Below are 576,716 nucleotides of genomic sequence, written 5' to 3' on the forward strand. Positions count from 1 at the left end.
AGGCGTGGGACAGCTATGGGGGCAAAGTTTGCCCCCTCTTATGCCAACCTGTATATGGGTTGGTGGGAGCTGTCCCACGTCTATGGAGATAGAAATCCCTACAAAGAATATATCCATTATTACGGTCGTTATATCGACGATATATTGATAGTCTGGAGGGGACCAATACATTTGATTGAACAATTTTCAGAATATCTACAGAACAACTTGATGAATTTGAAATTTACAGTAGAATTTAACAGAGACTCCATGCCATTTTTGGATATTAGACTGGTGTCTAATGTAATAAATAAATCAATAGATGTTGAATTATTTCGCAAAGCAATTGCAGGAAATACTATTCTCAATGCACAGTCTTGCCATCCAAAACATACAATTCATTCTATCCCAAAAAGCCAATATATCAGAATCAAACGTAATTGTACGAATGAACAAAGCTATCAATCACACTCTGCATAATTGACGAATAGACTTATACACAGAGGGTATTGTAGAGAGGAAATAGAGTCTATTAAAAAGGAAGTTGATGGTATGGATAGGTCTACTTTACTTGAGAAAAAGAAAGTGGAAAGAGATGAAAGATTTCGTCAGCCTAAGTTTATCACTACGTATAGTGAAGAATATGCCCAAATTTGTGGCATTATTCGTAAAGCATTGCCTATCCTAGAAACAGATGACAAATTATGTGACATAGTCAAAGATGGAATAGTATTTGTGTCACGTAAAGCAAAAACACTAAGAGGGATTTTGTCTCCCTCTATGTTGCCTAAAATTTCTAGCCACAATTGGTTGTCTATAAAACCAGGTTTTTACAAATGTGGTAGTAGGAGGTGCAAATCTTGCACTTATGCTACCTTTGGTCAAAACTTTGTGTCTACTGCTAATGAAAAACAATTCAAGATACAGGAACATATAACATGTAATTCTTGCTATGTTATATACTTACTGACCTGTAGGGGGTGCTATAGGCAGTATGTCGGTCAAACGACACGGGCTCTAAAAGATCGTTTTTTGGAACACTTGCGTTCCATAGAAGATCCTGAGTCCACTACACCTGTCTCCCTACATTTCAGAAAAGAACACGACTCTGACAGTTCCCTGCTGACATTCCAGGGTATCCAGCTGATTGCCAGACATCCAAGAGGAGGAAACAGATGTAATACTCTCAGTAAAAGAGAGGTTTTCTGGATCTTTCAGCTGGATACCAGAATGCCAGTAGGGCTAAATTCTGAATGGGATGTTAAATTATTTGTGGATACCTAAAACAGTTAAATTAGGTTTTTTTATTTTATAATTTTTTACAATTTTTTTTGAATCAGATTTATTTCCTTTTCTGAAAGTTTATATGTGAGTTAAGAAATGATATTCTTGGGTATAATATTTTGTTTATTGTTTGTATAAACAAAGAAATGTATTTTGCTGTCACTTAACACAGTATTCGTAGTATACATAATGCAACACTTTTTGAAGTTTGACTGGTTCAACTAAGGAGGGAGTGTGTTTGTTTTCCCTTTAAATAGTGCTGCATTATGGGCAATAGTACATGATGGTCACTGAAGAAGTTTAATATATATGAAACGCGTTTGACCTGCTGTATTGCCTGTTGTAACCGCTTTTGCCAAATTAAGTTACTGAATACAAGACTTTTTATTTCACCAGTTTGGAGCCTTTGTCCTTTATTTCCGTTACATGGTTTTGTTTGTCAATTGCCGTGTGCAGTGGATGTTGCTATCTCATTCCAGACAGGCCTGGAAACCTGACCAGTCCTGGAACAAGGGCAAGCAGGCCAGAAAGCCTGCTGCTGTGCCCCCAAGACAGCATGAAGGAACGGCCCCCTATCCGGAAACGGATCTAGTGGGGGGCAGACTTTCTCTCTTCGCCCAGGCGTGGGCAAGAGATGTTCAGGATCCCTGGGCGTTGGAGATCATATCTCAGGGATATCTTCTGGACTTCAAAGCTTCTCCTCCACAAGGGAGATTTCATCTTTCAAGGTTATCAGCAAACCAGATAAAGAAAGAGGCATTCCTAAGCTGTGTGCAAGACCTCCTAGTAATGGGAGTGATCCATCCAGTTCCGCGGACGGAACAAGGACAGGGATTTTATTCAAATCTGTTGGTGGTTCCCAAGAAAGAGGGAACTTTCAGACCAATCTTGGATCTAAAGATCTTAAACAAATTCCTCAGAGTTCCATCATTCAAAATGGAAACTATTCGGACCATCCTACCCATGATCCAAGAGGGTCAGTACATGACCACAGTGGACTTAAAGGATGCCTACCTTCACATACCGATTCACAAAGATCATCATCGGTTCCTAAGGTTTGCCTTTCTAGACAGGCATTACCAATTTGCAATTTGTAGCTCTTCCCTTCGGGTCGGCCACTGCCCCGAGAATTTTTACAAAGGTTCTGGGCTCACTTCTGGCGGTTCTAAGACCGCGAGGCATAGCGGTGGCTCCGTATCTAGACGACATCCTGATACAGGCGTCAAGCTTTCAAATTGCCAAGTCTCATACAGAGATAGTTCTGGCTTTTCTGAGGTCGCATGGGTGGAAAGTGAACGTGGAAAAGAGTTCTCTATCACCACTCACAAGAGTCTCCTTCCTAGGGACTCTTATAGATTCTGTAGAGATGAAAATTTACCTGACAGAGTCCAGGTTATCAAAACTTCGAAATGCTTGCCGTGTCCTTCATTCCATTCCATGCCCGTCAGTGGCTCAGTGCATGGAAGTAATCGGCTTAATGGTAGCGGCGATGGACATAGTGCCATTTGCGCGCCTGCATCTCAGACCGCTGCAATTATGCATGCTAAGTCAGTGGAATGGGGATTACTCAGATTTGTCCCCTCTACTAAATCTGGATCAAGAGACCAGAGATTCTCTTCTCTGGTGGCTTTCTCTGGTCCATCTGTCCAAGGGTATGACCTTTCGCAGGCCAGATTGGACTATTGTAACAACAGATGCCAGCCTTCTAGGTTGGGGCGCAGTCTGGAACTCCCTGAAGGCTCAGGGATCGTGGACTCAGGAGGAGAAACTCCTCCCAATAAATATTCTGGAGTTAAGAGCAATATTCAATGCTCTTCTAGCTTGGCCTCAGTTAGCAACACTGAGGTTCATCAGATTTCAGTCGGACAACATCACTGTGGCTTACATCAACCATCAAGGGGGAACCAGGAGTTCCCTAGCGATGTTAGAAGTCTCAAAGATAATTCGCTGGGCAGAGTCTCACTCTTGCCACCTGTCAGCGATCCACATCCCAGGCGTAGAGAACTGGGAGGCGGATTTTCTAAGTCGTCAGACTTTTCATCCGGGGGAGTGGGAACTCCATCCGGAGGTGTTTGCTCAACTGGTCCATTGTTGGGGCAAACCAGAACTGGATCTCATGGCGTCTCGCCAGAACGCCAAGCTTCCGTGTTACGGATCCAGGTCCAGGTTGCTCAACTGGTCCATCGTTGGGGCAAACCAGAACTGGATCTCATGGCGTCTCGCCAGAACACCAAGCTTCCTTGTTACGGATCCAGGGACCCGGGAGCAACGCTGATAGATGCTCTAGCAGCTCCTTGGTTCTTCAACCTGGCCTATGTGTTTCCACCGTTTCCTCTGCTCCCTCGGCTGATTGCCAAAATCAAACAGGAGAGAGCATCAGTGATTCTGATAGCGCCTGCGTGGCCACGCAGGACCTGGTATGCAGACCTAGTGGACATGTCATCTCTTCCACCATGGACTCTGCCTCTGAGGCAGGACCTTCTAATACAAGGTCCTTTCAATCATCCAAATCTAATTTCTCTGAGACTGATTGCATGGAGATTGAGCGCTTGATTCTATCAAGGCGTGGCTTCTCCGAGTCAGTCATTGATACCTTAATACAGGCTTGGAAGCCTGTCACCAGGAAAATCTACCATAAGATATGGCGTAAATATCTTTATTGGTGTGAATCCAAGAGTTACTCATGGAGTAAGGTTAGGATTCCTAGGATATTGTCCTTTCTCCAAGAGGGTTTGGACAAAGGCTTATCAGCTAGTTCTTTAAAAGGACAGATCTCTGCTCTGTCTATTCTTTTGCACAAGCGTCTGGCAGAAGTTCCAGACGTCCAGGCATTTTGTCAGGCTTTGGTTAGGATTAAGCCTGTGTTTAAAACTGTTGCTCCCCCATGGAGCTTAAACTTGGTTCTTAAAGTTCTTCAGGGAGTTCCGTTTGAACCCCTTCATTCCATTGATATTAAACTTTTATCTTGGAAAGTTCTGTTTTTGATGGCTATTTCCTCGGCTCGAAGAGTCTCTGAGTTATCTGCCTTACATTGTGATTCTCCTTATCTGATTTTTCATTCAGACAAGGTGGTTCTGCGTACCAAACCTGGGTTTTTACCTAAGGTGGTTTCTAACAGGAATATCAATCAAGAGATTGTTGTTCCATCATTGTGTCCTAATCCTTCTTCAAAGAAGGAACGTCTTTTGCATAATCTGGACGTAGTCCGTGCCTTGAAGTATTACTTACAGGCTACTAAAGATTTTCGTCAAACATCTGCCCTGTTTGTCGTTTACTCTGGACAGAGGAGAGGTCAAAAAGCTTCGGCAACCTCTCTCTCCTTTTGGCTTCGGAGCATAATACGCTTAGCCTATGAGACTGCTGGACAGCAGCCCCCTGAAAGGATTACAGCTCATTCTACTAGAGCTGTGGCTTCCACCTGGGCCTTTAAAAATGAGGCCTCTGTTGAACAGATTTGCAAGGCTGCGACTTGGTCTTCGCTTCACACCTTTTCAAAATTTTACAAATTTGACACTTTTGCTTCTTCGGAGGCTGTTTTTGGGAGAAAGGTTCTACAGGCAGTGGTTCCTTCCGTTTAAGTTCCTGCCTTGTCCCTCCCATCATCCGTGTACTTTAGCTTTGGTATTGGTATCCCACAAGTAATGGATGATCCGTGGACTGGATACACTTAACAAGAGAAAACATAATTTATGCTTACCTGATAAATTTATTTCTCTTGTAGTGTATCCAGTCCACGGCCCGCCCTGTCCTTTTAAGGCAGGTCTAAATTTTAATTAAACTACAGTCACCACTGCACCCTATGGTTTCTCCTTTCTCGTCTTGTTTCGGTCGAATGACTGGATATGGCAGTGAGGGGAGGAGCTATATAGCAGCTCTGCTGTGGGTGATCCTCTTGCAACTTCCTGTTGGGAAGGAGAATATCCCACAAGTAATGGAAGATCCGTGGACTGGATACACTACAAGAGAAATAAATTTATCAGGTAAGCATAAATTATGTTTTTTAGCTAGGGAGATGTGCAGCTTCATGGCAATTCCATCTAGCTGCAGCATCAACACGCAGCACCTGCCTCATCACTTTCTTCTTTTTCTTTGCTTCACATCCTTGCACACAATACTGACAGATGCAGCATACCACTCATGGGTGACCTGGCCCTAGGATATCTGAAGGTTAATGACAGTCAAAGGGTTTAATCACTATTGTGTATCATACTTGCAGCAGAAATTGAACCCTTCATTTAGCCATGTTTGTTCCAGACAATTAAAAGGAGGAAACCACTGCTTATTTAGGTTGCTAGCAATTTAAGAATTAAACCATTGTTTCTTTCCTAAGATATGGAGAGTCCACAACGTCATTCAATTACTAGTGAGAATATAACTCCTGGCCAGCAGAATGAGGCAAAGAGCACCACAGCAAAGATGTCAAGTGTCACTCCCCTACCCATAATCCCCAGTCATTCTCTTTGCCTCTGTCAATGGAGGAGGTGAAGTTTGGTATCTGAAGAAAAATTTGATTTCTTTTCTCTACAAGCAAGTTTTTGGGTCTAGCCGTAGTCCACGTCAATCTCTTCAGTAGGGTAGTGGTGGCTTTAAAGCAGTTAGAAAGTTGTGAGGTAGTCCTTGCTTGATTTTCTAACATGTTACTGCCCATGGTATAGAAAGCCAAAGTTGGTGACTCTGTTCTTTCTTTTTCTACAGGTCTCTGTAAGGAGTATGTGTCCTTTCACACCTTACAAAACAGAAAGGAAAGGGTGCGCTAAAAAAAGCTGCTAAGAGAGATCAAATACGGTATAATAGGATATAGAAATACTAAGGGATGTGCAAAAACTCTGATATGTTCTAATGTATTTATTTATAAACACATAAAAATCAGTAGACAAAGAAATAACCACCGGTGGTGCTAAAAATATATATATAATAATAAACAAATAAAAATATGATAAAATATTGTCTGAATCAATAAAGGATAATCTCTAAAATGTCCATCTGATAGATGTCCATGCAACAAAAATGTAATTATTTGGACTTGATGGAGCAAGGTTAAAGAGGAAAGTTGAAGATTTGTAATCTTTAGCTTGTTAACTGTTATTTGGGAAGGAGGGGGATGTATTTTCCGTGAATGTGAGGCAAGATGGTGGTTAACAGTCAGAATTTGCTGGAAGACAAAACTTTGTGCCAATTCTTAAGGCAGTAAGGACTCACCCAGAATTCGAAACCTTTTGGTATACTGTTTCTCCGTATCCTCTGTGGCTCCTGTTGACTTCTCGTGCTGTTTGGAAACCTCTGGCAAAGCGTTGCAGCGTGTACTCCGTCGGTATGTACAGGGTCACGTGACAAGTCTCTGGCCAATCAGGAAACTGGATTACCGGGTAGTTGTAACGTCCATCACTTGGGATATGAGATACAAGTCTGATGGATTTTCTGTAACAATGTTGCAGCACTGACTTGAAAACCACTTTGAAGTAATAGCTCCAAAAAGAAACGGTAGTACAGAGCGCTTTGTATAGTGGTAAATTCTTAGGAGCAAATCATCCTGGAACACAGTTAATCAAATCAACGCATTTCAGGTGACACAGCCTTACTCAAGATGAGTTAGGATTGCTCTCACATCACCTTTTATTGGGAAAGTTTTTGGTTGTCGCTCCAATTGAGCACTAGATGAAAACAATGTATTAAAGGGACAGTCTAGGCCAAAATAAACGTTCATGATTCAGATAGAGCATGTAATTTTAAACACTTTTCCAATGTACTTTTATCACCAATTTTGCTTTGTTCTCTTGATATTCTTAGTTGAAAGCTTAACCTAGGAGGTTCATATGCTAATTTCTTAGACCTTGAAGGCCACCTCTTTTCAGAATGCATTTTAAGAGTTTTTCACCACTAGAGGGTGTTAGTTCATGTATTTCATATAGATAACACTGTGCTCGTGCACGTGAAGTTATCTGGGAGCAGGCACTGATTGGCTAAACTGCAAGTCTGTAAAAAGAACTGAAATAAAGGGGCAGTTTGCAGAGGCTTAGATACAAGTTAATCACGGAGGTTACAAAGTATATTATTATAACTGTGTTGGTTATTCAAAACTGGGGAATGGGTAATAAAGGGATTATCTATCTTTTAAAACAATAAAAATTCTGGTGTAGACTGTCCCTTTAATCATGAAATAAAATGTTGACCTATAATAAACTAATAAACATTCTATTCAAATGAATAAATAAATAATGTGGGTTTCATAACAATATCTAAACTAAAATGTTATGAATGGTAAAGAACAAACTTTTATAATTTATTTGGAAAAAATGAAGTCTTACATTTAGATGTTTATCATCTGAGACATTGTAACCATATTAAGTGAAAAAATAAAAATAATAAAGAGTAAAATAATAAAAAAATATTTGTGTATTATTATTTGTGTAAAATAATAAACAGTTAGATTACTAGTTATGCACGCGATAGGGAAATTAACGAATGCAAGAAAAGTTGCGTTATTTAACCCCCTATAGTGCAGCCATTACAAGTTTTCAAACAGCCGGCTTGTGCGTGCGATATGGTGCTTTTAAGCTCCATACTGCACACAATTCACGCGCTGTTTTGACGTGCTCGTGCATGCTTTCCCCATAGACATCAATGGGGAGAGTTGGTCAGAAAAAAGCCTAAAACCTGCGATCGCGGAAAGAAAAGCTCTGTAACACAGCCCCATTGATGTCTATGGGGAAAAAAAACTAACATTTAAACCTAACATAAACCCCACGTCTAAACACCCCTAATCTGCCCGCCACCTACCTACAGTTATTAACTTCTAATCTGCCGCCCGATATCGCTGCAACCTAAATAAAACTATTAACCCCTAATCTGCCGCTCCCGATATCGCCGCCACTATACTAAAGTTATTAACCCCTATTCCCCTGCACTCCAACATCGCCCACACTCTAATAAACATATTAACCTTTTTTCCGCTGCTCCCCGACATCGCTGCATCACTACCACTAAATAAACCTATTAACCCCTAATCCGCCAGCCCCCCACATCGCAACAACCTAAATTAAATTATATTAACCCCTAAACCTAACCCTAATGTAACCCTAAGCCTAACGTAACCCTAACCCCCCCTAACTTTAACATGATTAAAATATAGCTAAATCAAACTTACAATTATTAACTAAATAGTTATATTGTAGCTAGCTTAGGTTTTATTTTTATTTCACAGGTAAGTTTGTATGTATTTTAACTAGGTAGACTAGTTAGTAAATAGTTATTAACTATTTACTAACTACCTAGTTAAAATAAATACAAACTTACCTGTGAAATAAAACCTAAGCTGCCTTACACTAAAACCTAACATTACAAAAATAAAAAACACTAAAATTACAAAAAATTCATAAACCTACCATTACAAAAAAAAAAAAAAATATCCAAAACAATAAAAAATATTCATATTCTAATACCCTTAAAAAAAAAAAAACACCCCAAAATAAAATAAACCTTAATCTAAAATAAACTACCCAAGGGCCTTTTGGGGGCCTCTAAAAGGGCCTTTTGTAGGGCATTGCCCTAAAGTTAACAGCTCTTTTGCTACAAAACAAAAGAAACACCCCCTAACACTATACAAACCCCCACCCCCCAAACCCACAAAATAAAAATAAAGCAAAACCTAATCTACCCATTGCCGTGAAAAGGGCATTTGTATGGGCATTTCCATAATCTAAAAATTCAAACCCACCCCAAAACGAAAAAATACATTACACAAAATAACAAACAAATTATCGAAAATAATAAAAATTATTCCTATTCTAATACCCATTTAAAAAAAAAAACACCCCAAAATAAAAAACCTAATCTAGAATAAACTACCAATAGCTCTGAAAAAGGGCCTTTTGTAGGGCATTGCCTTAAATCTTTAACCTGAAAAAAATAAGGCTAAATAGGGCATTTTAGCTCTCTTGCTGCCCAAACCCTAATCTAAAAAACAAAACAAAAAAACATTTTAAAAAACCTAACACTAGCCCCCGACAATCCACTATCCTTAGTAGTGGATTTTTTCAGGCAGTGGGCAGGCACATTATGTATGTGGACTAGAGATTTAGGGGTTAATCTCCTTTATGGGAAGGAAGGAGTTAACCCTATATTGGTGGCTCATGTGTTTATTTTATTTATTCAACAGTTCACTGTGGCTTATTTTATTTTTTAGCTCTGTGAGTGGCTAACAAACACCTAGATTACGAGTTTTGTCGGTAAGGCTGTGCGGTGCTAACGCACAGTTTTGTCTCACCGCTCACCACAGACAACGTTGGTATTACGGGTTTTTAGAAACCCGGCGTTAGCCGCAAAATTTAGCTCCACATCTCACCTCAATACCAGCGCTGCCTACGTTAGCGGTAAGCAGGTAAAACATGCTCGTACATGATTTCCCCGTAGGAATCAATGGGGGAGAGCCAGCTGAAAATAAACCTAACACCTTCAAAAAAGCAGCGTAAAGCTCCTAACTGAGCCCCATTGATTCCTATTTTATGTCTACACCTAACACCCTAACATGAACCCCGAGTCTAAACACCCCTAATCTTACACTTATTAACCCCTAATCTGCCGTCCCTGACATCGCCAACACCTGCATAACATTATTAACCCCTAATCTGCCGCTCCGGACACCGCCACTACCTACATTATAGTTATGAACCCCTAATCTGCTGCCCCCAACATCTCCGAACCCTACATTATATTTATTAACCCCTAATCTGACACCCCCAATGTCGCCGCAACCTACCTACACTTATTAACCCCTAATCTGCCGCCCACAAAGTCGCTGCCACTATATTAAAGTTATTAACCCCTAAACCTAAGTCTAACCCTAACACCCCCCTAACTTAAATATAATTTAAATAAATCTAAATAAAATTACTATCATTAACTACATTATTCCTATCTAAAACTAAATACTTACCTATAAAATAAACCCTAAGCTAGCTACAATATAACTAATATTTACATTGTAGCTAGCTTAGTATTTTTTTGTATTTATTTTAACTAGGTACAATAGTTATTAAATAGTTAGTAACTATTTAATAGCTACATAGTTAAAATAAATTCAAATTTACCTGTAAAATAAATCCTAACCTAAGTTACAATTACACCTAACACTACACTATAATTAAATTAATTACCTAAAACTAAATTCAATTAAATACAATTAAAATTTTTTTATCTAAAGTACGGAACCCCCCCCCCCACACACTAAATTACAGAAAATAATAAAATAATTACAAGTTTTTTAAACTAATTACACCTAATCTAATCACCCTAATAACATAAAAAAAGCCCCCCAAAATAATAAAAGTCCCTACCCTATACTAAATTACAAATAGCCCTTAAAAGGGCCTTTTGCGGGGCATTGCCCCAAAGTAATCAGCTCTATTACCTGTAAAAAAAAATGTGCAATACCCCCCCAACATTAAAACCCACCACCCACACACCCAACCCTACTCTAAAACCCACCCAATTCCCCCTTAATAAAACCTAACACTAACCCCTTGAAGATCACCCTACCTTGAGAAGTCTTAACCCAACTGGGCCGAAGTCCTCAACGAAGCCGGGCAAAGTGGTCCTCCAGACGGGCAGAAGTCTTCATCGAAGCCGGCCAGAAGAGGTACTCCAGACGGGCAGAAGTCTTCATCCAGGCGGCATCTTCTATCTTCATCCATCCGGTGCGGAGCGGCTCCATCTTCAAGACATCCAACGTGGAGCATCCTCTTCCAACGAAGTCCAACTGAAGAATGAAGGTTCCTTTAAATGACGTCATCCAAGATTGCGTCCCTTGAATTCCGATTGGCTGATAGAATTCTATCAGCCAATCGGAATTAAGGTAGAAAAAAATCCTATTGGCTGATCCAATCAGCCAATAGAATGCCAGCTGGATCCATGTTACAGAATAGACTACTTGTAGTTTAGGAAGGCTGGATGTGGTTAAAGAGATAACCACAGAAAAGAGTACACTTGTAGCACTCGAGAGCTTGTAATGATATGATTTTATTAATCACAGGGCTCAAAGTGGTGCAATGTTAGTAAAGACAACACTTGTTTCCAAATATACTAAACCTAACTAAATTTTAAAACTTAACGTTTATTAATTCACAGTGCTAAAATTTGCGGAAAACAAAAAATGAATTAAAAACACTTAACCAAAATGTGTGCTAAGTAAGATTATGTAAAGTAATAGAGTAGGCTAATAATACCAGGGTAAGAGTCTCTATATATATTAGTCTCTGAATGGGGGGTCGTGTAGTATAGGTACAACCAACAGGGGGTTAAATATACTTATAAACGGAGTCCAGATCAGTATTTAGTGTTTAATACGTATAGTACCCCTATATTGTGTGTCAGTACTGACTACAGCTTACTGGAGATTTCTAGATATAAACTGCCTTGGGATTCAATATCCCTTCTTTCAAATTAGAACCGTTAGAGTAGTATTATAACTGTGAAATGGTTACTAGAGGTGGTATTAAGCAAAATTGACTCCGGAGAGTTGGGGTTAACACTTTAGTGTGTTCACTCAGAGCTAGTCTGATGGATACCATATATAGTGGTGCTAGATTGAATAAGGTAGATCATAAATCCTATACTGTGAGTCTACTCATGTATTATGCCACCTATAGGTGCAGTATATCATTAGGTGTTGATACCAGAGTTAGTGTGTGTATTATATTACTGACCTGCTTATTCAAACAGGGCTTACAAGATAACACGTAATTAGTTACATTGGCTATATAACAGTATTGGTTGTCAGAATCTCACAGACTGCGATTCTGAATTAATGTCACCCAGTAAAGTAGTTTTATACCTATAATTGGTTGTGGCTATATGAGCTATATAGCAATATTAGTTGTCAGGATCTCACAAACTGCGATTCTAAATTAATGTCACCAGGTAACAGTAGTTTCAAACATATAATTGGTTGTGACTGGGATTTTAATTGTGTAGTGTGATTAATAAAGTTATTTCTGTAGAGTTCAGTTGAATGATATAGCTTATTGGTTATAGATATTTAGTTCCAAGTTCAATTGATGCAGTAATATGTATTACATATTTTATTACATTGTATCATTTTCGAATGTGCTCATGTAAATATAATTCAATTACTGAAGGAACTACCTGCAACTTTTCAGTTAAAGTTGTATGGTTTGTTAACATGCAATAGACCACTCCTAGTGTCCTCTATTGTTTATATTATGTTAGCTGTATCTTAGCTCTGAGAGAAATATCTTAAACTTTATTATTGATATGCGTGTGAAAGTCACAGTGTTGGTATCCTTAGAAAACAACACACACTGGTACTCTGTTAGTACACGGTATCTAGATTTTGAATGATTGAGATTCGATAGTATTTATACATTTTCATGTCACAGTGTTACTCTCCTGTGAAATAACTCCCACCGCTACTTTGTTGGTAAGCGTTATTGTTATAACGATATAAAGTCAGTTTTATTATTTTCAAATATCTCCCACCACTTTTGTGTTAGTAAGCATTGTTGTTATAACGGTATAAAGCCAGTTTTTTACTGTAAAATATCTCCCACCGGTGCGGTGTTAGTAAGCGTTATTGTAGTAATGGTATGAAGCCGTTTTTTTTACTGGTTGTAGGCTGACACGTAAAACCCAATATCAATCTTATCTACTTTTGGCGCTTTCGTGTTTAAATTATCTGACCGTTAGTGCAATCTCGCACACAAGCGGTAGCTATAATTCAGAAAGTAGCCAGTACCATATTGACCCCATGCCAGTCTTCAATACCACTGACCTCCCTTATTTTCGTATCAATTTAATAAAGACTCAAGTATATAGCCTCAATTAAATAACTAATTTACATTTAGCACTAATAATGGTTAGCTTCTAAAAATACAGGAGCTCGCAATGACTCCTCACCATTTCCCTAAATCCCTAACATGTTTCGCCGTCTAACACTACTATACTTGTAGTTTAGAGCAGATTCCTATGTCCAATTGAAACACGTGTATGAAAATACATGTGTGGGATGAGTCTGACGTTCCAAATGAAATAGGATTGTGAATGTTCCACATCCACATAAGGAACATTCACAATCCTATTTCATTTGGAATGACAGTCTGCGTTCAGGACCTTTCCTCCCTGGGAGTGATTGTTCCAGTTCCAGTAAGGGAACAGGGTCTAGGATTCTATTCAAATCTGTTCGTGGTGCCCAAAAAAGAGGGAACTTTTCGACCCATTTTAGACCTAAAGTGCCTCAACAAGTTTCTCAGAGTACCGTCCTTCAAAATGGAAACCATTCGTTCCAGTTTCCTTTGGTCCAAGAGGGTTAGTTCATGACGACCATAGACCTGAAGGACGCATATCTTCATGTTCCCATCCACAGGGATCATCACAAATCTCTGAGATTCGCCTTTCTAGACAAGCACTTTCAGTTTGTGGCTTTTCCGTTTAGCCTTGCCACAGCTCCCAGAATTTTCTCAGAAGTTCTGGGGGCTCTCTTGGCAGTGATCAGGTCTCGGGGAATTGCAGTGGTGCCCTACCTGGACGACATATTGGTTCAGGCACCATTTTTTCAACAAGCAAACTCTCATACAGAGATCTTGTTGTCTTTTCTACGTGGTGGCTTTCTCAGGACCTTCTGTCTCAGGGCACATGCTTCCGGTGACCCTCCTGGGTGATTGTGACCACAGTCGCCAGCCTGCTAGGCTGGGGAGCAGTCTGGGACCGATTAAAGGCGCAGGGACTATGGACTCGGGAGGAGTCTGCTCTTCCCATAAACATCTTGTTCTCCCTCCCTGTTCATTCTGTGTCCTCTAGCTTGAGTAATTGAATGACATTGTGGACTCTCCATATCTTAGGAAAGAAAACAAAATTTATGCTTACCTGAATTTCTTTCTTTCCGGATATGGAGAGTTCACGATCCCACCCTTTATTAAGACAGTTATTTTTGACTAAACCTCAGGCACCTTTACCTTTGTGTTATTCTTTTTCCATTTCCCTTTGGTCGAATGACTGGGGATTATGGGTAGGGGAGTGACATTTAACAGTTTTGCTGTGGTGCTCTTTGCCTCCTCCTGCTGGCCAGGAGTGATATTCCCACTAGTAACTGAATGACGTTGTGGACTCTCCATATCCGGAAAGAAAGAAATTTATCAGGTAAGCATAAATGTTGTTATTGCACATGCATTGCTAACAACCAAGAGGTATAACTTATACATTTGAGACTTCTTCGAGATCTTAGCTAAGGTTCACTAGCCCCAATTCCAATCTGTTACAGCAGGTATGCCCAAAAGGTAGATCACAAGACTGTTGTGCAATTTTCCTCTCAGCCAGTAGTGACAGTATGGGATCAAGTTAAAGCAAATGTAAAAATGTGTAATTTAAACCAATTTAAAAGGCAGTGTTTTTAATGACTGACGCAGAAACAAACTGCACAAAGGAGATGCAACTGATAATTGATTCATTATCGATGATGACAGTCTAATACTGTATATCTGCAGAATTTAAAAATATATTTTCATAACAATTTGCCTAATTTTATAATTGCAAAGCAATTGAATTCGATTTTAATTTTAATGACCTTCTTCTTAGAGATAAAAATACATATTTTCCTTCTTGTCTTGGTTTTTAACTCTTATTGTTGTTTGACATAGCTACAGCCCTGAATTGCTGAACACCTCTCTTTAGCTTGTGTAAAAAAATTAGAAAATGAGAAGTTATCTGGTATCATGAGATTTTACTTTAGTTAAAAATGTGTGAAATAAAACTTAAAGGGCCAAATTACAAGTGGATCCCAAAAATACTAGCACTATCGTACGCTAACATTGCTTAAAGGGGCAGTCTAGTCAAAATAAAACTTTCATGATTCAGATAGGGAATGCAATTTTAAACAACTTTCTCTTTTATTTTTTCTTCTTAACTCTTTGAATGCTAACGACGGCTCTGAGCCGTCGCAGAGTTTCCCACTGAGGTGCTAATGACAGCTCAGAACCGTCGCTAGCATTCTCCCAACTTGAGGGACACAATTTACGCGGTGACGTCACGTGCAATGACGTGATGACATCACCGCGCAACTTTATTTAAAAAATACAATGCCAAGTATAGGGAAAGGGGGCATGCTGCTTAGAAGCAGCCACAGACCCCCAAGACCCACCGTTGGAAAGGTAATCGCCTAACCTTTCCAACGATTTAAGTCTTAGGGATCTGGGGGGGGGGGGGGAGTAAAAGAAAAAAATATTTAAAAAATTAAAAATGATAAAACCCTCCAATCAACTTAGCACCCAGATGGGAAAGGGATTAGCACTCAAAGGGTTAAACGGGGAGAGTCCGCAGCTGCATTCATTACTTTTGAGAGTTCAGAACCTGGCCACCGGGAGGAGGCAAAGACACCCCAGCCAAAGGGTTAAATACCTCCCCCACTTCCCTCATCCCCCAGTCATTCTTTGCCTTTCATCACAGGAGGTTGGCAGAGAAGTGTCAGAAGATTAAAGATAGTCTCTTATGGAGGGTAGTACTCTTCGAGATGGGACTGGAGTTTTAACTAGTCCTGTCAGCCTCTCAGTGAGAGCATGGATGAAAGTTAGAGTCTGGAGATGCAGGGAGAGTCTTTCTGCAAAACTATCCCGACTCATATTAACAGCTCCTTAGCAATCAGCGTTGACGAGTTTCGCTGCCTGCTTTGTTCACTCAAGTCCATATCAGAAGCGAGGCTACTATCTGTCACACTTGAAGGGCCGTGTTCCTGTTCCACAGCGTAGATTCCGGTAAGATTGTTTCATTTTGCTTAATATACGAAATGTAATGTAAACGAAGAGTCAGCGTCTCAGTGGGACTCCTTTATCTTGGAATCAAGGGTTAATATCTCCTGAGGGGGGTTATTGAACAGGGGGGGCTTTAATCATATTTGTTATGTGATTCTATCTGCTAATGTGTGGTGATACTTGGGCTCGTGGCTATATCAGAACATAACAGCCTTTTTAGTCAGGCTGTGCGGCCCTTGTGGCTTTGGCGCACTTTTATTTGGCCTGCACTGTGTACCTTGTGACCAGGTGTGGTCACATTTCTACTCTCCCACTTCCTTATTCCTGACCGCATGGCGACGAAGAGAGTCTGTTTCGATAGTTGTCTGGGTCATAGGAGGTGGTGAGTGCCCCAGCCATTGGAGGTGTAAGGTGCCGTTTTTATTTTTTCTATCCATAATTTCTATCCTAGTTATGGAGGATTCAGACTTTTTGGAGACGGATGTCTCTGATTCAGATTGTACTTCTTGCAAAGAGTTTGAAATAGCCCGGGTAATCCATGCCCATCAGTTATGTTCCGCATGCCGCTTTAGATTGCTCTTTTCTCCCGAAATAGGGAACTTAGAGTCCGCCGAGCCATCCGCCCCTGGGGACCCCATATCCCGGGAGGCGAGTTCCCTAGATGCTTCTTTGACTACGCAAGCAGGTGTCCCTAATGCCGTTACCCCTTCTCCAGAAGGGGGCTTGTTTCCTCCAGAGGTTATGGCACGGTTCCGCGTGGCCATATCTATAGGATCGGCGCATTTACATCTTCCAGGAAGGGAGATGCTGATGAGATACTGTCCGTGTTCCGTCAACCAGGGCTCATCAGGCAAGGGATTGTCTGGGTCGGATCAGCCTTCTGGGGAAGCGGTTTCATCTGAGGATTCAGGGGTCCAATCGTCGGGGTCGTCAGTTCCCCCGGCGGAGATAAGTCTTCGTTATAGACTGGCGCACCTTCGTTTCCTACTGCGGCATGTTTTGGCAGTGCTGGAGGATCCCAATCCTGATGGGTTGAAGGGTCCTCAGTCTTCCGTGCCGGACGGCAAGCTGGGTTAGACATGGGGGGATGATGTTAATCTCCTTGTCGTCTCCTTTTTTCCTTTTTCTTTGGGGTATCTTATTCCAGTTCTGAGCTTTGGGAGAATGGGGTCTCTGATTGGCTGGTCCTGTTAGTGTACCCATTTTTCTTGGGCGTTCACCTACGAGTGCTGCCCTCTTTTTTTGTTGATCCGTTTAGGATGTATTTGTTTTGTTTTTGGAAGCTCATGTTTGTTATAGTTTCCCTGTTGGGAAACATCTCTTCTCTGGAATTTGATACAATCGATTTTGTGGTCACTTGGACACTTCTGCGGAAGTTGCATGTTAAGGTGTTAGATACATAGCTCTATAGATTCTTTGTCGATCCCTACTGGGGTTTCGATTTTTCTGTGACTGGGTTCAGTTCAGGAGTGCCCTCTATAGCAGGCTGGTTCTGGTCGGGCGCTGGTTTCTGGAGTTTAGCGTAGTTTTTTACTCATCATGGAGCTGTTCTCTGCTGGGTTTTGGATACTTTCCCTCTTTTTGCCTGGGAGGGAGCGGGTTCCTGCACTCTTGGAAGGTTCCCTCTGTAGGAGTTCCTATTGCAGTTCCTAGCCTGATAGGCTAGTTGCGTGACTGGTGTCTACTAGACTTGTGTCGCAGTGTTGGAGCCGGGAGCTTCATCTGGAGCATGATAAGTTCTTATGGTGCTAAGTTTAGTCAGTTCTGGGTGACTCTTTTTTTCCTCAATCGCTCTTTCATGAGTGCGGACTGTGCTCTGTGTGAGGTATGGGAGCTGCCTTGTCTCTCTGGGTTTTCATAGGGACATTTCATGGTCCTTTGGACTTCCATTCAGATAGGGGGGGGTTCATTCTCTATGCATTTTTTTGTCTTGTTGCAACCTTGGGTTGCGCTTGACTTTTGCTGGGGTTCCTTTTTACCCTTGTTGCTGAGTTTTTAGATCTCTTGTTGAGTCTTTCCCTTTCTTATTCCCTTCTGGGAATATGTGGAATGTACAGGCTTGGAGCTTGCGGGACTTGCCTCTTTGGGGGTTTTTGTGCTCAGTGGAATCAATCAATTTTGAGCGGTTTTTATCTGTGCCTTGCTGGATTTAACTGATGGGCAGTTACTTAGTCCTTAGTCAGTTTTTGTCCTTCTGTTCTGTACAGCTATTTCTCCTGTTAAGTGTAGTCAGTCCACGGGTCATCCATTACTTATGGGATTATAACTCCTCCCTAACAGGAAGTGCAAGAGGATCACCCAAGCAGAGCTGCTATATAGCTCCTCCCCTCTACGTCATATCCAGTCATTCTCTTGCACCTAACTAAAGATAGGACGTGTGAGAGGACTGTGGTGTGTTAAACTTAGTTTTTATTTCTTCAATCAAAAGTTTGTTATTTTAAACGGCACCGGAGTGTGTTGTTTGTTCTCAGGCAGCATTAGAAGAAGAATCTGCCTGAGTTTTCTATGATCTTAGCGGTCGTAACTAAGATCCACTTGCTGTTCTCGGCCATTCTGAGGAGTGAGGTAACTTCAGAACAGGGGATAGCATGCAGGGCCCACCTGCAAGGAGGTATGTGCAGTAAATTATTTTCTAAGGAATGGAATTGACTGAGAAATTACTGCTAATACCGATGTAATGTAAGTGCAGCCTTAAATGCAGTAGTAGCGACTGGTATCAGGCTGATATGTATGTATGTATACTCTGAGGTATTTCTGGGGAATGGAATTTCACTAAGAAAATACTGTCAATATTAAAGTAATATTTGAGCCTGCACTGCAGTGAAAGCGACTAGCAGCAGGCTTATTAATAACATTTCATAATTTTCAATTTTAAAAACGTTTACTGTCATGTTAATCGTTTTTTCTGAGGTACTTGGTGATAAAACTTTATGGGGATGATTTTTACCACATGGCTGTCGTTTTTTTCTGCATGAAAACAGTTTACTGAGCTTCCCCACTGTTGTAATATGAGTGGGAGGGGCCTATTTTAGCGCTTTATTGCGCAGTAAAAATTTAGTCACAGTCTTCCTATTTCTTCCTCCATGATCCAGGACGTCTCTACAGAGCCCAGGGGTCTCCAAAACTAGTTTTGAGGGAGGTAATCAGTCACAGCAGACCTGTGACAGTGTGTTTGACTGTGATAAAAACGTTTATTATTTCAACTGTTATCCGTTTTGGGTATTAAGGGGTTAATCATCCTTTTGCTGGTGGGTGCAATCCTCTGCTAACGTTATACATTTTCTGTTAAAATTTGGTTGTTTTAACATATTTGGTTCATTGTTAATTCAACTGTGTCACATTTTTATGTTTCTTAAAGGCGCAGTAGCGTTTTTTATATAGCTTGTAAATTTATTTAAAAGTTTTTTCCAAGCTTGCTAGTGTTATTGCTAGTCTGTTTAAACATGTCTGACACAGATGAATCTGTTTGTTCACTATGTTTAAAGGCCAATGTGGAGCCCAATAGAAATTTGTGCACTCAATGTATAGATGTTACTTTGAATAAAAGTCAAACTTTATATGTTAAAAGAATATCACCAGACAACGAGGGGGAAGTTATGCCGACTAACTCTCCTCACGTGTCAGTACCTTCGCCTCCCGCTCAGGAGGTGCGTGATATTGTGGCGCCAAGTACATCAGGGCGGCCCATACAAATCACTTTGCAAGACATGGCTAATGTTATGACTGAAGTACTATCTAAATTGCCAGAATTAAGAGGTAAACGCGATCACTCTGGGGTAAGAACAGAGTGCGCTGATAATAGTAGAGCCATGTCTGATACTGCGTCACAATTTGCAGAACATGAGGACGGAGAGCTTCATTCTGTGGGTGACGGATCTGATCCAAGTAAACTGGATTCAGAGATTTCAAATTTTAAATCTAAGCTTGAGAACCTCCGTGTATTACTAGGGGAGGTATTAGCGGCTCTGAATGATTGTAACACGGTTGCAATTCCAGAGAAAGTATGTAGGCTGGATAAATATTTTGCGGTACCGGCGTGTACTGACGTTTTTCCTATACCTAAAAGGCTTACAGAAATTGTTAACAAGGAGTGGGATAGACCCGGTGTGCCCTTTTCACCCCCTCCTATATTTAGAAAAATGTTTCCAATAGACGCCACCACACGGGACCTATGGCAGACGGTCCCTAAGGTGGAGGGAGCAGTTTCTACTCTGGCTAAGCGCACCACTATCCCGGTGGAGGATAGCTGTGCTTTTTCAGATCCAATGGATAAAAAGTTAGAGGGTTACCTTAAGAAAATGTTTGTTCAACAAGGTTTTATATTACAACCCCTTGCATGCATCGCGCCTGTCACTGCTGCGGCGGCATTTGGTTTGAGTCTCTGGAAGAGACCCTTAGCACAGCTCCATTGGATTAGATTATGAACAAGCTTAAAGCCCTTAAGCTAGCTAATTCATTTATTTCTGATGCCGTAGTACACTTAACCAAACTTACGGCTAAGAACTCCGGATTCGCCATTCAAGCGCGCAGAGCGCTGTGGCTTAAATCCTGGTCAGCTGATGTGACTTCTAAATCTAAATTGCTTAATATTCCTTTCAAAGGGCAGACATTATTCGGGCCCGGCTTGAAAGAAATTATCGCTGACATTTCTGGAGGTAAGGGCCATGCCCTGCCTCAAGACAGGGCCAAACCAAAGGCTAAACAGTCTAATTTTCGTGCCTTTCGTAACTTCAAGGCAGGAGCAGCATCAACTTCCTCCGCTCCAAGACAGGAAGGAACTGTTGCTCGCTACAGACAGGGCTGGAAACCTAACCAGTCCTGGAACAAGGGCAAGCAGGCCAGAAAACCTGCTGCTGCCCCTAAGACAGCATGAAGTGAGGGCCCCCGATCCGGAAACGGATATAGTGGGGGGCAGACTTTCTCTCTTTGCCCAGGCTTGGGCAAGAGATGTCCAGGATCCCTGGGCGTTGGAAATCATATCTCAGGGATATCTTCTGGACTTCAAAGCTTCTCCTCCACAAGGGAGATTTCATCTTTCAAGGTTATCAGCAAACCAGATAAAGAAAGAGGCGTTTCTACGCTGTGTACAAGACCTCTTACTAATGGGAGTGATCCACCCAGTTCCGCGGTCGGAACACGGGCAAGGATTCTATTCAAATCTGTTTATGGTTCCCAAAAAAGAGGGAACCTTCAGACCAATCTCGGACTTAAAGATCCTAAACAAATTCCTAAGAGTTCCATTGTTCAAAATGGAAACTATTCGAACCATCTCACCCATGATCCAAGAGGGTCAGTACATGACCACAGTGGATTTAAAGGATGCCTACCTTCACATACCGATTCACAAGGATCATTACCGGTATCTAAGATTTGCCTTCCTAAACAGGCATTACCAGTTTGTAGCTCTTCCCTTCGGGTTAGCTACGGCTCCAAGAATCTTTACAAAGGTTCTGGGCTCTCTTCTGGCGGTACTAAGACCGCGAGGCATAGCGGTAGCTCCGTACCTAGACGACATTCTGATACAAGCGTCAAGTTTCCAAACTGCCAAGTCTCATGCAGAGTTAGTGCTGGCATTTCTAAGGTCGCATGGGTGGAAGGTGAACGTAGAAAAGAGTTCTCTATTGCCACTCACAAGAGTTCCCTTTCTAGGGACTCTTATAGATTCTGTAGAAATGAAAATTTACCTGACGGAGGACAGGTTATCAAAACTTCTAAATGCTTGCCGTGTCCTTCATTCCATTCAACACCCGTCAGTGGCTCAGTGCATGGAGGTAATCGGCTTAATGGTAGCGGCAATGGACATAGTACCATTTGCGCGCCTGCATCTCAGACCGCTGCAATTGTGCATGCTAAGTCAGTGGAATGGGGATTACTCAGATTTGTCCCCTCTGCTAAATCTGGATCAAGAGACCAGAGATTCTCTTCTATGGTGGCTTTCTCGGCCACATCTGTCCAAGGGGATGCCCTTCCGCAGGCCAGATTGGACGATTGTAACAACAGACACCAGCCTTCTAGGTTGGGGCGCAGTCTGGAATTCCCTGAAGGCTCAGGGATCATGGACTCAGGAGGAGAGACTCCTTCCAATAAACATTCTGGAATTAAGAGCAATTTTCAATGCTCTTCTGGCTTGGCCTCAGTTAGCAACTCTGAGGTTCATCAGGTTTCAGTCGGACAACATCACGACTGTGGCTTACATCAACCATCAAGGAGGAACAAGGAGTTCCCTAGCGATGATGGAAGTCTCAAAGATAATTCGCTGGGCAGAGTCTCACTCTTGCCACCTGTCAGCGATCCACATCCCAGGCGTGGAGAACTGGGAGGCGGATTTTCTAAGTCGCCAGACCTTTCATCCGGGGGAGTGGGAACTTCATCCGGAGGTGTTTGCCCAACTGCTTCATCATTGGGGCAAACCAGATCTGGATCTCATGGCGTCTCGCCAAAACGCCAAGCTTCCTTGTTACGGATCCAGGTCCAGGGACCCGGGAGCGGTGCTGATAGATGTTCTGACAGCACCTTGGGTCTTCAACATGGCTTATGTGTTTCCACCTTTCCCGATGCTTCCTCGATTGATTGCCAGGATCAAACAGGAGAGAGCATCTGTGATTCTAATAGCGCCTGCGTGGCCACGCAGGACCTGGTATGTAGATCTAGTGGACATGTCGTCCTGTCCATCATGGTCTCTGCCTCTGAGACAGGACCTTCTGATTCAGGGTCCTTTCAAACATCCAAATCTAATTTCTCTGAGGCTGACTGCATGGAGATTGAACGCTTGATTCTATCAAAGCGTGGATTCTCGGAGTCAGTGATTGATACCTTAATACAGGCTAGGAAACCTGTTACCAGGAAAATTTACCATAAAATATGGCGTAAATACTTATATTGGTGCGAATCCAAGAGTTACTCATGGAGTAAGGTTAGGATTCCTAGGATATTGTCTTTTCTACAAGAGGGTTTAGAAAAGGGTTTATCTGCTAGTTCATTAAAGGGACAGATTTCAGCTCTCTCTATCCTTTTACACAAACGTCTGGCAGAAGTTCCAGACGTTCAGGCTTTTTGTCAGGCTTTGGCTAGGATTAAGCCTGTGTTTAAGACTGTTGCTCCGCCGTGGAACTTAAACTTAGTTCTTAACGTTCTGCAAGGTGTTCCGTTTGAACCCCTTCATTCCATCGATATCAAGCTGTTATCTTGGAAAGTTCTGTTTTTAATGGCTATTTCCTCGGCTCGAAGAGTCTCTGAGTTATCGGCCTTACATTGTGATTCTCCTTATCTGATTTTTCATTCAGACAAGGTAGTTCTGCTTACTAAACCTGGGTTCTTACCTAAGGTAGTCACTAACAAGAATATCAATCAAGAGATTGTTGTTCCATCATTGTGCCCTAACCCTTCTTCAAAGAAGGAACGACTTTTGCACAATCTGGACGTCGTCCGTGCCCTGAAATTTTATTTGCAGGCAACTAAAGATTTTCGTCAAACTTCTTCCCTGTTTGTCGTTTATTCTGGACAGAGGAGAGGTCAAAAAGCTTCGGCTACCTCTCTCTCTTTTTGGCTTCGTAGTATAATACGTTTAGCCTATGAGACTGCTGGACAGCAGCCTCCTGAAAGGATTACAGCTCATTCTACTAGAGCTGTGGCTTCCACTTGGGCCTTTAAGAATGAGGCCTCTGTTGAACAGATTTGCAAGGCTGCAACTTGGTCTTCACTTCACACTTTTTCAAAATTTTACAAATTTGACACTTTTGCTTCTTCGGAGGCTGTTTTTGGGAGAAAGGTTCTACAGGCAGTGGTTCCTTCCGTGTAAAGATCCTGCCTGTCCCTCCCGTCATCCGTGTACTTTTAGCTTTGGTATTGGTATCCCATAAGTAATGGATGACCCGTGGACTGACTACACTTAACAGGAGAAAATATAATTTATGCTTACCTGATAAATTCATTTCTCCTGTAGTGTAGTCAGTCCACGGCCCGCCCTGTTTTTACGGCAGGTCTAAATTGTAATTAAACTCCAGTCACCACTGCACCCTATAGTTTCTCCTTTCTCGTATGGTTTCGGTCGAATGACTGGATATGACGTAGAGGGGAGGAGCTATATAGCAGCTCTGCTTGGGTGATCCTCTTGCACTTCCTGTTAGGGAGGAGTTATAATCCCATAAGTAATGGATGACCCGTGGACTGACTACACTACAGGAGAAATTAATTTATCAGGTAAGCATAAATTATATTTTTTTTGTCTGGTTGGGTAATTTCAGGCTGTGGTACCCTTCGAATGGGCCGCCTCGTCTACCCGCCCTTTTTTGCATTCAGTGTCCTCTATAGCTTGGGTATTATTTTCCCAAAAGTAATGAATGCAGCTTTAGACTCTCCCCGTTTAAGAAGAAAAACATAAATTATGCTTACCTGATAATTTTCTTTACTTCTGACGGGGAGAGTCCGCAGCTCCCCGCCCACGTTTTTATGTGGGGCGGCCGTGTTTTCGTTTTTTATTCTTCTGGCACCTTTTTTTCACCTGATATTTCTCCTACTGTTCCTTGTTCCCTCGGCAGAATGACTGGGGGATGAGGGAAGTGGGGGAGGTATTTAAGCCTTTGGCTGGGGTGTCTTTGCCTCCTCCTGGTGGCCAGGTTCTAAACTCCCAAAAGTAATAAGCATAATTTATGTTTTATTATAAAATGTCCTATTGTTCTCTTGGTATTCTTTGTTGAAAGCTAAGCCTAGGTAGGCTCATATGCTAATTCTAAGCCCTTGAAGGCCACCTCTTATTTCAGTAAATTTTGACCGTTTTTTACAGTTAGACACTGCTAATTCATGTGTGCCATATAGATAACATTGTGCTCACTCCCGTGGAGTTACCTAGGAGTCAGCACTGATTGGCTAAAATGCAAGTTTTTTAGAAGAATTTAAATAAGGGGGCAGTCTGCAGAGGCTTAGATTCAAAATAATCGTAGAGGTAAAAAGTATATTAATATAACCATGTTGGTTATGCAAAACTGGAGAATGGGTAATAAAGGGATTATCTAGCATTTTAAAGTGCCATAAAACATTTTGAGTTATGTGCATATTATAAAAAGGTCAACTGAGGTAAAACAGTGTGTGAAAAAAGTTTAGTAGTCAAAAATCTGCAAAATTACTTACACTTTATTGTTGCCAAGTATGGCTTGCTCCACCCCCCCTTATCAGTGTCCTAGTCCAAACATTTTGCTATATATTACAAAGTGTGCACGTGAAGATAATTACTTATGCAACATAGATACTGCTATTGTTTGTTGCCAAGAGGCTTGCTCGTTTCCATGGGGATAATATCACATGCTTTGTGAAAGCTTCAGCATTATACTGTGCCTGCTTTAGTCAGGTGCCATGTGACTCTGCCCCCCTACCGTACATGTGCACAAGTGCCTTATGAAGAAGCTATGGCCAGGATAGCACCTTCCATACATGGAAATGTCCAGGGAGAACTTGCTGCAACAAAACTATGCCTGAATTAAAGGGGTTAAAATAGAAACCTTTCTGCAGGTAAACTTTGGCTGCATTATATATTTAGAAACATATGTTAGTTCATACTGTTTTATGTCCCTTTTAAGCAAAACAAATTGTAAATTGACATTGCATGCATACATACTTACATATGTACAGGGAGTGCAGAATTATTAGGCAAATTAGTATTTTGACCACATCATCCTCTTTATGCATGTTGTCTTACTCCAAGCTGTATAGGCTCGAAAGCCTACTACCAATAAAGCATATTAGGTGATGTGCATCTCTGTAATGAGAAGGGGTGTGGTCTAATGACATCAACACCCTATATCAGGTGTGCATAATTATTAGGCAACTTCCTTTCCTTTGGCAAAATGGGTCAAATGAAGGACTTGACAGGCTCAGAAAAGTCAAAAATAGTGAGATATCTTGCAGAGGGATGCAGCACTCTTAAAATTGCAAAGCTTCTGAAGCGTGATCATCGAACAATCAAGCGTTTCATTCAAAATAGTCAACAGGGTCGCAAGAAGCGTGTGGAAAAACCAAGGCGCAAAATAACTGCCCATGAACTGAGAAAAGTCAAGCGTGCAGCTGCCAAGATGCCACTTGCCACCAGTTTGGCCATATTTCAGAGCTGCAACATCACTGGAGTGCCCAAAAGCACAAGGTGTGCAATACTCAGAGACATGGCCAAGGTAAGAAAGGCTGAAAGACGACCACCACTGAACAAGACACACAAGCTGAAACGTCAAGACTTGGCCAAGAAATATCTCAAGACTGATTTTTCTAAGGTTTTATGGACTGATGAAATGAGAGTGAGTCTTGATGGGCCAGATGGATGGGCCCGTGGCTGGATTGGTAAAGGGCAGAGAGCTCCAGTCCGACTCAGACGCCAGCAAGGTGGAGGTGGAGTACTGGTTTGGGCTGGTATCATCAAAGATGAGCTTGTGGGGCCTTTTCGGGTTGAGGATGGAGTCAAGCTCAACTCCCAGTCCTACTGCCAGTTTCTGGAAGACACCTTCTTCAAGCAGTGGTACAGGAAGAAGTCTGCATCCTTCAAGAAAAACATGATTTTCATGCAGGACAATGCTCCATCACACGCATCCAAGTACTCCACAGCGTGGCTGGCAAGAAAGGGTATAAAAGAAGAAAATCTAATGACATGGCCTCCTTGTTCACCTGATCTGAACCCCATTGAGAACCTGTGGTCCATCATCAAATGTGAGATTTACAAGGAGGGAAAACAGTACACCTCTCTGAACAGTGTCTGGGAGGCTGTGGTTGCTGCTGCACGCAATGTTGATGGTGAACAGATCAAAACACTGACAGAGTCCATGGATGGCAGGCCTTTGAGTGTCCTTGCAAAGAAAGGTGGCTATATTGGTCACTGATTTGTTTTTGTTTTGTTTTTGAATGTCAGAAATGTATATTTGTGAATGTTGAGATGTTATATTGGTTTCACTGGTAAAAATAAATAATTGAAATGGGTATATATTTGTTTTTTGTTAAGTTGCCTAATAATTATGCACAGTAATAGTCACCTGCACACACAGATATCCCCCTAAAATAGCTAAAACTAAAAACAAACTAAAAACTACTTCCAAAACTATTCAGCTTTGATATTAATGAGTTTTTTGGGTTCATTGAGAACATGGTTGTTGTTCAATAATAAAATTAATCCTCAAAAATACAACTTGCCTAATAATTCTGCACTCCCTGTATATACATACACACATACAAACCTTAAGCTAATCATTTTTACCATCCACTTGTAATACTAGATGGTGTGCTATTCTTTTTTTTTTTTTTTTTGAACGCAAGTTAGTGCACCTTGTGCAATTGATCACACTTCCGTTTTAATATAGTCCATGGTGTACTAGTTAATAATGCTGTATTTGTGTTCCATAAATATTGCTGATATTGTCCTTTTATGCTTTTATCATTTAACTAAGAACCAAATTGGTAGAAACATTTCTGAATGAAGGGAACATTTGTCCAAGATAAAATATATATATATTTTTTTTCTAGGTCCGCTATTTACAACAAGCTAAAAAGAAGCGGAAACCTTTAGAAAACCATATGCGTAGGGTTCATAGGACAAGTTCCAGAAGGTCTGGATATGCATTTGCTCATCAAGAAGGATACGGGGAACTTATTACTTCTGGGAAAAACATGCGCTTGAACAATCCTCATTCCTCCTCAGGCTTAGCAAAGACAATGCTGAGCAGTACAAGTTGGATAGAAAATTTACGAAAGAAGACTGCAGAAAATTTTAATAGTTTTAGCAGTGACAAATCTTCAAAATTGTGACATTACTTGTTTTTTTTCCCCTTAAGCTGTGGCCATATCCTTGCACTGTGTTCCTCATTTTATGAGGGTGAAGCTCTTTATCTTCTGACAACAAATAACATACAGCATAAAAGAGAATCTTAGAGTTTCCTACGTTCTGAATGTGGAATTTAACAGCTTTCTGAGAAGGAAAAAACATTTCCATGGACAACAAAGATATGTGATATTTTATCAAGAATATTTACAGAACTCATGTACTGTGAAAGACAACTAGGTCTTTGAACATTAACACAGCACTGTAGTTTTTTTTTCTTTATGACCAACAACTGTTTAAAAAGATAACTGAATGTCTGGATCATTGATATGTAACTGTTGATAATCAACAAGATATTTCCATGTTTGGCAGTAGTTTGGGAGTAGTACTTTTACATAGATAGCTAGGAAAAAAATAATTTTATGACAAGAATATAGCGTGAAACCTTTATTTAAGTAGAAAGATAGTACAAAAATTCACAACTGCTCCGCCTCTCAGTCATTGATATTGACATTCGATTTTTGGAGTTTTGCACTGTATTTATAGTTCACTAACTAAAGGTATCACCTTAAAACACTTTTGTTATTTTCTTAAAAGAAAAATATTTTTTCCAAAAAAGGTTCAACAAAATTGTGATTGACATTGCTCTATTAGTAATGCTAAGGTTGTACTGGTATATATTTTTACATCAGTTTACAACAAAATCTTCAAGGCTAGCGCATCTTTATTTTTCATGTTCGCTACATATTTTCTTTTAATGCCTTGGGATCTGTGGGATTCATATATTCACGCTAATGCTGCTACTTTTTCTTTCAGAACTAACTTGGAGCTGCTGAGCTTTTTATTGCTAAGCGTGTTTGCTCTTACTCTTGGCTTCTTTGAATGTTCGTTCTTCAGTTTACACCATGTAGTGGGCTTTTAACCTTCCTGTGACTTATTTTAACTGCTTCCATCTTATTTTGTGTAATAGATCTTAGAATAGGAAGCAGAATATACAAATGTATGGCCAGTATATTCATTTTCAATTACATTTGGAACCTTTTTCATATAATATTTTTTTTATTCTTATTGGATTCCAAACATATACAGGGTGATACTTAATACATTCCTAGTAATATAGAATGAATGTCTTTATTCTGTCATTCTTTTTAGCACTTTGAATGTAATACTGTGTGCCACAAACAGATCAGCATTTAGTTACTGTTGGCTCAGATTGAGCTATTTATTGGTGTATACAACATCCTAAATTTCATAAAAGCTGGTTGACAAAATACAGAAAAAGAAATACAGAACCATAAAATGCCTTAATGGCTACCATTTCATTTGTTGTCATATTTAGATATCTCATTCACCAGTATAGATTATTAACCTGTTGAAGGTGTATTAGCTGTTTTTTATTTATTTACTGTGTTTAACAGGAAACTTGTGAACTCAGGAGATACCAAATTATATGTATTCTTCATTGCTGTGAGATTGTAACTCATCTTGGTCCCTTTCTCAATATGTTGGTAGCGCATCATAAGACTCGCAATACGCTAAAATAGCAGGATTAGTAAGCTCTCTAACCAATTAATGGCTATATCGCAAAACAGGCTGTAACTTTATAAAAACGTATTAGCTGGATATAGTTTCAGGGCTAATTAAATACTGTGACAATCTTTTTGTATTCAATTACATAACCTGAATATGTTTCTATTTGTCCAGCATGTCAAAAATGTGACTCTGAGAGGTCCAATAGTCATGCTAACTACAGAAAGGGAAAGTTGGCTGCCTGATATGAACATAAACCAGTTACTGTACAATCTTAATCTGGTTTATTCATATATGTGCATAAGATTCTGCTCCCATTCCTTCAAGTGTTTTTATGTGTACAATAAAGTAAATTTTATCTTTGGAATTTACTATTCAGTACAGACAAAGAATGTATTTCTTCTGTTATGTGTGATCAGTCCACGGGTCATCATTACTTCTGGGATATTATCTGCTCCCCTACAGGAAGTGCAAGAGGATTCACCCAGCAGAGTTGCTATATAGCTCCTCCCCTCTACGTCACCCCCAGTCATTCTCTTGCACCCAAAGACTAGATAGGAGGTGTGAGAGGACTATGGTGATTATACTTAGTTTTTATAACTTCAATCAAAAGTTTGTTATTTTACAATAGCACCGGAGCGTGTTATTACTTCTCTGGCAGAGTTTGAAGAAGAATCTACCAGAGTTTTTTCTTATGATTTTAACCGGAGTAGTTAAGATCATATTGCTGTTTCTCGGCCATCTGAGGGAGGTAAAAGCTTCAGATCAGGGGACAGCGGGCAGTTGAATCTGCATTGAGGTATGTAGCAGTTTTTATTTTCTGAATGGAATTGATGAGAAAATCCTGCCATACCGTTATAATGACATGTATGTATACTCTACACTTCAGTATTCTGGGGATGGTATTTCACCGGAATTACTCTGTAAAAGTACATTAAACCTTTTAATAGGTATTTAATTCATGTTAAACGTTTTTGCTGGAATGTAGAATCGTTTGCATTTCTGAGGTACTGAGTGAATAAATATTTGGGCATTATTTTTCCACTTGGCAGTTTGCTTGTTTTGATTATGACAGTTTCGTTTCTCTCTCACTGCTGTGTGTGAGGGGGAGGGGCCGTTTTTGGCGCTCTTTGCTACGCATCAAAAATTTCCAGTCAGTTACTCTTGTATTTTCTGCATGATCCGGTTCATCTCTAACAGAACTCAGGGGTCTTCAAACTTCTTTTGAAGGGAGGTAGATTCTCTCAGCAGAGCTGTGAGACTTATGTAGTGACTGTGTTTTAAAACGTTGCTCTGTGATTTTTATGTTTAAAATTTAATTAGTGTTACTTTACTAATGGGAACAAACCTTTGCTAACAAGTTGTGTTGTTTTTAAAGAGTGATGCTATAACTGTTTTTCAGTTCATTATTTCAACTGTCATTTAATCGTTTAGTGCTTCTTTGAGGCACAGTACGTTTTTGTTAAATAAGATTGTAACCAAGTTGCATGTTTATTGCTAGTGTGTTAAACATGTCTGATTCAGAGGAAGATACCTGTGTCATTTGTTCCAATGCCAAGGTGGAGCCCAATAGAAATTTATGTACTAACTGTATTGATGCTACTTTAAATAAAAGCCAATCTGTACAAATTGAACAAATTTCACCAAACAGCGAGGGGAGAGTTATGCCGTCTAACTCGCCTCACGTGTCAGTACCTGCGTCTCCCGCCCGGGAGGTGCGTGATATTATGGCGCCTAGTACATCTGGGCAGCCATTTCAGATAACATTACAAGATATGGCTACTGTTATGACTGAAGTTTTGGCTAAGTTACCAGAACTAAGAGGCAAGCGTGATCACTCTGGGGTGAGAACAGAGTGCGCTGATAATTCTAGGGCCATGTCTGATACTGCGTCACAGCTTGCAGAGCATGAGGACGGAGAGCTTCATTCTGTAGGTGACGGTTCTGATCCAAGCAGATTGGATTCAGATATTTCAAATTTTAAATTTAAATTGGAAAACCTCCGTGTATTACTAGGGGAGGTCTTAGCGGCTCTTAACGATTGTAACACTGTTGCAATACCAGAGAAAATGTGTAGGTTGGATAAATACTTTGCGGTACCGGCGAGTACTGACGTTTTTCCTATACCTAAGAGATTAACTGAAATTGTTACTAAGGAGTGGGATAGACCCGGTGTGCCGTTCTCACCCCCTCCTATATTTAGAAAGATGTTTCCAATAGACGCCACCACACGGGACTTATGGCAAACGGTCCCTAAGGTGGAGGGAGCAGTTTCTACTTTAGCTAAGCGCACCACTATCCCGGTGGAGGATAGCTGTGCTTTTTCCGATCCTATGGATAAAAAATTAGAGGGTTACCTTAAGAAAATGTTTGTTCAACAAGGTTTTATATTGCAACCCCTTGCATGCATCGCGCCGATTACGGCTGCGGCAGCATTTTGGATTGAGTCTCTGGAAGAGAACCTTAGTTCCGCTACGCTGGACGACATTACGGACAGGCTTAGAGTCCTTAAACTAGCTAATTCATTCATTTCGGAGGCCGTAGTACATTTAACCAAACTTACGGCTAAGAATTCAGGATTCGCCATTCAGGCACGTAGGGCGCTGTGGCTGAAATCCTGGTCGGCTGATGTAACTTCTAAGTCCAAATTACTTAATATACCTTTCAAGGGGCAAACTTTATTTGGGCCCGGTTTGAAAGAAATTATCGCTGACATTACAGGAGGTAAGGGCCACGCTCTACCTCAAGACAAAGCCAAAGCTAAGGCTAGACAGTCTAATTTTCGTCCCTTTCGGAATTTCAAAGCAGGTGCAGCATCAACTTCCACTGCACCAAAACAGGAAGGAGCTGTTGCTCGTTACAGACAAGGCTGGAAACCTAACCAGTCCTGGAATAAGGGCAAGCAGGCCAGAAAACCTGCTGCTGCCCCTAAGACAGCATGAACCGAGGGCCCCCGATCCGGGACCGGATCTAGTGGGGGGCAGACTCTCTCTCTTCGCCCAGGCTTGGGCAAGAGATGTCCAGGATCCCTGGGCGCTAGAGATCATATCTCAGGGATACCTTCTAGACTTCAGATTATCTCCCCCAAGAGGGAGATTTCATCTGTCAAGGTTGTCAACAAACCAAATAAAGAAAGACGCGTTTCTACGCTGTGTACAAGATCTATTATTAATGGGAGTGATCCATCCGGTTCCGCGGTCGGAACAGGGACAAGGGTTTTACTCAAACCTGTTTGTGGTTCCCAAAAAAGAGGGAACTTTCAGGCCAATCTTGGATTTAAAGATCCTAAACAAATTCCTAAGAGTTCCATCGTTCAAAATGGAAACTATTCGGACAATCTTACCCATGATCCAAAAGGGTCAGTACATGACCACAGTGGATTTAAAGGATGCTTACCTTCACATACCGATTCACAAAGATCATTACCGGTATCTAAGGTTTGCCTTCTTAGACAGGCATTACCAGTTTGTAGCCCTTCCATTCGGATTGGCTACGGCTCCAAGAATCTTCACAAAGGTTCTGGGTGCCCTTCTAGCGGTTCTGAGACCGCGAGGAATTTCGGTAGCTCCGTACCTAGACGACATTCTGATACAAGCTTCAAGCTTTCAAACTGCCAAGTCTCATACAGAGTTAGTTCTGGCATTTCTAAGGTCGCATGGATGGAAAGTGAACGAAAAGAAGAGTTCTCTCTTGCCTCTCACAAGAGTTCCATTCTTGGGGACTCTTATAGATTCTGTAGAAATGAAGATTTATCTGACAGAAGACAGATTAACAAAGCTTCTAAATGCATGCCGTGTCCTTCATTCCATTCAACTCCCGTCAGTAGCTCAATGCATGGAGGTGATCGGCTTAATGGTAGCAGCAATGGACATAGTACCCTTTGCACGCCTACATCTCAGACCGCTGCAATTGTGCATGCTGAGTCAGTGGAATGGGGATTATTCAGATTTGTCCCCCACTCTGAATCTGGATCAAGAGACCAGAAACTCTCTTCTATGGTGGCTTTCTCGGCCACATCTGTCCAGGGGGATGCCGTTCAGCAGGCCGGACTGGACAATTGTAACAACAGACGCCAGCCTTCTAGGTTGGGGCGCTGTCTGGAATTCTCTGAAGGCTCAGGGACAATGGAGTCAGGAGGAAAGTCTCCTGCCAATAAACATTCTGGAATTGAGAGCAGTTCTCAATGCCCTTCTAGCTTGGCCCCAGTTAAAGACTCGGGGGTTCATCAGATTTCAGTCGGACAACATCACGACTGTAGCTTACATCAACCATCAGGGAGGGACAAGAAGCTCCCTAGCAATGATAGAAGTATCAAAGATAATTCGCTGGGCAGAGTCTCACTCTTGCCACCTGTCAGCAATCCACATCCCGGGAGTGGAGAACTGGGAGGCGGATTTCTTGAGTCGCCAGACTCTTCATCCGGGGGAGTGGGAACTTCATCCGGAGGTCTTTGCCCAAATACTTCGACGTTGGGGCAAACCAGAGATAGATCTCATGGCGTCTCGCCAGAACGCCAAACTTCCTCGCTACGGATCCAGATCCAGGGATCCGGGAGCGGTTCTGATAGATGCTTTGACAGCACCTTGGAACTTCAGGATGGCTTATGTGTTTCCACCCTTCCCGCTGCTTCCTCGATTGATTGCCAAGATCAAACAGGAGAGAGCATCAGTGATTCTAATAGCGCCTGCATGGCCGCGCAGGACTTGGTATGCAGATCTAGTGGACATGTCATCCTGTCCGCCTTGGTCTCTACCTCTAAGACAGGACCTTCTGATTCAGGGTCCATTCAAACATCAAAGTCTAACTTCTCTGAAGCTGACTGCTTGGAAATTGAACGCTTGATTTTATCAAAACGTGGTTTTTCTGAGTCGGTTATTGATACCCTGATACAGGCTAGGAAGCCTGTTACCAGAAAGATTTACCATAAAATATGGCGTAAATACCTATACTGGTGTGAATCCAAAGATTACTCCTGGAGTAAGGTTAGGATTCCTAGGATATTGTCTTTTCTACAAGAAGGTTTAGAAAAGGGTTTATCGGCTAGCTCATTAAAGGGACAGATCTCAGCTCTGTCCATCTTGTTACACAGGCGTCTGTCAGAAAATTCAGACATCCAGGCCTTTTGTCAGGCTTTAGCTAGGATCAAGCCTGTGTTTAAAACTGTTGCTCCGCCATGGAGTTTAAACTTAGTTCTTAACGTTTTACAGGGTGTTCCGTTTGAACCTCTTCTTTCCATTGATATAAAATTGTTATCTTGGAAAGTTCTATTTTTAATGGCTATTTCCTCGGCTCGAAGAGTCTCTGAGTTATCAGCCCTACATTGTGATTCTCCTTATCTGATCTTTCACTCAGACAAGGTAGTTCTGCGTACTAAACCTGGTTTCTTACCTAAGGTTGTCTCTAACAGGAATATCAATCAAGAGATTGTTGTTCCATCCTTGTGTCCTAATCCTTCTTCAAAGAAGGAACGTCTTCTACACAATCTGGATGTAGTTCGTGCCCTCAAGTTCTACTTGCAGGCAACTAAAGATTTTCGCCAAACTTCTTCCCTGTTTGTCGTTTATTCTGGACAGAGGAGAGGTCAAAAAGCTTCTGCTACCTCTCTCTCTTTTTGGCTTCGTAGCATAATACGTTTAGCCTATGAGACTGCTGGACAGCAGCCTCCTGAAAGAATTACAGCTCATTCCACTAGAGCTGTGGCTTCCACTTGGGCCTTTAAGAATGAGGCCTCTGTTGAACAGATTTGCAAGGCTGCAACTTGGTCTTCGCTTCATACTTTTTCCAAATTTTACAAATTTGACACTTTTGCTTCTTCGGAGGCTATTTTTGGGAGAAAGGTTCTTCAGGCAGTGGTTCCTTCTGTATAATGAGCCTGCCTATCCCTCCCGTCATCCGTGTACTTTTGCTTTGGTATTGGTATCCCAGAAGTAATGATGACCCGTGGACTGATCACACATAACAGAAGAAAACATAATTTATGCTTACCTGATAAATTCCTTTCTTCTGTTGTGTGATCAGTCCACGGCCCGCCCTGTTTTTTAAGGCAGGTAAATATTTTTTAAATTATAATTCAGTCACCACTACACCCTTGGCTTCTCCTTTCTCGTTGGTCTTTGGTCGAATGACTGGAGGTGACGTAGAGGGGAGGAGCTATATAGCAACTCTGCTGGGTGAATCCTCTTGCACTTCCTGTAGGGGAGCAGATAATATCCCAGAAGTAATGATGACCCGTGGACTGATCACACAACAGAAGAAAGGAATTTATCAGGTAAGCATAAATTATGTTTTTTTAGTCCTGCAACCCTAAAGAGTTTACAGAAACATTAGTCATGCTTGCTTTTCACATTCTACCTGTCATTGTAACATCTGCTCTGTATTGCTGATTTTGAACCACACTAATTCATGTTTCCAAACAACACAGTCCGAATCAGGGGTTTCTGATTTCCATCAATGAGAGCCACACACAGGCCAGGATGTAAGGATCATTTTTCTAGGCTACTGGTTAACTATTCCAGTTCAGTCTTATATCATATTGAGCAGATCTCTTAAGGCGTCCTGGTCTCTTTTCAGCTCTCTTAGGCTGGAATTGGACCTCATTTTGGGCCAAAATAACATATTTTTTCTCTTCACTGTTAAATCTCTCTGTCAGTCTCTGTCACTGTCAGTCTCTCATGCAAGCAACAGTGAAGAGATTACATTTAGAGGTTAAACATTGGTAAAAAGCATTTTACCCTGGTAATGAATGTGTTTTATAAACACATTTGTAAAGCCTTGTGACAGTATCTGACTAAGCATAGATACAACAACTTACTGATAGTTTGTGCTGCAAGACAGCAGAGTTAATATACTACTAAATGTGTGAAACTAACACATTTGTGGTCATTATAATTCATTTGCAGATAAGCATGAAGATTTTTTTTCAACTCAAAAATTCTGTATGGCCCAATAAATATTAAAGTGACATTCTAGTATAAAAATTAAATGCTCAAATTCATTAGAGAATTTTAATAAAAACACCTAGGTTGAACACCTAGTAAAAATTTTTTACCCTGGCTCAGTGCATTGCAGCCCTAGATAAAGATGCATCTAGTAAACCAATCAGGAATATCATATGTACATATCACTCAGTTATTGGCTGTTTCCTAATCTTCAATGACACAGTAGCATACCAAGTACACAAGGGTGAAATACGTAATGAAGAAATTGGTTTTATTTAAAAAAAAAAAAAAACTTTCAAATGAAATAGAGCATTTTATTTTTAATTGAGTATGTCCCTTTCATTTGAAAGTAATTGAACATTCTTATATTGCACCATCTGAACATTTAGTTTCTCGGAGACTTGCAATATTTTGTTATGATTATTATTAAACTGTTAAAGATAACTGATCTTTTGCTGGGAATACAAAGCTTTATTATACCCAAGTTTTGTACTGTTGATGTTTTTGTTTGCTTGTCATCTGTTTCCTGTTTAAGTTTATTGTAATCCATTTATATGTTTAACATTTCGGAAAGCAAAAATATTTGTGTGTGTATATATATATATATATATATATGTACATGTTAAAAGTTATATACTGTATATATATATTATATATTATTATTTTAGTAATCAAAATAGTGTATTTCAGGTACTTGTATAGATTAGTATACAGTTATATAAAAAGTCTGGCTTTTGTTTTGTGCAATAGAAAATTACAAATTTGTGCGCATGTTTTCATACCAAAGAGTTTCAGCTCTTTTGTAATATAATAAGGTTTACATACAGTATGTACATAATGTTCCATAATTTATTTAAATCATTTATATACAAAATATTTTCTACAAATATACTGTTTATAAATAATAATGTCGTGTTTTGTGATTTTTATTACTTTGAGAATGAATAACACACAACAATATTTGGGTTGATGCCCACCAGGGATGCACTCTGTTTGTTCTACAGAGAAAATTGGGCTGTCTAATCTCATTTAGAAGGCCAATCAAGACCCCAAAAGCACAAGCTTTTATCTGAAAAGAAAGATATAAACAGATTTTGGATTTGATTAGTTAATAGCTGTAAAATAAAGATGAATCATTTTAGAAAATAGATGGATTTGGTATCTTACTTAGCATACCATATTTTTGTAGACACATTTTAAAGAGTTATTTGCGTAAAGAGTTTAAATGTGTAAAGTAATTGTTACTTACAACTGAAATCAAGCAAGATCTAATAAATATCATAAGATTTTGATGCTAATTTTGCAGTATATCTCTGTTTCTCCCCAAAAGACCATCAAGCCCCAATGCAACACATTTCTTTTTTCTTTACAAGAGAAATGGCCAATATATGGATACATGCAGGGTCTCATCAGTGAGGTAAGTGGATCATTCCCAGTATTCTTTGAATAATAGATACATACTAATATTTGACAAAATTCTCTTCCATGTAGGCCATAATGTAAACACAATGCAGCGGAGCAAGGTGCCTCTCATGTTAAACAGCTGGTAAAAACTGAAAAACAGTCTTAAATCCTATTCATTTAAAGGAAGGCACCCTGTCAGGTTCTTGCCCATTGATCTGAGGGGGACAGTATGAGTCAGCAACCTTTTTAATAAAAGAGAATATAAGGGAAGCGCTAAAGGAAAGCCAAAGGTATCAAACACTTAAATTAAATAAACATTTATTAAAACATTTATTAAAACATGTAAATCTAACATAAAAGGGACGTCTCCCCAAATAGCACTGTTAAAATATTATAAAATCAGTTCCTAAATCGGGTAAAAAGCTAGCTGGTATATTATATACACTATGTGCACTTATATACGGCTCTATGAACAACAATAGGTACAGTGTATATACACTAATAAAAAAGCAGTCCAAAAGAAAAAAGTTTCAGCCACCAAGCTGCCAATCAAAAAATGAAGTAGGACTGTCAGACAGAGTACTCTGAAAAATCCACAATTCTTTAAGCGAGATTGATAACCATCAATATCAGTAGTATTATACGTTAGATTCTAGGCAGTTTACTTTACCCACGATCTCCTGATCGTATAAGGTTCACCTTCCTTATTCGGTATCCTCCTCGAGTGGATCCGACTACAGTTTCTCGGCATCTGACGTCACTGAATAGAGTTCCTGTAAAAGGAAAACAGCCTGATCTTTGCGCTTCTTGTACACTTCACAGGTACGATTCCTTCACATCCACCCTGCACTTAGTGCTTGATGCACGCAAGGGTATAGACAAGATAGTAGAACGGTGGGCACTAGAGTGAATATTGAAAGTTCATTCAAACCACATGCCGTGACATAGATACTCCAACTAGGAAAACAAAGTCCCAATACTATAACCCGGGTTATGATTATGAATTCCAAAGTTGTTGTATAATTGCATATAGATGCCAAAATGTAGTCCTGCCAACACAGCCGACGCGTTTCGCCCACTTATGGGCTTTATCAAGATCTTGATAAAGCCCATAAGTGGGCGAAACGCGTCGGCTGTGTTGGCAGGACTACATTTTGGCATCTATATGCAATTATACAACACCTTTGGAATTCATAATCATAACCCGGGTTATAGTATTGGGACTTTGTTTTCCTAGTTGGAGTATCTATGTCACGGCATGTGGTTTGAATGAACTTTCAATATTCACTCTAGTGCCCACCGTTCTACTATCTTGTCTATACCCTTGCGTGCATCAAGCACTAAGTGCAGGGTGGATGTGAAGGAATCGTACCTGTGAAGTGTACAAGAAACGCAAAGATCCGGCTGTTTTCCTTTTACCGGAACTCTATTCAGTGACGTCAGACGCCGAGAAACTGTAGTCGGATCCATTCGAGGAGGATACCGAATAAAGAAGGTGAACCTTATACGATCAGGAGATCGTGGGTAAAGTAAACTGCCTAGAATCTAACGTATAATACTACTGATATTGATGGTAATCAATCTCGCTTAAAGAATTGTGGATTTTTCAGAGTACTCTGTCTGACAGTCCTACTTCATTTTTTGATTGGCAGCTTGGTGGCTGAAACTTTTTTCTTTTGGACTGCTTTTTTATTAGTGTATATACACTGTACCTATTGTTGTTCATAGAGCCGTATATAAGTGCACATAGTGTATATAATATACAGGCTAGCTTTTTACCCGATTTAGGAACTGATTTTATAATATTTTAACAGTGCTATTTGGGGAGACGTCCCTTTTATGTTAGATTTACATGTTTTAATAAATGTTTATTTAATTTAAGTGTTTGATACCTTTGGCTTTCCTTTAGCGCTTCCCTTATATTCTCTTTTATTATCTTATATCCACTTGTGACATTTTTAGGGATATGGTCATTTAGGGGGAGTCTGGTATCTATGTCCTAGCGCACCCTATATATATCTTTAGCTGCCTCAGCAACCTTTTTACCTGTTCCTCGTCTGGGCTGTTACCACAGGGATTGAGAGCTAAATAAAACAGCACTTGTTTGCCTCATGCCTTTCATCTGCAGCTACTTTTTATTATATTAACTGCTGTTGTACCACTATCCATTTTACTTGTTTTACTTGATGCTCTCTTGTATCATGCTTTGTGTATTTATGGGTTGGTTTCAGTTACAAAAATAAGGGTTTACAGCTCACAGTCAGACCTGTATATACCTGCTTTCAACATACTTGTTCATTTCAGTACTTGTGTATATTTTATTATTATTATTAAAATAATTTATTTGTATAGCACTGCAAAATTCTTTAGTGCTGCGTATATTGACTTATAGACATACGTGTTTTTAATGACCTTTTGTGCTTTCTAGTTTGCAGTCACGTCTTTATATTTTCAGACCTACTTATATCAGACCTGTGCATCCTTTCTCTTGTTCAAAGCCAGTTGCATTCCAGTTATTATTGACACATGTTTGTAGTCAGGCTAATGCTTTCCAGATCTTGTGTCTTCCTGTTTGCAGTCAGATCTCTGAATACCTGCTCTCAAATTGGTACATTGAAGCTCCATGCTAGACCTGTGCAATCTGGCTTTGTGTTTATTGGCTCAGCACTTGTACGGCCTATTCCTTGAACCAGCCAGAAAATGCACCTGTCAAATACAAAAGCCTGTATTAGGTTTTACTACTCTTTTACCCTATACTCCTATTGTCTGTTCTGTAAGCCTTTTTCCAACCTACCCACATTTACAACTTGTTTGCAGCTTATCTCAGTGCCAGAGGTATTTGTAGATACTGTCTGTACTTATCCCACCTCTGCTCTGTTTGTCAGTTAATTGTAATATCCTACCCTATATTATTTGTATGTCATGTGGTGAGAATTTCCCTATGAAAACACTTATCACCTACTACTGAATGATCGCAAGGGATACATTTAAACCCATATGGGTAAGTATATTATGATATTTAAAAGATGAGTTTTTATAATTCTTAACATATGTCTGCGTAGTCAGAAGAGGACAGCACTTCCCAATGGCAGAATTATTTAGACTCCCACAAAGTCACCTAAGAAAAATAAGCCTTTCTTCAAGCTATAGTCTATAGATAAGCAACCAGGACAAGAAGTACAAAATTGTCAAGTGCTTTCACTTCTAAAATTTATTTCAGCAAGAACACTTAGATAATATTGGTTGCTAGACCATAACTAAAGCCTAATAATGTGTCAATAATTTACTGAAATTCACTTGCTGAAAACAAGGGAACCTGTATGTATTCTAGACAGATCTATTACTTCACTGTGGAGAAGATGCCTTATTTAAGTGTAGGTTCATGTTTATACATATTTTAATTTCTAAAACATTCATCATTGTGAAGGTCTAGAATAGTAGGAGAACTTAGAGGGGGCACATTCTTTCACACAGATGGTACAGGACATTAATGCCAGCATCGTATAATCCTAATTCAAGTAGGGAGCAATGAACTAACTTGTATATTATCATTGTCCCAAAGCAATGTAGAACTTTTCACCTTGGTTCAAAAGAATTCCCTGTTACAAGATATAAATGTATGTGTGAACCATATGCCAAGTTGTAATAAGAACAATTACTATATAATAAATGTGAGGAATGCATAGTTTCATATTTCTGTCCACCCAGTGTATTTTCAATGTTTGCATTCTTGAATTAAAAAGACCAGATAGTTGCTTATTTAAAACTAAACTATATAGTGCTAGTAATAGATAGTCATGTACTGATCAGCATTTCAGTTATACAAAAGAATAGGTGAACATTGGAGTTCTGTCTCCCTAATGGTGGATCGGACAGCTCAATGTGGACCCTTTATTCAACTCTGCCCAAAGGTGCAAGCTAAACTACAATGGAAAAAGTCATAAACACAGGCAATACAAATTTCTTATTTAGAAGATAATTGTGTAGTATTTTAGGGCTGAGCTGTTCTGTTGAAATGAACCAGACGTTGACATGAACCAGACTGATACACTTCAGGAAAGTTCTTCTCTTTGATAGGCAACAAGTGGGATTAAAAAAACAACCTATAAACAAACTGTTAAGCTATATGCCTCCATAGTAGACCATTGCTTTCCTTTTTTATTAAGCATCCTAGTTATGAGACATAAGGGCATAGGCACATACCATCTAATTCCTGTCCCTCCTCATGACACAACATGAATAAATGTTCAACCAAGACGAGACTGGACACCAATAATTTTGATAATCTCTTTCTGGGATTTTACTGATTCCTATTTTATTTAGGTTATCTCTCACCACATCATCATTTTAACAAACCCCAATCTGTGAGAATCTTTAACTTTGTGCTATGCAGCCTTCAATGTCCATCCTTTTCTCTGCTGTAGATGATGTACTGAGTTAATAGAAACATCAATGAAAAGACTGCCATATCCACTTTTGTCATAAACTATAGAACAGTAAGATGTCCTATTTTATATGTTAAATATTATCTGGGCTTTGATGCACTATGTATTGTACACTGAACCATCTCCTTCCCTGGACATTCAAAAAGAAAACTAAAAGCATTCAGTAAAGTAATTGGAGTAAATTGTAGACATGTGCAACGCAAATATTTTTGTTTAGTTTCGTTTTCATTATTTAAATAAATAATTTTCGGCTAGATTACGAGTTTTGCATTATGAGTAAAAAAGCAGCGTTATTGGTTATAACGCTGCTTTTTCACTACCGCTGCTTTTATGAGTCTTGTAGGTACAGCTGTACCGCAAATTTTTTGGCCTTAACGCAAATTAACTTACACAATTTGCGTAAAGTCTTTTTTCAATGGGACTTCCATAGCGCCGATATTACAAGCTTTTTCTGGGAGGCCAAAAAGTGAGTGGTACAGCCTATCCTGCAAGATTCGTAACACATTCTAAAGTCAGTAGTTATGAGTTTTACACTACAAAGCTGTAGCACAAAACTCATAACTAAAGTGTTAAAAAGTACACTAACACCCATAAACTACCTATTAACCCCTAAACCGAGGCCCTCCCGCATCGCAAACACTATAATAAAATTATTAACCCCTAATCTGCCGCTCCGGATATCGCCGCCACTATAATAAACATATTAACCCCTAAACCGCTGCACTCCCGCATCAAAAACACTAGTTAAATATTATTAACCCCTAATCTGCCACCCCTAACATCGCCGCAACCTACATTACAGTTATTAACCCCTAATCTGCCGCCCCCAACGTCGCCACCACTATACTAAAGTTATTAACCCCTAAACCTAAGTCTAACCCTAACACCCCCTAACTTAAATAAATTAAAATAAATCTAAATAAAACCTACTATTAATAACTAAATAACTCATATTTAAAACTAAATACCTGTAAAATAAACTCTAAGCTAGCTACAATATAACTAATAGCTACATTGTATCTAGCTTAGGGTTTATTTTTATTTTACAGCTAAGTTTGTATTTATTTTAACTAGGTAGAATAGTTACTAAATAGTTATTAACTATTTACTAACTACCTAGCTAAAATAAATACAAATTTATCTGTAAAATAAAACCTAACCTGAGTTACACTAACACCTAACCTTACACTACAATTAAATAAATTACCTAAATTAAATACAATTACCTAAATTGCAAAAAAACAACAACACTAAATTACACAAAATAAAAAAAGAATAATTAAACTAATTACTCCTAATCTAATAGCCCTATCAAAATAAAAAAGCCCCCCAAAATAAAAAAACCCTAGCCTACAATAAACTACCAATAGCCCTTAAAAGGCCCTTTTGCGGGGCATTGCCCCAAAGAAATCAGCTCTTTTACCTGTACAAAAAATACTTAAATGGGCATTAAGCTCTTTTTCAATTGCCCAAAACCTATTCAAAAAACTAAAACCCACCCAAAACCCTTAAAAAAAACACTAACCCCTGAAGATCCACTTACAGTTTTGAAGAGCCGACATCCATCCTCATCGAAGCCGGGAGAAGTCCTCAGCGAAGCAGCAAGAAGTCCTCAACGAAGCCGGGAGAAGTCTTCATCCAAGCGGACAGAAGTGGTCCTCCAGACGGGCAGAAGTCTTCATCCAGACGGCATCTAATATCTTCATCCATCCGGCGCGGAGCGGGTCCATCTTCAAGACATTCGACATGGAGCATCCTCTTCAAACGAAGTCTTCCCGAATGAAGGTTCCTTTAAGTGACGTCATCCAAGATGGCGTCCCTTGAATTCCGATTGGCTGATAGAATTCTATCAATAAAAATAAACCCTAAGCTAGATACAATGTAACTATTAGTTATATTGTAGCTAGCTTAGGGTTTATTTTACAGGTATTTAGTTTTAAATAGGAATTATTTAGTTGTTAATAGTAGGTTTTATTTAGATTTCTTTTAATTATATTTAAGTTGGGGGTGTTAGGGTTAGACTTGGGTTTAGGAGTTTATAACTTTAGTATTGTGGCGGTGACATTGGGGGCGGCAGATTAGGGGTTAATAAATATAGGTAGGTGGCGGCAATGTTAGGGGCTGCAGATTAGGGGTTAATAATATTTAACTAGTGTTTGCGATGCGGGAGTGCGGCGGTTTAAGGGTTAATATGTTTATTATAGTGGCGGTGATGTCGAGCGGCAGATTAGGGGTTAATAAGTGTAGGTAGGTTGCGTCGACATTGGGTGCGGGAGATTAGGGGTTAATAAGTATAATGTAGGTGTCGGCGATGTTGGGGGCAGCAGATTAGGGTTAATAAGTGTAAGATTAGGGGTGTTTAGACTCGGGGTTCATGTTAGGGTGTTAGGTGTAAACATACGTTTAGTTTCCTCATAGGAATCAATGGGGCTGCGTTACGGAGCTTTACGCTGCTTTATTGCAGGTGTTAGGCTTTTTTCAGCCGGCTCTCCCCATAGATCTCTATGGGAAAATTGTGCACGAGCACGTAAAACCAGCTCACTGCTGACTTAAGCAGCGCTGGTATTGGAGTGCGGTTTGGAGCACAATTTTGTTCTATGCTCACTTCTTGCCTAATAACGCCGGGTTTCTGAAAACCTGTAATATCAGCGCTGTAGGGAAGTGAGCGGTGACAATAACGTGCAAGTTAGCACCGCACCCCTCATAACTCAAAACTCGTAATCTAGCAGTTAGTTTCTGCAAATTAGTTTAGTTAGGTTTTAAAAAAAAAATTGTTTCGGCAAATTAGTTATGTTAAATCGTTTTTTCGGATCTGTTAATTTTTTCAGATCCATTCTTTATTCATATGCATTATTCTATTCTGAAGTTTAGAATAGAATAATGCGTATGAATAAAGAATGGATCCGAAAAAAACGATTTAACTTAACAAAACTAATATGCAGACGATTGTCGAAAAACAAAATTATCGAAAACCGCTGCCACCACCGACATCGCTGACACTAAATAAAGCTATTAACCCCTAAATAGCCGTCCCCCCACATTGCCAACACTACCTAAACCGCCGCCCCTCCACATCACCGACACTAATTAACCTATTAACCCTTAACCGCCGTTCCCCGACATCGCCAACACTAACTAAAACTATTCACCCCTAAACCGCAGTTCCCTGACACTAACTAAAACACTAAATAAACATATTAACCCCTAAACAGCCATTCACAAACAACGTCAACACTAACTAAACCTACTAACCCCTAAACCGCAGTTCCCCAACATCGCTGACACTAACTAAACCTATTAACCCCTACACCGCCGTACTCCCACATCGCCAACACTAACTAAACCTATTAACCCCTAAACCACCGCGCCCCTAACTTTAGCATAATTAAAAAAGACCTACATTTGTTACAATTATTAACTAACTACCTATTTAAAAATAAATACAAACTTAAATGTAAAATAAAAATAAAACCTAAGCTCGCTACAATATAACTATTTACTAACTACCTAGTTAAAATAAATACAAACTTACCTGTGCAATAAAAATAAAACCTAAGATTACACTAATAAAACGTAACATTACTAAAAATAAAAAATCTAACATTACTAAAAACAAAAAACCTAAGATTACAAAAATTAAAACTACAATTACAAAAAATAATAAACACTAAAATTACAAAAAAATGAAAAGGAGGCGGAGCCAACTGCTGAACTGAGCAGACGTGTTTGCACGGAGCTCCGTGCAGATTTTAGCATTAAACCATCTACTACAAGCATTTGGAGGCAGACTACAGCTGGGAGCTGACCTCACATAGCAGGACGACTGTCAGATCTCCAGCGGAGGCTATCTGAAGATAATTCCCATCAGGTTGGCCAGCTTCAGCATTCCGAAGCGCGGCCTACGTTAAAAGTGACCAGACCTCTGAAGCCTGCAGACAGCAGCCGCTAAGGCCCTACACCGCCAGTCCTCAAACTCCTAAATAGGGATTTGTGACCCAGCTCCGGAGGGTCGAGGGTCCGCTCCGGAGCTTGTACCAGCCTGTACACATCAGTTACGATTCTGGATGCCAAGATCCTACGACAGACACCCACGCGGCCAAACAGCCTTTTCTTTCTCTCCACCACCTCGACCCCTCCGGATTGACGGGGCTCCGCTTCAGAGGCATCAACAGAGGTTTGATTGTAGGCTCTCCGTGGAGGCCTGAGTCTTCATTGCTACATCACGTGGTAAGCCTTATCCGCTATGCTAGGCCCAAATACGCAGGTGCCTTCACAGGGCACAACCGTCTTACACCAATACCTGGACAACAGCACCAGGTAAGGCAACGGGCAAACTGGGGAATACAGACATACAAAGAGAGTACACAGCCCCCTATATAATTTTCAGCACGACCTACTAGTAACGTATCAGGGAGCCCACGTCTTTTTTTCCAGAGACCTAGAGGCTAAAACTACCTCACATCCAAAGCCCATAGATAAGTGCCTTACAACAGATATCTACAAAAGCTTCCTGCTAGATTGCTGAAATTGTTGAGGTATACGTTCTGGACTGTCCTACCCAACTAATTCCTCCTACACACAATTTAAGGAACTTTGTCCCGCAAACCTGAAAATACCAGGCCTATTACAGACCCTGTTCCTTTTTGGCGGGAAGTACTCTGAGGTTAACTGGCCACTTCAGGAAGACTCTTAGGTCACTGCATGTATTGCCTGCATGCTACATATTGCAACAATATAGGCCTTGTTTAATGTTATACCTAATTATTCATCTAGACTACTATTGTTAAAGGGACACTAAACCCAAATTTTTCCTATTTCCACCTTACCCTATGGATACATTACCCAGACCTAAGAACTTGACTGATCTCCCACCCTTTTCTCCCATCTCCGTCTACCCAAAACGTTATACTCAATACGACTATACCTTGAATCCCGCGATCCCTCCTAGAGCTCTATAATAAGATCCAAAAATGAATCAACTTAGAATCCTCACTCATAATACTAGGGGCCTCAATTCACCTTTTAAATGTAGCTTACTAGCTTGCACTCTTAAATTCCATAATACAGACGTAGTGTTCCTCCAGGAGACCCATTGGCAGTTAGATACTCCCCATAGATTCCATTCACATACATACACGATAATAGAATACTCTCCTTTTGCTAAGAAGGCTAGAGGAACAGCCATCCATATACATAACAGGCTAGCATATGAACAAATCCAGGTGATCAGGGACTCTCAGGCCAGGTTCACATTTTTAGTTTGCAAACTTGACCTTGTACTACATACACTAGTATCAATCTATCTGCCTAACTCGCACCAACCCTCATGTCTTAGAATAATCCTACAATTGGTAGACCGACACAGGCAGGGCAGAGTTATCCTGGCAGGAGACTTTAATATGACTTGGGATAATAAAACGGACCCCAAAACACTGACCCCAAATAGAAACATGTCCCAATATAGATACTTTGACATCTGGAGATCCCTTCATCTGAAAGACAGAGATTATACTCATTACTCTCATTCGCACAAAACATATTCCAGACTAGATCACATATTCTGCCCAGCTGAAACCCTAGATTCAGACATCTTCCTTTGCTCTTGGTCAGACCACAATCTAGTTCTAGCGGACTTATACTCTGCAGATAGCCCTCCATTCAAGACTACCTGGAGCTTACCCCATCACATTCTATCGGACATCCCCTTTAGAGAGGAACTGAGACGCGCCATTGATGAACTTATCCACTAAAATGATAATGCACAGGTCACAGACGACATCCTTTGGGGGGCCGTTAAAGCGGTCGTCAGAGGATACATTATCCATAAGCAGGCTCGACTAAAGAGGCTTGCTGGACTTACCCTGGCCCAGGCACATAATAAGCTCAGATTACTAGAGACCACCATCCGCATCACCATCATAGAAGAAACATCTGCACAAATCTCTGCCATTTGAGCCCATATTAGTCAATTAGAATAACGACGAACCCAACATAATCTTACAAAACTCAAACAAATATTCTACCATAAGGGCTGACACTATGTTTGCTAACAAACTTCGCCATTGGAATAGAATCTCTTGCATACATCAAATCTAACATAACAAAAAACACTTAGACTGCCTTCACTGATTGGGGACTGCTTTGCACACTATTATTTGAAACTGTATAACATTGAGAGAGAGGGGAGAATAGCCACCCCACTTCGCCGCACAACATCCGACAATTTCTTAACTCATTGAACCTCACGACCGAACAACAAGACACACTACCCCCTTCACTCTACTGGAACTTAAACAAACAATCAAAATTCTGAAACCCTTTAGGGCCCCTGGGACGGATGGATTCCCTGCCCAATTCTATAAGACATACACACAGGAATTGTCCCCCCTACTCCTTAGATTCTTCAGCCTTGCAAGAGAGGAGGGTAGTTTCAGAAAATAATTCTTGGAAGCTACCATTGTCACGATCCCTAAGCCAAACAAAGACCCCACCGTTTGTTCCAATTACAGACCCATTTCCTTAATCAATGTGGATGTTAAAATCTACTCTAAACTCTTGGCGAATCGTATTTGTAAGCTCTTACCTAGTTTAATTAATCCTGATCAGGTGAGATTCATCCACAATCGAGAAGGACCTGACAATACCAGGCATCTTATTAATGTAATTTGTGAATCGACCAGAATGAATATGCCTTTCTCGGTTATCTCTTTAAATGCTGAGAAGCCTTTCGACTGTGTCCAATGGACCTATCTTTGGGAAACTCTTAAAGCCGTTAAGTTCCCTCCTGCAATTAGTCTCACTATTAAAGCCCTTTACTCTATGCTGACAACCACAGTCAGGGGTCTGGGATTTCAATCCCTGTCATTTTCGATCTCCATTGGCACCAGACAGGGATGCCCCCTGTCCCCCCTACTGTTTGCCCTGGCAGTTGAACCCCTGGTGGAGCAAATACACTCAGATCAGGGATTGGAGGGGATCACACTATATCTCCCACTTTTAGCAGAACTAAGAACCCTGTAGCATAAGTGGGACTATAAGTCCATCTCTTGGATGGGACGAATTACTTCCCTTAAAATGTCTTTCCTCCCAAAGCTCACCTACGTTTTTAGATACCTCCCGATTAGGGTACCCACACACCTTCTATTGCAATTACAAAGCAAATTCACTAAGTTTATCTGGCAGGATAAACCTCCCAGAATTGCCCACAGAACCCTGCAATACCCTGTTCACCTTGGCGGTCTGGCCTCCCCATCTATCGTAAAGTATTATGAGGGAGCAATTCTCACGCATATACCCCAATGGGGTGGGGGGTACTTCAGTCACTTGATAAATGGAGAGACATTGAACAGGCCTCGCTCCCCCCAAGATATTCCTTTAGAGATCTGATTTGGTCCCCAGCCCATAGTCGTAGAACTCTCGAAATGACTAACTCCATAATCATTGAATGTCTTTCTATCTGGGACAAGATTTGTCACCGTCAACTAATAGCGCCTCACCCCTCTCCCATTACTTCTGTTGCTGTCCTCCTTACGGGATTAGCAGAAACCCACCCCAACACCTGGGCTCTCTTAGGCATTACACAAGTATCAGACTTTTGGTCTACGGCCCATTAAGATAGATTCATTGCGCTAGATCAACTAGAAAACCACACTGGTATTGCACCCTTCCTCCACTTCGAACTCACTAGGATTAAAAGTTTCCTTACAAGCTGGGGATTTGTCCCCAACTCTTCTCGTCCTCTTACCCCATGGGAGTCCATCTGGCGCAGGGGTCATAGGTTGTTCAAACCATTGTCAACGCATTACAATTTATTAGAAGGTACCATACCTCCTGAACTAGCAACTCACCTGCTTAGATGGGAAGCCCTCCTACACATCCACATCCCAGCAGACACTTGGCAGAGATCCCTCACACTGACTAAGAAAACATTGCACTGCATAACAATGTTCGAGACATACTACAAAGTTATATCTCACAGGTACCTTGTTCCTATAAGACTATCCAGGATGTTTCCCGGGAACTTCCCCTATCTGTTGGCGGAAGTGTGGCCTCAGGGAGATATGCTCCACACATGGTGGGAATGCCCAAAAATCAAACCCTTATGGAATTTGTGTTTCTCTACCCTCTCCAGATTGGAGATTCGGATACCTAAAACTCCAGCCACAGCCCTCCTCCATTAAGACTTACATACACTTCCTAAGCACTATAGTCTACTATGCATATTCCTCCTGTCCTCCATCAAAACTAATATTGCTAGGTCCTGAAAAAAGGAATCTCCACCAAAATGGGCTGAAATTCTGAACACAATAGCATTTCTGTACACCATGGAAAAAGACATACACCACTCACTTAATAAATCTGACTTGTTTGAATTGGCCTGGGCTGACTGGAAGGATAAGTTTAGCACTCTTTGGCAGCCATCTGCCATAGCACAGGATGCCCTACCTAATAATTAACCAACTGACTATACTCCTACTCCTATTATGTTCTCCATCAGAAAGGTTAGATGAGGCCTGTACCTCCCCCCTTTTCCCCAGATACTTGAGACTTCACTGTAATGTATCGATTTTATTTCTACTTCTATGTTGTAAATGTTCACTCAAAGTTTCCTTCCAATATTAAGGAAGGGTTACCTATAGTATCGTCACTGCGAGGTGCCGCAACCAGGAAACGATTAATACGTCTATGGAGGCCTATCCAGGCTAGACTACATGCCCCAGACTGCAGTGCGATGCATCTGGTGGACGGAGGAAGCCAATCCACCGATAGACAATAGAAAGACAGGAAACCTGAGCACTCAATGGGGTAAAAATTTAAGTCTTTAATGTAACAAAGTTAAAAGTCGCATAGGGTATGCGATGAACATACAGGGGTTCAGGTTAATGACACTCCTGACGCTTTACGCGCCCCTGTCGGCAATTAATCATAGGATGATTCACTCACAATCTAGCTCTCACCTTTAAGGAGGGAACAGCCAATCAGGCACCAGATCCGGTTAACCGATCGACAACCCCCCTCAAAGGGAAAGGTGGTATTGGGAGTTAAACAACTTAAAAACATTAATAGTAATACAAACTGTTAGATCAAAAATCCTAGAATAATTGTTCAACTGAATATGACGGCCTGGAGAGGATATACAAAAAGGATTGCAGCAGCATTTAAGTATATATATATTAATCACAGATATTTGTGCATAATATAGTACTGGAAAGATGGGGCACTATACTAGCAAAATATTGCTTCTAGTTGCAAAAAAGATTCTTTGCACAAGAAGGTAACTACTAGTTCTAAAAATAAATATAAACTGAAGAGAAATAATAAACTAATTTGTGAAATAAGAAATATCCCACTAGGTTCATACCTTTGGGATATCTGGTATCTAATTTAAGGATCCAGAATAGTTCTCTCTTAGTTAAAAATGTATGTCTGTCTCCCCCCCTATGGTGTCTTTTGACTATCTCTATGATTTGAGCCCCAAAGTTAGGAACACTTGTAAGGTGCAGACCATTGAAGTGTTTGGCTAAAACAGAGTCCTTATTGAAATTTTTAACATCCTTGATGTGTTCCCTGACCCTGTCCTGGAATTCACGAGAGGTTTGGCCAACATACTGTATATGACAGTGGTTGCATGTAATGAGATATATGACCCATCTGGATCTACATGTTGCTTTAAAATTAATGTCAAACAATTTGTTAGTAACTGAGGATTTGAAATTAGTGCCCAATATTACAGTTTGACAAGCTATACAATTCAAATTGTTACACTTAAAGTTTCATTTTTTATGTAACCAAGTCCTAGTATTTGTATTCTTTTTAGTAACAACCATACTTGGTGATAGTTTTGAACCTAAGGTTTCAGGTTTATGTGAAACAAATCTACATTTGTTAACAAACGGAGCCAGAGAACTATCACTATTCAGAAATTTCAGATGCTTCCTTAAAATGGCAATTACCTTGTTATAGTGTAATGAATATGGAGTACTGAAAACAATTGAACCTTCTGTGAATGATTTGTTTTGATTTTTGTATTTTTGACCATCTCTCGCTTCTTTCTGGCCAGAGTCAAGCAGGGATCTATTATAACCTTGTTGAAGGAGTCTAGACTTAAGTTCCTCAGATTGATCACAATACACACTATCACTAGTACAGAAATACAAAAAACATAGAGATGCGCTTGGGTGTATCAATAGTAGAATGGTGTGGGATAATTGCAGGGTACTCACATTTCCCAGGTTTGGCCAACATACTGTATATGACAGTGGTTGCATGTAATGAGATATATGACCCATCTGGATCTACATGTTGCTTTAAAATTAATGTCAAACAATTTGTTAGTAACTGAGGATTTGAAATTAGTGCCCAATATTACAGTTTGACAAGCTATACAATTGAAATTGTTTGTATTCTTTTTAGTAACAACCATACTTAGTGATAGTTTTGAACCTAAGATTTCAGGTTTACGTGAAACAAATCTACATTTGTTAACAAACGAAGCCAGAGAACGAAGCCAGAGAACTATCACTATTTGTTATAGTGTAATGAATATGGAGTACTGAAAACAATTGAACCTTCTGTGAATGATATGTTTTGATTTTTATTTTTGTATTTTTGACCGTCTCACGCTTCTTTCTGGGCAGAGTCAAGCAGGGATCTATTATAACCTCGTTGAAGGAGTCTGGACTTAAGTTCCTCAGATTGATCACAATACACACTATCACTAGTTGTGTTTCTTCTCAATTTGAGGAATTGGCTCTTGGGGATAGATTTTAAGAGATGATTGAGCATGCAATATGGTGTTACCGGCTGTCGGTTTTCAATAAGTACTAGAAATTATTGTGCCAGTATCAATTACACCAAGAAGAGTAAGGTCCAGAAAGTTTACCTTTTCTTGGTCAATTTCTCCAGTAAATCGTAACTCTGTGATATTATCATTGAGAAAGTTCAAAAATGTGGCAATAGTAAAACTTTCACAATTAACAGTATCAATGATAAATATCATATCGTCGATGAAACGATTATAAAAAATTGTACTGGTAGAAAAAAGATTACTGTCTGAATAAATGTAGTGGAGTTCCCACAAATAAATTGGCATACGAGGGGGCAAATTTTTGCCCCCATTGCCGTGCCACAAAGTTGGAGATAGAAAATAATTGTGGGTCAGTAGGAACTCCAAACATTCGCAAAGGAACAACTTTTCTTCCTGGGAATACAAAGTGTTCCTGTCTAAGAACAACCTGACTGCCCTAATACCCAAATGATGAGGAATACTTGAGTAAAGGGACTCAATGTCTACAACAACCCAACGATAAGAATTTTTCCACTTTATGTGCTTTAAATTCTCCAAGAGATGACCAGAATCCTTAAGATAACTGTATAAGCTGGTGACCAATGGCTGGAGAATAGAGTCTATCCACTCGGACACAGATTCCAAAAGGGCCTACCTGGAGGGGATGTCATTCTTTAGGGCACGAAACGCATCAGGATTGTCATTATCCTAGACCCCTGTATGTTCATTGCATACCCTATGCGACTTTTAACTTTGTTACATTAAAGACTTAAATTTTTACCCCAGCGAGTGCTCAGGTTTCCTGTCTTTCTATTGCCTATTGCCTATCGGTGGATTGGCTTCCTCCGTCCACCTGATGCACCGCACTGCAGTCTTGGGCATGTAGTCTAGCCTGGATAGGCCTCCATAGATGGACTGTTCGTTTCCTGGTTGCGGCACCTCACGTCACACGCCAGAGCCATTTCTCCTGTGCCTGCACAGGCCGGACCTTACCCGCCCTCACATCAGTAAACTGGATAACCTACAGCAGAGTCCTATTAGTGAACGGAATCTCAGAACCAGTATTTACCCTATGGACTCTGAGATTTAAAGGTACAGTGTTTAAAGTATTCCTTTTTGTGCTTTGCTAAATTTACCCTAGCACTGACTGAAGCATCACACAACTGTGAATTGAAGAGTTATACACTACACACGCTGTTGCATTTATTGCTATCCAATTATCTTTGAACTAACACGCCTATCATAAGACTACATCACGTAATAAGGACATATGTTTTGTTTTGTCCTCTAATATAAGTTTATTGCTCCCAGTACTGCAGTGTAATTCAGGGGTTGGAACATATGAGCAACTGTTTTTAAGCTAATTTTCCTTTTTTTCTGATACGGTTATTTACCTTATTAAACCAATCTATTAAACAAACACGTACACATCATTAAACCATACAGGACAAACCCACTTGTTCAACTGGCTCCTATTTCGACCTGGAGAATAGGAAAGTTTTTTTCAACACTATTTTCAATCAGAGCAATGATCCAGATCAACCTGCAGACATTAAAAACAAGTTTACTGTTTTAGAAAAAATGTTGACTACGGATCTCAGGCTTATGTGGGATATAGTGACTTTTTGAACATTACTTAGAATCTAATAGAATCCCTAGGGGATTAAGATTGCGTAAATTTCCCACCTATCAACTAGAAGACCAGGACTTAGTGGATGAATGGAATGATGCACTATCCAATTGTTCCATTACACTTAAGAATATACTGGTCAAGGATAAACAATGGCGGAAAAAAATAAAAAGTCAAATCTATGTTGATAAATAATCATTAAAATCTCTGAAGGGTAATGATGCATATGCCACTCTGAAGGAACAAATGAAGGAACACATTAAGAAATTAGATACAGAATTGACAGAGTTCAAGAAAAACAAATTCTACAGGGATAGAAAGGACTATGAGAATAATAGAATTTATCTCTGGCCCCAGTATGGGAATAGGAGATACAGGCGCTTTAATGGCTCAGGTAAAGAAAACAAGCAAAATCCTAAGTCAATTTTAAAGAACCAAAAGGCTCAAAAAAACAAGAAAGTTTCCTTTTCCTCCACTGATGTTGAGTCCTCTGAACCTGAAGCCACCTCACAAATGTCTTCGGACATTGAGAGTGGTTCTGCAGCACAGTCTTCTGCAGAGGATTCAAGAGCAAAACGAGCCACTACTATTACTATGTCTAAGCAGAGTGTCCCTTTAGGTGCCGGACGAGAAGGTCCAAAAGGGGAAAAAAGAAATTACAGGAGGACCAAGAAATAATGGAAAACAGTTTGAGCATTGTTAATCTTTCTGATTACAACATAACCAAGGAAGAGATCTCACTCCTATCAAGAGGTTTAGGTTTTGCTCCTTCCAACAAGTTCTCTGTCTTTGAAACCATTATAGATGTAAACAAATTTGTCCGCAAGCTCACACTGAAGAAGTTATTTGATTCGGACCCAACATCTATCCCCTATCTACAATCAATTGAAGCTACTAATCGCACAGAGACTGATCAAGTAGTCGCCGAGGAGAACCTTAGAGACTTAAAGGACTTTTATGCTTTCGAGGTGATGAGTGACCTTTCAAGTAGTGGGGACCCACACAATGGTCTCGGAACTCAAACCAAAACTAAAATAAAGAATAAGGATTTTTACCCAATTCAAGTTAGGGGGGCTTATATTAATGCCTTTCAGAGCAGTGTTGAGAGGGATTTAATAAAATTAGCAGCGGAAATAGAACAAAAAAACCCACATTTTCAAACAAAGAGTAATTTATCCCATAAGGAGTTGTCTGCATTAACTCAATTGAAAGTAAATGACAATCTTGTCATAAGAAATGCAGACAAAGGAGGCTCTATTGTACTCCTTAATAAGGCAGATTATGTTGCAGAAGCAAATAGGCAATTATCAGACAACACCACTTACCGTACCCTACCCTTTGATCCTACAACTAAGTTTAGGGACAATTTGGCTAACCTGTTGGAAGATGGAATAGCATTAGGCATTTTTAACAAAAGGGATGCAGAATTATTGACTCCCATATCTCTAGTCATTCCCATCTTCCACCATGTTCCCAAAATCCACAAAAGTATGACATCCCCTCCAGGTAGGCCCATCGTCTTGGGCATAGGCTCCCTTTTGGAGCCTGTGTCTGAGTGGATGGATTTTATTCTCCAGCCATTGGTCACCAGCTTATACAGTTATCTTAAGGATTCTGGTCATCTCTTGGAGAATTTAAAGCACATAAAGTTGAAAAATTCTTATAGTTGGCTTGTTGTAGACATTGAGTCCCTTTACTCAAGTATTCCTCATCATTTGGGTATTAGGGCAGTCAGGTGGTTCTTAGACAGGGATACTTTGTATTCCCAGGAAGAAAAGTTGTTCCTTTGCAAATGTTTGGAGTTACTACTGACCCATAATTATTTTTTATTTGATCAAATTTTCTGTCTCGAAAACCGACAGCCGGTAACACCATATTGCATGCTCAATCAGCTCATCCACCACATCCCCTAAAATCTATCCCCAAGAGCCAATTCCTCAGATTGATAAGAAACACAACTAGTGATAGTGTGTTGCACAGAAGAAATCAATAAAATCTCTAGAGAGGGCGCTAATCAAAAGAGAAAAAAAATAATATATATATATATAAGGAATGAATAGAATATCAATACAATAACTCAATATAGATATATAAAAATATAAACAATTGTCAAATTATTCAGTTGGTAATGAGTGTATATAAAATTAGTTTGAATGATAAAACGTCTGTAAAAAGGAAATAAACTTTCCAATCAATAGGTAAACACCCACTTATTGAATTTATACAAACCTCATAAATATAAACAGCATAGTCCCAACATATATAATGTCTGAAGTATCCAAGGGTTATTTCAAACTTCTCTTCCAATTGGAGGATACCTCTGAGAATCCAAACACTCTCTTTTCACCTTGGTGACAGATAATCTAGTACAGAAATACAAAAAAACATAGTGAGGTGCATGTGTGTATCAATAGTAGAATGGGGATCTATTATAACCTCGTTGAAGGAGTTCCTCAGATTGATCACAATACACACTATAACTAGTACAGAAATACAAAAAACATAGAGAGGCGCATGGGTGTATCAATAGTAGAATGGTGTGGGATAATTGCATATAAACCCCTGTGTCAGGGTACTCACATTTCCCAGGAGCACTCAGACAGTGTTGCTGTCTGAGTGCTCCTGGGAAATGTGAGTACCCTGCAATTATCCCACACCATTGTACTATTGATACACCCAAGCGCCTCTCTATGTTTTTTGTATTTCTGTACTAGTGATAGTGTGTATTGTGATCAATCTGAGGAACTTAAGTCTAGACTCCTTCAACGAGGTTATAATAGATCCCTGCTTGACTCTGGCCAGAAATAAGCGAGAGATGGTCAAAAATACAAAAATCAAAACAAATCATTCACAGAAGGTTCAATTGTTTTCAGTACTCCATATTCATTACACTATAACAAGGTAATTGCCATTTTAAGGAAGCATCTGAAATTTCTGAATAGTGATAGTTCTCTGGCTCCGTTTGTTAACAAATGTAGATTTGTTTCACATAAACCTGAAACCTTAGGTTCAAAACTATCACCAAGTATGGTTGTTACTAAAAAGAATACAAATACTAGGACTTGGTTACATAAAAAATGAAACTTTAAGTGTAACAATTTGAATTGTATAGCTTGTCAAACTGTAATATTGGGCACTAATTTCAAATCCTCAGTTACTAACAAATTGTTTGACATTCATTTTCATGCAACATGTATATCCAAATGGGTCATATATCTCATTACATGCAACCACTGTCATATACATATGTTGGCCAAACCTCTCGTGAATTCCGGGGCAGGGTCAGGGAACACATCAGGGATGTTAAAAATTTCAATAAGGACTCTGCTTTAGCCAAACACTTCAATGGTCTGCACCTTACAAGTGTTCCTAAAATTGGGGGTCCAATTATAGAGATAGTCAAAAGACACCCTAGGGGGGGGAGACAGACATACATTTTTAACTAAGAGAGAACTATTCTGGATCCTTAAATTAGATACCAGACATCCCAAAGGTATGAACCTAGAGTGGGATATTCTTATTTCACAAATTAATTTATTATTTCTCTTCAGTTTGTTTATGTTTATTTTTAGAACTAGTAATTACCTTCTTGTGCAAAGAATCTTTTTTGCAACTAGAAGCAATATTTTGCTAGTATAGTGTCCCATCGTTCCAGTACTATATTATGAACAAATATCTGTGATTAATATATATATACTTAAATGCTGCTGCAATCCTTTTTGTATATCCTCTCCAGGCCGTCATATTCAGTTGAATAATTATTCTAGGATTTTTGATCTAACAGTTTGTATTACTATTAATGTTTTTAAGTTGTTTAACTCCCAATACCACCTTTCCCTTTGAGGGGGGTTGTCGATCGGTTAACCGGATCTGGTGCCTGATTGGCTGTTCCCTCCTTAAAGGTGAGAGCTAGATGTTGAGTGAATCATCCTATGATTAAGCACCGATAGGGGCACGAAATGCGTCAGGATTGTCATTATCCTAGACCCCTGTATGTTCATCGCATACCCTATGCAACTTTTAACTTTGTTACATTAAAGACTTAAATTTTTACCCCATCGAGTGCTCAGGTTTCCTGTCTTTCTATTACCTATAGTATCAATGTTTTGATAACATCTAGAACTGGACCTGTGTGTCCATACCTCTTTTTTGTGCCTATTGGTTTTGTTTTGGTCTCAAAACTCCAATAAAAATTAAAAAATAAATAAAAACTACCATTACAAAAAATTACCAAAAAAATAAAAATCATTCCTATTCTAACACCCCATAATAAAAAAAAACCTAATCTAAAATAAACTACCAAGGGCCCTTAAAAGGGCCTTTTGTAGGGCATTGCCCTAAAGTTAATAGCTCTTTAGCTAAAAAATAAAAACAAACACCCCATAACATTACAATCCCCCACCTCCCAAACCCACCACAAAATACAAAAAAACTAACTAAAAAAACCTAATCTACCCATTGCCCTGAAAAGGGCATTTGTATGGGCATTGCCCTCTTTTGGCCCATTAAAATAAAAAGAGCCCTAATCTAAAAAAAAACACCCCCAAAAAAATGAACTAACACCCCAAAATCGGTACTCACAGTTCATCCTAGCGACGAAGCATCTTCATCCAGACGGCTCCATCTTCATCCATCTTGGGACCGGAATTTTCTTCATCCCTGCAGAGGCGGAGCGGTCGATGCGCAGAGGTGGAGGTCCAATGTGTAGGTCCTCTTCATGCTATCGTCTGCCGCACACTGAGAATTCAATGTAAGGTACCCCTTTTATATTGGGGTACTGTTGCATTCCTATTGGTTGAAAAATTCAAATTAGCCAATAGAAATTAGAGCTGCTTAAATCCTATTGGCTGATTTGAACAGCATATATATATATATATATATATATATATATATATATATATATATATATATATATATTTGAACAGATATAAATGGGATATGAAATATTGGCAATCCAATACATTTTAAGGCACTAAAATACACCAGCTATAATATAATAAACGACTTCTAGAGCATATGCAAAGGAAATCTAGGATCTCTATATATATATATATATATATATATATATATATATATATATATATATATATATATATATATATATATATATAGTGTTTACAGTAGACTAATATCTAAAACAGCTGACATTTATACACGTTGTCTAGAAAGGCGCCTTAAACCTGTATGCAAGAACCTATAATATAGGGACCTCATTTTACTTTATTGAATAGGATAGGGACTATCAATTGACTCTATAGTAAAGTGAACATATAGATACTGTGGGGAGATAGATCATAAGTGGGATACATTTTCCCTAGTTTAGCCAGTAAACTATGGGGGGAAACAGAGTCAGCTGCAATGTAAGGGGTTCACTACTCTATAACGTAATACTATTTCTCAAAGGGAAGTATCTTCATCATGCATTGCAGAATCAGCAAATGGAGGAAGCAAATATAGACATGTCTGTATCATAACTGTACAAGATGTGTATACAAAGGTGCATAAAACATACAGGGTGCAGCTATAGTAACCGTAACCATAAGGGCTCACTAGGCACGGATTAACAAGCGCCCAGAGAACCGAAAACACCTCTAGTGTTAAATATCAACTAGTTAAACTAGCCACTCACATAACTTATATCTAGACTTGTCAGCAAAACATAGAATATATATGGCTCATAGGACTCCAGTATTTTTTGTAGAAGATCTGCCTATATGTATGAGTATATACATTCCTGTATGGTCGTATATGACTGCTCCAGCCACAAGCAGTCTAACAAAATAGGCAGAAGTATAATGTTATATCCTTGTGTAAAAGCCACTCCCTTCTAGATATTGAGCTTTCTGAAGCATAGGATTAGGTTAGTAAAATCAGTGAGCTTATCTTTATAGCTGATCTAGGAGCACCTATTGAACCTAGAACTAAAACCGTCTGACTTAGGTCAATTTAAACATATTAACCTGCTAAATATGAAACAAACATAACATGGCATAATAGTATAAACAGGGTAATATCAACAAGAATAGCTCCTCCTTTAGATTATGGCTTTTCCATAGCATATAATGTATATAGATTAGTAAATATTGAACAATACCAACAGTCCTATGAATATTTTCATGAAACATTAAGATTATATGCTATAAGCTAGAGCTATACATCTTACATTAATAATATAACCAGGGTAAATGATTCCTTAAGATGTAAGACTATGGAAACATATATTAAATATTTTGTTAGCTATAAGCAAGTATTTTTCAACCCAGCAGAGTAATTACAAGATGACTGCATAATATCCTCAAGTCCATAGACCATCATGTATTGATCAGTAAGTCAAGATAGCAGTGCTTAAATTGTAAGAAAAAAAAGTATGGTTAGTTGTAGTATTGTCAGCATAGTCAATGCCCTTCATACTTAGCTGCACTTGCGTGGGTAGTAGAGAATAAATCACCCACTCCGAGTTTGTGAGTAGCTTAAGAAAGGGAGTTGAGGCTTGCAGTGTTTACAGAGCAGGGTCTTTCAGCATTCAGGAGCCAAAACGCTTCCCAAGGTCCAAAGAGTGCCGTTAAGATCTGTAGCAGTCCTAGGGTCTTTAAATTGTGGAGCCAAGATGTACTATCGTCCCCTGCTGTGAGACTAGGAAAAGTTCCTAGCATCATGTTAAGTATACCGATGTACGGATAAGAGTTCCCAGTAGGTACTAGCGCGGGTATACTTGCCATATCGCTCTGATGCTGTGTAATAACTTTAGTCATGTAGAAGAGGCAGCCTCCGAGGATAGTAGGTACTGAAGGAAGTGAAGATCCGCAATACGTTGCGGTCGACCATCCGACCGAGGTAAACACACCGGCTGTGTAGTTTAGGGAATCAAGTGTAGCTCACGCATTGCCGATATCAACCACTACTCCACCATGTGATAGGTTGCGGTCTGTTACTTTTGGGTGTTCTACGATGTGTTCTAAATTTATAGCTGCACATACCTCAAGTAGCCATCATTCTAAGTTGTTAAGGCGATCCCTCAGAGGCTGCAGCACTTCTAATAGCAATCTGTCTGTGCCCATCTTGTTTCTAATCTTCTTAAACTTGTCCTGTTGGTAGGTTTCTATCATGAGATCTGTTAATTATGTTATAGCCTCGGTATTAAGGAAGAAGCTGCTCTCAACTTTCTAGTGGGCTTACGTTTCACAAATCTTAAAGGGACAGTCAAGTCCAAAAAAACTTTCATGATTTAAATAGGGCATGCAATTTTAAACAGCTTCCCAATTTACTTTCATCACCAATTTTGCTTTGTTCTCTCTGATTTATTGGTTCAAAGCTAAACCTAGGAGGTTCATATGCTAATTTACTAGACCTTGAAGACTCCCTCTAATCTGAATGCATTTTGACCACTAGAGGGCATTAGTTTATGTGTTTCATATAGATGACATTGAGCTCATGCACGTTAAGGGACCTAGAAGTGAGCAGTTATTGGCTAAAATGCAAGTCTGTCAAAAGAAATGAAATAAGGGGGCAGTCAGCAGAAGCTTAGATACAAGGTAATCACAGAGGTAAAAAAGTGTATTATTATAACTGTGTTGGTTATGCAAAACTGAGGAATGCGTAATAAAGGGATTATCTATCTTTTAATTTAAAATACATTTTTATTGAGATTTTTCTTGTTACACAAAAGTAAATCCGGTACAAAAACTCTGAAAAAGTTATACAGTGTAACGGTGATATTAACAGATTAAAGCTCATCCAAAAATAAATCAACAAGTAATAAGAGAACAAAACACAAAGAAGAAAGAAGAGAAAAAAGAAAAAAAAACACAAAAAAAAAAAAAAAAACTTGAGTTATAAGAAGGAGTGACAATGCAACATACACTCAAGCAGCAGTATCCACAGAATTGTGCCAGGGGCCATTTCGTAGTTAGCCTCCTGATACATATAGAATTAAAATACTTGGGTTCCTTTCAATCTATTGCCCAAATCAGTTTTAACTCCTTGTCACTCTAGTCAAGATATGAAATAAAAGGATAGTGAGAAAATAGTTATAGTAAGAAAGGGTTGGGGAGGGGGTGGGGTAGGACTTATACAGAGCATCTCCTCCACACCATATGTGGATTAATTTATTTTCTAACTGGGCCTAGATAGCCCTGCAATGCAAGTTTAGGCGAGTCGGTATGTGGTGACCCCATTACGTATTATCTATTCTGGTTTTTGGTGTATCATGCATAATCCAGTAGTACCAAACTTTTTGAAAAGTTTCTTGGGTATCTAGTAGAGTAGCTGCCTGAGCTGACATATTATAGTAGTGCCTAATCTTGCCTATAACTTCCTCCCATGTTGGAGCTTTCTCTTTCCAGTAGCGAGCAATGCACACCCTGGTGGCTGTGCAGGAAATCTTAATAAATTGATTTATGTGTTTATTAAATTCTTTAGATCTAGTATGTAATAAAGCTTGCTCCATTGAGAGTGTAATGTGGCACTCCAGGAGGGAGCTTAGAAAGTGTGATAGTTTGTTCCACATTCTACGTGAGTGGGGGCAATCCCACCACATGTGTTTGTAAGAGCCCTCTACTTCACAGCCTCTGTAGCAGAGTTTGGAACCTTGTTTCGTGGAGTGTGATGTAATTACCGGGGTGAGATACCAACGAAAGTTAGTTTTGATAGAGTTTTCGAGCATGTCTGCTCCCAGCAATCCCCGTCCCGCACTATATAATATTGCATTCCAGGTATGTACTTCAAATTCTTTATCAAGGTCTGTTTCCCATCTAATCTGTAAAGGGGTTTTGGAGAGTCCTATGGCCTCCTGGATTGCTTGGTAGATTCGGGTTATTGCTTTCTTTGGTCTTATTGGCGAACTACATATGGATTCTAACGTGGTAGGAGTATGGCTCATGCCCTCAGATGTTAGGTGATGTATAATAGAGGAGATTTGTAGATATAAGAACCAGTGTAGTTTGGAGGGATGGAGTTTTTCTTGTAACTGTGTGTAAGTGATCATTTTACCTCTCTCTAGTACAGTGGTTCTCAACTAAAGTGACCTCAAGGCCCGGTAAATTTTAGCTAGACATGTCCAGGGCCCGGTAGCTTTTATCTCTCTCTTTATCTCTCTCTTTATCTCTCTATCTCTCTCTTTATCTCTCTCTTTATCTCTCTCTCTCTCTCTCTTTATCTCTCTTTATCTCTCTTTATCTCTATCTCTCTTTATCTCTCTCTCTCTTTATCTCTCTCTCTCTTTATCTCTCTCTCTCTCTCTTTATCTCTCTCTCTCTCTCTCTCTCTCTTTATCTCTCTCTCTCTCTCTCTTTATCTCTCTCTCTCTTTATCTCTCTCTCTCTTTATCTCTCTCTCTCTCTCTCTCTCTCTTTATCTCTCTCTCTCTCTTTATCTCTCTCTCTCTTTATCTCTCTCTCTCTTTATCTCTCTCTCTCTTTATCTCTCTCTCTCTTTATCTCTCTCTCTTTATCTCTCTCTCTCTTTATCTCTCTCTCTATCTCTCTCTCTCTTTATCTCTCTCTCTCTTTATCTCTCTCTCTCTTTATCTCTCTCTTTATCTCTCTCTCTCTCTTTATCTCTCTCTCTCTCTTTATATCTCTCTCTCTCTCTTTATCTCTCTCTCTCTCTTTATCTCTCTCTCTCTCTCTCTCTCTCTCCCTCTCTCTCTTTCTCTCTCTCTTTATCTCTCTCTCTCTCTTTATCTCTCTCTCTCTGTCTTTATCTCTCTCTCTCTTTATCTCTCTCTCTCTCTTTATCTCTCTCTCTCTTTATCTCTCTCTCTCTTTATCTCTCTCTTTATCTCTCTCTCTCTTTATCTCTCTCTCTCTTTATCTCTCTCTTTATATCTCTTTATCTCTCTCTTTATATATCTCTCTCTCTTTATATCTCTCTCTCTCTCTCTTAATCTCTCTCTCTCTTTATATATCTCTCTCTCTCTCTCTTTATCTCTCTCTCTCTCTTTATATATCTCTCTCTCTCTCTTTATCTCTCTCTCTCTCTTTATATCTCTCTCTCTCTCTTTATCTCTCTCTCTCTCTCTCTCTCTTTATATCTATATCTCTCTCTCTCTTTATATCTCTCTCTCTCTCTCTCTCTTTATCTCTCTCTCTCTCTCTCTTTATATCTATCTCTCTCTCTCTCTCTCTCTTTATCTCTCTCTCTCTCTCTTTATATATCTCTCTCTCTCTTTATATCTCTCTCTCTCTCAAATAGGACCTGGGCCGAGGGACCAGCAAGTAGGGGGGCTCTCTCTCTCTCTCTCTCTCTTTATCTCTCTCTCTCTCTCTTTATATATATCTATCTCTCTCTTTATCTCTCTCTCTCTCTCTTTATATCTCTCTCTCTCTCTTTATCTCTCTCTCTCTCTCTCTTTATATCTATATCTCTCTCTCTCTTTATATCTCTCTCTCTCTCTCTTTATATCTCTCTCTTTATCTCTCTCTCTCTCTCTCTCTCTCTTTATATATCTCTCTCTCTCAAATAGGACCTGGGCCGAGGGACCAGCAAGTAGGGGGGCCCACAAATGGCATCTCCACGGATCCTGGTGCATTCCTTAAGCTAGAGTTTTCAGTTGCCCTATCAGTAACAAAGCAAAAAAAGTGTGGATTTAGTGGGGGCCCTGGTGGGGGTCTGTTGCTGTGAGGGCCATGGAGTGTGGGGTCTGGTCCTGGAGGTTGGGTGCCCTTTCTCTGGACCTTAATGTTGGGGGTCCTGGCTCTGTTAGGGGCAGGGCAGGGAGGCTACCATGTTCATTTGCATAAAATTGAATACATTTTGGTCAGTGTGAGACAGTGTTCCTGGGGCCTTGATTGCTATCAGTCTGCCCCTGGTGTGCAGTGGGGTAAGAGTGTGCAGTGGGGGCATGACAGGTCGGGGCCCACCAGCAGGGCTATCACGGCCCGGTACTGGGCCACGGCCCGGCTGTTGAGAAACCAGGCTCTAGTAGATCCGCTATCCTGTACAGCCCCCTGTTTTCCCACTTTTTGATGATTGGAGTGTGTTCTGATTTAACTATGCATCCTATTGGTGTTTTAACAGACTTGTGTGGTAGGAGTTTAAGGGTAGTTGTAAGTTTGGACCACTGTCTAATCATGAAATCTGAAATTGGAAAAGTGTTACGGTTTCTACTAAGGCAACTTTTCGGGTCCCATAGCACCCTCGTTCTTGGCTCAATATCTATAATGTCTGCCTCTATCTTTGTCCATAAGATGCTCTCCTCTGGTTCATTTAGGAGGGCTGTTTGTGATAACCTGGCCGCTTGATAGTAATGTTTAAAATTTGGGGCCCCGATACCTCCCAATTTTCTATGTCTATTGAGTGTGTTGGTTGAAATTCTAGCTTTTTTATTACTTCTTATGAAATTGTTAGTGTGTTTTTGAAGTTCGTCTAAATCTTGTTTTGATATGTTTATAGGTAGGGTGCGGAACAGATATAAAATCTGCGGGAGCACTGTCATTTTGACTGCAGACAATCTACCATACCAGGAGAATCTCAATTTACTCCAATTTCTTAGGTCCTGTCTAATAGATTTATATAATGGGGGGAAGTTTGCTTGATATAATTCAGATGAGTTTTTGGTTAGATTAATCCCTAAGTATCGAATATACTGTTTTGTCCATTTTAGTTCGAAATTTAAGTCTATTAACTTTTTGGTGAGCTCAGGGAGAGCTATAGGCATAGCCTCGCATTTCTCTAGATTGACCTTGTATCCGGAAATTTTGGAGAATACGTCGATAGCGTTATAAAGATTTGGGAGTCAGATCAACGGCTTGGACAAAAACAATAGGATGTCGTCCGCAAACAGAGTGAACTTATACTCCCTCTGTTTGACCATTATGCCCGATATGTCTGGGGAGTTTCTAATGTGCTGGGCCAGGGGTTCTATACATAATGCGAACAGTAAGGGGGAAAGAGGGCACCCTTGTCTGGTACCATTAAGAACAGCGAATTTATCAGATTGGTGACCCATGGCCCTGACTCGCACGGTGGGAGTGGAGTATAGTCTCCTAATTGCGTCTTGAAATGGGCTTCTGATCCCTACCTTCTCCAGCACTGCCAGCATAAAGTCCCAATCAACTCTATCAAACGCCTTCTCTGCGTCCAATGAGAGCAACAGAGAAGGCACTTTTGTTTCCTGGGCATAATCTATTAGGGCAATCATGCTTCTAATATTGTTAGTTGTAGTAGGTGGCGCAAAACAAGTTGCTATTCCCAATGTGTCTTACTGTAAATATGTGTGATAATATGTGGGCTCAATATATGTTAGTGTTTTGATGAGTCCTAATTTTATATTCTCTTTTGGAAAAAATGGATGTCGAAACTTTCTACTTATGCCAACAACCACATTTCAGCACCCAGATCGGTCACTGACTGACATCTAAGAAACCTGGGAACAACAGACCGGAAAGGCACGCAAAAATTCCACATCAGGAGGTTATCCAACAACCATACCATAGTGATCGGTCACTGACCGACAGACAAGCCACAGAATAGAAAAACCGGAGATACTTAAAAAACATCAGCAAACGGTTAACACTTAAACGCAACGAAGATCCCACCAAGAAACCCTTAAGAGCGCGATCGGTCACTGACCGACAAAGGATAAGGTAACTGAGCGGCCACGACAACTACCCAAACACTTATATAAAAGTGAATTTTCTCGCAGCAAACAGATAAGCCCACCTAATAAGAGGAAACCAAAGCAGCATTTATTTAACCGCCAGCAGCTCATATAGAACTGCCACCAGCTTGATCTTGAAACTTAATCAAAACACTGGCATAGCGGCGTTTATTTAACCGCAATTATCTCACAAAAGTGATATCAAACAGATACACTTCAAGGTACTAATTTGTATACTTATATTATAGTGTGATAAAAATCGCACCAACATACCTCTACATTTGATATATAGTTGCCTAAGATAAGATCTCAATTGCATAGCTGAACTTGAAACAAAGTATCCTATATGAACTATACAGCAACTATTGTTTTATCCACTATAAAATTGTATCTACAAACATTCTGTTAGAAATTACAACTTGTGATAAACCCAAAACTGTATAAATTATAAGATTTCAACGTTATTATTTTAATTTAATTTATTTTTTATATATTATGTACATTTTTATACATAGAGACACCGGTGTCATTTTTTAAACTTTGAAGGAATTGTAATAATTTTTGTTTAACTGTACTTTTAGCATCACTACTATTGGGTAAATTTACCATAATCAAATAATGGATCATATTTATTTCTTAAATAGTTTCGACATCCATTTTTTCCAAAAGAGAATATAAAATTAGGACTCATCAAAACACTAACATATATTGAGCCCACATATTATCACACATATTTACAGTAAGACACATTGGGAATAGCAACTTATTTTGCGCCACCTACTACAACTAACTATAACTCTTTAAACTTTGGGATAAAGTTTACTTCAGGTGTGCTAGATTCCCCACCAGCTAGACAGTCTAAACCTACCAAACATGCTTCTAATATTATCTGGGGCTTCTCTATTCTTTTTTTTTTATATTTCTTTATTGAATGAGACACATTTATGATAATACAATCATGATTCAGAGACTTGGTCATTTTAAGGCATACATTGGGGGGTAGTTATCAAGCCGTCTACTTTTCTGGCTTCGCCGGCCCAATACGTCCGCCTAAGCTCGCCTATCTTCGCCGCCGCGGACCTTGAATACGTTCGCCTAAGTTATCAAATAAAGCTGTCAAAAAGCCGCGGGGCGATGAGCAGCGGACTGTGACAGTTATCACTCATCCGATCTCGCTGCCCTTCGGCTTTTTCCCAGCTTTATTGCTAGCCTGTCACTAAGCACTCACACTAAACTGCACTGTTATACCCCCTATACCGGCGCCCCCGGAGGCCCCCGCAACTAAATAAAGTTACTAACCCCTAAACCACCGCTCCTAGACCCTGCCGCAACTCTTATAAATGTATTAACCCCTAAACCGCCGCTCCTAGACCCTGCCGCAACTCTTATAAATGTATTAACCCCTAAACCGCCGCTCCCGGACACCGCTGCCACCTACATTATACCTAGTAACCCCTATCCTGCCCCCCCTATACCGTCGCCCTCTATTATAAAATTATTAACCCCTATCCTGCTGATCCCGCACCTCTCCGCAACTAAATAAATAGTTTAACCCCTAAACCGCCGCTCCATGAACCCGCCGCAACCTATAATAAATTTATTAACCCCTATCCTGCCCCCCACTATGCCGCCGCCACTGTAATAAAATGATTAACCCCTAAACCTAAGTCTAACCCTAACCATAACGCCCCCCTAACTTAAATATTAATTAAATACATCTAAATAAATTAACTCTTATTAACTAAATGAATCCTATTTAAAACTAAATACTTACTTATAAAATAAACCCTAATATAGCTACAATATAAATAATAATTATATTCTAGCTATCTTAGGATTTATATTTATTTTACAGGTACCTTTCAATTTATTTTAACCATGTACAATAACTATTAAATAGTTATTAACTATTTAATAGCTTACCTAGCTAAAATAAAGAGAAATTTACCTGTGAAATAAATCCTAACCTAAGTTACAATTACACCTAACACTACACTATACTTTAATAAATTATTCCTATTTAAAAATAAATACTTACCTGTAAAATAAACCCTAAGATAGCTACAATGTAATTAATACTTATATTATAGCTATCTTAGGATTTATATTTAGTTTACAGGTAACTTTGTATTTATTTTAGCTAGTTAGAATAGTTATTAAATAGTTATTAACTATTTAATAACTACCTAGCTAAAAGAAATACAAAATTACCTGTAAAATAAATTCTAACTTAAGTTACAATTAAACCTAATACTACACTATCATTAAATTAACTAAATAAACTACCTACAAATAACTACAATGAAATACAATTACATAAACTAACCAAAGTACAAAAAATAAAAAAAGCTAAGTTACAAAAAATAAAAAATTAAGTTACAAACATGTTAAAAATATTACAACAATTTAAAGCTACTTACACCTAATCTAAGCCCCCTAATAAAATAACAAACCCCCCCAAAATAAAAAAAATCCCTACCCTATTCTAAATTACATAAATTTCAAAGCTCTTTTACCTTACCAGCCCTTAAAAGGGCCATTTGTGGGGGCATGCCCCAAAAAGTTCAGCTCTTTTGCCTGTAAAAGAAAAATACAACCCCCCCCAACATTAAAACCCACCACCCACATACCCCTAATCTAACCCAAACCCCCCTTACAAAAACCTAACACTAATCCCCTGAAGATCATCCTACCTTGAGTCGTCTTCACTCAGCCGAGCCACCGATGGAACTGAAGAGGACATCCGGAGCGGAAGAAGTTAATCCTCCAAGCGGCGCTGAAGAAATCTTCCATCCGATGAAGTCATCATCCAGGCGGCGCTGAAGAAGTCTTCGATCCGGCCGATGTCATCTTCAAAGAGGCGCTGAAGAGGTCTTCTATCCGGGCGAAGTCATCTTCCAAGCCGGGTCATGAATCTTCCTTCTGCCGACGCGGAACCACCTTCTTCACCGACGGACTACGACGAATGACGGCTCCTTTAAGGGACGTCATCCAAGATGGCGTCCCCTCAATTCCGATTGGCTGATAGGATTCTATCAGCCAATCGGAATTAAGGTAGGAAAATCTGATTGGCTGATGGAATCAGCCAATCAGATTCAAGTTCAATCCGATTGGCTGATCCAATCAGCCAATCAGATTGAGCTCGCATTCTATTGGCTGATCGGAACAGCCAATAGAATGCGAGCTCAATCTGATTGGCTGATTCCATCAGCCAATCAGATTTTTCCTACCTTAATTCCGATTGGCTGATAGAATCCTATCAGCCAATCGGAATTGAGGGGACGCCATCTTGGATGACGTCCCTTAAAGGAGCCGTCATTCGTCGTAGTCCGTCGGTGAAGAAGGTGGTTCCGCGTCGGCGGAAGGAAGATTCAAGACCCGGCTTGGAAGATGACTTCGCCCGGATAGAAGACCTCTTCAGCGCCTCTTTGAAGATGACATCGGCCGGATCGAAGACTTCTTCAGCGCCGCCTGGATGATGACTTCATCGGATGGAAGATTTCTTCCGCGCCGCTTGGAGGATTAACTTCTTCCGCTCCGGACGTCCTCTTCAGTTCCATCGCTGGCTCGGCTGAGTGAAGACGACTCAAGGTAGGATGATCTTCAGGGGATTAGTGTTAGGTTTTTGTAAGGGGGGTTTGGGTTAGATTAGGGGTATGTGGGTGGTGGGTTTTAATGTTGGGGGGGGTTGTATTTTTCTTTTACAGGCAAAAGAGCTGAACTTTTTGGGGCATGCCCCCACAAATGGCCCTTTTAAGGGCTGGTAAGGTAAAAGAGCTTTGAAATTTATGTAATTTAGAATAGGGTAGGGATTTTTTTTATTTTGGGGGGGTTTGTTATTTTATTAGGGGGCTTAGATTAGGTGTAAGTAGCTTAAAATTGTTGTAATATTTTTAACATGTTTGTAACTTAATTTTTTATTTTTTGTAACTTAGCTTTTTTTATTTTTTGTACTTTAGTTAGTTTATGTAATTGTATTTCATTGTAGTTATTTGTAGGTAGTTTATTTAGTTAATTTAATGATAGTGTAGTATTAGGTTTAATTGTAACTTAAGTTAGGATTTATTTTACAGGTAATTTTGTATTTCTTTTAGCTAGGTAGTTATTAAATAGTTAATAACTATTTAATAACTATTCTAACTAGCTAAAATAAATACAAAGTTACCTGTAAACTAAATATAAATCCTAAGATAGCTATAATATAAGTATTAATTACATTGTAGCTATCTTAGGGTTTATTTTACAGGTAAGTATTTATTTTTAAATAGGAATAATTTATTAAAGTATAGTGTAGTGTTAGGTGTAATTGTAACTTAGGTTAGGATTTATTTCACAGGTACATTTCTCTTTATTTTAGCTAGGTAAGCTATTAAATAGTTAATAACTATTTAATAGTTATTGTACATGGTTAAAATAAATTGAAAGGTACCTGTAAAATAAAAATAAATCCTAAGATAGCTAGAATATAATTATTATTTATATTGTAGCTATATTAGGGTTTATTTTAAAGGTAAGTATTTAGTTTTAAATAGGATTCATTTAGTTAATAAGAGTTAATTTATTTAGATTTATTTAATTAATATTTAAGTTAGGGGGCGTTAGGGTTAGGGTTAGACTTAGGTTTAGGGGTTAATAATTTTATTACAGTGGCGGCGGCGTAGTGGGGGGCAGGATAGGGGTTAATAAATTTATTATAGGTGGCGACGGTGTAGGGGGGGCAGGATAGGGGTTAATACATTTAATATAGGTTGCGGCGGGTTCAGGGAGCGGCGATTTAGGGGTTAATACATTTATTATAGTTGCGGTGGGCTCCGGGAGCGGCGGTTTAGGGGTTAATATGTATAGAGTAGCTTGCGGTGGGCTCCGGGAGCGGCGGTTTAGGGGGTAATAACTTTATTTAGTTGCGGCGGTGTAGGGGGGGTCAGATTAGCGGTGTTTAGACTCGGGTACATGTTAGGGTGTTAGGTGTAGACAGCTCCCATAGAAATCAATGGGATGTCTGTCAGCAGCGAACTTGTACTTTCGCTATGGTCAGACTCCCATTGATTCCTATGGGATCCGCCGCCTCCAGGGGTGGCGGATTGAAAACCAGGTACGCTGGGCCGTAAAAGTGCCGAGCGTACCTGCTAGTTTTTTGATAGCTAGCAAAAGTAGTGAGAATGTGCCGCACTTGTGTGCGGAACATCTGGAGTGACGTAAGAATCGATCTGTGTCGGACTGAGTCCGGCGGATCGAAGCTTACGTCACAAAATTCTACTTTTGCCGGTCTCGAGCCTTTGATAACTAAGGCGAATCAGCTTCGCCACAAATACGCTGCGGAATTCCAGCGTATTTGAGGTTGACGGCTTGATAACTACCCCCCCATTGCCTTTTGTTTTCGATTAGGACACAACATATATAAACATCCAAAGAAAATTAAACATCATTTTGTTTTCAAGTTTGTCTCACATTTTTCCTATATTTTTTTTTCTGTTAACCCAAATGTGTTCCTCAAATTTTCATTTATATAAAACAAAATCGACACAGAAAGGAGAAAAAGAAAAGAGAAAGAGAAAAATAAAGAAAAAAAAGAACCCCCCCCTTCATCCCTTCGTCCAGATCTATCCACTCTTATGATCTTAACTGAAATAAAACTCACCTGCCAAGAGTCTCCAGAAAAAGACCACTACTATCCCTAATATTTCAAAAATCCCTATCTTACTAGTACTTCGTGACTTGGGGAGTTAAACTTCTCTACTCGAAGAATACCAATTCACTGGAAATATGTCTGACATAACTAGTTCTGCAAATGTCTCAGAACTTAAAAAAGGATACAAAATTTGTTTCTGAATCTGTAATGTATATGTTTTAATTATAGGTAACCATCCTAATATAAATCTTTTTATTTTATGTTCCTTAACGTTCTTCATGTGAAATGATTCAAATACAATATGATTTTGAATTTCCTTAATTATCCTGGCCAATGAGGGTGCAACTGTAGATTTCCAGCTTTTTACGACCAGATGTCTTATCAGCAGTATAAGTGTATTTAAAGTTTTGACTTGTAATCCTATGTCCGATGTATACCTTTTTAAAAAAATAACTGTTTCCATGTCTATAAATATATTGGAATTATAAAGTTTATTTATCCAATAAACTAACTTCTCCCACACTTGCTTCATTTTAGGACAGAGGTAAAACATATGACATATGCCTGCTTTCGAAAAATTACAACGCGGACAGTGAGCAATTTGTGCTGGGTACATTTTCGTCAATCGGGCTGGGGTTAAATAAAAATTATTAATACGTTTATAATGGGATTCTTTCCAGCTCATAGGTATAGCTAACTTCCTTGTAGTCAAAAGACTTGTATTCATTGTTGATAACTCTAAATTAGGAAAATTATATTTCCAGTTATCATATATTTTATTCAAGGAAATAAGGCTTTGCTTAGCAAGTAGAATATCATATAACAAAGAGATAGATGTAAAGCCTACTATATATTGATGTATATATACTTTAATCTCCGTCCATTCCTTAAATTGATTCCTATCCCTTCTCATATCTTCTATAAAATGTCTAACTTGCAAATAACCAAAAAAACTAGTTCTAGGTCATTCAAATTGTGATACTAGGGTTTCGAAAAAGGCAACACACCAGTCATTCGTTAATACCTGACTAATATACTTCAATCCTTTGTCTGCCCATTTTCTAAAGATATCTTGATTAATTCCTGGTGTAAAACTGGGATTTCCCCTTATAGGAAGAAAATCTGAATAATATGGATCAATATCTAGTATGCAACACAATTTATACCAAGCTATGATGATATTCTTAATGGATATTAAGCAATCTACATTCCTCGGGAGTACTTTCAAAGGACAATATAAAATCGCTTTCAAAGAAAAAGGATATACAAAAAAACTCTCGATATCATTTGATGAGACCATATTTATATCTATCATCCACTCAACTGCTATTTTAGCTAAAAAGGCAATATTATAGAGGTGAATATCTGGTAAGGCAAGACCTGCCATTCTATAGGGTTGCGTCATCTTTTTTAACGCTATTCTTGGTTTCTTGTCTTTCCATATAAAATTAGAAAAGGCAGAGTTAATTCTCCGTCGGTCATAAGTCTTAATAAAAAGAGGTAAATTTTGGAGTAAATATAATAGTCTAGGGAAGACAATGGTTTTAATTAGATTTACTCGGGCTGAAATTGACAGGGGCAAAGATACCCATAACTTTAAATCCTTAATAATTTTTTGAATCAAAGGACAAAAAATTTCTGTATACCACTTATTAGGATTGGCGCTGAGTTTAATGCCTAAATAATTAAGGGTTTCAGTGGTTCTAAACGGGATCTGTTGCAGACTAATATTAGTTTTATTTAACCACATAATTTCACTCTTGTTACAATTGATATTATACCCGGAAAATTATGCAAAAAACTGTAAAGTGTCTAGTATTAATGGAATTGACTGTGTAGTATTCTGAAGAAAAATCAATAAATCATCAGCATACAGTAATATTTTTAACTTACTCATACGGGGCTTCTCTATTCTTAATTAAACCTACCTGATCGGGGTGAATTAATTTAGGGAGAATGTGTTTAAGGCGGTTTGCTAAGATCTTCGTGAAGATTTTTAAATCCTGATTTATCAGGGAAATAGGTCTGTAGTTGTGGCAAAACGTTTTATCTTTGTCTGGTTTGGGGATTACAATAATTTTGGCATCTAGGAGTTCAGAGGGGATAGCATGGCCCTGAACAATATTATTACTAAATTTAACTAAATGGGAGATAAGAGATGTTTTAAATACTTTGTAGTAGTTGCCTGGGAAGCCATCCGGGCCGGCTGCTTTCCCGGGTTTTAAATCTTGTAAAACTGTAAGTACCTCTTGGGGTGTGATGTCTGCATTTAGGGTATCTAAATCTTGTTGGGTGATTGACTGTAATTTAGCCCCCTCTAGGAAATTGTCTAGTAGATTTTGGGTTTGTGGAGATTTGTTAACTTTTTGCCCGTCGTATAGAGATCCATAATATGCTGCAAATTTGTTAACTATATCAATTGGATTTGAGGTTAGTTCTCCCCCTGATTTGTGGAGTGTGGGAATGGTGATGTCTCTGGTTTTGTTTCTAATTTTGTTGGCGAGGAACTTGTCCGGCCTGTCTCTTACTTTGTAATATTTTATATATGTTGTTAGAGCCAGTAAATTTATGCCGCCTCTCCAGGCCTGTTATTTCCTTCTGTAGTGTGGTGACTGTTGCTTTAGCTTTACGTTTGTGTTGTGATTTAAGTTGGATTAAAAGTCCTCTTAGAACCGTTTTATGAGCCGCCCAAACCAGGATGGGGTTATCTACTGAGTTAGAGTTAATATTCCAGTATTCTGCCAAATGCTTTAGTATAGTCTCTTTCTGTATTGGGTCTTTCAGAAAAGTGGGATCGTATGTCCAGTTCTTCATAGAACTGGGTGGGAGAAGCCCTTCTACTTTGATTGATATCATGGCATGGTCCGACCATACACATGGAGAAATGGAAGAGGAGGTAAGGTTTGTTAGCATTATTTGGCTCAAAAAGATATAATACAACCTAAAGTATTTGCGGTGTGCCGAGGAAAAAAAGGTGTGATCTGAGGTTTCCCCGTATAGGGCCTTCCAGGTGTCTAATAAGTTGTGTCCCTCCAGTGTTTAATATTGATTTAGCTTTGCCTACATGTCTGTTGTGTCGGTAGAAATGTTGCGCTTGTATGTTGGGGTCTTTCTTATATAAGGATACAATAAAGTCCCCAGCAAGGAATATTCTAGTCGCATTCCAGCTGGATAGAAGTGATGACAGCCCAATGAAAAATTGTTCCTGCCGTTCATTTGGGGCATAAATGTTACAGAAGATCACTTCTACCTCATTAAGTATGCCTCTTATTATTAGGTATCTGCCTTCTTTATCGGATATGGTGTTGGTCGGGTTAAAATTTAATGAGGAGTGTAGTAGGATAGATGCACCTTTTTTTTTTCCTATCCATGGTGGAATGGAAATGTAACGGGAATTGTCGGTCCCAGTATTTTGGGATCTGGCCCGATGTGAAGTGGGTCTCCTGCATAAAGATTACATTAGCCCCTATATGTTTGTATTGGGCTAGAGCTTTTCTCCTTTTAATATCTGAGTTGAGGCCTCTCACGTTGTGAGAGACTAGGGTAATGTAAGAGGTAGACATGTATGAATTTAAAGTTCATAGTGTGTCTTTGTATGACTTGTAAACCTTTAGGCCTTGTGTGTAATATATGCGTCTTACCCCAACTTATGGTTCTACCTGTCCCAATGTAGTTACTTGACCTTTGTCCGTATAGAGAAGAGCTCTGCAGTCCTTGAGGGGAAGGGGAGGAAGGGGGGACAGAAGAGGTGAAAGAGTAGAAAGTCTGAAAAAGAGAAAAAGTCAGGTTAATTTCAATGAATACACCATACATGGTCCTTAACATTAAACCTGAAATAGAAAATAAATCTACAGAATTGTCTATCTGAGATATCCTTTTTAATTCTAGGGGGTAATAGGAACTAGGGAGGAGTCATCTATCATCCATTATAATAATAATGTGCTGTCTAACTTTATCGCTTTGGTAACTTCGAGTAGAACTAATAACTTCTCTGTACTTTTAAACTCCCAAATCAATGTTCATATCGAAAAAACTAACTCGCTAAGCCTAAGTGAAATATTAACTATGTAAAGATTAAACTAAACTGACCATTGCATGGCTTCAAAACATAGAACCCACTTCAAAACAATCTCGTGGTTATTAATTTACATAACCCTCTCTTGTAGCATCTCTCTTGCCTTTGTGACCTGTAAAAGAATAAAGACAGTTATCTGAACTCTGCATGTAAAGTCCTTCATCTGTTCTTATGCCTCTTTTGAGGGGCTTTTGACCATTGAGACTTCTGGGATTTCAAGGGTATTCTTGATTGCTGAGGCGGCTCTGTTGTCTGCGAGGGTTCTGGGATGGTCGGGGTTTCAAGGCCGAGGGCCTCGCAGATATCAGGGATCCCTACTGCATCTCTGATTGTTAGGGTTTTATTGTCCTTAGTGATGTATGGGGCGAACGGAAAGCCCCATCTGTGTTGGATTTGTTTTTTTCTTAGGAGGGTAGTTAAGGGCCATAGGGAACCTCTCCTTTGCAGTGTTCTAGTACTCAGGTCCTGGTAGAAATGGATGACATTGCCTCTAAACTTGAATGTCGGCTGTTTGACGGCTTCTCTGAGAATCTTGTCTTTCTCTGGATATCTTAAAAATGCAACAATGACATCTCTAGGAGGAAGGTCAGGTTTGGGTCTGGGCCTTAAGGCTCTGTGGGCTCTTTCTATTTCTATCTCTGTGGAGGGGTCCATCCCAGTAATTGTGCAGAACAGTTGGTGGAGATAAGCGGGGAGGTCCTCATTTTTGATAGATTCTGGGATGCCCTTTAGCCTGATATTACTTCTCCTGCCCCTGTTCTCCATATCCTCAATCTTGTCTAGTAGATCCTCAATCACTTGCTGCTGTTGTGAGACCTGTTGGACCGTCATCTCTACATCCTCAACTAGATTGTCCCCATTGTTTTCCAAGGTTTCCACTCTGGAGCCAAGATCAGAGATATCTTTTTTTATATCACTAAGGCTTTCACTCATAAATGTGTGCATAGTGTCCATTTTTGCCCATAATTTGTCAAAGCTGGTTGTTATGTCTTGTTTGGAGACAAGCAGGCATAAATCCGCTCTAGTTAAAGGTGTATCATCCCCTATGTGGCTAGGGGAAGCTTGAGTAGATGATCTATCTTCCGCCATGTCTTTGTTTGTCTCTTGAGAAATGTCCCCTTGTGCTGGCCTAAAGTAGGAGGTGACAGGTGTGGTCTTGTTTGATTTCTCCAGCTTGCTTAGTCTCTTAGAGGCCATTCCAGCTTCCTCTCACCTTAGTGCGTGAGGGTATTGTAAAACTTAATCCCTTCTTGGCTAGGGCGTACTGTTTCTGTGACCCCTTTTCACCTAATCTAGATTGCTGTAGAAAAAAAAGAAAATGATCTTTCTGGCCGCAGTCTAACTTTTGGTCACAAGGTGGCAGACTTGTTGCATAAATGCTTAGAGTTTATATGTGGGAAAAAAAAGATGCAAGGTTTCAGCAGTTAGGCCAAATATAATGTAGGCCCAGATCTTAGCCTCCTCATATAGAGATTGGTTATCTTCCCCAACTGATTTATAAATGAAAGTCCCAAAAGAGTGGATTGCTTAGGGTTTCACATCTGGTCTCAGCTTGTTTTTAATGAGGGGGCCAATAGATCCCTTGTTACTGGGGCAAACCCTCCATTTACAGATTTAGTGATCCTTACTTATACCAGTCACATGGTTGGCTTATATCCTCAGTGTCTGTATATAATAATAAGCTGTGGTGTGGGATTAACTGTCATCCTGGAGTTTTGATGATAAACACTGTGGGCCTTTGAATGTCCGGTCGGTATTTGGGCTATTTTTAATTGATCAGGGCAGCCCTCTCTTTCAATTACATGCCCCATGTGTGCCTGGCCTTAGATATGTTTTGCCCCTGTATTATGTGCTGGTGCGTTGCGGTATTCCACACTCTACTCACTGTGGGAGGATCAGCGTCTCTGTTGTGGGCTGTGCAACCTTGCAGGGATCCGGGATGGATGTGACAGCAGTGTTGGCGGGTGTTCAGCGTTTGCTCTGCTGCTTAGTCTCACCCACTGTTTGGTTGCTTTCTTGCCGGGAGGAGAGGGGAGGGAAAAGATGGCGGCTCCTCAGGTACAAACTCCCCTCCGTGTGTCGTTGCCTCTAACTGCTGACACCATTACCAGCTCTGTGAGATCCGGAGTTGATGGGGCGTTTTAATATCCCCCAAAGAGTGCTCTAACATGAGTTTTTAAGGCTCCAACCCTATCCCATACACGGAGCTCTAACTGAAAACCTACATCTTGGAACTCCGCTAGGCTCCGCCCTCGATTATCTATCTTTTAAACAGCAAAAATTCTGATGTTGACTGTCCCTTTAAGGTCTGATAGGTATGTCCAATAAACAGCTGTGGCCTTATTTTGTAGTGCGTCATATCAGCATTCTTGTGGTTTTCTTAAAGATCGTAGATTGCAAATTATGTCTGAGCCGTTATTTCAAAGTTGGCCCAAGCATTCTCAGATAAGGTTTCTTGCTGAGATTCTCAATGTAAGTTGACATTTTTTATGGCATATTTACAAAAAATGTAGGACTATTTGAGGAGCTCCTGCAACACACGTCTTGTCGCTCTGGCGGCTGGCTCCGACCCCCTTTAGGTTTTATTTTTATTTCACAGGTAAGTTTGTATTTATTTTAACTAGGTAGTTAGTAAATAGTTATATTGTAGCTAGCTTAGGTTTTATTGCACAGGTAATTTTGTATTTATTTTAACTAGGTAGTTAGTAAATAGTTATATTGTAGCTAGCTTAGGTTTTATTTTTATTTCACAGGTAAGTTTGTATTTATTTTTAAATAGTTAGTTAGTAATTGTAACTTTAATTTAGGTCTATTTTAGTTATGTTTAAGTTAGGGGCTGTTAGGTTTAGGGGTTAATAGTTTAATTTAGTTTGTTGCGATGTGGGGGCCGGCAGTTTAGGGGTAAATAGGTTTATTTAGTGTTGGCGATGTTTGGAAATGGCGGTTTAGGGGTTAATAGGTTGTTAGTCTTGGCGATTATTCGTAACAGCAGTTTAGGGGTTAATAGGGTTAGTTAGTGTCGGCAATGTTGGGGAACTGCGGTTTAGGGGTTAATAGGTTTAGTTTGTGTTGGCGATGTCGGGGAACTGCTTGTGCAATACCGCCCCCTGCAGATTGGCCGCAATCAGGGGGTGTCAATCAGCCCGATCGTATAGGATGGGGCGGATTGCTGTACACAGCCTCAGAGGTGGCGTATGAGTTAAGGAGTAGCGGTCTATAGACCACTGCTTCTTAACTCCTGTTTCTGGCGAGCATAAAGGCTGAGTGAATTGGCCCAATTCGGCCAATAATAAATTGACCCCAAGATGTTCTCAAAGTTTTATTAGTTTGCATCATTTCCTCCCTTATTTGTTAAAAAAGACTGGTGTGTAAGTTTAATAAACATATTTCTTTTGTGATATGCTTGTTTGACAAATTCCGTTTCTCACCATATTACTCATATATTACTACCATGTGCTGTCACAGTGGGTGGGGGGGAAACACTTTTTCTTTACAATCAAAGGGACATTCCAGCTAAAAATTGGAATCCACATGGATGCATTGTAGTTTTGAATAGAAGCATTTTTGTAATATACAAGTATTAGCAAAACTGCTTCTAATAAAACCTAGTGCTGTTTTAAAAGTGTATTTTAGTATGCACCCTGCACTAGCATTTTAAACACAGAATTTGCTCAGAGAATTTGTACCATCTGGTAATGACAATTTGTTAATTGCTGACATGATACAATGTCATGTTTCACTGTGACTTTAAGTATATCATACACGCCTTTTCAGCCCTTCCCTATAAAGCTGTGAGTGCTTCACCTGTTAGGTACTTGATTATTAGAATCTGATAGCTGTTGTTCAAAACATCGTTATTATTATTGATTCCTCTATCAAGCCCTTAAACCCTGCAAGAATTCTTAGCACCTATCTGAAGAAATAACTAAAGGATACCTTCAACCTACTCTTTCTTCACGGAACTTACTCTCTTCAACAAACCCTGCTACCAGAGTACACGGATTCCCTGACGTCATCCACTGCCGAAATTCAGCTGCTGTGTTCCGCACTTACCGCCGGACACTGTAAGGTAAACAGCTCTCCCTCCGTTTCAGCACTTTGTCACGAGATGAACCTCAACTCCCATTTCAGCGGACTTCACTGACACTCGCCATCCGAACTCAGGATCTAGTAAGTCGCAAGTGTGAACACTTGCTTGAACTCTGTTGTCGAACTTAACATATGTTGCAGATGCAATCTGACTTAATTGTTTTCTGAGTTTGCTCTCTCATAACGCAACGTGGGATATTAAGCATTGCCTAATTAATCTTTTTCTATCTGCTACATAATACCTCTCACCTCCATTTGAGCAAGTTTAATCCATAAGTGTCATTCTCAAGTAAAACTTGTTTGTTAAAAGTCTGTGCACTCTAAAGAATATTCACATTGGTATTGCTACATTTATATCAAGTGAATTAAACAGACTTCATGCTCTCAGTATTTTTTATGAACTGCTATTCATCTTCTGTTTCCTCTCATTAACTCCATATGAGCTGGAACCTAAAGAATAGCCACACATCCTATATTTTTTAACAGAGCTGCTAACAAATTGCATCTACTATTAAACAGCATATGATATACAAGCCCCTCTGGCACTCTGAACAGCTGCACTATTTAAAATGCTGGTGCCCTGAGAATATCTAGCTATGCTTTACGTGCACGTGCAGAGAAAAATGTTAACACTAAAACAGTGATTACTTTTACTAGAGGCATTTTTGACATTACATGTACTGTATATTGCAAATATGTTTCTATTCAAAGATGTAATTCCTCCATGTCCATTTCAATTTGACTGGAATGTCTCTTTAAGCCATTAATTGAACTTTGTGTATTTTTTATCATTTACTTTTTTTTATTTTTCCTATCTCTTTTTGTTTAACTATATATGTACATGGAGCATGATTGGAGTGATACTGTGGAAGGAAATAAGTTGTTCTATTCAGTATCAAAGGTAAGGACAAAACAAATCAGAAAAATATGAAATATGGGCACTATTTGCTACTCAAATTCAAGGGTTACAAAATAAAAAAATAAAAACATGTTTATTTTTTCAGGAATCAGTGTGACCCCAGGAGCTAGATCGTCTAGAATTGCTTGATAGAGAACTTGTAAGCAAATGCAGAAAGAGTATCTGCATTCTTCCCCCCACAATAACAAATTACTAATAACTGTAGCTTTAAATGGTTTCATATATTTATATATACAAATTTACTGCATTGCTTTTAGTATCGTCTTTTAATAAAATCTGGATTTTACTTTATCACTCTTCTCTACACCAATCTAAATGACCTATATGAAGACTTTAATGTCTAAAAAATATGTGCCCAATCATAAGGGGAATCTTGTTGAATCGGGTTATCTTATTGTATCAATGCTGCCCCTCAAAATGTTCACAAGTTAAATGCCAATCATATATGGTTAACTGTGATATTTTATTATGCACTGTTAAGAAAATGAATTCAATTGTTTCTAATGTCCATTAATTTAAAAAAAAAACGTTTACTAGGATGTATAGTGTGCGTTTTAAATGCTATTTAAAAACCTATGAATTACAGGTAAAACAATACTGGTTAACAGGATTTGTGTGCAACACAACTATGGCCACTTTTTTTTCATATACTAGATATTTAGCAATGGGTACATTTGTCTTGCTAAAATGCAACAAAATTAAAATGTGGTATTTATATAAGGACTTACATGAAGCATTAAGTAAAATTGGTCCATTATGTGGTAAATGAAAGTGGCACAAGTAGTTTTACAGCATGACTCTGAAAGCTTATTCCTGGAGTCTTACACTGTCTGCCAATTTGTGATGCTATCTTATCACATGGCTCCTATTTATAGATGATTCAATACGTAGGCCTCTCTCACTTATTAAAGATTCAGCTTGAAGGTCACCATCTGAGGCTTTAACAAATGTTTTTCTTTTTCTTGGATTTAAAAAAAAATAATTAAATCCCAGGTTAGTATACCACCAAGCTACGCAGGGGGATAGGTTTATGTGACGTCAAAACAGGTCACTTTATTATCAGAACAGATACATTCATAATTATGTATACTTTTTTTTTTTTCTCAAAATGATGCCGGCAATTTTTGTTAAAAGTAGCAGCTAATTTCATTCTAGAAATAGAGCAAAATGAGGATAAAGTTTGCATAACAAAGTTGCAGATCTTTACATAAAAATAGTTGATCCTTCAACACTCTTAGAGGGCAATTCGATCATGGAAAAAGCAGAGTGATCAATTTATTAGAAGTTGAACTTAATCAACTATTTTCTATAAAAGCTCAGTGTTACACAACATATAGCTATCATAATAAAATGTCACTTTTTTTGTTAATAACTGTTTTTCAAAGCAACTTTACCATGGCACTTCACTTCAATAATATATTAAATGGTCTTCCTTTAGAATAGTTCACTATCATTACGAATTGGGGTTTTTTGGGCTAGTTTGTTGTTTTTTTCTTTTTTCGTTGGCATGAATTTCAAATTTTATGTTTTGGACAGCAGATTCAAGAGCAAAAGGTAACAGGGGACGGTCACACAATGTCACGCTCATTGCTTCGGATAAGCAGCTGTACTAAGAATGTCTTACAAAATCTTGCAACTGTACAGCAGTCTACTGGGAAACGGTATTTTAAAACAGTAACGATATTATGGAGTCAGCACAAAGCAAAAGGTACTATATTGTGTAGATAAGATAGTTCATTTAGATATATTCTCTTTGAATTGGTGGGAAACCATAGCACATTCATGTGAAGGAATATTTGTATTAATCGTTCTGTAATAAACCTTTGAATCTGTGGTATCAACAGCTGCACAAAAGTTATGTGCTGCTGAAAGAGAAAAAAAATACATTTTTGTTAAATGGGTCCAACAAATTTGACCCCCTGTTTCCTTTTCAAAATTGGTTATGCATGATAAGACAGAAATAATTTTCATTTCAAACAGTAAACACAAGAAGTATGATAATGAAATCCATGCAAAACATACAGCGTGTTGTAAACTTAAGATGTCATATGAGAGCAATACTTTGTTTTTCTTGGATAATTGTAAAGTTCATTTTTTTTCTTTCTTTCTTCTCACTTTTTAGAACCTTGAATCAATTGTGCTGAATGTTAGTAATCACTCCAAAACCATAATGTTTATTACACTTTCCTAATCATCTGACAATAAGGCTGAACTGTTTGCAAGAATAGAAGTTTACTGCTAAACATAATTCCCTGTATCACATTAGACAAATTGTTCAGTTGCTGATTAGTTTGATCATATATATATGTTCTGTGTATTTTAGCATCCTATTGATATATTTGGAACTGTTATCCATTTGTAGACTTTATATATATATATATATATATATATATATATATATATATATATATATATATATATATATATATATATATATATATATATATATATATATAAATCATCATTTGAAAAACACAAGAAGTCACATTTAAATCTGCTGCAGGAAGGGCATTATAACAATTACCTAGAGCTGCAACTTGTCCAAGTTGCTTAAATGCAGCTGCCACAAATCAAATCTAACAACACCAGTTGCTCCATTTTAACTACTGTCTTAAATGTGGGCTTCACTATACAGTTCCTGACCACAGTTTCTTTAACACCTATATTTACTACATTGTTACTAGCATAATGGTTTATTAAACTTAACCCGAATCCTCAGTAAACCTTATTTATAACTGCTATTGTTCCATACTCACCACCGCAAATTAGCCTATCTGTGACTTCACCAACTGCAAATTACCCCAACTGTGCTGTCTCAAGTACTCATAACACACTGTAATACTAACCATAATGATTCAATACTCCCTCCCAATTGACCATACCTGTAGGCTGGCATAGTTTTGCTAGTCAATCTGCATCTTCAAAACATATCAGTATTTGTTAGAAAATTTAGTCTGTGGTAAGGAACTTAAAGGGATATAATACTCATATGCTAAATCACTTGGAACTGATGCAGGATATCTGTAAAAAGCTGACAGGAAAATATCAACTGAGCATCTCTATGTAAAAAAAGGAAGATATTTTACCTTACAAATTCCTCAGCTCAGCAGAGTAAGTTCTGTGTAAAAAGTTATATTTCAGTTATTGGCCAGCTGCAGGTTAAAAAAAAAATGAAGAAATGAGCAGCAGCCAATCAGCATCAGTAGTGGTGAGGTCATGAACTCTTTTACTGTGATCTCATGAGATTTCACTTAACTTTCATGAGATTTCATAGTAAACTTCCTTAAACTGAATAGGGAAATAAGATGAGTGTGCATGTAAGCTCACTCCCTTAGCTGTCCCGGGACAGACATACTGATTTGCAGCTTAGAAGTCCTTTACAATGGGATGTGGCTACTGATGAATTTTTAAGGTAAAATATCTTTCTTGTTTACATAGAGATGTTCAGGTGATATTTTCTAGTCAGCTTTTCAACATTTGGATATCATGGCCCTTTAAAGAAGACTTCAGTGGGTTTTGTGATGGGGAAATCATAGTTAGGGTTAATTGTGAAATGAAGGATTTTTAAACTGGTGGAGGGAGATCACATAGTATTTTGTGATGTTGGTTTTGGGGCAGCTTAGCTAGGTTATTTTGCAGAAGGTAAGTCATAGTTAAATACATTGTGGGATTATATGAGTGATGGTTAGTGCTAGACTGCATTTTGGGGGTTTTATTTTCTACATTGAGTCTTATATATCAGCTAAAGCATCTCTACAACATTATTTACTTGGGTGTTACCTGCTTTTGACAGCAACAATTCTGTTGTTCTAGCTCTAGCTGTCAATGGTAGGTCATATGGGATCTAGCCCTTAGTATATTCCAAGAATATCGGTGATCAGGAAGGAACCACATATAATTAATTAATTAATTAATTAATTGTTTGCAAGCATCAGAATAAACCTAAGCATGTTCTGTAATTGTACATATTTACTTGACATGCATAAATTCATAACCTGGTATTTGTTGAGCAAATGAATAAAGAAGGTATCCTCAGTTTATGGCATTCATTTAGTTTTAAAACCAGATATATTACAACAGAATTAGAACAGAAATGCAACTAAAAAAAAGCAAGATATAACTTTGTTACAAATTATTACAACTAATAAAGAAATATCATGAACATGTCTAATATTTACTAAGATGAAAATTGAAAACATAGTGACATCATTTTAAAAGCAGCATTCTTTAAAATTGTAATGGGGCCATTTGTATGTATCTTGGAATAGAAGATTCTAAATCAGACTTTTATTGGTGTCTTCTTAGTGTCCAATGAAAAGTTTGCAATCATAGTATTTTTTATTAAGTTAAAGATCTGAGTAGAGACTAGCATATGTTTTTAAAATATTTACTGAGTACAAGTGTGTCCTTTAATATTAGACATACTTCTCATGACTTATTCCTTCTTTATAAACAATCACAAATTAGTAGCTTGAGATAACCGCAAAAACATGTATTCTTCCTTATCTCCATCCAGACAAGGTCATATTCAGAAGATGAAGATGCGGACTTAGCATGGGGATGATGGAGACATTAGGGCATCATCAGCAAACATTGACAACATGTACAATTCTGGTCATATTTGTATCTCCTTTATATAAGGCTTCATGCTGATACAGGTTGAGAGTATTTACATTCGGCTAGATTACTAGTCTTGCGTTAGGGTTAAAAAGCAGCGTTGAGAGGTCCCAACGCTGTTTTTCTCCTACCGCTGGTATTAAGAGTCTTGCAGGTACAGGCTCACCCTAACACCCCCTAACTTAAATATAATTTTAATAAATCTAAATAAAATTACTATAATTAACTAAATTAATCTTATTTAAAACTAAATATTTATCTATTAAATAAACCCTAAGCTAGCTACAATATAACTAATAGTTACATTGTAGCTAGTTTAGAGTTTTTTATATTTATATTTTACAGGCCACTTTGTATTTATTTTATTAGGTAGAATAGTTATTAAATAGTGATTAACTATTTAATAGCTACCTAGTTAAAATAAAGTCAAATTTACCTGTAAAATAAAACCTAACCTAAATTACACCTAACACTACACTATAATTAAATTAATTCACTAAACTAACTACAATTAAATACAATTAAATACAATTATCTAAAGTATGAAAACCCCCCACAAAATTACAGAAAATAATAAAATAATTAAAAAAAAATTTAAACTAATTACACCTAATCTAATCCCCCTAACAAAATAAAAAAGCCCCCCAAAATAATAAAAAGCCCTACCCTACACTAAATTACAAATAGCCCTTAAAGGGGCCTTTTGTGTTGCATTGCCCCAAAGTAATCAGCTCTTTTACCTGTATAAAAAAATACAATACCCCCCCAAACATTAAAACCCACCACCCACAAAACCAACCCTACTCTAAAACCCACCCAATCCCCCCTTAATAAAACCTAACACTAACCCCCTGAAGATCACCCTACCTTGGGACGTCTTCACCCAACTGGGCAGAAGTGGTCCTCCAGACGGGCAGAAGTCTTCATCCAAGCCATTAAGAAGAGGTCCTCCAGACGGGCAAAAGTCTTCATCCAGACGGCATCTTCTATCTTCATCCATCCGGAGTGGAGCGGGTCCATCTTCAAGACATCCAACGTGGAGCATCCTCTTCTGTCTTCATCCGACGACCAAATGACGGTACCTTTAAGTGACGTCATCCAAGATGGCGTCCCTTCAATTCCGATTGGCTGATAGAATTCTATCAGTCAATCGAAATTAAGGTAGAAAAAATCCTATTGGCTGATCCAATCAGCCAATAGGATTGAAGTTTAATCCTTTTGGCTGATCAAATCAGCCAATAGGATTGAGCTTGCATTCTATTGGCTGATTGGAACAGCCAATAGAATGCAAGCTCAATCCTATTGGCTGAATGCATCAGCCAATAGGATTTTTTAATTTTTACCTCACCATAAAAGGAAGCCATAGCAGGCCTTGCGTTGAGTATGGGAGCACCTTAACTCCATAAAATGCCTGCAAAAATAAACACCTAACGCATGCGCAATGTCTATCTACCTGTCATCTGCAATCCCCCACCGCAATAACTAATAAACTCTATTAACCCCTAAACTGCCATAGCCCACACCACAAGTACTAACTAAATTATTAACCCCTAAACCGCCATAGCCCACACCGCAAGTATTAACTAAATTATTTACCCCTAAACCGCCATAGCCCACAAGGCAATTAACCTATTCAAGTATTAACGCCTAAACCGCCATAGCCCACATAGCTAGTAAATGTATTAACCCCTAATCTGCCGCCAACATCGCCGCCACTATAATAAAGTTATTAACCCCTAAACCTAAGTCTAACCCTAACATCCCCCTAACTTAAATATTATTTAAATACATCTATATAATATTACTATTATTAACTAAATTATTCCTATTTAAAACTAAATACTTACCTATCAATTAAACCCTAACGGCAAGATTTAGAGTTCTGCGGCCAAAGGGGTGCGTTAGCTACGCGTGCTTTCCCCCCCCCCCGCACCTTTTAAATACCGCTGTTATTGAGAGTTCACAGAAGGGCTGCGTTAGGCTCCAAAAATGGAGCGTACAGGCATATTTACCGCCACTGCAACTCTCAATACCAGCGGTGTTTACGGACGTGGCCAGCTTCAAAAACGTGCTCGTGCACGATTCCCCCATAGAAAACAATGGGGCATTTTGAGCTGAAAAAAAACCTAACACCGGCAAAAAAGCAGCGTTCAGCTCCTATCGCAGCCCCATTGTTTTCTATGGGGAAACACTTCCTATGTCTGCACCTAACACCCTAACATGTACCCCGAGTCTAAACACCCCTAACCTTACACTTATTAACCCCTAATCTGCCGCCCCCACTATCGCTGACCCCTGCATATATTTTTTAACCCCTAATCTGCCGCTCCGTACACCGCCGCAACCTACGTTATCCCTATGTACCCCTAATCTGCTGCCCCTAACACCGCTGACCCCTATATTATATTTATTAACCCCTAATCTGCCCCCCCCAACGTCGCCTCCACCTACCAACAATTATTAACCCCTAATCTGCCGACCGGACCTCACCGCTACTATAATAAATGTATTAACCACTAATCCGCCTCACTCCCGCCTCAATAACCCTATAATAAATAGTATTAACCCCTAATCTGCGCTCCCTAACATCGCCGACACCTAACTTCAAGTATTAACCCCTAATCTGCCGACCGGACCTCAATATAAATTATAATTATATTGTAGCTATTTTAGGACTAATATTTATTTTACAGGCAACTTTGTAATTATTTTAACCAGGTACAATAGCTATTAAATAGTTAATAACTATTTAATAGCTACCTAGTTAAAATAATTACAAAATTACCTGTAAAATCCTAACCTAAGTTACAATTAAACCTAACACTACACTATCAATAAATTAATTAAATACAATACCTACAATTATCTACAATTAAACCTAACACTACACTATCAATAAATTAATTAAATACAATACCTACAAATAAATACAATGAAATAAACTAACTAAAGTACAAAAAATAAAAAAGAACTAAGTTACAAAAAATAAAAAAATATTTACAAACATTAGAAAAATATTACAACAATTTTAAACTAATTACACCTACTCTAAGCCCCCTAATAAAATACTCGGTCAGCAGATTAGGGGTTAAAAATGTTTAATAGAGTGGCGGCGATGTGGGGGGACCTCGGTTTAGGGGTACATAGGTAGTTTATGGGTGTTAGTGTACTTTAGAGCACAGTAGTTAAGAGCTTTATGAACCGGCGTTAGCCCAGAAAGCTTTTAACTCCTGACTTTTTTCTGTGGCTGGAGTTTTGTCGTTAGAGTTCTAACGCTCACTTCAGCCAAGACTCTAAATACCAGCGTTAGAAAGATCCCATTGAAAAGATAGGATACGCAAATGGCGTAGGGGGATCTGCGGTATGGAAAAGTCGCGGCTGCAAAGTGAGCGTTAGACCCTTACCTACAAGACTCTAAATACCAGCGGTAGCCCAAAACCAGCGTTAGGAGCCTCTAACGCTGGTTTTGACGGCTAACGCCAAACTCTAAATCTAGCCGTAAGATAGCTACAATATAATTAATAATTACATTGTAGATATTTTAGGATTTATTTTTATTTTACAGGTATTTATTTTAACTAGGTACAATAGCTATTAAATAGTTTAACTATTTAATAGCTACCTAGTTAAAATAACTACAAATTTACCTGTAAAATAAATCCTAAGTTACAATTACACCTAACACTACTCTACCATTAAATAAATTAAATTAATTAACTACAATTACCTAAAATTAAATACAATACAATAAAATAAACTATAGTAGAAATCCCCCCCACTAAATTACAGAAAATAAAAAAATTACAAGGTTTAAACTAATTACACCTAATCTAAGCCCCCTAATAAAATAAAAAAGCCCCCCAAAATAATAAAATTCCCTACCCTATACTAAATTACAAATAGCCCTTAAAAGGGCTTTTTGCGGGGCATTGCCCCAAAGTAATCAGCCGTCTTCTATCAGCCAATCAGAATTGAAGGGACGCCATCTTGGATGATGTCATTTAAAGGAACCTTCATTTGTCGGTTAGTCGTCGGCCAGGAAGGATGCTCTGCGTCGGATGTCTTCAAGATGGAGCTGCTCCTCGTCGGATGGAAGAAGATAGAAGATGCCGCTTGGATGAAGACTTCTGCCCGGCTGGAGGACCTCTTCTGCCTGGATCGGATGAAGACTTCTGCCCGGCTGGAGGACCTCTTCTGCCCGCATCGGATGAAGACTTCTGCCCGGCTGGGTGAAGATGACTCAAGGTAGGGTGGTCTTCAAGGGGTTAGTGTTAGTTTTTTTAAGGGGGGATTGGGTGGGTTTTAGAGTAAGGTTGGGTGTGTGGGTGGTGGATTTTAATGTTGGGGGGTGTATTTCAAAGTTGCCTGTAAAATAAAAATAAATCCTAAAATAGCTACAACGTAATTATTAATTATATTGTAGCTATCTTAGGGTTTATTTTATAGGTAAATATTTCGTTTTAAATAGGAATAATTTAGTTAATAATAGTAATATTATTTAGATTTATTTAAATAATATTTAAGTTAGGGGGGTGTTAGAGTTAGGGTTTAAGGGTTAATAACTTTATTATAGTGGCGGCGACATTGGCGGTGCAGATTAGGGGTTAATACATTTAATAGGCTATGTGGGCTATGGTGGTTTAGGGGTTAATACTTGAATAGGTTAATTGCGTTGTGGGCTATGGCAGTTTAGGGGTTAATAATTCAGTTATTACTTGCGGTGTGGGCTATGGCGGTTAAGGGGTTAATAATTTAGCTATTACTTGCTGTGTGGGCTATGGCGGTTTAGGGGTTAATAATTAGGCTTATTGCGTTGTGGGGGGTTGTCGGTCAAGGGGTTAATACATTTATTATTTATTATTAGTAGTGAGAGGGCGGATTGTGGATATAGGGGTTTTTATGTGTCTGACTTATTTTTGGGAGGCAGGTCAGACTTTTACGGGAGATTTGTTATTTTCTTTACTTTTCTTAGGCGCCGGCAGTTTCTAAAGTGCCGTAAGTCACTAGCGACTCCAGAAATTTGTAGTTACGCTCATTTCTGGACATCGCTAGTTTATCCGACTTACGGCACTTTATGAACTGCCGGCGCTGTATATGTAATACCCCGATGTGCGATGTGAAATTACGGGCGGCGCAGGTTCCCATGCTTGCGCCGAAACCTGCGCCATATATGTGATCGCGCACGTTAGGTTTTATTTTGCAGGTACTTTTGTATTTATTTTAGCTAGGTAGCTATTAAATAGTTAATAGCTATTTAATTACTATTGTACCTAGTTAAAATAAATACAAAGTTGCCTGTAAAATAAAATTAAACCCTAAGCTAGATACAATGTAACTATTAGTTATATTGTAGCTAGCTTATGGTTTATTTTATAGGTAAGTATTTAGTTTTAAATAGGAATTATTTAGTTAATTGTAGTAATTTTATTTAGATTTATTTAAATTATATTTAAATTAGGGGGGTGTTAGGGTTAGAGTTAGATTTAGGGGTTAATACATTTAATATAGTGGCAGCGACGTTGTGGGCGGCAGATTAGGGGTTAACAAATGTAGGTAGGTGGCGGCGATGTTAGGGACAGAAGATTAGGGGTTAAAGGGACACTGAACCCAAATTTTTTCTTTTGTGATTCAGATAGAGCATGACATTTTAAGCAACTTTCTAATTTGCTCCTATTATCAATTTTCTTTATTCTCTTGGTATCTTTATTTGAAATGGAAGAATGTAAATTTAGATGCCGGCCCATTTTTGGTGGACAACCTGGGTTGTCCTTGCTAATTGGTGGATAAATCCATCCACCAATAAAAAAGTGCTATCCAGAGTTCTGAACCCAAAAAAAAAACCCCAAAAAAGCTCAGATGCATTCTTTTTTTTAAAAGATAGCAAGAGAATGAAGAAAAATTGATAATAGGAGTAAATTAGAAAGTTGCTTAAAATTGCATGCTCTATCTGAATCACAAAAGAAATAAATTGGGTTCAGTGTCCCTTTAATAAAATTTAACTAGTGTTTGAGTACGGCGGTTTAGGGGTTAATAACTTTATTTTAGTGGCGGAGACGTGGGCGGCAGATTAGGGGTTAAGAAGTGTAGGTAGGTTGCGGCGACATTGGGGGCGGCAGATTAGGGGTTAATAAATATAATGTAGGTGTCGGCGATGTTGGGGGCAGCAGATTAGGGGTTCATAAGTATAATGTAGGTGGCGGCGGTGTCCGGAGCGGCAGATTAGGGGTTAATAATTATAATGCAGGTGTCGGCGATGTCGAGGGGCGGCAGATTAGGGGTTAATAAGTGAAAGATTAGGGGTGTTTAGACTCCGGGTTCATGTTAGGGTGTTAGGTGTAGACATACATTTTATTTCCCCATAGGAATCAATGGGGCTGCGTTAAGAGCTGAACGCTGCTTTTTTGCAGGTGTTAGGTTTTTTTCAGCCGGCTCTGCCCCATTGATTCCTATGGGGAAATCGTGCACGAGCACGTTTAGCCAGGTCACCACTACCGTAAGCAGCGCTAGTATTGAGGTGAGATGTGGAGCAAAATTTTGCTCTTCTCTCACTTTTCTGCGGCTAACGCCAGGTTTAAAAATACCCGTAATTACCAGCGTTACTGTAGGTGAGCAGTGAGCATAAACTGCTCGTTAGCCACGCACAGCTTTACCGACAAAACTCGTAATCTACGTGAACGTTAATTGAAGCAAAAGAAAGAGATGTGGACACCCCTTACATTGGTAATTTTAAATGGTGCTGATAGGATCACATTGACTCTCACTCTGTTGGGATATTCTAAAATCTTACTGGCAGAGCAATACGGGGTAGGGTTTTTACTAAAAAGATCAAGTTAAGATCAAATTATTTTTCTGCATCCAGAGATAACAGAATTTTTTTTTGAATTTTCGATTACATTAAGTACTTTGAGAGTATTTTCTAGATCCCCTTTTAGAGACAAATTTGACCTGATCGTGAATTAAGCTTGTAAAAAATGTCTTTAATCTATTGGCAAGAACCCTGGCATACAACTTAATATCCTTATTTAAAAGGAACAAGATGTGAAATTTGCTGGGCAGTCTGGATATTGGCCTGGCCTCGGAATTATAATATGTGGCTCTAGCTTTGTTGTGAGTAAAGAGTGTATAAATGAGGTATAGCAATGGGGCTGAAAAAACATCTAGTCCATCAGGGCCTGTACTTTTCCCTGGTTTAAGAGAGGAAATAGCATCTTGAATTTCTTAAAGGGTGACTGGGTATTACAGGAATTTGGACATGGTGTGTAATCATGGGGATTGGAACAGAATTTAGATAATATTTTTCATCTCAACTTGACTGTTTCTATGTGCCTTGATTTTAATCAGTTCAACCCTGATATATATACTGTATATACTATATATATATATATATATATATATATACATACACGCAAATATGTGTGCCCCCCACATTATTTGTGGCTTTATATCTGGGGTATTATTATGGATAATGTAGTTCTGTATGGGGCTTTTCTAATTGTTTTATTATTAGAGAATCAGATAAAAAAGAGATTCATCAAGGTACCAATTGAAAGTTTTTTTTTAAACTTTTTGTTGGAGCAGAGGGCCAGGTGAAACAAATTCTAATTGTTGAATGATTTGACCATACAGTAGATTAATTGTGTATGTATTTCAGCCGGATTGGAGAAAAAGGTGTAGTTCTTCCTGGGGTCATTAAGGAATCTGTGTTTAAAAATGTCTAATGCAGTATTTACCCATTTTTACAAAAGTGTCTTCGTCAGTGTGAATTAAGTCATCAGACGACAATAGGCTGAGTAGCCTTAGAAAGCTTCCTTCTCTATCTTTACCCATGTTAGGTAGTTTAGATGATAATTAATGAAAATAAATATATTGTTGAATAAAAGGATGAAAAATATTTAATCTTTTTTTCCTTTTTTTAAAATGTGACTCCTGGAGAAGGCATATATATCTCCCTTTTTCCCTTTTTTCCTTATAAAGTTGTGGAAGGCAGCATATCTTTTACAAGGGGAGTTGAAACCCTTGACACTTTGGGGTCTATTTATAAAGCAGCGGAAGCTGCTTCCGAACCTCTCTGCTTCAGTTTTGACTGAAGCAGAAGTAAAGAAGCAGCGGTCCTAAGACCTCTGCTCCTTAACTTGTCCGCCACCTCTGAGTCGGGTTGATTGACACCCCCTGCTAGCGGCCTTCAGGGGGGTGGTATTGCACCAGCATTTCACCAGAACTGCTGGTGCAATGATAAATGCTGACAGCGTTTGCTGTCAGCATTTATAGATGTGCAGAGACATGATTCGCTATAGCGGATCATGTCTGTCCGCACCTACATAAATAGACCCCCATGATTTAGAATATTAAGCCGTTTCATTATAGATGTTATCTTAATAAACTAAATGGCTATCTGCAAAGGGGCGTTAAAAGTAATGTTCTACTAATGTTGTACCGTTTTAAAAAATGGTAGCGACATAAAGAAAAACAAGAAAAGAACATATAAAAAACAAATGTAATATTCAGGTATGCTTAAAGGAACATGAAACCCAACATTTTTCTTTCATGATTTAGACAGAGCATACAATTTTAAACAACTTAGGTCTAGTCTGACATTGTTGTATATGATTCATAGTTTACAGTCATCACAAATACTGGTATGGAATTTGAGTCACAATAAAAAGAAGTCATGCTTTATAGGCCATCACCATAAAGGAGTAATATTTGCTACTGCCAAAAATAGACCGTTCCAGTGGTGTAGTTTTTAATATAAAATGACATAGGGGCAAAAGTTTGTTTCTTTCATGTAATTAGCAAGAGTCCATGAGCTAGTGACGTATGGGATATACATTCCTACCAGGAGGGGCAAAGTTTCCCAAACCTCAAAATGCCTATAAATACACCCCTCACCACACCCACAAATCAGTTTTACAAACTTTGCCTCCCGTGGAGGTGGTATAAAACCTGTTATTAAGTCAATTTCTCCTCCTTGGAGTTTGAATTTGGTTCTGGGGGCTCTTCAAGCTCCTCCGTTTGAACCTATGCATTCACTGGACATTAAATTACTTTCTTGGAAAGTTTAGTTTCCTTTGGCCATCTCTTCGGCTAGAAGAGTTTCTGAATTATCTGCTCTTTCTTGTGAGTCTCCTTTTCTGATTTTTCATCAGGATAAGGCGGTGTTGCGAACTTCTTTTAAATTTTTACCTAAGGTTGTGAATTCTAACAATATTAATAGAGAAATTGTGGTTCCTTCATTGTGTCCTAATCCTAAGAATTCTAAGGAGAGATCATTGCATTCTTTGGATGTAGTTAGAGCTTTGAAATATTATGTTGAAGCTACTAAGAATTTCCGAAAGACTTCTAGTCTATTTGTTATCTTTTCCGGTTCTAGGAAAGGTCAGAAGGCCTCTGCCATTTCTTTGGCGTCTTGGTTGAAATCTTTAATTCATCATGCTTATGTCGAGTCGGGTAAAACTCCGCCTCAAAGGATTACAGCTCATTCTACTCGGTCAGTTTCTACTTCCTGGGCGTTTAGGAATGAAGCTTCGGTTGATCAGATTTGCAAAGCAGCAACTTGGTCTTCTTTGCATACTTTTACTAAATTCTACCATTTTGATGTGTTTTCTTCTTCTGAAGCAGTTTTTGGTAGAAAAGTTCTTCAGGCAGCTGTTTCAGTTTGATTCTTCTGCTTATAATTTCAGTTTTTTTCATTATAAGATTTAAACTTTATTTTGGGTGTGGATTATTTTCAGCGGAATTGGCTGTCTTTATTTTATCCCTCCCTCTCTAGTGACTCTTGCATGGAAGATCCACATCTTGGGTATTCATTATCCCATACGTCACTAGCTCATGGACTCTTGCTAATTACATGAAAGAAAACATAATTTATGTAAGAACTTACCTGATAAATTCATTTCTTTCATATTAGCAAGAGTCCATGAGGCCCACCCTTTTTGTGGTGGTTATGATTTTTTTGTATAAAGCACAATTTTTCCAATTCCTTATTTTTTATGCTTTCGCACTTTTGTCTTATCACCCCACTTCTTGGCTATGCGTTAAACTGATTTGTGGGTGTGGTGAGGGGTGTATTTATAGGCATTTTGAGGTTTGGGAAACTTTGCCCCTCCTGGTAGGAATGTATATCCCATACGTCACTAGCTCATGGACTCTTGCTAATATGAAAGAAATGAATTTATCAGGTAAGTTCTTACATAAATTATGTTTTTCCTCTAAATGTCCAGATGGTTTTCTTCTTACTTTCAATTAAAACATGTTAAGAGGTAATAGTATATATCTTAAATCAGGTTTGGTTGATAGCTGTGAGAATTTCCACTTGGTGCATTTAGGAACAACTGTTTTACATTCCTGATGTTGGGGTTTTGGAGATATATTTCTGGGGACTGAGATATGAAAGAAATAGATGGTTGTTGTTCAAGAGAGTCAATATTTTATTCTTGACATTTCTGAACAGCGTTTGCAAATGGCACCATATTTTGCAGCTGCCATTTGTAATGTTAACCCCCATCTATATGAAATGTGTTTATCTCTCAGTATAGATTAAATTGGCTTAAGCTCCATATGATGTAGAAGTGTCCTTGGAATAAAGTCTGCAAAAAATTGCAATGGACAATTTTCATATTCAACAGACGCTTGTTGCCTGGACAGCCTCAGTATGACCTCTTAATCATGAGTATTTAAATGTAATATCACATCTCTTGGTGCTGCTGAGTCCAGTAGTTTATGCCTAAGGGCCCTTTGAGCTGTTTCAAGCTTCTTTGTTCCTTAACAATGTTTAAACAAGTTGTGTATATAAGTTTGTAAATCATCTGGGAGAGAAAGCTCAAAAACTGTTTCGAAATTATTCTCCTACTGCGAGGAGGACTATGAGGTAGGGAGATGATTGCTCCAAATGGTGGAACTGTAGAGTACATCTCTTTTTATAACAAAATAGTGGGGCGCTCCACTAATTACCTTTGTCCATAGCTTTGAGTATGATCCATTTACTACCACTTGTGGCTCCCTGTCTTTAATCCAGTTATTTATCGATTTTCAACTATTGCCAGTCTGTTAATTTTGGAAAATAATCTCTCATGTGGGACTATATAAAAAGCCTTTGCAAAATCCAAGTATATCACAGCAACTGATTTCCCTTTATCAATATGTTTACTTACTTCCTCATAGAATCTAATTAAATTAGTTTGACATGGTCTATTTCTTATTAAACCATGCTGATTTGAACTCATAATTTTGTTTACATGAATATAATCCCTTTAAGCATCTTCCCCACTAACGATGTCAGACTAACTAGCCTATAGCTTCCTGGATCAGCCCTGCTTACCATTTTTAAAAATGGTACCACATCAGCATTAAACCAGTCCTGGGGTTCTTTGCCTGAGGATAATGAGTCTTAAAAATATAAGAGTAGGGGTTGTCCTAGTTGTCAGTGTAGCTTGAATAACAGCAATTACTTGTGTCTGGTGTTGTCACGATCTAAAGATATACCAGTCTGGAAGCAGACCCTCAGTGCAGTAGTAAGAACACACCTTGCCTCTGAACTGTGGATCAGGTTACAGGAGGGTGAATAGTAAAGTTGCAGCTCAGATCAGTAGACTGAAAACAATACAGGATGTATGTAACTTGCTGTAATATATAACTGAAAACATGTTAGAAACAGAACAATGCTGCAGAAAACATTATGGGTGTTGACAAGGAATCATTGTAGAGGACTACAATACAAAAGATAGTCTGGATAAACATTGATATAAAGCAGCAAGAACAGGTTTAAAAGTTTCCAATACACAAAATAACCAATGGCACTACTCATGTATCAATAAGAAACCTCTGTTCACACCCATAAGAAAGAGAATAATTCCAAGTTCTCAAAAGAGAATAATTCCAAGTTCTCAAAATTCTCCGGATATAGGTGCTAATGTATTGGAGATATCTTATAATTTAAAGTGGAGTAAGAAGAGACTTACTCCCGGAAAGAATACACAATTTAGCACTCTCGGTTTACATTACAATAACTGTGATTAATAGTTAATACAGCAATTAGTCTGGACTTGTGGAGATAGAATAAAACTTAACTTTTAATAACATAAATAAAATAGGATTATGATTAAAACGCTCTTTAGCTTCCTCAGGTAGTTGATAACTTAATATTTAATGTGATTTGGTGGTTCTGTTTGTGCAATAGGAGGATACATCGCTGATTGGTGTGTTAGTGTGTCTCCCTAACATAACTCTTGCACTACATAATGAAAGTTGTGGGCTCTCATATATTAAGAAATAAAATGTATTCTGTTTATAAATGTCACTTGTTTGTTCCTCTATAGTATAGATCCCCTTGTAGTTTTGAGGATCAATTGAGGTTAGTGCTCTCGATTCAATGCCGTACTGAATAATTGGACTGAACAGTTTTCAGACCAATAGTTATATGACTCTAGTCTTTCTATTGTTTTTCCTCTAATTGCATATAGTTTGCAGTTTGGTTTATATAGTATTAATCATTATTGTATCAGTGTTGTTTTTCCTACTGTTGTTTATCAGAGGTATACAGCAACGTTTAGTGTATATTGCTTTAATTAGGGCTATAAGATCATATTAGTTATATGCTTCCTACAGTGACTCAGTTTTAACTGTAAGGTTATATACTTTACAGAGAATTTATTTTGGATCCCAGTGAACGGTTTATAACTGTATCGAAGTCCCTTTAAATCAGAGAAGCAGGTGTTGCTTTAATTTTCCTATAAGTCAAAGAAGCAGGTATTGTTGTATAAATACAACCTGGATCGTTACTGTATCTGGATTTTTCTTATTGATATTTTACAAGGACATATACAGCATTATTTAAAGAGTATTTGTTTGATTTGATCTATAAGGCCATATCACATGTATGTTTCCTATGGTATCTCTGTTAGATGTATATAGCTTACTGTTCTTGGAGAGAGTTTAATTAAGTCCCAGTTGTAGGTTTTATAACTAAAATAGTATCTCATTAAATCATGGAAACAGGTATTATAGGTGCCGCTCTGTATAACTACAGTCCTTTAGTCTAATACTTCTCTATATATTTACACAGTAAGAAGTGTGCAGTTATTATCATATAAATAGCTTACTTGTCATATATATATATATGATGTATTGTACGGCTGGATTCATTGTAAAAACAGTAGAATAGACAGTTCATAGCCTGCTTCAATAGCTGACTGCCACAGTAAAGGTAGAGTTTCTGTAATCACTGTCTATAATAGCAATTACAAGTTTATCTGATTGAATATTATTACGAAAATAGACCACAATATACTGGTAATTGGTATACAGACTACAGTAAAATGAGGATAGCTCCTAGAGCTCCTCACCATTTCCCTGACTTTCCTGACATGTTTCGCTGTGAACTGGATTTTTCAAAGGACAGTCGCGCCGCCGGGTAGTCGGCTTTTTATACCGTGTCAATTCACACCCACAAGTGATGTCACTCAATTGGTGATTTTTTATTGGACCGCGTGTTTTCACACGCCCATTAAGGTGATGCCTTTCTCTTGAAGGGTACTGATTTGATATCGTCACTGACATTTGTAAAAATAATAATAACAAAAAGTTACATGAGAGATCGTATGTTATAACGATCTTCAATTAATCATCTTTATTCTACAGGCGATAGCAGATTAAACAGTAGCCGTTTCTATCATTATCCTTGAATGATTTGTTCGAACATTTCAAAAATATGTACTAACTTGTGAGATACTATTCCTGCTTGATAATATCATGTATGCTGTTGCTGATGTGTATCGCCGTAGATATCTTAGTAGATCACTTACTTTATTTGCTCATTCCGTATTTGTCTATTCATCATCTAGAAACTTGGTTACTTGAACGTATAACAGATGAATGATAATGGAAAAAAAATATGCACAAAGAGGAATAAACATCATGTTGGCAATAAAGAGTATTTAAATATTTACAAGAAAATCCCCATAGCGTGTCAGTACACGCCCACAAAAGGTGTAATTTGTTTGTGGGTTATTTCTTGGATCCAATTAGCCAATCGGATTGAGCTCGCATTCTATTGGTTGTTCCAATCAGCCAATAGAATGCAAGCTCAATCCGATTGGCTGATTGGATCAGATTTGGATCAGATTTTTCCTACCTTAATTCCGATTGGCTGATCCTATCAGCCAATCGGAATTCGAGGGACGCCATCTTGGATGACGTCACTTAAAGGAACCTTCATTCGTCGGGTAGTCGTCGGTGAAGAAGGATGTTCCGCGCCGGAGGTCTTGAAGATGGAGCGCTCCTCGTTGGATGGATGAAGATAGAAGATGCCGCTTGGATGAAGATGTCTGCCGGTCCAGATGTCCTCTTCTGCCCGGATAGGATGAAGACTTCTGCCGGTCTGGATGTCCTCTTCTGCCCCATTGGATGAAGACTTCGGCCCGGCTGGGTGAAGACGACTCAAGGTAGGGAGATCTTCAGGGGGGTAGTGTTAGGTTTATTTAAGGTGGGTTTGGGTGGGTTAGAGTAGGGGTATGTGGGTGGTGGGTTTTAATGTTGGGGGGGTTGTATTTTTTTTACAGGCAAAAGAGCTGATTACTTTGGGGCATGCCCCACAAAAAGCTCTTTTAAGGGCTGGTAAAAGAGCTGATTACTTTGTAATGTAGAATAGGGTAGGGACTTTTATTATTATTTTTTTATTATTTTATTAGGGAGCTTAGATTAGGTTTAATTAGTTTAAAATTCTTGTAATTTTTTTTATTTTCTATAATTTAGTGTTTGTTTGTTTTTTGTAATTTAGTTTAGTTTATTTAATTGTATTTAATTGTTGTTATTGGTAGTTAATTTATTTAATTCATTTAATGATATTGTAGTGTTAGGTTTAATTGTAACTTAGGTTAGGATTTATTTTACAGGTAATTTTGTATTTCTTTTAACTAGGAAGCTATTAAATAGTTAATAACTATTTAATAGCTATTGTACCTAGTTAAAATAAATACAAAGTTGCCTGTAAAATAAATATAAATCCTAAAATAGCTACAATATAATTATTCGTTATATTGTAGCTATATTAGGGTTTATTTTACAGGTAAGTATTTAGTTTTAAATAGTAATACTTTAGTTAATAAGAGTTAATTTATTTTGTTAGATTAAAATGACATTTAACTTAGGGGGATGTTAGGGTTAGACTTAGCTTTAGGGGTTAATACAGTTATTATAGTAGCGGCGAGGTCCGGTCGGCAGATTAGGGGTTAATACTTGAAGTTAGGTGGCGGCAACGTTGGGGGGGGCAGATTAGGGGTTAATACTATTTATTATAGTGTTTGCAAGGCGGGAGTGCCGCGGTTTAGGGGTTAATACATTTATTATAGTAGCAGCGAGGTCCGGTCAGCAGATTAGGGGTTAATACTTGAAGTTAGGTGGCGGCGACGTTGGGGGGGGCAGATTAGGGGTTAATAAATATAATGTAGGTGTCGGCGATGTTAGGGGCAGCATATTAGGGGTTCACAGGGATAATGTAGGTGGCGGCGATGTGCGGTCGGCAGATTAGGGGTTAAAAATATTTATTATAGTGGCGGCGATATGGGGGGACCTCGGTTTAGGGGTACATAGGTAGTTTATGGGTGTTAGTGTACTTTAGAGCACTGTAGTTAAGAGCTTTATATACCGGCGTTAGCCCATAAAGCTTTTAACTACAGCCTTTCCATGGGTAGTTGGAGTCTTGTCGGTAGAGGGTCTACCACTCACTTCATACCAGCGTTAGGAAGATCCCATTGAAAAGATAGGATACGCAATTGGCGTAAGGGGATCTGCAGTATGGAAAAGTTGCGGCTTGAAAGTGAGCGGTAGACCCTTTCCTGCCTGACTCTAAATACCAGCGGGCGGCCAAAAACAGCGTTAGGACCCCTTAACGCTTTTGACGGCTAACGCAGAACTCTAAATCTAGGCGAAAGTAAGTTATCTACTAAGATATCTATGGCGATACACATAAGCAACAGCATACATGATATTATCAAGCAGGAATAGTATCTCACAAGTTAGTACATAATTTTTTAAATGTTCGAACAAATCATTCAAGGATAATGATAGAAATGGCTACTGTTTAATCTGCTATCGTCTGTAGAATAAAGATGATTAACTGAAGATCGTTATAACATACAATCTCGCATGTAACTTTTTGTTATTATTATATTTTACAAATGTCAGTTACGATATCCAATCAGTACCTTTCAAGAGAAAGGCATCACCTTAATGGGCGTGTGAAGACATGCGGTCCAATAAAAAATCACCAATTGAGTGACATTACTTGTGGGCGTGAATTGACACGTTATAAAAAGCTGACTACCCGGCGGTGTGACTGTCCTTTGAAAAAGCTGGTCTATTCTACTGTTTTTACAATGAATAAAGCCGTAAATACATCATATATATATATATGACAAGTAAGCTATTTATATGATAATAACTGCACACTTCTTACTGTGTAAATATATAGAGAAGTATTAGACTAAAGGACTGTAGTTATACAGAGCGGCACCAATAATACCTGTTTCCATGATTTAATGAGATACTATTTTAGGTATAAAACCTACAACTGGGACATAAATTAAACTCTCTCCAAGAACAGTAAGCTATATACATCTAACAGAGATACCACAGGAGACATACATGTGCTATGGCATTATAGATCAAATCAAGCAAATACTCTTTAAATAATGCTGTATATGTCCTTGTAAAATATCAATAAGTAAAATCCAGATACAGTAACGATCCAGGTTGTATTTATACAACAATACCTGCTTCTTTGACTTATAGGAAAATTAAAGCAACACCTGCTTCTCTGATTTAAAGGGACTTCGATACAGTTATAAACCGTTCACTGGGATCCAAAATAAATTCTCTGGAAAGTATATAAGTGTATAAGTTAAAACTGAGTCACTGTAGGAAGCATATAACTAATATGATCTTATAGCCCTAATTAAAGCAATATACACTAAACGTTGCTGTATACCTCTGATAAACAACAGTAGGAAAAACAACTCTGATACAATAATGATTAATACTATATAAACCAAACTGCAAACTATATGCAATTAGAAGAAAAACAATAAAAGGACTAGAGTCATATAACTATTGGTCTGGAAACTGTTCAGTCCAATTATTCAGTACGGCATTGAATCGAGAGCACTAACCTCAATTGATCCTCAAAACTACAAGAGGATCTATACTATAGAGGAACAAACAAATGACATTTATAAACAGTTAGAATAAATTTTATTTCTTAATATATGAGAGCCCACAACTTTCATTATGTAGTGCAAGAGTTATGTTAGGGAGACACACTAACACACCAATCAGCGTGGTATCCTCCTATTGCACGAACAGAACCACCAAATCACATTAAATATTAAGGTATCAACTACCTGAGGAAGCTAAAGAGCATTTTAATCATAATCCTATTTTATTTATAAGTTATTAAAAGTTGTTTTATTCTATCTCCACAAGTCCAGACTAATTGCTGTATTAACTATAAATCACAGTTATTGTAATGTAAACCGAGAGTGCTAAATTGTGTATTCTTTCCGGGAGTAAGTCTCTTCTTACTCCGCTTTAAATTATAAGGTTTAAAAGTTTATTAAAAACTCTGTTAAAACAACAGCAATGCGTTTCTCGGTGGCACAACACCGTTTCTCCAGGCTTTACAATCTAACAATCAGCTGCTATATTTAAAAGAATACATGGCCATTCGAAAAGAAGAATTACCTCACATCCCCCTTAAGGACGTCACAACAAATAAAGGGAGCGTGTAATGCTTTAACAACAATTGTTAGTTTAGTTAGTTTGTAGCTTTTCAACTTCAATCAGTTCATTATGGTAAGTGAGTGAACTGGAATAGGGAAAAGCAATTTAGTTTTAATTAAGAGAATGACCCCACATGAATAGGGATTAGCTAGTATGAGAGCATATTGCAGAATAGCAATAGTTATTAAATACTTTAACTTCAATCTAAGAGTTCTCACAAACATTCCAATAATTATTTTTATGAGTGATATAAATGATCTGTAGAAGTATTCGGTAAGAATGATTTTAGAAACACTGACTTGATTGCAGTTCATATAATAGATACATTCATAATAAATGGTTGTTTATATTTACAAGATAAATAATCTGAAACAGTTCATATATTTACAAAGATTATCATAGGATGCAGTTCATAGTGTTTGTTATTTTAACAGTTCATAGCTGTACATGTTCTGTTAAATAACATAGGTCAAATAATACAAGATAAATCATATGTTGTTATTCCTCATGTAGTAAGGTAAGTGCATATTAGCTATGAGTTTATCAGATACAATACATCTCTTTTCATCAAGTGAATACTTGCGTGTGGATCTGTGTAGCGTCTTGCGAAGCAGAGTTAGGAGCTGCAGCAGTGTGAAATGATTCACTCCAGAGCGAGGCTGAATGACGTCAGATAGTAGCGAAGAACGGAGTAACAAACAAATTGGAGATCCAGTGCTACAAGTTAACAATCCATAGGAATAGTTATTGCAGAGGTTCCACGTTGCAAGGAGTGAAAAACTAATGTAGTTAAACCTTTATGAAAAGGTAGGTGAGGTTTCATACTTTTACTAAATAAGAGAATGAATAACTGCAGTGAGAGCTAAAGTGATCACCTACAGGAGCAACTAAGAAACACAATAACTAAGCACTGATTAGGAGGATAGGACATCCTTAAATAGCAGATGGTGGTAAAGGAAGGTGTTCTTCTTAAAGGTATAGACACAGGGGTTCTTCTTAAAGGCATAGATACATGACAGATCCCACTCCTCAAGGAATCCTCTATGAGGATTGCTGGCTTGGTTTCAGAGGATATTTTTTGTGGAAAGATGTAACCAATCTGAGAGCATGAACATCTTGATGTGATACCCAAGAGTCTTCTTCCTGTCCATAACTGAACTAATGTACAAGATATTCAAGCTTTCCCCTGGGTAACCTGGAATCCAAAATACTTTCAATCTAATACTCGTGATCGTCAATTAGTACTGGAGGTGGAGGAGTTTTAAGTCTGGAAGGATTGGAATCTGGTATGTGAGGTTTGAATAAAGATACATGAAATGACGGATTGATAACTTTCCAGATTGCAAATGGTCTAATATACTGGCTTGCAAGTTTTTTAGTTGGAACATCTAATTTTAAATTCTTTGTTGAAAGCCAGACAAGATTTGCAACTTTGTAGGAAGGACTAGGTCTTCGTTTACTATTGTAATAATATTTTTGCCTGGTTTTTGCTTCTTGTAGATGTTTCTTTAGTAGATCAAGAGTAGTTTCTAATTTGTCAGAGAAATTATTTATAGCAGGCGTAGATTAAATTGATTTGAGAGTTGTCAATGTTGTGGGATGATATCCCTAAGTAGCCATGAAAGGGCTCACTTTAGTGGATGAGTTTATTGAATTATTATAGGAGAACTCTGCAAGAGGTAGTTTATCGGACCATCTTGTAGATGTGATATGTAACAGCACAGGTACTGCTCCAAAATCTGATTTATCCTCTCTGTCAGTCCATTTGTTTGAGGGTGATATGCTGTAGATAACTTTAGGTTAATATTAAGGGTTTGACACAGTTCTCTCCAAAATCTTGAGGTGAATTGGGTACCTCTATCTGAGATAATGGTATTGGGTAGTCCGTGTAGTTTAACCATATGAGATATAAAAGTTTTAGCTGTGGTTATAGCATTTTGTAGTTGTTTCATAGGTATAAAGTGAGCAAGTCTTGTTAGTTGATCAACAAATACAAATATGGTTGTGAAGTGATTTGAGGGAGGTAAATCAACAATAAAGTCCATCGAGATCACAGACCAAGGGGTATCGGGTATAGTTATAGGACTTAAATATCCAAAGGGTTTTTGATGTTCTGTTTTGTATCTTGCAAAAGTTTGACAAGATCTAATGTATTCTTTAATATCATGTGTCATTCAAGGCCACCAGAAATCTCTAGAAATAAGATCTAATGTTTTTCTTATGCCAGGATGTCCTGATAAGGGTGAGTCATGATAATGTTGGAGTATTTGATTACGAGAAAGTTTTGGAACATATTAGGCGTTCTTTGTAATAATATAAACCAGAAGTAGCCTTGGTAATCTGGTAGTATGGTATTTCGTCATCTTTCTATATAGATGATAAAAAATCTGAAGATAATGTTGTTAGAGTACAAATGATCTTTTCTGGTGAGAGTATAAAGGCTGGAGTATCTTTGTCAGGGAATTTTGTGAAACTTCTGGAAAGAGCATCAGCTTTGATATTTTTTGATCCTGGATGATATGTTAAATGAAAGTCAAATCTGTCAAAGAAGAGACTCCAGCGTACTTGTCTTGATGACAAACTTTTATTATTGCGAAGATATTCAAGATTCTTGTGGTCGGTGTAGATGAGGAATGGTTTCTTACTACCTTCTAGGAGGTACCGCAAGTTTCCAATGCACTTTTTTTTTTTTTGAGGTTGTGCGAGAACAGTACAACATATGTGAAATAACATATCAAAAAGCAAACATAAATGATACATTTACACTTGACTACTGCCATATTGATAAATAAAATTCATATCATAGACAATGCTATGCAGAAGACTGGAACCTCTTTTTTTTCTTTTTTTTTTTTTTTACAATCTGAACAATGAACGACTCATCTGGCAAATTATGTTAATCAGTCCTGCTGAGCTGAGTGTAGTAGATAGAGTCAATACTGTGGGATTATGTAGAAGTGCTAGGGGGGGGGGGTATTTAAGGTTGTGGCATAGGCAAGAAAAGCCGCATATGTAGCCCTCCTTATCAAGGAGGTTCATTATATGGGGGGGGGGGTAGTTAAGAATCTCTGTGTAAATGGGTGGAAGGGGAAATATTTTATTAATATATTTTTAAAGAAACCACACTGAAACACTCTGAGCATAATTACAGATGCCAAAGTGTGTTGATGAGTGGGGGGGGGGGATATGTAAACATATAGATTATTATTGGAGCAACATAAGTATTAAGCTTAATTCCATAGCCACACAGTTTGTATAGATTGTTGTAGGGGTTAGAAGTGTAAATAGAAATTAACTATGCTTTTACTTTAAGGGAGATAAACACCATATACACTACATACAGTTGAGCAGAACAGTGAACAGACCTTTTTCTTTTTTTTTTCCCCCTTCTTTCCCTTTCTCTTTTTTTTATTCCCTTCTTCTCTTAGTAGATATACTAGAAAATCTACCCATTAACTGTCACAAAGTATGCACTATGTATTCCTATTGCTAGAGATTTAAAGAGCAGAAGAATAGGAGTAATAGAGTCAGCCCGTGACCATCAGTGGTACACTTAGTACCTAGTGAAAATACAATCTGTGTGGGTGAAATGTTAATGGTGGGTCAACTTCAATATGTGAAAAGGAACAAAGCAGATCATTGCTATAAAATAAATGTACAGCTGGACATCTAGAAGGCCGCTTATCTCCCTAAGGATGTAGACTGCATACGCCATTTTATGAATACTCGCCAGGAATGAGGTAGTAAGGGAGAAAAAGATATATAGCCAGTATAGATTGTCTCCTACTGGGTCTAGGCTTCCAGGAAAGGTATTACACCTCCGTTCCAATAACACACATCGCCAGCTTTTCCCCCACTGGCAGTCTATATCATTAATCAGATGCACATAGGAGGTCCTGTTGGAGCGATGAAACCATCCAATTGCCATCAGGCATCTTGATCTATCTAGAGATCTATATTTCAATATAAATTGAAGGCACAAGTAATATAATAAGCCTTGAGAAAATATTTTAGGGCCAGGAGCTCTCCATGAATGCGTCTTGTTGCTCCGGCTGTTTACTCCGCCCCCCTCCAATGCACTTTTTATTGCAAGAAGTTCTTTGTCTCCCACAGAGTAATTAATTTCAGCTGGCGTCAACACTCTGGAATAATATGCGATTGGATAAAGGACTGAGGAAATGGTAGTGCGTTGAGATAAAATTGCTCCTAAACCAATATTTGAAGCATCTACTTTGACAGTGAATTGGAGGTCTGGATTTGGAAGTTGAAGAATAGGTGCAGATATAAACTTCGATTTGAGTAGGTCAAAAGTGTTCTGAGATTCAGATGTCCATTTGAAGCGGTGTTGTGAACCAGTAAGTTTATTTAGTGGTTTTACAATAGTTGAGCAACTCTGAATGAATTTCCTGTAGAAGTTGGAAAATCCTAGGAATCGTTGTAATGATTTAACTATAGTTGGTTGAGGCCATTTGATTATTGCTTGAACTTTATCTGGGTTCATTTGGATTCCTTTTGGTGAAATCATGTAAGATTGTTAAGTGGGTAGAATGCTGGCTTAAAGATAGACGACAGAGGGTTTCAATTAATGGAATACATTCAAATGAGGCATCAGTTACTAGTGGTGTTCCCCAAGGGTCAGTTCTTGGGCCTGTTTTGTTTAACATGTTAATAAGGGATATTGGAAGTGGGCTTAAGGGGAAGGTTTGCTTGTTTGCTGATGATACAAAAATTTGTAACAGGGTAGATGTTCCAGGAGGAGTTGATCAAATGAACTGTGATATTAATAAACTAGAGGACTGGTAAAATAAATGGGATCTGAAATGTAATATTACCAAGAGCAAAATTATGCATATAGGATCCAAAAACTCAAAGGCCAATTATAGTCTCAATGGTACATTACTGACTGTAATTAAAGAAGAAAGGGATTTGGGAATTATTATTTCAGATTATTTAAAATTTGGTACACAATGCCGCAGTGCAGCCAGCAAGGCCAGTCAAATGCTTGGTTACATTGGAAGAGGTTTTTAGTAGCATAAATAGCAAGGTTCTTATGCCACTTTACAGATCATTAGTTAGACAAAATATGGAATACTGTGTACAGTTCTGGAGACCATATCTTCAGAAAGATATAAATAAACTAGAAGCAGTCCAAAGGAGAGCTACTAAAATGGTAGATGTTCTAAAATATAAAACGTACAAAGAAATACTCTATGATCTAAATATGTAAAGTTTAGAGGATAGAAGGGAAAGAGTTGACATGATAGAAACCTTCAAATATATTAAGGGACTTAATAAAATAGAAGCTGAAAGCATTTTTAACAAAAAATAAATGCCAAAACAAGGGGTCACAATCTATAGTTAGAGGGTAGCAGATTCAGGAGAAATTTGAGGAATCATTTTTTTTACAGAAATGGTGGTGGATTCATGGAATAAACTTTCATTTGAGGTGGTAAACACGGGGGGGGGGGGGGTAGTTATCAACGGGTCTACTTTACCTGCCTTCGCCGGCCCAATACGCCCGCCTAAGGTCACCTCACATCGCCGCCGCGGACCTGCAAAAATTTGCCTAAGTTATCAAAAAAGCTATCAAAAAGCCGTCAAAAAGCCACGCACCAAGTACGGGGCGATGAGCAGCGGATTGTGAGAGTTATCACTCATCCGATCTCGCTGCTCTTCGGCTTTTTTACAGCTTTCTTGCTAACCTGTCACTAAGCACCCACACTAACTACACTGTTCTACCCCCTATACCGGCGCCCCCGGAGCCCCCCCGCAACTAAATAAAGTTAGTAACCCCTAAACCGCCGCTCCTAGACCCCGCCGCAACTCTTATAAATGTATTAACCCCTAAACCGCCGCTCCCGGACACCGCCGCAACCTACATTATACCTAGTAACCCATATCCTGCCCCCCTTATACCGTCGCCCTCTATAATAAAGTTATTAACCCCTATCCTGCTGATCCCGCACCTCGCCGCAACTAAATAAATAGTTTAACCCCTAAACCGCCGCTCCCTGACCCCGCAGCAACTATAATATATGTATTAACCACTAAACCACCGCTCCCGGACCCTGCCGCAACCTATATTAAATTTATTAACCCCTATCCTGCCCCCCCTACACCGTCGCCACCTATAATACATTTATTAACCCCTATCCTGCCCTCCACTACACCGCCGCCACTGTAATAAAATTATTAACCCCTAAACCTAAGTCTAACACTAACCCTAACAACCCCTAACTTAAATATTAATTAAATAAATCTAAATAATATTTCTATTATTAACTAAATTAATCCTATTTAAAACTAAATACTTAACTTTAAAATAAACCCTAATATAGCTACAATATAAATAATAATTATATTGTAGCTATGTTAGGATTTATTTTTATTTTACAGGTAACTTTCAATTTATTTTAACTAGGTACAATAGCTATTAAATAGTTATTAACTATTTAATAGCTACCTAGCTAAAATAAAGAGAAATTTACCTGTAAAATAAAAACTAACCTAAGTTACAATAACACCTAACACTACACTATACTTAAATAAATTATTCCTATTTAAAACTAAATACTTACCTGTAAAATAAACCCTAAGATAGCTACAATGTAATTAATAATTACATTGTACCTATTTTAGGATTTATATTTATTTTACAGGCAACTTTGTATTTATTTTAGCTAGTTAGAATAGTTATTAAATAGTTATTAACTACCTAGCTAAAAGAAATACAAAATTACCTGTAAAATAAATCCTAACCTAAGTTACAATTAAACCTAACACTACACTATCATTAAATAAATTAAATAAATTAAATACAAATAACTACAATTAAATACAATTACATAAACTAACTAAAGTACAAAAAATAAAAAAGCTAAGTTACAAAAAATAAAAAAATAGGTTACAAACATTTAAAAAATATTACAACAATTTTAAGTTAATTACACCTAATCTAAGCCCCCTAATAAATTAACAAAGCCCCCCAAAATAAAAAAATTCCCTACCCTATTCTACATTAAAAAAGTTCAAAGCTCTTTTACCTTACCAGCCTTTAAAAGGGCCTTTTGTGGGGCATGCCCCAAAGAATTCAGCTCTTTTGCCTGTAAAAGAAAAATACAACCCCCCCCCAACATTAAAACCCACCACCCACATACCCCTAATCTAACCCAAACCCCCCTTAAAATAACCTAACACTAATCCCCTGAAGATCATCCTACCTTTAGTCGTCTTCACTCAGCCGAGCCACCGATGGAACTGAAGAGGAGATCCGGAGCGGCAGAAATGATCCTCCAAGGGGCGCTGAAGAAATCTTCCATCCGATGAAGTGATCCTCCAGGCGGCACTGAAGAAGTCTTCCATCCGGGCGATGTCATCTTCCAAGCGGCGCTGAAGAAGTCTTCTATCCGGGCGATGTCATCTTCCAAGCGGGGTCTTCAATCTTCAATCTTCATCCCGCTGACGCGGAACATCCTTCTTTCCCGATGGACTACCGACGAATGAAGGCTCCTTTAAGGGACGTCATCCAAGATGGCGTCCCTTCAATTCCAATTGGCTGATAGGATTCTATCAGCCAATCGGAATTAAGGTAGGAAAAATCTGAATGGCTGATTGAATCAGCCAATCAGATTGAAGTTCAATCCGATTGGCTGATCCAATCAGCCAATCAGATTGAGCTCGCATTCTATTGGCTGATCGGATGGAAGACTTCTTCAGTGCCGCCTGGAGGATCATTTCTGCCGCTCCGGATCTCCTCTTCAGTTCCATCGGTGGCTCGGCTGAGTGAAGATGACTAAAGGTAGGATGATCTTCAGGGGATTAGTGTTAGGTTATTTTAAGGGGGGTTTGGGTTAGATTAGGGGTATGTGGGTGGGGGGGGTTGTATTTTTCTTTTACAGGCAAAAGAGCTGAATTCTTTGGGGCATGCCCCACAAAAGGCCCTTTTAAAGGCTGGTAAGGTAAAAGAGCTTTGAACTTTTTAAATGTAGAATAGGGTAGGGATTTTTTTATTTTGGGGGGCTTTGTTATTTTATTAGGGGGCTTAGATTAGGTGTAATTAACTTAAAATTGCTGTAATATTTTTTAAATGTTTGTAATCTATTTTTTTATTTTTTGTAACTTAGCTTTTTTTATTTTTTGTACTTTAGTTAGTTTATGTAATTGTATTTAATTGTAGTTATTTGTATTTTATTTATTTAATTTATTTAATGCTAGTGTAGTGTTAGGTTTAATTGTAACTTAGGTTAGGATTTATTTTACAGGTAATTTTGTATTTCTTTTAGCTAGGTAGTTATTAAATAGTTAATAACTATTTAATAACTATTCTAACTAGCTAAAATAAATACAAAGTTGCCTGTAAAATAAATATAAATCCTAAAATAGGTACAATGTAATTATTAATTACATTGTAGCTATCTTAGGGTTTATTTTACAGGTAACTATTTAGTTTTAAATAGGAATAATTTATTTAAGTATAGTGTAGTGTTAGGTGTAATTGTAACTTAGGTTAGTTTTTATTTTACAGGTAAATTTCTCTTTATTTTAGCTAGGTAGCTATTAAATAGTTAATAACTATTTAATAGCTATTGTACCTGGTTAAAATAAATTGAAAGTTACCTGTTAAAATAAAAATAAATCCTAAGATAGCTAGAATATAATTATTATTTATATTGTAGCTATATTAGGGTTTATTTTAAAGGTAAGTATTTAGTTTTAAATAGGATTTATTTAGTTAATAATAGAAATATTATTTCGATTTATTTAATTAATATTTAAGTTAGGGGGGTGCTAGGGTTAGTCTTAGACTTAGGTTTAGGGGTTAATAAATTTATTACAGTGGCGGCGGTTGTAGTGGGGGTTAGGATAGGGGTTAATAAATGTATGATAGGTGGCGACGGTTGTAGGGGGGGCAGATTAGGGGTTAATAAATTTAATATAGGTTGTGGCAGGGTCCGGGAGCAGCGGTTTAGGGGTTAATACATTTATTATAGTTGCGGTGGGCTCCGGGAGTGGCGGTTTAGGGGTTAAAATTTTTATTATAGTGGCGTGGTCTCCGGGAGCGGCAGTTTAGGGGGTAATAACTTTATTTAATTGCGGCGGTGTAGGGGGGGGCAGATTAGGGGTGTTTAGACTCGGGGTACATGTTAGGGTGTTAGGTGTAGACATCTCCTATAGGAATCAATGGGATGTCTGGCAGCAGAGAACTTGTACTTTCGCTATGGTCAGACTCCCATTGATTCCTATGGGATCCGCCGCCTCCAGGGCGGCGGATTGAAAACCAGGTACGCTGGGCCGGAAAAGTGCCGAGCGTACCTGCTAGTTTTTTGATAACTAGCAAAAGTAGTCAGATGAACTTCTGGAGTGACGTAAGAATCGATCTGTGTCGGACTGAGTCTGGCGGATCGAAGCTTACGTCACAAAATTCTACTTTTGCCGGTCTCTAGCCTTTGATAACTAAGGCGAATCAGCCTCGCCACAAATACGCTGCGGAATTCCAGCATATTTGAGGTTGACGGCTTGATAACTAGACCCCAATGACTGTAAAGGAATTTAAAAATACCTGGGACATGCATAAGGCTATCCTAAGGAAAAAGTAACATGTAATATGGGTAGACTTGATGGGCCTTTTTGGTTCTTATCTACCGTCAAATTCTATGTTTCTATGTATCCAAGAAATGTTATTGTTTTGATATGAAAATTACACTTCTCCATTTTGGCATACAAATAATGTTCCCTGAGTCGGTTTAGTACCCAACGGACATGTTTTGTGTGATCATGTTCATTTTGAGAATATATCAGAATGTCATCCAAGTATATGACAACACATGTGTCCATCAAATCTTTGAAAAAGTTGCTGGGGTATTGCATAGTCCAAAAGGCATCACATTATATTTGAATAACCCATACCGGGTTCTGAAAGCAGTCTTCCATTCATCCCCTCTTCTAATCCAGATTAGGTTATATGCACCTTTGAGGTCTAATTTCGTATATATTGTTGCCTCATTCAATCTTTCCAGGAGTTCAGTAATTAGAGGGAGCGGATAACGATTTATTATAGTTATAGAGTTTAAAGCTCACTAGTTGATTATCGTTCGCAATGAGCCATCTTTATTTGTTACAAAGAATATTCCGGCAGCAGCTGGAAAAGTTGAGGGGCTGATGAAGCCCTTTCTAAGATTCTCGTCTAAATATTCACAGAGGTGTTGTAATTCTCGTTGTGACATAGGGAATATCCAACCAATTGGAATCTGTGCGTCAAGTTTGGTTTTGAGGGGACAGTCATATGTTCTGTGAGGTGGAAGGTTTTCTGCTTCTTTGAGATCAAACATGTCCATAAAATCCAGATATTGTTTTGGGCTAAAGTTACATATGGAAAACAAATTGAGGTGCAATACTTGGATTGAAAAGTAATATAATTTTTTACCCAATCTATAGTTGGGTTATGTTTAGTTAACCAAGAATGACCTAAGATATTGGGATGTAGGGAACATGGAATTACATCTAGTGTGATAAATTCCTTATGCCCTTCTTTAGCTGTTATGAGTAGTGGTATTGTTTGGTGTGTGATAGGTCCCTTTAAAAAATAAGATCCATCAATCATTTCCACAAAAATAGGAATTTTCTTTTCTATACATGGGATTTTATTTCATTTTACAATTTTCTCATCTATGAATGATCCATATGCTCCAGAATCAATCATAGCCTCTGTGTGTTCCAGATGATGATCCCACTATAATGATAACAAAAGGGATAAATGTGAATTATGTTTAGTTGAAGTGACTGTATACAAGGTTTTTCTCTTACCCTTTCGTTGGCGATTTAATGCTGGGCAATTAGATACTGTATGATCCTTCATACCACAGTACAGGCATAAGTTTGCTAGACGTCTTCTGAGTTTTTCATCTGGAGTTAAGGGACCTCTGATGGTTGCGATTTCCATGGGCGTGGAGGTAGTTGAATTTTTGTCATATTGTGGAGAAATTGGTTTCCTAGGATAAAGTTCAAGATGTGATTTTTCTGCTCTGCTCTCCCTTAGTCTACGGTCTATATTGATACCTAGTTTAATCAGACTTTCCAAAGTATCAGGCCTTTTGACTCTGGATAATTCATCTTTTAGATTTTCAGATAAGCCAAGTCTGAATTGATTTTTTTAAAAACACAGCATTCCATTGGGAATCAGTAGCCCATAATTGGAATTCAGCTACATAATCTTCTACTGGTCTCTTGTCCTGTTTTAGGGCTCTTAGATTGGTTTCTGCTGTGTTTTGTTTATTAAAATCATCATATAAGACTGCCATAGCAGAGAAGAAATTATTAAGACAGAATCATTGTTTTCAAGAAACATATTCGCCCATGTCCTGGGTTCTTCTTTCAAAAATGAAATAGTTGTATATACTTTAATTCTTTCATTATAATAAGTCTTTGTTTTTACTGTAAAGAATAATTGACAGGCATTTTTTAACTCTCTGAATTGTGAACGAACTCCAGAAAAAATGGGGGGTGGATTTATATGAGGCTCTGGGTGTTCAGTACTTTTTGTTGTGATGAAATCATTTAATATGCTTTTTAAAGTATTATTTTCAGTTTGTAACGTAGTAAGACACTGTGCCAAAATATCTACCTTTTGGTTTAAGTTAGATATTTGATTTGCCACTTCAGTAGGATCCATTTAAAAAAAAATTGTGGCTTAGTTATATTGTAATGCTTTAACAACAATTGTTAGTTTGTAGCTTTTCAACTTCAATCAGTTCACTATAGTAAGTGATTGAACTGGAATAGGGAAAAGCAATTTAGTTTAAATTAAGAGAATGACCCTACATGAATAGGGATTAGCTAGTATGAGAGCATATTGCAGGATAGCAATAGTTATTAAATACTTTAACTTCTCACAAGCCTTCCAATAATTATTTGTATGAGTGATATAAATGATCTGTAGAAGTATTCGGTAAGAATGATTTTAGAAACACTGACTTGATTGCAGTTCATATAATAGATACATTTATAATAAATGGTTGTTTACATTTACAAGATAAATAATCTGAAACAGTTCATATATTTACATGGATTATCATAGGATGCAGTTTGTAGTGTTTGTTAAGTTAACAGTTCATAGCTGTACAAGTTCTGTTGAATAACATAGGTCAAATAATACAAGATAAATCATATGTTGTTATTCCTCATGTAGTAAGGTAAGTGCATATTAGCTATGAGTTTATCAGATACAATACATCTCTTTTCATCAAGTGAATACTTGCGTGTGGATCTGTGTAGCGTTTTGCGAAGCAGAGTGAGGAGCTGCAGCAGTGTGAAATGATTCACTCCAGAGCGAGGCTGAATGACGTCAGATAGTAGCGAAGAACGGAGTAACAAACACATTGGAGATCCAGTGCTACAAGTTAACAATCCATAGGAATAGTTATTATCGCAGAGTGAAAGATTAATGTAGTTAAACCTTTATGAAAAGGTAGGTGAGGTTTCATACTCTTACTAAATAAGAGAATGAATAACGGCAGTGAGAGCTAAAGTGATCACCTACAGGAGCAACTAAGAAAATAGGCGGATGGTGGTAAAGGAAGGTGTTCTTCTTAAAGGTATAGACACAGGTGTTCTTATAAAAGGCATAGATACATGACAGAGCGCAACATGATACACCCTTCCTGACGTAGGCAAAGTAGCTGCCTATAGGTAAGTCAATTAAAAGGGGCGTGAAGACACACATATCTCAGCGTAAAAAAATACATGAGAAATTCTATACAGGTACAAAATCACATCGATATTATGAATGAGATAGTAACCCACTGAGTGTCATATAGAACTAAGAGGTAATGAACATGATAGATACTAAAATCTACCAAATACAGGAGATATCTAGATTCTCGATTTGTGCAGTGGGTGTAAATGATATTTTTAGAAAGACACCAGATAATATACATGATACGTAAGGTTAAGACAGATACAAAAAATAGACTTGCGCATAAACCAATGAAGGAAAGACACGGGACCATAAATGAAATACGTGCGGTGAGAACCGATGGTCAATACAAACCTACGCATAAACCAATGACAGATATCTAGACAAGATAACTATATCATGTGTATAAACATAAAACTATAAATCAGTAGGGAGAAAAATTGATGATAATATATTGTAAATATATATGGGCAGATTCATCTAATAAAGAGAAGTGTATGCTAATTAAAAGGTGAGAAAAATATGTAATATTATGTGACCAATGTTAATAAAGATCAATCATATAAACAAGATGTGTGAAAGTACCCAGAAAACTCCTGGAATGAATACTAAAAATCTAGATCTAAATATAAAAATAGAGTTTACGTGATCACTGGCCAATATAACCATTATAAAGCTCAGACACCTATAAGGTGTGTAAACACAATTTAGTAGTGTAACAATATTATAATATTGAAATAGTAAAAGCTAAAACATAAGGAAGTATATATAAGTGTGGAATAAATTATATGTGTGCAAGTGTATTTGTGCCATGGAAAGGACTAGGGAATCATCCTAGTACATCATGGACTGGGCATATAAAAGTGAAAGTCCAAAAGTGCTCTACAAAAAGCGGCTAAATCCATATTCATGTTGAGTCCAAAGGGAAACTAGCAGGCAGATTACGAGTTTTGTCGGTAAAGACCTGTGGTGCTAACGAGCCTTTTTTTTTCCAGCGCTCACTTAAGACAACGCTGGTATTACAAATTTTCTGAATGGCTGCGTTAGCCTCAGAAAAGTGAGCGTTGAGCAAATTTAGCTCCTCTTCTCACTGTAATACCGGCTGGCTAAAACGTGCTCGTGCACGATTTCCCCATAGGAAACAATGGGGCTGAGCTGGCTGGAAAAAAACCTAACACCTGCAAAAAAGCAGCGTCCAGCTTCTAACGCAGCCCCATTGTTTCCTATGGGGAAAGGAATTTTATGTCTGCACCTAACACCCTAACATGAATCCCGAGTCTAATCACCCCTAATGTTACACTTATTAACCCCTAATCTGCCGGCCCCGCTATCGCTGACACCTAATCTGCCGCTCCGGACACCGCCGCCACCTACATTATCCCTATGAACCACTAATCTACTTCCCCCAACATCGCCGAACCCTACATTATATTTATTAACCCCTATTCTGCCGCCCCAACCTAACTACACTTATTAACCCCTAATCTGCCGACCGGACATCGCTGCCACTTTAATAAATGTATTAACCCCTAAACTGCCGCACTCGCATTCTATTGGCTGATCCAATCAGCCAATCGGATTGAACTTCAATCCGATTGACTGATTAAATCAACCAATCGGATTTTTCCTACCTTAATTCCGATTGGCTGATAGAATCCTATCAGCCAATCGGAATTCGAGGGACGCCATCTTGGATGACGTAATTTAAAGGAACCTTCATTCAGTGTTAGGACATCGGAAGAAGAGGATGGCTCCGTGTCGGCTGGATTCAAGATGGACTCGCCCCGCTCCAATTGATTGAAGATAGAAGATGCCGCTTGGATGAAGACTTCTGCCGCTTGGAGGACCTCTTCTGCCCGTATTCGATTAAGACTTCTGGCCGGATCGGAAGAAGACTTGTGCCGGTCCGGATGTCCTCTTCTGCCCTTCGGTGCACGGCTGGGTGAAGACGGCTCAAGGTAGGGTGATCTTCAATGGGGTAGTGTTAGGTTTTTTTAAGGGGGGATTGGGTGGGTTTTAGAGTAGGGGTGTGTGGGTGGTGGGTTGTAATGTTGGGGGGGTATTGTATTTCTTTTTTTTACAGGTAAAAGAGCTGATTACTTTGGGGCATTGCCCCGCAAAAAGCCCTTTTAAGGGCTGGTAAAAGAACTGGTTACTTTGGGGCAATGCCCCGCAAAAGGCCCTTTTAAGGGATATTTGTAATTTAGTGTAGGGTAGGGAATTTTATTATTTTGGGGGGCTTTTTTATTTTATTAGGGGGATTAGATTAAGTGTAATTAGTTTAAACTTCTTGTAATTTTTTTTATTTTCTGTAATTTAGTGTTTATTTTTTTTTGTAATTTAGTGGGGGGGTTTTCCCCGTAATTTAGTTTATTGTATTTAATTGTAATTAATTGTAGGTAGTTTAGGTAATGTATTTAATGATAGTGTAGTGTTAGGTGTAATTGTAAATTAGGTTAGGATTTATTTTACAGGTAATTTTGTACTTATTTTAGCTAGGTAGTTATTAAATAGTTAATAACTAATTAAAAACTATTCTACCTAGTTAAAATAAATACAAAGTTGCCAGTGAAATAAAAGTAAATCATAAGATAGCTACAATGTAACTATTAGTTATATTGTAGCTACCTTATGGTTTATTTTACAGGTAAGTATTTAGTTTTATATAGGATTAATTTATTTAATTGTAGTTATTTTATTTAGATGTAATTAAATTATATTTAAATTAGGGGGGTGTTAGGGTTAGACTTAAGTTTAGGAGTTAATAACTTTATTATAGTGGCGGCGACGTTGGGGGCGGCAGATTAGGGGTTAATAACAAATTTTATAGTGTTTGTGAGGCGGGAGTACAGCGGTTTAGGGGTTAATGCATTTAGGGGCTAATAATTGTAGGTAGGTGGCGGCGACATTGGGGACGGCAGGTTAGGGGTTAATACATATAATGTAGGTGTCGGCGATGTTAGGGGCAGCAGATTAGGGGTTCATAAGTATAATGTAGGTGTCGGCTATGTCTGGTCGGCAGATTAGGGGTTAATAAGTGTAGTTAGGTTGCGGCGACATTGGGGGCGGCAGATTAGGGGTTGTAGGTAGGTGGCGGCGATGTTAGGGACGGCAGATTAGGGGTTAATAACAAATTTTATAGTGTTTGCGAGGCGGTAGTGCGGCGGTTTAGGGGTTAATGCATTTATTATAGTGGCGGCGATGTCTGGTCGGCAGATTAGGGGTTAATAATTGTAGGTAGGTGGCGGCAGATTAGGGGTTAATACATATAATGTAGGTGTCGGCGATGTTAGGGGCAGCAGATTAGGGGTTCATAAGTATAATGTAGGTGTCGGCGATGTCCGGTCGGCAGATTAGGGGTTAATAAGTGTAGTTAGGTTGCGGCGACATTGGGGGCGGCAGATTAGGGGTTAATAACTATAATGTAGGTGTCGGCGATGTTAGGGGCAGCAGATTAGGGGTTCATAGGTATAATGTAGGTGGCGGTGATGTCCGGTCGGCAGATTAGGGGTTAATCATTTTTATTATAGTGTTTGCGATGTGGGGGGGGGGGCCTCGGTTTAAGGGTTAATAGGTAGTTTATGGGTGTTAGTGTACATTGTAGCACTTTAGTTAAGAGTTTTATGTTCCGGCGTTAGTCCATAAAACTCTTAACTACTGACTTTTAAATGCGGTAGAAGTCTTGCCAGGAGAGGGTCTATCGCTCACTTCTTCCAAGACTTGTAATACCAGCGTTAGGCAAATCCCATAGAGAAGATAGGATACGCAATTGACGTAAAAGGATTTGCGGTAGGAAAAAGTCGCGGAAGAAAAGTGAGCAGTACACCTGTACCTGCCAAACTTGTAATACCAGCGTTAGATAAAAAGCAGCGTTAGGACCCCTTAACGCTGCTTTTTAAGGCTAACGCAGAACTCGTAATCTAGGCGTATGTTTTAAATTTGTAGATCCAATATGTTTCCCTTTGTCTCAACCTATTGTATCTATTGTAGAGATAAAAAGGGGGTATAGTTTATATCAGGCAAATGGAGAAGATGTTCAAGTTACAGTTATGAGTCATATTACAATGTTTGGGAACACTATGAAATGTGAATTTATTTTTCATATTTCTATGATGTTCATTCCATCAATTTCTAACAATTCTGCAGGTACGACCCACGTACTGAAATCTACAGAGTTTACATGTTAAAAGATAGGCTACAAAAGTGCTAGTGCGTGAGAGATGTTGAGACATAGGATAAGTTTTCCTTCCTAAGATAGGGAGAGTCCACGGCTTCATCACTGTTGGGAAATACAACACCTCGCCACCAGGAGGAGGCAAAGACACTCCAGCCAAAGGTTTACATATCCCTCCCACTTCCTCATTACCCCAGTCATTATTTGCCTTTCATCACGTTAGAAGGTGGCAGAGAAGTGTCAGAAGATTTGGAGAGTCCTGAAAAACTGTATTTGCCCTTCGAGATAGGACTGGAGTTTTAAGTAGTCATGTAAACCTCTCAGTGAGAGTATTGATGAAAGTTAGATTCTGGAGGTGCAAAACCATCCAGACTACTGCTAACAGCTCCTAAGCAATCAGTGTTGACGAGTTTCACTGCCTGCTTTCTTTCACTCAAGTCCATGTCAGGAGCGCTGCTATAAGACTGTCACACTTGAGAGGCTGTGTTCTGTTCCACAGCATGGATCCTGGAGGTAAGATCATTTCAATTTTCACACATAAAATGCTATAACAGGGTCACAGTGTGGCTCCTTTATACATTTATAGGATCCAGGGTTAATATCCTCTAAAGGGGGTTTATTGAACAGTCGGGGTTAATTAATCAGTATATTAAATATTTACATGCTGCTTTGTGTGATTTTTTTTTCCTGGACTGAAAGACTGTGTGTTTTTTTCTGGAACAAACAGGTTTTACTTTTAAGTTTCACTTTCGTTTTTGAAAGTGTTGCACAGCTCCTATTACTTGCTGTACTTGTAATAACAGGGGAAGTCCTGTCTTGCACTCCATGTGACGGGTGTGGCTATGTTCATTTCCTCCATTCTGGCTGAGACTTGAACCTGAGGAGAGCGTTTCCACTGTTAACTGTCTCCAGCCATTGGGAGTATAAAGGTGCAGCTTTCTATAATAATAAAAAAAAGTTTTTATTTGTGTCCTTCTGTGGGTATAACCTGAGCTATGGAGGACTCTGACATGTTAGAAGTTACTCGTTCTGTACAAAATCATACCTGTTTATTTTGTGAGGAGGCCGTGGTTTTCCTCCCTCTCAATTATGTTCCACATGCCTTAACACCGTTATAATGTCTAAGAAGGGAGACAAGCCTGCTAAGTGTCTTACGGCTAGATTTAGAGTTTTGTCGGTAAGGACCCGCGTAGCTAACGCCGGCTTTTTTCTGGCTGCACCATAAAAATAACTCTGGTATTGAGAGTCCACATAAAGGCTGCGTTAGGCTCCAAAAGAGGAGCGTAGAGCATATTTAACGCAGCTTCAACTCTCGATACCAGAGTTGCTTACGGACGCGGCCAGCCTCAAAAACGTGCTCGTGCATGATTCCCCCATAGGAAACAATGGGGCTGTTTGAGCTTAAAAAAAACCTAACACCTGCAAAAAAAGCCGCGTTCAGCTCCTAACGCAGCCCCATTGTTTGCTATGCAGAAACACTTCCTACGTCTGCACCTAACACCCTAACATGTACCCCGAGTCTAAACACCCCTAACCTTACACTTATTAACCTCTAATCTGCCGCCCCCGCTATCGCTGACCCCTGCATATTATTTTTAACCCCCTAATCTGCCGCTCCGTAAAACCGCCGCTACTTACATTATTCTTATGTACCCCTAATCTGCTGGCCCCTAACACCGCCGACCCCTATATTATATTTATTAACCCCTAATCTGCCCCCCACAACGTCGCCTCCACCTGCCTACACTTATTAACCCCTAATCTGCCGAGCGGACCGCACCGCTATCATAATAAAGTTATTAACCCTTAATCCGCCTCACTAACCCTATAATAAATAGTATTAACCCCTAATCTGCCCTCCCTAACATCGCCGACACCTAACTTCAATTATTAACCCCTAATCTGCCGACCGGAGCTCACCGCTATTCTAATAAATGTATTAACCCCTAAAGCTAAGTCTAACCCTAACACTAACACCCCCTAAATTAAATATAATTTTAATCTAACGAAATTAATTAACTCTTATTAAATAAATTATTCCTATTTAAAGCTAAATACTTACCTGTAAAATAAATCCTAATATAGCTACAATATAAATTATAATTACATTGTAGCTATTTTAGGATTAATATTTATTTTACAGGTAACTTTGTATTTATTTTAACCAGGTACAATAGCTATTAAATAGTTAAAAACTATTTAATAGTTACCTAGTTAAAATAATTATAACATTACCTGTAAAATAAATCCTAACCTAAGTTACAATTAAACCTAACACTATACTATCATTAAATTAATTAAATAAAATACCTACAATTACCTACAATTAAACCTAACACTACACTATCAATAAATTAATTAAATACAATATCTACAAATAACTACAATGAAATAAACTAACTAAAGTACAAAAATAAAAAAGAACTAAGTTACAAAAAATAAAAAATATCTACAAACATAAGAAAAATATTACAACAATTTTAAACTAATTACACCTACTCTAAGCCCCCTAATAAAATAACAAAGACCCCCAAAATAACAAAATGCCCTACCCTATTCTAAATTACTAAAGTTCAAAGCTCTTTTACCTTACCAGCCCTGAACAGGGCCCTTTGCGGGGCATGCCCCAAGAAGTTCAGCTCTTTTGCCTGTAAAAAAAACATACAATACCCCCCCCAACATTACAACCCACCACCCACATACCCCTAATCTAACCCAAACCCCCTTAAATAAACCTAACACTAAGCCCCTGAAGATCTTCCTACCTTATCTTCACCATACCAGGTTCACCGATCCGTCCTGAAGAGCTCCTCCGATGTCCTGATCCAAGCCCAAGCGGGGGGCTGAAGAGGTCCATGATCCGGCTGAAGTCTTCATCCAAGCGGGATCTGAAGAGGTCCATGATCCGGATTAAGTCTTCATCCAAGCGGGAGCTGAAGAGGTCCATGATCCGGATGAAGTCTTTTATCAACGGCATCTTCAATCTTCTTTCTTCGGGAGCCATCATCTTCCATCCGACGCGGAACATCCTCTTCTCCCGACGCCTACTAGCCGAATGAAGGTTCCTTTAAGGGACGTCATCCAAGATGGCGTCCCTCGAATTCCGATTGGCTGATAGGATTCTATCAGCCAATCGGAATTAAGGTAGGAAAATTCTGATTGGCTGATGGAATCAGCCAATCAGAATCAAGTTCAATCCGATTGGCTGATCCGATCAGCCAATAGAATGCGAGCTCAATCTGATTGGCTGATCGGATCAGCCAATCGGATTGAACTTGATTCTGATTGGCTGATTCCATCAGCCAATCAGAATATTCCTACCTTAATTCCGATTGGCTGATAGAATCCTATAAGCCAATCGGAATTCGAGGGACGCCATCTTGGATGACGTCCCTTAAAGGAACCGTCATTCTTCAGTTGGACGTCGCCGGATGAAGATGGGTCCGCGTCGGAGGTCTTCAGGATGGAGCCGGTCCTCATCGGATGAAGATAGAAGATGCCGCTTGGAAGATGATGGTTGCCGGTCCGGATCTACTCTACTTCCCGGATAGGCTGAAGACTTTGGAGCCTCTTCTGGACCTCTTCAGCCACCGGATGATGGATCGCCAGCTCCTGCTTGGGTTGGATGAAGATTTTGGAGCCAGGACGGATCGGTGATACCTGGTGAGGTGAAGACAAGGTAGGATGATCTTCAGGGGCTTAGTGTTAGGTTTATTTAAGGGGGGTTTGGGTTAGATTAGGGGTATGTGGGTGGTGGGTTGTAATGTTGGGGGGGGGGTATTGTATGTTTTTTTTACAGGAAAAAGAGCTGAACTTCTTGGGGCATGCCCCGCAAAGGGCCCTGTTCAGGGCTGGTAAGGTAAAAGAGCTTAAAACTTTAGTAATTTAGAATAGGGTAGGGCATTTTTTATTTTAGGGGTCTTTGTTATTTTATTAGGGGGCTTAGAGTAGGTGTAATTAGTTTAAAATTGTTGTAATATTTTTCTTATGTTTGTTAATATTTTTTTATTTTTTGTAACTTAGTTCTTTTTTATTTTTTGTACTTTAGTTAGTTTATTTCATTGTAGTTATTTGTACATATTGTATTTAATTAATTTATTGATAGTGTAGTTTTAGGTTTAATTGTAGGTAATTGTAGGTATTTTATTTAATTAATTTAATGATAGTATAGTGTTAGGTTTAATTGTAACTTAGGTTAGGATTTATTTTACAGGTAATTTTGTAATTATTTTAACTAGGTAACTATTAAATAGTTCTTAACTATTTAATAGCTATCGTACATGGTTAAAATAATTACAAAGTTGCCTGTAAAATAAATATTAATCCTAAAATAGCTACAATGTAATTATAATTTATATTGTAGCTATATTAGGATTTATTTTACAGGTAAGTATTTAGTTTTAAATAGGAATAATTTATTTAATAAGAGTTAATTAATTTTGCTAGATTAAAATTATATTTAATTTAGGGGGGTGTTAGTGTTAGGGTTAGACTTAGCTTTAGGGGTTAATACATTTATTAGAATAGCGGTGAGCTCCAGTCGGCAGATTAGGGGTTAATAATTGAAGTTAGGTGTCGGCGATGTTAGGGAGGGCAGATTAGGGGTTAATACTATTTATGATAGGGTTAGTGATGCGGATTAGGGGTTAATAACTTTATTATAGTAGCGGTGCGGCCTGGTCGGCAGATTAGGGGTTAATAAGTGTAGGCAGGTGGAGGCGACGTTGTGGGGGGCAGATTAGGGGTTAATAAATATAATATAGGGGTTGGCGGTGTTAGGGGCAGCAGATTAGGGGTACATAAGTATAACGTAGGTGGCGGTCGGCAGATTAGGGGTTAAAAAAATTAATAGAGTGGCGGCGATGTGGGGGGGACCTCGGTTTAGGGGTACATAGGTAGTTTATGGGTGTTAGTGTACTTTAGAGTACAGTAGTTAAGAGCTTTATGAACCGGCGTTAGCCCAGAAAGCTCTTAACTACTGACTTTTTTCTGCGGCTGGAGTTTTGTCATTAGATTTCTAACGCTCACTTCAGCCATGACTCTAAATACCGGAGTTAGAAAGATCCCATTGAAAAGATAGGATACACAATTTACGTAAGGGGATCTGCGGTATGGAAAAGTCGCGGCTGAAAAGTGAGCGTTAGACCCTTTTTTGAGTGACTCCAAATACCGGAGTTAGCCTAAAACCAGCGTTAGGAGCCTCTAACGCTGGTTTTCACGGCTAACGCCAAACTCCAAATCTAGGCCTTAGTCTCTCTGAGAAGTCTACCTCTCAGGACTCGGCATCCAGTGAGATTAATACCCTTGCAACATTATCCACTCCACTTGCAGTTCCCTGTAGCACATCTAATCCTTCATCTGGAGGGGGCCTTCTTCCTGCGGACTTTGCCGCGCAGTTACAAACGGCGGTGTCTGCTGCCCTCAGTGCATTACCTCGATCTAACAAATGCAAGAGAAAGGTTAAGCATAGCTCTCTTGACCCGGAATCATCTAAATATTTATCGGATTTAGCTATTATGTCCCAGTTATCCGATGATGAGTTAACCTCTGTAGCTTCAGAGGGTGAACTTTCTGGGTCGGAGTCCTTAGCGGCTAAGCCTCCTGGTGCGGAGGAACCATCCTTTAGATTTAAAACTGAGCACTTGCGTTTTTTATTAAAGGAGGTTCTGTCTACATTAGAGGTTCCAGGGGCCACGCTGCCCGAAGAACCTATGATACCTAAATAAGACAGAGTTTACGAAGACAGGAAAGTTCCTTTGACTTTTCCTGTGCCGGTTAAGATGGCGAATATTACTAAAAACGAATGGGAAAGAATTGGTTCTTCCTTTTTCCCCTCGTCTAATTTTAAAAAGTTGTTCCTGGTCCCGGACTCTCAACTGGATTTGTGGGGCTCCATTCCTATGGTGGATGGTGCTATCTCTACACTTGCTAAACGTACTACTATATCACTTGAGGATAGTTCTTCGTTCAGAGAGACTATGGATAAGAAAATGGAAACCTTTCTGAGAAAGATGTTTGAACATACAGGATTTTTTTTTCAACCAGTGGCAGCGGTTGCCGGAGTGGCTATCTACTGGTGGGACTCTTTGTGGAGTCTCCCCTTGAGGATATTCAAGACAGAATTAAAGCACTGAGAATTGCTAATTCTTCTCCAAGCCCAAGCAACCCAAGAGTACTTGGAATCCGGCTCAGTCCTTGAATAAATCTAAGCAGTATAAGAAGCCTGCCAGAAAACAAATCGGCATGAAGGGACGGCCCCCGATCCGGGATCAGATCGTGTAGGGGGCAGACTGTCTCTTTTTTCAGATGCCTTGTTCAAGGACATACAGGATCCGTGGGTCCTGGAGGTGGTATATCAGGGATACAAGATAGGTTTCAAATCTCATCCGCCAAGGGGCAGATTCCTTCTCTCGAATCTGTCTACCAGATCAGAAAAGAGGGATGCCTTTCTAGGGTGCGTTCGGGATTTATCCTCCTTTGTAGTTGTTGTCCTATCAAAGAAAGAGGTTTGGAGTTTTATTCAAACCTTTTCATGGTCCCAAAGAAGGAGGGAACTTTCTGCCCAATTCTGGACCTTAAGTGCTTAAACAAATTTCTCAGTGTCCCTTCCTTCAAGATTGAGACTATAAGGTCCAACCTTCCTTTAATTCAGGAAGGTCAGTTTATGATCACTATAGATCTGAAGGACGCTTACCTTCATGTTCCAATCCACAGGGAACACTTTCAGTTCCTGAGGTTTGCATTCCTGGACCAGCACTTCCAGTTCATTGCCCTTCCGTTTGGCCTAGCTACTGCTCCAAGAATCTTTATGAAGGTTCTGGGGGCTCTTCTAGCCATTGCCAGAACTCAGGGTATTGCAGTAGCCCCATACTTGGATGATATTCTGGTGCAAGCACCATCCTTTCGTCTTGCGGAAGAATTCTCGTAGTCCCTTCTCAGACTTCTTCGATCACATGGATGGAAGATAAACTTGGAAAAGAGTTCTCTTATCCCAAGTACCAGGGTGCAATTTCTAGGTTCTATAATAGACTCCATATCCATGAGGATATTTCTAACAGACCAGAGACGTTGCAAGCTAACTTCGGCATATCTTGCCCTCCGAGTCTCCTTGAGTCCCTCAGTGTATGGAGGTGATTGGTCTCATGGTGTCCTGAATGGACATCATTCCTTTTGCCAGGTTTTGTCTCAGACCTTTACAACTGTGCATGCTGAGGCAGTGGAACGGCGATCATTCAGACCTGTCTCAAATGATTGTATTAGACAGCTGGTCGAGAGAATCTCTCTCTTGGTGGCTCTGTCCAGATCACCTGTCCCGAGGGACATGCTTCCTGAGAGATTATGATTATGGACGCAAGCCTATCCAGATGGGGAGCTGTTTGGGGTGACAGGAAGGCACAGGGGTTGTGGACTCAAGAGGAGTCCTACCTCACGATCAATATTTTGGAACTACGGGCAATCTTCAAGGCCTTGAAGGCTTGGCCACTTCTGGGTTCATTCCACTTTATCAGATTCCAATTAGACAACATAACCTCGGTGGCTCACATCAACTATCATGGGGGAACGAGAAGTTCCTTGGCGATGAAGGAAGTATCACAGATTCTGCAGTGGGCAGAGGCCCACAGCTGTTCACTGTCAGCGATCCACATTCCGGGTGTGGACAACTGGGAGGCAGATTTTCTCAGCAGGCAATCCTTCCATCCAGGGGAATGGTCTCTCCATCCCGAGGTGTTCGCAGAGATATGCAGCAAGTGGGGGACGCCGGAGATAGATCTCATGGCGTCCCGTCTCAATACCAAGCTACCCAGGTATGGGTCAAGGGATCCCCAAGCAGATCTAATAGATGCACTAGCAGTGCCCTGAAGGTTCAAACTCATATATCTTTTTCCTCCATTACCACTTCTTCCTCGAGTGGTGGCCTGCATCAAGCAGGAGCGGGTATCAGTAATACTGATTGCTCCATTGTGGCCATGATGGACGTGGTTTTTCCTGGCACATAGTTAAGGTTGCCAGGATATTATCTTTTCTCCAGGATGGGCTGGAGAAGGGCGTTTCTGCTAGTTCCCTGAGGGGACAGATTTCGGCCCTGTCGGTTTTATAGCACAAGAGATTGGTTGAGCTTCCATACGTGCAGTCCTTTGTTAAGGCTCTGATTAGGATCAGACCTGTGTTTAGATCTGGGCTTCCTCCTTGGTTAGGTTTTTTTCCTAAGGTTGTGTTGGATCGCAACATCAATCAGGAGATTGTGGTTCCTTTCTTGTGTCCTAATTCTTCTTCATCGATTTGGATGTTGTTCACGCCTTGAAGTTCTATCATCAGGCTACTAAGGAGTTTATACAATCTTCCTCTTTGTTTGTTGCCTATTCGAGGAAGTGTAAGGGGCAGAAAGATACTTCAACTTTCCTATCTTTTTGGTTAAGGAGTGTCTTCCATCTTAGCTTACGAGACAGTTGGGCATCATCCTCCTGAGAGGATAGCGGCTACTTCCACTAGAGCAGTGGCTTCTTCTTGGGCCTTTAAGAATGAGGCCTCTATGGATTAGGTTTGTAAGGTGGCTACCTGGTCCTCCTTACACACTTTTTAAATATTTTACAAGTTTGATGTTTTTGCTTCGACTGAAGCAGCTTTTGGGAGAAAAGTTTTGCAGGCTGTGGTGCCCTCAGAATAGGAAAAGGAGAGTCCAGATCCAACACTTAGAGTAACTGCTGTCATAAGACTTTATCCGGACCAACAAATGTCCTTGCAAAATACGTATTAAATATAAAAAGTCCTCACTAATCATGCACAACTCATTCGATTCAATATTTGTGCCTTTATATCAGAGAAATCCAATTCAATGGTGCATACATACAGACCAGCGCACTTAAGTATTAACCCTTGACTGTAATGTGTGAATAGGATGCCCAAAAAGTGCCAAAGTCATACGCTGAAGTACTGTCCCTTGAAGCAATCAAACACTTGTACCCAATGACGTTGACATGCAAGCATGAAATTTGAAAACATCCACAAGTGCTTACTCACCCGGCAGTCCCGAGACCCCCAAACACTCCCCCAAATAACTTCTCGTCGTGCTTCAGGTCCCAGCTTCCACAAGCAGCTTCTCCCGGACTCCTGTCTGTCTACTGCACGCGGATTGAGCATGCTCCATCAAGTTGCAACAGCGGTGACGTCACTTGCCAGGCAACCGATGCTTTTAGATCATATTGGGAAGAGGGGTCTCAAAGGACTCCGTGTTGCACCTCCTCAGATCCTTTCCACAGCTCCCACTGTTGAGTGTAAAGGGTGTTAAATGATACAGATGCCTGCAGTATGAAATAGAGAGAAGCATATGTCCTCAAAGCCAGGGATACAGTGCCTTGGTCCTGTGTCAAAATAATGTCTGGAAAGCAGTGCAGCCTCAGCTACTGACTTGGGCAATAAAAGTAATAGCAAAAAAGAAAGATATCGTCAGTAGCTGCTTTAAATAAAATATAACTTTTATTGTAAAAATTCCGATAAAACATAGAGGGTGAGTACCCTTAACTGTTACAGACTAACATGTTTCGGCTAAACGCCGTACTCATAGTCCCTAAAATTCAATGCACACATTGAAGCTTAAGAAACCCTCTCTGGGTCCTGATTGGTCAAAAACTTAACAATAATTTAAAGGTACAACTACAAACAATCAAATTATTTATAATGTTGAACAAACACAATAATCTTGAACATAACCTAAAAGGTGAATTCACCATATAACCTACATCAAACAAATCATTGAATACTAGCTTACCTACAATAAAAATATATAATAAATAAACAGTGTAAATATATACTAGGTAAGCACAGTTAATGGTGAAGGGAATCCAAAGTGGAATATGCTTTTAGTTGTCAAAAATGTATTTATTTAGGACTAAGTATCAAAAACAACATCTGTTGATAATCCTAAACATACTAAGTACCTGTACAAAATTGTGTTTACATTCGGCACATTTTCAATGAGGTGATTCATCCACCTTCAGAACATAAAACTATCAAAAAATATTTTAGTTATTTACTCTATGTATGATATTACTCAAAATATAGATCGATCTAGGAAAGAAGGAAGAGGATTTATTATATGGTCAATAACATCTCTAGATACCCAATGTCTCAGGAAGTGGCAGGTGGTATAAGTGGAATTTACTAAACATCCTATAGATTCAAGACATAATATCCAAAAGTCTAGTACATATATGATTGATTGAATGTATATGTATATATATATATCCCAAAGCAAGGTGAGGGGAGGAAAACAGAATCAGCACCAATAGTTAATCAAGTCATATTCAGAATTAAGGCCAAACCGTGCTTTGGTCTGGAGCCTGAAAATCCAGTACATCTCTTGTCTGGACAGTATCTGATACTTGTCTCCTCCCCTCCTCTGTGCCTTTATGTTCTCTATAATCATCCACTTGAGGGAATCACAATTTTTGTTATGTACCCTCACAAAATGGTCCCGGATACGTGAGCGTACTTCTCTTGTCGTTAGCCCCACCTATTGAAGGTTACAATCCGAGCACCATAATAAATAGTTACAATAGGTTGATCTACAATTAAGACAGGAGGCAATATCAAAAGTTTACCCTGTCACAGAAGATCGGAAGGATGTACCTACATGGACATGTTCACATGCTTTGCACTGTGAATAACCACACCTATAGGTACCTCTGTGTCTAAGCCAAGATGATGCTGAGCTTGCTGTTGCGGGTTTCTTGAGCTGAGATGGAGATACCAGACTTCCAATAGACTTGTTCCTCCTATAGGAGAATCTACAGCTCTTCTTAGCCGCATCAACAAGGCCATCATCAGCTGCAAGCAGCTTAAAATGTCCACGTATGATATCATAAATATTTTGGTATTGCTCAGAGTAGTCAGTAAAAACGTCAGTCTACGTTCAGAAGCATTTGTGTATTTTACCTGGTCCTTCAGAAGGACCATTCTGTCTGTAGTAGTAACCTCTCTCCTAGCCTTGGTAAGTACATTAGTACTGTAACCTCTATCATGCAACCTTCCCTGCAAGGCATCTGCATGTTTTTCAAAGCTACTTGCCAACGTACAATTCCTCTTGAGGCGGAGAAACTGCCCCTTAGCCACTGAATAGGGCACATGGCGAGGGTGGCAGTTTCTGGCATAAAGAAGACTATTCCCAGAGATTGGCTTTCTATATACCTCTGAGGTAATGTTACCCAAAGGCCAACCTTTCAGTTCAAGATCCAAGTAATGTACTTGTTGTTTATAAAATTCATAGGTAAACCGCAAATTTAGTTCATTCTGACTTAAATACTCTGTGAATTCTCTGATCAAGTCAATACTGCCATCCCATATGAAAAGCAAATCATCTATGAAGCGATGATATATTCTAATAAATGACCTAAATGGATTTCTATCTGCATAAATGTGTGACCGCTCCCACCAACCCATGTACAGGTTGGCGTAAGTAGGGGCGAACTCTGTGCCCATTGCGGTCCCACATTTCTGCAGATAGAAATCCCCCCTCAAACTGGAAAAAAATATGCGTTAGCAAAAATTCAAGATCCTAAAGGGCTCACTGTGTGCCGTTTCATTTATCAAAAAATGTTCAATAGCTTTTAATCTCAAATCATGGGGTATCGACGAATACAACGCAACAACATCCATAGTGAGCAACCCTGAATCTTTAGTCCACTTGGCTTGTTCCACCAAATTCAGGATATGCTTGGAATCCCTAATATAGCTCGGGAGGGCCCTAACTAGTGGTTGCAAAAGATCATCCAACCACTCTGATAGATGTTCTAACATTGATCCAATGCCACTAACTATGGACCTACCCTGGACATTATCAGTCGACTTGTGCACCTTTCATAGATGGTGGAATATTGGAGTGACAGGATATTCAACATACAAATATTGACATGTGTCTTGATCAATAAGGCCATCATCCAATGCCCCCATCCAAAAGGTGCGCAAGTTGACGCTGAAAGGACACTGTCAGATCTTTTTTTAAGCTTTTCATAACTGTCCGTATTGCTCAGTTGTCTCATTGCTTTGTCAACATACTGATTAGAACAGCCAATAGAATGCAAGCTCAATCCCATTGGCTGATTGGGTCCCAATAGGATTGCAATGTCCATCCAAATGCCCTTTTTCAGGGCAATGGGTAGCTTAGGTTTTTTTAGATAGAATTTTATTTGGGGGGTGGGTGGTGGGTTTTACTGTTGGGGGGATGTTTGTATTTTTATTTGCCAGGTAAAAGAGCTGATATCTTTGGGGCAATGCCTTGCAAAAGGCCCTTTTAAGGGCTATTGGCAGTTTAGTTTAGGCTAGGGGTTTTATTATTTTTATTTTGATAGGGCTATTAGATTAGTAGTAATTAGTTTAAATATTTGATAATTTTTATTTAGTGTTTATTTATTTTTTGTAATTTAGTTAATTGTATTTGATGTAATTTATTTAATTTTAGTGTAATGTTAGGTTTTAGTGTAAGACAGGTTAGGTTTTATTTTACTGGTAAAATTGTATTTATTTTAGCTAGGTAGTTAGTAAATAGTAAATAACTATTTAATAACTATTTAATAACTAATCTACCTAGTTAAAATAAACACAAACTTACCTGTGAAATAAAAATAAAACATAAGCTAGATACAATATAACTATTAGTTATATTGTAGCTAGCTTAGGTTTTATTTTACAGGTAAGTATTTATTTAGTTTTAAATAGGAATAATTTAGGTATTAATTGTAATTTTTATTTGGAATTATTTTAATTATGTTAAAGTTAGTGGGTGTTAGGGTTACGTTAGGGTTAGACTTTAGGGTTAGGTTTAGGGGTTTATAACTTTAGTATAGTGGCTGCGACATTGGGGGCAGCAGATTAGGGGTTAATAAGTGTAGTTAGGTGGCGGCGATTTTGGGGGCAGCAGATTAGGGGTTAATAACAGTAATGTAGGTTGCGGCGATGTTGGGGGCAGCAGATTAGGGGCGTTTAGACTCGGGGTTAATTGTTAGGGTGTTAGGTTTAAACATAAAAAAAAAAAATCCCTATAGACATTAATGCAGCTGCGTTACGGAGATTTACGCTCCGTAATTGCAAGTGTTAGGCTTTTTTTTAGCCGGCTCTCCCTATTGTTGTCTATGCGGAAATCGTGCACGAGCACGTAACAGCAGCTCAAAGCAGAGCTGGTATTTGTGTGCGGTATGGAGCTCAACGCTGCCATATCGCCCGCAAACACTGGCTTTTTTTAAACTCGTAATACCAGCGCTATAGGGAGTAAAATATTGCAGAAAATGCTGCAGTCGTTAATTTCCCTATAGCGCTCAAAACACGTAATCTGGCTGACTGTCTAGTAAAAAATATTCACAAAAATATTGCACACAAAAGTTATAAGGGCTCAAAGATATGATATCCCGGGTGTTAGAGAAAGAAAAAGCAGCTGAAGGGCTTTAACATAGAGATACATACATATACATGTCTAAAGACGGATATGTATGTATGTATATATATATATATATATATATATATATATATATATATATATATATATATATATGTGTGTGTGTGTGTGTACATATATATTAATGTATTTATATGTGTATATATGTATTTACAGACATACAGTATATACACATAAATATATATATGTACACACATTCGACATGTATAGAAGTGCATTAGAGCCTTTTACCATTAAGTAGATGAAAACATGTAAAATCATATTTATGCAATATTCATATTTAATAAAGATTTTAACTATGTATTTACTGTAAATATTTTACATTCCAATGTTCTGTACATAGCAGAATATGTTCTATGTATTTATAAATAGATATACCTATATATATCTGTAGATATCAATACCTATATATAATCATCTATATATATATAGTTATAAATATACTGTATATTTGTTTTAAAAATCATCAGATATATGTAGAAATATTTATTTCCACTCTTGTAATCTAGCACTAAAGCTTTACTCTTATTTTGTCAATAAACTTTCAAAAATCCATCTAAATGTAACTCTCGGACTAATCTTTTCTTTGAATGTTTCATTCCATCTAGCATTTATTTAGTGTTTAATGTCCCTTTAAATTTTTTGTGCAGGATTACGAGTGGAGCGCTAGGCACATATTAAATAACCAGCCATTACAAGTGGATGGTTAAAGTGAGCGCAAGCTTGCTGTTTTACTTTGTGCTTAGCGCAATTGACCAGAGATCAGACCTCTGGTCAAAAAGAAAAAAATGCATATAAATACATATAAAATAAAGAGGACAGTACATAAACATATAAAATAAAGAGGACAGTGCATAAACATATAAAATAAAGAGGACAGTGCATAAACATATAAAATAAAGAGGACAGTACATAAACATATAAAATAAAGAGGACAGTACATAAACATATAAAATAAAGAGGACAGTACATAAACATATAAAATAAAGAGGACAGTACATAAACATATAAAATAAAGAGGACAGTACATAAACATATACAATAAAGAGGACAATACATAAACATATAAAATAAGGAGGACAGTACATAAACATATACAAAAAAGAGGACAATACATAAACATATAAAATAAGGAGGACAGTACATAAACATATAAAATAAGGAGGACAGTACATAAACATATAAAATAAGGAGGACAGTACATAAACATATAAAATAAAGATGAGCTTTTTTTTTTTTTTTACAAACTGCACGAAGCAGTTACAAGGGGTAAAAGTGAGGGGATGTGGGGTGTTAGAAAAAAAAGTGCCTTTACATGGAGGTGAAGGGGGGACTGTGTTTTCACTATAAATATATATGTACTGTATATGTTTATATACATACATATTTATGTGTCAATATGTATATATATATATATATATATACAAATAAATATATATGTATATATACATATATATTTTTTTTATTGCTGCCCAACGCTGTGCGATTTGGCCCCAGCACTGCGCTAGGTGGTTTGCTGTGTCGGCATTAACGAGGATCCCATTGGAGCCTATCGAAGTGCGCTCTCGTGGGCGCTTGGCTTCCTGGCAATGCGAACGCAAGGTAATGTTTGCATTGTGCTGCACTTGTAATACCAGCGCACATTTACGTGCACTGGTATTACTGAGTGGAGTGCAAATTTCGCTCTCTAGTAAGCGCAATATTGCGCTCCACTCATAATATAGCCCTAACTCTTTCAGACTTTTTTCTGCCTTGCTTATACCTTTTTCTGGACTTCACAAATGGTCACAAGGCTACTGCCCTTAACTTGGTATTACTGCTCATTCTATAAGAGCAGTTTCTTCTTCTTGGCCCTTCCATAATGAAACCTCTCTGGGTCATATCTTTAAAGCAACTACTTGGTCATCTTTAAATATATTTTTTTAACTCTACCATTTTGACATGTATGCTTCATCTGAAGAAAAATACTGAGAGCTATTGTGCTTGATCAGTAACTTGTCTGCCTTACCTGCTTTGTCCCTACATCTGTCATGATGGCACTTAACTTGCCCAACTTTGGTCTTCTAGTTTTTCTTTCATACTTGGCCATATGCATGACTGAGAAATTAATTGGGAGTGTGGGTAGGACAAAGCTCTAGAATTTAGGGTTTTTTGCCTCCCCCTGGTGGATGGGTTGTATAATCCCACATGTGATGACCTTGTGGACTCTCACAATCTTGAAGGAAATTAATTATTAATTAATATCATGTAAGCATAAGTTTTGTTTGTATCAATTATCATTTTTCTTAGCTTCACTTTTAAATGATTTCATTTTCAGGCTGTGGACCTTCCTTTTGATTTTATTCACAAAACCAGAGGTCTTTTTCAAGGACCTTTATCTGTCAGACATCTGGTTAGATTTATTCAGGGAGATGAGGTGTAAAACTCTTTGGTGCATGGGATTATTTACCATAGTTATGATTGGCAAATGTTTCCATTTACTAGCGGTATTATTTCAATATTTGCAGTTTTATTAAGGATGGTGATTAAAAAAGGCAAAGCATCCCAACAGTTTCTTTGCAACCCAGCTGAACTGTAATTTTTGTAGACACTAGTTAATTTGGTTTGTGTGTATCAAACCAGACATCTAAGGAGCTGGTTGTCGGACACAAAACACAAGGCAGTTGTAGCCTACATCAACCAGCTAGGTCGCATTTGTAACAGTGAAGAATTTTGGAAGAATTTATTCTGCTATAACTTCCCTTTATGTCCAGTATTTTAAGTGTTTCAAAAGAATTTTGTTTTCCCAGGATGGTTGCACATTGTCCCTCTCAAAAATGCAAATGTCTATGCTTGTGCATTTCCCACTGACCACAGTAAAAAACATAAATATTCATTGCTCCAATATTGTCAAATAGCCAACTGAGAGCACTGAAGCATTTTTTTGTGGGCAATGAAAATGATAGGAAAGCAGTGTCTTTAACATTTTGATAGGGCCAATGCAGAAGTGCTTTAATTTTGAAGAGCAGTATTTTTTTTTTTTAAATGTAGTTTTCACCCTGTTGTTGTCTTATAAGGGCTAGATTACAAGTGGATTGCTAATTTATTGCACGTCTGTAAACAAGCAAATTCGCCCGTTTACGGGCACGCGATAAATAATCAGCAATTACAAATGGCTGGTTATTACTACTCCGAATTCAATTAGCACTTAAAAAATGAATCAAAAGTGCCCCTATAGGCACCAAAATAAAGTGTGTTTTATTTTTATATAAAAAAAAACTGCTACTTTTTTGTGTAATAAAAAAAACTGCACAAAACTGTTTTTAGTGGTTAAAGTTGGCGGGCGTGGGGTGTTAGAAAAAAATGGCACTGAAAAGTTCCTTTAAATTTCGGTCTATGGGGAACTGTGTGTTCCCTGTAAATCTATATGTATATGCTTACATACATAAATTATTTATGTGTTGATATGTGTATATACAAATATAAACACAAATATATAATTATATATTCATATATATTTATGTGTTATGTGTATATACAAATATAAACACAAATATATAATTATATATTCATATACATATATATTTATGTGATATGTGTATATACAAACACAAATATATAATTATATATTCATATACATATATATTTATGTGTTATGTGTATATACAAATATAAACACAAATATATAATTATATATTCATATACATATATATTTATGTGTTATGGGTATATACAAATATAAACACAAATATATAATTAGATATTCATATACATATATATTTATGTGATATGTGTATATACAAACACAAATATATAATTATATATTCATATACATATATATTTCTGTGTTATGTGTATATACAAATATAAACACAAATATATAATTATATATTCATATACATATATATTTATGTGATATGTGTATATACAAACACAAATATATAATTATATATTTTTTTTTTAAAACATTTGTTTATTTCCAAGCACAAAGTACAATTTAACAAATACAGATTTGTCGCATAGGTAGATTTCTTGTTTAACAGAAAGGAAAAAGAATAATTATCAATCAAGATACAATATATCAACCAGAATTTAGCAATCATTACTTAAGTTATTCTTAATTCAAAGAATCCACACAATCATATATTAAGGAGATTACTACCGTATGCTTCCCTGAGTCATACTCTTTGTTATTGTACAGTTGTGCCATTTTCCTATTTACCTAAAATAACATAGCAAAAACAAAAACACAAATAAAAAAAAAGAAAGAGAAACGAAAAGAGAAAAAAAAAAAAAAAGGGGGGAGGAAAGAAGAAAGGAGCAAGAGAAAGGGGTCAATTGCCTCCCATTTCACATGCCCATATTACCAGCATGGAAATATGACATTAATACCAGGAATGAGGAAATATATTATTCAAGGTCAAAGTTCCAAAAAAATCTGATTTATGAAAGCATTTGGTTAATGCATATTGCAAATTATTAGATTGCTCTAAGATTAAAGTAAGCCATTTATCAAAGAAGCTTTTTATCTGTTTCTCTAGAAGCGAATTGATATTTAATTGTTCAAACATTATTTGTGAGAACACGGCTTGTTTAAATAAACCAAACGGAGGGGCAATCTTCTTCTTCCAATATCTAAGAATTAAATTACGTCCTAACAAGATCAGTGTATCAATGGATTTATGAGATGTAGTATTAGTCTCATTAGTTAGAAAAAAAACCTGGTACATATCTAATGATACATTTTCATGTAAGACTTTAGAAGCCCAATAGGACACTTTAAACCAAAACTGCCTAATTTTAGGGCAAGCCCAGAAACAGTGGAGGAGATCAGCCTCCATTTTTTTACACTTAAAACAATTAGCCGATTTATTACCTGCCCATTTAGCTAATATTCTCGGTGTAATATATGAATTGTTAATTAATTTGATATGAGATTCTTTCCAAGAGGTAGGGATTCTGGCCTCTCTTACCCGCTTAATACTAAGATTGATTTTCTCTGCTGTTATTTCTTGAAAATAAAATCTCCAGAAACCAGCTAAAGTTTCTAGCCCCAATTGACCTTGTTTCGACATTAAAATGTTATATATTAACAAGATAGTATGAATGCCATTTTTATGTAGAATAATGTAATCTTCGAGCTTACCAAATTTTCTGAAGTCTTGTCTGATATTTGGTAATTCGTTTATAAAATGTCTAAGTTGCAAATATGCATAAAAGTTTTGATTTGATAAATTATATTCTTGCAGAATAGATTCAAATGTTCTAACTATGCATTCATTGTCAAGGACTTGAGAAATATAAATTAGACCATTTTCCTCCCATCTTGTAAAAATTCCTGATGTCAGACCTGGCGGGAAGAGATTGTTACCTCTAATAGGAAGATATGATGATATACGGTAATTTATATCTAGCACAGTACATAATTTTTGCCAAGCTAAGACTACGTTACTGATGACCGATAGCTTTTTAATATATTTTGGTAATTGTGTCATTGGGCAATGGATAATGGCTTTAAGAGAGAGAGGGGCAACCATCTGTTTTTCCATCAAAGAATTTGTCAAATAGTTAGTATCTGTAATCCAGTCACAAGCAAAACGTGCAAGGATAGCTATATTGTACCATTTAATATCAGGGAGGGCAAATCCTCCATATTCTGATAACTGGAATAGTTTAGTTCTAGATAAGTAATGCCTTTTCCTATTCCAAACAAAGGATGAACAATTCTTATTATAGAGCCTTAGATCTTTATTAGAAATAAAGACAGGAAGATTTTGGAGTAGGTAAACTAATTGTGGAAAGAGAATAGACTTGATTAACATGACTCTGGCCGAGAGAGAGATAGGGAACAGGGCCCATCTATTTAATTTCTCAGAGGCATTTACAAAGAAAGCCGAGAAATTGTTAGCGTACCAGAAATTGGGATTTCAATTTATTCCTAGATATTTAATACTTTCTGCCACCTGCAAAGGATGTTCCCTACAGCTATCTTTATTCTGATGTATCCACAAAATTTCAGACTTGCTTAAATTTAATTTATATCCCGAAAAAGAACTAAATTGTTTGAACGTATTTAAGACAAGAGGGATGCTAATTTTAGTATCTTGTAAAAATAGTAGCAGATCATCAGCGTAGAGTGATAAGACCATTCGTTGGTCTCCAATTTCTATGCCTGATATAGTATCTCTCAGTAAGATTGCAAGGGGCTCTATTGCAATATTAAATAAGAGGGGAGACAGGGGGCAGCCCTGTCTTGTTCCTTTAAAAATATGAAACCTAGGAGTTGGGGCACCATTAACTAAGACATACGAAGTAGGTGAGTTGTAAATGGACCTTATTAGTGAGAGAAAGTTCCCTTTAAATCCAAATCTATCAAGGGCAGTATATAAGTGATCCCATGTAACTGAGTCAAAAGCCTTCTCGGCGTCGGCGGTTAACAATGCATAGTCTTGTTTTGAACCTTGATCATTATCCTGCAACTTATACCAGAAATATTCCAATACAGAAGTAACACGACGCATATTTCTGATAGAGGATCTCCCAGGCATAAAGCCAGATTGATCCTCATGTATAATTTGTCCTATACCAGATTTAAGTCTTTTAGCCATTATAGAAGTAAGTAATTTATAGTCTACATTTAAAAGTGATATAGGCCTATAAGAAGATGGGTCAAGAGGATCTTTACCTTTCTTTAATATTAGAGTAACCGCCGACGCCGAGAAGTATTCCGACATGGGCTTCCCAGCTATGAAATATTCATTGAATAATTTGACCAGAATAGGAAGTATATCACATCGAATAGTTTTATAAAATTCTGATGTGAGCTGATCAGGGCCAGGAGCCTTGTTCAACTTGGCATAGTCTATTGCCTCACCTACTTCTTCCACAGTGATGGGACTATTTAGGATTTCTAAAAAATCTAGATGGATTTTAGGAGTTTCAACCATATTCCAAAAACCATCTTTATTTTCAAAATTAATCTCATTCGCCGCATATATATTCTGAAAATATTTATGAAAAATCTCTTTAATCTCTGATGAATCTGAACATCTAACTTGGCCAACCCTAATGGCTTCAATTATATTATTCTTCTTCCTGGCCTTGTTTAATCTAGCCAAAAATTTGGCTGATCTGCCAAATTGTCCGCTGTACTTGGCATTAATTTTAATATCTTCCCTTAAAGTTTTCTCCTTAGAAAAAAGATCATATTCTTGTTGAGCCTTCTGATACTTATCCCACTGGGATTTAGAGGTATTATTAATATAGCTTTTATAAGAGTTGCTAAGTTGATTAGCTAGCTGTATTTCGCGAGCGTGAAATTGCTTTTTCCTTTTTACCATATAGGCTTTAATTTCACCTTTAAGGTAAGCCTTAGCAGATTCCCAGTAGATCTCTATTTTGTCTAGATACTCTCTATTAAAAAATTGGTACTCTCGCCATTTCTGGCCTAGCCAGTCAGCGAACTTTTTGTCCTGAGATAGATAGTTAGGGAAAAAAAAATTATTTACAAAGTTAGTAGTAGTAATGTTTTTAGTCGCTATATTCAAAGAAATAACAGCGTGATCTGAGATCACTATATCAGCAATATGGGTATCAATATCCATCGCTAGCATGACACTAGGAATTAGAAAGAAGTCTATTCTAGATAGCGCTCTATGAGACTTAGACTCACAAGAGAATAATTGAGAGTCCGGATGTTTAATACGCCATATATCATGGACCTTTAAATTATTACAGATCTGACGGAATATTTTAGCCTTGACATTAGAGAATTTAGAATTATTTGGAGAACGTCTGTCTAGAGACGAGGTTGGAATAAGATTAAAATCTCCTACAAGAATCAGATTTTGTCCAATATACTGAGATAGAAACATAATAAGTTGATTCCAAAATAATATGTCTACCTGATTTGGTGCGTATATATTGCAAAAAATATATTTAATATTCCCTATCTCAATCTCGACCAGCAGCCATCTGCCCTCTTTATCGGAGATGTGTTTCAAAATTTTGTAAGATAGATCTTTATTAAACAGTATGGCTACCCCTCTCTTCTTCCTATTACATGAGGAAGCAATCACATGGCCCACCCACTTTGATTTAAGTTTGCTTACTTCTATAGCCGTATGATGTGTTTCTTGTAAAAAGGCAAGATCCGGTTTATGTTTACCTAAATGTTTAATGACCAGCTTCCTTTTGATAGGGGAATTTATTCCACCTATATTCCACGAAACACATTTAAACATTTCTCCTGCTCTTCATGCTTTTATATCGGATATGAAAAGTGAGACAAGGATGGGAAACAGAGGAACAAAGTAAAAGAAGAAGAAGAAGAAAAAAAAAAAAATCAACAAAACAACTAAAAACAGAATTTTGTGTAACAGATAGCAACATCTCAAGGGATCCAAAAATATGTTTACAGCTTTTAATTCGATCCCTTGTCTATAAGATAATTTTTGATTCAATACAGAATTGTCTGGCTTCTTGTTCGGTTAACAAGGTATGTGTAGTGTCCTGATCTTCTATTATTATTTTGGCTGGATAAATTAGCCTAGCTTTGTGTCCTGCATTAATTAACTTGGTGCAGAAGGGTGCCATAATTTTCCTTCTTTGAGAAGTTTCACTGGAGTAATCCTGGAAAATCAGGATTTTGGCTTCCCTTATCTGCACCAAGCCAGTTTTACGGTAGGATCTTAAGAGAGTCATTTTATCTTGATAATTTTGAAATTTAATCATAACTGGTCTACACTTAATGGTTCCATTCAGCAATTTCCTCTGAGGGCCTACTCTGTGTGCTCTTTCAATCAACAGGGGAGTATTCTGTTGTTGCGCCCCTAGTATTTGCGGGAGAGATATGGAAGCAAAGTGTAAAAGGTCAGTAAATTCACTGGACTCTGGCAAACCAACAATTTTTAAATTATTGTGACGAGAGCGGTCCTCAAGATCTGTTATACGATCCTGTAAATTTTTGATATATTTATTATGATCTGAAAGTTGAGTTGCTTGACTATTTATAGCATCCTCTGTTTCAGAGACTCTATTTTCAACCTCATTGAGCCTATCTGAGAATTGCCTTACCTCTGCTGTCAAGTTAGCCATCTGAGACTGAAGCAACTCAAATTGGGGTAAAAAAATTTCTGACAACTGGTTTACCATCTGCTGTATATCAGTTTTAGCAGGTAGGGACTCTTTAACTACTTCAGGTTGGATATCTGAGACACGTATTTTCTTGTCTTTAATTTTAACTGGCATATTAGGCGAGTTAATTTTAGAAGCTGTAATATATTTGTCCATATATACCACGCGCTTCTTCCCTTGGTGAATACTCTATTCTGTGAGGATAGTGAGTAAAGTGCAAGGAAAGAAAGGGAGAAAAAAAAAAAAAAAAGGGGAAAGTCGGGGCAATTAGAACCTATCTGTGCGTGTAGTGCCTGTGTATACAAATAAATAAGTGAAAATGTCTACGTGTTAAAATAAAAAATACAAAAGGAATGAGTTAATCAGTGCATATACTGTGATATGGTGAAAAGGGGAAAAAGCGGGGATATGTTCTAAAACAAAAAACCAAGTTTTATAGTATATTACACAAAAGCCAATATGTTAAATGTCTTTCTATTTAGTTTGTCAATACCTGCAAAACCTTATATCTATCATTCTTAAAGTAGCAAACCTAGCATAATAGATAGAATACTTGTATAGTCATAATATAAGAGTATATATAAATATAGATAAAGATAAATATAGATATATCTGATAGAATACTAGTAGCAAATTCACAGTAGAGAGGATTTTCCACAACAAAGACTACAGTGAGAGGTCTTAGGCCCTAATAAGCAAGATTTAAATAGCTAGACCAGAGATCTTTACATAAAGTTAGGCCCACCTCTTTTTTTTTTTAACTCTTGAACCGTTTGCCTTGTTGCTATGTTAGCCTCTTAATTTGAAATAACATATTTAAATCTTTTATAAGCCTAAATGCAGAAAACAAGCAGACTTTTGGAACTGTCCACATTAATATTTAGCATTCAACGTATTAAAGTGTCCAGGTGTTATCACAATTACTTGGACCCACGCTAGTACCGTGCAACCACAGACCAGCGATGGCAAAGTTCTCTTTACTTTAGAGGAAACAAGACAGAGCACATATTCATAGCAAAGAGCCCTTCTGGGGAGCCTTTAAAAAAAAAGCAACAGCCAAATAATACTCAGTGAATATGCCTTCAACAACTTATTGCAGGAACTTTAAATCAAATTAGTACTGTGCAGCAACAGTCCAGTGACAGCGAGAAAATGCACAGTTCTTTTAATTCAGGAAAGAAAGATGATGCATATAGTCATATGAGAAGCCCTTATAAAAGGACATATATACTTGCACTTTCCATATTGTGAAGAAGCCGGTCAGCAGGTTTTTTAGCCAAATCCAATGTGGAATGCCGACTGCAATAGATCCAGTAGCGGTTTCTAGAAAGAGCTGGCTCCGCTGTCGCCAACGTTGTAGTAGTAGTTGATTTCCAGAATAGCGTATTAGCAACTTTAGCGGCTTTATCCAGAGAGCACAGTACTCCGAACTGTGAATATCAAGCCTTGCTCCTTTTCTTCCTTCAGATAGATTGAGTCACCTGCTGCACACTGCTGATTAAGAAAGTTCGGGCCCTAGGAAGCAAATCCGCTCCACAACGGGACCGCTCTGCGCAGTGAAATTAGAGGCTTCAGATGTACTTGCTCTACTCCGGAGGAAAATTAGGGTGAGCAGGGTATTTAAGAATATGCAGAATATTATTTTCGGACATTAAAATGTAACAGGCTTTACGTCCAGCACTACCAGGGTGCAAATACTTAGTGAGTGAGGAACCGTGTCCCTCTATTACGGCCAGCAGAAGAGAAGGTCTCAGTAGCATGAACTTCCCTTGCGGTGAAGCCACCTGTGGCTCTTGCGACGGAGCCTATAGCTCTAACGGGTTTCCTGCCGGGGCTCAGATGTAACTGCCCGACTCCCTAGGATGCATACAGCGCATCAGCAACGGGAGATGAAGCCAAGGGGGAAGAAAAAAAGCTGTTTCACAAGCTGTCGATGCGGCACGCCAAAGCTCAGCGTGCTCTGCTCCAGATCAGCTCCTCCCACCGGAAACCGACAAGACTTGAAATCCATCTATCCCAAATATATAATTATATATTCATATACATATATATTTATGTGTTATGTGTATATACAAATATAAACACAAATATATAATTATATATTCATATACATATATATTTATGTGTTATGTGTATATACAAATATAAACACAAATATATAATTATATATTCATATACATATATATTTATGTGATATGTGTATATACAAATATAAACACAAATATATAATTATATATTCATATATATTTATGTGTTATGTGTATATACAAATATAAACACAAATATATAATTATATATTCATATACATATATATTTATGTGATATGTGTATATACAAATATAAACACAAATATATAATTATATATTCATATATATTTATGTGTTATGTGTATATACAAATATAAACACAAATATATAATTATATATTCATATACATATATATTTAAGATCTGCTGCTCATCGCTGTGCAACTTACCCCCTTTGCTGCGCTAGGTTCTCATACCGTGTCTCACAGCATGAGAACAAGGCTCCCATTGGAGCCTATGGAAACACGCGCTCGTGAGTGCAAACCTTCCATGCAATGCAAACGCGAGGTCACATTCACATTGAGGCTAGCGTGTAATTACCCTCGTGAAAGTGATATTTTGCACTTCACTTGTAATCTAACCCTAAATCTGTTACAAAAAAAGTGTTTTTTTTTAATCAGGGTTTTAATTATATTGGATACATTTCATGAAGAAACATCTTAGCTTCCCTTATCCGATCATGAGAGTGCCTTTCAAAGTGCCTGCGTCTACATTAGTGATCTTGTTACCTGGAACGAGCATTCATGACCATGAGTTCAGTAATATAGGTGCAAGCACCTTGAAAGGCACTCTCGCCAAAGAGTTTGTATGGAGGCACAAACCCTATAAAAACCACATTCACAAAGGCGCAAGGGTCATTTAGGAAGATACAAAGTAGTCACGATTTACAGTGTAAAAAAAGTTCAAATCCAGTAAAAAAAAAGATATTAGAAGTGTTTTATATAGAAACTGGTAGTCACCATTTAGTTTTCAATTCATGCCAAAAGGGAAATGTTCTTTTAACAGACAATAGAAATAAATGTTGTTTAAAACAATACTTGTGGAAGTTGCAAAGCAACCATAAAGAAATACAAAAGGTATGCACAGTCTGTCCATCCTGACAACCTTAAAGGGACATCAATCCAAATGTTTTTCTTTCATGATTCTTTTATCAAATTTGCCTTGTTCCTATGTTATTCTTTGTTGAAGAGATACCTAGGTAGGTATCATGCACATGCCTGAAGCACTACATGTCAGGAAACAATGCTGCCATCTAGTGCTCTTGCTAATGTATAACATTGTTGCAAAACTGCTGCCATATAGTGCTGCAGACACGTGCACACTACTGAGCTTACATCCCTGCTTTTCAACAAAGGATAACAAGAAAACTAAGAACATTTGATAATACAAGTAAATTAGAAAGTTGATTAAAAATCATGAAAGAACATTTTGGGGTTTTATTTTCCTTTAAAGATGCATTTAGAAGGGTTAGCAGTGGTGCGGATGGAAACAGGTTGAAACAATTATCTATGAATGGCGCAACTACACAATCTCCTTTAAAAACCCAATTTTAATAATGCCAGTTTGTGACAATTATGACGAGTGAGACAATCTAATATTAAAATAAATGATAAAAACACATTTGTAGATGTTGTCCTGAAGTGACTATAAGAATGTCTATCATGCAATGATACATAAGGCATTTATATGGATACCATGGAGTAGATTTATCAAATGATTTGTTGTAGTGAATCATGTCTGCCCGGCATCGCTAAATACCGGCAGCATACGCTGTCGCCATTTAACATTGCACAAGCATTTCTTGTGAAATGCTTGTGCAATGCCGCCCGGAGCACATTTGCGTCCAATCAGATCTAATCGGGATGATTTCAGTCCTCCACCTAAAAGGTGGCGGACAAGTTAAGGAGCAGCGGTCTTACAGCTGCTGCTTCTAAACTTAGGTTTCAGGCGGGCCTTAAAGGGACAGTAAACACCAGAATTTTTGTTGTTTAAAAAGGTAGATAATCCTTTTATTACTTTTTACCTCTGTGATTACCTTGTATCTATGGCTCTGCAAACTGCCCCCTTATTTCAGTTCTTTTGACAGACTTGCATTTTTAGCCAATCAGTGCTTGCTCTTAGGAGCTTCACGTGCCTGAGCTCAATGTTATCTATATGAAACACATGAACTAACGCCCTCTAGTGGTGAAAAACTGTCAAAATGCATTCAGATTAGAGGTGGCCTTCAAGGTCTAAAAAATTAGCATATATACCTCCTAGATTTAGCTTTCAACTAAGAATAACAAGAGAACAAAGCAAAATTGGTAATAAAAGTAAATTGGAAAGTTGTTTAAAATTACATGCCCTATTTAAATCATGAAAGTTTTTTTTTTTACTTGACTGTCCCTAGGCTGGACACAGCAGCATCTTCTACTTGTTAAATCCGGCCCTAAGTATTGAGGATGTATTAGGATGACAGTAGGTTAAAGGGACAGTCTAATCCAGAATTGTTATTGTTTAAAAAGATAGATAATCCCTTTATTAGCCATTCCCCAGTTTTGTATAAAAAACACAGTTATATTAATATACATTTTTACTTCTGTGATTACCTTGTATCTAAGCCTTTGCAGACTGCCCCTTTATTTCAGTTATTTTGACAGACTTACATTTTAGCCAATCAGTTCTAACTCATAAATTACTCCACGGAAGTGAGCACAATGTTTATCTATATGGCAAATATGAACTAGTACTGCATAGCTGTAAAACAAAACACAAGAAAATTCAGGTCTTTAACAAAGGAAACAATATAGCATAGATCACTCAGCTCAAAATTCGGTTGGAAATCCTAATGCGTTTTCGGGAGCAAATCACCAATAGATTGTGATTGTGGCATTAATGATTGAGCAGCTGCTGCTACTTATATAGCAGTAAACCCTGGCAGCTAAAAGGACTAGAGCTCTGCTTGCTATATATAACATTTTGTATATTGCTTCATTTGTCAGTTAATTCATCTATTTAAATAAATGTTTTAAAGGACCATCATAGTGGAAAATGTGCATGCTCTAATTGGTTAGCAACTATCAGCAGGTTTCCACTCAGCACCAGCAATTCTCTGCTGCTCCTAAGCGGTATTTTAGCTATGTGTTTAACACCTACTACAAAAAGAACTTGGTATTTCACAAAGACTACAGTAATATGCCTACAAAAGGAACACTGTGCATGTTCGAACAAATTGCAGTAATTATTTTAAAGTGTAAATGCAAATACTGCATTAATATTTACAGAAATAAAACATAAAGAACAGATCAATTTAGCTGCTTGAGCAGAATGGCTAAATAGTTACACTGTGTCACTAAATATCCAAAATAAACACAAACTAATTTCATCAAATTTTAGTTATATACAGTTCAAAAGTAACACTATTCCACTGACTTCTCTTGGAAGTCAACATATTTTTATTCAATGTTCTCTTAGTTATTCTGCTATGACATTTTCTGCCATGAAGACATTTGTGATAATATGACACACACCAAGTATTTATGGCTCAGACATTATTTTATTTAAAAAAACAAAAAACATCTTGCTCAGAATTCTAGCATATACCTATAATAGCATACTTACCATTCACTCTATTATGACATTGTAATATGCATATGCATCAATTTCTAATTGTTAAAGGGATACTAAACCGACATTTTTTCTTTCATGATTTAGATAGAGCATGCAGTTTTAAGCAGAAAAAAATGTGAAAAGCTGCACACCAGAGGCACTGTAACGTGAGATAAATGCACACAATTAAAACATGAGGGCAAGTTTCAATTATACATAAAAAAATGCACAATATACACACATGGAAAGAAAGATCCCCAGTACATTCAACTGAACCACAAATACAAAATTTAAATATGGTTTAAATGCAATAATCCTAGTTCGTATTACACATCACAACGGAAACGCATATTTGTCCAATAACATGTTAATCTTATACAGAGACATGCATACTGTATGTAATTATTAGTATGGTCAGCACCATTTTGTAATGTGTTAAACATGGTTTAAATATCATGTATATCATTCTGAAAATAGATATGTATATACATACAAAAACATTCTAAAAATATATATGTTATTATTATTACTTTCTTTCTTAAGACACGGTGAGTCCACGGATCATCAATTACTGTTGGGAATATCATTCCTGTTCAGCAGGAGGAGGCAAAGAGCACCACAGAAAAGCTATTAAGTATCACTTCCCTTCCCACAACCCCCAGTCATTCTCTTTGCCTTCAGTGCAAGGAGGAGGTGAAGTTTTAGGTGTCTAATTAAGATTCTTCTATCAAGATTTTTTTATTTTGGAAGCCTAAGCAGGCTTGCTCTGATCTTCCCTGACAACTGGGTTTAGCTGTACTACACGTTAGTCTCTTCAGCAGGGCTGTGGTAGCTTTTAAGCAGTTAGGAACTTGTGGGGTGGGCCTCACTGTGTTTTCCTGACAGATCACTCAGAATGCCAGAGTAGGCTTACTTTGTTCCTTCTTCTATACACAGGTCTCTGTGAGGAGCGGCTTCCTCTCATACCAGTGAGCTGTCATCCTGCCGGACAGTCAGGGGTGCAGGTAAGTGCCATTATATTTCTAATGGAATCTATTTTAGCACTACAGCATATTGCTGCACCATATTGGGGACATATATTCTTGAAGGTCAGGATTTTTCAGGCAGGATGCAGGGTACTGTGTGGCGGTAGGAGGGAATTTTAATTTTAATATTTATTGGTGACAGCGAAACTGCTTATACATGCAGTCGCTATTTTTTGGGGGCCTATTTTAGTCCTCTTCCTTTCTGCTGTGTCGCTCCGGTTCTCCTGCAGATCGGAAGTTTCTAGCTGATCATTCCGTGTCAGGAGGAGCAGGTAGTCACCTCAGCTTAGCGCTAAGGTGTAGAGACTGCTCAGGCAGTTATTACAATTCATATATATATAAACTCTGGTTAATGTCAAATCACTTGTTAACAGAATAAGGGATTTTGAAGCCATAGACTGTCGCATTTATTATCGAATATCTTTAAAGAGACAGTAACATTTTTAATAAATAGAAATTAAAAAGGTTTTTTTCTTTGAAAAATTGTGCTTAAAGGGAAAGTCAAGTCCAAAAAACTTTCATGATTTAAATAGGGAATATCATTTTAAACAACTTTCCAATTTACTTTTATCACCAATTTTGCTTTGTTCTCTTGGTATTCTTAGTTGAAAGCTAAATCTAGGAGGTTCATATGCTAATTTCTTATATCTTGAAGACTGCCTCTAATCTGAATGCATTTTGACCACTAGAGGGCATTAGTTCATGTGTTTCATATACAGGGAGTGCAGAATTATTAGGCAAGTTGTATTTTTGAGGATTAATTTTATTATTGAACAACAACCATGTTCTCAATGAACCCAAAAAACTCATTAATATCAAAGCTGAATATTTTTGGAAGTAGTTTTTAGTTTGTTTTTAGTTTAAGCTATTTTAGGGGGATATCTGTGTGTGCAGGTGACTATTACTATGCATAATTATTAGGCAACTTAACAAAAAACAAATATATACCCATTTCAATTATTTATTTTTACCAGTGAAACCAATATAACATCTCAACATTCACAAATATACATTTCTGACATTCAAAAACAAAACAAAAACAAATCAGTGACCAATATAGCCACCTTTCTTTGCAAGGACACTCAAAAGCCTGCCATCCATGGATTCTGTCAGTGTTTTGATCTGTTCACCATCAACATTGCGTCACGTGCAGCAGCAACCACAGCCTCCCAGACACTGTTCAGAGAGGTGTACTGTTTTCCCTCCTTCTAAATCTCACATTTGATGATGGACCACAGGTTCTCAATGGGGTTCAGATCAGGTGAACAAGGAGGCCATGTCATTAGATTTTCTTCTTTTATACCCTTTCTTGCCAGCCACGCTGTGGAGTACTTGGACACGTGTGATGGAGCATTGTCCTGCATGAAAATCATGTTTTTCTTGAAGGATGCAGACTTCTTCCTGTACCACTGCTTGAAGAAGGTGTCTTCCAGAAACTGGCAGTAGGACTGGGAGTTGAGCTTGACTCCATCCTCAACCCAAAAAGGCCCCACAAGCTGATCTTTGATGATACCAGCCCAAACCAGTACTCCACCTCCACCTTGCTGGCGTCTGAGTCGGACTGGAGCTCTCTGCCCTTTACCAATCCAGCCACGGGCCCATCCATCTGGCCCATCAAGACTCACTCTCATTTCATCAGTCCATAAAACCTTAGAAAAATCAGTCTTGAGATATTTCTTGGCCCAGTCTTGACGTTTCAGCTTGTGTGTCTTGTTCAGTGGTGGTCGTCTTTCAGCCTTTCTTACCTTGGCCATGTCTCTGAGTATTGCACAGCTTGTGCTTTTGGGCACTCCAGTGATGTTGCAGCTCTGAAATATGGCCAAACTGGTGGCAAGTGGCATCTTGGCAGCTGCACGCTTGACTTTTCTCAGTTCATGGGCAGTTATTTTGCGCCTTGGTTTTTCCACACGCTTCTTGCGACCCTGTTGACTATTTTGAATGAAACGCTTGATTGTTCGATGATCACGCTTCAGAAGCTTTGCAATTTTAAGAGTGCTGCATCCCTCTGCAAGATATCTCACTATTTTTTACTTTTCTGAGCCTGTCAAGTCCTTCTTTTGACCCATTTTGCCAAAGGAAAGGAAGTTGCCTAATAATTATGCACACCTGATATAGGGTGTTGATGTCATTAGACCACACCCCTTCTCATTACAGAGATGCACATCACCTAATATGCTTAATTGGTAGTAGGCTTTCGAGCCTATACAGCTTGGAGTAAGACAACATGCATAAAGAGGATGATGTGGTCAAAATACTCATTTGCCTAATAATTCTGCACTCCCTGTAGATAACATTGAACTCATGCACGTGAAGTTACCCTGGAATGAGCACTAATTGGCTAAAATGCAAGTCTGTCAAAAGAACTGAAATAGGGGGGCAGTCTGCAGATGCTTAGATAAAAGGTAATCACAGAAGTTAAAAGTGTATTAAAACTGTGTTGGTTGTGCAAAACTGGGGAATGGGTTATAAAGGGATTATCTTTCTTTTTAAACAACAAAAATTCTGGTGTTGTCTGTCCCTTTAAATTTCTGGTGCAAGATGGTCTTGGAGTCTAGGCCTACTGTTGAGTGCAAACTTTGTTTGGATACCCAAGTAGAACCCGCTTTGCCTTTTCGCAGTTCTTGTATTGATAGAACTTTTATGTATAAAGACAAACTGTTTAATTCTGAGCCACCATTCCCTCAGGATGATGCCGTACAGGCATTGCCACAGCCTCTCCCCAAAATCTCCCAATCTGTGGTAACATCACATGCAGTGCCCTGCGGTTCCTCTTAATCTCCAGATGGAGTGTTTATGAAGGCTGAGATTGCGACCCAGGTATCCTCTGCAGTATCTGAGGCGCTGGCTGCCCTTCCCATGCTGCAGGGGAAGAGTAAGAGAAAAATTATAGAATCAGATAAGGTATCAAATCCTGTTCAGGCTAACCGGGTTCCTCTTTCACATAGATCGGAAGAGGAAGATACTTCGGTAGCCTCTGATGGTGAAATCTCAGATTCGGATAGTGTAATTCCTTCTTCTGATGCTGTAGTGCTTTCTTTCAGATTCAAGCTTGAGCACCTCCATGTTTTGTTAAAGGAGGTTTTGGCTACCTTGGACGACTCCGATACGCCTATCATTGTCAACCCTAAAAAGTCTGGTAAATTAATTAGATACTTTGATGTTCCCTCACCTGGGGAGGTGTTTCCAGTGCCAGACCGTGCCACAGAGATTATTACCAGGGAATGGAATTTTCCCCCTCCCCTGTCTTTAGGAAAATGTTCCCAGTGGCCGACTCCATTAAAGTGTCCTGGCAGATGGTTCCAAAGATGGAAGGGGGGGATTTCCACTCTGGCCAAAAGAACTACCATTCCTATTGAGGATAGTTGCTCTTTTAAAGATCCGATGGATAAAAAGCTGGAGGCCTTTTTAAAGAAGATGTATTCTCATCAGGGGTTACAATGGCAAACGGCGGTATGCATTGCTATAGTAGCCAGTGTGGGAGCCTATTGGTTTGACGCTTTGCCGGAGTCCCTTCAACCTGAAACTCCTTTGGAGGAGATTCAGGATAGGATAAAGGCTCCCAAGTTAGCCAATTTGGGGGCCAAATATTAAGTTTCTTCTAAAACTAAAACTTTTGGCAATCCCTTACAAGGGAAAGACCTTGTTCAGGCCTGAATTGACAGAAATTATTTCCGATATCACGGGTGGTAAAGGATCCTTTCGGCCTCAAGACATGAAGAACAAATCAAAGGGACGTCAGACTAATTTTCATTCCTTTCGTAACTTCAGAGGTAAGTCTTCCCCTGCCTCTACCAAGCAGGAACAATCCAAGCCCTCTTGGAAGCCCGGTCAGTCTTGCAACAAGGGGAAGCAATCTAAGAAACACGCAGCTGATTCAAAGTCAGCATGAAGGGTTTGCCCCTGATCCGGGATCAGATCAAGTGGGGGGCAGACTCTCTCAGTTCTTGCAAGCTTGGGAACAAGATGTTCCAGACCCATGGGGAGTGGACATAGTTTCCCAGGGGTACAAGTTAGAGTTCAAGACTTTTCCTCCCAGGGGCAGGTTCCACCTCTCAAGATTATCTGAAGCCTGGATAAAAAGAGAGGCGTTCTTGAAATTTGTACAGGATCTTTCCCTCTTGGGAGTGATAGTTCCAGTCCCAAGTCAGGAACAGGGTCTCTGGTTTTACTCCAACCTGTTTGTGGTTCCCAAAAAAGAGGGAGCTTTCAGGCCCATTCTAGATCTAAAGCTACTAAACAGATTCCTCAGAGTGCCGTCCTTCAAGATGGAGACTATCCGCTCCATTCTTTCTCTTATTCAAGAAGGTCAATTCATGACGACCATAGACCTGAAGAATGTGTACCTGCACGTTTCCATTCACAGGGATCATCACAAATATCTGAGATTTGCCTATCTAGACAAACATTTTCACTTTGTAGTGCTTCCATTTGGCCTCACCACAGCTCCCTGAATTTTCTCAAAAGTCCTGGGAGCTCTATTGGCAGTAATTCAGGCCCGGGGAATTGCAGTGGCACCTTATCTGGACGACATTCTGGTTCAGTCACCATCCTTGCAACTAGCAGAGACTCATACAAAGATCTTGTTGGCGTTTCTTCATTCCCACGGTTGGAAGGTCAATTTGGAGAAAAGTTCTCTTGTTTCAACTACAAGAGTTTTTAGAAACCATTATATATTCTCTATCTATGAAAATATTTCTGACGGAGGTCAGAAGAGCCAAGATTCTTTCCGTTTGCCTGTCCCAACAGTCGGCAGTTCATCCATCAGTGGCCCAATGCATGGAAGTAATCGGGTTGATGGTGGCTTCCATGGAAATAGTTCCTTTTGCTCGGTTCCATTTGAGACCTCTACAGCTTTGCATGCTCGCCCAGTGGAACGGGGATTATACAGACCTATCTCAGAGGATAGTTCTGGATCAATCAGCAAGGGACTCCCTTCCATGGTGGCTGTCTCAAGAACATCTGTCCCAGGGGATGTGTTTTCGGATACCCTCTTGGGTAATTGTGACCACAGATACCAGCCTGTTGGGTTGGGGAGCAGTCTGGGACTCGTTGAAGGTGCAAGGACTTTGGTCTAAGGAGGAATCTGCTCTCCCTATAAACATTCTGGAGTTGAGAACGATCTTCAATGCTTGATGGCTTGGCCTCAGCTGGCTCTAGCCCGGTTTATCAGGTTCCAGATGGACCTCAACCACCAGGGGGGAACTCGGAGTTCCTTAGCCATGAAGGAGGAGGCGTGAATCGTTCAGTGGGCGGAGGTTTACAATTGCTGTCTATCTGCCATCCAAATCCCAGGAGTGGACAATTGGGAAGCGGATTTTCTGAGCAGACAGACTTTCCATCCCGGGGAGTGGGAAATCCACCTGGAAGTGTTCTCCAGGTTAACAACCAAATTCGGTTTACCGGAATTGGATCTGATGGTGTCTCGTCAGAACACCAAGCTCCCAAAGTACGGGTCGAGTTTGAGAGATCCTAAAGCCTTTCTGATACATGCTCTGGCAGTCCCTTGGAACTTCAGATTGTCTTATCGCTTTTCCCCGATTGCTCTCCTCCCGCGAGTCATCGCTCAGATCAAGCAGGAGAGAGAGTCGGTGATTCTAATAGCTCCTGCGTGGCCTCGCAGGATCTGGTATACAGATCTAGTAGAGATGTTGTCTCTACCTCTGTGGAGACTTACGCTGAGGAAGGATCTTCTGCTTCAGGGGCCCTTCCTTCATTCAAATCTCCTTTCTCTGAAGCTGATTGCTTGGAGATTGAACGCTTAATTTTAGCTAAGCATGGTTTTTCCGAATCAGTAGATAGAGACCATGGTTCAGGCTCGTAAGCCTTTCACTAGAAAGATTTACCATAATATATGTCATAAATATCTTTTTTTGTGTGAATCTAAAGGATATTCTTGTAATAAGGTCAAGATCCCAAGGATATTATCTTTTCTCCAGGAAGGCCTAGAGAAAGGGTTATCTGTCAGTACCCTCAAGGGTCAGATTTCTGCCTTATCTATCTTGCTGCACAAGCGTCTGGCGGACGTGCCAGATGTTCAATTCTTTTGTCAGGCCCTGGTCAGAATCAGACCTTTGTTTAAATCTGTTGCTCCACCTTGGAGTCTTAACCTTGTTCTTAGAGTTTTACAACAGGCTCCGTTTGAGCCTATGCATTCCATAGATATTAAAGGGACAGTTTACTCAAAAATTTTCTCCCTTTTAATTTGTTCCCAATGATCCACTTTACCTGCTGGAGTGTATTAAATTATTTGCAAGTAGCTCCTTTACCCTTATATTGGCATTTGAAATTGTTGATTTAGCATGTGGTATCCCCACCTATTCTGAAAGTTTGTGGCCGCGCGTACCAGCTATAGATAAGCTTTGTAAACACAGCCAGCAGAAGAAATTACACTCCCAGTCGGATATAGCAGAGATAAGGTAATACAATGTTGATTTTTCATTGTTCTCTCAAAGTACTGGTGATTGTTTTAAGGACAGATATAAGATAAAGTAGCAGGTATATGTGCACAATGCGATACAGTAATGAGATCTGATTATACCTACAAGCTCAACCCATTTTATTAGGTTGTGGCTTCAAAACACAAAATCAGAGCTTTAATATACACAAATAAGCCTTAAAAAGCTAATTTTCATACATTTTTTACTCTGCAGTTGGTAACAAAGCAATCGTAAACACATTAAGGGAAAAACTATTTTACAGTATACTGTCCCTTTAAGTTATTATCTTGGAAGGTTTTGTTTCTTAGTGCTATTTCCTCTGCTCTGAGGGTTTCTGAACTCTCAGCTTTGCAGTGTGACCCTCCTTATCTAATTTTTCATGTGGATAAGGCTGCTCTCCGTACCAAGTTTTGGTTTTCTTCCTAAGGTTGTTTCGGACAAAAATATTAATCAAGATAATTGTTGTTCCTTCTCTCTGTCCTAATCCGTCTTCTCATAAAGAACGTTTGTTGCACAACTTAGATGTTGTGCAGGCTCTTAAATTTTATTTACAAGCTGTGAAGGACTTTTGTCAGTCTTCTGCTTTGTTTGTTTGCTTTTCTGGAAAACGTAAGGTTCAGAAAGCTATTGCCACTTCTCTTTCTTTCTGGTTGAGAAGTATTATTCGCTTGGCATATGAATCTGCTGGACAGCAACCTCCTGAGAGAATTAAAGCTTATTCTACTAGGGCGGTGTATTCTTCTTGGGTCTTGAAGAATGAGGCCTTGAGGATTTGTAAGGCTGCGACTTGGTCTTCCTTGCAAACTTTTTCTAAATTCTATAAATTTGATACTTTTGCCTCGGCTGAGGCTTCTTTTGGGAGAAAGGTTCTGCAAGCAGTGGTGCTTTCTGTTTAGGTTACCTGTCTTGCCCTCCCTAATCATCTGTGTCCTGTAGCTAGGGTATTGATTCCCAACAGTAATTGATGATCCATGGACTCACCGTGTCTTAAGAAAGAAAAATAAATTTATGCTTACCTGATAAATGTATTTATTTCTTGACACGGTGAGTCCATGTCCCTCCCTGTTTTTCAAACAGTTTTTTTTATATAAACCACAGGCACCTCTGCACCTTGTGTTATTTCCTTTCTCTCCTTTTACTTTGGTCGAATGACTGGGGGTTGTGAGAAGGGAAGTGATACTTAACAGCTTTACTGTGATGCTCTTTGCCTCCTCCTGCTGGCCAGGAGTGATATTCCCAACACTAATTGATGATCCGTGGACTCACCGTGTCAAGAAATAAATAAATTTATCAGCTGAGCATAAATTTAGTTTTTTTTCTTTGTTATCTCTTTGACTTGTTTTGGACTTCTTTTTTAAACTTAAAAGGATAAATAGAGCCCTAAACTACACAACCTAGCTAAAACAATTAATTTGCAATAATGTGAGAATCAAACCTATTCTGTGAATAAACTCATGTCCCATTCTCTGTTGAGTCCCCTTGGGGTGATTGTCCTCAATTTATAGATCCAATATAATTCCTTTTTTAACAGTAGTTTGTTCCTATCTCCACCCCTCATTGGACTATTTATTTTGTATATGACCTTCACCTTCATATTAAATGTGTTGGTCATATGTTCCAATTTGTGATGTCTAGCTACAGCGGAATCCTTACTATAGTTTTTAGTATCCTTAATGTGTTCCCTCATTCTCAATCTAGGTTGTCTAGAGGTTTGACCCACATACTGTTGGTTATAAAAGCTACACTCTAATAAATATACTATGAATTCAGTTCTGCAGTTATAACAAAGACAAAAGAAATAATAATAACATATATACTTTTAGAATGTTATTGTATGTATATCTATTTTCAGAATGATATACATGATATTTAAACCATGTTTAACACATTACAAAATGGTGCTGACCATACTAATAATTACATATGCATGTCTCTGTATAAGATTAACATGTTAGGGGACAAATATGAGTTTCCGTTGTGATGTGTAATATGAACTAGGTTTATTGCATATAAACCATATTTCAATTTTGTATTTGTGGTTCAATTGAATGTACTGGGGTTCTTTCTTTCCATGTGTGTACCTTTAATGCATATTGTACTTTTTGATATGTATATGTCTTTTTAATTTAATCTGCATCTAGGGTTGCCACCTCAGCTATGTTTTCCTGGACACTTATGAGTTACAGATGCTGCAGGGTGTGCAGGGAGGAACATGTATTGTGTTTCTGGACAGCACTATTTTATATTCCTCCCTGCACACCCTGCAGCATGTGTAACTTATAAGTGTTCTGTATTTTAAGGGACAGGTGGTAACCCTATCTGCATCCCTTTAAATGGTGGGCATCTGGCTCAGTCAGTATTCCTATGATTAAGTGCCCTGTGCAGGCACGAAACACGTAAGGAGCTTATCTTTGCAACCTGCCCTCATGTTGTAATTGTGTGTATTAAAAGCTAAGTTTTATCTCACGTTCCAATGCCTCTATGTGCAACTTTTCACATTTTTTCTGTATCTTTAAGCGGCTTGCTCAGACGCGTGTAGCGTGCACCTCCTGGGCTGTGTGACTCATCCAGTAATTTCCTCACTTGCGGTGATGTTTGACTCACTCCTAAACATGGAGGATCTGCAGCAGCATTTTAATTTCAATGCAATTTTAACCAACTTTCTAATTTACTCCTATTATCAATTTTTATTCGTTCTTTTGCTATCTTTATTTGAATAGCAAGAATGTAAGCTTAGGAGCCGGCCCATTTTTGGTTCAGCACCTGGATTGCGCTTCCTGATTGATGGCGAAATGTACCCACCAATCAGCAAGTGCTATCCAGGGTGCTGAACCAAAAATGGGCCGTCTCCTTAGCTTAGATTCCTGCTTTTTCAAATAAAGATAGCAAGAGAACAAAAATATTGGTAATAGGAATACATTAGAAAGTTGCTTACAATTGCATGATTTATCTGAATAATGAAAGAAACAAATTGGGTTTAGTATCCCTTTAAATACACAGCAGACAGAAGTAAAATGTTACAGTGTCTTGGATTTATTTATTTTTTTATTATTTTTTCAAATCTTCACACTTTCTCTTTTTTCCTCAGGTGTCCAGTTCAAAGATTTAGTTGTGGGTGTTCCAAAAGAAATTTTTAAGAATGAGAAGAGAGTGTCAGTGTCTCCTGCAGGTGTGCAGGCTTTGGTTAAACAAGGCTTCAATGTCCAGGTGGAGCAAGGAGCAGGGGTAGAAGCAAAATTTTCAGATAACCAATACAAAGAAGTCGGTGCTACTTTAAGTAATACAAAAGATGTGTTTGCTTCAGACATTGTACTAAAGGCAAGTTTCCTATATGTAATTAAAGCAAATCTCTCACTGTATTTAATTTTCTACCCTGGAGTGTTTATAACAAATAAGTTAAAGGCATATGCATGTTGTTGTAATCTGCAACTTGTTCTACGCCTTAAACCATGACCTTTTATTGGCGTTTCAGCAGGTGTTTTGTAAAGAATTCGCTGTTTTCATATCCAGCTAGACAGAAACTATATCAAATAACTCCTGCCCCAAAAAGGGTAGAAAACTGCTAAGCCATCACATCATCTAATGCTCCTTCTGGAATGGATAATGTTTATATATTCTTCTGCAGCTTATTATATTTATCCTTTGTTTGTTTTCATTTTAAATTCTTTTATTATTTTGATAACTGTTTTATTTGAAGTCATTGTTTACATTTTGTGTTTTTCTATTTCTAATGTATGTCTTGGGTCCTCTTTCATTCTTAGGGGAATGGATGTGAGGAATCAGACATGACATTACCACTACAGGTGTCCTAGTCTATTTTTGTTGTACTTTCTTGGCATTTGGGGTTCTTCTAGCAATTGGTTTACTTAGGCTGATTATATCATTTTCCTACAGAGTTTAAGTCAGTATTTATTTCCCCTGCATTTCAATCCTTCTTGACAGCTCATTTGGTCTCCCTCAAGTTTGGATGTTTTCTTCTCTCTTTTCTATGTGCGTATCTTGTTTATTGTTTAATTTCTGATCTGTAGACGTCACTATGTGTTTCCTTGCTTTATAGTTTTTGTTACGGTGGTAACAGCTTCACATAACATGCACTCAGGGTCTGGAATTATTTATACATCCTTTTTTTTAGGTTTTTCTTGACCATGTGTGATTGTTTTGCAGACCCAATAGAAGTTCTACAACATTATCTGCTAAACAAACTGCTTATCAAATCTTCCAATGTGAACATAGGACAAGAAATTGTGTGAAATTTACTCTTATTTCAGTGACAGTAAAGACCTTGTAATTACAACATTTTCCTGCTGTCTTCCAATAGTAATAAGAAACAGATTAACACCTTGTTTGCTGTGATTGTTTTTCAGTGGTCAAACTCCAATCACCACTTTCCTTATTTGGAAGAGCCAATCCAGACAATATAACAATATTATAAATGGCATTGAGGGTTAAGAAAATATCAAATAGGGCAATTGCAAATCAGTTGTTCATATATTAATATTAAAGAAGAGAGCCACAATAACAAATATAAAGCACTTAATAATAAGAAAAGTGAATAAAACAGGTCTGTATATATAGGGCTAGATTACAAGTGTCACGCTAACTGTTGTTGCATGCAAGAGATAAGGGGATTATCACGGCTCTTTGTGCAAATCAGAAGTATCACACGTATTATAAGTTGAAAGTAAACGTGTTCGCTTGAGCGCAATTGAATCTATCGTGCGTCGGGGTAGTGCAACTTCAGAGCTCTGACTAACTGTTACACGTCAAAAAAGTTGCACAAAACACATAAAAAATACATGTAAAAATATGGTTACACTAATAAAAAGAATATAAAAATTACGCCACTTGTAATATATCATCTATTAAAATATAAACATTACAAACAATTAAAGTGAGAGGAAAACCCAAAATGTTCTTTTATGATTCAGTTAGAACATACAATTTTAAACAACTTTCCAATTTACTTCTAATAACAAATTTGCTTCATTCGCTTGTTATACTTTGCTGAAGGAACAGCATTGCACTACTGGCAGCTAGCTGAACACATCTAGTTAGCCAATCACAAGAGACAAATGTGTGCAGGCACCAATCAGCAGCTAGCTCCCACTAGTGTAGGATATGTGCGTATTCTATTTCAAGAAGGAATACCAAGAGAACAAAGCACATTTAAAAATAGAAGTGAATTTAAAGATATCTTAAAACTACATGCAGGGGTGAAACTACAGGGGGTGCAGAGGTCGCAGGTGCGACTGGGCCCCTGAGGGTGGGGGCCCAGCTTTATAAAAAACGTTAACCTACCACTGCCTGCACTGATATCATGTGAGTGTGACATGACTACAGGGGTTAGTGTTTCTGTTTTACCCATTGGTGTTTATGTTGTGTGTATGTGTGTATGTATGTATGTGACTGTGTGTGTAATTATGCATGCATGTATGTGTGTATGTTTGTGGAACAAGCAAATTACAGACCTTGTAACTACAGCATGGGGGGGCAGGGGGTAAACAGTGTCACTATACGGTACCACTATATACAGTATGGGGGGTGGACCATGTCACTGACTACTGTGGTCACTTTATAAAGTACTGGGCGGGTAGGGTCAGGCCAGCTCTCTCACCAGCAGATTACAGACTGTGTCACTAACTTACTATATACAGTACTGGGGGTTAAATAGTGTCACTATATATATATATACAGTAATAGGGGGTCAGACCATCTCACAGACCATCTCACAGACTGTGGGCACAGGGTACCTCCTTTTGCAGACATGTAATCTGATTTTTTTCTGTGTTAAATGTAAAAATAAAATAAAAAAATTATATGTATTAAATTCACATTTTTTTGGAGGGGGGAGGGGCGGTGGGGGGGGGGGGGCCCTTCTTAGATTCTTGCACCTGGGCCCTGTGGTTTCTAGTTACGCCTCTGACTACATGCTCTATCTGAATCATGTAAGTTTATTTTTGACTTTGCTATCCCTTTTAACAAGAAGTGAATAAGCAAAATAATAACCAAAATTCTTTAAAAGTTAAGAACAATCCAAAGAGAAGGTCAGTTAGACAGTGAAACAGTTCCAAGTAACTGTAGCTCCCAACTCAATCAAGTGCAGCTGTATATTTTCAAGACTGTCCAGATTAATCCCCAAGAAGATACCAGTTAATCATAGAATCTGTATACAGCGTTCTTAGACCCTTTAAACTGCATAAATAATTTTCCAGGAAACGTCTATATTTGAGATTGCTGTCTTTAAAAATATCAGTAACCTTTTGAAATACCTTCTTCTCTGTACAATACAATTTAAAAAACACAACCTACAAGGGGTGTATTTAGATAGCAAATCAGACAAACAGGCTGAAAATTTGTTTTTGCCGACAAAGGGCTAGATTACAAGTGGAGCACTATTTAACACTCCTCTCTGTGCTCTAACTCCCTTAAAATTAAGCTTTTTGCACGCATCAGGAAGTGTGCATATTACAAGTTGAAAGTAAATGTTTTCGCACAAGCGCTAATCTGACGTGCAATAAAATCCAAACTTTCAATATCGCAACCACATTATTATATACCCCCATAGGCTTCAATGGAGCGGAAAAAGTGGAAAAAACACCCTTACTCCCACACAAACCTGATTGCATTTTCTCAAGGGCGCTAACCTGACACAAAATATTAATAATTTCACATTCAAATGTTCGTCACATAGCAGAATATTTTCTATTTATTCATAAATATATATATATATATATATATATATATATATATATATATATATATATATATATATATATATATATATATATATATATATATGATTGTATTTTGGTAAAATGTATATCTATACCTATATATATAAATATCTATATATGTAGGTATGGATATACACCAATTAATATAAGAATTTAAAAATACTTAGAACATATTCCCCTAGGCCTAGGTGAAGAATGTTGGAATGTGAAATATTTACAGTAAATACAGTTAAACATTTTATTAAATATGAATATTGCATATATATATGCTTTTACATGTTTTCAGATAATTGACAGCAAAGGGTTTCAATGCTTTTATATATGTGTGTGTGTATATGTTTATATATGTATATATGTCTGTATATACATATATACACATTTAAATAGATATGTACAATTAATATATATACAGTACTGTGCAAAAGTCTTAGGCCACCATTAGATTTGTTATTTTAGCAATGGTTTAATGACCATATATAATTATTTCTCAGTCTCTTTATTGGAATACAACCAGAAAATACAAGATATTTGTATGCAGTATTAAACAGAGAAACGCAGAAAAAAACTGCTTCTATAGGCTAAAGTGGCAAGTATTTAGTGTAACCTCCCCTTACACTTGAGCAATAGCAGGAACCCGGCAGGAACCTGGCTCTTGTAAACCTAAATGAAATGGAACCCTAATTAATGGCATTACTAACACCTGTATTTGTCCTACAATTTCATGTCAAAGAGGCTGCAGTGAAAAATGCTATTACACCAGGTTTCTGCAAGATGTGCTTTAGCATTATATACACATGGTAGGAGTTTAATTAATTGTAAGCTTTATAATAAGACCAACTTTCAATCACATCATTCCATTCAAAATGCCAAAGATCACAGAATGTGAAAGATATAAAACCATACTTTTGCATCAGCAAGGCCACTCTCAAAGGAAAATCAGCAAACAAACTGGATACTCAAGATCTGGTATTTAAGCTGTTATAAAGACATTTGAAGAATCAGGAGTGGCCAAGGACAAAAAAGAACTGGAAGGCCAAGAAAACTTTCAAAATCTTATCACAGTTTTTATTTTGAGAGACTGGAAGAAGCCCAGCAAGGACCTGACTCAGTATGTGGCCGCTTCATCATCATGCCAAGTTTACCCTTTTACAGTCTGAAATTGTGGGTCCAATCAATGAAAATATGTGAGAAGAAGAGTTTGAGAGAGATGGAAGAATGAATGCTTGTGGCCTTCAGTGAGACATGGTGGAAGGTCTGTTCTGGTTTGGGGCTGCATTTCTGCCAGGGGTGTTGGTGATATTGTCCGCATTGATGGGATCATGAATGCTGAAAAGTACTGACAGGTTTTAATTCATCATGAAAACCTGTTAGAAACACAATCGTGCCCAACTCTAGGGGGCGCTATATATAAGTGATCTATATAATAGAACTATATCAACCAGTATACCTGATCAAATAATATAGTAATATATATCTATATATTGACCGTTGTAAACCATGGGACAGAGGTATGTACAATATAAAATAAAAAATGCACAATAGCAATATGTCTTATCTGTGTCCTTTATGGGTATTGGACCTCCAGTCTGAAATGTCCAGATAAATCCTTCTGTATAAATAAATCCGAAATCAGGCAAATAGCCTCCTTCTTTTGTAGTCACGGCAGCTCCTCTCAGATAGTATGGAAGATAAACAAGGGCGCCAACATAGTGTGAATCGTTAAAACAACAAATATAAAAGTGATGTGCAAAAAACTACTTCCAAGGAAAGTGGCACCTTAAATGAATAAGGTGCAATAAAGCAGGCTGACATTCAAATTCCAGCAGTCAGTACGCTGGAGGTCTCACCCAGAGGACCTGTGGAATCCAGATAGGCGTCTAGAAAGTAGCACCCACGTTTTTTAGGGCCAATGGCCGGACCAGGTGAGCTGCAAGCTGATAGGTGTTCTCCTGCTGCACTCACGCCACCGAGACTTTTCTCCAAAACTGACAGTGTCAGTGTATGAAAGGTTCCATGGTAAAAGTCCTGTTTCAAAAACAAGTGGATTGTGGAAAGAAGCAAAAATACCGAGTCCTGGTATAAAACAAACAGTATTTATTTTGCAACGCGTTTCTCAGTCTATTCCAGACCGTTTCATCAGGCATAATCATAGTTAACAATAGAGATCTATTTAAACCCACAGTGACCCGGAATTGAAACAAAAGGTCAACTCTATTAACAATGTTGCAATTGTAAAAACATTTAACTTTTGATACATTGTATAAATTGGTTTGAACAATTGTGATAACACTTAAATAAAAAGTATATAAAAAATCCTATTCGCAATTCAATATATCTGGAAAAAAATATATATCAAGTAAACTGGACATATATTAACATGTGTGTATATGTATATCTCATCTCCTGGTTGGATTCGAACCCAGGACCTAATGTGTGCTAGGCAATGGAAAAATAAAAAGGCTACCTTTGTCTTGTTTAAATTTCTTGCAAAAAGGATTAGTATTGATACAAAATATATAAATTGATCTACATGTCTCATAATGTCTAGAAGATAATCTTATTTGGTCTTTTTAATAAATGACTCTAATTTTTAAAACCAAACTAAAAGGAATTTTCTTATAAATATAAAACTAAAAAAGAAATGTTCGTGACAAATGCTTACTATAAATAAGTGACATATAAAAATTATAAAAAATATATATGTGTACATATATATATTTTATTTTATTGCTCCACTGGACTCGAACTTGGGACCTTCTGTATGTTAAGCGAGCATGAAATGGATAAGGCTATCTTGAAGGCCTATTTTTATGTTATATATTGGAGCAGAAATATGTTAGGAGTTATGTTATTAATAATATGTATATATCTATTTGGGACTCCACTGGACTCGAACTTGGGACCTTCTGTATGTTAGGCGAACATGAAATTGGTAAGGCTATCTTGAAAGTTTGTTATATATCAGGGCAAAAATATATTTAGGAATTATGTTATTAATTGTTTTCAATCATACACAACAACCAAATAGACTAAAAAGTGTATCCAGAATGTATATAAACAATTGTAGGTGTATGTGTTGATGAATAATCAAACATTAAGATGAAATGTGCAAAATAGTGTATCGTAAAAAATAATATAAATCGGGTATGTAAAATATAATATAATATGAAACTATATAGGTGCTTGGACTATTAGGTTTAGAACCGGATAGACAAGTGCATACATATACACAACTATGTGGACATGCTCGTCATGGGCATATACACATAAATATAAGTGTATGGAAATATAACATATTCTATATGTGTCTAAATTGCATTAATGCAATATATTATTGAAGACTGACAAAGAAGAGAAAAAGAAATAAGAGAGATATAATGTAGTGGTATCGACGTATGGTAGTGTTTGTTAATGTATATCAAAAAATATAAGAAAATATGATGTACTAGACCCTAAAAGCTAAATCTCATGTTAGATACAAATGTAACCTGTATAAAAGTAATAATTTATGTGAAGGCTGCCAAATCTACATTGGCATTTAAGCCTAATGGATACAAGGTTTTGAGTTTATGTATCCAATATGTTTCTAATTGCCTGAGTTTAATCAGACGATCATAATCTGTGGAAGGTGGTACATGATCAATAGGGATAATTTTATAGATATCTGAACTCCCGTCGTGTATTGTTTCACAATGGTTGGGGACACTATGGTTGGTTTTAGTTTTTTTACAATTTTTACAATTTCGATGATGTTCACCCCAACGGGTATGGAGATTTCTAATAGTGCGCCCTACATACTGGACGCCACAAATACAATTAAGGAGATACACTATATATTTAGATTCGCAATTGAGACGATGTGTGATTTGATAAGTTAAACCAGTAATATTGGATTTAAAAGATTTTTGTGAAATTGTAAATTTGCACATGTTGCATCCTCTTTTGCCACATTTAAATGATCCATGGGAAGCTAAAAAGTTTAAAGTTTTGGTTTGTTTATTGAACCGAAATTGGCAATGTTTTACTCTTTTACTGGGGGCTAATTGATTCCTTAAAGTGGGAGCTCGTCTATATACAATTTTGGGTTTTTCACCGACTATATCTTTAAGGAAAGGATCCTTTTGGATAATGTTCCAATGTTTATGTAGTATGTTTCGAATTTTGTAGTGGTTGTTATTGTATTGTGTAATGAAAAGTGGTTCACAAACAACGTTGTTGGTGGATTTCTTTTTGGTTTGATTGTTGGTGCTATTTTGGACTTTTTCAAAGATTCATTCTCTATCTAGATTGCGTGCTTTTTTAAGACATTGATTTAGTAGATCTATAGGATAACCTTTGTCTACAAAGCGTTGATAAAGAACCTTGCTTTGAATGTCAAAAGATTCTAAATTGGAGCAATTCCTGCGTATTCTCTTAAATTGGCTGTATGGGATGTTTCTTTTCCACCCTATATGGTGGTTACTAGAGAAGTCTAGATAGCTATTGCTATCGACTTTTTTGAATAAAGTTTGAGAAATGATGTTACCTTGATTATCCCAACTTAGTAATAGATCCAAGAATTCTATTGAAGATTTTTGTATATTAGCTGTGAAGATTAAACCCATCTGATTCTGATTTAAGTGTTCTATTAGTGTGTTATGTTGCCGTGGTTCCCTCTTAAAATAAAAATCAGGTCAACTATATAGCGGCCATAGTATACCAGGTTCGCCCAAAATCTTGAGGAATAAATATATCTGTATTCAAAGATTCCCATAAACAAATTTGCAAAGCTCGGGGCGAACCTGGTACCCATGGCCGTCCCCTTGACTTGTAGAAAAAATCTATCTTGAAAAATAAAATAATTGTGCTTGAGGATGTATTCTATTCCTTCAAATATAAATTCTTTTTGGATGTCTGGCATATATAGGTCCTTTTCCAAAAAGATGGAAACTGCATTAATACCCATGTTATGGCAAATGTTAGAATAAAGGGAGCCAACATCACAAGTGATCCAAATTAGATCATCGTTAGTAGAAATGTTTTTAAGTTGATATAGTAAATGTGTGCTATCTCTGATATAGGAGGGTAAAGTAACAACATATTTTTGTAAAAATTGATCTAAATAAAAAGATAAATTGTATGTGAGGTTACCAATGCCTGCTATAATGGGGCGTCCAGGTGGATTAACTTGATCTTTATGGATTTTGGGCAGGTGGTAATAGTGTGCCACAAAAACAAAGCCAGGAATCTGTGAGTGGAGAATCACAAAAAAGAGGGCGCCTCCTAGTGTGGTACTGCAAAGATGGTTACAAAGAACAGGACTTGTATTGTGGTTATACTCCCTAATTGGAGTTTGAATGGAAGTTCAATAGGGCTTTTTGAGATAAAGATGATAAAATTACGTTTTATATTTCATCGGATTGAAAATTGAGTGATTTTATGAAACACTAAAAATTTATATAGACTTAAAGGGACAAAATAGTCCAAAATAAACTTTCATGATTCAGATATGGCATGTAATTTTAAACAATTTTCCAATTTACTATTATCACCAATTTTGCTTTGTTCTCTTGGTATTCTTAGTTGAAAGCTTAACCTAGGAGGTTCATATGCTAATTTCTTAGACCTTGAAGGCCGCCTCTTAAGAATGCATTTTAACAGGTTTTTCACCACTAGAGGGTGATAGTTCACGTATTTCATATAGATAACACTGTGCTCGTGCACGTGAAGTTACCTGGGAGCTATCACTGATTGGCTAAACTGCAAGTCTGTCAAAAGAACTGAAAAAAGGGGCAGTTTGCAGAGACTTAGATACAAGATAATCACAGAGGTAAAAAATATATAAATATAACTGTGTTAGTTATGCAAAACTGGGGAATGGGTAAACAAGGGATTATCTATCATTTAAAACAATAATAATTCTGGTGTAGACTGTCCCTTTAAGATTTTATATCATGTCTGATATTATATAAACAAATAAACAGTACCATGGACAGAGAGGGGGGAATGAAAATTTGAAATGTGTGTCAATGGTTATGTTTATGGTCAGCAGCCTTTACTATCAAACACTTTTCAGAATACATATGAATGTTTTACATATGCTGGTCTATATGGATCACACATTTCTAGATAAAGATTAGAAGTCAGATATGTTGAGACTATGTGATATCAGGGCCTCTAACATCAAATGTTTTTATATTTCCAATGTTATACTTGCTTGTCTTTAACATAAATGTAAAATATTTCATGTTATATATTTTTTGAACAACTTTGTATATGTTTGGGTATACACACCTGGGGGTTAACTTATGGGAGTCAAGTGATTTTGATAATTGATAACACCTGCTTAGACAGGTAGTGGGAGGAGTTTAGGAGGTTAGTTAAGATTTAAAAGCCAGTGCTTCCTTGATGTGAACTGATGCCTGAGGAAACAGCTAGCTTAAAGGGCAACTAAACCCAAAATCTTTCTTTCATGATTCAGATAGAACATACAAATTTAAACAACATTAAAATTTACTTCTATTATTTATTTTGCTTCATTTTTTTAGATATCCTTATTTGAAGAAAAAGCAATGAACATGGGTGAGCCAATCACATGAGGCTTCTATGTGCAGCAACCAATCAGCAGCTACTGAGCATATCTAGATATGCTTTTCAGCAAAGAATATCAAGAGAATAAAACAAATGAGATAATAGAAGTAAATTAGAAAGATGTTTAAAATTGCATTCTCTTTCTAAATCATGAAATAAAAAATGTGGGTTTCATGTCCCTTTAAGCTGAGAAACGCATTGCAATCTGTTTGTTTTTATACACCTTGGGTCACAAAAATACCCATAGGTTTTAATACCACTTATTTTAATAAAATATATTTTGGATTATATGGAAGCCTGAGTGTAAATCGTCATTCCTAGCACTTGACCACTAGTGCCTTGGGATCAGTTTTGCTGGGACACTGTGAGTTCCTAGCCTGCGTCAATTAGCACACTGGGTGCTGCTCAATACAAGTCCTGTTCTTGTAACCATCTTTGCAGTACCCCACTAGGAGGCGCCCTCTTTTTTGTGATTCTACACTCACAGATTCCTGGTTTAATTCATTGTGCCATTCCTTCTGGAAAGTACCTGACTTGGAATGTTTTTATTTTCCAGCATGATAATAATCCCAAGCACACTGCTAATGCAGTGAAATCATTTGAAGAGGAAAACAGCTGATATTACACTGACAGTCATGGACTGACTTCCACAGAGTCCAGACCTGAATATTATAGAGGCCGTATGGGATCACCTGGACAGAGAAAGAAATAAAAGACAACCTAAATCTAAAGAAGAACTTTGGGAAGTGATGAAAATGCCTGGTACAATACTGTATAGCAGAATATTACTTCAAAACAACTTCAGGAAGGTCTCCCCAAAAGAGTTCAAGATGTGCTTTGTGCCAAGGGAGGTCACACTAAATACTGATTTTTGCCTGAAGAAGCCATTTTGTTTTGAAAATTGTGTTTATTTTATTTTTTATGTACATATTCCCTGTATTTTCTGTTTGTAGTAATAAAGATACAGAAAAATAAATATGGATGGTCATTAAAATTTTGCTAAAACAACAAATCTAATGGTGGCCTAAGACTTTTGTACAGTACTGTATGTGTATATACATATGTATATGCATGTATCCCTATGTTAAAGGGACATAATACTCATATGCTAAATTATCTTCCCTTTTTACATAGCGATGTTCAGGTGATATTTTAATGTCAGCTTTTTACATTTATGCTGCATCACTTTCAAGTGCTTCAAATTTAGATATCATGTCCCTGTAAAGTCCTTTGCAGTCCTTTTTTTATTCTTACACCTGAGACCTCATAACATGGAGCACTTCCAACTTTTTTATGCATTTTTTTAAAATAATTGTATTAGTGTTATAATGAGTGTAAATTTACTTTTAAATGTATTTTTAATGTTTTTTTGTGCAACATTTTAGTCGAGCGTAACACTTAACCAGAGCTCTAAAGTCTCACTGTCCTGACGCGGGTTAAGTTAAATTGTGGTTGTACAAAGCGTTTACTTTCAACTTGTAATATGTGTGCTACTACCGATGTGCACTAAGAGCTATCTGCTATTTCCTATATAAATGATGATGCAAAGATTGTGGATCAAAAGTTCTCAGACAGTTAATAGTGGGTACTGGGAGCTAGTAACTGGGCCGTTACTTTTGCAACAAGCAGCTAGCAGTTAGCAATAAAGATCATTATGTCCATATGAGAAATCAAAAACATTAAACGCTGTAAGCAACCATAAAGTAACTTTCATAATCATGCCCAAATCAGTCCAAAAATAGCTGACAGTGTGTGGCGAGAATTGTGTATGAAAAAGGCTGTATACTTATAAACACAGTGGTGACACTCTCAGAGGCTGTGTAAACCTAAACGTGTCTTACACCAATCGATACACCATTCACAATTCACAATTCACACTTTACCAGCTAAGGTACTGCAAACAAGGTAAATAATGACAAGTGTTACTTGGTTAAACCTCCGCTGCTCCTGGTTCTCGGCGTCTCATCAGTGAGTATCGCCGTTCGTGGTTCCTCCTTCCTTATAAGTGACACACAGAGCGTCTAACGTACCTTGCGCTCCGGTGTTGATGCCGCTCGTCACGGCTGATCTATATTGGATATCCCGCGGTTGTAGCAGTTCTTCTTCCTGAAGTTCGGCGGCTGTCCCAGCGTGTTTCCGGCAGCTTGTAGAAATGTTTGGCTGCTAGCTGCACAAGCCCAGATGCTCCTCCCACTAAATAGGAGGTAAGGTGATAGGCCAATAGTTCCGGCAGGTAACAAAGGAAACAAATACTGAATGGAGTCCCAGTACTCCACGATAAAATATGTAAAAAAGAAAGTTCCTTTGTAGTTTCTTGAAAATGACACAGAGCTGAGATAAATAAAAAAGAAAAGTCTTTATTGTGGATCCATGAAACAAACAAGTGCTCCTTGTGAATTAAAAAATGAGAGAAAGAGTTTGACCAGTTTCGGTCTCTGGGACCGTAGTCATAAACATTAAAAACTACCTGGTGTGCAGGACTTTTAAATGAAATGGTATCCCCCTATTGGAGGATCCAATACCTCCCATTTTAACTATTTGTTATCTTACTTAACTTCAACAATAAGACACATTAGTTATAAAGAGTATGTTGTAAATATCAAACAGAGCATACTGTAATTATTCGTTTTGAAAACCTAATAGAAACTGGTCTAATCAAATGGGGTTATAAATTGAGATTAAAGCATTGTGTATTAACACTATGTATATATGGAATTAGATATACAAGTTAAACCAAACGCTGGAATTAGCATCTCCATTTATATCTTTCTTAATTTGTTGTTCAGTGTTGTTTAAGTACATGTTAAATAAATATGCCAAACCAATAAACACTTGACTGTCATCTATTAAACATTTATCTGTTAGATCACCAAATCCTTCTTTAAAGGAGCCCTGGAGCTCTAATGTTTAATAGATGACAGTCAAGTGTTTATTGGTTTGGCATATTTATTTAACATGTACTTAAACAACACTGAACAACAAATTAAGAAAGATATAAATGGAGATGCTAATTCCAGCGTTTGGTTTAACTTGTATATCTAATTCCATATATACATAGTGTTAATACACAATGCTTTAATCTCAATTTATAACCCCATTTGATTAGACCAGTTTCTATTAGGTTTTCAAAACGAATAATTACATTATGCTCTGTTTGATATTTACAACATACTCTTTATAACTAATGTGTCTTATTGCTGAAGTTAAGTAAGATAACAAATAGTTAAAATGGGAGGTATTGGATCCTCCAATAGGGGGATACCATTTCATTTAAAAGTCCTGCACACCAGGTAGTTTTTAATGTTTATGACTACGGTCCCAGAGACCGAAACCGGTCAAACTCTTTCTCTCATTTTTTAATTCACAAGGAGCACTTGTTTGTTTCATGGATCCACAATAAAGACTTTTCTTTTTTATTTATATCAGCTCTGTGTCATTTTCAAGAAACTACAAAGGAACTTTCTTTTTTACATATGCTATTTCCTATGGTGAACATTTTCAGGGCAGCAGAGGAGCAGCTAGACATCAGATTAAATTTAAATAACGTTTAAGTCTTAGCTGGTGCTATTGCTACAAGCCAGCAGAAGCACAACAGAAAATTTGTGTGATCAGGACTGGCGAAGATCAAAAGTGAAGCTCACATACTTACTGGCTGACACAGGAATGCTCAATTGACATGGACTTTGCTAAAATGTTATTCAGTTATGTATATTTGGACTTTTTAACTCTTTCCTGCTTTTAGAGAAATGGTTTTTACACAACAAAATCAACTACTTTTTTGTCACATGCATTTGTTATGGGGCCAATCAATTATCATTTTTGGACAAATTAAATGAAAATGTAATGGTTTATTTACTTCTCCTCTTGACTATTTATACTTTGAGACTTTTGAAATCCTGTTGCAGGCTCGGCCTTGTTACTTGACTACAAGAACTAGTTCTCTGCTTTGCCCTTTGACACTGTTTTACCTAAACTGTGCTTTGACCTTCTGCCTGGTCTGGACTACTTATTTTGCTCTATGATACCAGGGCCTCTATTTATCAAGCTGTCCACTTACCTGCATTCGACGGCCCCAATACGCTCGCCTAAGATCGCCTAACATCGCCGCCGCGGACCTGAATACGTTCGCCAAATTTATCAAGAAAGCTGTCAAAAGGCCGTTTACCAAGTACGGTGCGATGAGCAGCGGACTGTTGTTAACTAACCGTCATCGATCTCGCTGCTCTTTGGCTTATTCGCAGCTTTCTTGCTAGCCTGTCACTAAGCACCCACACTAAACTATACTGTTTTACCCCCTATACCGCCCCTCCCGGAGCCCCCCGAAACTAAATAAAGTTATTAACCCCTAAACCACCGCTCCCGGACCCCGCCGCAGCTATAATAAATATATTAACCCCTAAACCGCCGCTCCCGGACCCCGCCGCAACTATAATAAATATATTGTACAGATTGCTAACAGCGCTCGCCTACTTCCTTATAGCTCCTGGGTAATAGGGTATCTAGCCTACCCTAAGGGAAAGTTATTAGTACAAATAATAATGGTCCAAGAGCGCCTATAAGTAGGCTAAGGAAGATATTATCAGATTGAATAAATTCAAATTTATTACAAATCATAAAACATATAACATAATTGTGAATAACATGGATCCATGTATACTATATACATCTAAAAACAATAAAAACAGTTGTCGATTATATCTTGCAAACACTTGTCAAATATAACATTCAAACAGTTAAAATGATCACCAAAAGGGGGTATAGTTCCTATGAGGTCTCCAAAAAATTATGGAGATAAACAAGTGGAAGTCGTAGGAAGATCTTATAAACAATAAAAAATAAAAAATCCTTGATGACTAACCCAAAATTGTGCTTGGTTCAAAAAGTTCAGTGATAACGTCCAGTGAAATTATCTTAGTGATGTTATAAAAGAAAAATTAAAAATATAAAAATATAAAAATACTGAAAAATAGAAAAAATTGAAAAAAATTTGTGGTCAAAAAAGTCAGTGGTATGTGTAATCCAAATGAGTGGTCGGGTAATGGTAATTGTTAAAGGGTGCTCCTCCTAGTAATAGTGTTAAAAGGTGCTCCTCCTAGTAAAAGTGTTGAAAAGTGAATCTCAAGTGTCTTCGTGTAGGTGATGATGGTTTTTGATTAAATAACTATGGCCTAGATTTGGAGTTTGGCGGTAAAAGGGCTGTTAACGCTCCGCGGGCTTTTTTCTGGCCGCACCATAAAATTAACTCTGGTATCGAGAGTTCAAACAAAGGCTGCGTTAGGCTCCAAAAAAGGAGCGTAGAGCATTTTTACCGCAAATGCAACTCTCGATACCAGAGTTGCTTACGGACGCGGCCGGCCTCAAAAACGTGCTCGTGCACGATATCCCCATAGGAAACTATGGGGCTGTTTGAGCTGGAAAAAAACCTAACACCTGCAAAAAAGCAGCGTTCAGCTCCTAACGCAGCCCCATTGTTTCCTATGGGGAAACACTTCCTACGTCTGCACCTAACACTCTAACATGTACCCCGAGTCTAAACACCCCTAACCTTACACTTATTAACCCCTAATCTGCCGCCCCCGCTATCGCTGACCCCTGCATATTTTTTTTAACCCCTAATCTGCCGCTCCGTAAACCGCCGCCACCTACGTTATCCCTATGTACCCCTAATCTGCTGCCCTAACATCGCCGACCCCTATATTATATTTATTAACCCCTAATCTGCCCCCCACAATGTCGCCGACACCTGCCTACACTTATTAACCCCTAATCTGCCGACCGGAGCTCACCGCTATTCTAATAAATGTATTAACCCCTAAAGCTAAGTCTAACCCTAACACTAACACCCCCCTAAGTTAAATATAATTTTTATCTAACGAAATAAATTAACTCTTATTAAATAAATGATTCCTATTTAAAGCTAAATACTTACCTGTAAAATGAACCCTAATATAGCTACAATATAACTAATAATTATATTATAGCTATTTTAGGATTAATATTTATTTTACAGGCAACTTTGTAATTATTTTAACCAGGTACAATAGCTATTAAATAGTTAAGAACTATTTAATAGTTACCTAGTTAAAATAATAACAAATTTACCTGTAAAATAAATCCTAACCTAAGATATAATTAAACCTAACACTACCCTATCAATAAAATAATTAAATAAACTACCTACAATTACCTACAATTAACCTAACACTACACTATCAATAAATTAATTAAACACAATTCCTACAAATAAATACAATTAAATAAACTAGCTAAAGTACAAAAAATAAAAAAGAACTAAGTTACAGAAAATAAAAAAATATTTACAAACATAAGAAAAATATTACAACAATTTTAAACTAATTACACCTACTCTAAGCCCCCTAATAAAATAACAAAGCCCCCCAAAATAAAAAATTCCCTACCCTATTCTAAATTAAAAAAGTTACAAGCTCTTTTACCTTACCAGCCCTGAACAGGGCCCTTTGCGGGGCATGCCCCAAGAATTTCAGCTCTTTTGCCTGTAAAAGAATAAATACAATACCCCCCCCCCCCAACATTACAACCCACCACCCACATACCCCTAATCTAACCCAAACCCCCCTTAAATAAACCTAACACTAAGCCCCTGAAGATCTTCCTACCTTGTCTTCACCATACCAGGTTCACCGATCCGTCCTGAAGAGCTCCTCCGATGTCCTGATCCAAGCCCAAGCGGGGGCTGAAGAGGTCCATGATCCGGTCAAAGTCTTCATCCAAGCGGGGCAGAAGAGGATCTTCCATCCGATTGAAGTCATCATCCAGGCGGCATCTTCTATGGTCTTCCATCCGGAGCGAAGCGGCAGGATCCTGAAGACCTCCAGCGCGGAACATCCATCCGGACCGACGACTGAACGACGAATGACTGTTCCTTTAAGGGACGTCATCCAACATGGTGTCCCTCGAATTCCGATTGGCTGATAGGATTCTATCAGCCAATCGGAATTAAGGTAGGAATTTTCTGATTGGCTGATGGAATCAGCCAATCAGAATCTAGTTCAATCCGATTGGCCGATCCAATCAGCCAATCAGATTGAGCTCGCATTCTATTGGCTGATCGGAACAGCCAATAGAATGCGAGCTCAATCTGATTGGCTGATTGGATCAGCCAATCGGATTGAACTTGATTCTGATTGGCTGATTCCATCAGCCAATCAGAAAATTCCTACCTTAATTCCGATTGGCTGATAGAATCCTATCAGCCAATCGGAATTCGAGGGACGCCATCTTGGATGACGTCCCTTAAAGGAACAGTCATTCGTCGTTCAGTCGTCGGTCCGGATGGATGTTCCGCGCTGGAGGTCTTCAGGATCCTGCCGCTTCGCTCCGGATGGAAGACCATAGAAGATGCCGCCTGGATGATGACTTCAATCGGATGGAAGATCCTCTTCTGCCCCGCTTGGATGAAGACTTTGACCGGATCATGGACCTCTTCAGCCCCCGCTTGGGCTTGGATCAGGACATCGGAGGAGCTCTTCAGCACGGATCGGTGAACCTGGTATGGTGAAGACAAGGTAGGAAGATCTTCAGGGGCTTAGTGTTAGGTTTATTTAAGGGGGGTTTGGGTTAGATTAGGGGTATGTGGGTGGTGGGTTGTAATGTTGGGGGGGGTATTGTATTTATTCTTTTACAGGCAAAAGAGCTGAAATTCTTGGGGCATGCCCCGCAAAGGGCCCTGTTCAGGGCTGGTAAGGTAAAAGAGCTTGTAACTTTTTTAATTTAGAATAGGGTAGGGAATTTTTTATTTTGGGGGTCTTTGTTATTTTATTAGGGGGCTTAGAGTAGGTGTAATTAGTTTAAAATTGTTGTAATATTTTTCTTATGTTTGTAAATATTTTTTTATTTTCTGTAACTTAGTTCTTTTTTATTTTTTGTACTTTAGCTAGTTTATTTAATTGTATTTATTTGTAGGAATTGTGTTTAATTAATTTATTGATAGTGTAGTGTTAGGTTAATTGTAGGTAATTGTAGGTAGTTTATTTAATTATTTTATTGATAGGGTAGTGTTAGGTTTAATTATATCTTAGGTTAGGATTTATTTTACAGGTAAATTTGTTATTATTTTAACTAGGTAACTATTAAATAGTTCTTAACTATTTAATAGCTATTGTACCTGGTTAAAATAATTACAAAGTTGCCTGTAAAACAAATATTAATCCTAAAATAGCTATAATATAATTATAATTTATATTGTAGCTATATTAGGATTTATTTTACAGGTAAGTATTTAGCTTTAAATAGGAATCATTTATTTAATAAGAATTAATTAATTTCGTTAGATGTAAATTATATTTAAGTTAGGGGGGTGTTAGTGTTAGGGTTAGACTTAGCTTTAGGGGTTAATACATTTATTAGAATAGCGGTGAGCTCCGGTCGGCAGATTAGGGGTTAATAATTGAAGTTAGGTGTCGGCGATGTTAGGGAGGGCAGATTAGGGGTTAATACTATTTATGATAGGGTTAGTGAGGCGGGTTAGGGGTTCATAACTTTATTATAGTAGCGCTCAGGTCCGCTCGGCAGATTAGGGGTTAATAAGTGTAGGCAGGTGTCGGCGACGTTGAGGGGGGCAGATTAGGGGTTAATAAATATAATATAGGGGTCGGCGATGTTAGGGGCAGCAGATTAGGGGTACATAGGGATAACGTAGGTGGCGGTCGGCAGATTAGGGGTTAAAAATTTTAATCGAGTGGCGGCGATGTGGGGGGACCTCGGTTTAGGGGTACATAGGTAGTTTATGGGTGTTAGTGTACTTTAGGGTACAGTAGTTAAGAGCTTTATGAACCGGCGTTAGCCAGAAAGCTCTTAACTCCTGCTTTTTTCAGGCGGCTGGAGTTTTGTCGTTAGAGCTCTAACGCTCACTTCAGAAACGACTCTAAATACCAGCGTTAGAAAGATCCCATTGAAAAGATAGGATACGCAAATGGCGTAGGGGGATCTGCGGTATGGAAAAGTCGCGGCTGAAAAGTGAGCGTTAGACCCTTTAATCACTGACTCCAAATACCGGCGGTAGCCTAAAACCAGCGTTAGGAGCCTCTAACGCTGGTTTTGACGGCTACCGCCAAACTCCAAATCTAGGCCTATGCTTTTTCTTTTCAGTGATATCCTTAATGGTACCTGAAAATTAAAGAAATAACATAGTGCAATAACGCTTCACAACTTAAATAATATTAAAATAATGCTCACCAGTTTGTCAACGCGTTTCGGCTTCTTTATAGGCCTTTTTCAAGACTATATTGTGGTGAGTAATGGTGGCTCTATTTATGTGTGTAGGTAACCAATGGGTTGCTCTCATTTTGGCGCTAAAAATCACTTTGGTGCCAAAAATCTCTGTTCCTAACCCGGAAGTGTTTTTAACTATACACTTCCGTTTGTTAATAGAACCCCCAGAACACCTTTCTATCAACAAAGGCACATGAGGGACCACGCTGGCGGGGTCCCTCATGTGCCAATTTTTCTTTTATAACATCACTAAGATAATTTCACTGGACGTTATCACTGAACTTTTTGAACCAAGCACAATTTTGGGTTAGTCATCAAGGATTTTTTATTTTTTATTGTTTATAAGATCTTCCTACGACTTCCACTTGTTTATCTCCATAATTTTTTGGAGACCTCATAGGAACTATACCCCCTTTTGGTGATCATTTTAACTGTTTGAATGTTATATTTGACAAGTGTTTGCAAGATATAATCGACAACTGTTTTTATTGTTTTTAGATGTATATAGTATACATGGATCCATGTTATTCACAATTATGTTATATGTTTTATGATTTGTAATAAATTTGAATTTATTGAATCTGATAATATCTTCCTTAGCCTACTTATAGGCGCTCTTGGACCATTATTATTTATAATAAATATATTAACCCCTAAACCGCCGCTCCCGGACCCCGCCGCCACCTACATTATACATTTTAACCCCTAATCTACCTCCCCCTATACCGCCGCCACCTACATAAAGTTATTAACCCCTATCCTGCCGATCTCGAACCCCACCGCAACTAAAAAAAATGTTTAACCCCTAAACCGCCGCTTCCGGAGCCCACCGCCACCTACATTATACATATTAACCCCTATCCTGCCCCCCCTACACCGCCGCCACTATAATAAAGTAATTAACCCCTAAACCTAAGTCTAACCCTAACCCTAACACCCCCTAACTTAAATATATTTAAAATAAATCTAAATAAATATTACTATTATTAACTAAATAATTCATATTTAAAACTAAATACCTATAAAATAAACCCTAAGATAGCTACAATATAATTAATAATTACATTGTAGCTATTTTAGGATTTATTTTTATTTTACAAGCAACTTTGTATTTCTTTTAACTAGGTACAATAGTTATTAACTATTTAATAACTACCTAGTTAAAATAAATACAAAATTACCTGTAAAATAAAACCTAACCTAAGTTACAATTGCACCGAACACTACACTATCATTAAATTAATTACATAAATTAACTACAATTAAATAAAACTAATTATAATTAACTAAAGTACAAAACCCCCCCACTAAATTACAGAAAATAAAAAAAGAATTACAAGAATTTTAAGCTAATTACACCTAATATAAGCCCCCTAATAAAATAAAAAAGCCCCCCAAAATAATAAAATTCCCTACCCTATACTAAATTAAAAATAGCCCTTAAAAGGGCCTTTTGTGGGGCATTGCCCCAAAGTAATCAGCACTTTTACCTGTAAAAAAAAATACAATACCCCCCCAACATTAAAACCCACAACCCACACACCCAACCCTACTCTAAAACCCACCCAATCCCCCCTTAAAAAAACCTAACACTAACCCCCTGAAGATCACCCTACCTTGAGCCGTTTTCACCCAGCTGGGCACAAGTGGACCTCCAGACCGGCAGAAGTCTTCATCCTATCCGGGCAGAAGAGGACATCCAGACTGGCAGAAGGCTTCATCCAGGCGGCATCTTCTATCTTCATCCAGAGCGCGTCCATCTTCAATCCATCCGACGCGGAGCATCCTCTTCCATCAACGTCCTAACACTGAATGAAGGTTCCTTTAAATGACATCATCCAAGAAGGCGTCCCTCAAATTCCAATTGGCTGAAAGGATTCTATCAGCCAATCGGAATTAAGGTAGGAAAAATCCTATTGGCTGATTGGATCAGTCAATAGGATTGAACTTCAATCCTATTGGCTGATCCAATCAGCCAATAGGATTGAGCTTGCATTCTATTGGCTTTTTCAATCAGCTAATAGAATGTGATCTCAATTCTATTGGCTGATTGCATCAGCCAATAGGATTTTTCCTTCCTTAATTCCGATTGGTTAATTTACAGGTAAATTTGTATTTATTTTAACTAGGTAGTTATTAAATAGTTAATAACTATTTAATAACTATTCTACCTAGTTAAAATAAATACAAAGTTGCCTGTAAAATAAATATAAACCCTAAGCTAGCTATAATGTAACTATTAGGGTTTATGTTATAGGTAAGTATTTAGTTTTAAATAGGATTAATTTATTTAATTGTAGTAATTTTATTTCATTTTATTTAAATTATATTTAAGTTAGGGGGGTGTTAGGGTTAGACTTAGGTTTTGGGGTTAATAAATTTAATATAGTAGCGGCAGCGTTAGGATTCTATCAGCCAATCGGAATTAAGGTAGGAAAAATCCTATTGGCTGATGCAATCAGGCAATAGGATTGACCTCGCATTCTATTGGCTAATCGTAACAGCCAATAGAATTCAAGGTCAATCCTATCGGCTGATTGCATTAGAATTCTATCTATCTATCAGCCAATCAGAATTCAAGGGGCGCCATATTGGATGACGTCATTTAAAGGAACCGTCATTTGTCGTTTAGTTGTCGGGATGCTCCACCTCGGATGTCTTCAAGATGGAACCGCTCCTCGTCGGATGGAAGAAGATAGAAGATGCCGCCTGGATGAAGACTTCTGCCCATCTGTAGGACCTCTTGTGCCCGGATTGGATGAAGACTTCTGCCCATCTTGAGGACCACTTCGCCCGGATTCATTGAGGACTTAGGCCCGGTTGGGTGAAGACGGCTCAAGGTAGGGTGATCTTCAGGGGGTTAGTGTTAGTTTTTTTTAAGGGGGGTTTGGGTGGGTTTTAGAGTAGGGTAGGGTGTGTGGGTGGTGGGTTTTAATGTTGGGGGGGGTGTATTTCTTTTTTTACAGGTAAAAGAGTTGATTACCTTGGGGCAATGCCCCGCAAAAAGCCCTTTTAAGGGCTGTTTGTAATTTAGTATAGGGTAGTGGATTTTATTATTTTGGGGGGATTTTTTTATTTTATTAGGGGGCTTAGATTAGGTGTAATTAGTTTAAAATTCTTGTAATTTTTTTTATTTTCTGTAATTGAGTTGTTTTTTTTGTACTGGGGTTAAATGGAGCCGGGTTTACTCAATGTGCTAGGCTTTTATTTTATCTCTGCATTGAGGTTTATCTAAGCAAAAAGCAGTTGCATGGAAGTTGTACAGCTCCATCCATTAACATTTTGGATTGTAGCTATGCAATGTCTCTGCCAGTACAGTAGCCTGCATAGGATTTAGGCCTCAGTGGTGCAAAGTGACCAAAATACATTTTAATTTAAATTCTTATTTTTTTTGTTGAATAACATTTGTATGGAATCATTATTGCACTGCTTTCAGAAGTTGAGTTAATGCAAAGGGGTCGAATTATCATTTGTCGGACGGACATGATCCGCATACGCTGTCAGCATTTATCATTGCACCAGCATTTACTCATGAAATGCTTGTGCAATACCGCCCCTTGCACATTCACGGTCAAATGGCCGCTAGCAGGGGTGTCAATCATCCCAATTGTATCCGATTGGGCTAATTGCTGTCCTCACCTCAGAGGTGGCAGACAAGTTAAGGAGCAGTGGTCTTATGAAGGCTCACGCGGAAACAGCAGCATACACTGCTTGATAAATATGCCCCTAAATGTGGAACCATAGAGTGTACATTTAAAATATGAAAAATCAACTCCCATGCTTTTGTTTACAATGTACACTGTAGAAAACAACAGAAGAAAAATCACTGGTTTGCTTTTTATTTGTTTTCATTTTGTTTGTTTTTTTCTTCTTATATGTGAGTAAGTAAAGTTTCCAAAAGCTTGGTCTGCTGCAAAAGTATATAATTTGTGTGGGCACCTCACAGAAAAAAGCACTGAAATTGATATTTAAATGCAATGAATGCAAATTAGTTAAAAAAAAAACAAACAAACTAAAATTGGGTTGAGTAGGATGGTGTGAAATGTCTCAGAAGCAAAGGAGTTAATGGAATATCAAATCTTAACCACCCCCAGGTAAGGTTACAAAGTTGCACTTACATACAGCATATTGGGGGATCTGAGAGTTTGTTTAACAGTTCCATTAAGAGACGTGGTATTTATCCACCATACAACTGAGAACGAAAACTTTCCTAGAATGTTCTAATAATGTTTTTGCATGTGTTAAAAAGTGTATTATTTAATGGGATGTTTTTTGCATATCTTTTTACTATTTGATCTTATTATATCTTACCAGGTACGAGCACCATGCTTTAATGAAATATTAGGAATTCATGAATCGGACATGTTTAAAGAGAAAGCAACACTGGTTAGCTTTATCTATCCAGCTCAAAACCCTGACTTAATTGGCAAACTCCAACAACGTAAACTTAATGTTTTGGCTATGGACCAAGTACCTAGAGTAACAATTGCTCAAGGATATGATGCACTAAGCTCTATGGCCAATATTGCTGGGTAAGGTAGACGTTTAATTTACTTTATTCTTGCCACACTCATGTATAATGGATTGTCTTTTTTCATTTTTATGTTAATTTTATTTTAAATACCTTAATTACAGTATAAAGATTACAATATAAAAATAGTTTGGCTTTGGAGTATTTTATATTTCAACTAGAGTTGGTCATTATAATAGGTTGTGCCAAGTTTATTCACACATTGCAGATTAATTGGTTTGAGACAGAATTTACTTAGAAGATTCATAGCACATCTAACTCATTAAAGGGATACTAAACCCAATTTTTTTATTGAATAATTCAGATAGAGCATGCTTGCTGATTGGTGGTGGATACATTTAGCCAACAATCAGCAAGCATAACCCTGGTGCTGAACTAAAAATGGACCGGCTCCTAAGCTTACATTCTTGCTTTTTAATTAAAGATAGCAAGAGAACAAAGACAAATTGATAATAGGAGTAAATTAGAAAGTTGCTTAAAATGGCATATTCTATTTGAATCATGAAAGGAAAAATTGGGTTTAGTGTAATATGAGTAATAAAACCGAAATCTGGCTCTTTATATTACATTGATATTGGCTTTAGTATTTTCAGTTCCACAGAGGTATCCATGGGTGTATATTGCTAAAATAATATGTTTTTTTGAGTTTCAGTGGATAGGCTTCTGCATTGAAATTATATTTTAACATTTTTATAATGATGTCCAATGTTAAGTCTGTAGATATAAGTCTAAAAACGATAATATAAAACAGCAACTTTCACTTAGTAGGGCCCAGGTGTTAGAAAACAAAAAGATACATACATATACATGTCTAATGATGTATATTAATGTGTGTGTGTGTGTGATATCCCTTTAAATCTAAACCCTGCATTAGCACTTCCTTCCTATTTAAGGAAGTGCTTACCCATTAATCAGGGCCTGAAAATTGAAGTTGTTTCTCACTTCTCCTTGCTCCTCTGAGGAGCTACTTCCACATTGTGCATTTGTTGCATAACCTTCAGGTCTTTTACATCGCCTTCGATACCCGCTGGGTATCTACTTTTGCCTCTATCCTGACCGGGACCATCTTCCGGATTCATCCGCCAAACGGAACTTCTTTCACCACGCCGAAGTCGCGCTCACACCAAACAGACGCTGAACCTAAGAGCTGCAACTTACCTCTCAACCTGTATATCCAAAAGGCATTACCGCTCCCCACGCTTCATACCACCGCTACCGTTAAGATAAGTACCGCTCTCCACGCTACAATTTATTCATTCATAAAGGTTAAACCTTAGACACCATTGTTTGTTATTGGAGATTCCTATAACCTTTATTGTGATTCTCATCTGACTCAGTAGATTGCGGTTTGGTATTCAAGCTAGTATGTCTGGACTGTGTATATATTTTATTGCATGAAAGTGTGAGTGCGTGAAGAAATTACCTTTACTTTATCAAGCAGTCTAATCCTTTGCTTTGCTTTATCTGCTTTAATCAGCATTTACTGTTGCATAATTTTGTAACACATATGACTCTCTCTGAACTTAAAACTCAGTTACTCATAATATTTCCTGAATATTTATATATTCATACCTTAGTGAAGTTTCATAATATTCTATCAATTACAAAATTAATGACTCACCTTAAATAAGTAAGTTTAATAAATCATTTTCTCTTGCTTATTTTAAGAAAAGAGCAACAAAACCTTTATTTTTCCATATTCAAATCATTACACTATTAGATAACTTTTGGTTATCACAGAATTTTCAGGCCTATAAGGTTATAACCTGTAAAATATAGGATGGATCCTAGTGAAATAAAAAATGAATTCACCAACATCCATCAAAAATTAGAATATCTAGCCAGGGCCTTAACTGAGGTACAATCAGAAAATAAAGCACTTAAAACTCTAGTAAAAGAATGTTTACCAGCCAAGAGCTCAGAAGTCCCTGAACCTCACATTAACTATCCTCAACCCTTTTCTGGTAAACGAAGTGAATATAGAGACTTTAAAAATGCTTGCAAATTACTTTTTTCATTAAGGCCTAAAACTTATCACTCTGAGAGAATCAAGGTTTGTACTACCATCTCCTTCCTCCAGGGGGAGCCTCGCTCATGGGCTAATAGATATTTTGAGAATAACCATCCAATCTTAGATTCCTTGGAAGAATTTTTTTTAGCTATGACATCCTTATATGAGGACTCTCATTCACAGATGACGGCAGAAACGAAACTGAGATCCCTAAAACAGGGTAAGAGGAATATAGAAGATTATATTACTGAATTCCAAATGTGGATAGATGATTCTAAATGGAATGAAATTAGTTTGAAGAACCAGTTCAGACTGGGCCTTTCAGAATTGTTAAAAGATGAGTTGTCCCGTTTGGAGATGCCCGAAACCCTGAATGGACTGATGAAATTAAGTACTACCCTGGATCGGCGAATACGTGAAAGGAAGGCTGAGAGAGCTACCTGTGACGTACCACCTAGACGTCCGTATCTTTACACACCCAACCAGGAAAAGGGTAATTCTAATCAGACCCCAATGGAGATTGGAGCCATAAAAGGACCTTTAACACCTGAAGAAAAGGCCAGACGCAGATCTGAGAATCTATGCTTATATTGTGGGCAAAAAGAACACTCAGTTAATAATTGCCCAATTCTTCAAAAGCAAAAGAAGGGTAAGATTCATTCAAAACATAATATTTTATACTTCACTCAAAACCCTCAATTGACTCTTAACCTTTCTTTACAGTGGGATCAGAAAAACGTGCAGTCTAATGCATTGATCGATTCTGGGGCAGCCGGAAATTATATCGATATATCTTTTGTTGATTTAAATAAAATTCCTACTGTTTGCAAGGCACAACCAGTCTCAGTTAAACTTATTGATGGTTCCCTCATACAACATGGTCCCATTACTCATCAAACAATACCTTTACTAGTGACAACTGACAATGGACATACTGAATATCTTACTTTTGACTTAATTTCCATCCACATGCATACACTTATTTTTGGCTTTTCATGGTTAAAAAAAACATAACCCCAGCATTGACTGGTCCACTCCACAGGTATCATTAGCATCACCATTCTGTTTAAAAACATGTTATCCATATCAGTTAATCTCTGCTATTGAATCTGAACTACCAGAAATGTATCAGGATCTGGCAGAGGTGTTTGATCTAAAAGAGGCAGAAAACCTCCCCCCTCATAGGGAGTTTGATTGTCCAATTGATCTGATACCGGGCTCTCAAATTCCTCACGGAAAAATATACCCACTTTCACAAGAGGAACTTACTTACTTACGTTCCTATTTAGACGACAATCTCCGAAAAGGTTTTATATCCCACTCAACATCTCCAGCTGCTGCTGGAATGTTCCTAGTACGCAATAAGGACGGTACAATAAGACCCATTATTGATTATAGAGCTTTAAACGAAATTACTGTTAAAAACAGATATCCTCTACCCCTCATACCCGAATTATTGGAACGTTTAAACGAAGCTACAATTTATTCAAAACTTGATCTTAAGGGGGCTTACAATCTTATCCGTATGAAAGAAGGTCATGAGTGGAAAACCGCCTTTAGAACCCGTTATGGGCTCTTTCAATATAATGTAATGCCCTTCGGCTTAAGCAATGCTCCTGCAACATTCCAGCATTTTATTAATGAAATATTCCACGACCTTATGGACATCTGTGTTATAATTTACTTAGATGATATTCTAATATACTCCAAAACACCCTCTGATCACGAAAAGCATGTAAGATGGGTACTCACCCGTCTCAAGGAGCACAAATTATATGCTAAATTAGAAAAATGTGTATTCCATGTCTCTAAGATAAAATTTTTAGGTTATATAATAACTCCTAACCATGTACAAATGGATCCTGACAAAGTGTCTGCCATTAAAGATTGGCCAGCTCCCACTACTGTAAAAGCGTTACAACGCTTTATCGGTTTCGCTAATTTTTATCGAAAGTTTATTAAAAACTTTTCTTCAATAGTAAGACCACTGACACAACTGACTAGTGTTAATCAAAAATTTAAATGGTCTCAAAAAGCTCAAGAAACCTTCGAAAAACTTAAAGAGTTATTTTCTACAGCACCAATCTTATCACTACCCAACTTTGATCTACAATTCCAACTTGAAGCAGATGCCTCTAATACTGGCATAGGAGCAGTACTCTCCCAACAACAAGTTGAGAATGGGGAAATTCACCCCATTGCATTTTATTCAAGAACCTTAACTAGTGCAGAAAGTAATTATAGTGTGGGGGACAAAGAATTGTTAGCAATAAAGAGTGCCCTTGAACAATGGAGACACCTCCTAGAAGGATCTAAACTTCCATTCATTATTTTTACTGACCATAAGAATCTTGAATATTTAAAAAAGAACAAGACTTTGACAGCCAGACAAGCGAGATGGTCTCTATTTTTAGACCGTTTTAACTTTATAATTACCTATAAACCAGGCAGTCAAAATACTAAGGCTGATGCTTTATCACGTATAAACGAAAGCTTAACTCATGAACCACCTAATTTTACTATCCCTCCTGAAAAAATCATAGGCGTCCTGACCCCTATAGAACAAGAGGTTCACAAGGCTTTAAAACAAGATTCAATACCCCACCAAACTTGTGTTAAAGACTCTCAATCTGGATTGTACTATCATAACAGTCAATTGTATATTCCCAAGAGCATGAGATCATCAATACTCACACACACTCATGATGATACAATGTCTGGTCATCCTGGAATTAAAAAGACCATTGAACTAACCCGACGTAATTTCTGGTGGCCTGGCATGAACAAATATATATATGACTATGTATCAGGATGTGAAAATTGTGCCCGAAATAAATTAGTTCATAAGAGACCAATTGGTCTACTTACACCTCTGCCTATCCCAGATAAACCATGGAGTACCATAGCCATGGATTTTATTGTTGAACTCCCACTCACTCAACAATATAATACTATCATGGTAATAATTGACCATTTAACCAGACTAGCTCATTTTATCCCACTTAAGGGATTACCCTCAGCTATGACTACGGCTAAGGTATTTATCGATCATATAGTCAGACTACATGGTTTACCCTCCAACATAATTACAGATAGGGGAACGCAATTTACCTCATCCTTCTGGAGATCTCTGTGTAAATTGCTAAAGATTGACCACCTTTATACCACTGCTTTCCATCCCCAGACTAATGGACTCACAGAGAGACTTAATCAGACCATAGAACAGTTCTTACGATGTTACATATCACATCTCCAAGATGATTGGACAGTTTATCTTCCCATGGCCGAATTCACATATAACAATTCCATAAATACTTCTATCAAAACTTCCCCCTTTTTTGCAACATATGGTTACCACCCAAACACTATATCTCTTTCTAACAAATCTGTAAACTCTCCTACAGCAACTGAATTTACATCTAACCTCCACGAAAGGTTAATTGTCCTGAAAAGACATCTACATGAAGCCAAGCAATATCAAAAATCATATTATGACTTAAAACATCGTAAGGGTCCTGATTATAAGGTTGGGGACTTAGTACTTCTCTCAACAAAAAATCTTAAACTCAAAGTTCCTAGCAAGAAACTTGCGAATCAATTCTTGGGTCCATTTCCAATAGAACATGTGATAAATTCCAATGTGGTTAGACTTAAACTGCCAAAAGACTACAAAATACATCCTTCTTTCCATATCTCATTGTTGAAACCATTCCCAACCAAAAACCATCCTTCTTCTATTCCGCCACCACCTGTTATGGTTGATCATCAAGAAGAATTCGAGGTTGAATCCATACTGGATTCTAGGATACACAGAAATAAACTGGAATATCTCATTAAATGGAAAGGTTACGGCCCTGAGGAAAACTCCTGGCTCATTCATTCCGAAGTCCATTCGCCCCGATTGATCAAGTTCTTCCATAAGAAATATCCACTTAAACCTCACGCAGAATCCCCAGGGGTGATTCCCTGAGGAGGGGGGCATGTGATATCCCTTTAAATCTAAACCCTGCATTAGCACTTCCTTCCTATTTAAGGAAGTGCTTACCCATTAATCAGGGCCTGAAAATTGAAGTTGTTTCTCACTTCTCCTTGCTCCTCTGAGGAGCTACTTCCACATTGTGCATTTGTTGCATAACCTTCAGGTCTTTTACATCGCCTTCGATACCCGCTGGGTATCTACTTTTGCCTCTATCCTGACCGGGACCATCTTCCGGATTCATCCGCCAAACGGAACTTCTTTCACCACGCCGAAGTCGCGCTCACACCAAACAGACGCTGAACCTAAGAGCTGCAACTTACCTCTCAACCTGTATATCCAAAAGGCATTACCGCTCCCCACGCTTCATACCACCGCTACCGTTAAGATAAGTACCGCTCTCCACGCTACAATTTATTCATTCATAAAGGTTAAACCTTAGACACCATTGTTTGTTATTGGAGATTCCTATAACCTTTATTGTGATTCTCATCTGACTCAGTAGATTGCGGTTTGGTATTCAAGCTAGTATGTCTGGACTGTGTATATATTTTATTGCATGAAAGTGTGAGTGCGTGAAGAAATTACCTTTACTTTATCAAGCAGTCTAATCCTTTGCTTTGCTTTATCTGCTTTAATCAGCATTTACTGTTGCATAATTTTGTAACACATATGACTCTCTCTGAACTTAAAACTCAGTTACTCATAATATTTCCTGAATATTTATATATTCATACCTTAGTGAAGTTTCATAATATTCTATCAATTACAAAATTAATGACTCACCTTAAATAAGTAAGTTTAATAAATCATTTTCTCTTGCTTATTTTAAGAAAAGAGCAACAAAACCTTTATTTTTCCATATTCAAATCATTACACTATTAGATAACTTTTGGTTATCACAGTGTGTTTATATGTCTCTCTCTCTCTCTCTCTCTCTATATATATATATATATATATATATATATATATATATATATATATATATAGTGTATGTGTGTGTGTTTATGTATTTATATGTGTTTATATGTATTTAAAGACATATATACACATATAAACACATAAATACATATGTATACATACAGTATCTCACAAAAGTGAGTACAACCTTCACATTTTTGAAAATATTTTATTATATCTTTTCATGTGACAACACTGAAGAAATTACGCTTTGCTACAGCCTGTATAACAGTGTAAATTTGCTGTCCCCTCAAAATATCTCAACACACAGCCATTAATGTATAAACCATTGGCAACAAAAGTGAGTATTGCCTTAACCCTCTTGGGCATGGAGTTCACCAGAGCTTCACAGGTTGCCACTGGAGTCCTCTTCCACTCCTCCATGACGACATCACAGAGCTGGTGGATGTTAGAGACCTTGCGCTCCCCCACCTTCCATTTGAGGATGCCCCACAGATGCTCAATAGGGTTTAGGTCTGGAGACATGCTTAGCCAGTCCATCACCTTTACCCTCAGCTTCTTTAGCAAGGAAGTGGTCATCTTGGAGGTGTGTTTGGGGTCGTTATCATGTTGGAATACTGCCCTGCGGCCCAATTTCCGAAGGGAGGAGATCGTGCTCTGCTTCAGGTGTCACAGTATATGTTGGCATTCATGGTTCCCTCAATGAACTGTAGCGCCCCAGTGCCGGCAGCACTTATGCAGGCCCAGACCATGACACTCCCACCACTATGCTTGACTGTAGGCAAGACACACTTCTCTTTGTACTCCTCACCTGGTTTGCCGCCACACACGCTTGACACCATCTGAACCAAATAAGTTTATCTTGGTCTCATCGGACCACAGGACATGGTTCCAATAATCCATGTCATTAGTATGCTTGTCTTCAGCAAACTGTCTGCAGGCTTTCTTGTGCATCATCTTTAGAGGAGGCTTCCTTCTAGAATGACAGCCATGCAGACCAATTTGATGCACTGTGTGGCGTATGGTCTGACAGGCTGACCCCCCACCACTTCAACCTCTACAGCAATACTGGCAGCACTCCTACGTCTATTTCCCAAAGACAACCTCTGGATATGACGCTGAGCATGTGCACTCAACCTCTTTGCTCGACCATGACGAGGCATGTTCTGAGTTGAACCTGTCCTGTGAAACCGCTGTATTGTCTTGCCCACCGTGCTGCAGCTCAGCTTCAGGGTCTTGGCAATCTTCTTATAGAATAGGCCGTCTTTTTTTAAGTAGAGCAATTCTTTTTCTCAGATCCTCAGAGAGTTCTTTGCCATGAGTTGCCATGTTACATCTCCAGTGACCAGTATGAGAGAGTGTGAGAGTGATAACACCAAATTTAACACACCTGCTCCCCATTCACACCTGAGACCTTGTAACACTAACGAGTCACATGACGCTGGGGAGGGAAAATGGCTAATTGGGCCCAATTTGGACATTTCCACTTAGGGGTGTACTCACTTTTGTTGCCAACGGTTTAGACATTAATGGCTGTGTGTTGAGTTATTTTTAGGGGACAGCAAATTTACACTGATTTACAGGCTGTACACTCACTACTTTACATTGTAGCAAAGTGTCATTTCTTCAGTATTGTCACATGAAAAGATATAATAAAATATTTACAAAAATGTGAGGGGTGTACTCACTTTTGTGAGATACTATATATGGACATATATATATATATATATATATATATATATATATGCATTGGAGCCATTTGCAGTTAAGTAGATGAAAACATGAAAAAACATATTTATGCAATATTCATATTTAACCCCTTAATGACCACAGCACTTTTCCATTTTCTGTCCGTTTGGGACCATTTACATTTCTGCTGTGTTTGTGTTTAGCTGTAATTTTCCTCTTACTCATTTACTGTACCCACACATATTATATACCATTTTTCTCGCCATTAAATGGACTTTCTAAAAATAATAATAATAAAAAAAATTATAAAATATGAGGAAAAAATTGAAAAAAACCCACACTTTTTCTAACTTTGACCCCCAAAATCTGTTACACATCTACAACCACCAAAAAACACCCATGCTAAATAGTTTCTAAATTTTGTCCTGAGTTTAGAAATACCCAATGTTTACATCTTCTTTGCTTTTTTTGTAAGTTATAGGGCCATAAATACAAGTAGCACTTTGCTATTTCCAAACCATTATTTTTCAAAATTAGCGCTAGTTACATTAGAACACTAATATCTTTCAGGAATCTCTGAATATCCATTGACATGTATATATTTTTTTTTAGAAGACATCCCAAAGTATTGATGTAGGCCCATTTTGGTATATTTCATGCCACCATTTCACCGTCAAATGTGATTAAATACAAAAAATTGTTCACTTTTTCACTAATTTTTTCACAAACGTTTGGTTTCTCACTGAAATTATTTACAAACAGCTTGTGCAATTATGGCTTAATTTGTTGTAAATTCTTCTCTGGGATCCCCTTTGTTCAGAAATAGCAGACCTATATGACTTTGGCGTTGCTTTTTGGTAATTAGAAGGCTGCTAAATGCCACTGCGCACTACACGTGTATTATGCCCAGCAGTGAAGGGGTTAATTAGGGAGCATGTAGGGAGCTTTTAGGGGTAATTTTAGCTTTAGTGTAGTGTAGTAGACAACCCCAAGTATTGATCTAGGTCAATTTTGGTATATTTCATGCCACCATTTCACCGCCAAATGCGATCAAATTAAAAAAAACGTTAAATTTTTCACAATTTTAGGTTTCTCACTGAAATCATTTACAAACAGCTTGTGCAATTATGGCACAAATGGTTGTAAATGCTTCTCTGGGATCCCCTTTGTTCAGAAATAGCAGACATATATGGCTTTGACGTTGCTTTTTGGTAATTAGAAGGCCGCCAAATGCCGCTGTGCATCACACGTGTATTATGGCTAGCAGTGATGGGGTTAATTATGTAGCTTGTAGGGAGCTTGCAGGGTTAATTTTAGCTTTAGTGTAGAGCTCAGCCTCCCACCTAAAACATCAGACCCCCTGATCCCTCCCAAACAGCTCTCTTCCCTCCCCCACCCCACAATTGTCCCCGCCATCTTAAGTACTGGCAGAAACTCGGCCAGTACTAAAATAAAAGCTATATTTGGGCTTTTTTTTTTTTAAAGCATATTTACATATGCTGCTGTGTAGGATCCCCCCTTAGCCCCCAACCTCACTGATCCCCCACCAAACAGCTTTCTAACCCTCCCCCTCTGCCTTAATGGGCGCCATCTTGGGTACTGGCAGCTGTCTGCCAGTACCCAGTTTAGTAAAAAAAAGTTTGTTTTGTTCTTTTTATTGCCCTTTTCTGTAGTGTAGCTTCCCCCCCCCCAAGACCAACTCCCCACCCCTTCCAGAACCCTTAGATGATGATTGAATTTTTTTTAAATATATATATTTTTTTAACTTTTATTAACTTTTTTTCTGCAGTGTAGCGGTTCCCTCCCGCTCCCGCCCCGTGCACGCGCCCGCCCACCGCCCCCGTGCACGCTCCCATCAGTCCCGCCCCCGATCCCACCCCCCTCCACTCGGCACATCGATGGCCGCCCACCCGCCTCCCAGAGTTGCTCCCACCCACCAACGATACCGGCCACTGATGTCCGGTGCAGAGAGGGCCACAGAGTGGCTCTCTCTGCATCGGATGGCCAAGGGGGGTTATTGCAGGATGCCTCGATATCGAGGCATCAGTGCAATAACCGGAAAGCAGCTGGAAGCGAGCAGGATCGCTTCCAGCTGCTTTCCAGACCAAGGACGTACGCCACACGTCCTCGGTCATTAACTGTATTTTTTTTGAGGACGTGTGGGATCCCTCCTTAGCCCCCAACCCCTCGTTAAGGGGTTAATAAAAATGTTCTGTACATAGCAGAATATGTTCTATGGATTTCTAAATATATATTCCTATATGTATATATATATCTACATATAATGTATATACTGTATATAGGTATATATATATATATATATATATATATATATATATATATTGTACAAAAAACATTATATACAGTATATATATATATATATATATATATATATATATATATATATATATATATATATATATATATATATATATTCATATAAATATGTATTTATGAATAGAGCATGTTTTTGTATGTGAAAAACATTGGAATGTGAAATATTCATATTTTCTTGTCAGGTTAACGCACTTGAGAATTTTCGACCAGGTTTGCGAGAGAGAGATGCTTCATTGACTTTTATGGGGGAATACGTAAGCGCGCACACAATATTCTAAATTCTGCTTTTTTGCGCTCCTTAGGTTAGAGCGCAAGCAAAAACAGTTTACTTTCAACTCATAATACAAGCCTAATCCGAAAAGCGCAAAAATCTCACTGCTAGCGCAATTAACGCTTGAGTGGGAGCGTTAATTAGCACTCCACTTATAATATGGCCCATTATGTTTCTCTGTATAATATAGGAAGAAGTACATTGTAGATAGTTAAAGGGACAGTAAAGTCAAAATTAAACTTTTGTGATTCAGAGAGAGCATTGAATTTTAAACAGAATTCCCATTTGTTATCTAATTTGCTTTATTTTCTTAATATCCTTTGTTGAAGTGTATACCTAGTTAGGCTCAGTAGTAGCAATGCATTACTTGGAGCTAATTGCTGACTGGTAAATTGGAAAATTGTTTAAAATTGTATGTTCTTTCTGAAATCATGAAAGAAAAAAAATGTGCCTTTAAATGAGGCATGTGATTTCTTCAATTGCTTGTTTAGTTAGTTGTAATAAGTAGTTAATCTTTTGTTTTCTTTGGTCTTACATTTGGTTCGAGTGCAAAAAATAAATGAGATTTTAAATAAAACTGTGGATTATGGGTAAATGGTACATGTAATGTGATTATTATGTTTTGGAACTATGTGCCGGTTTATTAAATTGTTCAGACCTGAAATGTGCTTCAAATCTGTAGTCTGAGTCATTAAAGGAAGGGATTTTATTCTTGTAAAGTCTATGCTGGTTAAAAGGGAATACAAACAATTGTAAAAAACAAAAAAAACCTTGAAACCCCATAGTCTTTCTATTCTTAAAACAGATCATCTCCATATTGTAACGTTTGGTGAAAAGGAATCTTCTATATGTTAATTCTTATGCATTAAGTATTATGTGCAAGTCACATGTATTATATACTGGGTTTTTTTTTATAAATGAGAATTATCTTACCTCTTTGTTGAGCAATGTAACTTTAGAAAAAAAATAAGTTAATAATAATAATAATAATGGTAATACAAACAGTAATCTAATTAAAAGGGCATACAAGTTAGATTTCCTTTCTATAAATTAGACATGTGCATGGCGAAAAAATTTGGTTCGGTTCGGATCGATTCAGAATTTTTTGAAGTTCGGTTCGGATCGATTCGAATTCGGAAAATTTCGAATCGATTCGTTTCGGATTCGTTTCGGATTCAAAGAAATTCGGCTGGATTCGATTCGGTTCGATTCGGTTCGGAATTTCGGCAATTAGATAAGTGTTAGGTGGGATTAGACTAGTATTATACTGTATATTAGGTGTTAACCTAACATACTGTATAATACTAATGTAATCCCAATGGCCATCCGAATTTACGAATCGTTTCGATTCGGAAAATTCGGCAACATTTTAATTCGGAAATTCGGTTCTATCCGAATAGCCGAATTTTCCGAATTTCCGAATCGAACCGAATCGCACATGTCTACTTTAAATAACTTTTACATAAATTTACATATATATATATGAATTACATAGATTTTATACCCTTTTTTATTATGCAGTTTTGTGTTTTCTGCAAATCTTCCCCTTTGCCATGTTAACCAATCAGGGCACATGTGAGTAAATGCAGTGCACGTCGCACCTCCGTGTGCCCTTGAGTTGCAGCAAGATCACCATATGAAACAGTAAAAATTGACATCATGAACCCTGCAATAAGATGTATTTTTTAAATAATAAATAAGAGAACATTTGTTATAGTCTCATGTCTATTTACAAAAAACAACTCTAATTTTATGTTCCTTTAATGGTATATGGTTCAGATAGTGCATATGATTTTAAGCAACTTGCCAGTTTTCTTCTATTATCTAATTTGTTTTGTTCTCTCTGTATATTTTATTGAAGAAGATACCTAGGTCGGCTCAAGAGATGCTGATTAGTGGCTGCACATATATGCCTCATTTTATTGGCTCACCTGTTGTGTTCCACAAGCTCCCAGTAGTGCATTGCTTATTCAACAAAGGATACCAAGAGAATGAAGCAAATTCGATAATAGAAGTAAACTGGAAAGTTGGTTAATATTCCCTATTGGAATCATTAAATAAATGTTGTGCTGTGTGTCCCTTTTACTAGCCATTATTTTCTAATATAAATAATTATATACATAGCCTTATTTCAGTGTGACACTTTGTATTAATATTTTGCAGAACATTGTTTATCGAAATGGTCAAGGATAATGAAGATGTAATTAGTTTTAGGCACATCATTAATACGTTTTCACTCAGTTTAGCTTAACTGCATACATTTTTGTGTGAAAATTATGCTTGTCCTTATAAAGGCCAAAAAACCCTATTCTGTAGATTCTATTCAAAGTGCTTCCTATTAAGGGCTAGACGAGAGGAGTGGTAGTTTGCACTCCTGCACTAACTTCGTTAGACGGAGGCTTTTTCCATGTGTATTACAAGTTGAAAGAAAAACGTTTTTAAATGAGCACTAACCCGAAGCGTGCAAAAAGCTGAAGTCTGAATATCGCGACTGTGTTAACGTATTCCCCGATAGACTTCAATGGAGATCGGAAAGTGGGAAAAAATAATACTCAACAAGTCAAGCAAGTGTGCTAATAGGTCATGAAATATTAATACTTCAGATTCCAGTGTTCTTCACATAGAAGAATATGATCTATTTATTCATAAATATAAATATATATATAATGTTTTGAAACAGTTTATATATATATATATATATATATATATATATATATTACATATAGGTATAAATATATAGAGATATCTATAGGAATATTTATTTATAAAGACATAGAACATATTCGCATATGTAAAGAACACTGGATTGTGAAATATTTACAGTATATACAGAGGTAAACACTTTATTAAATATGAATATTGGATAAATATGATTTTATATTTTTTCAGCTACTTGACTGCAAAGGGCTCCAATATACGTCTATATATGTATACATATGTATTTATGTATTTATATGTGTATATACAGTATGTTTGTATATTCATATATACACATATAAATACATAAATACATACACATCTATACATACTGTATATATATATTTACATACATATACATATCTAGACATGTATTTGTATGTACATCTATGTTAAAGCCCTTTGCAGATGTTTTTTTATAACACCTGAGACCTCATATCTTTGAGCCCTTTTTTAATAATTGTATCAGACAGTGTTATTCTGGGTGTAACTGTACTTTTAAATGTATTTTTGATGTGCTTTGTACATCTTTTTCTGTTTCGTGTAACAGTTAACCAGAGCTCTGAAGTTGCCCTATTTTGACGTGCTTTAAATTCAATTGCGCTCAAGCTTTTTAAGACGCACAAAGGGGCCTATTTATGAAAGGCCTGTCGGACATGATCCTACATTGCGGATCATGTCCGACAGACCTCGCTGAATGCGGATTACAATACTCTCTCTGCATTCAGCATTGCACCAGCAGCTCTTGTGAACTGCTGCTGCAACGCCGCCCCCCGCAGATTGGCCGCTAGCAGGGGGTGTCACTCAACCCAATCGTATTCGATCGGGTTGAATTGCGGCGATGTCTATCCGCATCCTCAGAGAAGGCGGACAGGTTATGGAGCAGCGGTCTTTAGACCGCTGCTACATAACTTGTGTTTCTGGTGAGTCTGAAGGCTCGCCAGAAACACGGGCTTCAAGCTCCATACGGAGCTTGATAGGCCCCAAAACATCCAACGCGCACAAAGAGCTGCGATATACTCCTTACCGCTCGTGCACAGCAGTTAGCATGGCCCTCATAATCTAGCCCTAAACGAGCTATTGATTTACAGCATCATAAAGTAAATCTACTAAAATATATTAAAACAATTCTATCCCTAAAGCCTAAATGTCTAGTACAATGTATAGTGTCTATTTCATGCTCTTTAAATGTACCCGACTTGTATTTTGATAACCAAATGCCTTTAAAAACATGTTACACTAATTAAACATTTTCCAGACACAACTTGCCCCAAATGCTGGTGATTTCAGCAACTTTACTATTTAGTCTTTATCTTCGAAGGCACGCAGACCTTTTATTAAATCCAGATTTAAGTTCCTTTTGTCCACTTGTTTTCAATAACTGAATTTGGTGCATGTGTGTAGATCTGTAAATAGATCTTTAGCTCACAGATCCAACATATTGCAATAGCAAGTTTTAATGATACAGCTGATATGAGTTTCTAAAAAGTAATTTGAGAAAAACAAATGAACATGAATAACTGAACTGTGATTTTGCTTTCCCAGTTACAAGGCGGTTGTTCTCGCTGCTAATCATTTTGGTAGATTTTTCACTGGTCAGATAACAGCAGCTGGAAAAGTTCCCCCTGCAAAGGTGTGTTTCATATATTAAACGCTTCATGTAGTCGTTAATATGGCTTTTACACTAAATTAATAAATCTATTGCTTGTGAGTGTTAATATCCAAGATCAAATGTACCAAACCCTAACAGTGATGTGCACACATTTATACATTATATTGTAAACAGAAACACAGAGGAGCCAGGGGGTTTATTCCAATTTATTAGAAGAGCTTTGAAAAGGGCAGGTTTTGCGCAGGGTTTTTAAAATTCGATGCCATTCCAGTCCATTAGAATATTATTTTTATACATGGTTTTTATTTAGCAGAGTAAAAACCTTTCTGATACATGCCGAGAACCCTCACAAATAATGTTCAAAACACTTTTCATGTGATTTTTCTTTTTGATTTATCTAATTTAACAGCCTTGATGACTTGCAAATCCATTTTGACCTGTTCCAAACATAATTTCATGGCTGGTTTCCTGGTTTGATAAAAAGGTTAACAATATAACGTTAACCATGCAATTAAACAATTACATTTGTACAGAAAAAATGATTAACAGAATGTTCCTTTATAATTCAGAGCATTTGGGGTGTTTAAAAAAAAAAATTGTATAATAAAGTTATTATCATCAATATTAAATCAATTTTGGGTGCCATAGAAAAAGTCTTACCCCTGTGCAGTTGATTAAAGCAATCTCTTTCTGCTATAACCACTTTAACAACTACAATTTCTTACAATACCTAATAATCAATTGATGATAACCTTAGAAGATGGTCCCAACTTATATACCGAACAGGCAAGAAAATGTGCCCCTCAATGAAAATACCACCCTTATGGGCCCCCTTAATGCTTATTATAATACATCATTCTATAAAGAAGGTTAGGTTTCATATAATATTAACAGTATACCAAAAAAGGAAAACTAATAGAATATAAGGTTTGGATGCAGCCACCATTTGTTTTAACATATTTGTTATAACTTATAAATATAACTTTTTTTTTTTTTTTAATTTTTAAAAGGAGCTTTATTGAAAAATAAAGATATAAACATACAAGCATCACAACAATGTCTCATCAGGTTACAATATACAATCTCAATAACAGAATCTATAGTTCTCGACAGGCTATAAACGTCCAAAGTGATCTAATTCAAATAATCATTGTTCGAGAAATTGTCCGAAGCACAAAGCTCCTGTTTTCCACATTTTCTTAGATTTTCTTGCAGCATGTGGACTATTAAAACAATCCAAACTTTTGAAATAACATTAACAAGATGGTGCTCCGTAGAGCAGATACAACTTAAAAAAATAACTGTATAGAACCGCACAGAAATGTCAGATAAACAAGGCCTACCACAGGCGGCTGATACAATCTATAAGAAGAAAAAAGGGAAGAAAAGAAGAAGAAAGAGGGAGAGGGAGAGAGAAGAAAAAAAAAAAAAGGGGGGGGGGGAGATGGGGGGAGAAGGAGAGAGGTAAGGTTCCAGCAGCTGGGGGAGGAGGAGGAGGGTAAGGGGGGAGGGGGAGGGGACAAGGCGCCAGCGAATGGGGACCAGTTCCATCATGGCTCAAGCCATTCGGATTTCACCGTCGTTCCAAAGTTGGAGCAACAGTTCATGGGTGTCCAGCTTGCCTATACGGGCATAGTGATATCTTTCCAAGCATTATTTGTGTTATATATACAGTATATATGAGAGAAAGGTAAAACATTGTGAATTAACAGGAAAATAAAATATTTATGGTAAAATATTAATATACAATCATATAACCAATAGGCAGTGACACACCCAGATACCTTGTTAGAAAAAATATATATTTAGCTCCCTCATTACTTCGTAAATGACAATTATCAATATATTCCTTATATAGGTACTAATACTCTCATATATATACTATATACACTAACCCCTTTCTTATTACATTCCTGGTATTATTCCTGGTATATTAATCATAGAAACAGAGTACTGCTGAGCATATTTTGTAATAACTTGCGTACCTTTGTATTGCACAGGTATTAATAATCGGTGGTGGTGTTGCAGGCCTTGCTGCTGCCGGCACTGCCAAAGCAATGGGAGCAGTTGTCCGTGGCTTTGATACAAGGTACTCAGTTTTCTGCACTTGTGTAAAGACGATTAATAGTTCTACTTTTAACAGTCCTAATATGAGTAAAAGCTTAGTTATGTTGTTTTGTATGTATACCGTTTAAAACCGTGTTGTATCTATGTATATACCATGTGCGTGATACATGAGAGCATTACAGTCTCTCATCGATATCTCAAGCTCCAGTAAAACATTTTAGTGTCTTTAAAATGCATGCAAATATCACATAATACAGTGGTTTGGTGACTTTGGTCTGGTTTTGTAACAATGTGAGGAAACACCACTAAGGTCAGGGTTGGATTTATGTGCAAGACACGCATATGCATGGATCAATTGACCTAACTTATTGTAATATAGCACACAGAAATGAATTCATGGAGAGAATAGGGAAGCAAAAGGCAATATTTTTTATTGCAGTTGTCATCTTTCAGTGTGGCTGGAGACTAAGATGTCCTATATTTATTTTTAGCCATATCACTATTATAGGGATAGTGATTAAAATACAGACAGACAGAAAGACAGACAGACAGACAGATAGATAGATAGATAGATAGATAGATAGATAGAAAGATAGATAGATAGAAAGATAGATAGATAGATAGATAGATAGATAGATAGATAGATAGATAGATAGATAGATAGATATAGATAGATAGATAAAAAGATAGATAGATCTAGTCCTGTACTGCTTTTTGGTGTGAAAATGATAAAAAGTAATAGTAAATATATTTCTTCAAAAAAAGACAGACTTGTATGTATATGTAAATATATATATATATATACCTACATATATTTATTTATTTTATTATATTTTTTTAATTCCACTAAGTTCTGACATATTCAGATGCCATGAAATAGTTAAAAGTAACACTAAAATACTTCAGCTATAACCCCATTACAATGAGACGGATGAGGAAAACAATACGTTTCTAACCCACCTTTACAGCTGCATTGTTAAAACGAGACACACGCACACTGTCATTTCTTTATTATAAATACTAAGACATTTATTCAGATTTACCTTCTATAAAATGTTCTGCGTTGTGTAACAGGACAGTTGCAGTAAAACAAGTTGAAAAGGTTTCTGGAATATGATGCAATTGTTATAAATGAAATTATGAATAAAATTGATGCAAAATGTGTTCTTTTAACATCTCACCTCACCTCTCACCTCACCTCTCACCTCCTTATATTACCTTTCCCTAAGCTGCTGTTATTGCAACTTTTTTTCGTTCTCGTCATACTTCAACTGACATTATTTTCTCTGTAATTATTTTTTCCAGACCCCCAGCTCTGGAGCAGTTTAAATCCCTTGGCGCAGAGCCCTTGGAGGTGGACATAGCTGAAACAGGAGAAGGTGTTGGAGGTTACGCAAAAGAAATGTCCAAAGAGTTTATAGAGGCTGAACTTGCCCTATTTGCAAAACAGTGTAAAGAGGTTGACATTCTTATAAGTACAGCGCTCATACCAGGTACAAGAGGACCATGCCCAGTTACAGACTAAATTAATTCTGTTCTAATCAGACGCGCTAATGATGATTTTTCAGCAGCTCATTCAGAACCTACAATTTTGCTGGGGACACACAATAAAATGTTACTGTTTTCTGACTGAAGCAAAGTTATCTGTCACAGTAAAACCTGCATCAGTAACAACACAAGGTTGCAGAAAGTCAAATGTAAAGTCTATATACAGTATATCAGCAATTTATTGTATGTAGACACAATACATAGGGCTAGATTACAAGTGGAGCACTAAATTATTTGCTTGTTTAAGTGCATGCGATAATTAACCAGCCATTATAAGTAGCACTCAGAAAATTAACCATCCGATCTCTGGTTAATTTTGTAAAAGTGCCCCAAATGCCTTCAAAATAGAAGGCATTTTAGTTTAGTTTTTTTTTTTTAAAAAAGTAGCATTTTTTTAAATAAAAAACAACTGCACTAAGCAGTTTTGGGACTTTAAAGTTGGCGGGAGTGGGGTGATAGAAAAAAACCCAGTGCCTTTACATTGTGGTCTATGGGAACTGTGTGTTCCCAGTAAATATATATGTATATGCTTATATTATATTATAATTATATTTTTAACACATAAATATATAGGTATATCAGCATATACATATATATTTATAAATGCTGCGATACCTTATTCGATGCGCTTTAAGCATCAGAACGAGGCTCCCATTGGAGCCTATAGAAGCGCACTCTCCTGAGTGCAATGTTTCCCAGCAATGCGAACGCGAGCTCACGTTCGCATTGCTGTTACCTTGTAATACCAGCGCACATTAGCGTGCGCTGGTATTACTCAGTGGAGTGCAAATGGCCAATAGTGTTTGTTCTCATATCAAATAAAACAACTGATCAGACATTCCTAATTTAGCTGTGAGGTTTTTTTTCATATGGTTGTCTTAAGCAAAATATGACACTTGCAGTTTCTGATATTTCTTTAACAAGTAAATATAATTGTAAATATGTATGTTAAAGGGATTAAAGGGACATGTTATCTACATGCTAAATCACATAAAAGAGATGCAACTTATCTGTGAATAGCTGACTAGAAAATATCACATGAACATCTCTATGTAAAAAAGGAAGATATTATACCTCAAAATTTCCTCAGTAGCCACATCCCACTGTAGAGCAACTTTAAACATCCAATCAGAATGCTTGTCCAGGGATTTGCAAAGGAACATGCATCTGACGTGCAGGTACAGTCACTTTTCCCTCATCAGTATAAGAAAGTTTTCTATGACAACCTTCAAGATTATGGGAAAATCCTTCAGCTGTTATTTGCATTGTGAAAAAACCAAGAAGCTAATCAGCAACATTAGTGCTGCGTTTACCTCATAAGAGGTAAAAATATCTTTTTTTTTTTACAAAGAGCTGCTCCTGTGACATTTTCTAGTTAGCTTTTTAAATATAAGTGATTGGATAGCTGGTTAACACATCCCTTTAAGATATCTCGTGCACTACCTTCCCTTGGGCGGCTTATGCTGCAGGATGTCTTGTTCTTGTTGTAATAAAAGGTAAAAACTTAGTAAAGGGACAGCAAACTCTGTTGTGTATATGAAGAGTAGTGATGGGCGAATGTGTAAATTTTCGAATTTCGAATGTAGAACGAATGTCGATAAGAACGAATATTCTTAAAAATTCGAAAATCGAATGTTATTTACAGTTTTCAAATGTCACTTTTGAATTCGAATGTTTATAATTATATCGAATGTCCACATTCGAAATTTCGAATTTAACATTCTATTTAACAAATACTATTCAGAAGTTCAATAGTTCATGTGGTGTGGCGGGAATCTAATAAATTGATACATAAATAGATACAAATATATCATTTTGAATGTTTCCATATAGAATATTGCATAATTCAAATATTACATTTAAAGAAAAAGCATTAGAAATACTATTACAATCTAAATTCGAATTTTTTTAATTCAAATATTGCATAATTTGAATATTACATTTGAAGAAAAAGCATTAGAAATATTATTACAATCTAAATTCGAATTTTATCGAAAAGAATATTTTCGAATGTAATCGTAAAATTCGAAACCGAACATTCAAAAATCGAATGTTATAATGTTATGTAAACATTCGAAATTCGATTCGAACGAACGAATGTGTTAAAATTCGTGCCGTTTTTCGAATGTTGCGAAACATTCGCCCATCCCTAATGAAGAGCACTTTGTAACTATGGTAGAATATTTTTATGTGAAAAAAAGTTAAAATTTCTATAAAACAAAGAGTTGCCATGTTTGTGACCAGCTAAATTGAATATCTCCTGCTCACTGGAAAAAAATGCAAATATCACAACTTTTTTGGTGGACATGGTACATCCAATTAGCATAAAAACAACAACAAAACTTAAGCAGATAAACATAAGTTTTTTTAAAAAACAAACAGAAAACAAAGGCCTAGATTACAAGTCAAGCTCAGCATTTTAACCAAAGCATTTTTAATGCATCCGATATATAAATAGCAAACCCGATACTTGCAGTGGGAATCGTTAAGTAGCGCACTAATTGCATTCGTAGTGCAAGTGGGTTAAGTGTTGCTCTTGCTCAATCCAAAATACTACTTTTGCATTTAGCACATTTAAAAAACGGTATTGCCAGTTATCATTTGCTATTTTGCATTCAAAAACTTTGAAGGTGCATCTCAAAGAACTTAAAGGGACAGTGAAGCCAAAATTATGCTTTCATGATTCAGTTAGAGCATACAATTTTACACAACTTTCTAATTTACTTCTGTTATCTAATTTGCTTTATTCTCTTGGCATCCTTTGATGAAGGAGCAGCAATGCACTACTGAACATATTGGGCGAGCCAATGACAAGAGGCATATATGTGCAGCCCCCAACCAGAAAGTAGTATATGTGCTTTAACAAATTGTATGCTCCATCTGAATCATGAAAGAAAACGTTTGAGTTTTATGTCCCATTAACCATAAAATCCACTACTTGAGCTAATTTTTTTGATGTGGATTATCAGAAGGAAATAAGCTTTATAACAATAGAGTTTTCAAATGTAAATCTTTTTCTTTTTTTGTGTGCCAACCTTTCTTTATGATCTGCTTGTATCTGTGATATTGTTCAGAATAATACATCTCACTGTCATTTAATAGGAAAAAGAGCTCCAATCTTGATATCCAAGGATATGGTAGAGTCTATGAAAGATGGTTCTGTACTCGTTGACCTTGCAGCAGAAGCTGGTGGGAATATAGAGACAACCAGGCCTGGAGAGTTGTACATTCATAACGTAAGTGACTGTCCTATTAATCATCTCCATCTTTAGTTTCCCTCTGTTGCTCAACTAATGACATTAATAAGAAATGTATTGCTGTGACAACCTGTAATCACTAATATTTGCTTAACCCCTTGAGTGCTAACAACGACTCTGAGCCGTCGCAGAGTTTCCCACTCAGGTGCTAACGACGGCTCAGAGCCGTCGCTAGCACTCTCCCATCTTGAGGGAGATCTGGGGGCTCCCACCCGCTCCTACCCCGGTGATCAGGCCTGTATAGTGACAGGCATGCCGGGACTTCACATTATGCGTGGTGACATCACCCGCAACTATATTTAAACTTAACAATGTTAAGTATAGGAAAAGGGGGCATGCTGCTTAGAAGCCTGTATCTCAGGCATCTAAGCAGCTACAGACCCCCAAGACCCACCATTGGAAAGGGAATCACCTAACCTTTCCAAAAGTGTAAGTCTTGAAGATTTGCAAAAAGAAGAACAGCTTAGCACCCAGGTGGGAAAGTGCCTAGCACTCAAAGGGTTAAATACTTAATGTAGTTGAAGGGGTCGATTTATGAAGCAGCGGATGCTGCTTCTGACCCACTCCACTTCAGGTCCACCTGAAGTGGAAATTAAGAGGCAGCGGTCCTAAGACCACTGCTCCTTAACTCATCCGCCACCTCTGAGGTGGCGGACAGCAATCAGCCAGATCGAATACGATCGGGTTGTTTGACACCCCCTGCTAGCGGCTGATTGGCCGCAAATCTGCAGGGGACAGTATTGCACCAGCAGTTCACCAAAACTGCTGGGGCACTGATAAATGCCGACAGCGTATGCTGTCGGCATTTATCGATGTGCAGCGGATATGATCCACTATATCGGATCATGTCTTCTCGCACCTGCATAAATTGCCCCCGAAGACTGGATTATCAAAAACTCTCCAGTATCGAAAGAAATCACATAAAAACATTTTCTTTATATTTTTAGCATTATATTGTAATATATGTTTCTCTACTTCAAATCCAGAACCCTGCATAGCTATATTAACAGCTCTCAAGTAAAAATTTGCCTTTATAAAATTCTTTGCATGACCTTGTATTACTGACAAAACATAGAAACATAAATTTTGATGGCAGATACGAACCATAGGCCTAACAAGTTTGCCCAAAATTTCCTAAAGTTGAAGCTTATTCAGACCTCGATCACAATTTATCGGAAGCTGATTTTTAGCTACTTTTTGATTCAGTACAATCCCAATAGCACAATTTTGACTCTTTCTCACACTCGTAAACAGGTTTTAGGATGCTCAAAAAATGCCCTATTTACACAATGGAACCAAAAACTGCTTGGTGATCACAATACGTTTTCTACTCACTTTTCAACTAATTTTTGAGCCCCTGTTTTGGCTTATCGAATTCGACACACGTCAAGTCACTTGATAGGTCCTTGAAAGAGTTTTTTCTAATCTTATTCTTGACACTGCATCTATTATTGAAATCACGTTCACAAATGCTCGTTCCAAATTACAATTTCAATAGTAGCTGCACTGTGGTGAATGAGATTGGTTAGCGTACATTGAGGCTCGTACCTTTTAAGCACGTTTACAATTGCGCAGTTTTGTTTAAGGGACTTTTAGAAAGATACTAAGCAGCAAGGAAGCAGGGTCTAGATTTACAGTTTTTTTTAAGAAGAAAATCCTGTTAAAAATATATTTTAAGTGTTTTACACAGAAACTCACAGTTGCCAATTTGTGTGCAGTTCACGCCATGATGGAACCAGGCTTTTATCAAACAGTAGAAAACAATCTGATTTAAAAACAGCCCTTGTGAAAGTTGTCAAATGCTCGTATAGTGATAGAAAAACATAGCACAGTCTTCCCACACCAGCCACCTAATAGATGCATTTAGATGGTGTTGATGGATACGCATTGCAATAGTTAACTCTGAAAGCCGCGATTATGCGATCTCCTGTAAAAATTCTATTTTAAAGGGATATGAAACCCAAAAATGTTATTTTATAATTCAGAAAGACCATTTTAAAAAAGTTTCCAAATTAAGTCTATTATCAAATTTGCTTTGTTAACATGATATTCTGTGCTGAAGAGATATCTAGGTAGGCACCTGCAGCACTAAATGGCAGAAAAATAGTGCTGCCATCTAGTGTTCTTACAAATTGATAAAATTCTAGCAAAACTAATGCCATATAGTGCTCCAGAAATGGGCCAGCTCCTAAGTTTACATCCCTGCTTTTCAACAAAAGATACCTATAGAACACAGAAAAAAATGATAATAGAAGTGAATTAGAAAGTTTAGCATGCTTTATCCAAATCATGAAAGAAAAATGTTGGGTTTCATAGCCCTTTAAATAGCCTGTACTGTTTGTGATCACGCCAGTGCAAGTGAGAATTACATTCAGATATGAAATATAAAATCATGCCATTTGTAGATGTTGTTGTCCTGAAATGGCTATAGAAGTCTCTCCATCCTGCCAATATACATGTGGCATTTATATGGATACTGAGTGTAGAAAGGTGTCTTGGGATGACAATAGATGAATGTCACACATATAAATGAGCTTTGTCCTTGACAAGTGAAAAGAGCTTTTGTTTATGAATAGAGGTGTGAATAGGCTATTGTATATGTCAGAGACCTCACAGTTTCTATTTCAAATACAGACACTTAGCCCAAAAAGTCATTTTTAAGAACTTTTCTTTTGAAAATATGTTCATGGCACTGGGTTTTTAAATACTGATACGATATTGTATGGTGATCAGTCGAGAAACTTGACTCCAAATTCAACCAATAGGAAAATTAATTTTCGGGAGCAAATAGATTGTGATCGACCCCTTAGTTAGTTACCACTGGTAATGGAGAGACTGAAGAAGTTGGAGAAGCTGTTAACATAGAAACATGGATATTGACAGGAGATAAGGACCATAAGCCCAGGAAATCTGCCCATACTTCCTGTAAAGTACAATCTTAATTAGCTTGTAGGATAGCCTTATACTTAACCCAAGTATTTTTGTATTTACCATCTCTAATAGAAGTTTATTTCATGACATCCATAGTCTATGTGGAAAAAAAGTTTCCACTACCTACTGTCCTTCAAAATGAACCCTTGTTTTGTTGCTTTTCTTACAAATACTTTCAGCCTCAGCATTATTAAAGGAATAGAAAGGTCAAAATTTAAATGTGCATGGGTGTATTTCAATTTTAAATAGAAAAACATTTGCAATATACTTCCATTAACACAAATACTTCTAATAAACGTTATTACTGTTTTTCAGTGGCATATGCACATATGCTGTGAGGGCCTGTGCACATTACGTTTTCTCAGACATAATACACACCACCGGCACCGGCAGCTTTCTGAGCTTGAATACAGGTGCATAGGCCCCCACAGCATATGTGTTTTCCTTTTAAGTCATTTCCTATATTAGAAGGTTTATGTCACTTCTCTGCTGTCTATGCTCTAAGCTATACATATTTAGGTAATCAAATATTTCTTTGTACTTCAAACAGGAAATGTTTTTAAAATTTAGAATACATTTTAATGTGCCATCTCCCCTTGCCCATTTTGGTCAACATTGTAGTAATTTTTAGAAATATTGTTCTGCAATATACTCATTCAGCTGAGATTACTGATGAGCCCTGCTGTTGCATAATTGGTTGTGAAAAAAAGGGGGCGAGGCTGCACAATCTTTTGCTTGTGCACTGTTAACCATTGTCAGCAGCTGCTACATTGGTAGCCCTGAACACATGCAGACAGACTTCCTTCTTCACATGGACCTTGATAAATGTGGACCATTTTTCAAATAGCTGTAGAGTAATTTTTATAAAACAAATATTTGTAAGAGATAAAAACTCCCACTACAGAAGAGTGTTGCTACTACTATTTGATCATCTCTGGCTATACAATAATTTCTGCTCATGAAAAGGTTTGCTAGGTGTCCAGTATTGAACTGGGCAGTCAGATATTTCTAGCAGTTGTACAGTAAAATTTGACACACAAATATTCAGATTTGCTAAACCCTCTTAATAGCCATCTATTTCACAATACTTATATACATGGCTCCAGATACAAGTAACAGTGTTCATGAATATGTAACTTTTATATCCAGGTTTAAGGATCTCAGGGTTCTCAGTTGAATCCAGGCTTACACCCCTAGCAGGCCCATCTGGCCCTGCAATAAGCAGTGGTGTCACTATAAGGAAACCTCCTTCTGCCTCATGTCTGGCCCTATGTGTGCCCCCTGCAAAAAAGGACTTACAGTTTAAGTAAAGTGCATGGTTTTGACTTTAAGATATGGTGGCCAGGTTTCTAACTTCCACAGCTCTGCTGTACAGAAAAAACATGCCACCATATTTGTACAGAAAGGCTGCACAAGTGCCTATTCTCCAGTACAGACTAACTAAGAGGGTGGATAAATAACAGTCACAGATAATCAACTCTTCTTTCTTCTATATGGCTGCCAGTTAATTTTCTGATTATTGCAAAAAGCCAGAACGGACACTGTTGAAATGGGCGACTCTGCCACAGTCTTTGCCCTGGGGTCCAGTTAGGTCTAGTTACGTCCCTGCCCAGGTGGCTATATTTGAAAAGGAATTAGGCTTTGACATCTCACTGGAAAAGACTGGAATGAAGAGAGCATAGTAGAACAACTGGTTAGTAAATCTAAGGCAGACAAATTCTTGCTCTATGCATTACTTTTCTCAGTAATACTAGCACAAAAAATGTAAAGTCAATAGATAGGCCCTGTTTATGAAGCAGTGTAAGCAGCTTCTGATGCAAGTCCTTGAAGACAAAATGGAAGAGCCCAATGGAATAATATCGTCAATCCTAGATACATACAGGGGACAGACAATTGGAAACTCACAAGGATGTTGGCACACACAGTGCTATCATCGGCAAGCCGAGACCTCTAAGTCGCCCAGCGGACTCACTCCCAGAATCAGACAGCCGGCCATGTGATGGTTCGCATGCCTATGCGAGTCGACCTCTCCAGCCGCGTCAGATAGAATATCCAGGGGAATCAGCCAATACGTCAGCCCAGGTTGAAAGGAGTGTGAAATCCGGGGGAATAACCCCGATCAAATACTCGGAACAGAGCAGGGATATATATAAAAGTTTTACTAAAACTAGGCTTAGATATCCATATATATTACTGAGAGTCTAGTTATTATCACATGGTAAGCAAGTTTAAAAAAACGGAGAGGCAGAGCTTCTCCAAAGGACCCCTGACGCGCATTTCACAAATGTTTCTTCTGACCCCCTCTGAAGTAGCGTTTGTGAAACGCGCATCAGGGGTCCTTTGGAGAAGCTATGTCTCTCCATTTTTTTAAACTTTCTTACCATGTGATAATAACTAGACTCTCAGTAATATAAATGGATATTTAAGCCTAGCAGTTAGCCTAAAATAATAAAGATAATTAAACCTTAGCGCTCGGATTGTAAGGGCTTATTTGATATAGATACTTATTTACTGCTGGCTGTGACTATTCCAGATTACACAAACTGGATGGGAGTTCTAGTGTTTTTTCTGGTTTTAGTGTTTTTAATTTTAGCTCAAGCCATTTGTGTGTATGAGAATTTATTTTTCTCTTCTTTTTGATATTTTTTCAATAAAGTTAATAATGTGAACGACATTTGAATCACTACTAGTTTATCTAATTTTTCTAATTAAACAGAGTAATGATTCCATAACGCAGATCCAAGCTACCTATACTTAATTGTATAACCTATTACAATTACTCTGTTAGTTGTTACTTGTCCCTGGCTCTGACTCTGTGGCAGGAAGTCTTAATAAATACATATCTCAAATTATCTCTTACATTATAATATTATATGTCTCCTGTTTACTTATACTCTGCTTTCCCCCCACCCTGTATTGTATACATAAATGTCAATCTCCCTCGATCTGGGACTCCAAGCAAGATCTCACCTCAAGGAGTTTCAATGATCATAAGAACAGTGAGGAATCAGCCCAGAACTACACGGGAGGTTCATGTCAATGATCTCAAGGCAGCTGGGACCATAGTCACCAAGAAAACAATTGGTAACACACTACGCCATGAAGGACTGATATCCTGCAGCGCCGGGAAGGCCCCCCTGCTTAAGAAAACATATGTACAAGCCCGTCTGAAGTTTACCAATGAACATCTGAATGATTGAGAGGAGAACTGGGTGAAAGTGTTGTGGTCAGATGAGACCAAAATCGAGCTGTTTGGCATGAACTCAAATCACCATGTTTGGAGGAGGAGGAATGCTGCCTATGACCCCAAGAACAACATCCCTACCATCAAACATGGAGGTGGAAACATTATGCTTCGGGGGTGTTTTTCTGCTAAGGGGACAGGACAACTTCACTGCATCAAAGGGACAATGGACAGGACCATGTACCTTCAAATCTTGGGTGAAAACCTCGTTCCCTCAGTCAGGGCTCTGAAAATGGGTGTGGATGGGTATTCTAGCATGACAATGACCCAAAACACACGGCCAAGGCAGCAAAGGAGTGGCTCAAGAAGAAGCACATTAAGGTCCTGGAGTGGCCTAGCCAGTCTCTAGACCTTCATCCCATAGAAAATCTGTGGAGGGAGCTGAAGGTTCGAGTTGCCAAACGTCAGCCTCTAAACCTTAATGACTTGGAGAGGATCTGCAAAGTGGAGCGGGACAAAATCCCTGCTGAGATGTGTGCAAACCTGGTGGCCAACTACAAGAAACGTCTGACCTCTGTGATAGCCAACAAGGGTTTTGCTACCAAATACTAAGTCATGTTTTGCAAAGGGTTCAAATACTTATTTCAATCATTAAAATGCAAATAAATTTATAACTTTTTTGAAATGCATTTTTTCTGGATTTTTTGTTGTTATTCTGTCTCTCACTGTTCAAATAAACCTACCATTAAAATTATAGAATGATAATTTTTTTGTCAGTGGGCAAACATACAAAATCAGCAGGGGATCAAATATTTTTCCCTCACTGTATGTAAAATTGATAAAGGAAGAGACTGTTTGGGTCTGGGTATCCCTATGTAGTAATTGAATCATACTCAACCATTTTTCATGAAAGATTGAGTCCCTTTTTTTTAAATCTGTTAAAGTATAATTTTGCTCTATAAGCAGTTGAGTATGTATTTTCTAGTCTTAAAGCAAAAAGAGATTTCATTTTTTTCTCTCCTGTTCCTACATTGCAGATATCTTCTGCTTCATTGTCTGTTACATAAATAATAGTAGAAGGGTGGCCCTAAAATTTTATAAGGTGCAGATGGCCCAATAGAATATTTTATTTACAAGTGGGACAATGTCTTTTATGATTTCTTCAGTCTATCTTATATATGTGAAAAAAAAAATCTTGTATTGAAAATCTTTTTGTTTGCCCTCTTCCTAAATGTGATCAGAATCTACAGCCAAAAAATATTGGCTTCACATAGAACTGACTTGGCAGCAGCAAAACCCAGATGGCTTAGTCTGGAATGCACATTTATAAACTATTTTTTCTCCCTGACAAATCTGAAACTGCATCTGTATCAGGAACTTGTAATTTGGACACCACCAAATATTCAAATAGTAACTTGCTTGACATCAAATTCTCATGGTATTAGTATCAAATTAGATTGATCAACCGCATTAATGTGTTTTTCTTTCTTACTAACAGGGAGTTGTGCACATTGGTTACACAGATCTGCCAAGCAGAATGGCATCTCAGGCCAGTACCCTTTATTCTAACAACATTGTGAAGTTATTAAAGGCAATAGCTCCAGACAAAGAATATTTTTATATTGAGCCAAAAGATGAATTTGACTATGGAACCATTGATCATGTCATTAGAGGATCTATGATAATGAGAGTAAGTCTTACAAACTCATCACAAGCATTTCCGCCAGAAACACAAAACTTTCCTCTTTCAACTATGAAGTGCTTTCCCTTTTATGGAAATAGTAACCAATCCAACATATTCACCACATGTTTATATTCACTAGTTATGAGGCAAGAACAATATCAAGCAATTTACTTTATATAAGCCTAAAATGTATGTCTTCCAATCTTAAGGAAATACCATTGTTTCTCAAGTAGTTTCACAGGGCAATGTAAATAAATTAATTATAAAAAGAATGAGCAATTATAAATGTGGTACTGAATAATCAATCCTTTGTGCTTTTTTGACTGATAATTTGCCTTTTGAGCAAAAATTGGCTATACAATAAAATGCTTGTTTTTCTGGGTTGAAATGTAGTTAATAACAGTAATAAATGGATACAATTGTAACAGGCAATGTATTTATTCACACTAGGAAGGTAAAAATTTATTCCCAGCTCCTCTGCCAAAGACAGCTCCACCTGCTGCACCTGCGAAACACAAAAGTGTGACAGAAATAGAAGCAGAGAAGAAGGCATCAATCTCTCCTTTCAGAAAGACTATGACATCAGCAGGGATTTATACAGGAGGTATTATAGACACATGGTTTCATTTATTTCATTTATCAATTGTAAATATTATGTTTATTAGGGTTGAGTCAATAAAGCAATGTTTTTGGATACTTAATACTAATAACTATATTGGATCTTCTGTACTCAATACCTGATACAGTGCCAACGTTTCCATATACAGATAGCTCATTTTACAACGTTCATTTACACTGATTCACAACAGCCATTACAGCACTGGCAGCATACACACTAAAGTGGGACACAAGAAAATAACATATTACCCTTCATGTGAACTCTCATTCTGAAAGAATCCTATACTAGCAGCATATAATTATCTGAAACCATTTTGCAGAAGAATTGAAGAGGCGTTGCTTTTTTTTTTTTTTTAACTTTATTTACAGTATGCAAACTTATATAGCTAATAGTTTAAGGTTTTGTCAGAGAAATGGCCTTTTGCAGTTATAGTTTGCATGCCAGAGTTTTAAATATAATTTCTCTTGTTAAGTGTGTTCAGTCCACGGGTCATCCATTACTTATGGGATATATTCTCCTCCCCAACAGGAAGTTGCAAGAGGATCACCCAAGCAGAGCTGCTATATAGCTCCTCCCCTCACATGTCATATCCAGTCATTCTCTTGCAAGTCTCAACATAGAAGGAGGTCCGCTAGAGGAGTGGTGTTTTATACTTAATTTATTTCTTCAATCAAAAGTTTGTTATTTTTAAATGGCACCGGAGTGTGCTGTTTTTTCTCTCAGTGTCAGGATCCTCCTAGCTGACAGCCTAATTTTCTTTGACATTATACTGTTTCTTTAAATTTCAATTATCTTTTCCAGCCAGCCTATAAATCTCCCAGTATCCTTTACTTCATTGCTTGGTATTGGATTTTTCCTCATCTAGCTACTGAACAACACGCAGTTGTTTACTAACTTTAAGCTATTTTGATCTTTTGTCTATTTTGGTTGCTGTCAAGTTCAAGTTCATATTCCTCACTTGCCTGCATACCTCAACCAGGCTCCGCTATTAGCACTAAGCGTAGCAACTCTCCTACGTTGTTTTTCCGGATCTCCTTCCCAGCCAGCAGTACTAGGATTCCTCCGCGGTGACGTCACACGCCAACTTCACGGTACTCACCAGCTCCTCACTGCTTCTACCGCTCCGGATTTTTACACACAGGTCAGTCACTTGCTTTCCTGACTACCGAAGCAAACTTTGTAGTATACTCTAGCCTCACTGTTTTGATAAATTATCGCTGTACCACCAACGACTTGTGTATATAAACTAGTGACATTCCATTCTCTCTAGTCTGCCTTATGAAAAGTTGTTACTCGCAATACCGGTTTATAATTCATTTACTGCCATTATATTTTTTCCTTATTTTTTTCTTGCATATTAAGTTTCTCATATTGGTTGGCGGAATAGTTCCCTGCTGCACATCTTTCACACTGTGATACAAGATGCAGGAATAGAGTTCTATTTTCCAGTATTCCAATTACAATAAAGGCTATTTGTTAATGGGGTTTGCAAATCACCTCTTAGGTGATTTATTTGCTCATCCCACACATCCTAGCTACAAACCTTAAACTATAAAAATCTCAGCAGCTGAGATTCATATTATTTTTAACACTTATTTCTTTAGTGTTCTAGTTGCCTGACAGAATACCAAGCCCTTTAACAAAATGAATCCAGCTGAGATGACTACACTTCTACAGACTCTAACTCAAAGAGTAGATTCCTTGACTGAAGGGTTAAATACACTTAGAGCTGAAAACACTGCACTCAAAGCTTACATTAAGGATTATATTGAGACAAAATTACATACTCCTGAACCACAAGTCAGTTTACCTGAAAAATTCTATGGTGATAGGGCACACTATAGGGACTTTAAGAATGCATGCTTACTTTTATTTACACTGAAAACCCAATCTTACCCCACTGACAGGATCAGAGTCTTAACAACCATATCTTTCCTAAGGGGGAACCACGTAGTTGGGCAAACAGTTTTTTTGAATCTAATGACACCATATTAGACTCTTTGGAGAATTTTTTCTCTGCAATGGGACAATTATACGAAGACCCATTTAAGCAACAAACTGCAGAAACTTCCCTTAGGGCACTTAAACAAAAAAAAAGAATGGTGGAAGATTACATAGCAGACTTTAAGAGGTGGACAAAAGACTCTGAGTGGAACAACTTATCTTTAAGGAATCAGTTCCGCCTGGGGCTTTCAGACGCGGTTAAGGATGAATTGTCCCGAACTGATATACCCCCCACTCTAGAGGGTTTGATAAATCTAAGTATCACAATAGATAGACGCTTACGAGAAAGACAACATGAACGATCATATCCTGATTCTTACACAAAGAAAACCACTAGTGTTACACCCTCTATCTCCTCTGCAAAGTCCCACTCTGAGCCAATGGGTATTGGGTTCCTAAAAGCCCCTTTAACCGCACAAGAAAAGACTAGAAGGAGAGAAAATAATCTCTGTCTCTACTGTGCGTCAGATGAGCATATAGTAAAAGAATGCCCAGTTCTCCAAAAATCTAACAGGGGTAAGTCCCTATTATTTTCCTCTTGTTGCAATACATATGATAGTAGAAGTGCCTATTGTAAACTTTCACTTCTTTCCAGTGGGATCTTCATCGTCTCCACGTCCCCGCAATTATTGACTCAGGAGCTACTGCCTGCTATATTGATAAAGAATATACACTTAAGAATAAAATTCCACTTATGCAGAAAAAGTCTCCTGTTTTATTAAGAGGAATTGATGGTAACCCTATCTCATCAGGTCCAGTAGCTTATCAAACTATTCCTCTCTTAGTTAGTTCCACAGATCATCATAGAGAATACCTTACATTTGATGTTATCTCCTCCCCTGTCTCTCCGGTTATACTTGGTTTAAATTGGTTAACCTTACATAATCCCACTATCTCCTGGGACACTCTCTCTGTAACCTTTGATTCAAAATTCTGTTCAACAACTTGTTTCCCTATCAGTATTATGCACACTTCCACCACTGACTTAGATTTCCAGTTACCTGATGAGTATAAGGATTTCGCTGATGTTTCTCCAAAACTGAATCTGAAACTCTTCCACCTCACAGGAAATACGACTGCCCCATAGAGCTAGTCCCTGGAGCTCAGATTCCTTATGGCCACATTTTCCCTCTATCTAAACCTGAACTTACACACCTTAAAACTTATTTAGAGGATAATTTAAGGAAAGGTTACATACGGCCCTCTACCTCACCAGCTGGTGCCGGTATGTTTTTTGTAAAAAATAAAGACGGCAGTTTACGTCCCATAGTTGACTACCGACAGCTTAATAAGGTGACAGTAAAAAATCGCTACCCCTTACCGCTTATCCCAGAATTAATAGAGAGATTGGAAGGGGCTAAATTTTTTACAAAATTAGATCTAAGGGGAGCGTACAATCTCATCCGAGTAAGAAGTGGTGACGAGTGGCTGACGGCTTTTCGTACTCGCTACGGCCTGTACGAATATACCGTGATGCCGTTCGGGCTATGTAACGCCCCGGCCACTTTCCAACACCTAATAAATGACTTATTCAGAGATTTCCTTGACGTTTTCTTAGTCATTTATTTGGATGACATTCTGATCTACTCAAAAACCTTAACTCAGCACATATCACATGTCAGACAGGTACTTTCTAGATTAAGAACTAACTACCTATACGCAAAACCTGAGAAATGCATATTTAATTCTAATAAAATAACCTTCTTAGGTTACGAAATAAGTCCTATGGGTATACGTATGGAGGAAGGTAAAATTCAGGCAATTATTGATTGGCCTGTCCCCAAATGCAGAAAAGAGGTTCAGAGTTTCCTCGGTTTCGCGAACTTTTATCGCAAATTTATTAAAAACTTCTCTAACATTGTTAAACCCTTAACAAATCTGACTAAACAAAATGTACCTTTCCATTGGGATCAGCTTACTCAAAAGGTTTTTGAAGATCTAAAAAACAGGTTCACAACAGCTCCTATCCTCAAATTTCCTAATCCTGAATTACCTTTTGTTCTCGAGGTAGACGCTTCTGATGTCGCCGTGGGAGCCGTGCTCTCTCAACGCCAAGGTTTAGATCAACCTCTCCATCCAGTGGCCTTCTATTCTCACGGTTTGTCCCCCCCTGAACAAAATTATCCTATTGGGGATAAAGAGCTTTTGGCCATCAAGATGGCACTTGAACACTGGCGACATCTCTTGGAGGGTACCAAGATACCAACTTTAATTTATACAGACCACCGTAATCTGCAATATCTCAAATCCACAAAGACTCTCTCGGCCAGACAGGTACGATGGAACCTTTTTTTTTTCTAGATTCAATTATCAGATTGTTTATCGTCCCTCAAACAAAAATCATAAGGCAGATGCACTATCAAGGCTTCCAATGTATGTCCGTTCAAAGTCCTCGGTAGAAAGCATTATACCTCCTGAAAATTTCATCTCATTTGTTATTGACTCTGAATCTTACCTAAAGGGAGAACAACTAAATGATACAAATATACCTTTACATCTACTACAGAAAAGAAGTAACGGTCTCTACTATTTTCAGGACAAATTGTACATTCCACCCACTCTACGTCAGATGGTTCTTGAATCCTCACATGACTCTTTACTCGCAGGTCACCCTGGTGTTAGGAAAACCCAAGAACTTATAGGGAGGAATTACTGGTGGCCGGCTATGTCGCGAGATGTGAGGACCCATATACTCTCCTGTAGAAAATGTACCATATCAAAGAGGTCAAAACATTCTCCTTATGGTTTATTAATTCCTCTTCCTACACCCAGTAGGCCTTGGCTAGATATCGCCGTCGATTTTATCGTTGACTTACCTAAATCAATGAATAACACAACCATCCTGGTTATTGTTGACCTATTTAGCAAAATGTGTCATTTCGTTCCATATCACAAACTTCCTACAGCATCTGAAACCATCCAACTTCTCATCTCTAACGTCTTTAAATATCACGGAATACCTGATAGCATCACCAGTGACAGAGGAACTCAATTTTCTAGTAAATTGTGGTCTGAGTTTTGTAAAACCTTTGGAATAAAATAAAAGATTAAGCACCGCATATCATCCCCAGTCAAATGGCCAAACAGAAAGATCAAACCAGTGGCTAGAACAATTCCTCAGAACATATTGCTCATCTCAACCTCAAAATTGGTCCACTCATCTATCCTACGCTGAGTTCTGTTTTAACAATACCATTCACTCCACTACAAAAGAAACCCCCTTTTTCGTGAATTATGGGTTCCATCCAAGGTTTCAAATTCTACCTAATCTTCAGACTCCCTCATTGTCTGTTTCAGAACTAGCTGATATGATTTCTTCTAATTTCACTACCATAAAGGCCAGTATCGATGAGGCCAAAAGAACTCAAAAGTATTATTATGATAGGAAAAGGACTCCGTCACCGGTCTATTCTGTAGGTGACTTGGTGTGGTTATCCACTAAGAACCTCAACATGAACACCCCTTCTAAAAAACTCTCGCCTCTGTTCATAGGGCCTTATCCTATATCTCACATCGTTAACCGGAATGCTGTTCGTCTCCAACTTCCAGATTCCTTCAAGATTCATTCTACCTTTCACGTTTCGCTGATAAAACCCTACAGAGCACTCAGGGATTCTCTTCCTTCTTCCTTGGTTGTTCCGTTGGTAGTGGATCCAAACACCGAATATGAAGTACACTCCATCCAGGATTCTAGACTTTCTCGTGGAATCCTCCAATATTTGGTCCGTTGGAAGGGCTATTCTCCGGAGGATGACTCCTGGGAGCCTGCCTGCAACATATCTGCTCCCAGACTTGTTGCCTTATTCCATCGGAGGAACCCAGATCGCCCTCGACCTTGAGCCCCGGGGTTGCTCCTTGAAGGGGGGGGTCCTGTCAGGATCCTCCTAGCTGACAGCCTAATTTTCTTTGACATTATACTGTTTCTTTAAATTTCAATTATCTTTTCCAGCCAGCCTATAAATCTCCCAGTATCCTTTACTTCATTGCTTGTATTGGATTTTTCCTCATCTAGCTACTGAACAACACGCAGTTGTTTACTAACTTTAAGCTATTTTGATCTTTTGTCTATTTTGGTTGCTGTCAAGTTCAAGTTCATATTCCTCACTTGCCTGCATACCTCAACCAGGCTCCGCTATTAGCACTAAGCGTAGCAACTCTCCTACGTTGTTTTTCCCGGATCTCCTTCCCAGCCAGCAGTACTAGGATTCCTCCGCGGTGACGTCACACGCCAACTTCACGGTACTTCACCAGCTCCTCACTGCTTCTACCGCTCCGGATTTTTACACACAGGTCAGTCACTTGCTTTCCTGACTACCGAAGCAAACTTTGTAGTATACTCTAGCCTCACTGTTTTGATAAATTATCGCTGTACCACCAACGACTTGTGTATATAAACTAGTGACATTCCATTCTCTCTAGTCTGCCTTATGAAAAGTTGTTACTCGCAATACCGGTTTATAATTCATTTACTGCCATTATATTTTTTCCTTATTTTTTTCTTGCATATTAAGTTTCTCATATTGGTTGGCGGAATAGTTCCCTGCTGCACATCTTTCACACTGTGATACAAGATGCAGGAATAGAGTTCTATTTTCCAGTATTCCAATTACAATAAAGGCTATTTGTTAATGGGGTTTGCAAATCACCTCTTAGGTGATTTATTTGCTCATCCCACACATCCTAGCTACAAACCTTAAACTATAAAAATCTCAGCAGCTGAGATTCATATTATTTTTAACACTTATTTCTTTAGTGTTCTAGTTGCCTGACACTCAGGCAGTATTTAGAAGAAGAATCTGCCTGCGTTTTCAATGATCTTAGCAGACGTAACTAAGATCCACTGGCTGTTCTCGCACATTCTGAGGAGTGGGGTAACTTCAGAAAAGGGAATAGCATGCGGGGTCCCCCGCAAATGAGGTATGTGCAGTAACATTTTCTAGGAATGGAATTGATTAAGAAAACACTGCTGTTACCCATATGATGTAAGTACAGCCTTTAATGCAGTAGTAGCGACTGGTATCAGGCTGATAAATGTATGCGCAGTTGAGTTATTTTCTAGGGACTAGAATTTGACTGAGAAAATACTGTTAATACTGAAATAAATGTATGAGCCTTAACTGCAGTAGAAGCGACTGGTAGCAGGCTTAGTGATAACTTTGCATAACACTGGAAAGTTGTTTTTTAAAACGTTTACTGGCATGTTATTCGTTTTGTGAGGTACTTTGGTGATAAATCTTTTTGGGCATGATTTTTTTCCATATGGCTAACGTATATTTCTGCATAGAAACCGTTGTAACAGGTCTCCCACTGTTGTAATATGAGTGGGAGGGACCTTTTTTAGCGCCTTGTTGCGCAGTTAAAATTCTTGCACAGTCTTCCTGCTTCTTCCTCCTTGATCCAGGACGTCTCCAGAGGGGCAGGGGTCTTCAAAATTCATTTTTGAGGGAGGTAATCAGTCACAGCAGACCTGTGACAGTGTGTTTGACTGTGATAAAAGCGTTAAATCTTAAATTGATTATCCGTTTGGGTATTGAGGGGTTAATCATCCGTTTGCTAGTGGGTGCAATCCTCTGCTAAATTCATACATTTACTGTTAAAATTGTTGGCTATAACTGAATTAGTTCATTGTTATTTCAACTGTGACAGTTTTTTGTGTTTTTAAAAGCGCTGCAGCGTTTTTTCTATTGCATGGAGATTGAACGCTTGATTCTATCAAAGCGTGTTTTTTCGGAGTCGGTTATTGATACGTTAATACAGGCTCGGAAACCTGTTACCAGAAAAATTTACCATAAGATATGGCGTAAATATTTATATTGGTGTGAATCCAAGAGTTACTCATGGAGTAAGGTTAGGATTCCTAGGATATTGGCTTTTCTACAAGAAGGTTTAGAAAAGGGTTTATCCACTAGTTCGATAAAGGGACAGATTTCTGCTCTGTCTATTCTTTTACACAAACGTCTGGCAGAGAATCCAGACGTCCAGGCTTTTTGTCAGGCTTTGGCTAGGATTAAGCCTGTGTTTAAAACTGTTGCTCCTCCGTGGAGCTTAAACTTGGTTCTTAAAGTTCTTCAGGGTGTTCCGTTTGAACCCCTTCATTCCATTGATATTAAGCTTTTATCTTGGAAAGTTTCTGTTTTGATGGCTATTTCCTCGGCTCGAAGAGTCTCTGAGTTATCTGCCTTACATTGCGATTTTCCTTATCTGATTTTTCATTCGGACAAGGTAGTTCTGCGTACTAAAACCTGGGTTTTTACCTAAGGTTGTTTCTAACAGGAATATCAATCAAGAGATTGTTGTTCCTCCATTGTGTCCTAATCCTTCTTCGAAGAAGGAACGTCTTTTGCATAATCTGGACGTAGTCCGTGCCCTGAAGTTCTACTTACAGGCAACTAAAGATTTTCGGCAAACTTCTTCTCTGTTTGTCGTTTATTCTGGCTTCGGCCACCTCTCTCTCTTTTTGGCTTCGTAGCATAATACGTTTAGCCTATGAGACTGCTGGACAGCAGCCTCCTGAAAGAATTACAGCTCATTCCACTAGAGCTGTGGCTTCCACCTGGGCCTTTAAGAATGAGGCCTCTGTTGAACAGATTTGCAAGGCTGCAACTTGGTCTTCACTTCATACCTTTTCAAAATTTTACAAATTTGACACTTTTGCTTCTTCGGAGGCTATTTTTGGGAGAAAGGTACTTCAGGCAGTGGTTCCTTCTGTTTAATGTTCCTGCCTTGTCCCTCCCATCATCCGTGTACTTTAGCTTTGGTATTGGTATCCCATAAGTAATGGATGACCCGTGGACTGAACACACTTAACAAGAGAAAACATAATTTATGCTTACCTGATAAATTTATTTCTCTTGTAGTGTGTTCAGTCCACTGCCCGCCCTGTCTTTTTTGAGGCAGGTCTAAATTTTAATTAAAACTCCAGTCACCACTAGCACCCTATAGTTTTTTCCTTTCTCGTCTTGTTTCGGTCGAATGACTGGATATGACATGTAGGGGAGGAGCTATATAGCAGCTCTGCTTGGGTGATCCTCTTGCAACTTCCTGTTGGGGAGGAGAATATATCCCATAAGTAATGGATGACCCGTGGACTGAACACACTACAAGAGAAATAAATTTATCAGGTAAGCATAAATTATGTTATTATGTCAATTTTGTGAGGGACCTGGGACATAACTCAAAGATTTTCCAATTGGCTTAAATTATATATGGACATTTATTTTCCACAGATTTTTTTTTTTTAAAACAGTTTCTTCAGGAACAGAGCCCTGGTGTAAGGGGCTACTTATATATCAAAATAAGAATATACAGCAACATTTGATTATCAAAGTAACATTTATATGATTAAATGTAACACTCAAATGTTCTGTATTTTTAAGAATAACAATAGATCTTGGTTGTCACTAAGGAGGATATTAAATGTACTGATGGTCCATCTATAGTCTTAATATGCTGTATGTTCTAAGAGTCTACCACTATATAGTGCATTATTACTCAAGCATGGAGTTTACCTATAAACTATCCTTGTAATGCTATTTAAGGAAAGCAACTGGTTGATAGCGTTAGCCCATACTGATACATATGAAGGTTAATTTCCTAATGGAGAGAGATTTAGTTATAATGACTAAAGATTGTTAGCATTACTATTTATTTAATATTTTACCTAAACTGTATGTTTTTTTATGGAAGTAAGTTCTGGACTTTTTGAGAAAAAACTACACATTTTCAGGTTTGGCATAAATATGAAATTAGCTTGACAAATAGGGCCTAGATGGTTTCTACTGCCTTTCATGCCTTTGCAAATCTATAGCAGCGCACTCTCATACTGTAACTATTCATCTCAAGGGCATAAGTTCAATATGCAATCAAAGCCTGTCAGCTGAATAGCAGCAGTGAGAGATTACACTGCTATAGATTTAAAAAAAAAATTGGATAGTATTAAAAAGGGATATGAAACCCAAAATTGTTCTTTAATGATTCAGATAGAGCACGTGCAATTTTAAATAACTTTCTAATTTACTTATAATATCACATTTTCTTTGTTCTTTTTGGGTATCTTTTTGTTGAAAAACAAGGACTTAAAGGAACACTACTCCAGAGTTTTTATTGGTTAAACAGATCGATAATCCCGTTATTACCCTTTCCCCCAGTTTTGGCATAGCCAACCTAGTTATATTTATAACCTCATGTGATTACATTGTATCTAAGCCTCTTCTGACAGTCCCCCTTATCTCAGTTCTTTTGACAGTTTGCATTTAGCCAATCAGTGCTCACTCATAAATAACTCCATGGGAGTGAGTACAATGTTATCTATATGGCACACATAAACTAGAGCTGTCTAGCTGTGAAAAACAGTTAAAATACAACGAGATAAGAGATGGACTTCAAGGGCCTAGAGCCTACTGAGAGAACAAAGCAAACTTGAGATAAAAGTAAATTGGAAAGTTTGTTTAAAATTGCATGCCCTATCTGAGGGTCATGAACGTTTAATTTTGACTAGAATGTCCCTTTAAGCTCAGTAGCGTGCACGTGTCTTGAGCACTATATGGCAGCAGTTTTGCAAGAATGTTATCCATTTGTAAGAACACTAGATGGCAGCACTATTTTCTGCCATATAGTGCTCCTGCTCGAGACACCTACCTAGGCAGAGGCGGAGTGACAAGTCGGGCAATTCGGCCCTTGTCCGAGGGGCAGGTATTTTTTTAACAAACAATATTAAATAGCAAATTTGATAATAGAAGTAAATTGGAATAGACAAAGGACACACATTATTTAAAATAAATGGGAATAATGTCAAGGGATATTTTCAGTTGAAATACAAAATTAACAATTATTCATACCTGAACACTGCTTAATAGCTTACTCACTCTGTTTATTATCTTTTTAGCTCACTTTTACCAATTAGATCCCATCAGAAAGAACAGTCCATCTTTGGAATACAATGCAACATATTCTTCTGAATGACATAACCAGACCATTTTGATAAACTCTTCCTTTTCAATAAAGTTCAGCTGTAACTCACTCAGTGAGAAGGGGATCCACATTCTCTATACATCATAGAGAAACAAATCCCAATGTCCTTCTTCACAGTGATTTAGAGTCAACAACTTTATATGGGACCCTTCTTGTACAAATTGATTGGCATAGAAAGCAATGGGATTCAATAGAGAACTTCTTGCAGGCTATTTTTTAACACAGCAGAACCCAACACCAGCACAAAAAAAAATAATTAAACTGCAATGCTGTTATTGTGGTTTAACCTATTATATCCTCTTGTTTATTCTTCTACTTATTATTATCATTAACATATTTATTTATCCTACAGTTGGAACTTATTTTCCACAGTTTCCTTAGTCCAATAATATTTCAGATTGTCTAATAATTGTTTCTTTCTATTTGCAGGAAAAACGTTTTTATTTGTGTTTACTCTATATAACCTATTCTGAAATAGTGATTCTGGATTCCCAATTCCATTGATTCTTTGATTCTTGCAGGTTTGGCTAGTGTGTTAGGATTGGGCATTGTATCTCCAGATGCAGCCTTCACTCAGAATGGTCACTACTTTTGGCCTTGCAGGAATAGTTGGATACCACACTGTGTGGGGTGTTACACCTGCCCTACACTCTCCCCTCATGTCTGTTACAAATGCAATCTCAGGTAGGTATCATATCATTTTGTATGTAAGTGTGTATTTATCCATCTATTAAACTGGAAATATATCAGGAGAGGTCCCAATTCTAGCATCCACCATGTTTTCTTAAAGGAACATAAATGTGCAAAAAGAAAAATAATCAGATGTGATACCGTATTTTATGATTGCACAAATTATTGCCTCTAGATATGTTCATTGGTTATACTCATGGGCCACAATACGTAGCCTCTCCTCATCATAGAAATCAGTCATGTCCATGTCTTCTGCAGGACATTAAAGGGATTTGAAACCCAATTTTATTCTTTCATGATTCAGATTGAGCATTGTAATTTTAATCAACTTTCTAATTGAATCCTATTATAAATTGTTCTTCGTTCTCTTGGTATATTTATTGAAAAATAATTTAGCCACCCATCAGCAAGCGCTACCCAGGTGCTGAACTAAAAATGGGCCAGCTCCTAAGCTTACATTCCTGCTTTTCAAATAAAGATACCAAGAGAATGAAAAAAAAATGATATAAGAGTAAATTAGAAAGTTGCTTAAAATTCCTGCTCTATCTGAATTATTAAAGAAAAAAAAATGGGTTTCATATTCCTGTAATCTTGCAGATATTTATAGATAAGCATTTGTGCAATGATAAAATCACCTAATGCATATGTTATTTTTGTCCCAGTAATTCCCTATGAATAAAGGCCCTGGGAATACCTTTGTATAAAATGCACATGGCTAATGTAAAAAAAAAAAAAAAGATAGAGGAATATTTCACAAAATATTATTATTATTATTGTGACCTAGAGCTATTATAATTTATGGATATTTTTTAAAATTAGGTCGCTGTAGGTTCTATAGAATAAAAAAACACAAATGTGAGATATGTGGCTATGATTTTATACTGTATTTGAAGCAAAGCATATTGGTAATTTTCAATCAATAATACTAATTCTCATTTATGATTTACTATTTATGATAGTATAGCTAGTATTTTTTGTCCTGCAAGGGGTGTCAATCTTCTATAAAAAATCCCTCAAATAAACAATAAAAATATATACAAGAATATATACACTGTATTTTGTATATATATATATATATATATATTTATTTATATATATTCATAACGTGGACGTAGGTAATAATTTCTTCTTACATATACAGTATCTGAGAGAGTGTGAGAGCGATAACATTCACCACCTGAGATCTGTAACACTAACGAGTCACATGACACCAGGGGAGAAAATGGCTAATTGGGCCCAATTTAAACATTTCCAGTTAGTGGTGTACTCACTTTTGTTGCCAACGGTTTAGACATTAATGGCTGTGTGTTGAGTTATTTTGAGGGGCAGCAAATTTACACTTTATACAGGCTGTACACTCACTACTTTACATTGTAGTAAAGTGTCATTTCTTCAGTGTTGTCACATGAAAAGATATATAAAATATTTACACAAATGTGAGGGTGTACTCACTTTGTGAGATACTGTATATATATATATATATATATATATATATTTATATTATAGTACCAAAGCAAAAAATAAGCACTCAGTGGTCTTTTGAGAAGAAAATTTAGCATTTCATATAATCCCATAAAAAGCACATTAACGTTTCGAAACCTCACTGGCTCCTTTGTCAAATGCAGTACAAAATCTTACCTAACACAGCATTCCTATACATTCCCCTTATATACATACCAGAAGTGGAAGGCAATTCCATACACCTGAACATCATGAACGCCCTATGCACCATGTGCGCATGGGTCAAGTATAGGCGACGTGCAAGTGACGTCATCAGAAAGTGCCAGTTACACCTGCTACGCAACTGCAAAAATCAGCTGTATTTGACAGCTGTCAACTCGCATGTGTCTTTCAGCCATACTTAGCACAATTGAACCATCCACAGTATTGATGTGTGTGGTTTACTGGCAATAGGGAAAGAAAAAATTTGCCCCTCCTTGAGTCTTTAACGTTACGGTGTAATAAACAATTAATAAAAAATATTATACAAATATAATCTATTAAAAACTATCTCATCATGGAATACCCTATACTATTACATCCTAGAACATTCTTTTGGGTGACTGCTGGAGTATGGTAGGAATGGAATCCAACAAAGTATTATGCGAATGCAAAATAAATAAATAAAAAATTAATATATATAATATGTATATAGGTAACAAAAACTTGCACTCGCTGGTCTTTTTTTCTCAAAAAATACACACTTTACAGTAAAGTGTGTGTTTTTGGGAAAAAAGACCAGCGAGTGCAAGTTTTTGTTACCTTTATTCATTGTCCACTAGCACCCTGGCAATTTGACTTTGAAGTGAGAGTGCTCTTCTGTGTGTTAATATATATGTATATATATATATATTATATATATATATATATATATATATATATACTGTATGTACAGTGAAAAGTGCATTTTTTAGTTATGAGTGTTCCACAATTTGTATGCTATGTTATGTTTATGTATGGACACTAAAGTCACTCAATCCTGTAATGACAAAACATATTTTTTTGCAAAAAAAAGGGGCCAAAGTCCAAGATAGGTGTTTAGACACCTAGGTGCCACTGTGTCCAGTAGATAAATCCCACTTCGACTCCATACGTAGCAACGTCTCTGCCTTATCGCCTCCCCTCCATAGAGGTGGTATATGATCGATTACCATCATCCTAAGGCTTGACAGGTGTGTTTGTGTTGTACAAAATGGGGCGGGCTACTGGCTGTTCTGAATCCCCATTTTTTATAGCTTCCCTTAATGGGCAAAACTATGATTAGCCATACGTTCCCAGAACGTAGTTGTCATTTTCCCGACATACACCAGGGAGCAAGGACAGGTATATGACATGGTCACTAGTACAGGTTAATTTGTGATTGATTTTGTATCTCTTATTAAAATGTGGATGTTGAAACGAAGACCAACTCAACATGCTGTAGCAAGTAGTGCAATCTCCGCACTTAACAATATCCCATTTTCGTGGGTTTCAACCAGCATGTTTTCTGATAACACTTAGTGGGGTCTGTGCCAACCAATATATCTCTCAGATTAGGTGCCCGATTAGGTTGCATCTGTTGGAATGGGAGACTTCTGTCCCATTTCAATAATTCCCAACGGATTCCTCATGGCCCAACTTATAGATTTATGTGTCATATTAAAGGTTGTAAACAAAATTACAACCTTTGATATCAAAGGTTAGTAAAACTTTTAATAAGAGTGGTCTGTGATAGGGGGATCAAAAGATGACAAAGTTTGAATTTCACAGGAGTACTTTGTGTCCACATAAATATAGCATACAAATTGTGGACACTCATAACTAAAAATGCACTTTTCACTGTGCATATATATATATATGTATATATATTTGTATTAATTGTTAATTACACCGCAACGTTAATTGCTCAAGGAGGGGCAAATGTTTCTTTCCTCTTGAGTAAACACACACATCACTACTGCGGTTTGTTCTGTTGTGCTGAAAGACACATGCGAGTTGACAGCTGTCAAAATACAGCTGATTTCTGCAGTTGCGCCGCTTATCCTTGACCCATGCGCACATGGCGCATAGGGTGTTTATGATGTTGAGGTGTATAGAATTGTCTTCCACTTCTGGTATGTATATAAGGGGATGTATAGGAATGCTGTGTTAGGTAATATTTTGTATTGCATTTGACAAAGGAGCCAGTGAGGTTCCAAAAGACATGATGCTTTTTATGGGATTATAGTAAATGCTAAATTTTATTCTCAAAAGACCACTGAGTGCTTATTTTTGCTTTGGTATATGAATTGACTGTATAGCACCATGGCCGGTGCTGGACTAGTTATATGGGAGTGCATCCTGCTGGGTTTACTATATATATATATATATATATATATATATATATATATATATATATATATATATATATATATTATATTCGTAATGTGGACATAGGTAATAATTTCTTCTTTTTTTTTCCTGCAGGCCTTACTGCTGTTGGAGGTTTGGTATTAATGGGTGGATCTTACCTCCCATCTAGTTTTCCTGAAACCCTGGCCTTGCCTGGCGGCATTTGTATCCTCTGTAAACATAGCAGGTTAAACATTGTTTCTACCTTTTTATACTTTCTTCTTGTTGTTTTTACAGTAGTTAAACATATTCAATGTTAAAATCTTAGTAGACTATAATATATCTTTATTTTTTCATTTATATTCCTTTAAAATCTGTTACATTTAGACATTTTATTTTAGAAAGAACACGCTTGTCTAACTTTATTCTGTTGCTACTAGTTACTGTTATTATCAGATGGAAAGGTGTTATGCACAAATGTGTTCATTGTGTCTAACTTAATGGAAATGTTTAAATTGCAAGCATGACATACATACGTAAAACTATAAATTTCACTTTTCAACATTTAAATCATTTGTAATAGATAAAGGAAAATATCACAGTATGCACGCTAAACGGATTTAGCTTCACCTCTGAGACAACTAAAGTATTTTGCAGTAAATCAAAACAGTATGTTATGTTCTCAGCATATTTTACTGATGGGATATTTGAGAGATTATTCCAAATTTGCAGTGGTACCTGGAAACCACTATTTTACTCATAGAATAATATTTTTTTCATGTATTATTATATTCCCAAACTAGTTTATATTAGGAAAAATTATCAGCTCAGTAAAATAAGGCAAAAATGTGTAATACAACCTGTTGACAAAAAGACTTCTTTCTCTATTCAAAGGGTCATACTCTATAATTAGTTAATTTCCTTTCATGGTTCCAATTAATAATTTAATTAACACATGCAACATTATAATAGGAATATAAGTATGTGTTGCTTTTGGAAGACTGAAAGTTAAATAATTAAAAACGAGTAATCTTTTCTTTCAGCCACTTAGGGAATATTACAAAATAATAACATTTTAATAGCCTGCTTTCTCATCTAGCTGAGATAAACAATATATAAGAAAGTGCATAGTCACAAAGAGATTGATTATGTACATTAAGATTCAAATTGTTTCAAACAACTGAGCCAGATATCAAAACTTATGCAATTAATGTCCTAATACCAACTAAAGTGAAGAAATAAATTTGATTAATAATATTTACAGGTAAAAATCCCCAAATTCCTAATTCAAGAATTATTCAGAAATCCAGACTTTTCCATTAATTTTTTTTAGATAAAATTATTAGAAGTTACCATTTCTAAATCACCAGTAAGTCACAATCTTTTCTGCCATCTTCTTTGGGTTTCTTTTCACATATAAATATTGCCTAAATGGCATGAGATATTGTTGCTTTCCTCGCATTTCGCCTGAATCTGCTACCATCTAACTTAAGATTGTGACCCCCTTGTTTTGGTATTGCTTTTTATGTGGAAAATGCTTTCCGCTTTCACTTTATTAAGTCCCTTCATATATTTGAAAGTTTCTATCATGTCACCTCTTTCCCTTCTAACCTCTAAACTATACAAAATTAGATAATGGAGTCATTCTTTGTACATTTTATATTTAAGACTATGAACCATTTTAGTAGCTAAACAGACCAGATATCTCCAGCGATGCTCACAGGCTGCTGAACGGCAGTGGAGGAAATCACACACCTTTGCTGATTTCCAACATTATAAATTCACCCTTAAGTCCTACAACTCTGTGCTCAGCCTGGCCAAACAAGTCTATTTCTCCTCCCTTATGTCATCTCACGCACCCAACCCCAGAAAACTGTTCTCAACCTTTAACTCCCTTCTACGTCCGTCTGCCCCCCGCCCACTACCAACCTCACTGCTCAAATTATTGATGATCACTTCAAAAATAAAATTGACACTATTAGAAAAGAGATCTGCACCTCGCACCCCGCAAACCAAGCGATCCTACCCACCCCTTCTATTAACAAAAATCTATGCTACTTCCCTCCTGTAACAGAGGAAGAAGTCTCTGCACTCCTATGCTTGGCTCATCTCACAACCTGCCCGCTTGACCCTATTCCTTCACGACTTATTGCCTCTCTCTCTGCTTCACTAACCCCCACCCTAACTCATCTCTTCAACCAATCTCTCACTGCTGGCACATTTCCTTACACATTCAAGCATGCGTCAATCATACCAATCCTAAAAAAGCCCTCGCTTGACCGGTCTCCTTACTTCCCTTTGCTTCAAAATTATTGGAACGACTAGTCTATAATCGGCTAACTCAATTTCTCACAACTAACTCCTTACTTGATCCACTACAATCTGGTTCTCCGCCCTAAACACTCAACAGAAACCACTTTGTTAAAGTAACAAATGACCTGTTATCAGCTAAAGCAAAAGGCCATTACTCCTTACTAATTCTTCTTGACCTGTCCGCAGCTTTTGACACAGTTGACCATCCTCTCCTCCTAAAAATACTACATTCATTTGGCATCCGAGACACAGCCCTCTCCTGGATTGCATTATATCTTTCAAACCGCTCGTTTTCCGTTTCCTTTAACAACATATCTTGTGATCCTATGTCTCTCTCTCAGTTGGAGTACAGCAAGGCTCTGTCTTGGGCCCCTTGCTTTTCTCTCTTTATACACCCTGCCTTGGAAAACTTATAGCCTCCTTTGGATTCCAGTACCAACTATATGCTGATGATACCCAAATCTATCTTTCCTCTCCTGATATCTCTCCCTCTTTACTCAACCAGACTTCTGACTGCCTCTCTGCAATTTTCTCTTGGAGTCTTCACACTACCTCCAACTCAATCTGAACAAAACTGAGCTGCTTCTTATCCCCCCTCTTCGAGACATCCGACACCTGACATTTCTCTGATGGTTGGAGACTCTATTCTCAACACCTCACCCCAGGTCCCCTGCCTTGGGGTTACACTAGACTCAGAACTCACATTCAACCCACATATACAAACGCTTACCAAATCCTACCGTTCATACCTACGCAACATTTCCAGAATTCATCCCTTCCTTACTCAAAAAACTACAAAAATACTTATTCATTCCCTCATCCTGTCACGCATTGATTATTGCAATCTACTCCTAAATGGCCTTCCAAAACACCGCCTCTCCTCCCTCCAATCTATTATGAATGGTTTTGCTAGACTCATCCACCTAAGTCGACAATCTACATCAGCTACTCCGCTCTGCCAGTCTCTACACTGGCTCCCCGTACACTCCAGAATACAATTTAAAGTATTAGCCCTAACCTACAAAGCACTCAACAGTCTAACTCCCAACTATATTTCCTCTCTCATCGTGAAATATTCCCCATCCCGTCCTCTTCGATCAACCTCTGACCTACGTCTCTACACTCCTGTTATCTCTACATCCCACTCCCGTCTCCAAGACTTCGCACGTGCTGCTCCTGTCCTCTGGAACTCTCTACCCCGCTCCATTAGACTGTCTCCAACCTTGTATAGCTTCAGACGATCCTTGAAAACCCTGCCTGAATCATTGCTGCAAATACAACCAATGTAACGAGCTACCCCAACCTTATGTTTCTGCACCCTAAACCTATAGACTGTGAGCTCTCCGGAGCAGGGCCCTCTTCCTCCTGTGCTAGATTTGTTTAGTCTTGTTATGTTTTGTATTTTATCACAAATCTTTGTCATTGTATACCCCTATCATTGTACCCAGCGCTACGGAATTTGGCGTTGCTATACAAATAAATGATTATAATAATAATAATAGTAGCCCTCCTTTGGACAGTTTCTAGTTTATTTATATCCTTCTTGATATATGATCTCTCGCACTGTACACAGTATTCCAGATGAGGCACAACTAGTGATCTGTAAAGTGGCATAAGAACCTTGCTATTTCTGTTGCTAATACCTCTTCCAGTGCAACCAAGTATTCGACTAGCCATACTGGCTGCACTGCTGCGTTATCTATAGAATTTTAAAGCATCTGATGCAGTTATTAAATCTGCAAACTGTTTAATTTATCATTTTCCCTTTAAATTGTAATGTGGTCTTTCCTTTTCTTTATTTTTGGTATTTTCAACACATTCTTTTTTAAAGTTAAATATATTTTCTTCTATAAGATACGACGAGTCCACGGATTCATCCTTTACTTGTGGGATATTAATCCTCCTGCTAACAGGAAGTGGCAAAGAGCACCACAGCAGAGCTGTCTATATAGCTCCCTCCCTTGACTCCACCCCCCAGTCATTCTCTTTGCCTACTCTAAGTAATAGGAAGGGTAAAGTGAAAGAGGTGATAAAATGTTACTTTTTTGGTACGGGTTAAGTATTCCTTTCCTTGTGGGGGCAAACTTAGCTGATAAGTTGGGATGCATTTAGCATAAAATTGTGATAATTTTATCGTTTTAAAGCAGTTTTGGAAAAATTGTTATGCTTTTTTTTCTCTTAAAGGCGCAGTACCGTTTTTTCAGATTGATATTTTTTCAACAAAATAAAGTGTTTTTAAGTCTGTTTGTTGTCATTAACTGTTTCAACATGTCTGACATTGAGGAAAGCCAATGTTCCATGTGTATAGAAAGCCATTGTGGAACCCCTCACTTAAATATGTGTCCCTCATGTACTGGAAAGGGCCTTACATTGCAAAGAACATATTTTAGCAGATAAAAGTATGTCTCAGGATGATTCTCAGTCAGAAGAGAATCAGGTTATGCCATCTACTTCTCCCCAAGTGTCGCAACCTTTAACGCCGCCCAAGCAATGCCAAGTATTTTCTATTGCGTCTAATTCTTTTCACCCTGCAAGATATGGCTGCAGTTATGTCTACTACCCTTACAGAGGTATTATCTAAACTGCCTGGTTTACAGGGTAAGCGCAGTAGGTCCGGTATTAGAGTAAATACTGAGCCCTCTGATGCTTTATTGGCCATCTCCGATGTTCCCTCACAGTGTTCTGATTTGGAAAAATGAGGGCCAAACAAAATAATTTTCGTTCCTTTCGAAACTTTAAAGGTGGACCCTCTACTTCCTCCTCTGCTGCAAAGCAGGAGGAGAATTTTGCTCAATCCAAGTCAGTCTGGGGACCTAACCAGACCTGGAATAAAGGTAAACAGTCCAAGAAGGCCCGCTGCTGTTTACCAAGACAGCATGAAGGGGCAGCCCCCGATCCAGGACCGGATTTAGTAGGGGGCAGACTTTCTCTCTTCGCTCAGGCTTGGGCAAGAGACATTCAGGATTCCTGGGCATTAGAAATCGTGACCAGGGGTATCGTCTAGAATTCAAAGATTCTCTCCCAAGGGGGAGATTTCATCTTTCACGTTTGTCTGTAAACCAGACAAAAAGAGAGGCGTTCTTATGCTGTGTAGAAGACCTATATACCATGGGTGTAATCTGCCCAGTTCCAAAAGTAGAACAGGGGCAGGGGTTTTACTCCAATCTGTTCGTGGTTCCCAAAAAAGAGGGAACCTTCAGACCGATTTTAGATCTCAAAACTAAACAAATTTCTCAGAGTCCCATCCTTCAAGATGGAGACCATTCAGACAATTTTACCAATGATCCAGGAGGGTCAATTTATGAACCACCGTGGATTTGAAGTATGCGTATCTTTCACATTTCTATCCACAAAGATCTTCACCAGTTCCTCAGGTTCGCCTTCCTGGACAAACATTACCAGTTTGTGGCCCTTCCTTTCGGGTTGGCCACAGCTCCCAGAATCTTCACAAAAGTGCTAGGGTCCCTTCTGGCGGTTCTAAGGCCACGGGGCATAGCAGTGGCACCCTTTCTGGACGATATTTTGATTCAGGCGTCAACTTACCATCTAGCCAAATCTCACACGGACATCATGTTGGCTTTTCTAAGGATCTCACGGGGTGGAAGGTGAACATAAAAAAGAGTTCACTTGTTCCTGTGACAAGAGATCCATTCCTAGGAACTCTGATAGACTCGGTAGACATGACATTTTTTCTGACGGAGGTCAGAAAACCAAAGATCTTAACCACTTGCTGAGCTTTTCATTCCATTCCTCTGCCGTCAGTGGCTCAGTGTATGGAGGTAATTGGATTAATGGTAGCAGCAATGGACATAGTTCCGTTTGCTTGCTTGCATCTCAGACCACTGCAACTGTGCATAGCTCAGACAGTGGAATGGGGGATTATGCGGATTTATGTCCGCGGATAATCTGGATATAGAGACCAGAGACTCTCTTCTTTGGTGGTTGTCACAGGATCATCTGTCCCAGGGAATGTGCTTCCGCAGGCCAGCATGGGTCATAGTGACGACGGATGCCAGCCTCTTGGGCTGGGGTGCAGTCTGGAATTCCCTGAAGGCTCAGGGTGTGTGGACTCAGGAGGAGTCCCTACTTCCAATAAATATTCTAGAACTGAGGGCGATATTCAACACACTTCATATGATTCCAGTCGGACAATATCACGACTGTAGCATATATCAATCATCAAGGGGGAACAAAGAGTTCTCTAGCAATGATAGAGGTTTCCAAAATAATTTGATGGGCAGAGACTCACTCTTGCCATCTATCAGCAATCTATATCCCAGGAGTATAGAACTGGGAAGCGGATTTTCTAAGTCGTCAGACTTTTCATCCGGGGGACTGGGTGAGAACCATCCGGAGGTGTTTGCACAATTGATTCATCAATGGGGCCACACTAGAGTTGGATCTGATGGCATCTCGTCAGAATGCCAAACTTCCTTTTTACGGGTCCAGATCAAGGGATCCTCAAGCAGTACTGATAGATGATCAAGCAGTACTGTGGTCCATTCAACCTGGCTTATGTGTTTCCTTCTTTTCCCCTCCTACTTCGTCTGATTGCCAGAATCAAACAGGAGAGGGCTTCGGTAATCTTGATAGCGCCTGCGTGGCCACGCAGGACTTAGTATGCAGACCTGGTGGAAATGTCATTTCTGCCACCGTGGAAACTGCCACTGAGACAGGACCTTCTCATTCAGGGTCCGTTCCAACATCCAAATCTGGTTTCTCTGCGGCTGACTACCTGGTGATTGAACGCTTGATTTTATCTAAGCGGGGGATTCTCTGAGTCGGTCATTGATACCTTGATTCAGGCGCGAAAGCCTGTCACTAGGGAAAATTTATCATAAGATATGCGTAAATATCTTAATTGGGGTACGAATCCAAGAAGGCTACTCAGGAGTAAGATCAGGATTCCTAGATTTTGTCCTTTCTCCAAGAAGGATTGGAGGAAGGGGTTATCAGCTAGTTCCTTAAAGGGGACAGATTTCTGCTTTGTCAATCTTACTACACTACACAAGCGTCTGGCAGATGTCCCAGACGTTCAGTCCGTTTTGTCAGGGCTTTGGTTAGAATTAAGCCTGTGTTTTAAGACCTGTTGCTCCGCCATGGACGTTGAAGTTTTAGTTTAAATGTTCTTCAAGGGGTTCCGTTTTGAACCCATACATTCCATACGATATTAAACTTCTATCTTGGAAAGTTTTGTTTTTAGTAGCTATCTCTTCTGCTTGAAGAGTTTTCTGAGCTATCTGTGACTCGCCTATCTTATATTCCATTTTGATAAGGTGGTTTTGCGTACTAAACCTGGATTCCTTCCTAAGGTGTTTTCAAATAAGAATAGTTAATCAGGAAATTGTTGTTCCTTCTCTCTGTGTCCTAACCCTTCTTCTAAGAAGGAGCGTCTGTTACATAATTTGGACGTGGTTTGTGCCCTTGAAGTTTTACTTGCAAGCGACCAAAGATTTCCGTCAAACATCTTCTCTGTTTGTTGTCCTCTTCTGGAAAGCGTAGAGGTCAAAAAGCTACAGCTACCTTCTCTTTCTTTTTGCTGAAAAGCATCATCCGTTTGGCAATACGAGACTGCTGGACAACAGCCTCCTGAAATAAATACAGCTCATTCCTACTAGAGCGGTGGCTTCACATGGGCTTTTAAAAAATTATGCTTCTGTTGAACAGATTTGTAAGGGCTGCGACTGGTCTTCCCCTTCATACCTTTTCCAAATTTTCCAAATTTGATACTTTTGCTTCATCGGGAGGCTATTTTTGGGAGAAAACTCTCTTCAGCAGGTGTGCCTCTGTTTAGGTATCTGTCTTGTCCCTCCCTTTCAATCCGTGTCCTGTAGCTTTTGTATTGTATCCCACAAGTAAAAGATGAATCCGTGACCTCATCGTATCTTATAGAAGAAAAGTAAATTTATGCTTACCTGATAAATTGATTTCTTCTATGATACGACGAGTCCATGGCTCACCCTGTCAATTTAAGACAGATTATATTTTTGGTTTAAAAACTTCAGTCAACCTCCGCACCTTTTAGTTTCTCTCCTTTTTCTTCTAACCTTCGGTTTGAATGACTGGGTGGGGAGTCAAGGGAGGGAGCCTAATAGACAGCTCTGCTGTGGTGCTCCTTTGCAACTTCCTGTTAGCAGGAGGATAATATCCCCTACAAGTAAAGGATGAATCCGTGGGACTCGTCGTATCATAGAAGAAATCAATTTATCAGTAAGCATACATTTCCTTTTTCAATCATATTTTGCTTCCTTTTTATCCTAGTGGTTTCCTAATTACTCAAAGAATGCTGGATATGTTCAAGAGACCTACAGATCCTCCAGAATACAATTACCCTCTATATTCTGCCTGGAGCAGTGTTTTGCTGGTGGTTTATGGAGCCTCTTTGGCCAGTGGGATATAGTATTGAACAGGTTAGCATGTTTTGCAAGATAAAATCCATGTTCATATATATAGTATAATATAATATATAGTATATATATATATATATATATATACAGTATACATATATAGACACCTATAATGTTTGCAAAATATTTATTGATTACTATATGGGCATACTTATTAAACAAATTGGGAAGTCACTAAAAATATATTAAATTGGAAAGTCACTAAAATATATTAACATTTTCAGAATTACACTTTCCTTAATACAGATAACCTCTTAGATTCCTGTCTATTGAGGTGACAATTTATAAACAATATTAGACATTTATGGAAAAGCCCACTAGGTCCAAGTATTCATATCCTAAGGGAACAATCAAATCATTGCACCAATTTATCCTTTAAATATAATCAATAATAAGTAAGGATGCAAATGCAACACCCTGACCACTAAAACGTAATAGAGATAAGCCCCGGTAAAGACCCTACAGCAGTTAGTAACTACAGACCAATATCCTTACTGAAATTCTGACCTGAAAAATCTACGCCAAGGTCCTCGCCACTAGAATTAATCAAATACTCCCACAAATTATCCACGCTGACCAGTCAGTGTTTTATACCAGAAAAGAGAGGCCCGAGACAATACCATCAGAGTCTTGCAGCTGATTGAACAAGTCCAGCGGTCGGATTTTCCCCCTCTATTTTAATCTCCACAGACGCTGAAAAAAGCGTTCGACCTGGCTGGATTGGAAGTTTCTGAAGCATAGTCTTGTGGGTTTTTGGCTTCGGCCCTGTCATGATCCAAAGAATCCTTAGCTTTATATACTCTCCCCTTGGCTAAGGTTAGAGTGAACGGAACGTTATCAGATTGCTTTAATATACAAAATGGTACGAGACAGGGGTGTCCCCTGTCTCCTCTCCTATTTGCCATCTCTATAGAAGTTTTAGGCGTCCCATATTAGGACAACCCTAAATAACAGGCATACAATTAGGCACCAATACTTATAAACTCACTCTACTCCACCAGCCAGCCTGAATCCCTGTCCCATTTACTAGAGGAGTTTGAGGCTTTTGGTAAGCACTGCAAACTTTTTAATAAACACCCAGAAATTGGAAATCCTTAACCTCAACATGCGAAGAGAGAATTTGAGACCCTTCTGACCCTTTGCCAATATAGACTCCTACACACGACAAAATTAAATATCTAAGGGATCTACCTAACTCCATCTGTAGAATAAAATATTCAAACATAAATTATCTACCTCTTCTAAAGAAGATTAGGAAAGACTTTGACACACATGGCAAAACAAACCAATATCCTGGTGCGTAGGATCCAATCGGTCAAGATGACCACCCTCCTCCAGATCTTATATTGTCCTCCAAGCAGCCCCCAATACATCTACCTGAATCATACTAACTCAACCTGCAATTGACAATAAACTCTTTTATTTGGGGGAGCAATAAGCCCCGCATTAGCAAAAGATCCTATTTAAGCCTGTGGGAGAAGGGGGCATGGGGGTCCCTTTTATTTCCCAAATTACAAAGCAATTGTTTTTAACAGAGGGTGTGGGAGTGGCATGACCGCTCCTCTACAAAGACCTGGGCCTCTATCGACTCACACTTACTAGACACTGTCTCTATTGGTCCGCTCTGTTGGATCAAACACAACTGCAGACCCCCAATTGCCAGGACAATCACTGACATACTCGCATATCTTTCGGACATGGGACTCAGATGTAGGACTAAAAATAAGGGGAATATCTAGCTTATGTCTCACCATTGACCCCGGTACCAATAAATGCGGAGCTCAGTGGGGGATATTGCCCACGGAACGCGGGCCAAATAGATATTGACCAGACAATCCCATTCACATGCCTGACTGACAAGGGGAACACTGAAACACAGATCCCAATTAAAAGACACTAAAGGGGGGGTTTTCTCTCACTGGTTAAAGCATGCGCAGCTGTCTCATTTGTTGAGCTCCTCACCTCATAGGAGGGACCTTCTGAGAGAACTCTCTCATTTCGAGAGATTTTGTCATGAGGGGATAGTACCCAGGGGGGCCCTATCGATTACTAAAAAGTTATTGAATTCTACCCTTAATTTGCCCCCTCATCCTATGTTACCCTCTGGCAGGAGGACCTTGGCCTCCCTGTCTCTAATGAACAATGGGAAAATATATTTCATCAATCCTCCAAATCCTCATCCTCCCCCAGGATTTTAGAAATGAACCACAAAATCCTGTACCGTTGGTACCTCACCCCAGATAGGCTCAAACGAATTTACCCGAATACTAACGCGACTTGCTGGAGGGGTTGTGGGTCCCCCGGCACGATGGCCCATATATGGTGGCATTGCCCTAAGTTACTCCCTTTCTGGAATGACATAACAGAACACTTGAAACTCATTCTAAGTGACCAATTCTACCTACATCCCCTCTCACAGGCTTTATTTAGTTATAACCGAATAAGGGGTGTAAATTTAGATGGAAACTCCTCCAATATTGCCTAAACAGTGCCAGGCCTGCTCATCGCTCGTAAGTGGGAAATCTTCAAAGGTGCCGACTGTGCAGGAGTGGCTACACAACACATCTGAACTCCTTGAAATTGAGAAATACTCATATTATAAAAACAACTCCCTATCAGTTTTTCATAATATCCAGTTCTACTGGGTCTCTCTCTCCCACACACTAGGTTACTTGGATTAAATAGACTGAAATTTACAGCTCCCTATAGCCCCAGGATGGACCTCCCCCCCCCCCCCTTTTTCCTCCCCCCCCACCCCGACACTCTTCCCCTCTTTTACCTGACCCTATGGCAATAGCTGGAATGGTTGATAGGTTGTTAGATAATTTATTTTAACCTGTCTGTTTAATTTATGTTGATATATCTTTCCTTTTATTTTTATTATTTATAAGTATCAAAGGTATGATAGGAATACCTATCCAAACTGAATGCATACCATCCATCACTTGGTCACGTTTGTGGCATAACCGACTGTTAGTTATTGTACTACCTGCAACTAATTGTACATTTTTTCTGTTATCACTTTATGGTATGACACTCTGTATCGCAGTTTATTTTTCCTTAATAAAGCTTATTTAAAACTCAAAAACAAAAACGTAATAGAGATAATAATATGATAACATTGCTTTCAGATGATGTACCTGGGTTCTGGCCTTTGTTGTGTTGGGGCACTGGCTGGGTTATCCAGCCAAAGAACTTCCCGACTTGGTAATGCTTTGGGCATGATCGGTGTGGCCGGTGGTTTGGCAGCTACTTTAGGATCTTTAAAGCCTTCACCAGAGTTGCTGGCACAGATGTCTGCTGCAATGGCTATGGGTGGAACCATAGGTAAGTGCACTAAAAATATCTCTATCTATCTCTCTATCTCTCTATCTATCTATCTTTTTCTCTCTATCTATCTAATTTATCAACACATTTTTTAAACATTTTGCTTTTTTGCAACTTTTGTTTTCTCTGAATGAATACTAAAATGTATTTAATAAAAATGTAGAGAACTGCATTAGAAGTAAGTTTAACATAGGACTTGTACACAGTTGTGTTTTTGCAGAGCCCACTCATTTCTTAGTATTTCTTGGGCATTACAAAATGAATAGGCTGTACCTGAAATCCACTTCATTTTTATCATCATAGTAAACTTAGGGCCAGATTACAAGTGGAGCACTATTTTTTTTATTTTTTTATTCGCTCGCTAACTGTTCTCAAAATAAAAAATTATCACGGCAGCATTATTACAAATTACAAGTTGAAAGTAAAAAGTTAGCGCTTGAGCAAAACCGAGGCGCGCTAACTTCAGGACTTCTGATATTGCGACCACTGTAATTTCTTCTTCCATAAAACAACTGTACTTAACCGGAAGGTTTTAGGAATACTTTATACTCCTATGTTCTTCACATAGAAGAAAATTGCAGAGAACTTCAGACGTTAGTGGGTATTTTAGAGCACTGCCTACCGGAAGTCTTTTTTTGGTAAAATATATATCTATACCTATATATCTTTATGAATATATACAGATATAGGGCTAGATTACAAATGAAGCGGTATTTAGGAATAACTTTTTAAAGGACCAGTACATACAGTAGATTTGCATGATAACAAATTTCAAATTTCTCCTCTTGTATCATGTAACAGCTATCAGCCAATCACAAATCCAAATACGTATATTTTGTGCATTCTTGCACATGCTCAGTAGGAGCTGGTGACTCAAAAAGTGTAAATATAAAAAGACTGTGCACATTTTTTTAATTAAAGTGAATTGGAAAGTCGTTTAAAATAGCATGCTCTATCTGAATCATTAAAGTTTAATTTTGACTTGAGTGTCCTTTTAAAAATACTAAGACCATATTCCTCTATGTGAAGAACATTATGTGAAATATTTACAGTAAACACAGTTGTATTTATGTGTTTATATGTGTATATATATGTCTGTAAATACATATATGCACATACAGTATAAATAAATATGTACCCACACACACACACACACACACACACACATATATATATATATATATATATATATATATATATATATATATATATATATATATATATATATATATATATATATCTCAAAGAGCACCAGGTAATGGGGATATAGATCGCTATGGACAAGACACCACATATAAAAAATCAATTATGGGTGTCTTGGTGCGTGGAGGTTTATATCAAATAGATAAATTCACAAAAGAATAACAAAGTAAAGCTTGCCCTGCTGCAACCCTATATTAAGCAAACCAAATACAATTGCAGGAAATCCTCCTTCCCAAAATATTTCACTGCAAATAAATATTAAGCATAAATAATAATACATTTATAAGGGCACATACAAAATATAATAAACTGAGCCTACAACAGGGATCCCTGTATAGAGAACATTAAATATCAAAAAATATGTTAATTCTCATCCCAAACATGAAGTTTGCTAGGATGTCTTTATTTTAGAAAATTAGCAAGTCTCTATTATGCAGATCAGAAAAAGTAGCATAAAGTTGCCAATTATTTGTAGTTGTTTCCATATAGACAAACCATAGAATGTAAGCTATTCATAGCATCTTCTAAAGTCTGGTGTAAAATGTTCTTTGATAATTCACAGGGATTTAAGGCAAACACTGTCCCTCCTCACAGTGTGTGTATAAAGGTAATGAGGGGGTATTCAGAGCTAATATTGTTCCTCCTAGAGATCAAGCTCACTGAACCACTGTAAAAGTATACTAAGGGACTTACCAGCTCCGACTAGATAATTGGCAGGCACCAGTGGATCATAATGCTGCTGATCCGGCTCTCAACTTCTCACCCCAGTTTTCGGTATTATTCTGTTATTCTTTGGCCGCAACGTGCGCAGTGTATCTGCCTCCCCCGATTTCATCACTAGCTAGTCGCCGTGCAGGGTTGAGCTCCTTTTACCGAGTCTAGCGTCCCCTAGCTCTTCCCAGAGTTCTCTGTCCACACAATCAACGCCACGTACCGCCGGAAGAAGCCCTAAGCCTAAGGGGTGAAACGCGCGTAGCTTGGCGCCTAGTGCAATGGTATACACTTATGACTGAGAATCAACCGTTAAGCACTACAACTGCAATGGTCACGATTACAATTGCTGGTCATTAGACCAGCTAGCGCTTGTAAAGCACAATTATAGTGGAATCCAGAGTTGTTATCAATAGCACTGAAGGAGGTGTGGATTAGAAGCATACTCCATATCAGCAAAGGCGGTATTTTGAGGATATACTCCGCTGTTTTACTTTTTAGAGCACTGGGCTGACTTTTCACTTGGGTACAATTTGTACGGTAAGGATGGATTGCACCTGAATGACATAGGCGCAGGTGTGTTGGGGAGAGGATGGTAGCACTCTTAGACAATCTTTTAGACTAGGCAAAGGGGGAGGGTCAGTCCAAATGTAAAAGAACAGACAGATCAGTCTGTGTATATGACACATCTAGAATATTTCAAGGAAGGGATGACAGAAGGGTACACTTAGGAAATGTCAGACTAGAAAGATGGAGGAAGCACACCAAGTAGCAGCAGAAAGAACATGAAAATTAAATGTATGACAGCAAATACAAGAAGCATGACAGGAAAAATGGTGGAGCTGGAGCTCTTAGTTGAACTAGAAGAGGACTATGATATTATTAGTATAACTGAAACCTGGTGGGATGATTCCATGACTGGGCAATTAACTCACACCTAGACTTAGAGTTCTGCGGCCAAAGGGGTGCGTTAGCTACGCGTGCTTTTTTTCTCCCGCACCTTTTAAATACCGCTGGTATTTAGAGTTCACAGAATGGCTGGGTTTTCAGTGCGTTAGGCTCCAAAAAGGGAGCGTAGAGCATAATTTAACGCCACTGCAACTCTAGATACCAACTGTGCTTACGGACGCGGCCAGCTTAAAAAACGTGCTTGTGCACGATTCCCCCATAGAAAACAATGGGGCAGTTTGAGCTGAAAAAACACCTGCAAAAAAGCCGCGTTCAGCTCCTAACGCAGCCCCATTGTTTTCTATGGGGAAACACTTCCTACGTCTGCACCTAACACTCTAACATGAACCCCGAGTGTAAACACCCCTAATCTTACACTTATTAACCCCTAATCTGCCGCCCCCGCTATCGCTGACACCTGCATATTTTTTTTAACCCCTAATCTGCCACTCCGTAAACCGCCGCTACTTACATTATCCCTATGTACCCCTAATCTGCTGCCCCTAACACCGCCGACCCCTATATTATATTAATTAACCCCTAATCTGCCCCCCACAACGTTGCCTCCACCTGCCTACACTTATTAACCCCTAATCTGCCGACCGGACCGCGCCGCTATTATAATAAAGTTATTAACCCCTAATCCGCCTCACTCCCGCCTCAATAACCCTATAATAAATAGTATTAACCCCTAATCTGCCCTCCCTAACATCGCCGACACCTAACTTCAAACATTAACCCCTAATCTGCCGACTGGAGCTCAACGCTATTCTAATAAATGTATTAACCCCTAAAGCTAATTCTAACCCTAACCCTAACACCCCCCTAAATTAAATATAATTTAAATCTAACGAAATAAATTAACTATTATTAAATAAATTATTCCTATTTAAAGCTAAATATTACCTGTAAAATAAACCCTAATATAGCTACAATATAAATTATAATTATATTATAGCTATTTTAGGATTTATATTTATTTTACAGGTAACTTTGTATTTATTTTAACCAGGTACAATAGCTATTAAATAGTTAAGAACTATTTAATAGCTAAAATAGTTAAAATAATTACAAAATTACCTGTAAAATAAATCCTAACCTAAGTTACAATTAAACCTAACACTACACTATCAATAAATTAATTAAATAAAATACCTAAAATTATCTACAATTAAACCTAACACTACACTATCAATAAATTAATTAAATACAATATCTACAAATAAATACAATGAAATAAACTAACTAAAGTACAAAAAATAAAAAAGAACTAAGTTACAAAAAATAAAAAAATATTTACAAACATTAGAAAAACATTACAACAATTTTAAACTAATTACACCTACTCTAAGCCCCCTAATAAAATAACAAAGCCCCCCAAAATAAAAAAATACCCTACCCTATTTTAAATTAAAAAAGTTCAAAGCTCTTTTACCTTACCAGCCCTGAACATGGCCCTTTGCGGGGCATGCCCCAAAGAATTCAGCTCTTTTGCCTGTAAAAAAACACATACAATACCCCCCCAACATTACAACCCACCACCCACATACCCCTAATCTAACCCAAACCCCCCTTAAATAAACCTAACACTAAGCCCCTGAAGATCTTCCTACCTTATCTTCACCATACCAGGTTCACCGATCCGTCATCGGAAGTCTTGATCCAAGCCTCGGAAGTGTTGATCCAAGCCCAAGCGGGGGGCTGAAGAGTGACGTCCATCCTCGGGCTGAAGTCTGGATCCAAGCGGCGGCTGAAGAACTCCATCATCGGGCTGAAGTCGGAAGTCCATCATCGGGATGAAGTCTTCTATCAAGCCGCATCTTCAATCTTCTTTCTTCTGGAGCGGAGCGGAGCAATCTTCTTTCCAACCGACGCGGATCCAACCTCTTCAACCGACGCCTACTCGCCGAATGACGGTTCCTTTAAATGACGTCATCCAAGATGGCGTCCCTCGAATTCCGATTGGCTGATAGGATTCTATCAGCCAATCGGAATTAAGGTAGGAATATTCTGATTGGCTGATGGAATCAGCCAATCAGAATCAAGTTCAATCTGATTGGCTGATCCAATCAGCCAATCAGATTGAGCTCGCATTCTATTGGCTGTTCCGATCAGCCAATAGAATGCGAGCTCAATCTGATTGGCTGATTGGATCAGCCAATCGGATTGAACTTGATTCTGATTGGCTGATTCCATCAACCAATCAGAATTTTCCTACCTTAATTCCGATTGGCTGATAGAATCCTATCAGCCAATAGGAATTCGAGGGACGCCATCTTGGATGACGTCCCTTAAAGGAACCGTCATTCATCGGGAAGTCGTCGGAAGAAGAAGATGGGTCCGCGGTGGAGGTCTTCAAGATGGAGCCGGTCGTCATCGGATGAAGATAGAAGATGCCGCTTGGATCAAGATGGTTGCCGGTCCGGATCGCCTCTTCTTCCCGGATAGGATGAAGACTTCGGAGCCTCTTCTGGACCTCTTCAGCCGCCGGATTATGGATCACCAGCCCCTGCTTGGGCTTGGATGAAGATTTTGGAGCCTGGAACGATCAGTGATACCTGGTATGGTGAAGATAAGGTAGGAAGATCTTCAGGGGCTTAGTGTTAGGTTTATTTAAGGGGGGTTTGGGTTAGATTAGGGGTATGTGGGTGGTGGGTTGTAATGTTGGGGGGGGGTATTGTATGTTTTTTTTTTACAGGCAAAAGAGCTGAATTCTTTGGGGCATGCCCCGCAAAGGGCCCTTTTCAGGGCTGGTAAGGTAAAAGAGCTTTTCTATTTTAATTTTAGAATAGGGTAGGGCATTTTTTTATTTTGGGGGTCTTTGTTATTTTATTAGGGGGCTTAGAGTAGGTGTAATTAGTTTAAAATTGTTGTAATATTTTTCTAATGTTTGTAAATATTTTTTTATTTTTTGTAACTTAGTTCTTTTTTATTTTTTGTACTTTAGTTAGTTTATTTAATTGTATTTATTTGTAGATATTGTATTTAATTAATTTATTGATAGTGTAGTGTTAGGTTTAATTGTAACTTAGGTTAGGATTTATTTTACAGGTAATTTTGTAATTATTTTAACTATTTTAGCTATTAAATAGTTCTTAACTATTTAATAGCTATTGTACCTGGTTAAAATAAATACAAAGTTACCTGTAAAATAAATATAAATCCTAAAATAGCTACAATATAATTATAATTTATATTGTAGCTATATTAGGGTTTATTTTACAGGTAAGTATATAGCTTTAAATAGGAATAATTTATTTAATAAGAGTTAATTTACTTCGTTAGATTTAAATTATATTTAATTTAGGGGGGTGTTAGGGTTAGGGTTAGACTTAGCTTTAGGGGTTAATCCATTTATTACAGTAGCGGCGAGATTCGGTCGGCAGATTAGGGGGTTAATAATTGAAGTTAGGTATCGGCGATGTTAGGGAGGGCAGATTAGGGGTTAATACTATTTATTATAGGGTTATTGAGGCGGGAGTGAGGCGGATTAGGGGTTAATAACTTTATTATTGTAGCGGTGTGGTCCGCTTGGCAGATTAGGGGTTAATAAGTGTAGGCAGGTGGAGGCGACGTTGAGGGGGGCAGATTAGGGGTTAATAAATATAATATAGGGGTCGGCGGTGTTAGGGGCAGCAGATTAGGGGTACATAAGGATAACGTAAATGGCGGCGCTTTGCGGTCGGCAGATTAGGGGTTAATTATTGTAGGTAGCTGGCAGCGACGTTGTGGGGGGCAGGTTAGGGGTTAATAAATATAATATAGGGGTCGGCGGTGTTAGGGGCAGCAGATTAGGGGTACATAGGTAGTTTATGGGTGTTAGTGTACTTTAGAGCACAGTAGTTAAGAGCTTTATAAACCGGCGTTAGCCCAGAAAGCTCTTAACTACTGACTTTTTTCTGCGGCTGGAGTTTTGTCATTAGATTTCTAACGCTCACTTCAGACACGACTCTAAATACCGGCGTTAGAAAGATCCCATTGAAAAGATATGATACGCAAATGATGTAAGGGGATCTGCGGTATGGAAAAGTCGCGGCTGGAAAGTGAGCGTTAGACCCTTTAATGACTGACTCTAAATACCGGCGGTAGCCCAAAACCAGCGTTATGAGCCTCTAACGCTGGTTTTGACGGCTACCGCCCAACTCTAAATCCAGGCCTTAGAGCGTTATACTTTATTTAGGAGTAATAAAAAGGGTGAATAAATTTGCATTTATATTAAACCTGACCATAATCCTACAAGGGAAGATATTTATGATGATAGAGGCGATAATGTAGAGACCCTGTGGGTTGAAATAAAGAGTGGGGGGAAAAATCTGAAAATAATATTACTAGGGACATGCTACAAGCCCCCCAACATTAGTGACATGGAGGAAAATCAGCCACTAATGCAAATAGGAAAGGCTACTAATAATATCAGTGCTGTCATTATGGGAGATTGTGAACTACCCTGACAAAACTGGGCCAACAAAACTAGTAATACAGCAAAGGGAGATAGATTATGTAATGTTCACAAGGATAACTTCCTAGAAAAATTAATAGAGGAACCAACTAGGAATAAAGCTCTATTAGATTTAGTGCTATCAAATGATACATATATAATATCAAACATAGAAATCAAAGAACATTTGGGTAACAGTGATCATAACATGGTCACATTTGAAATCACTTTCCATAAACATGTTTTAAGGGTTCAACTAAGACTTTTAATTTTAAGAAAGCAAAATTAAATGATTTAAGAAAATTGTTAAATAACATAAATTGAGGCAAAGTATTCTCTAATAAAAATACAGAGGATGTGGGGCGGAGTTTGGCCACATCTAAGATGGCTGCATAAATCCAGCTCCAGGTACTTCAAATAGCTACAATTCAGGATGCAATGGTCTGAATTAAGGAGAACCAAATAGAAAAGACAGCCTAAAACATCTGGGCTACATTAGCAGATCCTTGCCGACAGCCCGCAACAAAAGCAGATAATACCATAAGCAGGCCATAAAAATGGCGACTGCATAAGCCATGCTGTGGAGAAAAAAAAAAAAACTGGACATAAAGCCGTCATACCTGATAATGGTGAGGTGGAACACAATACCTCTCCCTGTGTTTACCTACACGGTAAAAGAAAGATTAAGATTAAGATTAAGCAATAAAAATAAAAACAAAGAACACAGTGAGAAGAGGTAGTACTATTACAATTTAGCACTCTGTTACGATCACATATTTTACTTTGGACACGTAATTATATATAGGAAACAACAATAGGTCATTATGGCTGCAAAAAAAAATATTAAGCCAAACAAACAGCTAAAAGCACTGGGAAAAGAGCACTCAGTGAGCTAATTTTTTTCAGCATCAGACCATAGAAGGTCTTCACCATCAAAAGACCCAAGAGAGATCCCTTCTCCTACAACTATAATGGAGGATGACAACTCTAAAGATCAAGAACTATCCACGCATGTACCTCTATCCTTATTATCCTCATTATCATCTAAGCAGGATATAGCTGACATTGTTAAAACGTGCATGAGGGAAGAAATGGCGGAAATTAAACAAGAAATACACACTCTAGGCTTTAGAGTGGAAGCTATAGAGGATCAGGCAGACTAAGTCAGAGAAGAGATCACTGACATACAAGAGCTAGTAAATACGCAAGCATCTCTTATAGAAGATCTAAATGATAAACTAGGAGATCTTGACAGAGGGCAAGAAAAGAATCTCCGTATCAGAGGGATCCCCGAATCAGTCCTCCTCAAAGAATTCTATACCTACTTAGCATCATTATTTGCACATTTGTAAGGAGAACAACACCCAGTGGATATACCATGGGACAGAGCTCATAGAGCACTGAGACCGAAACCCGCCAAAACAGCACCGCCCAGAGATGTCATAATGAAATTTAAAAGTTTTCTGGATAAAGAAGAGATTTTGGAATTTTCTAGCAAGCATCAACCAATACAGTTCAGAGGGACAATTCTACACCTTTCCCCTAGGACTCTACAAAGGTGCAGAGAGTTGGCACGTGGACTAAACTGCTTAGAGATAAGAAAATATTGTACCATTGGGGTTTCCCCTTTCATCTCTATGTATTATGAGATACTAGAAGACTAGTGTGCAGGAAAATTTCAGATGTACCGGATTTCTGTAACTCCTTAAACCTTGATCCCCCAGACTTCTCACCAGCGGACAACCAGCAATCGCCAGCAAGAAAAGAAAAAAGATCACAACCGGAGAAATAGCAACAAGCACCTTCAGGGGCCAACAAGAAATTGTCTATGCAAGGGGCCCCGCCATAGAAGAAAAAGGTGCATACCTCGCTATCTAAAACAGTGGTAAATAGAAATAGACTTATTGCTATAATCTTTCAAATAGGACTGCTAATCATTTAAAATGTATTTCAATGTTCAAAAATCTGTATTCAGTTTAAAGTTATAACTTACATTTTCTCTCCAAGAAGGGGCGGTATATTGACTATTCTCTAATTAAAATTAAAAGGGATACAGAAAAGATAAAATCCCTTTCAGTTAAAAAATAACATTGTAGGTTTATTGCAACCAAACTTTTATATTATAGATACAAGGACCTGATTCCCCCTTAACTGAGGACATGGTTCCGTTGCCCAACTCCAAATTCTGGAGAGGCATTATTTCACTGCTTTTGTTTTTTTATTTTTGTTATGTTGTTGTTTGTTTAATAGTATTAATTTCCTAAAATGTTTATTGTCTTTGCAAGTTATATACATGATTAGAAAAATTGTGTTTTATGTATTAGAGTATAGCAAATGGGATGACCGTATGATAATTTACACGCTATTTACTAATGAATACCCCAAACAGAATACTTAAATTTATTACACAAAATGTTAAAGGTCTTAATTCACCTGCTAAAAGATCTATGGCAATGTCTGATTTATATAAAAGAAAAGGAGATGTTTTGTTTTTACAAGATACACACTTCAAGCGTTCTCATAATCTAAAATACATGAGCTCTCATTACACTCAGCATTTCCATAGCTCTTGCACTTCGAAAAAATGTGGAGTGAGCATTCTCTTGAATAAATCGATTCCATTCCATCACATTCAAACACACACCGACCCAGACGGACGATTCCTAGGCATTTTTGGACTACTGTACGGTAAGCCTACGACCTTAATAAATGTTTATGCCCTAATTTCCCATCAACTTCCATTCTTTAGGAATACATTTAGATGCATTATAGATATTTCTAAAGGTCTAATCTTTATTGGAGGGGACTTCAATATTCCTATCCACCCTGAGATAGACAGCTCTAATCCAAACCCCAGTACATCTAAGCGTACACTCAAACATCTTTGGAAAATGCTTAGAGACTACAACTTTTACGATATCTGGAGACTTATGAACCCAAATAAGACAGAGTACACCTTTTTCTCATACCCGAATAGGACTTATAGCAGACGACTATTTCCTCACAAATCAGATTTAGAACATATCAAGGTTTAGAACATATCAAGAATGAAAGGATTTCACATACAGTATGGTCAGATCACTCTGCAGTTTCCTTTGATATTAGATGGCCACACACACCAATCTCCCCATATATTTGGAAATTAGATGATTCATTACTGATTGGGGGAAATAATATTTACAAAATTCCAGAATGCTCTACAGGAATACTTCATTTTCAATTCAACTGCAGATAGTAACCCTATTACAGTCTGGGAAACGCATAAATGCTTCATGAGAGGTGAATTCATAAAAAGTAGGGCTCAAATATACGGACCTCACCTCTAAACTATCTGATTTTGAATATAAATATAAACACAACCAAGATGACAATCCATAAAGGGAGATCTCCAAAACACTAGCGGCTAGATTTAGAGTTTTGTCGGTAACGACCCGCGTAGCTAACGCTGGCTTTTTTCTGGCCGCACCTTTAAAATAACTCTGGTATTGAGAGTCCACAGAAAGGCTGCGTTAGGCTCCAAAAAAGGAGCGTAGAGCATATTTAACGCAACTGCAACTCTCGATACCAGAGTTGCTTACGGACGCGGCCAGCCTCAAAAACGTGCTCGTGCACGATTCCCCCATAGGAAACAATGGGGCTGTTTGAGCTGAAAAAAAACCTAACACCTGCAAAAAAGCCGCGTTCAGCTCCTAACGCAGCCCCATTGTTTGCTATGGGGAAACACTTCCTACGTCTTCACCTAACACTCTAACATGTACCCCGAGTCTAAACACCCCTAATCTTACACTTATTAACCCCTATTCTGCCGCTCCGTAAACCGCCGCTACTTACATTATCCCTATGTACCCCTAATCCGCTGCCCCTAACACCGCCGACCCCTATATTATATTTATTAACCCCTAATCTGCCCCCCACAACGTCGCCTCCACCTGCCTACACTTATTAACCCCTAATCTGCCGAGCGGACCGCACCGCTATTATTATACAGTTATTAACCCCTAATCCGCCTCACTAACCCTATAATAAATAGTATTAACCCCTAATCTGCCCTCCCTAACATCGCCGACACCTAACTTAAATTATTAACCCCTAATCTGCCGACCGGAGCTCACTGCTATTCTAATAAATGTATTAACCCCTAAAGCTAAGTCTAACCCTAACACTAACACCCCCCTAAATTAAATATAATTTAAATCTAACGAAATTAATTAACTCTTATTAAATAAATTATTCCTATTTAAAGCTAAATACTTACCTGTAAAATAAATCCTAATATAGCTATAATATAAATTATAATTATATTATAGCTATTTTAGGATTAATATTTATTTTACAGGTAACTTTGTATTTATTTTAACCAGGTACAATAGCTATTAAATAGTTAAGAACTATTTAATAGCTAAAATAGTTAAAATAATTACAAAATTACCTGTAAAATAAATCCTAACCTAAGTTACAATTAAACCTAACACTACACTATCAATAAATTAATTAAATACAATACCTACAGTCGGCAGATTAGGGGTTAATAATGGAAGTTAGGTGTCGGCGATGTTAGGGAGGGCAGATTAGGGGTTAATAAATATAATATAGGGGTCGGCGATGTTAGGGCAGCAGATTAGGGGTACATAGCTATAATGGCGCTGGCGGCACATAAGGATAACGTAGGTGGCGGTCGGCAGATTAGGGGTTAAAAAAATTTAATCGAGTGTCGGCGATGTGGGGGGACCTCGGTTTAGGGGTACATAGGTAGTTTATGGGTGTTAGTGTACTTTAGAGCACAGTAGTTAAGAGCTTTATGAACCGGCGTTAGCCCAGAAAGCTCTTAACTCCTCTCTTTTCTCTGCGGCTGGAGTTTTGTCGTTAGATTTCTAACGCTCACTTCAGACACGACTCTAAATACCGGAGTTAGAAAGATCCCATTGAAAAGATAGGATACGCAATTGACGTAAGGGGATCTGCGGTATGGAAAAGTCGCGGCTGAAAAGTGAGCGTTAGACCCTTTTTTGACTGACTCCAAATACCGGAGGTAGCCTAAAACCAGCGTTAGGAGCCTCTAACGCTGGTTTTCACGGCTACCGCCAAACTCCAAATCTAGGCCTAGGAATGCTTTACATGACCTGTGTTTGAAAGAATATAAGGCCACCACAACTAAACTCAAACAGCGTTTTTTTCTACAAATGCAATAGAGCAGGTAAATTGCTGGTGAGGGCCCTCAAAATTAAAAACTTAAAACATTTGTTCATGAAATAAAAACACCTAAAAATACAAAAGTACACTCCACCAAAGATGTTTTAATTCAGTTTGAAGAATACTATACACAGCTATATAATATCTCACGAAAACAGACTTATCAACTACCATAGATATGCAAAATTATCTAAACGGAATCCTTCTTCCTACATTAGGGAAAGAACAAGTAGCAGAGTTAGAGACTCCTATCACTTCAGATGACATCAAGCTAGTAATTCATGACCTTAACCCAGGCAAAAGCCCTGGCCCAGATGGCTTTTCAACCCAATATTATAAAATGTTTGCCTCAACATTGATACCACACCTCCTCCAAATTTTTAACAAGGTAGATAGGAACAATCTGTTCCTTCAAAATATGTTAGAAGCACATATAACAGTGCTTCCAAAACCTGGTAAATCTCCAGATACCCCTCAAAATTTTAGGCCTATCTCACTTTTAAATGTAGATGTAAAGTTGTTCGCAAAGATATTGGCTTCACAGATAAATAAAATTTCCCCACAACTAATTCATGTAAATTAGTTAGGCTTCACCCCTCACAGAGAGACGAGGGACAATACAATTAAAATATTAAACCTACTAGACCATGCACGAACATATGGAATTCCATCAATTTTCCTGGCCATAGATGCTGAAAAGGCCTTTGATAGGTTAAACTAGGCCTTCTTAAGAAGCACGCTAATAAGATTTGGTATGGGAAATGGCTTTGTTGATAAAATATTTACATTATATAACGTCCCCATGGCTAAAATCAGACTTAACGATTCCCTCTCAAATAGGTTCCTAATTAATAACGGAACATGACAAGGCTGTCCATTGTCGACTCTACTGTTTGTATTGACTATAGAAATCCTGGCTGCAGCCATTAGATATAAATCAAACATAAAGGGCATCATGGTTCAAGATATCCAATATAAACAGGCATTATATGCAGACAATGTTATACATCTCCATTGCAATCACTTGAGGCACTAACCATTGAAATGGACATCTACAGCAAATTTTCCAACTTTAAAATTAACTTCTCCAAATCCAAGATGTTGGGGGTACATCTCCTTAAATCAGAACGGCAGGAGATTGCAAACAAGTATCATTACAAAATACAGACGTTTTATCTATCAAATACTTAGGCATCCAGATCTCACATAATCAACAAATACTTTTCAACAGAACTATCAAACACTATTAAATGAAATCCAACTAGAGTTAAATAGCTGGGAACACAACAATATTTCATGGTTAGGAAGGATGGAGGCATTTAAAATGACTATTTTACCACAAATTCTATACAAATTCCAAACAGTACCCATACCAATCCCTCAAACCTACCTTAATGCCCTGCAAAATGTTGTCAACACATATATTTGGCATAATAAAAATATCGAAAAAAATCATGTACCGTACTAGAAAAAAATGGGGGACTCAGTGTACCTAACTTAACATACTACAGACAGGCAACTATTCTTAATAGAGTGAGTGATTGGTGTAAACACGGAGACAATAAAGAATGGGTTAAACTAGAACAACTTTCCAGATGCGTCAACATGGGTGGGATATGTTAGATCAATAAAATACACAGGAACTTAAACAAGACATTACCCCGGATACTACAAGAAACATTCCGAGTCTGAGACCAAACTTCTAACAAAGCCACTGGCATTTCCTCAAATCCCTCCCCACTAACACCAATCCTAGATAACCCAGAAATTCCAATGAGGAGACAATTAACCCTGACGGACATCTCAACCATTAACTCACCCCTTTTTATAAAATTATACATAACGATAAACTGAAAACTAGGGAAGAGCTGGCAGAATTAGCCCCATTAATTATAAACGACTGATGAACACACCAATAACTGACGCACTTTCTGAACCACAGTCGCCACAAATTCAAATTATTTAGACCCCTCACTTTATTTGAAAACATATGTTACTCTCAAACTCCCACCAGGGGAGGCCTATCAATACTGTACAAATTACTGATTGACCATCACTCTAAATCCCTACCAGCATACTGTAAAGTGTGGGAAACAGAAATGCATTGAGAAATGTCCCAAAAAGAATGGAAAATATTTTTTGTTAATATGGGCAATAAAAAAGTTCAGAGAAGTGCCAATAATAATAAGGGGAACGGGTAATTTAAGCTATGAGGAGAGGCTAGCCAAATTAGGTCTGTTTTCTCTAGAAAAAAAGACGATTGAGAGGTGACATTTTTACTTTATATAAATATATTCAAGGCCCATATGCAGAGATGGCATAAGACCTGTTTATTCCAAGAAAATAGTTTGCGACAAGAGTTCACAATTTAAGGCTGGAGGAAAGGCGATGTAATTATAATTAAATTGTGGAACTCATTATCTAAAGAGGTAGTAAAGCCAATACCTTAGATATATTTAAAATGGTTTAGATACATTTCTGGCTAGAAAAATAATCCAGGGATATGATTGCTTTTTAACAGGATTAATTTAAGGTCAACTGGAGCTTTTATTGTAAGTATATTAAGATTTGTATAGGTTGAACTTGATGGACTTCTATCTTTTTTCAGTCGTATCTACTATGTTACATTCAAGCCCTTCCCAGTCAAATACCTTGTCATATACCATATCCCTTTAACCATTTTAAAACATTTGTAACAATATTTAAATTATATATGTTTATTTAAAAAGTGTATTTATGTGTGTAATACTTTATTTTGATGTGTTTTGTGAACATTTTTTTTTAACATGGACACTTTACTTCAGGTCTCAGGTCTAAATTTTCTAGCGCAGTTTCGACTTTCGCTTGAGAGCAACCTATAACTTTCAACTTGTAATATGATTGCAGGTTAGCGTAGTTTCTATATCCATTAAAAAGTATAGATTGCGCAAGAGGGATATTGTCCACACTAACCCTTCTCTAGTAAACCCACTTTTACTATATACAAGTTGCATGCTAATGTTAGAGCTGTCCAGTGATACCATGTATTAGCGTGCCACTTGCAATCTGTTACTTCATTTTTTAATTAAATTTAAGTTTTGTAATGGTCTGATACGGTAGTTTAACATGTTCATATGTGTTATATATTATATGTTATATATATATATATATATATATATATATATATATATATATATATATATATATATAATGTATAAACACAACCTTCATACATTCATTCAGCTTATTTAACAATTATTTATTTTTATGTGTATTTTTATTCCTTGTAAAGTTAGGAAAGGTGATCAAATATTAATTCCAAAAGATGGCACTCTAACCTGAGCAAAATGCTAGTATTGTAACTACTTAAAGAAATATTAAAATGACTCATCAATCTGGCTTTAAGTTGTAACAGGGGACATAAAGTTAACCTAAACAAGAAACAACTTAGGATGTTCTTTCTGGCATGGGAATACAAAAAAGCTCTAACATTAATCATTATTATGAGTTGCAGAATATATTCACCACTTGAGCATTTTTCCCAAGCCTCCTACATTTTCATTTTCATTTTTTGGAGTGATTGAGGTCTAAGTTAGATACTTTTGACAGCATTTTGGAACAAGCTAACCACTCTACACTTTAAGTAAACCCTCAAATGATTACAACATTTCTGGAGAGTAAATCTATCCAGAATGTAATTCCCATGTATGGCCAAGTCAACTGTTTAATGTTGTATGCTTTGAGATGCGTTAAATATTTTTTTGTTGAAGTATGAATTAGTGTACAGATAACAATACATTCAAATATTAAAGCAATCAAATGGTTTTATTTTATATATTGATTTTTATTTCTTCAGCATCTTTGACAAGAGAAATAAATAATATTACAGTAGCTTCTTGCAAAACCCTTTGATGGTTGCTGTATCTAAGTACAATAGGAGATAATGAGTATGGGCTGCTTATATATTACAAACTTCTTTAGGGACCCATTTTACTTTGGAAATAAATCATAAAGTGGTCATAACAAATTAAAAATGAGATATTGATTCAGTATTAGTACAATTAGAAATCTTCATTTGTTTTATGTTTGATATACTGATATACTGTGTTGGCCACTTCAAAAGATATTCTTACATTTGTATTATCTGCTTGTCTATACCTGTGTGTTTTACCCCTGCAAAGTGGTTAAACAGTTAATGTTAGCTTTAGACTGGAAATGTACTATTGGTGAACACAGCCAATGAGCCAATTATAGGCAGCATACTTGTATAGCAGCCAGTCACCAGCTTTGTTCAGCTCAGGATCAGCAGAATATTGCTAATACAGAGCTGATTTTAACTCTGTGTCTAACCCCTTTAAGATATAGGCAAACAGGAGTGCAGTAAGAAAACGCTATAACAGATTAGAGAGATTACTTATTGTAGCTGTATGTCTTTGCATCACCTTTGTTTTGGGCTATAAAATGTTGTACATTTTCACCTATAACAAAACATTTCTTAGCTTCTTCTCTGCTAATCTTATATCCCTAAATGAGTATTTAAACTTATAAATGAATTAGATGAAATGCAAATTCACGCATTCCATTTCGCTGTATGTTTCATTAACTGCAGCCGAGTGTTATGTACCCGCACAGGGGTTTGACTTATGTTAGCAGCTAGAAATTCTGAGGTTTCTTTAAAATATGCTAGGAAAATCTTTCATAATCACTTCCCCCATCTCCTGAGCACTAACTGGATGTCATTAGATATCCTCCAGACTACAGAGCTTGATCTCATATAATCCAAACCTCAGTCTTAGAATAAAATATTTTTGGGTTTGCATTTCAGTTTAATTAAATATCTGGTCAACTGCATGTAATAGGTAAAATAAAAAACATGTTTTAGAAATAACCTGACCGTTCTACATAAAACTGGAGTGCTTTTTCATCTAAATTAATGCAAATAGTATATGTTATTTTTAACATCTGCCAATCAAGTTTGATCAGTTGTATTAGAACTTTCTTTCCATAGTGGATAAAAGAAAACATATTTGCTATTCTTGCTCAACAAAAACTCAAAGCACCAAACCCTGGACCAACTGATTGTTAGATACATAGGGGCCTATCTATCAAGCTCCGTACTGTCGGATCAGGTACGACAGACATATGATAAATAGGCCTCATAGTCTGATTGGCTGGTAAGAGACTCTAACAGGAGAGTGATTTACCTACTGTAAAGCACTATATTCATTGTGAATGTTATAAATGATCTTTTTTGCCCCTTCACAGTATCCAAGAGCTCCCATCACTATCCTTAGTATAGTATAGTAATACTATACTAAAACTTCCCACTTTATTCAACTGGTAATATCATTACATTCAAAGAAGAAAACAAACCATGAACCCTACATGTAAGCCACAGCTGTATCGTAATAAATTTAAGCTGTAGGATAGCTACGGATGGGGGATTTTAGACCTTTGGGCCGCGATCCGATATAAATCGTCGCCTGCAAAAGCCGGCAATGCCAAATTTTGCGCGGGTTTGGTATCACATATACGGCGTAACTTAGAAGTTACGCGCGTATATATTTCTGCCTTCGCCCGTATTATTTTTACCCTTAGACTGACATACAAAACACACGCAGTTTGGTATCTAATATACAGTGTAAGGACTTATGCGCGCAGATTTCAGAAAATCTACTCCATTCTCATCTCACCACAAATTGCAGGTGCAGGAGCCCTTGCACTTACTAAAAAACCAACGTAACTCCCTGGAAGCCTTAACAAACACATACATTTAAGCAGCATCTCAAGGTTAAAGGGACAGTATACCATGATATTGCTTTTGTAAGGTTTATTTGTGTATTTGAAATAGTCAAATGGATTGAGCTTGTAGGTACTTTATCACATTGGGGACATATACTTGCTTATTTAATGTAAATTGGATTACCTTCATCTCTTTAGAACCCACTGGTGTAATTTATTCTAATGCTAACAAAGCTTGGCACTGATGCCAAAATATATATTAACTACTTTCATATTTAATTAGAACACTTGCTTTGTTCTCTTGGTATTCTTAGTTGAAAGCAAAATCTAGGATGGCTCATATGATCATAACACCTTCTTATCATTTATAACACCTTTTAATTACGTGGCGCATCTTTTAGAACTTGCGGTTATTTTTTACGATTCGTAGCCTATTTTGCATCAAACTACTCTTTATTGAGACTTTACATGAACAAAATACTGGCGTAAGTACGTGCGACAACTAAAATGTGTATTTGCGCACATTTTAGTTGATCGCCGTTTTTTCCTACTTGCGAGTTGAAATTACGGGTGGCACGGGTTCACTCGCTTGCGCCGAAAACTACGCCGTATATCGGATTGTGCCCTTGGTGTCCAGGGATAATGGTGTAAAATTGGTATTGGGTGGTTGTGATGTGCGAGGGGTCCTTTTTTTTTTTAAGTCAACATTTAGATTTATTTCCACTAAGTCCACTAAGTGCATGTGTCAGACTAAGCACACAGTTTTATATGAGCACCTGAATGATAGGATATATAATGAGATGCTCCACCTCACTCTCTTCGCTGACTTGATATATAATGAGATGCTGCACCTCACTCTCTTCACTAACTGGATATATAATGAGATGCTGCACCTCACTCTCTTCACTGACTGGATATATAATGAGATGCTGCACCTCACTCTCTTCACTAACTGGATATATAATGAGATGCTGTACCTCACTCTCTTCACTGACTGGATATATAATGAGATGCTGCACCTCACTCTCTTCACTGACTGGATATATAATGAGATGCTGCACCTCACTCTCTTCACTGACTGAATATATAATGAGATGCTCTACCTCACTCTCTTCACTGACTGGATATATAATGAGATGCTACACCTCACTCTCTTCACTGACTGGATATATAATGAGATGCTGCACCTCACTCTCTTCACTGACTGGATATATAATGACATTCTGCACCTCACTCTCTTCACTGACTGGATATATAATGAAATTCTGCACCTCACTCTCTTCACTGACTGGATATATAATGAGATGCTGCACCTCACTCTCTTCACTGACTGGATATATAATGAGATGCTCTACCTCACTCTCTTCACTGACTGGATATATAATGAGATGCTGCACCTAACTCTCTTCACTGACTGGATATATAATGAGATGCTCCACCTCACTCTCTTCACTGAATGGATATATAATGAGATGCTCCACCTCACTCTCTTCACTGACTGGATATATAATGAGATGCTGCACCTAACTCTCTTCACTGACTGGATATATAATGAGATGATCCACCTAACTCTCTTCACTGACTGGATATATAATTAGATGCTGCACCTCACTCTCTTCACTGACTGGATATATAATGAGATGTTGCACCTCACTCTCTTCACTGACTGGATATATAATGAGATGCTGCACCTAACTCTCTTCACTGACTGGATATATAATGAGATGCTGCACCTCACTCTCTTCACTGACTGGATATATAATTAGATGCTGCACCTCACTCTCTTCACTGACTGGATATATAATGAGAGGCTGCACCTCACTCTCTTCACTGACTGGATATATAATGAGATGCTGCACCTCACTCTCTTCACTGACTGGATATATAATGAAATTCTGCACCTCACTCTCTTCACTGACTGGATATATAATGAGATGCTGCACCTAACTCTCTTCACTGACTGGATATATAATGAGATGCTGCACCTCACTCTCTTCACTGACTGGATATATAATGAAATTCTGCACCTCACTCTCTTCACTGACTGGATATATAATGAGATGCTGCACCTAACTCTCTTCACTGACTGGATATATAATGAGATGCTGCACCTCACTCTCTTCACTGACTGGATATATAATGAGATGCTCCACCTCACTCTCTTCACTGACTGGATATATAATGAAATTCTGCACCTCACTCTTTTCACTGACTGGATATATAATGAGATGCTGCACCTCACTCTCTTCACTGACTGGATATATAATGAAATTCTGCACCTCACTCTCTTCACTGACTGGATATATAATGAGATGCTCTACCTCACTCTCTTCACTGACTGGATATATAATGAGATGCTGCACCTCACTCTCTTCACTGACTGGATATATAATGAGATGCTGCACCTCACTCTCTTCACTGACTGGATATATAATGAGATGCTCCACCTCACTCTCTTCACTGACTAGATATATAATGAGATGCTGCACCTCACTCTCATCACTAACTGGATATATAATGAGATGCTCCCACTCACTCTTTTCACTGACTGGATATATAATGAGATGCTTCCCCTCACTCTCTTCACTGACTGGATATATAATGAGATGCTCCACCTCACTCTCTTCACTAAGTGGATATATAATGAGATGCTCAACTTCACTTTCTTCACTGAATGGATATATAATGAGATGCTCCACCTCACTCTCTTCGCTGACTGGATATATAATGAGATGTTCCAACTCACTCTCTTCGCTGACTGGATATATAATGAGATGCTGCACCTCACTCTCTTCACTGACTGGATATATAATGAGATGCTTCCCCTCACTCTCTTCACTGACTGGATATATAATGAGATGCTCCACCTGACTCTCTTCACTAAGTGGATATATAATGAGATGCTCCACCTCACTTTCTTCACTGAATGGATATATAATGAGATGCTCCACCTCACTCTCTTCACTGACTGGATATATAATGAGATGTTCCAACTCACTCTCTTCGCTGACTGGATATATAATGAGATGCTCCACCTCACTCTCTTGTCTTCTTTGCTAGAAGTAAAAGTGCTTAACTGGACAATTTAGGGATTCAGATGCCTTTCTTATGCTTGAATACATTGCTAGTGCTTATGCTAGTTGTGATGATACCAGTGGCACTGCAGTGAAACAGAATGAGCTGCTGAGCAACCTGTACCTATAGATGTGAGATATCTAAATATTTTACTGGTTCCAAGTTTCATTTAGGAATAGTCATGGGGCTAGATTACAAGTGAGGTGCAATGGATTTCACGCAATCACGATTTCACGATCCATTTTTCTCCCGCTGATATTACAAATCGGGAGAAATTGCAATTGCACCAGTGCAATAGCCTTTTCTGCTTCAATCTTTACCACTTATCTAAGAGCTCGTGTAAACTGTTTTACGGAAATAAAAAGTTTCACAAAACACAACAAAAATACATTATAAAGTACACTTACACCCATAAACTGCACTATTAACCCCTAAACCACCCCCCCACCGCAAACTCTAAATAATACTATTAACCCCTAAATTCCCACCTCCCCACATCGCCAACCAAAATAAAACTAATAACCCCTAAACCACCATCCTCCACATCGCCAACTAATTAACTATTAACCCCTAAACTGTCATCCACCCACATCGCAAACTAACTAAATAAACTATTAACCCCTAAACCACCATCCCCCACAATGCAAAGTAATTAACATCTAAACTAACACCCTCTAACTTAATCCCAATTTTAATAACCATAAATCAACTTAAAAATATTCTAACCACCTTAAAATAAATAAAAACTAACCTGTAAAATTAAATTAAAACCTAAGCTTACCCTAAAAAAATACCTTTACTTAATAAAGAAAATGTAGTGATATATGATCTATCCGGCGGCGCTAACTTTCAAGACCTAAGCTCCTATAACAATAGGGTCTCTAGATACCCAAGAGAGAGTCTAAAAGAATAGTAGTGTGTTAGGAGCGCCTAATGAAAGGCTAGGTCTAATATGGGTATGAACTAAAAGTGTCGTTAGGTATACCAGCACAACGAGCCCAAATTGATAAAATTTACAAGTTTAATATAGCATTTAAATTGACAAATTTAATATAGCTATGGCTTAGTGTCTACAGAAGATAACAGGTTAAAAGAGCATAAAAGTATATGGATCCATATTACTTCATATATAAACAATTAAAAACAACCAATGGTGATCTAATATATGATAAAATCAATTTGAAAAAAGGTAAGAGAAATACAGAAATAATACAGTAAAAACAGCAATGGGGAAGGGGTCGTGTGACCTAGGATAAAATCGTGTGTGTGAAAATACCAAATGGTAAAAAACAAAAACAAAATGGTGAAAAACAAAATCGGGAAACCCAATATAAATTCAATAAAGTCTAGGGGGTCAATTTTTTGGCGCAATTTTTTGGCGCAATTGAGAAATTTGGCGCAAATTTCATAAACCAAACAGGTATAAAACAAGCAGTCTCACCAACCATATATCAGTCTTGATAAAGGCCCTATTGGTGGGCCGAAACGCGTTGGCATATATGGTGAGTTTTATTTCTACTTGTGTAAACGTATTTTAAACAATACTGCTCTATGTTGCATTTTTCTTTTTTCACAGGGATTGGATCGTCTCATATTTTTATATATTTTTATATCATCTGTTTTTTACATCAAGTATTTTTATGAAATTGGTCACATGGATTTTCATTTTCTCAGCCTTTCACAGTTTGATTTATGACACTGGTTGCATTGGTTTTTTCAATATTGGACATTAACATTACCACTGGAAATTTTTGATATAATTTTTGATTTTTGATTTTCGATTTTTGATTTTTTTGATATAATTATTGACTTTATTTATTTCTTGGATATTTTTGGATTCTCACGAGGAGACTCACACACTATAATCAGGCTTAACACCACACCATTTTTCCTAAGGATTTCTACTCAATTGGATCACGAGGACATCCTGATTGATTCATACACCACTACCCCCTAGACTTTATTGAATTTATATTGGGTTTCCCGATTTTGTTTTTCACCATTTTGTTTTTGTTTTTTACCATTTGGTATTTTCACACACACGATTTTATCCGAGGTCACACGACCCCTTCCCCATTGCTGTTTTTACTGTATTATTTCTGTATTTCTCTTACCTTTTTTCAAATTGATTGTATCATATATTAGATCACCATTGGTTGTTTTTAATTGTTTATATATGAAGTAATATGGATCCATATACTTTTATGCTCTTTTAACCTGTTATCTTCTGTAGACACTAAGCCATAGCTATATTAAATTTGTCAATTTAAATGCTATATTAAACTTGTAAATTTTATCCATTTGGGCTGGTTGTGCTGGTATACCTAACGACACTTTTAGTTCATACCCATATTAGACCTAGCCTTTCATTAGGCGCTCCTAACACACTACTATTCTTAATAAAGAAAATATTACATTACAAAAAACCTACATTACAAAAAAAAAAGCCTACATTACAAAAAAAAACGACTATCATTTGCAAAAAATAAAAAACCCTACCACTACAAAAAAATTCTACCCTCACAAAAAATAACAAACGAAATTACCAAAAGAAAATATTCCTATTCTAATTCCCCTTAAAATAAACACCCTAAATTAAAAAAGCCCTATTTTAAAAATACTACCAATAGCCCTTAAAGGGGACTTTTGTAGGGCATTGTCCCAAAGCAAACAGCTCTTTTGCTTAAAAAAATACAATAACCCCCTACCCCCCCAAATAAAAAAAAAAACTACCTAAAAAATCCTAAACTACCCAATGCAGGGCATTCACCTATTTTTCTGCCAAAATAAAATAAAAACCCTAATCTAAAAAAAAATCCCACCCGAAATAAAAATAAAAATCCTAGGTCTAACCCAAAAATTGGTACTCAACGATGATAATGGGCTTTCTCCAACATAGGTGTGTCCGGTCCACGGCGTCATCCTTACTTGTGGGATATTCTCTTCCCCAACAGGAAATGGCAAAGAGCCCAGCAAAGCTGGTCACATGATCCCTCCTAGGCTCCGCCTACCCCAGTCATTCTCTTTGCCGTTGTACAGGCAACATCTCCACGGAGATGGCTTAGAGTTTTTTAGTGTTTAACTGTAGTTTTTCATTATTCAATCAAGAGTTTGTTATTTTCAAATAGTGCTGGTACGTACTATTTACTCAGAAACAGAAAAGAGATGAAGAATTCTGTTTGTATGAGGAAAATGATTTTAGCAACCGTAACTAAAATCCATGGCTGTTCCACACAGGACTGTTGAGAGCAATTAACTTCAGTTGGGGGAACAGTTTGCAGTCCTTTGCTGCTTGAGGTATGACACCTTCTAACAAGACGATGTAATGCTGGAAGCTGTCATTTTTCCCTATGGGATCCGGTAAGCCCTGTTTATTACGATTGTAAATAAGGGCTTCACAAGGGCTTATTTAGACTGTAGACCTTTTTTGGGCTAAATCGATTGATATTAACACTTATTTAGCCTTGAGGAATCATTTATTCTGGGTATTTTGATATAATAATATCGGCAGGCACTGTTTTAGACACCTTATTCTTTAGGGGCTTTCCCAAAGCATAGGCAGAGTCTCATTTTCGCGCCGGTGTTGCGCACTTGTTTTTGAGAGGCATGGCATGCAGTCGCATGTGAGAGGAGCTCTGATACTTATAAAGACTTCTGAAGGCGTCATTTGGTATCGTATTCCCCTTTGGGTTTGGTTGGGTCTCAGCAAAGCAGATACCAGGGACTGTAAAGGGGTTAAAGCTTAAAACGGCTCCGGTTCCGTTATTTTAAGGGTTAAAGCTTCCAAAATTGGTGTGCAATATTTTCAAGGCTTTAAGACACTGTGGTGAAAGTTTGGTGAATTTTGAACAATTCCTTCATGTTTTTTCGCAATTGCAGTAATAAAGTGTGTTCAGTTTAAAATTTAAAGTGACAGTAACGGTTTTATTTCAAAACGTTTTTTGTACTTTCTTATCAAGTTTATGCCTGTTTAACATGTCTGAACTACCAGATAGACTGTGTTCTGAATGTGGGGAAGCCAGAATTCCTATTCATTTAAATAAATGTGATTTATGTGATAATGACAATGATGCCCAAGATGATTCCTCAAGTGAGGGGAGTAAGCATGGTACTGCATCATTCCCCTCCTTCGTCTACACGAGTCTTGCCCACTCAGGAGGCCCCTAGTACATCTAGCGCGCCAATACTCCTTACTATGCAACAATTAACGGCTGTAATGGATAATTCTGTCAAAAACATTTTAGCCAAAATGAACCCTTGTCAGCGTAAGCGTGGATGCTCTGTTTTAGTTACTGAAGAGCATGACGACGCTGATATTAATATCTCTGAAGGGCCCCTAACCCAATCTGAGGGGGCCAGGGAGGTTTTGTCTGAGGGAGAAATTACTGATTTAGGGAACATTTCTCAGCAGGCGGAATCTGATGTGATTACTTTTAAATTTAAATTGGAACATCTCCGCATTTTGCTTAAGGAGGTATTATCCACTCTGGATGATTGTGAAAATTTGGTCATCCCAGAGAAACTATGTAAAATGGACAAGTTCCTAGAGGTGCCGGGGCTCCCAGAAGCTTTTCCTATACCCAAGCGGGTGGCGGACATTGTTAATAAAGAATGGGAAAGGCCCGGTATTCCTTTCGTCCCTCCCCCCATATTTAAAAAATTGTTTCCTATGGTCGACCCCAGAAAGGACTTATGGCAGTCAGTCCCCAAGGTCGAGGGGAGCGGTTTCTACTTTAAACAAACGCACCACTATTCCCATAGAGGATAGTTGTGCTTTCAAAGATCCTATGGATAAAAAATTAGAAGGTTTGCTTAAAAAGATGTTTGTTCAGCAGGGTTACCTTCTACAACCCATTTCATGCATTGTCCCTGTCACTACAGCCGCATATTTCTGGTTTGATGAACTGATTAAGGTGCTCGATAGTGACTCTCCTCCTTATGAGGAGATTATGGACAGAGTCAATGCTCTCAAATTGGCTAATTCTTTCACTCTAGACGCCTCTTTGCAATTGGCTAAGTTAGCGGCTAAGAATTCTGGGTTTGCTATTGTGGCGCGCAGAGCGCTTTGGTTGAAATCTTGGTCGGCTGATGCGTCTTCCAAGAACAAGCTACTAAACATTCCTTTCAAGGGGAAAACGCTGTTTGGTCCTGACTTGAAAGAGATTATCTCTGATATCACTGGGGGTAAGGGCCATGCCCTTCCTCAGGATCGGCCTTTCAAGGCAAAAAATAGACCTAATTTTCGTCCCTTTCGTAAAAACGGACCAGCCCAAGGTGCTACGTCCTCTAAGCAAGAGGGTAATACTTCTCAGGCCAAGCCAGCTTGGAGACCAATGCAAGGCTGGAACAAGGGAAAGCAGGCCAAGAAACCTGCCACTGCTACCAAGACAGCATGAAATATTGGCCCCCGATCCGGGACCGGATCTGGTGGGGGGCAGACTCTCTCTCTTCGCTCAGGCTTGGGCAAGAGATGTTCTGGATCCTTGGGCGCTAGAAATAGTCTCCCAGGGTTATCTTCTGGAATTCAAGGGACTTCCCCCAAGGGGGAGGTTCCACAGGTCTCAGTTGTCTTCAGACCACATAAAAAGACAGGCGTTCTTACATTGTGTAGAAGACCTGTTAAAAATGGGAGTGATTCATCCTGTTCCATTGAGAGAACAAGGGATGGGGTTCTACTCCAATCTGTTCATAGTTCCCAAAAAAGAGGGAACGTTCAGACCAATCCTAGATCTCAAGATCTTAAACAAATTTCTCAAGGTCCCATCGTTCAAGATGGAAACCATTCGAACTATCCTTCCTTCCATCCAGGAAGGTCAATTCATGACCACGGTGGATTTAAAGGATGCGTACCTACATATTCCTATCCACAAGGAACATCATCGGTTCCTAAGGTTTGCATTCCTGGACAAACATTACCAGTTCGTGGCGCTTCCTTTCGGATTAGCCACTGCTCCAAGGATTTTCACAAAGGTACTAGGGTCCCTTCTAGCGGTGCTAAGACCAAGGGGCATTGCAGTAGTACCTTACCTGGACGACATTCTGATTCAAGCGTCGTCCCTCCCTCGAGCAAAGGCTCACACGGACATCGTCCTGGCCTTTCTCAGATCTCACGGCTGGAAAGTGAACGTGGAAAAGAGTTCTCTATCCCCGTCAACAAGGGTTCCCTTCTTGGGAACAATTATAGACTCCTCAGAAATGAGGATTTTTCTAACAGAGGCCAGAAAGACAAAACTTCTGGACTCTTGTCGAATTCTTCATTCCGTTCCTCTTCCTTCCGTAGCTCAGTGCATGGAAGTGATCGGGTTGATGGTAGCGGCAATGGACATAGTTCCTTTTGCGCGCATTCATCTAAGACCATTACAACTGTGCATGCTCAGTCAGTGGAATGGGGACTATACAGACTTGTCTCCAAAGATACAAGTAAATCAGAGGACCAGAGACTCACTCCGTTGGTGGCTGTCCCTGGACAACCTGTCACGAGGGATGACATTCCGCAGACCAGAGTGGGTCATTGTCACGACCGACGCCAGTCTGATGGGCTGGGGCGCGGTCTGGGGATCCCTGAAAGCTCAGGGTCTTTGGTCTCGGGAAGAATCTCTTCTACCGATAAATATTCTGGAACTGAGAGCGATATTCAATGCTCTCAAGGCTTGGCCTCAGCTAGCGAGGACCAAGTTCATACGGTTTCAATCAGACAACATGACGACTGTTGCGTACATCAACCATCAGGGGGGAACAAGGAGTTCCCTAGCGATGGAAGAAGTGACCAAGATTATTCTATGGGCGGAGTCTCACTCCTGCCACCTGTCTGCTATCCACATCCCGGGAGTGGAAAATTGGGAAGCGGATTTTCTGAGTCGTCAGACATTGCATCCGGGGGAGTGGGAACTCCATCCGGAAATCTTTGCCCAAGTCACTCAACTATGGGGCATTCCAGACATGGATCTGATGGCCTCTCGTCCAGAACTTCAAAGTTCCTTGCTACGGGTCCAGATCCAGGGATCCCAAGGCGGCTCTAGTGGATGCACTAGTAGCACCTTGGACCTTCAAACTAGCTTATGTGTTCCCGCCGTTTCCTCTCATCCCCAGGCTGGTAGCCAGGATCAACCAGGAGAGGGCGTCGGTGATCTTGATAGCTCCTGCGTGGCCACGCAGGACTTGGTATGCAGATCTGGTGAATATGTCATCGGCTCCACCTTGGAAGCTACCTTTGAGACGAGACCTTCTTGTTCAGGGTCCGTTCGAACATCCGAATCTGGTTTCACTCCAGCTGACTGCTTGGAGATTGAACGCTTGATTTTATCGAAGCGAGGTTTCTCAGATCCTGTTATCGATACTCTTGTTCAGGCCAGAAAGCCTGTAACTAGAAAGATTTACCACAAAATTGGAAAAAATATATCTGTTGGTGTGAATCTAAAGGATTCCCTTGGGACAAGGTTAAGATTCCTAGGATTCTATCCTTCCTTCAAGAAGGATTGGAAAAAGGATTATCGGCAAGTTCCCTGAAGGGACAGATTTCTGCCTTGTCGGTGTTACTTCACAAAAAACTGGCAGCTGTGCCAGATGTTCAAGCCTTTGTTCAGGCTCTGGTTCGAATCAAGCCTGTTTACAAACCTTTGACTCCTCCTTGGAGTCTCAATTTAGTTCTTTCAGTTCTTCAGGGGGTTCCGTTTGAACCCTTACATTCCGTTGATATTAAGTTATTATCTTGGAAAGTTTTGTTTTTAGTTGCAATTTCTTCTGCTAGAAGAGTTTCAGAATTATCTGCTCTGCAGTGTTCTCCTCCTTATCTGGTGTTCCATGGCAGATAAGGTGGTTTTACGTACTAAACCTGGTTTTCTTCCAAAAGTTGTTTCTAACAAAAACATTAACCAGGAGATTATCGTACCTTCTCTGTGTCCGAAACCAGTTTCAAAGAAGGAACGCTTGTTGCACAATTTGGATGTTGTTCGCGCTCCTAAAATTCTATTTAGATGCTACAAAGGATTTTAGACAAACATCTTCCTTGTTTGTTGTTTATTCAGGTAAAAGGAGAGGTCAAAAAGCAACTTCTACCTCTCTCTCTTTTTGGATTAAAAGCATCATCAGATTGGCTTACGAGACTGCCGGACGGCAGCCTCCCGAAAGAATCACAGCTCATTCCACTAGGGCTGTGGCTTCCACATGGGCCTTCAAGAACGAGGCTTCTGTTGATCAGATATGTAGGGCAGCGACTTGGTCTTCACTGCACACTTTTACCAAATTTTACAAGTTTGATACTTTTGCTTCTTCTGAGGCTATTTTTGGGAGAAAGGTTTTGCAAGCCGTGGTGCCTTCCATTTAGGTGACCTGATTTGCTCCCTCCCTTCATCCGTGTCCTAAAGCTTTGGTATTGGTTCCCACAAGTAAGGATGACGCCGTGGACCGGACACACCTATGTTGGAGAAAACAGAATTTATGTTTACCTGATAAATTTCTTTCTCCAACGGTGTGTCCGGTCCACGGCCCGCCCTGGTTTTTTAATCAGGTCTGATAATTTATTTTCTTTAACTACAGTCACCACGGTACCATATGGTTTCTCCTATGCTATTATTCCTCCTTAACGTCGGTCGAATGACTGGGGTAGGCGGAGCCTAGGAGGGATCATGTGACCAGCTTTGCTGGGCTCTTTGCCATTTCCTGTTGGGGAAGAGAATATCCCACAAGTAAGGATGACGCCGTGGACCGGACACACCGTTGGAGAAAGAAATTTATCAGGTAAACATAAATTCTGTTTTTTTGAAAAATGTTGTCGTTTTTGCAAGTAGGGTATTTTTCCACATTTTTTTTCTCCATTGATTTCTATGGGGGAACACATGCACGCGCACGCAAAAACTCTGCTTGCGTTTTTTTGCGCTTCTCGGGCTTCCGTGTGAAATAATAATTTTTTCATTTTGTAATAACAGTGGATCGCGAGAAATGCAAAAAGCATTTCTCTAGCGAAAAATGTTGATTTACCACGGCACTTTATTTGTAGAGCTAGTACTTTAAGTATTGTTCTGTTGGTGTTTTGGACATTTTACAATATTAGCTTTGAGACTAAACTATTGCTCTTTAAAGGGACAGTAAAGTCAAAATTAAATATTAATGATTCAAATAGAACATGCAATTTTAAACAACTTTCCAGTTTGCATCTAATATCACATTTGCTTTGTTCTTTTGTTATCCTTTGTTGAAAAACAAACCTCGGTAGGCTTAGGAATGTGCATGTCTTTAGCATTCTATAGCAGCAGTGTTTGCAACTATGTACTGTATGACATTTCTATAAACATTGTTACAAGCAGATTATGCATTTTTTCAGAGGCATTGGTTTTAATCTGTTCAAGAGCCATGGGTTTTGAATATAGTTTCCCAGGAATACAGAATTGGTTTCAAATCTAGGTCTCCCAGGGGAATGTTTCTTCTGTTTCATGTTCTGAACAATCCTGAAAAGGCAAGAGCCTTCTTTCAGTTAGTCTTGGATCTGTAGTCTATGGGAATAATAGTCCCAGTTCCAAGGTTAGAACAAGGCCAGGGGTTTTCTATCAACCTTTTTACTGTTCCCAAGATGGAGGAGATTTATAGGCCAGTTCTGTATTTTAAGACTTTAAACAAGTTTCTCAGGGTTTCTTCTTTTAAGATGGAGACAAGTTTGACGATTCTGCCTCAATAGATTTGATTGATGTTTATATTCATATCCCTATCCACAGGGATCATCATCAGTTTATAAGATTTGCATTCCTGGGCAAACATTTTTAATGTATTGTCTTCCATTTTTGTCTCGCTACTGCTCCCAGAATTTGTTTTTTTCAGAGCTCTGGGAACACTCTTGTCTGTAATAGGAGCTCAGGGTATTTCAGTGTCTCATTTCTTGGATGATATTTTAGTACAGTATCCATTTAGCGCTATCTCATACCAACAGACTCTTGTTGTTTTTTCAGGAGCATTATTGGAGAATCATTTTTCCAATGAGTTCTTTTTTCATATCAGGAGTATATTCCTAGGTGTCATTATAGATTCAGACTCTATGAGACTATCTCTGACAGACCATAGACCTACGTCAGGGATACTACACATATTCTTACGCTCATTAAAGATTTTGAATGGCTCAAGAGGATGTAGTTTCACTTTATTCCTCCATACCGCATGAATTGGACCTAACAGCAACAAGGTACTTTTTGGATCTATTTCCATGTACTGGGAAAGATGTTAAACTGCTCATACTGAGAGTCACACAGTTCTTACTTACTCATATAATTTTATCTTTGAAGGGGACTTCTATCTACAAAAGAGAGGCACGGCAATGGGGGCCAAATGTGCCCCCTTCTATACTAACCTCTTTATTGGGTGGTGGGAGGTTGCTGTGCTTTACTTGGACGAAAAGCCCTTCAAGGACAACATCAATTTTTTCAGGTGATATACAGATGATGATCTGTTCATTTGGAATGGACAGGAGACTGATGCAGATCGTTTTGTGAAGTTTTTGAATGACCTAGATTTGGGGATACAGTTTACTCATCATTGGTACACCAAGGATGCAGTATATCTGGATCAATTATTGATTTAGAATGTGACAAACAACAAAATTGAGACCACATTATACCGAAAACCCATGTCAGGAAATACCCTTCTCCATTCTAGGAGCAGTCACCCTAAGCATGTTTTTAGGGGAATTGCAAAGGGACAAGAATGTTTGAATTTGGGACTAAGATTAAGTGATAGAGGTTATTCCCATAGATTTATAAAAGGGACTTTGAATGAGATTAAGGACATTAAAAGACAGGATTTATTGAAAAAACAAGAGAAGAAAGTGGATAAAAAGGGTAATAATAAAAAATGAATAACTAAATACTCAAACCATTATTTCCTAATCTGTAAAATTATTAAGAAATACCTGCCAATACTCTATGATGATGATAAACTAAAAAAGTTTTAAAAAAATGGTTATGGATTTGTTTACTCCAAAAATTTGTCTCTGGGCAACATGCTTGCCCCAAACATGTTGCCTAAGAAAGATGATTAAAGATCATGGCTAAGTTGCTCGGGCACTTATCGTTGGGGTAGTACACAATTACAAGGATGTAGCTACATTAAATTGGGACACAGTTTTGTTTCCTATACTACAAATGAGACCTATACCATTAAGGGATGTGTGAATTGTTCTATGCACTTTGTGGTCTATTTGATTGTGTGTTCTCAGTGTAGGAAACAATACGTTGGTCTCACAACCAGGGTAGTCCAATCAAGGATTAGGGAACATCTAGGATAAATTTCCAACAAAGTTCATTGTTCAGCACTTGCACAACACTTCATTGAGGTACATCATGGAATATTTGATACATTCAAATGGAATGCTATTGAAGCTATCTGGTTACCTACCAGAGGGGGGAACAAATTGACCCTGTTAGAACGTCAGGAAGTATATTGGATACATAAACTGAGGAGTTTGGTACTGCTTGGCTTCAATTCACAGTTTGATATTATGAATTATTGGGAGTAACAGTTTTGTAAATGTAACATACTGTATATACTTATAAAAAAAATAATTAAAAGCTTATACCAATACACATGCATATATTTATATATATATTCAATAAAATTCAATAAGGTGGACCAAAGTTGGTATTTGCAATTAAAATACTAGTGCTACACATAGTACATATTAATTTTGAATTTGTAGCCTTACCGGTTTGAAACCTTTGTAACTTTGGTTTGTTAGGAATCTATCACTTTAAATATTGTGTAATGATTGTGCTGTTTAGTGTCAGTGCTTAATAAGTTAATTGTTTTACTTTATAAACACACCCTCAAGTGTATTTTGCAGTTCATATTACAGGATTGACCTTTTGGGAAGCAGATTTCTCTGTCACTGGTCTCTTAATCCAGGAGAGTGTTTTCTTAATTTGGAAGTTTTCTATCAGTTTGTGGATTGATAGGGGTCTTCCAGAAATAGATCTGATGGCTTCTCGGTTGAACAACAAGCTCCCCAGGTATTTTGAGAGGTTCAGGGATCATCAGGTAGAGTTTGTGGTTGTTCTAGTAGCTCCTTGGTTAATTTGTCTGGCTTACATTTTTCCATCTCTTGTTCTGTTACCAGGTATCACAACGAACCAAATATCCAGCACCTGAAAGTAACAAGGTGTGCAAGCTTCAGGAATACTGCACTGTACTCCCCACAATATAAAGTCACAAGGAAGAAGCAGCACCAACCAGTAGTTTCCAACAGATTTATTCGTGCAGTATGCACAGTGTGAACAGCCAGACCAACAAACAGCAACGTTTCGGACTTAGTCCTTAATCATGCATGATTAAGGACTAAGTCCGAAACGTTGCTGTTTGTTGGTCTGGCTGTTCACAATGTGCATACTGCATGAATAAATCTGTTGGAAACTACTGGGTAGTGCTGCTTCTTCCTTGTGACTTTCTGTTACCAGGTGTGATAGTCAGGATCAAGCAGGAAGTATTATCAGTAATTCTGATTGTTTCAGCTTGGCCTCACAGTACTTGGTTTGCAGATCTGGTGCAGATGTTTAGTTGTCCTACATGGCCTTTACCTCTGCACCACAACCTTCTGCCTCAAGGGCTATTTTTTTCATTAGATTCTCAATTCTCTCAACTTGATGGCTTGGAGATTGAATGCTTAGTTTTTAGATTTTTTTTTTCTGTTATTGAGACCTTGATTCAAACCTATAATCCTATGACAAGGAAAGGTTTTCATAGGGTTTGGAATTTCTTGGTTGTGAAGTATGGTTTTTAACTCTTTTAGGATTCATTGAATTCTTCAGCATCTTCAGGATGGTTTGGATAAGGGTTTATCTGCCTGTTTTTTTGAAGAAACAGATTTCAGCTTTTTCAGTTGTATTTCTTAAGAAGATTGCTAAGATTCCTGATGTTCAGAGTTTTGTTATATCTTTAGCTAAGATCAAGTCAGTGGTAGAACAAATTTTCCCCTCTTTGGAACCTTAATTTGGTTCTAAGAATATTGCAGGCTGCTTTTTTTTAGCCTATGCACTATTTGGATACTCAGCTTTTGTCTTGGAAGGTTTTGATTCTTTTAGCTATTCCGGCTGTGAATTTCTGTTTTGTCTTGTCATTTCTGTGGGCCTCCTTATCTGGTCTGCTATTGGGATAAGGTGATTTTAAGAGCTAGTGTGATTTATTGACTTAAGTGGTGGCTTTAAACAATTTTAGTTATGAGTTTGTTGTTCTTATTTGTTTGTCCTAATCAAAAAGATGCTAAGGAGAGGCTTCTTTATATTTTTTGTTAGGGCTTTGAAATTCTGTTTGCAGGTTACTAAGGATTTGTTTTCTGGTTTTAGAAGGGGTCAGATGTCAACAGGTGTTTTGTTTGCTTCCTGATTGAAGCTTTTTTGGAGGTGGGTCAGCTTCCCCCTAAACATCTTACTCCCCATTCTACTAGTTCAGTTGCTTTTTCTTGTGCTTTTTAGAATGAGGTTTCTGTTGACCAAATTTGCAAGGCAGTTACTTGGGACTAGTCAAGTGTTGCAGGCTGTTTATCTGCTTTATAAGCTGAAGATTGCATATTTGAGCACAGTGATGGATGCTGGTTCTTGTTAACATATATTTTTGAAATTCATCCTTTGTATGTTTTTGCTTTTTCTGAAGTGGCTTTTGGTAGGAAAGCAGTAGAATCTGGACATTAGATTTTTTTAAAAGAAAGAATAAAAGAGGGTTTTGATTTAAAGGATTATAAAAATGACTTTGTCCCACCCTCATTACTCATGGGGCTCCATTTATGAAGCAGAGGATGCTGCTTCAGAGTCCCATCATTTCAGGCTCACCTGAAACAGCTAAAGCAAATCATGTCCGCTTGACATTTAATAAATTTACCCCATGGACTCCACAGATTGGGCATAAATGTCCTAGGAGTAATGGCTTGTGGACTCTCAGTACCTTTATAAAAGAAAATATAATTTATGCTTACCTGATAAATGTATTTATTTCATGATGGTGATAGTCCCACGAGACCTGCCCATTTTTTTGCTAGATTTTAAATACAGTTTTTTTCTGGTGGCAATTTAAGTGTGCACCTCTTTTTTCACTGTTCTTTTTTTTCTTGCTCTTGTGCTTGCCTACCTTTCTTCTTTTCCTTATTTGGGTATATGTCAGATAGTTTACCAGTGAGGTGGGAGGGTTTTCTAGGACTTTTGGAGTTTTGAGAATCTTTGCCTCCTTCTAGTGGCCAGGAGTGGAATTCACAGGAGTAATGGCTCATGGACTCTCACCAATATGAAACAAATTAATTTATCATGTAAGCATAAATTATATATTTTTTTGGCTCCCAAATCATGTTTTTAAAGTTCTGAGCGATCAAAAATCCAAGCAAAAACAACATTTCTGTACTGGATGAAGTTTGGGACGGGATTTAAGCAGATAGCGGGTAAATCACACATACAATGCAGGGTCAGCAATAAATTCATTAAAATGGATAATTCTATGATCTTGTACATGTGTAATTTACTCTGAAACAGCCACAGATGCAATTTTAGATTTATTAAACCTATATATTAGAGTTGTGCATGGGCAAAAAATTTGTTTCAGATGAATCGTTCATTTCAGATTTTTAGTTTCATCCAAAATGTGTTTTTTGCTTGATTTGGTTCGTCCTAAGTTCATTAAAAAAGTTAATCTAAATTCAAGCCACCAGCTTTAGCTTTTTTTAGCCTTTCATTCCATTACAAACTAACACATTCATTAGGACTCTCACTACCAACATGACGATAATTACACATTAGGGCAGTCAGCCTGTCACACACACACATACAAAATAAATTAACTGACTCAAACAATGGCAATCTTACCAATGGTTAAATTAGTATGTGATTAAAATGGTACTATTAGTAGTTTAACAGTGTGTGGTTAGGTCACTGAAGGATAGAGACACACTGTTCACTAGCAGTAAACTAGTGACAGGCAGTAGTATAGTGAGCGAGTCACCCTCAAGTCCACAATAGTGTGTGTTACTGTGATGTAGTACTACTATATTGCTGTACTATTATATTGTATATGAGATAATGGGTAGTATGAGTATGATGTAATGTTACTAGTGTATGTTCATAATATATAGTGTACTGTAGTATATGACGACTATGGATGTAATGTATGTAAGTAGTAGTTAGTTCAATACTGTTACAAAAAGTAACAAATACAATAATGTAACAGTAAATGTTACTGGTCCCCTACTGCTACGACTAGGTTACCAGAATCATCTTTCAACTCAAGGGCAGCGATAGGCACCGATCAAGGCTGTGGCGGACATATTCCAAAGTACAGACCTTAGTGAAGGACACCTAAGGTACATTTCAAATTAAAAACATAAAAACACTCTCTTATCCATTGTAGTGGATGCATGGTGAATAGCCATCCAGTAGAAGTGGTAGCGAAGGGCAGTACATGGAAAAGCCCTGCCCTGTACTAAGCTTCATTACAGGACACCAATTAACTGGTCAGGGCAATTTATTTATAATCCCTCTATCACTGAATACTCCTACTGCAGCATACCAATGCTCCATACAGCATTAGCAGCACGTTTCATGTACTGCCCATCAGCCTGAGAAATAAATACGTATCTGTGGTGAAACAGGACTGATTTCCACCTGAGTACAAACAGGACAGAATTGTTACCAGCTCTCCAGATCTATTCCCTGCAGATAGCTTGTTTTAACCCTCCACTCTCCCCTTGGGTGTTCTCAGCATGCAGGACCCCCCTGACTGCTAACACATTCACTGGGTTCCCAGTACAAACAGAACAGCAGCCTTTTTAAACGGGCTGCTCTGACCTCATCATTCTCAGACCGTATCATGTGTCCCAGAAGCAGAAGCCTACACGATTCTATTTAAAAGGGGGTCCCAGACTCCCCCCAACTCCTAGGGTCCCCTAGTATTGGTGGTAGAATCCTGGAGGCTCCTCCCTGCTGGGACACATGATACTTCTGAGAATGATGGGAGTCAAAGCAGCCAGTTTAAAGAGGCTGCTGGGGGGCTACTCCTGACCAAACCCTCCCACCTTGATGTTAATCGAATGATCATCATGGTTGATTACTTACTTGGTTAGTTAAGGTTTGTCAGAGTAGGCAGCGATCTTCTACACACAGACACCACCACCAAGCTGCTGCACAGATCAGATTGATTCTTCCCTCTCACTCACTTTCCCGCTACTGAGTTAACCCAGAGAAACGTGACGCAGCATGTGTCAAGGAGGAGTCAGGACCAGCATTCACCTGTCCTACTCCTCCACCCCACTGCAAAAACGGGTGGTGAACACTGCAAGGGCCAGTCACGGACACCAGTGTCTGTGTACGGAAGACAGAGTTTTCAAAAACTTTCCTGCGCTGCCTAGTGGTTAGCCTTAACTCCTGAAATATCAACCCCAATTGATATTGAGTACGTTTGTGAGAAAGAGAGGAGTTTAGGAGTATGGGGCGCAAATAAATGCTATAACCTTAAAAAGTTTTTAAATATGTTACTATATGGTTAGAGAACTAAAATAAAAAGAAAACCTTTTCTTATAAAATAAGGTGTCTTTATTAGTACAATAACAAATGAACAAATATGTGTGTTAGATCATTCTTTTCAATCGGTGGACAGGTATATATAATACAATCCTGTACTTTTATCTGTAGATCTGTCTATAAGAAGTCTAAAAAAGCTCTTTAAAAAAATTCTTTATATAAAAGAAAAAAAAAAAAAATCCTTTATATAAAAAAGGTTTAAAGAATACATAAAGATCATAGGGGAGAGTAGTAAAATTGCATGGTCAATGTAAAAGATATTTTCTGGATATATCCTGCCTAGGTGGGAGAGGACCCTGACTAAGCGAAGTGTATATGTGTTAGGAAAAATATTCCACTAGTGATCTTAAAAACGTGTAGTCGAAATGGATTTGCTAGTATATATGCAATACACCTAGTACATAAAAAACCTAGTGTAGATAAACGAATTCCACTTTCAATTGTATAACAGGTCAGTGGAAGTAATTTCCTTATCGGTTCCTATTATTTTAAAATACTATAATAAAAGCGTCTATCAGCATCTTTAGTGTAAAAAATATATATGTGCTTGTTGGATGTATATTGATAGTATATTGATACAACGTAAATATATTAGGTTTGAAGAACTTGTTTAATCAGGAATTAGTGCACGTAGAATGCGGTTCACAGTCACTGGATGTTGTGGTTAATAAATTATTTTGCTACAAACATACAGTCGGCGACTGAAGATAAAAGACTATTATTTTTCAAGTGGTCATCATTGTACGGAAACCTTGCCTATCCCTGCTCAAGGGAGCAGTAACACCATGTAAAGGCCTCAACCATGTTACTCTCCATTCATACACCCTTCATTACATTTACACACCTTTCATATCTCCATTCACTCTAAGGGGGGTAGTTATCAAGCCGTCTACTTTTCTGGCTTCGCCGGCCCAATACGTCCGCCTAAGCTCGCCTACCTTCGCCGCTGCGGACCTTGAATACGTTTGCCTAAGTTATCAAATAAAGCTGTCAAAAAGCCGCGGGGCGATGAGCAGCGGACTGTGAGAGTTATCACTCATCTGATCTCGCTGCTCTTCGGCTTTTTCCCAGCTTTATTGCTAGCCTGTCACTAAGCACCCACACTAAACTGCACTGTTCTACCCCCTATACCGGCGCCCCCGGAGCCTCCCGCAACTAAATAAAGTTACTAACCCCTAAACCGCCGCTCCTAGACCCTGCCGCAACTCTTATAAATGTATTAACCCCTAAACCACGCCGGCTCCCGGAGCCCACCGCCACCTACAATATACCTAGTAACCCCCTATCCTGCCCCCCCATACCGTCGCCCTCTATAATAAAATTATTAACCCCTATCCTGCTGATCCCGCACCTCGCCGCAACTAAATAAATAGTTTAACCCCTAAACCGCCGCTCCCTGAACCCCGCCGCAACCTATATTAAACCTATTAACCCCTATCCTGCCCCCCCTACACCCGTCGCCACCTATAATAAATTTATTAACTCCCTATCCTGCCCCCCACTACGACGCCGCCACTGTAATAAATTTATTAACCCCCTAAACTGATGTCTAAACACTAACCCTAACGCCCCCCTAACTTAAATATTAATTAAATAAATCTAAATAATATTTATATTATGAACTAAATTAATCCTATTTAAAACTAAATACTTACCTTTAAAATAAACCCTAATATAGCTACAATATAAATTAATAATTATATTGTAGCTATCTTAGGATTTATTTTTATTTTACAGGCAACTTTCAATTTATTTTAACTAGGTACAATAGTTATTAAATAGTTATTAACTATTTATTACCTACCTATCTAAAATAAAGAGAAATTAACCTGTAAAATAACAACTAACCTAAGTTACAATTACACCTAACACTACACTATCATTAAATAAATTATTCCTATTTAAAACTAAATACTTACCTATAAAATAAACCCTAAGATAGCTACAATATAAATAATAATTATATTGTAGCTATCTTAGGATATATATTTATTTTACAGGTAACTTTGTATTATTTTAGCTAGTTAGAATAGTTATTAAATAGTTATTAACTATTTAATAACTACCTAGCTAAAAGAAATACAAAATTACCTGTAAAATAAATCCTAACCTAAGTTACAATTAAACCTAACACTACACTTATCATTAAATTAATTAAATAAACTACCTACAAATAACTACAATTAATACAATTACATAAACTACTAAAGTACAAAAAATAAAAAAAAGCTAAGTTACAGAAAATAAAAAAATAAGTTACAAACATTTTACAAATATTACAACAATTTTAAACTACTTACACCTAATCTAAGCCCCCTAATAAAATAACAAACCCCCCCAAAATAAAAAAATGCCCTACCCTATTGTAAATTAAATAAAGTTCAAAGCTCTTTTACCTTACCAGGCCTTAAAAGGGCCATTTTGTGGGGGCATGCCCCCAAAAGTTCAGCTCTTTTGCCTGTAAATGAAAAATACAACCCCCCCCAACATTAAAACCCCACCACCCACATACCCCCTAATCTAACCCAAACCCCCCTTACAAAAACCTAACACTAATCCCCTGAAGATCATCCTACCTTGAGTCGTCTTCCGACCGAGCAGCGATGGAACCCAAGTGGACATCCGGACCGGCAGAAGTGATCATCCAAGGGGCGCTGAAGAAATCTTCCATCCGATGAAGTCATCATCCAGGCGGCGCTGAAGAAGTCTTCGATCCGGGCGATGTCATCTTCCAAGCCGCGGTCTTGAATCTTCCTTCCGCCGCCGCGGAACATCCTTCTTCCACCGACGGACTACGACGAATGAAGGCTCCTTTAAGGGACGTCATCCAAGATGGCGTCCCCTCAATTCCGATTGGCTGATCGGATTCTATCAGCCAATCGGAATTAAGGAAGGAAAAATCTGATTGGCTGATGGAATCAGCCAATCAGATTCAAGTACAATCCGATTGGCTGATCCAATCAGCCAATCAGATTGAGCTCGCATTCTATTGGCTGATCGGAACAGCCAATAGAATGCGAGCTCAATCTGATTGGCTGATTCCATCAGCCAATCAGATTTTTCCTACCTTAATTCCGATTGGCTGATAGAATCCTATCAGCCAATCGGAATTGAGGGACGCCATCTTGGATGACGTCCCTTAAAGGAGCCTTCATTCGTCGTAGTCCGTCGGTGAAGAAGGAGGATTCCGCGTCGGCGGAAGGAAGATTCAAGATCCGGCTTGGAAGATGACATCGCCCGGATCGAAGACTTCTTCAGTGCCGCCTGGATGATGACTTCATCGGATGGAAGATTTCTTCAGTGCCCCTTGGATGATCACTTCTGCCGGTCCGGATGTCCCACTTGGGTTCCATCGCTGCTCGGCTGAGTGAAGACGACTCAAGGTAGGATGATCTTCAGGGATTAGTGTTAGTTTTTGTAAGGGGGGTTTGGGTTAGATTAGGGGTATGTGGGTGGTGGGTTTTAATGTTGGGGGGGGTTGTATTTTCATTTACAGGCAAAAGAGCTGAACTTTTGGGGGCATGCCCCCACAAATGGCCCTTTTAAGGGCTGGTAAGGTAAAGAGCTTTGAACTTTATTTAATTTACAATAGGGTAGGGCATTTTTTTATTTTGGGGGGGTTTGTTATTTTATTAGGGGGCTTAGATTAGGTGTAAGTAGCTTAAAATTGTTGTAATATTTGTAAAATGTTTGTAACTTATTTTTTTATTTTCTGTAACTTAGCTTTTTTTATTTTTTGTACTTTAGTTAGTTTATGTAATTGTATTTAATTGTAGTTATTTGTAGGTAGTTTATTTAATTAATTTAATGATAGTGTAGTATTAGGTTTAATTGTAACTTAGGTTAGGATTTATTTTACAGGTAATTTTGTATTTCTTTTAGCTAGGTAGTTATTAAATAGTTAATAACTATTTAATAACTATTCTAACTAGCTAAAATAAATACAAAGTTACCTGTAAAATAAATATAAATCTTAAGATAGCTACAATGTAATTATTAATTATATTGCAGCTATCTTAGGGTTTATTTTATAGGTAAGTATTTAATTTTAAATAGGAATAATATATTAAAGTATAGTGTAGTGTTAGGTGTAATTGTAACTTAGGTTAGTTTTATTTTACAGGTAAATTTCTCTTTATTTTAGCTAGGTAAGCTATTAAATAGTTAATAACTATTTAATAGCTATTGGACCCTAGTTAAAATAAATTGAAAGTTGCCTGTAAAATAAAAATAAATCCTAAGATAGCTACAATATAATTATTATTTATATTGTGAGCTATCATTAGGGTTTATTTTACAGGTAAGCATTTAGTTTTAAATAGGATTAATTTAGTTAATAATAGAAATATTATTTAGATTTATTTAATTAATATTTAAGTAAAGGGGGCATTAGGGTTAGTGTTAGACTTAGGTTTAGGGGTTAATAACGTTATTATAGAGGGCGGCGGTATAGGGGGGCAGGATAGGGGTTAATAGGTATAATGTAGGTGGCGGTGGGCTCCGGGAGCGGCGGTTTAGGGGTTAATACATTTATTATAGTTGCGGTGGGCTCCGGGAGCGGCGGTTTAGGGGTTAATACATTTATTATAGTTGCGGTGGGCTCCGGGAGGCGGCGGTTTAGGGGTTAATATGTATAGAGTAGCTTGCGGTGGGCTCCGGGAGCGGCGGTTTAGGGGGTAATAACTTTATTTAGTTGCGGCGGTGTAGGGGGGGACAGATTAGTGGTGTTTAGACTCGGGGTACATGTTAGGGTGTTAGGTGTAGACAGCTCCCATAGGAATCAATGGGATGTCTGTCAGCAGCGAACTTGTACTTTCGCTATGGTCAGACTCCCATTGATTCCTATGGGATCCGCCGCCTCCAGGCTGGCGCTTTGAAAACCAGGTACGCTGGGCCGTAAAAGTGCCGAGCGTACCTGCTAGTTTTTTGATAACTAGCAAAAGTAGTGAGATTGTGCCGCACTTGTGTGCGGAACATCTGGAGTGACGTAAGAATCGATCTGTGTCGGACTGAGTCCGGCGGATCGAAGTTTACGTCACAAAATTCTACTTTTGCCGGTCTCGAGCCTTTGATAACTAAGGCGAATCAGCCTCGCCACAAATACGCTGCGGAATTCCAGCGTATTTGAGGTTGACGGCTTGATAACTAGGCCCCCTTGTCCCTGATATTCAAAGGTTCTCCAGCTTGGAAAGAAAATGCAGTTCACACTTCAGAGGCTGAACTCACCAAATATTCAAAAGAAAAAGGGCAGAACTCTCCAGCATGGCGAGATCTCTTTTATTTCTATATATGAAGGAGAGACAAGCCCAGTGCAATACAGCACTGTGTGATACACTTCTGTGTTACTTTACCAAATGAGGATCATACTTTGTATATTTTTGTTTATATATACAAATTGCATTACACCTTGAATTTGCTGAATTGCAAACTAAAACTAACAATTTTAGAAAGTGGGAGGGACAGGGCAGTTCCCTGGACTAAACAGGGCAGTTCCCAGGGTATGTCTGAAGCTCTCGCACAAGTCTTGTGAAATTTTCTAAGCATTTTAACAAGCTGGTCTCACTGATTTCGCCAGCTATATGCAGGTGAAGTTTGATGAAAATTCACAATACACTTATTTTAATTAACAGAAAAGTATTATATACTAAAATATAGACAAAAGCAAGTTAAAATGTAGTTAAAACATTTCAGTCAATCTGGAATTGATGCAAACGGAGCCTTTATATCAGCCCCAGGTGTTCTCAAGTTACCTCTTCTCTCCCATGTAAAATTTTGCATCCCAGAGCTTCATTACTTTCTATGTAAGGCAGGTTCCTCCCATTTTCTTAGAAACTTTAGTTAGTTCTGCATCTGTGAAGTCTTCTCTATAATCAGAATTTGTAAAATCACAATTCTGTATACACTGCTGTACACAAAATAAAATACAAAATAGAAAGTGCAAAGTTTAAATGTAATACAATTTAATCTGAAGTGTAAAGTGATATAAAAAAGAAAGCACAAAGTGTAAATGAAGCAGAACTGTCATGTTATGCAGTGCTATATTGCACTGGGCTTCTCTCTCCTTCACATACAGAAATAGAGGGAATGCCCCTTGGAGAAGTAAAGCAAATTCTTTTGCCTTTTGAATATTTCACTAGGGATCTCCCAGTGCAGGAGGATCATTTTAGAACATCTCACCTGAGCGAAGAGGTTTGAATATCAGGGCCTCAGTCTTACTCCTTTCATCACATCTCCTTTCCATTCTCACACAAGTAACATACTTATTTCCACAGCTAGAAGGGATGGTATATCGGGGGTAGGGTAGAAGAAGTGGGAGGACAAGGAAAGGTAGAGTAATGAGAAGAGATTAATAAATAGAAAGACGGTATAAAGAGAGAAGAGAAGGAGAGAATTGAGAAATGATTAGAGGATAAGAGAGGATAAGGATTTAGGAATTAATAAAATAAATAGGAATAAGTAGAAGGAATTTGAAAGAAGATCTTAAAAATGTAATGTTGTATTTGTTTTGTAAATAACAAGAACAACTTTTAATCTCCCTGTAGTTTATCTCTCACTGATTTTTTTTTAAATTTAGCATAAAAGCAGCAAGTCAAAATAAGCAGTAAAATGTGCAATCATGTGTTAAGCTTGCTGCCTTGTCATTGTGTCCCATAGACTAAAACTCAGGGGACAAACAGATGGAAACTAAGGGACGATGAGGCCAAGCCTAATGATGGTGCAGGACGCTGGCATGGCCTCAGACCAGATAATGGGCATACAATTGATTTTTACATTTGACACAATTGTACGTTGCAGCCATGCACATTGCACAATCACATTATGCAAGAACTGAGACAGTTGCTTTGTTTTAAAGGGACATGAAACCCCCAAATTTTCTTTCATGATTGAGGTAGAACATACAATTTTAAACAACTTTCCAGTTTACTTCTATTATTAAATTTGATTCATTCTCTTGGTATCATTTGTTGAAGGAGCAGCAATGCACTACTGGTTTCAAAATGAACACATGGGTGAGCGAATGATAATCAGTTTATATATGCAGCCACCAATCAGCAGCTAGAACCTAGGTTCGTTGCTTCTCCTGAACTTACCTAGATGAATCTTTCAGCAAAGGATAACACGAGAAGGAAGCAAATTAAATAATAGTAGTAAACTGGAAAGTTGTTTAAAATTGTATGCTCTGTATGAATCATGAAAGAAATGTTTTGGGTTTCATGTCCCTTTAACCCCTTAATGACAACTGACGTACCAGGTACGTCATGCATTAACAAGCAGTTAATGACAATGGACGTACCTGGTACGTCAGTTGTCTAACAGAGTGCTGGAAGTGATCACAAATGCTTCCAGCAGCTCTGAGGGTATTGCAGTGATGCCTCGATATGGAGGCATCCTGCAATACCACTTTACAAGCCTCCGATGCAGAGAGAGCCACTCTGTGGCCCTCTCTGCACCGGTAGCGATAGTGCCGGGTGTGGTAGCGATAGTGCCGGGTGTGAGGATGCGCGCGCACGATGCGCGAGTGTGCACGTGCACAATGCGTGTGCACGATGCACGAGTGTGCACGTGCACCATTAGCCACACTGACACCAATGAATGAGGGCAGAGAGGGGAAAAAAAGGGAATTTTTTTAAAAAAAATATAAAAGGATCTGGGAGAGGGTGGGGGTGGGGGTATTGTGGGGGGCTGCTACACTACAGAAATAGTTTTTTAAGTAAAAAATAAAATAAAAATACTTTTTGGGGGGTTTTTGGGGCCAAACTGGGTACTGGCAGACAGCTGCCAGTACCCAAGATGGCGGTAATTAGGTAGGGGAGAGGGTTAGAGAGCTGGAGGGGGGATCAGGGAGGTTGGGGCTAAGGCAGGGGTCCATCACAGCTAAAATACTTTATTATTTTTATTTAAAAAAAAAAAAAAAAACTCTTTTATTTAGTACTGGCAGACTTTCTGCCAGTACTTAAGATGGCGGGAACAATTGTGGGGTGGGGGAGGGAAGAGAGCTGTTTGGGAGGGATCAGGGGGTGGGATGTGTCAGGTGCGAGGCTGATCTCTAAAATTAACCCTGCAAGCTCCCTACAAGCTACCTAATTTAACCCCTTCACTGCTGGGCATAATTAACGTGTGGTGCGCAGCAGCATTTAGTGGCTTTCTAATTACCAAAAAGCAACGCCAAAGCCATATAAGTCTGCTATTTCTGAAAAAAGGGGATCCCAGAGAAGCATTTACAACCATTTGTGCCATAATTGCAGAAGCTATTTGTAAATAATTTCAGTGGGAAACCTAAAGTTTGTGACAAATTTTGTGAAAAAGTGAACTTTTTTTTTTTTTTGATCGCATTTGGCGGTGAAATGGTGGCATGAAATATACCAAAATGGGCCTAGATCAATACTTTGGGTTGTCTTCTAAAAAAAAATATATACATGTCAAGGGATATTCAGGTATTCCTGACAGATATCAGGGTTCCAATGTAACTAGCGCTAATTTGAAAAAAAGTGGTTTGGAAATAGCGAAGTGCTACTTGTATTTATTGCCCCATAAATTGCAAAAAAAGCAAAGAACATGTAAACATTGGGTATTTCTCAGGACAAAATTTAGAAACTATTTAGCATGGGTGTTTTTTGGTGATTGTAGATGTGTAACATATTTTGGGGGTCAAAGTTAGAAAAAGTGTGTTTTTTTTCCATTTTTTCCTCATATTTTATTATTTTTTTTTTAGTAAATTATAAGATATGATGAAAATAATGGTATCTTTAGAAAGTCCATTTAATGGCGAGAAAAACGGTATATAATATGTGTGGGTACAGTAAATGAGTAAGAGGAAAATTACAGCTAAACACAAACACTGCAGAAATGCAAAAATAGCCATTGTCATTAAGGGTAAGAAAATTGAAAAATGGTCATTTTGGGGTTAAGGAATTGCAGCCAGTCACAGCAGTTAGTAGGTACCACAATAAAAGGGACTTTCTCTTCCCAAAAGTACCACAAAAGCTTTTCGAAATCTCCATTTGTTTTTGTATTTTTTTGTTTTGTTATGTGTTCAGCTTACATTTAAATAATCATTTTTAAATTTGTAACAGTTGTTCTCTCGTTTAGACTTCAAATCACTTTCTTCTCTCCCTGGGGTCCCATAACTAGAAGGCGTTTCCCAGACGGGATCAAAAAGGTACTCTTCTGCTTTGCAGGGAGCTACTCTCAAATACTACAAATACAACAATCACCTCAAGTAAGCTATCTATTGCCATATCACACACTCAATACGACACAACATGACGACTAAAAACGTACACATTGTAAGCTGGAATGTAGGAGGCATAACATCACCTCAAAAGATCAATTCTTTTTTTTTTTTTTTTTTTATATATATTTATTTATATCCAACACAGTGTACAATCAAATGAATCCAACCTTTTGTGCCAGACATGGCAAGGTAAAACATGTTATAAAACAAAAACGGGACAAATTAGAGCAACAAATTCACTTTCTATCAGTAAATTAATAATCTCATTGTGTGCAATATTTGTACACTGAGCTGGGATTTTTCTATTTTAAATACACAAAAAAAAACAATAAAACACTAAAATAGACAAAAACAAATAACAAGAAAATGGAGAAGGAGAAAAGAGGGAGAAAAAAAAAAAAAAGGAAGGGAAACCCCTCACTCCTACCCCAAATCCCAACTACGATTAATACTAAATTTCTGTAACATTTGATATCCATGAATGTGGGAAAAGATCTAGTATGACCATTTCTGCAAAACTAACTGAGGATGTAAAAGGTGCTAAAATCTATTTTTGTATAGGCACGAGATAAGAGTTGATAATGGGATACCAGCCAAGTAAAAAAAATTTAATTCTAATTTCTGAGGCATCCTGTAAATGGTATGATTCAAAAATAATCTGATCTTGGATAGCGTGCAGGATCTCAGAGAATACAGGCCCCTTTTTTGCTTTCCATTTTTTAAGAATACTCTGTCTTACCGCTAATATTAAAGTATTTAAAGAGCGGGTCCAATACCTATCTAGACTGCTCGAGGACTCAACCAATAGGATAATATCCCGAAACGTGAGAGAGACAGATACACCATGTATATTATTAAACCAATATATAAGTTTCAACCAAAGCTGGTTTATCCTAGGGCATGTCCAAAACATATGCAATAAATCCGCTTCCATATATGCACACCTGGGGCAGCAAGCTGACCTAGATGGATAAAATCGAGCCAATTTAACAGGATGGAGATAAAAATTGTTTATTAGTTTCATATGAGATTCCTGCCATATTGAGGGGCTTTACAATTTTCTAGAGACTTAAAACTTTGTGTGATTCTATCCGGATCTATACCCCGGATTGACCTACACCATGGACCGCAAATCTTACTTAGGAAACCTTGCGTTTGTTTTAAGAGCATAATGTCGTAAATTAGTGAGATCGAAGTGACACCCGCAGCGAATTTCTGCATTAAAATTCTGATATCGGACCATGCAACAGATATGGGAAACTTCCAATCCTGTGTCACAATAAAATGACGTACCTGAAAAAACGCAAATAAATCTGATCTAGGTAACTGATAAAGGGAGAACAAAGTTTCACCTTCTAGAACTAACTCATCTGAGCCGATTAATTGACAGATCCTATTTAGCCCCTTTTCGGCCCAGTTCTTAAAGGTGTTTTGATATAAACCAGGGGAGAATAGAGGGTTACCCCGAATGGGAAGAAATTCTGAAAAAGAAAAATCTATTTCCAGCAATTTACAGAGTTTGTGCCACGCCAAAACTATATTTTTAAATGTAATAAGTGAAGAAACGTTAGATGGTAATTGACGCGGCTTACAATGTAATATAGCTGATAATGCGAAAGGGTATGTCAGCAAAGACTCCTGTACAAAAGAGGAAAATATATCTGTTCTTGCCAGCCAATCAATTGCAATTTTTGCCATCGCTGCAATATTATATAGATTAATATCTGGCAGTGATAAGCCACCAGCCCATGATTTCTGCATTAGCCTTGCTAATGCAATGCGTGTTTTTTTATTTTGCCAGATAAATTTAGAAAAATAACAGTACAAAATTCTACGGTCCCGGTTGGTTATCAATAAGGGCAAATTTTGGATTGGGTAGAGAAGGCGTGGAAAGATAATGGTTTTAACCAGATTCACTCTTGCCGTTAGTGATATGGGAAAAGAAGTCCATAGTTGCAGATCTTGTTTGATTTTTTGGAATACAGGAAGATAATTATCTGTATTCCAGTGCTTCGGATTTTTATGTAATAAAAGACCCAGATATTTAACAGAATCTACCTCTTTGAACGGATTACTAGAGTAACTTGAGGCTACTTTTCCAATATACATTAATTCACTTTTTTCCGTATTCACTTTATAGCCTGAAAACGAGCTAAAATCCTCTAGTAACTGCCTCAAAATAGGAATGGATTGCTGTGTATTTTCTAGAAACACTAAAATGTCATCAGCATATAGCAATGTGTTTAAACGAAGAGATCCTATTGTAATCCCTGGTAGGCTATTTCTTAGTCTTATCGCTAGCGGCTCTAATGCTGTATTAAACAGCAAAGGAGACAATGGGCATCCTTGCCTTGTACCTCGCTGTAGTGTTATTTTAGGCGAGATCATCCCATTTACGAGTATATATGATATGGGCTTCGCATAGATTCTATGAATAAATTGCAAAAAGTTCCCTTTTATCCCAAATTTCCCAAGTGAAATAAAAAGATGATCCCATACTATAGAATCAAACGCTTTAACTGCGTCTAGTGTAAGAACGGCTATATCATTACAATTACTTGTACTAGATTTTTGCTCCGTATTCCAGGCATAATCTATCAGCGTAATTAGCTTCTGTATATTTTTAGAGGCATTCCTATTAATCATGAAGCCCGTCTGATCCAAGTGAATGAGTTTCTGTAAAGAGAGAGATAATCTATCAGCTAAAATAGAGGCTAAGATCTTATAGTCAGAGTTTAAAACTGATATCGGCCTGTACGAGCCTGGGTCCTCCGGATCTTTCCCCTTTTTTAATACAAGTGAGATGTTGGCCATTGAAAAATAGGATGATATTGGATTATCTAGTGTGTAATATTCGTTAAATAACTTCTCTAGTACTGGTAATAGATCTTACTTAAGACATTTGTAAAATTCCGCGGGTAATCCATCTGGGCCTGGGGCTTTGTTGGATTTCAATTTATCAATGGCCTTGCTAATTTCTACTCTAGTTATATGATCATTTAACATTGTTAAATCTTCCATCTGGATCTTGGGTGTATCAACTTTAGACCAAAATACCTCTTGAATATCAGAATTGGAGAATATAAATATTGATAATAAGACGCAAAGACCTTACAGATATCCGTAGTCTCCATATATCTAGTCTTATTCTCTTTAATAACCGGTATAAGATTTTTTTTCTTCCTGATTTTGGTGAACTTAGCCAAATATTTGGCAGAGCAACCATGAAACGCCTTATAATGCCTATTTATTCTGGTCTCCTCTATTTGGGCTTGTTCTTTAAGGAAGAGATCTCTCTCCTTTCTAATAGCAAAATAGTCATCCCAATTATTCTGTGATGGAGCATTCTGGACTAATATATAAGCCTTCTTCACTCTCTTGGCCAAAGTAGCCTCCCGTAATTTAATCTTTTTCCCACATATATTTAAGTAGGCCATAATCTCACCTCTTAGGACCGTCTTAGAGGCCTCCCAAAAAATTTCAACTTTGTTTCCATATTCCATGTTATTGGAGCCATACTCCTGCCATTTTGATTGTAACCACAACCGGAACCTAGGGTCAGAGCATAAATACCGGGGAAAACAAAATACCGATTTCTGAATCTTATCTTTTTTAGATGAAGGGAATATTAATGAGATTATTGCATGGTCCGATATCAGAATCTCTCCTATCATAGCCTTTGATTGCCAAACAGATAACGACTCAGAAACCAAAAATAAATCAATCCTAGAGAATGTATTATGCCCTTTGGATTCACAAGTGTATGTAGAAATGTCAGGATTTTGAATTCGCCAAATGTCTATTAATTTTAACTTATAACAGAGTCTCTGAAAATATTTAGCACTTTGTCTATTACTGACTATGTTTTTACGTGAGAACCTGTCTATTGAGGGGTCTAACGTCATATTAAAATCTCCGCATAAAATTAAGTTGTTCCCTATAAGCGGAAACAACTTATTTTGGATATTTTCCCAGAAAACTAATGAAAATTTGTTAGGAGCATAGATACAACAAATTATAAATTTTATGTTTTTTATCATTATGTGAATTACGATAAATCTGGCTTCCACATCAATCTCTATTTTTATAATCTTATAGTCTAATTGTTTGTGTAGTAGTATTGCTACTCCGTACTTTTTATTAGGACCATCAAAAGATCAATTCTATGTTACCTACAGACTAAAAAAACAGATATCGCAATTCTGGAGGAGACACATCTTTCCAAGGTTAAACATCAAAAACTTAAACAAAGTTGGGTAAGGGAGGTCATATTTACACCATTTGAACAGAATAGAGCCAGAGGGGTGGCGATTTTATTTAGGAAGAATCTGACATACACTGCAGATCACAGCCAATCGGCCGCTAGCAGGGGGTATCAATCAACCCTCTCGTATGAGATCAGGTGGATTGCTGTCCGCCACCTCAGATAGTCACTCATTGATCTGGCCGGTAGATTTATTATGTTGCAGCTAGAGGTGCAGGGACTTCCCTTCACGCTGCTGGGAGTTTATGGCCCACAAACTCAGAAGCAAATTTATTGGCAGAGTTTACAATCTAAAATACTGCAGTTTACCTCTCAACCTCTTATTGTGGGTGGAGACTATAATATAGCACCGCAGTCACCGGCAGACAGATTTCACAACCCAGAGAAGACACACATTAGATCCCAAACCTTTCAAAATTCTAAGAAGGAATTACTAATAATTCGTACACTCATGAAATCCCTAAACTTACAAGATATCTGGAGAGCTAGATACCCAGAACATAGAGACTATACATGTATGTCATTGACAAAAGACACCCTATCACAAAAGGACTACTTTATTACTACTACTTGCCTTTGCTCTAGAATTGTAGAGACCATAATAGACCCTATAACTATATCGGACCATGCCCCAATAGCCCTTGAACTCCAAGTTGGCCAAATACAGAAAAACAGCAACAGATGGATATTTCCAACATATTTATGCTGTAACCCTAATTTCTACAGATATTTGTTAGGGGAATGGCAGACATATAAATCACTCAATGAGACACATGTTGATCAACCCCTCCTATTATGGGAAACAGTGAAAGCTGTCTTAAGGGGAGTCATATCCTCGTATTCCACAGGCATCAAGAAAAAATGCAAAGCAGGAGGGGCGGAGCTAACAGCTGAACTGAACGGACGTTTTTACTCAGAGCTCCGTGTGTAATCAGATTATTAAGCCTTTAAAAGCCTTTATTTTTTGAGTTGTATCTCCTTTAACTACTCCCTAGAACCCTTAGGACACTTTGTCATTGGCCAGCACATTTCGGGTACAACAATTTGCTCTGGGCATTATCCTAGACTTTAGACTACAGAGCTGCCTTGCATTGGGCCAAATACAGCTAAGGACCGCTGCCTGAGGTTAGTACTCCGGAGGGTCGGGGCTCCGCTCCGGAGTACACCTGGCCTGTCTGAGTGACGTAGGAGGACAAAGGACACCGGGGAGTAAGCAGCCGAAAGAGATGGAGTCAACCGACTTGTGACCCGACACCAGGACGGAGTGTTCTCAAGAGTCGCAACTTACCCAGAGCAGAGGACCCAGGATCTGCGCTCCTTGCAGTGAAGCCTCCCATGACCGAGTGGATCCCGGGTTTTGGCCGCCAGCTCTTACCTGACTGCCCGGACATCTACGCCACGAGGGTGGTGGCAGCCATCTTAGAAGTGGAGATGAGGTTGTGGTGGTAATTAGTACCAGAATATTAAATCAAAGGGGTTGTCCACTTTTTGAAATTATTTTATTGGAAGACAAATAATATAGGTATGAAGATTAACAATTATCTATAAGCTACAAAATATAAAACAAGTCTCAAGAAATACCAAGAGCTACAAACATAAAGTACAGTCCAAATTATATAGGGCAACTCTATTTTAAACAAACCCAGATTAAGCAATATTAACTAAACATAGTGAACAAGAGAGTTTATCCCAAAGTAAATGTATATGAATGCTAATATACTCAGCCAGTTCATTCCTCCAATGCTCTCTCTCTCTCTCATTTGCTTCCAGGAGGTGAGGAAGATAAAAAAGTGTGTATACTAACTGTTGGCTCCCATTGCATACTTAATTCACTTAAGGTGTGTCCTACCATACACCAATCAAAAGGCTACATGGGAGTGTCCTTCTTAGACAAAGACTAGGCCAGAGGCCTAGTCTATATTTTACTACTTGAACACTGTAGGGATAAATTCTCTGGTTTTATGACACCACATTCCCCCACTTTAATTTCTCCTATGTTGCCCCATTTTCTATTTATACCCATTAATACAGAAGAACCCAGTGGGAGCGAAAACCTTATAGGAAAAATTCAACCCACCGTCCCTCTGGAATAAATCCCTTGGCGACTTGAGCTCTTCTGTACTTTCCTAGGACTATCAAATGCTAACCTAAATGTAATACAATTAATAATAAAAACTAACTATTACTCCCAACACAATCCAAACAAATTAATACAAGTCAGAAAAACAAATTATCAGAAGATAGAGAGAAATGTGGGTGCATGACGGTGGGTTTGGCAAAGCATACTTACCTGATGAGGGATGTGTATGTGATTGTGTGTGAATTTATGGATAAACTTTATTAGAAGAGTATGCAGTCGTGCCTGAACAACAAGAATAACACTTAAATAAAGTCATTTTGGTTCCTTGCTTTCAGCTTCCTCTTCATCTTCTTTAATATCAAGTATCCTTCAGATCAGATAATAGTTTATTCCCGGTCATGGAGCAAAAGATGGCAGCTCCTATTTCTTCATTTTTAATGCTGTTTGAGATGTCGGCAATGTTCTCCTCCACTAGTTGTAAATTGTGGGCAATGGTGTGTATGTCATCTACATTGTCTCCCAACTTCTCTACAATAAGTGAGTCGGCTACTCCACCTGTTTTCATGGCATGGCCAAAACCATCTGTCAGAGTTAATTCTGCCATTAAGTCCTATGATATCAGCTGAGTTCCACACACCTAATCCGGTTCAGACTCCTCTCAAAATTGTTGCTATGGTATCTCGCTTGTCCGTTCTCTTTGTTTCTGTCCACTCATCAATAATCTCCTGTGTCCTTCCTTTGAACCATTCGCGCTGCTGTCTTGAGCACCTTAAAGGAATCATGAAATAATTAAAATCTAACATTATAGGGTAATATGTCCATCCCACACCTTGTACCACAGTTTCATGTGTAGGGACTACAATGATTCCCCTTTTTGGCCATGGAATTCGTATCTGATCTTTACAATGTTCCCTTTTCTGTACTGAAAGTGTTACCTCATCTACTGTTAATACACATCCCTCTCCAGTGTTAAGATTGCATTTCAATTCTTTATTGGGATGTGAAGCTATAGTGGCAACCTCCTATTCACCACCCTCATTTAAAGATATGTTGCTTACTATGATATTAATATGTTTATAGTATCCTTAGGAGGTTGAAGTCAATTTCACACGATCTATAAATATTCCATTAGCTGTTACCTGCCCATTTCTAACCACCCAGTTCCATTCTTGTCCCTTGGTCACATTTATTGGTGCCCTAAGAGCTAACCCCATACTATCATTTGGCAACATGATATTCAAATGTAAGTCGCCAATTTCTTTTACTTTTAACTCCCTCGGCCAAATAAATCTATCTTCCTGTATATATCTATCCTCTATTCCTTTTAAAATAAGTCCCTTATATGCTGTATCCTCTGGTCTAATTGGTGGTCTCCCTTTTCCCATTCCGATACAGTTTATACTCATCAGTTGTGCCAGAAAAAGACACCATCCTCCTTGGCTAGGTTTCATTTCTTCTGAACTCAATCTTCTGACGAGCCTGTGAATAAACTAATAATTTGTAATTAGTGAATGGGGAAATATATTTTTCTCATTCTCTTCTTATTTCTTCTGTATTTCCCTGGGTGAAAGAGAGAGAAGATAAAAAAACAAAACAGGACCAAAATATAGTTAGCATATAAACATAAGGCATAGAAAACAGGAAATGTATAGATCGTTATAGGAACTTTATGGTATGACTATTAAAATAATTTTCATCCCTCTTAATTTTTTTTTTTTTTTTTTTTTTTTTGCTACCCACATACTCAATTTCCCAAAATGAATTATCATTTGCTGCCTTTAACTTACACCCATTTTATTTTCCTGACCTAACTATTATGATTTTCTAGGTCTTAGGGTGTATGTGTACTTACTAAGGCATGTTGTTTGCTGGGTCCCTAACCTTGTCTTTTTTTAAATCTTTTTAATTGACTTGCATGCAGCCAGTCTTCTCCTTTTTCTGCATGGTCAATCAGGTATACTGCAGCCCCTAATCTATCTATGACCGTACATGGACCCTTCCATCTTGCTCTACCCCATGGTAGAAGTTCATCATGGTTTTGTACCATAATCCTGTCACCAGCCTGGTATGTAGTTATATCTCCTGAGGCATCATGCCATCTCTTCCGTTGCTGGTACTGATTCTCATCTTCTACTGCTGCTGCTTTGTGCATATTTTCTAGATGTGTAGCAAGCTCTTTTACCCATTCTTCTGTGATGGCTGCAGTTTGCAATGCCACTGGTGCTGGAATGGTCATCCAGTTGGTCCAGGATGGCATTGGCCTCCCCATAAGGATTTCATAGGGTGAAAATCCTGTAGATCTAGAGGGTCTGTCTCTAAGCCTTGCACATACCAAAGGTACATAGGTGTCCCAGGCTGACCCATGTTCTGCAACCAATTTCATAAGTTCTCTTTTTACAGTCCCATTCATCCGTTCAACTTGACCTGCTGCCTGTGGATGGTAAGGTATGTGATATTTCAGATCTATTCCAACCATTTTGCACATTTCCTTCATTACATTTCCAATAAATGCAGCTCCATTATCACAATCAATTACTTTTGGGACCCCCCACACAGTAATTACTTCATTCACTAGTTTCATGGCAGTTGTTACCGCTGTACAGTTCCTTGTTGGGATTGCGATCATCCATCTTGAAAAACTATCCACTACCATCAAAATGTATTTATTCCCTCGTGTGGTTGTTGGCAGTGGTCCGGTATAATCTATTTGAATTCTTTCCCATGGTCCTACAGGTGGCTGTCTCATTAGTTCTCCCCTTTTCTTTCTGTTAGATTGATCAAATCTAGTACAGGTGAGGCAGCCGTCCAAAAAATCTTCAAGGTCCTTATTCTGTCCATGCCACCATCCCATCTTCTGTATTTTTTCCTTTGCTTCCTTCATCTTTGGGTGTCCTCCTGCTTGTGACCCATGTATCCATCTAAGGATGTCTTTCCTAATATGGAATGATACAACCCAGACAGGAAAGCCATCTTCTAGTACACAAACCAGACCCTTTTCTTCCACTATCATTTTCCCTTTATGATGTACTTCCTCTCCTCCTCTTATCCTCATTCTGAGTTCTTTAATTTCAGCATCTTCATCTTAAAGTTCTTGCAATTCTTGCATTCTCTTTTGTATCACTTTAGATTCTCCCCTTGTTGTTGCAGCTACAGTTAGCTTTCTTTCTTCATAGTCTGGTTTCCATTCCTCAGCCCACTTTGCTGCTTGTTTTGCTCGATGATCTGCAAGGTTATTTCCTATTCGATGAGGCCCTGTTTTTTTGTGGGTACGTACTTTAATCATATTGATTCTTTGAAAGTCATGGGATAGAGTCTCTACAATTTGCCAAAAAACGTGAAATTTTACTGTTGATCCATCTGTAGCCAAGAATTTATTGCTAGCCCACCATTTCAGCAACAGACATGTTCCTCTGAAAACCCAGTCACTGTCCAAGACTATTGTCACCCTGTCACTTTTTCCTGATTCTTGGTAAAGAACTTGCACAACAGCTGCTAGCTCTGCATATTGTGCTGAGGAAGCTTTTAACTTGAATCCAAATTCTTCTAAAATCTCATCACTCTGAATCTTTACTCCAGCAATCCCTGAAACTCTTTTTCCTTGTACATGATGACAACTACCATCTGTGTACCAGATAGGTTCTTTAGTCATCATTAAGTTAGTGGCATCTTTGAATACTGGGTGACACGTTGGTCCTGGGTTGACCTGACATTCATGTGCATTTCCTTTAATACAAACTCCAGCTACCCATTGCTTTGGCTCTTTTAATTCATGTGTTGAAATGTTATCTGCAAGCAATGCCACTGTCCATTTTTGTATACGAGCATTATTAATATGACTAATTGTCAGACTTTCTTGCCTGAGTACTTTTAAAGGTGTATGGTGGGTACAGATAATTACATTTTGTGTGCCAAATAGGTATTTAAATCGCTTCACTGCCCAGTATGCGGCCAATATGATTCTCTCACACCATCCAAACTTCAGTTCCACAGCTGAAAGTGTCTGGGATCCGAATGCCACTGGTCGCTCTGTGTTACCCCAGGTCTGAGTAATGACTACTCCATGTGCATCTAGCATTGTGATGGGATACAACCTGAACTCTTTTTCATGGTCAGGACTTGCAAGGGTTGGTGCACTACCTAGTTCTGTCTTCAGCTGGTTAACAGCCTTAGTATGTTCATCAGACCAATCCCAATTTTCTGCTCTAAGAATTTCATACAAGGGTTGAGCCAGCTGTGCATATCTTGGAGTGAATTCTCTACAGAAGCCCATCATTCCTAACAAAGATTGTAGTGCTGTACGATCAGTTGGGATTGGTAGTTGAGCAATCACTTTTGCTCTATCCTGATCAATTGTTCTACCCTCTCCAGTTATAGTTACTCCCAAGAAATGAACTTCCTTGCAGGCCAACTGAGCTTTTGCACCATTTAATTTTAGTCCTGCATTATTAATACACTCTAGCAAGAGTGTCAGATCTTGTTGATGTTGTTCCATATTTGGAGACTGAAGAAGCACATTGTCCACATATTGGATGATACGTTCAGGTTGTGGGAATTGTGATAATGCTTCCTTCATGTGTGTATGGAAAATAGCTGGGGCATCACAGTACCCTTGTGGCAGAACTGTGAAGGCATACTGCCGTCCTTCCCAGGTAAATGCAGTCCGGTATTGGCATTCTTTTTCCAGGGGTATTGACCAGAATCCATTTGCTACATCTATTACTGTATTACTGTAAATATTCTCATTTCTGGTGATATCTTTGACATCATTTCACAATAGACTGATACGACTGGTGCCATTCTCTTTGCTAGTTTGTTGACAGCTCTGTAATCAATGGTAAGTCTCCAGGATGGAGCTGTTTTGCCTTCTGCTTCACTGGTTTTCAATACTGCCTTCTTGACAGGCCAACAAGGAGGATTACATCCATATCCATTTCCAGATTTTATGATTCCACGTTCCTCCAGTGTCTCTATCATTTCTGTAATAGAAACCACAGATTCCCTTGGAACTGGGTATTGCTTCTGCCATGGTGGATCTTTTCCTTCAAGTAGCACTGTTGTATCCATTCTCCCACAATCAAGCTTATCTCTTGGAATTGCTTGCACGAGTTGCTTCAACCATTCTGGTCGTCCCTCCAACTGTAGCCTGTTTTCTCCTAGGCTTTTTACTGGTGCCACAATGTATGCCATGGGACACACTGTACCATTTGTCTGTGTTGTCTCTCCATGTTTCTCACTACCTGGTTCCTTTTTCCACAAGCATTGGTTGGCAAAGTCTACAATACATTTTCCTTTTTTTAATGCTTCTATACCTAATATTTCCTCAGGCCATCCAACTATAGCTTCAACTTTAACTGTTTCTCCACCCACCTTAATCTCTATCACCCCTGCACTGACTTGCTGTGGGTTCCCTGTAACTCCTACTATTTTAACTAAGCTGTTCCCATTTGTGACCCTGTTTGTCATAGTAACCGCCGCACCACTGTCTAACAACATGTGTTTTCCCACCCCTGCAATGTAAGTATTATTATTATTATCGGTTATTTGTAGAGCGCCAACAGATTCCGCAGCGCCGACCTGCCTCATCCATGCCAAGGTCAGCTGCATGTATGAGGCGGTCTTGAGCAGGGGTTGGGCCTCTTCACTCTGATTTGTGTTTCTCTTCCTCCTTTATTACAGTATACTGTGCCCTATTTTCCTCACGTTGTGGCTTCCTATCTGCCTCTATTTGCCTCTTTAATGCTTCTATTTCTTCTCCCATCCTGTCATTCTGCTTTCTCAGGTCCCAGTATCCCATATTGCCTTTATTATCTTCCATATCATTCCTTCTCCAGTCACCATTGTGCCTTTCCTTGTTGTTATTTTCTGCCACTTCATTCACACTCCAGTCACCACTGTATCTTTCCTGCTGTAAATCAGCATGCCTATTTATTCTCCAGGTGTGCTAGCTGGAGGCGCTGGTTCAGCTTGTATCAGTCATTGGTATCTTCCTTTCCTTTCCTTCCTCGGTTGTATAAGTAGTGTATATTGCAGGTTACCGGCTCCTTCCCAATATGAAAAGACAATATCACAGATTCAGTAAAAAAGTTTGTCTTTATTTGGCTCAGGAGCCAAATAAAGACAAACTTTTTTACTGAATCTGTGATATTGTCTTTTCATATTGGGAAGGAGCCGGTAACCTGCAATATACACTACTTATACAACCGAGGAAGGAAAGGAAAGGAAGATACCAATGACTGATACAAGCTGAACCAGCGCCTCCAGCTAGCACACCTGACATATTCACACAGACCTTGGGAGAGACTGTGGGATGGCTGCGGTTCACCAGAAGGGGAAAGTATTAATACATATTATACTCCTGTTTGCATGTATATCTATTAATTCTCCAGTTTCCATTGATTCTATTACGATTGTTCCACTGTGGCTCTTCACGTTTTTTTTCTCCAATTACCTTGCATTGTCTTACCTGCTTCTACTTTAAATGGTTTTACTGTTGAGACTGCACATGCTTGATCTTTGTGTGAGTAATCCATCCACCATTTATCTGCCCTGGTTAATACCATTTCCAAATCTGTAGGCGTTTGATCAAACAGATGCACAAATTCCTGGCATTCACGGGGAAGGGCTTCAAGCACACAAGCTATATGTGCTGCTGATCCCTGTACCATTGGTGTCTGTGGCTGCCTTACGGTGCACCAGAAGAGTATTCTCTGTGCTACCTCCCGGGGGCCATCTGTAGGCCTCATTGTAATGTGGCTAATTTCCTTTTCTACATTAGTTAAGTAGAAGTAGGTTGCAGCTATTCTTCCAGCTTGATCTGAAACACTTGTGTTAAATCCCAATAGTCTGCTTGCAAATGGACCCAGAGCAAATTCTAGTAATTCAGTCCATTCATCAAAACACAGACCTCCTTTTTGTGCCTTCTCAGCTCCCCTCTGAAACCAATGTGTGAACTTGTTGAAATCATTCTGAGGCATGGCACCCCACCATTTCTGAAAATTGTCTTTATCCATCATAGACATGGGGCGAGTCTGCATTGAAAAACCTGTAGGTGTTTTATGTGCATTAAAAGTCTCAGATACTATAACTGGTGCTAAAGGCACAGGCAGTAGTAATTGACCTTGCTCTATATCTTGTTTTGCCTCTATTTTACTAGGCCATAGCGACTCCAAATTCGGGTATAATCTTGGAATGACTTTTCCTTCCTTGTCTTCCTGTATATAAGATTTGGTTTTTTGCTCCATTATAATATTTTGAAACTCTGTGATTTTACACTCATATGAATCTCTCTGGTCTTCAATTATTCTCAGTTCATCCTCTAGTTCTTCCACCATATTGGTTGTTCTAAGTGATGCTATTTTTAGACAGTCTCTATTGTTTAGTGCCTCTTCCATCTTTCCTGTGAGATCTTTATTTTCCTTCTTTAATGTTTCTATTATGTATGCAAGTCCACCAATTGTAGCAATGACTGCTTGAAATACTAATGCTTTACGTTTCTTATTAGAGTTCTTTTTGTTTAACACTATTTGTGTTAACACATCCATAAAACCTTCATATGAGTTATTTTTTGATTCACAGGGTTCTGGAAGAATATATGGCCCATCATGTTTGTTAATATCATCTTTAAAATATTCCCTTACTGCATCAGAAAAATATTTTGCCCCAGGAAAAGACATTATTACCTAGAATTACAATTAAAAATAGTAAAGAAATGCTATTGTTTGTAATAACAATAAAATAAATAGTAGCCCACTGATAATTCAGTATGTAACAGCTATTATACTCATTTGTTATATGTAAAAGGAGGAGAAAAAAATCTAATTAAAACACTGTTAACTAATGTTTGATTAAAAAAAAAACAATTTGAAATGACCTTGACAACTTATAAAATTTGTGTAATTAAAATTAATTCATATAATTTAGAAATACATGTGACTAAAATATGGTTAGACACTGAATAGAATAGCCTAAGCAAGAGAAACAAAATTAAGCCAAATGTGATAGCAAAACAAATTAAAGTAGCAGCAGAAGGAAAAAAAAATTAAAAAAAATAAAATAAAAAAATTATAAGAAATAAAAACAAACTGAGTAGTAATGCAGAAACAGTTCAATATGTACCAGTTGCTATGATTTGTATGCAGAAGAAGAGAAAAAAATAAATATTTTAAGTAAAACACTGTTAGCTTATTTTAAACAAAATGACCTTACCAAGTTATAAAATTAGTGAAATTAAAAGGAAATAAAGTTACGGTTACATAGGTATCTATAACCTAAGCAATAGATACAATGTATGGGGGACTACACTAAATTGTATCAAGATTAAAGTGTTTTATATCAAAAATAAGATAGCAAAAATAATTTAAAGCAGCAGAAGCAGAGGGAAAAGTAGGAGAAAAAAAATAAACAAACAATTACTAATAATTTACTGTTATTAACATTATTCTCACTACCAGTACCAATACCATTAACACTACTACTTATAATAAAAATAATAATTACAAATAATAGTAAAACCCTCAACAATTACTAGTCAAAATAATTAGAGAGATAAAAGAAGAAGGAAAAAAAACTAAAATAAAAAAATAAAATAAATAAAAATAATAATAAAAAAAATACAAAAATAAAGTGAACAAAAAAATAAATAAGGAAACTGTTTACTGCCTATGAATGAATATACTAAACTAAATGTAACCACATTAAATTCCAAGCTAATTAACTCTAAATTATTTCTAAATTATTTAATGTTTTTACTAAAAGAAATAGCTAAACCAATGGAAGTATAGTATTAAATGGAGGAAAACTGTAATAATATTTTAAATTTTGATTGTTTAGCGGGGGGGGGGGGATCACATTAATCTAAACTTATTTTTTAAGCAAAGCAAATAAATGATATGTATAACTGTATTGGAGCTTAAAACATTTTAAAGGTAGTTTCTATAGAACTTTTTGAAATGCTAATTTCAACTGTAGCTTGGTTCCAAGTATCTACTTTAAACACAGGATATATAAAAAAATCAAATTGCTCCTAAAATGCAAATTGTTAACTTTTTGTTACTCAAACTAAGGTTACACATTGTAAAAAAAAAACCTAATTAAAAGCTGACTGCAATGTAACAATACCCACAAAAGGGCTGGAACCAAAAATGCTAATTTTAACTGTATCTTTGGTTTCAGCCTCTGCTCCAAACACAGGATATATAAAACAGTAAACAAGAAGCGTCTACCAATGGTTGTTTAAAATGCAATTTTTTATTTATTTACTTTTTAACTTTTGTTACCCAAACAAAGGTTACACACCTTTTTATTCAATACAAACTTAATTAAAAAATATTTTAACAATGTAATAAGAATTAAGAAAAACAAAGGAAATTGAAAAAGAGAGGGAAAAATAAAATAAAAAATAAAGACATTAGAAAGTCTTAAATAACTTTTAACTTCTACTTAAGCTTTTACATATACCCCAAGAGTTAAGCTATTTGTTTTCAAACAAAGTTTCAAAAAATAAATAATGAAATAGATTATTAGAGTTTGTTATGCTTCAAACTGCTGATGGCTTAGCATACTCCCCAAGTTAAACTGTATTTTCCTAACTTTAAATTCTACACAATTTCCATACAATCTGAAACATTTGCTCACAAAAGTAAAAATTCAAACAAAACCAAATTTGAATTGTACTAGACTATATATTTTTAAGTTCAAATCCCATGCAAATATGAGCAGACACAAATTCCAGAATAAGTCAGAATAAAATTCAATATTTCAAAAAAAACAAACAAAAAAACAAACAAAAACAATTAGTAGAAACTGAATGTTTGTGTATTTACAAAACCAAATCAAATATTTTCTTTTTTTTCACTAAGAGACCACTTAGACTGTAGTTTTAATTCAGAATCAAATTCAACATGTAAAATAAAAATTAAATTACAAAAAAAAAACACAATGGAAACTGGAGAAGTAATATTTAGTAGATACCACACTCTTGTAGCAAAAGTAGCCAAGGAGCCTGAAATATTCCTCAATTTATTAAACTATAAATTCCTATATAATTTAATCTTCCCAAAAATTTTTTTACATGGAAAATGTCTACACTTCGTGATTGCCAAAATGTGGTGGTAATTAGTACCAGAATATTAAACCAAAGGGGTTGTCCACTTTTTAAAATTATTTTATTGGAAGACAAATAATATAGGTATGAAGATTAACAATTATCTATAAGCTACAAAATATAAAACAAGTCTCAAGAAATACCAAGAGCTACAAACATAAAGTACAGTCCAAATTATATAGGGCAACTCTATTTTAAACAAACCCAGATTAAGCAATATTAACTAAACATAGTGAACAAGAGAGTTTATCCCAAAGTAAATGTATATGAATGCTAATATACTCAGCCAGTTCAGTCCTCCAATGCTCTCTCTCTCTCTCATTTGCTTCCAGGAGGTGAGGAAGATAAAAAAGTGTGTATACTAACTGTTGGCTCCCATTGTATACTTAATTCACTTAAGGTGTGTCCTACCATACACCAATCAAAAGGCTACATGGGAGTGTCCTTCTTAGACAAAGACTAGGCCAGAGGCCTAGTCTATATTTTACTACTTGAACACTCTAGGGATAAATTCTCTGGTTTTATGACACCACAGAGGTCATCGCACTTCAGGCGGAATAGGTTCTCCAGCCGACAGCGTAGCACCAGTGTGCTGTTTTAGTTCCATGGGACTTGAGAGTGCATCTAAGAGGGTGCCAGCTGCGGAGGTGAGAGGAGGGGGGTCACTCTCTTGGACCTCAGTAAGGTCCCCCAGGCGACATCAGCGGTGGGCCTTTAGTGGGCCTCTGACACGAAAGTCCTTTCTTATTCTCTCTCCTCTCCAAGAGGGGCTGCCCATTTGAGCCCATTGCATAAGAAGCTGCTGCTCTGAAGGGCCCTGAGGTCCTACTACAAGCGGATGCTGAAGAAGTGGCAGGAGTCAGAGTGTGACCTGGGCCTTCACACATGGCGACTCTAGACCAGGTAACAGTTTTACAGGGGTTAGTGATTGCGGCAATAAGGGGGTGAGTGTACCTCCTACCCTCTGTGAACTCAGCATTTACCCCCATTTATACCATTTATCACCCCTCTATATACTCCGAACTCACTGCAGTAGCACTTATAAACTGTGCAATTTGGCCAAAAGATAACAGTTCATAAGCACTCTGCTGTCCATTAGCTGAGCTCAGTATCACATCTGGGCCATATAACTCTAACTTAGGTTTCTACCTCCGTTCAGGGCTGGCCCTAGTCATTGCGGGGCCCAAGGTAGGATGACAAAATGGGGCCCCCTTTCTCCCCGCCCCCCAAACCTACCCAATCTCTGCCCCAACCCTGCCCAATCTCCGCCCCCAACCCCACCTCCCACCGTTTTTACAATTAAAAAAAATGGGAGAAAAATCATTTAAGGTAATGAACAACATTTTAAATTAAAAAAAAACAACATAAATCCACTAAAGTGGAGCACTATAACATTGTATATATTGCAATATACCATTTGTACTATGGGAACAACGGTTTATGCTGACAATTAGGAACAGTTGAGTTGAACTGGGCCTTATTTTTACGTGTTTTCTTATGATAACAAGAACATTACAGAGATGCCAGGGCCGCCCTAGCAAGTGCAGGTCCCTACCAAGAACAAAAAAATACTTAAAAGAAATGGGGCAATGCACTGTACACACAGAGATACTTATATACACATACATCCACACACTCAGACACATCCACAGGTACACAGATATACACACAACCACAGCCCACACACAGATAGCCCCCCCCACACACAGATAGCCCCCCCACACACACACAGCCCCCCCCCCACACACACACAGCCCCCCACACACACAGATAGCCCCCCCACACACACACACACAGATAGCCCACACACACACAGATAGCCCATACACACAGCCCTCAAACAATATATATATATATATATATATATATATATATATATATATATATATATACTGTATATTAAAATATGAAACTAAAAAATGTATAGAAGGAGAATGTATGTAATGGAATTAATGAAATAGAAATAGAAGCAAAAGGAAAATGTATGCACATATGCCATTAGCCCTGTCACGGAGACAGACTTTATACAATATTATAGAGCGCTTCCCTCAAGCACACAATTCCCTCCACAGTACCTAATATACAGATATATAATATTATAGGGAGGTTCCCTCTTTCATACAAACACAGCTCCCTACCTAGCACCTTATATACAGATATATAATATTATAAAGAAGTTCCCTCTGGCTCACGCACACAATACCCTCCACAGTAGCTAATAATGAGAGGTTCCCTCTACCTCACACACACGGACCCTCACCAGTACCTTATATACTGATATATAATACTACAAAGAGTTTAATCTGCCTCTCACATACACAGTTCTCTCCCCAGTGCATCATGTGCAAATATAATACTATAAACAGGTCTTCTCTGCCTCCCACATTCAACTCCATTCCCAGTACCGTATATAGAGATAGTATTTTGCAGTTTACACTACACTATCTTAAAATTATATTAAATATATATGTTTTATAGTAAGATGTGGTGAAATTGACAGCAGTGAATGTAAAGTGTCAACATTTCTAACTTTACAACAAATGTCTCACCACATACTAAACATCTTGTGCACATGCACCATTTGTAGTAATCATGTACAGGTATGATTCAGGCTCTCACACTACACAAAACCATAACTTACAGTTGAACCCCAAACATTCTGCTGTACAATTAACTAAAGTTACACAAATAGTAAACTGGCTAAAGTGTTTTTACAAATAAAAATTGTACAAAAAGGTAAAGGTGAGCCTAATTTGGACGAAAATATGTCTTACTACTTAAAGGCACAACGTTTGAAAATCAATTATCTAGGTATGCTCTGGGGAACAGAGGTCAAACTGTGTCATACTCTAGTGTTTCTTGATAGCTCTGCATATATCATCATGTACTTGGTCTACTGCACATAGTCTTCACTCCTTATACTGTCCTTACATATATACAGTAATCACCGCAAATGTAAGGTTTACAAATACGTGTACAGTCAGACAGCAGTCTATATCCCCTTGGCTATTTGATACAGTAAAATAATTATTTGCTCAAATACGAATCCTACAATAAGGGGTTACGCCGTTATACACGTAGCCCAGCATCCTCACTAAGCAAATATAACTTATAAGAGCTTTGCTGCATGACCACAGCGTAAAAACGAGCGCTGCGTGCACAGTGCGTTTAACTATTTTAATGTAAGGTTGAAAGCAGCCGCAAGTGGATTACATAATATATGCAGAACTAAATAACAACCACTATTAGCTTTAGAAGTGCACAAAAGTACATTGAGGAGACAGCTTAATGTACTGTACAGTTAGCTGCAGGCTGAGGCTGCCAGTGAGTTTAAACAGTGTTACTAACCAAGCCAGTGCTGCCAGCCAAACCATGTTTTTTCATTTAGTTTATCTATTCAGAATTTTCTAAAATCTATATACATTAAAGATGCATTTAAATGCCATTAATTCCTCCCCTTCCCCTCAACTACCACTAGATTCAAACCAGTCCCCTAGTTCCCGCCACCTTCTTTCTGCTCTCCAGGGTGTGTCCTGTCAGGATCTGCTGCCGCACCATGTGTGGAAGCTAGGCTGTCACTCCATCTTCCTATACCTACTCTTGGCTGCTCCACCTCCTCACTTGCGTCCTGAACTTTTTTTAGGAAAAAACTTGCTAAAAAAATGTAACTAAAAATGGCAGCGCACAAAAAAAATGATAAAAAAAATGTTTGAACCCGCACGGCAGGGCCCCCCTAACCGCGGATCCCTAGGCGACCGCCTCGCTCGCCTTGCCCTATGGCAGGCCCTGCTTCCGTTGGGGTACACTTGGCCCTTAGGGGCATTATTCTACATCATTGCCATTGTCCCAAGGCCCATATTTTATTGTATTGGAGGACGGTAATCCCTGCACAGAACTCTATTTCTTATAAGCTGAAAAGCATATCACCAAGGTCGAACTGTGTGCTACAGCTGGCACTGCTGCCTTTACTGAGTTGTATAATTTAAGTGTTCAAACCAGATTTGTTATTTACTTATTGGCTGCTGTGTCAACACACCTGTGGGGTGGCCAAATTCAAAGTGTAGTACTAATTTACTGTCCTTGCTATGATTATTGTAACAGCACGTAGCATAGTATATAGGTTTGATATATTGCTCTGATATATGTTTTTACTTGCACTGTGAATTAACACCTGGTCTATTGTGAACTGTATTGCTCTATTACATATTTTACTTGCACTGTGAAATTTCCGTGTAGAGTGTGAGTTTAGCTAGTGGAGACTGGTTGCTGTGGGTCCTCTCAAGCCTCTTCCTTTCCGGCCCAGCTTGTCTGGGTTGGTCACTTCTCCTGCCCCTTTCCCCTTCCATATGGTTGTATCCCCTTTTCCCTGAGGTGTGAGGGGGTCTGTAGGTACCATTTATTCTATGACGTTTGCATCCTTATCAGGCCTTTTGTAGGTCACAGATATGTCACAGTATAAGATGATGTTGGTATAGCCTTAACAGACAGGCTGTGGCCGGCCCCGCTCTCACTTTTTTACTAGCTTTACATGCTTTAGAGTCAGATTATCTGTCAGGTATAGGATATTTCTATCTGCTTTTCCTTTACAGAGTCTAAAGTGGTCAAGGAAGGCTAAGAGGGGACACGATTCTCTCTCTATCTGAGTTCACTATGCTGCACACATCAAGAAGGCACCCCAGAACCACAACAACTGTCAAAAAGACTGTATTGGATCATTTCCCTCACCAACCTAAAGACCCTGATCCCCAGAGGAGACAAGCAAGTTGAGGGCTCTCAGTCGAACTCACAGTCTGCTGCCCACCTACATCATTACATTACAGAAAGCACAATGAAAAAAATGATAGCAGCACAGACTAAATCCATCACAGCCGAGATTCAACGCAGCACAGCAGAGCTTAGGAAAGACATCGTGGAAATAGGTGACAGAGTAGACACCCTTGAAAGGCAGCATGATGACCCGGCCACAGACCACTCAAACCTGTTATCGTATGCTGAGAACCTAGCAGATCAAATCACACAGCTAGAGCTCAAACTAGCAGATGTCGAGGACAAGGCAAGAAGAAACAATGTCCATTTTCGGGGCATCCCAGAAAGTGTAACTGCTGGAGACCTGCAGGCATTCCTTAAATCTCTTTTTACTGCACTGCTTGGTCCTCTGGAGCAGGCCCACAGAGCTCTGAGACCAAGGTCAATGTCAGCTGATAAGCCAAGAGACGTAGTGGTATGTTTCCGCCACTTCACCTTTAAAGATCGCCTCATGCATGCCGCTTTCAGTAGACCAACTCTCCCAGACACCTTCAAAGACATACAGCTGTTGCCAGACCTATCATCTTATACACTGCTGCAATGCAGGCTCTATGCACCTATAACCACGCAGCTCAGGAGAGCCAATATCAAATATAGATGGGGATACCCCACCAAACTTATAGTGACAAAAGACAATTAGACTTACGTAGTGTCTTCCCTGTCCCTGGGCAGCACTCTTTTGGCTAACTGGGGGTTGCAGATGGATCCAGAGCCCCAAGTGCAGGCCCATTCCAGACTGAGGGTTACAGCTCCAGAATGGACAGTAAAAGAACAAAGATTGAAATGTCAGAAATCCTACCCCCTTGACCATTCTTTGAGGCCTCAAGCCTTACCGACCTGAAATGTTGCCGGTATTCTAGAAAGACCGGTTCGTGTTTGATGTTACTGTGGTTACATTTACTGTATTACTAAACCTGTTATTGTTGTTGACTGTTTAGCTAGTTTTTAGTTTTTCGATATGATAATACAGAGAGCGGGGCCGATTACTTGGAGTCAATACTAGGGCTCTGCATAGGTGGACTACTTCCACCAACCTCCCACACTTTCCCCCCCTCTTTTATCCACACCTCACCTTTTTCCCCGGACACTAACTTAACCTTTAGGAGATTTAGAGCACTGGTACCCACAATGTTAGAGGCCTAAATACCACAGGCAAGAGGAGCATCCTGGCTAGATCTCTGTGCTTCCATAGGGCCGATGTGGTGTTCATCCAAGAAACGCATTTAATTTGCGGAAGGCCCCCCACTTACATATCACAAGATTTTCCTGTACTCCACGCAGTCTCTTATTCCAAAAAAGCCAGGGGAGTAGCCATATTGGTCCAGGGGACTACTGAATATTTTGTTAGAATCCAAGAGGCTGAATAAACCTCTGACAGTTCTCTCCCTTGACGCTGAGAAGGAGTTTGACCAAGTCCAATGGGAGTATTGTGGAAGGTTCTCGGGGCTTAGGTTTTAATTCCACATTCTTCTCCATTTCAAACGGTACTCAGCAGGACTGCCCCTTGTCCCCCATACTCTTTGCGCTGGCGATAGAACCCCTGGCTGCAGCCATTCGGGAGGATGAGAAGATGGAGGGTGTTACACTTCATGGTACAGTGCATAAAGTCGCCCTGTTTGCCGATGACACCACGATCTTCTCTACCAAACCCCTACAAACAATTCCTAGACTCATGGAGATTTTGGAGACATTTGTCAGCCTCTCATTTTACAAACTAAAGCACAGTAAATCTGAAATTTACATGAGTGGGCTCCCAGGGGATATCCCTCAATATTTACATGATAGATACAACTTTGTATTCAATAACATTATATATCTAATTTGGGGGTCAAACTGTCTAGTGACCTCTCCAAAAAAGTGAATGATAATTATAAACCCTTACTATCCGAGCTTAGATCCCTAAGACAGAAATGGAACTTCAAATCCATTTCATGGCTAGGCCAGATTGCAGCCCTTAAGATTAGCTACCTTCCCAAGTTAACATATATATTTCCATGCCTGCCGATCAGGGTACCTAGGTTTCTGCTTTTACAGTTTCAGAGTGAATGTACTAAGTACATCTGACAGGTTAAGCCCCCGTATAGCCCACAGAATACTTCAGTATCCTAGAATGCATGGGGGGGTCGCATCCCCATCCATCACTAGATACTTTGAGGCAGCAATGCTTACACATATTTCTCAGTGGGGAGTTAGGGACTCCAATAGTAAGTGGAGGAGTATCGAACAGGCGTCTTTGCCTTATAACTTACCCCTGAGGGATCTAATATGGACTCCACTGCACTGTAGACGAAACCTAGATGTAGTCAACCCTATTATTAGAGAATGTCTCTCCCTTTGGGAGCAGTTAAGACACTACAAACAGGTAGTACCTCATCCATCCCCCATCACTTCTATCTTAGGTCTTCTTACAGGCCTGCCTGACTCCCACCCAGTAACATGGGCCAGATTGGGTTTCCAGAAGTTTGTGGATCTGTGGTCCACAGTCTCTCAGGGTGCCTTTGTCACACTTGATCATATTAAGGGTTCGACACAAGTACCATCATTCCTGATATTTGAATACACTAGAGTCGTTAGCCTACTTTCCAGTTGGGGATTCAAACCCTCATCCTCCCATCAACAGACACTTTTGGAAACTAGTTGGCAGCAGGGGCTCAGACTAGGTAAACCAATGTCTCTGCACTATAACCTAATGGAAGGAGCAACACCCATAGATAAGGCCATCCATATCTTGAAGTGGGAACAAAAGTTAGGAATCTCGGTACCTACCCGAGACTGGCAGCGTACACTCTTACTCACAAAAAAGGCTTTGCATTGTGTCACCATTTATAAAACCTACGTTAAACTCCTCACGCACTGGTATTATGTCCTGGCTAGATTAGCCAAACTCTTCCCTACTACTTCCCCTAAGTGCTGGAGGGATTGTGAATACGCAGGGGACATGACCCGAATCTGGTGGAGCTGTCCCAAAATTAACCCTATTTGGAACATATGCTTTAATACACTTTCAAGCCTAGGGATTATCCTACCTAGAACTCCAGAGGGGGCCTTCTTTCACTTAGGCTCCTGTAAACTGCCCAGACACCAGGGCTTTCTTTGCATTTACTTATTCTCTGCAGTCAAACTGTCCATCGCCAGAGCATGGAAAAGAGTGAATCCTTCCTCATGGTCGGAAATTGTTACAACCATGGCGTATATATATTCCATGGAGAAAAATGTATATTACACCTTAGGGAATTCGGACCTATTTGAAATTATTTGGGCAGACTGGAAGCATAGATTTGATACTCTCTGGCTCCGCAGTATTGAGACATGAGGTGGTTGCTTTTTTCCTACTGAAAGCTTTTTTTTTTTTTATGAGCCACACCAATCCCAACACAAGCGAGATACACTACTACTGACCCTGCCACTCCTATTTAGGCATTCCTCCCCCCACCTGGATAATATGGATAGATTCAGTCTGCTCCGCTTGGTAGCTGGAGACTTAGAACTGTAGGTGTATATTGACCTTGTTCCTTAAAACTTATATGCTTGTATGTATTTGTGAAGTTGGAAATGTAGTACGCTCTCAGGCGTACAGCTGTTATTTTTTTTCTTTTTGAAAACTTAAAAAATCATATTTAGAAAAAAAAAATGCAAAGCAAAAACTTCTCCTAAAACAAATTTTAAATTCCAGAAATAGGTATCTTAGAAATCCCACACTACAAAATAGACTTAAATATAAAGGCATTAAAACAACAAGTGATAATTATCTATTACAACAGACCAAAAACTCACACTCCAAGGCACTAGCCAGATTTTATCGATTTGGGAATAAAAAGGGGAAGCAATTGACAAACATCACTAAACTTACCAAAAAAAGAGCACTATTTTAGCAGTTAAACAAGGCAGTGACATCCAAAATAAGGAAGAAGAAATCCAGAAAATGTGTAGATTTCTATAAAGACCTCTACTCACCACAAAAGTTTTGGCAGCAGGTAGACCTACCCAAAGTAGAACACTCCCAACTTGAAAGTTTTAACCAACCAATAACTCCTGCAGAGATAACTGACACTATTAAATCCCTCACACTAGAAAAAACACCAGGTCCGGATGGCTTACCGGAGGAAATTTTATAAAATCATGGGAGCGGACATTTGCTTGCCTTTAGCACAACTTTATAACGGTATACTAGAAAACACGGTTGACCCATCCCCTAGATTCTCGGAAACTAATATAAGTATTATTCATAAAGCTGGAAGGGACCCCACTCATATCGCCCCATATCCCTGCTTAATCAGGATTTTAAGATTTTAACGAAAATTCTAGCCAATAGATTAGCAACAATATTACCAAGTATTATACATAGTGATCAAATGGTATTAGTCCTACAATACTATTGGATGGTATTACATGATAATAAAAAAAGGAAAAACCACAAAGATGCGACACTATTACTGATAGGCGTGGAAAAGGCCTTTGATAAGGTTCTATGGGAACATTTGTTTACCACATTGGAAAGGGTAAGAATTGAAGGCTCATTTGTTCAAGCACGCACTAACCTATACAAAATACCGCAGGCTTCCCTTCTGATTAACGGGACATGCACTCCACCTTTCTTACTCAGGAGAGGTACACGCCAGGGTTGTCCCCTTTTACACCTCCTATTTGACATAGCCATAGATCCTACAAATCATAGACTCGGCAAAGAAAGGAAACACATCAATTTCACCTGTATAAAAAAAGTATTATAACCAGTGAACACAAAATGCTTAGATAAGATTAAGGATATATGGACACACTTACTAGGAGAAGACGTGCCGGAACAAGCTATCACGAAAAGCTCTATAATCAGAGATTAGGGAATCCCATTTCAAGTTACTACAAGACATCTATGTTTCACCCCAAACATTTCAACACTGGAGAGTAGACAGGGAAAATCACTGCCCTAAGTGCAATGCAGTAGATGCAGACACACTACATATGATATGGAATTGTCCTCACTTAGTCAAATATTGGAAAATGTTGGAATACTGGATAAACACAAAGGTGGTGACTAACAGCATAAAACTGACTCTACAATACATTGTACTCTTGAACATAAAAAAAATACCAAAACACACAAAGCTTTACACATATAACATTATATTACTAGCTAGAAATCACAGTAAAGCAAACAATGCTCAAACAGCTATTTATTAATCAATCGAATGGCATGGGAGATATATCGAGGAGAGTTAAATCATTCATGACGAAATGGGAACCATTTATTCACACTCTACTCAGAAATACCCGTAAGATAATCATTTCAACCTTAAAAAAACACAGAATACATGCTTATTGCACAATTGCGGGGTGAATGGGAGTTGGAATAGTCAATGAAATAAAAAAACCAGGGAGAGATTACGGAAGAGAGACAGGAAGAGAACAACTTAATTATATTTCAGTTATGGTTTATACTTGATTTTTTGGTAAGTGTATTGTTTTATTTAAGTGTTTAGGAAGTTGGTATTGAAAGAAAAATGTTAACTACAGAAATGTTTAACCTTCTCTAAAAAGACCATAGCAAGATTTTCTTAATGTCAGTCCTGATAAATACAGATGAAGAAGAAGAGATGATAACAGAACAGTTTGGCTTGTTTGTCGTGATAACCATGTTAAAGATTACCTGTTCTGAATGTAATTGTGTTTTCTGTAGTGACATTAAAAAATAAAAATAATTAAAAAAAATAAAACAATAATTTTTAAGTCAGAGCATCATTGCAAAGGAAATGGAGATGAAATGCATGGTGTGAGATGTCCCAGCATTTTCCTTGCTGGCAATAGGATATCCCTGCATCAGGTGTGAGACACCACTACTAAACACAGAGCACAACTCTATCTCCTATGAAAAGAGATTAAGAACAGTAGACTGGACACAAGCAGTATAAAATCTTAGTGACATTTTTTGTATTAATGCTATAGTGTTAGTCCTGAATTTAAACTGCCTGGTAATTTAATGCAGGGTATCCCAGCTTGGGCACATTGAATTTCAAGATCACCTGCTTTGCAAGGTTTCTGCAAGCTATGACAGCTGAGGGTTGAGGATGTTGCCAGTGATAGAGAAAACTCTCTCACTTTGGATGCTGCTAGGTGGACATGAAAGCAGCTCATGTGCCATGCCAGACAGTAGATTTCTGATCCAGTATACTAATGGATCAGAAGTAAAAGGTGATGGAGGTTCAGAGAGGTAGGCTTTCACCACCTCAGAAGCACTAGTAATCTCACTTGTAGTGGTATGGGTGGTCCCAACCATATTTCCATCAATCTCAGGCGAAAATATCTTTGCTTTGGTCTATCGGGTTAAACCGTGTTCGTGAGGATGAACAACGGAAGATGAGGAAAAATAAAGTTGTGTAGCAGTGCTGCTGCCGAAAGGAGCTTCCTCATGCTCCTGCTCTTCTCCCTCTCTCATCATACCCCATTTTCTTTGAAGCTCTTTGACCCTTTGCACAAGCTTCTCCCTCAAAAATGGAAGAATTTTAGTACAGTTTACTAGCATACCATTCACCCTTGGATCGCACAGGGTAGCCAGCATGTACTGTGGACTTTTTTCTAGCAAATTATTCAAGCGAGTTTTGAACTCCTTCAAATTCTTCATCAAAGAGGCTACCTCAGCATAGGGGCTGTCACTGGGTAGAGCCTTATAGTCATCAATGAAGCTGTCAAGTTTGCTTATCAGGTGAATAATGAATAGTACTACCTGACCCAGGCTTTCAGTAGCATGACTTAGGTTTTTAGTGGCATCTCTGAATGGCTTGAGGACTGCCACTAATTGCCCTAATGTTGTCCTTTCTACCCAGAGGGCATGTTACCTCAATGTTCTATTCTGAAAACATGGAGTGTAGAGCCCTCTGCTGTTCCAGTATCCGCTCCAGCGTGTCCAAAATGGAATTCCATCCTGTCTCCACATCTTGGCGAAGGTGGTGATGGGGCAGACCTGCCCTCCATTGTCTCTCCCTCAGCATTTGGCTAGCCTTCACACTGTGGTGGAAGTGTCCAGCAATCTTACAACACCGCTCAATTATTCTGGCTAATCTGCCATCACCCTCGGATAGGAGAGAAGCTCTCACAACAAGATGTGCGGCACACAGTGCACACCAACAAATTCACCATCTCGAAGTGCTGTGACCATGATTGGTGCTCTGTCTATAACTACAAAATCCATGTTATCATTGGTCCCAGACTGCTCTAAAATGCATTGTACCAGCTTTTGTAGGGCTGACTATATATGTGCTAATAGTATGCTGGCAATCCATTACCTCACAGTGGAAAAGGAAAGAACAATAGCTCAGTTCCTATTGCCTTCCAGCTCCAGTGCCAACCCACTTCTCTTAAGAACTGCCACCTGCAACACTAGATCCATTCCAATAGGTGTTGGGTTGCCATCAGTGTGCTGTCAAGGATAAGAAGGTGTGCTGTGCGCTAGGTGCACTCCATAAGTCTGAAGTGAAGTCTCTGCCCAGCAGCCTTTGATAGCTCTTCTTTAAGCAGTAACAGTTCACAAAAAAACAAGTATAGTCGGCAGAGGATTAAAATAAAAAAAATATTCTTTATTGATGATCCATTAAAATGTAGAATGATGGGGGATAAAAGTTAAAACAAGTTCGGTGTCAGCCTTCAGCGTCTGATGTGTTTCAGCGTAAGCCATAATCATAGACATTCTGTAAGCACTGGCACACAGGAATGGCAAATTTAAGGTACCAAGTTCCTGCTATAGGTGTTTTGAGACGGCAGGTGGTATTGTGGGGCTAGGGTGTCTAGTAGTTGCTTGAAGGGCTCCCTTTCAATAATAGAAAAGAATGAACCTCCTACAGCGATAAACTATCCAATAAGAAATGTCACCTTATAGGACTGCTGCTTTGACATCCCTTTGAATGGAAACAACCAAATTTGCTCAAGGGTGGGCTGCTGCAGGCATCTTCTCTGAACTGCCATTCTCTCTGACACTGCTCTTGGGGGGGGGGGGGGGGGAGGGGGCAGAGGACGTTGAAGCTTGTCCTTTGCTCACCCAGAACAACAGTTATATGGTGTGAACGTAAGTGCTGGTTAAACCATGAACTTGTAAGATGTCCCAAAACTTTACGACGGCTAACATCTTTGACACACAGTTTGCACCTTGCAAATTTCCCATCTCTCACACATCCCATGGCATTCCAAACGTCAAAGTTCTTTATGTGTAGTGTGATAGGAGCGCCTAAAGGTGGATTCCTGCTGCTAAAAAAGTTCTTCCCTCAAAGAGAACTAAATGGTGGATAAGAAGAAAAAATGGGGTTTATTTAGCAGCGCTAAAAAAAAGCTAGGAAATGATGATACCAATCTAATTTATATTTTATACAATCTAGTTTATTTAAAAATTCTTATAACACATAAAATCAACAGCAAATGCTTTTCCTAATTAATAAAGGGACGTCTCCCTTATACAACACTTATAAAAACAGACTAGAACCATATAATCCTAGAATTCCAGGTATAAAGGAATTAATTCTATAGATAACATATGGCAAGCAACAAATTTCTAAGATAAATGGTGAATTGAATATTTAAAAGGCACAAATGTATCAGTCCTAACAGCTTTACAGTTCTTCAGTAACAAATACAGTTATAAAGTTACACAGTTACTTTCCTTGGACATATAATTGGCTCAGGTGTGCTGGATAGTTAAAAAGGCTAAAAACAGCCAATATTCTGATTTAGGTGCCAAAGCAATCGTGGTTAATGGAAATGGTTAATTTAACAGATGAATACCTTGATGTCTTTAAAGTTCAGTTTGCATGTTTTAAAAAACGTAGTGAAAATTAGTGTAGAGTTACCTTAATCTGTCCTGGTTGCAACCGCTGATATTCTTCACTGTGAGGGATTCACAGACTGTTTGTTCCTAGTGCTTCTGATAAGTTACCTGACCTTCTCTTTGATTCAGAGGTCAGGGGTGATGATCCGTTCTGGTGATGTAGTTATCCTTTTTTTTATTTTCCTTTCTTCTTATAGCCCAAATATTGTTTTCATCTGGGTTCCCTCAGACTTCTTAAGGTTTGAAGAAATCTTTGGTCAGTGTTTAGCAGTAACACCGTATTCCCTGAAGTTACCAAAGGTAGATTTTAACTTGCAGGGTCAGGAGAAAAGTTTAAAGTTACAGGGTCACACAGCTTTGTGACAGTAGTAAATGAAGTTATGTAGAGTGTAGCAGGTCCCATTCAACGCGTTTCACCCTTCTGGGCTTTATCAAGAATGCTTATCCTGCTAGCTTCTGGCTTTTTAAAGGTATGAATGTGTTTTGATTGGTTCCTTCATTTCCTTTTGATTTCTATCAACACCTGTGTGGCTTCCAATGTAAAAGTGGACTTTATTTAAGTTGGTAATGATTGTTTCTGTGTTGTTATTTAGTTACATGATACACAAGGAAGAGAACTTATCATTTCTGCTTTATTAGCGTTCACACAATTCAACTTATTCCAAACGTCAAAGTTCTCCCACACTTTTGCATGGCGCTCCAAACCAGCTTCTTCTAGTCATAAGGTGGGGGGGGGGGCTGCTGCTCTGCTCCTGCTTTGCAGTGCCTACACTGCTGCTGCTAGTAGTAGTAGCAGTGGTGGAGGCACAAAATTGTGCTGTGGATTGGCTCCAGAAGGACTCCGGAAGGACTAACAGGAGGAGAAGAGATGTTGATAATGGCTGAGTATTTCTAGAGTTATCTACACCCTCTTTTACTTCCTCCTCTGGCCTGTAATAATCTAGTTCCTCCACATGTAAGGTAAAAGCAAGGTCCTTACATATTTGGGCAGAGGTGGGAGTAAGACTGGCATCTACCACTAGCTTACTTACAGGCCTACTTCTGCTGCTGCTAATAGCCAAAGAGTTAAGGTTAAGAAAGGATAGGGGAAGTTGGGATGGTAAACTACCAGTCTCACATACACACACACAAGCACAAATATACTAGCCTTTCCTACACTGCTCTAAAAAAACCAAATTTATGCTTACCTGATAAATTTCTTTCCTGATATGGAGAGTCCACAACGTCATTCAATTACTAGTGGGAACATCATTCCTGGCCAGCAGGAGGAGACAAAGAGCACCACAGCGAAGCTGTCAAGTGTCACTCCCCTACCCATAATCCCCAGTCATTTGACCAAAGGAAAATGGAAAAACAATAACACAAATGTGTAGAGGTGCCTGAGGTTTAGGCAAAAATAACTGTCTTAATAAAGGGTGGGGTCATGGACTTTCCATATCCGGAAATAAAGATTTATCAGTTAGTCATAAATTTTGTTTTCTTTCCTAAGATATGGAGAGTCCACAACGTCATTCAATTACTAGTGGGAACCAATACCAAAGCTAGAGGACACAGAATCAACAGGGAGGGAAATCAAGACAGGCATATCTAAACAGAAGGCACCACCGCTTGAAGAACCTTTCTCCCAAAAGAGGCCTCAGCCGAGGAAAAAGTATCAAATTTGGAAAATTTGGAAAAAGTATACAGAGAGGACCAATTTGCAGCCTTGAAAAGCTGTTCCGCAGAAGCTTCATCTTTGAAAACCCAAGAAGAGGAGACAGTCCTAGTGGAATGAGCTGTAATTCTCTCAGGAGGCTGCTGTCCAGCAGCCTCATAAGCAAAAAGAATCATACTTCTCAACCAGAGGGAAATAGAAATAGAAGTAGCCTTCTGACCCTTACGCTTGCCTGAGAAACAAACAAACAGGGCAGAAGACTTGCGAAAATACTTAGTCGCCTGTAGGTAGAATTTTAGAGCACGCACAACATCCAAGTTGTGCAACAGAAGTTCTTTATGAGATGAAGGATTGAGACAGAGAGAAGGAAAAACAATTTCCGAAACCACTGTAGGAAGAAACCCCAATTTAGTTTGAAGAACCGCCTTATCCGCATGAAAGATAAGGTAAGGTGAATTACACCGTAAAGCTGAGAGTTCCAAAACTCTCCAATCAGAAGAGACAGCTATAAGAAACAAAAACCTTCCAAGATAGCAACTTAATATCTATGGAATGCATTGGCTCAAATGGAGCCTGCTGCAAAACTTTAAGAACAAGATTAAGGCTCCAAGGAGGAGCAACAGGTTTAAACATAGGCCTGATTCTGACCAGGGCCTGACAAAAAGATTGAACATCTGGCAATTCCGCCAGATGCTTGTGTAACAAAATAGATAATGCAAAAATCTGACCTTTCAGAGAACTGACTGACAACCCTTTCTCCAAAACTTCCTGGAGAAAAGACAAAATTCTAGGAATCCTGACCCTACTCCAAGAGTAGCCCTTAGATTTACCCCAATAAAGGTATTTACGCCATACCTTATGGTAAATATTTAAAATGAGATTTGGATGGAGGAATGGACCCTGAGTTATAAGGGCCTTCCTCAGAGGAAACCTCCAAGGTGGCTGAGAAGACATCTTCACTAGGTCTGCTTACCAGATCCTGCGAGACCATGGAGGAGCAATTAGAATTAACAATGCTCTCTTGTTTGATACGAGCAATAACTTGTGAAAGGAGTGCAAACGGAGGAAACAGGTATGCTAGACTGAAATCCCAAGGAACTGCCAGAGCATCTATCAGAGCCTGAGGATCTTTTGACCTTGAACCATACCTTGGAAGCTTGGCGTTCTGCTGAGACGCCATCAGATTCAACTCCGGCGCCCCCCATTTGAGAGTTAACCTGGAGAACACCTCCGGATGGAGAGCACACTCCCCGGGATGAAATGTGGTCGGAGATAGACAACAATTGTGAGCTTCCGCCCACTGAATAATCCATGCTACCTCCTTCATGGCTAAAGAACTCCGAGTTCCTCCCTGGTGGTTGATGTAAACCACTGAGGTGATGTTGTCCGACTGAAAAAGGACAATTGAGGCCAAGCCATCAGAGCATTGTAAATCACTCTCATCTCCAAGATGTTTATGGGGAGAGCAAACTCCTCTCAAGTCCATAGGCCTAGCAGGCTGGCATCCATGGTCACAATCACCCAGAAAGCTCTCCGGAAGCATGTGCCCTGAGACAGATGGTCCTGAGAAAGCCACCATGGGAGAAAGTCTCTTGTCGACTGGTTTAGATCTATCCTCTGAGACAGATCCGAATGGTCTCCGTTCCATTGTCTGAGCATGCATAATTGCAGAGCTCTCAAATGGAATCGAGCAAAGAAAATGATGTCCATGGAAGCGGCCATCAGTGGCTCAATGTATGGAGGTAATTGGTCTGATGGTCAGTAGACTGAAGAGAGAGGCAAGAGGAGAGGATTCTGGATTTTCTGACCTCCAATTTTTTTTAATAGATAGGGAATCTATTATGATCCCTAAGAAAACCACCCTTGTAGCTGGGACAAGGGAACTCTTTTCCAGTTTCACTTTCCAACTGTGGGAACGAAGAAAAGACAACAAGATCTCTGTATGAGAGTTTGCTTGTTGAAAAGATTGCGCCTGAACCAATATGGCGCCACTGCAATTCCCCAAGACCTGATCACTGCCAAGAGAACCCCCAGAACCTTTGAGAAAATTCTGGGAGCTGTGGCAAGGCCAAACAGAAGAGCCACAAACTGAAAGTGTTTGTCTAGAAAGGCAAATCTCAGGAATTTGTGATAATCCCTGTGGATTGGAACATTAAGATACGCGTACTTCAGGTCTATGGTCCTCATGAACTGACCCTCTTGGACCAAAGGAAGAATGGAACAAATGGTTTCCATTTTGAAGGACGGTACCCTGAAAAACTTGTAGAGGCACTTTAGGACTTAAATGGGTTGAAAAGTTCCCTCTTTTTTGGGAATCACTAACAGATATGAATAGAATCCTAGACCCTGTTGCCTTACTGGAACTGGAACAATCACTCCCAGGGAGGAAATGTCCTGAACGCAGTTCAAGAATGCCTCTCTTTTTACCTGGTCTGCAGATTATTTTAAGAGGTGGAATCTGCCCCTGGGAGGGAAAGTTTTGAATTCTATTTTGTAACCCTGAGATACTATGCAGTCCAAGGATCTGGGACATCTCGTCTCCACGCTTGACAAAACAGGGAAAGTCTGCCCCCCACTTGAACCTGAACCAGGGGCTGACCCTTCATGCTGACTTAGAGTTAGCTGAGGGTTTCTTTGATTGCTTCCTCTTATTCCAAGGCTGATTGGGCTTCCAAGAAGACTTGGACTGCATGTTTGGAAGATGGAGAGGAAGACTTTTGAATTTATGAAAGGAACGAAAATTACTTTGACGTCCTTTGAGTCGGTTCTTCTTGTCTTGCGGTAGAAAAGATCCTTTTCCACCCATAATATCAGAAATTATTTCTGCCAGACCAGGTCTGAACAAGGTCTTCCCCTTGTAAGGAAGCGCCAGAAGCTTGGACTTAGAGATAACATCAGCTGACCAAGATATTAGCCACAATGCCCTGCGGGCTAGGACAGTGAAGCCAGACATCTTGGCTCCCAGTCTAAAACCTTGCATGTTAGCATCAGAAATAAAGGAATTGGCTAGTTTGAGAGCCTTAATCCTATATTGTATCTCCTCCAACGGAGTCTCTACTAAAATTGATTCAGACAAGGGGTTGCACCATTAAGATGCCGCACTTGCTACTGTGGCAATACAAACTGCAGGTTGCCATTGAAGACCTTGATGAACATAGATCTTCTTCAAATAAGCTTCCAGCTTTTTTGTTCATGGGATCCTTAAAGGAGCAGATATCCTCTATAGGAATCGTAGTTCCCTTAGCCAGAGTAGAAATAGCCCCTTCTACTTTAGGCACCATGCGCCAAGAATCTTTAATGTCAGCAACAGGAAACATCTTTTTAAATACGGGAGACGGGGAGAAAGGAATCCCTGGCTTCTCCCATTCCTGTGAAATAATCTCCGACACACAGGCTGGGACAGGAAAAACTTCCACAGAGGAAGGAACAACATAGTATTTATTACGTTTACTAGACTTCTTAGGGTTGACAACGACAGACGTATTGGAATTGTCCAAAGTAGCCAATACCTCCTTTAACAGTACACAAAGGTGTTCAAGCTTAAATCTGAAGTTTACTTCTTCAGTATCAGATGAAGGAATAATACTGTCCGAATCTGAGATTTCACCCTCAGAGGCTACGGGCGTATTCTCCCTATCAGACTTATGAGGGAGGGCAACATGCGTAGCAGTAGGTAGAACAGAAACCTTACTATCTGAATGTCTAATTTTCCTCTTGCGGTTTCTCAGCATAGGAAAAGCAGATAATTCCGCAGATATCGCAGAAGATACCTGTGCAGCAAAATCTGCAGGCAGATAAACTCCTCCAGGAGGCTGAGAAGAATTCCATAGAGGCTTGGGACGTTTGAGGAGAAAGCTGTGGCATTGTCTGAACAGCATCATCCTGAGAGACATTGGGCTCAGTGGGCAACAATTTAGCTTTAAATTGAAGTGTTCTAGCTAAGCATGCAGCACAGAATTGCATAGGCAAAACAATTTGTGCCTCTAGGCATAACAATTTGTGCCTCTAGGCATAACAAGCATTTGTCAAAAGACACACGGCCAGATTACGAGTTTTGTCGGTAAAGACCTGCGGTGCTAACAAGCCTTTTTTTCCAGCGCTCACTTAAAACAACGCTGGTATTACAAGTTTTCTGAATGGCTGCGTTAGCCTCAGAAAAGTGAGCGTTGAGCAAATTTAGCTCCATTTCTCACTGTAATAACAGCGTTGCTTAAAGGGACAGTTTACTCAAAAATTTTCTTCCCTTTATTTTGTTCCCAATGATCCACTTTACCTGCTGGAGTGTATTAAATTGTTTACAAGTAGCTCCTTTACCCTTATATTGGCATTTGAAATTGTTCATTTAGCATGTGGTATCCCCACCTATTCTGAAAGTTTGTGGCCGCGCGTACCAGCTATAGATAAGCTTTGTTAACACAGCCAGCAGAAGAAATTACACTCCCAGTGTGATAAAGCAGAGATAAGGTAATAAAATGTTGATTTTCCATTGTTCTCTCAAAGTATTGGTGATTGTTTTAAGGACAGATATAAGATAAAGAAGCAGGTATATGTGCACAATGTGATGCAGTAATGAGATCTGATTATACCTACAAGCTCAACCTATTTTATTAGGCTGTGGCTTCAAAACACAAAATCAGAGCTTTAATATACAGAAATAAACCTTAAAAAGCTAATTTTCATACATTTTTTACTCTGCAGTTGGTAAAAAAAGCAATTGTAAACACATTAAGGGAAAAACTATTTTACAGTATACTGTCCCTTTAAGTCAGCGGTAAGCTGGCTAAAACATACTCGTGCACGATTTCCCCATAGGAAACAATGGGGCTGAGCTGCCTGGAAAAAAATCTAACACCTGCAAAAAAGCAGCGTCCAGCTTCTAACGCAGCCCCATTGTTTCCTATGGGGAAATAAAAGTTATGTCTGCACCCTAACATGAACCCCGAGTCTAAACACCCCTAATCTTACACTTATTAACCCCTAATCTGCCGCCCCCGCTATCGCTGACACCTACATTATATTATTAACCCCTAATCTGCCGCTCCTGACACCGCCGCCACCTACATTATCCCTATGAACCCCTAATCTGCTGCCCCCAACATCGCCTAACCCTACATTATATTTATTAACCCCTATTCTGCCGCCCCCAACGTCGCCGCAACCTAACTACACTTATTAACCCCTAATCTGCCGACCAGACATCGCCGTCGCTATAATAAATGTATTAACCCCTAAACTGGTTCGCACTCCTGCCTCGCAAAAACTAGTTAATTAACCTCTAATCTGCCTGCCCTAACATCGCCGACACCTACTTACATTTATTAACCCCTAATCTGCCACCACCAACATCGCCGCTACTATAATAAAGTTATTAACCCCTAAACCTAAGTCTAACCCTAACCCTAACACACCCCTAATTTAAATATAAATTAAATACATCTAAATAAAATAACTACAATTAAATAAATTAATCCTATTTAAAACTAAATACTTACCTGTAAAATAAACCATAAGATAGCTACAATATAACTAATAATTACATTGTAGCTATCTTATGATTTATTTTTATTTTACTGGCAACTTTGTATTTATTTTATCTAAGAAAAGGAAAATAGAAAGCAGAGCTTCACATAAAAAATAACAATATTACCACTGGTCTTATATACAGACTTATCCTCTGTGAAACAAAGAGGGATACAGGTGTTTCCACCCACAGGTAATGTTCTTTGCAACTCGATCCTAATGCAGCCACTCTCGTCCTGTGTCTCTCTCCCCACACTGGATAATGACGAAATACAAAGAAGCTGTGAAATAAGAACAGCGCAGAAGAACCAAGATTCAAGGTAGTAGTTTTATTGGCACATATACAAGACACTGTACAATTCCTACTTACAAACGGTAGGTTTTAAAGAGCCTTTCACAATCTATGATGTGAACAATTCTTTAATCCAAGAGCAAGGAAGACCACAGCCGACTCGTATGTCTCACTTTTCATCTGAGCACTTGCACGCAGCTTAGGTCACAACGGGCGGCTTTGTCCAAACCCTTCTTTAAAACATGTAGATAGCTCAACGCGTTTCCCCCGGTGTACGCCCGGGCTTTATCAAGAGCAAGATAATATGCTGTGTAGAGTGTTCATATTTAAAGCCGGTGCTTCCACCTGATTGGATACTGATACACACCAATCCGGATGCGTTCTATATACACACCCTTGTGAACAGCGGATTGACTATTTCAACCGTAAAGGCAATTATTACATGTTATATACTAAATCACAGGATAACAATTGATTATACTCAGTGGTACAATTGAGCGCAAACTGCATATATTTACAGAGACCATTAGGGTACAAAATTATTAGAGCACACAATTAGGAATATAAATACTAAAAATTTGCATATAATGGTTGTGTAAAAAAACAAATGCATATGATAGTAGTTTAAAAACAATTAAAAAAACTCATCCTGAGTACAGCGATAAAATATAATATATTAAAATAAAAATATTATATACAAAAAGATGATATACAAAAAAATGATATAAAGAAAAAATATTAAATAAATCCACAAATACACATCTAAAAATACATTTTGAATACATCACAAATAAATTAGGAACTTGGAAGATAAAAATATTCACAGTATACTGAATATTGATGTGAATCCTGTAACGATAAAAAATGCACATAAGTAAATTCATGTTGTTATACAAACATTATTGCATGGAGACTTTGAAAATCCTAGAGACTTTGAAAATCCTAAAAGATTTAGAATCTAATCCAATCTAAAAGGCAAATCTCTCTTCTACCCTGTTAATATGCAGGGAGATCAATTGCCCGTGTTTAACAAGTTAGTCTGTGAAGAACTAAATAAAAAACTATCCAAATGTACAATAAATAAACATAATGATATAATATTTTTATTTTAATATATTATATTTTATCGCTGCACTCAGGATGAGTTTTTTTAATTGTTTTTAAACTACTATCATATGCATTTGTTTTTTTACACAACCATTATATGCAAATTTTTAGTATTTATATTCCTAATTGTGTGCTCTAATAATTTTGTACCCTAATGGTCTTTGTAAATATATGCAGTTTGCCCTCAATTGTACCACTGAGTATAATCAATTGTTATCCTGTGATTTAGTATATAACATGTAATAATTGCCTTTACGGTTGAAATAGTCAATCCGCTGTTCACAAGGGTGTGTATATAGAACGCATCCGGATTGGTGTGTATCAGTATTCAATCAGGTGGAAGCACCGGCTTTAAATATGAACACTCTACACAGCATATTATCTTGCTCTTGATAAAGCCCGGGGCGTACACCGGGGGAAATGCGTCGAGCTATCTACATGTTTTAAAGAAGGGTTTGGACAAAGCCGCCCGTTGTAACCTAAGCTGCGTGCAAGTGCTCAGATGAAAAGTGAGACATACGAGTCGGCTGTGGTCTTCCTTGCTCTTGGATTAAAGAATTGTTCACATCATAGATTGTGAAAGGCTCTTTTAAAACCTAACGTTTGTAAGTAGGTCTTGTATATGTGCCAATAAAACTACTACCTTGAATCTCGGTTCTTCTGCGCTGTTCTTATTTCATAGCTTCTTTGTATTTATTTTAACTAGGTAGAATAGTTATTAAATAGTTATTAACTATTTAATAACTACCTAGCTAAAATAAGTACAAAATTACCTGTAAAATAAATCCTAACCTAAGTTACAATTACACCTAACACTACACTGTCATTAAATAAATTACCTAAACTACCTACAATTAATTGCAATTAAATACAATAAACTAAATTACAAAAAAAAACCCCACTAAATTACAGAAAATAAAAAAATTACAAGAGGTTTAAACTAATTACACCTAATTTAATCCCCCTAATAAAATAAAAAAGCCCCCCAAAATAATAAAATTCCCTACCCTACACTAAATTACAAATAGCCCTTAAAAGGGCTTTTTGCGGGACATTACCCCAAAGTAATCAGATCTTTTACCTGTAAAAAAAAGAAATACAATACCCCCCCAACATTACAACCCACCACACATACACCCCTACTCTAAAACCCACCCAACCCCCCCTTAATAAAACCTAACATTACCCCATTAAAGATCACCCTACCTTGAGCCGTGGTCACCCAGCCGGGCACCGATGGGGCAGAAGAGGATATCCGGACCGGCAGAAGTCTTCATCGAATCCGGACAGAAGAGGTCCTCCAAGCGGTAGAAGTCTTCATCCAAGCGGCATCTTCTATCTTCAATCGGAGCGGAGCAGGTCCATCGTGAATCCAGCCGACGCGGAGCCATCCTCTTCTTCCGATGTCCTAACACTGAATGAAGGTTCCTTTAAATGACGTCATCCAAGATGGCGTCCCTCAAATTCCGATTGGCTGATAGGATTCTATCAGCCAATCGGAATTAAGGTAGAAAAAATCTGATTGGTTGATTTAATCAGCCAATTGGATTGAAGTTCAATCCGATTGGCTGATTGGATCAGCCAATAGAATTGACCCTGCATTCTATTGGCTGATCCAATCAGCCAATCGGATTGAACTTCAATCCAATTGGCTGATTAAATCAACCAATCGGATTTTTCCTACCTTAATTCTGATTGGCTGATAGAATCCTATCAGCCAATCAGAATTTGAGGGAAGCCATCTTGGATGACGTAATTTAAAGGAACCTTCATTCAGTGTTAGGAAATCGGAAGAAGAGGATGGCTCCGCGTCGACTGGATTCAAGATGGACCCGCTCCGCTCCGATTGATTGAAGATAGAAGATGCCGCTTGGATGAAGACTTCTGCCGCTTGGAGGACCTCTTCTGCCCGGATTCGATGAAGACTTCTGGCTGGATCGGATGAAGACTTGTGCCGCTCCGGATGTCCTCTTCTGCCCCATTGGTGCTCGGCTGGATGAACACGGCTCAAGGTAGGGTGATCTTTAATGGGGTAGTGTTAGGTTTTTAAGGGGGGATCGGGTGGGTTTTAGAGTAGGGGTGTGTGGGTGGTGGGTTGTAATGTTTTTCTACAGGTAAAAGAGCTTAAAAAAATAACTTAGGAGCAATGCCCCTCAAAAAGCACTTTCAAGGGATGGTAAAAGAGCTGGTTAATTTGGAGCAATGCCCCGCAAAAGGCCCTTTTAAGGGCTATTTGTAATTTAGTGTAGAGTAGGGAATTTTATTATTTTGGGGGGCTTTTTTATTTTTTAGGGGGATTAGATTATGTGTAATTAGTTTAAACTTCTTGTAATTTTTTTATTTTCTGTAATTTAGTGGGGTTTTTTTTGTAATTTAGTTTATTGTATTTAATTGTAATTAATTGTAGGTAGTTTAGGTAATTTATTTAATGACAGTGTAGTGTTAGGTGTAATTGTAACTTAGGTTAGGATTTATTTTACAGGTAATTTTGTAATTATTTTAGCTAGGTAGTTATTAAATAGTTAATAACTATTTAATAATTATTCTACCTAGTTAAAATAAATACAAAGTTGCCAGTAAAATAAAAATAAATCATAAGATAGCTACAATGTAACTATTAGTTATATTGTAGCTATCTTATGGTTTATTTTACAGGTAAGTATTTAGTTTTAAATAGGATTAATTTATTTAATTGTAGTTATTTTATTTAGATGTATTAAATTATATTTAAATTAGGGGGGTGTTAGGGTTAGGGTTAGACTTAGGTTTAGGGGTTAATAACTTTATTATAGATGGCAGCGACATTGGGGGGTGGCAGATTAGGGGTTAATAATTGTAGTTAGGTGGTGGCGATGTTAGGGACGGCAGATTAGGGGTTAATAACAAATTTTATAGTGTTTGCAAGGCGGGAGTGCGGCGGTTTAGGGGTTAATGCAATTATTATAGTGGCGGTGATGCCCGGTCGGCAGATTAGGGGTTAATAAGTGTAGTTAGGTTGCTGTGACGTTGGGGGCAGCAGATTAGGGGTTAATAACTATAATGTAGGTTGCAGCGATGTTAGGGGCAGCAGATTAGGGGTTCATAGGTATAATGTAGGTGGCAGCGATGTCCGGTCGGCAGATTAGGGGTTAATAATTTTTATTATAGTGTTTGCGATGTGGGGGGGGGCCTCGGTTTAGGGGTTAATAGGTAGTTTATGGGTGTTAGTGTACATTGTAGCACTTTAGTTAAGAGTTTTATGTTCCGGCGTTAGCCCATAAAACTCTTAACTACTGACTTTTAAATGTGGTAGAAGTCTTGCCAGGAGAGGGTCTACCGCTCACTTCTTCCAAGACTTGTAATACCAGCGTTAGGCAAATCCAATAGAAAAGATAGGATACGTAATTGACGTAATGGGATTTGCGGTAAGGAAAAGTCGCGGAAGAAAAGTGAGCGGTACACCTGTACCTGCCAAACTTGTAATACCAGCGTTAGATAAAAAGCAGCGTTAGGACCCCTTAACGCTGCTTTTTAAGGCTAACGCAGAACTCGTAATCTAGGCGACAGAGTCTTGGTCCATAATACTAAATAAAAAATTCCCCAAATTGTAGAAATTTTTTAAATACGCTGTCACTTTAAGAATTATTAATACTGCCAGAAGTCTGCCAGAAGTCTCTAAAATGATCCTATAGTAGATCGACACTGAAGAGACTGAAATTCAATGACACTGCTCCGCTCCGTGAATATCCGACAGCAGAGAGAAGTCACATGATCGGTAGAGAGAGGAAACTACGCAGCAAGTAAAAGGCGCGCATTTCCCTCTGCCTACAACATAAAATGCAAGTAGCTGGAGCTGGTTTCAAACTCAAGCAGTTTGCCAGTTAGCTTGTTCTAGCTAAGCAAAGAAAACCAACTGCTAAAATGTACATAAATCCCTGTATAAAACATAAGCCACACACATACTAATAAAGTATTTCAACAAAATTAGCCCAAAGAGGAAAAATGTCCCAATATAGGGAAGAATACCTTCTAGGTGCCTATTTATGAAAGGCCTGTCGGACATGATCCAACATTGCACTCTCCGCATTCAGCATAGCACCAGCAGCTCTTGTGAACTGGTGGTGCAACGCCGCCCCCTGCAGATTCGCGGCCAATCAGCCGCTAGCAGGGGTTGTCAATCAACCCGATCGTATTCGATCGGGTTGAATGGTGGCGATGTCTGTCCGCCTCCTCAGAGCAGACGAACAGGTTATGGAACAGTGGTCTTTAGAAGGTCTGAGGAAGGGGTTTCCGTACCCCGAAACATCACCATTGAATAAATAAGGTATTATTTGAACTGAATCCAGTGAGTGCAGTCCCTACTTGTTGATACTTATTGAAATTTTGACTGAGCACCCTGGTTGCTGACTATCTTTGAATTGCGAGTGCAGATACACAGTGGAAATATATATATATATATATATATATATATATATATGTATATATATATATAGTGTAACAAGTAGAATGTAAATGCAACTAGTACAAGTACAAGCTCCCTGGGTGTGAGTGCGCACAATCTCAGTTGGATGTATAATCAAATTGGATGCATAAATACAATAGATTCAGAGTAATAAATTTGAGCGTAGGATACACTCACACTTATATATTGGCGTGAATGGATATGTTTAATATAAATAGAGCAATTGAATATATCTAAAACAATTTATTGTATGTAAGTGGATACATACAACATTTTTTTTTTATTTATTGTTCTAGAGCAAGAGCAGTTAAGTTAAAAGTTATATTGATACAAATAATACACTCAAAGTGCCAATATAAATATGGAAGTAGAGAGTGTAAATTGCTGCTCTTGGACAATAAAGATAAACGCTATATAAGTGGGTCCAGCTGAATGTTTAAGTTGAGACACCAAAAACTGGCTGCTGTAAATAACCTACCAGTGGGCGGGAGAACCCTTTCTAGGTAATCCCTTAGATATAAAAAATGAGTGTGAGAAGGGGTACTAGAGGGAATACTGCGCCTGTTAGTGTGCCCACTCGAAAACATTGGTAATTACTATATAAATAAATAAGCTTAGAGATAGGTTCTCATAGTAATGTTTGCAGAGATACAAATAACATTTAAGGTGTTTTAACAAAAACCATAGGTAAAATGTTTAGTCTTTGGATTCACTGAGAAACAAGAGTCTATATGCAACTTGGTAATAATCACAGCAATGTGTATCCAATAGGGTTTGTTTTCGCTACTTACAGGACACACCCTCAATCCTATGAGGTAAGTGTAGGGCGTAATACAGGTGGTTCTCACAGGGTAATATCACTCCATCTGGAGAATCTGTTTCATATATCGAACTCCACCTTTGGTATCTTCAGATAGAAGTCCACCCAATTTGGAATATGGCAGTCGTCCCCAAAAGAAGGCAGGAGTCCCCAAAAGAAGGCAAAGACTCTTTTTTGCAGGAACCTTTATGTGGATGTTCACCCCAATGGTTTACTTGATGTCATAAAAGGAAGAGAAGATAGCAAAACATAGTGTGATATTGTTTATTATTTAGTGCATATAAAATATGTTAGCCAAATGAACACTTACAATAAAAGACCCCAATGATTATGAGGTAACTAAAAAACATATAATCCAACAATTCCAAGAAGCGAGAAGGATGATATATCTGTTTCTCCTAACTAGTAACAAAGTCTGTAACAAAGTTTGTAACCCAAAAGGTGGTTGTACCGGCCAGATACAACTCAAATGAAAGTCGGGTAACAAAGAATCTGAGAGTAGAAAGTCCGACAGAATAAAGGGGGCTTCTTATGCTAGCCCTAGTGTAACCTTACGCGTTTTCGAAGGGAGTCGCTAGTTTTGGCTCCTTCTTCATCAGAGGATATATATATATATATATATATATATATATATATATATATATATATATACAGTATGTCTTATACCCATCTTTAAGCTTAGTTTAGAGTTTATCCACTTTAGTCAACTCCCCTATAATAGATATTTTATAGTATATAAAATATAAGTAAGCGGTCATCCATGTGATATCTTGACACCTTGCAAATCTATTTGGTTAGCCATGTAATTACCTATATGCCCCTATATATTTTTGTGTATTTTTGTTGTTGATAAGCAGTCTACATAAGTGGTGGACTCTTGATGGTGGGACAGATCTTTGTTCCATACTTTAAGAGATTTTGACCCTTCTTAGAAGCATATGTCTCTCATGATTTACATTAAAGAGACATGAACCCCATTTTTTTTCTTTCATGATTCAGATAGAATAAAAAGATGAAAAAAGAAAGAGGCGCAAAACCCCTCTAAGTGCAGATTTATAAACACAACAGTATTTATTCAGTGATGATAACAAACTCACACTAAGAGCCCTCAAACATATGAGGTATGTGCAGACACAGATAAAACCAAAGGTAGTTGAATGCTCAATGGGATCAGTTGTTAATAACCACCAGACTTTCTCTTCCACAAACGATATAGTTCACATGCGGTAAAGTTCACTGGTTTCCCGTGTACACCAACAAGTCAAATCAACTGGTCATATAAAACAGTCAAATACATAAAGCACGCCAAACCAATACTACACCAAACTGTTAGGTAAAAAAGCCGGCTCCCAATCAGCTGGTGTGTGCGGCGTGGCGTGAAGACGGTGGTCATGTATGGTCAGATAGACCATACATTTTTATATAACTTTCCAGTTTACTTCTGTTATATCTTTTGCTTTATTCTCTGGGTATTCTATGTTGAAAAAGGAGCAATGCACTACTGGGAACTAGCTGAACACATTGGTAAGCCAATGACAAGAGGCATATATGTGCAGCCACCAATCAGCAGATAGCGCACAGCTCCTGAGCCTACCTATGTATGCTTTTCAACAAAGGATACTAGAAGAACTAAGCAAATTAGGTAATAGAAGCAAATTGGAAATGCTACTATTAGACCTAACCACTATTTTTTATTTGTGTTTCATTGATACAAATGCAAGAAGTTCAGTGTATCTTATGGCTACATTTATGATTATGTTTTAAGATATAGGCTTCTTAATATAAGTGTAGTGCTCTATAGTTATCTTGGGTCCAAGATTGGCCCGGGAAGTCTTTCTCCCCTACTATTCCCCATTACTCTTTGCTCTAGACTCCAAGTGGTCCAAAAGAGGACAATGTTAATCATCAAGGGAATTCCTTTATTCACAATGTTTATTTACTCATAGGGGATAACCAATAGTAATTTATATAGATATTAAAATAAAAATAGAGTTTTGTCAACTGAAACCTGAGTGGTCTTCTTCATTTGTGATTACCTTCTTGACGGCTAGATTTAGAGTTTGGCGTTAGCCGTCAAAAGCAGCGTTAAGGGTCCTAACGCTGCTTTTGGCCGCCCGCTTGTATTTAGAGTCAGGCAGGAAAGGGTATCCCGCTCACTTCCCTAACGCGATTCCAGGCTACCACAGATCCCCTTACGCCAATTGCGTATCCTATCTTTTCAATGGGATCTGCCTAACGCCGGTATTTGGAGTCTTGGGAGAAGTGAGCGGTAGACCCTCTACCGACAAGACTCCTACCGCCAAAAAAAGTCAGTAGTTAAGAGCTTTATGGGCTAACGCGTGAATATAAAGCTCTTAACTACTGTGCTCTAAAGTACACTAACACCCATAAACTACCTATGTACCCCTAAACCGAGGCCCCCCACATCGCCGCCACTCTAATAAAAAAATGTAACCCCTAATCTACCAACCGGACACCGCCGCGACCTACATTATACCTATAAACCCCTAATCTGCTGCCCCTAACATCGCTGACCCCTATATTATATTTATTAACCCCTAATCTGCCCCCCCCAACGTCGCCGTTACATAACTACACTTATTAACCCCTAATCTGCTGACCGGACCTCGCCGCCACTATAATAAATGTATTAACACCTAAACCGCCGCACTCCCGCCTCGCAAACACTATAATAAATAGTATTAACCCCTAATATGCCCTCCCTAACATCGCCGCCACCTACCTACAATTATTAACCCCTAATCTCCCGCCCGCACCGTCGCCGCTACTATAATAAAGTTATTAACCCCTAAACCTAACTCTAACCCTAACCCTAACCCTAACACCCCCCTAATATAAATATAATTTAAATTGAACAAAATAATATTCCTAAAATTAACTAAATTAATCCTATTTAAAACTAAATACTTACCTATCAAACAAATCCTAATATAGCTACAATATAAATAATAATTACATTGTAGCTATTTTAGGATTTATATTTATTTTACAGGCAAGTTTGTATTTATTTTAACTAGGTACAATAGCTATTAAATAGTTAAGAACTATTTAATAGCTACCTAGTTAAAATAAATACAAAATTACATGTAAAATAAATCCTAACCTAAGTTACAATTAAACCTAACACTACACTATAATTAAATTAATTAAATAAATTACCTACAATTACTTAAAATAAAATACAATAAAATAAACTATTCTATAATACAAAAAAACAAACACTAAATTACAAAAAATAAAAAAGAATTACAAGCAGTTTAAACTAATTACACCTAATCTAAGCCCCCTAATAAAATAAAAAAGCCCCCAAAATAAAAAATTCCCTACCCTATTCTAAAATACAAAAGTAATCAGCTCTTTTACCAGCCCTTCAAAGGGCTTTTTGCGTGGCCTTGCCCCAAAGTAATCAGCTCTTTTACCTGAAAATAAAATACAATACCCCCCCCAACATTACAACCCACCACCCACATACCCCTACTCTAACCCACCCAAACCCCCCTTAAAAAAACCTATCGCTAACCCCCTGAAGATCATCCTACCTTGAGCCGTCTTCACTCAGCCGAGCCGAATTCTTCATCCACGGTGCGCAGAGGAGGTCCTTGATCCGGTAGAAGTCTTCATCCAAGCAGGGCAAGAAGAGGTCCTCCATCCGGTAGAAGTGTTCATCCAGGCGGCGTCTTCAATCTTCATCCATCCGGAGCAGAGCGGAGCCATCTTCAAAGGAGCCGACGCGGAGCCATCCTCTTCTACCGACGGACTAACGACGAATGAAGGTTCCTTTAAGGGACGTCATCCAAGATGGCGTCCCTTCAATTCCGATTGGCTGATAGAATTCTATCAGCCAATCGGAATTAAGGTAGAAACAATCTGATTGGCTGATGCAATCAGCCAATCAGATTGAAGTTCAATCCGATTGGCTGATCCAATCAGCCAATCGTATTGAACTCGCATTCTATTGGCTGTATGTGGGTGGTGGGTTGTAATGTTGGGGGGGTATTTTATTTTCAGGTAAAAGAGCTGATTACTTTGGAGCAAGGCCCCGCAAAAAGCCCTTTTAAGGGCTGGTAAAAGAGCTGATTACTTTTGTATTTTAGAATAGGGTAGGGAATTTTTTATTTTTGGGGGCTTAGATTAGGTGTAATTAGTTTAAACTGCTTGTAATTCTTTTTTATTTTTTGTTATTTAGTGTTTGTTTTTTTGTATTATAGAATAGTTTATTTTAGTGTATTTTATTTTAGGTAATTGTAGGTCATTTATTTAATTAATTTAATATAGTGTAGTGTTAGGTTTAATTGTAACTTAGGTTAGGATTTATTTTACATGTAATTTTGTATTTATTTTAACTAGGTAGCTATTAAATAGTTCTTAACTATTTAATAGCTATTATACCTAGTTAGAATAAATACAAACTTGCCTGTAAAATAAATATAAATCCTAAAATAGCTACAATGTAATTATTATTTATATTGTAGCTATATTTGGGTTTATTTGATAGGTAAGTATTTATTTTTAAATAGGAAAAATTTAGTTAATTTTAGGAATGTTATTTCGTTTAATTTAAATTATATTTATGTTAGGGGGGTATTAGGGTTAGGGTTAGGTTTGGGGTTAATAACTTTATTATAATAGCGGCGACGGTGCGGGCGGGAGATTAGGGGTTAATAATTGTAGGTAGGTGTGGCGATGTTAGGGAGGGCAGATTAGGGGTTAATACTATTTATTCTAGTGTTTGCGAGGTGGGAGTGCGGCGGTTTAGGGGTTAATACATTTATTAGAGTGGCGGCAAGGTCCGGTCGGCAGATTAGGGGTTAATAAGTGTAGGTAAGGTAGCGGCGATGTTGGGGGGGTCAGATTAGAGGTCAATAAATATAATATAGGGGTCAGCGGTGTTAGGGGCAGCAGATTAGGGGTTCATAGGGATAATGTAGGTTGCGGCGGTGTACAGAGTGGTAGATTAGGGGTTAATAGTATAATGCAGGTGTCAGCAATAGCGGGGGCGGCAGATTAGGGGTTAATAAGTGTAAGGTTAGGGGTGTTTAGACTTGGGGTTCATGTTAGGGTGTTAGGTGCAGACTTAGAGAGTGTTTCCCCATAGGAAACAATGGGGCTGCGTTAGGAGCTGAACGCTGCTTTTTTGCAGGTGTTAGGTTTTTTTTCAGCCCAAACTGCTCCATTGTTTCCTATGGGGATATCGTGCATGTTTTCCCAGCTTACCACTACCGTAAGCAACGCTGGTATTGAGGGTTGAAGTGGAGCTACATTAGGCTCAACGCAACCTTTTTTGAGCCTAACGCAGCCCCTCAGACAGCTCTAAATACCAGCGTTGTTGGAAGGGTGCGTTGGGAAAAAAGCAGCGTTAGCTACGCGGGTCTTTACCGAAAAAACTCTAAATCTAGCCGATAGTTTTTTTATTTTAAAAGGAAGTCCAAAAGTGGCCTCATGTGTCACTTAGGATTATATATTATTGTTTGTTCTTAGGTGATGCATCTATAGCAATAGTTTTTATGTCTTCTGGTTTATATGCCTAAAATCAAACCTCAAATAAAAATTACAAAAAAAAAAGTCTACTCTTGGAAAAAGAAAAAAAATATGTTGCAGGAGCGCCATAAATATTTTACAGTGAAGTGCAGGTATTTAACGTATACACACAGTTTAGTAGAGTTTTTATTCAATTTATATTCAGTGGTCATCTGAATGCATCTGCTTATCCGTCTGTTTGCAAATATTTATCTCTTCCTTTTCTGTCTTAATTAATATAAATATTTTCTTAATTGTTTTGCAGGTCTAACTATAGCTAAAAGAATTGAAATCTCTGACCTTCCCCAACTTGTGGCTGCATTTCACAGCTTAGTTGGACTGGCAGCAGTTCTAACATGTGTCGCTGAGTATATGATAGAATATCCACATCTTGATGCTCACCCATCTGCAAATGTCATTAAAACTGTTGCATACCTAGGCACATATATCGGAGGAGTGACATTTAGTGGCTCGCTTGTAGCCTATGGAAAGCTACAAGGTAAACCGAGTCTGTACATATATTTCCTATATTCCAGTGATTTTCTTGTGCACCTTTGTGCTGAAGTGCTTACTAATCTCACCTTTACTATTTACCAGGCTTGAGTAATGGCTATCACTAATATTTAGCATTAAAAATAAAGGCAGTACATTGTCATAGAAAGAGTAAAATGGTTTAGATACACAAAGAAGAAAAGAAAACGTTAATGATTTTACAGCTGTGACGTTTTAGTGTTTTCTGCTTTGCTGTTTAGTGAGACATTGTTTGTTTATATATAGCTGAATCAATGCTTTGTAACACAGATTTCCTTTTACTTATCTAAATGTCAAAACATCCCTTTTCTCTACAGTGGTGTTCAGAGTTCAATGGTTTTTGAGCCAACACTGCAGTGTTAATGTGAGGCTGTGCCTAGATTCCAAAAAATAGCTTTTTTTTCCAGACGCTAAAATGGAAATAAGATGAATGCATGTTTAACCCGTTAGGGACCAAAGAAGTATAGCAATACAATGCATCCCTCTGTGTCAGCTAATGGTCAATAGGTGCTTACAGCACGAGGCTTGTTTGATGGCGATTGATATTACGTTTTTTAAAAGAAAAGGCCCAGAAAGACATTTTGGTCCATATTTTTATGTCTGTTAAAGCAGTGTTGGAAATGTGTCTAACTCTTTATTTTCTCAGGTGTCTTGAATTCTGCACCGCTCCTTTTACCTGGTCGCCACTATATTAATGCCGGGTTAATGGCAGCATCTGTTGGTGGAACGGTGCCTTTCATGCTGGATCCCAGTTATACAACCGGCATGGCGTGCCTCATTGGTGTCTCAGGGCTATCATCTGTCATGGTGAGAAATATCCTCCTACTGTTAATGGGTTTATTTCATAAACAACTGCTAAACATTACTTCTCACTGAAGAACCAGACTTAACCGGACTTAAAAATCTCCCCCAGTACCTTCTAGAAATTTTAGGACTCAAAAGACACAAAAATGCCTTTAAATGGACATAAAACCCAAATTTGTATTTCATGATTCAGATAGAGCAGACATTTTAAAACAACTTTTCTTATTTACTTATTTTAGAAGATTTGTTGCATTTTCTATATATCCTTTGTTGAAGGAGAAGCAGTGCACCACTGGGACCAAGCTGATCACATAGGTGAGCCAGGTAGCTGCCAGCAGTGCATTGCTGCTCTTGAACATACCTAGATATGTTTTTAAAAAATAATTCCAAGAGAACAAAGCAAATTGGATGAGAAGTAAATTGGAAAAAATGCATTCTTTGGGGTAGATTTACCAAGCAGCGGATGCTGCAATCTACCCCCGAAGTCTGCTCCTTCACTCGTCTGCCACCTTTGAGGTGATTGTGATGATTGACACCCCCTGGCCGCGAATGTGCAGGGGGGTGGCATTGCAAAATCATATCACCAGAAATGCTTGTGCAATGTTAAATGCCGACAGCCTATGCTGTCGGCATTTAGTGATGCAGGGCGGACATGATTCGCTATAGTGAATCATATCTATTCGGGGCAGGGCCGGCCCTAGCCATTGCGGGGCCCAAGGCAGGATGACAAAATGGGGCCCCTTTCTCCCCGCCCCCAAACCCACCCAATCTCCGCCCCAACCCTGCCCAATCTCCGCCCCACAACCCTGCCCCTACCATTTTTGCAATTAAAAGAAAATGGGATAAAAATCATTTAAGGTAATGAACAACATTTTAAATAAAAAAAACATAAATCCACTAAAGTGGAGCACTATAACATTGTAAATATTGCAATATACCATTTGTACTATTGGAACAACGGTTTATGCTGACAATTATGAACAGTTGAGTTGAACTGGGCCTTATTTTTATGTGTTTTCTTTTGATAACAAGAACATTACAGAGATGGCAGGGCCGCCCTAGCAAGTACAGGTCCCTGCCAAGAACAACAAAATACTTAAAATGGGGCAATGCACTGTACACACAAACACAGTACACAGATATAATACACACACAGGGATACTTATAAACACACACACCCACACACAGCCCCCCGCACACACACAGATAGCCCCCCCCACAAACGTAGCCCCCCCCCCACACACAGATAGCCCCCCCACACACAGATACCCGCCCCCCCCCCCCCACACACACAGATAGCCCCCCCCCCCACACACAGCCCACACACACAGATAGCCCCCACACACACACACACACACACACACAGATAGCCCACACACACACACACACACAGATAGCCCCCCCCACACACACACAGATAGCCCCCACACACACACACACACTCAGATAGCCCACACACACACACAGATAGCCCCCACACACACAGCCCACACACAGATAGCCCCCCCCCACACACACACACAGATAGCCCCCCCACACACACACAGCTAGCCCACACACACACACACACAACAGATAGCCCACGCACACACACAACAGATAGCCCACACACACACACACAACAGATAGCCCACACACACACACACAACAGATAGCCCACACACACACACACAACAGATAGCCCACACACACACGCACAACAGAAAGCCCACACACACAGCCCTCAAACAATATATATATATATATATATATATATATATATATATATATATATATATATATATATATATATATATATATTAAAATATTAAACTAAAAAAATGTATAGAAGGAGAATGTACGTAATGGAATTAATGAAATAGAAATAGAAGCAAAAGGTAAATGTATGCACATATGCCATTAGTCCTGTCACGGAGACAGACTGTATACAATATTATAGAGCGCTTCCCTCAAGCACACAATCCCCTCCACAGTACCTAATATACAGATATATAATATTATAGGGAGGTTCCCTCTTTCATACAAACACAGCTCCCTACCTAGCGCCTTATATACAGATATATAATATTATAAAGAAGTTCCCTCTGACTCACGCACACAATACCCTCCACAGTAGCTAATAATGAGAGTTTCCCTCTACCTCACACACACGGACCCTCACCTGTACCTTATTTACTGATATATAATACTACAAAGAGTTTAATAATACTATAAACAGGTCTTCTCTGCCTCCCACATTCAACTCCATTCCCAGTACCATATATAGAGATAGTATTTTGCAGTTTACACTACACTATCTTAAAATTCTATTAAATATATGTTTTCTAGTAAGATGTGGCGAAATTGACAGCAGTGAATGTAAAGTGTCAACATTTGTAACTTTTCAACAAATGTCTCACCACATACTAAACATCTCGTGCACATGCACCATTTATAGTAATCATGTACAGTTATGAGGCTCTCACACTACACAAAACCATAACTTACAGTTGAAACCCAAACATTCTACTGTACAATTAACCAATGTTACACAAATAGTAAACTGGCTAAAGTGTTTTTACAAATAAAAATTGTACCAAAAGGCAAAAGTGAGCCTAATTTGGACGAAAATATGTCTTACTACTAAAACTTAAAGGCACAACGTTTGAAAATCAATGATCTAGGTATGCTCTGGGGAACAGAGGTCAAACTGTGTCATACTCTAGTGTTTCTTGATAGCTCTGCATATATCATCCTGTACTTGGTCTACTGCACATAGGGGCATATTTATCAAGGTTTGGCGGACCTGATCCGACACTGCGGATCAGGTCCGCCAGACCTCGCTGAATACGGCGAGCAATACACTCGCCGTATTCAGCATTGCACCAGCAGCTCACAAGAGCTGCTGGTGCAACGCCGCCCCCTGCAGACTCGCGGCCAATGGGCCGCCAGCAGGGGGGTGTCAATCAACCCGATCGTACTCGATCTGGTTGATTTCCGGCGATTTCTGTCCGCCTGCTCAGAACAGGCGGACAGGTTATGGAGCAGCGGTCTTTGTGACCGCTGCTTCATAACTGCTGTTTCTGGCGAGTCTGAAGACTGGCCAGAAACAGGGGCCATCAAGCTCCATACGGAGCTTGTTAAATAGAGCCCATTGTCTTCACTCCTTGTATTGTCCCTACATATATACCGTAATCACCGAAAATGTAATGTTTACAAATACGTGTACAGTCAGACAGCAGTCTATGCGCCTGCGTGCGAGTAACACATATGATGACAGAATTTATATACCAAAAAATACTGAGAGTGTCATTGCTAATGCCTTATATATCCCCTTGGCTATTTGATACAGTAAAATAATTATTTGCGCAAATACGAATCCTACAATAAGGGGTTACGCCGTTATACACATAGCCCAGCATCCTCACTAAGCAAATATATCTTATAAGAGCTTTGCTACATGGCCACAGCGTAAAAATGAGCGCTGCGTGCACAGTGCATTTAAATATTTTAATGTAAGGTTGAAAGCAGCAACAAGTGGATTACATAATATATGCAGAACTAAATAACAACCACTATTAGCTTTAGAAGTGCACAAAAGTACATTGAGGAGACAGCTCAATGTAATGTACAGTTAGCTGCAGTCTGAGGCTGCCAGTGAGTTTAAACAGCGTTACTAACCAAGCCAGCGCTGCCAGCCAACCCATGTTTTTTCATTTAGTTTATCTGTTCAGCATTTTCTCAAATCTATATACATTAAAGATGCATTTGAATGTCGGTAATTCCTCCCCTTCCCCTCAACTACCGCTAGATTCAAACCAGTCCCCTAGTTCCCTCCACCTTCTTTCTGCTCTCCAGGGTGTGTTCTGTCAGGATCTGCTGCCGCGCCGTGTGTGGAAGCTAGACTGTCACTTCTCCTCGTATACCTCCGCTCGGCTGCTCCGCCTCCTGAACTTTTCTTAGGAAAAAACTAGTGCCCAAAACATTTAAATAAAAATGGCTTTAATACCTCATCTACATTCAGGTGGGTTTCCTGAAGAAAAGCTATGTCTGTATCAATTTTTGTCAGGTGAGAAATAATTGCCTTCCGTTTGATAGGGGAAGTGAGACCTCCAATATTCCAAGAAACTACTTAAAATTTATCTACCTTACCCATTTTCTAGAAAATTAAAACACGCAAAAAAAAAAAGAAGAACGAAAGAAAGGGAGAAGAACAAACACCCACGTGAATCCTCGTAACCCCATATTGACCCCCAAGCCACACACAAGAACCTAATTAAAAGATCTGGGAAATAGGAGAGCAAAAGGTTACCATATCTTAAATCAGCTATTGTCCTGATTTTTCAAATCAGCTACAAATGTTTCTGCTTCTTTAGCAGATTCAAAAAAGTACACTTCATCATTAATAGACACCTTTAACTTAGCAGGGTAAATTAACATGGCATGATAACCCGAATTAATAAGTTTTGTGCAAATTGGGGACAATTCCTTCCTTTTTCCTGCCGTTTCAGCAGAAAAATCCTGAAATAAAAGTAGATTTGATGCCCAAAGTGAAATAGGTTGATTCTTGCGGTAGTATTGAAACAGGATAGCTTTATCCTGATAATTTAGCAAATTAGCTATGATTGGTCTTGCTCTCATATTCACTTAGTGGCCTGCCGAGCCTATGTGCTCTTTCCACAGTAATTGGTGGGTGAGAAGGAGGAATTTTTAAAAGTTGAACTAGAGTCCCAGAAATAAATGTATCTAGATCTTCGTACTGTTTTTCCTCTGGAACCCCAATTATTCTAAAATTATTTCTCCTAGAGTGATTTTCTAAGTCCTCAATTTTAAGCTGAATTTTGGAAAGTGTTATATCAGTAGCCTCAAGTTTAGAGCTATGAATTGTACTAATATCTTCTATATCCGACACTCTCTGTTCTGCCTCTTGTAGCCTGTTCGAAAATTGTCTAATTTCATTTGTCAAGGATAGAATATCTTGCTTAATCTCAAGCTTAAGGGTGTCGAATCTAGGGGCCAGGGCCTCAGAGATGCTAGCTACCAGTGCTTGGGTATGCAGTGTCACGTTGATATGAGAGAGATTAATAGTGGCTGGATGAATATCCGCCTGGATCTCTAGGTTATTCTTATTCTTCCTATCTCTATGTTTAGCCGCCATTGTTGGAGAAGGGGTTTTAGAGTGTGTGCTAAGAAATTTATCCATGTGGGGAAAACATGTGAAAAAGATGGGGAGTAAAAATCCCCAACCTAGAAATACAAGAGTGAGAAAGGGGAAGGCGCCCCTTCCTTCCATTGTGATAATAAGTGATCAAAAACTGATTTAGTGAAGGGGAAAGGAAAAAAAAAAAAAAGAGGGGAGAGGGAAAAGTGAAGGACCAAGTGCTTTAGGTGAAGGGTGTGATGTGGGAAAAGGAAATTGTGAATTTCAATTTAATTTAAGACCAGCTATGGGAGGTAGACCATTTAACTAGAACTTTCAGATAGGATTTAATATAAATTCTTAAGAATTAAATATGACAGTGGGGATGGCTAGTGAATCTAGCGCTCAGGGCCAGCAAAGAGGGCTCTAGAAATTTTTTTAACAGTGATTGAATCTTTCTAAATAGAGCACCCAACTAAAATATAGGACCTATCTAGGACCTTTAAGATTTATCCCTTATGCTCAAACCTAAACTCCTAGTCTCGCTATTGGGTGATTGATTCCTTTAACCTAACTCTAATTGTATATACCTACGAAGATTACAACTATGCAAAATTAGTGACAGGTGCATTCAGCAGGCTAAGACAACAAATTCAGCTTTTAGCTTTTCAAGACAAAATACATTCAGGCAAAGAGGTCAGAGTAAAAAACAGTTCGCAACTCCAATAAATTTGTTAATAAATACATCTGCAGGTACAGCAGTTAAGCATACAACCGGTACAGCAGGGAACCTTATTACTCTAAATATGAGCAATATAGAAGTATAGAGTCTAGTCTTGGGGCCAAAGCTCAACCAAAATATAAATCCCTGTTCAATTTTTATAACAGAGGCCCTAAAAGTGTTGCTCCTGACAAATTAACCTGTTTTAACCATGTTTCTATATGGTTAGCTTAGGTTTATTTAGATAAGTTTTTATTTGGGGGCTTTGGTTGGGTGGGTGGTGGGTTTTACTGTTGGGGATTGTTTGTATTTTTTTTTACAGGTAAAAGATCTGATTTCTTTGGGGCAATGCTCCGCAAAAGGCGCTTTTAAGGACCATTGTTAGTTTAGTGTAGGCTAGGGTTTTTTTAAAAAACATTTTGTGTAATTTAGTGTTTATTTTTTGTAATTTATATAAATGTATTGTATTAATTTAATTTATTTTATTGTAATGTTAGTTTTTAGTGTAAGGCAGGTTAGGTTTTATTTTACAGGTAAGTTTGTATTTATTTTAACTAGGTAGTTAGTAAATTGTTAATAACTATTTACTAACTAGTCTACCTAGCTAAAATAAAAACAAACTTACCTGTAAAATAAAAATAAACCCTAAGCTAGATACAATGTAACTATTAGTTATATTGTAGCTAGCTTAGGTTTTATTTTAAAGGTATTTATTTAGTTTTACATAGGAATTATTTAGGTAATAATTGTAAGTTTTATTTTGATTTATTTTAATTATATTTAAGTTAGGGGGGTTAGGGTTACGTTAGGGTTAGGTTTAGGGGTTAATAAGTTTATTATAGCAGCGGTGTGGATGGACGGCAGATTAGGGGTTAATAATATTTAAATAGTGTTTGCGATGTGGGAGGGTGGCGGTATAGGGGTTAATATGTTTATTATAGTGGCGACGATGTCGGGAAGCGGCAGAATAGGGGTTAATAAATTTTTACAGTGGCAGCGATGTCCGGAGCGGCAGATTAGGGGTTAATAATTTTATTTTAGTGTTTGCGATGCGGGAGGGCCTTGGTTTAGGGGTTAATAGGTAGTTTATGGGTGTTAGTGTACTTTTTAACACTTTAGTTATGAGTTTTATGCTACAGCTTTGTAACGTAAAACTCATAACTACTGACATTAGATGGCGGTACGGATCTTGTCATTTTAGGCCGTACCACTCACTTTTTGGCCTCACAGCAAAACTTGTAATACCGGCACTATGGAAGTCCCATTGAAAAAGGACTTTTCTTAAAGTGCGGTAGTGACGTTGCGTGACGGCCAAAAAAGTGTGTGGTACAGCTATCCTGACAAGACTTGTAATAGTGGCGGTAGGGAAAAAGCATTGTTATGGGCCATAACAATGCTTTTTTCACTCATAACGCCAAACTCGTAATCTTGCTGAGTGTTCTCAACTTTTGGCTTTTTGCAAGTATAGGGAAGTGGATAGAATGAAACAAAAAGTAAGCAATTCACAGCGTCCAAGGATTTTAGCAGCACATGCAATTAGTAAAACAATGTAATTTTCTCCTGGTCAAGCTGAGAAATCTAGCTTTCCTTAATAGGCCGCTCTAAGTAGTTAGTAATATTTTGACAGTGTAGAGACTGTGCAATGGCTCTTCCCCAGAGCCTGGATGTCTGTACCTTTATACCAAACAATGCCTTATATAAGGAAGAGAAGAGGTTAGTTGCAGATACAATCCATAAGCAAAAAAACCCCAGTGTTCTCAACTTTTGGCTTTTTTTTTGCACAGGATACAGGGACGTAAACAAAATGAAGCAGAGAGCAAGCAGTTCACGGTATCAGAGAGAGTTAGCAGCACATGCAGTTAGTAAAACAGTGTCATTTTCTCCTGGTCAAACAGCCTTTATCCAGTATGTAGAAGGGGGTCAAAAGATAAAATGAAGTAGGGGAGTACCGTTCTCCTCTTCAGCCCTTGGCCCTAACTCCTCTTGCCTTATACTGAAGAGCCTTAGGGTGAAAGAGCCAGGTATTTTCTGGGCCTTTTATATTATTTCCCCTTAGGAATACAATACTTTAACAATGTGAAGGCTGTACAACGGCTCTTCCCCAGAGTCTGGGTGACTATGCCTTTATACCAAACAGTACCTTATATAGCACAGCTTGGTACGCTAAAAGTGCCAAAGCTTCAGGTTCCACACGCCCTCTATACAAGCTGGAAACCAATTCCTGTTTTAGTTAACTATGCGTTTCAGGGATCCAAGGTGTATAGCAATCTTTCATGCGCAGGACACACAGCAAACTCTTGCCTGATGGACGATCAGCGCCTCCGCACACAACACCAGTGGGAAGAGGGCTGAGACTGTGCACCTGTTACCCTGTCACCATCAGTGGGGAACTCCACCTCACAAAACCAGTATCGCTAGGTAGCGTCCTATCCACCCCCAAGCTCTCGCTCCTCTGCTCTTGGTCAGCAATATGCTGCTTAGTCACCCCTGTGATAGCTGAAGGGGCCAATTCAATACAGTGCGATGTAGTTGCGCAACAGATGTACCGGTGTCGATGTTGCCTTCCGAATTTCAGCCACCCAGAACAAGGGTTTCAGCGTGGAATTCACCGCCAATGGCTTGTGTGGAAGTAACAGAGAGCGAGTGCTCAGAGTACGTTCTGCACCCAGTCTCCTCCCCCGGAACCTCTCTCTAGCTAGAGCATACGTTTTTATACAACTTTCCAGTTTACTTCTATTATCGCTTTTTCTTCATTCTCTTGGTATCCTTTGTTGAAGGAGGAGAAATGCACTACTGGGAGCTAGCTGAAATAATTGGTAAGCCAATAACAAGAGGCATATATGTGCCTAGCCTAGGTATGCTTTTCAACAAAGGATGTTAGGAGAACTAAGAAAATTATGTAATAGAAGTAAATTGGAAAGTTGGTTAAAATTGTATGCTCTATCTGAATCATGAAGGACATATTTTGTGTTTCATGTCCCTTTAAATGTAATAAATATAAAGAGATTTCAAGCGAAAATCACGTATTGAGATCTCACTTGTGACCCATGTTGAGAGAGGCATGATAGCAAGATGGTGTAGTTACTGGCTTCTAATGTAAAATTGTAATTACAATAAAGGTACTTCTTTTTTCAATATGTATAAGATGTTATAATGAAATGTTTTAAACTTCCAAATACAGGCGCCTGTCAATTTGCATAAGGATTAGATTACTCAACTTCTGCTGAATATGCTCTTAATTCAAATTATTCAGCCATGGAATTAAATTAAAGTTGTAATTATAATATTGAATATGATTTTTTTTCTTCTGGGGTTTGCAGTATATATGAATTTAGTAGAGCAATAGCAATTTGTTGCCTTGAAAATAAAGACAACATCACAATATAACATGCGGTGTACATATCAAAGGGGATATATGAAGTAGTTGAAAACAGCATGGATTCCCTTTAAAGAGACATTGAGTTGTTCATATGATATTTTCAATTTAAGATTTTACAAATATGCTGCTTCACTTTCAAGTGATTTAGCATATAGGTAACATGTCCCTTTAAAGGGACACTGAACTCCATTTTTTTCTTTTGTGATTCAGATAGAGCATGCAATTTTAAGCAACTTTCTAATTTACTCCTATTATCAAATTTTCCTCATTCTCTTGCTATCTTTATTTGAAAAAGAAGGCATCTAAGCTTGTTTTAGGTTCAGAACTGTGGACAGCACTTTTGTATTGGTGGATGAATTTATCTACCAATCAGCAAGGACAACCCAGGTTGTTCAACAAAAATGGGCCGGCATCTAAACTTACATTCTTGCATTTCAAATAAAGATACTAAGAGAATGAAGAAAATTGATAATAGGAGTAAATTAGAAAGTTGCTTAAAATTGGTTTTAGTGTCCCTTTAAGGAAAAAGTATTTTGGTAAAGGTATGGAAGGTGCAAAAGCAAAGTAGTAACTGTTTGTTAATTAGGGATGTGAAAGTCTCAGCTGCACATTAATTGCATTTGTATGTTACAGGGAGTGACCCTCACTGCAGCTATTGGAGGAGCAGATATGCCGGTGGTCATTACTGTACTCAATAGTTACTCAGGTTGGGCCCTTTGTGCAGAAGGCTTTTTGCTGAACAATAACCTCATGACAATTGTTGGGGCTCTTATTGGATCATCTGGAGCTATACTTTCCTATATTATGTGTGTGGTAAGTCAATGATTATATCTTTAAATATTTCTTTGTGTGCTTAATATTCTCAATTCCATACCTGAAAGCTTTAAAAAAAATACCAAAATTGCCTCATGTCACAAGCCAGGGGGAGTTAAATAGCATATGAGCAGCAATTTATTAGGATGTTTCTTCATATACAGCATGAAGTCTCTATTTATAATCTATACTCGTTGCTGCTTGCATAGTATGACATTTCCATGTTTGGGCTTTACTATAGTCTTAAACAGAAATATGTTCATGGTGAGAGGACAAAATAATGGGGATGTCATTGACCATTAGTTTGATAAAAATGTATGAGAGGTTACTTTATGGAACTACAGGCGCGATCCAATATACAGCACAGGTTTCGGCGCAAACGTGGAAACCTGCGCCGCCCGTAGTTTCACCTCGCACAGTGAGCTATCACATATACGGCGCCGACAGTTGATAGAGTGCCGTAAGTCGGACAAACTAGCGATGTCCAGAAATAAGCGTAAGTACAAATTTCTGGAGTCACCAGTGACTTACGGCACTTTAGAAACTGCCGCCGCCTAAAAAAACTAACTAAAGTCTTAAATCTGCCGTTACTGTCTAACACGCCTCCCAAAAATAGCCCAACACGTATACCCCTCTATCCGCAATCCCCCCTCTCACTCCTAACAATAAATGTATTAACCCCTAAACCGTCGCTCCCGGACCCCGCCGCCACCTATATTATATGTATTACCCCCTAATCTGACCCCCCTACACCGCCGCCACCTATATTATATGTATCACCCCCTAATCTGACCCCCTACACTGCCGCCACCTATATTAACTATATTAACCCCTAATCTGAGCCCCCTACCCCGCCGCCACCTATATTAACTATATGAACCCCTAATCTGAGCCCCCTACACCGCTGCCATCTATTTTAAATATATTAACCCCTAATCTAGTCCCCCTACACCGCCACCACCTATTTTAAATATATTAACCCCTAATCTAATCCCCCTACACAGCCGCCACCTATTTTAAATATATTAACCCCTAATCTAATCCCCCTACACCGCCGCCACCTATTTTAAATATATTAACCCCTAATATGATCCCCCTACACCGCCGCCACCTATATTAACTATATTACCCCCTAAACCTAAGTGTCATACTCTGCAAGGAAGCAGGTTCAGGAGTTGGGAGCTGTTGTGCAGAGGTGTCAGGTTCTGGGGTAAAAGTTGTGTTTTGTCTGCGTGTGTCTTTCCTTTTTGGCATAATTAAACAGGTACAAGGTTTTAGGAAATAAAAGGTGATGGTTTTATTTATAGGATAATTAGCAATACAGAGATATGCAATTAGATAAGGCAATGTCTATAGGCTGTAGTATTAGGCAGGAATACAGATCTTTGTAATAACAGGCAGGATACTTGCATATGCTGTAGATTGGAACTGTGTAATAACAGGCATGAATGCAGGGCTTTGTATAACAGGCAGGATACTTGCATATGCTGTAGACTGGAACTGTGTTATAACAGGCAGGAATGCAGATCTTTGTAATAACAGACAGGATACTTGCATATGCTGTAGATTGGAACTGTGTTATAACAGGCAGGAATGCAGGGCTTTGTATAACAGGCAGGATACTTGCATATGCTGTAGACTGGAACTGTGTAATAACAGGCAGGAATGCAGCGCTTTGTATATCAGGCAGGATATTTGCATATGCTGTAGACTGGAACTGTGTTATAACAGGCAGGAATGCAGATCTTTGTAATAACTGACAGGATACTTGCATATGCTGTAGACTGGAACTGTGTAATAACAGGCAGGAATGCAGGGCTTTGTATATCAGGCAAGATATTTGCATATGCTGTAGACTGGAACTGTGTAATAACAGGCAGGCATGCAGAGCTTTGTATATCAGGCAGGATATTTGCATATGCTGTAGACTGGAACTGTGTAAAAACAAACAGGAAACTTACATAGACTGCAAACTGGAACTCTATAGTATCAGGTAACAAGCAAGCAAAAGTACCTGAGTCAGTCTTTAGGAAATAGAGAATTAGGCAAGATCAATTGCCAGGAAATCAGTCCAAAAACAAAACACAGTGCAAAGGGAATATCCAGAAGAGTAGTCAGGAAATGAAGCAGAAATCAGGAACCAGGAAATCCAACAAATCTGTATTTCACTGAGGAAACAGGACCAGAGGGTCTTTCAGAGTATAACACTCAATGTCAAGGCCCAGAACTGCCAGCAAATCTCCCAGATATAGCAGGCTGCTGATTAAATGATTTGTTTCAGCTGGTAAGCAGGTGGAGCCAGATAGCCAAAGTTGCAGCAAACAGAAAAAAACAATATTCTTAGCTTGTGATCAAGTCATCTGGTGGCAGAGAGGCAAGACAACAGGCTAGGAAAGAACAGCAGCAGAAACAGAAACAGGTCCCAGGTTCAACTCCAGGCTGGGTCATGACACTAAGTCTAACCCTAACAACCCCTAACTTTATTATTATTGAAATAAATCTAAATAATATTAATATTATTAACTAAATTATTCCTATTTAAAACTAAATACCTATAAAATAAACCCTAAGATAGCTACAATATAATTAATAATTACATTGTAGCTATTTTAGGGTTTATATTTATTTTACAGGTAACTTTGTATTTATTTTAACTAGGTACAATAGCTATTAAATAGTTAATAACTATTTAATAGCTACCTAGTTAAAATAATTACCAAATTACCTGTAAAATAAATCCTAGCCTAAGTTACCATTGCACCTAACACTACCCTATCAATAAATTAATGAAATAAACTACAATTATCTCAACTAAAATACAATTAAATACACTAAACTATATTACAAAAAAAAACAAACACTAAATTACAAAAAAAAAAAGATTACAAGAATTTTAAGCTAATTACACCTAATCTAAGCCCCCTAATAAAATAAAAAAGCCCCCGAAAATAATACAATTTCCCTACCCAAAACAAATTTACAAAAGTAATCAGCTCTATTACCAGTTGAAGACAGATGACCGCGGAGCTGAAGACCGTCCACTCTGGAACTGAAGACCGGCAATGCTGGAACTGAAGATCGGCAACGCTGGAACTGAAGACCGGAGCCATGGAGCGTGGAGGATCCTCTTCATACGATCTCCGCCATACACTGAATAGGAATTCAAGGTATGCAATTAAAAATGGCGTCCCTTGAATTCCTATTGGCTGATTTGAGCCTTCAAATTCAAATCAGCCAATCGGATGAGAGCTCCTTTAATTCTATTGGCTGATTTGAATAGCCAATAGAATAAGAGCTACTGTAATTCTATTGGCTGATTAGAATAGCCAATAGAATTACAGTAGCTCTTATTCTATTGGCTATTCAAATCAGTTAAATGGTATAATTCCCAAATGGTATACATCATCTTTGCTATTATACTCAAACAAATCTAATACAAAATGCTAAATTCTAAAAAGGACATCAATCCCAAAAGTTTAGTTGTAAAAAGGGCCTCATTCTCAAAGCATCTCTCAGTTATCATATTAACAATGCTAAACTCCTAAACAAGTGTGTTAATGTATCTCAGTGTTACATTCTAAGCAATACAAAACACTCCATTCACAAATCTCTTCCTATGTTTTATTCTACACAGGCTCAGGGTTATGACTAATGGTATTTAATATCTTAATATCACAAGCTGATGAAATAATCTGAATAACATCTTAAAATGCCTTTTTTGTCATTTATCTGTATCTTTTTGTCTATGACAATGACTGAACGTAGAGTTCACCATTGATAATAAGTGTACATAGTTGATTCCCAAGCTAGTCTCTTTTCTATATAAATATATTTCAATGTGTCTATAAATTTAACTAATCTCAAGAATTTAGGAATAAATATTAATTTCAATTGTTTCGTATACACATTTTATTTGGAGGTTGTTTTAAAGAATAATAGCAAATAAATTGTATTATAACCCTGGTATATACTGACACCATCATCGTTGATTGATTGATTTTGCAATACAATCTCATGACTCAGATGTGCAACTAACGCTGCTGATTGGATCAGTGCTGTTTTCATCTCAGGACCAGCATCACGAGGCCCGATTGGTATTTCTACTGTGTGTTTCACCCCATTGTGTGGTTAAACACACAGTACTGCAGTTTCAATAGTTTTAAAATTACTTGCTCTAACAGATTAGAGCATGTTTTTAGACTATAATGGCCCTTTAATATTTTCAGATTTTGTTGCTCTTTCAACTAAGAGAGGTTTTTTCTTCCCTTTATTAAAGGGAACATATAGATGTGTATATTAAAGGGAACATATAGATGTGTATTCTGGAATACATTTTTAGACTAGTACTTAAAGGGCCACTAAACCCAAAATCTTTCTTTCATGATTCAGATAGAGAATAGAAATTTAAACAACATTACAATTTACTTCCATTATTTATTTTGCTTCATTTTCTAGATATCCTTAGTTGAAGAAAAAGCAATTCACATGGTGAGCCAATCACACAAGGATTCTATGTGCAGCAACCAATCAGCAGCTAGTGAGCATATCTAGATATGCTTTTCATCAAAGAATATCAATAGAATAAAACAAATTAGATAATATAAGTAAATTAGAAAGATGTTTAAAATTGCATTCTCTTTCTAAATCATAAAAGAAAAAATGTGGGTGGCATGTCCCTTTAACTATTTTACAGAAGAAAAGTGCTCTCACAAACTATGCCATCATTAAAAGGAGCTTTTAGAAAGAAAGTCTTGGTAGAGTGCTTTTCTTAAGAATTAGGGGCCGATTTAAGAAGCAGCGTATGCTGCTGTTTCCGCGCGAGCCTTGAGGCTCGCCGGAAACTTAAGTTAAGAAGCAGCGGGATGATTGACATCCCCTGCTAGCGGCCGATTGGAACAGCCATTAGAATGCAAGCTCAATCCTATTGGCTGATTGGATCAGCCAATAGGATTGAAGCTCAATCCTATTGGCTGATTGCATCAGCCATAGGATTTTTTCACCTTTAATTCCAATTGGCTGATAGAATTCTATCAGCCAATCGGAATTCAAGGGACGCCATCTTGGATGACGTCACATTAAGGAACCTTCATTCAGGAAGAAGATTTCGATTGAAGAGGATGCTCTGCGCCGGATGTCTTGAAGATGGACCCACTCCTTCTGCCTGTCTGGAGGACCACTTCTGCCGGCTTGGATGAAGACTTCTCCCGGCTTTGTTGAGGACTTCTTGCCACTTGGATGAAGACTTCTCCCGGCTTCGTTGAGGATGGATGTCCAGTCTTCAAAACTTTAAGTGGATCTTCAGGGGTTAGTGTTAGGCTTTTTAAGGGTTTATTAGGTGGGTTTTATTTTTAGCTTAGGGTTTGGGCAATTGAAAAAGAGCTAAATGCTATTTTAAAGGCAATGCCCATCCAAATGCCCTTTTCAGGGCAATGGGGAGCTTAGGTTTTTTTATTTAGGATTTTATTTGGGGGTTGGTTGTGTGGGTGGTGGGTTTTACTGTTGAGGGGTTGTTTGTATTTTTTTTTTACAGGTAAAAGAGCTGATATCTTTGGGGCAATGCCCAGCAAAAGGCCCTTTTAAGGGCTATTGGTAGTTTGGTTTAGGCTAGGGTTTTTTTTTTATTTTGGGGGGGCTTTTTTTATTTTGATAGGGCTATTAGAGTAAGTGTAATTCGTTTAAATATCTGATAATGTCTTTTTTATTTTGTGTAATTTAGTGGTTTTTTTTTGTAATTTAGGTAATTGTATTTAATGTAGGTAATTTATTTAATTGTAGTGTAAGCTTAGGTGTTAGTGTAAGACAGGTTAGGTTTTATTTTACAGGTAAATTTGTATTTATTTTAGCTAGGTAGTTAGTAAATAGTTAATAATTATTTAGTAACTATTCTACCTAGGTAAAATAAATTCAAACTTGCCTGTAAAATGTAACTATTAGTTATATTGTAGCTAGTTTAGGGTTTATTTTATAGGTAAGTATTTAGTTTTAAATAGAAATTATTTAGGTAATGTTAGTAAGTTTTATTTAGATTTATTTTAATTATATTTAAGATAAGGGTATAGGGGTTAGTGTTTGACTTAGGTTTAATACATTTTGTATAGTGGCGGCGACGTTGGGGGCAGAAAATTAGGGGTTAATAAATGTAGGTAAGTGGCAGCGATGTTAGGGGTGGCACATTAGGGGTTAATAATACTTAACTAGTGTTTTCGATGCTGGAGTGCGGCGGTTTAGAAGTTAATATGTTTATTATAGTGGCGGCGACGTTGGGGGCGGCAGATTAGGGGTTAATACGTTTCGGTAGGTGGCGGCAACATTGGGGGCGATAGATTAGGGGTTAATAAATATAATGTAGGTGTCGGCAATGTTGGGGCAGCAGATTGGGGTTAATAAGTTTAATGTAGGTGTCGGCGATGTCAGGGGCGGCAGATAAGTGGTTAATAAGTGTAAGATTAGGGGTGTTTAGACTCTGGGTTCATGTTAGGGTGTTAGGTGTAAACATAAATTTTGTTTCCCCATAGGAATCAAAAGGGCTGCGTTACGGAGCTTTACACTGCTTTTTTGCAGGTGTTAGACTTTTTTTCAGTCGGCTCTCCCCATTGATGTCTATGGGGAAATCGTGCACGAGCACGTAAAACCAGCTCACCGCGGCTTTTAGCAGCGCTGGTATTGGAGTGCGGTATGGAGCACAATTTTGCTCTACGGTCACTTCTTGCCTAATAACGCAGGGTTTTTGTAAACCTTTAATACCAGCGCTGTAGGAAAGTGAGCAGTGACAATAACGTGCAAGTAAGAACCGCACCCCTCATAACGCAAAACTCGTTTGAATTTAGTCTGAATTGGTAGATTCTTATTCTGACACAATTCCTTTCACTTGTTATATTTACTTCAGGAATGGGCAACTGATGGCCCACGAACCACATGTTGTCTGTTTCAATAGTTTTTGTGGCCCCTTCAGAAAAAGCGGACCTAAGATAGTGTGCTTTGGGGTCTTCAGATACCCAGGCAAAAAAGGTGGCTGCAGCTCACAAGAAGTTTTCTGTTATGAAAATCATCTTGCCTTGTGAATGTTGACCTTATGTGTATACACTGTGCCCCTTTTTACAGGTAAATTCAGTAAGAGGCGAGCCAAAGGCCACCTGCAACCTGTAAGAGCAAGAGGCCACCTGTCAGAAATATTAATAAATTGCCAATTTTATATGTTTTGGGTTTTCACTCTGACCCCAGAATAGAACATATATTTTTAACCAGTTGGCTTCGCTGTGAGTTCTAAAAGATTAAAGGAAGTGCTTATTCCAATAGAATTATAGCTTATTCTGAGTTAGGTACTATGAAGCCACTAGTGATAAATGTACACTTGATATTTCTTGCATATGTTCACCAAATGTTACAGTTTAATGTGTCATCATCCTAGCAGGCCACATTTGGTTCTTGCTTATTTGTCCAGGGTGATTCACACTCACAGGCCTGATTGGTTGTACAAGAGCAGGGGATTGCAGAAGAGAGCTCTTGTGCAATATTTGCCAGGTAATTCTGCATCACAAGTGGATTGATACATTTCCTTGCTAATGTAATGTAATTTTAGTCACAATTTTCAGTTTACTACTTTGTGTTAATGTAGGTATATCAATGAAATACTATTTGTTGTCTTCTACAATTGTATTTATGTAAAATGATATATTAAATGAAAAAAGCACATAGTAGATCTATTTTTTTCTACAGTTTAAATATATATTTTAAATAAATTAATACATATTTATGCATCAATAATTGAAATCTATTTGCCATGAAACAACAATATATAGGTGTACTATTTACATCAATTTATAAAGTGTGGATAATTAATAATGTGCGGATAAACACATATTAGTCAAACAAAACCTGATCTAGTTTTTCCTACACCTTACAATCTCAAAATCTCATTCACTATTCGTTAAGTGGAAACTGTGTCTGCCACAGTTATTATTTCAATTCCTGGGACTGTAAAAAGTATATAGAATTTAAATGATATTGTTAACACAAAGTGTATGAACTACATGCTTTAATTAAATGCTTAATATACTATTAGGATATCAAGTATGACTATATTTCTTAATATTATTTTGTTCATTTTATATATAGGCTATGAATAGGTCACTGCCAAATGTCATTCTTGGTGGATTTGGGACATCTTCCACTGGTACTGGGAAACCTATGGAAATAGTGGGGACTCACACAGAGGTTTCTGTTGACCAAGCAATTGAAATAATAAAAGAAGCCAACTCAATTGTCATTACACCAGGTTAGTCTCCCTATTTAGAGCAATAATCCCTCATCACATTATTCAGTTGCTATAGTTTCATTCTGTAGTATACTGTATGTACAATAACTGTATAATTTGCAGTGGGATAGTGCGATTCTGTACAAGTAGATGTATAATAATTGATTCGCTTATAGTGGTGTATTTAAATGTTGTGCTGACCACAAAGTTATTTACCACCCCAATGCCAACAATTCTGTACTATATCTGTCACCTATTTATTTCATACAAATGAGTAGCTACTTTCTATTACTTTCCTGCCAGACTTAAGGAGAAGAGTGTTTATGCCCCAGCCCTTCTAATTATCCCCTTATACATCACATACAGCAAACAATAACTTCAGCTGCATACAGAGCAGAGTTAACCTTTTGTCAGACACATATTTGCTTAGATTCAATAAAACTTGTCACTGGAAAAACTCACTGCAACATCGCAATTTAAAATTGTGTAATGCAAAGAGAATTGTCAGCTTTGAATGAGTGAAATTCAATTGTGAGACCAGATACATTACAAGGGCAATAGAGTTCTTATGAATTCCTACTGCTTGAACAATGTTTATAGGAAAAAAAATATCATCCACTGCCAACACCCATAGCCAGCCCCTTGTATGTGTTTATGAGGTTTTTATGATGGTTCTTGTTCTATACAATGAGACAACTTTACACTAATAAAACAGATAAGAATATTATGAGCATTTACAAATACAATATCATGTATTGGGGCACTTAACACAACTATATATCTTAATGGCAAGAACACCCACTAATGACCCTCAGAAAGATAGGTGAAGTGAGCCATTGAACATGATCTAACCTTAACAACAAGGCTTCTTGACAGGCTAATGAACATCCATTAATGTAGCCCATTTACTCAGTCCAAAATGTTACTTATTCTATGGGTCCTCTAGTGACTCCTGGTGACCTAGTGATGAGTGAATTGATGCTACATGTACCGCCTGGTTTCCAAATATAAAGCAATGCATTCCTCCATCCACAAAATACCATGCTTGGCCTGGTGAAGGCAAACAAAATATGTAACATTACCAATAATGACTTAATTGGAGAAGACACTTCAGTAAACAAACCTCAATTGCTATAATCTAGCCTAATGGGCTCTGTGGGTGTAGTCCAGTCTTTTTCTACTGTTCAAAATAATAGTTCTCCGCTATTGTGTTGTGGCTCTACCAATTGTATTTTAATCCTTGTGAAACTCTTCTGCTTGAATCTGTTTGACCATTTGACATATGTCACCCATAACACAATGACATCTGGGACGCCTACTTCTGGATTAGGTAAAGATTACTTTTCTCAGATCAACCCAGAAGCAAAACATAAGGAGTTAATGGTAAAAATAAAATAGCATCATCAAAAATTGATAAATTGTTGCTAATCCTTGCCTTGTTTGTATGCTTGCAGGTTGTTCATTCTCATAAAAAGCTCAATTCATTACAATGTTTATAAATAACCCTTTCCTTATAATTTTGTAACAATATATGCCGAAAATATGTACAATGTTCAAACACTTAATTGCAAGTGCACATTGAAATCACATCTGCACATTAAATGCTTAAGTTATACAGCTATGGTCAAATGGACGGCTGTCAACTTTATTATTGATGCTATTTGTGTCCTGTTAAAACCCATGGAACAATGAGATTGCCACCTCTATCAATCAGCAGATAAAATAGATGTTCTACCTTCTTGTAATTTTAAAACCAGACAATTATTTATTCACTGAAATAACAACAACAAAATAAATAAAATAAATAAATAAATAAATAAATAAAGAGAATGTTTCAAGCCTCTATCATGCTCTTAGTCATGTCCCAAAATTAGCCACAATTACCTAATCCATGGATTAACAGCAACCTTTAAGTCTTACCTTGATTTTGAATTAGATTGAGGTCTGTTCTTTGACTGGATCATTCTAAAACACTCAGCCTGTAGAATTTAATTCTTTTTGGTAAAGCAAATGTATGTCTTTGTAGGTGTTTTTGTGGTGAAGTATGTTTTTTTTTTTTTAGAGTGCCACCAGTTCTTACCCCTGCCATTTATTCACTTTTCTAATAATAAAGGCAAATATTTTTATAGCTGTTAAATTTTTTTCAAATGTAAATTTATTTCTAATTCAAACACCAATCTTTCTTATGGATTTGAATGGCTTAGAAAAACAAACAAACAAGGCAATCCTGATGGAAACGAATCACGCCCATAATCAGTGCTATTTGAGGAAGATGATGCTAATCTTTTTCCATTTTAGCTGACATTTAGGCCCTCATTTCAAAATGATTGATATTGGACAAAAAACACATCATATTGCAACTTGGGTGATTTTATTTACTGATTTATAAAGCTATTCCAATCAGTAACAAAAATGCTGATTGAGCTAGAAAAAAAATGTTTGAATTAGAAAACCCTATAAAAATTAAATGAGAAAAAAGACTAACTGATACCTAACACAAGCTGTAAGATTTTCAGAAACCTTCATGGAAGCAAAACATTACAGATAATACAAGTAGAATGACATTAAAATTATATTTTTATTAAATGTGCAAACTGCCAAGAAATGTCACTCAAAACAAGCAACAATGTGTTTTGAAGAGGTTTTTCTGATTGATTTGAATAATGGTATTGAATTATTAATGTTATGGGATGTTTTCATAGCACAAATGTATTTGAAAAGCATAAGATAAATCATCTCAGAGCTTTCAAAGAATTTGGAAGGGTTTAGATTTGTCACCCATATGATAAACTTTACAAACGAATTCCAATAGCTTTAAATAGACCCCATAAATCTTTATAATATTTGTCTTAATAAGTTTTAATATTATAGTGGAATGGCTGATGAAACAAGTCTGGCCCAACAAAAATATTAACAGCTGGATCAGCTGACATGTTAAAGGGACATGGAACCCAAAATGTTTTTTTCATGATTCAGACTGAGAATACCATGTTAAACAACTTTCCAATTTACTTCAATAATCTAGTATACCTAGGTAGGCTTAGGAGCAGCAGTGCAATACTGGGAGCTAGCTACTAATTGGTGGCTGTTCACATATGCCTCTTCTCATTGGCTTTTCTGATATGTTCAGCTAACTCCCATTAGTGCATTGCTGAGCATTCAAAAAACAATACCAAGCAAACAAAGCAAATTAGTTATTAGAAGTAAATTGGAAATTGTATATAATTGCTTGCTCTATCTGAATCATGAAAGAAAAAATCTGAGTTTTATATTGCTTTAATGAAGCAAGAATCAAAATCTGAAACTCTTGACAACTCATAGAAAAGTCTTTGCCCAGAGCATCTTCATTGTAGATCAAGTATAATAATATTCAAAAAATATCAATCCCTATGTTGATTGATGGATAACGAACCAGGTAACACCCACTTATAAAAATGTATCAGTGTTTGGTATGATTCCACAGTATTGAGTAAATAAATATTTTACTTAATTTACATTAAAAATAGTCTATTTTCTTCATTAAAACAGTAACCAATTTACCAGACAGGATTGGTTCTATAATTGGACTAAGTGAGACCATGTGACTCAGAAGGCATTTGGCAGGGGTGGAACGTATGGTACGCAGAGCATATTTGGTTAATATTGTTTTTCTTAGATAAATTACTTTTATATGGGGGGGCATCATCTGGGCATCAGCATGCTCTCATGCAAAATTGTAATCTAATTTTAAACAAATTTTTAGAACCGCCAGTATTGTGTAATGTCAGGGCATGTCCACCAAATATGTTGGAAATCTCCTACACCTCCACATGCGCTCCAACACTCCGCATTTGTGTGTTTAAAAATGGAAGCCATTCTGGCAGAGGTGTAGTACCAGCAACATAAAAGTTTCAAATTCGTCTCAATGTGGGGGATGGAGGAAGTATGACTACTCATATTAACAGCAAATTTTAACCAGTCTTTTGGGGATATCTGTATTTGAAGTTCCTCAGACCATTTAGAAGTATAAGATGGGAGATTTCTAGAATGGTGATGAGGCGCATTTTATATGTGAGAGAGAGGGAGCCTTTAGAGTATGTAGTGGAGTTGCACATTGATTCAAACTGGGTAAGAGGTCTACAAAGTTGACCAGCTTTAATGTGGGAGGTGATATAAAGGTTGAACTGAAAGTACCTAAACCAGAGAGCAAAGTAGTTTCCATAGGTGTCCATTAGTTCTGTTTTGGATTGAAGTTTACCATCTTTCAAAATACATGACATGGGATCGTCTCTTGCATAGGCACTATTTGTATATACAGTCTATTGGGAGTTATCTGAAATTTTCCCTCAGTGGGGTTAATTGAGAGGGAAGTGTTGAAATGTTATGAATTTTAACAACACATTGATCCCAAAGGTGAAATGTTAGTTTAGTCATTGTGGCCGTTAAATGACCTAGAGATCTATGTGATTGAGGGATCCAGCAACTAGCTCCTAACTGTCTATTCCTTGCCATGTCATGTTCTATTTGTATCCATTCCTTGTGTGTAGCCTGTTTACACCAATCAATAATGCGTGAAAGCGTTCCTGCTATCTGGTAATATTGGAGATTAGGCATACCCAGACCTCCTCTAACTTTAGGTATGTATGTAGTGGACTTGGCAATTCTGGGGGGGGGAGGGGTTATTGTGCCATTGGTAGACATTTAGCATGCCTTGGAGCTTATTAAGAAATGTTATAGGTAAATTGATTGGTACTGTTTGGAAAAGGTATAGAATTTTATGTAAGATGGTCATCTTTATAGCATGCAACCTATCAAGCCAGGACAGAGTTTTATTTTGCCAGGAATTTAGTTTCAATATTTTTAAAAGGAGGCTTATAGTTTGCAGAAAATAGATTATGTGGGTCTTTAGTTATTTGTATCCTCAAATATTTTAGTGAGGTTTTATGAAGTGAGTAAGAATAGATTGTTGTTATTTGGTCAGTTATTGTGACCGGAACCGCTATACTCATGAATTCGGATTTTGAGGCATTTTTTTTAAAATTGTAAAATGTGCTATATAAATGGAATCCATTGTTTAGTTCTTTTAGGGATGGTAGAGGGTCATTAGAGTCAAAAATATATCATTGGCATAGAGGGAAGCTTTATATTCCTTCTCATTTAATTTTATGACTGCAATTTTTGTATTATGTCAAATCCTAGAGGCTAAGACTTCAATTGCAAGGGCAAAAAAGGAGAGAGGAAAGTGGGCATCCCTGTCTTGTGCCATTATAAATTGGGAAAGGGGATGATTAAGATTCATTCAATTGGAGTGTATATGTTTTTAAGACTTGTGGAGCTGAAAACTTGTGGAGCTGAAATGTACTGTGCATGATTATTCATCATGCTAGTTTCTGTATCCTACAAGGAAAATGAGCAGTCTGATATTTTTTTTACAGTTTAATGTGAGTCTGTAACATCTTCAGGCGTCATGTGATAATTATATATCATAGAAATTTACTTTTTGCAGTTTCTGAAAGCTTATTTGGTGGTCAAGGTAATAGTGTGTTAACATAATACAGCTATATATATATATATATATATATATATATATATATATATATATATATATATAATTTCACCAGTGCACTAAAAACATTACATAAAACCGCTTGTGGCACTACTTTAAATCTGCTGGAAACCCCTTAGCAGAAATCCACCATCAATCACTTAGATGTAAAACGTAGAATTTATTAGAAAACAAAAAACTCCATAATGTTCCGCTCTCACATGTGCTTTTATTAAATGGATTATCCATTTGACAAAGGCTCATGTTAGAGTCAAAACATTATGGTGTTTTAATCTTTTGACAATAGGCAGGCATCCCATGGATTTGCAAATGTATACACTTTATTTGTGTGTGTGTGTGTGTATATATATATATATATGTGTATATATACTCCCGGCCACTTTATTAGGTACACCTTGCTAGTACCGGGTTGGACCCCCATTTGCCCTCATAACTACCTTAATTCTTCGTGGCATAAATTCAACAAGGTGTTGGAAACATTCTTTAGACATTTTGGTCCATATTGAGATGATAACACCACGCAGCTGCTGCAGATTTGTCGGCTGCACATCCATGAGGCGAATCTTCCGTTCAACCACATCTCAAAGGTGCTCTATTGGATAGAGATCTGGTGACTTTGGAGGCCATTGGAGTACAGTGAACTCATTGTCCTGTTAAAGAAACCAGTTTGAGATGATTTGAGCTTTGTGACATGGTGCATTATCCAGCTGGAAGTATCCATTAGAAGATGGGTACACTGTAGTCATAAAGGGATGGACATGGTCAGCAACAATACTCAAGTAGGCCATAGAGTTTAAACGATGCTCAATTGGTACTAAGTTACCCAAAGTGTGCCAAGAAACTATCCCCCACACCATTACACCACCACCCTGAACCGTTGATACAAGGCAGGATGGATCCATGCTTTCATGTTGTTTATGCCAAATTCTGACCCTACCATCTTAATGTCGCAGCTGAAATCGAGGCTCATCAGACCAGGCAACATTTTTCCAAGCTTCTATTGTCCAATTTTGGTGAGCCTGTGCGAATTGTAGCCTCAGTTTCCTGTTCTTAGCTTACAGGAGTGGCACCCGGTGTGGTCTTCTGCTGCTGGAGCCCAACTGCTTCAAGGTTCGACGTGTTGTGCATTCAGAGATTGTATTCTGCATACCTTGGTTGTAACGAGTGGTTATTTGAGTTACAGTTGCCTTTCTATCATCTCTAACCAGTCTTCCTAGTCTGCCCATTCTCCTCTGACCTCTGACATCAACCTAGAGGTTGTACATGAAAATTACAGTAGAACAGCAGTTTTTTAATTACTCAGACCAGCCCATCTGGCACCAACAACCATGCCATGTTCAAAGTCACTTAAATCCCCTTTCTTCCCCATTCTGATGCTCGGTTTGAACTTCAGCAAGTCATTTTCACCATGTCTAGATGACGAAATGCATTGAGTTGCTGCCATGTGATTGGGTGATTAGCAATTTGTGTTACCAAACAATTGAACAGATGTATCTAGTAAAGTGGCTGGTGAGTGTATATATGCAATTATATTGCTGGATTACTATATATATTGTGTGTGTATGTGTATGTATATATATATATATATATATATATATACATATATATATATATATATATATATATATATATATATATATATATATATATATATATATATATATATATATATATATATACAGTATATAATATCCAAGCTGCAGCTGCAAATAATAACTGGCCAATTGTTATAAAATAATAAATAATCTTAGAAGTGATATTTAAAGAGAATATGGTCTGTTTTTAAAATTAATGACAGATGCTAATGATAATTAAAAACTTCACTAGTTATTTGCTAGCCAAAATGTTTACTATGCTGTCCCTTTAAAGATACATATAGGCGGGGGGCGGAGTTTAGCCAAGCTCTAAGATGGCAGCATAACTTGGCAGCTCCCTGCAGTAATAAAAGCTATGAGGAAGAAAAGCTTGTCTAGAGACCTCAAACAAAGTCTAAAAGTACCCATGGGTGATTACTAAAGCAAGCGGATACTTCTGGCAGAGTACCGTCAGAAATACTAGCAGAAGACGACAACCCAGATTGAGAACCGCGGCACACGATCTCCCATTGCCGCGCCACAGCACACACGCCATCACGAAATAAGGGAGAAGGGAGACTGCCTGTGACCCATTACCCGCTCTTTGTGTACCGACTGGGGAGCGGTAGCCGAGACCTCCCGCCACGATACTCAGCGGAGACCGGAAAGCAGAGAATAAGGCAGCACACAGCAAGGCCTGACAAACGGCCATATTCCGGCCGCGCTCACAACCACCATTAAGCTCCAGTCGATCGGTGGGTGAAAGTGGAAGTGACAAGGAAGCCAATACCTCCCCTGCAGCTCCATCGGCAACAGTAACCGCAACGCCTGATAGAAGGGGTATGTAGGCATTAAATCCCAGGCCGCACATAACGCCCGAGAAGACAGTACACGTGATCTTAAGAATCAAGTAGGCCCCACATAAATACCGCCACAAGCTTGATCTCAGGCTGTTATAATCCTTACTGTCAAGTGTACAGAGGAGCCTCTGAATTGAAAATAAGCCCGCCACCTTTGCTGGGGTTTGAGAGAACTCCCTACATAACAACCCAGGCTGCTAGTGTGTCAACAAAGGCCTCATACTGTCAACTAGAACTGCGCCACTATGACAGCTAAAAAGCTTAACAAGTCTGATAAAAACCTAAAATCCACCGCACTGGACAATTATCTAAGATCTACTAAAAATCTGGCTATAGGGGAGAATGATGATGACACAGAAGAGGGACACCAGGCACACACACTAAACGTAATAGAACCTCCAGGGGAAGGTGGAAGCATGACAAAAGCCGATCTCCACACTCTAGTCTCCAAAGAAGACATGGCTGTAGGTCTGGAGAAACTGATGAACAAAATTGATAGTTTGCACTCTTCAGTCACGAACAGCTTGGCAGAGATAAAGCAAGACTTATCTGAGCTGGGAGATAGAGTGGAGGCAGTAGAGACTGAATATGAATCTCTGACTGAAAATATAACATCCAACTCTGAATCTATTACATCCCACCAACAACAGCTTCTAGACCTCCAAGACAAAATGGAGGATCTAGAAAATAGAAACAGAAGGAACAACATCAGGCTAAAAGGGATCCCAGAGTCAGTAGAAGCCACAGATCTACCCTCATACCTACTACGCCTTTTCAAAGCTGTCACAGGCGGAGAGGGTGAAACAAACTTTGTGATGGAGAGAGCTCACAGAGCCCTGAAACCAAGACCAAAAGAAGGACTCCCACCCAGAGATGTCATAGTCAGAATGCTGCAATTCCCTGACAGAGAAAGCATCATGTCGGCGGCCAGGAAACACCAACCTTTCAAGTTTCAAGGACAAATTATCCAATTTTTTCAAGACCTTTGTGCCCGCACCCTACAAAGAAGATATGCTCTTCGCCCCCTGACATCTTTGTTGCGGAAGCAAAATATTTCATACAGGTGGGGATACCCTTTTGCTCTACACATCTCCCACAACCAAAAGATGCTCACCATTAAATCAGCACAGGACATTCCAGAAATATGCCAATATTTAAATGTAGAGACTCCAGTACTTCCTGAGGAACCTGTCTCATCATTACACGCTACAGGTAGGGAGCCACGGACCCCAGTAAATAGGTCCAGGTGGTCCAGAGCGGCGAAGAAGAAAAAAGTGAAACCATGAACTGGACTGCTAGGTAATATTGTCACAATCTCTGCCTATTGCTTATCCAGGAGCGGGTTTACGAGCCCACCCTAGATAACCGTTCTAATAAATGCTTGTATTACCCATATCTATAATCTGAAAGCTCTAGACATGTTTCCATTAGAACTACTGCAAAACCTGTTGTTATTAATAGATACATGCTCAGTTACTATAATGTTTATGATGTTATTTCTAACCAATTTAGAGTTACATTTTTGTTTTATTTACTGCTAACCTGTTTTTATGTAACTGTCAGATGCGATAGAAAAGTCATCTCTAACCTGTCTAATGTGAACCTTATAAAGACCACTTACTGCCCAGACCTAGAGCCCACATATGTGCCCCCTTTACACTCACACCATCTATGGCCTCCAGGTGCTAGGTCACACACACACCCTAGAAAACTTTAATGGCACTACCAACAATTAATCTAGTCTCACATAATGTGAGGGGACTAAACTCAGACACTAAAAGACGCACAGCATTTAATCACTACAAACGCCTCCGAGCAAATGTGATCTTCTTACAGGAGACACATTTCACAAAACCACAACTTCCCAAATATTGGTCTAGGGGCTTTCATCAACATTATCACTCCACTGCAGGGGAGAAAAAAAGAGGGGTGTCGATACTATTACATTCCTCACTACACTTTGTACACATAGACTCGACTACTGACAGAGAGGGGAGGTATTTGTTGGTGAGAGGCCAGATTCAGGGAGTAGAAGTCCTGTTTTGCAACATATATGCCCCAAACAAGAAGCAGGATGCTTTCTTCAGGGAAATTACAAGACTACTAACGGGTTGGTCACAAATTAGAATAGTCCTAGCAGGGGATTTCAATATTGACCTTCAAGCGCTCAGATATGTTAGGACCCCACACCCCTCTAAAAAATTAAACCACCTGGGAAAGGTAGCCGACATGGTTTTAAACTCGTTGTCACCACACACCCTAGTAGACTCTTGGAAATCTTTATATGGGGTCACAAAAGACACAACATTCTACTCGACAGCACACAACACTTACTCCAAACTGGACTACATTATGATCAGCCAAATATTAAGCCCATTACTGTTGTCAGCTAAAATTCACCCGTGCACCTGGTCAGACCATTCAATCACACAGATATCACTCCAAGGTATAACGAACCCCAATAGAACACAGACCTGGACATTTGACCCATCATGCCTCCAAAACCCACTGACAAAAGAAAAAATGTCCCGAGCAATGGAGGAGTACTGGGCTCTTAACCAGAACTCTACAGACAATCCAACATCAGTTTGGGCCGCCCATAAAACTGTAATCAGGGGCATGTTAATAAAAGAAAAAGCTCAGATTAAGAGGGCAGCAAATCTAGCTATGGAGAAACTGACTAAGGACATTGGGAACCTAGAGAGGGAACACAAGTTAACACTATCCGGATCCACCCTGAAACAATTAAACCAAAAACGAAACCAGCTTAACGAGATCCTCAATAACCAGTCAATAAAATATGCCCATAGACTGAAGACACAATACTTTCTTTATGCCAACAAGCCAGACAAATACTTAGCCAAAAAGATTAGAGACAACTATGCGGCGGTGTCTATACCCCTCATATGTAGGGAAGGGGGCAGTGAGACTGGGCATCCCCAGGAGATTGTAGATGCCTTTGCCTCATTTTATCAGGAGTTATATAATGGCAAAAAAGTCAACCAATGCAGGTCCACTGAAACCTTACTCAATAATTTCCTCACCAAAGCAAACTTGAAGACAATTACAGAGGTAGATAGAGACTCCCTCAATTCTAAAATTACCACAATAGAAGTAGCACAGGTCATTAAAGAACTCAAACCAGGCAAAGCTCCTGGACCCGATGGCTTACCGAGCGAATACTATAAGATGTTTGCTGGCCTCTTGGTCCCACACCTTACACAATTAGCGAATCACATACTGGAGGGCAAGGAGCTACCTAAAGACTTACTACAGGCTAAAATAGTAGTCATCCCCAAACAAGGGAAAGACCCTAAACTCTGTGCCAGCTATAGGCCAATATCCCTCATCAATCAAGATGTTAAAATAATCACAAAAATCTTAGCTAATAGGTTAAAACATATTCTTCCCACTATAATACACCCAGATCAGGTTGGCTTCATTAAAGAGAGGGAAGCCCCGGACAATATCAGAAGGATGATGGACTATCTTACTAGTCATGGAGTGCCTTCTCTGCTCCTATCCCTGGATGCAGAGAAGGCATTCGACAGGGTGGATTGGGGATACATGGGGGCGGTACTAAAAAAAATGGGCTTCAGGGGATCCTTCATCTCTGCAATAAACACACTATACTCCAACCCCACAGCATATGTAAGAGCGATCGGCCACCAATCTAAAACTTTTAGCATTCTAAATGGCACCCGACAAGGATGCCCACTATCGCCCCTGCTTTTTGCAATATGCATAGAGCCATTAGCAGAATTCATCCGGGGAGAAACAGGGGTCGAGGGTCTTGAGATAGGGGGGAAATCCCATAAGTTAACATTATTCGCGGACGATGTCCTCCTTACCCTGACAAAGCCAGCCAGTTCTCTACCCATTGTTTATGACATCCTAGATAAATTCTCCAAGATCTCGGGATATAAAATTAATGTGGATAAATGTGAGGCCCTCCCCATAGCAGTCCCTAAGCCCACTATTAAGCTACTGGAGATAAATTTTGATTTTTCTTGGGTACAAGACCATGTGAAGTATTTGGGGGTCAAGCTGACACCTGAATTTGATAAACTATACCAAGCTAATTACCTTCCTTTATACAAAACTATAAAACATGACATCACGAGATGGCAACAGCATGGCTTTTCATGGTATGGACGATTATCATCGATCAAAATGAATATCTTACCCAGACTCCTCTACCTCTTTAGAACATTGCCTATTGAGGTCCCCAACAAAGATTTAGACACTATCCAATCCAAATTGATCTCTTATTTAAGAGGAGGTAAACATGCCAGAATTCCCGAAACCATACTCACGAGACATAGACAGTTGGGAGGAGTGGGCCTCCCAAATTTAAAAGACTACTACCAGGCTGCCAGACTGACCCAGACAGCGATATTAGGGAGACGGAACTGTGATATTATATGGCCTGCTTTAGAAGCCGCCATGGGGGGACTCAGCTCGCCAGAAGACATATTGTGGAGGAGAGAGTCACTGACGACCACAAAAGGTTTCAAACCACGCGCTTTACTGATCTCTTGCCGACAATGGCACAAATCAATACACTCTCACAAGTTGATATCACAATACGCTCTTGAAAAACCACTAAAATACATAATCCCAGGAGACTGCCATATACATGTAGATAAATGGGAGAACAAAGGCCTATACAGAGTGGCAGATTTCCTACAACAAGGCTCTATGGTCACATTCACACAACTGCAGGAAAGGTTAGAACCAAGTTCCCTACAATGGTTTGTGTATTTACAGATTTCCTCAGCTGTCCATTCTTACACCTATGATAGGAGGGAGGGTCGCTCCACAACACTTGGGAAGCAGTGTAGCGCACATTACAGACCCAAACAAGCTATCTCACATATGTACCACGCGATACAATCAGCCAAAACAAAATACAGACCACCCATCATTAATAGATGGGAAAGAGACTTGAACATAGACCTAACAACAGAAGATTGGTACACTCTGACATTTGAAGCAAGTAGGGGTTTGTTGAGCGCAGACCTCAGAGAGAATAGCCTGAAATCAGTGTTTCGGTGGTACCTTACTCCGGAGAGAGTAGCACATTCAGTAAAAGGGAACTCCAACCTCTGCTACAGAGGATGTAAGGCCAAAGGCACATACATACATATGTGGTGGGAATGCCCCAAGGTTAAAAACATATGGGATCAGACCTCAGACCTCTTGTCTAACCTTCTTGGAGACCGAATGGCCATCAGTGCCTCCCAAGCTTTATTAAATACTAGAACCCAAGGATACAATTCCCACATAAACACTTTCCTTAGAATAATCTTTACCACAGTTAGGACCACAATAGCCAAACACTGGAAGACAGGGGTACCGACATGGGCGGAAGTAACCAACAAAATGGCGAGTGTGTACGCTATGCATGAGACAGCTGCCCACTTACAAAATAAGATGGACACTTTTGGGAAAATCTGGTTCTACTGGATAATGGGGGGAGTTGATGGGAATTCCTACCAACCTATACAACAGAATGGGGCTGAGGGGGAGCAACAGACATAATGTACAACATAAATAAAGATACGACTGAGATGACAAGAAACAGGAGGTCGAAAACCAAACGTATAGCATTCTGACAGGGTTATTGTTTTTTATTGTTATTAACGTTAAAACTACACATGCTTTTATTTTTGTTATTTCTACATTCTGTTGGTATTGTTTTTCACAAAAAAAGAGGAAAAGAAATGTGCAACTGGACTACCGAGGACCCTACTGCGTACTGGATCTCTTACTTTTGTTCAAATCTTTCTATGTTATCACACATTGTTAACCCGATGTGGGTTGGGTCATTGGTGGCCTAGATCTGTTCCATGTATATTTATTTTGTTGTGATGTTTTGCACTCAATAAAAATCATTTCAACTAAAGATACATATAGGCAATGGTAATGACTTCAACACAAATGTGAAGAATGCTGATAACAGACAGGACTGCAAGGCTTGCACAGTTAATGACTGGCAAGAGTTTAATAGAACAAATACACACAGCAGTAACTTTTAATGGTCAGAAGTCCCTAATAAATCACATCATTAATACCACAAGGGTGCTTTCATCAGCACTGATTGGCTAAAATGCAAGTCTGTCAAAAGAACTGAAATAAGGGAGCAGTCTGCAGAAACTTAGATACAAGGTAATCACAGAGGTAAAAGGTGTATTAACAGTGTTGCTTATGCAAAACTGGGGATTGGGTAATAAAAGGATTATCTATCTTTTGAAACAATAAAAATTCTGGAGTAGACTGTCACTTTAAGTTTCTTTTACTGTTTGGGTCGCTTGGCACTTGACGTGTATTTTGTATTGTGCAAACTGGATGTCATTTGTTATATCGGATATAGCATAAGAACACACAGCTTGTGTGAGACGTAGGGAGTCGGGACTATGTCGTTGAATTGCAGAGCATGACGCGTTCGCCCCTCCCACTTAGGATTGCAATAGGACTGATACCTATTTTAGCTGGCCGGCTGCATTATATTGAGCTCATATACTGTATTTCCTAGGTGTTGACTTTATTGTGTATTGAGACTTAAAGGGACACTTAATCCAAAAATTTTCTTTCATGATTCAAGTAGAGAATACAATTTTAAACAACATTCCAATTTACTTCTATTATCTAGTTTGCTTCATTATTTAGCTATCTTTTGTTGAAGAAATAGCAATGCACATGGGTGAGCCAATCATACAAGGCATCTATGTACAGCAACCAATCAGCAGCTACTGAGCATATCTAGATATGCTTTTCAGCACAGTATATCAAGAGAATAAAGCAAATTAGATAATAGAAGTAAATTAGAAAGTTGTTTAAAATTGCATGTTCTTTCTAAATCATAAAAGAAAAAATATGGGTTTCATGTCACTTTAAGCGTATCCACACAGTTTGATATTGGTATGTTATATGTTTAATATTCATTAGTATGTTCGTTTTTTTTACCCTGTAGGTGGGGGTTGAACTTCCCACTTGCTGCCAATAATTTTTTGTTTTATATATATATATACAGTGGGGCAAAAAAGTATTTAGTCAGCCACCAATTGTGCAAGTTCTCCCACTTAAGAAGATGAGAGAGGCCTGTAATTTTCATCATAGGTATACCTCGACTATGAGAGACAAAATGTGGAAACAAATCCAGACAATCACATTGTCTGATTTGGAAAGAATTTATTTGCATAGTATGGTGGAAAATAAGTATTTGGTCACCTACAAACAAGCAATATTTCTGGCTCTCACAGACCTGTATCTTCTTCTTTAAGAGGCTCCTCTGTCCTCCACTCATTACCTGTATTAATGGCACCTGTTTGAACTTGTTATCAGTATAAAAGACACCTGTCCACAACCTCAAACAGTCACACTCCAAACTCCACTATGGTGAAGACCAAAGAGCTGTCGAAGGACACCAGAAACAAAATTGTAGACCTGCACCAGGCTGGGAAGACTGAATCTGCAATAGGCAAGCAGCTTGGTGTGAAGAAATCAACGGTGGGAGCAATAATTAGAAAATGGAAGACATACAAGACCACTGATAATCTCCCTTGATCTGGGGCTCCGTGGGGTCAAAATGATCACAAGAACTGTGAGCAAACATCCCAGAACCACACGGGGGGACCTAGTGAATGACCTGCAGAGAGCTGGGACCAATGTAACAAAGGCTACCATCAGTAACTACGCCACCATGGACTCAGATCCTGCAGTGCCAGACGTGTCCCCCTGCTTAAGCCAGTACATGTCCGGGCCTGTTTGAAGTATGCTAGAGAGCATTTTGATGATCCAGAAGCGGATTGGGAAAATGTCATATGGTCAGATGAAACCAAAGTAGAACTGTTTGGTAGAAACACAACTCGTCGTGTTTGGAGGAGAGAGAATGCTGAGTTGCAATCAAAGAACACCATACCTACTGTGAAGCATGGGGGTGGCAACATCATGATTTGGGCTGTTTCTCTGCAAAGGGAATAGGACGACTGATCCGTGTACATGAAAGAATGAATGGGGCCATGTATTGTGAGATTTTGAGTGCAAACCTCCTTCCATCAGCAAGGGCATTGAAGATGAAACGTGGTTGGGTCTTTCAGCATGACAATGATCCCAAACACACCGCCCGGGCAGCGAAGGAGTGGCTTTGTAAGAAGCATTTCAAGGTCCTGGAGTGGCCAAGCCAGTCTCCAGATCTCAACCCCATAGAAAACCTTTGGAGGGAGTTGAAAGTCTGTGTTGCCCAGCGACAGCCCCAAAACATCACTGCTCTAGAGGAGATCTGCATGCAGGAATGGGCCAACATACAAGCAACAGTGTGTGACAACCTTGTGAAGACTTACAGAAAACCTTTGACCTCTGTCATTGCCAACAAAGGATATATAACAAAGTATTGAGATGAACTTTTGATATTGACCAAATACTTATTTTCCACCATAATTTGCAAATAAATTCTTTCCAAATCAGACAATGTGATTGTCTGGATTTGTTTCCACATTTTGTCTCTCATAGTTGAGGTATACCTATGATGAAAATTACAGGCCTCTCTCATCTTCTTAAGTGGGAGAACTTGCACAATTGGTGGCTGACTAAATACTTTTTTGCCCCACAGTATGTATATATATATATATATATATATATATATATATATATATATATATATATATAGTGCTTTTTTGTAAAATAAAAAAGTGCCGGTACTTGATTATTGATTGATAAATTCTGCTCAGTTACTTTGAGAAATACAAAGGAACAACATTATTTACAATGTTTGATGTATTTACATGATGATTACAAATACTACCTGTTAAGAGCTGGCAGAGTTGGTGGTACTGGTGAGTACCCCCAGAAAAAAAAGCCCTGTATGTGTGTGTGTGTGTATATATATATATATATATATATATATATATATATATATATGAAATAGTCAGTTGCATATGCTATGTGTTGAATCAAATTTGCTTCTTTTCTTTCCATGATTTTACTGCTGTTATCTGTACCCCAATAACAGATGCCAATTTACAAGTTATTGTCCAGGAATACAGCTCAGCACATAACATTTATTCTGGGACCGGTAGCAAATTTTATTTCCCAATAAGAAAAATTTATGTGGTGATAGTCGTTTAAAAGTCAACTCTAAAGACTTAGTAATAATTATTTTAATATAATTAAAAGTTACATTTTACTCATAATGTTATAAAATGTGATATTTGCACTTAGCTCCTTTTTCCTTTCTTTTTAAATATTAATCTTAATAATAATTTGATATGCACTAAGATAAGGAGATTTTCCAATTCATAAATGTCTTTTAATTAACATAAATACTACAGAGCTTCTCTCATCACAGCCAAAATCCTCTTTAGTCATCAATGTGATAGAATTTTAAAACCCTGAATTTATTCACCTTTCATTTCCATAATAAAATTATTATTTGTTCCCTCTTTTGATTGAATAGCTAACTGCATTTCTAGTTAGCAAACGTTCTTTCTCAGTAAATGACCAAGATAAACTTGGCATACGCGCTACTGCATGGAAAAGGGAGTGAAATACAATTTGAATGAGAATATATTATTCCAGAAGACCACAGCTATTTCATGGTATTGTGACTGCCTGTTAGCTCTTTAAACTCTTGGCTTCATTTTAGTTACTGTAATTTGTCTGCTTTTTTTGCCCTTCCAAGAGCTGGACATACAATGGTCAAAAGAAAAAAATCAGCCTACAGTAACACACAAATTAGATAAAGGCTTTAAGCCAAAGAGTTTGATGAGTCTGTAAATATCCCAAACTACAAGGAGGTATATCAACACATCCTGTAATAATTACTGCTCACTGATGCTCTGACATTATCATTTCCATTCCTAGCCATCAGGTCAGAATTGCAAAACTTGGCTAACTGACTTTCCAATGTCCTGACATGCAAGGAAAGTGTGGGGCATTACTGACGTATGTCAAAGCAGAAATTTTGGCATTGACTATTTTGGGACAGGCCAAGGAACAAAACGGATATTTTATACTGCATGTTACTTTTTAAGAAAAATTGCTGCTGCAAACCATTAAGTTACTATCATGGTTCCTATCTTTGAAACAATTGTATATACATTTTTGTTATGTGACATTATGATTCCTTATACATGAAAGCAATATTATTTCTATTTTATTTCAAACTACATTTTGTATTAAACTTTCAGATTTTATAGTGCCAGTACAAACATATGAACTTCATATTGTATAACAAAAATAAAATGCAGATTTACAAAGTATGTCAACACATACTTAGCTACAAGGTCCAAAGACCCAAATCAAGAACATTTGTAGATCCTGGACTAAAATATTGTATTTTCAAAGCATTATTCTTACATCAATGAGACAGATTCTATTGAAATCCATTGATGTTGTAAATAAAAAGGGTTATTTGTTAAACACTACCAGACTCATAAATAGATATAAGAAAAAGAAATAAAACAGTTAAACGAATTAGATTTTCCACCTTTCTTAGAATGTTTAATTGATTAGTCAGACAGAACATACTGCTGTTTAAAGGGAAACTGACTCCAAACTGGCACAGACTTTTTGTAAGCCAAAGAAAAGCAGCTCTCTGATCTGGGCTGTTTAGAAAATTCTCCAGAAACTTATTTACAGTATCAATAGACCATCCTTGGGTTTTTTTTTCTGTATATAAAGGATAAATCAGTCTATGCTGAATGTGACGCACGTTTAGAAGGACATGAAACCCAAACATTTTCTTTTATGATTTAGGTAGAAAATAAAATTTTAAACAACTTTCCAGTTTACTTCTATTATCAAATTTGCTTCATTCTCTTGGTATCATTTGTCGAATGAGCAGCAATGCACTAACTGAATACATGGCTGAGCAAATGACAATTGTTATATATATGAAGCCACCAATCAGCAGCTAGAACCTTTTAGCAAGGGATAACAAGAGAAGGAAACAAATAAAACAATATAAGTAAACAAATCACATGCTCTTTCTGAATCATGAAAGAAAAAATTGGGGTTCATGCCCCTTTAAGTGTGGAGTGAAGAAATGCAGCATGAACTATTAGCCTACAATTTAAATAAAATACAAAGTTTAAATAAACATCAAAGTGAGAAGACCAGGTTTTATATATACTGTGTGTATATATATATATATATATATATATATATATATATATATATATATATAATGTACATCCCATAAGATTTTTGTTAGTGAAATTTTTTCTGCAGGTTATTTTGATATTAAATAAAATTTTAACTTAGACAGTTATACTAAAGAACCAGTTCAATTGCAATGTGTTGATTAACTGGAGAATAAAGCAATTTAAACGTGTTATAATATATCACAGCAGTTGAAGATTACATGACAAATTAGCTGCAGTGAAAATAAATTGAATACATGTGTTTCCTTTGCTCTTGGTCTAACATCACCTAATTATTAGGTTAAAGTACAGTAATAAAAAAAGGTGCTTTCCTCACAAGAACGTCTTACATTCAGGAGTCACAGCTTTGCTGACTGGGAAATACTAGGGGGTGAGTATTGAAAAAAATCCTTGAGAGACAGTAATGCGCTACTGCTTTGGAGCACTGCTCCATATTTTATTGTTCTCTTCAAACAGTGCTTTGCTGTGGCTATATTGACTTAAGGAAAACTTACACAGTGCAGCTAGAACAAAGTGCTGTTTGGAGAGAACAACCTGATAGAAAGCATTACTGCAAAGCAAAAGCGTTGATAGTTCCTGCACGACTTGCTGCATTTTCTGCGATGACATCTCAGATCACAAGTTCTGCCTTGAATTGTTCATGTGACTAACTTTTAAAATATGTTCAGTTAAAACCAGGTTCTGTGGACCATTGAGCAAATATTGATATTTTAAGTCTAATTTTGAAAACTGTTACACTGTTATCATAACAACCCTGTGATATCATGTAGTGATTTAAAACAAGAAAGGCATTGCATGCGTCCAACAAGTCTTATGGTGTTTTTTACACACCCTATATCAAGGACAGAAGAAACAGTGAATAGAAGGGGCTCTTGGGAACTTTAACTAAGTTGGTCAAGTGAGTATTTGCACTGTGCTATAAGCTATAGATGATGTTTTTCTCTGCTAGTGAAGAGGACCAGAAATATAACATTAAGGGTTAGATTACAAAAGAGGGGTGAATTTTTACAGTTTAAATTGCGCTGATATTACATGTTGAGCGAAATTGCGATTTACGCTTTAATTCTTACCGCAATCTCTGAGCTGTTGATAACAGTTTTCTGAAACTAAAACACATCAAAAATACATTACAAACTACACTTACACTCATAATAACACTGTCTAATAAAACATTTAAAAAAGAAAAAAATATTACACAATAAAGTTATAAGGGCTCAAAGATATGAGATCTCAGGTGTTAGAAAAAAAAGCTGCAAAAGGGCTTTAACATTGAGATACATACAGATACATTGCTAATGCTGTATATATGTATATTGATATATATGTGTGTGTGTACATATGTATTTATGTATTTATATGTGTATATTTGTATGTACAGACATATAAACACATAAATATATAAGTACACATGTATAGACATATATAGACGTGCATTGGAGCCCTTTGCAGTTAAGTGAAAACTTCTAAAAACATATTTACACAATATTCATATTTAATAAAGGTTTTAACTATGTATTTACTGTAAATATTTCACGTTCCAATGTTCTTCACATAGGGAAATATGTTCTAAGTATTTCTAAATAGATATTTCAATAAATATCTGTATATTTCTATACCTATATATAATCATGTGTATATATAATATATATATGTATATATATATATATATATATATACATATATATATATATGTATATATATACCTGTATATATATATGTGTATATATATATATATATATATATATATATATATATATATATATATATATGTATACATGATTATATATAAGTATAGAAATATACAGATATTTATTGAAATATCTATTTAGAAATACTTAGAACATATTTCCCTATGTGAAGAACATTGGAACGTGAAATATTTACAGTATAGGTATAAATATATATTTGTTTTATAAACCATTTGATATATGTAGAAATATTTTATTATAAATATATACAATATATTCCGTTATGTAAAGAACACTGGAAAATGAAATGTTCCTATATTCATGTCAGGTTAGCGCTAATGAGAATATGCTATGTTGATTTCGCGATATTGAGGTGTTTTTCACAATAAAAAATATTCAACTTTTTCTCCTCCATTGACTTCTATGGGGAATGTGACTTTGCTATGTTGTTTGCACGATATTGAGGGTTTTAAAAAAAAAAATCCTATTGACTTCTATGGGGAAAGCGGATCTGCGATAGTGTTTGTGCGATATTGAGATGTTAAATTATTGGTGAATGTGTAAACTTGATCGCGATTTACGAGTTTTTGACTATATTAGCAATTTTGGTTACTGCTAGAGAAAAAAGTTTACTTTCAACTTGTAATACCTACGCAACCCGACTAGCGCAAAAATGAAAATCCTAGCAGAGTTTTCGCTATAGCGAAAACGCAAAATACCACTCCACTTGTAATCAAGGCCGTAGTTTGTTAAACTAGGCTATTAGTTGACTTCACTCTGCTTCACAAAGTCATAAATACATTTGTACAATTATTATCAAGGGCTTGGCTATATTGAAATATATGCTAACAATGGGGGTGGCAGGGTGATATAGACTCCATGATTATGTTTACACTAGAGATCTTCTGTAGGTGGAATGCCACAAAAGACATCATGATATGGTTATTAGGTATAAAAAGATGTTTTCTCTACTTTCATGAGTATTGACTTGTTAGGTAAATAACCAGAAAGAAACAGTTAATAGGTCATTGGTCTTGTACATAATGGGCCAGCTTACAAGTGGAGCTGTGTTTAACGCTCCCACTTGTGTGCTAAATCCAAAAGAACAAAGCTTTTTGCATGTGTTGGGTAGAGCTTGTATTACAAGTTGAAAGTAAAAAGTTTTCGCTTGCATGCTAATCTGATAGAATATTGTAGAAGTGTTAACCGTGTTAACGTTTTCCCCCATAGAAATCAAAGGAGCAAAACAAGTGGGGGAACACCCTGTTCACATGCAAACCAGATTGCATATTCTCAAGTGCGCTAACCTGACATAAAAATATGAATATTTCACATTCCAATGTTCTTCACATAGCAGAATATGTTCTATGTATTCATAAATACATGTTTCTACATATATCTGATGGTATTTTGAGATATATATATAGATATACTGTATATATATATATATAAATATATATATATATATATATATATACTGTGTGTGTGTGTGTGTATATATATATATATATATATATATATATATATGTATATAGGTAAAGATATATACAGATATATATATATATATATATATATATATATATATATATATATATATATATATATATATATATATATATATATAAGAATATCTATTTATAAATACATAGAACATAGTCTGCTATTTACAGTAAATACACACTATAACACTTTATTAAATATGAATATTGCATAAATATGCTTTGTCATATTTTAATCTACTGCAAAGGGCTCTAATGCACTTAAATATATGTTTATTTAAGTATACATATGTATTTATGTGTTTATATGTGTATATATGTCTGTAAATACATACATACACATATAAATACATAAATACATATGTACACACACATATATAGTATATATATATATATATATATATATATATATATATATACAACACACAGAGAAAGTCCAGCACTCGCTTACAAACTCTCAGCTAAAATTAAAAGCAAAACTGGAAGAGTTAGTTACCGCATCTGGTCAAATGGGACAAGCCCAGGTATCACGTCAAGGTCTCTTCCAAAACCTGGGTCCCTAATACAGCCATACAAATGCAAGCTCTCAATAAAACAAACTGGGAACAAGTCAGAGTTTACAGACTTATGTAATCATGCTAGACATATACAAAACACGGAAGGGGACTGCACTCTCAGACTGGACTGGGTACACATCCCATGACCCTGCAATATGCTCAGTCCAGGGTGCTATAGCACTCTTAGGAAGCTGTGCTGTCTCCAGAGTCACAGGCAGTTAACCCCAGACAAGCTTAAAAATTAAAACAAAATTAAACTTTCGTGATTCAGATAGAGCATGCAATTTAAAACAATTTACTTCCATTAACAAAATGTGCTCAGTCTTTTTATATTTACACTTTTTAAGTAACCAGCTCCTACTAAGCATGTCCAAGAATTCACAGAATATACTATATGCATTTGTGATTGGCTGATTACAGAATTATCCACAACCATTAATAATCCAGAATGGAAAATTATATTTAGAAACACAAAAAAGTCCTCTTTCTTTCATGTAATTAGCAAGAGTCCATGAGCTAGTGACGTATGGGATATACATTCCTACCTACCAGGAGGGGCAAAGTTTCCCAAACCTCAAAATGCCTATAAATACACCCCTCACCACACCCACAAATCAGTTTTACAAACTTTGCCTCCTATGGAGGTGGTGAAGTAAGTTTGTGCTAGATTCTACGTTGATATGCGCTCCGCAGCAGGTTGGAGCCCGGTTTTCCTCTCAGCGTGCAGTGAATGTCAGAGAGATGTGAGGAGAGTATTGCCTATTTGAATTCAATGATCTCCTTCTACGGGGTCTATTTCATAGGTTCTCTGTTATCGGTCGTAGAGATTCATCTCTTACCTCCCTTTTCAGATCGACGATATACTCTTATATATACCATTACCTCTACTGATTCTCGTTTCAGTACTGGTTTGGCTTTCTACTACATGTAGATGAGTGTCCTGGGGTAAGTAAGTCTTATTTTCTGTGACACTCTAAGCTATGGTTGGGCACTTTTATATAAAGTTCTAAATATATGTATTCAAACATTTATTTGCCTTGACTCAGGATGTTCAACGTTCCTTATTTCAGACAGTCAGTTTCATATTTGGGATAATGCATATGAATAAATCAATTTTTTTCTTACCTTAAAATTTGACTTTTTTTCCCTGTGGGCTGTTAGGCTTGCAGGGGCTGAAAATGCTTCAGTTTATTGCGTCATTTTTGGCGCAGACTTTTTTGGCGCAAAATATTATTTTCTGTTTCCGGCGTCATACGTGTCGCCGGAAGTTGCGTCATTTTTTGACGTTTTTTTGCGTCAAAAGTGTCGGCGTTCCGGATACGGCGTCATTTTTGCCGCCAAAAGCATTTAGGCGCCAAATAATGTGGGCGTCTTTTTTGGCGCTAAAAAATATGGGCGTCACTATTGTCTCCACATTACTTAAGTCTCATTATTTATTGCTTCTGGTTGCTAGAAGCATGTTCACTGGCATTTTTTCCCATTCCTGAAACTGTCATTTAAGGAATTTGATCAATTTTGCTTTATATGTTGTTTTTTCTATTACATATTGCAAGATGTCCCAGATTGACACTGAGTCAGAAGATACTTCTGGAAAAACGCTGCCTGGTGCTGGATCTACCAAAGTTATGTGTATCTGCTGTAAACTTGTGTTATCTATTCCTCCAGCTGTTGTTTGTAATGAATGTCATGACAAACGTGTTAATGCAGATAATATTTCCTTTAGTAATGTTACATTACCTGTTGCTGTTCCATCAACATCTAATACTCAGAGTGTTCCTGTTAACATAAGAGATTTTGTTTCTAAATCCATTAAGAAGGCTATGTCTGTTATTCCTCCTTCTAGTAAACGTAAAAGGTCTTTTAAAACTTCTCATTTTTCAGATGAATTTTTAAATGAACATCATCATTCTGATTCTGATAATGGTTCCTCTGGTTCAGAGGATTCTGTCTCAGAGGTTGATGCTGATAAATCTTCATATTTATTCAAAATGGAATTTATTCGTTCTTTACTTAAAGAAGTCTTAATTGCATTAGAAATAGAGGATTCTGGTCCTCTTGATACTAAATCTAAACGTTTAAATAAGGTTTTTAAATCTCCTGTAGTTATTCCAGAAGTTTTTCCTGTCCCTGATGCTATTTCTGAAGTAATCTCCAGGGAATGGAATAATTTGGGTAATTCATTTACTCCTTCTAAACGTTTTAAGCAATTATATCCTGTGCCATCTGACAGATTAGAATTTTGGGACAAAATCCCTAAAGTTGATGGGGCTGTCTCTACTCTTGCTAAACGTACTACTATTCCTACGGCAGATAGTACTTCCTTTAAGGATCCTTTAGATAGGAAGATTGAATCCTTTCTAAGAAAAGCTTACTTATCTTCTTAGACCTGCTATATCTTTAGCGGATGTTGCTGCAGCTTCAACTTTTTGGTTAGAAGCTTTAGCGCAACAAGTAACAGATCATAATTCTCATAGCATTGTTAATCTTCTTCAACATGCTAATAATTTTATTTGTGATGCCATCTTTGATATCATTAGGGTTGATGTCAGGTATATGTCTCTAGCTATTTTAGCTAGAAGATCTTTATGGCTTAAAACTTGGAATGCTGATATGCCTTCTAAGTCAACTTTGCTTTCCCTTTCTTTCCAGGGTAATAAATTATTTGGTTCTCAGTTGGATTCTATTATCTCAACTGTTACTGGAGGGAAAGGAACTTTTTTACCACAGGATAAAAAATCTAAAGGTAAATTTAGATCTAATAATCGTTTTCGTTCCTTTTGTCACAATAAGGAACAAAAGCCTGATCCTTCACCCACAGGAGCGGTATCAGTTTGGAAACCATCTCCAGTCTGGAATAAATCCAAGCCTTTTAGAAAACCAAAGCCAGCTCCCAAGTCCACATGAAGGTGCGGCCCTCATTCCAGCCCAGCCGGTAGGGGGCAGATTACGATTTTTCAAAGAAATTTGGATCAATTCAATTCACAATCTTTGGATTCAAAACATTGTTTCAGAAGGGTACAGAATTGGCTTCAAGATAAGGCCTCCTGCAAAGAGATTTTTTCTTTCCCGTGTCCCAGTAAATCCAGCGAAGGCTCAAGCATTTCTGAAATGTGTTTCAGATCTAGAGTTGGCTGGAGTAATTATGCCAGTTCCAGTTCTGGAACAGGGGCTGGGGTTTTATTCAAATCTCTTCATTGTACCAAAGAAGGAGAATTCCTTCAGACCAGTTCTGGATCTAAAAATATTGAATCGTTATGTAAGGATACCAACATTCAAAATGGTAACTATAAGGACTATTCTGCCTTTTGTTCAGCAAGGGCATTATATGTCCACAATAGATTTACAGGATGCATATCTGCATATTCCGATTCATCCAGATCACTATCAGTTTCTGAGATTCTCTTTCCTAGACAAGCATTACCAGTTTGTGGCTCTGCCGTTTGGCCTAGCAACAGCTCCAAGAATTTTTACAAAGGTTCTCGGTGCCCTTCTGTCTGTAATCAGAGAACAGGGTATTGTGGTATTTCCTTATTTGGACGATATCTTGGTACTTGCTCAGTCTTCACATTTAGCAGAATCTCATACGAATCGACTTGTGTTGTTTCTTCAAGATCATGGTTGGAGGATCAATTTACCGAAAAGTTCATTGATTCCTCAGACAAGGGTAACCTTTTTAGGTTTCCAGATAGATTCAGCGTCCATGACTCTGTCTCTGACAGACAAGAGATGTCTAAAATTGATTACAGCTTGTCGAAACCTTCAATCACAATCATTCCCTTCGGTAGCCTTATGCATGGAAATTCTAGGTCTTATGACTGCTGCATCAGACGCGATCCCCTTTGCTCGTTTTCACATGCGACCTCTTCAGCTCTGTATGCTGAACCAGTGGTGCATGGATTACACAAAGATATCTCAAGTAATATCTTTAAAACTGATTGTACGACACTCTCTGACGTGGTGGACAGATCACCATCGTTTAGTTCAGGGGGCTTCTTTTGTTCTTCCGACCTGGACTGTAATTTCAACAGATGCAAGTCTGACAGGTTGGGGAGCTGTTTGGGGGTCTCTGACAGCACAAGGGGTTTGGGAATCTCAGGAGGTGAGATTACCAATCAATATTTTGGAACTCCATGCAATTTTCAGAGCTCTTCAGTCATGGCCTCTTCTAAAGAGAGAATCGTTCATTTGTTTTCAGACAGACAATGTCACAACTGTGGCATACATCAATCATCAAGGAGGGACTCACAGTCCTCTGGCTATGAAAGAAGTATCTCGGATACTGGTATGGGCGGAATCCAGCTCCTGTCTAGTTTCTGCGGTTCATATCCCAGGTATAGACAATTGGGAAGCGGATTATCTCAGTCGCCAAACGTTACATCCGGGCGAATGGTCTCTTCACCCAGAGGTATTTCTTCAGATTGTTCAAATGTGGGGACTTCCAGAAATAGATCTGATGGCTTCTCATCTAAACAAGAAACTTCCCAGGTATCTGTCCAGATCCAGGGATCCTCAAGCGGAAGCAGTGGATGCATTGTCACTTCCTTGGAAGTATCATCCTTCCTATATCTTTCCGCCTCTAGTTCTTCTTCCAAGAGTAATCTCCAAGATTCTGAAGGAATGCTCGTTTGTTCTGCTGTTGGCTCCAGCATGGCCTCACAGGTTTTGGTATGCGGATCTTGTCCGGATGGCCTCTTGCCAATCGTGGACTCTTCCGTTAAGACCAGACCTCCTGTCGCAAGGTCCTTTTTTCCATCAGGATCTCAAATCCTTAAATTTAAAGGTATGGAGATTGAACGCTTGATTCTTAGTCAAAGAGGTTTCTCTGACTCTGTTATTAATACTATGTTACAGGCTTGTAAATCTGTATCTAGGAAGATATATTATAGAGTCAGGAAGACTTACATTTCTTGGTGTCTTTCTCATCATTTTTCCTGGTATTCTTTTAGAATTCCGAGAATTTTACAGTTTCTTCAGGATGGTTTGGATAAAGGTTTGTCTGCAAGTTCCTTGAAAGGACAAATCTCTGCTCTTTTTGTTCTTTTTCACAGAAAGATTGCTAATCTTCCTGATATTCATTGTTTTGTACAAGCTTTGGTTCGTATAAAACCTGTCATTAAGTCAATTTCTCCTCCTTGGAGTTTGAATTTGGTTCTGGGGGCTCTTCAAGCTCCTCCGTTTGAACCTATGCATTCATTGGACATTAAATTACTTTCTTGGAAAGTTTTGTTTCTTTTGGCCATCTCTTCTGCTAGAAGAGTTTCTGAATTATCGGCTCTTTCTTGTGAGTCTCCTTTTCTGATTTTTCATCAGGATAAGGCGTGTTGCGAACTTCTTTCAAATTTTTACCTAAGGTTGTGAATTAACAACATTAGTAGAGAAATTGTGGTTCCTTCATTATGTCCTAATCCTAAGGATACTAAGGAGAAATCATTGCATTCTTTGGATGTAGTTAGAGCTTTGAAATATTATGTTGAAGCTACTAAGAATTTCCGAAAGACTTCTAGTCTATTTGTTATCTTTTCCGGTTCTAGGAAAGGTCAGAAGGCCTCTGCCATTTCTCTGGCATCTTGGTTAAAATCTTTAATTCATCATGCCTATGTCGAGTCGGGTAAAACTCCGCCTTAAAGTATTACAGCTCATTCTACTAGGTCAGTTTCTACTTCCTGGGCGTTTAGGAATGAAGCTTCGGTCGATCAGATTTGCAAAGCAGCAACTTGGTCTTCTTTGCATACTTTTACTAAATTCTACCATTTTGATGTGTTTTCTTCTTCTGAAGCAGTTTTTGGTAGAAAAGTACTTCAGGCAGCTGTTTCAGTTTAATTCTTCTGCTTATAATTTCAGTTTTTTTCATTATAAGATTTAAACTTTATTTTGGGTGTGGATTATTTTCAGCGGAATTGGCTGTCTTTATTTTATCCCTCCCTCTCTAGTGACTCTTGCGTGGAAGATCCACATCTTGGGTAGTCATTATCCCATACGTCACTAGCTCATGGACTCTTGCTAATTGCATGAAAGAAAACATAATTTATGTAAGAACTTACCTGATAAATTCATTTCTTTCATATTAGCAAGAGTCCATGAGGCCCACCCTTTTTGTGGTGGTTATGATTTTTTTGTATAAAGCACAATTATTCCAATTCCTTATTTTTTATGCTTTCGCACTTTTTCTTATCACCCCACTTCTTGACTATGCGTTAAACTGATTTGTGGGTGTGGTGAGGGGTGTATTTATAGGCATTTTGAGGTTTGGGAAACTTTGCCCCTCCTGGTAGGTAGGAATGTATATCCCATACGTCCCTAGCTCATGGACTCTTGCTAATATGAAAGAAATGAATTTATCAGGTAAGTTCTTACATAAATTATGTTGTTTCTCGACAAATACTAGAAATGAATACCAAACCTCTCCTGAGGTGGTACCTCACTCCAGCCCAATAAATAGTGATATATAGATGAGTTTCGGAGGGGTGTGTAGACCATGGCACTTTAACTCACATCGGGTGGCAGTGTAGGTTAATTCTCCCCTTTTGGAAAGCAGTAGAAGACCATTTCCAAAAAATACTTTCAGAACCCTTTACACTTACAGCAAGATTTGCTCTACTAAATTACTTTCCTAGAAGGACAACCTGTAAGTTAAAGGGACACTGAACCCAAATTTTTTCTTTCGTGACTCAGATAGAGCATGCAATTTTAAGCATCTTTCTAATTTACTCCTATTATGAATTTTTCTTCGTTCTCTTGCTATCTTTATTTGCAAAGTTATTTTCTTGGTTCAGCACTTGTTTATTGGTCGTTTAAATCAATCCACCAATCAGCAAGAACAACCCAGGTTGTTCACAAAAAAATGGGCCGGCATCTAAACTTACATTCTTGCTTTTCAATTAAAGATACCAAGAGAATGAAGAAAATTTGATAATAGTAGTAAATTAGAAAGTTGCTTAAAATTACATGCTCTATCTGAATCACAAAAGAAACAAATTTGGGTACAGTGTCCCTTTAAGATCACATTAATTACAAATCGGAATCAACAGAGCTAAGTTATTGATTGCAAGATATTGGAAAACCCCAATGATCCCAGCTAAATAGATGTGGGTGGATAGAACCACTGAGTTAGTATCCCTGAAAGAATGTTGTTGTTTTTTTTTTTTAAAAACCCAACCAATGCATGTATTTCTTAGATGTCAAATTCTATTAGGAACAATCTATATCAAGGTCTCAATAGAGTTAGCTCACAGTATAATCTGCTAATTACGTGAAGAAAACAGTTTTGGACATGTTGTTGAGAAGGTTATCAATCACATTTTCAACAAAAATGGGGAGATGGTGTCCCCCTCCCCTTTCCCCCCTTTCTCTACCATTCCACTTCATTACTTCATCTTTGGCTTACTCCATTTTAACTGAACCACTTTCTCCAACATTCCTCCTTTTTAAGCCTATATAGCTACCACATATAGCAACAATTTTGTTAAACTCTATGCAAACAATAAGGACAAATCTAAACCCTTTCTATTATTAAACAGCTCTAAGGTTGAAGAAGTTAAGTTACTATACACCTAACAGGATGTCATCCAATGTAGGCTGTATTTTAGTGACATTGTATAGCCTATGAACAAGATCTCATTGTCTGAGCACAAACTGTGTAAATGAAAACATATTGAGGTTAAATGTTGAGATATCATGTAATTGTCAGATGCATGTCTATGCTTCTGTTGGCTGATATTAGTTTAAATAAAGTTTTAATAAAAAAATAAAAAATATTTTATTTTCACAGGACACCTAATACAACTGGGCATCATCCTATAAATAAGATAATTGAGGTCAGCAGCATTAGTTTCCTGCCTCACTAGGCACTATTACCTTCTACAACTGCACACGTTATAGCATATTTGCCAGAAAATATTCCTCTCAACTGCGAACATAGCTGTTAACTCCTTCTTGCCAGACTGTAAAGGTATTTTACATGAGCAGGTAATGGACTGGAAGCGGTAATCAGGAAACAGGCATCAATATCATAGGAGAAGACAGTAAATTAGGTTTCAAATCCAGTATAGGCTAAAGTAGATCAATCTATACCCCAGGCATCAAACACAGGAAGAAATAAGAAGAATAATCCAAAACACAGATCCAAAAGTCAGCAGCCAGGTAGTCAGTCAGGAACAAGGGACACAGCATAGGGGCAGGTAATAAGCAAAGTCCAGGAAACAAGCCAGGGTCACACAAAGAAAACATTGTAGCCATTTGCAGGCAAGTAGATATAAACATGTAAATTCATATATATATATATATATATATATATACATACATACAAAGAGAGAAGCGCTCTACCAGGAACGAACAACAGCTCAGTGGCTTGTTCTATGGCGATTTACCACCCGGAAGCAGCCTCTTTTAGACCAGTGTGCTTTTCACAGAAGAAAACTTTCCTGAAGTATATCAGTCTGATCCTGCCAAGTAAGGTCAGTCCAGCCCCGAAATACTAGGCAATTCTCCTCTGAACAAGGAACATGACAACCCCAGACGATCGTTTCGGCCTCCTATGGCCCTCGTCAGTGAGGTGCAGCCACATTCCTCTAAGCACACTGGGCAAGGAGTCCACGTCTGGTTTCCCCCATCACCCATAGGGAGACTTTCCCAGGGTCATAATAATTTGCATACAAAGAGAGAAGCGCTCTACCAGGAACGAACAACAGCTCAGTGGCTTGTTCTATGGCGATTTACCACCTGGAAGTAGCCTCTTTTAGACCAGTGTGCTTTTCACAGAAGAAAACTTTCCTGAAGTATATCAGTCTGATCCTGCCAAGTAAGGTCAGTCCAGCCCCGAAATACTAGGCAATTCTCCTCTGAACAAGGAACATGACAACCCCAGATGATCGTTTTGGCCTCCTATGGGCCTCGTCAGTGAGGTGCAGCCACATTCCTCTAAGCACACTGAGCAAGGAGTCCACGTCTGGTTTCCCCCCATCACCCATAGGGAGACTTCCCCAGGGTCATAATAATTTGCATACAAAGAGAGAAGCGCTCTACCAGGAACGAACAACAGCTCAGTGGCTTGTTCTATGGCGATTTACCACCCGGAAGCAGCCTCTTTTAGACCAGTGTGCTTTTCACAGAAGAAAACTTTCCTGAAGTATATCAGTCTGATCCTGCCAAGTAAGGTCAGTCCAGCCCCGAAATACTAGGCAATTCTCCTCTGAACAAGGAACATGACAACCCCAGATGATCGTTTCGGCCTCCTATGGGCCTCGTCAGTGAGGTGCAGCCACATTCCTCTAAACACACTGGGCAAGGAGTCCACGTCTGGTTTCCCCCATCACCCATAGGGAGACTTCCCCAGGGTCATAATAATTTGCATACAAAGAGAGAAGCGCTCTACCAGGAACGAACAACAGCTGCTATGTGCAGAACACTGGATTATGAAATATGCAATAATATCTTCTTATATTGCACTTTTAAATAACTGTGATCTTGTTTGCGCAAATTGTGGGTGTGCGATGTTGTATTCACAACTTCTCAAAGTATCTTTGTTACCGGAACTTTTCAAACTTTTTTACAACGCAATACGTAATACGAGCGCAAATTTCTAAACGTAAAAAAAACTTACGTCTAGTGGTTTTAACACTCGAACGCAAGCACAAAATACTGCTCCACTCATAATCTGGTCTATAATCCCCTCCCACTTCCCAATGATCCTTCAGTCATACCTATGGCCAAGAGGGTAAGTGAAGTGCAAAGTGGTACTGCCGCCAACTGTACTGAAGAGACAAGGGTGGGTCACATAGACTCTCATCATTATGAAATAAATGAATATAGCTGCTTACACTAGATGGGCCCATCAAATGAAGTGCAAGCACAGTGCCAAGGGTCTGCAAAGAGAACTGTATACCAGGGGATTGGCAGACATACCCACATTTCACCTGGGAGGCTGGTGGCATCTCCAAACTGGGAGAAGATTTTCACTGCCTAGCTGAACTCCTGTCCACTCCCATGCCCTGTTTATAGGTTCTCTGGGGAGGATAATGGGTCTCAGATTGGTTAGAGAACCCCTTTTCAAACAAAGTGAAGATCAGCACTTCTAGTTACACCATCACTCTGTGCTGGAGGCAAAAGATTGACTAAGGGATTATAGGAAAGTGGGAGGGATTAAAAACTCTGTTATGTTGGGTGTTTTGCCTTCTCCTATTAGACTGGATTTTAATCCTACATGTGATGATCTGTGGACTCTCACCATCTTATGAAAGAAAATTTGTGAAAAAGTGTTTTTCGATAATATTTACTGAGCATGCAATCCAATGAACATGTTTTAGTTGGATGCGTGACAGATGCTTTCTTTTACATGGTAATTGCTCTACACAAAAGAAGGACAGAGATAAATACGAGTAGTTAAAAAATTTATGCTTGGAGTCCTCCCAACTGTCCGAGTCCATAGGGATTGTCACAGGTTGGAAGGTCTGTCTGCTTTCCTGCCTGCAGTGGCACTGGCCAGGGCAAATTTCCTGGTTATCGGGTACTTCTCCATCTTAGTTATTCAAACCCACCACACACCTTGCCCTACATCCCATGGTCCCATCGTCAAAACAATGATGGGACACTGCCCACAAGTGCCCTAACTTCCCTGCCCTAGAAAGCCTCCGGGAGGTATATAGTAATAATGAATGCTTGGTGAATTGAGTGCACATTAAAAACTGTGATAACTTTTACAAAAACTGCAAACATGCTTACATTCAAATTAGAAATGTACATTTGGGCATTCCTGATTTGTTGTTTATGTGCATGTAAATGACTTGGGTTGCATGGAGGACTATTCCTCCTCCCAGACCACCAGTTAGGAAATGAATCAGCTTGGTTGGATGCCACAGGGAAGCTCATAATAAAAAAGAAAAATCTGATTAACTGTGGTTAGTTCGTTATGTACTATAATGAAAGGGACATTCTTGTGCACATTAAGCTGTGACTATTTTACCACAGCATAACATTTAAGCACGTTTCCCATGTAAATGCACTTACAAAAATGTTTCCTTCTATGTGAATTAAACTCAGATTTCCAGACAATGGCCTGCTGAACAGATCATTGGTGCACAAACATTGTTGAAACAATTAATTGACAGGCACATATATGCACTGTGCCTGTTGGCAAATCAGCTTTTAGATATGCTCTAAAATTAGTGCCACGGCATAAGAAAATATGCCATTCTTAGGGCTCCATTTATTGATATACCATCTCTTGGTATCTTTATTTGAATGTAGCACTTGCTGATCAGTGGCAAGCGCTGAACCAAAATTGGGCCGGTTTCTAAGCTTACATTCTGCCTCTTAAAATAAAGATTCCAAGAGAATGAAGAAAAATGTATAAAAGGTGTAAATTAGAAAATTGCTTAACCCCTTAACGACCAAGGACGTACGCCACACGTCCTCCAAAAAAATACAGTTAATGACCGAGGACGTGTGGCGTACGTCCTTGGTCTGGAAAGCAGCTGGAAGCGATCCTGCTCGCTTCAAGCTGCTTTCCGGTTATTGCAGTGATGCCTCGATATTGAGGCATCCTGCAATAACCCCCCTTGGCCATCCGATGCAGAGGGAGCCACTCTGTGGCCCTCTCTGCACCGGACATCGGTGGCCGGTATCGTTGGTGGGTGGGAGCAAGTCTGGGAGGCGGGTGGGCGGCCATCGATGTGCCGAGTGAAGGGGGGCGGGATCGTGGACGGGACAGACGGGAGCGTGCACGAGAGCGCGCACGTGCACGGGGGCGGCGGGCAGGCGCGTGCACATGCGGGAGTGGGAGGGAACCGCTACACTGCAGAAAAAAGTTAATAGAAGCTAAAAAAAACCAAATATTTAAAAAAATTAAATGATCATCTAAGGGTTCTGGAAGGGGTGGGGGGTTGGTCTTGGGGGGGGAAGCTACATTACAGAAAAGGGCAATAAAAAAAAAACCAGACTTTTTTTTACTAAACTGGGTACTGGCAGACAGCTGCCAGTACCCAAAATGGTGCCCATTAAGGCAGAGGGGGAGGGTTAGAAAGCTGATTGGTGGGGGATCAGTGAGGTTGGGGGCTATGGGGGGATCCTACACAGCAGCATATGTAAATATGCTTAAAAAAATAATCAAATATAGCTTTTATTTTAGTACTGGCAGAGTTTCTGCCAGTACTTAAGATGGCGGGGACAATTGTGGGGTGGTGGAGGGAAGAGAGCTGTTTGGGAGGGATCAGGGGGTCTGAATTTTTAGGTGGGAGGCTGAGCTCTACACTAAAGCTAAAATTAACCCTGCAAGCTCCCTACAAGCTACATAATTAACCCCATCACTGCTAGCCATAATACACGTGTGATGCGCAGCGGCATTTGGCGACCTTCTAATTACCAAAAAGCAACGCCAAAGCCATATATGTCTGCTATTTCTGAACAAAGGGGATCCCAGAGAAGCATTTACAACCATTTGTGCCATAATTGCACAAGCTGTTTGTAAATGATTTCAGTGAGAAACCTAAAATTGTGAAAAATTTTACTTTTTTTTAATTTGATCGCATTTGGCGGTGAAATGGTGGCATGAAATATGCCAAAATTGGCCTAGATCAATACTTGAGGTTGTCTACTACACTACACTAAAGCTAAAATTACCCCTAAAAGCTCCCTACATGCTCCCTAATTAACCCCTTCACTGCTGGGCATAATACACATGTAGTGCGCAGTGGCATTTAGCAGCCTTCTAATTACCAAAAAGCAACACCAAAGCCATATATGTCTGCTATTTCTGAACAAAGGGGATCCCAGAGAAGAATTTACAACAATTTAAGCCATAATTGCACAAGCTGTTTGTAAATAATTTCAGTGAGAAACCAAAAGTTTGTGAAAAAATTAGTGAAAAAGTTAACAATTTTTTGTATTTAATCGCATTTGGCGGTGAAATGGTGGCATGAAATATACCAAAATGGGCCTAGATCATCAATACTTTGGGATGTCTACTAAAAAAAAAAATATACATGTCAATGGATATTCAGAGATTCCTGAAAGATATTAGTGTTCTAATGTAACTAGCGCTAATTTTGAAAAATAATGGTTTGGAAATAGCAAAGTGCTACTTGTATTTATGGCCCTATAACTTACAAAAAAAGCAAAGAAGATGTAAACATTGGGCATTTCTAAACTCAGAACAAAATTTAGAAACTATTTAGCATGGGTGTTTTTTGGTGGTTGTAGATGTGTAACAGATTTTGGGGGTCAAAGTTTTTCCTTATATATATATATATATATATATATATATATATATATATATATATATATATATATATATATATATATATATATATATATATATATATATATATATATATATATATATATATATATTTATAGTAAATTATAAGATATGATTAAAATAATGGTATTTTTAGAAAGTCTATTTAATGGCGAGAAAAACGGTATATAATATGTGTGGGTACAGTAAATGAGTAAGAGGAAAATTACAGCTAAACACAAACACTGCAGAAATGTAAAAATAGCCTTGGTCCCAAACGGACAGAAAATGGAAAAGTGCTGTGGTCAATAAAGGGTTAAAATTGCATGCTCTGTCTGAGTCATGAATAAAAAAAATCCCTTTAAGTAGCAGCAGTATTAATTCTGATTTTATTACAAGACCAGAGACTCATATTTTGCTAGTTTAAAGCAAAAGAAAATCAATTAATAAGACTATGAGGGATAGAAGAAATAGGTTTAAAATAAAATTGTCTAAAATAGAATCGGAAGACCAATCAGCTGCATTTAAAATATCTTGTAAGGAACATTATTTAAAGAAGGCTTTAGAGGCAGAAGCTCCTCTAATAGAGTGAGAAGAAAAACTATTATCTACTCCAGCTTCGGACATAGTACATCTAACCCATCTAGCTATAGTTATGGAAGAAACAGGTTTATGAGGTGAAATAAAAGATAATAAACATTGATTAGAAGAAGAAGATCTAAAATGATAAGTTCTTAATTCGTATTCCTTGAGACAAAGAACCACACATAATTTAGGATGTTCATAAAAGTAAGGGTAAACGATAGTAGAAATATTAGTTTTAGTTCTACGAATAATGTAAAACACAATTCCTTCAGGAGAAAAGATTTTTTAATTGAAATCTATAGCTTTGACATCAGAGACTTTTACAAGAGTGAAGACAAAGAAGAGTAGTAAGTTTAAAAGAAAGTTGTTTTAAAGAAAGAAATTCATTAGAAGGCCAAGAATTGAAAAGGGAAAAAATAAGATCAACAGCCCAGAATTCAAGATGTTTAGGGATGGGAGGTCTATTAAGACGGATAGCTTTTAAAAGTCTACAAATTTGAAAATGACGTCCAATAGGGATATCAGCAATTGGAAAATGACTGCAGAAATAGCTGATCTAGTAATATTAATGGATCAATAGGCAAAACCTTGATCGAAAAGAAAAGATAAATAATTTAAAATTTGAGTCAAAGGAGCTGAAAAGGGATCCAAGTTCCTTTGAGAGCACCAGCCATCCCATCTGGACCATGCAGAAACATAGCATTTTCTGGTACCTGAGGCCCAAGAATCTCTGAGGAGAGAACTAGCTCTTGAAGAAAGGCCTTGCAAGACCAAGATCCCCAGTAATTGTCCAAGCAACTAGTCAAAGGGAGTTCTGGTAAATCAGAGAATGAGGGTTCCCTAGATGATCTGAAAGAAGGAGAGGATGGGGAGGGAGAAGGAGAAGAGGTAAGTAAGACATCTCTAGTAGAGACGGGTACCAAGGTTGGGATGGCCAAAGAGAAGTTATTAGCAGAATAGAGTTAAGATGTTTGCGAACATAAGTTATGGTCCTTGAAATCATGGAAAAAGGAGGAAAAGCATAAGCTCCTAGAAGGGGCCAAGTTTGGAGAAAAGTGTCTACAGCTAAGGCATCTGGATCTGGACGCCAACTGAAAAATGGTTTTATCTGGAAATGTAAGCGAGAGGCAAACAGGTCTAAAAGAAATGGACCTCTTATGGATTGAATCTGAAGAAAATCACTTGAATCTCTGAGATAACGAGAACCCCAATCTGCTGTGATATTTGATAAACCCGGAATGTATTCTGCGAATATAGAAATATTGAGATTGAGACATTGGTGAATGATCAAAGAGGTTAAGTCTGAAAGTTGTTTTGATTTGGTACCTCCTAAGCTATTGATGTAGCGAACTGCAGAGATGTTGTCCATTTTTAAATGAATGGTAATAGGAGAAACTTTTTATAGCAAAGGATCCTGCTATAAGCTCTAGATAATTGATGTGGATATTTTGGTCTGAAGGGGACCATTTCCCTCCGTTTATAGAATTTCCACAGCGGGCTCCCCAACCAGTCTTGCTGGCATCTGATTCTATAATCAGATCTGGTGAATTTCCAAAAAACGCTTTGCCATTCCAAGCATCTATGTTCGATAACCACTAGAGGAGTTCTTCTTTCACTTCTGAAAATAAAGATATTTTGTGAGAATAACTGAGACCTTTGTTTAAACTGCATATTTTTAGACGTTGAAGAGCACGATAGTGAAGAGGGACAGGAAATATGGCTTGAATTAAGGACGAGAGTAGCCCAACAATCCAAGCCAAATTCCTGATAGGAAAATATTTTTATTTTAGAAGATAAGAAATTTCCTTTTTATATTCTTTAATTTGTCTTTCGGAAGACTGAGAGTGGAAGAAATTGTGTCTATGGAAAAGCCTAGAAAAGTCAAATTTTGAGTAGGAGAAAGGATACATTTCTCCTTGTTTATAATAAAACCAAGGTTCTCTAGAAGAAGAATAGAAGTAGAAAGATGAGGATTCTGATGCATAATTAAAATATCGTCTTGATAGATAATTAGACGAATCCCTCTTAATCTTAACCACGTAACTATCGGTTTTAAAACTTTTTTAAATACCCAGGGTGCAGATGATAAGCCAAAGGGTAAACAAAAAAAATTGCCATAAAGAGTTTTGCCAAAAGAAACAAAGGAATTTCCTGAAAGCGTGATGAATGGGAATGGTGAGATAAGCATCTGTAAGATCCAATCGAACCAACCAATCGTTGTCTCTTAAAAATCTCTTAGGAGATTAATTCCCTCTAGTTTGAAATGATTGTAGGAAACAAAAAAAATTAGATTTCTTAAATTTATAACAGGACGAAAAAGGCTGTTCCTCTTTTTTACTAGAAACATGTTGCTGATAAAAAAAAATTGTGGAAGGATTGGCTGGTTCTATGGCAGATTTGTTTAAGAGATTCTGAAGTTTTGTATTTAGAAGAAGGTCTTAATTTGAAAAATGAATTGGAGAAGGAATTTGAGATTGGACAGGAGTGTTTATGAATGATATCTGAAAACCTGCAATAGTTTGAAGAACCCATGGGTCTGTCGTAATAAGGTTCCAATTTTTTAAGAAAAGAGAAAGTCTGCCACCTATCTTTTGTGGGAAAGAAAGAGTGAAATGAGGATTGATTATAAATACATGAAAAAGGTCTTGAGCGAGGTCTTGATCTGTAGGGTCTGTATTGTCATTGTCTTGTCCTTGTTGAATAGAAGGTAGCGAGTGCAGGGTTTGTGAATTGTGGTCTGTTCTGATAGTGAGACCTGTTGATGGAAGGCATTCGGCTGGGAAAATGGCCTCTAACTTTCCCGGCCGTGTCAAAAACCTGATTTTGAGGGTAAAGATTTTTCTTAGTTGAAGTCTTAACTTTATTAAGGCTATTAAAGGTGTTCACATAATTCCCCAATTCTTTAAGACCCAATTCTCCAAATAATAGGCTTTCAGCCTTAGGTCCTATTTCAGTGGGAGCAAAATCTGCTAGTTTAGGGTCTAACTTTCTTAAAATAATTCTGTGTCTCTGTGTGGCAAGGGCTGAGTTGGCATTACCAATTAAATAAATGGTTCTTTGAATCCATTCTCTAAGGATCAGAGGGTCCACAAAGGAATTAACAGTAATAGCTTCTTCAGCTAATTCAAAATGTTTTGCTATGGGACCAAGGGAATCTAATATTTTGGACCATGGCGTATGTTACATTTTGGAGAAGGAATAAATTAAAGTAAATTGGCATCAATGTCAGGGGTGATAGAAGATTTGTGAGGGAGTTCAGGATGAGGACATTCTGAACGGAAATTATTTCTAGACTGTTTGTCTAAAGGTTTCCTAATATAAAAATCTAAAAATGTTGCTACCCTTTTAGAGGGACACCATTGTGTGGAACGAGGTTTGAGATAGGGATTACCTAAATTATCAATTAAAACGTGTTTATGTTTTTTAGATTTTTTTTTGGATTTTTTATTTTTGGGAGATGAGTCAGAGTCAGAATTTTGTGAAAATTCGGGAGTAAATATAGAGTGCCAAGAATTAGAATCATTATCATCATATGAAAATGAGTCCGAAGACTCAGGTGAAGAATCAAAGTCTACGTGGGGCTTATTAGTATTGGATTTAAAAATAAAATTATCTTCTGAATCAGAAGAAGAAATAGAAATATTTTTTGATGTAGCAGGTACAATTTTCTTTTTATTGTTTGAACTATGCAAACGTAATGCCCCTTTAACAGCATTATTGGCAGAGATTTTATGTGCCAATTTATGAGAAATATTTTTTTCTTTTTTGTGTTGCCTTTTTTGGCGTAGGTTCATCTTTATTTAAAGATTGAATATCAGCAGAAATTTGTTTTCTAAAATTTTCCATAGAGGAATCAATCATCTGTTGTACAGATTGTTCAGAAACAATATTATGTTCTTGAGACATAATACAAATAAAAATGTCAATAATGTATATAATAAATAAAAGATAAAACAAAATAGAATAAATTCAATGTAATGTAACAATGTAATGTTCCCTTGGGAATAGAACCTCTAACCTAATGATTCCAGCCTAAAGTTTAACCACTAAGCTATACTGAAGAGCTAAAATTTAATTACTTATAAGTACTGAAATAAGATACTAGTAACCAAGTTTTAATAAAAGCCGTTAACAATGTTGCAATTTTGTAAATAAGTATGGTGATTGACAAGTCCGTGACGTTATGTGAGGGAGGAGATACACTGAAATGAACGTCCGGTCTGAGGAGGAACCAGAAGGAGACAAAGGTGTAACGATGCGGTGTGTCAGATAGAGAAAAAACGTCACATGAGAAGACAGATGTCTCAAGCTCAGGGCGGGAAAGAATCAACGGCGGGAAAAAAGGGGAGAAGTAGTGCGAGCGTTTAAAATGGATGCAGGAATATGGAAAAAATGATCAGGTGAAAAAACTGATAATAGGAAAAGAAGAGGGAAAAGGAAATAAAAAAAAAATAGAGAGGTAAAAAACGATATTGAAATAAAAAACATGACACAATAAAAATGAAAATAATATAAACATAAGAAGGAAGAATGAAATAAAAAATAATGAGTAAAGTAAAGAAAATAAGAATGAAAGTAAATATTTGAGAACAAGGAAAATAAGATAAAATGTAAAATATAAGAAACCTAAAAACTTAACCAAAAATGTATTTAAACTGCATAGCAGAGTTAAAGTATGCTTATCTTGTTTGAGCAGCAAAAAGAAAGAGGACAGTTTGGGTCTTACTGGTCATTATTTGGATATGTTAATGACTCTGATTGGTCTTTTTTGTCACTGTCTACTCAGAGAGGCCCATTTATCAAGCTCCGTATAGAGCTTGTGGGCCCGTGTGAGTCTACAGACTCACCAGAAACAGCAGTTATGAAGCAGAGTTCTAAAGACCGCTGCTCCATAACCCGGTCCGCCTGCTCTGAGCAGGCAGACAGGAATCGCCACAATTCAACCCGATCGAGTACGATTTGGTTGATTGACACCTCCCTGCTGGCAGCCCATTGGCAGCGAGTCTGCAGGGGGCGGCGTTGCACCAGCAACTCTTGTGAGCTGCTGGTGCAATGCTGAATACGGAGAGCGTATTGCTCTCTGCATTCAGCGAGATCTTGCGGACCTGATCCGCACTGTCGGATTAGGTCTACAAGACCGTTGTTAAATAGGCCTCAAAATGTTATCTCATTGGTTTCCATTTTTCTGGCAGTTTGTTCTCTGTTTTATTTTTAAATGTTATATGATGTTTTAATTTCACTTTTAAATGCTGTCCTGAGCAGTAAATTGAAGGATTAAGCAAAATATGAGTCTCTGGTCTTGTAATAAATTTAAAACTGCTGCTATTTAACTAGCATTTCATGCTGGCTTATGTGAACCTGAAACTCTGGGGCTCCAAAGCTGCTATCGCAGCTTGGCAAATGGTGCTCCTAGAGTTTAATTCCCCTTGAAGAATGCATTTTTTCTAAACACATTCATATGGGAAACTTGCTCTAAAGGGATATAAAGGTCAGAATTGAAATCTGTATCTTTTCATTATTGCAATATACTTTCGTTAGCAAAAATACTTCTACTAAAAGTTATTGCTGTGAGTGCCGTGCACCAGTATTCAAAATGCAGTGGTATTATGTTTGTGAAGACTAAATTGTCATACAAAACCCTGCTGACTCTTTGAACAGATGTGATGTTAAATACTGACGCACAGGTCTTATAGCATATGTGTGTATGCCACTGAAAAAGAGTAATGCTAGTGACAGTAACAGTCCTTTGCTAATGGAAGTATATTAAAAAAAATTCTTATTTTAAAAATTGAAACACACCCGTGCACATTTAAATGTTGACCTTTTTATCCCTTTGAACATTATGCTATGGTTAAAGGGACAGTCTAGTCAAAATTAAACTTTCATGATTCAGATAGGGCATGCAATATTAAACAACTTTTCAATTTACTTTTATCATCAAATTTGCTTTGTTCTATTGGTATTCTTAGTTGAAAGAAAAACCTAGGTAGGCTCATATGCTAATTTCTAAGCCCTTGAAGGCTGGCTCTTATCTGAATGCATTTGACAGGTTTTGTACAGCTAGAGGGTGTTAGTTCATGTGTGCCATATAGATAACGTTGTGCTCACGTCTGAGGAGTTACTTATGAGAGGGCACTGATTGGCTAAAATGCAAGTTTGTCAAAAGAACTGAAATAAGGGGGCAGTCTGCAAAGGCTTAGATACAAGAATCACAGGTAAAAAAATATATTAATATAACCATGTTGGTTATGCAAAACTGGGGAATGGTTAATAAAGGGATTATCTATTGGCTAGATTATGAGTCTTGCGTTAGCCTTAAAAAGCAGCGTTGAGAGGTCCCAACGCTGCTTTTTAACGCCCGCTGGTATTACGAGTCTTGAAATGACAGGTGTACCGCTCACTTTTTTGGCCAGACTCGAAAATACCGCAAATCCATTTACGTCAATTGCATATCCTATATTTTCAATGGGATTTGCCTAATGCCGGTATTATGAGTCTTCCAAAAAGTGAGCGGTACAGCCTCTCCTGTCAAGACTGATACCGCATTTAAAAGTCAGCAGTTAAGAGTTTTATGGGCTAACGCCGTAGCATAAAACTCTTAACTAAAGTGCTAAAAAGTACACTAACACCCATAAACTACCTATTAACCCCTAAACCGAGGCCCCCCACATCGCAAAAACAAAAATAAATGTTTTAACCCCTAATCTGCCGAACCGGACATCACCGCCACTATAAAAAATATATTAACCCCTAAACCGCCACACTCCCGCATCACAAACACTAGTTACATTTTATTAACCCCTTATCTGCCGTCCTTAACATAGCCGACACCTACCTACATTTATTAACTCCTAATCTGCTGACCCCAACATCGCCGCAACTATATTAAATGTATTAACCCCTAAATCTAAGTCTAACCCTAACCCCCTAATTTAAATATAATTTAAATAAATCAAAATAAAATTACTACAATTAACTAAATTATTCCTATTTTAAACTAAATACTTACCTATAAAATAAACCATAAGCTAGCTACAATATAACTAATAGTTACATTGTATCTAGCTTAGGGTTTATTTTTATTTTACAGGCAACTTTGTATTTATTTTAACTAGGTACAATAGTTATTAAATAGTTATAAACTATTTATTAACTACCTAGTTAAAATAAAGACATATTTACCTGTAAAATAAAACCTAACCTATGTTACAATTACACCTAACACTACCCTACAATTAAATTAATTCCCTACATTAAATACAATTAATTACAATTTAAAACAATTATCTAAAGTACGAAAAAAAGCACTAAATTACGTTTTTTAAAACTAATTACACCTAATCTAATCCCCCTAATAAAATAAAAAAGCCCCCCAAAATAATAAAAAGCCCTACCCTATACTAAATTACAAATAGCCCTTAAAAGGGCTTTTTTCTATCAGCCAATCGGAATTAAGGTAGAAAAAATCCTATTGGCTGATGCAATCAGACAATAGGATTGAGCTTGCATTCTATTGGCTGATCCAATCAGCCAATAGAATGCCAGCTCAATCCTATTGGCTGATTGGATCAGCCAATAGGATTGAACTTCAGTCCTATTTGGCTGATTGCATCAGCCAATAGGATTTTTTCTACCTTAATTCCGATTAGCTGATAGAATTCTATCAGCCAATCGGAATTCAAGGGACGCCATCTTGGATGACATCATTTAAAGGAACCTTCATTCTTCAGTTGGACTTCATTTGAAGAGGATGCTCCGCGTCGGATGTCTTGAAGATGGAGCCGCTCCGCGCCGGATGGATGAAGATAGAAGATGCCGTCTGGATGAAGACTTCTGCCCGTCTAGAGGACCACTTTGCCCGGCTTCGTTGAGGACTTCGGCCCAGTTGGGTTAAGACTTCTCAAGGTAGGGTGATCTTCAAGGGGTTAGTGTTAGGTTTTATTAAGGGGGTATTGGGTGGTTTTTAGAGTAGGGTTGGGTGTGTGGGTGGTGGGTTTTAATGTTGGGGGGGTATTGTACTTTTTTTTACAGGTAAAAGAGCTGATTACTTTGGGGCAATGCCCCGCAAAAGGCCCTTTTAAGGGATATTTGTAATTTAGTATAGGGTAGAGCTTTTTATTATTATTATTTTTTTTTTTATTTTATTAGGGGGATTAGATTAGGTGTAATTAGTTTAAAAAACTTGTAATTATTTTATTATTTTCTGTAATTTAGTGGGGGTTTTTCTGTGCTTTAGATAATTGTATTTAATTGTATTTAATTGTATTTAGTTTAGGTAATTCATTTAATTATAGTGTAGTGTTAGGTGTAATTGTAACTTAGGTTAGGATTTATTTTACAGGTAAATTTGACTTTATTTTAACTAGGTAGCTATTAAATAATTAATAACGATTTAATAACTATTGTACCTAGTTAAAATAAATACAAAGTTGCCTGCAAAATAAAAATTAACCCTAAGATAGATACAATGTAACTATTAGTTATATTGTAGCTATCTTAGGGTTTATTTTATAGGTAAGTATTTAGTTTTAAATAAGAATAATTTAGTTAATTGTAGTAATTTTATTTAGATTTATTGTAATTATATTTAAGTTAGGGGGTGTTAGGGTTAGGGTTAGACTTAGGTTTAGGGGTTAATAACTTTATTATAGTGGTGGCAACATTGGGGGCGGCAGATTAGGGGTTAATAAGTGTAGGTAGGCGGCGGGGACATTGGGGGCAGCAGATTAGGGGTTAATAAATATAATGTAGGTGTCGGCAATGTTGGGGGCAGCAGATTAGGGGTTCATAAGTATAATGTAAGTGGTGGCGGTGTCCGGAGCGGCAGATTAGGGGTTAATAATATTATGCAGGTATCGGCGATGACGGGGGTGGCGGATTAGGGGTTAATAAGTGTAAGATTAGGGGTGTTTAGACTCGGGGTTCATGTTAGGGTGTTAGGTGTAGACATAAAAGTATTTCCCATAGGAATCAATGGGGCGTTAGGAGCTGAACACTGCTTTTTTTGCAGGTGTTAGGTTTTTTTTCAGCCGGCTCTCCCCCATTGATTCCTATGGGGAAATCGTGCACAAGCACATTTTGCCAGCTCACCGCTACCGTAAGCAGCGCTGGTATTGAGGTGAGATGTGGAGCAAAATTTTCCTCTACGCCCACTTTTTTGCGGCTAACGCCGGGTTTGTAAAAACCCGTAATACCAGCGTTGTCTGTAGGTAAGCGGTGAGGGAAAACTGCTCATTAGCACCGCACCCCTGTTAACGCAAAACTCGTAATCTAGGTGTATGTTTTTAAACAATAACAATTCTGGAGTAAAATATCCCTTTAAATAATATATGCAACAGAATGTCCCTTTAAATATTTAAATATATAAAAAATAAAATTGACGTGAACAGTTAAATGGACTGGTTTTTATAATCCCACCTACTGCTTTTGTTATCGTATATATTTTGGGTAAATATACTGTATTTTCAATAACTTTATGCGCTTGAATTATTATTATTGGATATTAAGTCACATGTGACATTTTAGCTTTGTTTATTTTCAGGATGGGGTCTTTGTGCAGCCAAGGCTCAGTATCCCATTGCTGACATGGTGAAAATGCTTCTAGAACAAGGAAAACGTGTTCGGTAACCATTAACCTGTTTGTTTTTTATAGATTGTAAAGGAATTTACCATCTCAGACAGGTCAGACTTGTTATTTTATGTGAGAGGACCTTTTCAGATACCTCATATAATACATGCCAAGGAAGGGAAAACACATTCAGCTAGATTATGAGTTTTGCGTTATGACTCAAATAGCATAGTTATGGGTCATAACGCCTCATTTTCCCTAACGCTGCTATTACAAGTTTCTGTAGCGCCACAAAAATCACCATCTACGCTCAAATACAAAACGCTCTACCAGACCAGTAGTTATTGATAGATTGTTAACAAAAACATTCACGAATCAATTCAAAAATATTATACAAAGTACACTTACACTCATACAAACACTCGACTATTTTTATTTTTTCCAGAATGTATTTTGAATAAAAAAACGGATAAAAGATACGAGATTTTTTTTCACATTGACTTACATAGACATACGTGAACATACACTCATATAGCTACATCTACGTACAAATATCATCACATACATACAGAATTAGATACATACAAACAATATACAGCACATTACGTACACAAAACATTTTTTAAATATGAAATTAACACGATTTAGCTACTTTTTGACAGAAGAACATGACACCACTCACTTTATGTTCAACACTAGTGAACTAGGGAAATTTCTAGCCTCCGTTGACTTCTATGGGGAATACGTGCTTGTGCACGCGACCGGCAGATTTCCCTAACGCAAGACAGATTTTTCTACTTTAAAATTCGTAATAGCAGCGTTACAATTGTGGCGCTAATTCATTCATTCTTGCGTTGGTCCCGCTATGACAAATAGATCAAGAAATAGACTATTTTACAATGGAGTTATGGGTTTTACTTGTGTGAACATCCCTATAACATCAAAATGTTTGACAAAATTACATTACATCAACTAGAAATCACCATCAATTCTATCATCAACAATACAAAATCGGTTTCATGAATTAAATCATATTTAAACGAACACAAAAAATACATTTTAAGATTTCATTATTCACAAACAGTAGGCCATTTTAAACACTTCTCTCATTTACGTCTATTATAGCATTTCATGTATTCAAGTCCTATGCTTGGACGAACAGCATATCTAGATAGGCTCACCAGATGATGATTGATGGCTGCACATACATGCCTTTTGTCACTGACTCACACATGTGCATTGCTATTTACTCACAAACCATATAGAAACAATGAACACATTTACATCTTCCAAGTACATTGGAAGGTTGATTAACATTGGATTCTCTCTCTCAATCAGAAATGAGAAATTATGGCTTTACTGTCCCTTTAACATCACTATTTAAACATAATATAACATTAGGAATTCTGTAGAATAATAAGATATCATTAAGAAATAGAGCTGTCGCTTTTTTGGAAGGAATAACAATGCTATACACTGCTTTATATTAATAAACATATGTGGGAGAGAATCACAATACATACATAGATGTACATAACACGAATCACACAACAACAAAGCACACATTTATCTTTTTAATCTTTGAACAATAAGAATGTTGCAAACTACAACAACAGAATGAAGATTTGCAAACTAGACAGGCATGTTGCTAATATGATGACATCATTCGAAGCTTCAACCATACAGATTACAGCATTAGGACTGCACCGCCCCTTTCATCAGTTTCTCACTCAATATTACATATATGTAGACTATTATTGTGATTTCAATGGGACACGTAAAATATTGACATCTCGCAAATCAATTATAAATATAATATTATAGATGTCAGCTGGAAGATCGTCATTACTATTGCGATTTTAATGGGACGCATAAAATATTGACATCTAGCAAATAAATTATAAATATAATATTATAGATGTCAGCCGGAAGATCGTCATTATTATAACGTTTTTCATAGGACGCGTACAATATTGACATCTCGCCAATCACTTATATATAGAATATTATAGATGTCACCCGTTAGTTTGTCGTTTTGCAACAATATTGCAGCAACATTGATCAAGCAGATTCTATGCCATGTCTATGCACACATTATACACAAGTATGCACTTTCAATCATGTTAGCGTGGAAGTGTGGTTTTTACTATAACATCGCGTTATATGAACAAACATCATGAAGATGCTCTGCATATGTTACATTTTACACTTTCACATTACGATTTATTGGTGTTGGTAAAAATTTCAGCAAACACCTAAAAAAACGCCCACTTTAAAAGAATTCACGCCGTTTACATACAATCAAGTGGATACTATCAGCAATCATTACGAACTCAATACCATTGGACATTTTGCACTATAAATCCCCCAAACAACATGGCCAAAGCGTCCCTGGTGATCAACATTGTATCAAATCGCTTTTGTGTTTTTGCATACCTTGTTACTCCTTGTCCATTTGCTCTGCTGTTTGGCTTTGTGCTATTTGGCTTGTGAAGGTGCTGTTGGACAAGTTTTGTACAACAGAATCAGACAGGCTCGGCATCTCCAAGAGAGGTGTGGAGTACGCCTGATAAGAGGTCCTCGTTTTGAAAGGGTGAGGCCCACCTTTGAGAACATGAGCGACTTCGAGGTTTATGACAAGAATAGACTCAATTGAGAGCAAATCATGGGCCTTTACAAAGTACTTAAACCTCATCTGGAGCCACGTAAACATATGCGGACTGCAATCCCTGGCATGACCAAGATGCTATGCTGCATACACGTCCTGGTCTCTGTAAATTTTCAATCCTCAGAGGAGTACATGCATGGGTTGTCTCAGGGCACCTTCTCTGTGGTTTTTGACAAGTTTCTGGATGCCATAGTATGAGTTTGTAAGCTTTACATAGGATTCCCTCAAAATGAGGACGATTGGAGGCGCATCAAGAGTGGATTCTATGCAATAGCTCAAATGCCCAATGTTTTGGGAGCAATAGATTGCACCCACATTGTGCTGCATGCTCCAGCAGAAGAGATCCCCTACCGAAATCGCAAACACTTTCATAGTCTGAACGTGTAGTTTGTTTGCAAAGCACGGATGAGGATTATGCAGGTGTGTGTGAATTTCGGGGGGGCCTGTCATGATGCCCGCATCCTCAGGCAGTTGTCACTGTGGCGGCAGATTGAGGAAAAACAGTTTCCCCATGGGTGGCTCATTGGTGAGTACTTGTGCACAGCATGGTTAAGAAGTTAGACAATTACAACTGTAATGTTCAAAAACAGTTGTGTTTGTGTAATGTGCAAAATGTGAAGATGTAGGATGCGCATTAACCATTTATTTGTCTCTTTCAGCAAATGTTTAGTTTTAGCGCCAAACAGATATGTAGCAGGTCATAGCTTAACTGTGCAGATATAGGATGCGCTTTAACCATTTATTTCTCTTTCAGCAAATGTTTAGTTTTAGCTCCAAACAGATATGTAGCAGGTCATAGCTTAAATGGGCAGATCTAGGATGCGCTTTAACCATTTATTTCTCTTTCAGCAAATGTTTTGTTTTAGCTCCAAACAGATATGTAGCAGGTCATAGCTTAAATGTGCAGATATAGGATGCACTTTAACCATTTATGTCAATTTCCGAAAATGTCTAGTTTAGGCGATTTTCGTATCTACAAATGCATTGTATAATTTTATTTAAATGTATTTTCAGATCATAATGTGTAAGATATTGTTAATATTGACATTTTGTCATGTTCATTATTTATAGGTGATTCGGGTTACATAAGCCGGCCTTGGCTCATTATGCCATTGCGTAACCCGGCTGACGACGCCCAGGTACGCTATAATCGGGCACACAAGCGGACCAGGGCCGTAGTGGAGTGGATGTTTGGGCTCCTCAAAATGCAGTTATGATGCCTAGACAGGTATGGAGGAGCCCTACAATACAGCCCTGGTAAGGTGGCGAAGATCGTTATAGCCTGCAGTGTCCTGCGGGCTGGGATGCTGCAGGCCGTCCAGGTGCCCTGAGACCTCCTCCAAGATGAGGAGGACTAGCCATTTCTAGAGGGGCCATACCTGGAAAAACATACAAAGACACCATTACATGGTGAGTGTATACAATGTATGGACCGAGACTGGGGGGGGGGGGATTTGCCCATTGCTACATCTCTCCATCATATGGCATACAATTATTTTATATGTAGTATTAAGTTTAGACATTATTAGATATTCTGAAAGGGAGAAATGCAGCGGATAAAAGGATACTCTAAAGCACATTAGAATTGACAAAGTCATACATCAGAGGTTACGTATGGATAATGTATGTGAGTCAGCTACACAATGTATTGTTAGAACAGAACACAAGAGGCTACATATGCTTAGTAAGCTATTGCTATAAATATTTTAGGAAATAGGTAGGTAGGTGAGGGATGCAGAACTATGTACCATTTTATTAGATATTTGATGTACATTTTATTTTCCATTAGGGAGGTTGACTTCATCTTCAGACTGAAGGTGAAGAATACCAGACTGAAGGTGAAGAATACCAGACTGAAGGTGAAGAATACCTATGTGATCCTGTCTCTGGCATTGTCTTTCAACTGTGCTGACTTCAAAAAACATACAAAGACATGTTCACATGGTAAGTGGACACAATTCTATGGAACAAGACTGGGGATGCAGGATACATCCTATGGGAAACACTTATGTTTACTCTTTTCTTTTAGATGTTATTTCACTATCCTCTATTTGGAAAGTGACGAATATGACACATAATGAAGATAAACTGATATTTACTATAGAATTTACTTTTAAAGATCATACATCCAGGTTAGTTTGCACAATGCATGCTATTAAGAATCATAGGAGGAATAATGTGAAAATAATTCATAATATATTTTCCTATTTGTCCTATTTTTTGGAAGACGTTTATTTAATATACATCCCCCCTACTTTGATTGATCACAATCTGAGTCCTCTCAAGAACAGACAGATAAAGGGATACATTTCCTAGTTGACATTTAGGTTTATTAGTTTTTGAAGGGACAGGAAATATTACATACAATTATGTCCCTCATACAATTGAATAATTAGGAGTTTGTGAACAAAATTGGATATTAGGCATTTTGTTTTAAATGTTAATATGTAAGTCAACTCTTGATTAGACAATTTAATGTGATTAATTTTAAATTATGTATAGATAGATATAGATCTCCAGTCTGAACATGGCTTTCATCTCAAAACAAACAATACATGTTAGAGCATAGACAGAAGATGAATTTACAATTATTAGATTTAACAAATATTTGTTTATTCATGTGTTCATTAAATAATATATCTGATCTCAGATTCTAATATAGAAAAAAAATTCTCTTACAGATTTTCATTTTTGATGAATTCCAAAACGAATATAGATTTATTGTTAATTTTTTTTTAAATAAATATCTTTACATACAATATTATTTTATTTATTTAAAAACATCTTTTATATATATATATATATATATATATATATATATATATATATATATATATATATATTTTCATATTCTCTGTCCATGTAACATACTAAGAAATACTTCCTTCGAATATTAGGACATGCAAACAAATTCTTAGTCCCATGATTGTTTGTTAAAGTATCTTTTTTACAAGCACATGCCTGATGTTAAATATAATACAGTTGCACTATTATTTAATTAGCAACACAGCTCAAGCAGATAATGAGTGTTAAAGTCTGGTATCTTACAAAAGTGAAGGTGGAGTTAGATACAGCCATCTAATTTTTGGTTGTGTGATTTAGAGATGTACAAATCATAAAATGTTAATGACGAGGCTATGCAGTATAAAGTCTACATAACAACCATGGTCATGTCACTTTTAAGACATGTTTAGGGTGAACTTGTTAGATTAAAGTGACATTGTAGTTTAATTTATATAGTCACATTCTAATATTATAGTTTTATAAAGTTTAACATATTCTTACAATAAATATAGCTTAGTTATTATGGTATCATTATTTATATATTGGTAACCAAGGTAGATTAAATGATCTTTAAAGAAAACATGATAGCTAAGTTTATTTTAACATTTAGACAGAGCTAGTTATTGTATGCCATATTAATGACTTTTCACTCTAGTGGAGTAATTTGAAGGGACAGTTAACTCATAGATATTTCAACATATAATATATCACAATTATCCTCTTTACCTGCTGGAGTGTATAAAATAGTTTACAAGTATTTCTGTTATCCTTCCTTTTTATTGTAAAATAGTTTATTTCTCCTATGGTATCTCCACCTATTCATAATGGGTTTGTCCTTAAGGTAAAGATGTGTAAACACAGCCATTATAAGATAATTTACTCCCAGTGGGGCATACAATATATAAGGTAATACAAAGTATAAATGTCTAAGGTTGATTGTTTTTCAGATATAAGAAATATGTATATGTAAACAATGGGATAAAGTTAGGAGATCAGATTATCTACACAAGCTAAGAAAAATATATTTTGTTGTGACTTCAAAATAATAACTCATAGACAAACAGGAAATATTTAATTTCATACATTATACTCTGTTGCTAGCAAAATAATAAGGAATTGTAAACACATTATGTGATCCAAATATTAGAGTATACTGTCCCTTTAAGAGTCTGCACTGAATCATTAAAAAGCTCCATCAAAGGAGGGAGATAAGTGGACACTTTACATACAACGTCCTCACACAGGTCAAATGTATATTCATACAACAGGATAGAGTATGACAAAATGTGTAATGTGTATTAAAGGGACATAAAACTCAAATATTTTCATTCATGATTCAGATAGAGGATACAATTTTAAACAACTTTCTAATTTACTTCTACTATCTAATCTGTTTCATTCTCTTGGCATCATTTGTTGAAGGAGCAGCAATGCCCTAATGGTTCTAATTGAACACATGGGTGAGCCAATCACAATCGATATATATACACCAATCAACATCTAGAACCTCGGTTCTCTGTTGCTTCTGAGTTTGTTTAGATACACCTTTAATCAAAGGATAACAAAAGAAGGAAGCAAATTAAATAATATAAATAAATTGGAAAATTCAGTAAAATTGTATTCTCTATAAGAATCACGAAAGAGAAATGTTGGGTTTCATGTCCCTACACTCATCTATTTAAATATATTATCATATATAGACATGACTGCATATTTATTTAAAAAACTTCACATTGCATATTTACTATTAGAATATTGGCTATTATATAACTATTTAGTTTGAGTTAATAGCTTGTGATGGCTTTTTCATTTGTAGTGAAAGGGAAATGCAACCATAAGTTAATCTTCCATGATTCAGACAGATCAGATTTGAATCTAAAATAAAATGGACTTTAATAAGCACATATGGGTTATTATCATGTTATCTTAAGTTTGCACAAACTATATGCATAGGCTTATGAGCAGCAAAGCATTACTGGGAGATATCTACTCGTTTGTGGGTGTGCAACAATGCATAGTTGCAATGGTTAGCCAGATGTCTTTAGATACTTCACACTATTGCATATCTGCTCCTTAACAATAAAGACACTGTGAATTTTTTTTATATGTGAGCATTTTGACAAATCCATGCTCTATTTTTTTTTAAAAAAAATTAAGGAACATAAACGTATTTCATAACCAAAAATTCCCTTTAATTTTCGCAAAGTAACGTCCATTATAAATACAAATTACGTATTTCACCATTTTGGAAATATAGCGTGGTAAACGTATCTTTCAACACGAGTTTAGCATCTATGTATAGTCGAATCTAATTTCACGCACTAGCACACAATCGATGTGCATTGTTGGGATTGTAAATACATGTAATAGAGCACTGTTAATACTTCACAATGAGTCACAATATTTATTTAATAAACAATTAATGCATACAATGTTTAATATTTGGAATCTCAAATATTTGTAAACTTTTATTAAAGAACTTGATCAATATAAAACATTGAAATGTGTCATAAACATTTAATTATGTGACTCTATTATATTTACTATCGTGAGTAAAAATAAAATCTAGTTCAAATGTCCACAAAATATATTAATATTTAACGGGTTCCATATGTTATATATGCGTCACATATATATGCATACCATTCTCATAAATTCGAAATTTATTCTACATGCCAAATGTAGTAGCAGCACCCCCAAGAGGTATGTGTATGGAAGTTACAAAGATATGAATCCATGAAATATTAAGTAACGGCCAATTAGAGTTCATCACACAAACTTGACTCAGTATAGCCTCACAGACATGCTTGAAAAATTACAGTATTTTATTCAATTAGATGTTCAGATAACATGTCCCATGGTATAGCTCATGTTTACTTCCCCATATAAAAGTACATTACACAGTGCCATTTTTGTCAGTTCTCTAATGCCTTCTGGTGGATATATACAGGGAGTGCAGAATTATTAGGCAAATTAGTATTTTGACCACATCATCCTCTTTATGCATGTTGTCTTACTCCAAGCTGTATAGGCTCGAAAGCCTACTACCAATTAAGCATATTAGGTGATGTGCATCTCTGTAATGAGAAGGGGTGTGGTCTAATGACATCAACACCCTATATCAGGTGTGCATAATTATTAGGCAACTTCCTTTCCTTTGGCAAAATGGTTCAAAAGAAGGACTTGACCTGCTCAGAAAAGTAAAAAATAGTGAGATATCTTGCAGAGGGATGCAGCACTCTTAAAATTGCAAAGCTTCTGAAGCGTGATCATCGAACAATCAAGCGTTTCATTCAAAATAGTCAACAGGGTCGCAAGAAGCGTGTGGAAAAACCAAGGCGCAAAATAACTGCCCATGAACTGAGAAAAGTCAAGCGTGCAGCTGCCATGATGCCACTTGCCACCAGTTTGGCCATATTTCAGAGCTGCAACATCACTGGAGTGCCCAAAAGCACAAGGTGTGCAATACTCAGAGACATGGCCAAGGTAAGAAAAGCTGAAAGACGACCACCACTGAACAAGACACACAAGCTGAAACGTCAAGACTGGGCCAAGAAATATCTCAAGACTGATTTTTCTAAGGTTTTATGGACTGATGAAATGAGAGTGAGTCTTGATGGGCCAGATGGATGGGCCCGTGGCTGGATTGGTAAAGGGCAGAGAGCTCCAGTCCGACTCAGACGCCAGCAAGGTGGAGGTGGAGTACTGGTTTGGGCTGGTATCATCAAAGATGAGCTTGTGGGGCCTTTTCAGGTTGAGGATAGAGTCAAGCTCAACTCCCAGTCCTACTGCCAGTTTCTGGAAGACACCTTCTTCAAGTAGTGGTACAGGCAGAAGTCTGCATCCTTCAAGAAAAACATGATTTTCATGCAGGACAATGCTCCATCACACGCGTCCAAGTACTCCACAGCGTGGCTGGCAAGAAAGGGTATAAAAGAAGAAAATCTAATGACATGGCCTCCTTGTTCACCTGATCTGAACCCCATTGAGAACCTGTGGTCCATCATCAAATGTGAGATTTACAAGGAGGGAAAACACTACACCTCTCTGAACAGTGTCTGGGAGGTTGTGGTTGCTGCTGCACGCAATGTTGATGGTGAACAGATCAAAACACTGACAGAATCCATGGATGGCAGGCTTTTGAGTGTCCTTGCAAAGAAAGGAGGCTATATTGGTCACTGATTTGTTTTTGTTTTGTTTTTGAATGTCAGAAATGTATATTTGTGAATGTTGAGATGTTATATTGGTTTCACTGGTAAAAATAAATAATTGAAATGGGTATATATTTGTTTTTTGTTAAGTTGCCTAATAATTATGCACAGTAATAGTCACCTGCACACACAGATATCCCCCTAAAATAGCTATAACTAAAAACAAACTAAAAACTACTTCCAAAACTATTCAGCTTTGATATTAATGAGTTTTTTGGGTTCATTGAGAACATGGTTGTTGTTCAATAATAAAATTAATCCTCAAAAATACAACTTGCCTAATAATTCTGCACTCCCTGTATATTTATATATTATATTTAGAAATAAAAATACTCGCAGGCATGACGTCTCCCAGGTACACACGGGCAGAAAGTACTGTACTGGTCCACACGGTAGAGGAGTTTTATCCATAGCTGTTTGGGACTAAGAAGAGGTCGACGAAGCCGTCGATTAGGAAGGCCCTCTGGGTGTCTATCACCATTTCTGTGAATGCGGTGAAAGACGTCCAGAGGACCTCGGATCAAATCATGCCGAGATTCGGGGATATGAGGTTGTGGCTTCGCAATAAAGTCAAACTCATGAGGGAGTGGACAAAAGCCCGTCGGAGTGGTGGAAACCAGGATCCACCCCAGCGGAAACTTTTCCTACAACCTTATGATGAGACTTTATGCACCCTCCTCAATCTCCGTTTCCCCCACAGAGTTGCTCCCACACGCTCCTTAGCCCCTTCACAGTCCCCACTATTTGCTGGCTCTGAAAGTCCCGACCCAGAGGCAAGTGCAGCTCCAATCAGTTACCTGGGAGAAGGTACTACAGAGGCTGAACCAGGTAAATATCAGACATATTATAATATATTAATTTTTGAGTATATATTTAAGCAATGTGTATATAGTCATATATTCAACCTATATAGATCTCCCAATAGATCTTACATATGATGGTAGACATCTGAATTTAGAATCGTCACACATTAAATAGGAATAATGCTTTTTCTAGGGCTCTTCCAAATATGCGTCACAGAGCTAAAATGGAATTGCGCATCCATGAAATCCCTATCCTCTGCAATTTCATACATTGAATATCGATTCATACCAAAGTTTGAAATATTATTTTGTATCATTCAATCTTTACAATGATCCTATTTGAATATTGTGATACACACAATTGTAACTATATTCGAAAGCTTTACAAATTATGCTCATCACACTACTAGATCTAAATCAATCCCTAATCACGGATGCACAATTACACTTTTAATTATTGTGCAATGCTCATGGAAGATATAATTGCACAGAGACGTGAACATGGGTTTGCTGTAACAGTGGCATTACTTTAGATCTGTTTGTCAAATGTATAGATTAATTAGTATAAATGTGAAGAATACAGTATCCTGGTTTTTAATCTTATGAATTCCAAAATCTATACTAGCAATATAAAAATAAAAAATAACCGTTCAATGTCTAACAATTGATGACAATGCAAGAAGACATAAAATGACTTAAAGGGACAGTCAACAACATAAAAGCTGGAAGAAAAAAAGAAATATATTTATTTATAAATACATTTTTGAAAACCATGAACTCACGTGAAGAATTATAATGTTTAACTTTGTCAATATGAAAAACAATGTATGATTGTTCGTGTCAAAGTTCTGAGTTGTATTAATGATATCCAATCCTGATTTAATATTTTACAGAGATGGATGTTGGTGCTGGAACCTCAAGCTCGGGTTTGTCCCAGTCTGGTATGTCTCATTATACTTTACTTTTGGCTTACAAATTTGGACATAACATTGCCTCATCCATTCACATTGATCTATATTAACATGGATCTTCTAATTCCATTTCAAGTGTATTTAAAAAGAAGAATCACGATTCAGACATCGAATTCCATTGTAATCCAAATCACATTTTATTAGTATTCGAAGACATTCCTCTGATTCTTGCTGTCTTTCTTTGAATGTAATATTAGGGTCTTGCCCATTTTGTATTCTGTACCTGGGTAGTGCTTGACAGTTGTTGGCTACATTTAGACAACACTAACACATTTTTACACATGTGCAGAATATATAGATATACATCTCATATGCTTTGATATTATCTTCTTATCATTAAAGGGACACTGAACCAAAATGTTTTCTTTCATGATTCAGATAGAGCAATCAATTTTAATCAACTTTCTAATTTACTCCTATTATCAATTTTTCATCATTCTCTTACTATTTTTTTTTTAAAAGCGGGAATGTAAATCTTAGCAGCCAGCTCATTTTAGGTTCAGCACCATGGATAGAGCTTGCTTATTGGAGGCTGACATTTACCCACCAATAAGCAAGCATAACCCAGGTTCACAACCAAAAATGGGACAGCTCCTATGCATCACATTCCTGCTTTTAAAATAAAGACAGCAAGAGAACAAAGACAAATTAATAATAGGAGTAAATTAGAAAGTTGATTAAAATTGCATGCTCTCTCCAATTCATTACATCAACATGTAGAATGGACAATTCCTTTAGAGTGACATTCACAATTATTGGTATTGAATTTATCTATAGATAAGCAATATCTTTATTTATCCTTACACTGTTTTGATGAAACAATACTGTGATTTAAATCACATCTTTCACTCTTTGACTACATAAGCAAATTCTAACAGCACCATGATGGCATATTTTAAAATATCTTTTATGTCTTGAATTGTGATCAATATGTGTTGTGTCAGAAACCAGATTACTGTACATTGCCCAGATGTATATATTTGCCACATGTATTATGCTCTAGTTGTCACCAGTTGTTATTCAAAGTGTTGTCTGTCTGGATTCTTTTACAAAGAGGGACCAATAGTTAATTGTAGATATGCCATAGATTAATATGATAAGAATTGGCTGTCTAATATTTAAAGAAATCGGACATATGTGAAAGACATCATTTTATTTCCACTCACCTTGATGAACTAATTAATTTATTTTTCATATTAGTGTTCTAGTATTCACATTTCAAAAGATATTATTTCTAATAGTTTAGAATAATGTTATTTTGGAATACCAAATATGTATATTTTAATTTGATGTACAAATTGTGTTACATAATATTTATTTATATAATTAATAGATCTAGTTATTGTGACAGACTCGGGGGGGATCCAGCACTGACACAGACCTGCCCTTGCAGGCTTCTGGTAAGTCCATTGACTCATTCATATTTCATTAAAGGTGTCTTTTTCAAAAATATTATGATCATGATTATGATGAAGCATTCCATTTAAATAAAACTTATAATGTATTCCTCTAATTATATATATTTTTTTCTTTTTTTATTTTAAAATTAAGATCTCAAAGCTTCTTAGTCTACACCTTTGTGCTTCAGAACATGGCTAGCACATGTTGATATTTTGTATAAATGTAGACAACAATCATCAAGCGATACACACATGAGAACTATTAAATGTTCTGTGTACTATGCTTTTTCCAGATTTTCAAAATACAGACAATCACATTTAATTAATAATCATCGATAATTATATATTTTATTTCATTTGCATGCTCCATCAAAATTATGACATTCCTAACTTTGGTTGAGTATCTCTTTAATGCAACATTGATGTGTGTCCTTGAGCACCAGTAACACGTTATAATATTTTATTTTACTTAAACACAACATATTATGTTTTACAGAGATTGATGTTACATGTATGATGGAGGAGGAAGTGACTCCCTCGGAGTCTGATGGTACATCAAATATATATAACATGCAGCTAACATGTATTATTGTCACTTTAAAATATATTATTCCATTATTTGAATATGTAACACATTATAATACTTTATTTTACTTAAACACAACATATTATGTTTTACAGAGATTGATGTTACATGTATGATGGAGGAGGAAGTGACTCCCTCGGAGTCTGATGGTACATCAAATATATATAACATGCAGCTAACATGTATTATTGTTGCTTTAAAATATATTATTCCATTATTTGAACATATGTTGTTATTTATTTTCCTATTTATGTATGAATTGTCATGAATGACATCATGATGTCACATGCATATTACATCCAAACCCAAAATAATCATCTTATGATTGTACAGACAGTCATTGCTATTCGTCTGAGTGCCTAGATTCAGACCATCTCATTAGGTCATCAGTGTTCTGAGCTTCTCAGCCACTTCTAAGTATAAATAAAACATAATCATGTGGAAATTCATTTATGTAATTTCCTGATGTATGATATGTAAAGGGATTTGCTAATGATTTATGTGTAGAGTGTCCATTTCACTCAAACAAACATTAATGTTCCTCTAACCTAGAAAATGCAATTCTGAATGTGTCTATTAATATTGGGATCACATACATTTAATCCTAATGTAAAAGAGATATTCACAAAACATACTCTGTAAAAGTAATGTCAGACAGATTCCATTCTATTCTTAATCTTTAATATGAACGGTAGTATCTACCGTGTATAGATTCTGAATAGTAACTGATTGAACCATCAATTCTATTTAAGATTACAAAGGCAATCATCTTAATATATATGGTAATCAGTGATTACCTTGTTTCAAAGGCTATGTGGAGTGGCCATTTAGATTTGATCATATTACATACTCCCATTTTATCCAATTGTTTGAATCTACAAAATCAATTCACGGGCATGTGTCTAAAAGAACTCTATGGCGTTTCAATCTCAAATGCATACATGCGTACTGATATATTATCAAAAATAGAAATATCATATTATAAAATCATGAAGATTAGCACATAATTTTGACTTTGAAAAATATGATTTTTAATGTATTGATCAAATGTTCCATGAAAAATACCAGTGAACAATCAGAGTTTCTAGTAACAATTGAATATTATTATTAATTATACTTGATTCAAATCAATCAATACCTTTAAACATAATCATTATTGTGACATTGTATAAATATTTTATGAGAACAACAATACAGATTTTAAATGATGGTGAATATTGACTTCTCTCAAGATAATAACATATTTTCATATAATATATGTATTTATAACATTGTATTATATATTTCAGATGGACCTTCAACTTCTGGGCATCAGCCTTCCACCCCTTCCCATCCTGACCCCCCTCCCGGCCCTTCCCATCCTGATCCCTTACCTGACCCTTCCCAAAATGAAATTCCTGCCCTTATTCACCGCTCTCCCCATTTTGCCCATCCTGCTTCTCCCCCACCTGCACAGCCACCAAATCCCCCAGCCTATGACTCCCCAGCTGTGCAGGCTCCACCAGAGCAGGACCCCAATCTTCCACCTCCCACATCCCACCCCCTCGCCCCATCCCTCCCCCTCGCCCCATCCCTCTCCAACAACACCTTTCCCCTAATCCCCTCCTTCATTGTCCTGGGTGTCGGATTGTCCTTCCCAGCCACCGATGTAAGTATCATTACAAATCAACCTTAGAACATACATTCTTAAAGGGACATTATACTGATCTAATTATACATAAATTGATTTTGATTTTAAAAAGTTTTTTATAAACCTTTTCTTTATTTGATTAATGTAAATGTTTCCGATCTTCAGTTTTGGAAATCAACATCCAGTTTTCCTAATATCTAAATGATATTGCCTAGATATTGGATATTTATTATGTATATATGTCAATATTTTGGATTGGGTATCACCACCCTTTTCACAGTGTGTCATAAACCAAAGAAAGTTTTTTTTCAATATTGATCGGGTTTTGATTTTACTTAATATTCAAATGGTTTATCTCTGAAGAACATATTTAATGTGTAAATCTTCTCTATAGCATATTTTATTATAATAATGATTTTTATTTTTTTTTTATTTTTTTTAGAATCAAAGTTTTTTATTGAGGAATACCAGATATACAAAGGTATGATACAATAGACAGTATACATAGGATTAAAACACGTCACTTCTGGGGCTTTGTCAAGCCATTTACCTCTAGCATTACATGGTATAATCACATTCTGGCATTACCTCTTTTTCGTTTTGTTTCCTATGTTATAACACAGAAAGAAGGAAAAAAAAAAACCATTCACAGTTTAAATATCCATAACAACTCGTACGTCCTATAGTATGGTAGACTAAATATAACATAAAGATGTATTTGGATTCTAGATAGACAAAAAAATGATATAAGAAAAGCTTATAACAATATATTGACCATTGCGGATAAACACCGCTTATTTGTTCACTTACAGTAAGGGTGAACAGTAGTTAAAGGTGAGGGCGGGGAGGCGGAGCCATAAGTTATATTGGAGCCGACAGGCCTCCCAAGTTGTTATCATGATGGCTGATCTTTATAAGTATACTTAAGTGGAAACCTGATAAAAGTCCCTGGTCTTTTCTACATAAAATGAGTAAGATTACATTCTGGAGCAGTTATTCTCAAAGAGGGGTATTAGGATTTATGCACTATGATAGAGCTAAAGGGATGGACCACGAGGGGCAATCTGTTGTTTATGTGGTTAATAGGTGAGAGTAGACGTTGCTCAGGGTATAGCAATTTATATGCGTAGTTTAGGGGCTAAATGGAAGGCCCTAATAGACTAAATAGGGAAGCTTTGGGAGCAGATCTATAAACATAAAAGGTGGTGTGCTGGTGATACCCTATAAGGGGATGCTCTATATAATTGGATAACAGGCAACTCATACCATATTATATCCATGATAACAGTACTAACAGGACAAAAATATCATCTATAAGAAACACAAGCGCACTGTTAATTTTGAATGGTATCAGAACAATTATAGATCTCAGTCATTGATTGAATAGGATGAGTTCACATATAAGGAGAGCTATTAGCTGTTTCAGTGATCTAGTAATATTTAGGGTGACTTCACCTGTCAGGCAACATAAATAGGAAATAGTGATTATTTTGTCTTAAAAGGATCCCCCACAATATAACATAACAAAGGTAAAGTAACAAGCTAGAAACCAGGTTAAACATATACATAATTTTGTTGGCTCATAAATCTGAATATCAGCTTTTAACCGATCGCTTCCCAGAGAGTTAAAAAAAGAACACTTGCAACAGATGCTGCAACCAGATGGTAGGAGAAAAAAAAAATACATCAAGACACAGTAGTGCAATAGTAACAGAGTGTATTTCTATTATACTTAAGATATGGGGTGCCACCAGAAATATAATTCAGAATGCGAGCCATCTGTACTCAGTTATCCATGTCTGTATGACTATATTTCAAGGTCTTATATATAACTCTAGGAGATATCAAAACTATACTTATTCCTAGTGGTATAGTAATGCCTATCTAAGTCGCTAACACCCTGTGTTAATTAGTGTCTTTAGTAGGTAAAGTCCCTCTAACTATAATATGTACTAGAAGTAGTAATCCAATCTATTGTGGCACAAGTTTTCGCTGATGTCTGTTAAATAATGTTATATGTAATTTAACTCAAGTGATACCTACAGGTTACCCTAATGCTAACTCAGATATATGGGAAAAGAGCACTAGTGACATATAACTATAAGTCAATAGGTTTGCTCAACCAGCCCTCTAAACACATCCATAAGGAAAAAACATTTAGTGTGGAAACACAAAGGAACATCAAAGTGCATAAGAAAACAATTAAGAACCATGTCTCACAAAACTTTTTCTCAGTAATGCGTACTCAGTCCGAGGCGTCAAACTGTGAAGTTTTCATATACTACTGAGTCTCTTATGGTAGTAAGTGACAAGTCTCTGCTATTGCTGCCAAAAGTTAATGAATAACCCGAGAGCAGTCATACACCACTTAGCCGATACCTATCTTGCCTTTCATCATGGGTCTTGAACGTACTGCTGTCTCAGAACAATCTAGTCTCTCAGCTATTGACCCTTTCTCTGGTGGATTAGCCTTCCGTGGTTCTATGAACTCTGCCGTTAGAAGCGGGTACTGAAGATCATTCTCACCTCCCATGAGAAGGTACTTAATACTCGTCTGAGGAGAAATTTCAGTATAGCAAATGTCTAAAGAGTGCTGGACCAATGTTAAATGCACTATTCCACTATAAGCTCCCTTTAAGATGCAGGGATCTTGTATGTCGAGGGTGAGAGCGTGGGTGACGGGGAGGAGAGCCGGGCTGGTTGTACCTGCTAGTTGCGACTCGGGAGTAGGCGAATCAGCATCTGAAGGCTGGGTCCTCTCATCAGCTAGTAACGGACAGGTCTCGCTCACACATCCCTGCTGGCTTATGTATAAATGACCCACAATCTCTGTCCTCTGGGCTCTTGTCACCATAGAAGCAGGGTCCCCAGCCTCTTCCTGGAACATAGCACTCTGCCCCAAAATCCGATCTGTTTCAGTAATGCTGAGTGCTAAAGACTCGGTAAGAGGTGTAAGAGCTAGCAGATCGCCATCTTGAAAGTTGCAAGAACACTTGCAACAGATGCTGCAGCCAGATGGTAGGAGAAAAAAAAAATACATCAAGACACAGTAGTGCAATAGTAACAGAGTGTATTTCTATTATACTTAAGATATGGGGTGCCACCAGAATTATAATTCAGAATGCGAGCCATCTGTACTCAGTTATCCATGTCTGTATGACTATATTTCAAGGTCTTATATATAACTCTAGGAGATATCAAAACTTTACTTATTCCTAGTGGTATAGTAATGCCTATCTAAGTCGCTAACACCCTGTGTTAATTAGTGTCTTTAGTAGGTAAAGTCCCTCTAACTATAATATGTACTAGAAGTAGTAATCCAATCTATTGTGGCACAAGTTTTCGCTGATGTCTGTTAAATAATGTTATATGTAATTTAACTCAAGTGATACCTACAGGTTACCCTAATGCTAACTCAGATATATGGGAAAAGAGCACTAGTGACATATAACTATAAGTCAATAGGTTTGCTCAACCAGCCCTCTAAACACATCCATAAGGAAAAAACATTTAGTGTGGAAACACAAAGGAACATCAAAGTGCATAAGAAAACAATTAAGAACCATGTCTCACAAAACTTTTTCTCAGTAATGCGTACTCAGTCCGAGGCGTCAAACTGTGAAGTTTTCATATACTACTGAGTCTCTTATGGTAGTAAGTGACAAGTCTCTGCTATTGCTGCCAAAAGTTAATGAATAACCCGAGAGCAGTCATACACCACTTAGCCGATACCTATCTTGCCTTTCATCATGGGTCTTGAACGTACTGCTGTCTCAGAACAATCTAGTCTCTCAGCTATTGACCCTTTCTCTGGTGGATTAGCCTTCCGTGGTTCTATGAACTCTGCCGTTAGAAGAGGGTACTGAAGATCATTCTCACCTCCCATGAGAAGATACTTAATACTCGTCTGAGGAGAAATTTCAGTATAGCAAATGTCTAAAGAGTGCTGGACCAATGTTAAATGCACTATTCCACTATAAGCTCCCTTTAAGATGCAGGGATCTTGTATGTCGAGGGTGAGAGCGTGGGTGACGGGGAGGAGAGCCGGGCTGGTTGTACCTGCTAGTTGCGACTCGGGAGTAGGCGAATCAGCATCTGAAGGCTGGGTCCTCTCATCAGCTAGTAACGGACAGGTCTCGCTCACACATCCCTGCTGGCTTATGTATAAATGACCCACAATCTCTGTCCTCTGGGCTCTTGTCACCATAGAAGCAGGGTCCCCAGCCTCTTCCTGGAACATAGCACTCTGCCCCAAAATCTGATCTGTTTCAGTAATGCTGAGTGCTAAAGACTCGGTAAGCGGTGTAAGAGCTAGCAGATCGCCATCTTGAAGGCTGCAGGTGCGGTGACATTCGGATAAACAGCGTGAGAGCTGGATGAAGTGGGAATCCATTTTGTCACCTAATCTTTTTATTGATAGGAGTAGTGCAGCCTCCATTTCTTCTTTGTTGTAGCTCATAGTAGATGGTAGTGGTGGGGAATATTTCACTGTTTTTGTAGTTACTGCGTTGCTTGCATGCGAAAGAACCATGCGATTTAACCTCTGGTTGCAGGGAGTGTAGGCCCTGAATAAAGATGTTAGTTTTAAGTGCGTGTGCTATTACCCTGTTCGTTTTGTCCCTCTTGGATATGTTCAGGAAGCCTTATTATCTTCAGTTGGGAGTTTCAGGGTGTCCTATTGAACATTTTTGTCACTTTTCTTAGACTAGTATTGCCAAGCTCCAAAATTGTGCAGCCATTCTCCACGGCAGTTGGCTCCGCCCCCGCCATGATTTTTATTTTAATTAGTACAATGTCTCTTTGCTCTCTTTTTATTATGTTCTGTAATTATTAATAATTTGTATTATTTCTTCTTGTTTAGGTTGTGATGCTAGAGGCTCTAGCAAGGATAGAGCAAACAATGCTGAGTTCCAATCAGTTGCTGGGAAGGATGCATGAGACCATGCGTATCCAGCTGCGGCTTCATTGCTTGACTCTAGAACGAATAATGCGTTTAGAGGCATTGTATGAAGCCGCAGCTGGAGATGCCCAGGACGATAAAGGTAATGCTGATGCCCCATAAGTGAATTAATCCTCCATCCACATGTTGTTCTTAGTTTATTTAGTATGTTGCCATTTGGCCAATTTTGTGTTTCTTGTTGTGCCTGTTGCACTATTTCACCTTGTCAGATTTTTAGTAAGTGGCCATGTTGGCCTTTGTTTTCCCTTGTCAACTCCCTGAAAGGACTGTGATGCACTATTTCACCTTGTCAGATGACTCCAAAGGGGCTGTGTTGGCCTTTGTTTGCCCTTGTCAACTCCCTCCAAGGACTGTGATGCACTATGTCACCTTGTCAGATGGCTCCAAAGGGGCTGTGTTGGCCTTTGTTTGCCCTTGTCAACTCCCTCCAAGGACTGTGATGCACTATGTCACCTTGTCAGATGGCTCCAAAGGGGCTGTGTTGGCCTTTGATTGCCCTTGTCAACTCCCTCCAAGGACTGTGATGCACTATTTCACCTTGTCAGATGACTCCAAAGGGGCTGTGTTGGCCTTTGTTTGCCCTTGTCAACTCCCTCCAAGGACTGTGATGCACTATGTCACCTTGTCAGATGGCTCCAAAGGGGCTGTGTTGGCCTTTGTTTGCCCTTGTCAACTCCCTCCAAGGACTGTGATGCACTATGTCACCTTGTCAGATGGCTCCAAAGGGGCTGTGTTGGCCTTTGATTGCCCTTGTCAACTCCCTCCAAGGACTGTGATGCACTATTTCACCTTGTCAGATGACTCCAAAGGGGCTGTGTTGGCCTTTGTTTGCCCTTGTCAACTCCCTCCAAGGACTGTGATGCACTATGTCACCTTGTCAGATGGCTCCAAAGGGGCTGTGTTGGCCTTTGTTTGCCCTTGTCAACTCCCTCCAAGGACTGTGATGCACTATGTCACCTTGTCAGATGGCTCCAAAGGGGCTGTGTTGGCCTTTGTTTGCCCTTGTCAACTCCCTCCAAGGACTGTGATGCACTATGTCACCTTGTCAGATGGCTCCAAAGGGCCTGTGTTGGCCTTTGTTTGCCCTTGTCAACTCCCTCCAAGGACTGTGATGCACTATGTCACCTTGTCAGATGGCTCCAAAGGGGCTGTGTTGGCCTTTGTTTGCCCTTGTCAACTCCCTCCAAGGACTTTGATGCACTATGTCACCTTGTCAGATGGCTCCAAAGGGGCTGTGTTGGCCTTTGTTTGCCCTTGTCATTTCCCTCTAAGGACTGTGATGCACTATGTCACCTTGTCAGATGGCTCCAAAGGGGCTGTGTTGGCCTTTGTTTGCCTTTGTCAACTCCCTCCAAGGACTGTGATGCATTATGTCACCTTGTCAGATGGCTCCAAAGGGGCTGTGTTGGCCTTGGTTTGCCCTTGTCATTTCCCTCTAAGGACTGTGATGCACTATGTCACCTTGTCAGATGGCTCCAAAGGGGCTGTGTTGGCCTTTGTTTGCCCTTGTCAACTCCCTCCAAAGACTGTGATGCACTATGTCACCTTGTCAGATGGCTCCAAAGGGGCTGTTTTATCATTCTGAATTATTTTTAAAGTTATCTTATTTATGTTTTATGACATTCATAAATCATATATCTCATAATAAAAAGAATGTCATGAAGAGGTTTATTTTTCTTATTTATTTATTATTTTTATTTTGAAATTTTTTTTATTGAGTTTTCATTTTAACACTTTCAAACAAAAATACAAACAAAACATATCAGGCTTAGGCATGTAAATTCAGCATATTAATACTATTGGTAGATTTCTAGTATTGTCATAATTATTGGCATTTTAACAATTTTATAATCTATATCGTTATAGGCGGGTGAGGCTTGGCCCCGGCTCTCTCCTACGACCCCCCAAGTCTAGAATGTGATCTCTATGGGGTTCCTGTACCTCTGTGTCTGTTAGCTTCATAATACATAATGAATGGTTCCCACTGGGTTATGAACTCTTCTTTCGTATTCAAAGTTTCTGCTGCTAGACTAGCCATTTCATAATGGTAATTTATTTTATTCTTAATAGCTATAAAACTTGGTGGGGCAGTTTTCCAGTGCTGCGCAATGCAGATTCTAACCACTGTGCAAATGGTCATTGCTATTTTCTGGTGCTGTTTTAGAATATTAGGAATCGGGAAGTGTAATAATGCCTGTTCAGGGGATAGTGTAATGTGTTTATGAAAAATTGTACTGAGGAGCTCTGAGGTTTTTCCCCATATTTATCTGGCCACATCACACTTCCACCACATGTGGATATATGTTCCCCTATCCTCACATCCTCTATAACAAGGATTCAATGATGGTCTTTCTGCCTCTCCAAATCTTGTCGGATAAATGTACCATTTGAACGCTACCTTAAGGTAGTTTTCTTTCAGTATAGCATTATGCGTAAATGATAGACCTTTCAATAGTCTTCCAGGTCTCTAGAGACCAGGTCTTATCTAGGTCTTTTTCCCACTTCAGAATGTTTTTAGGTTTTGTTTCTCTAGTTTGGTTATTAAAGGTAGGATATAGCAGGGAGATGATCCCGTGAGTCACCTCTTTGGAAAGACAAATTGACTCAAAGGCTGTGTTCATTGGTAATCTCGAAAGCTCTGTAATCTCTCTAACTCTGGATTTTAACTGCAAGTAGTGGTACCATATATTTCTATCTTGGGGGTCTATATCTCTATAATGTTCATATGAGAGGAAACTACTATCTGTGTATACATCCGCTATTCTATAGAGCCGTTTGTTGGCCCATTTTTTCTGTACGTTAGTGTCAATGGAGGTCTGTGGTAAAACTAATGGCGTCAATTTAGAACTACTTTGGATTAGGGGATATCTCATTTTCAGTTTGTTCCACAGGAAGATAGTGTGAGTTATTGTTACAAATTTATGGATAGAAGGGGGGCTATATTTTTTTGGGGTCCAAAGTAGTCTGGAGATGAGGTCCGTGTCAGCAATCTGTGATTCTATTTTAGTCCATAAAGGCTGTAAGGTCTTATTAAACCAGTGTGTCGTTTGGGCCATACGAGCCGCATAATAATATGATACCAGGTTGGGGAGACCCACTCCACCTTCCCTTCTATGCATGCTCATAAGTCTTTTATTTATTCTGGGGCGCTTTCCCTGCCAAATGAAGCGTAGGATGTCCCTCTGCAGGGCGTTTAACTCTGACAAGGGGATAGAGATTGGTAGGGATCTAAATAGATACAAAATTTTCGGAAGTAGGGTCATCTTGGTGAAGACTATTCTTCCATAGAAGGAGATCTTGAGTTTTAGCCACTTCGTGATCAGATTTCTTAGGTGCGCAAACATAGGGGGATAGTTTGCCTGATATAAGGCGTGGCCATCTACTGTGAGATATATTCCAAGATATTTAAGGTTTTTTTGTGCCCATTTAAAAGAGAAGTTAAGTTCTAGGAGCTTTTTGGTATGTTGGGGCAAGTTGATACTGAGTGCTTCGCATTTGTCACCATTTATTTTATATCCAGATAGGGTCCCATATTGATGGAGCATAGCATATAGGGGGGGAAGGGAGAGTAATGGTTTGGTTAAGGATAGTATGATATCATCCGCGAATAGCGAGATTTTGTATTCGCTATCCCTCAAACGAATACCAGCAATGTCAGGGTTATTTCTAATCTGAATGGCTAGTGGCTCTATACATAGAGCAAATAAAAGTGGGGATAATGGGCATCCCTGTCTCGTCCCGTTTCTGATTTGTATATATTTGTATATATTTAGATTGGTACAATGAGAGTCTGACATAGGCTGAGGGATGAGAGTAGAGTGTTATAAGAGCGTCAAAGAAAGCTCCTGTAATACCTGTTTGTTTCAGTTTCTTATTTATTTATTAATGTGATTTCTACTAAAAGATCTTTTATGTTGATAATCCTTAAGTGACGCTGACCACAAATCTTAATTTATGGATATGCATTCCTAATGTACATTTTATTATAATTAATTTTGACATCAACATACACATATAATATATTTAAAACAGACTATTGTCTGAATGTTGGCAACACATATATTCAAATTTTCCTTACATCTTATTGTAGTAATATAAAAAACAAATCACTGTGTGTAATGCACACATTTTCGATGATTAATCTCTTTCTATTATTTCTGAATATACTGTATGTAATTATCCAATGATATATTGCTATAGGTAACATATAATGTATAAACCATACACATTTTCTTAATGTATATAGTAGCATTATTTCAATGTTAAAACCTGCTGCTTCCTAAATGTTTCCTAATCTTCCTATTCTAATGAAATATATAGTTATTACCAACAATGGATTATATTTCATATATCACAGTATTATGTTATATAGCGTTACATTATTTGAAGCTGTGCATTACATGAAAAAAACACGCTTGATAGATAACAATATGGCACATACTAGTTTTTAAAATAGAAATACATTTTTTATTGACATGCAAAGGATTAAAATCCATCATTGGTTCGGATTATGTTTTTTATGCGATCTTGGATGCTCCATTTGCATAAGACATCACATGCAAAGGATTAAAATCCGTCATTGGTTCGGATTACGTTTTTACGCGATCTTGGATGTGCCATTTGCGTGACATCACATGCAAAGGATTAAAATCCGTTATTGGTTCGGATTACATTTTTACATGATCTCGGATGCGCCATTTGTGTAAAACGTCATATGCAATGGATTAAAATCTGTCATTGGTTCGGATTACGTTTTTACGCGATCTTGGATGTGCCATTTGCGTGACATCACATGCAAAGGATTAAAATCCGTTATTGGTTCGGATTACATTTTTACATGATCTCGGATGCGCCATTTGTGTAAAACGTCATATGCAATGGATTAAAATCTGTCATTGGTTCGGATTACGTTTTTACACAATCTCGGATGCGCCATTTGCGTAAAACGCCACATGCAAAGGATTAAAATCCGTCATTGGTTCGGATTACGTTTTTACGCAATCTCGGATACGCCATGTGGTGTAAAACGTCACATGCAAAGGTGTTGAATCCGTCCTTTGATTGGATTACGTTTGCGAATGAGAACACACGTTTCAAACCATGATTTTCTTGGATTATGGATTGTGTCAATCATGTACATTGTTGAAACATAGATAAATATCTATTACTGGCTGTCTTGTTGAAGAAACAAATGAAGGCAGTGTTGTTGATCCTGATTCTATTTTGAGGCAAGTGTTAATCCATGAATGTTCAGCGATGAATATACTCCATCTTATTTCATATGTTTGTCAACAATATTTCCCCATTAAAATAAATAAAATATGTTATGTTTAATTTTCTACACTGAAAATTCCTAAACATGCGCATTTGTATTTGAATTAATTTCTCAATATGCATTGACCTTTATCATGTTATTTCCTGATATTTTTTCTTAATGTAAATGCTCAATATCGTGTCATGTATCGATTCCACATTGTTCTTCTCTAAATATAGTACTGTTAGCATATATTTTAAATGTCAGTGTTAAACCCTAAATGTATCTGTCCTTAGTTATGTTGAACATACAATTTTATCACTGTTTGCAATTTTCTTCTCTTTTCTTCTCAAGTGCTTCAATCTCTTGGTCTAATGTGTTGAAGGAGCATCAATACACTACTAGTTTTTAAGTGAACACATGGGTGAGGCAATGACACTCGGTAGATATATGCATCCACCAATCAGCAGATATGTTCTTTACTGCTCCTGAGCTTTCCTAGATAAACCTTTCTGCAAAGTATAACAATTCACAGAATATGAGTAAACGTGAATGTTGTTTAAAGTGTTATGCTCTGTCAAAATCATGTAAGCAAATTTTCTTTTTTGATGCCCCTTTTAAATAGATTTAAAAAAACAATAGACTTTAATCTCGCTTTAAAAATAAACACTTTATTTAGCACATCTAGAGAAATATGGCATACTGGCTTATTATAACAATCAAATATTTTCTTGTTTTAACAAGTATATATATATATATATATATATATATATATATATATATATATATACCAACAAGCCCCAAGAATTAGTATATTTTAACATATGTTCTTGTTTAAAGGGACAGTCATGTCAAACAAAAGATTCATGATTTAAATTGTAAATGTAATTTTAAACAACTTTTCAATGTACTTTTATCACCATTATTTCTTTGTTCTCTTGGTGTTGTTTGTTGAAAGCTAAATCTAGGATGTTCATGTGCTAATTTGTTAGCCCTTGAAGAGTGCCTCTAATCTGAATGCATTTTAACCACTAGAGGGCATTAGTTAATGTGTTTCATATAGAAAACATTGAGCTCATGCACGTATAGTTACCCTGGAGTGAGCACTGATTGTCTAAAATGCAGGTCTGACAAAATAACTGTAATAAGGGGTCATTTTGCAGAGGTATAGATAAAAGGTAATCACAGAGGTAAAAACGTGTATTTGTATTAAAATGTTGGTAATATGTAATAAAGGAATTATATTTCTTTTGAAACCAAAATAATTTGTGTTGACTGTTCCTTTAAGCTGTGTTGTTGGCATCAACATAGTGATATGCCATCATGTATAATTGTAATGGTCATTGTTTTGTATTAGGACAACAGTTTGGACATCACATCACAAAAACAAATCAACAAGGACAGCATGTGATGATATTGTCTCAAAACACTTAGCCTATTCTATACAGAGTGTGCTCCACAAGTGTAAGAAGACAACATCATCATATACCTATCCTTTACACATTAAATAACTTAAAATAATATATATACATAATTACTTCTTCCTTTCCTTCTTCCCACGAGACGGAGGCTCTGGAGAGGGCAAATGGGCACTCTGATGAGTCCTCCTTAGAGATGATTGGGGATGAAGGGGAGGAGGAGTAGTATGAGTAGTTGGGGTTTCACCAAGCAGAGGAGGAGATGGAGAAGGCCCAGGAGCTGAGGGTCCAGGAGCTGAGGGTCTTTCCATTCCTGGTCTGCCTGCCAACTCCCGGAGGGCCTGCAAGATATTATTTTGTCCTTCAAGTAGCCGGTTCATTGCGTTTGTCATAAACTGTTGGTATTCCTGTTGTTCCCTCCGGGAGCTCTGCATTTCTATCAGGAAGGCCCTCATCAGCTCCACTGAGGATCTTGTGCACGGCGGGCTGCTGGTGCACGGCGGACTAATGCACGGGGGGCTGGTGTTGCACGGGGGGCTGGTGCAGGGATGTCTTCTGCATGGGGGGCTTCTTCAGGGGGGGAAGGTGCAGGGATATCCTCCATTTCTCCCCGAGGTGGCGTGTCACCTTCTGCACCACTCTCATACCTGAGTGAAGGAGGAGCCTGTTGGTGCTGTGTTTCCTCCTCCCTGGCCTCAAACTCTGTATAATTGAAAATTAAAGAAATTGAGATAATAGCACAGTTCCAAATAAAGATGTAAATGTTCTATTTGAAAATGTATTAATGAGGCTGCCTTCGTAATTCAATTGTAACCGAAATCAAACAATACAATTTACATATTTGCAAACCCGTCTTTCGGCTATCTAGATGGTCAATATAAATGTATTTTTGCGTGTGTCTTAAATCTGTTTAAATGCACACCTAATCTGTAGACTAAATAGTCATATATATAATTTCTTTTGCGTGTGAATGGGTTATGTGGTGGATGTAAATAGATTATTGAATGAGCTTACCAGCAGATGAGAGGGGCAGGTTCCCAGTATCAATTCCTGCTTCGATACCGACTACGGCCACCTCGGAGATGTTTGGACGCAGCATTTCCTCCCATCGGCTGTAGACAAATGTCTGTTCCGGCCCGCCACCAGTCCCTGCATGGTATGCATTCTCCCTTGACATCTTCTTCTTGAGTTCACTTCTGCAATCCCGGTAGCGATGCTGTGTTGATTTGACATCCCTCCTGCACTCCCCCACTGCAATGACAGCATTCATGATCTCCATCCACAACTTTTTCTTATCTGAAGGGGTGGCCTTCAGTGCCTACAGCCTCCTAGCCCTCTCCATATAGGCTGCTATGAGGACCTCCTTCTCCTCTGTGGTATACCTCTCCTCCCTCTGCCTGGGCTCCCATGTGATGTGAGCCTCTGTTGTCCGGAGTGTATTGCTCCCTGTTTGCGCTCCTGCCCTACACCACTGGGCCCAGCCACTTGTTCATCTTCAACAAAGTGGCTGGGCCCACCCACCCCTTCCTGTCCCACTTCCTCTCCCCCTTCCTCTCTAGTTCCTCTCCCCCTTCCTCTCCCCCTTCCTTTCCCTCTCTCCTGCCTATCCTGCTCCCTAACCTCCTCCATAACCTGCTCCCTAACCTGCTGTGTAACCTGCTGCGTAATAAGCTGTAAGAGCTCCGCGCTGATCTCCTGCCTCGGCTCTCCCCTAGCCCTCCTTCCCGCCATACTCGTTCCAAATGTGAAAGTGCCCAAATGAAAGGGGGTCAAAATAATGAACTAAAAGTAAAAAGTGCTCAAAGTGCTTAAATGAGGGTATGTAAACAATAAGTTGTTGTAAATCAACCAAATTCAAACTATGGGATGGGTATGGGATTAAAGGGAATGGGCTATGGAGTGTATGTGTGTGTATGTAGTGCTACTGATATGCGTATTATGTATTGAATGTGTTTGCGTGTAAATGTGTTTATGTAATGTACCAAACAACAGTACTCGCACACTCACCCAGACAAATTCTCACTCACTAACTTTGTCTGTCCCTAACTAACTCTCACTCTCTCTCACTAACTAACTCTCACTCTCACTCACTGACTCTCACTCACTAACTCTCTGTCAGGGTGCCAGGAATCCAACTGATACAAGAAGTGCAAAAATATTCACACCTTTATTAATAGCAAAAAATAATAAAAAGTCCACAAGTCAAATAACAAGCCAGGAATCAAAACCAGAGCTGGTAGTCAGACGAGCCGAGTCAGGAGCCAAAGCGAATAGTCAGACGAGCTGGAATCAGGAACAAGGAAAACAGCAGAGTCAGGAACAAGCCAGGGAACCAGGAAGGACGTCAGGCAGCCAGGTAATACACAGGAACTCTCACAAACAGGTCTGAGACAATGCAAAGGCAAAGCATACTGAACAGAGGCCCTTTAAATAATAAGTGATGACATCACAATTCTGAGACTGCATCCTGTCTCACATGGATGATGCACACCAGTCTGGGCATAAAAGGAAGTGCAGGAATTGAGCAGCATCCCCCACAATGCACCATAGTCAGGAAGAGAGGTGAGTAAAATGGCTGCCAGCAGCACATGGCAAACACAACAGGGAAAAAACCCTGACACTCTCTGTTTGTCACTAACTAACTCTCACTCTCTCTCACTAACTAACTCTCACTCACTAACTCTCTGTCTCTCACTAACTAACTTGCTAACTCTCTGAAACCTCCAACGCCTAGACCTGCACCTATCTTGAAAAAGCAATACAGTCAAAGAAGCCATGTTTCTAGTGTGCTTATATACCCTATGTAAATGGTTAATGATGTACCGGTTTGCAAAGTAAAGGAGGTTCAGGTGTTAGTTGTTTTAATTTGCGCATGCTCATATGGAGTTTGTAAATGCCCATATGTATTTGTGGAATGTGTCCAATGCGATGATGTCATAGTGATCATTTTGCATAACATTCTCCAAATTTAGTATCCCAAAATCTAAATGTCGATTTCTGTTCGTATCGTATTAGTTAAGTGTTGAAAAAGTTTATTTTGTACTAATGTTTTGTAATCGTCAATGCAAATGATTTGTTTGTGTATCAGTGTGCAATTCATTTTTCATGTTGTTTTGTTCCGTGATGCAGATCGCAACGTATTTTGATAATCCTCGTTTAGTGTAAATGTTGTGTAGTATTAGTAGTAAAGTATTATGAATGCTAAATGCGTATGTGCTATGTTGTGTGAGCGATTGTTGTTTGTCCATTTGATCTTATTTTAGTTCGTGTCCATGATGTTGTATGCGTGATATGACAGAGCAGTGTGTAGTTCTCGCGATATCGAGTGTTAGAAGAAAAATCTGTGTATTCTTCAATTTTATCTATATGGGAGATTCTATTACACGTCCATGATTCCACTAGGGAAATAAACACGGTACTTGTATTACTGCATTGTGTAAAGAGGTTGTTTTCAGACTTGTAACCCCAACGTTATAAGTGTGCAATGAAAATAACTTACACGAAATAAGCGAGCAGCCATAATGTCATAACTTGTAATCTAGCTGATTGTTTTTTAGTGACTAGTATTTTACTTTTTGTCTGCAACAATTCAAAAAAATTAGTCTGTAGTGCATCTTAAAAGGACAGTAAAGTCAAAATGAAACCATATCAATTCAGATATACAGTAGTATGCCATTTTTAAATAACTTTCCAATTTACTTTCATTAATATTATCTAATCTTCCTTGTTTTCTTGGTATTCTTTGCTGAAAAGCATATCAAGGATTTTCAGGAGTTAGTAAGTGAATGATGGCTACAGACTCTTGTCCACTCAATGGGGCCTATTTATTATAGTGCGAGCAGGCATGATCCGATATTGCAGATCATGTCCGTTGCACATCGATAAATGCCGACAGCATACGCTCGGCATTTATCATTGCACCAGCAGTTCTGGTGAACTACTGGTGCAATACCGCCCCCTGCTAGCAGGGGGTGTCAATCAACCCGAACATATTCAATTGGGTTGATTTCTGTCCACCGTCTCAGAGCAGGGTTAGACCGCTGCTTCAGGCTCGCCAGAAACACGGCGCATCAAGCTCCGTACGGAGCTTGATAAATATGCCCCAATGTGTTCAGCTAGCCCCAGTCAGTGCATTGCTGCTCCTTCCGTAAAGGATACCAAGAGAATAAAGCAAATGTGATCATAGAAGTACATTGAAAAGGTGTGTAAAATTGTATGATGCATCTTAATCATGAAAGAAAATTGGTTTCCTTTGCAACAAAGAAACTAGAGGGGGAAATATGAACATGTATATTATTATTATGGTCTTTTTTACTATATACTTTTAGTTTGCTCATTTGCTTTAGTTTAGAGAAATTCCCACATAGAAAACATTAAGAATAAAACAAAGATTCCATTTTACTGTAAAGAAGTCCTAGCAAGGATTCCCTCAAATAAGGAAGGTTATAAGCAGCTCATTTCAGTTATTTATTATTTTACAACAAAGACATCTAATATATATGAGTGACCATATTTCAGAATAAACGCAAATAATTATTCAGTTGTGTATTTTATAGGTCATAGGGCCATGATTTATATTTATAGGGCCTAAAAAGCTTTTATGCTGGTAAACCCATATATACAAAATTCAACATCTTGTCAATAATATGCAACAGTGGAATTCTGCTGTTTAGATTACCTCAGAGCTGATAAATGTCTGTCCAAAACTGTGCAGTTTTTTATGCCACCTTGTAGCATTAAAAGTAAAAAAGGGCAAGTTATAATAGAGAAAAATAGATACAGTAGATAGATACACTAGAATAGATAGATGCTGTAGAATAGATAGATTGATAGATAGATAGAGAGATAGAAAGATAGTTAGAAGTCAAAGGAACAAAAAAGGTGAAAATAAAACACTCTACTTGCGCGCTTACCTGATCGCATATTCTCAAGTGATTTAACTCGACATGAAAATATGAATATTTCACATTCCCATGTTCTTCATATAGATTCATTTGTTCTATTTAACAATAAATACATATTTATATATGATTATATATAGGTATAGATATATTCAGATACACAGTCATGGGCAAAAATATTCGCACCCCTGCATTTGTGTCAGATAATGCACCATTTTGCCCAGAAAATTGTTGCAATTATAAATGTTTAGGCATTCTTATGTTTATTTCTTTTGTTTGTATTGGTGTGACACAAAAAGGTGGAAAAAAAAGCCAAATCTGACACATTCCATGCAAAACTCCAAAAATGGACTGGACACAATTATTGACACCCTTAATTCAATATTTGGTAGCACACGCCTTGGAAAAAATAATTGTACTCAATCGCTTCCTGTAACCATCAATGAGTTTCCTACACCTGTCTACTGGAATTTTGGACCACTCTTCTTTCACCAACTGCTCCAGGGTGTCTCAGATTGGAAGGGTTCCTTTTCCCAACTGCTGTTTTGAGATCTAATCAAGGTGTTTCATGGGATTGAGATCTGGACTCATCGCTGGTCAGTTCAGTACTCTAAAGCACTTTGTCTTAAACCATTTCTGAGTGCTTTTTGACGTGTGCTTTGGGTCATTGCCCTTCTGTAAGACCTATGACCTCTGATGGAAACCCAAATTTCTGACACTGGGCCCTACAGTGCACCACAGAATTCTTTGGTAGTCTTCAGATTTCAGAATCCCATGCACACAGTCAAGACATCCAGTGCCTGAAGCAGCAAAGCAACCCCAAAACATCAGTGAACCTCCACCATGTTTGACTGTAGGAACTGTATTCTTTTCTTTAAAAGCCTCATTTCCTTTTCTGAAAACAGTAGAATGATGGGCTTTACCAAAAAGCTGTAATTTTTTTTTTGTCTGGAAGTTAATCAAGATTCTTTATCCACCAATCGAACCATCCTTCGTTGTAATCTTTGAACATTTTTTCTCTTTCATCCACATCCAGGGAGATTAGCTACAGTGCTATGGAATGTAAAGTTCTTGACAATGTTGTGCACAGTGGACACAGGAACATTAAGATCACTGGAGATGGACTTGTAACCTTGAGATTGTCCATGCTTTTCCACAATTTTTGTTCTCAAATCCTCAGGCAATTCTTTGCAGTTCTTTCTCTTCTCTATGCTCAGTGTAGCACGCAGAGACACACAACTGAAAGGTTGAGTCGATTTTTCACTATTTTAACTGGTTGCCGGTGTGATTTCTATATTGTCAGTACCTTTTAATTGATACAGGTGAGTTTAATTACAAATTACAGGAGCATAACAAACTTGGAATGCAATTATTTATCACAATTTTGAGAAGGTGCCAATAATTTTGTCCTGTCCATTTTTGGAGTTTTGTGTGGAATGTGTCAGATTTGCCTTTTTTTTTTTTTTCTTCTTCTTCTTCACTTTTTTGTGTCATACCAGTACAAACAAAAGAAATAAACATGAGAACGCCTAAACATTTATCTGACAGAAATGCAGGGGTGCCAATATTTTTGGCCATGACTGTATATAGGAATATCTATTTATAACATATTCAGCTATGTGGAGAACATTTGAATGTAAAATATTTATAGTACATACATAGTTAAAACCTTTATTAAATATGAATATTACATAAATATGATTTTTCATGTTTTCCTCTACTTAATTGCAAAAGGCTCCTATCCACTTATATATATGTCTGTATATGTATACATATGTATTTATGTAAATACATATATACACATATAAATACATATGTATACACACACACACACACACACACACACACACATATATATAGATTCAAATTCAACCTTATAGACATTCCTGGTACAACTGTGGATCCAAAAGAAAGAAAAAAATCCCAAATGTTATAAAAGTTTTGTTTTATTTAGTTTTTTAAAAGTCCTTTTAGTGCATACATTGTAATCTTGCCCATATAGTCTTATATCTATAGAACACATATATATTAGATAGCACCGTACTAACGAACACCTTTAAATTCTGATTTTCATTTTATTCTGCTCCAAGAGCCCAAGAACAGCTCCTTTTTAATGTTTTTAATATATTTTCCTCATGTTTGGTTTGCTGCCTCGAACTTGATACACTGACAATTTGGGGCAGACCAATGCAGAAATATGGAGGAATATATTTATGCCTGGGAACACAAGGTTCAGTTCTAGCTGATTGCTTTCTGGCTGTTTAATATATTATTATAATTCTTATAATTTATTTGTAAAACGCCGCCAAATTCCATAGCGATGGGTACATGATTCGTGGTAAAAACTAAATACAGATACATAAGCAGACTAAACAAAGCAGATTAATACAGGACAAGGAAGGCCTTACTTTGAAGAGCTTACAATCTACAGGGTATCTCAACAAGTCTGTTCTAAAACAGATGAGATACTTCCTTCTGACTACTATAATAATGCAGTTATATGCATAATTAGCACCATATGTATTGTATAATGTGCACAGTCTAATACAATCTGTTTTCCTTTTTGTTTAGGTTTGGTATTCACCCTGTAGCAGGTCGCATGCCTGGTCAGCTTAATGTCCTGTTAGCAGAGGCAGGAGTGCCCTATGATATTGTGTTTGAAATGGATGAAATTAATGAAGATTTCACAGGTATGACGTAAATGTATTCTTCTGTTTAATAATACTTATGTAAGTTAATTGTTGTTTGATAGATAAAGTCATTGCTAAATCAGGTGGAAGGTATCCTAAAGAGCCTTACAATTTCTATTTACCGTGCTATTCTAGAGATTTTGTCATAAAACTATTAAAATGTACTTGTTGTGTATGGGATAATGGTTTAGGCTGAACAGAACATGAATGTGGTTATGCTAAAGAGTAAAACAGAGAAAATATGTAATAAAAAAACTACCTCAAACCCTCATTTATGTATTAAAGAGCACATCTGAATTCATTATTAGTCAAATGAAGTTTATACTGGAATAAGACCATCTCAAATTACATTTAAGGAAAAAGAATGCATAAATATTGTGAGTTGGCATAAGATAACTATTAATCATAACATCTCAAATTCTTGTGAAATATTTGAGATTAGTAGTTTAGCCTCAATATACTCTTATAATAGGTAGAAATTTTAGACAGATATCCCATCCAATACACATACTGCTCCACGGGGTAGTAAATACCAGCTCTGGAAATAAATCTGACACCGGCCTTTAAAGAGACTGACATTTTTTTTGCATCTAAGAGAGAATATTAAAACATGTTTTGTTTTTATGAAAAATTAATATTTCTGTACTGAGAAAAAAAACATTTATATTTTTAAGCTTATGGAGGGACATACCGCTCTTTACCAATGAAACAGTGGGAGGTCTGCTTATCAGCCATTGAACAATCAGTTCAGTTGCACTTCTTGTAAGCTTCAAAATCCAAATAAATAGCTGTAACTTACATATATGATAGAGATGTTTAGAGTTTTCTGTCCCATAATGTTCTTGCTTCAACATGCATGCACAAGCATCCACACACACGTTTCCAAATCCCATTTATTTGTTTCAAGGGCTTTATTTGTTTAACGATACAGTATTGGCTTTCAGTTGGTGGACAGTGTAAAGTAAAAGCAATTAAGAAGGAGGTTTTTGAAGCTTAACTGGATCATTATTTAATTGGGTTCCAGTCTGGTTGGATGGAGGTAGTTTGAAGTAATCTCGTAAATCAGAATTGTTTTTCTGCCTTTGAAGATATAGGGTCCCCAAGTATGTCAACATTGTTTAAAGGGAGGTGAAACGCAAAAAAATGTACAATTTACTTCTATTAACCCCTTAACGACCCTTAAGGGCCCTTAAGAACCTACGCCGTACCCTGTAATAAACAACACAAGGGGACTCTGTATTTAGTGCCATATTGATGTATCCTTGCATTAGTGAAGCCTAATGTATTTATCTTTTGATTTAATGTATGTTTCTTGGGAGTCTCATGCATAGTTCTGATGAACAATGGTATCTTTATCTATGTGCTTAATTTACCACAATTTAGAAGCAGCCACTGAATTTAAGTGGTTTAATATATATTCCTTTTTTGGATTTTGAATTTCACCTTGTTTCTCTGATCATTCCACCCGAGGGTGTGATTTTTTTTCATTGAATATTTCATGAGTAAGTGCTGGTAAAAGGTTTTCTCAGTGGCACAGCACTGTTTCCTCAGGCTATACAAACATTCTCTCACCTGCTACACTTATACCTAATGACACCCAATCAGCAATCAGAATAATTACACACCCACTGAATGAGACGTGTCATGTAAATAGTATAACCACATTTACAACCTGTGTATTAATAAATGAGGAAAACCCCCACAAGTATAGTGTCCATAACAATCTCCTAGATAACAGGACAATACTGTTAAAAGTAATGTGATATTTGGAGCATCTATATCGCAAACAGATAACACTAATAACATGGAGGGGGCGTAGTCAAATACGTCAGATTCGTCATAGTATTGACAAAACAAAGACACGGAAAAAGATAGAGATAAAAGTCATAAACAAGCACCTTCTAATGCATCAAATATCAAATATAGCAAATATGGCAGTAAGGAATATATGCGCTGGGCCATCCATATTGCGGTGAGGGGGCTATGCATAAAATAATCTCTAACGACTTGATCATAAAGTGGAACAAAAAAGCAAAAAAAATGGCATATATTCAATGTGTATCGTGGAACCTTGGAAAAGGGGGCATGATAGGCGACGTAATACGCGTCACTGGTATCATGCAAACGTGGAAGGGAAAGTAGAAAATGGCATGAAGTGTATTAAGGGAATAAGGTCAAATCGTCAAAAAGGGGAGGGAGGCATATGAGTGACAACTTGTCACTCGCAATGACTGACATATAATCAGCTATTACAACAATCATTAGAGTGAAAACTGTGTGTGTGCTGTGAAAAAATCCACAGACAAAATAATATATATTAAAAAATAATAAATAAATATAGGGGTTTATTCATAAACAATAATATGATGTTGGTACAAGCAAACAACATATACTGCAGCTTACTGGTTTTATATTGTTCCTATGGTAATTGTTTTGTCCTCCACAAATCCACTTATTGTAATACGATTGCCCCTTGGCGATTTCTGGACTGATGCCTACACTGGGCTTATGATGTCATTGTTTTTACATTTTTACTCCCTTTCATACTTATCGATTGTGGGCTTGTACCAATATCATACCATTGTCTTGTTGTTTGCTTGTACCAACATCATATTATCGTTTATGATTAAACCCCTATATTTATTTATTATTTTTTAATAGATATTATTTTGTATGTGGATTTTTTCACAGCACACTTATAGTTTTCACTCTAATGATTGTTGTAACAGCTGATTATATTTCTGTCATTGCGCTGATATGAACAGGTTGTCATTCATATGGCCCCCCCCCTTTTGACGATAAATAGAATACACAGGTGGCATACTATATGAGGCAACAGGGCCTTTATTGAGCAATGTTTCAGGGCTCCTGCCTCTTTATCAAGCTAACAAATAATATAACATATAAAACATTTATATGTACTGGTAACCAATCACAGAGCAATGGGGAGGGGTCAAAACAGGAAATAGAATCACACATGACCTCATATACATAATTACCACTCATTATTAAGCCCTACACTCCTGATGTGAAAAAGTCACCAGCTTAAAAACAGATGCAGCAAGTTGCTATATATACTAAACAATTAAATGTTAAGCACATATTATTAATGTCATACTCATTGGACAAATTAAATTAATATATCCAACTAAGGCCTAGCATAAACATCAAACAAAAGGAAGGAGATCAAATTCCTTGTTGAGCCCTTTGGGGTGCATGGTATCTAGTTTCCAAATCCATCTGGCCTCTCTATAGGGTAAATCTTTAGCCCTATCACCTCCTCTGATATGTCTGGGGACTTGATGTATTACCATATACCTAAGTTGGTTGATTTGGTGGCCTTTCTCTATAAAGTGTGCTGGCACTGGGAGGTTAGCTGTTTTCTCATTTCTAATAGTGGACTTATGTTGGCATATGTGGTCTTTGACTTTCTGGGTCGTCTTGCCTACATATAATAGCCCACATGGGCACTTTAATGCATAAACAACATGCGTAGAGTTACATGTGTAGTATCCTTTAATCAAAAAATCTCACCAGTGTATGGATGAGAAATGCTGCCCCCTTTAATGACATTGCTACACTGACCACATCCCAAACAGGGAAAATACCATCCTTAGGTTTACCAAAGAATCTATGTCCCCCTCTGATCTCAGAGTCTGGATTGGGCATTGCTCTAACCAATCTTTTGCCTAAGGTGTTGCCCCTACAGTAGGCTGCTCTTGGGCTGGTTTGGAACTCTTCTATTTCAGGGCAAGCTTCCTTCAATAAAGGCCAATTTTTCTTGATAACGTTAAAAAGTTTTTGACTCATAACGTTATATGAAGTGACAAAATTCATTCTTTTAATTACAGGTGTAGTATAGCTCTTAGGGGGATCCTTAATGGATTTATCCACTTCATCTAGTTTCTGACTATCATATCCCCTCTTGATAAATTTATTCTTCATTTCAACTGATCTGACCTTTCTCATCATGGGTTCTGAGACTATCCTGTCCACCCTAATCAATTGGGATTTAGGGACACTGTCAAATATTTTAGGGCGATGGAAACTTTTGCGGTGCAACAAAGTGTTGCGATCAGTAGTTTTTACAAACAGATCTGTAGTAAGGGAGCCATTTTGTTTAAGGACCATGGTGTCTAGAAACTCCACCTTTTGGTAGTCCTGCTTACAGCTGAATTTAAGGAAGGGGACCGCACTCTCAATGTTATCAGCTTTTCAGGGGGCCCCGCCACACGATGAACAAGTCATCAATGTAGTGGAACCACGCCTGGCAGTATTGATTAAATAAAGGGTCACCATAGACTACTCTCTCCTCAATGGAGTCCATGACCAGACAGGCATAGGCTGGGGCTACATTATACCCCATAGCCATCCCTGTTCTTTGCATGTAGAATTGTTTTTCATATAGGAAAAAATTGTTTGTAAGAACCAGATCAAGCAGTTTGATAAGCTATTCCTGATGTTTCTGGCTATACTGACCACTGTTAGCTAATGTGTTACTAATGCAATCAATACCCACTGAATGAGGTATGACAGTGTATAGGGAAGTTACATCTGAAGTTGACAGGATGACATCCTCCCCCAAGTTACTCAGTTTAGAAATAGATTCAATGAAGCGCCCCGTGTCCCTGATGTAAAATCTACCTTGTGTTGCCATAGGAGACAATACCTTGTCTAGAAATTGGGCTGTGGGACTAAAAAGAGAGTCAATCCCTGCCACAATGGGTCTCCCGGGGGTGATCTACCAATATTTTGTGAACCTTTGTAACCACATAGAAGACAGGAACAATAGGAAATTTAGGAAGCAAAAAAACATAATTCATGCTTACCTGATAAATTTATTTCTCTTTCGTAACAGGAAGTGGCAAAGAGAGCACCCACAGCAGAGCTGTCTATATAGCTCCTCCCTTAGCTCCGCCCCCCAGTCAGTCGACCGAAGGCTAGGAATAAAAAGGAGAAACTATAGGGTGCAGAGGTGACTGAAGTTTTTTAAATAAAAATCTACTGCTTGTCTTAAATAAACAGGGCGGGCCGTGGACTCGATACATCACAAGAGAAATACATTTATCAGGTAAGCATAAATTATGTTTTCTCTTGTAAGATGTATCGAGTCCACGAATTCATCCATACTTGTGGGATACCAATACCAAAGCTTTAGGACACGGATGAAGGGAGGGACAAGACAGGTACCTTAAACGGAGGCACCACTGCTTGTAGAACCTTTCTCCCAAAAATAGCCTCCAAAGAAGCAAAAGTATCGAATTTGGAAAATTTGGAAAAAGTATGAAGCAAAGACCAAGTCGCCGCCTTAAAAATCTGTTCAACAGAAGCCTCATTTTTAAAAGCCCATGTGGAAGCCACTGCTCTAGTAGAATGAGCAGTAATTTTTTCAGGAGGCTGGCCAGCAGTCTCATAAGCCAAACGGATGATGCTTTTCAGCCAAAAAGAAAGAGAGGTAGCCGTACCCTTTTGACCTCTCCGTTTACCAGTATAAACAACAAACAATGAAGATGTTTGACGGAAATCTTTAGTTACTTGTAAGTAGAACTTTAAAGCATGAACCACATCAAGATTGTGCAACAGACGTTCCTTCTTTGATGAAGGATTAGGACACAGTGAAGGAACAACAATCTCCCGATTGATATTCCTATTAGAAACAACCTTAGGAAGAAACCCAGGTTTGATCCATAAAACCACCTTATCTGCATGGAAAACAAGGTAAGGTGAATCACACTGCAAAGCAGATAACTCAGAAACTCTTCGAGCCGAAGAGATAGCTACTAAAAACAAAACTTTCCAAGATAGAAGCTTAATATCTATGGAATGCATAGGTTCAAACGGAACCCCTTGAAGAACTTTAAGAACTAAGTTTAGGCTCCATGGCGGAGCAACAGGTTTAAATACAGGCTTGATCCTGACCAAGGCCGGACTAAACGCTTGAACGCCTGGGACATCTGCCAGACGTTTGTGTAAAAGAATAGACAAAGCAGATATTTGTCCTTTTAAGGAACTAGATGATAATCCCTTATACAATGCTTCTTGGAGAAAGGACAATATTCTAGGAATCCTAATTTTACTCCATGAGTAACCCTTGGATTCCCACCAATAAAAATATTTGCGCCAAATCTTATGATAGATCTTCCTGGTGACAGGCTTTCTAGCCTGAATCAGGGTATCAATGACCGACTCAGAGAAACCAGGCTTTGATAGAATCAGGCGTTCAATCTCCAAGCAGTCAGATGCAGAGAAATTAGATTTGGATGCGTGAATGGACCTTGGATTAGAAGGTCCTGCCTCATTGGCATAGTCCACAGTGGAACCGATCACATGTCCACTAGGTCTGCATACCAAGTCCTGCGTGGCCACGCAGGCGCTATTAGAATCACCAAAGCTCTCTCCTGCTTGATTCTGGCAACCAGACGTGGGAGGAGAGGAAACGTTGGAAATACATAGGCCAGATTGAAGGACCAGGGCACTGCTAGAGCATCTATCAGTACCGCCTGGGGATCCCAGGACCTGGACCGGTAATGAGGAAGTTTGGCATTCTGACGGGACGCCATCAGATCCAATTATGGTGTGCCCCATAGCTGAGTCAGCTGGGCAAATACCTCCGGATGGACCTCCCACTCCCCCGGATGAAAAGTCTGACAAATTAGGAACTATGTCCATTGCCGCTACCATGAGTCCGATTACCTCCATACATTGAGCCACTGATGGCTGAGGAATGGAATGAAGAGCTCTGTAAGTGGTTAAGAGTTTTGATTTTCTGACCTCCATCAGAAATATTTTCATTTCTACCGAGTCTAACAGAGTCCCTAGGAAGGAAACTCTTGTGAGAGGGAAGAGAGAACTCTTTTTTATGTTCACCTTCCACCCGTGAGATCTCAGAAAAGCCAACACGATGTCTGTGTGAGACTTGGCTAGCTGGAAAGTCGACGCCTGAATCAAGATGTCGTCCAGATAAGGCGCCACTGCTATGCCCTGCGGTCTTAGAACTGCCAAAAGGGACCCTAGCACCTTTGTGAAAATTCTGGGAGACATGGCCAACCCGAAGGGAAGGGCCACAAACTGGTAATGCCTGTCCAGAAAGGCGAATCTGAGGAATTGGTGATGATCTCTGTGAATAGGGATGTGTAGATATGCATCCTTTAAGTCCACGGTAGTCATATATTGACCCTCCTGGATCAACGGTAGAATAGTCCGAATAGTCTCCATCTTGAATGATGGTACTCTGAGGAATTTGTTTAGAATTTTTAGATCCAAGATTGGTCTGAAAGTTCCCTCATTTTTCAGAACCATAAACAGGTTTGAGTAAAACCCTAGCCCTTGTTCCGCCTTTGGAACTGGGTGGATTACTCCCATGGTATGTAGGTCTTCTACTCAGCATAAGAATGCCTCTCTCTTTGTCTGGTTTGCAGACAATTGAGAAATGTGAAATCTCCCCCTTGGGGGGGAGTCTTTGAAGTCCAGAAGATATCCCTGGGACACAATTTCTAAAGCCCAGGAATTGTGAACATCTCTTGCCCAAGCCGGAGTGAACAGAGAGAGTCTGCCCCCTACTAGATCCGGTCCCGGATCGGGGGCTACCCCTTCATGCTGTCTTGGAGGCAGCTGCAGGCTTCTTGGCCTGTTTACCCTTGTTCCAAGCCTGGTTAGGTCTACAGACTGACTAGGATTGGACAAAATTCCCCTCTTGCTTTGCAGCAGGGGAAGCTGAAGCGGGACCACTCTTGAAGTTCCGAAAGGAACAAAAATTATTTTGTTTGGTCCTCATTTTATTTGTTTTATCCTGAGGGAGGGCATGGCCTTTCCCTCCAGTGATTTTTGAAATAATCTCTTTCAGTTCAGGCCCGAATAGGGTCTTTCCTTTGAAAGGGATGTTCAAAAGTTTAGATTTTGATGACACATCAGCAGACCAGGACTTAAGCCATAATGCCCTGCGCGCTACAATGGCAAAACCTGAATTCTTTGCCGCTAATTTAGCCAGTTGGAAAGCGGCATCTGTAATGAAAGAATTAGCCAATTTAAGGGCCTTAATTCTATCCATAATATCCTCTAATGGAGTCTCTATCTGAAGAGCCTCTTCTAGAGCCTCGAACCAGAAAGCAGCTGCAGTAGTTACAGGAACAATGCACGCAATAGGTTGGAGAAGAAAACCTTGATGAACAAAAAATTTCTTTAGGAGACCCTCTAATTTTTTATCCATAGGATCTTTGAAAGCACAACTGTCTTCGATAGGTATAGTTGTATGCTTAGCGAGAGTAGAAACAGCTCCCTCCACCTTAGGAACCGTCTGCCACGAGTCCCGTACGGTGTCAGATATGGGAAACATTTTCCTAAAAACAGGAGGGGGAGCGAACGGTATACCTGGTCTATCCCACTCCTTAGTAACAATATTCGCAATCCTCTTAGGGACTGGAAAAAATCAGTATAAACAGGCACCTCTAAGTATTTGTCCATTTTACACAATTTCTCTGAGACCACTATAGGGTCACAATCATCTAGAGTCGCTAATACCTCCTTGAGCAATAATCGGAGGTGTTCAAGCTTAAATTTAAAGGCCGTTATATCAGAATCTGTCTGAGGGAGTGTCTTTCCTGAATCAGAAATTTCTCCCTCAGATAAAAAATCCCTTACCCCCACTTCAGAGCATTGTGAGGTTATATCGGATACGGCTAGCAAAGCGACGGCTCAGCATCTGTTCTTAAAGGGACATTATACACTCATTCTATTTATCTATTGATCTATTTATATAGACCATAAAGTTGTTTTTTTTAAATAAATGTATAGTTTTGCTTATTTTTAAATAACATTGCTCTGATTTTCAGACTCCTAACCAAGCCCCAAAGTTTTATGTGAATACTGTCAGCTACCTTCTCCAGCTTGCTCCTGTTTGTGTAAAGGGTCTTTTCATATGCAAAAGAAGGGGGAGGGGGGGGAGTGTCTTATTTGCCACTTACAGTGGGCTTTCCAGCTACCTTTTCAACAGAGCCAAACTGTCAGCTTCTAAGTACGTTTTTAAACAGTTTTATACTGGATTTTTATATCAGTATCTGTGCATCTTATTCTTTATAGTAGTGTCTATTACATGCAGTTATATGAAAATGAGTGTATACTGTCCCTTTAACCCAGAGCTGTCACGCTTTCCTTGTAAACCAGGCAGTTTAGAGAAAACCTCTGTGAGGGTTTTATTCTTGTAAAGTAAATGAAAACTAACATTTTTGTCACCACACTCACTTTACCCTTCCTAACAGTTAAGCAGGCAAAGAGAATGACTGGGGGGCGGAGCTAAGGGAGGAGCTATATAGACAGCTCTGCTGTGGGTGCTCTCTTTGCCACTTCCTGTTAGGAAGGAGAATATCCCACAAGTATGGATGAATCCGTGGACTCGATACATCTTACAAGAGAAATCATACTATTTCTTAGTTAGCAATTCATTGGATATACCCATATCTAATATTCCCACCAGGTCTTTACAGATATTATTAGAAGGGTCACAGTCCAATTTCATTTAGGTTTTATTATCCTCAAGCTGTCGCATTATCTCTTGTTTGTATTTGGATGTGCCCATTACCACCACCGCACCACCCTTGTCGGCGGGCTTGATGGTGATGTTTTTGTTATTCTGCAAAGATCTAAGTGCCTGATACTGATTTTTGCTTAGATTGTATAAATTGCTATGTTTGTTATTAGCAGCTAATTTCCTAAAGGCAGTGTCCACCATTTTAATAACAGCCACATTGTCCCCAGATGGGTTAAATTAACTTTTTACACTTAGGCCAAAAGGAGACAGGTCAAAGGGGCCTTTATTGTCTTCATCATGTATGGTCTGTGATGGTAACTGTTTAGTGGGGTTATTGAAGAATGCTTTAAGGCGCAGTCCCCTGAAAAAACGGGTGAGGTCAGTGATTATGGAAAATGTGTCTGGAGCAGCCGTTGGGCAGAAAGATAGGCCCATATTAAATACTGTTATTTCATCTGTGCTTAATTCCTGTGAGGATAGATTAATAACATTTACCTCCTCTGTTTGAATTTTGTCTTCTGATGTATCCCCATTCCTCCACCTCCGTCTACCATCCCTTCTCGTGTGGTGCCGCTTCTGTCGTCTGTCTCCATTGGACCTGCTAAAAAAGCAGAAGTAGATGCCACATTGGGTTGTGAGCCACTTACAAAGGAGAAGTGGATTGTGATTTAAAGATACTACACTCAGTCTCTTAAATGCTAATCCCAAAATGGATGATCTAACCTCAAAGATACATCCAAAACAGATTAGAAGTCAAAACAAGGGGATGGGATAGCACTAAACAGCTAAGAGAATAGATATTGTATATAAATATGTATCAAAAATTAATATTACTGATATATTATGAATATTGGGAAATTTAAAGCTGATTTCTCCTAATATACGTGTATATACACTCAAAATATAAACTTAATAATTATTACATTTATTAATTTTATTAAGTTTATATTTTGAGTGTATATACACATATATTAGGAGAAATCAGCTTTAGATTTCCCAATATTAATAATATATCAGTAATATTAATTTTTGATACATATCTATATCCAATATCTATTCTCTTAGCTGTTTAGGGCTATCCCATCCCCTTGTTTTCACTTCTACTTTGTGAAACACTTACGGCAGATGTGTGTCCTGCCCCGGAGCTTTCCGAGCTTGATCTTTCATCACTATCCGTCCCCTTCTATTAACGAGTGTGTGATGTCATCCATCTCGGGCCAGCATTGGTGGGGCGTCTACATGGCCGGTTCCATCTGTACACGCTGTCCTGTTCATCACGTCGGAATTTGCATCTCTTGCGCTCCTCAATCTCGGACTTAGAGGTATTAACCCCATCTACGACCTCCTGATGGATACGCTGGAACTCCTCCTCTCCCACGATCTCCCGTAGTTTATTCCGTTGGGTTTCAATTTTCCTGGTAAGCTCCCCTCCCCTTTTTGACGATTTGACCTTATTCCCTTAATACACGTTATGCCATTTTCTACTTTTCCTTCCACGCTAGCATGAAACCAGTGACGCGATACACATTGAATATATGCCATTTTTTGTGCTTTTTTGTTCTACTTTATGATCAAGTCGTTAGAGATTATTATATGCATTGCATTTCTTATGACACTTAATATTCATTGCTGTGTCCTCTGACTATGAGGTGGATGACGTCGCTTTGCCACACCCCCTCCTTTATTATTGTCATGATTAGGGTCGGTCAACACATAATTTTTACACGCACGACTACCCCTCACCCCCTCACCCCCATATTGATGGCCCAGCGCATATATTCCTTACTGCCATATTTGTTATATTTGATATTTGATGCATTAGAAGGTGCTTGTTTATGACTTTTGCTTATTGTTGAGTGCTGGTTATATTGACCACTGACCTTGGCCTGACACTCCCTGTGGCTTCCAAGTGATCATTTCTGGACTCCCTCTGGTGGGATGAGGATATCCTCTGTTCTAGGTGTGCCCAAGAGTCTGCTGGATGATTAATTGGTTCCGGTCTGTCTATATAGCACATTTGTGCTGACCATCACGCGAGCAGGACCATTTTCACCTTTGTATCTACCATTGGTCTATTAGCCTGATTTGCACTATGTGGCACCCTCTATTTTTTGTATTCTAGAACTTCTTACCCTGTGTTGTGGGGTGACACACTAGAGGAGCTGCCTGAAGTTGTGGAATCCTTTTGTCGTTGGATCAAGTTTCACCTAAGGACTCCACTCCTTATCCTTATATACATTTCTGGACTATAGTTTTTGACCTGGTCTATACTCTAGACCCTTTCCATTTATATGTCTATACTGCATATTTGGTAATGATTGTTTATATCTATTGACATCTGAACACTTGCTATTTATAATCTCTTGTATTTGCCTTATAAACTATATACAGTGGGGCAAAAAAGTATTTAGTCAGCCACTAACTGTGCAAGTTCTCCCACTTAAGAAGATGAGAGTGGTCTGTAATTTTCATCATAGGTATACTCAACTATGAGAGACAAAATGTGGAAACAAATCCAGACAATCACATTGTGTGATTTGGAAAGAATTTATTTGCATATTATAGTGGAAAATAAGTATTTGGTCACCTACAAACAAGCAAGATTTCTGGCTCTCACAGACCTGTATCTTCTTCTTTAAGAGGCTTATCTGTCCTCCATTCATTACCTGTATTAATGGCACCTGTTTGAACTTGTTATCAGTATAAAAGACACCTGTCCACAACCTCAAACAGTCACACTCCAAGCTCCACTATGGTGAAGACCAAAGAGCTGTCGAAGGACACCAGAAACAAAATTGTAGACCTGCACCAGGCTGGGAAGACTGAATCTGCAATAGGCAAGCAGCTTGGTGTGAAGAAATTAACTGTGGGAGCAATAATTAGAAAATGGAAGACATACAAGACCACTGATAATCTCCCTCGATTTGGGGCTCCATGCAAGATCTCACCCCGTGGGGTCAAAATGATCACAAGAACGGTGAGCAAACATCCCAGAACCACACGGGGGGACCTAGTGAATGACCTGCAGAGAGCTGGGACCAACATAACAAAGGCTACCATCTGTAACACACTACGCCGCCAGGGACTCAGATCCTGCAGTGCCAGACGTGTCCCCCTGCTTAAGCCAGTACATGTCCGGGCCCTTCTGAAGTATGCTAGAGAGCATTTGGATGATCCAGAAGCGGATTGGGAGAATGTCATATGGTCAGATGAAACCAAAGTAGAACTGTTTGGTAGAAACACAACTCATCGTGTTTCGAGGAGAGAGAATGCTGAGATGCAACCAAAGAACACCATACCTACTGTGAAGCATGGGGGTGGCAACATCATGCTTTGGGGCTGTTTCTCTGCAAAGGGAACAGGACGACTGATCCGTGTACATGAAAGAATGAATGGGGCCATGTATCGTGAGATTTTGAGTGCAAACCTCCTTCCATCAGCTAGGGCATTGAAGATGACACGTGGCTGGGTCATTCAGCATGACAATGATCCCAAACACACCGCCCGGGCAATGAAGGAGTGGCTTCGTATGAAGCATTTCAAGGTCCTGGAGTGGCCTAGCCAGTCTCCAGATCTCAACCCCATAGAAAACCTTTGGAGGGAGTTGAAAGTCCGTGTTGCCCAGCGACAGACCCAAAACATCACTGCTCTAGAGGAGATCTGCATGCAGGAATGGGCCAACATACCAGCAACAGTGTGTGACAAACTTGCGAAGACTTACAGAAAACGTTTGACCTCTATCATTGCCAACAAAGGATATATAACAAAGTATTGAGATGAACTTTTGATATTGACCAAATACTTATTTTCCACCATAATTTGCAAATAAATTCTTTCCAAATCAGACAATGTGATTGTCTGGATTTGTTTCCACATTTTGTCTCTCATAGTTGAGGTATACCTATGATGAAAATTACAGGCCTCTCTCATCTTCTTAAGTGGGAGAACTTGCACAATTGGTGGCTGACTAAATACTTTTTTGCCCCACTGTAGATATCATTATATATATTCTGGTTTATTATGCAATGATAAAAGATATTATTGCATATATTCCGGTATTCTAGACAATTGAGTACCACTTTATATTAAGATCACAGGCTATATTATTACAGCCCCGACTGAGATTATCGATTACGCAATAATCACACAGTTTGGTGCCTCTTATAGATATCTGCTTGGTATTCCCCTTGTAACCTGTATATTTTGTTTTTATCTTTTTAAGAATAATCTGAATTGTTTTAATATGATCCCATTTTGCAGTGAAACAGTGGCATGAAATATACCAAAATGGGCCTAGATCATTACCAAGTTTTATTTTGAAATGCCCGGTCCTTAAGGGGTAAATTAATTTGCTTTGTTCTCTTGATGTCCATTGTTGAAAAAGTATACTTAGGTAGTGCATTGCTTCAATGAAGAATAACAAGATAATTAAACAAAATTGATAATAGGAAACCTGTAAAATTGTATGCTTTATCTGAATCAAGAAAGAGAAATTTTGGGTTTCACGTCCCTTTTAAGAATTCATTCTAACCACAAGCATTAAGAAAAACTTTGCAACACATCTGAAATGAGGGAAGTCTCCCTTGGGAGATTTGCTGAGCTGATGCATGATTCATTCAGGTGAATAGCCTTTTAACCCCTTAATGACCACGGCGTACCCTTACATCGCTGGTTCTTAAGAGTTTTTCAGCTCATAGTAGCGTGTGTCTTGTTATGAGTGGCAGGACCACACTTTTATGACCTCCCTTCCAGCTGCAGACTTCCTGGAATAGCGCAGTCTCGCCGCTGGTGGCGAGTACACACTATGAAAAAACAATCCCTATTCAAAGACATAATTAAGGGGTTAAATTGAATATTTTTCTGGACATTTCCAAGAGATTAGAAAATCCAGAAAGTTGCTCTAATTGCTTCAAAGGAAAACTGCAATGTTGCCTTGCATTGAGCTGATAACAGGCCTTGATCTTCTGCACAGATGCAGTACTGTTCCCTTGCAGATTCAGACTTGTTTACATTCTTACTCTTTTTGTTCTTCTACATCAAATGAAGATTAAGCAAGACAAAAAGAAACAATAATCTTTCTCCAGCCTGAATAAAAATCCAGCTGTGTGACTAGCGGTGCAGTGCTCTGCAGGTCCTGTGTGGTACTTTAACTATGTATTTATTCCAGGGATAGGCAAGGTGTCCGTACACCGACACTGGTGTCCATGACTAGCCCTTGCAGTGTCCACCACAACCTTAGTATATCTTTCTCATTAAATAATAGGAATAAAAAAAATATGTAGTGTGAATAAAGTTAGTGGCTTGTCAAGAGACTGCTAGTGATATTGGGTGATAAGTTATGGAATAAATAAAGCCTGAGTAAAATACTGGATGTGTATCTGCATCTGTATAATAACACCCAGCTGTATACAAAGGCACAGTAGTGACACTGGCACATGTGTATAGCCAGAGGAGGGCTGGTTATAGGATCAGTGGTATCTGCATCTGTATAATAACACCCAGCTCTATACAAAGACACAGTAGTGACACTGGCACATGTGTATAGCCAGAGGAGGGCTGGTTATAGGATCAGTGGTATCTGCATCAGACATTTGCTGGTTATAGGATCAGTGGTATCTACATCATCTCTTGTGAGCTGCTGGTGCAATGCTGAATACGGAGAACGTATTGCTCTCCGCATTCAGCGAGTTCTTGCGGACCTGATCCGCACGGTCGGATCAGTTCCGCAAGACCTTTCATAAATAGGCCCCTTTGTCTGTGCCTATCCCTGATTTATTCTCTTTGCAGGGGTTTAAACACATGGTGTTGCGACGTCGCTTGTGATAAAATGACATGCTCTGATGAATTAGAACATTTCATTTTATCACTATAATGGCCCTTTAAATCCTGCAAGCATTTGTACTGACTACCTTGTTGTAAGTTCTTGAAAAAAAATAGTTTTTCTTACATTAATAATGTCATAATATTTTTCCCCCTGTTGCACGTGCCAGTAAGCTGGTTACAGCCAAGGCTTATAAGGTTTGAACCCTTTTGCCAAATGTGAAGGGAACAATCTGCCCTGTGCTTCTTTATGTTTTCTAGAGATCTTGGAGTTTCCTCAATATAACATGGAATTCACTTTAGCCATTAACTCTTAAAGTTCTGGTTGCTGCTCTTACAATTTTGCTTTATTATTTTTGCTTTATTACAGGATAGCTCTTCAGTCTAATTCTTGGCGCTGGAGAGGTTTCCTCTATTCTTCAAGCAGTACCATTACTTTCTGGAATCTGAATTTGTTTCTAAAGTTATTGCAACATTATACCATATTTACAGGAACAATTACAGGGATTATTTCATTAGAGCATGTCATTTTCCATTATAAATCTTAGCTATGTGTTTAACCCCCACAAATGGGTTAACACATAGGAAAAGCGCTGCAGATCCTGAGCAGGAAAGTATGGTGAGCTAATTAGGAGTGTCAGTTGTACAACCCACCAATCACTGTCCATATTCTGCTTGGTGACTAATGCCTGGCCAGTTTTCCTGGAGTCATGTATGAGATACTGTATATATATATAGAGCAAAAGAAGAAAATGTTGCAGACAGCGGTTATAGGTAAAATTCAAAGTCTTTATTAGAACATGGTTAAAAAGTAGAAATACTCCGGAGGTCACACAGGTACATCACAGCAATAGGTCCGCTAACATGTTTTGGCCTCAGTCCGTAATCAGAGCTAAAGGACATAGCACCTGAACCACTTAAAAAGGCACCAGGATAACCCTGATTGGATAAAATCAAAGGCAAGCTGTGTGTTAATTTTAACTCTATGAGTAGTTGTACACTTACTAATAATAATTCAATCTGTGTCTAAAAGAAAAACAGCACAAATACTAATGCAGATTTATAAACTATGTAGGCAAACATGTATAAAGAGTCTACAATCAACGTTCTTATAATAATAATAATAGTATTGTAAAAAGATTTTCTCGGTTTTCTTTCCAGTTTTTTGAACACCTTAAAGGAGCGGCACATGAATATAGTTGCAACAATTATACACATTTGAACAACTATTGAGTATAGAATAATATTATTACAATATGATATAATATATAAGGCATGCTATCCCTATATTATTTCAATTTTAATTTAATTTAATCACACATTTGAAAGCAATGGAACATGTTTAATCTAACATAGTTCAAACCCACTAATAAACTGAAGTGTGAGCTAGACGTGTTAAAAATCTGTTCCAAAATCTAAACTCAGAGCCTATACTGGTAACAACACGTGCTGTATGAAATTGAAAAGAAATAAAATGAGTGAAAATTGTTATAATGATATAAAGAACAAAGAAAAATATATAAAATATGCTTGAAAAACAAAAACATGCTTGAAAAACAAAAAATGTTTGAAGTACAAAAAATACTAGAGATAATAGTATACCAATAGTATACCAAGTGCAAAATAATATATACATGATATTCAAATAGAAGAATTAGTATACAAATTTAAATACAAAATTAGAGGACAATATATGCAGGACTAGTAGCAAAATTAGACTATCTGTAGTGCACCAGGAGGGTACATGAGTACACGAATGGAACAAGATGCTGCATAATAGGGATGGAAAGGAAAGAGAAGATCTATGGCAACAATAAATTATTGCCAATAACTTATCAGATCATATTCTGAATTTAAACCGGTAGGTACACGGGTTTGTAATTTAAAAATCCAGAATAGTTCCCTCTTCTGCAGCAGCTTGTCCCTATCACCCCCTCTAGGGGGGCTGAGCACTCTCTCTATAGCTTGCCATCTAAGCGAGTCCACACTTTTTTGGTGATATCTTGCGAAGTGTTGCACCAAAGGTGTAGAAGCTACACCAGCTTGTATAGTAGAGAGATGATTGCGAATGCGTACCTTTACCTCAGTAGTCGTAAGTCCAACATACTGTAAGTGGCACAGAATGCAACTTAGCACATACCCTACATATGTAGAGGTGCACTTGAGGCAGGATTGTATTGCAAAAATCTCACCTGTGACTTCAGATCTAATGCTATCAGATGGCAGCACAAACTCACACACCCTACATTTATTTCGGCACTTAAAAATGCCTTTGTGGGTAAGCCAAGAACTTTGATGTTGTTTAATCTTGGGTAACACAGATGGAGATAGTATGTTACCTAAAGTGGTTGTTTTCCTATAAGAGCAGCGTAGACCTTAAGAAACACAATATTCTAGCTTATCGTCAGCTGCTAAAAACGAGAAATGCTTCTTAACAATTTTACAGATTTCAGAGTACTCTTGACTAAACTCTGTAACAAAGGTTACTCCATTGTGATCATTAGTAATATTACCCCTATCACCAGTCCTATCTATCAGGCCCAGAACACTTGACCTATCCAGGCCGTCAACTTGTTCTTTGGCCTTTTTAATTACTCTAGAGCTGTAGCCTCTGTGTTTCAGCCTATTGGCCAAATCTTTAGACTGTTCTGCACATTTTTCAGGTAAAGAGCAATTACGTTTCACCCTCAGGAATTGGCCCTTGGCCACAGCATGGGGTACATGCCTGGGGTGGCAGCTTTGGGCATGTAGCAGGGTATTCCCAGCTATGGGCTTCCTGTAAATCTCTGTCACTATCCTGCCATCTTCCATGCCCTTAATGGTGATATCTAGGAAATTGATCTCACTGTCCCGCAACTCGCTGGTGAACCTCAAACCAATGTTATTAGAGTCAAGGTATGTCATAAAAGACATAAACTGTGACTCACTCCCATTCCACACGAGGAGTAGGTCATCTATATAGCGACCATAAAAGTATATGAACTCTCTGTATGGGTTCCCATCTCCATAGACATGGGACAGCTCCCACCAACCCATAAATAGGTTGGCGTAGGAGGGGGCAAACTTAGCCCCCATAGCTGTCCCACGTCTCTGGAGATAGAAGCCATCATCAAAGGAAAAATAATTGTGTGTGAGCAAAACCTTAAGAGCTCTAAGAATAAAACTTCTGAACTCAACTGAAAAATCAGAAAAAAATTCTAAAAAGAAACCAACTGCTATCAGACCCTCCTCGTGTGGAATGGAGGAATACAGTGCAACCACGTCAATAGTAGCCCATTTATGGCTATTATGCTGCCATCTCATGTCCTCAAATGTACATATAACCTCTTTAGTATCCTGAATATAGCTGTACAAGTTCTTTACAAGTGGCTGCAAAAGATTATCTACCCACTGTGAAACATGCTCTGTAAGAGAACCAATCCCACTAACTATGGGACGCCCCTTTACTTTTTTTTAAGGGATTTGTGTACCTTAGGAAGATGTTGGAAGATGGGCACCACCGGATAGTCAACCACCAGAAACTCAAAGGTTTTCCGATCGTAGTGCCCATCCTCCAACCCATCATCCAATATATCCAAAAGTTCCCTTTTAAAACCAGCAGTGGGGTCCCTAGATAGGGGAATATAGTCCTCAATATTATTGATTTGGCGTAAAGCTTCATTAACATAATCCAATCTGTCCAGGACCATGACAGAGCCACCCTTATCAGCTGTACGTATGACTATATCCTGATTCTCTTGTAGCTCTTTAAGGGCTGCTCTCTCTGGTCCAGACAGATTGGGGGCTTGATATCCCACAGAGGTTTTTAGTTTAATAAGATCCCTTTCCACACGTTTAAAGAAGGTCTCTAGAGTATTACCCCTCGTATGAATTGGGTAAAACTGTGACTTATTTTGAAAGCCACTGGAAGCATTAATACTCTCCTTACGTGTACTTGACATGGTCTCTCGGGATAAACATTCCAAATTAATAACATCACAGGTTTCACTAAATGTTAATTTACCAGTACGCGAAACATGGGGTGGATGATCACCTATTGGTTCCACCCTATTATCTGAAATTTCAGATGATTTAGTGAAAAAATGTTTTTGTAAATTCATGTTTCATATTAGCTTATTAACATCCAAGATGGTATTAAAGACATTAAAATGATTGGTGGGTGCAAAGTTCAAACCTCGACTTAGGAGAAAGACTTGTGAATCAGTTAGTGTGTATTTAGATAGATTTATTACATTGTTTACTTGTATTTTTGTTTCCCTCTCTGGCCCCTTAGGTGATAATGTCCCTGACCTGTTTGCCCTATTCCGGTGCGTTGTGGGGGAAGAGAAAAACCCTTTTCTATCCTTCTCTGATCATCAGCAGACACATTAGTTTGCATAATAGAGGTTCCTGCACCCTCTTCCACATAATTAGAGACAGGATTTCTAGAGTCAGCACTTTTTAAACTAGAAGAAGCTATTTGAGGCTGATAATGATCAGAGGTGGTCAGAGCATGTGTATTTTGTACTAATGCTGGCTGTTTATTCTTCAGAATGCTTCTTGGGAGTTCCTCACCACTTGAGGCCCCAGCTTCCTCCCCTGACTCAAAATCTGTGTCAGAGTATGTTACTCGCTTGGCCTCTATATTATGTGTAGGTACTTGGCCATTAGCATCTCTTTAATTTTTATGGTTGTTGCTATTATTGCGTCTATTTCTAGACCTACCTCTAGATTGTCTTTTGTGCACAGCCTTATCTGAACGCTTCCATAAGTAAACTGTGTTGTTACTGTAATCAGTCTGATCTCTAACAAATTTTGTATGTTTAATCTCAAGAATTGAATCTTTTACTTTAGCTACCACTACTTTCAATATGCCATCAAATTTTGCAAAGCTAGTTTCCAACTGTCGTGTATTCATTTCATTTTGTAACTCCCCTATCTCCTCCTAGTAATTTTAAGAAGATTAGTTTTGTAGGAGACTAGTAACAACATTAAGCGTGTTGAGCAATCAGACAAAATTTCATTCCAAGCAGAAATGAAAACATTATCAACAACATCAAATGTGGGAAATTTGTTCAACCTCAACCCATGTGGTATGATCTTAAGTTTAATGTATGTTTCAAGAGTCCATATGTCCCATTGGAGCTTATGCTCCCTGATCAGTAATTTCTCCATTTCTTCAAAGAGAGCTGATAGTAATTTGATTTATCTGTAGAAAAAAATCCTTTCAATTTCTGTAGAAGTGCAATCCCTCTCAGACAGAGGCAATAACGAATAAAAATGTGTAACCTCAATGGAGCCTGAATAGAGGACAGCTCAAATCAATGGACAGTAACAATGGAGTGCAACTGGGCTATGCACTCAAAACAAATTAAAGTAAAATTCAAAGTTACTGTCCGTATATTTATATATTTTCAATGACAAAAGTTATTTGTGTATACAAAGTTCAAATTCCAGGGAAAAAGTTCCATTAAACAAAAAACACTGATGTGGCAGTGAATCGATATAATAGAGTACTGCTGATAGGAAAACCCCCCCTCTACCCCCTCACATGCGGGATCCAATAACAATGTAGCTAGCTTCAGAGCTCCAGCTATAGTGTAGTGCGGTAATAGAAAACCGGCAACTTTATATCAATTACAATAGAGCACCAAACATTATAGAGTGAGGTACAACGGAAGCCGTGCTCCCATAAGGCATTAACGCCTTGAACTCACCACCCGGGGTGCATTAATCCTCATCTCCTCTTCGGGCTCAATGTAAGATTTGAAGGCTGTATAGTGGAGCTCACTCGAAAGCCACGGTAGCGTCCCTGCGAGGCGTCCCACTATGCGGGAGGGGGGTGTAGCTAGCTTCAGAGCTCCAGCTATAGTGTAGTGCGGTAATAGAAAACCGGCAACTTTATATCAATTACAATAGAGCACCAAACATTATAGAGTGAGGTACAACGGAAGCCGTGCTCCCATAAGGCATTAACGCCTTTAACTCACCACCCGGGGTGCATTAATCCTCATCTCCTCTTCGGGCTCAATGTAAGATTTGAAGGCTGTATAGGGGAGCTCACTCGAAAGCCACGGTAGTGTCCCTGCGAGGCGTCCCACTATGCGGGAGGGGGGGTGTCAGATGACACATGGTATCCACGAACCAATCCAGAGCAGTAGAAAACACTTGTAGGAAATCCCTTTGGAAAACTTTGGAGCCGATGTCCTGGAAACCACTGCTGCAGCCCAGAAAATAAGCAGCAAAAGAAGAAAATGTTGCAGACAGCGGTTATAGGTAAAATTCAAAGTCTTTATTAGAACATGGTTAAAAAGTAGAAATACTCCGGAGGTCACACAGGTACATCACAGCAATAGGTCCGCTAACATGTTTCGGCCTCAGGCCGTAATCATAGCTAAAGGACATAGCACCTGAACCACTTAAAAAGGCACCAGGATAACCCTGATTGGATAAAATCAAAGGCAAGCTGTGTGTTAATTTTAACTCTATGAGTAGTTGTACACTTACTAATAATAATTCAACCTGTGTCTAAAAGAAAAACAGCACAAATACTAATGCAGATTTATAAACTATGTAGTCAAACATGTATAAATGTATAAAGAGTCTACAATCAACGTTGTTATAATAATAATAATAGTATTGTAAAAAGATTTTCTCGGTTTTCTTTCCAGTTTTTTGAACACCTTAAAGGAGCGGCACATGAATATAGTTGCAACAATTATACACATTTGAACAACTATTGAGTATAGAATAATATTATTACAATATGATATAATATATAAGGCATGCTATCCCTATATTATTTCAATTTTAATTTAATTTAATCACACATTTGAAAGCAATGGAACATGTTTAATCTAACATAGTTCAAACTCACGAATAAACTGAAGTGGGAGCTAGACGTGTGAAAAATCTGTTCCAAAATCTAAACTCAGAGCCTATACTGGTAACAACTGTGCTGTATGAAATTGAAAGGAGATAAAATGAGTGAAAATTGTTATAATGATATAAAGAACAAAGAAAAATATATAAAATATGCTTGAAAAACAAAAACATGCTTGAAAAACAAAAAATGTTTGAAGTACAAAAAATACTAGAGATAATAGTATACCAATAGTATACCAAGTGCAAAATAATATATACATGATATTCAAATAGAAGAAATAGTATACAAAATTAAATACAAAATTAAATACAAAATTAGAGGACAATATATGCAGGACTAGTAGCAAAATTGGACTATCTGTAGTACACCAAAAGGGGACATGCAGGACTGATAGCAAAATTAGACTATCTGTAGTGCACCAGGAGGGTACATGAGTACACGAATGGAACAAGATGCTGCATAATAGGGATGGAAAGGAAAGAGAAGATCTATGGCAACAATAAATTATTGCCAATAATTTATCAGATCATATTCCGAATTTAAACCGGTAGGTACACGGGTTTGTAATTTAAAAATCCAGAATAGTTCCCTCTTCTGCAGCAGCATATGGTGACCCTGCCTTCAGTATGTCCTGATCCTGCCCATAGAATACCCTGACCATGCCCATAGAATACCCTGAGCCTGTCCACAACAGACCTGTCCCCATCCACAGCTGACCCACAGCTCCATCCCTCCGTTAATGTCTTAACATATAAATCACCAGTGGGTTTTCTGGAATCTAATACTTGTAGAGACACTGTAGTGTCCATTTTTCTCTGCTTTAATATGTTCCCAGTGTTCTCTTTTACACGCTGGCGTGTATCAAATTGCTTGTTAATAGGTCCTTTACCTTGATTTTTCATTCAAAATAGCTGCTTGTGTCTATTGAAACCACTGACTATGCGGAAAATACTTTAGTATTCTTTATAGAAAAGCTATGTAAATAAAATGCAGCAAGCAAGTTCCCAATGCGGGTGGGTAATAACATTTTCTTTTTCAATTTCTCTAAGTATTGCCCATTGTGTACAGACAGAGAGATAAGATAAATTAGCTTTAATGTATAGAGAGATATTAGGAGGTCTGCTATTTCTGCAGGCTCAGCCCATTTATATAGGCATGTTTTTGAGAATGGATTGATTCTTCAATTAGCAACATTATTTCACATACAAAAATAAACCTTACTGAATAATTCCCCATACATTTAATACTCAGCGGCAGGTAGATAATTTACTGACTGATAGAGACAACTCCTACAGCTCTACAGTGCTCAGAGATACCACTCCAGAAGTATAAAAGTAGAAAGTGTTCTAGTCAGGAAAGGAACAATCCTCACAATTTAAAGTAGTTTGGTTAAATAGCAGCATATACCTAGATGAACAGTAGGGATAATTTGAGTAAATATATACTTTTTAGCTATATGAGTCAGTACCTCGATGAGTTAAATCATTACTGGTGCATAAGAAAACATTCAAGTGCATGTTTACATGAAGTACATTTATTAGTAAAATGCTGGCAAATTCCACACCACTGACTACAGGTGGCCCTCGGTTTACGCCGGTTCAATTTGCGCCGTTTCAGAATAACAACCTTTTTTTTCAGTCATGTGACTGCTATTGAAAAGCTTTGGAAAGCAAAGTGCACTAATTAAAATAGCCAGTAGGTAGAGCTGTCCGCTTGTTTTGCAGCAAAGTTAAGCAACTTAACAGCCTGAAATTGATCTGTGTACACAGAGCAGACACTAGCTATCGAGCAACAAGTTTTAGCAGCCACTTCCCTATTATCTTCCTGTCCAGCAGCTTGAGGTGAGGGTGCCTAACTGCTTAATCACTGCAGATTGAAATGCATAGAATAGGTTCAGACCCAATATTATCTAACATGTTAACAATGCAGAGAACTGATTGCAGAAAAATGCAAGTAAAAAACGTTTTTGTTTCTTAAACTTAGTTTGATGATGATGATGCAGTCTGTTATGTGATTATTTAAATAGGTGCTGTTAGCAAATTTTTTGTTCGTTAAACTTAGTTTGATGATTCAATCTATATTATTAGGTTTATAATGCTGTTTAGCATTTAAAGTCTTCATTTCAAAGCTTTAAAAATAATGTATTAGGTGTTACTTATGACAATTTTGAGAGGGGCCTGGAACCTAACCCCCTCACTTCCCATTGACTTACATTATAAACTGGGTTTCAATTTACAACGGTTTCGATTTACAACCATTCATCCTGGAACCTAACCCCGGCGTAAACTGAGGACAACCTGTATATATCTCTCCTCCTGATTAGCTACTCAGTGATGCTAGTGATATAAATAAACTTGATAACAATAACTATTAGTTTCATGGTAATGTGATGACAAATAATATATAGTTGATATGACCCTCAGGCCAAGTACAATTCTATATTCTTTTATATTTTAACTAATGTTACTGAACACAAACATTTACATAAAAGACGATTACTTTTTTACTTGTGATTTCTTTTTTAGCTTCATAAAATGTGGTATATATTCCAGCCTATCAGGAGGAGGTCATGAACCTTCACAGAGATTTTAGCCCCTCCCACCTCCTCTCCCTCTCCAGTTTGTTCTTGGCCTCCGAGGAGAGGTTGAGAGCGGTGCTATGCAAATGAGATTTTATTATTATCTAGCAAACCATTTATTGGGAGCTGAGACCTGACTTGAGACCCAGTACCCCTCTTCCATCTTCACTCAGGGAAGACTTCAGGATAATTTCTCCAAGATTCTGAGTGAAGCAGGGATAAAGGAATACCTCAGTTATGGCATGTCAGTACCCTCACGGATAAATCTCTCAGGCATAACTGCCCTCAGGTGTCGTGTATATCCGACAGTATCCTCTGCAGTATAGTTACTTGCACTGGATGGGCTCGCTACTGGATCAGCAACCTGTGAGGGATAAAGGCCTCAGGATGCTGGTAAGACACAGTGGAGGGGTGCTACAGTCCAGGTAAGTGACTCAGGCACTACCGAGCCCAGTAGTTCTCTTATAGTCCTCTCCTTACAGGTACTACATAGCTGGGGGTCACAGCCTTACACCTAAGGAGCTTTACCTATGTGTTTAACATAGGAATTTGGGAGAATGAGGCACAGGATAGTTCTTATCTTGCATCCTTAGGTCTCCTTAGAAGCTCAATTTACCCTTTTGTAGCGCAAAAACCTTATTTATGCATTTTTCTAGAAATGGGTACTGTCTCTTTAAGAGTGCCAGTAACTGCCTTGTGCAGTTATCAGTTAGATCTCTAACAATGCAGTTGGGCAGGAGGACACAAGGAGCCTAGGAGACGTTTTTTTTTTTTTTACAATTTTAAATTTTGACAGTTTATTTCAAAATCCTGTACAGGTCTTGGGCCTGTATATTGTTATGGTGGTAAGCTCCTGCCCCTCTCATTGGCAACCTTTTTTCATTCTCTGCTTCAGCTCAGCTACTGTGAATTTGATCTGGTGGATCTAAGGCATTTGTTTTTTTTATTCTGGCAAGTTTAACCTCTTCTATGCCCTGGAGGTAAGAGCTGCTAGGGGTACTGGGTGCTTAGAGGGTTTTCTGTGCTACTTCATGTTCATCCTCTTAGTTCTTTTATGTTCTGAGGTGTGCTGTGGGCACTTACTGGTGTGAATAATTTTAATCCCAGTTTTTGTACAGCAATTTGCTTTTTGATTGTGTATCCCCCAGCTGTCCACACTTTTGTGTGTTGAGCAGCAAATATAACTCCCCCTTTTAACCCACTAGTTGTGTCTTATGCAGGTCTGCCAATCCTGTATTTCCACAATTTGGTTTATTTTCACGCAGCAAGCTGATCATACTGCCTTATTTTGTATAATGAGATTATCTATTATAAAAGATTTATCTGCTGTAAATTAAGAATTTGCATATTCATTCCTCATGTAGGATTTTTTTTATATATCTCAGCTGCTTAAATTTGCATACAAAATGTTTACATATAATATTACATGTGTGTACTTGTATCATTTATGACAGAGTCTGTAGTGTTCTATGGAATACAGATTTAAAATGGCGTACCCTACTTACAGTACATTAATACTATATATAGTTTTGAAATTGTATGACAAACTTACATTATCTCAGTCTGCAGAGACTGTTTTTATAGTCTGAGTTTGCATTACAGAATGTACAAGATCTCTCTGCAGTGGCTCAACTTGGAATATTCATTCCTTCAAGCAAGAATATTTATTGTTATGTTTGCATGACTTTTCACAGGGTGATGTACAAATCTCTGTTTTATTCATGTTTATAACCATATGTATGGCAGGATTTTTTTTATGTCTAGCTCATACCATATTTCAATTCCTGCATATCTAATTCTAATATATATACTGCAGAGGTGCTTCTGCACTTCTAGAACAGCACATTATTATTCTGCAGTGAGCCAATAACTTGGGGTTACATATCCAATGATTATGCTTTTCTATACAGATAGATGTACTTTATGTGACCATAATTGTATGTATTTATAATTGGTTGTATAACCAGTTTATGTAAGCAATATATGTTTCTTTCCATAAGGCAGGGAGAGTTCACAACGTCATTCCTTACTATTGGGAAATACAACACCTGGCCACCAGGAAGAGGCAAAAACACCCCAGCCAAAGGCTTAAATATCCCTCCCACTTCCCCTATCCCCCCCCAGTCATTCTTTGCCTTTTGTCACTAGAGGAGGATGGCAGAGAAGTGTCAGAAGATTCAGATAGCCCTGTAATGGGTATGTTCCCTTCAAGAGAGGACTGGAGTTTTAAGTAATCATATAAACCTCTCAGTAAGTATATTGATGAAAGTTAGAGTCTGGAGATGCAGGGAAAGTGTTTCTTCGAAGCCATCCAGACTGTTTATCTAACAACTCCTGAGCAATCAGTGTTGACGAGTTTCACTGCTTGCTTGTTCACACTCAGGTCCCTGTCAGAGCACCGCTGCAAGGCTGTCACACTTGATAGGCTGTATCTGTTCCACAGCGTGGATCCTGGAGCGTAAATTCATTTTTTATTATATAGCATGGACTCCATTTATAGGGTCACAGTGTGACTCCTCTATTCCTCAATAGGATCAAGGGCTAATATCTCCTTCAGGGGAGATTATTTGGAACAGTTTGGGGAATTTTTATGTACTGCTTTAACACTTTGTGAGGGTTTTGGGCTTATAAGACTGCATACTTTGGCTATGGAACAAGCAGGTTTCACTTTCGTTTTGTGAGTTGCGCAGCTCATATTAGCTTTGCTTTCTTTTTTTATAGCAGGGTAAGTCCTGTCTTGCGCACCACATGATCGGGTGTGGCCTGATTCACTTCCTTGCGATCCTGCTGCAGACAGCACTCCTGAGGAGAGCGTTTTCACTGATAGCTTGTTTGGGTCTAGGAGGTGGTGAGTGCCCCAGCCATTGGGATTGTAAAGGTGCCTGTCTATATTAAAACCACTTTCTTTTGTAATGTTTTTTCTTTCAACTGAGGGATTACATACCAGCTATGGAGGACTCTGATAATGCGTTAGAAGGCACTCCTTCTATAGTGAATAATAATTCCTGTTTATATTGTAAGGAGGCTGTGGTTTGCCCACCTGCTCAATTTTGTTCCAATTGCCTAGGTACTGTTTTAAAATCTAAGAAGGGAGCTATATCTGCTAATACTCATAGCGTCATTAGTCCCTCCGAGCCATCAACCTCTCAAGATTCTGTGGGCGAGAGATTCCTACCCTTTCTACTCAAACCGCTTCACATACAGTTCCCGTGGCACAACTATTTCTCCATCTGGCGGGGGCCTTTTTCCTGCGGAGTTTACCGCTCAGTTACAATCACCAGTGGCGAACTTTCAGAGTCAGAGGCTTCTATTACTAAATCTCCTCCGGCGAAGGAACTCTCCTTTAGATTTAAAATTGAACATCTGCGTTTTTTACTGAAGAATGGTCCTGTCAATGCTAGAAGTTCCAGAGGCTAAGCTACCTGAGGACCTGAAGATACCTATATTAGACAGGGTTTATGAAGACACAAAGGTCCCACAGACTTTTCCTGTTCCCCGACTCTCAAGTAGAACTGTGGGGTTCCATCCCTAAGGTGGATGGCGCCATTTCTATGCTAGCTAAGCGTACTACTATTCCTCTTGATGATAGCTCTTCCTTTAGAGAACCTATGGACAAGAAGTTGGAAACTTTTCTGAGGACAATGTTCTAACACACAGGATTTTTATTCCAACCAGCAGCAGCAGTGGTCTCGGTGGCTGGGGCAGCTACCTACTGGTGCAACTCTCTGTTTGAATTTATTGAGGTGGAATCTCCCCTCAAGGATATTTAGGAGAGAATTAAGGCTCTAAGAGTTGCTTATTCCTTCATCTGTGATGCGAATATGCAGATTATACGCCTGATTGCAAAGGCTTTAGGTTTTGTGGTCTTAGCCCGCAGGGCTCTCTGGTTGAAATCTTGGTCTGCGGATATGACTTCTAAATCCAGACTCCTTTCTTTTTCTTTCAAGGGAAAGATCTTATTCGGACCAGGTCTGGACTCCATTATTTCTACGGTTACTGGAGGGAAAGTTGCCTTCCTACAACAGGATAAGAAGAGCAGACCTAAGGAACGACAGTCCTCTAATTTCTGTTCCTTTCGTTCCGACAAGTCCCAACAATCTCAATCTTCCTCCAAACCCGAGCAGCCCAAGAGTATTTGGAAGCTGGCTCAGTCCTGGAACAAGTCCAAACAAAGAAAGAAGCCTGCCGATAACAAATTGGCATGAAGGGGCGGCGCCCGATCTGTGATCAAATCAAGGGAGCAGATTGTCGCTTTTCTCAGATGCATGGTTTCAGGATGTTCAGAATCCTTGGGTTCTGGAGGTCGTATCTCAGGGATACTGGATAGGATTCAAATGTCATCTGCCCAGGGGCAGATTCCTACTCTTCAGACTGTCTACAAGACCATAGAAGAAGACAGCCTTTTTAGGTTGTGTACAGGATCTAGTCTCTTTAGGAGTAATTGTCCCAGTACCTGCATCAGAAAGAGGTCTGGGGTTCTATTCAAACCTCTTTGTGGTTCCCAAAAAGGAGGGAACTTATCGTCCAATTCTGGACTTGAAGTGCCTAAACAAATTTCTAAGTGTCCCTTCCTTCAAGATGGAGACAATAAGATCAATCCTTCCCCTGGTTCAGGAAGGACAGTTTATGACTACCATAGATCTGAAGGATGCATACCTTCACGTTCCGATCCACAGGGAACATTTTTAGTTCCTGAGGTTTGCTTTTCTGGATCAGCACTTCCAGTTTATAACACTTCTATTTGGCTTAGCTACTGCTTCAAGGATATTTACAAAGGTCCTGGGGGCTCTCCTAGTGGTGGCCAGAACCCAAGGTATTGCACCTTACCTGGACGATATCTTGGTAGAGGCACCATCTTTTCATCTAGCATGGGATCACTTGGATTTTCTTCTTAGTCTTCTTTAGTCACATGGATGTAAGATAAACTTGGAAAAGAGTTCTCTTACTCCAAATACCAGGGTGAATTTCCTTGGCACAGTTATAGACGTTGCTAATAACAGCATGTCTTGCCCTCCAGGACTCCTTAAGACATTCGGTGGCCCAGTGTATGGAGGGGATTGGACTCATAATGCCTTGTATGGACATCAGTCCGTTTGCCAGATTCCATCCCAGACCCTTACAGCTATATATGCGACCGTTCAGACCTGTCCCAACAGATAATACTGGACAGCCTGTTGAGAGACTAGCTCTCTTGGTGGCTCTGTCAAGATCACCCAAGGCACGTGCTTATTGAGACCGTTCTGGGAGATTGTGAATATGTACGCAAGTCTATTTAGCTGGGGAGCCGTTTGGAGTGCCAGGAAGGGACAGCGTCTGTGGACTCAGGAGGAGTCCACTTTACCGATTAATATGTTGGAACTCCGGGCAATCTTTAATCTGGGTTCGTCCCAGTTTATCAAATTCCAATCAGACAAAATATATAACTTCGGTAGCCTACAGCAACCATCAGGGAGGAACTTGGTCCGTGGATCTGGTGAGGATGTCCTCATCTCTTCAGTGGAGGTTACCTTGTCGCAGGGACCTGCTGATACAGGGTCCCTTCCTACATCAAAATCTAGATTCTCTGAGGCTGACTGCGTTGAGATTGAATGCTTAGTCTTAGCCAAGAGAGGTTTCTCTGAGAGTGTCATTGACACTTTGATTCAAGCTCATAAGCCAGTTACTCAACGCATCTACCATAAAGTGTCGCGGACTTAACTGCACTGATGTGAGGAGCGTGTTTTTTCTTGGCATAAGGTTAGGGTTGCCAGAATTGTATCTTTTCTCCAGGATGGACTGGAGAAGGGTCTATCTGCTAGTTCCCTGAAGGGACAGATATCAGCCCTGTCGGTGTTGCTGCACAAGAAATTAGCTGAGCTTCCGGATGTGCAGTCCTTTGTTAAGGTTCTGACTAGGATCAGACCTGTGTTTAGCAAGGTGGCTCCGCCTTGGATCCTCAATCTTGTTCTTCGTGTGCTGCAGCAGGCTCTGTTTGAGCCCATGCATAATGTTGACAATTAACTATCTTGGAAAGTTCTATTTCTATTGGCTATCGCTTTTGCTCGCAGAGTCTCTGAGATTTCTGCCTTGCAATTTGACCCTCCTTACCTTGTTTTCATGCCGATAAGGCTGTTTTACGTACTAAGTTAGGTTTCCTTCCTAAGGTGGTGTCAGATCGTAACATTAATCAAGAGATTGTTGTTTCTTCCTTGTATCCCAATCCTTCCACGGCAAAGGAACGTTTGCTTCACAATCTAGATGTGGTTCGTGCCTTGAAGTTTTACCTTCAGGCTACTAAGGAGTTCAGACAATCTTCATCTTTGTTTGTCATCTATGCGGGTAAACATAGGGGTCAGAAGGCCACTACGTCTTCCCTGTCTTTCTGGTTGAGGAGTGTCATCCGCCTAGCCTATGAGACAGTGGGACAACAGCCTCCTGAGAGGATTATGGCTCATTCCACTAGAACAGTAGCATCTTCCTGGGCCTTTAAGAACAAAGTCTCTATGGATCAGATTTGTAGGGCAGCTGCCTGTTCCTCCTTACATACTTTTTCTAAAAAAGTTTGATGTGTTTGCTTCGGCTGAAGCAGCTTTTGGGAGAAAGGTTTTGCAGGCTGTTGTGCCCTCAGATTAGGGTCCACCTCTTTCTTGTCCCCTCCCATTATTCCTTCAGTGTCTACTGGAGCTTGGGTATTGTTTTCCCAACAGTAAGGAATGAAGTTATGGACTCTCCCTGCCTTATGGAAAGAAAACAAAATGTATGCTTACCAGATAAATTCCTTTCTTTCCTGGCAGGAAGAGTCCACAACTCTGCCTGTAAGATGTTTTTGTTTGGGCGGCTCCCTTTTTGTGTTTTCTAACTCTGCATAGTCTAACATATCTACTTACAACTAAATTTGTGACTTTTACATGCTTGGCTAAATACCTTTATATCTTCTGTACAACCGGTTAATGTACACATGATGATGAGGTTACCCAGTGTTTCCCCTGTGATTATACTCTAATTTTATACAGCTGCAGCTAAGTAAAACAAAAGAATAGACTTTTGAAATCTGGGGATCTCACTATTTATTGTTGCTGACATGTAGATACCCTTTAATTGCTAAACAATCAATTTATTTTTCAGATACAGTAATTTACTCAAAACAATGATTTGCTAATATATTCTTATATTGACAGAAGTTCTCTCAGTCATTCAGAGTTAATCTGAATGTGTATTATTAACTTTATTTAGTTCTCGGTTACACCTATAGGTTGCATATTAGGGGTGTTAAAAATAATCGTCACCCTGATGCATCGCAATGCAGCCTTGTACAAAGCTGCATTGATGCAGTGAAGATCAGAATCGATTAGGGAACATCACGTGGCCCGCGCTCCTGCTCCGATCACCGCCGCCAGCATACAACTTATAGTAATAGAGTTGGGAATTGAGTCCGGTAAGCGAGAACATGGCTGCATACCGGAGGTTCGGCTAGGGAACCTGTGATAGTTAGCAAGAAGGCCAAGCTAGTGCTTCAACCAAAGTAGAACGCTTTGGGAACCGGAGAGGAGTAAAGTGTACCACCGCCTGTATATGAGGTATGCGGTGCAGGGAATGACAACTTGGGATATAGTGTGATCTGTGCGCACAGATAGCCAACCTGGATCTAGAGCAGTGTGTCTAAACAGCGAGCAATTGCTGCAGGAGGGTCCCTAGCATGAATATGGATCGCTTCCACTTACCGAACTCCAGCATTCAGAAGACTAAACTGGTAATGACAATTTGTAAAAACATATTACTGTCAAAGTGTCAAACGAAAGTGCCAAGTCTCATAGAAAGTAATTTGCGCTGTGGCCATATAGAAAGAAAGCTGGTATCATGCCTCATTTCTGCCATAGTATATCACCCATTAGCATGTGGAACCTACAGCAGTACTGTTCTGATAATGTTGTATCAGTAACCACAAGTCACTGTGTGAAATTTTGCCTCAGGGTATGAATTAATGATTGGTTTAAAAATGAGATAAAACTATTGCTGCAAATTTTGACCTTCCACATAATGGATAAAAATAAAGGAATATCACAATGCATATTACATCTCAAAATAAATCCTTAGATTAAGTTTTTTTTATAAATCTTGATGCTAGTTAAATTATATATCGAGCAATCATCATAGTCTATAGAGTGACTCCGAAAACTATGACACCACATTCAGTAACTTAGCAAACTTCTTGTTTTTTTACATACATTTGTCACTAAGCATTTTTTTGGATGCCCCATGAATTCTGTAGATTTATGAGCTTCACTACATCATTATTTACAGCCACTCTACCTGCACAAGTGTTCCCTTTCTATGCTGGTCAGATAGATAGAAAGCTATCCTTACCCACAATGTCTAGTTTGTATCCTTTAATGTTTGGGAGAATTTGTCTTTTACTCATTCTAATTTATAATTGATTGCTTTGCTGTCTTAGATAGCTATCACCTTCTCTGTGCAAATGTAAATGTTTAGAACATCCGGTAAGCAATTTAAAAAAAGGAGAGACAGAGCTTCTCCTAGTGACCCATGATGCGCGTTTCACAAGAACGCTTCCTCATTATCTTTCATGCAATCTTCACTGTATGTGTTCAGCTTCCCACTTTGCCTCCTGGAATTTCAGACCACTGGTGAAAACAGCAAGTCTCTATCAATAATATAGCCCTTAATTAACTCAAAAGTATGTCCCAACATTAAAGGGATACTAAACCCAAATTTATTGTTTAATGATTCAGATAGAGAGCATGCAATTTTAAGCAACTTTCTAATTTACTCCTATTATAACATTTTCTTTGTTCTCTTGCTATTTTTATTTGAAAAGCAGGAATGTAAAGCTTAGCAGCATTTTTGGTTCACCTGATTGGTCGCTAAATGTTGTTGGACATCCAGTATTAGCTGTGGAGTAACCCAAGGCGGAGTAACCCAAAGACTGCTGGCCAGAAAACCATGGGCAGTATTCGTGATGCATTGCGAAATCTAATCAAATCGTTGACAGGATATTCATAATCGAATCGAATCATGAGATCAGGGAAGATGAGAACCCCTATTTCATATGCAAATCATTCCTTTGGGCAGTATATCTGGGTTTCATCTATATAATAATTATGTAACTATATATATATATATATATATATATATATATATATATATACAGATTGTTAGTGCCTGAATGGTATTGTCCTTTACCATAGTAAATATTTAAATTCAGGTAAGTACAATGGGGCATGCATATATGTACCAAATCGGCAAATGTAATTATTATGCAGACACATTTTGTATTATATAGTTTTGTATTACCAGTACAAATGTTTCCTCCTCAACATATGTTTTCTATAATTTTACTGTTACACAACAGAGATACTGTTTTGATTGAACAGGATACTTTTATGCATAAAATAGACCAATATATATACTTTTATGCATGCTTTGTGGTCTGGTTACTACTGACCTCATTAATATCATGCACTTTGACTAATCTCATTATTGTGAGTAGTATAGAGCAGCGGTCGCCAACAGTGGTCCATGGACCACTGGTGGTCAACGAGAAGATGTTGGTGGTCCATGACACCGTGAAGCAGGAATTAATCTCCTCTGATGTTGTCACCCCCGTTGCACCGCAACTCCCTACAGTGCCTGGTTGGACATCAATGAACACCGTTGGAGTAGTTAAATTACAATCTCCCTATGCACGTTGCGTAGTACTGCACAACTTGCGTAGCTAGATATTATTTTTATCTCCTCCCGCCCAGCGTGCTGCTCAGAGAAAGATGCTTCCATTTTAAAGCCAGCAGAGGTTGGTATAGTCTTGGCTTGAAATAGTGGAATTAAAGTTTATAAAAAAAGAAAATCTTAAAAAAAATGTTTTTCTTATATTTAATTTATTTTCTTCCCTTTACCTGTCTCTTTGTAGTAGTTTTCCTAATTTCTTCAGATGGACTTACATCACTGTTTGTCTTCCTCCCCTCCATCTTCTTTTTTTTAAATTAAATATTAATTTTTTTCATTCTAATAATTTTCCCACGCACAAAGCCATTCCACCTGAATTCCAGTAATTGCCATCCAGCAAATCAGCAATATCCACCCAGTATTATAGTAATTGCCAGTAACTTCAGTCATGGTTAGCTCACATCCATATTGAGAGCTTTCTGATATAAACTTAAATTATGACTCCAATGTCTGTCCATGATCATTAGTTTTGAATAACTCCTAACTGGGGAGGTAACTTGGAAGTCTTGTGGTCCTTTTAAACATAATTCTTTTTTTCCCACTTTTTGCCACTCTGTTTCCAGCTTAAAAGTTGGCACTCACCCTTCATCTGTCATTTGTAAGTATTCTCTCAGTTCTGTCATTCAGTTAGTTAATTCAAAAAATCTTTCTTAAAAATGTGTAAATATATACATAATGTAATTATAGAGGTTTGTACCTTTTTTTAAAAAAAATCCTGTTAGTGGGTTACGGGATTGAAAATTGTGAGTTTAGTGGTCCCTGAGGTCCGAAAGGTTGGCGACCCCTGGTATAGAGTCTGTTTTTGACAGCCCAGCCCATGCTAATTTAATTTATCTCAGAAACTAAATTGTATGTTCCGTTACATGCAAACATTGATCTATGAAAATAGTTTAGTACTTGCATCAACATGCATTGCTAGTCTCAATACACACTATGTCAAGCTTAGTGTTAACATACATAGTTTCACCGTCCTTGAAGCACACAAGGGCTGAGGAACTTGCATCAGATACTTTCTGTATAACAAAAAATATGTTAAAACACACATATAAAAGATAACTGTAAAGAGGAAAACAGGATCCACAGGTCTAAGCAAAGAATGTATCATAACATCTGGAAAGTTTACTTTCTTTGGTGTTCTTCTTGAGATTTTTTTTTCTTGGAAATCCTGTAAAATTTCCAGAATACTTCAGTTCCTTCAGGATGGACTAGATAAGGGCCTATTGACTAGTTCCAAGGGTCAGATATCGAATTAACCGTTTTGTTTCACAAAAAGTTGGCTAAGATGCCAGATGTTCAAACTTTTCTTCAAGCCCTAGTGAGAATTTGTACTGTAGATAGACCAATTTCTCCTCATTGAAACTTGAATTTAGTTTTTCTTCTGAAAGATTCTCCTTTTCAACCTGTGCATATTTTAGGCTTTAAACTATTGTCCTGGAAGGTTCTTTTCTTCCTGTGGACCAAATATGATTTTCTTACGAAGGTGGTATCTTCAGAAAATATTAATTAAGGAAATAGTTGTTCCTACTTTGTGTCCAAGGCCTTCTAATCCAAAGTAAATATTACTTTACAATCTAGATGTTGTCAGACCTTTAAAGTTCTATATTAAGGCTACTAAAGACTTTAGACAAACTTCCATTTTATTTGTCTACTACTCTGGTCATAGGATGGGTCAGAAAGCTACTGTGGTGACCCTGGCATCCTGGCTCTAGCAGATTATTCGTAAAGGCTTAATTGGTTGCGATAAATCCGCCACTGAAAATAGTAACTGTTCACTTTACGAGATAAGTATCTACTTCCTGGGCTTTCAAGGATGATGCCTCCTTATAACAGATTTGCAAAGTGGCAACTTGGTCTTCCTTTCACACTTTTCCCAAATTTTATCATTTTTACATTTATTCTTCTTCTGATGCAGGAAAGTCCTTCAGGCCGCAGTGTCCAGCAAATAGGAACTGCCTACTTTTTGTCCCACACATTAACATGGACTCTCAGCTTGGGTATTGTATCCCACATGTTATGAAGCTATGGACAGTCATCAGCTAAGAAGGAAAACAGAATTTATACCAGTTAATAATATTTGTTATATAAAAGCAGCTAAGTGTTTTGAATAAACATTTTTACATGCAGACTTTTCTCTTATAGCCGTGAAGCTATTTTAATGTAAGAGCAAACATCAATGGTGTATATATATATATATATATATATATATATATATATATATATATATATATATATATATATATATATATATATATATATATCTATATATACATTACTATCACTTTAAAGAAAGGGAAAAATTGCACATCGCTGCAAAATCTGATAGCTCTGAGGAGAGGAGCATGAAGGTGGCCTATTTACACAGTGTTGCGGAATCGTAATAAGTCACAGACCCACTGGTGGTTTAACAAGCCTCAAGTTATTATAAGCTCTTTCTGTGTGAAGTACAAAGGTGGACGGTTTGGGAGATACCTCCAAGTATCAATGTCTACGTTTTTTAGCTGGCCAGCCTTAACAGGTTTAATCTAATACTATCTGTTTATTCATATCCATGACATTGGTTTTGCAGCTTTATGTTATTTACCCTCTGCCCATATTTTGTTCTATCTCATTTTTCAATGTTATCATTTTTGTAACTTTTTTATGCTAAATGTTTTTTGTATGTTACATTTATCACTAGTATCTTTGTCAGTGACATCCTTTCATGACACCTGCTTTTTGCAGTTAATAAATACGAGGTAAACTTGCTTTTTCCTCTAACAGTTTCCATGTGCAATTTTTCCCTTTCTTTAAAGTGATAGTAATGTATATAGCTTTTTTTCTTTCTAATTGACATTGTGTATAATATTTCAAAGGGCTGCACTCTAAACTTATTTTATTAGTAGTAATATCTCCTCCCTCCTACCTATATATATAGGTATATATATATATATATATATATATATATATATATATATATATATATATATATATATATACACACACACTATATATATATATATATATATATATATACACATATATATATATATTTATTATATTTCATGGGGAAACAAAAGTCAATATTGTTATCCCTTTTCATTTCTTGCAGATACAGAATTGGTCCTTGTCATTGGTGCAAATGACACCGTAAATTCAGCTGCACAGGAGGATCCAAACTCAATCATTGCGGGCATGCCAGTGTTGGAAGTATGGAAAGCTAAGCAGGTATTTGAAGTTTTCAAATCCTTTATTCATCTAAATTCCACTTCATGAATATCTTGATTGAATCAATTTAAATTATAGTAGAATAGACAGAGGTTTTTTTTACTTTTTACTTTTTACAAGTTTTACTTTTATTTATTTAATTATCTATCTATTTTAAGTAACATATTTGGTTGAAAAAAATTTAACTAAATATACCATTTATTTATTATTCTATGGAGAGTTATGAATTCTGCGGGTCACTTGGTCAGTTTGAACGTTTGTCATAAAGTGTTTCCTTTGGTGATTTCTATGCTTTAGATATTATGTAAATGCTGGGCACTACATTAATAACATTATTTTTGGGTTTAGGATTTACAACACAGGTTTGAGGGCCTGTATATTGCTAGATACCTTTTTCTAGTGTGTAGTGATGCTAATGGGTGATGTGTGCAATTAACCCTCAAAACCAGAGACATTTGTGTATAACTTTTGAAGGAATTTAAACAGGGCTATTATCAGTATAGTGGGGGTGTTTGCTTGTTGGGTAATTTACATTTTGTTTAGTGTTAAAGTGCTTATTATTAAAATGTAAATTTGATCGATCAGGTAACTTTTGTATCAGTTTCGTGATGTTATTTCCTACAGTCATCCAATATGGCAGCTGCTAATTTCTGTGTGTTTTGCCCATACCCAAAAATACTTTTTGTGCAATGGATAGTAAGTCCTTTAAGCCATAATCGTGTCATTAAAGGGACAGGAAAACCCTAAATTTTCTTTCATGATTTGGATAGAACATAAGATTTTAAACAACTTTTCAATTTACTTCTGTTATCAAATTGGCTTAATTCTATTGTTATCCTTTGCTGAAGGAACAGCATTGCACTGATGGCAACTAGCTGAACACATCTAGTTAGCCAATTAAAAGAGACAAATGTGTGTAGGCACCAATCAGCAGCTATCTCCCTATATAATAGGATATGTGCATATTCTTTTTCAACAAGGGAATGCAAAGAGAACGAAGCACATTTGAAAATAGAAGCTAATTTAAAAGTATCTTAAAATGACTCTATCAGAATCATGCAAGTTTAATCTTACCTTTTCTATCCCTTTAAGTGGCAAGGATTTAGAATGTGATCAGTAAAATAGCAATAGCATATTTCTTCAAAATGATAATAAAAAAAGCCCTACTGATAAACAATGGAAATGGCTTATTGTGATTGCATTAACATTGAAAACAGCTCAACGGCAGATGTTAACATGAAGTCAATTATTAAAAGATAGATTGTGATCAACATCTAAGATTATTTTTTATTTTGTTAGGAATATGAAGCATTATTCTCATTGTAATCTGATATTTTAAGACATTTGTCAGTCCTGGTGATGGTTTAGATGCTGCTGCTTTTCATAGATACTAATACTTTTTTAAGGAGATTAGGATCATTAGGGAGTTTCTCAGGCTTTCACACAGCTCTTTAACAGTCCAATTTCCTCACAGCTGAGCAGTCATTTGAAGCCCCTTTGATATTAGTAATACACATCAAGCTGTATTTTGCATTAGTTGTGTGTCAGTAACATGCTGTTAAGTGATGCTAATAACACACACAGATCAGTTTTGTATCTTCAAGGCTCCCAGTAATGCACAAAAAGTAATTTGACACCTATTGGGTCCAAAAAATACATAACTGGCAATTATTTAGCACCTTTGTGCCAGTATTACACAGATGACTGAACTGGCCTCACTTGGCTGATGGTAACACACAGCTACTTACCAATTTGTGCCAACAAGACACTTGAACCTGTGATTAGCACTGCCAGTATTTCACATAGAGGATTAATATTGTATTTACCTGCCCATCACTGCTCTCTTCATTCTTCATATCTGCCTGTAAACATTCCATGATGACATTTTTCTTGTTTCTAATAAGACCAGACAGAAGGCACATTTGTGTTGCATTACTGCTTATGTGAAGTGATAGTCCATTAATTGTGAAGTAGAGATATTTGTTATTCTGCCCTAATACAAAGAAACACACAGAAGCTCATTGATGCAGGTTTGATTTCATTAGAGTACTAAAATAATTTTTGAAGCTACTAAGGGTTTCAGTATTTGCTATTTGGGTCTGATATGTTAGCTCAGGACTATTGTATGATTGTCCAATGTAAGAATTATTCTACAAGCTCTAAGGCTTCTTAATGAAGTTCTGGTTGACCATGTGTGAAAGGAATTGAGGAGTTGATCACAATCCTTTAGCAACCATCAAATCATCACCCATCAAATGATTTTGCTACAAAAAATCCCCTATACACTTTAATGTTGAATTGTAGAAAAATCAGATATTTTCTAAAAGATGTGATCAATCTGTTAACGTTTTTTTCTTTGCAAGCAGTGATTGGATTAAAGTTTTGAAATCTTCACATCTCATTCCTTTGTATAAGTGGCCCCCAACTCCAGTCTTCAGGACCCTTAACAGCTAGATATTCATTATATCTGAACTAGAGCACAGGTCAATTAATCAGCTCGCCCATCATAACTGGCCTGTTAAAGGGACACTGTACACTAGATTTTTCTTTGCATAAATGTTTTGTAGATTATCCATTTATATAGCCCATATGTGGGTGTTTTTGTAACAATGTATGTTTGCTTATTTGTAATAACATTGTGCTGATTTTCAGACTCCTAACCAAGCCCCAAAGTATCAGATGTAGACCCAAGTCTACAGATTCCTTCTTGATCCTGTTTGTGTAATGGGTCTTTTCATATGCAGGGGAGGGTCTGCTTCCTGCTTTCTCAGCCCCTTTCAATGGGTGTCCCAGCCTAACCTCATCAACAGTGCTAAACTGGGAGCTAATTTTTTAAATGTTTTTATACTGTATTTTTAGATCAGTATCTGTGCATGTTCTTCTTTATAGTAGTGTCTTTTGCTTGCAGTTATATGAAAATTGGTGTAAACTGTCCCTTTAAGGTTCCTGAGTACTGGAGATGGGAAACATTTCTTTCTATGATTCTTTCTTTCTATCAATTCATAAGTTAATATGTAGGGCGGAAAAAACTGAGTGATAACTATATGGTTTGATGAATTAATGTTTTTATAATCAAAGCAAAGCATATCAAGGCCAAATCCTTTAGGTTGATGTTAGATAGCTAACGCTTGTTGCCTGCAAATTATTGGGGAATTATCTTTGTTTCTTGCTCCTCCCTCCAAATTCTGTCTGGGCTACACAATGAAATGAGGCTAACACTGGTATTTACAGAAAAAGAAGAGGTAGATAAAACTTCATATAACTCCAAGTGACATGAAACTAAATACTCAACCAATATTCTGTTACTTTCATTATAATAAAACTGTATACTGTTTTCTTTCTGCTTTATTCTGCTAAGGTCATCATCATGAAAAGGACACTGGGAGTTGGATATGCCGCAGTAGACAATCCTGTATTTTATAAGCCAAATACAGCCATGTTGTTGGGAGATGCAAAGAAAACATGTGATGCTCTGCAGGGCAAGATTAGAGATATGTGAACAAAAACTATATGAAGAAAACTATTTGACTATAGGGAAAAACAGTCTGAAATGTGAATAAAGAAATTTCAATTTTGCAGATCAGTTGAATGTTTAGTATATTTATATACTCATTGTAGTTTTACTACCATGTAAGTGTAAAATGTAGCCAGTGTTTATGAACAAATGTTATATAGCATAAACAAGGTTTATCTTAACAGTGCTTTCTACCTACAATCTTCAAAAACATGCTAGGATTAATTTTGATGTCATATTGAAAACATGTGGATTAAATCAGAATGACAGTCACAGTGGATACTAAACAGGCAGGGATCATTACAGACAGGTGTTTGGAACCGCTATCCTAAACATTTACTTAAAGGGAAAGTCCAGATTTTCATGCATGTTAAAAGCCAAAAGTTAATGATATAAATCATTTTAATACTAAAAAAAGATAACTTGTTTTCAGAACTCACAATGTTGTAGTAATGCAATACTAAAGTCAATTAGAACAGTATCGATCTATGCAATTAAACACAGGGTTGAAGATATAAATGGAAAATGCATGTTTTAAAAAGCATTTTAAACTGAAAAACCAGAGCAGTCAAAAAAATACACCACATAAACACAATTTTGTTTATCTGATCTCCAGTTAGATGTATATGATATACTACATTAATCTAAACAATCACTGTGTGCATGCTCACTAAATGAGGACTAATTAAGGGCTAGATTACAAGTGGAGCGCTAAATATCACTTGGATGCAAGCGATATTAGTGCTCCACTTTGCAATACCAGCGCAAGGGAGCGTGCTTCCATAGGCTCCTATGGAAGCCTCATGCTTATGCCGTCAGAGATGGTATCAGAACCTCGCGCAGCAAAGGGGGTAAGTAGCTCAGCGATGGGCTGCATTTTTAAATACATATGTATATGAATATATATTTATGTGTTAATATGTGTATATTCATATATTAACACATAAATATATGTATATAATCATATACATGTATATTTACATTGCTGTCTATGGGAACCCACAGTAGCCTGCAATGTAAAGGCACTTTTTTTTCTAACACCCCACTGCAACCAACTTAAAAGCCCCAAAATTGCCTAGTAATTTTTTTTTTTTTATTAAAAAAAAGCTAGATTTTTTTAAAATAAAAAACTAAAATGCCCTCTATTTTGAGGGCATTTGGGGCACTTTTAGAAAATTAATCAGAGGTCAGATCTCTGGTTAATTTTCTGAGTGCTAATTACTACCGCAAACTCGTGGTAGCAATAACCAGCCACACTTGTAATGTCTAGTTACTTATCGTGCTCCAATTTGCGAGAGCGAGATAATTTAGAGCACCACTTGTAATCTAGCTCTTAGTGTGCAGGATACATTTCAGCCTTTAAATAGGAGTGGGAAAAAAAAACACAATTTGCAAATGTCATATACATGAAAAACAATGTGTGTACAGTGCATTGTTGGTTTTACTGTGCCTAATTACAGCAGCTATGCCACAACTATATTAATGCGCATTCCAGTCAAGAGCAACAATATAAAAAAAAAGTATTGAATATCCAGAAGAAATCTGCAAAATCTTTTGAAAAATAGGTAGCTCTCAGTTTACGCCAGGGTTCTTTTCCTGAAGGAATAGTTGTAAAAAACAAAACAAAATTGGTGTAAAATGAACCCAGTTATATAATGTAAGTCAAAGGGAATTAAATTAGTTAGGTTCCAGGCCCCTCTAAAAATTGGCATTAGTAATGTAATATTATAGTATAACTTAATATATATTATATGTGCTATTAGGTAATATGTTATATTAAAAGCCCTGAAATTAATGCAGTAAATGTAAAAATGGCAATATAAAAGTTGTTTTTATGCTTGAGAGGCATGTCACTATCTATCAATAAGGCAGTCTTTTTTCCTTCTTATCTTATGAGAGTCCATAGCTTCATAACATGTGGGATATATTCCAGCCTATCGGAAGGAGCTTTAGCCCCTCCTCTCCCTCCCTCTCTAGTTTGTTCTTGGCCTCTGAGGAGAGAGGTTATAGATTTCAGAGGTGCTCTACTAACAAGAGTTTATTTGTTTTCAAATGATTTGTGGGCTCAGACCTGAATTGGGCCCAGTACCCCTAGGCAACTTCACTCCAAGAAGTTTTAAGAAGACTGATGAAACAGGGATGAGGAGGATTACCTCTGTTATGTGCTTTCCATAACCCTAATGGGTAATCTAACAGCCATTATTGCCCTCAGGCATCACAGGGACTCTCCCTGAGGGATTACAGATATATCCATAGTATCCTATGCAGTATAGTTAGTGGCTCTCTACTGGATCAGCAACCTGTGAGGGAGAAAGGCCTCAGCATGCTGGTATGACACAGTGGAGGGGTGCTTTAGTCCAGGTAAGCGACTTGGGCACTACACAGCCCAGGAGCTATCCAATAGTACTCTACTTACAGGTACTACATAGCTGGGGTCACAGCCTTACACCTGACAAGCTTTACCTATGTGTTTAAAATTGGAATTTGGCGGAATGAGGCACAGATTAGTTCTTATCTAGCATCCTTAGCAGCTCAATTTACCATTTTTTTTTTACATCTAAAACCTTATTTTTGCATTTTTCTACAAATGGGTAGTGTCTCTTTAAGAGAGCCAGTAACTGCCTTGTGCAGTTATCAGATCTCTCACAGTGCAGTTGGCCAGGAGGACACAAGGGGCCTTGAGAGAGGTGTTTTTTTTGCCTCACAATTTTTAATTTTAACAGTTTATTTCAAAATTAAGTCTTGGGTCTGCATATTGTTATGGTGATAAGCTCCGCCCCCTCTTCTTGGCAACCTTTTTCTGCTTCAGCTGCTGTTAATTTGATCTGGTGGATTCTGAGGCATTTTGGTGTTTTATTCTGGTAAGTTTAACCTCTTTTGTGTCCTGGAAGTAAAAGCTGCTAGGAGTTCTGGGTGTAGAAGTTTACTGTGCTACTTAATGTTCATTCTCTTAACTCTTTTATGTTCTGAGGTGTGCTGTGGGCTAGTACTGGTGTGAATAATTTTAATCCCAGTTTTTGTACAATTTTCTTTTTAACTGTATAACCCCCATCTGTCCACTGTGTTGAACAGCATATTTAAACTCCCCATTTAACCCACTAAGGGGCACTCTGACTCCATTTTATGCAGGGCTGTCAATCCTGTGTTACCACAACTTGTTTTATTTTAATGCAACAAGATGATTAAACTTTTGTTCAAGCCCTAGTGAGAAATTGTCCTGTAGATAGACCAATTTCTCCTTATTGGAATTTGAAAATTTAGTTTTTTTCTGCAAGGTTCTCCTTTTGAACCTATGCATATTTTAGACTTTAATCTGTTGTCTTGGAAGGTTTTTTTTATTCCTGTGGAGCAAATATGATTTCCTTCCAAAGGTGGTATCTTCAGAAATTATTTATCCGGAAATAGTAGTTGTTCCTTTGTGACCATAGACTTCTAATGCTAAGGAAATATTACTTTACAGCCTAGATGTTGTCAGAGCTTTAAAGTTCAGGCTACTAAACTTTAGGCAAATTTTTCTTTGTCCACTACTCCTAGGAAGGGTCAGAAAGCTAGGGTGGTGGCCTTGGCATCCTGGCTCAAGCAGATTATTTGTAAGGCTTACTCCGTTGTGGTAAATCCACCACCGAAGAGAGTAACTGCTCAATCTACGAGATACGTATCTACTTCCTGGGCTTTCAAGGATGATACCTCCTTGGAACATATTTGCAAGGCGGCAACTTGGTCTTACCTTCACACTTTTTAAAAATGTTATCATTTGACATTTATGCTTCTTCTGATGCAGCTTTTGGCAGGAAAGTACTTCAGGCCGCAGTGTCCGGCTAATATGAACTGCCTACTTTTTGTCCCACCCATTCTTAACATGGACTCTCAGCTTTGGTATTGCATTCCACATGTTATAAAGCTATAGACCCTCATCAGCTAAGAAGGAAAACAGAATTTATACTTACCGATACACTTATTTCCTTTGGGCTGATGGGAGTCTGTTGTCCCAGCCTTATTTTTGTATATGGGTGAAAGTTCTCATTTGTATCTCATAACCCTGCTTTTCCTACCTTTTTTGTCTCCTCTGCTCGGTTATACGTGAATTGGAGAGGGAGAGGAGGTGGGAGGGACTAAAGCTCTGTGAGGGTTCTTGACCGCCTTCTGATAGGCTGGAATATATCCCACGTTATGAAGCTATGGACTCTTATCAGCCCGAAGGAAATACATTTATCAGTAAGTATAAATTCTGTTTTTCTTTTGCTTCATATAAAAAGGACATTTGTACCAGTTTTTTTTTTTTTTTTTTTAACATGCACACAGATATACTTCCTCTTAGCTTCAATATCAAAATGGACAGCATGGAAAATATTTTTAATTTTTTACTGCTCTGTAATTTGCATTATAGCAATTTTTTTTACAGTTCATTGTACCGGCCCTTTAAAAAAAGCAAACAAATGGCAAACTACTCACCTGTGCTGTACACAGTATTACAGTGCTGTACTGTAAATGCATGTGACAAAAACTCTTCTAGAAATCTTCCTCAATAGTGGTCACGTGATCACTTGGAATAGGTGCTATTGTGAAACAGCACAACATGAGGGCTTACCTGTAATATTTTATATTTAACAATAAGCTTTTAAAATGATTGAACTAGGTTTATAAATGGTAAAGTAATATAAAAATGTTTCACCAACAGAATTAAATGAAGCTTTGTTAAAAATGCATTTACAAATGTACATAAGACCAAAACATTTATATCTGTTCAATATAGGAAACACTTTATTAACTATATCCTTTACATACAATAATTCAGAATTCCTGTGAAAAAACAGTGTATGGAAGCTTGGGATGATTTCCGATTCATTTTCAAAGAGCTCTTCTATTAGAAGTAAAAAATATAAATGCAAAATATAACTTTTCTTCTATTTTGGATGTGTAACTATAAGGAACATGGATACTTGCAGTAATTTTAAGGGCATTTTTGCAAAGATTTTGTCAAACCTTTATAGAATCAAAAGAAATGTAAGTAACATTGTGCTGTAAAGTTTTTACCCTTTAATGTTTTCCCAATGATTCATTTTACCTGCTGGAGTGTATTGAATTGTTGCAAATAGCTTCTTTACTGTTTTTGTTATAATAAATAGCTTCTTTTTTAAACCAACTGCAGTATTGGCTATAAAAATGCTATTTAAACAAGAGATATCAGCAGAAATCAGTCTCTTAGTGTTCCTGCAGTTGCATTGAATACCTTTAATTATTATCAACTACTTGCCCGAGTGCAGTACCCCTTTAACAAAAAATAACTTGGCAACTAATTACATTTTTATAATGAATGGTAATATGTTTGAAACATTGTTAAATGCTTGGATTCACCATCACTTTAACAAAGATAAATATCCCACTTGGTGAAATTGGCAAAACCCTACTTATGCATCTCAACACCATCTGAGTGCCTCTTCTCTGCTGCAGGCAAAAAGAGAGCCAGCCTTAGCCAGGAGCACGTGGACATGTTGACAATTTTGCATTTCAATGCAGTTTTTGAAACAATGAACACCAGAAAGTTATAAACAGTGATAGTCTAACTCTATCTAGTCCTATCTTTTTTGAAACAGTGGTTTTGTTTTGCTTAATTATAAAAATTTGTTCTGCTGCTTAAAAATTGGACAAACAGTTGTGTCAATGTAAACTTGTAAAGTTTTAGGCTGAAGTTTATATTTGTAACACTCAGTATGTGGATTTTATTTGAAATATAAGAAAACTTTTTTTTATCTAATTAGTTGATTAATTGAAAAAATAATCAGCCGATTAATCGATTATGAAAATAATTGTTAGTTGCAGCCCTAAATTGCGTATACTAAAGAGGCATATTACATACAGAGATAAGTGCCTAGTAATACTACTACATATCATGGGCACTCTACAGCACTGGTCCTGGATAGTGGAGGATGACCTCCATTAGAGAAACCTCATGGGTATCTTTAAGGCCCCCAGGTCATTAGGACAGCAGCTTCCACAATGTCACCAGACGATTCCCACAAGGATTTTAGTACTGACAATCACCCTATTGTATCCCATACATGATGCAGAGAAGTAAGTACACTTGATTGTAGAAGTAGCTGTTACTGGCACATCATCCACATTTAAATGTATTGGAAAGCACTCAAATAGGAAAAACTTAAGTAGGCTCTTTTTTTAGCTGCTGCTGATGAGTACCTAAAAGTTTGCAAAGTTCTGTATGGAAAGCAAGAATAACTAGCCATATGTACTTATGTATGGCTCTGTTTACATTCACAGCAATAATTAAAAAAAAAAAAAAAAGCGAATGTATAGTTGCAAAAGTTTGCACACAAGAAAAATTGTGAATTTGTTGAGCATCTTCAATAAATATTTTATTTATAAATTTAGAACCAATTGGTCTAGCCGGCCACTTCAGATTTCATATTGGAGTTTTATGATTTTCCAATTCAACTTCAAATCCAATAGCTTGTAGACAAAAGAGCAGTCTGCAACATTTCCAAACATTGTCTCATGTTAGTTAGCAACTTAATGAGCTCTATTCCCTCCTGATCGTTATTTGAAAAAAGAGGGAATTTACCTCCTAAAGAATTATTTCCTCCCAAGCAACTGGATAATCTATCTGAACTTCAAAGATGTGTATCGCTCCTAAACGCGGATTATAAAATATTTACTGCAATTCTGGCACACAGGCTTAAATCTATTCTTGGATCCCTAATACACATGGACCAGGTCGGCTTTATGGCGCAGCGGAACTCAATGGCCAGTACTAGGAAAAAAATTTTGTTAATAGATTTTCTACACGCTAATAAGACCCATTACCAGGCCGACCCAGCTATTTTATCTCTCGATGCCCAAAAAGCATTTGATTAGATCACTTGGGATCATTTATTTTATACGATGAAACAATTCGGGTTTATAGGGCACTTCCCTACTTGTATTAGGGCATTATATTCAAATGCATCATCAACGTTACTGGTAAATGGCTCACTCACAGATTCCTTTGATATCAGGACTGGCACTCGCCAAGGTTGTCCAATCTCGCCACTCTTATTTAATCTGGCACTAGAACCTATAGCACTAATGTTAAAAACACAACTAGCGGGGGTTAGCATAGGTGACAAATCTTTCAAAATATTGCTTTACGCAGACGATGTATTACTTTTTCTTAATGATCCGCAAGCGGAGATTCCCCACACTCTAACCATAGAACTATTCGGCTCATTCTCGGGTTATAAAATTAACATTAACAAGTCCGACTTACTCTGGTTAAACCCAACTCCGCAACCAAACTATATGCCCCCATTTAACGTAGCAGCTCACTACATTACCTATCTTGGCATTAGAATTAGTAGAAACCCAATGGAATGGTACAAACTGAACTTTGCACCACTACTAAACAAAATTGAAGCCGACTTGTTGAATTGGGCGAAAATACCCCTTCATTAACGGCGAAAATTAATTTAGTTAAGATGACTATCCTACCAAAATTATTATACACTATGCAAAATACTCCTCTTATATTAGCAAAAAAAGATATTAAGCTCCTAGATAATCGACTTAGGACATTCTTATGGGGTATGGGTAGGAGAAGGATCTCACTTGACAAATTGGCACATCTTAGACAATATGGCGGGCTTACATTCCCAATATTTTCACTTTACAATAATATTTGCTTGGCTAAGGTCGCCATGGATTGGATTACGGATAGATCTTATGTAGCTTCACTTGAAGTTGAACAAAAATTAGCTTTTCCCTTTTCACTAACAGCTCTATTACATTGTCCCATTAAGGCGCTGCCAATTAAGTTTAAGAACAAATGTACTATAGTGTAAGGAATCCACTCCTGGTTTTCATCATTACTGCAGCTTACCTTCCCACCTGTATTTAAGTCATGTCTCCGCCCCAAACAAGTGCTTAGTTATTAAGTTCATGTCTGCTAAGCTCTATGCATTGTTTGCTGATCCTGTGTATTGCAGCAGGAATTTGAAAATATATTATACCCAAAGTTATTGGATTTACAAATACCAGCTGGAGCTGGTCCTTTAAAACAACTTATCCAGTGTAACTGAATTAATTCATCTAAGTTACATTACTTGTCCCACTACAGCCAGCACAAGCTCTTACTCAGGGGATTGGATCTGTTTCATTAGACACATACAACCCAGGACACACCGGAACAACCAAGGAGCAACCGCAAGTAATTTAAATCAGTTACTTACAGAAGCGATAAGAGGTCTATCTAACCGCATTACTAAGCAGGTCGCTACCTTTGTTTCATTTTATAAGTGTAACTTGCCGATTCATTGTAACGCTACGGAGCAGCTCTGATGTCACCCGCTGGGGAAACTCCTGTGAGTCTGTCACGCCCCTGTCAGCAGCTGCATGGTTCTGCGCTCTGTCTCACTACAGCTCAGGCGGATACTACAGCTGTCAGCTATTGCAGCGGCTAGATCTCATTTCAGACGCTGTCTGTAGGTAACTAAGTAAGACTATTGTATACCTCTGATTGCCTAATTTCGATACTTAACTTAAATTTATTGAACTTGCTTCACAGTTACTAAACAGAATATTGCTACACAGCAACAGTAGCCATATTCACATATATATATATCTACACTTCTATTCATCATAGAAAAACCCACTCTGAATCATCACAGCCTATGCTGAAATAATAGTCTGTAATTTAGAGTGGAACATTCATACTACTAATTCTACGGCAGTTGAGATCCAACACAAGAAATCCCATTACAGAATAACTAAGCCATTATTATGGATCCAGCCGAGCTCCCACAAATTGTCTTCAACTTGTCACAAAGGGTAGACCAACTCAGCCAGGGTCTAAGAGAATTACAATTGGAGAATGAGACTTTGAGAAAGGTCATAAAAGACACCATCACTCCTAAACTGTCAGCCCATGAGACCTCTCCTGAACCCTTCGTTGCTCCGCCAGATTTCTTCCAAGGAGAGAGAAACCAATATCGTCACTTCAAAAATGCTTGCCTTCTCAATTTCACTCTCAAACCTAAGACCTATCCAAATGATAGGGTGAAAGTTCTCACCATGATAAGTTACTTAAGGGGAGAACCCCGTATATGGGCTGACACTATTCGAAACTAACAATCCGGTCCTATCCTCCTTTTCGGCATTTCTTGACGTTATGGATGAATTGTATAACGATGCCAATCTTCAGATTACGGCTGAGAGCAAAATGAGGAAATTGAAACAAGGATCCAGACCTATGGAACATTACATAACGGAGTTCAAACAGTACTCCATTGACTCCCAATGGAATGCCATAGCCCTCAGAAACCAATTCAGGCTTGGCCTTTCTGATGCAGTCAAGGATGAAATAGCCAGAACAGAATTGCCTGAGACACTTGAAGCTCTTATGAAATTAAGTAGCCAAATTGATAGAAGATTGAGGGAGAGAAGATCCGAACGACAATACTCAGACCAGCCGTATAAAAAGGTTTCCAGTCCTAGCCAACCTACTCTCAGGTCCAATAGTCCTAGTCCTAGTGGAGCTGAAGCTATGGACATAAGTATCTTCAGGGGACCTCTATCGCCGGAAGAACGTATGAGAAGAAAGACCCGGGGCCTTTGTATGTACTGTGGTGACCCAGCTCACAGTCTTAAGGACTGCCCCTCCATACCCCAGAAAAAGAACAGTAAGTGTAGCACTAACTTCACCTCTCAGGTAGTACTTAACAAACCTCTTCACTGCTCTCTACTTTTGTCTTTACAGTGGGCAAGTAAACAGATGTCCGTCCCAGCTATCGTTGACACAGGAGCTCAAGGCAACTACATTGACAGCTCATTAGTGTCTATCAATAAAATACCTCTGATTAAGAAATTGTCTCCGATTTCACTTCGTGTTGTTGATGGCTCTGAGATTTCTTCTGGACCCATTACACATCATACCATCCCTCTTTCTGTCACTACATTAAATAATCACCATGAACATCTCTCTTTTGATGTGATTACATCTCCCCTATTTCCAATTGTTCTTGGGTTGGCTTGGCTACAACTACATGAACCTCAGATCAGTTGGAAATCTCTCAAGATACATCTAAACTCACAATATTGCCAACAAACCTGTATTAGGCAGTCACTACTTTCTCTGACCCCCCCTTCTGACATTCTTGTACCACTTGAATACACTCACTTCGCTGAGGTTTTCAGCAAAAAGGAGGCAGAAACACTTCCTCCCCATCGTCCCTATGACTGCCCCATAGAGTTAAAACCAGGTACAACTCCACCTATAGGGCACTTATATCCCCTATGTCAATCCGAATTAGACCACCTGAAAAGCTACTTAGACGAGAACTTGAAGAAAGGATTCATTCGTCCTTCTGTCTCGCCAGCCGGTGCGGGTATGTTTTTTGTCCGAAACAAGGACAATTCCCTACGCCCTATCATCGACTTCAGACAGCTAAATAAGATCACCGTAAAAAACCGCTATCCACTTCCACTCATTCCTGAATTCATTGAGAGACTACGACATGCTACTATATACACTAAGTTGGATCTGAGGGGAGCATACAACCTTGTTCGCATTCGAGAGGGTGATGAATGGCTCACTGCTTTTAGAACAAGATATGGGTTGTACGAATACCTAGTGATGCCTTTCGGACTCACCAACGCACCAGCAACCTTCCAATTCTTCATAAATGACATTTTCCATGATCTACTCGACATCTGTGTGATTGATTATTTAGACAACATTCTGATATATTCCTCCAACACAACCGACCACATCAAACACGTTAGTTGGGTTCTATCACGTCTCCAGGTTCACCGGCTCTATGCCAAACTGGAAAAATGCATTTTTCACACTACGACGATAGAATTCCTGGGTTATTCCATCAGCCCTGAGGGCATTCAAATGCAAGAGGGCAAAGTCGAGGCAGTAAAATCATGGCCAACTCCTCTTAACAGAAAGGACCTACAAAAATTCCTCGGATTCAGTAATTATTACAGGAAATTCATTCGAAACTTTTCGAGTATATCGAAACCCCTTACCAAACTTACTAGCTCCACTTGCGTGTTCCGGTGGTCGAAAGAAGCTGCTGATGCCTTCAGTTTCCTGAAGGAGTCGTTTTCCTCAGCTCCTATCCTAAGATATCCTGATCCCGACCTGCAGTACATATTGGAAGTGGACTCTTCAGACTATGCACTTGGTGCAGTTTTATCGCAACGCAAGACACCTAAAGAACCTCTATTCCCTATTGGGTTCTTCTCGAAGATTATGTCCTCTGCAGAAATGAATTACTCCATAGGGGATAAGGAATTACTAGCAATCAAAAGAGCTCTGGAATTCTGGAGACATCTCCTGGAAAGTACATCCTACCCCATCATAATATACACTGACCACCGTAACCTGGAATTTTTACAAAACAACAAAACTTTATCTGGAAGACAGGTTAGATGGAGCCTCTTCTTCAGTCGTTTTGACTTCCAGATCTTGTATAGGCCCGGATCAAAAAACGGAAAGGCAGATGCCCTCTCCCGTAGAGATCCTAGACCCATTCAGGAACATACTCCTAGTTGTATTCTGCCACCTACTAAATTTCTCGCTTCACTCTCTATCTCAGTTCCAGACTATGAAGCCGCCTTAGGTTCAGAACAACAAACCCCATTGAACTCCCTGATTAAGAAAGAGGGCTTATATTTTCATGGTTCCAAGATATATGTACCTGGACCACTCAGAGCACAAATTATCAAAGAACACCATGACCCTCCTTTACTTGGTCATGCAGGCATTAGACGCACCAAGGAATTAATAAGCAGAACTTACTGGTGGCCATCCATGGAAAATACTATCAAGGATTATATCCAGCAGTGTATTACTTGCTCAGTATCCAAACCCGAGAGAAGACCTCCGTACGGACACCTCATGCCTTTGGATATACCCAAATCACCTTGGGCTCACTTAGGCATGGACTTTATTGTAGATTTACCACCAAGCTCTGGTTTCACCACCATATTAGTCGTTACAGACCACTTTACTAAAATGGCCCATTTCATTGCATACCACAAGTTACCTACTTCCTCTGAAACGGCACATTTGTTTCTAAACAACGTAGTACGGTATCATGGTTTACCGACTGTTTTGTTCACTGACAGAGGTAGCCAATTCACCTCAAGGTTTTGGAAAACACTCACTACTACTCTACAAATTGAACAACGGCTAAGTACTGCCTTTCACCCACAAACGAATGGTCAAACTGAAAGATTGAATCAATGGCTCGAACAATACTTACGTTGCTACTGTTCCTACCATCAAAACAAATGGTCATCCTTCCTTGCCATGGCCGAATTTTCCTATAATAACACGATCAATAGTACCACTAATTACTCTCCCTTCTTTGCGAACTACGGTTTCAATCCTAGATTCAGTTTCCACCAGTCTTCTTCTGAAAATACACCATCTGTTGACAAATTAATACAACGCCTAGCAGAAAACTTCCATCACTTACATACAAACATACAGCATGCACAAGCAACCCAGAAAAAGTACTATGACTTACGACGAAGAGTTGCTCCAAAGTATAAAACAGGGGACTTAGTGTGGTTATCAACAAAAAATATCAAGCTACATCTTCCCAAGAAGAAATTGGCTAGTTTATTCATCGGACCATTCAAGATCACACACGTCGTAAACAAGAATGCAGTCACCTTGGATCTACCTGATTCATTGGTAATACACCCCACCTTCCACGTCTCTTTGCTCAAGCCTTATATAGGTCAACACCCTCCTACACCTCTTCTTCCTCCTGATCCTATACGCCTGGACACAGACATGTATGAAGTGCAGGATCTCCTGGATTCGAGGTATTGTAATGGTGAACTTCAGTATCTTGTGAGATGGAAAGGGTTTTCTCCTGACGAAGACTCCTGGGAACCCCATACCCACATTGATGCTACGAGGCTAGTTGCACGTTTCCATAGACGTTTTCCACACAGACCTAAACATCCAGCCGTGGTCGGCTTGCTTGAGGGGGGGGACGTGTAAGGAATCCATTCCTGGTTTTCATCATTACTGCAGCTTACCTTCCCACCTGTATTTAAGTCATGTCTCCGCCCCAAACAAGTGCTTAGTTATTAAGTTCATGTCTGCTAAGCTCTATGCATTGTTTGCTGATCCTGTGTATTGCAGCAGGAATTTGAAAATATATTATACCCAAAGTTATTGGATTTACAAATACCAGCTGGAGCTGGTCCTTTAAAACAACTTATCCTGTGTAACTGAATTAATTCATCTAAGTTACATTACTTGTCCCACTACAGCCAGCACAAGCTCTTACTCAGGGGATTGGATCTGTTTCATTAGACACATACAACCCAGGACACACCGGAACAACCAAGGAGCAACCGCAAGTAATTTAAATCAAAGTTACTTACAGAAGCGATAAGAGGTCTATCTAACCGCATTACTAAGCAGGTCGCTACCTTTGTTTCATTTTATAAGTGTAACTTGCCGATTCATTGTAACGCTACGGAGCAGCTCTGATGTCACCCGCTGGGGAAACTCCTGTGAGTCTGTCACGCCCCTGTCAGCAGCTGCATGGTTCTGCGCTCTGTCTCACTACAGCTCAGGCGGATACTACAGCTGTCAGCTATTGCAGCGGCTAGATCTCATTTCAGACGCTGTCTGTTGGTAACTAAGTAAGACTATTGTATACCTCTGATTGCCTAATTTCGATACTTAACTTAAATTTATTGAACTTGCTTCACAGTTACTAAACAGAATATTGCTACACAGCAACAGTAGCCATATTCACATATATATATATCTACACTTCAATTCATCATAGAAAAACCCACTCTGAATCATCACAGCCTATGCTGAAATAATAGTCTGTAATTTAGAGTGGAACATTCATACTACTAATTCTACGGCAGTTGAGATCCAACACAAGAAATCCCATTACATATAGTAAATGTCATTAAAGCATGGAAACATATTCGATTACGCATGAATGATAATCCTCAAATCTCGGACTTAGTTCCTATCACTAAGAATCCGTGCTTCAGTCCTGGCTTAAGTAACAAAGTATTCAATAGATGGGCGGTACAAGGCCTTACCCATTTAATTCACCTCCGAGACACTGAGAATTTGAACATACACACTTTTGCTTTCCTTAAATCTAAGTATCAACTTGTGAATAGAGATTTCTATGCGTACTTGCAAGCTCGGCACTGGTATAATGAAATAGCTCAAAACCAAATTGGACACTGGCTTCATCCTGGCATAAGAATGGGCCTATCCCTATACAAAGCAGGAAAACAATCCACCAGTTATTGGTATAGAATGATATTAACACAGATAGGAGAAGCCAATCTTGTAAGAATTCAGGCTAAATGGCTTCATGATATCCCAACAATAGATATTGATCAGTTGAAATTTAGTACAACAGCGGTCGAACGCGCTACCCTATCGTCGACCTGGCGCGAATCACATTTTAAAATTTTATATCGTATTTACACATCCCCCGCAGATATAAACAAATGGTATGGCCAATCACTAAAGCTGTGCCCAAGATGTAGTTCTGCGGCGGCCGACCTGGCCCACATGTTCTGGACATGTCCAAGAATCTTGCAATTTTGGAGACAGGTACAGTTTTGGCTGAATCGACTGTTACACGTGCAACTCACCCTATCACCAGCCAACATATTTTTTCTAATAAATTTTACTCCCTACATACGTAATATTAGTTTCAATACTGTAATATTGGGCGCCAGATATCTTATATTAAAAAATTGGCAGGCAAATCGTCCACCAACAATCAATAATCTAACATACTTACTTCTCTCACAATATATAATAGAACAGACGGACGTTAACAATGGACCTCAGCAACAACTTAATTTTGCAAAAAAATGGCTAGATTTTATTCAAAACTACAGGCACACTATATAATTATTTTTTTTTTCTCCTCCTCTCCCCGCCCTCACTCTACCAATCAATTCATTCAATTCTTCTTCTTTTGTTTCTTCTTTCTTTTTTCTTCTTCAAGCTCTTCAGACACAATGTCAGGTCATGTGTTTACTGATAATTGGAGGGTAAATAATTACATGAAATTTTAGTTAAACTTGGAAAATATGTTAGTTCATAAGGAGACGCCCTAGCAACATTATTGAGGGTGTAAAAGATGTTGTATATGAGCAGGACCGTTTCATATACGTATAACACTGGATTCTGTAATGATGACATATAGAATAGTTGCTAGGAACTTTGTTCACTGTCGTGTTCTGCAATTTCTGATATAACAAACAATCAATTTTTCTGTTGTTGTCAAAGAACACTCTGTATCAAATTGTAACAGATTGTTAATTCTTTCTTTTCCTTTTGACTACCCCTCAATAAAAAACAATTAAACAAAGATGTGTAACTTAACTTCTATCCTTACAGATAGTTCCTACAATTCATCTGGGCAGGGCTAACTATAGTAGATTTTCTACTTACCTTTTAACCTATCTTCAGTACCATGGTGGTTCACAAAGGACATAAAACTACCAAATGCTTACAATAAAAGGGCCAAAAGTATGCAGACACCCCTACTAATTATTGAGTTCAGTTGTTTCAGCCTCACCCATTGCTAACAGGAATCCAGCACATAGCCATGAAATCTCCATACACAAACTGCAGTACAATGAGTTGTCTGAAGAGCTCAGTGACTAAAGCGGCACTGTCATAAGATGCCACCTTTTCCACAAGTCATGTTGTAAAACTCCTGCCAAACTATATCTGCCCCAGGTCAACTGTATGTGCTATTATTGTGACGTGGACCCTGGGCACATACACAATGGGGAAGTTTGGATATGTGCACAAAGGTTAAATCAAGTGTTAAGACAAAATAACTGATACATCTCTTAACTATCAATTCTTGGATATAATATTTTGATATAGACATCCACAGAGTCTAGAAGCAACAACAGCCCAACCACAAAGTAGCAGACCACACAAACTCACAGTGCTTAGCTTCTAAAAATCAGCTATCATCTGTTGCATCACTCACTACAGAGTTCCAAACTGCCTCTGTAAGCGACATCATCTCAGGAAGTGTGCGTTGGGAGCTTCATGAAATGAGTTTCCATGGCTGTAATCAAGCCTCACATCAACAGTCTCAAAGCCAAGTGTCGACTAGAGTGGTGTAAAGCACGCAGCCACTGTACTCTGGAGAAGTGGAAACATGTTCTCTGGAGTGATAAATGATGTCCCACCTGAATGCTAGTGGGACAGATGGGATCTGCCCTTTCGAATGAGGGGTTGTCTCTCTAGCACAAACAGGGGAAGAAACAGGCTCTGTTAGAGCCCCTCATTTGCAAGATGAGGCTAATCTCTTTCAAATGAAGGGTTACCCGTTTGAATATGTGGTCTGGGGGCTGAAATTCAGGCTGTTACAGCCCCCCCAGCCACAGACTGTCAGGGAAATCCCTGTACCCCCTTATGGTGACATTGCAGGGTGTTCTGGCAAGAGCCGACAATGAGGAAGGAGACTGCAAGATCCAGATCCCTTCTCACTCTGGTCTCCATTAAAGAAACTCCTGGGGGACAACTCTGAATCTGTCTGCTTGGCATCACGGGCAGCAATATACTGCCCGCATTTAACATTGCACAAGTGTCTGTTTGTACATTGCCGTACCCTGCTTGCATGCTGTCAATCATCACAGTTGGACTGGCCTGGGGTGATTGCAAACTGCTAGCTCAGAGCTATCTTATAGATTAGGAAGCAGGGATATGACGACGGCTGCGTTTTAACTATTGGTTGCAGGCCCCCCCATATGAGCCTGCAGCTGAAGGTGCATTTGCAGCTTCTTAAATTGCGCACTCTGAGCTTTGTGCAGAGAACAACAATGTGTCACCCTCAACACTTTAGGGGTTAAAATGCCCTCCTCTTAAAAGCAAGAAAGACTTGTTGTATAATATATGTGCACACTTGCTGCAAAACTTACTTTTTTAACTGGTAACATGCACTGAAGAGACTGTGGGGTCAATCACAATCCTTTATAAAAACTTATCAAACACTGGTTTCTACTGAAAATCAATAGATACATTTTTCTAAATGATTGTATTTATTTGCTTAACAAAATAGTTAAAGGGACACTAAACTATGGAAAAAAGTTATCTTTAATCGCAATATTATTATATTACAATGATCTTAGTAATGTGCATTGTGTTTCATTTTCTTACCGTTCTCGATATATTCTTATTTGAAATTTTATTGCTTTCCGAACCCACCACTGGCTATTCATATGCATCCTCCAATCTTTACCGATAACCTAAGTTATCAAAATGTCTGACTTAGTTAGTTATGCGCATGCGCGTCCGTTATGTGCATGCGCGATCTTAAGCGCTCGTCCGTTATGCGCATGCGCGATCTTAAGCGCTTTTCCCTCACCATGAAACCAGCAGACACTCTGCAGTAAGTATGCCATCAAAGGTATAATGTGCGCGTGCGCGAGTCAACATATTACAGCACGCATGCGCCTGGTGACGAAATCGTCCATTAATGATATGCCAAAAAACGCAATCGGATTGGCGATAAAGTTTTGTAAGTGAACAGCCCATAAAAGAGGAATGGTTTAGTGACGTCATACTCAAAATAAAAATTACAATTTTATTCTATTCAGAAACATCGTTTTGCTGTAAAGTCGGTAAGTTATTAGCGCTAAACGTTTGTGATACGAAATTGGTAATCAAATTGTGCTTAAAATGGAAAAGTTTTGGAATCCTTTAAACAATAAAGTACAGCACATTGCAGGAATCTAAAAAAATATCTACCCCTAGATAGATCATTAACACCTGTCAGTAAAGCTACAGACAAACTCACCTGAAGAACAACCTGGAGGAACAGAGGAAATCTACAAAAGACAAACAAAAAACCCTGTACTAATAATCTAATTATGTTAAAGCATACAATTTATTTTTAATTTTATGGCAGCATTAAATACTTATCCATAAAAAGGGAAATTAATTATACATTTACATAACATGCAATAAAAAAACACTGATATAAAATACAAAATGAAATAGTTTTATTTTCACTACAAATGTACAGGAATTATTTTGATAGCCTTACAATACAAGATAAATGTGCTTATTAAATGTTTGAATGTTGATTCTGTAAACCAGCAAAGTTGCTTGAAAACTGCCTGGAAAGAAAATTGTATAATGTTGCCAAACCATAAATTGACAACCATGTTAATTTTTTCTGCATTCAATTTCCCTATTTTTTTCAGTCAACAAATTTAATACATTGAGATCACAATTTCCCAGCAGAGTGCTTTGCATTTTTGATTAATCTATGCATGAAAGAGTAAAAAAAGAGTAGGTTATCATATTCTCCATTATAGTCCTCCTTTAAGATTTGCGTGTGATAGTCTATTGCAAAGTAATAAATAGCTTCAATTGTAGACAGGTAGGTGTCTGGTGAACCTTTCTGATGGCGCCAAAAGCAAGTTTTCCTGTCAGTCAACTCGACTTTCACTAGCCCTAGAATTATAAGAACAAACAATGTATGCATATATTTATACCAAAACACATATAAAGATATACATGTAAAAGATTACTATGTGATTTTCATTGGAATAAACTAAATAAATTGGTTCTATTTTATTGTTTAGTTTTGTAGGAGTCAGTTTTTTATACATATTTTTCAACTTGACATTTTACATTCGGAAAAATTATATTGAAAGTAAGTAGCTACTGTAACAATCCATAATACAGCCCTCAGACCTGCCTGTGGTTTATAACTTTTCCATACATAGTATATACTGGATAGCAACAGGATGTATGGTGGATAGTTAGAAGTGATTAATCAAACATTTGTGTTGCAATCTTGTTGTCCCTCCACGCTTTTTTATCAACATTTTGTACTCTAGTTGTCTACCACAATTTTGTATGTCTTTATTCACTCCCTTCTTACCTCTCTTTCTTATCCTAGTCTCTAACTAAATGCCAATCCTGAGAGAGTTACAAAAAAAATCAAAGTTCATCTAAGACAGACATATTAGAACTTTAGAAATTATACCTAGTTCGTAGCCATTTTAGAGAGTTTAGAAATTAAAAAAAAAAAAGAATTGAAAATCTAAAAAATATTTACAAAACATTTTTATTAAGATTGACAGACTGACAGCTAGATTGATATTTTATCTTTTTCAGTGATTAAAGATAATTAAAATGTTCCCTCTGAAGGAAACATTTTTAACAGTATAGTAGTTTAGTATTAACCATGTTTATGAAAATATATCAGTTAACACTCAGTACTTTAGTATGTCCTAAGGTGGATGAGCACACATAAATTGAGTTGAGAATCTTGGATTGCAGTTGAGATTATATATATATATTAATATATATCTTAGTTATATAATATTGCTAGCTGGGTGACAGGGTCTGAATGTCCATTAGAATCAAAGTTGTCTTTCTTTCTTGCCATATCTCTGTTCAACATAGCTGATGTATAATACCTGGTAAGTTTTTTTCAGAAAAAAGTATCGGCTGTATGCAATTTTACATTTTTTAACAATAAAAACTTTACAAAAATAACCTTTGGTTACTGAGGGTTAACTTTATGCGTCATTCTAATCAATTATTGCTTACTCATATTTTTCCAATGAGGGGGGTTAAGGCCTGATTTTGGCTTGTCAAGTACAGTGATAGATTATATCTTCTTACTCTAACCTCATCATTATAGTCTTATGTTTATTTCCTTCCTCCTGACTGGCTCGGTTCCTATTAAAAATGAATTCATTTGTTTGCATCAACCAATAAAACCAGATTTTGTGAAATGTGTCTATCGTACCTAAAAGCGTTGCTGCCGTTTCGTGTAGTGAGAACAGATGAAACTCGAAAAATTAGAATATCGTGCAAAAGTTCATTTATTTCACTAATGCAACCTAAAAGGAGAAACTAATATATGAGATAGACTCATTACATGCAAAGCAAAATAGTTCAAGCCGTGATTTGTCATAATTGTGATGATTATGGCTTACAGCTCATGAAAACCCCAAATCCACAATCTCAGAAAATTAGAATATTGTGAAAAGGTGCAATATTCTAGGCTCAAAGTGTCCCACTCTAATCGGCTAATTAAGCCATAACACCTGCAAAGGGTTCCTGAGCCTTTAAATGGTCTCTAATTCTGGTTCAGTAGGAATCACAATCATGGAAAAGACTGCTGACCTGACAGTTGTGCAGAAAACCATCATTGACACCCTCCATAAGGAGGGAACGCCTCAAAAGATAATTTCAAAATAAGATGGATGTTCCCAAAGTGCTGTATCAAAGCACATTAATAGAAAGTTATGTGGAAGGGAAAAGTGTGGAAGAAAAAGGTGCACAAGCAGCAGGGATGACCGCAGCCTGGAGAGGATTGTCAGGAAAAGGCCATTCAAAAGTGTTGGGGACTTTCACAAGGAGTGTACTGAGGCTGGAGTCAGTGCATCAAGAGCCACCACACACAGACGGATCCTGGACATGGGCTTCAAATGTTGTATTCCTCTCGTCAAGCCACTCCTGAACAAACAACGTCAGAAGCATCTTACCTGGGCTAAAGAAAAACAGACCTGGTCTGTTTCTCAGTGGTCCAAAGTCCTCTTTTCTGATGAGAGCAAATTTTGCATCTCATTTGGAAACCAAGGACCCAGAGTATGGAGGAAGAATGGAGAGGCACACACTGCAAGATGCTTGAAGTCCAGTGTGAAGTTTCCACAGTCTGTGTGGATTTGGGGAGCTATGTCATCTGCTGGTGTTGGTCCACTGTGCTTCATTAAGTCCAGGGTCAACGCAGTCATCTACCAGGAAATTTTGGAGCACTTCATGCTTCCTTCCGCAGACGAGCTCTATGGGGATGCTGACTTCATTTTCCAGCAGGACTTGGCACCTGCCCACACTACCAAAAGCACCAAAACCTGGTTCAATGACCGTGGGATTACTGTGCTTGATTGGCCAGCAAACTTGCCTGACCTGAACCCCATAGAGAATCTATGGGGCATTGCCAAGAGAAAAATGAGAGACATGAGACCGAACAATGCAGAAGAGCTGAAGGCCGCTATTGAAGCATCCTGGTCTTCCATAACACCTCAGCAGTGCCAAAGGCTGATAGCTTCCATGCCACGCCGCATTGAGGCAGTAATTGCTGCAAAAGGGGCCCAAACCAAGTACTGAGTACATACAGTATGCATGCTTATACTTTTCAGAGGTCCGATATTGTTCTATGTACAATCCTTGTTTTATTGATTGCATGTAATATTCTAATTTTCTGAGATTGTGGAAATAAATGAACTTTTTTATTATTATTATTATTGGTTATTTGTAGAGCGCCAACAGATTCCTCAGCGCTTTTATACGATATTCTAATTTTTCGAGTTTCACCTGTATGTCATTTTAATGTTATCAATTATCCCCTGCAATGTCGGTGTCCTATCTTTCCAATGTCTGGCAATGCTTATTCTTGTATGTTTATTTTATAACATTTTTGCTGTGAAGAAGGGGCATGGTATTTCTGCAGACACACATTCACAGTTTTGAGAACTACAAAACCAATAATATGTGATAATAGCTTCAAGATACAAAAACTGCCCAAAATTATCTTTCAGAAACCTCTGGGAGAGCATGTTATTGTTAATGGATTAATGGAATTAATTTACCAAAAATATTAAACATTACAACCATTTAAAAAAAAAATCAGATTTAAATTTAAAAAAATATATATGATTTTTTAAATTTTTTTTTTTTTTTTAAAATAATTGGCTTTTATGCACCCTGAAAATTTGTTATTTCCAGCAGCAAAGCTTCATTAGGGAGCAATTAAGACCATAAACGTATTTTCCCTACTGTTGTTTTTCTTTTTTTTAAATGGCCTCCTGAACTGCGAATCATTTTTAAGCCCTATCAGTATTCTAGCAGGAACAAAATATTGGCTTATATGGCTTTAAACTGTACAATATTTTTGTTGGAAAGCAACATGAGATAATGTATCTTCTCTTGTTTGAAATTGCTTTTGATTTTAAACTCAAGTATATATTTTTTTCACTTAAATTTATTTTCCACTTTTTATACTAAGAAAATTAAGCAATTGATCAACATGGGTATTAAAATTGATTTAATTGTGGAATATGTTTATATTTCTTTTGGAAACTAAAATGCAAAACTGGACAGGAAAACCACTAATTCCTGTTTTTGCATTCTTCTTCTGTTTATTTGATCTGTTAAAATAATACTAATGTTGGCTGGTTTAAAACAATCTCATGTACTTAACATAAAATTGTGCTTTGCATGCATTGACTTTTTCTTATATCTTTGGAACAAAAACACATGTATCTAATTATTTAGTTAACAAATTGCTGAGTCACTAAGCGTGAAAGTTGTGGTGTCAAAATTAATTCCTACACAAGTATAAAATTACAGAACATCAAAGTTTCAATAACTATTAAAATCCTTTGTTTTTCCAACTAATTTATTGAACTATAAAAATACAATCTTCATTCAACAGACCAAGCACCTTTAGAAAATAAACTTTTTTGCAGAAATACCTAAATATAAGAAAAGCTGCAATAGTAAAACAAAAACAAAAAAAATGTGTACATTTTTGTGTAATTTTATGTCAAGTACATGTATCGGACTAATTCATTCTTAAATATTTCAAGCGTGTTGAAGGGTCCACATTTCAAATCAGTTCACCTTCCTAAACCATCAAAGTTTAGAATTCTATATCTAATTTGTTCAACAAAACATATTAATTGAAAATTACAAGACAAATATTATTTATTTTCATTTTCACCATCTTACAATATATAAATATATATAAAAATAGAGAATTAAATATCTAAAAATAAATTTGACGCAAAGGGGACGCCTTCTCTGCTGCTATCATTAGACGCGGAGAAGGCGTTCGACAGAGCTGACTGGGTATATATGTGGGCAGTGTTAAGGGAGATGGGGTTTAAGGATCAATTTATGGCAGCTCTTCAAAAAATCTATTCCACTCTATTGGCGTGGGTGAGGCTAATGGGCCATCAATCTGGGGTTTCCCCATTTGTAATGGCACCAGGCAGGGGTGCCCACTTTCGCCCCTGCTGTTCGCTTTATGTATAGAGCCATTAGCTAGGCGGGTTAGACAATCCCCAGATGTGACGGGCATATGCGTTGGAGGAGAGGAGTACAAAATAGCACTATTTGCGGATGATGTGTTACTCTACCTAACGTAACCAATGATATCCTTGCCAAATTTATATCTGATCCTTTCGCAATTCCCTTCTATATCTGGTTATAAAATTAACAGTGACAAGTGCGAAGCTATGGCCATTAAATTACCAAGCCACACACAGAAACTTTTAGAATTGAATTATGATTTTAAATGGGTCAAAAAATACATAACATATCTGGGGGTTAAAATAACGAAACATTCATCAGAATTATATAAGGCCAACTATATCCCAATGTTCAAAAGTATCAAACAAGACCTTCTGAAGTGGAGTCGGTATCACTTTTCGTGGTATGGACGTATTTCAGCAGTTAAAATTATGATCTTACCCAGACTCCTTTACTTGTTCCGAGCTTTACCAATAAAAATTCTCACTAAAGACCTAGTGGAGCTCCAGATTGGGATCCATACATTTTTGAGAGATAACCGAAAAGCTAGTCACTAGACATAGGCGGGTAGGGGGTTTAGGAATACCTAATTTAAAGAATTATTATCAAGCTGCTAGGCTGGCTCAGACGCTTCTGTTAATGGGGACAGAGGAGGGGGTTAGATGGGTCAAGCTGGAGACGGATATTAATGGATTCCCCTCACTGGAGGGCATGATTTGGCGCCCTCTCTCTAAACAAAATAAAATCTGCCCGATTACATCTCATATGATTACACATTGGCATAGACTAACGAGGGATCTATCTCTATTATCTCCTAATTCCATTTATACACCACTGAAGTGTGTTGTAACAACCTTACCATTCTCCATGCTAACTAAATGGGAAAATAAGGGCCTGTATAGGATAGCGGATGTTTTAGAGAATAAGAAAGTAATGTCTTACAATGCAATAAAATAAATAATCTATCCCCACACGCTGCATTGGTACCAGTACCTGCAACTCACATCAACAGTTTGCGCATTCATAGCAAAATCAGTAGAGAAAGCCCCAACGGAGTTGGAGCTCCTCTGTAAAGTGAGGCAAAGACCAAAAAAAGCAATTTCACGATTATATTTGATCATACAGAAGGCACAGACACCAAATATCTCTTTAAGACACAAATGGGGACAGGATCTAGATACACATATGGATGAGGAGGCGTGGAATCAATTAATGCAGAATGCTTGTAGGGGCCTGCTAAACGCTGACATGATAGAAAATTATTATAAAACAATATCGAGGTGGTACTTGACCCCAATAATTCACATACGACATATGAGCGCTCCAGCCTCTGCTATAGAGGTTGTGGGAGGGTTGGAACCTATAAACATATGTGGTGGGACTGCCCTCTATTGAGAGAGACTTGGGAGGATCTGTCTAAACTTCTTAGCACAATCTTAGATGAACCAATAGCTTTGACACTCTCACAAGCTTTACTACATGAACAAAACAAAAGACTCAACAAACATATAAATCAGTTTATCAAAATTGCTTGCACGGCCACTAGGATGTGCATTGCACGGCATTGGAAAATAGGCCCACCCACACGGGAAGAAGTCATTGCAAAAATCACACACTTCTTTAATATGTACGAGCAGGCAGCTTTCATACAAGATACCCAGCAGACATGGTTCCACTGGATAATGTATAAAGCACAAAACTGAGACATGACGCACATCACTTTCAGGTCATAGGGGATGGAATCAAGGAGATAATCCTATATATTTGATTAGATACACAAGTCCTAGCAGATCGATGGGGGACCCCAATGTGGAGAAGACATCTAAAGAAGCATCTGACACAGTTCTTACTTTTCTTTTTTTTTCCCTCCTTTCCTCTTCCCCTTTCTCTTTTCTTCTCTATACATCATCTCTTTCTTTTCCCATGTTTCTCCTCCTTTCTTTCTCCTCCCTCGTTTCATTAATTTTCTTAGTATTCTTCTGATCACCCTCTTGAAGACAAATGATGATCTGTGCCCGGCAGATAAGCCATCATTGTACCCACTATACCCAGTTCTGCTTGGTGTTATACTTAGAATCTTAAAAAGTAAGATATACAATTTACAAATGTATTAACAGATCTAAAGATTATTTTATGGTAAATGGGCACATCTGGAAACTGATGTTGTGCACCAGATTGTTCTAACAATTATTGTTTCCTTTCCTGTCCTTGTGTTTTTTTGTCTTCATTTGTATTATGTAAAACTTAATAAAAATGATTTCAACATAAAAATAAATTTGACAATGTATGTATGTTCCTATCCCTCTCCAAATTAAAATTCACCTTAAGTGTTAAAAAAATCACCAAACATAAAATACTTGCTCCATACAACCCTATATAGATTTTTCACAATGTAATTTACTTAGTTGTCCAATTATTTTTTATGCCCTATTGATATATTTTTGTTTTGATCAATGATCTATGAGATCTGATATTGAAAGCACAACAAAATGAGGCTGCATGTTGACAAGGTGATTGCTAAAACTACAATTGCCAAATGACAGGCACAATGGCATAAAATATCTTATTTCAAAACTAGGATCCCTCTCTTCAAATGAGGGGTGTTGTGGCATTTCTATAGTGGAAGGTGATGATGCTATGATATATTTGTCACTGTTACAACCTGACAAATGCAGGACTATAGCTTTCAAATGAGTCTCATGCCCACTGTATATTGTAGGGGTCAGGATACCTCAGCAATATTTTTTGTATTCTATATGCTTATGGCTCTATCAGGTGATCAATGCACAGGAAGCTGGTACCATATGGGACCTGGTTAAGGGAGAATATTAAGTGACAGAAGACGTTTTAAGGGAAAGCATACAAAATGTAATATTGGCTACTAGTCCTAAAGCCCGTTCACACGGGCCGTGTGGTTTATTTTTATTTTTATATTCTCTCTCTCTCTCCCCTCTTTCTCCCCCCTGTCTCTCTCACTCTCTCCCCCCTGTCTCTCTCACTCTATCCCCCCTGTCTCTCTCACTCTCACTCCCCTGTCTCACTCTCACTCTCACTCCCCTGTCTCTCTCACTCCCCTGCCTCTCTCTCCTCCCCCCTGTCTCTCTCTCCTCCCCCCTGTCTCTCTCTCTCTCCCCTGTCTGTCTCTCTCTCTCCCCTCTCCCTCTCTCTCTCTCTCTCTCTCTCCCCCCTGTCTCTCTCTCTCCCCCCCCCTGTCTCTCTCTCTCCCCCCCTGTCTCTCTCACCCTCTCCCCTGTCTCCCTCTCCCCCCCCCTGTCTCTCTCACCCTCTCCCCTGTCTCCCTCTCCCCTGTCTCTCTCACCCTCTCCCCTGTCTCCCTCTCCCCTGTCTCTCTCACCCTCTCCCCTGTCTCCCTCTCCCCTGTCTCTCTCTCCATCTCCCCTGTCTCCCTCTCCCCTGTCTCTCTCTCCCTCTCCCCTGTCTCCCTCTCCCCTGTCTCTCTCACCCTCTCCCCTGTCTCCCTCTCCCCTGTCTCCCTCTCCCCTGTCTCCCTCTCCCCTGTCTCTCTCTCCCTCTCCCCTGTCTCTCTCTCCCTCTCCCTTGTCCCCCTGTCTCCCTCTCCCCTCTCTCCCTCTCCCCTCTCTCCCTCTCCCCTCTCTCCTCTCTCCCTCTCCCCTCTCTCCCTCTCCCCTCTCTCCCTCTCCCCTGTCTCCCTCTCCCCTCTCTCCCTCTCCCCTCTCTCCCTCTCCCCCTCTCCCCTCTCTCCCTCTCCCCTCTCTCCCTCTCCCCTCTCTCCCTCTCCCCCTCTCTCTCCCCTCTCTCCCTCTCCCCTGTCTCCCTGTCTCCCTCTCCCCTCTCTCCCCTGTCTCCCTCTCCCCTGTCTCCCTCTCCCCTGCCTGTCTCCCTCTCCCCTGCCTGTCTCCCTCTCCCCTGTCTCTGTCTCCCTCTCCCCTGTCTCCCTCTCCCCTGTCTCCCTCTCCCCTGTCTCCCTCTCCCCTGTCTCCCTCTCCCCCTCTCCCCTCTCTCCCTCTCTCCTGTCTCCCTCTCTCCTGTCTCCCTCTCCCCTGTCTCCCTCTCCCCTGTCTCCCTCTCCCCTGTCTCTCTCACCCTCTCCCCTGTCTCCCTCTCCCCTGTCTCTCTCTCCCTCTCCCCTGTCTCCCTCTCCCCTGTCTCCCTCTCCCCTGTCTCCCTCTCCCCTGTCTCCCTCTCCCCTGTCTCCCTCTCCCCTGTCTCCCTCTCCCCTGTCTCCCTCTCTCCCTCTCCCCTGTCTCTGATCAGCTGCTTTCAACGGCTATTTGCTAAGTGTGTTGTCAACGGCTAGTGCGAGGGTGTGATAGGCGGCTAGGCTAGTTGCGTGGGTTTGCGTGCGCGTGCGCATTGTGTGATAGGCTAGTAGGCTAAGTTGTCAACGGCTAGTGCGAGGGTGTGATAGGCGGCTAGGGTTCGCGTGCGCGTGCGCGTGCGCGTTGGCTCAAATCAGTTTTGTGAGTTTGCGTGCGCAGCAAGGGGGGTCAAACATGCTAAGTGGGTTGCGCGTGCGATCAACAGCTGGCCAAGAGTGCGCGTGCGATCAGCGGCAAGAGTTTGTCTGAACTGCGCATGACGGCTTCAGACAAACTCTTGTCTTTTATAATATAGGATAATACATTACTCTTAATGTGACATGAAACCCAACATTTTTGATTCATGATTCAGCATGGCATGCAATTTTAAACAACTTTCTAATTTACTTATATTATTAATTTTTATTTGTTCTCTTGGTATCTCTTTTGTTGAAAAGCAGGGATGTATGCTTAGGAGCCGGACCATTTCTGGAGCACTATATGGTAGCAGTTTTGCAAGAATGTTATCCAATTGCAAGAACACTAGATGGCAGCAATATTTCCTGACATGTAGTGCTCTAGATGCCTACCTAGGTATCTCTTAAACACAGAATATCAAGGGAATGAATCAAATTTCATAATAGAAATAAATTGGAAACTTTTTTTAATTGGTGTGTTCTGTCTGAAACACAAAATACATTTTTTGGGCTTCATATTCCTTTAAGGAGGATAAAGTGGGTGAAGAATACAAACCACACCTGTGCTAAATGCTTGAAAGCTTCCGAAGTTTTAACTCACTTATTTTAGGATTGCCCTAAACTTAGATTCCTACATTTTTTTTTCTTTTCATTCAATATTCTGCCAAAAATGGATATGCCACAAATTTTTACTGCTATCATACTTGCAAAATAAACTCATGCTTAAAGGGATACTAAACCCAATTGTTTTCTTTCATGATTCAAATAGAGCATGCAATTTTAAGCAACTTTCTAATTTACTTCTATTGTCCATTATTATTCGTTCTCTTGCTATCTTTATTTGAAAAAACAGGAAGCTAAAGAGTTGGCCCATTTTTGGTTAAGCACACTAGATAGCGTTTGCTGATTGGTGGGTAAATTTAGCCACCAATCAGCAAGCGCTACCCAGGTGGTAAGCAAAAAATGGGCCGTCTCCTAAGCTTACATTCTTGCTTTTCAAATAAATATAGCAGAACGAAGAAAAATTGATAATAGGAGTAAATTAGAAAGTTGCTTAAAATTGCATGCTCTATCTGAATCATGAAAGAAAAAAATTGGGTTTAGTATCCCTTTAAACATTGAATACAGTGTGAGGTTCCCTCTTTTAAAATACTATTATCAGCACAGATGAAAAGGGAGATGTAAATTGCCACATTAAGAAGTTCTTACTCAAATGGCGACTTTATATTGGCAGTCACCCAGACTTTTTACAAAAATTGTTTATATATCCTTTTTTAAAAGAAATCCACACTTAGAGAAGATTGTATCTGTATTTCAATTAAAAGCATCTGTGCAATATGCACAACGGTATTTAGAATGAAAAATCTAATGTGGTCTAGCTATCTTACAGCTAGATTACAAAAGTTTTGCATTATGGAGCGTTACAGCTATACCGCTGAAAAATTGGCCATTGTGCATGGAATGACAGGTCTCCCGTATTACAAGTCACAGCGGTATAGCTATAACGCAAGCGTTTTAGCCTGTAATGCAAAGATCCATTTCGCACTCAAAAAATTAAGTTTGAGTGCGGGATTTTCCATAGCGCCGTATTGGTTGTTTGGGGAGGCTATAATGCTAGCGTTATGGTCTATACCGCCATGATTCATTCTGCGATCTGAGACCAGTAGCTTTTTAAATAAAGATAGCAAGAGAACGAAGAAAAATTGATAATATGAGTAAATTAGAAAGTTGCTTAAAATTTCACGCTCTATCTGAATTATGAAAGAAAAAAATTTGGGTTCAGTGTCCCTTTAAACTATCAATTAAACTAACATTACTATTTTAACTCCTTGAGTGCTAACGACGGCTCTGAGCCGTTGCAGAGTTTCCCACTCAGGTGCTAACGACGGAGGTGCTTTCCCACTCAGGTGCTAACGAAGAGCCGTCGCAAGCACTCTCCCACCTTGAGGGAGATCTGGGGGCTCCCACCTGCTCCTACCCCTGCGATCGGTCCTGTATAGTGACAGGCATCGCCGCGGTTTCACGTTTTGCGTGATGACATCATGGCGCAACTTTATTAAAAAAAGACAATGGACAGTATAGGGAAAGGGGGCATGCTGCTTAGAAGTCTGTATCTCAGGCATCTAAGCAGCTACAGACCCCCAAGACCCACCGTTGGAAAGGTAATCGTCTAACCTTTCCAATGGTATAAGTCTTGGGGATCTGAAAAAAAAAAAAAAAACCCTCAAATCAGCTTAGCACCCAGGTGGGAAAGTGCTTAGCACTCAAAGGGTTAAATAAAGAAAAGAAACGAAAAATAAAAAAAAACTAACATTACAAAATTATAAAATCCTAACACTACAATTAAAAATAAAAAAATCTAGCATTACAATATTAAATAATCCTAACACTACAAATAAATAAAAAAAAAAAATTAAAAAAATAATAAACACTAACATTACATTACATCAGGAGATTCATGAAATGGGTTTCCATGGCCGAACAGCTGTACACAAGTCTCACATCAACATGTTCAATGTCAAGTGTCAGCTGGAGTGATGTAAAGCAGGCTGCCACTGGACTCTAGAGTATACGAAACGTGTTCTGTTGAGTGATGATTTATACTTCACTATCTGGCAGTCGGATGGAAAAAGCTGGGTGTGGCAGATGCCAGGAGAATGCAACCTACCAGGATTTGGGTTAGGCACCTTAGTTTCAGTGAAGGGTCATCTTAATGCTACAGAATACACAGATACTTTAGAGAATTACGTGTTTCCAGGTTTGTAGCAACAAATTGGGGAATGCCCTTGCCTGTTCCAACATGGTTGTGTCTGTGTGCAAAAAGCAAGCTCCATGAAGACATGGTTTAACGAGTTTGATGTGGAGCAACTTGAATGGCCTGCACAGAGCCCTACCCTCAACCCCACTGAACACCTTTGAAATGAATTGAAACACTGACTGCAAGCCAGACCTTCTGTTCCAACATCAGTTCCTGCCCTCACAAATGCTCTTTTGGCTGAATGGGCACATATTCCACACAGACAAACACCAACATTTTGTGTAAAGCCATCCCAGAAGAGTTGCTGCTGATATAGCCGCAAAGGGGGAGCCAACTCCATAATAAAGGCCATGGTTTTAGAATGGGATGTCCAACAAGCTCATATAGGTGTGATGGTCAGGTGTCCATATTGGTCATATACAGTCGCTTTGCTGATATTTATTTTAAAAAGTTAAGAATCTGATTGCTCCTATTTTGATCTACATGGAATACTTTATGTTGAATTTCTTCCCATGTAGATGTTACTAATAGCCACATCATAAAGGATAATGGCTAATGAGTAGGAAATATGTATGCTGTCTTTCTGAATGGTTTCATTAGACTAACTAAGCTTTAGCAGGGGTGTCCAATTCTAGCATCCACAAGCAGAATGATCCATAAATCCTTGCTTGTTTGTACCACTGAACAAGTGGAACTGGTCATATCTGGGCTATAGTGTGGACAGTATTGCATTTAAATATTCTAATAAGAAACTTTAATTTACAAGTTCAAACAGTTTGAACACATTTTCTTTTTAATGTATTACAAAAATATTTCAACAGTTCTGCTCTTGAAAAAGGCTATCTGTAATCCAACATCACTTTGTGAATATGGTAATTTTTATTCTCTTAAAATACAGAATGATACACAAAATGCCACTTAACATAAATGGAATGGTAAAAAGAAGATGGGTCACTCTGACTTTGCATGTGTGTGGCAGGCTACGGAAACTGATTTTCTCTAGAATTTTTACTTTTTTCCCTTTATTTATATTACATGTAAGATTTAACAATTATGCGGGATCTAATCTCACATTTATGCAGTTAGTGGCTTATAAAGCAGCGTGTCTGCAGGAAAGAAGATGATTCAGATAGAGCATTAAATTTTAAGCAACTTTCTAATTTACTCCTATTATCAAATTTTCTTCATTCTCTTGGTATCTTTATTTGAAATGCAAGAATGTAAGTTTAGATGCCAGCCCATTTTTGGTGAACAACCTGGGTTGTTCTTGCAGATTGGTGGCTAAATTGAACCACCAATAAAAAAAGCTGTCCAGAGTACTGAACCAAAAAAAGCTTATATGTCTCCTTTTTCAAATAAAGATAGCAAGAACTAAGAAAAATTAATAAAAAGGAGTAAATTAGAAAGTTGCGTAAAACTGCATGCTCTATCTAAATCACGAAAGAAAAAATTTGGGTCCAGTGTCCCTTTAATACCATGTCTGTCACCTCCTGTTTTTTCTTGGATTCCACACAATCAGGTTTAGAAAACAATTCATGTAGGTAAAAACATCATTTTACTTCAGATGTTGGTTCATTATAGTCTGATGCATCTTAAAAGACTTGAAAATCACTGCTCCTGGACTTTACAAATTAGAATATCGTCAATGTATTTCAACAGCCTGAAAATATATTGCATTAGACTAGAACAGAGTGCAGAGTCTGTGGCACTCATAACAAATGTGCTGCCTCTGGTCTATCATCATATTCTTATGTTTTATTAGCCGCAAACTGTGGTGCTTAAGCATTTATTTTTCTTATAAATTGATGTGATACAGCAGCAATTAAAAGGGACACACAACTTAAACATTTTCTTTCATGATTCAAATAGAGAATACAATTTTAAACAACTTTCCAATTTAGTCGTTATCTAATTTGCTTCATTCTCTTGGTATCCTTTGTTGAAGATGCAACAGTGCACTACTGGGAGCTAGATGGATGCATTGGGTGAGCCAATAACATGAGGCATAAATGTGCAGCCACCAATTAGCAGCTCCCAAGCCTACCTAGGTATCATTTTAAACAAAGGATATTACGAGAACAAAACAAATTAGATAATAGAAATAAGTTGGAACGTTGTTTAAAATTACACAAACTATCTGAATTATTAAAGAAGAAAAAAATGGGTTTCATGCCCCTTTAAGCTTTAGCTGTTGATAAATATTATGTATTTTAAAGAAAAGTAAATTGTAATGTTTCTTTATTGTCCCTTAATTTTTTTAAATAAAAACATTCCTTAGGCTTGGGTTGCCAACCCTACTTTATTTTGCAAACTTTTTTACCATCTCCCAGCCTCCCTTGTTTATCTGCTGTTAGAACATTTTTCTCCCTTATTTATTACATGTAAAATCTTCATTTCAAACCTTTAATATTGGGCTCTCGTACTCTTATTTATATAAAACTGACATGTGCTGTAAATGATAAATAGAATTCACAGATTTTCAGAATGTTGTTGAATGTATTAAAGTGAAGGTAAACTTTGATGAATGAAAGACCGTTTTAAAAAAAATACTATTAAAAACAGGGGCACTTTCATTAAAAACTTACCTCTCCTTCTTTGCACAGCCAGAGCAGCTTCCCCCACCCGGAGATCTTCTCTTCACATGTCATCGATGACTAATCCAGCTTCCTCCAATCACGGCTTTCCCACCAGGGTAGTCATTGCCTGAGGCCATGCTGTAATCGGAGGAAGCTGGATTATTCATCGATGACGTGTGAAGAGAGGATCTACAGGTGGGGGAAGCTGCTCTGACTGTGCAAAGAAGAGAGTAAAGTTTTTAATCATAAGGTTTGTTTTGTAAACTTTGATGAATGAACGTGCCCCTGTTTTTAATATTTTTAAAAAAACGGGCTTTCATTCATCAAAGTTTACCTTCACTTAAATAACATTTCAGAAGGGAAAGCATAGACTGAGACTTTGGTAAGTAAAGTAACCACACTTTTTAACCCCTTAATGACCGACGACGTGCAGGGTACGTCCTAAAAAAAAATACCCTTAACGACCGAGGACGTACCCTGTACATCGTCGCTCTGGGAAAGCGGTGGAAGCTATCCTGATCGCTTCCAGCCGCTTTCCGGTTATTGCAGTGATCCCTCGATATCGAGGCATCCTGCAATAACACTCCTTGGCCATCCAATGCAGAGTGGCCCTCTCTGCACCGGACATCGATGGCCGGTATCATTGGTGGGTGGGAGCCGACGTGGGAGGCGGGTGGCGGCCATCGATGGGCCCTGTTATGTGGAGGGGGCGGGGTCGTGGGTAGCTGGGGGCACGCACGGATGTGCGCGCGTGCACTAGGGGGCGGGGGCATGCACAGGGAGGGAGCGGGTGGGAACCGCTACACTCCAGAAAATTTTAAGTGAAAAGTGGGAAAAATGATTAGTCAGGGGGTGGGGGTTGCTACACTACGGAAAAAAAAAAAAGGAAAAAAAAACAACAACTTTTTTTTGCAAACTGGGTACTGGCAGACAGCTGGCCCCCAATAAGGCAGAGGGGGAGGGTTAGAGAGCTGTTTGGGGGGGGGGGGGAATCAGGGAGGTTGGGGGCTAAGGGGGGATCCTACACAGCAGCATATGTAAATATGCTAAAAAATAAATAAAATAAAAAAAGTCAGATACCTTTTATTTTAGTACTGGCAAACTTTCTGTCAGTACTTAAGATGCAGGTACAATTGTGGGGTGGGGGCGGGAAGGGAGCTGTTTGGGAGGGATCAGGGGGTGTCAGGTGGGAGGCTGATCTCTACACTAAAGCTAAAATTAACCCTGCAAGTTCCCTACAAGCTACCTAATTAACCCCTTCACTGCTAGACATAATACACGTTTGATGCGCAGTGGCATTTAGCGGCCTTGTAATTACCAAAAAGCAACCCCAAAGCCATATATGTCTGCTATTTTTGAACAGGGAATCCCAGAGAAGCATTTACAACCATTTGTGCCATAATTGCACAAGATGTTTGCAAATAATTTCAGTGAGAAACCTAAAGTTTGTGAAAAAGTGAACAATTTTTTTTTATTTGATCGCATTTGGCGGTAAAATGGTGGCATGAAATATACCAAAATGGGCCTAGATCAATACTTTGGGGTGTCTACTACACTAAAGTTAAAATTAACCCTACAAACTCCCTAATTAACCCCTTCACTGATGGGCATAATATATGTGTGGTGCGCAGTGGCATTTAGCGACCTTCTAATTACCAAAAAAGCAAAGCCAAACCCATATAAGTCTGCTATTTCTGAAGAAAGGGGATCCCAGAGAAGCATTTACAACCATTTATGCTATAATTGCACAAGTTGTTTATAAATAATTTCAGTGAGAAACCTAAAGTTTGTGAAAAAAATTGTGAAAAAGTGAACGATTTTTTTTTTTATTTGATCGCATTTGGCAGTGAAATGGTGGCATGAAATATACCAAAATAGTCCTAGATCAATACTTCGGGATGTCTTATAAAAAAAATATATACATGTCAAGGGATATTCAGGGATTCCTGAAAGATATCAGCGTTCCAATCTAACTATCGCTAATTTTGAAGAAAAAAAAATGGTTTGGAAAGTCCTACTTGTATTTATTGCCCTATAACTTGCAAAAAAAGCAAATAATATGTAAACATTGGGTATTTCTAAACTCAGGACAAAATTTAGAAACTATTTAGCATGGGTGTTTTTTGGAGGTTGTAGATGTGTAACAGATTTTGGGGGTCAAAGTTAGAAAAAGTGTGTTTTTTTCCATGTTTTCCTCATATTTTATAATAAATTATAAGATATGATGAAAATAATGATATCGTTAGAAAGTCCATTTAATGGCGAGAAAAATGGTATATAATATGTGTGGGTACAGTAAATGAGTAAGAGGAAAATTACAGTTAAACACAAACACTGCAGAAATGTAAAAATAGCCTTGGTCCCAAACGGATAGAAAATGGAAAAGTGATGTGGTCATTAAGGGGTTAAAGGAATATGAAACAATTTTTTTTTAATTTCATGAGTCAAATAGGGCATGCACTTTTAAACAACTTTCTTATTTACTTCTATTATCAATTTTTCTTTGTTCTCTTGGTATCTCTTATTGAAAAGCAGGGACATAAGCTTAAGAGATGGCCCATTTCTGGAGCAGTTTTGCAGGAATGTTAGTCCATTTGCAAGCACTAGATGGCAGCATTACTTCCTGTCATGTAGTGCTCCAGATACCTACTTAGGTAATACGGTATCTATTCAACACAGAATATCATAGGAACAAAGTAAATTTGATAATAGAATTAAATTGGAAACTTTTTTCAAATGGTATCTTCTGTCTGAATCACAAAAGAAAATGTTTGGCTTTCATATCCCTTTAAGCTAGACTATGAGAATAAAGATTTTTTTTGTACCAAAATGTATCAAATTGTAAAATAAAGTGGGTTTTCTTTACATTACTACTGTATAATTTGTCAATTCCTTAGGGCTCGATTTATCAAGCCTTTCGCCCAGTTCGGACTGCCGGTTCTCACAATTTATCAAGCAGCGGTCATCAGACCGCTGCTTCCTAGTCTCTTCTCCACCTCTTAGGTGGAGAATTTAAATCTCCCCGGTCTCGTCCAATTGGAGAGAGTGACAGCTCCTGCCCATGCGTGATTGGCTGTGCGCGGGAAGGGGGGCAGTGTTGCACAAGTGCGCAAAATGGTGCTCTTGTGCAATGCTGAATTCCGGCAGCGGCTTGCTGCCTGCCAGATGTGAACTGGGGCCACCGCTGGACTAACAAAATGATTATGAAAATAAAGTAATTGTATTATTCTTAGAGAGACATAAAATAGATAGAATGATGCAGTCAAAGAAAAGATTAGTCTGAGAATAACATGTACATGTATTTTTTAAAGTTGAATTAGTTGTTTAAATATCTATACTAGAAATCGCGTTTGTAAAGCATACGTCAGTGTCGCCAGTTGGCAACGCATCCTCAAAGGAATGTTGGCAGCGCTGCATTCAGGTGGATTCCGAAATGGCAGGGTGGTAAAAGAAAAAAAAACAACGCTCGCAATAAGTATTAAAAAAAAACCCCTAAGTGCCTACAATATGTATTTAAAAAAATAATAATAACCGCACCTACTAAGTATTAAAGGGACATAAAACAAGTTGAAAGAGAGACAAAATATAATAATAATTAGATTAATTACTTTACCTGCACATTTATACTGCGGTGCCTCGCCATTAACACTTTCTTTTAAGTTTCTGAATTGTACAGCTCTTACTACCCCCATACAATTCCTTTTATGGCTGTATCTATATCTATTGCTATTTTGGTAGAATGCAAAAGTGCATAGGGATTATCTGCTGGAGCATGCCTAGAAGCTGTGAACTCAGTTGAAATACAATGCCTGCTTCTAAACACAAGAACTTATAAGAACTTTTCAGCTATTCATACAGCTACCTATACCAGTATACATATGAGCTCATTTTCATATTATATTGCAAATAATCAAACACCTAGTTGCATGTAAAGGAAACCTTTTATGTGCAGTAATATTCTGTAACAATTATTGAACTATTTTAATGTGTTTTTATGTGTATCGTTTCAGTAAACGTTATAACCACTTCTTACTGTCGTATTCTATCTTCAACTACATTTTTCACATTTTATGTGTATTTCTTCAATATACTGTCGTCCATCAATCTATATAATATATTTAAAGTATCTGATCTCAACCAGCTCATTTTTTAGCGCTCTCCCTTATCTGCCACTTAACATGCAGCTGGCAGAACAGGTGCTTAAGCTGCAGCTGCCAGTATTTTGTCTCTAAAAAAAACATATGCCACCTGTACAATACAAGCCTGGGTACAAAGAACATATTCTATTGAGAAGCATTTAGAATTTGATGTGAGGCTAGTGCTGGTTTAAACATAGTTGAAATATTTATCATCCCTGAGTTCTTCAGCATTAATATGATCTTTTTGAGATACGTTTTCTACTGAAGGAGGCAATGCCTTTCTCCACTATGTCCAAACTTTAAAGCAGCAGTGCTCCCTTGCAGGTGTTAAATATGAAAACAGACCATATGTGGCATACTAAATAAATAACAATTACTATAATAGCTAACTAAACCCAATCAAGCCGGTAAAAAAGATACAGTTAGCATCCAAATGTAACGTCACAATTGTTCTTAAAAGTTAAAATACACTTCTAGCTTGAGTTTTGTGCCGCTTTCTTAAGACAACGATAACGCCAAAGTCTTCTTTAACTTTAATACATCGGTTTCCTTAAGAAACATATTACATTTATCCACTCTCCGGACATGATTCAGGAGATGAAACAAAGAATGCCAAGGATGTAAAATATATTACCACCTATAAAGAGGGGGCATAAGATCCATCTTAAAGGATTACTAACTTTTCTATTTTGTACTAAAAACGGAACCCACATTTCAACAGATATAATAAATGAATAACTAACCTATTTTCATAATAAAACAATAATAATGAATAATGGCATAAAATGAAGTTTATTTCTCTTGTTAAGTGTATCCAGTCCACGGATCATCCATTACTTATTGAATATATTCTCCTTCCCAACAGGAAGCTGCAAGAGTCCACCCACAGCAAAGCTGCTATATAGCTCCTCCCCTAACTGCCATATTCAGTCATTCTCTTGCAAGCCTCAACATAGATAGGAGGTTGTGAGAGTCTGTGGTGCTTTCTACTTAGTTTATTCTTCAATCAAAAGTTTGTTATTTTTAAATGGCACCGGAGTGTGCTGTTTATCTCAGGCAGTATTTGGAAGAAGAATCTGCCTGCGTTTTTCTATGATCTTAGCAGACGTAACTAAGATCCATTTGCTGTTCTCACACATTCTGAGGAGTGAGGTACTTCAGAGGGGGAATGGCGTGCAGGTTTTCCTGCAGATAAGGTATGTGCAGTAAAATATTTTTCTAGGAATGGAATTGACTAAGAAAATACTGCTGATACCGAAGTAATGTAAGTAAAGCCTTAAATGCAGCGATAGCGACTGGTATCAGGCTTATTAATAGAGATACATACTCTTGTAAAAATGTGTTTTAAAACGTTTGCTGGCATGTTTAATCGTTTTTTAACATATGTTTGGTGATAAAACTTATTGGGGCCTAAGTTTTTTCCACATGGCTGGCTTAAATTTTGCATAGAAACAGTTTCCTGAGGCTTTCCACTGTTATAGTATAAAAGTTACAGTTGGTGCAGTTAAAATTACAAACAGTGACATTCAGCTTCCCTCAGCAGTCCCCTGCATGCTATAGGACATCTCTGAAGGGCTCAAAAGGGCTTCAAAAGTAGGAGCTGTTATGACTGTTTAAAACATATTTTTCATTTTGTTAATCTGTTTTTTGTATTAAGGGGTTAATCATCAATTTGCAAGTGGGTGCAATGCTCTGCTAACTTGTTACATACACTGTAAAAATTTTGTTAGTTTAACTGCCTTTTTTCACTGTTATTTCAAATTTTGGCAAAATTTGTTTCTCTTAAAGGCACAGTAACGTTTTATATATTTGCTTGTTAACTTGATTTAAAGTGTTTTCCAAGCTTACTAGTCTCATTATTAGTCTGTTCTAACATGTCTGACATAGAGGAAGCTCTGTGTTCATTATGTTTTAAAGCCATGGTGGAACCCCATCTTAGAATGTGTACCAGATGTACTGATTTCATGTTAAACAATAAAGATCATTTTTTGACTTTAAAAACATTATAACCAGAGGATTCTGTCGTGGGGGTAGTTATGCCGACTAACTCTCCCCACGTGTCAGACCTTTTGACTCCCGCTTTAGGGACTCACGCTCAAATGGCGCCAAGTACATCAAGGGCACCCATAGCGTTTCTTTACCAGGGGATTCTGTCGAGGGGAAAGTTATGCCGACTAACTCTCCCCACGTGTCAGACCCTTCGACTCCCGCTTCAGGGACTCACGCTCAAATGGCGCCAAGTACATCAAGGGCGCCCATAGCGTTTATTTTACAAGACATGGCAAAGGTGGTGAATAATATTCTGGCAGCAGTATTAGTCAGACTACCTGAAATTAAAGGAAAGCAGTTAGCTCTGGGGGTAGATACAGAGCATACAGACGCTTTAAGAACCATGTATGATACTACCTCACAATATGCTTAGTCTGTGGGTGATTTTTTTTTTTGACTCAGGGAAGATGATTTAACCTGATTCTGATATTTCTACATTTAAAATTTATGCTTGAGAACCTCCACTTGTTGCTCAGGGAGGCTTTGGCTGCTCTGAATGAATGTGTACAATCGCAGGGCCAGAGAAATTGTGTAGACTGGATAAATAATATGCAGTGCCGGTGTGTACTGATGTTTTTCCAATACCTAAAGAGGTTTACTAAAATTTTTTTTAATAAGGAATGGGATAGACCAGGTGTGCCGTTCTCTTCCCCTCCTATTTTTTAGAAGAATGTTTTCTAATAGTTACCACCACACGGGACTTCTGGCAGACAGTTCCTAAGGTGGAGAGAAGAGTTTCTACTCTAGCTAAGCGTACCACTACCTCTGACGAGGACAGTTGTGCTTTTTAGATCCAATGGATAAAAAATGTTTATTCAACAGGGTTTTATCCTGCAGCCCCTTGCATACATTGCTTCTGTCACTGCTGCTGCGGCGTTCTGGGTTGAGTCTCTTGATGAGGCTTTACAGTTAAGCGACTCCATTGGATGAATATATTTGACAAGCTTATGCTAGCCAATTCCTTTGTTTTCTGATGCCTTGTTCATTTGACTAGACTAACGGCTAAGAATTCTGTTTTTTACTATACTGGCGCGCAGAGCGCTATGGCTTATATCATGGTCAGCTGTCGTGACTTTAATAAATAAGCTACTTAACTTCCCTTCAAGGGGCAGACCCTATTCGGGCCTGGTTTGAAGGAGATTATTGCTTATATCACTGGAGGAAAAGGTCATGCCCTTCCTCAGGATAGGTCTAAATCAAAGGAAAAAAAAAAAAAAAAAAAAAAGAGTCTAATTTTCGTACCTTTTAAAAACTTCAGGGCAGGTGTGGCATCCTCTTCCTCTAAGGCAAAACAAGAGGGAATTTTTGCTCAGTCCAAGGCGGTCTGGAGACAATCGGACCTGGAACAAAGATAAGCAGGCCAAGGAGCCTGCTGCTGCCTCTAAGGCAGCATGAAGGAACGGACCCCTATCCGGTAACGGATCCTATAGGGGGCAGACTTTCATTCTTTGCCCAGGCGTGGGCAAGAGATGCCCAGGATCCCTAGGCATTGGAATTTATATCCCAGAGATATCTTCTGGATTTCAAAGATTCCCCCCCAAAAAAAGGGGAGATTTCGCCTTTCACAATTATCTGCAAACCAGATAAAGAAGGAGGCATTCTTACATTGTGTACGAGATCCATCCAGTTCCAAGAGAGGAACAGGGACAGAGTTTTTACTCAAATCTGTTTGTGGTTCCCAAGGAGAGGGAACCTTCAGACCTATTTTGGATCTAAAGATCTTAAACAAATTCCTCAGAATTCCGTCATTTAAGATGGAAACTATTCGTACCATCTTAACTATGATCCAGGAGAGTCAATAGAGGACTACAATGGATTTGAAGGATGCTTATCCTCACATTGTGATGCATAAAGATCACCATCGTTTTTTCAGGTTTGCCTTTCTAGACAGGCATTACCAGTTTGTAGCTCTTTCCTTTGGGATATCTACAGCCCCAAGAATCTTTATGGAGGTTCTGGGGTCGCTTTGGCGGTCCTTAGACCGCGGGGCATAGAAGTGGCCCCTTATTTAGACGACATCCTGATACAGGCGTCAAACATCCAAATTGCCCAGTCTCATACGGACGTAGTACTGGCATTTCTGAGATCACATGGGTGGAAAGTGAACAAGGAAAGAGTTCTCTATCCCCAATCTCAAGGCTTTCCCTCCTAGGGACTCTGATAGATTCTGTAGAAATGAAAATTTACCTGACGGAGTCCAGGTTGTCAAAGTTTCTAAATTTCTGCCGTGTTTTTTTCATCCCATCCGCGCCCTTCGGTGGCTCAGTACATGAATGAAATCGGCTTAATGGTAGCGGCAAGGGACATAGTACCGTTTGCACGTCTACATTTCAGACCGCTGCAACTATGCATGCTCAGTCAGAGGAACGGGGATTACACAGATTTGTCCCCCTGTTAAACCTGGACCAAGAGACCAGAGATTCTCTTCTCTGGTGACTATGTCGGGTCCATCTGTCCAAGGGTATGACCTTCCGCAGGTCAGATGGGACAATTGTTACAATAGATGCCAGCCTTTTAGGTTGGGATGCAGTCTGGAACTCCCTGAAGGCTCAGGGATAGTGGACTTAGGAGGAGACCCTCCTTCTAATAAATATTCTGGAACTGGGAGTGATATTCCATGCTCTTCAGACTTGGCCTCAGTTAGCAACTCTGAGGTACATCATACTCAGTCGGACAATATACACGACTGTGGCTTACATCAGCCATCAAGGGGGAACAGAAGTTCCCTAGCGATGTTAGAAGTCTTACAATAATTCACTGGACAGAGACTCACTCTTGTCTATCAGCTATCCATATCCCAGGTGTTGAGAACTGGGAGGTGGATTTTCTAAGTCGTCAGACTTTTCTTCCGGGGGAGTGGGATTTCCTCCGGAGGTCAAGACCAAGCAGGAGAGGGCTTTGGTGTTTTTGACAGCGCCTGCGTAGCCACGCAGGACCTGGTATGCAGATCTGGTGGACATGTCATCCTTTCCATCACGGTCTCTGCTTCAGAGACAGGTCCCTCTACCTCAGGGTCCTTTCAACCATCTAAATAGAATCAATCTGGGATGGACTGCCTGGAGACTGAACGCTTGATGTTATCAAAGCATGGCTTCTCCGAGTCAGTCATTGATACCTTAATACAGACATGAAAGCCTGTCTCTAGGAAAATTGAACATAGATATGGTGTAAATATCTGATTGTTATGAATCCAAGGGTTACTCATGGAGTAAAGTCTGGATTCCCAGGATATTATCTTTTCTCCAAGATGTTTTTGAGAAAAGGGTTGTCAGCTAATTCCTTAAAAGGGGACAGATTTTTACTCTGTCTATTTTTTTTGCACAAGCGTCTGGCAGGTATTCTAGACGTTTGGTCAGGCTTTGGTTAGATCCAAGCCTGTGTTTAAAACTGTTGCTCCGCCATGGAGCTTAAACCTGATTCTTAAGGTTCTTCAAGAAGTTCCGTTTGAATCTTTTTTGTTCCATAGATATCAATCTTTATCTTGGAAAGTTCCTTTTGGGTAGCTAATTCCTCGACTCGTAGAGTCTCCAAGTTATCTGTGTTACAATGTGATTCTCCTTATCTGGTCCTTTGTACGGATAAGGTAGTCCTGCGTACCAACCTGGGTTTTTTCCTAAGGTGGTATCTAACAAGTACATCACTCAAGAGATAGTTGTTCCATGCTTGTATCCTAATCCTTCCTCAAAGAAGGAACGTCTATTACACAATATTGGACGTGGTTTGTGCTTTAAAGTTTTACTTACAAGCTACTACAGTTTTCATCAAACGTTCACCTTGTTTGTTGTCTATTCTGGACAGAGGAGAGGTCAAAAGACGTCAGCAGACTCTCTGTCTTTTTGGTTAAAAAGCATAATTCATTTAGCTTATGAGACTGCTGGACAGCAGCCTCCTGAAGGGATTACAGCTCATTCTACTAGAGCTGTGGTTTTCCCTTGGGCCTTTTTTAAATGTGGCTTCTGTTGAACAGATTTACAAGACGGAGTCTTGGTCTGCGCTTCATACTTTTCAAATTTAACAAATTTGATACCTTGCTTCTTCGGAGGCTATTTTTGGGAGAAAGGGTTTTTTACAGGCAGTGGTAACTTCCGTTTAAGTACCTGCCTTGTCCCTCCCATCATCCGTGTACTTTAGCTTTGGTATTGGTATTCCATAAGTAATGGATGATCCGTGGACTGGATACACTTAACAAGAGAAAACATAATTTATGCTTACCTGATAAATTTATTTCTCTTGTGGTGTATCCAGTCCACGGCCCGCCCTGTCACTTTAAGGCAGGTAATTTTTTCATTTGAACTACAGTCACCACTGCACCCTATGGTTTTTCCTTTCTCTGCATGTTTTCGGTCGAATGACTGAATATGGCAGTTAGGGGAGGAGCTATATAGCAGCTTTGCTGTGGGTGGACTCTTGCAGCTTCCTGTTGGGAAGGAGAATATATTCAATAAGTAATGGATGATCCGTGGACTGGATACACCACAAGAGAAATAAATTTATCAGGTAAGCATAAATTATGTTTTTTTCATCCTGACGTCACCTAATCCAGCCCTACAATATGGGCAGTTCATATCCAAAAGCACTAACCTATCCTAGCCTGATTTTATGGATATAATTAGCAGCCAATTACGGTGGTTTGCACATGCGCACTTTAATGCAACAAATAGAGCATGCGTGTTTGTTGCGTCTGAAGCCGAAACTGCCCATATGTTAATCGGATTCTACTGCATCCAGAACCGAAATAAAGACAGTGACGTATTCAGTGATGTCACGCTGTCTTGCGCATGCGCATCTCGGATAACAGTCGCTATCTTCCAACCTGGGTTGTCAGCCCGGATTGGACAACGCTACCAGTTACCAAGTGAGTGACACTTCTAGCTTGAGTCTTGTGCCGCTTTCTTAAGACAATGATAACGCCAAAGTCTTCTTTAACTTTAATACATCGGTTTCCTTAAGAAACATATTACACTTACTAGAAGTTAAAAGCAAAAAATCACATAAAAGCAACCTCCGACCATGTTAGATGGCGTCTCCACTCTCCGGACATGATTCAGGAGATGAAACAAAGAATGCCAAGGATGTAAAATGTATTACCACCTATAAAGAGGGGGCATAAGATCCATCTTAAAGGATTACTAACTTTTCTATTTTGTACTAAAAACGGAACCCACATTTCAACAGATATAATAAATGAATAACTAACCTATTTTCATAATAAAACGAAGCTAAATAATGGCATAAAATGAAGTTTATTTTTTCATCCTGACGTAACCTAATCCAGCCCTACAATATGGGCAGTTCATATCCAAAAGCACTAACCTATCCTAGCCTGATTTTATGCATACAATTAGCAGCCAATTACGGTGGTTTACACATGCGCACTTTAATGCAACAAATAGTGCATGCGTGTTTGTTGTGTCTGAAGCCGAAACAGCCCATATGTTAATCGGATTCTACTGAATCCAGAACCGACATAAAGACAGTGACGTATTCAGTGACGTCACGCTGTCTTGCGCATGCGCATCTCGGATAACAGTCGCCATCTTCCAACCTGGAATATTATTCAGGCAGACACCATTCTACAAGGTATAGCAGATAAAACTTCCAACACAGTGAAGAATAGAGACTTATGAAGTCTAGTGGTCCCTTCAAAACTAAAATCCGTCAAGAACAACAAGACACAGTGAGAGAGGGAGAGAGAGATCTAAGTGTGGGGATCATTTACATGAATCAATCCGGCTACGAAAATATCCGAAGGGCAAGAGCTGCTGCTTACTTCCGCATTCCAGATCCTCAGAATAAACCCCCAAATACTTGTATTTTACTAGTACTATAAAGCGAAATGTTTAAAAAAGAGCAGTTACATGAGCTGTGAATAAAGATATACAGCAAACAAGGTTTCCAGCCTATAGACTACAAAATAGGCAAGATGTTGGTTAGGTGTTGACTGCCCAATTGTACACAGCATTGTCATTAGTCAAACTACATCTATAGACCTTGTGTTCCTCAAGATGCCATGTTATTTAGGCATAACTAACCTCTGCCATATGTGAAAGAAGACTATGTTATCCTGCACAGAGTTACTTCACTTGATGTTAAATTTAAAAAATAGGTCCGTCCTCATTCCCTGTGTCACCACTGTGAGTGACATCATCAAACATGGCATCAAAGAGACATTAGAAGTGGTATGGAAGAGGGTTCTTTTGGAACTCATATCTCAGCCCCTGCATTTTACACACAAAATATCCCTCACATAAAAAAGGGATACCCTTCAATCAAATGAGTAGTCGTATGCACATGATTCTCATTCCTTTAGAAATCATCAGCTTATATGTTAGAGGAAAGGTTCACAAAGAATATGGACCAAAATCTCGGGTTGGAGTATCCCCTCCGTTGTCCCCTCGCAAAATAACGAGAGACAATTACCTCCTAGAATTGGTCCTATATTCGGGGGATCTTACCATAGAAAAATATAAGACCCCTTACTTGAAAAGGGGATCCTACCATGCAAATAAGGTGTTTCATGCCCTTTTCCAGCAAGAGAACAATCCTAAACACTGCAGCTGCACCAAGTGTATTTGAAGTACAAGGAAGAGCAAGGAGTGCCAATTTGCATAGCTTTCACCAACACAACCACTAGAAAAATAAAAAGATGAAACTGTGACATACTCTAATGTATTTTTGTTTGAAAAATACTGTATATTTTCCTAAACAAATTAGTTTTTCAGAATAAATAAAAGATTTTTGGGCCCTATTGCATACTATACTATTCATACTATATATATATATATATATATATATATATATATATATATATATATATATATATATATATATATATATTCCAAAAGTGCTCAGTCTGCTGAGAAACATAGCAGGATTATTATGTTAGCTCACAGAAAACAAAACAAAAGATTGAAATTGAAGTTTCAATAAATATAATGCAAACAACTTCAGCACATATATAGGTCAGTATTTTCTTTGCATGTTGTTAGCTTCTTCACTGGTTAGGTACATTGGGGTGCCAGTATAATGCATCATATCCAATTGTGTATTTTAACCTATTCTTTATATACAGGTTTATTTCAAGCTGCCCTGCTTCCAAGTACTTGGTGTAAACACGTTTTAGTATGTTTTGAAAACATAGGGTCTTCCTCTTATCTGTTTGAATAGTGGTTAGCTGCTTTTCTTTAAAACTGCAAGTCCACTGCCTTACAGGACTGGTAAAAATCACTGTAAGGTGAGCATGCACAAGTGCAGTGTTATGATGCAGAAACCTCAGCAACTTTCTTTTACCTCTCTGAAACAACTCTCGAGTACAAAGCATTCAAGGCAGACTACAGCTTGGAGTTCATATGGCCCTGATCAAGGCATTTAGTTTGGGTGGTTTATCCTAGGTGTGTCCCCCAATGTGGAGATTGGTGCTTCATTCTACTTAAAGGACCAGTCAACACTGTAGATTTGCATAATCAGCAAATACAAGATAACAAGACAATGCAATAGCACTTAGTCTGAACTTCAAATGAGTAGTAGATTTTTTTTCTGACAATTTTAAAAGTTATGTCTTTTCTCTTGTAAGGTGTATCCAGTCCACGGATTCATACATTACTTGTGGGATATTCTCCCACAAGTAATGGATGAATCCGTGGACTGGATACACCACAAGAGAAATAAATGTATCAGGTAAGCATACATTTTGTTTTTCCACTCCCCCTGTACCATGCGACAGCCAATCACAAATGCATACACGTACCATGTGACAGCAATCAGCCATTCACAAATGCATACACACTTATTCTTGCACATGCTCAGTAGGAGCTGGTGACTCAAAAAGTTTAAATATAAAAAGACTGTGCACATTTTGTTAATGGAAGTAAATTGGAAAGTTGTTTAAATTTGCATGCTCTATCTGAATAATGAAAGTTTAATTTTGATTGAGTTTCCCTTTAAATAGTGGATTCAAATCCTTAGAAATACTCCTCTATAGAAGCAGGATTGCCAAACTTAGCATGCTGGGATACACTTCTTGGAACAGGCATCTTGTTCTCCCAATATGATGCACAAATTCCTTTTTTACAACATGATATATGGGAGTTTATAGCAGGTCCTTTAACTATATTTATTAATGATATATAAAGTATGTGGATAATGCCTTCAGTAGACAACTATCTAACTTTCTTTAAATGACCATTATAGTGATAGAATTGCTCTATAACTAGTGATGCTGCACCTCTATGGGCTCCATGTACTGATGCTGCTCGCTCATGTGAGTCTGTATACTGCACCATAAGAAGCAGTGGTCAAATGACTTCTTTATAACCTTCATTCGGGGTGACTGACATGATCCGGGGGGCAGAATTCACAAGGATCAGTGGCAGTTTCCACTCAGGACCAGCAGCTTTGAGGGAGGTTAAAAACATGGACCTGCAGTGACGCAAGTGAAAAAATGACATGCTAAATTTTTATCACTATAATGGCCCTTTAATGTTTTTTAAAGAAGTGTTTAGTACGAAAATCTTAATTTGTTGCACATATGTAAGAAAAGAAAAAGTATATATTTCCTAAAATTCAAAAAAACAAGAACATTTAAGTAACTTTGCCTTTTGTATCCCTTAAAAGGAACATGAAACCCAAAATTGTATTTCATGATTCAGATAGAGCACACAATTTTAAACAACTTTCTAATGTATTTTTATTATCAAATTGTCTTTGTTCTCTCTCTGAAACACTATATGGCAGCAGTTTTGCAAGAGTGCTATCCGTTTGCAAGAGCACTATATGGCAGCACTGTTTCCTGCCAAACAGCTTAATGAGTATCTTTTCAACAAACAAAGCAAATTTAATAACAGAAGTAAATTAAATATATTGTTCTATCACTGTGGATGAGAAAGACAAATATAATAAGCATTCTTTACCTTGAAGTCTTTCATCAGTTACAATTTTGTTTGTTTGGTTCCACGTACTATCAATAAATATGACTCTCTTTATACAATGTATCTTCATTTCATTTTCATCTGTCTCAGAGTTACCCTTCAGACGTTTAGAAGATGGTTTATAAGTCACATCTTGGTTCTGGCTAAACAACTGACTTAAAGACAAGAGACTGTCTTCGAGAGCCACAGAACTGGGACCAGGAAAAACAAGCACAACCTACAACAAAAAGCACCATGTGTTTTATTATTACTATTATTTCCTTATTATTATTAGCATTAATACATTTATATTAAAGTACACATTAAATTCAAGATTAAAAAAAAAAAAAATAAACCCAATTTTTTTTCTTTCATGATTCAGATAGATTTTAAGCACCTTTCTAATTTACTCCTATTATCAATTTTTCTTTGATCTCATGCTATCTTGATTTGAAAAAGCAGTACTGTAAGCTTTAGAGCCGGATCATTTTTTGTAGCATCTGGGTAAAACTTGCTGATTTGTGGCTAAATGTAGCAAACCAATCAGCAAGCTCTACCAAGGTGCTGAACTAAAAATGGGCTGGCTCCTAACCTTTTATTACTGCTTTTTCAAATCAAGATAACAGGAGAACAAAGAAAAATTGATAATAGGAGTATATTAGAGCATGCGATTTTAAGCAACTTTCTATCTGAATCATGAAAGAAAAAATGTGGGGTTAGCATCCCTTTAAATTGGCACAAAATGTATAACTAAGCATGTTAAAAACAAACAATGTAATGTATACTCCGTAATTATTTTACCATGCTTTCCGGTAACTGAGGTATATCCCTATCTATTATATATAAAATAGATTAACGTAAAGGGACAGTAAAAACATTGATATTTTAAAGGACAGTAAAAACCTTGAGATTTTACAAAAAAATGTTTAGTTATGTATAATGAAACAACATTGCAATATATTTTCATTTTTATTTTGCTCCCTTTTCATGTAATTTATCTTTGAAAATTGAGCAATTTCCAATTGGAATGTACTCTATTGACTTCTCAAGGTTAACTTTGTCATATACTTGTGCCTATTTGTCAGATAACAACTACAAAACAATTCTCTTTATACTAACTTTATGACTGTAGCTAGCCTTGTTGTCTGCAGACTAAAGCCCAGATTGGCTCCTCCAAATAAGATAAATAGTGGGTGGCGTTTGACTATTAAGAAAATAACTGCAGTAAAAAAGGATGTAAATTTGTTTTAAAAATATTAAGACTTGGCTGAGGTTATTCTATAGCAACACAACAGAAATGTCTTGTAATTAAAAGATGTTTACTTTCCCTTTAATATAAAAATGTTTAGTTATGTTTAGTGTAACAACTTTGCAATATACTTTCATTATTATTTTGCCTGCTTTTCATGTAATTTAGCTCTGCAAATTTGTTTGCTACTCAGAACTGAAAAAGCAATCTGCAGACTTCTCACAGCTAACCCAGCTACATATTTTTTATAATTGTCTTTAACAAATACAAACACAAAACAATTGTATACTAACATTATGACCAGGGATAGCCTTGTCAGCTGCGAGCTCAAGCAAAGATTGGTTCCTCCAAATGAGGTAAGTGGTAGTTGGATTTTAGCTATTGAAAAAACAATTGCAGAAAACAAGAAGTTATTTATCTATTTTTTATTAGACTTGGATGATAGCTTATTATACAGAAAGACAACAAAAGTTTTTTGTAGTTACAAAGTTTTTACTGTCCCTTTAACAAACTTTTAGAAAACCTGTTCTAAATAAAGTCAGGGGGTTATTTCTGAAACATATGCTAATTTATTGCATGGTGCATTCAGTGATAGAAGTTCTCTTTATGTTAAAATAAAAGAAATAATATACCAGGAAACTCTAGAGCATAATGATATAAAGCTCAGGGTGGAACAGTTAATCTATTTCCATTCACAATGCATAATGGTTCTAGGCAGATATTAGTATTTGTGCAAGGCCAACTAATATAATCTATCTCAATTACAGCTCATTTAAAGGTTATTCTTTTATTAGAAGTACATTTCTAAAATGTACCAATCTGAGTGAACAAAAAAATCTTGCGTAGCCCCCATGAGAAAGTATTGGATCCCTCTGGTGTAGAACAAATAATAAACTCAAGCTTACTTCTTATAAACCCCGTGGAGTTTCTTGTTCTACTCACTTCATGCATGTGACCTTCATATTCTGGAATACAGGGGTAAGTATAAACAGTGACATCCCCTTGTGCTAGAAGCTTTGCATGCGCCGCTGTGCTCTTTCCATCTGTTTCATTAGGGTGCTTAATAATGTCAATTTTGAAAGGAAGCTAAACACAAGGACAAAGCACAGAAGAGAAGAAAAAAAAATAGATTTTATATGTAGAGGTGATCTTGTTTCCAATGAAACATTTTAAGAATTTCATCAACAGAGTTCTTCAAGTTAGGTCTGAGTGAACATAGAATGAAATTAATCCAATTGTAAGACAAAGCTAATATGCCTTACTTTTGCGCCATAAGATAAAATCGTTTTTTTTCACTGCCTTACTCAATACACGCTTGTACATATCAGAACTAAAAAGCAGACTCATATAATCAGCTTCATGTTTGTACACAATTAACAGAATTAGACCATCTTAAAGGGACACTGAACCCAAATTTTTTCTTTTGTGATTCAGATAGAGCATGCAATTTTAAACAACTTTCTAATTTACTCCTAGTATCAAATGTTCTTTATTCTCTTTGTATCTTTATTTGAAAAGTAAGAATGTAAGTTTAGATGCCGGAACATTTTTGGTGAACAACCTGGGTTGTTCTTGCTGATTGGTGGATAAATTCACCCACTAATAAACAAGTGCTGTCCAGTGCCTGAAAAAAAATTGCTGGCTCCTTAGCTTAGATGCCTTCTTTTTCAAATAAAGATAGCAAGAGAAGGAAGAAAAATTGATAATAGGAGTAAATTAGAAAAGTTGCTTAAAATTTCATGCTCTATCTGAATCACAAAATATTTTTTTTTGGGTTCAGTGTCCCTTTAAGTTTGCATAATAATAGCCCTTTAAAGGGACAGTCTAGTCAACATTAAACTTGCATGATTCTAATAGCGTAAGCAATTTTAAACATCTTTCCAATTTACTTTTATCATCAAATTTCCTTTGCTCTCGTGGTATTCTTTGTGGAAAGCTAAACCTAGGTAGGCTCATATGCTAATTTATAAGCTATTGAACTGCCTCTTATCTCAGTGCATTTTGAAAGTTTTTAACAGGTAGACACTGCTAGCTCATGCGTGTCATATAGATAACATTGTGCTCAGTCTCGTTGAGTTATTTAAGAGTCAGCACTGATTGGCTAAAATGCATGTCTGTCAAAAGAACTGAGATAAGGGGGCAGTCTGTATAGGCTTAGATACATGATAATCACAGAGGTAAAAAGTGTATTAATATAACTGTGTTGGTTATGTAAAACTAGGGAATGGGTAATAAAGGGATTATCTATCTTTTAAAACAATAAAAATTCTGGTGTAGACTGTCCCTTTAAAGGGCCACTCAAAAAAATGTAAGTTTCATTATTCAGTTCAAGCATGCAATTTATATATTTAAAAAATAAATAAATAAATCTTTACCATATACTCCCATCATCAAAATGTACACATTATTTTTTTATGCACACTTTATGAGTTCCTACTTAGCATATGTATATATGCATTGTGGGTCAGATTATGAGTGGAGAGCAAATTGGGCTTTCGGGAGCGAGATATTTGCGCTCCAAATATTGCGCTGGTATTTGAAGTTGACCACAATGCGAGCACAACCTCGCATTGCTAGGAAGCTAGGAGCTCCATAAAGCACGCTTCCATAGGCTCCAATGGGAGCCTCATTCTAATGCTGTGATACACGGTATGAGAACTAGCGCACGAAGGGGGTAAGTCTTGCAGTGATGGCAGCACATTGTAAATATATATGTATATGCTTATATACATATACTGTATATTTATGTGTTAATATGTGTATATACACATATTAACACATAAATATATATGTATATAAGCATACATATATATTTACTGGGAACACACAGTTTCCCATATGCCGCAATGTAAAGGCACTTTTCAGTGCCTTTTTTTCTAACACATTTTATAAGCGCTAATTTCTACCACAAGCTCACAGTAGCAATAACCAGCCACTTGTAATGGCTGGTTATTTATTGTGCGCCCGCAAACGAGCAAATTTGTCCGTTTGCGGGCGTGCAATAAATTAACGCTCAACTTGTAATCTAGCCCATTATGATTGGCTGGAGGCTGACACATGACACAGAGGGGAGGGAAAATTGGGTTAACTTTGAAATTTGCCAGTAAATTTTCTACTGTTCATTTCAAATTCAAAGTAAGTGCTATTGCATAGACTTTTTTTATTGTATGTTTGTCAGTTATTCAATTCTACTGTATAAGCTCCAACATGGGGGTGCCCAGAGTTCAACCCTACAATTTTTGCATTGGAAGAGTCCCTTTAATGTGTTTACCTCAGAATGCATCACTGTCACATGACACAGCAACACAAAAATAGGTGGTGTCTAAAAACAAACTATATCTGTTTAACGTGAAACTGCAGGTGACTAACCTTCACTTGCGGAATGGCATCTGCAGAGACGGTTCCTACTGGAGTATAACAAGTGTAACAATAAAACATTCTAGAGCAGTGGCATTTTGGACACTTTGCTCTCCCTTTCTTCTGAGCACTTTCTAATACTTCTTGAGATGAGAGCTGCAAATTTTCAAGAATGTTGCTTTCCTCTGAATTATTTTTTTCTTGTAAGCCGATTCGCTGTTTTTCAGAAGACATCTTTTAGACGAGCACCTTTTATTCCAGGCAAAAAGCTTTGCTAAGGTCATGTAGAAATTGAGAGTTAGTGAGACAGACTAGATTATTGTTCAGTATGACACAGTGTGTGTAAAAAAAGACTTCTTACAAAAACAAACCAGAAAACATCTCAGCTGATAAATATTTACCCCCAAAAACACATTTTCACATATTCAACATTTTATTAGATATCAATATTTTTTGTAACATCCGCATTATTCCCTTTATTAATGGAGATTTGTGTTTTTTAAAGTTATTTTTTTCTTAAACACTACGGGGGCTAGATCCCATGCTAGGCTTTGTGGGAAATTACCAGCTATCAAACTATGCATACTACAAATGGTCCGCAGGGCGGGTACCCGCAGAAAGTGACCATATTCTGTAATGACAATATCCTTTGGTCATAGCTACAATGCTGCATGCTCTTGCTATCCTGTTATCCTTTAAGTATACCTAAACATTATTTTTTTATTTTTTTAAAAAAAAAGGTTATATGACTCCTGAAATATAACAAAAATATAAGTGACAATGATAAAAAAGAAGAACATTCCAATTTATTTTAACCATTATTAACCCTATATGTTATTAATCCTCAGCACCCTACCACAAATGAATCCTAAATGTACTGACACTAAGACCCTAACTGCTTTAACCCTTCAAGAGGGTGCACCAAGATTTAGATGTGGGGGTATTTAAGGTGAATGATGATAGTTTCTTTTTTAGGGTGTTATGTTAGTAAGGGTTAATACCAGTTAGGGAGTTAATGTGCTGGAAATAAGGGTTAATAGTGGTTAAGGATAACTTGAGTTGGATGGTTTTTGGGTTATTTGCAGTTAAAAGGACTTTATACAATTTTTTTCTTTGCATAAATGTTTTGTAGATGATCTATTTACATAGCCCATACAGGTTTTTTTTTTGTTTTGTTTTTTTTAAATGTATAGTTTTGCTTATATTTAAATAGCATTGCTCTGATTTTCAGACTCCTTACCAAGCCCCAAAGTTTTATAAGAATACCGTCAGCTACCTACTCCGGCTTGCTCCTGTTTGTGTAAAGGGTCTTTTCATATGCAAAAGAAAGGGGAGTGTCTTATTTCCCACTTGCAGTGGGCTTTCCAGCTACCTTTTCAACAGAGCCAAACTGACAGCTTCTAAGTAAGTTTTTAAACAGTTTAATACTGGATTTTTATATCAGTATCTGTGCATCTTATTATTTATAGTAGTGTCTATTACATGCAGTTATATGAAAATGAGGGTACACTGTCCCTTTAAGCTTAATTGTTGTGGGGGGGGATCTCAGATAAACATTTTCTTATTTTTTATTCTACATCTTGGGCATGAGTCTTTGCATTTAAGAGAGTGAGCTGTGATGGGGCTTTGGTTGGGAGCATTATTGGTGAGGAGTGGTGAAGAAGTTAATTTGATGGGGCTAAGGGTTAATAGGATTTAAAGGTAACGTGGCTGGAGGGTCTTGAGTCATTTTGGTTAGGCTAATTTATGGTGGGTGTCAAGATGAAATGTGGTTTAATTAAGGTAGGGTGTTTTGGGGTCATGAATGGTGCAATTGCCTCTGGGGTCACAGCAATTTTATGGTTAATGCAGTGAGTGACTTGGGGTCAGCACTGCAAAATTCATTGCAGTGGGTGGGGGTGTCTTTTACTTTTAAAGGTCTAGAACACTGGTACCTCAACTAGGTCATAAACGCCCCTGCTGGTTGGTATGATCTGGTCATTAAAATGAAGCCACTACACATAAATATGATGGCGTGTGTAGTTTTAAATTGAATAATTGTATCATTATTTAGTTTTTATTCATACTCGTGTGCTGCAAAATTGCAAGATGGTATAAAGTAGCAAAATATTATATGTATAACTAAAATTATTTTCTAAAAGTATTCTGTCTGCTGGATAAAACTACAATAGTGTTGATCCCTCACAGGAAAAACAATAACTAAAACAAGCAACAAGTATACAAAACTAAAACACATTCAGCACCAATGTATATAATCTCATGAATAAATGAATAATAACTGCAACTATGGGGACTACATGTTCAGTTTCTGACACAATGAAATGTGTCAATCCTATGTGGACTTGTGTAATCTTATGTATGTTTCATTTAATGCAAAAACTAAAGAGATTAATGGATTTAATTGTAATCATTCCACTTTTTATATCAATATACATTACAGGCATGTTATTTGTCACGTGTCTATACTCTTTCTGTAGCATTAAACACCTAATATTAGATATTAAATGAAATAAACAGTATCATTGTCTTCTCGCTCCACACTAATAACTGTCTGAGACCTTTTTGTGTGTATTACTAAAAAATATTACGCTACACTCCCCCTCACCTTTGATGCTGCTATAATCCAGCAGGGTACACAAAGCAATATGGCATTACCATTACTTGTGTGCTGGAAGCACTTGGTTTCGCCTGCTCACACACAGGAAGTGACAGATACGATTCGGCTTTGGGAGGAGTCTGAATATTACACTACAATCTCCATTTGACAGTAGTAGGTGAGCAGTTACGCAGGAATCATTTCGTCTTGTGAAGACAGAGTTGTAATTCTATAAATTTGTCACAATTCTAAAAATATGTTTTAATAAAATAAAAAATGTTTAATTACTGTGTCACTCACTACGGTGCATGTTGCAATTAATAGCTTTTGTAATAATTGTGTTTTGAATCTGTGTCCGTACTTGGGAGAAACCTTTTTTTAATTTATGAAAGCATTTTGCTGCCAACCAGTAAGTAAACTGTCGTTTTTAACTATGGATTTCTCTCGGCATGGTGCTAGGGTGCAGAATCATACAACTGTCATCACAACCATTTTTATAACATATTTATAATACGCATAATTACTCGGCAGTCGCTTGTCCCGGGGACGGCTTTAAATGGGACACACTTTGGTGAGATTTGTTGCTATGACAACAGTAAACAACGTCTGGATCGCGGGCCTGGAAACAAGAGTGGTGAGTGATTATTTCATAATTTGAATACTTTGTTTCAAAATGGAAAATATTTATTATAATTGTATTTGGAATTCCCATTAAATAAACTAAAACACAGTTGTCTGATTTTATTTATATGCTTTATCAAATCTGCAATAAAAAATGTGTAAAATAAACTATAAAATGCACATTTGCTACATGACTGATTTACAGTACCTTCTTATAATAACAGTGCACATTTATAAGTATATTAGTTTAGTTTATGTAAATGCCTCGATATGCTTATAAAGTATGCTTTTTCTTATATATTGCATCTTTTCTATTCCAGTTTATTATCTTTTTTTTGTTCTGTATCACCCTCCGAATTAACTTTATTTGGCCTGACTTTCCTGTTTCTCGCGTTATTTTCTTGCCAATTTGCTCCTTTAAAGTGAATGTCAATTTTTTCGGTTTGTGTAATCTAGTTTTATAGAGATTCCTCAAATTAAGCATACCGCCACAATAAATTTTTAATAAAATGTGTATTTTATTTTTTATTTTATATATATAGCACACCGCTCATTCGCTTACCCGCTCCTCCCACTCACTGATTCCTAATTTTCATCCATATTACGTAAACAGCGGTCCCACCCGCTGTTTACGTATAGGCACTGCGCGCTCCCGTGTCTATTTTCCATTGCACATGCATTACTTCTGTTTACGCTGTATAACAATATAGTATTCATTGAATGAGTATTCATTCAATGAAAACTATCGTTGTGAGTGGCGTAGGACAGGATCTCCAAAAAGAAAAAAAAATTCAATCAAGCCAATTTCAAATAAAAAAATATCGAGTGTAAGTCTTTTTTGAAGTTCTAATGTCTATTACTTTGCAACCGGCATATAATTATCAGCCTCCATTATTGCTAATGTACAATGTAAGATATATCTAACCTATATACGGAGCCCTTTCACATCCACTAATCCAAGCTTGACAATACAGAGGAAATGAAAGGACTCCGTATAAGAATGTATTGCTACCCCATGTTTGTTACTATTGCGCATGCGCGAAATGTAATGTGCACGAGCTTACAATAGATTAGCTCTGCACCGAAGACTAACGCATGCGCAATAAGGACTTATTACGTAATGAGAAGAGGGTGGGTCCCCCCGTGGTTAGAGCCGTTATTGGCTATTAGGACGTCAATCAAAAAGGTCAGCAACAGAGCGCGAATGCCGGGCGGAGGACGATTTAGCCGCAAACTGATATAAATTAATGAAAATAAAGGTATCCATTTAAAAACTTTAAATTTGATGAATGAAACTCAAGTTTTTTATTGATAATTGTTACACTGCTGTTAAGAACGAAGGCTGAGTTTACATTCACTTTAAGTGTTCAATTTTTTTGTACTTACTGCTTTTTTTCTTTTTTCTTCTTCCTTTTCACACTAACACAATTTCTCAGAGTAAATACCGAAAAGTTGCACACTATGTAGTGAGCTAAAGGAATCTTACCGCTCTCAGTGGCACCCCATCTTCTCCGATCTGTATCCGGATCGTTCGATCTCCCTCTCTCGTATTCGGAAGGACAAAAGCAGCTAGACGGCTCCCAGCGGCTCTTCACGGCTTATCCACTCCAATACTTCGGTTTGAAGGTGCCGACTACTGCCGCTCAGCCTCAGCCTCCTCTCCCCTCACCAGTGTTACGGCGTCTGACGTCACCCGGCCTGTTCGGTCATGTGACTTCCTTTCTGCCTCTGGTGTCGGGGTGTTGCAGAATCCTCCGTTCCGTATGATCTAGGGAATTTTTTCTTCGGTTGGGGTGTCACTGGTCCTGGCGGCCCACTTTGGAAGTCCTGTGGGATAACCCAGATGCCACTGGGATTTGTTTTACAAAAAAGTTTTGCTTGAACCTGGCCGGACGGCACTCTCCTATGCCATATTGCAGCAATCACCAAAAGATAACGGCACAGGTGTAAAACTTAAAAATTTGCTTTATTACTTCTTCTTAAAACATAGCATATTCTTAAAAACACAGCACAAATCTGATAGACATGTCTAACATGTTTCGGCTTCAGTTAGCCTTAATCATAGACTCTACTTGTCATAACCAATTGGTGTCTTTTATTTCACTCCCTTTTTGTTGATTGGTTGTCTGTGTTAAGTATTCCTAATTTCTTTTCAATTTCTCAGACCCATATTAGTACTGGTGGATGTCTATACTGGATCTGACTACTAGAGTAGATAAAAGTGCCTCCCAGACGTCAGAGGGAAGTGGTACTTCTATTGATGTGGCCCTTCCACTTGTCATTGACTTACTATAGATCAGTTTCTACCTGTTTGGAATTATGCTGATTAAAGGGACATGAAACCCACATTTTTTCTTTCATGATTTAGAAAGAGAATGCAGTTTTAAACATCTTTCTAATTTACTTATATTATCTAATTTGTTTTATTCTCTTGATATTCTTTGCTGAAAAGCATATCTAGATATGCTTAGTAGCTGCTGATTGGTTGCTGCACATAGAAGCCTCGTGTGATTGGCTCACCATGTGCATTGCTTTTTCTTCAACTAAGGATATTTAAAAAATGAAGCAAAATAAATAATAGAAGTAAATTGTAATGTTGTTTAAATTTCTATTCTCTATCTGAATCATGAAAGAAAGATTTTGGGTTTAGTTGCCCTTTAAGCTTCATATCTGGTCCAGCAGTAGTGTTTAGATTGTACATACAAATGAATAAAGAAGGTACAACATGCTCACTGCTGCATGGTGCAGCCACCTCCTGTACATTGTCCCTGCTTTTGGCTATACAAATGTTCCAACATACAGGCAGCCTGTAGACTATATAGGTTTATCACTGGGCTTTTTACATTGGGGTTATAGACCATGGCTTTCGCTCTCCATTTTATGGTCATTACTACTAAAACATTTAGAACTTTAATTATGTCAGTTGTAATAGCTCCACCCCCTGGCAATATTCGTTATGACATAAAATATAACTTAATTTGTTATGTCAGTCAAACCTAATTTCACCCTGCCTGTATATTCTCCTCAGTCATTTCTTATTGCATGTAAACTGCAGGGGAGTGTTGCTGTCTTCTGTAGCATTGTATGGGTGAGCCACCTAGAAGGCCATGCACTGTCTCAAGTAGGGCCACTGTAGCTGTGTCCCTGCTACCAAACTCCAGGAATAAAATATCTAATTTTCTGTTCACTGCAGAAATGAGTTTCAATGTTGTTAAAGGTTTGTCTTAGTCCTTTTACAGCAGAGTTGTATTCTAAAATAAAGTACTATACACAAAAATAAACTGCTTTACTTCAATAGTAATTTTTCAGGTAGGTATGGTAGGTTACTCAGTATAGGGGACAGTACTTCAACACAAGACTGTATATACCTATACCTTTTTAAATGCATGTGCTGCAGGTTACATACACATTTAGAGCAGTCAGTACGGAAGCATGCGTTGCACTTACCCACAGATTTTAATTTGCTGATAGTTTACCTTTATAAGGTGGCAGAGACAGATGAGACGGAAACTGTCTCTTAGGTGGAGAAGCTCTGTGGGATTTCGTCTACCACAGCAAAGCAGGCTTGGAAATGGTGTGTTAATATCTTCTATGGAAATATTGGATTTAGCAATGTCCCATCATATATATATATAAAAGTGCTCACTCCCAGCCACCATACAAATTCTCAATCAATCCTGGTCCACAGCACTTATATTCCAAAAACCTTTATTCAGGAGATCCAAAACATCAATAACAGTACATCAACAGCATTTCAGGTTATTCACCCTTAGTGTTAACACTATTGGTCTTTTAGCCCCGATCCCAGCACATCTATGAGTGCTTTGAGTTTGTTAAAGCTCTTTAGTCTGATTGGTCTAACTGGTGTGAGCGATGAATGAGTGTCTACTGAGTAGAGGGCTGCAGCAGCTGGTAAAGGCCCAGTCACAGGACCAGCAGAGGGAGTGCCTGAGGAGGAGGACATTGGGTGGTGGCAATTTGGACAGATAACTGCTTGTATTACGGTCTGAGTATGTTTCATAAACCCTTTATATTACAGCTGATATAACAAAAGAAGCTTACCTAATAGTATACAGTTATTGGTAGACTTCTCTAATGGTAGCCCTGGAATGCTGTCCTAAGGCCAGCTGTTTAAAGTGACAGCGAGGCTTTCTATAGAGAACTCCAATGAAGTAGATGTTTTGCTCAGGCATTCTATTTTTTTTTTTTATGTTTGATCTTTGGCCCATTTTGTTTACCCAGAATTCTACTAATGCAGCACTTCTAATGAAAGGAACAACACTCTAAACTTCACTTCATGCAAGCTATACACAGACAATAAACAAAACAAGGCCTACACTGACTCATCATTCTTGTACTCGGGTTTGCCAGGTTCCTTACTAATCTGCTAGGAGCGCTATACTCTTTACTCTATACCCATACCCTACATCATCATAAATGGGTTATATCTCGGAACCGAGAGCTGAGAGATTTAAATGTCATATTTGTTTTTTGAAAGCTGTAATCAAATAGAAGTATTTTCAAATCAGAAATATTTTCAATGTTGGGCAGTGTAATTAATAAAAATATGCTGCAAAGTTGTTTCAGTATGCATAACTAAACATTTTATATAAAATCTTAATGTATTGACTGTCCTTTTAAATTGGAGAGACAGAGACACTGGAGATTAAGCATTAACATTTGGCAATTGATAATGCCAATTTACTTGATTATGTTAAATCCTTGCAGCTATTATTTTCAGTTTATAGTTGCAATTAGCTGACTTTATCATTCTAATAGGTATACTCATTTCTGAATTAGTGGGATTGAAATTATACAACAGCATAATTGGTGGGTTTTTTAAATGGCCTGTTCAGAGAACTTAGGTCAAATGTCAGACACTGAGGACCTGATAATCAAAAACTCGCTGACATGGAGAGAAATTACATAAAATCTTTGGGATCTTTTTTTAGACCTTATATTTTAATGTAATAGCATCTCCTTCACACACAGAACTCTGCATAGTGAGATAAACATCTTTCAATTTAAAATTTGTATTTCTTAAATTCTTTGAGGAACCTCACCACACTTACAATACTTTTTAGATTATCTCACCTGAGAGGAGAGCTTTAGATCATCAAACCCTAAGACAATGCTGGACAGAGTAAACCGTACAATCCGACCCTGCAAAACTGCATCAGAAAAAACAAACTGGGATGTGATTGTTAAGATTGATTATTTTACTTTTAAAGAGAGGGTTATAAGGATGGCCCTCAAAAGGACAGTAATGTCAAAATAAAACTCATGATTTACATAGAGCATGCACTTTTCAACATCTGTCCAATTTCCTTCTGTTATATGATTTGCTTTCTTCTCTTGGTATCCTCGTTGAAAAGCATACCTAGGTAGACTCAGGAGCCGCAATGCACTACTGGGAACTAGCTGCCAATTGGTTGCCGCACATATATGCCTTTTGGCTTTGGCTAACCTTATGTGTTCAGCTAGCACCCAGTAGTGCATTGCCCTCCTTCAATAGAGGATACCAAGAGAATGAAGAAAATTTTATATTAGAAGTAAATTGAAAGTTGTTTTAAAATTGTATACTCTATCTGAATCATGAAAGAGAAACATTTTGTGTTTCATCTCCCTTTAAGGAGAATGGGATGTTTGGGGCTTATCAGGGCATACACATTTTTCCATAGTTATCTTCTCATACGTTGCTGAACAAATTAACATTTACAGAGGTGACCTTAGGCATGAGGAAAACAATTGGTTGCAGTGTAAATTAAATAATTTGACATTTATTAGGCTGCGCCCCCCCATTAGGACTTTACTCTGGAGACACTTTAGATGGCTATTTGCCACTTAGCAGCTTCAGCCTGAAATGCTTGTGGTGTGGTTGCCTCTGGACCAATCTTATTTGTGTAAGTAAAGTGTGTGCTGTATGATGTGTCGTCCTAATTGTATTTATTTATTTCTGGACGTAGGACACTCTTTTCCATATTTAATAGATTGTTCCTCCTGTATGATGGAAATATTCTGTTGGCTCACAAAAGCAGATAAATAGAAAATAGAGCTATAGATCAACAGTGGTATCTAGTGTACTCCCTCAAGGAGTTCTGCAAAACTTTAGTTCATTATTACAGCTTACAATAAAATGTGGAGACTTTGTCTGTCCCTAAACTGCACAAAGTGGAACAAAAATTAGCTGTGCAGTAATTAAAAGTCAGGAAAGTGCCTGGACCTGATGGATTTACAGGGTTCATTTGTAGAAATGTATCAGATATTTTACAAACCATTTTATAGAGGGGGTTCAACAGGGCCTTGTCCAATGATTATTTCCCTAGAACATTTTTGGAAGCATCAATTTTGACTATCCCCAAACTGGATAGCAATTCCCAAAAATGTGAAAGTTACAGAACAATATCCCTTATCACTATAGATGTAAAATTGTATTCTAAAAATTTAGCCAACAGACTTTGAAGAGTCTTGAAAGACAAATCCCTTAATGGAACGCAGGCTGTAAATTTTGCCAAACTGGTATGTGAATCCAGGACCTCAGGTAGAATGCTAATAACAATAGTTGCAATGCTTAGTTCATAGGTAGCTGGCAACCCTAGAACTGTCTGATGTGAACTAATATCAAGAAAACATTTGCATGTATTAGTAAAAGGACCAAGTAAAATTATTTTCTTATCTTCATAGAAGCTAAGTATTTGAGGTTAAAAAAAAAAATCAAGACAGCAATCCATTGATTTTAAAAGTCTGTGACATCCTGGCATCATTGCCCTTTTAATTAGACATAAATCATTGTCAGTAATAATTGCCTCTGGTTATCAGTTTTGCTCTAGCTATGATAACCATTAATACTCTTTAGCTAAAATAAATCCTCTATGGAACCTGCACTCATAATCTCCCAAGGTATCATTTCTTTTTTTAACATTTGTATTACAACAAGTGATTTATTGACTTTGTTATACGTGGAGTTTATTTTCTATATTAATGTTGGTAATTCAGTACTTGGAAAATTCATTAGTTGTAAAAATAAATAAATTAATTAATTAATATCTGTATATGAAATCACTCAGCAAAAAAAAAATAAAAAAAATCTTCCCTTCATCAAATTGTTTAGTTGGTAATACATTAGCACGCAGCATGTAATTGAGATACATGATTTTTCCCTCTAGACTAGGGGAATTATGAATGTCTCCATCAATTGTTTTCTCAACATCATATACAATTTCACATGGCTTTAGTAATGGAAAAAAATGTCCATTTTGGGATTTCAGTAATATTACATAGGCAGATTATGCCTCCATAATTTTCTTTAGCAAATTTGCCATTTGGCTTGACTAGCAGGCTAGCAATTTGTAATTCCATATAGCATAGGTACATTTTTATTTTAATTGCCTTCAATTAAAATTGTCCTTAACGTGAACTTAGTATGTTTTTGATATTACAGCCACACATGATGACTTAATAGGATCATTGCTATTATTGTGGATTACGTGTAGGAGCTGGACAAGATTTTCAGAATACTAAATATCATCTCTCTGCTGGCAGGCGTACAGGCAACCTTATGAACATGATTGTCCAAAAAAATTTGATTGTCTCCAAAATGAAATAATGGACAGTCAGTGTAAATTTAAAAAAAAATATTATAATACTATGAAGCATTCTTTATAATGCTGGATAACTTTACCTTGGACATGGTACAATTTTGTTGCACAATTGGTACTCAAACTAATAAATAAAGCAAAAGAAATCTTAATTTAAGCCATATGTGAAATTACAGTAATGTGTTTGCTTTTTTTATTTATTTTTTTATTGCTGGTAGCCTGTAAATTTATGATTATTGCACACAATTTTGATGGTATGAGCACTTTACGTTTTATTATTGCTATCGTCAATTTTTATCAGTAACTAAACATACAGTGTAGTTGGTATTATTCTTTGGTAACTAAACATGCAGTGTAGTTGGTATTATTCTTTGGTAACTAAACATGCAGTGTAGTTGGTATTATTCTTTGGTAACTAAACATGCAGTGTAGTTGGTATTATTCTTTGGTAACTAAACATGCAGTGTAGTTGGTATTATTCTTTGGTAACTAAACATGCAGTGTAGTTGGTATTATTCTTTGGTAACTAAACATGCAGTGTAGTTGGTATTATTCTTTGGTAACTAAACATGCAGTGTAGTTGGTATTATTCTTTGGTAACTAAACATGCAGTGTAGTTGGTATTATTCTTTGGTAACTAAACATGCAGTGTAGTTGGTGTTATTCTTTGGAGAACACTGGTTTTCAATTCCAGTGCCCATTATTTCTAACAGATTAGATTTTAAAGGGATATGAGAGTCAAAATTAAACTTTCATAGCTCAGATAGAGCATGCAACTTTAAGATACTTTTCAGTTTACTTATATTATCAAACATATTTTGTTCTCTTAGTATCCTTTGTTGAAAAGCACATCTAGGTAGGCTCAGTTTCAGAAATGCACTTGAGACCTAACTGGTGATTGGTGGCTACATACATATGCCTTTTGTGGCTGGCTCACCAAGTGTATCCAGCTTGGTCCCAGTAATGAATTACTGCTTTGGTGCTGTTTTAAATTTTTGCTTAACCCCTTTGCAGTAGTTAAACACATAAATGTATGCAAGCAATAGTAAAATAATAAAATGCTCACTAGTGTGTTTTAGTTTTGAACTTCTATCTCTTTTAAAGGATTTGTAAAGTCTCTCTGATTGCAAAAAGTATGCTGTTCCGTGTAAACACATTGGAGCATTTTGTTTTGTACTTGTATGTCCCTTTAAAGGTCACATACAAATTTGTCTCTTCATTGATTTTCCAGATTATGAGTGGAGCATTAACAATTACAGGCAAGCGAAAAGGGCTTTATTGTGGGTGTTTGCGCGCGTCATGTTGCAAGTCAAAAGTAAACGCGATCGCTTGAGCACCATCGTGATTTACGATAGAATGATTACTGCGTCTTCAGAGCTCTGCTTAACTCTTTCTCAAAACAAAAAAGTGTCACAAAACACATTAAATATATATATATGTGTATATGTATTTACGTATTTATAGGTGTATATATGTATTTACAGACATATAAACACATAAATACGTATGTACACACATATAGACATGTATATATAAGTGCATTGGAGCCTTTTGCAGCCAAGTAGCTGAAAACATGTAAAATCATATTTATGCAATATTAAATAGAGTGTTTAACTGTGCATGTACTGTAAATATTTCACATTCCAATGTTCTTCACATTTGGGAGTATGTTCTAAATATTTATAAATAGATATTCCTATATATATCTGTATATATCTATAGCTATATATAAATGTGAGTGTGTGTGTATGTGTATATATATATATATATATATATATATATACTGTATATATATATATATATATATATATATATATATATATATATATATATATATATATATATATATATATATATATATATATATATATATATATATATATATATATATATATAGCCAAAATACCATCAGATATATGTAAAAATATGTATTAATGAATAAATAGAACATATTCTTCTATGTGAAGAACATTGGAATGTGAAATATTCATATTTTCATGTTGGGTTAGTGCACTTGAGGTGTTAGATTTTTACACTTTTTTACTTTTTTAGCTCCATTGACTACTATGGTGAATAGGTTATCGCATGCACAATATTCTAAGTTCGGCTTTTTACGCATGTCGTGTTAGCGTGCAAGCGAAAACTGTTTACTTTCAACTTTAATTGTTTAATGTTTAATTAGCATATGGAAACATTTTATATAATGGGCGCGATCCGATATAGATCGTAGTTTGCGGCGCAAGCGAGGGAACCCGCGTCGCCCGCAGTTTCAGCTCGTAACTCGAGCTATCCCATATATGTCGCCGTCAGATGCTAACGTGCCATAAGTCTGACAAACCAGCGATGTCCAGAAATCTGCGCAAGTACAAATTTCTGGCGTCGCCAGTGACTTGCGGCACGTTAGAAACTGTCGGCGCCTACAAAACCTGACTAAAGTCTAAATAACCCGCACTGTCTAACATGCCTCCCTAACATAGCCCGACACGTCTAACCCTCTATCCGCTATCCCCCCTCACTATCCTAACAATAAAATATGTATTAACCCCTAAACCGCCGCTCCCGGAGCCCGCTGCTACCTAATAAAGTTATTAACCCCTAAACCGCCGCCAGCTATATTAAATCTATAACCCCCTAAAGTGAGCCCCTAACACCGCCGCCATCTACCTTACCTACCCCCTAAAGTGAGCCCCTACCCCGCCGCTATTTTAAAATTATTAACCCCTAATCTAATCCCCCTACCCCGCTGCCATCTATATTAAATTATTTAACCCCTAAAATACTAAACTATCCCTACCACTAAACCTAAGTCTAACCCTACAAATAGCCCTGAAAAGGGCTTTTTGCGTGGCATTGCCCCAAAGTAACAGCTCTTTTGCCAGCCCTTAAAAGGGCTTTTTGCGGGGCATGCCCCAAAGTAACAGCTCTTTTGCCAGCCCTTAAAAGGGCTTTTGGCGGGGCTTTGTCACAAAGTAAACTGCTCTTTTGCCTACAATCTACATCCCCCTACACCGCGGCCACCTATAATAAATGTATTAACCCCTAATCTAATCCCCCTACACCGCCGCCAGCTATATTAACTATATTAACCCTAATTATATTAGGGTTAATATAGTTAATATAGTTATTATATTATATATATTAACTATATTAACCCTAATTATATTAGGGTTAATATAGTTAATATCGTTATTATATTATATATATATTAAGTATAATAACCCTATCTAACTCTAACATCCTAACTAAACTCTTATTAAAATATATCTAATATTAATATTATTAATTAAAATATTCCTATTTAAATCTAAATACTTACCTATAAAATAAACCCTAAGATAGCTACAATGTAATTAATAATTACATTATAGCTATGTTAGGGTTTATATTTATTTTACAGGTAAATTGTTAATTATTTTAACTAGGTATAATAGCTATTAAATAGTTATTAACTATTTAATAGCTACCTAGTTAAAATAATTACCCATTTACCTGTAAAATAAATCCTAACCTAAGTTACAAATACACCTACACTATCAATAAATTAAATAAACTACAAATATTTATACCTTGTATTCACCCCGCCGGGTAGAACTCCTTATCAGATCCGGGCGATGTGTTCCAGCAAGCGGCAGTGAAGTCTTCTTCCATCCGGGCGATGTCTTGAAGCAAGCGGCAGAGAGTCTTCTTCCATCGGCGACGTCTTCAAGCAAATCGGCATCTTCAATCTTCTTACTTCGCTCCTCCGCCGCGGAGCATCCTTCCGGCACGACGACTTCCCGACGAATGAGGTTCCTTTAAATGACGTCATCCAAGATGGCGTCCGTCGAATTCCAATTGGCTGATAGGATTCTATCAGCCAATCGGAATTAAGGTAGAAAAATCTGATTGGCTGATTGAATCAGCCAATCAGATTCAAGTTCAATCTGATTGGCTGATTGGTTCAGCCAATCGGATTGAACTTGAATCTGATTGGCTGATTCTGCCGCTTGCTTCAAGACATCGCCCGGATGGAAGAAGACTTCACTGCCGCTTGCTGGAACACATCGCCCGGATCGGATTAGGAGTTCTGCCCGGCGGGGTGAATACAAGGTAGGGAGATCTTCAGGGGGGGTAGTGTTAGGTTTATTTAAGGGGGGTTTGGGTTAGATTAGGGGTATGTGGGTGGTGGGTTGTAATGTTGGGGGGTGGTATTGTGTTTTTTTTTGCAGGCAAAAGAGCAGTTTTCTTTGGGGCATGCCACCACAAAAGGCCCTTTTAAGGGCTGGTAAGGTAAAAGAGCTTTGAACTTGTTTTAATTTAGAATAGGGTAGGGAATTTTTTTATTTTGGGGGGCTTTATTATTTTATTAGGGGGCTTAGAATAGGTGTAATTAGCTTAAAAATCTTGTAATCTTTTTTTTATTTTTTGTAATTTAGTGTTTTGTTTTTTTTGTAATTAAGTTTAGTTTATTTAATTGTATTTTTAGATAGATATTTGTAGTTTATTTAATTTATTGATAGTGTAGGTGTATTTGTAACTTAGGTTAGGATTTATTTTACAGGTAATTGGGTAATTATTTTAACTAGGTAGCTATTAAATAGTTAATAACTATTTAATAGCTATTATACCTAGTTTAAATAATTAACAATTTACCTGTAAAATAAATATAAACCCTAACATAGCTATAATGTAATTATTAATTACATTGTAGCTATCTTAGGGTTTATTTTATAGGTAAGTATTTAGATTTAAATAGGAATATTTTAGTTTATAATATGAATTAGATTTATTTAATAAGAATTTAGTTAGGGGTGTTAGGGTTAGATAGAGTTAATATAGTTTATATGAATACTATAGTAACTATATTAACCCTAATATAATTAGGGTTAATATAGTTAATATATATAATGTAATAACTATATTAACTATAATATACTTAGGGTTAATATAGATAATATAGCTGGCGACGGGGTAGGTAGATTAAATTAGGGGTTAATAATTTTAATATAGATGGCGGCAGTGTAAGGGGTTCACATTAGGGGATAGATCAGTTAGATGGTGGCGGTTTTAGGGGTTCACATTAGGGGATAGATCAGTTAGATGGTGGCGGTTTTAGGGGCTCACAGTAGGGGGTTAGTTTATGTAGATGGCGGCGGTTTAGGGGTTAAATACTTTATTAGGGATTGCGGCGGGGGATCGCGGTTGACAGGAAGATAGACATTGCGCATGCGTTAGGTGTTAGGTTTATTTTAGCAGCCAGTTTAGGGAGTTACGGGGCTCCAATAGTCAGCGGAAGGCTTCTTACGGCTGCTTTTTGTGGCGAGGTGAAAATGGAGTAAGATTTCTCCATTTTCGCCACGTAAGTCCTTACGCTGTATATTGGATACCAAATTGCGTGGGTTTGGTATACCTGCCTATGGCCCAAAAAACTACGGGCGACGGCAGAAATATACGCGTGTAACTTGTAGGTTACGCCGTATATAGGATACCAAACCCGCGCAAATATTGGCGTCGCCGACTTTTGCGGGCGACGATTTTTATCGGATCGACCCCAATAAGTTTATTTATAATGGCTTTCTGCCATTTCAGGAGCAGAATAGCTCCGGGCATAAATGCTTAAAGAGGAATTGAAAAAAGGAGTTAAAACACCAATGAAATGTAAAATGCCTTGCATAAACATGGTCTTATATGTTAAAGAATGCTTGCTGTGATTTGTTGTATGCTCAGACAGATCACAGTAACTGCAAATGCAGCCAAAAAAATAAATATAAGAAATACTAGCTTCTTTAAGTATGGAAAGGGATCTACAGTGTCTGCAAAATGGTGGCATGGACTTATGGAAATGTATTGAACTTTTTTCATTACGGGTTTAATTATAAAATAGTTTGAAACAGTAAATTATGTTCTGTTATTTTCATGACACTTTTTATGAGTCATAATAAAGATCGTCTGCCTGCAGATCTGTACATCCTCAGCTACTGTATACATTTTTCTTTAAGAGGATTGTTACTTAGTAGCGTAAGATGGAAGCAACAAACACTGGTGATCTAAAGGGATTTCAACCTTTTCATAGGTAGCCACAATGGAACTTTTTTTTTATGTTTTCCTTTTTAATTGATAACACAAAATGTAAAATATCTACTACAAATGTAATGTTCTTACCATCAACCAAAATTCCATTTTATAAAGGGAGTTGGAAATCAAAATTAGACTTTAATTATTCTGATAATAAAGAATAAAATCACAAGGGAGATGATTTGTATATTAAAGGGACACGATACCCAAACGCTGAAGCACCTAAAAATGACGCAGCACAGCTGCAAAAAGCTGACTAGAAAATATCACCTGAACATCTCTATGTACAAAAGTTAGATATTTTAACTGAAATATTCATAAGCATTCACACCCACTATAAAGAAACTTTAAGCAGCCAATCAGGATGCCAGTCCCAGGACTTGCAAGGGAGTATCCATCTGGCATGTGCAGGCACAATCATGTTATTTTCCTATTTAGCTTAAGGAAGTTTACTATGAAATAGCACAAAAGTTCAGTGAAATCTCATGAGATCACAGCAAAGCAAAGGATGACATCACTGTTGATGCTGATTGGCTTTTGTTTATGTATTTTCAACTTGCAGCTAGACAGCAGCTGAAGTATAACTGTTCACAGAGCACTTACTCTTGTAAGTTGAAAAAATTTTGAGGTAAAATATCCTTCCTCTTTACAGCTATGCTGCATCACCCTCAAGTGATCCAGCGCATGAGCACTATGTCCCCCCCCTTTTTTTTTTTCAATTTGTTTTTATTGAAGTTTTCCAGTGGAACTTTTTTTTTTATGCGCAGAAAAAAACATGTACAAATGCACAAAAATCTATTGAATTTAACAGAAAGGAAAGGAATGAGGCATTTGCGGAACCTTTGTCAGTGTTGCAGAGAAAGCTGGGAGTAGTTGGTGTGATTAATAGTGGGGTGCAAGTAAAAATTACCCATTCTCTTCTAGAGATGGAAAAGAATTCCTTTTTATCTCCAGAAAGCATAAATTCTTAATTTATATCCAAAAAATTCTAGCCCCCCACTTACCCTTTCACCTCTAGTCTGTCCAACATACAACTGATTTAAACACGTTTGCAGTGGGTCCAAAAAGAGGTATAAAAGTGCCATTTTATTAGAGTTTGAGGCCACACAAATGGCCTAATGGATAAGTTGCCCAGTAATGTGTAATACAAACTTGTGGTTGTAATAGCATTTTATCATTACTCCTTTATATCTCTTTTAAGAGACGTTAGCAACAAAATAAATGTTAGAGAAAATTATGTATTCTAAGCATAAATTAGACTAAAAATTATATACAGATATATATTTTAAAAGTTGTATTAGTTTTTAATATTGAAAAAAATAAGTGTAAAGTTTTTAGTGTCCATAAAACATGTTGCTTAGGTTTTTTTCCCTGCTGATACCAATTATGGACAGTTATAAATAAGTCACTGCTGCACCCAATAACTGTTTGGAATACAGCAGTGTTAAGTCTTTCAGTTTTTGTTTAAAAGGAATTGGAACGCCTGCAATTTTTAATATGACAAAATAAATAATGAAAGTGTATTGCAAACTTCTTTCTTTCATGTAATTGGCAAGAGTCCATGAGCTAGTGACAAATGGGATATACAATCCTACCAGGAGGGGCAAAGTTTCCCAAACCTCAAAATGCCTATAAATACACCCCTCACCACACCCACAATTCAGTTTTACAAACTTTGCCTCCCTATGGAGGTGGTGAAGTAAGTTTGTGCTTGATTTTCTTCTGTGATATGCGCTTCTCAGCATTTTGAAGCCTGATTCCTCTCAGAGTATAGTGTTTGTCAGAGGGATGCAGGGCCGCCATCAGGGGGTGACAGGGGTGACTCCTGTCAGGGGCCCAATGGGCTAGGGGGGCCCCATGAGGCAAGAACTAAAAAAAAAAAATTTTTTTTTTTTTTTTTTTTTTTTTTTACATTTTTGGCAGCCACCAGTGGGTACTACAGCAGAGTGCTAATTGAGCATGGGAAATGTTATTACAAGGAGTAAAGTATTAGCATTTGAGAGGATTTCTGAGTGTGCACTAAACCACTATGCACAGCGTGAGACAGACTTGACACTTTGTTTGTACAGTGTGTGCCTTAGTCAGACGGCTAATCACTTTCATTTGCAGAGGAGGTAGGAATGTTTTTTATTTCTTTGTGCAATTTAAGATTGTAACTCCAGTGTGGTAGTAGTTGTATGGTGGGGCCAGGGGTCCATAAAAACACATTTTTTTAGCAGCAGTGTATTTATGATTATTTGACAATGCTGTAGAAATTCTATATTTAAAACCATGCAGAAATGTTTCCTCCTCAATACACAAATTATATATATTACATTCCAGTTTACTGCCCCTTTATGCAAGGACTTTCCAGATAATAGGAGGCATTTTAAGATTTTTACATCTGCATAACATGTTATACTCTCAGACTAAGATTGCTCAGTATTGGAAATGAGACAGGTTAACTTAAAACTGTTCAGTTTACACTACAGCTGACTTAATTTTGAAATGCATACCAACAAGCTTAAATCCTGCATTTAACCAGATCTAATGGTATGAGTACCACAGCTTATGGTTCCACCAAGACCATATAGAGTACAGCATTTTCAAAATCCACAAGTACAGCTGACAGATGGGAACATTTGTACACTATATTTGAAGTGGTGCTCTTGGTTGGGGAAAATGGGGAAAATATCAAACATATGTCAACCTTTTAAAAGTACTTTTCTTTATCTAGCCATCTACCCAGATCATTAATGTACAATTTTGAATTCACAGAATTATTTTTGTTTGCACATTTACAAATATGATTCTTTAAAAGTGATCTCTTAATTTCTGCATTTTTATTTATCATGCATGTCACACACTGTTGATTTAGGGGATGCAAGGTGCATAAATGTTTCCTCCTGTGAGTGTTTCTGTGGGTGTCTGTGTTTATGTATTTGTGCTTTCGTTTGTGTCTCTATGAGTGTGTATGTATTTTTTCTGTTGGTATCTCTTTGAGGGTGGGTGTGTATGTCTTTGTGCATTTTCTGTGGATGTCTGTAAGGGTGTGTGCATATGTCTTTGAGCTTTTTCTATGGGTGTCTCTGTGAGGGTGGGCGTGTGTTTGTCTTTGTGTATTTTCTCTGGATGCATCTGTGAGGGTGGGTGTGTATGTCTGTGTTTTCTGTGGATGTCTCTGTGAGGGTGTGTATTTTCTGTGGTTGTCTCTGTGAGGGTGTGTGTATGTCTTTGTGTGTTTTCTGTGGATGTCTCAGTGAGGGTGTGTGTATGTATGTCTTTCTGTGTTTTCTGTGGGTGTCTCTGTGTGTGTGTGTGTGTGTATGTCTTTGTGTGTTTTCTGAGGCTGTCTCTGTTGGTGTTTCCTTGGGTGTATGTGCAAGTTTGAGTTTGTGTGTGTGTGTCCATGGTCTGTTCCTTTTTAGGAAATTTTGACCTTACTACTGATTATTCACATCTTTCTACAGACTTTGAGACTAATGAGACCTTTCCGGAAGTCACCAATCTACCATTTAACCTTTAAATTATTGTTTAGGCAGTTCAGGGCCCTTCCTTTCAGCGACTGCATGCTGTTGTCATCATTTAGTTTGCATCTTCCTTTACAAAAAGATAATCAGAACTCCATATTTTGTTTTCTAAATCTCCTTTTTTTTACAAAACTGTAGTCTACCTCATTACTTGTCAGGTCAATGTAAACAAGTGCTGAGTGTCTGTTTGGGTGTCTGTGTCTGAGTGTGTTTCTTTGTGTGTCTGCTAGAGTGTCTATATGTGAATCCTTATGTGTGAGTGTGTCGGTGTGTTTCAGTGTATGTTACTAACTTTACAACATTTACAAGTTTAAATAGACACTTAAGAATAAAGTGCATATACGTTTTAGTCACTTGGTCAAAAATTGCACATGTCAAGGGGGGGGCCCTGATCAATGGTTAAGTCAGGGGCCCCAAAATTTCTAGTGGCGGCCCTGGAGGGATGTGAAGGGAGTATCACCTATTGATTCTATGGTTTTCCTCACGGGAAATCTTTTCATAGGCTCTTTGTTATTGGTCGTAGAGATTCATCTCCTACCTCCCTTTTCAGATCGACGATATACTCTCATATTCCATTACCTCTACTGATACTTTTTCAGTACTGGTTTGGCTATCTGCTGTATGTGGATGGGTGTCTTTCGGTAAGTATGTTTTCATTACTTAAGACACTCTCAGCTATGGTTTGGCACTTTATGTATCAATATACAGTTTTAAATATATGTATTGTACTTATATTTGCCATGAGTCAGGCTTATGTATATTTCCTTTTGCAGACTATCAGTTTCAAAATTGGGAAACATAATTAGGAAGTTCTTACCTGGGGTATAGTCTTTTCTTCAAATTGACAGTTTTTTCATTAAATTTTGCGGGCAAAATTAGGCTTGCAAGGTCGCAAAATGCTGATATTTATTGCGTCATTTTTGGCGCGAAGATACGTTCGGTGCCGCAAATTCGTCATTTCCGGCGTCTTAGTTGACGCCAGATTTCCTTGCACAAGGTGGCATCTGCCATGATGCGAGTTATGTCATTTCCGGATGTTGTTAGCGCCAAAAAAATTTATTTTGCGTTGTGCGTCATACTTGACGCCAAATCATTTATTTATTTAAACCCCACTTCCTATGTGCCTCTTGCCTTTTTTATGCTCAGAGGGCTATGCTGTTTGCATTTTTTTCCCATTCCTGAAACTGCCATATAAGGAAATTGATAATTTTGCTTTATATGTTATTTTTTCTCTTACATTTGCAAGATGTCTCAATCTGATCCTGTCTCAGAAACAACTGTTGGAACCCTGCTGCCTGATAACAGTTCCACCAAAGCTAAGTGTATATGTTGTAGGTTATCAGAGATTATATCTCCAGCTGTAGTATGTAACAGTTGTCATGATAAGCTTTTACATGCAGAGCATGTATCCATCAGTACTAATACAATGCCTGTTGTTCCTTCAACATCTAATGTACATGATATCCCTGTGAATATTAAAGATTTTGTTGCTGATGCAATTCAGAAGGCTTTGCCTGCTATTCCGCCTTCTAATAAACGTAAAAAGTATTTTAAAACTTCTCATAAAGTTGATGAGTTTTCAAATGACTGACAACATACTGAATTATCCTCCTCTGATGAGGATCTATCTGATTCAGAAGATCCTACCTCAGATATTGACACTGACAAATCTACTTATCTCTTTAGGATGGAGTATATATGTTCCTTGTTAAAAGAGTTGTTGATTACTTTGGATATTGAGGAATCTAGTCCTCTTGATACTAAAACTAGTAAATGTTTAAATTCTGTTTATAAACTTCCTGTGGTTACTCCAGAGGTTTTTCCAGTTCCTGATGCTATTTCTGATATGATTTCAAAGGAATGGGATAGGCCTGGTACTTCTTTTATTCCTTCTTCTAGGTTTAAAAAGTTGTATCCTTTGCCAGCAGCTAGATTGGAGTTTTGGGAAAAAATCCCCAAAGTTGATGGGGCTATTTCTACTCTTGCCAAACGTACTACTATTCCTATGGAAGATAGTACTTCTTTTAAGGATCCTTTAGATAGGAAACTTGAATCTTATCTAAGGAAAGCTTATTTATTTTCTGGCTATATTCTTAGGCCTGCTATATCTGCCTCAGGATAAAAGATCTAATGGTAAATCTAAAGCTTCTAATAATTTTCATTGTTTTCGACAGAATAAGGAACAGAAAGCCAATCCTTCCCCCAAAGAATTTGGTTCCAATTGGAAACCTTCTTCAAGTTGGAATAAATCCAAGCCTTTTAAGAAACCAAAGCCAGCCCCCAAGTCTGCATGAAGGTGCGGCCCTCATTCCAGCACAGCTGGTGGGGGGCAGATTACAATTTTTCCAAAACATTTGGGCAGATTCTGTCCAAAATTAGTGGATTCAGAGTATTGTCTCTCAAGGGTATCGAATAGGATTCAGAGTAAGACTTCCTGTGAGAAGATTTTTTCTCTCACACGTTCCAGCAAATCTAGTTAAGGCTCAGGCTTTTCTGAAGTGTGTTTGAGATCTAGAGCTTTCAGGGGTAATCATACCAGTTCCGTTTCAGGAACAGGGTTTGGGGTTATATTCAAATCTATTCATTGTCCCAAAGAAAGAAAATTCATTCAGGCCAGTTCTGGATATGAAATTTTGAATCATTTTGTAAGAGTGCCAACTTTCAAAATGGTGACTATAAGGACTATTCTGCCTTCTTTTGTTCAGCAAGGTCATTTTATGTCCACAATAGACTTACAGGATGCATATCTTTATATTCCGATTCATCCAGTCCACTATCGGTTTCTGAGATTCTCTTTTCTAGACAAGCATTACCAATTTGTCGCTCTTCCATTTGGCCTAGCGACAGCTCCAAGAATTTTTTCGAAGATTCTCGGTGCCCTACTCTCTGTAATCAGAGAACAGAGTATTGCGGAGTATTGCAGAGTATTGTTTCCTTATTTGGACGATATCTTGGTACTAGCTCAGTCTTTACATTCTGCTTCCTGATATTCACTGTTTTGTACAGGCTTTGGTCCGTATCAAGCCTGTCATTAAATCAATCTCTCCTCCTTGGAGTCTTAATTTGGTTTTGAAGGCTTTACAGGCTCCTTCTTTTGAGCCTATGCATTCTTTGGATATTAAACGACTTTCTTGGAAAGTGTTGTTCCTTTTGGCTATCTCTTCTACTAGAAGAGTTTATGAATTATCTGCTCTTTCTTGTGACTCTCCTTTTCTGATTTTTCATCAGGATAAAGCAGTTTTGCGGACTTCATTTAAAATTTTATCTAAAGTTGTGAATTCTAACAACATTAATAGGGAAATTGTTGTTCCCTCTTTGTGTCCTAATCTTAAGAATTATTTGGAGAGATCCTTACATTCTCTGGATGTTGTAAGAGCTTTGAAATATTATGTTGAGGCTACTAAAGATTTCAGGAAGACTTCTAGTCTATTTGTTGTCTTTTCTGGTTCTAGGAAAGGTCAGAAAGCTTCTGCCATTTCCTTGGCATCTTGGTTAAAGCTTTTGATTCATCAGGCTTATTTGGAGTCGGGTCAGGCTCCGCCTCAGAGAATCACAGCTCATTCTACTAGATCAGTCTCCACTTTGTGGGCTTTTAAGAATAAAGCTTCAGTTGATCATATTTGCAAAGCAGCAACTTGGTCTTCTTTGCATACATTTACTAAATTCTACCGTTTTTATGTATTTGCCTCTTCGAAAGCAGTTTTTGGTAGAAAAGTTCTTCAGGCAGCTGTTTCAGTTTGATTCCTCAGCTTATATTTTAATTTTTTTCTTTTCAATTATGAAAAAAAATTATTTTTTGGGATGTGGATTTAATTTTTTCAGCGGAAAAAGGCTGTTTTTATTTTTATCCCTCCCTCTCTAGTGACTCTTCTGTGGACTACCACATCTTGGGTATTACTATCCCATACGTCACTAGCTCATGGACTCTTGCCAATTACATGAAAGAAAACATAATTTATGTAAGAACTTACCTGATAAATTCATTTCTTTCATATTGGCAAGAGTCCATAAGACCCACCCTTTTTATGGTGGTTATGTTTTTTTTGTATAAAGCACAATTATATTTACTCCATTTACTATCACCCCACTACTTGGCTATTCATTAAACTGAATTGTAGGTGTGGTGAGGGGTGTATTTATAGGCATTTTGAGGTTTGAGAAACTTTGCCCCTCCTGGTAGGATTGTATTTCCCATACGTCACTAACTCATTGACTCTTGCCATTATGAAAGAAAATAATTTATCAGGTAAGTTCTTACATAAATTATGTTTTTTACTACATATAATTGAACATCTTATATTTTCAATCTCAAAGTGTCTAATTTACCTTTTAAGATGTTGACACAGTTGTATTTTTTTCCCCCAGGGGTATTCACTTCAAAATCCTATGTTAATTTTTCAGGGTTCATAGCTCTATAACTGCATCTGGGTATCTGCCTATATATAAGACCCTCACTTAACTGTAATTTACACTCAACTCCAAACCTAGTACAGGATATCCAAAGTGACATATAAAACATATATATATATATACAGGGAGTGCAGAATTATTAGGCAAATTAGTATTTTGACCACATCATCCTCTTTATGCATGTTGTCTTACTCCAAGCTGTATAGGCTCGAAAGCCTACTACCAATTAAGCATATTAGGTGATGTGCATCTCTGTAATGAGAAGGGGTGTGGTCTAATGACATCAACACCCTATATCAGGTGTGCATAATTATTAGGCAACTTCCTTTCCTTTGGCAAAATGGGTCAAAAGAAGGACTTGACAGGCTCAGAAAAGTCAAAAATAGTGAGATATCTTGCAGAGGGATGCAGCACTCTTAAAATTGCAAAGCTTCTGAAGCGTGATCATCGAACAATCAAGCGTTTCATTCAAAATAGTCAACAGGGTCGCAAGAAGCGTGTGGAAAAACCAAGGCGCAAAATAACTGCCCATGAACTGAGAAAAGTCAAGCGTGCAGCTGCCAAGATGCCACTTGCCACCAGTTTGGCCATATTTCAGAGCTGCAACATCACTGGAGTGCCCAAAAGCACAAGGTGTGCAATACTCAGAGACATGGCCAAGGTAAGAAAGGCTGAAAGACGACCACCACTGAACAAGACACACAAGCTGAAACGTCAAGACTGGGCCAAGAAATATCTCAAGACTGATTTTTCTAAGGTTTTATGGACTGATGAAATGAGAGTGAGTCTTGATGGGCCAGATGGATGGGCCCATGGCTGGATTGGTAAAGGGCAGAGAGCTCCAGTCCGACTCAGATGCCAGCAAGGTGGAGGTGGAGTACTGGTTTGGGCTGGTATCATCAAAGATGAGCTTGTGGGGCCTTTTCGGGTTGAGGATGGAGTCAAGCTCAACTCCCAGTCCTACTGCCAGTTTCTGGAAGACACCTTCTTCAAGCAGTGGTACAGGAAGAAGTCTGCATCCTTCAAGAAAAACATGATTTTCATGCAGGACAATGCTCCATCACACGCGTCCAAGTACTCCACAGCGTGGCTGGCAAGAAAGGGTATAAAAGAAGAAAATCTAATGACATGGCCTCCTTGTTCACCTGATCTGAACCCCATTGAGAACCTGTGGTCCATCATCAAATGTGAGATTTACAAGGAGGGAAAACAGTACACCTCTCTGAACAGTGTCTGGGAGGCTGTGGTTGCTGCTGCACGCAATGTTGATGGTGAACAGATCAAAACACTAACAGAATCCATGGATGGCAGGCTTTTAAGTGTCCTTGCAAAGAAAGGTGGCTATATTGGTCACTGATTTGTTTTTGTTTTGTTTTTGAATGTCAGAAATGTATATTTGTGAATGTTGAGATGTTATATTGGTTTCACTGGTAAAATAAATAATTGAAATGGGTATATATTTGTTTTTTGTTAAGTTGCCTAATAATTATGCACAGTAATAGTCACCTGCACACACAGATATCCCCCTAAAATAGCTATAACTAAAAACAAACTAAAAACTACTCCCAAAACTATTCAGCTTTGATATTAATGAGTTTTTTGGGTTCATTGAGAACATGGTTGTTGTTCAATAATAAAATTAATCCTCAAAAATACAACTTGCCTAATAATTCTGCACTCCCTGTATATATATATATATATATATATATATATATATATATATATATATATATATATATATATATATATATATATATACTGATGTATATTGATGGGTTTTTTTTAAATTTAAGTCCAAACCCCCCCCCCCCCCCCAATAACTTAAAGGGACAATAAACGATAAATACATTTCATGCACCTCATTCTATGTATGGGTGCTGCAATTTTTTGCAAAAAGTGTGCAAATGTATTAACACCTGAATGCATTATAAGCTAAATACATGGTGGCACCTATTAATATAGAGGCGGGGAATAAATTCAATATTATGCTTATAAAATGTATTTTGTGTATATTGTTCCTTTAAGGGCATCAGGGAATCAGCCTGTTGTTCCAACCCTCCCTTATCCCACCGACAGAATTGATAACTTGGCCCAGATTACTTGGAAAAATGATCAATTTAAAAGTGATATACATTATTTTATTTTTTTTTTTAAATAATTTTTTTATTGAGGTTTATAAACATGTATAACAACAGGTTTGCACAATACAAAAAATCATCCAATAAGCAAAAAAAAAAAAAAAGGTCAGATGAGCTTACAACATATTTAAGTATCAACTCCCGATCCAACCCATGAGCTGAAGGTGCTCCAGGCCTTCCTATGATGAAGGCACGCTATAACTATCTCATTACTATTTTTTTAAGCCGTGCCTCATAGAAGATACCTGGAATTGAAGGTGCAAACAACACAAGAACCTCATTTTTCTTTTACATAACATAATAGGAGACCCCCCAGAATATAACAAACAGATTAAACCTAAGAAACACCCCAGCTAGTAAATAGTGGCCACTCTCAGACCACGGACATACAATACACAGAGGGGGTGGGGAGTGGGGGGGGGGGGGGGAGTTATCAAGGCCACTCTTGGGCCTGCTATACACCCATGAAACTAATGACATGCAAGAAGTTCCCCTAAATACCTAAAAATTAAGATATATTATACCCCATTTAAACAATGATGGCCTCATATGGACCATAGGCGATAGATGCAAGTAATAGTAAATGCTGGGGGATACCTTAGTAGGGTGTAATGGTACACTTCTCAGTTCATAAGTTAAATTACTATAGGCCTTTACAGTGCCTCAAATTCACATAGAACAAATAACTTTCTAGTCTGAGGGGTTTTGGGCAACGCAGGCCTCCTTCAGGCCTGCACCTGAATGTGATATATGCAGCAGTTATAACAACCCCTATACACAAATATAGCATAACATAACCCTCATGTTTTATATCTATGAAATACAGTTAATCAGATAGCACAATATCATAACATGTTATAACTGAATATAAAGGGAGAACTTGGTTAATAGGACTGTCAACACATATCATATTATTCAGTCTAGGAGAGAGAATAGAAATAAAAAATCCCAGCATGCCAATAAAATAAAATGTCCGACATATCCCACTCCGCAAACACCAAGGCACTACCAGACTTCATATAGGTAAAAACTCAACCATTGCAGGCATCAATCCGGTACATTTTACATAGACTGATATGCTTGGGGATTTTTATCTGTCCCTGATCACCCTGTCCACAGTTTAACCGACCCCAGCTCTCACCTCCTTCAGAACATATAGAGCCATATGGCCCTGGGAGTTCCGTTGTACCTGGCCGATATTAATGCACAGTAGGGCCAAAGCGTCTCCGACCAGCTCCTGGCTACGGGAGTATAAGGAGCAGATAGGTGGCATGTAAATGTAAATCCCGCGGCAGCACTCCACGATGCTGGGATCTTTCACCGCAGGATCCCTCACCAGTCCGTCTCCCCCAATTTCTAAATCGCTCCAAGCAGAGCCAGCATCAGTTCCCGGGGGTAGCAAAATTAAATCTTGAACTCGCCGAATCGATCCTCCATCCAGCTGGGCAGTCTCCACATAGCCCACGGGAACCGGTCGTCTGGCCACAGAGGCCGCAAAACGGAAGCTGACAGTAGGCTCTAGGTGCTCTTCGATACACACTCCCAGCTCTAGGGCGGGAGAACCCCCCTCGAACTGCTCCTGCGACATTCCATAGGTCTTTTCCTCTATTCTGTAGGTTTCCCCACCTGGGTACTCTAGGGCTAGCGCTTGACCTCCGTTCCGCCGTATATCTCTCAGTTGCTCAGTAGGTGGGAGTACAATGCGGTCAATCCGCTCACAGATTCTCCTTCCCTGATCCTCCAGCAAAGCTTGAATTAAAACAAGCAGCTCCTCCATGGTAAAGGGGTTAGTAGGTGAAATTAAATGCAGAGACACACTATTTACTCTGCTTACCATGGTTCCCCGGGGGGGGTGCTGAGTTCTCTTCCTTTACAGGCCGCCAAGAGATCACCGCCACCCAGTCTGGAAAGCTTCTTTTCTCTCAATATAAGTAGATTCCAATCCAGCAGGACGTTATGCACTTCATGTAGATCAATTTTTTTCTGGATGGATATGCAAAATCTAAATTACAAGGCAGATTGCAATTTTTTCTTTATAGAGTTTAGCAGCCATCTTAGGCTATAGCCCGGACACGCCCCCCGATACACATTATTTTAATGTGCATGGCGCTGGAAGCACACTTTCCAAGTGAATTACATTAATATGCTTCACACTCTAGAGTTAAACTGTAAATCATATACATTATACATTTTATACATTACAATTTATCCTACCCTCCCCCCAGATTGGCTGGATAAAATACACAAGTAATCCAGCTATTGTTTGATCCATGTAATAACTCATCTATATCTGTCCCTAGTTGGCCACAGCAGAGGAGATAAGATAAAAGGGCATGTCACTGGACAATAAAACAGTGCACATTTTGCTAACAAAATAACAGTAGTTTGGAGATTTGTGTTGTTGGGTGATATGTGAGTGGTACTTTATAGTTCTTCTTTTATTTCCTCTGGTGTTTGTTCATGGGGTCGCTCAGAATTTAATAATGAAAATCCATTCATCAACTTTTTCCTATAGGGAATGTCTTCAGGGCAGCAGAAGAGCAGCTGAATAACAGCTTAAAAATAAACAAAGTTAAAGTAGTATCCAGTGCTACTGTTACAATCCAGCAGCAGCACAAACACATTATTGGATTTAGGAATGTATTAAAAAGTGAAGCTTGCATACATATTGGCTGAAACAAGTATAAATCATCTGATAAGGACATTGCTGAAATGCAGAGTATCATAAATATGAAGCCTTTTCCACCTCCAGATGTTAGCGCACTTTAGGCTTTTTGCTTGAACGCTAACATTTTACTTTCAACTTGCAATATGACAGTAAAAATGGAAGCGCTATGGCTTGTGCTCTAGCAATGTTAGTGCACCATAGAGCTAACATTATTATGCTCCACTTGTAATATAGGCACTATGAGTTAGGAATTATGATATTTGTATTTTAATTTGTATTAAGCATTTTGGTTAGCTATTGTTGGACAAGCTTCTATTTGTGTAAGAATTTGTGATCTGGCACATAAAAAACATAATAGTATAAATACAGTAAATGTCCCCACTGAATGATAGAATCTTACTTCACCCATTCACAACATAGGGGCCAATTTAATATGCCCTGAATCTGGCCATCTCACCCTGTTTCCACTCGAGCCTTCAGGCTCGCCAGAAACAGGAGTTAAGAAGCAGTGGTCTTAAGACCGCTGTTCCTTAACTGTATCCGCCGCCTCTGAGCGGCGTACAACAATCAACCCGATCTTATACGATCGGGTTGATTGACACCCCCTGCTCTAACTGCTTGTGCAATGCTAAATTCAGAGATGTCTGGCAGACTTTATACGCTGCAGCGTATCCTGCCTGCCTGGCAATAATAATCGGCCCCATAGTCTTAAAAATAAACAGAAAAATAAAAATAAACTGATTAATTTAACAGCAATTGAAGCTTTATGTAGAATGCCTCATTATGTAGTGTGTATTGAAGGTGGTGGACCAAAACATTTCCCCAACAGCTTTTGAGTCCATTTTTTTTGTTTCTAGCCTTTCAAACAAAAATATCAATGCAAAGCATATTCTTTTGTAGATGCATAATTTACCTTTTAAACTTGGTTATCTCTCATATCTTGTTTGATATAAAGTTGTATAAATAAGTGCAATCTTTTTGACTCAAACTCATTAAAGCAACAAAAAAAAAAATAGGCGCTTCAATTAAAAGAAGCAGCAAAACATACTATTTTCTGTTCTCTATAAGGGGTTAACATATGACAAGTGAGCTAGAGAAAATCTGCCAAGCTTTGCTGAATGACCTAAGTAAACCCTCCTCCCTTCTCCTTGGGTGATGACATGAGAGTTTGACAGCTTTACCTCTTCTCTAAGTCATTCCAGATGCCAGTACCAAGCAGACATAATGGATGGAAATAGAGTTGTTCTTTGATGTTTGAAGAAGATACTGTTGCTTATAGTGGCACAATTTAAACTATTGTATACAGTCAGTACCTCAGTTGGCAAATTTTAGAGAACAGAAAAGAGATAGAAATGTAGTACTATACAAGAACTATAATCTCTTAGTCAATAATTTTCCTACTCCATAGAAAATATTTTCCCGTTGGCAAGTTTAGTTTTCATGTAAGTTGAGGAAACCTTTTAGTAGACATATTTTCTCTTGCTGCTATTTAAAGTAAATTGTGTCTTTTTTATACCATAATTGATGTCACCCTTTCACTTTCAAGAAATGTTGTTGGCAAAGCGGACAATATGAAAGCAAAAACATAGCTAATTATGGCCTAGTAGAGCGCTATTGATATCCATAACGGAACCCTGTACTAAGAATAGCGTATGCTCTGATATAAGTCAAATGTAAAAAAGTTTTGCTAGAGAATCTTAGCGCAGTTAACATATTTTTAGCACACCCTATATTTTCAATAGCTAAGGCAGGGTGCGCTATCATTGCTTATTTTACAAGTGGTGAGTTATGTGTTGAGCTTGCGCACAACACATAATAGTACTGAAAACTTTAGCACGCCTGGACACCTGAAATAAAGTGTTAAAGCTCTAAGAAATGCACATCACCTGCAAAGGGGTTAAATACATAATTAAAGTCAGCTCTAGAGCAGCAATGCACTCCTGGGAGTTAGCTGAACACATCTTGTGAGCCATTGGCAAGAGGGAAATATGCATAGCCACTAATCAGCAGCTAGCTCCCAGTAGTTCATTGTTGCTCCTATGCCTATCTAAGTATGCTTTATTGCAAAGGATATCAAGAGAACAGTCATTTTGATAATAAAAGTAAATTACACATTTCTTAGAGCATGTCGTTTTATCTGAATCATACATGTTCAATATTGACTGTTATATACCTTTTAATTTATTAATAAAACTTCACATTTTTAATAGCTAACTATCAGTTGTGCAATGCGATCGCTAGAGCGCAATTGAAGTTAAAGTGAATGTCAATTTTCATGTGAAAGTGCCTGTTTTTTAAAAAAAAACTATTAAAAACAGGGGCACTTTCATTTATGAAAATTGACATTGCACCGGATTTTAAAAATACTTACCTTTTTCTTCTGAAACGCCGGATAGCCGTTCTGAAACGATGTCCCCGTCTGCTTCTTCCTGGTTAACTTACCCAGCAATGACAAAACCGGCTTCCTCCAATGACGGCGTTGCCTCAGGCAATGATTCCCCCGGGGGGGAAGCCGTGATTGGAGGATGCCAGAATCGTCATTGCTGACGTATGAAGAGGCTTGCGACGGGCTGGTACAGCGCTAGAGCGGCTTCAAGAAGAAAAGGTAAGTATTTTAAGAAAACGGTTGAAATGTAAACTTTCATGAATGAAAATGCCCCTTTTTTTAATAGTATTTTTAAAAACCGGGCAGACATAATGGATGGAAATAGAGTTGTTCTTTGATGTTTGAAGAAGATACTGTTGCTTATAGTGGCACAATTTAAACTATTGTATACAGTCAGTACCTCAGTTGGCAAATTTTAGAGAACAGAAAAGAGATAGAAATGTAGTACTATACAAGAACTATAATCTCTTAGTCAATAATTTTCCTACTCCATAGAAAATATTTTCCCGTTGGCAAGTTTAGTTTTCATGTAAGTTGAGGAAACCTTTTAGTAGACATATTTTCTCTTGCTGCTATTTAAAGTAAATTGTGTCTTTTTTATACCATAATTGATGTCACCCTTTCACTTTCAAGAAATGTTGTTGGCAAAGCGGACAATATGAAAGCAAAAACATAGCTAATTATGGCCTAGTAGAGCGCTATTGATATCCATAACGGAACCCTGTACTAAGAATAGCGTATGCTCTGATATAAGTCAAATGTAAAAAAGTTTTGCTAGAGAATCTTAGCGCAGTTAACATATTTTTAGCACACCCTATATTTTCAATAGCTAAGGCAGGGTGCGCTATCATTGCTTATTTTACAAGTGGTGAGTTATGTGTTGAGCTTGCGCACAACACATAATAGTACTGAAAACTTTAGCACGCCTGGACACCTGAAATAAAGTGTTAAAGCTCTAAGAAATGCACATCACCTGCAAAGGGGTTAAATACATAATTAAAGTCAGCTCTAGAGCAGCAATGCACTCCTGGGAGTTAGCTGAACACATCTTGTGAGCCATTGGCAAGAGGGAAATATGCATAGCCACTAATCAGCAGCTAGCTCCCAGTAGTTCATTGTTGCTCCTATGCCTATCTAAGTATGCTTTATTGCAAAGGATATCAAGAGAACAGTCATTTTGATAATAAAAGTAAATTACACATTTCTTAGAGCATGTCGTTTTATCTGAATCATACATGTTCAATATTGACTGTTATATACCTTTTAATTTATTAATAAAACTTCACATTTTTAATAGCTAACTATCAGTTGTGCAATGCGATCGCTAGAGCGCAATTGAAGTTAAAGTGAATGTCAATTTTCATGTGAAAGTGCCTGTTTTTTAAAAAAAAACTATTAAAAACAGGGGCACTTTCATTTATGAAAATTGACATTGCACCGGATTTTAAAAATACTTACCTTTTTCTTCTGAAACGCCGGATAGCCGTTCTGAAACGATGTCCCCGTCTGCTTCTTCCTGGTTAACTTACCCAGCAATGACAAAACCGGCTTCCTCCAATGACGGCGTTGCCTCAGGCAATGATTCCCCCGGGGGGGAAGCCGTGATTGGAGGATGCCAGAATCGTCATTGCTGACGTATGAAGAGGCTTGCGACGGGCTGGTACAGCGCTAGAGCGGCTTCAAGAAGAAAAGGTAAGTATTTTAAGAAAACGGTTGAAATGTAAACTTTCATGAATGAAAATGCCCCTTTTTTTAATAGTATTTTTAAAAACCGGGCACTCATTCTTGAAAGTTTATCTTCACTTTAATGCGTGTCATGTTAGCACGACCTTAGAGCTCTAGTTATCTGTTTTGCAAAACAAAAAAGTGGCACAAAACACATCAAAAATACATAAAGTACAGTTACACTCATAATAACACATTGTAATAAAATTACACAAAAAAGTTAAAAGGGCTCAAAGATATATGATTTCATGGGTGTTAGAGAAAAAAAAGGCAGCCAAAGGGCTTTAACATTGAGATACATACATGTACATGTCTAAATATGTATATGTATGTAAATATATACAGTATATGTATAGATGTGTGTACAGACAGTATGTATTTATATGTGTGTATATATGTATTTACAGACACATATTTATATATATATATATAAGAAGAAGTCCTGAATGACTGACTCATCAACCCCCAGTTCAAACCGTTTAACCTAGGAACGTGAAATTTGGAAGGTACGTTGTTTTTTATGACGTAGGCATCCTCTAAGGAAGGTTTTTTTTTTAATTACGTCCCTAAGGGAGTGAAAAAGGGGGGTGGACTTTTTTATGAGGATACCTATATCTCAAAAACCGACAATGTTACAGACGTGAAAATTGGTATTTAGATTCTCCTTGAAAAATAAAGAAACACGTGTTTTACCATTTCCACAAAATCCACAAGAGGGGGGGCTATTTTATGAGGATACCTATATCTAAAAAAACCGACGATGTTACAGACATGAAAATTGGTATTTAAATTCTCCTTGAAAAAAGAAAGAAAGACGTGTTTTACCATTTACCCAAACATTCACTTAAGGGGGTCAAAAGAGTGAGGGGCTGATTTATGAGTATACCTATATCTCAAAAAACGACGATGTTACAGACATGATATTGATATTTAGATTCTCCTTTAAAAATAAAGAAACACGTGTTTTTAACATTTCCCAAAAATCCACTTAAGGGGGGTCAAAAGGGGGGTAATTTATGAGGATACCTATATCTCAAAAACCAAAGATGTTACTGATGTGAAAATTGGTATTTACATTCTGGGGGAATAGGTTATCGCACGTGTGATATTAGAAGTCCGGCTTTTTATGCGCACAAAAAGCTGAATTCTAGTGCAGTTAACGCTCGAGTGGGATTGTTAAATACAGCTCCACTTGTAATCTGGCTTTTAGTTACATACAATAGAGAGTGCAGATCCTGAAGGTGTTACTAATTGCAAAACAATTCACCAATAATATTAAAGGGAGTTTTTATTACCTTGGAATTCAACAAGCTTCTTGCAACATTATCCGGAATCACTGTTTAGTTTAAGCAAGTAAATATTTAGTTATACTAATTTATAATTTAATAGCTTTATTGGCATTTTCATCATGTGACTCTTGGCTCGAACTTTAGTGCCTTACAGTAAAGCACGTGCAAATGGAAAGAATAAATCAACTGGGATTTAAATGTTAAATAAACACAGAAGGTCTGTTTGAGTGGATGTAAACATATGGACAATTCTCAAGGCTTCTAATGCTTTTAAGATCTTTTTAATATTTCCCTTTATACAGTAAGTTAATGAGGTGTGTATCAATATGTCAGAACAAATGGGATAACATTATGTAAAAGTGCAAACTCAAAAAACACTCAAGCTTAATCTTTCACTAAATCACAATATATAACAAACAGAGTAACATTCAAATTACAGCTTTCCTTTTTTTTTTTTAAAACTCAGTAGCCCAGATTTAAATTTTGTTAATTGTGTTATTTGGTTTAATAAGCACATTTGCCTTTAAGTCACATTTTTAGCACTTTTAAGGCATTTGCCTTTAAAGTCACATTTTTAGCACTTTTAAGGCAGCTTCAGGCCATGAAAAAAGCATTTGAAACAATTTGTCCAGTCGGCCCAGAAAGTAATTGGTTCTTATTTTAACAAAAAGAATCACTTTCTGTTTTGATTCAAACTTTAAAACAGGTTAAATCAAATGTTAACCCTTTTACTGCTGCTTTAAGGACATTAAACCCCTTATTTGAATTGTGGGACCTCACTTGTTCAAATGTGGGGATGCTATAATATATTTCTATGGTTAGGAGGGGATAAGAAAGGCCTCTTAAAAGTTGCCAAAACCCCTAAAATAGAACCAGTACTGAGAGGTATGTGTGATTGTAATGACAATTAGTGCTCTTTTGGACAGTCATAGGAAATGGGGGCAATTTAGGTGATGTCTAACCCCCTGATGGTGGTCCATATGCTTATGGTTCTTTTAGATTATCATTGTTGCCATGGTAATCAGCTGATAGCTGCATTAGCACATGACCCCTTCTCTGAAAGAGGGGCCTCTCCTTTTTCAAGAGGCCCACTATCCTGATTGTAGTCCATATTTTGGGGTGCTAGAGTTGAAGCCATGTGCACTGTGAAAGAAACCTAGCATACAGATGAAGGAATGACTGGGATTTCAGGCTTCAGGAGAGGTTAAAACGTTCAAGGTTTATTGCACATAGATAGTAGCAAAACAGTATTTCACCACAGTAGCATACATCCTAGAAACCTAGCATAGAGGTGTTTGCAATTTCCATACCAATCACTTGCTGTATTAAGGAGCATGAAACTCCTAATTTTCAAATGGGTAATCCCCCTCTTTCATTTGAGGGGTATTGAATATATGTATGCAGACATCCCAACCTGCAAAAACTCATTTCAGGGAGGTGGTTTCACCCACTACTGCACCGCCACCACCACCCCTCCCAGTTATATATTGTACACCTTGAAACCCTAAATAAGATAGAGACTTATCATTAAAGTAGCTTCCCACTAAAGTCACATTTAAAAAAAAGTAGCTTTATTGCACAACCACATACAAACCTATTTTCCAGTGATTGTATGCTTGTTGAATGCTTAAGTATTTTAGAATACAAAGTTTTAATTACGTGCAGTAAATAAGGTAGTATTTGATTTATTTTATTAAAATCAGTGGGGGATTTTTGGCTACTGATGCTTGCTTTGAGGGTTCTATAACGTCCCAGCAACTAAAGGCATTCCTTAAATAAACACTTTTCCAGATTTGGGCCACATTGGATCATGGTACTTGGAATTTCAGGAGTAAGGAGCTGTTGTGCAGAGGTGTCAGGTTTTGGGGTTAATGTTGTGTTTTGTCTGCGTGAGTCTTTCCTTTTAGGCATAATTAAACAGGTACAAGGTTTTAGGAAATAAAGGAGATGGTTTTATTTATAGGATAAAGCAATGCAGAGATATGCAATTATTTATTTATAAAATATTTTACCAGGAAGGATACATTGAGATTTCTCTCATTTTCAAGTATGTCCTGGGATCACAAAACATTGCATTGATACAATAGGGTACAATAAAATACAAAAACAATAATAATAATACACAATATATGCAAACATTTAACATAGAGCAGGTACGAAATATTTAATCAACCATGACAGGAGCATTCTGTTTTGAGATATGTATAGAGGGATCTCTTAAGGGATTTTAGGCTTGGGGAAGTTTTTAAAGTGTGAGGGAGGTCATTCCATAATTGTGGTGCTCTGTAGGAAAAGGAGGATCGAGCTGCTTTCTTTTTGTATTGAGGCAAGCTAAATAATGTGCTGTTATTGGATCGGAGGTTATAGGAGGTGGGAATAGCAGGGGAGAGCATTCTGCTCAGGTAGGGTGGGAGCTTCCCAGAAAGGCTCTTAAAGACAAGGCAGGAAAGATGGAGGGTGTGTCTGGATTCCAGCGACAGCCAGTTTAGTTCTTTTAGCATGTCACAATGGTGGGTCCTGTAGTTACATTGTAGCACAAAGCGGCAGAACGAGTTATATAACGTATTTAGTTTATTAAGGTGAGTTTGCAGAGCAGGTGCATATACTATGTCCCCATAATCCAAGATAGGCATCAGCATTTGCTGTACAATCTTTTCCTTTACTATAGGGCTGAGGCAAGATTTGTTTCTGTACAGGGCACCTAGTTTTGGATAAAGTTTAGAGGCAATTTTTTCTATGTGGAGTCCAAAAGATAGATTGGGGTCTAACAACATACCTAAGTATTTAAAAGAGTGGACTGCGGTCAGCGTGCAATTGGATTTTGTTTTGATGCGAAGATGGGAATTTTGTAATTTATGTATTTTAGGTCCCATTCCAAAGATCATTGTGACCGTTTTGTCAGTGTTTAGGAAGAGTTTGTTTTTTGTTTAGATAAGACAAAGTCTATAGGTTGTAGTATTAGGCAGGAATACAGTTCTTTGTAATAACAGGCAGGAATGCGGAGATTTGTAATAACATACAGGATACTTGCATATGCTGTAGAAGTGGAACTGTGTAATAACAGGCAGGAATGCAGTGATTTGTAATAACAAACAGGATATTTGCATATGCTGTAGATTGGAACTGTGTAATAACACTCAGGAATGTAGAGCTTTGTAATAACAAGCAGAATACTTGCATATGCTGTACACTGGAACTGTGTAATAACACGCAGGAATGCAGAGCCTTGTAATAACAAACAGGATAAGTGCATATGCTGTAGAACTGGTACTTTAAGGAAACTTGCATAAACTGCAAACTGGTACTTTGTAGAAACAAACAGGAAACTTGCATAGACTGCAATTTGGAACTTTGTAGAAACAAACAGGAAACTTGCATAAACTGCAAATTGGAACTTTGTAGAAACAAAGAGGATACTTGCATAAACTGCAAATTGGAACTTTGTAGAAACAAACAGGATACTTGCATAGACTGCAATTTGGAACTTTGTAGAAACAAACAGGATATTTGCATAGACTGCAATTTGGAACTTTGTAGAAACAAACAGGATATTTGCATAGACTGCAATTTTGAACTTTGTAGAAACAAACAGAATATTTGCATAGACTGCAATTGGAACTTTGTAGAAACAAACAGGATATTTGCATAGACTGCAATTTGGAACTTTGTAGAAACAAACAACAAAATAGAGGGGACGCTAAAGGTGCAGGGGTAACTCAGTGCAAAAAATGAATCACTATGCATAGATAATACAGAACAATTCAAATATCACAAGGACCAAACAAAATAAAAATGAAAAATATATATATGAAATAAAAAAACCTTTGAATCCTTGAATAAAGGATAATACAGAGATCAAAGTCTTTCTTTGAAATGTATAACCGGATGACCGGAGAAAATGGGATATAGAATGTTCATATGTGGGCTGCCTCCTCCTCATCGACTGGTCCGGGTATAGCTGAAAAAGTACAAGAAAACAGAGGGGCGCCTCATGTGTGGTATAATCAGATGGTATGATACAGAACAAACAGAATGGAGCCAAATGAGTACTCACATACTATTGAAGCACACCTATGTGCTGGTAGAGACAAGCTGCAATTTCAGATAGGTGTGACAGCTCACCCTCCAGGCAAAACTGTGTAGCTGGTGAGAGATTAAAAAACAAACAAAGAAAGCACTACATGTGCAGACCATTAAAGGTATAACCGGCAATATCTCTTAGATGATACAGATGGGTACTCACATACTCCTGTAGCACACTTATGTGCTGGTAGAGGCAGGCTGTAACTTTATGACAGGTGTAGCAGCTCACCCTAGATGTAGATTCTTGGTTGGTTGTGCAGGGGTGTAGGTCCCAGTGAGCAATCAGCAAAGGCAGAAGGTAGGAAAAGAACTCCACTCAGAGTACATTTAAAATAAAATGTAGCTATTTATTAAAAACAAAGATAAAAAAACAACACAGCAGTTGTTTATGATGAGTGGATAAAAGGGTATACAGTGGCACCCCTCAAATGCAACGCGTTTCTCGGTTAGAACCGTTTCATCAGGCATATATTCATTCAACATCCTACCTCTGCCTTAAATAGCAAACTAACAGTTATCCACCTCCTTACAAAGGGGTGTGTTTCCTAATTGATATCTAACACCTGTCTGATGACATCAGATCTTCTAATTGCAACAGTTTTTCACATAGAGTAAAAACCAAATTATACACATGTAAAGTATTTTAGCAATAGTATCCTATACTAAACAATAATTAGACAATCCAATAGAACACTGCATGTTTGCATTTAAAGATAAAAAAATCGGTATTGACCCACAGTTATCAAAGGGTTATTTGATCTATTTTCCTATTCACACAATGTTTATAATTCAAAATATATATTGGGAATGTTAACTTCTATCCATAGTCAAAAACTGGGCTAGATTTAAACATATTGTTAGTATGAGGAACAACCTACTGTGCGTTAGACCCGTATTAAAAAAAAAAAAATATATATATATAAATGGTAAGAAGTTGGGCGTGTATATTTATATATATATATAGGCTGACGTGGGTGTATCTATCGGGGGTGTGTGAAGGCAGCCGATGAGCTGACATTAGTAAATAAAGTATATAGTAAAATGTGGGTGTGTATGTTTAAAAGTGCTGTGTGGAAACAGTCAATAGGCTGACGTGAGTGTATCTACAAGGGGGTGTGTTAAGGCAGCCAATAAGCTAACATTAGTGAGCGTGTGAACCCTAGATACTGTGTGAAATACACCTCTTTATAGCGGACCTGGTTACATGTATCTGGCAAAAAAGGCTACATAAATATAATGTCCGTGGTGAAGTGCATGCACATTAAGCATTTAGTGTCAAACCCAAAAGTATATTTTAATGACACGCAAATCAGTAAGAGAGCGAGAATGTCAATATTCTATGCTATATAAAGGATAGGATGCACTAACTCGTATAATAATGCAGAAAAAAAATTACCAAATAATTGCGTCTAGGGAGAGCCCTATAATCTCTCTAAACTTAGCGTGATGTATTTGTGAAAAGACACGCTCTTCGAAGAGATGCTATTTATCTAAAATAGAATAAATAAAAAGTGATAACTATGTGTTTGATGGTATATAATCTAATGATAAAAAGACTGGCCTCTTAGAAAGCCCAGAGTAAGACACCAAAGACACCCTATTTGGAGGCGTGCAACTCCAAAGTGAAAAAATCAAAAGTAGAGTCAAATAATCCATAAGGGACCACGAATGGTCAAATATGTAAAAACAAATGATAATACTATATCTAACAGTGAATTGACCAAGAGATCATAATATATCCAATATATATCATAATAAACCCTAAGGCATCCTACCATAACAAGACATAAAGTAAACAACTAAACTAAAATAACAAATATTACAAGTATCCAAAATTTCCAACCCTAACAAAGCAAGCGGTTAACTACCACCTAGACTAAATAATTATTTAAGTCAAATGACTATAGATAATCTGAAAGTATAGTACTATATAGATTGATTTTAAAAAGCTGCCAGATCGAGAACCTCGTTTAAGCCAGAGGGAAACAGAGATTGGAATTTATAAATCCAATATGTTTCCCTCTGGCGTAGACGAGTATATCTGTTAGAGCCAACCTCATATGGTATGTGTTCAAGGGGAGTAATGGAAAAGGTATGGTGATGTCCTTGTCCTTGTCCTTGCTGTATCGTACTATGTCGAGAGATACTATGTTTTAGTGACCGTTTTTTAATATTTCTTAAGTGCTCACTCCATCTCGTACGTGTCTTCCTGCAGGTGCGCCCTAAATACTGCAGACCACACCTGCATGTCAGAACGTAGATGACAAATTCCATACTACAATCTATTCTGTTTCTAATAGGAAACACTTCCCCTGTGGTATGACACTTGACAGAGGAATGTCCATGTGTGATGTAGCTACACATAAGGCATCTTGTTTTATTACATCTATAGACTCCTAATCTTCTTTTCCCATTGACTGAAGTTTTTTGAATTTGTGTACCTTTCCTCCTTGATACTACTATCTTACTAGGAGCCAATTTCTGTTTTAGAGTGGGTGCCCTACGGAATACTATCCGTGGATTGTTACCAATGCTATTCTTAAGGATAGGATCCTTACGTATTATAGGCCAATGTCTTTTTAAGGTTTTTCTGATGGAAGTGTGTTCAGAATTGAACTGGGTTATAAAAAGAGGATCTTTGGCAAAATTATTCTCTGATCTTTTTTGACCATTTGGGCGAGGAGCTAGAATGGTACTCCTATTTTCTTCTCTCGCTTTCATATAGCTATCCTTAATTAATTCAGAGGGATAACCTTTTTCCCTAAATCTGGTGATTAAGACCTCCGATTGTATATCATATGATGATAATGTACTGCAGTTTCTTCTAATCCACCTAAATTGACTGTAGGGGATGTTGGTCTTCCAGCTATTCAAATGGTTGCTGGAAAAGTGGAGGAAATTGTTGCTGTCCACCTCTTTGAAATAGGTGGAAGACACAACATCCCCCACGTCCCCCCAACCCAGACAGACATCCAAAAACTCAATCTGTTCAACTTGTAGGTTGTATGTGAAGGAGATACCCATATTATTTGAGTTTAAATGACCAATGAATGTTAAAGCCTCGTCTTGTGTCCCTTCCCAGATAAAAATGAGATCATCAATATAGCGGCCATAGAATACCAGGTTTGCCACCCAGTTGGTGTTATAAATATACTTATTTTCGAAAGTTCCCATGAATAGATTAGCAAAACTAGGGGCAAACCTGGTACCCATGGCCGTTCCCTTTATTTGCAGGTAATAGTCATCCAGAAATTCGAAATAGTTATGTGACTGTATATATGTTATACAAGAAATGATGAAGTCCTGTTGCAATGATGGGAGATAAATATCGTCATCTAAATAGCTCATTATTGCATCAATCCCCAGTGTATGATCTATATTAGAGTAAAGAGCCCCCACGTCACAACTTAGCCATAGGGAATGCTTTCCTCTTTTAACATTCTGGAGTTTATTTAGTAGGTCTGTGGTGTCTCTAATGTAGGAAGGTAATTTGGTGACATATTTTTGTAATAAAAGGTCAATATATTCCGACAGTCTGTCAGTGAGGCTGTTAATCCCGGAAATAATGGGTCTGCCTGGAGGTGTGGTTCGATTTGTATGAATTTTAGGTAAGTGGTAATAAAACGGAATGTTTGGATGATCAGGTAAAAGATACTGTTTTTCCTTCTTATTTAGGACTCCTTTGTTAAACCCATCTAATACTAAATTCTTCAAAATTTTCCCATATGATACTGTGGGGTTACAATCCAATTTTTTATAGTACGAAATATCATGTACTATACGCTTGGCTTCCAAAATGTAGTCGGGATAGTCCTGTAGGACGATTCCCCCACCCTTGTCCGCCTGACGTATAATCAGATTTTTATTCGCCATTAGTGTGTTAAGTGCCCTTTGTTCATTTGGCCAAATTCTCTTATATTGTGTATTCTTTATATTCTTTTTATTGTTTTGTTTGCAAATTAGTTTATTCAGGTCATCCAGTACTAACTGTTGGAAGAGGTCAATGTATGACCCTTCTTCTCTAGGTGGGTTAAATGTGGAGGGTAATGCTAGATTTGTATGTGTAATCTGCTCAAATAGATCATTTGTGAGATTGGAATGTTCTGTGTAGACAATTTGTGTCAGGTTCCTAGGGTCCATCCCATCTATTAATATAGGTGTACCCTCCAATCTGTGTTCCCTTAGCTGTTTTGCTGCAAAAGTATCTCTGCAAAGAGAGTTTTCGAGTAAAATTGTTAATGTCTACAAACAGATTGAATATGTTAGGCTGGTTGGGGGGGCAAAAAGAAAGGCCTCTGCCTAGGATCCTGATCTCATCATCTGATAATATGTGAGATGAAAGATTAAAAATACCTTCCTTTAGTCTCTGTAGCTTTGTTTTTTTGATGGTGTGCCCTCTCCCTCTCCTCCCTCGTTTGGGAATGATCTTTTTTTGTAGTTCACTGTTGTTTTCGTCTTGTCCCACAGTGGGGCCAGGGGTCTTTCCCCTAAAAAATGATTCCCAACAGAGGTGGAAGGTTTTTCTTGTCGTATGTCCTGTTGTTCTAATGGTCTGTTGGGGGAATCATCATTAGTGTTTGATAGCACAAGGAATCTATTATGTATAGGTGTCTCATAGTAGTTTGGAGGAGTACTCACGTATTCATTACCATATTCCCCATGGTTTCTATCATTGTGTCTGTAGTTTCTTTCATTATGTTCGTGACTAGACCTCTCATTTTGTCTATTAGATTGATAGTACCCATATTGTCTGGATTGTGAAACATGGTTGGCCCCATTGTTATGATTCCAATTTTGTGGCATTCTATTACCCCCATGTTGGTTAGTTCTTGGTCTCCAGTCCTGTTGTGATTGTTGTCTAGTGTTATTTGTATTCATGAATGTATGTTCTCGTGTCCTCCAACTATTATTACCTTGGTCAGTACCACCATTATACCCATTCTTATTATGTAT

At 38.0% G+C, this 576,716-nt stretch overlaps 2 protein-coding genes, 1 long non-coding RNA gene and 1 pseudogene across 3 annotated transcripts in view; 3 read left to right on the plus strand and 1 right to left on the minus strand.

Annotated features, from left to right (window-relative positions):
* Positions 1 to 29,782, plus strand: part of ATP8B4 (ATPase phospholipid transporting 8B4 (putative)) — a 932,005-nt gene extending 902,223 nt beyond the window's left edge. Inside the window, 1 exon segment of the mRNA XM_053717452.1 lies at positions 27,510 to 29,782. Coding sequence (XP_053573427.1) covers positions 27,510 to 27,791 — 282 coding nt within the window. The 3' untranslated portion in view covers positions 27,792 to 29,782.
* A 52,944-nt stretch (positions 29,783 to 82,726) lies between these two features.
* LOC128663230 (NAD(P) transhydrogenase, mitochondrial-like) lies at positions 82,727 to 485,172 on the plus strand (annotated as a pseudogene).
* On the plus strand, positions 170,061 to 171,111 carry LOC128663231 (uncharacterized). The gene is made up of 2 exons (XR_008402838.1): positions 170,061 to 170,090; positions 170,656 to 171,111. It is a non-coding gene; the product is annotated as an uncharacterized LOC128663231 (long non-coding RNA).
* Positions 485,173 to 498,097: 12,925 nt separating the features above from the next.
* DTWD1 (DTW domain containing 1) lies at positions 498,098 to 535,370 on the minus strand. Its single transcript, XM_053717453.1, has 5 exons — positions 535,292 to 535,370; positions 532,699 to 532,960; positions 530,272 to 530,415; positions 528,084 to 528,318; positions 498,098 to 498,576 (listed from the first exon to the last, which is right to left on the minus strand). Exons 2-5 carry the CDS (start codon positions 532,918 to 532,920, stop codon positions 498,347 to 498,349), a joined length of 831 nt encoding a protein of 276 aa, XP_053573428.1. The 5' UTR covers positions 532,921 to 532,960; positions 535,292 to 535,370; the 3' UTR covers positions 498,098 to 498,346.
* Between the last annotated feature and the right edge of the window lie 41,346 nt (positions 535,371 to 576,716).

Source organism: Bombina bombina, chromosome 6 (genome assembly GCF_027579735.1).
Source record: "Bombina bombina isolate aBomBom1 chromosome 6, aBomBom1.pri, whole genome shotgun sequence".
Classification (NCBI taxonomy): domain Eukaryota; kingdom Metazoa; phylum Chordata; class Amphibia; order Anura; family Bombinatoridae; genus Bombina; species Bombina bombina.

Excerpts from the sequence above, each read along its gene's own strand:
- DTWD1 (XM_053717453.1), bottom strand. The coding sequence starts at position 532,920 with ATGTCTTCTGAAAAACAGCGAATCGGCTTACAAGAAAAAAATAATTCA. Across the intron at positions 530,416-532,698 it reads ATGCCATTCCGCAAGTGAAG|CTTCCTTTCAAAATTGACAT; the intron begins GTTAGTCACCTG and ends CCTTGTGTTTAG. Across the intron at positions 498,577-528,083 it reads AACTGATGAAAGACTTCAAG|GGCTAGTGAAAGTCGAGTTG; the intron begins GTAAAGAATGCT and ends TTATAATTCTAG.